At 37.5% G+C, this 563,160-nt stretch overlaps 51 protein-coding genes, 3 long non-coding RNA genes and 2 other non-coding genes across 97 annotated transcripts; 23 read left to right on the forward strand and 33 right to left on the reverse strand.

Moving 5' to 3' along the window:
• Nucleotides 1–5,403: 5,403 nt before the first annotated feature.
• LOC117575490 (geranylgeranyl transferase type-2 subunit alpha) lies at nt 5,404–7,242 on the forward strand. Its single transcript, XM_052007773.1, has 2 exons — nt 5,404–5,765; nt 5,822–7,242. Exons 1-2 carry the CDS (start codon nt 5,493–5,495, stop codon nt 6,989–6,991), a joined length of 1,443 nt encoding a protein of 480 aa, XP_051863733.1. The 5' UTR covers nt 5,404–5,492; the 3' UTR covers nt 6,992–7,242.
• An 8,205-nt stretch (nt 7,243–15,447) lies between these two features.
• LOC117574950 (uncharacterized) lies at nt 15,448–19,295 on the reverse strand. The gene is made up of 2 exons (XM_034259003.2): nt 19,146–19,295; nt 15,448–15,803 (listed from the first exon to the last, which is right to left on the reverse strand). The coding sequence occupies exon 2, from the start codon at nt 15,772–15,774 to the stop codon at nt 15,535–15,537; it is 240 nt and encodes a 79-aa protein (XP_034114894.2). The 5' UTR covers nt 15,775–15,803; nt 19,146–19,295; the 3' UTR covers nt 15,448–15,534.
• Nucleotides 19,296–33,026: 13,731 nt separating this feature from the next.
• Nucleotides 33,027–51,736, forward strand: LOC117575544 (uncharacterized). Its single transcript, XM_034259798.2, has 7 exons — nt 33,027–33,514; nt 36,785–37,300; nt 49,818–50,377; nt 50,467–50,758; nt 50,828–51,051; nt 51,116–51,221; nt 51,305–51,736. Exons 2-7 carry the CDS (start codon nt 37,024–37,026, stop codon nt 51,421–51,423), a joined length of 1,578 nt encoding a protein of 525 aa, XP_034115689.2. The 5' UTR covers nt 33,027–33,514; nt 36,785–37,023; the 3' UTR covers nt 51,424–51,736.
• Nucleotides 51,737–55,532: 3,796 nt separating this feature from the next.
• On the reverse strand, nt 55,533–56,010 carry LOC117575597 (uncharacterized). Its single transcript, XR_004572885.2, has 3 exons — nt 55,938–56,010; nt 55,702–55,871; nt 55,533–55,619 (listed from the first exon to the last, which is right to left on the reverse strand). It is a non-coding gene; the product is annotated as an uncharacterized LOC117575597 (long non-coding RNA).
• A 1,958-nt stretch (nt 56,011–57,968) lies between these two features.
• Nucleotides 57,969–120,535, reverse strand: LOC117576667 (afadin). Of its 10 annotated transcripts, none has more exons than XM_034261639.2 (20): nt 120,023–120,527; nt 100,030–100,303; nt 99,842–99,950; nt 98,431–98,624; nt 97,835–98,365; nt 97,692–97,773; nt 78,634–78,986; nt 74,135–74,256; nt 72,941–72,995; nt 72,591–72,862; nt 72,046–72,252; nt 69,648–70,113; nt 69,026–69,550; nt 67,859–68,106; nt 67,674–67,792; nt 63,505–63,777; nt 63,088–63,340; nt 59,008–61,138; nt 58,831–58,952; nt 57,969–58,762 (listed from the first exon to the last, which is right to left on the reverse strand). In XM_034261639.2, exons 2-20 carry the CDS (start codon nt 100,132–100,134, stop codon nt 58,570–58,572), a joined length of 6,360 nt encoding a protein of 2,119 aa, XP_034117530.2. In that variant the 5' UTR covers nt 100,135–100,303; nt 120,023–120,527; the 3' UTR covers nt 57,969–58,569. The 10 variants fall into 10 exon arrangements, with proteins under 10 accessions (XP_034117530.2, XP_034117529.2, XP_034117533.2 ...); XM_034261638.2 differs by having other exon boundaries at nt 67,859–68,109; XM_034261642.2 differs by lacking the exon at nt 63,505–63,777 and having other exon boundaries at nt 120,023–120,528.
• LOC117577006 (U4atac minor spliceosomal RNA) lies at nt 90,071–90,201 on the reverse strand. Its single transcript, XR_004573001.1, has one exon. It is a non-coding gene; the product is annotated as a U4atac minor spliceosomal RNA (small nuclear RNA).
• A 444-nt stretch (nt 120,536–120,979) lies between the features above and the next one.
• On the forward strand, nt 120,980–123,501 carry LOC117575880 (RAB6A-GEF complex partner protein 2). The gene is made up of 5 exons (XM_034260317.2): nt 120,980–121,322; nt 121,848–122,062; nt 122,133–122,404; nt 122,717–123,100; nt 123,161–123,501. Exons 1-5 carry the CDS (start codon nt 121,189–121,191, stop codon nt 123,443–123,445), a joined length of 1,290 nt encoding a protein of 429 aa, XP_034116208.2. The 5' UTR covers nt 120,980–121,188; the 3' UTR covers nt 123,446–123,501.
• Nucleotides 123,502–123,885: 384 nt separating this feature from the next.
• On the forward strand, nt 123,886–124,791 carry LOC117574660 (vacuolar protein sorting-associated protein 37B). The gene has a single exon (XM_034258564.2). The coding sequence runs from the start codon at nt 123,999–124,001 to the stop codon at nt 124,659–124,661; it is 663 nt and encodes a 220-aa protein (XP_034114455.2). The 5' UTR covers nt 123,886–123,998; the 3' UTR covers nt 124,662–124,791.
• Nucleotides 124,777–131,936, reverse strand: LOC117574658 (katanin p60 ATPase-containing subunit A-like 1). Its single transcript, XM_034258562.2, is given in 8 exon segments — nt 124,777–125,830; nt 126,544–127,103; nt 128,075–128,196; nt 128,260–128,724; nt 128,727–128,895; nt 128,958–129,020; nt 129,076–129,234; nt 131,786–131,936. Coding segments are annotated over 8 exon segments (1,749 nt in total). The 5' UTR covers nt 131,798–131,936; the 3' UTR covers nt 124,777–125,631.
• Nucleotides 131,937–132,402: 466 nt separating this feature from the next.
• Nucleotides 132,403–135,908, forward strand: LOC117574703 (MMS19 nucleotide excision repair protein). The gene is given in 7 exon segments (XM_034258615.2): nt 132,403–132,665; nt 132,740–133,123; nt 133,185–133,534; nt 133,591–133,668; nt 133,670–135,049; nt 135,113–135,538; nt 135,597–135,908. Coding segments are annotated over 7 exon segments (2,898 nt in total). The 5' UTR covers nt 132,403–132,580; the 3' UTR covers nt 135,792–135,908.
• Nucleotides 135,889–136,727, reverse strand: LOC117574704 (MORN repeat-containing protein 4 homolog). The gene is made up of 3 exons (XM_034258616.2): nt 136,609–136,727; nt 136,248–136,554; nt 135,889–136,191 (listed from the first exon to the last, which is right to left on the reverse strand). The coding sequence occupies exons 1-3, from the start codon at nt 136,634–136,636 to the stop codon at nt 135,924–135,926; spliced, it is 603 nt and encodes a 200-aa protein (XP_034114507.1). The 5' UTR covers nt 136,637–136,727; the 3' UTR covers nt 135,889–135,923.
• A 342-nt stretch (nt 136,728–137,069) lies between these two features.
• On the reverse strand, nt 137,070–137,891 carry LOC117576933 (protein toll-like). The gene has a single exon (XM_034262076.2). The coding sequence runs from the start codon at nt 137,770–137,772 to the stop codon at nt 137,119–137,121; it is 654 nt and encodes a 217-aa protein (XP_034117967.2). The 5' UTR covers nt 137,773–137,891; the 3' UTR covers nt 137,070–137,118.
• Nucleotides 137,892–140,108: 2,217 nt separating this feature from the next.
• LOC127566137 (uncharacterized) lies at nt 140,109–140,834 on the reverse strand. The gene is made up of 3 exons (XR_007955429.1): nt 140,686–140,834; nt 140,445–140,612; nt 140,109–140,356 (listed from the first exon to the last, which is right to left on the reverse strand). It is a non-coding gene; the product is annotated as an uncharacterized LOC127566137 (long non-coding RNA).
• Nucleotides 140,835–141,314: 480 nt separating this feature from the next.
• LOC127565912 (protein toll-like) lies at nt 141,315–142,930 on the reverse strand. Its single transcript, XM_052006832.1, has 3 exons — nt 142,844–142,930; nt 142,616–142,713; nt 141,315–142,549 (listed from the first exon to the last, which is right to left on the reverse strand). Exons 1-3 carry the CDS (start codon nt 142,867–142,869, stop codon nt 141,372–141,374), a joined length of 1,302 nt encoding a protein of 433 aa, XP_051862792.1. The 5' UTR covers nt 142,870–142,930; the 3' UTR covers nt 141,315–141,371.
• Nucleotides 142,931–146,279: 3,349 nt separating this feature from the next.
• LOC127566135 (protein toll-like) lies at nt 146,280–147,407 on the reverse strand (the record flags this gene model as incomplete). Its single annotated transcript, XM_052007772.1, has 1 exon — nt 146,280–147,407. A coding segment is annotated over one exon (945 nt), but the record flags the coding sequence as incomplete, so codon positions are not given.
• A 3,126-nt stretch (nt 147,408–150,533) lies between these two features.
• LOC117576241 (tetratricopeptide repeat protein 30 homolog) lies at nt 150,534–152,783 on the forward strand. The gene is made up of 5 exons (XM_034260859.2): nt 150,534–150,625; nt 150,692–150,870; nt 150,927–151,925; nt 151,985–152,201; nt 152,268–152,783. The coding sequence occupies exons 1-5, from the start codon at nt 150,566–150,568 to the stop codon at nt 152,781–152,783; spliced, it is 1,971 nt and encodes a 656-aa protein (XP_034116750.1). The 5' UTR covers nt 150,534–150,565.
• A 576-nt stretch (nt 152,784–153,359) lies between these two features.
• Nucleotides 153,360–160,243, reverse strand: LOC117573862 (putative cysteine proteinase CG12163; the record flags this gene model as incomplete). Its single annotated transcript, XM_034257333.2, has 5 exons — nt 153,360–153,990; nt 154,539–154,720; nt 154,778–155,521; nt 155,587–155,726; nt 159,878–160,243. Coding segments are annotated over 5 exons (1,698 nt in total), but the record flags the coding sequence as incomplete, so codon positions are not given.
• Nucleotides 155,750–156,453, reverse strand: LOC117573863 (uncharacterized). Its single transcript, XM_034257335.2, has one exon. It carries the CDS (start codon nt 156,202–156,204, stop codon nt 155,959–155,961), a length of 246 nt encoding a protein of 81 aa, XP_034113226.1. The 5' UTR covers nt 156,205–156,453; the 3' UTR covers nt 155,750–155,958.
• Nucleotides 160,244–169,400: 9,157 nt separating the features above from the next.
• On the forward strand, nt 169,401–171,552 carry LOC117576934 (uncharacterized). 3 transcript variants are annotated; one of them, XM_034262078.2, is made up of 4 exons: nt 169,401–169,630; nt 169,731–169,951; nt 170,018–171,053; nt 171,126–171,552. In XM_034262078.2, the coding sequence occupies exons 1-4, from the start codon at nt 169,527–169,529 to the stop codon at nt 171,550–171,552; spliced, it is 1,788 nt and encodes a 595-aa protein (XP_034117969.2). In that variant the 5' UTR covers nt 169,401–169,526. The 3 variants fall into 3 exon arrangements, with proteins under 3 accessions (XP_034117969.2, XP_051863035.1, XP_051863034.1); XM_052007075.1 differs by having other exon boundaries at nt 169,781–169,951; XM_052007074.1 differs by having other exon boundaries at nt 169,557–169,630; nt 169,772–169,951.
• Nucleotides 171,553–171,574: 22 nt separating this feature from the next.
• LOC117575854 (enolase-phosphatase E1) lies at nt 171,575–172,624 on the reverse strand. Its single transcript, XM_034260274.2, has 3 exons — nt 172,159–172,624; nt 171,840–172,096; nt 171,575–171,770 (listed from the first exon to the last, which is right to left on the reverse strand). The coding sequence occupies exons 1-3, from the start codon at nt 172,521–172,523 to the stop codon at nt 171,631–171,633; spliced, it is 762 nt and encodes a 253-aa protein (XP_034116165.2). The 5' UTR covers nt 172,524–172,624; the 3' UTR covers nt 171,575–171,630.
• Nucleotides 172,625–173,104: 480 nt separating this feature from the next.
• LOC117574323 (egl nine homolog 1) lies at nt 173,105–184,063 on the forward strand. 2 transcript variants are annotated; one of them, XM_034258134.2, is made up of 5 exons: nt 173,105–174,151; nt 181,791–182,073; nt 182,144–182,224; nt 182,284–182,423; nt 182,971–184,063. In XM_034258134.2, exons 1-5 carry the CDS (start codon nt 173,640–173,642, stop codon nt 183,416–183,418), a joined length of 1,464 nt encoding a protein of 487 aa, XP_034114025.2. In that variant the 5' UTR covers nt 173,105–173,639; the 3' UTR covers nt 183,419–184,063. The 2 variants fall into 2 exon arrangements, with proteins under 2 accessions (XP_034114025.2, XP_051862491.1); XM_052006531.1 differs by lacking the exon at nt 173,105–174,151 and adding an exon at nt 180,384–181,019.
• On the reverse strand, nt 174,592–175,617 carry LOC117576693 (probable mitochondrial import inner membrane translocase subunit Tim17 3). The gene has a single exon (XM_034261689.2). The coding sequence runs from the start codon at nt 175,371–175,373 to the stop codon at nt 174,669–174,671; it is 705 nt and encodes a 234-aa protein (XP_034117580.2). The 5' UTR covers nt 175,374–175,617; the 3' UTR covers nt 174,592–174,668.
• A 3,886-nt stretch (nt 184,064–187,949) lies between the features above and the next one.
• Nucleotides 187,950–272,529, reverse strand: LOC117576569 (TLD domain-containing protein 2). 29 transcript variants are annotated; one of them, XM_052006807.1, is made up of 19 exons: nt 239,058–239,394; nt 238,195–238,706; nt 223,974–224,045; nt 217,415–217,518; nt 215,886–216,191; nt 214,502–214,990; nt 214,335–214,441; nt 214,121–214,275; nt 213,219–213,786; nt 212,996–213,159; nt 212,557–212,688; nt 212,165–212,319; nt 211,944–212,106; nt 211,690–211,888; nt 211,074–211,163; nt 189,442–189,563; nt 189,216–189,375; nt 188,978–189,147; nt 187,950–188,908 (listed from the first exon to the last, which is right to left on the reverse strand). In XM_052006807.1, the coding sequence occupies exons 1-19, from the start codon at nt 239,316–239,318 to the stop codon at nt 188,773–188,775; spliced, it is 4,065 nt and encodes a 1,354-aa protein (XP_051862767.1). In that variant the 5' UTR covers nt 239,319–239,394; the 3' UTR covers nt 187,950–188,772. The 29 variants fall into 29 exon arrangements, with proteins under 29 accessions (XP_051862767.1, XP_051862755.1, XP_051862768.1 ...); XM_052006795.1 differs by lacking the exon at nt 212,557–212,688; XM_052006808.1 differs by lacking the exon at nt 211,074–211,163.
• On the reverse strand, nt 190,727–192,844 carry LOC117576571 (probable serine/threonine-protein kinase fhkB). The gene has a single exon (XM_034261441.2). It carries the CDS (start codon nt 192,669–192,671, stop codon nt 190,914–190,916), a length of 1,758 nt encoding a protein of 585 aa, XP_034117332.1. The 5' UTR covers nt 192,672–192,844; the 3' UTR covers nt 190,727–190,913.
• LOC117576698 (probable mitochondrial import inner membrane translocase subunit Tim17 1) lies at nt 217,929–218,811 on the forward strand. The gene is made up of 3 exons (XM_034261695.2): nt 217,929–218,327; nt 218,447–218,655; nt 218,725–218,811. Exons 1-3 carry the CDS (start codon nt 218,006–218,008, stop codon nt 218,743–218,745), a joined length of 552 nt encoding a protein of 183 aa, XP_034117586.2. The 5' UTR covers nt 217,929–218,005; the 3' UTR covers nt 218,746–218,811.
• Nucleotides 272,530–287,010: 14,481 nt separating the features above from the next.
• LOC127565902 (uncharacterized) lies at nt 287,011–294,151 on the reverse strand. The gene is made up of 2 exons (XM_052006812.1): nt 293,719–294,151; nt 287,011–288,293 (listed from the first exon to the last, which is right to left on the reverse strand). Exons 1-2 carry the CDS (start codon nt 293,830–293,832, stop codon nt 287,022–287,024), a joined length of 1,386 nt encoding a protein of 461 aa, XP_051862772.1. The 5' UTR covers nt 293,833–294,151; the 3' UTR covers nt 287,011–287,021.
• Nucleotides 294,152–298,655: 4,504 nt separating this feature from the next.
• On the forward strand, nt 298,656–302,825 carry LOC117576935 (probable G-protein coupled receptor Mth-like 11). Its single transcript, XM_052006834.1, has 8 exons — nt 298,656–298,667; nt 299,923–300,208; nt 300,293–300,399; nt 300,468–300,606; nt 301,613–301,801; nt 301,858–302,094; nt 302,155–302,566; nt 302,627–302,825. Exons 1-8 carry the CDS (start codon nt 298,656–298,658, stop codon nt 302,721–302,723), a joined length of 1,479 nt encoding a protein of 492 aa, XP_051862794.1. The 3' UTR covers nt 302,724–302,825.
• Nucleotides 302,826–317,131: 14,306 nt separating this feature from the next.
• Nucleotides 317,132–318,159, reverse strand: LOC117576574 (stromal cell-derived factor 2). Its single transcript, XM_034261444.2, has 2 exons — nt 317,979–318,159; nt 317,132–317,856 (listed from the first exon to the last, which is right to left on the reverse strand). The coding sequence occupies exons 1-2, from the start codon at nt 318,037–318,039 to the stop codon at nt 317,267–317,269; spliced, it is 651 nt and encodes a 216-aa protein (XP_034117335.1). The 5' UTR covers nt 318,040–318,159; the 3' UTR covers nt 317,132–317,266.
• Nucleotides 318,160–318,496: 337 nt separating this feature from the next.
• LOC117576573 (uncharacterized protein CG1161) lies at nt 318,497–319,932 on the forward strand. Its single transcript, XM_034261443.2, has 5 exons — nt 318,497–318,663; nt 318,751–318,938; nt 318,994–319,102; nt 319,162–319,290; nt 319,657–319,932. The coding sequence occupies exons 1-5, from the start codon at nt 318,595–318,597 to the stop codon at nt 319,813–319,815; spliced, it is 654 nt and encodes a 217-aa protein (XP_034117334.2). The 5' UTR covers nt 318,497–318,594; the 3' UTR covers nt 319,816–319,932.
• Nucleotides 319,933–320,427: 495 nt separating this feature from the next.
• Nucleotides 320,428–321,563, reverse strand: LOC117576572 (proteasome subunit beta type-4). The gene is made up of 3 exons (XM_034261442.2): nt 321,293–321,563; nt 320,734–321,235; nt 320,428–320,665 (listed from the first exon to the last, which is right to left on the reverse strand). Exons 1-3 carry the CDS (start codon nt 321,445–321,447, stop codon nt 320,513–320,515), a joined length of 810 nt encoding a protein of 269 aa, XP_034117333.2. The 5' UTR covers nt 321,448–321,563; the 3' UTR covers nt 320,428–320,512.
• Nucleotides 321,564–322,467: 904 nt separating this feature from the next.
• Nucleotides 322,468–334,539, reverse strand: LOC117576048 (ceramide kinase). The gene is given in 5 exon segments (XM_034260577.2): nt 322,468–322,913; nt 322,984–323,177; nt 323,725–324,198; nt 324,200–325,493; nt 334,144–334,539. Coding segments are annotated over 5 exon segments (2,124 nt in total). The 5' UTR covers nt 334,170–334,539; the 3' UTR covers nt 322,468–322,777.
• Nucleotides 334,540–334,645: 106 nt separating this feature from the next.
• Nucleotides 334,646–335,982, forward strand: LOC117576052 (uncharacterized). The gene is made up of 2 exons (XM_034260583.2): nt 334,646–334,786; nt 334,847–335,982. Exons 1-2 carry the CDS (start codon nt 334,783–334,785, stop codon nt 335,308–335,310), a joined length of 468 nt encoding a protein of 155 aa, XP_034116474.2. The 5' UTR covers nt 334,646–334,782; the 3' UTR covers nt 335,311–335,982.
• A 745-nt stretch (nt 335,983–336,727) lies between these two features.
• LOC127565903 (uncharacterized) lies at nt 336,728–337,434 on the forward strand. Its single transcript, XM_052006814.1, has one exon. The coding sequence runs from the start codon at nt 336,728–336,730 to the stop codon at nt 337,415–337,417; it is 690 nt and encodes a 229-aa protein (XP_051862774.1). The 3' UTR covers nt 337,418–337,434.
• Nucleotides 337,435–337,712: 278 nt separating this feature from the next.
• Nucleotides 337,713–338,382, forward strand: LOC117576053 (DNA-directed RNA polymerases I, II, and III subunit RPABC2). Its single transcript, XM_034260585.2, has 2 exons — nt 337,713–337,861; nt 337,929–338,382. Exons 1-2 carry the CDS (start codon nt 337,833–337,835, stop codon nt 338,293–338,295), a joined length of 396 nt encoding a protein of 131 aa, XP_034116476.2. The 5' UTR covers nt 337,713–337,832; the 3' UTR covers nt 338,296–338,382.
• LOC117576049 (protein downstream neighbor of son homolog) lies at nt 338,163–340,355 on the reverse strand. The gene is made up of 3 exons (XM_034260580.2): nt 340,186–340,355; nt 339,962–340,119; nt 338,163–339,901 (listed from the first exon to the last, which is right to left on the reverse strand). The coding sequence occupies exons 1-3, from the start codon at nt 340,231–340,233 to the stop codon at nt 338,395–338,397; spliced, it is 1,713 nt and encodes a 570-aa protein (XP_034116471.2). The 5' UTR covers nt 340,234–340,355; the 3' UTR covers nt 338,163–338,394.
• Nucleotides 340,356–340,459: 104 nt separating this feature from the next.
• LOC117576050 (zinc finger protein 429) lies at nt 340,460–342,036 on the forward strand. The gene is made up of 5 exons (XM_034260581.2): nt 340,460–340,683; nt 340,755–341,422; nt 341,489–341,596; nt 341,675–341,785; nt 341,853–342,036. The coding sequence occupies exons 1-5, from the start codon at nt 340,549–340,551 to the stop codon at nt 341,995–341,997; spliced, it is 1,167 nt and encodes a 388-aa protein (XP_034116472.2). The 5' UTR covers nt 340,460–340,548; the 3' UTR covers nt 341,998–342,036.
• Nucleotides 342,037–342,331: 295 nt separating this feature from the next.
• LOC117576051 (uncharacterized) lies at nt 342,332–343,681 on the forward strand. Its single transcript, XM_034260582.2, is given in 3 exon segments — nt 342,332–342,518; nt 342,578–343,075; nt 343,078–343,681. Coding segments are annotated over 3 exon segments (840 nt in total). The 5' UTR covers nt 342,332–342,499; the 3' UTR covers nt 343,401–343,681.
• Nucleotides 343,682–343,881: 200 nt separating this feature from the next.
• LOC117576047 (chitin synthase chs-2) lies at nt 343,882–359,492 on the reverse strand. Its single transcript, XM_034260572.2, is given in 13 exon segments — nt 343,882–344,578; nt 344,635–344,736; nt 344,901–345,266; nt 345,331–345,531; nt 346,644–346,820; nt 346,954–348,479; nt 348,482–348,880; nt 348,942–349,212; nt 349,453–350,682; nt 350,743–350,927; nt 350,930–350,985; nt 352,132–352,372; nt 359,343–359,492. Coding segments are annotated over 12 exon segments (4,794 nt in total). The 5' UTR covers nt 352,254–352,372; nt 359,343–359,492; the 3' UTR covers nt 343,882–344,419.
• Trnar-ucg (transfer RNA arginine (anticodon UCG)) lies at nt 355,031–355,103 on the forward strand. Its single transcript has one exon. It is a non-coding gene; the product is annotated as a tRNA-Arg (tRNA).
• On the forward strand, nt 357,089–357,992 carry LOC127565905 (uncharacterized). The gene is made up of 3 exons (XR_007955299.1): nt 357,089–357,183; nt 357,621–357,861; nt 357,925–357,992. It is a non-coding gene; the product is annotated as an uncharacterized LOC127565905 (long non-coding RNA).
• Nucleotides 359,493–360,605: 1,113 nt separating the features above from the next.
• Nucleotides 360,606–363,608, forward strand: LOC117575050 (ubiquitin domain-containing protein 1). Its single transcript, XM_034259132.2, has 4 exons — nt 360,606–360,840; nt 360,961–361,213; nt 362,587–362,827; nt 362,892–363,608. Exons 1-4 carry the CDS (start codon nt 360,756–360,758, stop codon nt 363,072–363,074), a joined length of 762 nt encoding a protein of 253 aa, XP_034115023.1. The 5' UTR covers nt 360,606–360,755; the 3' UTR covers nt 363,075–363,608.
• A 1,020-nt stretch (nt 363,609–364,628) lies between these two features.
• Nucleotides 364,629–370,336, reverse strand: LOC117575051 (odorant receptor 83a). Its single transcript, XM_034259133.2, is given in 10 exon segments — nt 364,629–364,776; nt 364,832–365,381; nt 365,432–365,631; nt 365,688–366,280; nt 367,091–367,644; nt 367,702–367,761; nt 367,816–367,901; nt 367,959–368,138; nt 369,279–369,368; nt 370,331–370,336. Coding segments are annotated over 10 exon segments (2,379 nt in total). The 3' UTR covers nt 364,629–364,716.
• On the reverse strand, nt 366,694–368,551 carry LOC117575308 (odorant receptor 83a-like). Its single transcript, XM_034259462.2, has 4 exons — nt 367,959–368,551; nt 367,702–367,901; nt 367,095–367,644; nt 366,694–367,026 (listed from the first exon to the last, which is right to left on the reverse strand). The coding sequence occupies exons 1-4, from the start codon at nt 368,520–368,522 to the stop codon at nt 366,961–366,963; spliced, it is 1,380 nt and encodes a 459-aa protein (XP_034115353.2). The 5' UTR covers nt 368,523–368,551; the 3' UTR covers nt 366,694–366,960.
• Nucleotides 370,337–370,961: 625 nt separating the features above from the next.
• LOC117574534 (alpha-tocopherol transfer protein-like) lies at nt 370,962–375,211 on the reverse strand. Its single transcript, XM_034258397.2, has 3 exons — nt 375,051–375,211; nt 371,890–372,194; nt 370,962–371,826 (listed from the first exon to the last, which is right to left on the reverse strand). Exons 2-3 carry the CDS (start codon nt 372,192–372,194, stop codon nt 371,205–371,207), a joined length of 927 nt encoding a protein of 308 aa, XP_034114288.1. The 5' UTR covers nt 375,051–375,211; the 3' UTR covers nt 370,962–371,204.
• A 6,562-nt stretch (nt 375,212–381,773) lies between these two features.
• LOC117575433 (odorant receptor coreceptor) lies at nt 381,774–388,185 on the reverse strand. Its single transcript, XM_034259637.2, has 7 exons — nt 387,935–388,185; nt 386,827–387,134; nt 386,255–386,769; nt 385,970–386,183; nt 382,465–382,669; nt 382,241–382,396; nt 381,774–382,144 (listed from the first exon to the last, which is right to left on the reverse strand). The coding sequence occupies exons 2-7, from the start codon at nt 387,132–387,134 to the stop codon at nt 382,094–382,096; spliced, it is 1,449 nt and encodes a 482-aa protein (XP_034115528.1). The 5' UTR covers nt 387,935–388,185; the 3' UTR covers nt 381,774–382,093.
• A 5,307-nt stretch (nt 388,186–393,492) lies between these two features.
• Nucleotides 393,493–443,822, forward strand: LOC117574897 (ras-like protein family member 10B). Its single transcript, XM_052006813.1, is given in 8 exon segments — nt 393,493–393,605; nt 396,238–396,840; nt 422,918–423,553; nt 430,163–430,285; nt 438,831–438,944; nt 439,013–439,126; nt 440,123–440,190; nt 440,302–443,822. Coding segments are annotated over 6 exon segments (960 nt in total). The 5' UTR covers nt 393,493–393,605; nt 396,238–396,840; nt 422,918–423,157; the 3' UTR covers nt 440,447–443,822.
• LOC117576937 (casein kinase I) lies at nt 406,151–407,866 on the reverse strand. The gene has a single exon (XM_034262082.2). The coding sequence runs from the start codon at nt 407,756–407,758 to the stop codon at nt 406,580–406,582; it is 1,179 nt and encodes a 392-aa protein (XP_034117973.1). The 5' UTR covers nt 407,759–407,866; the 3' UTR covers nt 406,151–406,579.
• A 750-nt stretch (nt 443,823–444,572) lies between the features above and the next one.
• Nucleotides 444,573–450,997, reverse strand: LOC117574129 (eukaryotic translation initiation factor 2-alpha kinase). Of its 2 annotated transcripts, none has more exons than XM_034257786.2 (4): nt 450,477–450,997; nt 447,718–448,474; nt 446,479–447,660; nt 444,573–446,413 (listed from the first exon to the last, which is right to left on the reverse strand). In XM_034257786.2, the coding sequence occupies exons 1-4, from the start codon at nt 450,671–450,673 to the stop codon at nt 445,064–445,066; spliced, it is 3,486 nt and encodes a 1,161-aa protein (XP_034113677.2). In that variant the 5' UTR covers nt 450,674–450,997; the 3' UTR covers nt 444,573–445,063. The 2 variants fall into 2 exon arrangements, with proteins under 2 accessions (XP_034113677.2, XP_034113678.2); XM_034257787.2 differs by lacking the exon at nt 450,477–450,997 and adding an exon at nt 450,056–450,183.
• Nucleotides 450,998–451,979: 982 nt separating this feature from the next.
• LOC117576399 (protein RER1) lies at nt 451,980–453,660 on the reverse strand. Its single transcript, XM_034261114.2, has 2 exons — nt 453,034–453,660; nt 451,980–452,970 (listed from the first exon to the last, which is right to left on the reverse strand). Exons 1-2 carry the CDS (start codon nt 453,118–453,120, stop codon nt 452,422–452,424), a joined length of 636 nt encoding a protein of 211 aa, XP_034117005.1. The 5' UTR covers nt 453,121–453,660; the 3' UTR covers nt 451,980–452,421.
• Nucleotides 453,661–453,802: 142 nt separating this feature from the next.
• Nucleotides 453,803–464,580, reverse strand: LOC117576398 (E3 SUMO-protein ligase RanBP2). The gene is made up of 7 exons (XM_052006816.1): nt 464,237–464,580; nt 460,991–463,841; nt 456,626–459,507; nt 456,307–456,531; nt 455,428–456,244; nt 454,320–455,051; nt 453,803–454,245 (listed from the first exon to the last, which is right to left on the reverse strand). Exons 1-7 carry the CDS (start codon nt 464,306–464,308, stop codon nt 453,914–453,916), a joined length of 7,911 nt encoding a protein of 2,636 aa, XP_051862776.1. The 5' UTR covers nt 464,309–464,580; the 3' UTR covers nt 453,803–453,913.
• Nucleotides 464,581–464,881: 301 nt separating this feature from the next.
• LOC117576926 (serine/arginine repetitive matrix protein 2) lies at nt 464,882–475,221 on the forward strand. The gene is made up of 7 exons (XM_034262069.2): nt 464,882–466,019; nt 466,723–468,975; nt 469,204–473,410; nt 473,601–473,680; nt 473,961–474,089; nt 474,158–474,346; nt 474,421–475,221. The coding sequence occupies exons 1-6, from the start codon at nt 465,594–465,596 to the stop codon at nt 474,317–474,319; spliced, it is 7,257 nt and encodes a 2,418-aa protein (XP_034117960.2). The 5' UTR covers nt 464,882–465,593; the 3' UTR covers nt 474,320–474,346; nt 474,421–475,221.
• An 89-nt stretch (nt 475,222–475,310) lies between these two features.
• LOC117576927 (dihydropyrimidinase-like) lies at nt 475,311–481,083 on the reverse strand. Its single transcript, XM_034262070.2, has 10 exons — nt 480,988–481,083; nt 480,755–480,907; nt 480,562–480,702; nt 480,451–480,500; nt 479,179–479,453; nt 478,970–479,116; nt 478,191–478,414; nt 477,893–478,128; nt 475,968–476,441; nt 475,311–475,904 (listed from the first exon to the last, which is right to left on the reverse strand). Exons 2-10 carry the CDS (start codon nt 480,895–480,897, stop codon nt 475,825–475,827), a joined length of 1,770 nt encoding a protein of 589 aa, XP_034117961.1. The 5' UTR covers nt 480,898–480,907; nt 480,988–481,083; the 3' UTR covers nt 475,311–475,824.
• Nucleotides 481,084–481,588: 505 nt separating this feature from the next.
• Nucleotides 481,589–483,741, forward strand: LOC117573919 (beta-catenin-like protein 1). Its single transcript, XM_034257432.2, has 4 exons — nt 481,589–481,724; nt 481,792–483,243; nt 483,305–483,500; nt 483,565–483,741. The coding sequence occupies exons 1-4, from the start codon at nt 481,695–481,697 to the stop codon at nt 483,648–483,650; spliced, it is 1,764 nt and encodes a 587-aa protein (XP_034113323.2). The 5' UTR covers nt 481,589–481,694; the 3' UTR covers nt 483,651–483,741.
• LOC117573921 (succinate--CoA ligase [ADP-forming] subunit beta, mitochondrial) lies at nt 483,721–488,280 on the reverse strand. Its single transcript, XM_034257435.2, has 9 exons — nt 488,211–488,280; nt 488,066–488,155; nt 487,390–487,493; nt 486,070–486,222; nt 485,843–486,005; nt 485,510–485,774; nt 484,841–485,265; nt 484,600–484,769; nt 483,721–483,896 (listed from the first exon to the last, which is right to left on the reverse strand). Exons 2-9 carry the CDS (start codon nt 488,132–488,134, stop codon nt 483,866–483,868), a joined length of 1,380 nt encoding a protein of 459 aa, XP_034113326.1. The 5' UTR covers nt 488,135–488,155; nt 488,211–488,280; the 3' UTR covers nt 483,721–483,865.
• Nucleotides 488,281–488,402: 122 nt separating this feature from the next.
• Nucleotides 488,403–491,568, forward strand: LOC117573920 (centromere-associated protein E-like). The gene is made up of 7 exons (XM_034257433.2): nt 488,403–488,944; nt 488,999–489,112; nt 489,189–489,293; nt 489,350–489,454; nt 489,544–489,654; nt 489,818–490,331; nt 490,383–491,568. The coding sequence occupies exons 1-7, from the start codon at nt 488,489–488,491 to the stop codon at nt 490,628–490,630; spliced, it is 1,653 nt and encodes a 550-aa protein (XP_034113324.2). The 5' UTR covers nt 488,403–488,488; the 3' UTR covers nt 490,631–491,568.
• A 210-nt stretch (nt 491,569–491,778) lies between these two features.
• Nucleotides 491,779–494,181, reverse strand: LOC117575533 (maternal effect protein oskar). The gene is made up of 5 exons (XM_034259783.2): nt 493,704–494,181; nt 492,964–493,363; nt 492,581–492,900; nt 492,135–492,516; nt 491,779–492,070 (listed from the first exon to the last, which is right to left on the reverse strand). The coding sequence occupies exons 1-5, from the start codon at nt 494,164–494,166 to the stop codon at nt 491,965–491,967; spliced, it is 1,671 nt and encodes a 556-aa protein (XP_034115674.2). The 5' UTR covers nt 494,167–494,181; the 3' UTR covers nt 491,779–491,964.
• Between the last annotated feature and the right edge of the window lie 68,979 nt (nt 494,182–563,160).

The following is a 563,160-nucleotide window of genomic DNA, read 5'->3' on the forward strand; positions in this document are numbered from 1 at the left end:
TACCAACGAACAGCGAACAGCGAACAGCTAACCAACCAGTCCAGTCCAGTGCAGTCCAGTCATCCAAGCCAAGTCAGCCAAGCAGTTAACCAACCGCAGTTCCATTGGATCTGCGTATCTGAGAGATTTGAGCTCGTCGCTGGCAACATTTGATCTTTGGCTGGCGGCAAGCTATTTTATCGGTTTTTTTTCTCTCTCTCTCCCCTCATTCCTCATTTTGTTTTCTTTTCATGTTGTTGCTGTTGAAACAGGCTTTGTTGTCTCATGTTTCAGCATATGCCACTGGAGCTGGGAAGCTTTGATTATGGAGTTACCCACTAAGGTAAGCCTGGAAGCTGATATCCCAGACATCGTCGTCGTCGTCGAAGTGTAGTGTGTATAAAACATTAATTAAAATTAACCCTGGCAACGTGCATAGTCACAGCACACACACACACCCAAACAATTTACCAACTCGGAAAATCTAATTAACTGCAACTATTTGATGTCATGTTGCGGAAATTGAAAAAAAAACCCGCCTCTCATTTCTCCCATCTCCATCTCGCCGGGCTGAGGCAGCGAAGTTCAAGTGGATTTCCATTTTCCATTTTTCCGAAAGCAAAAATAATGAATACTCGCTCTTCAAATAAAATCCGAAATAAATCAATGAAATGCCAAATATGAAAAGCGAAATGTAAATAGGCAGCGAAAGGTGAGGGAAAGGGACCAGGGTCCAGGGTGACGTTTGCCAAACGCTTAATTGGCATTAAGCACGTAAAGATGACGGACAGACGATAGACGATAGCGGGTTTTGCCCGCGGGGTGATGCGGTGTCTGGTTGTCAGAGCCAGCGAAGCGTTTGCAATTGTAATTAGGAACAGAACGACGAGACAAACTTCGCACTGGAGATGACGATTTAAAGCGACGCGTCGCCCATTTTACAGCACACTCAGGACCAGCCAGCTCATCCTCTTTCTCTGGTCCTTTTCATTGGCAGTTGTATTTGTTTAGGCCCGCTACGTGCTATGTGCCCCGGCTGAAAGCCTTTAATGCCCTGAGCAAACAAAGATGCGATTTTGAGGCGCTTACGCACGCACAGTTTGCCAGGACGTAGAAGGATATATAAGAAGCAGATACAGAGAGAGAGAGAGAGGGTAGAATAGTAGAAAGGACTCTTGCCACAGCCAGTTGCTTAGCAATTGCTTGACAGCCCTCATCATGTTGCATGTCATCAGCAACTCGTTTTGTTGCTCATCGCTGACGCTGTTGCTGTTGTTGTTATTATAGCAATTATTATAATTGCGCGCACAAATCGACAGTTACACGCAAGCAACTTTTCTGGCACTCGTCCTGCAGCCAAGTGTCCTTGCCACACACACACACAGAGTATGAGTGAGAGAGGGAAAAGGGAAGCGCTCTGGAAAATTGCATAAAACTAATTCAGTTCTCGTGCACTCGTTTCCTGTCCTTTGCTGTCCTGCTGTCCTGCGTTGTCGTCGTCAGCAGCAGCAGCAGCAACAGCAACAGATTTGCATAACTTTTTCAATTTCAAAGCTCAAGCTGTGGCCAAGACCGAGGCCGAGGCATATGTGTCAGGAGCAAAGGCTCTCAGCCCCCGCAGCAGCAACAACAGCAGCGTCCGTCTTCAGTTACAGCGGCGTCATCGTGGTCGATGTTGTTGCCGTTGTCATTGTTGTTGTCGTTGTCGATGTCGATGTTGCTGGAAACTTTGCCAGGCTGCTGCTTATTTACGTCAATTGCTTGCGCACTCTTTGCCAAAGTGAAGGCAAGAGAGCGATAGAGAGAGAGGGAAGAAGAAGTCTGTGAATGTTGAACATGTCCTCAGAGCAGCGACGCGACGCCAGCAGGAAGCTAAGCGTAGCGATGACGGCAATGTTGGCATCTAAATCGTTCGACTGCTCCCGCTGTCGTCGTCGTCGTTGTCGTTGTTGTTGTGTCGTTGTTGCGTGGGCCTTTGGTGTCAATTTTCAGCGTGGCAAATGCGGCTGCTGCTGCTGTTGTTGTGTCGGAAAATCTCGGGCACTTTGCCGGGCTGCCATCTAAATAGACAAACTGCTGCAATTCCCCGCAAACTCTCACTCACTCTCCCTCCAGGCATCTCGCCATCTTTATCGTCATCTTGCTTAGCCACGTCTTGGGTTACCTGCTTGATGACAAAACAACTTACCCGCAAGACGGCCATATGGGAGGATTTGTCACGTAGTTTTGAGGGCACGCCAACTGTCAGCCACAAAACATAAACACCTCAAATGTCGCTGCGAGAACTGCGAGCAGCGAGCAGCGAACTGCGTTGCGAGAATATAATAAAAGTTTTATGAACTTGCCAACTCGGGTTAACTTTTTTCCTTCTCTAATGAATTTCTAGCAAAAAAATGTATAAAAACAACATATATATTGAGTTAGTTTATGCCATCTTAAGACACCTTATAAAGCATTGCTTTTAAATTGCACAGATCTTCTTGGAAGTAAATGCTAAATATCTGTCAACAACGCAATCTTAAGACAACTTTAAATTAAATATATTAAACGAAGAATTTAAATTATGAAAGTGTGATACATTTTATAATTTGGTTTAATTAAATATAATACAAAAATATAATACTATAATTTGTTTGAATTTCATATAAAATATATACATACAGTTTATTACATGAAAATCGAATATTATTTGTTGTATTTTATTATTATACTTAGGAGCATCATCATTTCATATTTATCAGCGCACTTTAATAGAATTTTATTTCAAAGTAGTTGATTGAACAGTGTAAATAAAAATATCATTATTTGAATTTGTTAATCAGATATTAAGTATACGCACATCTTCATACGAACTTCTGTGTCAATAGCAAAGCATTCAAAATATGAGAATAGTAACCTTTTAAAATGAAATGTTGGAAAAGATAATCTCGCATACACAAAAAATATATTTTCAGCATGTCCTTTGTTGAAATTCAATGCTATTTTGAGGCTTCAATGAGTCTCTAAAATTGGAATTCATTTCTGACCCTGAACTTTGCATGCTTAATCCGATATTTAAATCCGTTTTCAAAGAAAATACCCAAACTAAGCCACTCATTATAGGGAGCATTGCCAATTAAATTATTCATATATGCATTTCATTGTGTGCGTAGCTCAACGAACACACACAAATTTAAAACTCGTGCGCATAATCCACCGTTTGTCATTTGCTTGGCCTTTGAATCGACTGTCGTTGTCGTTGTCGCTGTGTCTGTAGCTGGGAGCAAAGCCAATAAACTTTCTCGCATCAGTGGTGCCCCTGAGCCATGGTTTTCACTACCCGCAATCTCCCCCCGCGCTCACAACTCACCCCTGACGACCTTCACTTTAAATCGCCTGTCTTATGTGTGTCTCTGTATGTGTGTGTCATAAAAATAAAAATCTCGCTTCATTTCATTTTCATGGTTTTTGTTACTCCAATTACCAATGCGAACTCGAGTCTTCGTCTCCGTCACAGTTCCAGTCCCCGTTCCTTCCCTGCCCCTTGCAGCTCTGTCTGCGTCATCAGCTTAGCCCACATAACGGGCCACGTTATGTGATATACGAGCTCAGTGCTGTTGGACATTTTGCACCTAAGCTGCGGCTGCGATGGCAACGGCGATCCTTTGCCGCTTCGCTTTGTTGTTATCCTTAAAATGCTCGACTCGTGTGCAGCCACACCCCTCTCCCCTCTCCACCCAGGACACTCTGACGCCCTGTCGTCTGTCGCCTGTCGCGACCTGTTACCAAGATTAACGCGGCAGCAGGCTCAGGCAAACACACAACACACACAACACAGGACGAGCAGCAAAATCAGTCATAATATTTCAAATTTCATAAATTGATGCGTATCACATTAGACGCCGACAACAACAACAACAACCAGCAACCGAGCAACTAACGGTGCCTGCTGTTTCCATTGTTGTTGCTTTGGCTTTCTGTGAGCAACCCTCGGGAACTGGCTTTGATAAACGCGCCCAAGGGCCATTGAATTATTTTGAGCGCGGCAAGACGTGGGTGTGAGTGCCTAAATGTGTGTGTGTTTGTGTGTGGGTGTGAGGCGCATGCAGCCACGCCTACATTTCAACGCGCAGCACCAAAAAACGTTGCTGTTAAATAAAATGAAATGCGGCGCAACGCAAAAAAAAAAGAAAGAAAAAAGAAAATAATATTTTATACGAAAATATCCTCTTTGATTTTGCTGCACGATTGATTTTCCCGTTCCCTATCTGAGAAGAAGACGACGTGGACGAGAACGCTGCTGGCATTCGTGTCCTTCATTCGCACCTGCTGCCAGTTCCTGCTTCGTTGCTGCTTCGTTGCTGTTGCTGCTTCTTTGCTGCTGCTGCTGATGCCCTGAGCCAAATTACTCCCCAGACGAATTGAAGTTGCCTCGTCCTTTGTCTCGATGCCGCCGCCTTCGTTTATGGCTGTCTAAGCGACTTTTTTTTGAACAGCACTTTTATTGCTGCACAGCCATAAAACAATAAAAATTTCTCGTATTCGTATTCGTATTTAAGTTCGATTGGTCCGTCGACCACCCCTCGGGAAATGCTTTCCTAATTAAATTTTATGACCTGTTCTATGAAGTTTCGTGATTAAATTGAAGAAATGTATTGATTGCCACTCTGATAGTCTGAAAGTCTGTCTCCTCGACGGTCAAGGGACAATTTAAGTCCAAACTAAATGTATCCCAACTTTTCCAAGAACCAAATGTCCTCTTATAACCTCTTATAAGTTAATGTTCGCCTTTGATAGCTGCAATAAAAATATAAATGTTTTCGGATAACAATGCGCGCACTGACTTTAATTAAAATATTTTATTACATGTTAATTACTGCACAATAAAATATCTATTTCTGCAATATATAAAAATTGAATTAAAATGACATTTTATATGATAGTTAAATGTATTATTATATTGTTAAATTACTACAAAAATATAATTATTGAAAAATAACATATTTTATAATGTATTATAAAATCTGATGGACTCATTGTGGAATTACGCATAACGTTCATGTTTCAATAAAAGCTATTTAAAGTTTTCTAAAACTAAGTTCTGGAGTTTAAAGCACTGAAAATATTTTTAATATTTAACAAAAATTTAATAACAAATTACGTTTTTATATTATAATAATATTGTTCTTTTATATACATTTCATTTATTCTTTTATTAAATCGCATTACACATTACGTAAATTATTCAAACGTAACGTTTTTAAACGCCAAAAGCGCCATCTATGTCTCACAAACACTAAACGCTCAAAATATAGCCGGCAGCTTTTGTGACAGAGCATAGCGGACTACTGTCCGTTAACAGCAATGAAACAGCGACTTTTGGCAGTTCGCTGTTAATAACATTTCTGGCAAATGTTAGACAGCTGATAACTAAAATCAGCTGTTCTTGTGTTTTGTGCTGGCTGGCTGACGAATTCGTGTTACGCATTTTGCAATTGGATTTTAATTAAATACACAATAAATTTACAATAAAGATGCATGGTCGTGTTAAAGTGCGTACTACGGAGGAGGAACGAGAGCGCAAGAAGAAGGAGCAGGTGCTCAAAATGCGAGCGTATCGAGCAGCAATGTCACGTCTGCAGAAAAAACGTAGCGCCGGCGAACTCGATGACGAATTGCTTAGCTTGACGGTGAATCTGCTGCTGCGCAATCCGGACATTGGCACCGTGTGGAACATACGACGCGAGTGTGTGCTCCATAAGGTGGCACAGCTGCAAAAGGAGAAGGAAGAAGAGAAGAAAGACGAGGTGGCAACAACTCAAAGCGAAGAAGGCGATGGCGACAAAGGCGATGGTGATAACAGAAAGAGGAGAAGAAGGAGGAGAAGCCCACTGTGGAGCAGCAGCTGCAACGCATCTATGCAACTGAACTGGACCTCACCGAACAGTGCCTCATGGTCAATCCCAAGTCTTATGGTGCCTGGCATCATCGTTGCTGGACTTTGGAACAGAATCCGCAAGCGGACTGGGAGCGGGAGTTATTCTTGTGCAACAAGTACTTAAAGTACGACGAGCGCAACTTCCACACCTGGGACTATAGGCGCTATGTGTGCGCCAAGGCAGCGGTGCCGCAGCAGCAAGAGCTGGACTTTTGCACGGAAAAAATCAAAGTAAACTTCTCGAACTACTCGAGTTGGCATCATCGCAGTCTGCTGCTGCCCAAGCTGTATCCCAACGAGCAGCAGGATCGACCGATGAGCGAGCACAAGCTGAAGGAGGAGTTGGAAATGGTTATGACAGCTGCATTCACCGATCCCAACGACAGCAGCGCTTGGTTCTATCAACGCTGGCTTTTGGGCAGTGGCGCCCAGTTGGACGAGAAGCCAACAGTGGCTGCGTTTCGCTGTTGGCCCCACAAGGCACAGTTGGCACTGAAAAAGCCTTGTGCTGAGTTGTCGCAGCTCAAGTTGCAGTTGATTAGCGGAGAGCAAGCACATCCTTTAGAGTCTTGGACAGCGGCAAATACAGAGAAGACTTTATGGGAATGCAGCCACAGCATTGAGATTCAAGCAAGCCAGGAATATGCCTTGGAGGTGGAAGGACGGCGCCTTAAACTGGCTGTGCAGCCAAGTGATCAGAGCATTTACTTCTTTGTGCCACCTGTGGCAGCTGCCAGTTGCAGCAAGGAGCTGCTCGCTGAACTGGAATCGCAGCTGCAATCCTGTCGCGATCTGCTGGAGTACGAGCCGGACAGCAAGTGGACGCTGCTGACAAGTGCGCTCTTGATGCGTGCCATTGATCCAAGTAAATATCACGAGCAGAGCTTGGCAAATCTAATCAAACTTGAGCAGGTCGATGCTCTACGCAAAGGTTACTACGAGGACTTGGCTCGACGCTGGACCATGGAAGAGGCGTTGACCAAGTGGCCAGAGTCAGCGCAATTTCCTCAACTATTCGAGCTGCCGCTCAAGACACCAAAGACTCCTTATCGACAGTATCTGATTGTGGCGGACACCGTGAAAGAAGTCGAATAGTCAATAAAGGAAGATTAGTTAGCTCTCGGTTGCAGGTATTGATCCCATTAAATTATCACCAGCTGAAAACATTTCTTATATGTATTTAATTCTCTGATGTAGTTCCATAGTTGTAGAATTCTCTCATTAAGTTGAAAGTGTGTTTCATATGCTTGTATATATTTGATACAATATATTCCATGTCTATTGCTGAGAACATATTTGTATTTAATTAATTCATTTACACACTAATAAAGCGAAGTATGAAATAACTGCATAAATGTATTCCAATATCAATATCAAATTGAATTTCACATAAAGCGGATATTTAATCTGCATTCATTTTAAAATTTGACGCACTGCTGAATACACTACATAAATATATAAAAAATCGGAATGGAAAATGAAATTGAATGAAGCAATTAAAGCATAATGAACGTGATTTTGAGTTCAGCACTCGAAAGTGATTAAAATAAAGCAGCATAAATAAAGAGTTGAAATCTGAGCTATTTTTAAATAATTTATTTAAAATAGACTCCAAATTGGGATTTAACTCATTGCTTATTTATGAGGAATAAATTGTATTATGCGCTGCGAGACTGAAAGTATTTTTATCGCAATTAAGATGAGTTTTCTCTTGCCCCGCACTTCGCTCTTAAGTTCTGCATCTTCTGTTTAGCGTTAAGCAAGAAACAAAGTGCCAAGTGGATGATATCAGCGGCCATAAAGTTGTTACCAAGTTTGTGGGCGAGAAATGGCTGAAGGTGTCAATACAAAGAAACTGATGAAGTTGTTGCTAAAGTGGCTGCCACGCTATGTTCTCAACTCGCCTCGCCTCGTCTTTTCTGCTCGCTGCTGTGATGTGGTTGCAACGGTGCAGCGAAGCGCTGCGAGATTTGTGGTTTTTTGGCGAATCGAGTTGCATAAATTATAATAGAAGTGGTGCCAGCGAGTTGCTCGTTGCTGGCTGCTGGCTGCTGGTTGATGGTGAAGGATGTGTATGCATGCGTCCGCAACATTGGCAGCCGCATGTCATTACGTGCCACATGAAGTGACAGCGACAATGTGGCAAATAGGATGGCAAGACGGGGCAGGAGCGAAGAAGCGGCTTCTAACACTTTTGCGAAGCGTGTGAAAGGTGCTCGAAACGTGCAAGATGCGGAAAGCCCTGAGATGCCTTGGCATTGAGGTGTTAATGCACCTACGAAAACGAAAGCGTCAGAGTGAGTGAGACAGATGGATAGATAACACAGAGCTGATGGCCAGGGAGCGAGACGAGCAGAGCGGAGCTGCTGATGCAGCTGTCACCTAACTGCACACACACACGAACACTGGGCGTATACGTAACATATGTGTGTGAATGAGTGCATTGGAATTTCAACAACGTCTACAATGCCGCAAGGCAGGCGAAGAGTGCGAATGTGAATGTGAATGTGAGTAGAAGTGGAAGTATAGTATTCGTAGACTATGGATATAAGCGAGTATATCCCTTAATGGATATCATTTCATGCACGAATCATCATCATCATATCCATGTCAACAGAGCAGCAACACAAGAAACACACACAACACAAGCAACATCCAAGTCTTGGCATTTAAATTTCCGCAATAATCTGACGCATTTCCTTGAGCTTCAGCTTCACGTTGCACGTTGCAAAGCCTCCAGCTGCTTATGGATGTTAATTATTGCGTTTCCATTTCTTGTAAATATTTTGAGATGATGCCGGAAAACGTGACACTGACACGTCGACGCTCATTAAAATGTCTGATGCCAATTAAATCGAGCACTGGGCGTGGCACAGCGTGGCTGAAAGCATAAAGGCGTAGAAATAGCATCTTATCTTTGCACAGAGCAAGACAAACTTAATTAATAAGACAGAGGCAGGAAACACATGGACAAGCACCGCACATGTGCTGCACCAGTTAATATAATTTTGGCCACCCACTCAACACACACACACACACATTTGTACGTGTGTTTCAAGCCAAATGGGTAAAGGTAGCACGACATCAGTTTGTAATGCGAGCAATGCAGCTGTGTGTCAATCAATAACTAGATACAGATAAATATTAACATAAATAATTGCATGCAACTTTTGGCAAACTTTTAGTCATTTTATTGTCGAATTTATTGCATTTGAGTTTGCTGTCAAATTAAATGATTTGCCGCATAACTTTACGCTTTGAATAATCTCAATGATTTAGAGTTTATCTAGGTTTTATAATAATTGATGAAGTGTTCAGTCAAATTGAATTTATGTTTTGGTTTTGCTTGCTTTTATTTTTGGCCTTTGAGTTGAAGAAAATTGGGAATATTAGCAGATTTGTAAATATAACAAATATTTCATTAAGTTATATTTTGAATGTTATAATATACAACATACGAATAATAGTCTTCGGTAAATATTTAAGTATTTATATATATATAATATTATATATAAATATTTTAATGTTAATAATTCGGTATATTTTAAAAATATTACCGGACTGCTTTACTTTTATTCGAGTAAATGAGTATCAGGTATCACACAGTCGAGGGATAGTTTTTTTTTTTGACTCGAAAAATAAAGCTGATTTAACTATAAATATTTAAATCAGTCAGTGAGGACAAACAATATTATTTATATTTAAATTTTGAAAATAATTTTCAATAAGTGGATTTATTATTGAATTACTTTTCCATAACCTTTTTATATCCGCTACCCGTAGAGTGGAAGGGTAGATACATTTGTGCTTGTATGTATTTTAACAGATAAAAGGAATAATATCTGACACTATAGAGTATATATACTTTTTTTTGAAGCTAGAGTCGCGAACATACAATATAAACTACAGTATTTATGTTTCCTGAAAATTTTATGGCAATCAAATTAAAATTGTAGAAGTTATTTAAGAAATAATTTCTATATCAAACAAGTAAGAAAGTTACAGTCGAGTGTGCTCGACTGTGAGATACCCGCTACCCACTTTTAATAAAGGCAAAATATTGCGGTATCATTTTCAAAATATACCGAAAATACTTAAAAATACTAAAATATACCAAATGGTATGTTTGGTTATCCATAGAGTACCGCATTCAAAATATGCCATAGACAGCTCAATATACCAGATTGTCAGCCAAAGCAACTCAGATCCCTAATAAGTAGGCATTTTTGCCCATGCAAAAGTATTTCTTTAATAACTTCGACAATTTTTATCTGATCGCAGGAATCAATACATGAAATATACCAAATGGAATATTGATATTATTTTACATTCAAGATTTACTAAGTAGAGTGGCAAAAATTTGACCAGATTGTTAGCCAAAGCAACAAATGGCGTTTGTAGCCCATCTCTTAGCAAAAGTAGGTGTTCTTTGGACACGGACAGATCCAATTGCAACCAAATTATTCGTCTCGGAATCACAAAGACTATATTATTATTGTATATACCAAAATTCTACCTGTTAAATACATTTCCTGCCGGCACAAAGTTATAAACCCTTCTACGCTTGGGTGGCGGGTATAAAATTATTCGATTTTGGTCGACTTGAGGGGGAAGTGGCAAATATTTTAAACAATCTTGATCTGCGTGCAAACGTATCAAATTCTGTCGATAAAAATTTATAGCTCTATCTCTTATAGTCTCTGAAATCTAGGTGTTCAAACGGACAGACGGACAGACAGGCGAACATGGCTATATGGTCTCGAGCGTTGACGCTGATCAATAATATATACAATACATACATAACATATACTTTATAGAGTCGAAGATGCGTCCTTCTGCCTTCTGTCATAATTCCCTTCTACCCTATGAGTAGCGGTTATAAGAATTGTATATATACAATATATGTAATATAGATAAAAATACATATAATAGGTAAATATTGTCAATTATGTGATTGGAGATAAGAGAAGTCAATTTAAGTAAAGTGTTCCAAAGCAATTGCAAGGTCAAAACTTGACCTCAACGCACTGCATTTGGTCGTCGTGTCATAATTTAGTGTAACTGATTGCATCTTAAAATAAATCTGCAACACTTTAGCTTGTTTATCTTGTATGTTTTAACTACCGGAAGAGCTCAAGCAGTCGAGACCAACTGGTCCAACTTCAATGACCACACCCACCACAAACATAAACTGCCTGGTTCTGTTTTCCAATTATTCTTCCTGTTGTTTTTGGTTTTGTTTTTTTTCCTCTCGTAGTTTTTTTTGTTATTGCCGTCGTTGTTACCAGTGGCAAAACTTTAATTGCCTTTCGGCCAAAAACTTTGGAAAATCTGCGCAGTGCATTTTGTTAACATTTCCTGTGACTTTTGGAGAGAAGTGCAATATCCCTCTTGCCAACACCACACATACCTCCCCTCCTCCTTCTTCTCCTTCTCCTAGATTGCGTTGGCACTTTCAACTGCAACGTCGCCACCCTTCGCCCCCTCGTCAACAAGCGCTCAGCCATCGTTTCTAGTTGCCAAAGACTTGAACTCTGCTGTTGTTGTCCCCATGTTGTGTATGCCCTTTTAATTGCCCATTGAAAGTTGTTCACTTGTTAAAATGAACTTTTGCCTTTGGCGGCAATTGCTGCCGTTGCCGCTGCCGCTGCTGTTTCTGTTGCTGTTGCTGCCACTGCAACAGCCTCCGCTCCGCCCCCTTCTTAAACCATTGACAAAGTTGAAAGTAAAGTGTAAGCAACAAGCAGCGTGAAAGTATGTGTTATGCAATTAAAAAGTGCCAAGCAAAGACACTTTAATCGCATCGAAGCTATTCAATTTCTCCGCCAACATTGACAAACAATTTTCACCAGTTCTCCATTGGGCCAAGTGCCAAATTGTGGTTCCTTTGCCAAAGAGTCTGCTTTCCCTAATGAGTTTCACTTCCTCAGTTGCATCTCGTTATATTTCTAACTCGAACAAAAAAATGAATTCTCTGTCTCTCAGCTACGCTTTTTGTGTAAGAAACCCGAGAGGAAGTCCAAATGGGTGGGAGAAAAAGACAGCTGAGTTTCAAATGACAATTGCACACACACACACACACACACACACACACACACACACACACACATAATTGTTATTCACCTACTCTTATTCCCCCCACCTCAACTGCTGTTCCTCAAGCTTTTCGCACGTCTGCCTACCACAATTTACATCCGCACCAAAAGGGTATAAAAACAATGCCAGAGTGTGGATTACTCAGATACTCAACGCGATGAACACTCTGCAATTATGAATTATGCTATCGTATTTAAGACTAATTGGAAAAACTTACATGAATATTTTACAAAATATTAAATTACTTCCATCAGCAACTCGTTTCCAGTTTTAAAGTTTTGCTTAATTGTTCACTGTTTTAAAAATATTTCAATTATTCTATAAATTTACTCTATTAGTAATTAAAGCAAATTAATAAATTAAAATAAAATTAATATTTAAGCTACGTTTATTTTGTGCCACAACAAACAACATTTATGTCATAATAAATCAATACAAATTATGAATGAATAATTGCCAAAGGATATTTCACACAATATTAAGCAGCTAATAATACAATAAAACTAATTCAAATTGGTGTCAGAACTAAACGAATTAAGACTAACATATTGAATTCTATATAACTATCTTTCAAATTTGCGAATGTCTTTGAATGAAATTATAATTTGTTAAGCTCTTTAAATTAATTAAGCACAGCTTTAACAGTATTTTAATCTCTCATTATGGACAGCAAAAGAAAATCGATTAAATTATATTCTCATCAATTGTTGACAGTGTCTAGAAAATCTTATATTATGCAATCAATTTAAATACATTTATTTGGTATGACAGGCAGCAAGATTGATGTGAAAATAAATCAAATGAATTTCTGATTGAATAAATATGGACCAAAGGCTATTTCACACAAACCAAAAACAATATTAAGCATATCAATTTAAAACGTTAAAGTGTCGACACTAAACAATTTGGTTGCTAATTCCATTGCGATAATTAATTACACAAATGAAAATAAGTCAAGAGGAGACGAATTTAAATGTGAGTTCTAATATTGGGTTAAATAAATAAAGTGGATATTTAATTGATGAGCTTGAAAAGCAAACTAGCATGCTCAGCATACATTTTAAGGAGTATAAAATATGTGGAACAGTTACAAACGCTTGTCTGTTTATCTAAATTTCATCTTTTGTTTGCTGACTCGCATTTCAGTTATTTTAGTTTTTTTTTTTCATATTTTTCTCTTTTCGCTACAGTCTGCAGTTGACTTGGCCACAATTTAAGCATATATAGTATATATACTTATGCATTCGTATATATGCTGAAGTCTGTTCGCATGCAAAGACTGCAAAGAGTATTTGTCTGATTTTCCACATGCATTATCATGTCTAAAAACTGTCTAGCGTTAAGTCATGCTCATTCTGAGAATGAGAATACAGTCTGTATGTGTGTGTGTGTGTGTGTGTGTATTGTCATGGTGTCTAATATCTCCCACCGAGGGAAGGCTGAAATGTCAGCAGTGACATGCAATATATAAACATAATTTAAGAGCACACAGACTGAGGCAAAATGAACTTGCTGCAGTGACTGTAGACTGTAGTGAAATGTTCAGCCATATGAATGCATAAGAGTCCATTGTTATCAATATCAGTGTAATATGATAATCGATTTAATTGCCAACTTGTTCATAGCTATGGTTATTAAATTGAATTTGTTATTAAAATAAGTGCTTGATGCCATATCATAAGGCCATAAACGTTGCATTTAAAACAACAATGGCGCCTGGCGTTATTGTGTAAAAACAATATTACGTATACGCAATAAGTATGCGCATATAAAATGCATATTTATGCACTATAAACATTAATTTACTTGCCATTTTAGCTAGACGCACAGTTAATTGAAAACAACAACATAAAATTTCCATTCTCCAGCTCGCTCAGTCAGTCAGTACTTCAGCATTTCTCTGTCTCTTTTGGCTGCCCAACTTTGGCAGCAACCGAAAGCAAACAACTTAAATTATGCAAGAAGTGGAAAACGCAGCAACAGTAACAGAAATTGCAACGAGCGTTAAATGTGCGTCGACTGCAGGCGGTTGTTCGTTGTTGGTTCGTTGGCTCGTGGTTGCTGGTTGCTGGCTGCCGGCTGCTGGTTGCTGGGTTGGCTCTGTGGGGTCGTTTGTAAGCGTCTGTAATGCCAAATTTAATTGCAATTAATGTGCAGCTAAGCGGAAGTGCCACGGCAGCGTGCAATGGCGTTCGCACTTCCGGCAGCCATTGACCGTTCTGTGTTTCACGTTCCACGTTGCCCGTTGTCCTTTTTCCGCTGTTGGCTATTCGCTGCTCGTTTGTCGGCGCCAAAGCTAAATATAATTTGACGCCAGTTGCCAAACACAGTATGGGGCAAATGTCAGAAATGAAGAACGCATCGCATAAGAACGCAGCGCAGCTTGCAGCGCCACATTGTCCAGTCACGTGTCACCTGCCGAAGCTTCAGTTTCAGCTTCAGCTTCAGCAGCCGCTGCAACTGTAAATGAAACAGAATGTTGTTGTTATGCTCGCTGGGTATCCGTTTCAACGTCAACGCTGCACAGAGCCGGAATTCAATTACTCGTGCACCATAAACCGATTAACTTATATAAATATTTATATCGCTGATATGCAGCCCACTATCCATGGCGCCCATTGCCTTTATGACCAGGGCGTGGCCACACGGACAGTTCAGTGTCCAGTGTGCTTTTGCATATGCAAACACTTTTACGAAAAACCAGAGCAACCAACAACAACAACAATGCAAAGCAGTTGAGCAACTGAACAGTTGACTGCGGCAATAATTCCCATTTTTGCATTCGCATTTGCATTTGCATTTGTTGGCGTTTATGGTCCACTTAAGTGTTGTCATTCGCATCCTTGTACGGGGCGAGGATTTAATGATAACACGCTAGGTGTCATTTACAGACGACACGAGAGCAACATGCATGTGGGTGCGTCGCCTCGCTTTGCCTCGCCTCGAGTCAAATCTGGCTACTAAAGCCCTTGATGCTGCTCGACAGCGACAACGAGACACTGAGAAAGACAACGACAACGAGAAGGGGTTAAGTTCACCCTTCTCTCCTCACTACAATGCGATAAATAGTTCCTTAACAGCTGGAAGAGCAGAGGCAAAAGGCAATAGAGGAAACGACCCATAATTGTGATGTTCCTTGTCTGTTGTCTGTTGTGTGTTGTGTTCTGCTTCCATTTAGGTGTCAGAGCCTAGCTTAGCCTTTGGCCATAATGGAGAGTGGGCGCCGAAATTTGTGGCGAGACTTGTGGCCTGATTTATTGGCTTACATCGCACAAGTATTACGACGACGATATGTGTGTTTTCGGGGGTCGTCGCCTGATGTCAACTGATGTCCTTAAGTTTGCAAGGATTAATGGGCAGTTAATGTGCGCATTATACGAATCATTGAGAGCTTTGACAAGTGCCACACTCTGCTGCAATTTGTGGCCAAAATACTTATGTGATAAAACACATTACGCATTCTACAAATATTTTGAGGTTTTGCTTCACATTTAATTTGTGCTGTGCTGTACTGTGCTGTGCTGTGTGATGTGATTTAAATCTCAGAGGCCCCATTCACGCTGGTGCCTGAGCTGCAGCTGGCGCAACTTGCACTCCAAGGCGGCGCTGCTGTTGAGCAATATCCTTCGCTGGTTCAGGCGAGAGGCGAAGGCAACGCGCTGCAGTTGTGTCAGCTGTTGACGCAGCCACAGATGATTAGCCTGCAGCTGTCGGAGCTGGACGAGCACATCAGCATTAACATCGTTCTGGCACAGATCCACGGCTGTTGAATGCGCTTTCATCGAAACGAAACGAAACGAGACGGCAGCTGCTGAGGGTAAAGAAGACATAAGAAGAAGCGTGGCATAATTTATGCGGATGCGGATGCGGTGCTGGTTGCGGGTAAGCTTCTGTTGGATGCAAATGTGAATGAGGAAGCGGTTGTGAATGCGGTTGTGGATGTGCGGTTGTTCGACTCTCTTGTAAGCTGACAAACTTTCTCCTAATCGTGCAAGACTGTGGTGCTTGACTCCTTGCTTCAAGTTTTTGTCTGCAAATTACGTATACGCAACGAATGCTGCCCTCGTTCCAAAATGTTGATTTCACAGGATTTTTTTCTAGTTTTCTAGCTGATTGAGTTAAAAATTGAAAATTTGCCAGCATTTGGGCAAGTTTTTAGCTGCTGCTTAATGTCTTGGCTGGTTTGCTGAGCAATATTCACTGATGCGTTCATAAAATTTGCGTAACATGCCTTCGCATGGATTCGCTCTCCTCTTCCTCGCTCCCTCTCTCTCTCTCTCTCTGCTCGTGCCTCAGCTACTTGAGGTGGCATAGACAAAATTGCTTTTACGCTTCAAGCTTCAGCCAAGCATAAAAATGTCTGCTCGACTGCTGGCGTTAGCTTCGTTGCCCCGCCTCCTGTCTGTCTTCTGTCTCCTGTCTCCCATCTCGCCCGTCTCCCCCCCGTCTTTCCCGCATTGTCTACCGCTCGTTGACGTTCGATTTCCAACTACGAGTATCGATTGATTTTGTATTCATTTTCTTTGTAGTTCAACTGGCAACTAGCAAATGGCAAACAGTAAAGGCAAACTGCACACACAGTGACGTGACATTCTCTCCGTTTTTTTCTCCCCCCACCCATCTTTTTTTTTGCACTTTTTTCCTGTCTCTATCTCGATTCACTTTTTCTTTGTTTGCTTTGCCCAAATTGCCCCTAATGTCGCCTTTGTGTGCCTCGAAAGCGTTTTGTACAATTGCAACAAGCAGTCAAAGTCGTTCAGCACTCAGAACAACAAGCGCAAACACAAACGCAAACGAAAAAAATTGTATTTTATTGAAGCATGCTTGAATTATTTTTAAATCGAGCTTTCTTGCTTTCCCACCTAATTGCTAGCAAATCCATTTAATTGGATCAGCTGCAAAAGCTTGAAACAAGGTGCAGATAAGACAACAAAATGCTCGCCACTTCACTTGGCATACGCCAAGGCAACCTCAATAGCAAAAACTGCGGTTCAAACTTCCCGCGAATGCAGCGACATGTTGTGGTTGCGGGCACCAACCGTGCGTATACGTTATATTCCAGAGCACCGACATGTACATACATACGTGAATGTTCGAGTACGCGAATGTGTGTAAGTGCTCATGCGTTTCATGCTCGTGATGCTGAAATTTTCGACATGTTCTGCAGAAGCAAAAAGCATATCCGGCACCCCGAGACTCTAAAGACAACACACACAGCGTGTTTCTGAGCCACGACTTGGGTGTTCATAAGTCGCCATTACCAATTCTTAATGCTTCTACATTTGGCTCTAGGTTTTGCTTTATATTCACAGCTAATGGCGGAGGCCATAAACCACTGTGGACTCGAATGAACACAGCGAAAAAAGGGTGAAAAATAAAAAATAAACAAATTGAAGTAAAAATAAGAGTTATTACTTTAATGCTGTGACTGCATTGTTAGCTTGCAAAATGTAGTTCAGTTAAAGCTCATTAAGAAATCTCTGATTCGCACTTTAAAGAAATGCTGCAACAACCACTGTGAGGGAAACATAAAGCAAATGAGTATTATTTCTGCGTCAAAGAGAAAAGTTATTTTTTAAGCTCGCAAATAAATTCTTAATTAACTGTATGTCAAAAGTTAAGCACAGCGTGATTCATAAATAACAACTGTGAATTAAATTCTTTATTCGTTTCCTCTTCGAAGCATATAAAAAAGAGTTATTACTTTATGAAAGTGCGTTTAACAAAGAAATTATTGCATCTTCAGCGTAGACTTAATTGCTGCGTTTGGCATTAAAGAAGTATGTCCTTTTGTATACCCGCTACACATATGGTAGAAAGTCGGTATGGGAGAATTCGGAAGGAAATGTCAGCATGCAGATGCCTTCTTCGATTCCGTAAAATATATAGATTCTTTATCAACGTCAACATCCAAGTCGATAAACACATGTCTGTCTGTCCGTCTGGCTGTCTGTCCGTCCGTATAAACACATGGATCTCAGGGACTATGTAAGAGATGGAGCTTTAATTTTTTTCGACAGCACTTGTAATGTTTAAAAGCAGATTATGCTTGTTTCAAATTTTTGCCACACGCTCTTGCGCCCCGTGAATCGAAAAAAAACAAATAGCAAGATCGTTTTTTTTTTAGTGATTTTTGGTAAGTTCAATCATAGCTACATTATTTATAATTTCTGAAAAGTTGGTATATTTTGTACTCTATATGCTATATCTTGAATGTAGTACTATGTCGATATATAAATATAGCCTTTCAGTATTTTTGCGATTTGTATATATTGAAAATAGGTACCGGGTATCTCACAGTCGAGCACACTAGCTTTCTTAATTGTTTCACAATTGGTTCACACAATTAACATTCACGAGGAATAATATTTTATAGCAGACATGTTGAAACTGAAAATCAATTCGAATAAACGAATTTGCAATGCAACTCAAAAGGATTTTCAAATATATAAAATGCGTATCTCTGTCCTAATTTCTCGGTCTGCCATTAATGTGAAGGCAAAAGGTTTGCTTTCACTGTTTGAATAAGTTTACTCGGTCAATGCTCCAAAATAATCTTTTATAGTGTGTGCAGACATGATGGAATTTATAATGAACTAACGAGAGGTTATTGACATATGTATATCAAACATTTATAGAAGCCTTAATAGCTCCGTCAGCAATAGTAGTAAAATGTTTGTTCAACATTTTAAATAAATTTAAATCGTCAGGATAAGATTAATCGATATGTACTTCATGCTGTTAAGCGTTGAAAATGCAGAAATGTTGGAATTTAAAATGAACAAAACTCAACGAACTCTTAACGAGTCTAACGAGCGAGGTTGTTGACCAGCACTAACTCAAAGAACTTTTGCCTTATTTCAAAGCCATTACCTGAACATGGCCAGCATTGAATAGCATAAACTTAACAACTGAAAAAGCCAACAGGCACATAATGAGGCAATCATCGCCTCACACTGATGATGAACGCAATCAATATGAACAAACTAATAAGTACGATTGCCGATGATTGAACATCAAGGATATTGCAGTGTGAAAGAGAAAATCAGTTTTAAACTCATCGATCATGCAGCTGTCAGAGAGTGAGAGTGTTTGTATGTGTGCTTGTGTTAAATGCATTTGTGTCTGAAATATGCTGCGATTGGAAGCTTACCTCTTGGCACTGGAATGCTGTCGATAAATGCTTGAAAAATTGCTGTCAGAAAATGCTTGAGAGCGGGCGAGACTTTAGAAACTTTAAAAGCAACGCCAGCTGCATGTGAGTGAGGCTTTCGAAATGTGAGATTGCCTAATTGAAAACCTATGCCACTAAACTGTAAGCCTATCTCTCCTTCACCCCTCTGGCTGGCACACTGTCAACTGTAGGCGCTGAGCCTGTGAGATGTGCGCCTCGCAATGGCAACTTAATTATTTCAGTGGCACGTCGCCGCCGGATGGTGAACTGCGAACTGCGAGTGGCGAATGACGAATGGCGAACGAAGACCGGCAACGGGTCGGATGGAGAATGCTGCTTAAGCCAAAACTCACGACAGCTGGCAAGAAGAGTAAATAATGAAAATAAGAAAAACGATGAAAAACAGAGATATTTATATAATAAAAGACGAGCTGAAAAGAGCAAAGCAGCAGGAGCAGCTAGCGAAATAAACAAAAGTTTGCAGCATGCAGCAGCGTGAGTTGCAGCTGCTACTATCGCAGGCAATGCCACAGCAAACTGTGTGGATGCCACAGCCAGAGCTGTGCTGAGCTAGTGGCACATCGCGAGTCGAGTGCTATTGAAAATCTGTGTGGAAAGATAAAGTTGGCTTCGCAAACGGATTTAACTGCAAAACGAGCGAATAAAATAGGGCGGGGCTAAAAGCCGACAAAGAGAGCTGACAGAAGATGGAGAGTGTACGTGTGTGTGTGTTTGCGTGTGTGTGAGTTGACCCCATAAAAATGCAGCCGTTGCCTTCCTTCCCCGTTGCCTTCCTTCCGCTCGCCAACAACAGCAATTGGATAGTTGCACCGGAAACTTGCGGTATTATTCATGGGCACGATTCATTACCAATATTAGTATTTTTTGCTCAATTTAACGAAATTTGTTAAACAGAAATTCGACTCAAACTGTTTGAGTTGAGCTAATTATATTTTGTTACTCTCGCTTATCAGGCGCCGAGTTTCTTTCTTTTTCGAACTGAAAATGCATTTTTCGCACAACAAGTCATCAGCAAAGTAATTTCATATTCATATGAGAAAAGTTTCATACAACGAAACTCAGCAGGTGAAAAAAGTCTGCCTACATCTTTCACATACTTTTTCTCATTTCGCAAAAATTAAATGAGACTCTATTTAACCCTTAGGCTGATGTTGGGTGAAATATTTCAAAATTCTATGATATACTGCATAACTCATTGACATTAATGCAATGTATGTTTAGTAGTGGTGTGTAAATATTGTTCCATTAACTGAATAAGTTCATTTGCTCACTTTTTATCAGTGAACTGAGTTTGTTCCCAACATTGATCATATGTAGTTCATTTTGCCCTTTGTTTACTTTCGTTCATCGCTCGTTTTGTGTCGTTCATCGTTAAATAATGTTAAACCCTGTTTATAGCATTCTAAGAATTCATTTATCTTTGTTTATAAGTTTTATATATTTGTTCGTATTTGTACATACAATGTGAAAAGCACACAATAAATTTACACAACCCATTGAAATCAAGTTTTAATACTGAAAACAAACAAAAATAAGAATTGTCACATCCGTTCAAAAGCTTGACAATGGATAAAGACAAAAAGTAGCCAAAGAACTGAAAATAGAACTAAAAATCAAAAGAAATCAACTGAACAAGAACTGAAAATCAAAAGAGAACAACAGGAAACTAGAAATTAAATGTTAACTAAAGTGCACAATTGAACCACTGAACAAAAAAGAAACGATTAAGGTAAACTGGTTCAGTTCGATTACTTCGTTCGTTCATGAACATCACTAATGCGTATGATAAAGTTTGAATTCGCTAGAATAATTAATCCAACAATTTGAAAACCATTTCCAATTTTACGCTCTGATGTTATTAAGTAATTGACTTTTGGTCTGCAATGTTATTTATTTTGCGATATGCTGCTTGTTGTTACAATTAATAAATAGCAATAATTTAGTTTCAATATTAAACACGTATCGCGAGCACAGCAAATATAATTTGCTAGAAATAATTCAATATTTTTTTGCTTTATGAAAACATAATGTTTGCAATATTCATCAAAATGATAATTTGATAATTTGTTGCAATCTTTCTTTGTGCAGCAAACGCATCACAAATATTATTTTAATAAAGTCGATAATAAAATTGTTTATTTTGTAAAATTGTGGCATTCGCCTGGGGGTTAAATGACTTTGCTAAGAACTGCGAGGGAGTGAGAAAGTAATTTATATTTTCGCAAGTAAGTTAAAAAAGGCAGAGAATATGAGTAGCACAATTAACGCCTGCAACTTTAATTGCTTTTAAATGTGGTGCTGATGCTGCTGCTTCATGTACTAAGTGTGCAGTTGGGTGCTGGGGCGAGTTAAGTATCTAACGGATTCGTTTGTAGTTCGCATCTGGGGGACGCCCAACGTTGGGCACCAACGTGACATGTCAACCGCAGGCGGCGGCTCAAAAGCGTAAGCAACATGACATACAGGGGAGACGCACACACACACAAACACACACGCACACAGAGATGTGAGTGTCTGAGCGCCTGAGTGCCTGCCTCAAAAGCGGCTTAACCATCACACACACCTACACTACCGCACACACACACTCACGCACACTTACAGAAGGGACAAACACAAAGGGACCGAGAGAGGAGCACTGATCCCAGCACAGACAGAAGCACAAACACAAACACAAACACGGACATGGACACAAGACAAGCCTAGGCCAAACTATTTACATGTCGCCCCATTATGTCCGGACCCGGACAGACACATCAACAGTGCGAACAGGAAGGGTGGAGACGGGTGGGGAGGGGAATACCAGCACCCTGTATACGTAGTCTTTTGTGCTACCGCACGCTAAGTGACGTGATTTAAATTTTCATGTCCTTTGTAAGTTTCAATGCTCTCGTCCCTTCGTCATCATCAGGGTCGCAGACTGTGACGTCATTGTTGCCGCTTCCGTTGCGCAAATCACGTAATCTGTCCTCAGTGGGTCAAGCAGCCACATGAATTGTTCAAGAGCATAAACAGTAACTGCCACAGCAAGTGCAACTGCAACACAGCTGTGCCACACAGAGCCATAGCAACACATTACAAATGGGACAAGTGCAAGTAAATAAAACCAGATACACACGTGAACTACATGCACTTGATTAAGATGATACGAAACTCGTCAACGTCGACTCGCGACATGCGACATGCAACATGCGACAGCTGAAAGGTCAAAGTAAATGTCAAATAAATGTCAACTGGCGGTTCTTCAAATAACAGCTGATATAATTGATCAGCGCAACTCGAAAAAACTCATTTAAAATAAAGAAATGATGTTAACAACTTTCATACACTTGTATAGCGTACACTTTCTGAAAAGCTGAGTGTGCTCACTACACAAAAGCAGAACTTGAACAAATACTTAAATGCAAAATGAATAGGTTATCCGCAATTCCGTAATGCACAAATATTTCTGCACAATACAATAAATTGTATAATCTTCTCTCAGCCATATACACTTCTATTTTTATGTGCTAAAAATATAACTTGCGAAAGTATCTCAGACATGCATGCCAATTGGCATCAGTTCAAGCAGCTCTCAACATTTTTAAAGTCGAACACTAAATATAGAACGTTAGTTTACTTTCCCCAGCACAGATTCATATTTGTCAGACATAAGCTCATTATGACTTATTAATCAGCAGCTAAGACATCTCTATTCCTCTGTCAGTCCGTTTATCAGATTGCTTCTGATTTTGACAACCACAAAAACCGAGTTTGACTTGAATGCCCTTTAGTTAAATTTAATATTCAACGGCCACTTAAGATTTTATTGCCATGTGTTTACGATTCAATTGTGATTTGAGTAATTCATGCTTTTATCTTATTAATTCCCGTGTTGGCAATATGCTTACTTGGCAGCTGTGCAAATTGGCTTTAAAGGATCCATATGCCGCAAAATTAAAGTCAACAATGTAATCTCTTCGCTTTGCCTTAATTAATCGGCTATTTGCGTACTTTCACTCTTGGTCCGTGTGTCAATCAATGGTTATAGTAATAAGTAGTGTGTATGAATTTTCATCAATTTGCGCGTCCAGTTGTCAACTCCAGTTGATATAAATTTTAATTATACACATTCGCATATCAAGTGATTACACTCATTATTGCCATACTGGCGATGTCGATTCATCAGTTTGGCAACTGGCTCATCATCAGCAGCAGTCTCAGCCTCTGAAAATAAGTCAAGCTTTTTAATTGTTTAATTTTCATTTAATTTTAATGCCTTCTGCATGTGGCCTTTCGGCCTTGTTGACCCAAAAAAACAAAAAAAAAAAAAAAGGAAATTAAGGACAACAAAAATTGAAAACAAGAAAGAAAAATCTGAAACTGAAGCTGAAGCTGAAACTGAAATGGAGAAAAATTGTGTGTCATTTGGGTGAGCTGATAGCGAAGGCTTCGCCACAGTGTCGCTCGACGGGGCTTACAGTAATGAGAATACCATTCATAAGGCCATAAATAAATGCGGGGAGATGCGTAAACATGATGGCGAATCGGGTTGTCGGCTCTCGCTTCTCGGAGAAGAAAGGTCTATGTACTATATGTGGAGGCGGGTCTTATCGGGGCAAGTGGGCATCATTAACCTGGCGGCGTCCAATGTAATTATGTTAACTGCTAATTGTATCCAGGGTGCGGGTGCAAAAGCGATTCGCTTTGAACGGGTCTGGGATTGGACTGGTGGGTGGAGAGAGAGAGAGAGAGAGAGAGAGTTCAATGCAAAAAAAAAAGAGAAACGCAAAGCATAAAGATAACGATGATTGGCCAAAGAGCATGGGAATGTCAACGGCAACTGTGTTTTCCTCCTTTATTTTCCAAGTGTGGCATTTAAAATAAACATGACAACAACGCCCACAGAGGAGGCGGCGAGAGGTGGGAGGGGAGGGGAGCAGGGATAAGCACTTGATCCTGTTCGTAGCCACACATGGCCTGCGGGTTCAGGCCATTGAAAATGAAAAGTCTGTTTTCGTTTTGTTTTTTTTCGCCTCCCTCAGTGCTTGCGCTGTTTGATTTTAATTGCAATTTCTTTTTTTTTTTTTTTTGCTGTAAGATCTTTTATATCTCTCCGTCTGCTCTCCGTTTGAATCGTATTGATTTTATAAGTGGATTTATAAAATCGCGAGTTTTTCACATTAAGGCAATTTGGGTAAAATTTGTTTATTAAGTTCTGACACTCTTAAATGCAGATGGCAATTTAATTTTCCGGCAAATGAAATTGGGTTTTTAATTTGGTTTTTTATATGTAATTTTTTAGCATGTTTGACATTAAACTTTCCTATCAACAAATTGCATCACATTCGTTTGCCATTAAAAATGTCACGCCAATAACACTAAACAACAGGGTTCGTTTAATTAGAATTGATAAGAATCTAACACAGAAAATAAGCTAAATAAATGATTAGTAAATAGTCGAATTTGAATGCCTGATAGCGTCACTTATTTAATCCGTATAAATAAGTAAACTCTGTTAATATTGAAACAGAAAGTTAGTGAAACAATTAATTAAAGACGGGACTCAATTAGACTTATAGTTGGCAAACAATTTTCTGGAGTTATTGACAAAACTTGTCTCAATTGTGTTGAGCAGGCAAAACTGGCGCCATCTACCGTTCTTGGCAGGAATTGTGTGAACGAGATCTAATTATAAAACTTTAAATTGCACAGGATTGTTAAATTGCGATAATTGTTTCATTTATAGAGCAAAAGTTGCTTCAGAAAAGTGTTGTCACTCTTAAATTTTATTTCAACAAATAAACTGGCAACACATTTATCTAAATATATGATAAAAAGTAAAGCCACAGCTTAATTGTGGATGCGACATAACTTGAAAATAGAATTAGAGAGAGAATACGAACAAATGTGAAGAGTCCGACGTGAAATATGAAACATGAAGCACGAATGCAAAGCACTTTCTGTCTGAGTGGGAGAATTGTGCAAGAGGCCTGTGGCATTGTTGAGGGTTCAATGTGCTGGAAGCAAAAAACATAATTTATATTCTGATTTACAGCTCGTTGTGTGTCGTGTGTTGTGTGGCAATGTAGGGTACTCAACTGTGTTGCCCTGTGTAATGTTTATTTGCATACAATTGTTGTTGTCTTTGCTTTGGACCAATATATCATTGGGCCAAAGGAAAAACTGACAACTACAAATTTGGTCGCTGTTTATGCGGCCAGCAAATAACGCCAATATCTACATTCATATGCATAAAACATATTAAACATACTCGCACATAGTCGAGAGCATATATATATATAAAACATATATGGACATCCCTTTTGACCCAAAATAGGTAAACATATTTTACATATGTATGCGTGTCCTTAAATACACACACACTCACACACACACAGAGCATGCAAATTGTCATCAGGCAAACGGAGGAGGAGCCACGCCCAGTTCGACAAGCACGCCCATTGTTAAATGTGAAACTTTGCGCGGAATTCATAATGCACAATTCGCGTGTTGTTTACAATTCATTTATGCAAATTTTCGGATGGCAAAAAAATGGCGCAGCATAAATATGGCGAAATCAAAACTAGCACAATTTTCATATAATTAATTGCTATTGACCCGTAGTATAATTTATTTATTTTTAACGCATACTCTCATCGGGGACCCACAATTATAGTACAAAAATATTTTAAAACAAAATTCACATTGCGCAACTTTAAATCATTTGGTCTTTAAGTGACTTAACTCACCTCTGGCATTTCCCTTGGCTCCTTTCTATCCCACCTTATGAACTAAAACGTATTGTCGCTTTGTGTATTCACTCGTAGTTTATTCCAAGGTCTAATTAATTATTTTTAGTTGAATGAAAAGCCGTTTTGTGTGTGCTCATTATGAATAGAATTTCATGTGCAAATTTCTAACATTTTTTTGGCATTCATCTGCGGGCTTCACTAATTGAGCTACACAAACTAAAACTAAGAACTAAATAATACCCGCTTCTATTAACAAGGTAAACACACAAAATATTCCTTTGAGTTGCCCTGATATTCGCCCTTTCCCCCTGAATAGCTCTGCTATGATATCATAAAAGACAGCTTATTGTAAGGAAATGTACTTTCACTTATTGAGCACCAAAAGTACTCACATCACCTGCTTACTAAGGTAAGCACAGTTAATTCCCCTAAGTATCGCTGTGATATTTTAGCAGCCTATTAGCTCTAACAAAACATTCAATTAGTTGTGTATTTTTATGATTAGAAATTATGTTGTGAATTTATCGAATTATATAATAATCACGAAAAGGTTTATCAATGAATTATACAATTGAAATAACTACATTATAATTTATAGTAGAATATATTATGACTTCACTTCATTATAAGAGTGTGTGAATAGAAGTCAAGGCAAATATTAATAGTGATTAAATTGAAGAAAATAATTATACAGTTTGAATAAGTTAACAATAATGTAGAGCACATCATCCAACATTTTAATTAGTTTATTTATTTATAATTTATTGGAAATGAGAGTATTTCATAATACCATAATAAGATGAAGTAAAGTTAAATATTAAAAATGAAATTATTATACTCCATTATTCCGTAATGAAATCAATTATCGATTATGGGGTTGATCACTGAATGAAGCATTCTGAAATAACTACATTATTATTTAGAGCACAATATATTATGACTTCCATTCATTATAAGACTGTGTGAAGAGAAGTCGAGTCAAATATTAATAGTGATTAAATTGGAGAAAACTATTATACATTTTGAATAAGTTTACAATAATGTAGAACACAACATTCAACATTTCAATTAGTTGTGTATTTATAATTTATTAGAATTGAAAGTATTTTATAATCCCACAATATGATGAAGTTAAGATAAATATTATTATTATTTTTTTTTTTAAAAATAATAACGAAATGATAACAAGGGTAGGTGCACTGTTACCTATGTTAACTGGGCAACTTAAGCAAATCAGAAATAAGATAAATATTAAAAACGAAATTTCATTATGAAATCAATTACTGATTATTGGGTTGATCAATCAATTAAACATTTTGAAATAAATACTCAATAATTTAGAGCACAAGATAACTTTGAAGAAGTTGTATATGTATCTAACATATTAATAAGGTGAAGCTTTCTTAAATATTGAAGATGAAATTATTGTATTTTATAACAACAAAATAAATTGAATTAAAAAATAATGATAAAAGCGTTCATCCATCGATTAAACATTTTGAAATAAATTCATAATAGTTTTAAGCGCAATATAACACTCAAGTAGCTGAGTATAATTATTATTACCAATAGTCAGAAATTAGAAGTAATTTATTGTACAATTCTATCCTCATATAACTTTAGTTCTTTATGAGATTATAGGATTTAAAGCCGAGTCAAATATTAATAATGATTAAAACTAAGTTAATAATAATTAGAAGCGCAATATTATTTTCAATTAGTTGCGTCTTCTTAATTTATTAGAAATTATTGTATAATCCCATAATAAATATTAAGATTGAAATTATTGTATTTCGTGACTCCATAAAGATATTTTATTTCAAAACTTCATAATTAAATGAAGTTGGACTAAATGGTAACGATCATGAGTTATGCATTTAAAATATATAAAAAATAATTTAGGGGCTCAATATTACACTCAAGTAGTTTGGAGTGTTTATTATTAGAACTAATTAGGTTTTGTAGAGGAATATAACTTTAAATAAATTTCTCTCACCTTCACTATATTTTATATTTATTACAAACATTTTTGTTATATTTCGTAGTTCTAAAAGGAGTCAGGTAATAAAAAGAAATAGACAAACTTCAGTTGGCACCATAACGAAGTTGAATGAATAGTGTTAAATAACATTTAGTAGAAGTGCTCACATGTCCTTTGAGATAATAAAATGCTTTCTTTTTCTCCCTCTCTATGCCTTTAGTAACTTCCATCCATCTTATCCAGCCATAAACTTTAGCTACTTTATCAACTGATTTCCTATTCTCTCACACTTGCTTTTGCTTTTTGTCTTGCTCGCCAAGCAGCAAGTGGCTATCCCAAGTGAAACTTCTGATTTCAGTTGACCACATTTTGAGCTGCCTTTAAACTAATGTCTAGAGACGGACACGTACTCGATCGTAAGTCAAGTGCTTTGGCCGAGAAAGTGTTGCACATATTGTAAATAGATATATGTATGTATCTATGTGTACAGTATAGTAAAGTATATGTATATGATTTAGCAAGTCAACGCTCAGCGTTCAACGCTCAGCACTTGGCCACAACTCACTTAGAGTGCGCTCTGCCACAAATGGCCCTAATACTCAGACATCGGGCCACCCCAAGCCATATTTATGGCAACCGGCTGTAGTGCTTTGAGTTCTCTGAGTAGAAGTGTTGCAAGTGTCGGTTGCCGGTTACCGTTTGTGTGTGTGTGTCGGTGTGTGTTGCTGTGTGTTTCTGGGCGGGTGTTTCAATGACTTTCAATGGTTCACACACACACACTCACACAGAGAAACACAAAAACACAAACAAAGCAACCCAATCAGCAGCTTAAATCAGCGGCAACAAAAGCTTGCCACAATTTCCGCAACTTGAGCATTTGATTGGCATGGGCCAAAAAGCTGTTTTAAATTTCAAATACATATCGCACACCTTTAATCAACTTGTGTACACTGGTACGCTGGCAACCGTCTTCTACCTTCTTCACTTTGGCAACCTCGATGGCCTTTAGGTGTGTCATAAAAGCCCAAAACAAATACAAAACTGTTCACACAATTCAATCTATCAAGCCAGAGCCAGAGGCTCGTCTCTGTCTCCATCTACCGAAATGTTCTTCTTCTTGTACACACTCTTTTACGCCATTGTCTACTCATTTTACCACTTGATTGTGTTTGCACAATATCTCAGCGACAGTCGCGTCATCTGGAGTTGCCATTGAATCCGTTGATGCTTCTGCTCTTGTTGCTTTTCCTGTTGTTTCAGATCGAATGGAAATTGGAAATGCAAAGATTTTATGGAAGCTTCCCATGTGAATTCGCTTTTTATACCCGAAACCAGCAGGGTAGAAGGGTATTATAATTTTGTGACTGTAGCAAATGTATGTAATAGATAGAAGGAGGCATCTTGGACCACATGAAGTATATATATTCTTGATCAGTGCGAACAGTCGAGACGATCTAGCCATGTCCGTCTGTCTGTCCGTCCGTATGGACCTACTGTGGCTTATAATATGGTATATTTTATTCTATATGGTATATTTTGAAGGCAGTACCATATCAGTATACTAACAGTATTTGGGCTTTTGTATATTTTTGATATATTTGCGTATTAATACTTATTTTGGCGTATTAGCTGGTATATTTTATACTCTATGGTATATTTTGAATGTAGTAATATATCAATATACCAACCATTTTTGGCATTTGTTGAGTTTTAGTATTTTTGAGGTATATTTTAGTATTTAATTTTAGTAGTTTAAGAATGAGTACCAGGTATTCCATATCGAGCAAACTCGACTGTAGCTTTCTTGTTACATATATTTTAGTTTTAGTAATTAATTTAGTATATTTTAAGAATAAATAGCGGGTATTTCATAGTCGAGCACACTCGACTGCAGCTCTCTTACTTGTTATATATATTTTTGTAGTTAGACAGACAATTCGAATATATTCTGTACACACATGACTGGCCAAAACTCAAGGACTCAATGGGAATCCACGTTTCAACAGTGAATTAAATAAACAAACACGAAAGCGAATACGAATTCGAATAGAGCATCCGACTTTTTGAGAAAAGAAATTATTTCTAGGCCAAACTTTTTATCAACTGGGCAAGTTGGAAAAACATTGCTGACACTTAAATGTCGTCTGTTTGCAATTCGCAAACTATAGAAAGCAATATTCTATTGCTATCATGAAAGTATATCATGAATGGAGATACCCTCTAAAGTTTTAAGGGAGACGCTTTGTTTTAAGTTTTGACTTTGAAATTAAAGTAAAATAGAAAATGTATTCGCAACATTTATTTAAATCAAATTCCTTATTTAGTTACAAAATAAAATATATTATATACTAAACACCCTTTTGGATTAAAAACCGATAAATATCTAACAATGCTTTCATTTTGTAAGCTTCTACGCATTGTCTTTGAAAAATATTTACAAATGCATATTGTTACTCTTCTTTGAACTTCTTAGAAATTAAAAAAAAGAGCTGCAGTTGTGACTATTTGGAATATACTCACATGTGGATTTATTTTCCGCTCAACTTGCCATAAGCTCATAAATCCTTAATCCTTTCTGTCTGTTACAAGCTCTTCAATAAACCGTATCAACTCTTAAGCTCTGCAGTACACACACACACACACACAAGACATACGGAGCAAACTTTTAGCATTCATTTTGTGCAATATTTAAATGTTGCAAGATTTCCAGCTGGCTGCTGCATGTGCTGCATATCCCAAGTGTGTGGCATAAAATGGATATTTAAGAATTTTTCTTTATTTTACATGTTTGCTGTAAAATTTGTGAAAGTGTTTGCTGACTTTCGGGACTTTTGACTTATTGTTTTGGGCCAATATTTTGTAAAGTAATCAATGGCCTAAATTGCCAGGGGCTTTGGCCACACTCACACACACACACACATAGACACAGACACAGACACAGTCGAGAGTTTTTAATTAAAATTTCTTACAACATTTCGACTACATCAAAATTGATGGCAAGTGCATGGGGTTGAGATGAAACTGAAAATGGAAATGAAAATGCTGCTTAAGCGTGCGTTACCTATGGAAGATAGTCGACGTAGCAACAGCAGCAGTTGGCTATAAAATGCAATTGCACAAAACGTTACGTTACGTTACGTATACGCAGCGTGCAACGGCCGCTATTTAAACACATTTTAATGACGTCGAAATGAGAACTCACGCAATCAGACGGGGCATGCCACGATGGATGAGAGGAGAGAGAGAGAGAGAGGAGGAGGAGGAAGTTACAAGTGCTCTGCAGTTGCTCTTTTCAATTTGTACCTACCTCTTTGGAGGGCTTTATTTTTTAACGGCTCGTGCTTGGGTTTTAAGCAGCAATCGAGTCATTGTGTATACCTTGTACCGAGTACGAGAACACAAGAGGCAGCCACTGGCAAAGCGGATTCATTATTCATATATATCGAAGCGAGCAGCATATGCCCAAATTGGCAAGTTGTGTATTCAAAATATAAGCACACATAATTATCGCAACCAAACAGCACACCAGAAATGCATATTAAGTGAAAATGGAAAGAGTAAAAGAATAGTTGGTACTGATTTAAAGCCATCTAAAGAGAATGAAAGATTCGACACTTGGCAATACAATTCGGTGCCCATTGTTTTTGTTACCACTCGGCTGTCAATGAAATATGTAGTTTGAGCTTTTCAGTTTCCCTTTAACAGCTGCCGTCATCGCGAGGATCCTTTGTACACGATACGCACTCAATTATTTGTGCGTTACTCGTTTCTTACAGCCATTTTGCCTGTCTACCTTTTGCCTTTCCGTTCAGTTCAGTTCAGTTCAGTTCAATTCAGACTACCTATGCTCTACAGTCACTTCAATTTACTATATACTCGTATGTATAGCACTCGTTTACGTATTCGCATTCGCAATAGTCGTATATAGCTATTATAAAATAACTGCTACACAAATGGCATGAATGGCACGTAAGTTCGTTTTGTTTGCGCTGCCAACACAATTGAGTTAACTGAATTGCGGAAATAAATGCGCATTTAATATGCAAAAGAAGCGTGAAAGCTGTAAACTCTGAGTGACAGCCGAGCACCCTGGACCAAATAGAGATTTGGCAGCTTTGTGTAACTTGCCGACATCATGTCAACAGCGCTCTTAGGGCCAAACAACTAATTTGTCAAACCGAACTAAAAGTACAAAATGCTCTTCCTTAATTTAAATGGCCAAGCAAATAATTTTAATGTATATTTACCTTAAAATATTTGGTTTAATATGAAAAATTCAAATTTCATAAAGGTTATTTTCTTTAAAGTAATTTATAAATTAAAAAATAGGAGAGCAATATAAAAATTACAAAAGATTTCTTACAATCTTAGCTTAATTTCTAACTTCATTTTGTTTTGAAATACATATGTATCTACATACATATACAAACAAAAATTAAGAATTACTTCAATGAACTATAAAACTTCAATTAGAATTTCTTAAACATTCAAACATTCAGATAATTCTAATTGATCACCCAATTCAGTAATTGATAATAAATCCATTCTAATATTAATAATTCTTGGGATAGGATATAGGAATGTATATTACAATGATTATTTATTAAGCAGACTGTTTTATAAAATATTACTTAGAGAGCATAAAATAAATAATGTATATTAAATAGACAGTTTTTTTCAAATAAATAAAATAAATTGTTTTAATTATATTACATTACGAAAATTATCTATTTCTATCATTTTCTATAGCATTACAGAATAGCGGGTTTAACGGTCGCTGTTTACATGAAACGGTTAACATAACAGTGAGTTAACATTAACAGAGCACTAAGAACAGTCATGCGCTGCAGCATCTCGCAGCATTTCATTACCCCAACGCAACATGATTTACCCCAGCTAGCAAACAAAACGAACTGAAATGGAATGCCATGCAGTAGGAACGCAATGGCAAGGCATGGAATGGTATGGAATGCAGCAGCGGCATGAAACAAGCAGGGGTAACATTCATATAACGGTGTGAGATGCTGTGGCATTTGAAACATGCGAAACGTGTGAGATGTGAGAAGTGAAACATCAAGTCAAGTAAAAAGGGGGGAACACAGGCAACGAGGCAAACGAGAAACGTCAGAAATCAGATGAAACTTTAAATTGGCAAAATCCGTGGCTGGCATTGGCACGCATCGTGTCTCGTGGCCGAGTCCTTTCTGGCTGTGTGGCAATTTAGTTGGAAATTTGCATGGCTCGGTGGCGGACGCGTGGGCGGACAAACCACCAACATATAAGCCACCAACGCAAAGCTGAACGGAGCTGAGCTGAGCTGAACTGAACAGAGTTGAGCGGAACTGTGCGACACGAAGTAACTTTGATGCTAGGCGCGAAATGTGCGAAACTTTGCGAAAGTGTTGCGGATGTTAAATGCACGAAGCATTGACGCACACACACACACTCATACACAAACACATCTACGAGAATCGCGGATCAACTTTCATGTGCTCTAGTTGGTGCTGTTGTTGTTGTTGTTGCTGCTTTTGCTTACACCAAAATCGCAGGAAGTGGGCGTGAGCGTGGGCGTATGACGATGGGCGTGCCACAGCTGCAGCAGCAATAAATGAATGGTAGTACGGCAAATGCGAATACGAATACAAATACGAATACGAGTACGCATTCGAATGTGAATAGAAATGTGAATGCGGAGCAACAAACGCACAAGTGTCTTTTGTTTAAGCGCGTCCCTTGTGAATCCAACTCCAAATCCGAAATCTCAAATCTGAAATTCGAAATCCAAATCCTAATGCGAACGCAAATGTGAATCAGAATGTGAATGTGAATGCGAATGTGAACGTGAATTGCAATGTGTCCTTTATAAATCAACAAAAATCACATTTCCAATTGCTGCGCATTAGAACGGATACAGCAAAAGCCAGCCAGGACCAACAGCAAGCAATAGATCTAAAGTCAAAGGACGTCAAACGTCGCATCAAACGCTGATTGCGTCGTTGTATCCTCGTAAAAAAGCCAAAGAAAAAACACCCTGAATGATGTGGGAGTCAGAGAGAAAGCAGCAGAAATCATTTGAGGCGTTCTCCTCTCCAAGTGACACTGCCCCCTTTATCCCATGGAGGTGCAGGTGTTGGATTGTAGGTGGCACTGCCACACGTACCACGTGCAACAACATCATGTAGGCGTCCATGTCCTTAAGCCTAGCCATATACATCCCTAGTATATGATGTAATATATTGAAATTTAATCTGATTCGAGCAGAGCCTTAACTTTGCCTAAGACCGGGCTCAATCCTCCATTCCTTGTGCCCCTTTCCTTGTCTAGACTCTAATTTGATTTGCACTTCATTCTCCGAAAAGAACGAAGAGCAGAAAAAAAGAAACAATGGATTTAAAACTCATTAATGCGCCTTTTGAGATGCTGCTAAGTGTAATGATAAAAAAAAGAGCGAGTAGCATCCGAAGGATCTGATAATGAGACAGCCAAATCAATAAGCCGCTTTCCTCTCTCACCTCTCAGCTTTCAGCTTACACTTTTCCGTTCACCGTTTCACCTCCCATCACCTTCGCTTAGGTAAAAATAGTGGAAACCTCTGGTAAAATGAGAAAATTCTTAAAATTCGCAGGTGTGTCTCCGTAGTTGCTCGCAAATTCTTATTAAAATCAGCTTAAGGTTCTAATAATAGTATTTATAAATATTGTATATACATATTTGAATCTATAAGCCATAACAAATTACACGTTCTAACGAAACGATTAACTTGAGCGTAAACACTTCATATTAAGTTATTAAGCTCTTTGCATATTTAAACAACTTAAACACTGTCAGGGGAAATTAAGGCAGATTCGCTTTGTACACTTTCAGTAGCCATTTTTTTGTCGCAAAAAGAAAAAGTAAATAAAGAAAGAAAGCGTAAAACATTAAAGTAAGGTATAAGCATATATACATAATATTATATATCGTTTGCTGTTTAAAGGGCAATCATATCTCTCATCTAGTTATTTCCAGAAAAACGTTTGCAAAGTTTCCAAGATTTTAACTAAATTAAAAGATATTTCATATTCAGAAACCATTAGAACTTTAAACATAAACCTTTCAGACTACTTACAGCTTTAATATTATAATTGAATTTAATCATTAATGAAACTGTTCGAGTTTTCAAATTTATTTAGTTTAGTCTATGAGTTGAGACTGTAGAGTTAGCTTCAATTTATTAGTTAAAGACTTGCTTAAATTATCATTTTGTATTAACCGTTTAAGAATTTTGAAAAACTTTTTTTTTCAACATTTGATTAAGTACTGCGTTTTTTTTACTTTTAATTTCAATCTAAGAATTTTATTAATACCATTTGAATTTGGCAAACATTAAAATCTTAAAGGAAAGTTAATTTTTATTTTCCTTCTACTCTTACATTTAACACAAATCTGTTTTGTTTTTAATACATTAAATGATTAATAATTTTAATTTGAAGAGTATTTCGCCATTGTCAGGTTCGAGAAAAGTATTTTTCCTCCTTTCTTATTGAGTCTCCTCATGTTCTATTGAGGTCAAAATTACGGTAGTGCTAACGTGTAAGCTGTCGTCAGTTTTTTATGTGTTTCACATTCTTTATGTCACATTATTCGCTTCGGAATTTCACCCATTTCGTTTTCGTTTGCTTGGCGATAACACAATATAAATTACCCCTCTTATGTTCGCATTGTGTGTTTGTGTCTGTGAGTGGCTTCTTCCTTCTATTAGTTTATTCAATATGATAATTTTCTAGGATGTCCGAAAGGTCAAAGACTCGCAAGCACGTACGCGAAGTCTTGGAAGATGGATGGACTTGAAGATACTCTAGCAAAGGCTTTGTTTTTAACAAATTTATTAGTATAAATATCTTTCTTCGATCTCTGACTATCTAGATTCAATTTTGTTGAAAACTAATTTGAGAAGAAAGTAGTTTTATGCAATCATGCTATGTAATTTAAACAAAATGTTTTACCTAAGTTAAAGTTATGTTTCCCATAAACTGCAATCAGCTGCATGTTGAACTACATTCAGTTTCTCTTGAGCAAATACCAGAATTTTAAAGCAATATTGATGTTGTTGAACTTGCTCCAGTTTTTCATTTCCTTTCCCTACGCCACAGTTAAGTGTTCGATTTTTGAGAGCAAGCATATTTGATGGCATTATTTTCAATATGAATAGCAAAGCATCTTACTATTCGGTTTGCAGTTCCACGACCACTCGGGTTTCACTTAAATAGATTAAGTTTACACATCACATGATTCAGCTGGCGAATGCAATTTATATTTGCATCTAAGTAGGTACAATCTGGCACACTTTTCGATCCGCAAAGAATTGCCGGATGCAATTCATTAATTTATTGACTTACAATCAGAGGAGCTGGCCTCAAAACGAATACAAAAAAATAGAGAAACGAAAGCATAAACTAATTCCCCCGAGCAGTGCGGAGTTTCTCCAAGGAACCAGCGGGCCATTTAGCACAGAGAAATAGAGAGAGAGAGAGAGCAAGATGAATGTACATTCATCACAAAACCTTGCTAGTAATGGTTACCCACTCACTTACCCCACTTGCCCCCTTGGCCAGGTCTTTGGCAGGCTGCTTCTGTGGTTTCTGCCCCACCACGAAAAAGTCTAACAGCATATTTCGTTGCCGTTATAGTTCTCGTTTTGTGGTCTTCTCTCTCATTCTTTTTTTTTTGTTTTTTTTTTTGGGAGATGTGTGGTTGGCTTTTCCAAAAATAAAGCACGAAATAAGTTAAAGCTACGTTTTGGGCCTGCGGTTGGCCACAGCCTGGCCTAGAGAGTCACGTATGCAAATGCAAATGCAATGCTGGGAAAGCATCTTTTCAGAATTGCATTGAAAATAATTAAATAGCAGTGGCAGCAGTACCGGAAGCAACGGAGAAATAGCAGCAACGCTAAGAATTCTGTGCATATGTGAAAAACATGACAAATTATTTGAGCCCGCATAACTCGGATTAAAAGCAACAAGCAAACAGGGGAGCCAGCCAGTGAGCATAAAAACAAGCTTAAGGCACCCAACAACAATTACAGCAAATACACATATCCAAAAGGTGTGACACAAAGCAGCCACCAATCCTCGCACGCAATAAAATGCGCTGTCGACGGGCAGCGGCACCAGCGACAGCAGCAGCAGCAGCAGAAGAGGGAGTAGAGGGAGAAGTTGAGAGCACGACAGCCAGAGGAAGTGGCAGAGGCACAGCAACACAAACAACAACAACAGCAAACAGAGCAAAGGCTAAAGCAAAAGTTGCTGGCAGGAGAGAGCGAGGCATCGGATTTGCTGCTGCTGGATCGGGAGTCAAGGGAGCTGGCAGCATACTGCTGGCATTTCTGGCAGCTGTCAGCTTTCGTGGCATGCCACGCACCCGTAAGTATAAACATCTTTTACTTTGCACATAGAGACAGAGATGCTCTCGTGGCAAAAATAAAAACAAAAGCAAGAGAGTGTGTTATTCCAAGTTGTATGTAGTACTGCATTTTGTACAAAGAATCAAGAAACAGCATTTCCTTTTTCCTTTCCTTGCTAGTTTATTATAGAATCTCGATCAATAAATGCCCAATTGAAAAGAACAAAATGTTTGGTGTTAATACTGAAGCTGTTGTTACCCCTTGAGCTTCATTCAATTGTCTTTTGTTCTGGCTGCCAAAAATACTTCTCTTTCTATAAGCAGCCTTGAGACCAACTTGCAAAAGTGCTTGTGGGAACACACACACAACAAACACATTAAAGAGGAAGGCTGGTCGACTTATAAAAATGTTTGTACTCTTCTCATAAGTATGTGTGTGTGCACTGTAACTGTACTTCAACAGTCCCACACATGGTCGAAACTTTTGGGCTACGTGCTCTCGGGCTCTCCCTATTCGGTACTTTTTTGTTTTTGCATGCATATTTAATTCAATTTCGCACATTTTTGTGCAAGTGTCGGAAACGTTTGCCAAATTTAATTTGCATGATGAGATTTGCTTGGCTGCATTGTCGTTGTTTGTTGTTAGCATCAGCACTCACACACACACACACATAGTTGTTTGCTGTCGTTCTCGACGTAGTTGTTGCTGTTGGCAACTCGTTGGCACGATTTTTATAAGCTTGTCTGTCGAGTTCATTTAATCGAGCTAAGCAAATTTTCATTTATACCCAGCACACATGCGAGTACATAGACATAGACACATGAAGCTGCTGCTGTTGATATTTCCTAAAAACCTGTCACTTCCACATATGTAGATATTACTTAGTGACAGCACAAAATTCATTACACATACGCAACGTGTGCCAAGCTGACGACTCCTATGCACAATTTTTGCCCTTGTCGAGTGTTTTGCGAACATTACTAGTCCGTCCCTGGTCTGAGCTGTGTTGGGCTGGGCTGGCTTAATTGAATCCTTACCAACGACCAACGTATGAGCAATGCAAGTGAACTTTAGATTTGTCCGTTTGTCGAGAGGGGTTGATTAAGTTTGCGTCTGTTCAACAGGTCGTATGTGTAACATGATTTTCTCTGTGCTTTAATGTGTTACGTGCTCATATTACAATTCATTAAAACCATTCAACTTGAGTGCCTACAACAAACAATTCAATCCGGCCTATGAAATATGCGAAAAATGTTACACAAAATTCACAATAAACTTTGTGATTTACGAGTGAGCGAGTGCAAAGAAAGTACTCGTCATTTATTTGAGAAGAATCTGCAGATAAATGTGTAGCAATTAAGTTTAGTCAATGCGGATTTGATTTATAAGCATTTGAGTGCAGAGTTAGCAAATAAATCCCAGGAGATAATTTGCGGTCTTTGCATCATTTAAACTCATTTGGTAAAGTCACATGAATTAATAATCATAATCACATCTCAGTCTATTAATTCGCATTCGTTCGCGTAAAACTACGCAGACTAATCAATCTCAGTTGGACTTTCTCCAAGGCCAGAGAGATATCATTAATAACACATGTGGGCATCCTCATTCGAATGTTAGTCGAACCACATGTGATATAATTAAATAAAGACCGAGCGCAAAAACACGCTAAGTAAGTCAGGGAAAAGAGAACAAATGAATACGACAAACAGAATGGAAACAGCAGAAAAGCAGAACACCAGAAGACCAGAAGACAAAAGCCAAGGCAATGGGAACAAAAGCGAAAAAGAGCAAATATAAAAACATAAATAGACACTCAAATAACACTTAAGCCATCAATCAACGCAACTTGCCAAGGTCAGGGAAGAAGGGAGATGACGATGTAGATGGCCGTGGTCCCTCTATCACTTTGGGGACCTCCGTTAATTACATCATGACAATGCACAGCATATAAAACAGTGACTCGAGTCGAGTCCAGTCCAGTCCAGCCGATGTTCCCAATGCTACCAACTATATTTTATACGTCTGTATGTATATAAAGTACAAGTATTTACCATGAAAATGTCGTCCAAGACAAATGGCGGTCAAATGTCACATTTAATTTATTTATGGTGCGCTCAATTCAAATGTGGGAGTTAGCAGAGCGTAGAGGGGGAAGAAGAACATTGCTGCTGCCGCTTTCTGGGGAGGAGCTTTAATTAAATAACTGCGCTAAGTGAAGTCAAAGAGTTGACGGCGCTAATACAGCCATTAGCCGTACTCGTGCATAGCTTGTTAATTTTAATTTCTTGAGAGGAAAGTTATGTTTCACACTGCCTTGCTGGCCGAAAAGAGCGAAAAAGCACAAAAATACCTTTATCAACTTTTTCTGCTTCGTGCACCCCGACTTCATGTGTACCCATGTAGAAAAATAACTGAATGAGTGATTGAAGCTAACTGGCCACGTGGACCGACTTTGCAAAAATTACTTTCTCCACAAAATGCAAAGTTGCTTAAATGTTGCAATACTTTTAACAGTCCTACTACTAACTCATCCAAACATTTAAAATGTAAATCCACATATAAGAAGTAAGAAAGCTAGATTGTGAGATATTGTGATATATGTGGTATATTGATAAGGTACTACATTCTAAATATACCATAGAGTGTAAAATATACCAGATTGTCAGCCAAAGTAACAAAGTAAATAAGCATTTTTGCCCATACAAAACTATTTCTTAAATAACTTGATGGTCAGACATGTCTCGGCAGTTGACGCTGATTAGGAATATATATACTTTATAGTGTCGGAGGTGTCTCTTCTGCCTGGAGGCACAGAGTTATAATAGCCTTCTACATTTTACTGGGTATAGAATGTAATTAAATATATGAATTTTTCATTGAATATTATATTATTTGTTCACACTTTGGTTTTTGGTTTTTGTGTATTACGCAATTGAAACCTGTTGAGCTGTTGAATCTACACCGAAATCAATGGTATTCACTAGCCAAACACTGCCATTGTGTGCATCGTTTTGAACTCGCTCATCGATATACTGTATATGTATATGTACAATATAGGAAGCAAATCTGTTTGCTATGCCTCTGGTATAGAGCAAATATTGCTCATTCACATGCCTGGGGAAAGGTGTAAATAATCGCCTAACTCTGCACTGTGTCATCATCATTCAGCGATGATAACAACAAAGAATCGAGCAACAGTTCAGATTGACATATTTGTTTATTCATGTGTGCAAATTACAAATACACTAACAACAACAAAAACACACACAAACACACAGAGCCAGGCAGCTTATCGACAAAAGTTTCAGGACTCAAACCGAACTGAAAAGTAGGCAACAAAAAATTCTGCAGCCGCTTTAAAGCAATCAAGTCGAGTCAAGAGCTGTATTTTTTTTGTTTGAAAAGAAGAGTGCTGGAGGGGAGGCAGTTAAATAGCGTAACGCCCATTCTACACTTAAGTCGTGTAATTGCTGTGTACAACGAAAAATACACGAACAGAAAAACAAATCGAAGTCAGCGTCGAAGTCGACGTCGACGTCAACGTCAACGTCACAGTCAACGTCGACATGAGCAACGCCCCATCATTTGCTAAAATGAAACGAATAACACGATGAAAATACTCGAAATTTTTCTTTTTTGGGGCGTTACAACTAATAAATACCCTTGCAGCTAAACACGATGTGTGCTATGTGCTCAACTGCATTTACACCATATTAAATTTATTTTATGGCCCAGGAATGTAGCTAGAGAGCAATAGGAGTTAGTTTCAGAAATTACAATAGCACATAAAAATAGCGAAAGTTGCGAGTACTCGACTAGCAAACACACTTCTTCGATTCATTTATTGACAGAATATTTTTAGCTCAGTACGATTTTTAGCTTTAAAAATAATATTTATATTTGTAATGTAGAATGGTTGAAAAGTAATTTGTAATTTTCATATGTTGGAAAACCTATTTTTTTTTAAGAGCATAGTTATAGCTGAAATTTTTGTCTTGAAATGTTTAGTGGATTTGATTCTATATAGGATATTGTAATTCTTAATTTTGAGCTACTAAATTCTTAAAATTATGATTAAATTTCGACATTTTTGACATGGTCCCTACATCTGATGTATATATACTGATATAATAAGTATTCACTGTTCCGAAATTAGTAATTCCTCTTTAAATTTTTTAATATTTATTTCAAGAAGCTTAAGCTGACCAACATAAGACCAACAAAATAAATTAATAATAATAATTGGTGCTGTTTAAATAAATATATATGTAAATATGGTCATCCATTTTCAGGAATATTCCGTAAAAAATTGACAAGTAAACGTGTCCAACACGCGCTTTGAATTGTGGTCATAAGTCCTAATAAAGCTGTTGGCCAACAGCGTCATATATCTGACTCAGATTATGCTGAAAGTATTAGGTTGCGAATATATTATTGTATCAGACTTTGCGTGTAGCGTAGCTGACACATGAGCAAACAGCGCGACCCAAACAATGTGTCCAAATTTGGGCAGGGCAGAAAAACAATAAAAACGTGCGCCGTGCCCGTTGATAAAATGTACGACAACGGTGTTGATGTAGGTCGGAGACACGGTGGACTGAGGCAGAGAAATTTATGATTTCATTCTTTTCTCTGTGTATTTTTTGTTTCTTCTTTCAAATGCGTATGCGTGTGTGCTGTGATGTGTGTTTGCTGTTTTGGTTTACAAACCAAACCACCGCCAGGCACGTTGTTGGCGTCGTTGTGGCTGACTCTGAGTCTGAGTCTAAGGGGGGAGTCTTGCATAAGCAGCTCTCGCCTTAAAACAGACGGAACCAGCAGCATAAGTATTGACATTGACTTTCCTCTCTGTGTGCGTGACTGACTGTGTGGCACACATTGGAATTGTTCGATTATGCACATGTCAATGTATATGTGTGTGTTTAAGTGGCCAAGTGCGTGAGCTGGCCAATACGAGAGTATTTGTGCTGCGTGTGTTATGAACCAATAAATGACGAGTTATGCCTTCTAATTAATGTGCTAAAATATGCGAGTGCCAAATGTGACCAAAGCCAAAGCATTGATCACTCCTCTCTCTGCCTCTCCCTCTCCCTCTCTCTCTCTCTCTCTTTCTTTCCTTCGCACTTGCGAGGGACCTTGTGAGCCTTGTTTAATTGCGACACATACTCGTAAATCGCATTGCCGCCTTTAGGGCGCGTATTCAAAGGCACATTAACTTGGCGACAGCAACAACGAGCAACGACAGCGACTGCGACCCGTTTTTGTGGCCACGTCATGTGGTGCGTCGGCGGCCTCGGTTGCGATGGGTTTTCCATTTCATTTTGGCTTTCCATTTTTTACTTTCACATTAAAGCATTGACCCGTCGACTGAGAGTCGTGACTACATATGCATAGAAATTAAAATGCCATTAAGCCAAACGACCGTGAAAAGGGCCGGCGGCGAATGCCCCAAAATGTTCTATAAAAAAATAGAATACACCAAAATATCTCTAATATATGGTTTACCTTATCTTAACTGGGCAGCTGGCGGCTGTTTTGCCAAAAAAAAAAAGTTGACATTTTCCAGTGAAAAATGAAAAGCAGCTTGATCTCAAGCCGTTTAATGGGTTGTCAAATGTATGTGCATTTAATATATCATTTAAAACACACAAAAGAACCAAAAATTAACCCACTGTCATCTCTTTTTGTGCTCAACCAAATTATGAATGACCGAATAATATGGTTTACTGTGTGTGTTTAGTCAACACAGTTGGTTGCCGCGAAATAAAGTGAAACTATTTAGTTAACAAATTTGCTGTGGTCTAGCCAAAATAATAAACATATACAAAACAAAATAAATTGTTGGTATTTTATGATTAGATTTCAGCACCTTTTATTTAAATAATAAATTATTTTCTTTGCACCAATTCCAATTTAATCACGTATTATACAATGATATAATATATCGTATTTAAAGCCAGTATTTTTGGTTTGAATTTTACGCAGTTTCATTTCAAAAAACATTTTTGGAATATTAATAGAATCCAATTAAAGCAAAATGATATTGGAAAAAAAAACTTTTCAAATAGCAAATATTTTTTTTTTTTTATTTTATTTTCTTTTATTTAAATAATTATCTTTATTTTCATGCTAAGACGAATCCAAACAAATAAAATGGCATAAAATATATCATACACAATTATTGAAAAAATTTCTTCATCATATAACAATTATTTTTAGTTTAGATTTCACTGTTTTATATTAATAATATTTTTTTATAATAATAAAAATACAATTATAAAGAAATGTCTAAAAATTTTGTGCGATCAGATAAAAATTGTAGAAGGTATTTCGGAAATCCTTTGTATGGGAAAAATTACTATTTGCAACGTTTCTTAGTTGCTTTTGCTGACAATCTTGAATATTTTGAATTCTATGGTATATTTTGAATGTGTGTCTCTGGTATATTTTTTGTAATTGTGTGTATTAATTTGGTATATTTGAGGAATGATACCGCACTGTTTTGCTTGAATTCAAAATAGGTAGCGGATATCTCACAGTCGACCACAGTCGGCTGTAGCTTTTTATCAAGGTTTTTATTTAAATAATGCATTTTGTTTTCATATTTATAAAAACCACAATTAAAATGCATTGACATTATATTATATACACTTAATTATTGGAACAATCACTTCATCATATTTATCGCCACAAACAGAAAAATGTATATGAACCTGGCGTAAGCAAGAGTCATTAATATAAGAAATTTATGATAACATAACGTGTAATTATTAATAAAAAGAAATTATGCCAGCGACAGTGAAATAGTAGAAGGCCTGGTCAAAATTACACATGTTAGGCGGGTAATTAGGCCAACACAGTTGGGCCGGGTGCCAGAGCAAACTCAATTAGGCCACGGCCAGGCCAGGCCAGGATGTGGGATGTGGGATGTGGGATGTCGGATAACATATGAAGAGCCCCTGTGAATTGACCCGACCCAAACGCCTGCCATGCCACACTTCACCAATCAGGTTGTGCCAGGTTAATTGGTCAATGTTATACGCTAACAACATAAAGCCTTAGCCAAGGGACGAGCGAGTTACGAGTGTGGGGAAAAATTTCATTATTGCAGAATGTAGCGAAATCTTTAACGATGTGGTATAAAAATAATTTAAGAAGTAAATGGAGGATAAATATTAATTAGTACATAAATAATAGGAAACATTTGCAGCTCATCGAGGAAGTGAGAGACAAAAGGTAAAAAAGGCATCTGAAATTTGAATTACTTTTTAATATCTAATAATTTATTTTCATCGAAAATGTGAAATACGAAAGGTAAAAAGGCATCTGAAATTTGAATTACTTTTTAATATTTAAGAAATTATTTCTATAATAGAAATGGATCACTACATTATTTATTTCATAAAATTAAATAGATGCCAACAATAAAAATATATTGAAGGGTACATTGAAAATAATATTGAAACTTAATTTTGATATTAAATTAATATATTTAATCGTATTAATAATAAAAATTAAACACCACTTTATGAATTTCCAGTTAAAAATTAAATAGAAACCAACAAATAAGTCGAGTGTATATTTGAGATGCTAAAATACTAAAACTACTAAAATATACCATAAAGTACACAAAATTGAAAATATAACTTTAATAATACATACATTACATATTATATATTGAAAATTTAATTTTAAAACCGAAATAGTTATTAAATCTTTCACTTAATTTCAAGAAACAATACAATTTTTTTGAATTATTTAAAGCAGAGGCAAATTGCAAATAAAGTATAATCTTACAAACATTTATTGCACAATAAGAATGGCGATTAAACATCGTTCATTAATTACCTAAAATATAGAAAAACAAATTTAGAATTTATTGATGCAATCATCAAATACATAAAATCAGTGCTTTATACGCATTTTGCTTTTTTTTTACAAGGCCTTGATTGTTTTAAGTATTTATTTGCACTCATTCCAAGCCATATGGCAATCACGATATATCATTAAATATTAAAGCGGGCCATATATTTACGTTTTAGCCGGGTCCAATGAGAATTCACTGGCCTTTTCAAATTTGCACTCCACTGAATGCGAAATTCGACGCACAAAATTGACTAAACAGATGAGACTTCGGCCAACAGCACAGAGGCGCCATTATTATGCTCCTCGATGGGCCATTCCTCCCCCTCTGACCACCCTGACCATATCTCGTTTTCCTCAGTTAACTGAGGAGTGTAACAAATCAACCAGAAATAAGCTGAATTATTGTTGTAACAACAATTGTTGCTGTTCGTTGCTGCAGACACGCGCTCCACTCGCAGCCATAAGATATTCAACTAATCATTTGCTCAATGATTGCGAAAAGGAATTTAAAATTTATGGCGCTGACAAGAGGACATGAAACAAATGATATTTAAGCTGTGCTATATACAAATACTACATATATACCCACTCGTGTATGTAATTATGTAAATGTGGTCATAGTATTTTAAAGTAGAAAAGTAATAATCTGCGCAAAAAAGGGAGAATGAAAAACCGAAATCAGTTTATGTGGTTTTGAGAGTTGTTACTCTAATTACCACAGCAAATGTTGTTGAAGCTTTCATTGCAGTTGCTGCTGCCGTTGTTGTTATTGCTGCTGTCGCTGTTGTTCTTATTTATTTTTATAAACTTTTAGCCAGCAAATAGTTTTTAATTGCAACGATATGCAGTGGCAAGTACAATGACAACAACAACGATGACGACGACGACGACGACGACGATAACAAAATAAAGTTAAAAAGGGACCACAAAACAAATGTTACAGTAAAAGTTGCCAAAATTTTCGAAATTGAAAGTACATTCGTCCTTGCCTCAGCTTCCCTTCACGTTTCATTATGAATTTCCCATTGGCTGGCCAACTGACAATTCCACATTTTCAACTTCCAAACTTACGTTTCAACTTTAAACTTATATTTAAAGCAATTTAAAAACAATAACGTTGGCTACTTATTTAGCCAACAGCTTGAAGCTTGGCAAACTATTTTGGCCCCGTTGACTGAAGCATTTTCATTTCCATAAAATTGTTAACTCTCTGCCTCAGCTTGTCCGTATGTATGTTAGCATTTGGAATTACATTATTTACATAATAAATACTTGGCTATAAGTTGTGTTGTGTGCTGCGCGTAAATTTGATGCCTCTGGCGAAAGGCAACCAAATTTACCAAAAAATATCCAGTCTACAGAAAATTACTTTCTGCATTCAGCTGAGGGTTGAATACTCTACGGAATGATTAATTAAATGTATTAAATTTCAAATTCGTGTACGCTTACTAATTGACACAAAATTATTTGTCGAAGATATTGCTATCATAATTCTGCAATAATTAGGTATGAATTTCTTCACTCAAACTAATTGAGTTTCAAAATGTGTAATTTAAAATCTCTTTATCTTTAAATCCGCAATTATGGTACATGTTATATTTTTAATTGGCTATTGACAACAAGCGGAACAAATAAATATGTTAAATGAATTGTTTCCGTTGCAACATTCGAGTACGCATAATTACGCATTAATTAAACGTATAAACAAATTTTTACCCCGTGTGCGTAGCAGACTTTGCGATGAAGTTGTTAGACCCTCTCGATAGATGGCTGAGTTGCACAACTGGGATTAGCTTGAAGTCCCGCTGACAGCGAGTAGGCGCAGAGTAGAAGTTCCGAGTAATGGCCATTTTGTTGAATGTTGAATGGAATGTGGGAGTCGCGTGGTGTGGTCTGGTGTGGGGTGGGCGTGGTCGGCTGTTTACCAATGTTAGAGGCGTGAGCTGCAATTTTTTTTTTTGCGCGTTGTTGGCGGCCATCTGTGGGATTTTATGCGCCATTGCGAAGTGGCCTCGAGCTGAGAGATGTTGATTTGATGATGATTAAGATGAGGTCTGCCAAATTCTTGAAAATATTCTCATCCAGAAGCTGAGACCCTCGCATATTTGTGGCCTGTGGTTTATGAGTAGCACTTGTAAGCAGGATCAATTTATTAATTTAACAGAAGGCAGCATAACTGCCATTTGGCAAATATGCTATAAGACTTTTATGAATTGGTCCAAAACAAATAAAGAATGGAAAATTCCAACAGCTAGAAAAGTTAAAGAATTGTTAAAGTTTTTGTGTATATCATTTGTAGCCAAGTCTCTCTTTTGAAGCACTGAAATGCTGAAGATATTTGTGTTAGCGCAATTATCTATACCGATAAAAGCAATTCATTTTAAGAGTAAGAAAGTATTCTGAGCCATTTTGCTCACAGCAGTTTGTGGGTTATGGCAAAACACTATATCACATCCTTTAAGCATAGTCTAAGGCACGACAAGTAAGAACACTACAGTTGAGTGTGCTCGACTTTGAGATACCGGCTATCAATTTAGAAAAAATGCATAACAGCGTGGTATTATATTTCAAATATTACAAATTAATATATCGCAAACTTACTTAAATATACCGAATACTATATTTGGAATATTGATATATTCGGCTGTGAGGTATTATTTTTAAAAAAATATACCAAATTTATATACCACCAATTTAATAAAATATACAAAATGTTATATTTAGAATGTTGATATACCACTACATTCAACAGTGAAGTATTACTCTTAAAAACTGTACCAAATTAATATATAACAAACATATTAAAATATACCAAAGACTATATTCGGTACATTAATATAGTACTACATTCGAAACTATACCATAGACTACAAAATATACCAAACCAAGTATGAGCGATTCAATAAAAATTCTTAAATAAAATTCTTCTGAACAAAATGAGTACTGCAATTAGAGACTCGAATATGCAATTGTATTAATATTCTTGAGGCAAGAATCTTTAGTTTCTAAATTAAATACTATATAGCCAAACTAACAATACATTCTCGAAAAGTGTTTCAATTAGACAGAATCTCTTTGAAATTTACTGCCTCTGACAATATGTTCATATATTCAGCTAGAGAAAAGATGAACTGAACTGAAATTGATGTTCATTTTAAATTATAGGAAAAATCTCAGCAGGTTGTTGACAAATTTAAAACAGTTTGGAAAGATTGTATTGCTCTTTAAAAAGATTATATTAAGGTGTGGAGTCATATACAGAAGAACAAAATATTTTTCTCGTTCACTAACTCGACTTATTGAGTGTCGTGTTAGGAACTATGATTTCTGGATGCTCCTGTAAATTTCTCGCATTTCTGCTATTAAACTTCTGCTCATAAAATTGCATATTTTGCATAGCTAAAATTTATATCCATTTTATTCAAAATATACATAAATACATTTATTTATCTTACGCAACGCAAATATTTAAAGCGGTTTTGGCAATAAATTGAACGCATATCAATTGATCTGCTTTCTGATGTTTTCTTAGCCACGATTTATCAAAAACTAATTTGGATTCCGAATAATTTGGCAATTCATTCAACTGAAATGGAAGCGTTTTGTTATTTGAAGTGTAAATAAATTAAAGTCCCATCAAAGCGTTAAATCGATCAACCCCGAAAAATTTAATCAACTTATGCACTGACACAAAAAGCAACAAATGTATAACATATTTGCATTGCTCCAACCAAAACCAAAATAATATTCGTATTAGCCACAAAAGGCTGCCAAATATTGAACATTGATGAAATGCATCAAACAATTCGGAAAATGCTTTGACTATTATATTAGTCATTTGCTGAATTTCATTTGAGGGTTTGGTTTCGATTAGTAAAATGCAAAACTAATAAATTACCTATACTCTGCATAAGCAATGGCCATAATGATTTAGGTATCCAATTAGGCACTTTAACTAACATAATAGGATTACATTAAAAAAACTTCATATTTAAAGCTAATAAAATGTATTAAATTACAGCTGACTACAAATTGTGATTTAAATACTTTAAACTTCTGTAATTTGCTATAGTTTATTATGCCAATAATAATAATTTAGTTACACATCAGCAAACTTTCAGGGCCTTAAAGCTTTAAATGTTTTTCACATAATATGAAATTGCTATAAATGAAGAAAACATTTTGTTAAGCTATTGAAATAGCTCATCACAAACGAAAAACAATAAATGATTTAAATATTGCTGCCTTTCGATTAAATGAAGCATTTTTTGTTGAAAGAATATTGGCTTCAGATATCGATTTAAATTGTATGCTATTTTAATGAAATTTCTAGTCAGATTTATTTAAATTAATTTGTCAATTTGTTGGGTATTTGACCTAAAATAACATCAGGAATTTCATAATATCAAAGATATCAATTACTTTCTTGGTACACAATTATAAAATTCATTTCGACTGTACAAACAATTTTGTTTCTCTTGAGAGCAGCAGGCGTTTGCTTGCTTATCACAAATACTTCCACTGGCAGCAATATAAAAGCAAAAGCGATTGGCTGACACAGACACAGTCGGATATTTAATATACTTAATTGTTATACGATAAGACGCTTGACAACAACAAGTAAACCAAGACACTACAGATGACCTTGTTCTTGGCCTATTTTGCAGCGCTTTCGGCAAGTGCGACGCTGCTTGGAGACAACTCGACGCTAATTGCAGAAACGAATAGAGCAACTGTCACGGCAGCAGCAACAACATCGTTACTGGAGGCGGGGGGAATGCGGGGCAATCAAGTGACCATTGAGCAGGCCACAACGGATGAGCAAACTGTGGATATTTGGAGCGAGCGACCCGATACGGCAACATTGACAAAGGGCTTCTCGATACCCACGTATTTGCCACCTTTTCCGGACTTTATTCCTGCTGATTTGCCACAAACGACGGTGACATCGACAGCAGCAGTGGCCCACACAAATGTCCCCCAGGGTAGTGGGGAGAACAGCAACAGCAACAATAATGTCAACAATATTGGCTCCATGCAGTCATTCCCTAATAAGGAACACTCGCAGCCTCGCCTCCACGCCTACGACAGCGAAAAGAAGGAGCAGGAACTGCGGCGGGCCAAGCAATTGGCTCGTGAGAGACAGCAGCTGCCTCGACGGCAACTCAGTCTGCCATCCCGAAACATAACAGTCCAGGTGGGCCAGAATGCCTATCTGCCATGCCAGGTGAGTGGAGTGGCGAGAGGGGGAAGGGGGGACGCTGCATGATTGAAAAGCAGCAAATCAAACACTGCCTTTTGTGTTCGTATTTGCAGCTTCATCAGCACTCGAGCAAGCCGCTCTCATGGGTGAGATTGCGAGACGAACATATCATAGCCGTGGATCACACCACCTTCATCAACGATGCCCGTTTCGCTGCCCTGCTCCAGTCTCCGTCTCCGTCTTCGTCATCAAATGTCACCGGCACCCTCTTGGACAGCACAAATGTGAGCAGCCTCAGCTGGACGCTGTTAATCAAGTACGTTCAGCTGCAGGACAATGGCTGGTATGAATGCCAGCTGGCCACCGAGCCCAAAATGAGTGCCAAAGTGCAGTTGCTTGTGATAAGTGAGTGAAACATTAATTAAATTTCATTTGAAGCCACTCAACGCCAACCTCAATATGCACTTTAATTAGCACCAAAAACCGAATTGATTGGCGATAAGCAACGTTTTGTCAAGGCCGGCAGTCGAGTCGAGATGCATTGCATTGTGCGTGGCACCTTGGAGGCACCCAAATACATTGTCTGGTACCGGGGAGATCAACAGGTGATGGTCGAGAATGAAAATGGCTTGGACAATGGCTGGTACACTCAGATCGATCGCAATATCTTTGGCAACACCGAACACAATCGAAATACGGTTCGTGCTTACCCCTCAAAAACTGACACAATACCTAAATCAACTAAGTCTCTGTCTCTTACAGATTGGCAGCCTGGTTATTCCGGTGGTGCGAAAAACCCATTCGGGTAATTATACGTGTGAGCCGGAGAATAGTCAAGCGGTTTCCATACAGCTGCACGTACTCAGCGGTAAGACAATAAAATCAATTCTCCTTCAACTACTTCAAATGCACATGCTTAAAAAACAATTCTCCCTTCTTCTTTGTGGGCAGGCGAGTATTCCGCCTCGGCTATTAAGTCGATGGCAGCTGGCTTACACAGACATGGCCATGGCTATAACAGTCTGCATCAGTGGCTAATCTTTTTGCTTGTGGCTCTGAACAAGACATGAACTCTGCTCTGCACGGACATGCAGAGTGCACAATTGGGGCATTATCTGTTTAAGAAATCGTATTAGATAAATCTATAGGTAAATTTTGCACACATTCTAAAAGTACGAGTATTTTTACGACTATTGCCAAACAACAACAACAGCAACTTGTGAGAGTTCACGTTGAGATCAAGCTCCGAGATTTTTCCACATCATTTAAGCACAGTCTTTTATACCATCTCTAGATAATAATATCATCTCTTTTGTTATAGCTTATAAACAACAACAAAACAAAAAAAAAAACACGTAGATTGCTAAGCATTTGTAATTTTAAGCATTCAATTGTGTTAGACACTAAGATATTTGATTAAATAAAGCCAAAGGCATGTTAAGTAAGGACAAAAATGTTGGTGGTACATATTTATTCATTTGTATAGCCATATCCATTTATTTTAATTTATTTATTTCAAAGAAAAGTGCAACTTCTATTATGAATCAACCTAACAAATCAAATGCAGTACATCTTGTCATATTATATAATCTTGTCATTCATTTTTCCAGAATATAAATAGTTAGCAATAAACCAAATTACAAAGTAGTAAACAAAAACGAAAAGAAATACAACTTTTTAAATTTAAATACAAATGTCACACCCAACAATAACAATTGTCACCATCAAGTTAAAACTTATATCATTGTTTTCTATATTTATTTTTTTAATATAAATTTCGCTTTTGATGTATTACTAAGAAAGTTTTTTTAATTGTGCATAAGGATTAACTTCTATTACAAATTGAGCAAAGTACATTAATATTAATGTTGTATGATTATTTTAACTTTAATTCGTAACAGTAGACGAGATAAAATGGGAATACACAAAATATTTCAAATTTCAACTTTATAATTTACATACAAAATTCATTCTCATTTTTTATGCAGACTTTTAAACGAATTATATGTTTACATAACAAATAGAACTACACTTCAAGTTGAAACTTAAATTATTGTTTTCTATATTTAATGGGCATTAAAAAGTCTGTAGACTGTCTCAGCTAACAATCTTAAAGATGTCAACGACTTTGTTGCAACTATAAGTTAAGCCGTGGGTACTTGAAAACTTTGCTGTTTCTCAGCCTCAATTGAAACTCATTAAATAGCAGAAAGTTGCGGCCATCTGTTATCAAGAATATTATCTGAATACGTAATATATAATGTACCTATAATTACAAAGTCATAATATAAGATGCAAACGAATAAAAAACACGTCGTAATTCAAAAGAGAGTTGGGGGTAAAAAACCGGGCAACTGCTGACGCCTTTTGCCTTTTGTTTTGCTTTTGTTCAGTATTCTGTTTCTTTTGTTGCACTTTTTCACTTGGCCATCTTTTTTTGTTTTACGGGCATGGCAACTATAATTTTCCGCGATTTTCTTGATTGTCCTACCTCCTCGGGTTTCCTCTCCCCCGCCACGCTGCGCATTGTGCGGAGCTCATTTATCAACACGGCTGACCAAAGCTAAAGAAGCCGTGGCCAAAGTTTTATGGCCAACTTTGAATTTCCTTTCCCGCAGAAGTTGGCCCACATTTCCATCTTTTGCGCACACCTTGCGATTTTCTTATTTCCTCACAGCTGCAGCCACAGCAGCAGTCACAGCCACAGCCACAGCCACGGCAGCCACAGCCACTCAACAGACAATTTACAGCTGGACAGTTCGAAATACATAGAGAATGTAGACCGGAACGTGGAGGCTTTAGTTTAAAGAGAAGGTGGAGAGTGAGAATGTGAGAAAAGGGAGTGTGGCTGGTCTAATCACTTTTTGATTTATTTCCCACAGTCGCAGCGAAAGTTTTTGCAACAGTTCATATTTTTCCTATTCGTGTTCGTTTTCGTGTTGATTCCGTGGTTTGCCTGCACTCGCACTTTTCCCCAGCTGGTTTTGCGGTTGGATTTCGAGATGAAAGGACTAAGAATGAGAACGAGCGCAAAAATACTTACGACACTGAGCTTACGATGAATCAAATCACTTTTGGCAGTAAGTTCCTCGTTCAACTTTCACCCGTTTCGGTCTCAAAGACATTTGAGTCAACTGTCAGCAAATCTTAAAGTGTCTTTTTCCTGCCAGCATATTACTCGTGAAATCCCCAAGCACTCACCGCATATCAAAGGCAGTTTGTTATTTTAATAATTTAAGTATGTCTGCCAGGAAAAAATAAGATGAAGTAAAAAAATACACACGTTTCGCCCCCAAAACTTGCGCCACTCTCGGTTTCTTCAGTTCCTTCCCTTTTGCCGAAGGCATAGGCAATTCACCTTGCCGCTGAGCAAGTCCTTTGCCTTGTAAAATCAACTTTCTTGTGGCTAAAAGTGCTTAAAGTTTGCCATCTGACTTTTAAATTATATTGGCTTTAGTCGTGGGTGTGAAAACTTGGCCGACAACTTCCGCCACTTTTATGCCGCACAAATGCGTATGTAGATTGTTAATAATCTCTAGCGACCTGGGCAACAGGCATTTCCGGAATTTCCAATTATCGTAGAATCGTCGACGCAATTCCTGCGAGTAACTAAATTTAGTCGCTAGCCTAATTGCGTGTCTTAGCGTGTGTTTATTTACTTTACAACTTTTATTGCAAAACTTATTTCAAATATTCTTCAATGTTAAATATTCAATTTTACTCAATTTAAACAAAAACTTTTTCAAACACACACTTGTGCATTTTATTTGCAAATTGCTCTTAAAGTTTCAAATGTATCTTGTTTGTTGACTTGCTCATAAAAAATGCATTCAGGTAGGTCAATTCATGCACCTGTTGCTGATTGGGAACAGTTTTGCTGCATATCTTACTGCGCATGTCCACGATTCAAAACTGTTCTTAGCGCCAAACTCGGAAGCTGTTCTCAGAGTGACAAAGAGCTGATTGCTTTGACGATTTCAAACAACGAGTAATTCTTATTGCGGCACTTTTGCTGTCAAAGCACAAATATTTCTAGAAATTTTTTTTTATTTGCGAAATTGTAAATAATAAAAAATAAAAAATTATAGAGTACTGTCTCCTGTTTTTAATAATACACATAACTAAGCTAATTAACTTTGTAAGGAGTTTCTCAATAGCAGCAAGGAATAATCTCCAAAGTTTGTACTTCATTTAACAATAAAATTATAAGAAACTTTTGTAATAAATAAGCAATAATTCCTCAATGCCAATCATGGTTAGTACATTGGAATTATGTTTATTTGCATTTAGTTGACTTAAGCAAGAACAGAAAACATTAGACTGACGCTTTCTCAATATAAATGAGACTAATTTTCAGTAATTTTTCATGGTCTTTTAACGTACAACTTTTTGAGCAACACTAAGAAATATACTTATTACTTATTAAAAACTAAAATATAAAAAATTAAGTTTTTATAAATTTCTCAATTAAAACAAGTTAGAAAGCTACAGTCGAGTGTGCTCGACCATTTTGAATAAAACCAAATTCTTCGAATATACCAAAAATATACCACAAAATGATTATAATATACCTTAGGCTATACTTGGTTAAAAGTAAGACCAAGTATAACCTAAGACCCGTAAGTAGGCGTTTGTTGACATTCAAAACTATTTTTTAAATAAGTTCTACAATTTCTCTGACCGCAAACAAATTTTCAAAAAATTAAAATTACGCTTGTTATTCGATTTGCAGGGACGGAAGTGGGCGTGGCAGAAATTTGAAACATACTTGCTCTGCGTAACATAACAAATGCTGCTGAAAAAAATATAGCTTCATCTCTTATAATCTCTGAGATGCAGTGTTTTATACGGACGGACAGAAAGACAGACAAATATTGCTATATCGTCTCGGCTGTTGATGCTGATCAAGAATATATGTACATACTATAAGTATATATACATATATATACTTTATCGGGCCGATATGACTATTGCCTCTTAAATATATGCTTACATGGGACCCCATGGAGCGGCCGGTAAAATAAGTGCTTACATGGGACCCCATTGAAGGGTCAGTAAAATAAGTGCTTACATCGGACCCCATTGAGGAGTCGGCCATTATAAATTAAAAAAAATGTACAATTACAATTACAGTTTTTTTTTAATTTTATTTTTTCTTTATTTTAATAATAATACTTTTATTACTTTAAGGCACCTTGAGTTTTAAAATATCGTTTTTTTTTTTGGAGCTGCAAGGCCTTTCTCAACTGGTCCTCAGTTATTGAATCTGGAAATAAAAAGGATTCAAAAAGTTTTAATAGATTGAAGTGGATAATGATTATTAAATAATTATCTTTTAAAATACTCACCGATCATAACACCAAAGAAATTGTCTTCTTTTTTTGGGCCGCATTCCCCTGTCATTATTTCCATAACGTAGATTTTCTGTCATAATTTCCACTTCCTCTTCTTTAGGCACATTGTCGCTTTCCACTGTAGAACTATGCATTATACTAACTGCTTGATATTCTTTTATTATCTGTTTATTTAATATTTTACACATTAAACATATAAATATACATAAATTATTTTTTAAGTAACTCACCTAATAATTGATCGCGGATCCGCTTTGCACTTCTCAACTCAAATGCTTGCAATAATTTCATCATCTAGGAAACACAGCTGTGTTTGAGTAAAAGAGTAGCACAAAATAAAACAAAGACGCGTAAACAAACAGCGATGTAAAGCATAATCGAAGTTTTCTCTTTAAACTTGTGTATACTTTTTCCACAAAATAACAAAAACAAAAGCGATGCTTGCCGTTATTTTGTACTTATGCTTTAATGCGCATATATTTATTAACTAGGTGGTTCGACGTTCGATTACTATAGGGTTAATCTAGTAAGTACCCATGTAGTGATCGACGAGATAAGCACTTATCCAGGGCCAATCGCAAACTCGAGTCGACTCGGTGGTTCGACGTTCGATTACTATAGGGTCACTTTAGTAAGTACCCATGTAGTGATCGGCGAGGTAAGCACTTACCCAGGGCAATCGACACCTCCAGAACTGCAGGGTTATTTCACCAGCAACGAACTAGCGCTCAGAACTGCAGGGATTAGACAATCGTTGCCCCTGTAAGTAGGCAATGGTTATTTATTTGGCAGCTACTTCCAGATTTCTCGAAATCGTGTCAATATAACTTGCAAACTGTCACTCTAATTAGCACAAATACTAAGCGAACATAAAAGTTTAGTAAGTGAAGTTGCACATAGTTCATAGGCAGCTGGACAGCGGCGTTTGATCACATGTTGGTTGTGAATCGTAACAACGGCAGACTACATCCTCTGATTAACATACTTCTGTACTCACCCGCAAATGACTTTCTCTATTTCTGCTTGCAGCCGATTTATGTTTGCCTGGTATTTCGCAAATCAACAGCCAGATAACCGCTTTTGGAATGTAAGCAGTATTTCAGAAATTTACGCGAAACTGCCACGTTTATAAGCTAAAGTACCAGGCGAACATAATAGATAAACAAGTGCATTCACATGAGCTGAGGTGAGAAGCATGAGAAGCAACATTCGGAATCGCCATGTTCCTCAATCTTCTGGAATCCTGCTTTTATATTTTAAATGTTCAACTTTCTACAGCCTGTTATAATCATAGCGGATAAGTTTTAACTTATACATTTTTAATGTCTTTATACTTATATTTGTCAATCTTTTTGACAATTTAATTTGCAATGCAATTGCCAGAATTAATGAAGCACTTAAAAAACCCAGAATCAGCAAGTAACGACCCAATTTATTAAGTCCATTTGCCTGTCAAATAATTAAACATTTTTGAGATTTTATATTATTAATTTAATAACCTTTTATTTGCATAAATATGCACAATATGTTGCTCGTTTCTTTTTGTTTCTGCTTAAAGTTTTGTATCGATATATATATATAATTAATTTTGTAAAACTAAACACGCTTAAAGTTGAACTAAAAAGCAATTTTCGAATGTTTGCAATTCTTTTTACATAATTTTGCAAATTTTCAAATTTGTTTAAATTCATATTTGAAATACTTGGAATGCACAAAAATAATTTGTTGCTTTTAAGTGGTTGTTGTTGTTGTTTTCGATTTTCTTTAATATACTGTATCGTTCAAATAAATTTAATGCTATAACAAAGAAATTATACACATTCTATATAGTACTTAAATAGTACTAGGTGTATATAATATATTTTGTTTAAAGCCATTAGGTTCTTGTGTAGTGAAATCCTATTTGATTTAAATTGGTACATTTCGTCTATGCATTAAATATGTAATTTTCTTTTTTGTTATATAGTTTTCGTTTTTCTTTGTTTGTTGCTTTAAAAGGTGTACGAAAATGTTGTAATTAAAAATATATATTTATATATGTGAATCTTTTGTTTTCTTTTTTTGTAAATATAAATTTGTTTTGTTTCTTTGTTAATAATTGAATAATTGGACCATTTGTTTTATGACGTCGTGGCTTATAATTTCCTATAATAATAAACATTTCGTGTTTGTTCCGCACAATTCCCAGGTAAATATCTCTAAACTAACGCACATCATTTACATATTTGTTATCATTAAGGTAAATACTTAATATTTTCATATTTGTTTTTGATGCAACAAGTTGTGTTTTGCATATATTGACATACATTATATATACATATGTTTTTTATATATGTGTGTGTGTTTTTGTAGTAGGTAAAGAATAATGTTTAAAACCGCTTTACAAATGTGGCTCGCCCAACTTTCGTTGTCTTATAGGCGCTTCATAATAATTGTTGTATATATTTATATAGAATTATATGTATGTACCGATTGCTACATATGTATTTTAGTTGTTCTTTAGATATACGATATAATATGCTAATTTTGCTTTTCACTAATTGATTTCAGTTAACGTTTTGTTGTTGGACTCGACTTTTCAACTACTCGTAGTACTACGCAACTATGCGATCTAATAATTGGAACGCGATAACTATGGATTGTTTATTATTGCCTTGCTTAGCAAATTCGTTAGGTTGTCATATGTGCTATGAATGTATGTATGTAGTTGGTATGTAAGTAAATATAGTTTGCTACTATATATCGCTATTCTATGGTAACAACTTGGCCCCCAATTCAACTGAGTACTCGTGATTTAGGTGTAAATATGTATGTTATGTATGTACATCGCATTGATTTGCGGCTGCTCGCTGTTGGCCGCACTCAGTGCACTGCATCAATGTCCCGTTGTGCCCGTGATATTTTCAGCTTATCCTTGGGCGTATTATCCTCGCCCGATTCCAATGCAAACATCTTCATCTTCTCCTTAAATGACAATTTCTCAGGCACCGCATCGCCAGCCCGTTGTTGCTGCTGCTGCTGTTGCTTCTCGGCCAGACGCCGCTGTCTGGGATCCCTACGCAAATGAGAATCGAATTAAAAATCTGTTTTTGATGGCGCGTTAATTGCGACTGCTGCGCTTACCTGTAAACCTCTTGGGCGCCAATGACGCCGGGCGTTGATTGCACTGTGGTGTTCCAGAGTGCCGCATCCGGTGTGGAGGGCATCGATGGCAACATCGAGGCATCCAGATTGTGTTGCAGATACTAAAGGACGATACTTAATTGAATGCTGTTAAATAAGGAAATTAATATCACTTACGCTGGCATCCTCGCGTATGGTGTCCAAGTCCTGCTCCAACGTGTAGTTGTCCAGCAAATATTGCTGCTGCTGTTGCTGCTGCGGACTGTGCATGCCTAGCATATTGTTCTCCTCGTCGTGGAAGCTCACACGTTTGTTGTCCCGCTGCAGCAGCGGTGGTGGCGTGCCCAATCCTCCTAAGCTCATTCCACTGCCCGTTGCCGACACGTAGGCTGCATTCAATTCCATGGCGCTCAGCGGCGATGCCTGCATTGTGTTGTTGTTGTTGTTGTTGTTGAGGCTGCCACTTAAATTGTTATTATTGATATTGTTGTTGTTGTTGCTCGAGTGGTTGCTGTTGCTGTGCAAGGCTGCCTTCTTGATCTCCACTGCAGCTGCGGCCGCCTGATTGCTGGTCGCCGTCTTCAACAGACCCATCGACGAATTGCCACCGCCAACACTCGTTCTCAGCTTCTGTTGTGACATTATCAGATACGAGCTGTTGCGCTCTGGTGGAGGCGGAGGAGGCACTGAACCATCCAGCGCCGTCTCATTGTTGTTGTCCTTGTCGAGCATGCTCAATTGCGTCAGATCCTTGGCCAGACTCGATATCGGATGCTCTGTCTGCAGATGACGCTCGTCCGCGAAGCTCGCCGACTTCTGCGACTTGGAGGGCGAGGAGGGAGCACCGGTTGTGCTACCACCAGCTCCACTCTCCGAGTAACGATTATGCTTCAGTATGCTCTTCGGCTGCTGCGTGCTGACCGCCGCAGGTGGTGGAGGCGGCGGAGCAACCGCTTCAACGGGACTGCTTTCGCTGATCTCGGCCAGCTTGATGTCCGTCTGGCGGAAGCTGGTGACGGGCGTCTGTATGGCACTACTGCTGGCTGATAGTCGAAACAGTTCCTGCACATTGTCCTTGTCGTATTGCTGCTCCTGATCATCCTCCTGCTCCTGCAGCTCTTGCGCACGCCGCTCAAAGTCACGCTCCAGTATCAGCGTCTTCAGCTGCTCCTCCTGCTGTGGCGTTCGCGTCAATGTGCCCGACAACTCGGCAATTTGCTGCTCCCTCCACTGACGTATGTGCTCACGTCGCATCTCTAGATCCTTTTCACGCTCCTCGCGCTCCCAGGGATTGCTGCCGCTGTGCAATGGGCGAGCGGCTGCCTGATTAGCGGGCAAGTAGCTTCCTTTAGGAGGATCCAAGGTGCTGGCCACATAGTTCATGCCTGGCGCCAGCTGCTGCGTTGCCTTGAAGAGCGGATGCGTGGCAGTTGGCGGCAATGGTGGCTTATCCTCACCCATTACCAGACTGGGCATATAACCTGCCTGTTGTTGCTGCTGCTGTTGTTGTTGTTGCAGCTGCTGCTGCAGTCGCTGTTGCTGCTGTTGTTGCTGTTGCGGTTTGGGTGCGGTGCTTGGTGGAGCTGCAGATTTGCTTGGCGATTGCAGACTGCCCATTGGCTTCGGTGGCAACGCAATGAAATTGGGCGACGCCTGCTGCTGCTGCTGCTGCTGTTGTTGCTGTTGTTGCTGCTGCAGCTCGTAGAGTGTTGCTGGATCGTGGAGCTGACTGCGACGCACATGCTGCTGATAATCGAGTCCACCATTCTGATAGCCGGGCATAAACTCATTCACATTCTGCATACTCTGGCTGGCGCTCATCGGCGGCTGTTGCTGTGGCGGCTGCTGTTGCTGCTGCTGATGTTGCTGCTGTTGATACATGTTGCTGATGTTGGGCATGGAAGGTGCCAGCATCTGTTGCATACGCAGCGTGTGCTGGAAGTTCTGTTGACTCTTGGCGCGATTGTTGAGCGTCAGCTGCTGTTGCGACGGTTGGCCATTGAGATTGCTGCTGCTGTGTGCAAATTGCTGATGTTGGAGCGTATGCTGTTGCTGATGTTGTTGCTGCTGCTGCTGTTGTTGCAGCTGCTGCTGAGCACTCTGCTGACTGTGATAATAGGCGGACACGGGTCGCGTTGGCAGATTACCTCCGACCTGCATGTGTTGTTGCTGTTGGTAGGGAGACGCCTGTTGCTGTTGCAACTGTTGTTGCTGCTGCTGCTGCTGTTGTTGTTGTTGTTGCAGTGTGACGGCATGCGGGGAATTGCCATTGTAGGCGTTCATGGCGGCATGTCCTGACATTGTCGGTCTGCAAGCAATCAAATAAGGTACAACATTTGTTAATTACCAACAAAGAGTTCAAAGAATTGTGGTTGCTGCTGCAATTGCTGTGTTTAATGTGTTTTAATGTGCGCATCCTGGTTGCGTGTTGCTGATAAATCGCCCTGGTAATTGCAAAGGTGTGCCACAAAGTATGTAGTGTGTTTTTGTGTGTGTCTCAGTGATTTGTGTTGCTCTTAAACCTTATTTACAGGTGCCTGTTGCTGGTTGTTGCTGGCGACTGCACAACAGCAACATATGCCAAACACGAAGGCAACATTTGTACATCACTCTAATTACTCACGTACATGGCACATTTCTACAAGCTGGTATTCACGTTCTATGGGTATAAAGCCATAAAGTAATTTCTTTAAGCGCAATGTCATCCTAGAAATACGAATACGAAATTTAAATCCAACACTACGACGCAGCAGCAACACGTTCACAAAAGAACAACAACAGTACGAATTGTTGTAAATTATTAATTGGACAAAGAGCGCTTGGAGGGAAACGCAAAAAAACTGAGTGAGCTTTTGCTTTTAGGTTAGGGTTGTGTAGCAATCCCTTCGGTTGGGTCCCCTTCAGACTGCTTAAAGTAAATTCCCTTGTAATACTTATGGCTGACAATTGTAATTACAATTAATTAGAATACCGTGGAGAAGCGAGAAATGCTCTGAGCAACCGCAACCGCTGTGACAGGATAAGTAATTAAATTGCTGTTGCCCTTACTCATGGTAAAAAGGGGGAATCTAATTTGTCAATATTAAAGGTAGATTCCAAAAAAATAACAAAACGGTGGAAGCAATCAATCAAGAGAAATCTATTCAAGTGAAGGATACTCAACTTAAGGATACTCTGTGATTATACTTGATTTATTGGGGAATTATGAAAATCTGTATATCTGTATATCCATCAAAAATTAAAAATTCCATTTTCATAAATAACTTAAGGATACACTGTGATTATACTTGATTTATTGAAGAATTATGAAATTCTGTATATCCATCAAAAATGAAAAATTTCATTTTCATAAATAACTTGAATTGCCTTAATTCCTTTTTAGAAAAATATATTCTGCCATTTTTTAAGTAAATATTTGCGAATGTTAATAACTGAAATATTTTTTAATAGATCAGCTAAAAAACTGAGAAGTCGAAAAATAATTTTATATTGCAGAAATCGGCTACAGCTTTTGAAAGATTCAATTGCTTTGGTTCACAATCTGGTATATTTTATATTCTAAGGTATATTTTAAGCAGAGTAGTATATTGATATACAAAATATATCGTATGGCCTAATTTAGTATTTTTTGCTATATTCAATGGGTATATTTCAACGATTATACCAAGCTGTTTTGTTTATAAATAGCCTTATATCAATTATTCTCTTTTTAAGAAACATGTTTTTTGCATACTTGTGAATATTAATAATTTAAATATGTAGTTATTAATAGATCAGTTAAAAAACTGAGAAGCTAGTCGAGAAATAATATACATATAAATCAGTTCCAGCTGTCAAATCTTAATTATTTTTGTTGACAATCTGGTATATGGTATATTTTAAGTATAGTGGTATATAGATAATCAAAATGTATCGTATGGTATATCGACTCCATTGATTGACTCGATCTGAATATTAAGTAATGTTTTTTCGGTTCTCGAAAATAGTCTTCTAACATCAATTTCCTTTAAACTTCAACCTACAAATATTCAGATTCGCTGTTATATCACAGACAATCACGCTGATGATTGCTGCCAAATATTCAGTACATCTTTGCGGCTTTCGAGAGTCCTTCGCAACCCATTCACAGCCCATTTCCTACTATTAATCATAAGCATGCACAATTCAATGATTTCAAATTGAGTAATTTCCTTGTCCGCAAAATGGCTGTAAGCACATTTGTGGATGCCAATTGTAATAATTGTCAATTGAACTTACCTCTCATTGAGAATCGGTTGACTTTGATTTTGTGCACGATACACGCTTAAATTCTGATAGAAGCCCTGCTCGTTGCCATTTAGATTTCCATTTGCATTTGGATTTGCATTTGGATTGTTGTGAATGCCATTTGGTTGACCTCCGGTGCCGATGGCTCCCATTCCGATGCCGCCTCCTCCTGCTCCTGCTCCTACTCCTCCACCGGCATTGTTATGCAAACTGTGCGTGCTGCGTGACTTGGAATTGGCCAGCGCTGAGAAGGGAAAGATGAAAGAGAGAGATGGAGAGTGAAATCAATTAGAGCATGACATTGTTATGGATTCGAGTTTACATTCCAAATTGGTAAAGCTCATCCCGACAGATAAGGAAGGGTTAGGCAGAGAGAGGAGTATCTAGAGAGGGAAGTGTGTAACTTACATATGTTGCCAGATCCGGTGTGGTGATGCAGAGCCGGCACCGATTTGCTATTGGGCAGGTGTGCAGCTAAGGGGTTCATGATGTTACTACTGTTGTTGTTGCCGATGTGATTGTGGCTATTGCTGATATTACTATTGCTCAGATTCAGGTGCTGGTTGAGACTGTGACTCGTGTGGCTATTGGCAATGAGCGGCCCACCGAGGACGCCCAATGATTTCGACGATTCGGCGGCCCCCATTCGACTCAAATCGCGCTCGGACATGCGGCGATTACCTGATGTTAGTCCCACACCATCATCATCATCATCCAGAGAGTGAGTGCGGCAGGAAGTGTGTCAAGGGATGTGTGCAAGAAGAGGGAGATGAACGGGGGGATAGACGGAAAAAGAGAGATAGATTCGTATTTGTTTTAGTAATCATCATTGTAATCCCTGTGTCATTATTTCAATGTGAGTAAATTTGTGTGTGTGCGAGTGTGTACGTGTGTTTGATTGTGGTGAATATAATCAATTTTAATTCATTATGCATACAGAATGTAATCAACAATGTGCAAACACACCAAAAACTACAAATACAATTAAAAATACAACAAAATATAATATATATAGATATGTACACATACTAAGAGAGATTAAAAGCCAGTTTCGGCCTGTACAATAGAATATTTAAATACATTGCAATTTATATTTAATTAAACCAAAAGCAATTCATATGAAAGCAACGCGTTCGACAGATGCTTCAATTTTATACATTTTAATTGCCTTTAAGCTGCAACAACAATAACATAAGTCAATTATTATTTCGAATTCAAAAAATAAACAACAACAACAGCATGCATATTGCAATTTTATTACAAAAGCTGGAGAGAAAATCATTTTAAAAATCAAAAGCGATGCAAATCCTTTGTAATCAATTGCAGAAAAAACGGAAATTGCTTCCATGAATAAAATGTATGTATAAATAAATATGCAATTCAAATAACGACGACGGAAAAATAACGAAAGCGAATTGTCAACCAAATTTCTCAACTAATAAACAATTTAATATCGCACAGATAAAATACTCTTGCAGATTGTCGCAATAAAAGCAAAATGGAAAGTGTTGCAGTTTTAATCGAGCTATAAAAATAGCAAGTTTTTTAATACCAGTGATGAAACTCTTTAATTATTTCAAATTATCGTTCATGCAATGCAATGAAACCACTAAAAACTAAATTAGAAATCATTTTAATATCTAATTCGAGACACACGCTATTAAATATATTGAAATGAATTTAAACTATAAATTAAAATGAATACTCATCAATATTATGATTATAAATATATTCTTCATGTAAATATCTTTTCTGTTTGCAAATTTCTATACTCAACTCAAAGAGTAAATAAATAAAGGTCTAGAATATCAAATGGCAATGCAGAAATCAAAGTATTTTCAACAAATCTGCAGAAGCTGTCGCAACCAAACTGAAGACTAAGTTGAATAAACAAATCTAACAGAGAAATTAGAAGAAAATGTTGAAAGAGAAATGTACAACGACAAGAACCTCGGTGCATTGTAATTGGGTTGTCATCTGTGCGTTGAACACATCAACGTTGCATTTGGTCCCGTGCGGCGTTCGCCATCGATGCGTCGTTGCCCAGCTGCAACATCATCGCCAACAGCAACATCGTCATCAACATCGTCATCGTCGTTGTCGTCGTCGTCAACATTGTCTTCTTCTGCGCTGACAAGCATATTAGCTGGCACTTTGTGCGTCTCACAGCAGACGCAATCCGAGGATGAGGAACACGAATCATCATCCACATCCACATCCACATCGCTGCAGTTGCAGTTGCAATCATTGCTGTTGCTGTTACTTGAGCTGTTGCTGCGTGTGGCAAGAGACAGCAGCAATTTGGCTGTGGAGGGTGGCGAGGCGGGTACTTGACTGTGACGACGATGACTATGATGATGATGATGACGATGCGCATGATGATAATGATGGTGATGATGATGCTGCGGTTGCGGTTGTTGGCTGCTCTGCTGCTTTTGTCTCTGCTGCTTGTTACGTTTCAGCTGCCGCACGCTGTGCGCCTGACGATTGTTGCACATGACGCTGCGACGACACAGCAAATGACGAGCCAGAGGTTGGGACTGCGACTGCGACGGTGTGGCAAGTGGCTGCTGCTGCTTGGCTGCCTCCTGGCAGCTGTCATAACACTTGAAAGTGGACGTCACATTGTTGTTTGTCGCAAGCGGCTGCTGCTGCGGTTCCCCCCCGCGGCAATGCGCACAGCAAGGACAATCGCAGCTAAGCTTTGGCTTCTCATCTTTCGGCTGCTGTTGCTGCTGCTGTTGTGGCAACTGCACATTGTAATCCTTGCCAGCGCTGCCAAAGAGACTCCACTCCTTCAACTGCTTAATTATGTCGCCCTGTTCATGCTGCGTGAGGCAGCCACTTTCTGTTGCCCCTGCCACAGCTGTTGTTGTTGTTGCAGGTGTCGACAACGCCGACGTGGATTTGGACCTGACTTTGTTGGGAGCAAACGTTTGATGCGTATTGAAATAGGCGGCCATCTCACGTACTTTGCCCTGACCGAGGGGCAGCAGGAAGCTGGGACTGAGGAGATTCGTTTGGCTGGAGGCGCGACGTTGGGTCTGGTTGGTGCTGGAAATTTCAATTTCATTGGTGCTTGAGAGTTGCTTAAGAGTTGTGCTGGCACAATATTGATTGCTTTTATGTACATTTTGTGTGCGGGGACAAGCACAGGAACTGTCACTAGGAACTTGTATGCTGACTAGAGGAGGAGTTGGAGCAGTTGTTGCTGTTGCTCCTGACCTTATATGCGATCGCTGCGTGTTGAGTTGCCTTCGACATGGTTGCTGCTGCTGCTGTTGTTGTTGCGATTGCCGCAACAGTGGCATCCGCTCAATGGACTCGCTGGAGGAGCGTTGACTGTTGGACCCAGAGCCACCGGAGCTGTAATCCACTGCCGAGCAGTTTGTGGCCCGTTTTGTGTTCAATTCACGTCGTATCTTTTGTATTAGCGGCATGCGTTCCGAAGCCTGCGGATCGTTGGCCAGCGATTCGTTGGACGAGTTGCTGATGGCGAAGTTGCTGATGGCATCGTGTGTGTGATACTTGCGATCAATGCTTGGCGCCACACTCGTCGTTGGCTGCTCCAGATCAAAGCTGACCGTCTTGCGATAGCCAGCTACAGGATTGCGCTTCACAGTCGATGCTGCTGAGTTGTAGCTGCTGTTGCTGGCCAGGCAAGGACGTTGTTGCTGTTGCTGCTGCTGCTGTTGTTGCTGCTCGTCTTCGTCGTCGATGAAGGGTATGTCGCCAGAGTCAGCCATCGAAGCAATGCTCTCCTCATTGAGCGGCTGATGTGCATCGCTGTAGCAGGCAAAGTTGCTAAACGATTCCTGCGAGTTACGCGTCTCCTGCTGCTGTTGCTGCTGCTCCAGTGGCTCGGTTGGCTCATCGTGATATTCCTCAATGTAAATCGAAGGCGGCGGTGTGCGACGCAGCGGACGCAATGGACTAAAGTGCGGCGGTGCAATCGGTGGCTGATAGTAGCCCGCATTAGGCTCATTCGCGAGATACAAACTGCTGGCGGAACGAGCAATGGGTCGAGTATCCCTGTATCGCGGATCAATGTGCAGCTGATGGCCCAAGGCGCAGAGCTCCTCCTGCAGACAGGAGGCACTCAGACGACGCACTGGCGGCGACGCAGAACGCATGCAGGCAAAGGACTCGCGACGACTGCGATTAAGGCTGTCGTCGGAGATGGAATTGTTGTAATAACGCGCCTGTTGCTGGTACGAGGAATGGCGACGTTGCTGCTGATGGGGATGCTGCAGAAGTTGCTGTTGCTGCTGTTGTTGTTGCTGCTGCTGTTGTTGCTGATAGTTGTTGTCTTAAGGAGCAGCATGTTTAGAGAGCGAATGCGGATTTCATTGGATTGGGGGATTAGCTTACAGCAAACAGCTCAATATTATGTGAGTGTATTATTAATATGTAAGTGTGTTTCTTTTTGGAATGTATGTGTTTATGTATTTGTTAGCTTCTACCCAGCACCAAGTGAATTATGTCTAAGTTGATAAGTATTTGATGTGTGTGTTTGTTTGTGTGTGTTTGCTTGTGTCTCTGTTGTAGCTGGGAGTGCGCCGAGATCAACTACTCACCACGCTGTATGACGGGACTCGGCTGCTGCAGCAGCGTCGCCAGCCCATGGTAAATGGCGCCCTGCTTGGCCACCTCCAAACTGACCACGGGACCCGTGCGCACCAAATAATCAGCAGCACTGCAAGAGAAAGAGAGTTCGAGAGTTAAATTGCCACATCTAATGCGATGCGCTTTCGTATCTCACCGCTCCTGTGTAATGCCAATCAGGCTTTGGCCATCGACGCGCAGCAGCTGATCGCCGGCTTGAAGGCGTCCATCCGCATCGGCAGCTCCGCCGGGCACCACGCTCTTGATGTAGATGCCCAGGCGCTCCTGGCCAGCGCCCTTGGCGGCCACAATGGACAGACCCATGCCGTTGCTGTTCTTGTGCAGCTTTATCAATTGCACCTCCGGCTGAGGCAGCTTATTCGACATGGCGCTTGAGCTGCGCGCCTGCTGCAAAGGGAGAAAACAAAAGGAAGGATTAGAAAGGGAAGTCAAATTGGGTTTGCTCTAGGTGAAAACGGTAGAAAAAAGAGGAACGTGATTAGAAATGTACAAAAATATGTTGGTGAAACTGCTAAAAATAATAAATAAAAACATTTGAAGCTCTATGGCACCGATGAAATTTCCGAACGGAAACGCTGTGCGCGGAAATGATTTCTGTGGCACTCGAATTGACTCGACTGTAAAATCCACAGTAGTAAACATCATATATTAATAATACACTTCTACCTTGTAGGTAGCGAATAGAGCTTCGAATAAATCAATGACAAACCATCAAATCGACAGAGGTACTCTCAATTGGTCAAACTTATTCATAAAACAGAAAAATGTATAAAGAAGCCTAAAGTAATTAGAAAAATCCTATATTGAATTCTAAGTTTCTACTAGAAATCCAGAAGAAATTTTTAATAACAAATTATCAAAAGTGGGTTTTTAAACAGCAAAAATATTTAAAGACATTTATAGAATGCTAAAGAATTAATATAGAGTACTTCATATTGAATTAACTTGTCTTATGTCTGTAAAAGAGTATTAATGTCTGATATAACTAAAAATTACATTAATTAGATTAAAAAGTAAAAAAAAAATGATTAAAACAGTACGTTAATGAAAAGCTAGAACATTTTCAGATGTAAAGAAATTATTTTACAGCAATTTATCTACAGGAAGATATTAAAATAATACTTCCTTAGACACCTTGGTTAACTGAATCGGACACTGTTTCTATAAGGTTTAAGGTTGTTTTTAAGGCAATTTTAAATCATTTAAAAGTTGCGAGTTGAGTAGAGTCCGATAAAAAAGGTTAGTACGATGCTAATCAAACCTGTTGACTCATCCTTAAGACCATCCCATTCAAGGTACTCACATTAAACTGATGCATGTAGACTGTCCAGAGGCCAATCGACGTGGGCTGAGCGGCCAGACGACACATGCCTTGCTGTTGTAGAGGATTCAGGAAGTCGACAAGACCGGTGGGAATGCCGCGCACCACATCACAGCTGAAGCCATCGTCGGGCAAGAGCAGCGCCAAATGCAGTTCGGGGGATTCCTCTAGACGCACCTCTCGGCCATCCGCACGTGTGAGTTCGTCAGCCACAGACTCCGCCATGCGAATGGCGGTATCGACAAGATTGCGTGGAATCTTCTCCTGCTGTAGCAGTGCACTCATCTGCAACGAATTCAGGCGGAAACAGGAGCACGACAATTGCTGGATCTCTTCCACCGAGGACTTGGGTGCCTGCAAGAATTGCGCACACTGATTGATCTTTGCCAAGTGGCAATCGGCAGCCAATTCCAGTCCCTGACGTTCGGCCCACATTTCCAGCAACTGAAGTCGCTCTATCATCACTTTTCCCCACTCGCCGGTGCACATGTGCGAATTGGCCACAATCTGCAAAAGAGGGAATGTGAAATGCGTCAGTGTGAGGTCAGCGACTAGTGATTAACATAAATCTCTTTGGGTAATTCAACCTGTCGACTCCGCTCACCGTATTGAAACAGATGACATTGATGTAGTGAAAGAGCTGCGAGAAGAGCTGAATAGTCAACGCAGCATTAACGCGACAGCGTCGCAACAAAGCCATTGCGGAGCCCAAGACTGTGAGCACCAATCCCGCCGCCGAGTCGTGGTCAATGGTCTCGGAGAGGAATTGATTAAGCGTCTGCGACAGTTCCAAGCGAAAGCAGTTGACAAGATTGCGGAATGCCGTTTGCACAGCCTCGGCGAGCACTTCTTGTGCCTGCACGCTAAATGCGCTGATGTGACGATCCGATTTGAGGAAGTGCAAAAACTCCGAGCTGTTCGCCATCCAAAAGGCGAGGATGCGGGGATCTGTGTACTGCTCCTGGACAACGCCGTAGACCAGATTCGCCACATGGTGCAGGAAAATCGTTAATTTATGGGCGCGCTCTGTCGGCTGCAGCTCTGGACGGTAATGGGTGGAGGCGCGGTATCTGCAAAGGAGAAGAAAACATTTCAATGAACAGCTTTTCACGTGTTGCCAACTATTGATTAATTCATTTTGTATGCCCTGTAGAACTATTAGAACTTAAGGGGAGTAAAGTCTGACGATCTAATAATTTACTTGTAATATTTTTTAGAGATAAAGAATTGCCGATGAATTATTTAAGTAAATTTTATAATCTTAATTCTTGTCTCCACCAACTCCATCCTACCTCAATATAAGTAATATTTGTATGTTCCATAAGTCGTTAATACATTTACTACCTTTAACTATTAACTCGCAAAGTATATTTTAATTTTGGATTATTATTTCAAGTTTAATTTAGAGTAAAGCGAATAAAGCCTTCAACATTTGTTTTAACTTCGTAAAAGATTAAACATTCAGCTCGTTAAAAAAAACCCATTTGAATCTTTCATTCAATAACTTATATTAGAAACTTCATTCTTATCGATCAGAGTAAATTAATTTGCTATTTATTGTTTGTATATCATCATCATTAACTTTCAATTCTAGTGCCAACTACTATCCTAAGTAAATAAAATCACCACCGATAATACTTAAAGTTGCATACTTTTATATTCAATTCAATTAAATCAATTGGCATTCAGGTATTTAAAGAGTACTTCGTAGTCGAGTGAGCTTTAAGAGCTGCTGGCAATCACTGCCTTTCAGCAGTTTAATTTCTGCTTATTGGCTTTCCCGTGGCCTTGACAAATGTCAAAAGAGCTGCCCCCACTCACGCCCCCCTGTTGAAGTGGCACAGAGTGTTGCTGCCACAGTGTCGCTCGTTCGTTACTCGTCGACCCCCGCAATGCCTTGGGCATTAATATTAATAGCGCACAAATTGGGTCAGCAGTCAAGATAAATCATCATAATTGATAATGAATTGTTGATACTATTGGCCACGACACAGCTGGGAATTCGACAGCAAGAAGCAGTCTGCAGTCAAGTCAGTCAATCCATTTAAAGGACGCACATTTGTCAGACGCACTCAGCGACTTGAAGCTGAGAACGCTTAACCCATGTGGGAGCACTGTGATTGCCAACGCACAAGATTAACCCTTGAGGGGTCGTTGCGATTTGAAGTAGGTTAAATGGTGGTAGAGATTTTAATCTACATGTATTTGAAGGAGGATGATAAACTGAGAGTCACTTGTTCAAACATGTAAGAAAGCTGCAGTCGAATGTGACCGACTGAGAGATACTCATCACCTATTTGCAATAAAATCATATTCGAAAAATCTACCGAATAAATATAGTTAAAAAAAATACTGGGATATACTGTGGGATATATTTGGTATATCGATATTGTCCTACATTTAAAATATATCATGAAGTACAAATTATACCAGCAGTAAAATTATTTTTTAAAAAATTTCTATAATTTTTATCGGACGGTAACCAAATTCAGGAATCATAAATACTGTAGTTATTATTAAATTCACCAAAAAACTTTAGCTTCAAAACTAAGCATATCATAAAATTTTTTTCAACTTGCCGACAAACTAATCTACGACCAAATATAACAAGTGCTGTCAAATAAAATTATGTCTATATATATTTTAGAGTGTCATGGCTATATCGTCTCGGCTGTATATGGAGTTGGAAATAGTTCCTTCTGCCTATTACATACATTTCCTGCAAAGTTATAATACCCTTCAACCTAATGTGTAGGGGGTAAAAAAAGAGTGTTTACTATTCAATCGAAAGTAACTGGTATAAAAAGGACTATCAATAATTATGCTGACTAAATGTTAAAAAGTATTAATATTAAGAATTATTATTAAATAATTGTTTATCTACATATCTAAATTTTACTATGCTGTTACATCTAACTGCACAATTAAAGTTAACATCGAGAGCCAGGCAAACAACAACTATTTAGTAACATCGAAGCCAAACAGAAAAGCAATTTACGTACCTGGCACACAAGTAAAGCGAGTAAACCGGAGCCAATTTAAAGTGCGGCACATTCACATCCAATTCGCTGATGATGTGGCGCAGAAAGAGCTCCTGATGCGTCTCGGGGAACTCCAGAACAGCTGGCAAAATTGGCTCTTGTCCTTGGTTATCGCCGGAGCCGCTGCCACCGGCCAAAAGACCGCCAGCGCCTGGCAATTTGGGGGATCTGGAAAGCGTTGAGTTTTGTTGGGAGGAAGCGTGTTAAGTTAATAAAACATCTTTTCACTTGTTTTTTTATTATTTGGCAAGCGACATTAAATTTCCATATGCGGGCAGAGAGCATATGCAAATATCAAAATTAAATTCTGAACTGACAGACAGAAAAATACAATTAAAGCGCACAAAAAGAATCACATAAAAAAAAAAAAACGATGTAACAATGCAAATGTGATGTGTGGATTGCTTGTGTGTGTTTTTTTTGTGTTTGTGTTTTTCTTTGCTGCTGTTAAAAGTTAATTCAAGTTTAATTAAATGCATTTAAAGTTGGCAGCAATTCGCTCTTACCTCTCCTGACTGTTCGAGCCGCCGGATTTCATGCTCGATATTGATTTAATTTCATTCTCCAGATTACCTTCAAGACTCTGACCATCATAATTGCCCCCAGAGGATGCTGCCGCTTGCTGTTGCTCCTGGCTGCCATGTTTACTATCCACCACATCCCTCAACGAGTGCAGTGTCTGTGGATCTGTGGCATTGTTGTTGTTGTTGTTGTTGTTGTGAAACACCGCCGAGGATTGATTCATCTGCTGATGCTGCTCATATTCGCTCTTGTGCGTCTGCAGGTTGAAAGAGTTCGCGATGAAGAGCTTGACTCCAGCATCCGCTTGACTGTTGTCTCTGGTTAAGTTACTCACCGAACTAAGAGCGCCATCCTCATCGTTCCAAGATCCTGGCGATGTTGGTGACCGACTACGAGACGAGTTCCATTTGCCAAGTTATCGGTGTTGTTATTGTTGTGAGTGTGAATTGTTGTTGTGTTGTAAATTGTTTTGCATATTTGTGCATGGGGGCGGATTAATGTCGTACAGCAAAACAAACAATAATAAAAACAAACAACACGTAACGAACATAAAGCCACACAAAGCGTGAACATATAAATAAATGAAATAAAATAAACAAACAAATGTGAAATTTTGCACAAAAAACACACAAAAATGGAAAGTTCAAACAACACTCGACTGCATAAGAGTGTGAATTGTAAATGCCAGCAGAAATTTGCGCAATATCGCAAAAGATGAGAGCAAATTTCATTTGATTCTAAAGTATTCGTAGAAATAATTTCTGAGCATAAAATCCTTGCTTAGGAATTATTTCTTTATATTAAACTCTTTTCCTATTAAAAAATGTAGAAAGATGTTTTCTAATGACAATGCAAAAGAAAGAAAGTATTATTAGGTATTTAAACACATGTTCTAACATTCATATAAAGTATTAAGTTCCTATGGAAAGAATTTTGTTTAAGCAGATGGCGCATATTTATTAGAAATTTTGATTGCATTCTAAAATATTGTCATTATTGACTTTAAGTTATTTCTACAGATTGCATAGACTTAAGCACTTGTATTAACAAATGTTATTCACTGAAGAAGTTAAAGAAAAAGAATTCAAAAGGAAGATTTTCTATAGAAAGCTTAACAGCTTTATTAAGTATACGCACTCGTGTTCTGAACATATGTAAATACATTTGTTCTTAGTTAAGGAAATTTGTTTTCCCAGATGGCGCATATTCATTAGTTCATTTTTGTTGAAGTTAAGCAATTCTTTAATTCGATAAATTAAAGAATTTTGAAAAATCACCTTTAACAAATTTTTCTACACTTTTCAACAAGTTATTAGAGTAAATTTCGTTGTACTTTTATACAATCTTCGTTCCAAATAATACTCGTAGATCTATGTAAATTTCCCTCAAGTATTATGCACAATGCACATTATTTTCTTTTTAGCAAACAATGGAGTGCAACAAAACAAAAAAAAACTATTAAAGTCACAAAGCGTAGCATTTACATTATTCGCAAAATTATTTAAAAACACGCAATAACATTACTCACCTCTCGTAGAGACACGCGGAGTCCAGTTGGGATTGCGACAAGGCCAGATTATAGCGACCATCCGTTGGTGAATCCAGGAAGCGATACGAGGCCACGCGACCGAACATGACGACCGAACCGTTCTGTAGATGGCCAAGAGAGAGAGTGAGAGAGAGAGGGGGAAGAGAAGAGAGCACAGAGAGAACGTGTTGAATTATACACAGAAATAAAGTGCGTACTTATTACTACGTTATTACATGCGATTCAATTAAAATAGTAATTAAATTTTTCAATTTGCTTAAATCATGTAAAGATCATTAAAGATTAATTAATTCAATTATGCACAATTTACATACTATGTTTTTTATGTACGAACAACCGAAATCAGTGCAACGCGTTCAATGGCAGCGTGCCACAAAACGTGTGAGCGCAGCGAGAGATTCTGTGGCACTGCGGCGATTAGGAAAGTTCGATTGAAAAAAATGTGGGGCGTTTCGAAACTAATGACAGACAGTGTCATCGATAACGACGCCCCCAGTTGTCGAAAACTTAGATTTTGTTTGCTGTATATGCCCAGTAAATTCAATTGAAAAAGAGTGTATAGATTTTGATGTATAGATTGTCAATTGAAGAGAAGTCAAAATTTAATGAAAATAGTATTTTAAATGTCCCAATTTAGGTACTTTAATGAAGTAAACAATTTGGTAATATTAATAAATATATTATATATATTGTAGTATTTTCAGTATCTGAAGAGACTATAATCTAAAGGTTGTTCTGACTTGTACTTTGGACACTGCCTTTTAATTCTACATTCTAAAACAAATAACCCTAACGATTCAGAATACTTGTGTAAAATTAATTAAAAAATACCTTTCTTTCATAGCTTTTAATTTTATTTGATAAAAAGAAATGAAGAAAACTATGTAAATTGAATCGAACACTTGTTGATGATCGAATGGATGATGTAATAAAATTTATCGAACTTCATGCATATGAAGTTAAATTTTGTAAATACTTATAATTAATTAGTTATTTTGACCAACTATTAATCTAGATTAAGCTGCAATATTGGTGTTAGAACAAATTAAGTTTCAAAATTAACAAATTTATGTTTTATTTCAAAGCGCAACTGTAAGTCGCATCCTCAATGCCAACTAGAAAGCATCAAACTGATTGTTTATTGAAAATTGCGTTAAACATTTAAGTCTTTTGGTGTTTAGTAACTTTATAAAATCGACAGCAAATTTTCGTATTTACATTTTGTCTATTTTCTATTTGTATATTTGTTGATTTTTATTCAGTTGTTTTGTGCATTTGTTTGGGTTCATTGAACCGCAACTAACCCCAATTTGCCAATTGAATGCAAGAATAAAAATAAATAATAAAAGATTCGAAGCCAAAAAATGTTGTTCTGTATATTGAAGAGGCGCTCTTCCTCTTCGTTTCCCCTTTCCATACATCAAGTACCGTTACGTTACGTTTGTGTCGAGTCTCTGGAGACAGTTTGACGTTATTGCCGAGCATTTGGGGCTTATCTCGAGTTCAGCGAGGTAGAGGCAAAGGGGCAGGTTGTGTTTTAATAGGTGCGGGGTGAGGTGAAAGGGGGCCTTAAGTTTGCTTTTGTTTATTTGGTTTCGAATTCATCAAGCGGAAAGTCAGAAAAGTTTTTACAGTGTCAGTAGTAGAAATGTTATTCGTGTTGTTGTTGTTGTCGATGTTGTTGCAATTGTTGCTGCTGCTCATTGTGATTTTTGGCCAAATGCGTGAGAACGCAGCGTCAACTTTATTCGTTTAGTGGGTTGCTCTTGATGTTGATGTTGATGTTGTGTTTGTGTTGCGTTGTGTGTGTGTGTCGAAAAGTTGTCAAAACAAAAGATAAATCAACTGCGCCCCAAAGGTTGCGACGAGTTGTCACTGGCTGAGCAAACACACAACACAAAGTTGATGGAAAGCTTGTCGGAAATTTAACTTTTGAACATTCTCTGCCAGCAGCGGCAAATCAAATTGTTGATGATAATGAACTTGAGCAACAAAGTGCACGAAGAGCAACTCATTTGAAAGAACTCTTTATCCCCAATGAATCACTTTAAAATTCAGGTTCAGTCGACATGACATTAAGTTAAATTGTTTAAGCATGTTTAATAAAATTCTAATATATAGAATAACTATTGGTTGTGTTAAACATTTATGAAATAGCTTGCTAAAAATATTTTACGACTTATTTTGGAATCGTGTCAACTTTAATATTCCGTATTCTCGACTATTATGTGACAATTTTGTGGCTCTACTTCCAAATATTGATATTGACTGCTGAATATTTAACCCGAAAATAAAAACGAGTTCAAGTGCGGCCAAAGTGGAAAGCGTAAAATAAAATATTGCGAAACAGGTCGATATTTTTGATATAGATTGTGCTTCTCGACTGGTTGCTAACATATTAAATATCGTTTCAGTTAAATATGTAAATAGATTTTGATCACCGAGTGTAATTCTCTTTTACATTTACACTGAATACACTTCCTCTGGCGGAAATACTCAAGCTGTTACTCAATGTAAACGTTTTGTCGCCAAAGGCTTTCGCAATAACAAATTGGGCACTTTACTTATATTAGCCTGGCAATCAGTTTCGCTGCTTTCATTTCGTTTATCCAGCTCATTTCACATACATGTATTATGTGCATTGGCAGGAAAAACTCGAAAAAGCCTTTACACCAAATGGCTGCAAACATGAAATGAAATTGCGTGACAAATGCCAACAGAGCAACGCCATTAACTCTGTGTGGTTGCCACAGCCTTTAAGAGCACAAATCCTTTACTGGGTCAAGCCTGAGATGAGAGCTAAGAACAGAATTATTTGGCGGTTTGACATGATGCTTAAACTCGAATTACGTATACGACTCGTAGGAGAGTTGGGACTAACGAATGCAACTGGTTTTGCTTGTAATTAGTTTGAATTAAAACAAAAAATTAGGCATTTAAAGAGTTAAGAAATATAATAAACTTGACAAAAGGAAATTCTTGTATTGAAATTGAGAGATGCACCAAATACTTTAAGTCATTAAGAAAATATTCAAGTAGGATCTACAATTTGGATTTACCTTCGTATCTGTTCGTTTAATTTTAAACACACATGAAATTACACTTAAATTACGATCACAACCCAAAAGCAACTTTCAATCTAATGAATGCAATATGCAACTGATTATGCTTTTTTCTTGTATTGAAGAGATTGCATTAAATGATTATAGAAGTAAGATCTACAATTTGGATATACCTCATATCTCTTCTACGAGCTTTTTTAAAGCAATTTTATGTTTGAGCCACACAAAATACACTTGCATTAAGCATACGACCCGTAGGCTACGGTCGGGCTAATGAATGCAATATGCAACTGGTTATGCTTGTAATTAGCTTAACTTAATTTAAACTCATTTCTTGACAGGAAATTGGACAATTAAGGAAAGCTTCTAACTATGAAATGTATGCTCGACTTTTAGATACCCGCTACCTATTTCCAATAAAACCATAATACCAAATACCAGTCTGTATTTGGTATATCGATATTGTACTTTATGCTTCTTTCTGCCTGTTCTCCTTTTCCCTATGGGTAGCAGGTATATAGTAGAGATTATCGAATAATACTTTGGTTCGTAAGCAGACAATCTACAATTAGGAGTAAACTTCTCATATCTCTTACACTCTATAATTTAAAATATTACTATCGACAATCACAAACAATAGCACGAGAGTGAATATTGAAATGGAAATGTTCGAATTATATATCAAATCGTAAATTCACTTTTTTATTTTCTGATTTCTATACATTTTTTATTTAGATACGGTAGTTTAATTTTGTGGCTTACTCTTGAATTACGCATACGACAAGTGTGTAAGAGTGAAGTAATTAATGCAAATTACAGCAATTATAAAAAATTCCACATTAAGAAAAAATGCTGACATGAATTTTACGTATTGTAAATAAGAAAATTTCTCTAATTTTATAATCAACTGTTAAAGGTAGATATTAGATTGCTTCATAAACAAATCACACAAATAATTTCTATGTCTGCTTTAATTTAGAACATTTCCAAAGGTAGCACCACAAAATAGCGTTGAAAATGAATGTGGATTGATGTAATGCAAAATTATAATCGAACTTCTTCAATATGTGATTTCTTTTATCAATACATCGTTTTATATTTAAAGATGATATTTTAAGTTTCTGGGCTACACTTGAATTACGCATATGACCAGTGTGTAAAAGTAAAGCAGTGAATGCAAATGGCAGCAATTAAAGATAGTTGCTGACAGGAATTTCTTGTATTGAAAATAAGAAAATTTCTGTAGTTTCATTATAATTAATCAGTACTTTGATACATCAACAAAACCTACAAGTAGAAACTTTAACCAGAATTTAACTTCCCATTCTGATATATGCTTTAATTTAAAACATTTGCAAACGTAACTACTCAAAATAGAAACGAGAATGAATGTGTAAATGAAAATGTGCAACTTACATGCAAAATGGTCGGCTGGCTAATGTGATGTCCATTGACAAAGGTGAGCGCATCCGTGTGCAGCGGCGTGACCGTGCAAACGCCTTCCAACAACGAGATGAGACAATGCCTTGGCTGGATGGAGGGTCCAAACAATTGCAGGCAATTCGTGTTGGCCGAACCGACCTCGACCGGATCGCTGCCCAGCTTTATGCGACGTCCGCCATCGCCGCTGTGCGTCACCTCGACGAGGACGGGACCTTCACGATCCCCTGACATGTGATTCGCACCATTCGCGGCGCCCAAAGGCTTTTTCTTGCGTCGACGAGGCTGCGAATCCGCCGGACGGCGTCGCACATGAAACATGATGGAACCTGCCAAAAAAAAAATAGAGTAAAGAAAAAACAATAAATATATATGAAATTTAAAGGTAATTGAATGTAATAAAATACTTTTTAAATTCATAGTTAGAATGAGTGTGTGAAATCTGCCGCCAGCAATGCAGCTTTGTGCGGCCTTTGTGCAGCGAATCTCGCTGAAAAGTGCAGTTTCGGCAAATTGACTGCCACAACAGCTACAACAGCTGCCACAACAGCTGCGAGTCGAACATGCCACCTCGAAAGCCGCTACGTAAATATAATTGACAATGGCATCGGGTCAGACAGTGGTGGCAGCGCATATTAGGCAGGGTCAAAGTAAAACACAATGCCAAAGTAAAGTAAAGTCACAGCAAACTATAAGGTTAATAAGTAGAGTATGAATAAGAATTCATATATCATAGATATATTCAAACAACAACAAGGATTGTTTCATTCATAAATGAGTTGAAATGTTGTGTATAAATATATTTTTGATATCATTTGATGAACAATGCAAAACTATACAACATTTTAAATGTACTAATAAGCAAAAATACTAAATACTAAATGGAAAATATATGGTATACGCCTAATATGCATTAAGTATATATTGCAGTGAATTTAGTATTTATTCAATATATAACAACAGCTGAAAATACATGTGAATTGCAATTTTGATGATGTGGAAAGAGAATAAGAGCTTTGCTAGTACAATCTACAACCTTTATAATATTATATAATTAATAAGAGTCAATAAAGTTTCACTATTCATTCCAAAGCAAAAACAACAAAAAAGTATTTTCCCTATTCAAGAAACAGAACCTTAAAGCTATAATAGTAGAGTTATGTGTGAAGTTTGCTTTTATGCGACATAAAATTCAATTGGAAAATATTACAGTGGAAGAATAACAATTATTTGACAATAATTGAAGCTATAAAGATTTAATAGTTGTCAAAGTCAGCTTTAAAGTTAGATTATCCTACACATTTATTTGTAGTCTCTTTACCCAAGCAAAAACAGTGACAAAGTTTAAATATTCATAGCAAACTTTCCAGTGAAATCAACAAAAATATATTCCACATAAAAGTATGATTATGATTTAAAATGCAGCGTCTCTATTATGCAGGGACATCACTGTCGCACTGAACTGCAACTGCCAAAGTAGTTTTGCATCGCATCGCAACTGAACTTTTTGAATCTCATTAGCTCATTTCGCGCTACCCAAAAACGAAGTCTTGCTTCAATAATTTCCGAATTCGTAAGAAGCCAGCGCCAATTGTAGGATTTGAGAAGAGCGCAGATAAGTCTATTTAATAGATCGGGCATGATAACTAAATAGCTTGGGAGCAACAGACAACTAGACAAGCAGCTGACAACTTTTGTTATTCTCTTGTCTTTGTAGATATGAAATTTACAAAGTCGACAGCTGCACTAACAACAAACAGAGAACAGAGCGACAGATATACACAAACCCAGATATATAGTATATATAGAGATGTGAGTGTGTGTGAGCTGTTAGTTTGCTTTGTTTTCTTTGGCTGCTTGTTGTGCATTGTACAGAATGTTAAACGAACCATGCAAAATATGATGCCAGCCAGCGAGACGCCCCTTGCCTTGCCTTGCCTCGTTTCGCAGCTGAACCCTGGACCATTGACTTCATGGTTGCCATAGTTGTGTAGTAGGAAACTGCAGCATGCATCGTAACATGAAACGCTCCACAGATGGCAACGAGAGACAGAGAGTGGAAAAGATATAGTGGGAGTAGATATGCTAGAATGTTTGGGCATGTCAAGTTGAAAAACTTATTAAAAAACTGAATTGAAACGAACCAAGAGCGCAGAGCGAGAGCGAGAGCGCTGAGCTCTGAGGCAGCCTCAGACAGTTGATGGGCGACGGTGCACAGGACGTATGCGCAATGTAGAAATTGGTTTTTGCCACTGGGGAAAAGTGTTTCACAAAAAACCGAAAAGAAAAAAGAACAACAACAAACAGCACAACATGAAAAACAACAAGAAGAAATATTGTGTGTGAAATACCTTTTTTGCGCAACCAAAAGAACCACATTTGTTATACTCGTAGCACAAATATGAAGACATATATTGGCCAGGTCATTGCATGTGGCTTGTTCTTGCTGGCATTATTATTGTTATCTGCAGTATACGGATTATATGTATGTATGGCTTGTTCTTGTTTTGTTGCTTCGTTCTTTGATTTTGTGGCTCAGCAGCAACAACAACAGCAGCATCAACTTTCGAAGAACTTTATAACCGCAAACAATAAGCAAGAAAACAATAATCGTCGAGTGTTGGAGAGAACACAAAAACAAAACACAAAATGAAACACGTAAAACTTAAATGAAAGTCAAATCCACAACACACTACACTTTACAAGTAGTTTTTAGATTAGTTTTTCATTCCTTACACTTTTTTATTTCCCTCCTTACGTTTACTATCAAAATAACTCTGTTTTACTATCCGGTAATTGAATTTCCCGCTGCTTCCTTTCGCTACATTTGCATTGCAAGTCAATAATTTACCACTGATTGATATTGACAGTTGCTTTCGCTTTAATGAAATGTCCGTAACTGTAACTTATGGTCCAACTATGCCACGACAACAACTGTAAATTGTAAATCAATCAACAATCAGGCAAATGGATATAGCATCAACTTAAGGTGAACAACGCGCATTTCATGTGTCCACGTGCTCATTTCGTATGCATGACCAGCTGTTGCAAGGCGCACAGGATGAACGCCCAGGACAATGGGACAGTTGACCTCTGTCTATAAGTATGTATGTATGTATCTTGTGTCCCCTTTCGTCCCATGGCAATTTATTTCTCCGTATTTAATTCGAATGAACACAATGAGCATGGCAACAGCCAAACACCCTGCATATTTTGAGGCGCAAGGGGATATAAGTATATTACTTAGAATTCAATCTTTTTTATACCCGCTACCCATAGGATAGAAAGGTATTATAACTTTGAGCCTGCTGGAAATATATGCAAAAGGTAGGAGTCATAACCGGCTCCATAAAGTATAAAAATATATTCTTGACCAGCGTCAACAACCGAGTCATGATTTGCGAGATTTCACCTGGATTTCACAGACAGAAATATATTTTAAATATATATTTTTACTTCCGCGCCCGCAAATTGAAAAAAGAATAGCAAGTATAATTTTTAAGTTACTTTTTTGGTATATACAATAATATCTTGCTGTCCTATTAAGATTACTTGCGTTAAACCCTGCTATAGCTTTTATGATTATCGAAAACTTGGTTGCGATCAGATAAAAATTTTAAGAAATACTTTTGTATATGGTATGGTATATTTAAATGTAGTAACATACTATATCAATATATCAAATATAGCTTTCGGTATATTTTAGTATTTTGTGATATATTAATTTGGTATACTTAAAGAATAATACTGCACTCTTTTGCTCATATTCAAATTGGGTAGCGGCTATTTCACAGCGTTTTCACTTGTTTACTTTTGCTTTAAATTTGTATAGAAGTTTTTCATTTTCGACATATCTTATTTTTGATATTATTTTAATTTATTTGTGCATTTCCTTTTTCTGGTCTGATTGTTAAACACCATTATCAACGCTCAGACTATTTTATTAGTATTTTTATTCTTTTATTTAATCTATTTTAGAATATTCGAATAACATCCCTAAAAACTCTAGCTTTAATAGACTTGTACCATATTTACAAAAAAAATTGTATATCGTTTTTCTTATTAAAATCCCCAATTATTTTCTCTATAAATTTTTAAATACTTTTCTCTTTGGCGCTTTTTAAGAATTTCGTTTGTTTACTCAACTGATTAGGACATAAAATCCATCATCTCCTCTTAGACTATTCACAAAAACAAAGGAAATAATTTCAAGTTTACAGTAACACATTTTGTGGTTCTGATATTGTTTAAATATTTCCTGTATTGCGTATGGATTTTGCTTCTTCTTGATCTAATTACAACTTAAATTTTATCATCCATTTACAGACAGAACGAAGTCGGCATTAATTTTATTTATTTACCCAACCCAAATATAAAAGGGAATATTTACAATTCAAACTATCATATTTTAATGCATTCTCCTATAATTTAAATTTAAATGTATTCCCTTTAGTGAAGTTAGTTTTAGAATTGTGTATTTCATATTGCCTGATCTGATTAGGACTTTAAATCCATCATCCACTTACGGACAACTAAGTTGGCATTATTTTTGTTGCAAGCAGATTTCTAAGATTTATTCAAATGCGACTTATCCTCTTAGTGTTTACTTCCATGTACATGTAATATTTTTGCTTAGAGCTCACGAATATAACTAGCCACAGAGGGTCTTGTATGAAGAGCTACTCGTCGTGCTTGCATTGTAGGTGTCTGTATCCTTGACAGTTGGCATTTGTAAAGAAAAAGCTGAGAGCATAAAAGCAAAATTGTATGGAAGGCGAGGCGAGGCGAGGGCGTGTGTGTGGGTGAAATAAAAGCAGAGGAAAAGGAGGAATTTTAATTGTTCAGTCTTGGTCAACAGCTTGGCAGCAGGTAACAGCTTTAGCTATACAATATACAGAAACATACTCACACACACATTCACACACACACTTACACTCAATGTTGACAGTGGAAATTTCAAGGCACAGGACACGGCAGAGAGAGCAAAAATGGCTGCGAGCCATGAAATTGATTTGGTCAACAACGCGTCACAATCATGTGTGAAAGCGTCCATCTGTGTGTGTGTTTGGTTTTTGGGTGCATGTGTCTGTGTGTGCGTGTGTGTGAGTGTGTGTGTGGCACGTGCATAAGTGCGCATAAATTGGCAACAGCGTGTGAAAGCAGCTGCAAATGTCTGTGCACTGAAAACAATGCAGCGGCGAGAAAATTGCATAACTGGTTAAGTCAACTGCCTCTCTTTCCCTCTCCTGCCTTCCTCTCCCTCTCCCCTTCCCACCACTTCTGGCGGCATTTTCAACGCGTTGTTCTAACCAAATTGCTGTCAGGTATTGCCACACACACACACATGTGGTCAGAATCCTTTCATTGCTGCCAGGCTTATGTATGTATGTATAAATGCATGCTTGTTTCTATGTGTGTGTGTGTGTATGTATGTGTGTGTGTTTGGGTCATTAAAGTGTTCAGCAAACGCGGCGCACATTAATTTATATTAGCGAAGCTTTTCCCGTCTAATGACCAAAGCCATTTGACGGTTTAACGCAAAATCCAAGCGAAGTCTTAATTCTATGGTGAATGCCAAATACCCTTTAGAAAAGGGGAATATATATATATCATTATATTATTATATTATTATGTACATGATTTATACTATATTGTTTATCATAAATTGTATATAAGTTTGAACTATTATTATATATTTTATATAAGTTGAACTGTTGAAATTATTGAAATTCTGCTAATTACTTTTAACTAAAGTTGCAATTTTCAACTACTACAAAGTAAGTAAAAGTTGCGCTTTTTAAATACTACAAAATAAACTTTAAAGTTATTTTTTCTCATAGGAAAAAAAGTCTTCCAGAAAATCAAAGCCTTTGTCGTATGTTAACTAACCAATCGCGAGCTAAATTGAAAAGCTTTTCAAGCAAGCGAAATTTAATTAAAAGTAATTTTAAGAAAAGTTTTTACAGCCAGCATTTGAATGGGCGCCTTTTTGTATTTCCTAATTGACTGAGATTGATATTCTGGTCATCAGAGCTGGTGGGCTGATGGGCGTGGCAGCAGCAGAAGCAGAAACAGCGGCAGCGGCAGTCTGTGCTTTGAAGTTAAATTAGCCAAATTAGTCGTGAAACGTGGCAAAGTTCTTGACTTTGGTGAACCAAGAAACCAAAACCAAAACGTCAAGAGCAACTGGAATGTTGCTCCTCGCACTGAAAATGTTTGCTATTCAATTCCAAGAGCTACTCACTCACACATTCACACTCACACCACAACAAATAGTCGAAAGGACTCAAGCAGCCGCACATACAAAAACACACACACACACACAAGCAAGTTGCCTCAAGTTGTGCAAATTAAAACAATGAAAATTTAATGAGTCAAGTTTTGCTGCCATCCACAGCAGGACTAAGGCGAAAGCCAGTCTCAACTTGAATCCTCTGGCAAAGGCAGCATCAACAGCACAATGCGACAACATTGTGGCAAATGGTAAATGTTGCACATGGTAAACATCGACCCTCAATGCTGAGGTCAACAAAGTTTGGCTATGGAGCAATTGCCATCAATGTTATGTTATGTGTACATTGGCAGCTCAAAAGAAAATGTTCAACAAATTTCAATAAACATCAATTCATAATGTTTTCAATTTTAATATGTAATGGCGTGTGAGTGACATCAATTTAATTTGAGTTCTTTTTCAAAGTTTGTTCAAGTATTTTTCAAATTGAATGAGTTTTAAAGCATTCAATTTAAATCAATTTTAAATCAGCATATAATTATCAAAATCTTTTTAAATTATCATAACTTTGTACATATACTTTAAAATTTATTCCGAACCATTAAATTCTGATATTGAGTAATCGATTTTATTTGTATTCAGTTGAATTGAGAGTAAATTTTAAAATATATATTCGAATTAAAATTTGATTCAAGTATTTTTCAAATTCTGTCAATATTAAAGCATTATATTTAAGTCTATTTGAAATCCGAATTTTAATCAATTTTTTATGAATGCGTTGAACTTTTTTGTTCCAAAAAAAAACTATAAATAATACCTCACTAAATAATACCAAACTAAAAAATACCTAACAAAAAAAGAGGCTCACAATTTCATATTTTTATTAATTACTTTTATCACTATTAAATTTTAATGCTCATTTAAGTGTTAGTCAAGTTTTTTGATTTTGCAAGCATTATTATAAATATATATGTATATTTATTATCAGAGTTTTATTCAGTTTTGCTTCCGAACCATTTAATACTCCAATAAAGTAATCTATTTTATTTGAATTACTCAGTTCAATTGAGTAGGTTTTAAAATGTATATTCTTATTAAAATTGGATTTAAGTATTTTTCAATGTGAATTTTCAGTCATTATATTTGTTCTATTTTTTTTTTTTTTTTTTTTTTTTTTTGTAATGTATTCAATTTTATTATGAATGCGTTGCACTTTTTTGAATAACTAATACCTTAACCTAACATTTTTTTACAAACCATTAAATATCAAAATAAATTTGAGTTACTTTTATCTGAGATAATGATTCAAGTATTTTTCAAATTCGATGACTTTTCAAGCATTATTTTAATATAGATTTAAATCAGAGTTTTTTAATTGAGAATGCATTTCACTTTTTCGTGAAAATAATACCTTAATGTTACTTTACTTTTTATACCGAACCATTAAATACAACAATTAAGCTGAGTAATCGATTTATTGTAATTACTCCTCATCATTGTTGAGTCCATTGAGTGTTATAATGTAGAAAACTAGACGGTTAATAATTACTCAATTGCCAACGTTGTTTATTTAAGCAGATGAATCAACTGTCAGGCTACTTTATAAATAAATATAACTTTTGCCGGCAATCGAATCGACATGTTTATGGATCCACAGAGAGGCATTTCATTAATCTTATCGCAATATTGACTCGAATGGCAGTAACAAGAAAGCAAACACAAATAATCGATGCACAAAATCGAATTAAACGCAAAGTTATTAACCCAGCAAGTACACGAGATTCCTATTTTGACATCGCCCTCAAACTCAAGTTGAAGCCATGACCACGACCACGACCACGACCCTCAGCCTCAGTCAATATTCTGTGGCACTTTTGTGCCGAGTAACGCCCAAGGCGGCTATCAGCAATTTTGCTAGACAATTTGGCAACAGAAACAATAAAAATATAATTGCCACACTCAAGGCAGAAGCAACAGCCGCAGGGAAAATGCCAAAAGAAGACAAGTGAGAAGGTAAGTCGACTTTAAGATACCCTCTAAAATGTTACCCTCTAAATAACTTATTGAATAAAATGTTTAAGTTCGTGAGACAGCTGGAAAAGTGAACTTGTTGAATATGTAAACCTGTATACCCTAAGCAATTATTAAATGCAGGGTATAAATATCATGCAATGTTAAATGAAATGAAGAAAGTAGAGGACAACGAAAACGAAACTCTAATAGTGTGGAATAAATGAAATATGATTGAATTTTGTGGCCGTCTGCGTTTTACTTTTATCGCAGCTAGAAGAATATTAGATTAGAAAGAAGTTGCCCACAAAAAAAGATTTATGACTTTCGATTTGTCAGCGGTCAGCGTATAGACGATTCACACACAAATACACACACACACTCATTGACATTGTCCTTTAATCGAAAAAAGCTAAAATGTTTCGGCAGGCGGCATTCTTCGAGTACTATACGAAATATATTGATTTTTGTCTGTTTGTTTTGGCAGGGCCAAAGCCAGCAAAGGATTATTCGAAGAGAAGGTTATGTTCGGTGTTCGCTTTCTCTCTTTTTTATTTTTATCGTACATATCGCGCAATAATAAAAAATTACATTTTTATATGACTTTCAGAATTAATGGCTGGGTTTAGCTCCCCACCGTCCACCGTCCACTGAACGCTATGAACCGTGACAGGGTCGGGAGTATATAATACCCAAAAAAAAAAACAAAAAAAAACCGGAGAAAATGGGAGGCAAAACCATGTGGAAATTCAATTTGGTCTCAAAGGAATTTAGGAACAAGCACTACAACAAGTAAAACAATATTGGGGAAGGACAACAGCCATTTAAATTGAAATCAAAATAAAGCTGACAGCGCATAAAAATGCGAAATTAAATTAAATAAAAAATTGCAATCAAATTGAAGGCGGATTCAAAGCACAAACACAGAGACACAAGCAAAACACACAATCGCAGTCACAGACACAGACACAGAAAAAAGTCGACGAAACTTTTCAACCCGGTCGCGAATGAAATTCATTCTTTTGCTGCTTTGCATTTTGCGAGTTAATAATTCTTCTTATATTTCTTCTGTTTTTTTCTCTACTTGGTCGAGTGACTAACCGTCGACTGGTGGACACTAAGTTGAGCCGAGCCAAGCCAAGCTGAGCTGAGCTAAGTCGAGCTGCTGCTGTTGCTTTTGCTGCTCTGGCGGACGCCGGTTTGCGACAACAATGCGTTGACACAGCACAAGGATAACTGAACTGAACTGAGAAGAACTGAACACTGAGCACCAACAGCAAGCACCAAGCACTGAGCACTCGGCACTCGGCACACGAGCGTATGAGCAACGCGGGCAAAGGCAAAGGAAAAAGGCGCTGACTGACTCACTTGCAGACTGACTGACAGAAGCGCTCGGTGTGTGAATGAATGGGTGAATGAATGAATGAATGAATGAAATAACGAAAAAGCAACAGCAGTAAATTATATATATATATATATATCTGAGTGTGTATGTAAAGCAACATTTAGTTTACATTGTGGGTGTGTTTGTGTGTGTGCGTGTGTGCTTAAGTGCGTTCACCACACATACACAGCTACACCAAAAGCGACTATGTATCTGTGTCCCCCACATCCATACAAACACACACACACACACACACACAACCGAACTCGTATTCGTATTCAAATGCCCCAAACGCATGCAGCCAGTACAACTGAATAAATGCCCTATGTCTGGGGAACGGTCAAGGCTACGTTATGAATGACACGATAAACTGCTTTAGTGCTTTAGCACTTCAGAGCTTTTTTAGAATAGAATCGAAATAGAAAAGAAAGCTTAGAAGCTTTTCAAATTGTTTATGCCGGAACATCGAACGGATTATTAAAAGACTCTCAATTAGAATAAAGTCGTTAAATGCCAATAACAAAAAGTAATCATCAATTTAATGATACTTCATTGGGTTCATAATTTGTAAAATACATAGTGTCAACTTTAAAAAAGGAATTAATAATTTGTATAAGATATACATATATTGTGGAGTATATGCACAATAGTGCATTAAATACATAAAATGAAATAACATGATATAACACATAATCTATTTTTAGGAATTTTTCTTTTCATATTCTTGTGAATAGAATTTAAAGAAATTATAATAATTAATAAATAATAATAATAAAATAGTAATAATAATAAAATAATAAGTATAATAATAAAATAGTAATAATAATAAAAAAAAATAATAAATTAATAATAATAATAACTCCGTCTTTAAACATATAAACACTTTTTTGTCATTTAATGAATAAACAATTTTGAAATATGTTTTTGTTCAATTAATAATATTCAAGTTAACTTTTGTTATTTATGAAATCAATAAGTAACGCTTTTGTTTATTTTCCATATGTTTATGTTTAGCAATAATTTAGATATCACAAATATTTCTTTATGTTTCAATTCAATAAGTATCGCCTGTATTTATTTATCATATATATTTATCATGTTTAGCAATAAGTTAGACCTCACTAAAATTTCTCAATGTGTAATCATAATTTATCTATCACTAGATATAGATTTACACGTACAATGGGCAAAAAATGGCAGACTATTTGTCTAGCCGAGATTTGCATATTAACTAATCCACAGCGCCATGTTCATGAGAGTGCATAAATCAACCTGAGTATATCATCATCATAATTTGACGCTCTCTCACACAATCGATATGCCCATACCCAGGGCAAGCATGAGAATACCAAGAAAAACAAAGAAAATCCAAAAAATGCCAAATACACACACACACACAAATACACACTGCTATGTGCGTGTGTATCTGTTGGATATAAAAACATGAGCTATGTATTCTTGAAGCTACTTTTCGGCTAACGAGCTTCTCGCATCTCACATCACATCACATCGCATCGCTTCGCAGAGTCAACGTCTTTATTGTTGCCCACAACTTGCACTTGAGATGTTCGCTTGGTATGGAGAATGAAAGCATGCTTAATGCTAACTGGCAAAAGGATATTAAAAATGTGCAATAAACCCCCCGAAGCGTCATAAACATAAACAGAGAAAACCATAATATTCTTATTTAATTGCTTAGAGAAAACTTCCGAATTGCAACAATATCACAATTTTTCTTATTTTTTAAATGCATTCTATAGACGACCCCCTATAAAGTAAGGGAGTCTATTTCCAAAAATTCCGAACGCTTATCCAAGCAAGATCTGCGAACGGGGGTGATAATTATATCTTTGGTGTCAGCAGCAATGTCCTCACTAGACGTTCATTGAACATTTCTGCTCCCCAAGACAAGGAAGGAAGATCGTCCGCAGCAGACGGAACCTTAATCGCCAAGTGCTAGAACCATTTGCGAATTCCAAGCGCAAAAGCTTGCAAAAAAAAAGCGATCGAGAAAACGCATTCCGAAGGACATCGCGAACCGGTTCGGTTGCAGCTTTGGGTGCAATAAGTCAACTTTACACCCATTAAAAGGGGTTGCAATGATCAATTGAGATGCCCAGGAATGTGGGCAAACAACCCCTATTAAGTGATATATCTTCTTTATGATGATGATGATATGGAAAGTAATTAAACAGATTAATGTGTGCTCGCTTAACAAATGCACTCTGCACATTAACTTAATGACATTCATTTATATTCAGGCGCCCAACTTATAAATAAATAGTCAATTTCCGAGCATAAACTACGAATAAATAATGCCATTTCCCCCACCCCCAACCCCGAAAAAATACAATACTCATGTATAGTATACACTTCCATATCCGCCAGCTGCTGTTGCTAATAATAACAAAAACAAACAGAGAAAAAATAGTCGAATTTCTCAGTATTCAGAGTTTGGTCCTTGGCATTGGCTAAGAGCCAAGAGTGTCATTTGCATGCTGTCGGCAATGATTCCCCCATAGAGGAGCTTGTCCTGACATTCCTATATATAATATATAAGCTTGTGTGTGTGTGTTTTTCTGTTTCTGACTGCTTCTGCCCAGGAGTAGCTGACAGCAGCTTTGCTTAGCTGGCTTCTCATCGCCCACTTCCCACCTGACCCAAAATTACACTCGTCTGACAAGTGTCATACAACAGAAATTTGAAGAGCAATTGAGCAGCAGCATGACAATTATGATGAGGCCTGTTAACAATGGATTCGCTCTATAAAAGTGAATAATCGACAAAAGCAATAAATAGGCATTCGTACATCTGTTTGTATCAAATGGATTAGCAAAAGTTTTGCCAAAACTAATTAATGACGATACTAAAATCGTTGCATATTGCAGGTAACTCAATATACAATACTTATCACATGAATAATAATAAATAGTCTGAACATTATTTTCCCTTCAACTAAACTTGTTATTTACGGTCAATTCTGTTTTATCCATTTATTAATCATAATTAATTAAAAGAAAAAAGTTAAATAAATATCCTTGTTGCTCAGATTTTATATATAGATACAAAATATAGTTTTTGGTATATTTGGTATACTTAGTATTTTATTCATTTATTTATTTGGCTTATTTTAAAGCCCTTAGTACGTTGTAGAACTTTTTCAGATTGTTTTGCATTAATTGAAAATGAGTAATTAATATTTCAAAGTCGAGCACACTTTCTTTCCTTTTTCATTGCAAATTTTATTAAAGACAATTGTGAGTAATATTTTCAGCTCTATTTCAACTAATCGATATAGATTTTTTCCACTTAATTGTCAACCACAATTATTTTGCTAAAAGCAATTTCATGCTAAGGCAATTAAATTAATTTATTTAAATTAGAGTGCTTCATATTAAACATATTGCATTTATTTTTATCAATGTCAATTTCAATAACTTTTGAATAAATAATTGAATGGCGACATATTTACCAAATAATCGAATTATTACTCTTTAAACAATACCACTAATAATAAAAAAATGTCTTGCCATTATTTTTCATTGAAATAAACTTCAAATAAACTTGTTATTTATGGCCCATCTACTTATCTTGAAAACATTTATTTATCACAGTTAATTGAGGGAAAAAGCATAGTAATAAATATACTTATTGCTTCCTTTTTTCCTTGAAATCCATACAAGCTTAAGCTGAAATTCGAGCTACATTCCGACTAATCGATATAGATTATTTCCACTTAATTGACAACATGCAAAGGCAATTAAATTAACGCATTTAAATTAGAGATATTTGGTATATTTGATAATTGAAATCCTGAATTTATGTTTATCGAAGTAAATCGTAATCATTTACTGATATACTGAGATATTTAACAATCACTCGAATTAAATTGCAATTCAACGTAAATTTGCACAACATTCGAAGTTTCTATTCAAGAACCAATCGCAAATTGATGACAATAATTTAAAATTGATTTTAAGCTTACACAATCTACTAAGTAGAAGCATGCTTCGTTTGTTTATATTATTTCGATTGTTTGGCTTAAATTGCAAGGATTTCTAAATGGATGCTTGCACATCAATCAAACCAATTCAATTAATACTAAAAGCCGAACGCTTTCTGCAATTTTCTAATGGCATTTATGCTGGCATCTTAAAGCTTAAAAGCCCAGCAAGGACAACAAGGACACCAGCATCCACACAGCATCACAGCAGCAACAAAAACAAGAATGTGAAGAACAAGTTGTTAACCCAATTTGCTTTCTTACGGCTCCGACTTGCTATCAAATTCCTAAGCGCATTTGCAGGCGACAGAAGCTGCTAGCTGAGGAAACTCGCCGCAGGACCTCAAGCTGGAGCTGGAGCTGGAGCTGAGAGTGCTAAACGTGTGTTCACATCGTGTCACGACTGTGTCACGACTGTTCACGAATTCATAATTGAATTCTTAGAAAAGGCCAAAGACAGATGACAGCGTCGTGTTAGAATGGAATTAATTACAAAATTTGTAAAGCGAAATAGAAATAAATTCATTCATAAATATTTCTGTCACGCGCCCATCTCCAACTCCAGACGCAAAACGACCTTCAGCATGAACTGCACTCTACCCGACCTATGTGTGGGGATAAAATGGGTCTGAGGAGGTATCAAAATTATGCCCGTGCAGTTTGCAAGCTTTGCCAGAAGACAACGTGGGCGTATCTGAGGGCAACGGCAGGGGGCGTGGCTGTAGCACACATATTTATGAGCAGCCACGTCTGCAAGCAAAAAAGAAGCCTTAAGAGCTTCATTAGACCTTTGCAATTTGAGTTGTCGCAACGACTTTTGTTTTACTTTCATGTTTGATTTCAGTACAGTCATGATTAAGACGGGAAGGGAGGAGGTCACAGGGGGAAGCTTGATCAAATGAAGCGTTAATTTTTTCATGTCCAGTGAAAACGAAATGTCAGCAGGACATTTAGAAGCGTCATGGTCAACGGAACGAACGAACGATTGAATAATGTATGAACCTGTCCTCGCAAACATACGTCAGCTGAGTCGTAATAGACGACTATTAGTATGGCTTATCTGAATGCCAAATTAATATGTAGAGGTCATTAGTAAATCATTCTCTTTTTGTTGCTGTTTGCCTACACTTTGAGCATTGTGATCAAGCTGATATAATTGATATAATGTGTTTCCTTTGTGTTCTGTCGATTGATATAATAATTACAGAGTCCCACTTGCAAACAAATTACACCTAATCTGTCACAAGCAATCAATTTGTTCACATTTGACCCAAATGAAAAGCGCTTTAAAGAACATTTCAAATGTTATATACAACTATTTAAAGCTGTCACATAAATATTAAATATTTATGAAAACAAAAACAATTTTATTCGAGAATATACAGTTAAATTTAAAGAACTCATTCAATTGCGTAAAATTTAAAATTAAATAGAACAAGTTTTTACTTATTTTACAGTTTCCAAAATTCGTCTCGAACCGTGAACAAAAGTTTTGCTTGCAAACAATTTTGTAGCATACTTTTTAGCGCTGCGTTAATCTTGAGCAAGCGACTCATTAAAGCAGCTAAATGCTGAACAGCAAAGCAAATAGAGATAGTCTTTTTAGTCTCTTTATCTCCCCCTTCTCCGACACTCAAAGTACTTACGTCTTATGCCCCAATCCATCATTTTGTTGGCTTTGTCTCCTGGTGTGGGGAATGAAGAAGAAGAAGGCGCCAGGTGTTGTTCTTTTGCTTCAGCCAGACACCGCCAAGTGGTCAGCATTAGCGGATGGGCGAAAGGACAAAAGGCGTGTTTTTTCGCTATGCCGGCCAGGAACCGGCTGCTTAGTCGCAGACAATCCGATTTCTTACATAGCTACAAAAAACACTTTACGACATACAGCAACAGCAACGGCGACGGCGACGGCAACAGCGACTGCGACACGCACAAATTGAATTGAACTGCTTCTAATTTTGACAATTTTATGTATGCCTCAAGTGGGGAGCGAGAGAGAGAGACAGAACGCGAGGACGAGGAGCAATGAAGAATACAGCACAACAGCAGCAGCAGCAGCAGCAACAACACGAACAGCAACAACACTCAAACTGTTGCCGCCGCTTGGGCGCTCGCTATCACCAAATAAATTCAAATTCCAATTTCGATATACGATACACGCGATACACGATATGCTGGATGCACGATATACGATATACGATATTCAGTTTGCCGGGCACTGCCGTGCTATGCTGCTGGCCCGAGCAGCATTTACTTCATGACTGAAACCAACAGCCGACAACAACCTCTAAGCGCGCACAGACACAATGTGTTCTGTTCCTGTCGCTAGCGTCGCGCGGCGGCAACGTCAACGCCAACGCAGGCAGCAACGATTCGATGGCGAAGTGTGACTGTGACGGCGCCGAATGTGTACGGCGCAGATAACTGTTTGGGAGCTGAGTGGGATTTGGGGGGTGGGGGAGTGAAAAATGGGGAAGAACTGAGAAATTCCACGAAACACGGCGTCGCTGCTTCGGCACTTGAGTCGGCCACCTCGACATTGACGAGGACGTTGACGAAACAACAACAAGAACAACAACAATAAGTGAAGCTGCTGCACAGGTGGCGGAATTCGCAATCGAAAATTTAGCCATAAAAATGCCGTTATTCTTAAATATTGTCTGTGTGTGACTTAAAAATACTCCAAAGCGATAAGAGAGCTATGTCGAAATAAAAGAGTGGGAGGGCAAACAAAGGGGGGCAAATCATAAAGCATAAAACTCAGATGAAGTGAAATGACACAGCAATAAAGAAGATAAGCAATACGAAGCTCAGCATAAAATATTAACCAACCTTAAAGTAGACAATATTATACTTTAACTAGTTCTTAACTAATTATTGATAAGCATAGTAGAAAAATCTTAGTGTAATTGCCTTAGAATAACCACTGTACGCAAGCCAAAAACAACAAGTGATAGAACAACGACAGTCAAACGAAAGTAGCACAAAAAGAGAGCGCACACACGAAGCATAAGCTCTTGCTGTTGCTCTCAGTCTCTCGCCTGCCTACATAACAAATTCCAACAATAAATATTGCTGGCATTTTAAGAGAGAGTGTGAGGAGAGAGAGAGAGAGAGCAGAATTGAAACACCTAAGGGCAAAATGACTTAAGCACTAAGAGCGAACAACAATAGCAAAGCAATGACATCGAAGTGCCGTAAGAATGCCACAAGACATGCGACTGATAACATGCTTACAACTAGAAAGAGTAAGGAGTGTGAGTAAAATGCAATTTCAAAAGCATTTTTAGATAGTTTTATTTGGTTAACTAACAAAGAGTGTTGTACCAACAGATTACGACACTTTTTGTTTTTTAGGGCACTTGCCCCAAATTGATTGTTTGCCAGGCAATGACGAACTGCGAGCTGGAGACGAGTACAAAATTTATGATTGCCAGTGTGCCAAGCAATTAGGACAATGTGCGGCACACAGAGACAGAGACAGCGACAGTGACGGCGACAGAGCTCATGAAATATTTAAGCAAAAGCGCGGTCGCATTTACATTTTACACCTTTTGAATTGCACACGTCAAACAACAACAACAATACTAAAAGAGAGCGGGAGTGAGAGCAGCAGAGAATGAGTTAGTGTTTGTGCGAATTGGGGGGGAATGAGTGAGCGCAGAAGGCGGCAACATGCGGCTGCTAAGTGGCTGCAGCTCTGCCAGCTTCAACACTTCGTTTCTTGCCTTTCATTTCCTTTCCCCCCTGCTTTCACTGCTTATGTGTTATGTAGATGCTGCCAACATTTCCGGACTCTACTTCTTCTTTTTTGCTCCGTTTCCTTTTGTGGTTGTCCTTATTTAAATGTCATTTATGTTTGCCGTTCTACTTTATTGTGATTGTTGTTGTTATGTGCGACGTTAGGCGGCATTGTGAATTCCCAGCGGCCTTATTGTGTATTAACTTTGTCATTTCGGTGAACTTATTTGTATGTGTTGATGTGCGAACTGTAACAGCACGTGCTCCCTGCGCTGCGCTCCCAATTTATGTGCGAATATATAAACAACATATATAATTGCTTACACATACATATGTACAACTGTAAGAGTGTGTGTGTGTGTTCATTGTTGGGTTTCGCAGCAACTTTGTTGCGCCTGCGCTTGAGCTTTGGCTTGTGTTCAATTTGTGTTGCCTACTTTTAGGCATGTGACGCATTTTGACACGTCCTTGCAATTGATTGGCATGCTCGTAAAAACGAAAAAATTAAAGCTGAATGCATGCAACAGATTGAAGAGCAATTTCAAATAAAATTCTGTTACTGTTACAGTTACTGTTAGTGAAATATTAAGTCGTTGCATGCATAAATATGATGTGCCAAAAGAACTAAATTTTGCATCATTTAAATAAATATGAATTTAGCTCTATTTCCAAAAATTTAAAACTCATGAAGACTTCCTTGTATACAAATTTAGCATACTAAAATGTAGTCAGTAAAGTATTAAATAAAAATAAAATAAGTAATTTTAAATAAGTGTCGAATTAAACAAGTTTATATATCATTAGTAAAATAAACTTTTTCTTCATTTAAAATCACTGAAAGCAGTTCGCATTTCGAACTGGGGTTGCACAACTCGCTAAACGATATGTTGTAGCAGCGAGCTTTCGTACGTCGCTGTTAGTTATCCTTATCCAAAGGGTTTGCGCACTCGCTAACTTAATATGCACGTTAAAGTCAAATTTATAAACATAGCTATGAGCACTTGGCAATTGTTGATTGCCATTAGAAATATATAAACAGATTAGATAACATAATGAACTATATATCCCATTGATAAATAAGTAACAAACTGCGAGGATTAGCATAACAAATTGACGGCAAAGTGTCTCGTGCATTTCACTGTTAAATATAGCATACTTTTTGGGGCCTGATTACAAGATTATTCTTTTAATGTTTTTAATGTTTATGTTCATTCAGAAATTATTTATACACTTACGTATCCTTTCACAAATTTCATCTTTCATTTTATCACATATAAAATAGTTTAATATATTAAATAGAACGCTTTTTCTTCACATTCCACTAAACAAACAATATTAAAGAAATCTCCGTCGCGACGCTTCGAAATGCCAGCAAACAACTGAAACTTCTTAAACTCTGCCGAATTTTACTACACGAAATATGACTACAGCAACAACAATAACAACAACAAAGCAGCATGAGCATGAGCAGCAACAATAGTAAACAACCGTCAATCGAATGTCGTTGTTGTTGATAGGCAGCTCAGCCAGCATAATTATTGATAAAACAAAGCTAATTGCACGCCAAGGAAAGGGATTTATGAATGACTTGCCTCATCCACTCGCACTCGCAAGGATCTGGCACACTAAGTGATTTCAAATGGCCCACTAACAGGCAAAGAACTTACCGCGTGACGTTGGATGATTCATAAGTATCGATAGAGGGCACTCATCGTCGTCAAGTATATACTCCGTGCCATCGCTGTTCACCTGGAGAATGCGATAATCGGAATTAGTAAGTGGCAAATACAAGGATAATAAATATACGCACCTGAACAAGACAATAGTGCAAGGGATCCGCCTTCTCGAGGCCATATTTGGTGAGCATTTCCCTGACGACCGCCTGGGCGCAGTCCCGTATGGACAGCAGCAGCGTCTTGTAAGGCACATCCTGGCACAGGCTCTCGCCGTAGATTTTTAACGTGCCACCCGTATCCGGACCGCCATCGCGTGACCGAAACTGTTGCAGCTTCTTCTCCAGCTTTTGCTGTCGCCGTCGACGCATCACGGCCTCCGGATTTGAGATCGACCGTGTGAATGACGTCTCCGGCAGCTCTGTGTACAGCTTGCCAGCGACAGCATCGCCAGCATCGTTGCCATTGCCGACGCCTCCGCCACCCGCATTGCCGTTCATATGCGCCGCCGACGCAGCATTGCCAATGCCATTGCCTAGGCCCAGTTGACTGCCATTCGACTGGGGGAGATCGGAGCTGAGTTTGGCCAGCTTCTCCTTCTTCTTTTGCTCCTTCTTCTCGCGCTTCGAGAGCTTGCGCTTGAAATTCAAGTCTGATTGCTCAATGGGCTGCAATATACAGAAATTTACTTATTAGATTTGTAATTGAATTTCAAATTTCAATGGCAACTCACCGTCGTCTTCTGATCTATGTTCTTGAGCAGGAAGCGACCTTCGCGATCATCAATATGCCAATTGAGCTGCACAAGCAGTGGCTTCTCATCGGCATTCAAACGTCGCTCCTCGCCATTGGCGTGCACCTCGTAGAGCGCATAGTTGGGCACCGACAACATCCGCATATCAGGACGGAATTTCTCAATGAGCGTGTCTGCAAGCAAGTTACGAAATTGTTAATCAAATACGGCAAGATAAATAAGAAAATAAATGTTCAGTTGATTAATGTGCAGCCTATGATAAAAACTTATTTTTTATATTAGAAATAATTTTCCACTGTACTATATAATAATATTTTTGCTATTATATCTTATTATAAAATACTATGAAACCCAAAACTAAATTTATAAAATTACACTTCCTTTAATAATAATAATTTAAATAAAAAACTAATTTTATAAAAAAAAGGTAAAAATAAAATATAGTTTTCATTTCATTTTTAAATTCTGTTTTAAATTGCAATTACAAAATTCTGATAAAATCTTCTAATATTATTTTTATTTTAATGGAAACAAATACCCATTACGAATAATGACAATACAGAGAGGTATTATTCTAAAAATACTAAAATTTACCGAAGGTCATATTTGGTATATCGGTTCCAGCTTGACAACAAACTTGATCTGGGTGCAAACATAACAAGTGCATTCAAAATAATTATATCTCTATCTCTTATAGTCTCTGAGATCTAAGTTTTTATACGGACGGATGGCCGGACGGACAGACATTCAGACAGACAAACATGGATATATCGTATACATACATTCCTGCATGCACAAAGTTGTAATACACTTCTAATCTATTGGGTATAAATATTTTGTTCTCTTTCTATAAATACTATAAATCAAATTTTGATATTTCAACTTATTTTTTAATACAAGGAAACATTTTATAAATATCGAAGAGCAATTAAATTTATATTGCATTAAAAAAACTATGATTGCATTACATTTTTCTGGCAATATTATTTTTAATTTTAATAATAAAATGCTTATGTATTTTTTTTTTTTTTTTTTTTTTTTAATTCAGAAATGAATGTCAGTATGAGAAGTTTGTTTTTAAGAACTTTGAACAACATAAATTTAATCAGAAAAGATTTAAGCGAAATATTGAAAAATATAGTGTTTGAATAGAAATTATTTTAATTTCCAAAGTAGAGATTATCTGAGTTTTAAAATATATCGGAATATTAAAAAATATATGAGTTTGAATAGAAATCGTTTTAATTTGCAAAATAGCAAATTAACTGGGTACTAAAATATAGCGGAATATTGAAAAATATTTGAGTTTAAATATAAGGGTTCTAAAATATATCTCTATATGTGCCAACAACAATATGCTCCAATTTCTACATATTTATGCTTCTCTCACCTATGACATCTGTGACTGTGGCATCGCTGGCAACGCGAATGCATTTGGTGGCCACTTTTTGGCCGGCATCTTGGAAGTAAAACCTCATAACGCCATGGAAGAGCAGATTCTGTTAAAAAAAAGTAAAAAGCGAATTAAATGTTAGAAATGTTTTGCCTATGAGAATAATTCATTTGAGTTTGGCTTACTTCGTCTGGCTCGGAGAGAGCAAAGAGATCCAATCTGTTGGCATTCCATTGCTGAATCACTGAACGTACTGCCTCGCGATCCAACATTTTCTTATCATGTGACATACTGTACAACTGGGGAGGGAGAGGTATTGGAATTTTTGGAATGTTTATCGTTTTTGTGACTCCAGTGTGACGTCGTTTATCTCGTTGTGTGTGTGTGTGTGTGTGTCTAGTGTTTAGATCTTTAATGTGTCTCCTCCTCTCTGCGTGTGTTGATGGAAGCTCCGGCTAACTGTAAACAACAAAGCACAAAAATGGGGTATATAATTAGATTTTAGGTTTACAACTTCCACGAAAACAGAATAGCATAAAAATACATCAAAATTCAGTAGCAGATGTGCAATTAGAAAAGTTGCATTCACTCTGCAAAATGCAAACACTCCAAAATAAAATGATTCAAACATTGTGTGAGCGAGTTGCGCTCTTTAGTTTCGACTACAAAGTAAAGAATATCTGAGCTTGAAGATAAAGTGATCCTAAGTGTTTTAGTAAGTTATTACTGCGAAGTTATTGAAGCTGAAACCAAATAAAAATCTTTGATTTTAGTTAAATTTGAAAAAAAAAAATTAAATTAGTGGAGAACAATCTTGGAATTTTCGCATAATAGTTTAAAATATAAAATTCTAAAAATTAGGAAGTCCCAAATTGTATGATAAGTTTAGATATAGCTTCAATACAAAATGATGCTAAGTAAGTTAATACTGCGAAGTCATTGACGCTCAAACCAAACAATATCGTTTATTTTAGTTAAATTTGAAAAATAACTAAATTAGTTGAGAACATTCTTGGAGTCTACTAATTTAATATAGAAAATTCTAAAAATTATTTAGTCCCAATTGGTAAGATAAGTTTAGCACACAAATTGGTAGAATGAGAACTTAATTTTATGAAGAGCAAACTTCAACACAAAATGTGACTTTCCATAGAAAACGATCGTTGTGTCCCCTTAATAAAATGTTCTCGATTATGTGATTAATACATTACAAAACTCCCTCTATAGCATAGCACAGGCCATTTACATTGTCTTGCCATTACAGGCAACGATGCCGCCCCGCCCCTGATCGGTGACCCCAGAAAAGCAAACAACTTCATCGGGGCAGAAAATGTTTCGACAATGTGTTAGAGGAACAAATAACCTCAAGATGTTTCTAGGGCGTGTCTCCCTCTCCCTCTCTCTCTCTGTCTCTTTCTCTCTGTTTCGCGCTTTGTGCAACGTTCAAAGTTCATCAAAAAATAAGAAAAAGAAGCGGAACTATGCCTGAAACGATTCTTATTCTTTGTGCACAGCAATTTCCCCCCCCTGTTAGCGTCTTGATATCTGTTGTTATTTATTTTGCCATGCATGTGTCTGTGCCTTTTACGTATATAGTTTAATAACCGTCGACGGTTACGCTTCGAAGAATTCGTCGTTTGGCCGCGCACAAAGAGTCGCCTAAGAAGGGGTTCGGGAATTCTCTGTGACGGGGGGGAGGAAAGGTTGAACCACACTATAACTCTATAAGCTGGGTTCTCTCCTAAGCTGGGAGAAGTAAAACAATTTCTTGTATGCGAGTCAAGGCGAGGGCGTGTTGTCAGTTGCAATTGCACCGCAATTTGCTTGTTGCCAAGCAGCTGACTTCGGGGCTTCCCCTCGTACCTTCACCCTTCACCCTCCTCCCCTTCACTTTCCCATAACCCTTTTTGCAGGACGAAGGAGCTGCACTCGTGCGTAACCAGTCAAGTTTTTTCTTTATGTTTTCTTTTCTTTAGTTTTTGTATATATTTTAAATACATTTTGATGCTTTGGTATTTCATTTGGCTTGGTTTTGGGTTGCATTTCAATGCTTGTTGTGGTTGGTTTTTGTCGGTTGTCGGTTGTCGATTGTCGGTTGCTGGGCAGCTTTTAGGGGTTGTTACTCAGGGGTGCTCGTCGGCATAGACATGATTGTTGGCATGCACTCAAGATTTATTACACTTTAAGTGCGGTAAATTTACAAGAAACATGCATTTGTACAACAGGTTAATAAGGCGGTTTTCATTTGAAGATTAAAAATTACACAATGAATTAATTCAAATAAATAATTAAAAGAACATCTGAAGTTGTTAGAGAATATCACAAAAATTGAGTGAAATTAGTTTAGTAAAAATATCTAAATCATTGCGAAGACTAAACCTAGGAATATAGCAAATATATATAATATAATACATAATATATATAACAAAATATTTGTCCTATTTATATCTTTGTATTCTATCTAATTTAAAGTGAACCAAGTGCCTCATTTCATATTTATTTGTAATTTTAAAAATATTTCAGTAAAAAAATGTTTAACAGGAAATTCCGAGTGTTCGTTACGCTTGAAAAGACACAGAGAAAGAGAGAACCCTAGAATGTAGAGTCTAGTCTAACCGCTGAGTGTGTTTTGTAATTATTTAAGCAATTTTACAACATTATTAAAAAGACATAAAACTGACATTTACACCGACGCAACGATCAAAGTCAACATCCAAGTTAATGTCGTTGTCGTTGTCGTTGCTTTTGCTTTTGCTGTTTTGTAAGTGCACTGAGCCCAAAGATTGCTCGTATTGATAAAAATATAAAAAGCCGGAAAACCGCAAAGGCAGTAACAACAAACAGTGGAAGAAAAACAAAACTGTCACTTGATAAATAGAGAAACAGAGAGACAGATGTACGATTAAGTATAGTCTGTAGTATAGGAGTATATGAAATAAAAGTACCGTAACAGACAAAAGCCAAGAAACAAAGCGTCCCAATGAACGAGGTGAATGTACCGAAGATTTCTTTAGAATTTTGGGCGCTTCCAAATTGGCAAGTAGGCATGATTAAATACTTTTGAGGTTAGCAAAACGAAAACTGCTTTAATTCTATTATTTTTAATTGAGTTTGTGGCCATTGAGTGGCGTTTAATTGAAAGCCAATAACAGTGGCAGTAAGTCAAGTACAACAATTGCAGCTGCGGCTATTAAAAGATGACAAGTGAAAATTGCTGAAATCAGCAGAAACCAGCTTAATCAATGGGCGACAACAACAAAGGCTTAGCCATGACACAAACCAGACTTGACTTTACTTTATTGAAACGCCATTTGTAGCATGCCATCTCTCTCTGTCTTTCTCTGTCGCTCTTAGTGTTTATCTTCTGCTTCTGTTTATGCTTTTGTTTTCCATTCTTCGATTGCTTTACACGCAGCTTTGTTGTCGTTACTCTTTGCTTTGCTTTGATGTGCTTTTCTGTGGCTTCTTCTTTCACTCTTCCATTCGCTGGCGGCTTAAAAGCCTGTGACACTTTTGCACTCGAACCGCGTATTCAGCACAAAAAGAGCCCAATGAATAGAAGACGAGGTGTCCAATGTCAACATAAACATTTGGATGCTCTAACTTTTCAGTTGGATACGTTTGCAACTTGAATATTTATGAATATGTGTAGAAAATAATGAGAATACGGAATACTATTTAAGAGCAAAGTTCTCAAAGTTCTTTTTTAAAATTATTTAAAATTATTTAAAAATTAAAATATGTTTTTCATAATTATTTTGAATGCAGTATAAATTATTCTTTTTTGTGTTTATTCAAAAATATTCGTAATTCTTATTTAATATTATTTGAGTATTTAATACTCAAACGTTTTAATCTGTTTCTACAACAATAAAGAGCTGATTTTTTTTCCCTTATGTTTTTTTAATTAATTAATACCCATAAAACAATATGAAAACTGGAACTTTACTTTGTAATTTATTCTTTTCTCATTGTTAAATACTTCTTGTGATGCAAAGCTAATGTAATAGCGATACCCTTAAAGCTGACAATATATGCGACACATTGTTTTATAATCCAATTTAACAGACATCATTTGCCGGTTGCCGTTTGAAAAATTTCTCGCGACATTTTTTTCTTTTTATTTATAAAAAGTGCTTTGAATTTATAAATAGTACATATTTCTTTTTTTCATATATACTTTATTTTGTGGATTTGCTGTTTAGTCGTGTAACTGTAGTTGGCGTTTTATTGTTGTCTTAACGAAGTTGTTGTTGCCATTTTTTTCCCCCTTCTGCTTAAAATAAATATAAACATAACATTTTTTCGCCTTTGTGTGTGAAAACAGAAAACTAAAGAGAAAAAACCGGCAACAGCGAGCGAAGCCGGCGTCAAAGGCATACCAAAGTGGTTGTTGACTTTTTTTGTTTATTGTGTTGTTTTTTTACACTTTTTTTTTACATGCCCAACAATTTTTTCATACCTTCTTAACCAGGCACCAAAACGAAGTCGCAGTTGAGTCAACAAGCAACAACAACAATGAGAGAATATGAGTCAAGTTTGCTGCTATTGTGGCTCATGATAATGTTGTTGTTGTTGTTCAGCTTTTGGGCCAAGCTTAATTGGTTAGTGGAATTGGGTTGAGCGTAAATTGTAATGAGCCCTGAAGTGCTCAAATGGCGGAATCATGAATCAACACACATTAGGCAAAGGTGTTGCCACAATAAATACCGCGTGTCTGAATTTAAATAGAGGATGCCCGCCCAACAACAGGAAAGACTCAGCATTGTAATGAGCATGACTAATGCGAAAGAGTTCAACTGGAGTTCGGCTTGGAAGTTCTTGTATTCTCAACAATTTGTAATTACATATTCTATACAAACAACTTCAATGTGTGTTGTGCACTTTCTGTTTCGAAAGTCAAATGAAACTGTAATTATCTCTTGTCACGATCTGTTCGATTCGACACCTTTTCAAATGCTTTTTTTTTGTGACCTTATCACGCAGTAAAAGTTAGAATACATCAAAGAACTTGTAGATTTACTTTTAACATGGGTAATAAAATTGAAAATTGAAATTGTATAACAGAAAAATGTCGATTGTTTGCATACAACATTTTTAGTAAATAAATAAATAATCGATTTTATATAGATGTCTTCAAATAAAGACATTCATAATCTACATTTGAAATTATGTGTTTTCTTTATTCCTTTAGTTCTTCCTTTCTTACTTTTCCTCTTAAATAATATGTAAGATAATTGCAAGAAACAATATATAACAAGTAAGAAAGTTACAGTCGAGTGTGCTCGACTGTGAGATACCCGCTACCCATTTTTAATAAAGGCAAAATATTGCGGTATCATTTTCAAAATATACCGAAAATACTAAAAAAAATACTAAAAATATACCAAATGGTATATTTGGTATATCGATATAGTACACCATTCAAAATATACCATAAACGTGTGCCAGATTGTCGGCCAAAGCAACTCAGACCCCTAGTAAGTAGGCGTTTTCCCATACAAAAGTATTTCCTAAATAACTTCGACAATTTTTATCTGATCGCAACCAAATTTTCAGGAATCATAACTACTACAGTAATTATTGTATATACCAAAATTCGTAGCTCTAGCTTAAAATTACACTTGTTATTTGATTTTTTTGATTTGCGGGGGCGGAAGTGGGCGTGGCAAAAATTTGAAACAAACTTGATCTGCGTGCAAACATAACAAATGCTGTCGAAAAAAAATTATAGCTCTATCTCTTATAGTCTCTGAGATCCAGTGTTTCATACGGACAGACGGACAGACACACAGACATACAGACACACAGACACACAGACGGACAGACGGACATGGCTAGATCGTCTCAGCTATTGATGCTGATCAAGAATATATATACTTTATAGGGTCGGAGATGCCTCCTTCTACCTGTTACATACATTTCCTGCCGGCACAAAGTTATAATACCCTTCTACCCTATGGGTAGCGGGTATAACAAGTTTGTCATAAAATAAACTATAATTACTTTCTTATCAATTTCATATTCCCAATTTTTAGTGATGTATATTGTCTATTCCGTCTTTTCTTATCTTTTCTTTATATTATTTTTAAATAAAATTTTAAACAACTTCAAGATCTAGCTAATTAGCTTTGTTGTTTAGTTATTTCGGAATCAGATATTTTCCTTATTCCGTCAATTCTATTTTCATTTTGTAATTTTGTTCTGAATCTTTCTTGAATAAAATTTAAGATAACTTCAAAAGCTAGCTAATTAGCTATGTTGTTTACTTATAAATATTAATCAAAAAAACTGCATAGTTATATTCCCAATTCCGAATGAGATATTTTCCTTATCCCTTGAATTCTCTTTCATTCTCTCATTCTTAAATAAAATTTAAGATCATTTCAAGAGCTAGCTTATCATCTACTTTAGTATAGGAAAATTAGCATAAATACAAGCTGCAATTAGCAGTTCAACGAAATGCAATTGAACGAAAGCTGCATCAGTTTTGACCCTGCAGCCAATGCCTTGACAATCCATTGCAATTAGTCAGCTAATTTATTTCAGGAACTGCAATTTAACCCAATTACATCGAGTTGTATTTGTTTTTTTTTTTAGATGTTTGTAGGTAAGCCAAACCCCATCATAATTATGCATGCCGCACATCAAAAATTCTCGCTGTTGTTGTTTGTTGTTGTCATGGTTGTCCTCCTCATCGTCGAGATGGCCGCACCCGACACACGACGATGCTTCTATGCATATTTAATTTGTTAATTTCCCATAAACTCGCTGTGAGAATATGCATAGAAAATGGTAAATATTCACATACGCATACACATAATTGAGTGTGCTCATATGAAAATCAAACAATGATAGAAATAATTAATTATACGAACGACATGCAAAAATGCGCAAAGCGTTTTGCATGCTAATGAAAAAACGAGCATTGCTCATACGCCGCATTATCCAATTTTTCTTTGAAAAGTTCACATTGCGTGCAGCGAATGCGAAATTCAAATTCGAATTCAAAAAATCAAAACAAAAACATAAATAAATATGGGCAAATAGATGTGCTTTAAACAAACTGAATTTCGATAGTGAAAAAATAAATATATAAATACGTATATATTCATCGCATTACCATAAACGGAAACTATTAATCAACTTTCACTTGTTGTTTTTTTTTTTTAAACTGTGAGCGCTGTCGATATTTTTGAACCAACCTTGTTGGCTGTCTTTATTAATGAAGTTGCCCAAAAATGTAGAAATGCTTACTCTGCTTATGCCTCATCAACAGGTTGTTGACTGATTATGCTTATGGCTTTATCTCTATGCCATTATCTTGATTTTTATCTTGATTGCCTGGCCAAGTCATTCAACTGATTACAGACACAAATAAAATCAAACAAATAACTTGATTTTATCTATTTTTAATTTGCCATTTAAATGCTGTAGTTTTTCTCTTCACACATAAATGCTAATATGCAATCTTATCTATCATTTGGCATTATGACATCAAAAAGAATATCAAGACTCCATCCAAATGACAATAATTTCTATGGAATTTATTTGGTATTTCTGCTTCTGCTGATAAATGAATTCTATTGTTGAGGTAGCAGCGTGTCAATTATTGTTGACATATTTTCAAACAGGTTTGAGCATTTCAGAAGTGCCAAATTCATTTGAAAATCTAAGGTCACACTCAACTTACGCTGTGAATATTAGTTCAAGTTATTTATAACCAAGTTCCCTATACTATATATATATTTTTTTTTTGATGTGTGTAAACAATAACTATGCTTTGTTCGGCGGTTTCATAATATTTGCTCTATTAAATTGCACAATTCACAGAAATGTGATATCATAATGAAACTCAACTTTGAAACGAAACAAAGGTTTATCGCTCCCTCTCTACACTTATTATTATTTATCCAACTATCGGTTCCCTCTCTCTCTCTCTCTCTCTGTCTCTCTTTATGTTTGTATTGTTTACGCAACTTTTGCAGCAGCTACAATAACACGCAGTTTATAATAAAATTGTCTGTGATACACCGACATTTTGATGCACTTGTAAAAAGCATAATACATGGCTTTTATAACTCTGTCGGTATGATCATGTACATCTAAGACAATGATTATAAGAAAGACTATAAGAAAAAAAAAAAAAAAAAATCGGTATATGTATGTTATTTCAGTTACACTACCGCTCTGTAGATTAAAGGGATTATTTCAGTATTTTTTGGAATATTAATGAGGTATAATTAATTGGTAATTTATTGGTATATTTAATAATAAACGGGTTGCGTGTATCTAACAATTGAACATACCCTATTGTAGCTTCCTTTCTTTTTTAAAACTGCAAACAATTTTATCATATTTTATTTTTACTCATTTGAATACCTTGAAGTAAGAGTAGAACAAATTTACTATATTTTATTTTTGGTATATTAATTCGGTATATTTAAATTATAATACCGTTCTATATATTAATGGGATTATTTCAGTATTTTTTCGGTATATTAATTTGGTATATTTTATAAAGAACTGTTTGCGAGTATCTTACAGTTCAGCATACCCTATTATATCTTTCATTTTATTTAAATATATACCTTTTTAAAAGTGTGCAAACAATTTTACCATATTTTATTTTTATTCATTTGAATACCCGAAGTAAGAGTAGAGCAAATTTACCATACTTTATTTTTGGTATATTATTTCGGTATATTTAAATTATACTACAGTGCTGTATTTATTTGGTATATTTAATAATGAACGGGTTGCGAGTATCTTACAGTTGAGCACACCCGATTGTAGCTTTCTTTCTTTTTTTAACACTTTGCAAACAAATTTACCCTATTTAATTTTGACTCATTTTGATACTTGGAAGTAAGAGTATAAAAAATATGACTTTCAAGCGAAAACTTTTAAATTCAGTTGTTTAATTAAAAGCGCAAACTTTTTAGAAATTTTATAATTATTAGTTTTAGTTTGTGTTTTTCAGTTTTTCTGCTTTTTTGGGTGGCGAAAGGGGAACTCATCGTAATTGCGAACACAGCAGGCGACAAGGCAACTCAGATAATGTTGCCAAGTTGTTGAAGTGTTTTCGAGTGCAATTTTACATATTTGCTGGCCAAGTTGTTGTTGCTAATTAGGCCAGGAAGCAATTTAACCGGTTAATAGACGAACAGCCTGCACTTTGTTGGCAATGTAACGAGAACAAAGCCATTCATATTAATCGCAGAAGATGTCGACAAACTTTTTATGGTATCTGTTATAAACGATACGTGGGTATAAATGTTATATGTAGAAGTTGGCTTTGGTTGCATATTTAATGTGGGAAAATTATAATGTCAGTTGGCCGGAACCTCGCTTTGATGTCGACTGTTAATTGCCAGCGGCAATAGCAACAACAACAACTGCAGCAACAGCAGCAGCAGCAGCCAAATGGCTATGCACTTATATCTAATGGCAAACTATATCCATAAGATATGAGAGACCAGACCAGTAGGAAAGTCTGAACCCCTCCAGCATTTGTAGTATGAACTCCTCTCGCCGGACTTCTTGGAAACACGCAACTTTCACTGCGCCAAACAACGCCCATAAAAAGAGACCCAGAGACACGACCGGAATCAAGTCTCAGCTATTCCGATGATGTCTAAGACTCAGACAGACAGGCAGACGGACAGAAAGCCGGCGACAATTGACAATTGGCAATAAAATTTCAATTAACGTGAAAATGTCAAATACTTAAGAAAATGAAATAAAGACAATAAACACATTGCGACAACGCAGTGAGTGAAAATCAAGTGAAAAGAGACGACGACCAAATGGGGCCAAAAGCAATTCGAAAATAATACGACGAAGACGCTGAAATCAATGAAATGGTAGAGAAACTAATATTTGAAATTACTGAAGCGGGAGATATTTTATTGCTGTGTTATCAACTCATCTTTTATTGGTTTGCAAGACATGCTCAAGAAAAAAATATGGTAAAGTGGTGTAAATACTTTATGCATTTTTGGTATATTTTGTACTTTATCTTATATTTTAAATATATCACAATATCGCTATACCAAATATAGCATTGGATATATTTAAATATTTTTGTGATATATTGTAAACACTTTATGTATTTTTGGTATATTTTGTACTTTGTGTTCTATTTTGAATGTAGCACAATATTGGTATACCACATATAGTTTTCGGTATACTTGAATATGTTTGTGGTATATTGTAAATACTTTATACATCTTTGATATATTTTGTATTCTATCGATATGCCAAATATAGCTTTCGGTATATTTAAATATTTTTGTGGGTTATAGTAAGTACTTTATAAATTTCCGATATAATTTGTACTACTTTTGAATGTAGCACAATATCGATACACCAAATAAACCTTTCGGTATATTTTGATATGTTTGTAGTATATTTCAAGGAAGGATTTGCTGTGTTATCAACTCATCTTTTATTGGTTTGCAAGAAATGCTCAATAAAATATTATGCTAAAGTGGTATAAATACTTGATGCATTGTCGGTATATATTGTACTCTGTGTTATATTTTGAATATCGATATACCAAATATAGCTTTCGGTATATTTAAATTTGTGTGTGGTATATTTTTGATATATTTCTCGGATATGGTGGTACTTAAACTGAGTAGCGGGTCAATTTCTTACTTGTTTTAAATTCAAAAGAAGGAAAATATAATCTATAATAAACATTATCGACTCAAAAGTGATGTAAATAAATGAATTCATTCAAAACACAGGTTAGAAACAAATATTATCTAATATTATCTGTACAATTAGTTAGTTGAGTTTTATTTGTACTTTGTCGGTATAAAAAGAATACTTTAATTATTAACTGCAGTTCACTAAATACTTATTGTTACTAAATATGGCAAATTGACACTTAACACATATGTTTCAAATGTCACAAGCAGCTGCCAAAGTTAACACAGTTTGGTTTGGCTTAATTGAATGCCAAAAGCAATTTGTTAGCTGCAATCAGAAGCGTGTGGATGGCTTGTCACTCACTTCAAATCAAATCTTAATACGAATTACAACAGCCGTGAGAAGAACGAGGGATTCCGATTATTACACACATAGTATCTACATCGATCTATGCATAAATATATATATATATATGTATATAGTATGTCAATCACAACCGGTTCGACCACCGTGGACTGTGGAATGTGGAACGAGCTATGCGGCTAGGCTATACGGCATCTGTTAATGCCTCCGATGTGCACGGCTGGGGCATGTTTATTTAATATGCAACTGCGTCATTGCGCAGGCGCAACTGTCAACTACATATGTGTGTTATGTGTGTGTGTGTGCTCGTTGCAAGCATTGGGCAACTACTGGCGATGCCCCATTGCCACATTTCCCAATTCCACGCCTCACGATGCTGCATGTGGGGCCAACACTTATGCTAGTGGCTAACAAGATTTTCGACGTTTAATTATGCTAGACAACAATTAACATTAAATTTATTGCTGTTCATTCATTCAGCTGCAACCTTGGGTCAAGGCTTGATTTGTCATGTTAAGCACAACAAAAAAATGAATAAAATGGCATTAAACATTTGATTTGCTTGTAACCCTTCACTTTCAATCAGACATTCGGAAGTCGTTTAAACTTTCGCTGTTGTGTAATAAACATACAGCAAATGGTAGAATGATATTTAAGATCTTGAAAACAAAACAACAACAAATTTGATAATGCACTTTAGTTAATTAATTTGCTAAACAATACTGCATAGATTCTTTAATATTTATACATTTGTTTTTTTTTACATTTTTTAACAAATTTGAAAATATTTATCAAATATATTTTTATTTGAAAATAATACATTAAAATTTTAAATAAAAATACATTAAAATTTAAAAAAGAAATAAATTCAATTTTTGCAAAAGGTTTTAAAACGAATGAAATATTTTTGAAAATAAATTAAATAATTAAAAAAAATAATATTATTAATAACTTTATTTCAAAAGATAAAACATATATTTTGCAGTAGAAAAGTGATTGTCATTGTATAAATGAATATATATAAAAAGAAATACATATTTCAGAAAAAATGTAATTTTTGTAAAAAAAAAATTGAATTGTTTTCTAAAGTTTATTTGAGAGAATATTTGCACAAATTTTCAATTTAAAAAAATATTTTAGTTTCAGGAAATTAAAGAGTTTTAAGAATAATATGTAATTTTATTCAAAACATTTTTGCAAAGAACAAATATATATTCATATTTGTCAAAAATATCTGTTTCCTAACTCACACTATATTGAAAATTTAACTTACAACTCGTAAAACTTTAATTTTCAAAATTGGCGATATATTTCATTATATAATTCATTAAGAATATTATTGTTATTGCAGTTAGAATCTTTGCAATTACAACTAATTATCAAAAGCAGCTAAGCAGTAATAAAAAAGTGTATACATTTTTGAATGTTGCAAGTGAAATTTTCGCCTAAGCCACAAAATGATGCAATTTGGGTCAAGTAAAAGACGACGCATAAATTAGTTAGCACTTAGAGCAGCAGCTGCTGTTGGTGAAATGATGGTGCTCTGATGATGTTGCTGCTGACCCACAAGTTTTGCAGGCGATAAGATCTTTGTAATTACCTGTAAAATAGTTTGCTGCAGATAAGCAAACAGTAACAGCAGCCAGCTATGGCAAGCGTGAAAATTGCAGCTGTTAAAAATCGAGCCAACAAACGGGATTTAAGACAGAAAGAAGCAAAAAAGAAGAACTCGGGGTTAAGAGGTGCAAACATAAAAGTGTACAAGCATAATTTGTAGAGCAGAAGACGTCTCCTCTCGACTCACAAACCAAAAAGCAAATAGCCAAAGGTAATCAGCTGTCGCGCCGCCGCAACAAAATGACAGACGGACAGACAGACAGACGGACTGAGCGACGGGCGGACAGACGGGACAAAATAATTAGTTTGAATGAGATGCAGCACTTGAGAAAAAAAAAAACAACGTAAAGAGCATCAACAGAGCCATAACAAATAATTATAATAAAGATACATTTGCAGGCAGACAGACAGACAGACAGAGAGACGAGCATTAAGTCCACATTATGCATTCATTTGTGTGCTGAGACAGTCTGAATGCCACACACACACACACACACACAGAGACAAACATAAGAGACAACAAAAAGAATTCGGCACAAATGAAACAAAACTCGCTGACAGAAGCATCCCGAGTGCTGCGCATGCGCAACAATTCAGCCATAGATACTTTTTGTATAGAAATTCCTAGATATGTATGAGAGATAAGCCCACTGAAGATAGAAATGTGCTCTTGACAAAAGAGAAGCATAAATCAAATTTGAATACACCATGGGAGACAGACAAGGAGTAAGAAGTGTGCAATTTCTTTGCTCACATCGAAGTTGGAAATGTTTTTCTTCCATATAATTGAAGTACTTTTCAAAGCACTTGAAATATAGTCAGTAATAATTGCGATATTATCTATGGGTTCTATTAGTTTCGGTTTGCTCATTTGTACGTGACATTTGAAGAGTCACAATAGCAACTACAGATCAAAGATATGAAGTATGCAAAAGTAATGGAAATATTTTGTGTAATTCTTTTTCGTTTAGCATTTTTATTATTACTAAGCTATTCAAATGTTTATCAGTTACATGAGCTACGTGAACACAAAGCTCTTGTAAAAATATTTCAGTCTGCAGCACTTCTGGATTTAGTTTGCCAAGAGACATTGCTGAAGTCAACAAACTTTCTGCTTGGATAGCTCAGCAAGAAAAAGTATCATAGCTTCTTATTTTGCTACATAATTTCTAAAATAGAAATGTAATAGTTGCAGTTTTCTATGCGACATTCGAATATTTTCTATACCCTACCTAAAAAGTATATTTTACCACAAATTTGTGATTTCTTAATACTTTGATCCCTAAGCAACCAGTTTCTTTAATTATAAAATACAGCTACGAAGATAAATACTTCGATGATGTTCGATATGAAAAATATAAACTTACAATACTAATGCACATATTTTCTACAAGTATTTAATTGGATGATTAGGTAATTAAACTTGTTGCTTTGTAGAAAGTATTTTATTTCCGAAACTATATATTTTTAGATCCATGAATGCAATTTAATTTAAATGGGTTCCTCTTATATCATAATAGAAATCCTATCAAACTTAGAAAATATTTACATTTCTTTATTTATTCTACAAACATTTTTAGCGAATGAAAGCGTAAGTTTTATATAGGATAAGTAGTTAATCAAGCTTCTGTGGGACACTTCATTGGCATGTTTTTACAGTAGATACCGTTGCATATTCAGAGTTCAGAGCTCTTGGGACAGGATTTTGTTGTTGCTCTTGGTTATTGTTATGGCCCGGCAACTGTCAACTATCAACTGTGAACTTGGTGTTTATGTTAGGGGTGGAAACGTAGCGACAACACACGCACACGCACTCACACACACTTATTGCCATCGAAAAGTCGAGGAGGGCTGAGCCCAGGTACAACGGAGTAAAATCAAGATCATCATTATGATGTTGTTGATGATCATTATGATCGTGGTAAGGGCAGGTAGCTGTACCTAAGCAGAGAGAGAGGCCAACTAAAGGATCGTTAAGAGATCGGTACAGAGAGAGCGAGAGAGAGTGTGAGAGAGAGGGAGAGAAGTAAGCAGGGTTCGGTGCACTGGCGCAGAACGTGGTTGGGAAAACCGTTTTTCAGTTTTATGAATTATACCAATTGACAATTTCAGGGCAACACAAAAAAAAAGTACAGTCATTGAAGACGCTGAAGCAAAACCGCTGCTGCCTTTTAGGCCTGTTGCATCTCTACCTCCTGGGCCATTGTGGCACCTTTATTGTGTCGCACTTTTCTGTCCATCAATATTAATGCCGCTTGTCAATCAGCCGACACTCGACACTCGACTTGAGTGTAAAAGAAAACGAATGCGAATGCTTCTTTTAAGCAAATGTTCCCCTTTTTAATTCACACACTCGATCATTTTAGAGAGTGCTTGACTTGGCTATCCCTTCTTAACCAGGCCAATAGAGGCAGCATCCATTTAAACTCGATTGCAATCTGACATTTAATTGAAAGAGTTTTTAATGATTTCATTGTTGATCGCTTGATTGTGCACCAATCAAACTCAAATACAAACATTTTTCATTTGTAATGCGATTCAGAATTAATTAGTAATGCGATCATTTTACTTTTCCATGATTTTTTTCAACTGTTCAAATTTTTCTTCATAGAAGTTATATTCACTTTTTAAAGGTTTTTACATTTTAAGTATATTTTGGTAGTAGCTAACTTGAATTTAAATGAAGACTTTTATAATTATTTACCTTTTTCCATTATGTTTAATTTTTAAGACTTCGTTATTTTACAAATTTTAATTCTATTTCCTTTGTTCAATTCCTCTTCGTCACTACAAATCTTAATTGCTTTGGCTGACAATCTGATATATTTTTTACTCTATGGTATATTTTAAATTTAGTACTTGTGCAAATATACTAATATCTCTTTCGTATATTTGTGTGGTATTTTAACTTGCTATATTTTAAGAATACTACCGCACTGTTTTGCTCTTATTTAAAAGTAGTTTTCCTTTTTGTTTTTTTTTATTTATTTATTTATTTATCAGACTTTCAATATTGATATATATTTTTTTTAACTTTATATTTATATATTTTTTATATTTTTATAAAGACTTCAATTATTCTTTGATTCACAATTTGATATTATATTAGTAAATAATCATTATTTAGTTACACCCTTTACCCTCTACTTATTTTATATTTAATTTATTTAAAATTGTAAGTTTCTAAATACAATTAGCTTGATTCCAAGTAAATTTCGAAATGTTCCACCGGAGTTGCGAATATTTTCACTGTTTAATTATTATTCGAAAATGTGTTGAACAGAATTCGCTGTGGCATTTGCATTCGCATTCTTGGGGCAGGCAAATTTCAAAATATGTATGCCACAACAAATTCCAGTTGTCCGTCAAGCGGCAGCCCGTTTACGGTTTAGTTCTTCCTCAAGTGGAGCTCCCCAGGCCGAGTCTCAGTCTCAGTCTCAGTCGCAGACACAATAACAAATAACAAGGCAGCGTAGAAAGAGATTTTCGCAATGCTTCAAAAGCAACTCGAAGCTGTGGGTAATGTGAGACGTGTGTGTGTGTGTTGTGTGTTGAGTGTGTGGAATGTGCGGGAAGAGACTTGGCCACACTTGAGAGCCAGTTGAAGGCTGCGAGCGGGGCGGGGAGGGGCGGTGCGGGTCGGACAGCCGATGGGAACAAGCAACATCCATGAATTGCATGCTGGACAATTGCATGAGGGCGTCGTCGTCGTCGTCGTTTTATGCAATTCTTCCACTTGTGGCACAGAGAAACAGAGACAGAGACTCTCTGCTTAGGTCGACTCGGTGTTGTTGGTCTACAACTTTCTCACACAAAATGTGCGCTAAGTAGATTTATCCAAGTGCATGAAACCGCACACACAACATGCAAATAAAGTAGAACAATACACACACACACACACATACGGGTTGTATCTGTGTGTGTGTGTTTGTCGTCAATTCGAATGGGGACTCGACAATAGCTCACACTGCGAGCGCAAACAAAACTCATGGGCAAACATTCAGCTCAAAATCACGGTCAGAGGCGGTGGAAGCAGCGAAAAACGAAAAAGCGAAAAAGCGTAAAAAGCGAAAAACAAGTTTAGCTTTTTAGCTGTTGGCGCATTCGATTTGCGAAACGGGTTTACTTCTATATCTACACACATACAAATGCGACAACGTTGGCTCGAGGGGCGGCCAAGCTTCGCTGGGCGTGGCACTGACCGCACTAAATCAATGCAAATGTCTAATCCATTTCCAGCCTCCCCTTCGTCGTCGTCTTCTACCTTGGCACATTTTTCATCGCTTTTTGTTTGCCGCAAACTTTTCATTTGCTTTCTTCGCAGCACAAACATTTTGCAAATTTCTGCTTTTAATCCAAAATGTCAACATTCGTCCGCACTCCGACTCCGGAAGCAAGCATTATGATTTATCTGTGATCTGTGATCTGTGACAGCGTCCGGTTTGCAACAATATTTGCCGGACAGCTTAGAATCGCAAATTCAAAGTAGAGCAACTGTGACGTATTATTAGAGCTCTTAAAGACCAATTTTGAAACGTTTCCGTTAGTAATGAAATTATTGCAGAACTCACTGCATCCGCAGATTTTGATAAAGTACGATTATTTGAGCGCAATCTTTTAAAACTTCAATTCAATATTATAATACACATTTCTATAATAAAATTATACCCTTGGGATCAATAAATGTTTACTTCTATGGCATATCTAAATGGATCTCAATTATTTATCGCCCATTCACACATTCCCCGCCAAAGTTTGCGTTTAGAATTATAAATAGTTTCATTTCCTCAACTCAAATAACAAGAAATTGCTCTCGCTTTTCATAGTGAATGGGAATTCAATTTGATCGAGATTTCAATTCCCTTACAGCATAGAACAAGAAAATATAACGCAGCTGCGGCAACAGCAGCAGTAAAAAGCTCCAATTTCCAGCTTAACCATAATAAACTATAATTTGTGCAAAACAAACGATACAGATACCCAATATGAATGCGAATCGAGGAACATGCAAAGGCATGAAATACACAAAAGCCAGTCGACGAAAGCGAAAGTAAACAAAAAGGCCAAAAAAGGAGGAGAACGAACCGAACTCTGGGCGTACAAAAGCCAAAAATAAACATTCACAGAGTTTGAGACTCAGACTCCAATTACGAATTGCAAAATAGCCTCGCATAAAGAGGAAAAAAAACGGAAAAAAAAGATTGCGTGGAAACAAGAGGATGGTCTAAATGTGGGGGCCAAAAGTAAAATGCCTCACTGCACAACAATGCCAAGAAGATCGTATGCAAAATTCGCACAAAGAAGTATAGTATGGTAAATAAAAAGTATGTCAAGTCGTATAAAATAAATGATACCATCTCTATAATGTCAACGATTGTCTCTTTATATAGAGAAGAGCTATCAAGAGAAGGAAATTTTGAGTTAAAATAAGAATTAGATGATATAGCAAATATACTTTACATACAAATATTATTATGGTGTAAGAAAAGATTTTTAAATTATATTTTCAAATTTTTAGCGAAAATAAATTTAATAACTTCGAATTTTTGTCATAAATGATGGAAATATCGAAATAAATTATAACATAAACAAATAAACATAACACAAAAATTCGAATTTGAAGTAATTGCATCGAGTCTATTTTTGTTGACAGCTGCATTCAAGTCAAGGGCTACGCATCTCTTTTTGTGCACACACACTCAAATAAATACAAATATGTAATGTACAAATTTGTCAATATAGAAAGTGCCGCCCTCATTAGATTTCTCTGTTTATCAATGAGTCAATATTTGATTTGAGCCTATGCTCTGTGTCGTAATTAGATTAACTGGCACCTGTAACTACACACACACACACACACACACATATAGCGCAACGCAGAGGTGTATGTGCGTGCTAGTTTCGTCTCTTTCTGCCTCTTTGGTTTTGGTTGGGATCAGTCGGCCTACATTTCCCCATACGCCTTTGCACTTGTTTTGCTTTTTTGCCTTTGCCTTTTGAGTTTGTTTTTACTTTTTTATTTATTTTGCGCACCTTCTTGGAAACAATGTTTTTGATGTTTTGTTTACCGTATTTGGAACACGTTTTCTTATCATGTGCATTCTATGTTATTTTATGGGCCAATACTACTTTGAGTTTTATCTGTTCCCATTTTCAAAATATTTTTTTTTACTTTTTCGATAAGGTAAATATGGGGTAAAGTATTGATTAAAAGTGTTCTAAGATTACAGTCACAATGAGAGCACAAAACTCAAAAGATATGAAATAATGTTAATGTTGCCATATTGTGAGCTTTCAGTTACAGTTTTTTCGAGTAAACTAAGCTCATTTTGAAGTCAATGCTTTGCAGTGACTCATGCAGCGAACCGAAAAAGTACAAAGTTCAATTTGCCATGAAAAAAAGCAAAGCAAACAAAACGCAAGGCGCCAAAATGGAGCTGCAAATTGGCGTAGAAAAAAATAAAAGCAAAACCGCAACAACAAAAAACAGGCTCGCTGCATAAGTGTAGTTGTTCTTGTTGCTGTGACGGCTGCGAAGGTGGTGGGCAAGACAACAGAACACTCACACACATAGACTGCATAACAGAGGCAATAGGCAATAGCAATAAGCAGTACAATGACCGAAAGTAGCTAAAAAACAAATGCGCGCGCCATACTGAAAACAAAAACGTAGCTTGGAAAACGTAGTAGAATTAAATAAGTAGTATGTAAAAGCCAATCTACTAAGTAAGTGTGTGCACTTATAAACCTGTTGTCAAAGAGAATAGCAAGACACCAACAACAACAGTAACAACAACTAGCTTGAGAGCTGCACTAAAAATTCCAATCTTCCAGTCGACGTCGCGCCGGCGCTCGGCTCCAATAGAGTGAGTCCGAAAGCACTCGCGAGGCGCGAGCAGCGACGACGACGGCGGCGGCTGCGCTCAACTGAAAAACAGGTATAGCTTGTGTTTGTGCTTGTGTGCGTGAGGGTGTGCATGCGTGTGTGAGTGAGTGGAGACTTGGCCCCAGCAACATCTTCAAAACGAAACGGCAGAGCAAAATGTACGATGCGATAACCGTACGAAGGTGAACAGCAAAAGTAAAGCAGCAAAACAGAACAGAGAAGAAGAGAAACGAAGACAGTAAGAAACAACAACAATGAATGTCGACGCACCCTTTTCTTATTGTGTTGTTGCTGCTCTCTTGTGTGTAGATTTTGAAGCGCAAAACCACATCCGAATTAACATCGCGTCTTTTTACCTATGCAGATGGAGAACTAACAACAAAAGCAACTATGTGAGTGCGAGCGAATAGGCAAATATAGCGGGTGGCGTCCGACATTCTCCAACCAACCAACCAACCAACAACAACACTAAAGAGAATAAAACGAAGCAAAATATGCGATGCCATTGGAATGCATTGCTGTTGTTGTTGCCGTTGTCGCTGCTAAGCCGGACATGGCAATTGTTGCTTATTTGTTTGATTTTTAAAGAGAGCGCTTAATTAAGCGCAACAAACAGATTAATTGCAAATACACATAATTCATGTATTACTCACCTATTTGGCACGTTTTGCCGTGTGATTTAAATCCAAAAGAACACGTTTATTATAATCCCAGCATAAAGAAAGAAACACATTCAACAATTTTTTCAAATTCAATTTTTCACTATTCACCACTTGTAAAAAAGCGAATTTGCTGCTTAATTAAATTAACGCAGCAATTAAATATTTGTTAACTTCGTTGTTGTTGCACATTTTGACACGGCGCAGATCGCGCAGAATGCAAAATACAATTTTATTTGTTAAAAACGGAAAAGAAAGAGCAACTTTATTTTGCCAACACTTGTTTTGCACTGTAAATAATTACACATATATTATTTTAAATTTAATGCAAAATACGCATGTGCACAACACTTTTACACTTGTTGCGTTGTTGCTGCTGCTGTTGTTGTTGTTGCGATGTTGATGTTGCAATTATTTTCTTGGAAACTCAACGAATTTGTGAAACGAACAAAGCGCGAACGACGCGCGTAGCACATTTGAAAGCGACGACGACTGAATTGGAACTCAAAGCGGATAGCGAAACGAAACGCAATGCAAGCGAGACGAATCAAAACACAAAGCGAAATAACAAAAAGATCTATCGATAACGCATTAATGTTACTGTTAAGTAACAGAGACTGCAAAATGTATTTAATGTAAACAGTGCCACATAACAAATGAAACTGTCAATTATACAGTGCTGTTATTGCCACTGTTATCATAAATACCAGTGGCTGTTCATAAGTGTTAACATTTCGATTACAAAAACAACAGCTTCTGTAAATAAGTTTTATTGTAACTATTTTCAAATGTAAATTGTACAAACTTAAATCTAGTAATACAAATTTGTATATACAAATGCATTGAGCAAGGTAATTAACTTAAAGTGCTTTCTGTTAAAAGTATGATATCGATTTTTGCATTTACGTCAATCGAGTAGTTCTAGTCGATTGCTATTTTAACACATGAAAACAAATGATTAGCAACACAAAACACTTGGAGAATTATTTTCTCTATATTTCCATAACAAATAATATATAAATAAAAGCCTATTGGCCTGCTCAAACTGTGCTTGTGCTTATTAACGGGCTACGCGTCGCGGTAATCAAAACCGTTGCTAATATACAGTGTAAAAGTATTTTTAAATAATTGACTTAAAAAGTCGAATAAAATGCAATAAAATGATTGAAATCAAAGCAAAATTAGTGCGTGCAGATTCCGCAATCTATGCGACGGGCGAATGTGTCGAGTGTTTAATAGAGTTCACCCACAAAACTTTTGCCGAGTCAACGGATCGAAATGCCAACACAACAAAGTAAACAAAGTTGAATTATACTTAAGACTCTTGTGGTAATGGGGTATACTATGTTTATGGCAACTCAAAATACAAGTTACAAGAATTATACCCGGTATTCTTAGAGTAAAAGGGTATTATGTGTTTGCACAAACTTAAACAGGCAAAAGCCGATTTTGTATTCTTGAGATACTCAAATATAATGAGATAATATAGTTAGTATTATATATATTCTATTGTTATACATTAGCATCAATATTTTAATTCGTCTTAAATTATTAAAAATGATGAATTTAATTAATCATTATTGTTTATTAAGCTAGGACGTAAACCAAAGAAATTACTGCAATCAGTGCTTATCAAAGACACGAACCAGTTGTAGCTTTCCAACATAAGCAAAATATTATTTCAAGCTGTCTAATAAACTTTGGTAGTTACTTTTTACTCGTGCATTAGTTTTATTTGTATACCGGGTATTTGACAATTGAGCACACTCTATTATCCCTTTTAAATGAACTACAAAATGCCTAACTATTTTATTTGTAGCTTGGAGAATCTGGCCTGGGCTTCGGTGCAGTTGCATTGCTATCGCAAAACTAGCTACAGTACGCCTTCGAATGACAAGACCGCCGAGCTGACCGAGCTCATTGGACGTACAGCGTTGGATGCAGTAACTCAAGCGCCAGGCGAAGTCATTGTAACCACCAAGCCGAAGATTCTCTTTTGCGATCTAAAGCTGCAGCCGGGCGAGACCAAGATGTGTAAGAGCGAACCAGTAATCCCTTGATTAAATAACAATATATAACTAATAAATCCCTTCCCACTCTATAGATTTCTTCAATGAGATGGTGCCACGCGACGGTCCGCCAACATATCGTGGTCATGACATTCGGTATTTCTACAAGATCACCATTGCCACACAGCGCGTAAAGTCGAAGGTACAGACGCTAACGGTCCCCATCCGTGTGCTGCCCATTCCATTGATAGCAAGACCGGATGAATTGCCTGTCACGGTGGAGACGAATGAGGAGCTGGCGCCGACGAATCCGTTTTTGGAGAAGCGCGAGATCAGCGAACTGGAAATCAGCTGGCATCACTTAAAGGTGATTATTTATCAAATTTCACATTTTTGGGCTAATCAATGTTTGTCAAGAAACGCATTAAATAGCTACTTATGGTTTGTGTCTTCGATAAGCAAAGGTTGAAGTGCAAGCTATGATGGCCTAACTTAACTTTGCGACATACTAAAAGATTAGTATCTACATTTTAAACAAAATAGGTCGAGTTCGCTCTGCTGCAAAATGAAATGAACTTAAATTAATGGAATATCCTTCCTTCCTTTCGTGTTCGGGCCTAAACTTATATTTCCTGCAACTGTGACTAATATAAATTTACATATTTTGCTGTATTTACAGAATGTGACTGCGAGGCGCGCTCCAAAGTTCTACAGAATCTCGAACAAACGAGGATTCGTGGGACGCTTTTGCTTGTTTAAGCCCGCCTACAAGCTGGGCGAGGATATTGTGGGCAGTCTGGACTTTGGCAACTGTCAGGTGCGTTGCGTGCAGTTCTCCGTGAAGCTGCAGCAACAGGAGCTGCCCATTAGACCACAACCAGATGCATTGCAACCCGCAACACCAAGCGATGATGTATCCTCACTGAACTCTTTTGATATGGCGAGCATTGCTAGCGGCATTGCTGTGGATAATCTGCACAAGTCGGAAACATCGGGCAGTGCACGCAACAAGGATGAGCATGTACCTACTGGCAAACTGAGCACGATTTCCACCTCGCATCAGGTTCGATTAGTCAATGTCAATTTATGTCCGAAAACTAACATTTTAGGGTTTTTTCTGCAGGTTTGTTATGCAACGCTGCAGACGCAAGTTGTGGTTCCCATTCCACTGCATGTGACACCCACGTTTCGCACGGATCTGGTGGATGTTAAGTGGCGGCTGCACTTCGAGTTCGTCACCAGCGTCATGATGGACTTTGGCACTCCAAATCCAGTCGCGGGGGAGTTGAAAGCGCCCGCGGAGCTACCTGTTGAAACCATGGTGTGGAATTTGCCGGTCACTATTTATGCGGCGAATCCTTTGCAGATTTATGCGCCAAATCAAACGTATAATCTCTTGATTAAGTGATGACTAGAAAAATGTTTGTAAATAAAGCAATTATGATTCACATGATGCACTGGTTTAAATTATTCCATCATTCCATCGATACTGATATCGACAACAATTTTCTATTCAACAACAATCAACTTTTGATATTAATATTGAAAATAACTAAGTCGTCATATTTTGTGTGTTTCAAAAGTAAATAAATTTAATTCAAGTTATCAGCGATAACTGACAGTTAATAAATCGTTAATGTTAATGATACTGTTAAGTGTATATTATCGAGAACAACTCAACAGAAATTTATCGATAATTCAGTAAACTAACTATTATTCATTACTGACATTTTAAATTTAGCAAAGACAACATTGCTAACACGCCGCAATTATTAATTTTTATGTTTGTTGACGACTTAATCATATTTGCCATAATCGATAGTTAACTGTTAATAGCAGATCAGTAACAGACACTGTTAAGTTAAATGTTAAAGCATTGTTATCGTTAAACACGTACAAAAAATAACAAAAAGAACAACTCAAAACGGAAATAGAAAAAATTATAAATAAGTGATAACATCATGTACCAAGAATATCTCAATCAATTACAATCCTCGCTGTTTCCCATGAGCTCAGATCAGCTCAAGGAACTGCTGAACAATGACGACAAACTCGATGACAAAGTTGACGAAGTGCTCGACTCACTGAAAACACAAAAAGTGCGAGTCTTTGAAGAGAATCGCAATAGAGCCGAAAAGAACATTGAAAAGGAGCCACAGATTATTGAGCTGCGCAGCAAACTGGCCGAGCTCACCGAAGAGGGACGCACCAGTTGTGCTGCCGTTCAGGAGTTGCTTACACAGATCAAGGAGAAGAGTGGCGGGGTCAATCAAGAGACAGCGCTGGCCCTGCTTCAAACATCTGCGTCAGAGAGCGAAGAGAAGACCGAGGAATGCGTAAAGAAGTTCACAGACAACGAGATCAATGTGGAGACATTCCTTGAAGAGTTTCTCAGCAGTCGTCGAATGATGCATCTGCGTAAACTGAAGGCCGAAAAGATGCAGGAACTGATACGGAAGCAGTCGCAGCCGCAGCCACAACGTTCCAGCAACATACCAGCTGGAATGCCAGCCTATGGAAATCTGCCTGGCCCCGCTGGAAGTGGCTTCTATCCAGGCAATGTGCCATACCCGATGATGGGTATGCCGATGCCGATGCCGCCGCCGCCGTCGCGACCATATTGAGGAGTTTTCATAGTATTAGTAATTTTGGAGATGCTGCCATAGCAAATGACTCATCAAGTGCTTTGTTTATGTTTCCATTTGATATCACACACGAGTAAATAATAAAGATTCAGGCTTATCGAGTTAAAAACTTTTTGTGTGTGTTTATTTGTTTAAAATGTTCAATATTGCATTTGTTTTTGTTGTTGTTTTTAAGTACATAGGCGGTTTCACAATTTTCTCATTTCTTCATAAAAACTATACACTATGATATACGTTTTATAATTAATTCAAAATTAATATTACAATGTGTGTGTGTTTGTGTGTGGTGAGAGAAATGAGTTTATAAATTATACTATAGCATTACAGTTGATAGTATTTGAAAAAAGAGGCGGCTAATGTTAAATGAAGCCAAAGGCTAAGCGGCATGTAATATATATTTATAATTATAACTTTAGGCTTAGTTTTTAGAGTGAGTTTTGTATGTGGTTTCCACTAAAAATGTATTAGTAAGGTTTTTCATTTTCTTTGTTTTAGAAGGAAGAAAGGATTGTGCTGGATGTGTGTGTGTGTGTATATGTGATTGCTTCTTAACGAAATCTCCTGATTTCCAATTTCAATTTCACTTTTTCTTGCTTTGCAGTTTTTCCATTATTTTCAGTTACTTTTGTTTTTGTGTTTCCTCTTTAAGAACTGTTAGTCTTTTGAATTCCAACGCTTCGTGTGTATACAATATATATATATATATATATATGTATGTCTATATCCTCATATCGTCTCGTGCATATATCATATAGTATATATACAAAATGTTTTAATAGTATATAAAATATGTTTCAACTTTTTCTCCTATTTCTCGACACTTTAAAAGCTTTGCTGTTGTTCTTGTTGTTGCTATCCAAAAATATATGTGTATATATATAAATATATGAATCGATGATGGAATCGGGTATTGGATCTCCTCCTCTGTCGCTCGACTTTGATAGCGCCATCATGACGAACCGAATTCTCGCATCCATTTCTCATATTTATCCAAGTCCGCCCGGGACACGCTTTTATTGCAGCGACTGATGGCCTCATTAAAGTCCTTCTCCGACACCGGCAGATCCACCTCCTCAGTGGCCAGCTGTCGTATTTGTTCCGGCGTCAATCCGGCGATCTTGCGTCGCATGGACATCATGCTAGCCTCCCTGTCAATTAAAGAAATTAGAATCAAAATTAGAAATCTGGCTTATCTTGAAACTAGAGTTGACAATTTAGATATTTCTTCGTCAAATCTAGCTGTTTTTAAAAGTGAATTATAGTTTCTCAAAATCTATCAGCTCTTTTTAAAAGTGAATTACAGTTTCTCAAAATAAATCAGCTATTTCTTAAATTATTTAATTATAAACAATTCGATCATTTGTTTGTGAACATTAACAGACTCGTCGCATACTCAAGAACAGAGCTGTTAAACGGGGTGACGTCATCTACATTAAATTGATTCTTTAATAACTTCTATTCTATTCTATTACAATCTATTAAAATTTCAGAAATCAATATTATTCATATTCAAATTAAAATAAAAAAAATCAACATATTGTCTTCCATGTTTAGGGTTTAAATTTCGATTTGTGAAATTACAAGCATAACAACTGTCATCTATAAAAATCGCATCTCTATTTGCTATAGTCTCTAAGATCTAGGTATTCATAGAGATGTGCAGACATCGTTATATTTTACTAATTTAATTCTTTTCCTTTTTTAAGCTAGTTTTTAATTTCTACTGAGCTGCATCTTAAATCTAGCTATATATTGTTAAAGTACTTTAGCTGATTTTAATAAAAATATAGATTTTTTTAAAGTTATTTCCCAACACTTAGCTATAACTTTAGATGTCCGTTCGATAAGAAAACAAATTTACCTGCACACATTGGTAATATCAGCTCCAGAGTAGCCCTCCAGCTGATTGGCCACATAATTGAGATCCACGCTATCGTCGACCTTCACCTCACGCAAATTGATCTTGAGCAGCGCCTCGCGCCCCTCATCCGTTGGCAGTGGTATGTAGATGCGTTTCTCGAGACGGCGACGCAACGCCTCATCAATGTCCCAGGGAAAATTGGTGGCAGCCAGCACCATGACAACCTTTGCCTGTTCCTCCCCACCGCCCACGCCATCCATTTGCACCAGCAGCTCGGATTTGACGCGTCGCGATGCCTCGTGCTCCGACTCGGAGCCACGTCGCGAGCACAGCGAATCGATCTCGTCAATGAAAATGGTGCTGGGCGCATAGAATCGTGCCATCTCGAACAGCAGTCGCACCATCTTTTCCGATTCGCCGCGATACTTGGACGTGAGTGTTGCGGAGCTGACATTGAAGAAAGTAGTGCCACATTCGGTGGCCACCGCCTTGGCCAGCATTGTCTTGCCGGTACCAGGCGGACCCACCATCAAAACACCCTTCCATGGACGGCGAATACCCTGCAAAAGATTTGAAAGTTGAGAAATGAATCGAGATAATAACAAAAATACTCTTTAGCGTTCATAAATTACGTTGATTATTAAATACCTAATTTATTATATGATCACTATATACTATACTATATTCTAGCACATCAATTATAATTCAACGATTATATCTCGATTAGATTCAGATAAGAGACTACTGATATTCTACATTGAGTCAATATTATATAAAATATCTAATTAAGACCATCTGCGATTTTATCATGACTAAATTGTCACGACTATAATAAAAGTATTAAATAAAGAAAACACATTTGTACTTGATAAAAGTCAATAAAGATAATTTAACTGAAGCGCCAGCGAACTTAAGATGATTAATAAAGGTAAATAATATTTAATGACTAACTGCAAGTCTATTGTGTAGCAATAAGATAAAAATAATGATGCTAGAAATATATTATCTTGGAATTCGATGTGGTTTAATGATGCTCGTCAATTACGTAAGCAGTAAATATGTCAGCTACTTAAAATTATATTCTCTAATGTTAAGTCACATTTTCTATATCTACTTGAAAAAAAAGAAACAGTTCAGGGCATACAATTTAAATATTTAAAATAAATCTTTAAAATTGATAGTATTTTATTCGCAACTCAAAAATCTCAAATCAATTGTTGATCTCAGCGCACTAGAATTTATACACATCGTTTATCTTTAATACACCTCAACATCAACCTCAACATTGATCATTTAGGCTAACTTCCGTTTAAGCTTTAAATCCTAGGCTAACTGAAAAACACTTAAATAAACATCTCCTGAACTATTCAACTTAAATCTCTTTCAACTCCAGCTAAAAACTCAATTTAATCCCTGAATATATTTTATGTACTGCTAAATTTGCTGAACCCACTGTGCAAAGATAAGGAAACCAAAGTAGCTGTGAATAATGATTCATTTAAGGGGCCAGGTAATTAAGCTGATGACGCACCTTGAAGTAGTCGGGCATCAACATGGGCAGCACAACGGCTTCCTCGAGCAGCCGCTTGGCATCGTGCAGATCAGCAATGTCGCTCCAGCGCACCTTTGGATCCTTTTGCAGTATATCACGTTCTAGGATAATGGAAGGAATGAATTAGATTAGTTGAATTAGAAAGGATGAATTGTGGACTTCACCAAGTATGTCCACGAGTTCCGCTTCGATGTGATTGTTGGGCTGAAATTTGCGTTCCTCCTCGCTGGATTGTTGTTCGCTGGCATCGCCACCTTCGCCTGAGGTGCCATTGCTGCCTCCCGTTGCCGTGGCCTCGTCATCTTTGCCTTCGTTGTTGTTATTATTATTATTATTGTTATTTGAGGTGGACAATTTGCGACCGCCCAGACGACCATTGGCAGCTCCTCCACGCGATGTAGATGCCGAGTTGCGTGCGTTGCCACGCCCCCCAGCACCTGCAGCACCTGGACCATTACGAGTGGTGCTCTGTGGGATTGTGCTGGGCCGGCCGCTGCTTGATTGGGGGGCTGCTGAAGTGCGTCGACTATTGGCGGTGCTGGTGGCGCGTCGTCCCACCGTTTGAATGGACGGCGGCGGTTTCGGTGGTCCCCAGACATCTGGATCTTTGGGTGGCGGTGTCCAGATGTCGGATCGGGCTTGAACCAGGCAGCGGGATCTTTGTTCACATTGCTCTCTTCGCTGAGCTGCGTGCGCAGCTTGTGGGCAAATTTGTTCGTCTGCAGATCTAGCGAGATGTCTTGCAGTGTGCGTTGTATGGCCTTGATTTTAGCATGCTCTTGATTGATCTGCTGGTTTATCTGCAATTAATAAAGAGAGAGGGATTAGAAGGCACATTTAAGGGAGAAAGAGGACAACTCACCATGTTCCATTTGCCCTTGCGCATGGGATCCACGGTGCTCTTCAGCAGGCGCGCCAACATACCCTGTAAATTGATTATCAGCGATGTGGAACTGGATTATGTACTATACAAAATTTACCTGCAAGCCCTCGTAGTAAATGCAGGCAGAATCGTAGTTGCCCGTTAAAGCCATGTCGCGTGCTAATTTGGCATTCTCGCATATTTCTTCAATTGTAGTTTTGGCCATTACGGTCATTCCTACGCAAGTGGTTGTCTTTTGCTTGCCACCTCGCAGTAACTGCTCTCGAATAAATAAATAAAGGGGGGAGAACAGGTTGTTGTCATTGTAACCAAAAACGAAACAAAGATTAATGCCAATTAAAGTCATAGGCATTCTGCTTCTTCTTCTACTTTGATTTGTTGTTGTTGCTCAAGTGCGTGAGCTGCTCTATGCTCTATGCTTACAATCTACTGCTGCTTCTTTTTCTACTTAACGTAGTGGTGTTGCTAAAGTGCGTGAGCGGTACTCTTGTTAGCCTTTGCTCTCTCTATGCGCTCTCTATGCTTACAAGTTACTGTTGTTTCTTCCACTTATATGCAGTGTTGCCAACTTGGCTATTTTCTAGCCAGATTTGGCTATTTTGCATGACCTAAAACTAGAAACCACTCAATTTTGCTAGAGCCTGTTATGTTGGCTATTTCACAAAAAAAATTTGCTATTTTTTAGCTATTTTAAATTATTTGTAATATTTGATAATATTTATTTATTTAAAGTCGACTAAAAAAAAGTGGACCTTCAAATTTAATTTTCGGAAATCGTATATTGGCAATAGAGACGTTGTTTGTGGCTATCAATATATATACACCACGCTTACCGCCCAGCGTGACCGAATTGTGTATTTTAAATACTAAAATATTATTTACCTCTTTGTAGCTTTTGGGTACTTGGTATTTTCTCAACATCGTTTCGCGCTCGCAATGCTACCATCTCTAATTCAAATTCACTGATTATTGTGTTTATGCGGTTGTTTCTTAAATTGTATAGACAAAAAGTTCGCGATGCTTAGTTGGAGGATCCCCAACTTAATGACTGTATTGCAAAAGATTTAACTAACAAATCAAAAGCACTTTGCAAATATTGCAAATGCACATTAAATGCAAAGTTGTGGGACTTGAAATCGCCCGTTGAAACTAAAAAACACAAGGCAAACCTTGAAGTACGGCGAGGTAACCAAACAATAGAGTTTCCCAAAACATCTACAGAGACATTCTCAAAGGAATCTCTGCTTGTTTGTGGCTCAACATTGTTCAATCAGTTCGGTTGACCACCTTAATAATTTGTGCGCGCAAATCTTTAAGGAAAGCGAGATAAAAATTCATCGAACAATGTGCATGGCAGTTATAAAAAATGTGCTGTCGCCACATTTCCAGGAATGTCTGCAAAACGACATGCAAAATTTAAAATTTAGCTTATTGATTGATGAATCGACAGATATAAGCTTTACAAAAATACTTGATGAGTTTACCGCATTTTTCTAATATATTGGTTCCGAGGAGGTGGAAATTGCGCAAGTTTTAAACAATTTGCTTATCGAGGAAGAATCATTAGATTTGTACACTGAATGTACAAAAATATAAGATTTTATTATTGAAACCTAACGGCTATTTTAATTTACTATTTTTTAAGAAATCTTGCTATTTTTGGCTATTTTTTTGTGCTTTCACTGCTATAAACGACCACTAAGAGTTGGCAACACTGCTTATATGTTGATGTGGTGTTGCTCTCTTTAGTCTTTGGTCTCTCTCTGTGCTTGATGTTGTTTCTTCCTTGTTGGTTGTTGCTTAAGCTGCACTCTCTATGCTAGCGTTCTACTGCTACTTCTTGCACTTTACTTTGCTTTGTTATTGTTTAAGTGCGTAAGCTGCGCTCTCTCTAGCCGTGCCTCTCACTCTCTCTATACTGTCATGACAATTGTCGTTATATGTCTCTCGTCACACACAATAGAACGGAAGCAACGCAGCGGCTTTGTCACTCACTCATGCACGCACACAAGCTCACTTACATGCATTCACATACGTGGAGACAATCAGGCACTCGCACTAACCCTACCGCAGGTAGAAAATGGAAAGTGAGTAGAGCAGCCGCGCGTAGTGCCAGTCTCAAAATAACCGAAAATAATAAAAGAAGATAGCAATGGCAACGACCGAAGACAGCTACAACAACAACTACACAACACTAGGCAAGTGCGCTAATTATAAGCACAATTGTTCGCTGCTCGCTGCTGTCACCAAATTTAAAACTGCGACGCGCTCCCATTTCCGAGTCGTGCAACGTTCCAACATGAATCCAAATCAGAATCCGATTGGGAAAATGTAATAAAATTATTATAAACCTTGCGGCGCTGACAAATAAGGCGCTTGACCTTGTTGAGTCGTCGTCGCTGGGGCTTTTGAATAATTCTTTCAAGTCAACGACGTTAAAACGTTGTATGCAAAAAAAAAAACCAACACACGCGCGCTCTCAAAACACACAAGCACACACACGTACACAAGAACAAGCAAAGAAAAAACAGAGCTCAAATTTCCGCGGCGTTTAAGTTTCGTCAGACACACACATACACATACATACATTGTCTTGAGTAGCAGTTAATTGCACATCAAATGCTCGACTTTTAATACAATTTACTTTAATTAGAGACTTGTTGTTATTCAGATTGCACTTCCACTTGCATCTTAAGCCATTTTTTCTTGTTTTTTTTTTTGTATTTTGTATGCGCTACGTGGGGGCGTCAGCAGCGACGTCGACGTCATTTTTATCTATGCTTTTGTTTTATGACCATAGTACTTACGGTTATGGACATTAGTACACTGGCTTTGTTACACGGCTTTACAAACTTAAAGTGTGTCAAAAACAATATTTGATTAAATTTTAAACTGATGCGCTAGCTTAATACAAACGGCTGCAGCGCTTCTTCGGCGATTGTTGTTGCTTAATACTAAAGCAATGTGACCCCACTATTACAAATAAAAAATATTACATTTTACGTTGAGAAAATAAGCCAAAATATACTATTTTACGGCGACTTATTACTACCACATCTACACTTATTAAAGTATTCATTCAAAATCCTTATTGAAATATTGAAAACAAAAATAAGAATAAATATGCATTAACAAATTGTTACAAAATTGCAAACATAAGCTTGAATCAACCAGATTATTAGTTTGTTGTTAGTATAATTTTTAAAGTGTAATAATTTATGGTCACACCGACGAGACGTAAAGTAGAGATGGAATCAGCAAACTAAAATTGTTAGACGATAGTTAGTCTGGTATCGTAACTGCTAAGAACAAATTTTGCCTAATTCATAAAAAGTCATATATCTTTGATATGATCAATATATTTGATGATATAGCATGGTTTGAATGTAAAGTATACTTGGGGTTTTTACGTCAAAGTTAGATTGTGATACAAAGTCTCATATGTTGGATGTCCGTCAAGCGATTGACAGTGTATAGATCTCCCATTTCGAAATAGAGATAACGAGGAAGGCGACAGCACTGACTAACCAAATCGCTGTTGCTTACATTTTGGCTTAAGTTATTTGTTAAATTTAGTGCTTACGCTAGCAACGGCGGCAAACATGACAACGCCCACGCGTGCAACATTGGAGAAGGCTCTGAAAAGCGATGCCAAGGTGCAAGCAGCCGCCACACAAATTGCAAATGGTAAGCTAAATGTGGAGAACCACAATCAGCTGTTTTTGCCCAACAACAAATTTCTTTGTGTTCCCTTCTCGCAGAACTCAATGGCGGCACGTACAACATTTCGGACCTCGCCGAGCAGCTGGGCTTTGCCCTAACATCCTCGGACACCGCCGAACGTGTAGCCGGCACAAATCTCTTGTCCGCTGTACTAAATGCATTGCCCAACGATCTGCTGAATGCAAAACAATTAGAATTCCTGACGACATTCTACACGGATCGTTTACGCGATCATCACAATGTTATGCCGGCCATTATCGATGGCCTCAGTGCCTTGGTGCGCATGAAGGAGCTGCCTCCGGCGAATGTGACCCAGCTGCTTCAAGCGTTCTTCCAGTACACAACATGCCAATCGCAGACGCGCGGCGATCGCACTAAGATCTTCAACATGCTCGAATACCTCACACTGCATTTCCAACCAGGTGAGTTTAGTGTTTTTCTATATTACGGAAAGCTTATCGTGATTCTTACTCTCCGTTGCAGAGCTAGTCAAAATGTCTGGCGACTTTCTGTATGGTCTGATCAATTCCATTGATGGCGAGCGTGATCCACGCAATCTGGACATCATATTTGGCTTTATGCCCGAGTTTATTGCAAGATATCCATTGCTGCACTTGGCTGAAGAAATGTTTGAAATCTTCGCCTGCTATTTTCCCATCGATTTCACTCGTAGCAAGGAGGATCCGGAGGCCATAACACGCGACGCTCTCGCCGAGAAATTGACCAATTGCCTTGTGGCCAGCGAACAGTTTGCCGAATGGATTGTGGCTCTGGCAGTCGAGAAGCTGGACAGCGAACTGCTTGTGGCCAAATTGGATTCCATTGAGCTGCTGGTAAGTAGTATTTATTATTCTATCGCTAATTCCTAATCCATTCCCTGCTTTGACAGCATCAAGCAGCGCTCCAATTTTCACCAGCTGCGCTGGAACCGCATTTCGATCAAATCTGGCAGGCACTCAAGGCTGAGAACATTTCCGGGCTCTGAGAATGACAATGTGGTGCGCTGTGCACTAAAGACGCTCGCCGAGCTGCTAAAGAGTGCCGCCAAGGAGCCAAGAATCAGTCATAATTATCAGACCATCGTGTTGGGCGTGGTGCTCACCCATTTGACCGACATTCATCAGCGCTTGTTTCACCCGGCCTCGGCCATTGCCATGATGTGTGTGTCCGGCGATGCAGCGTTTGCCGGTGACAAGATTCTCAACACATTTCAGCTGAAGCTGCAGTCATCACAGCCGCTGAGTTTGGAGCGCGATGAGCAGCGCATACGTTTCTATCACATCATCTCGCAGGTCTACAAGCTAGCCGGATTGCGGAATGTACTCCAGCAATTGGACACGGCGATTGTGTTGCCGCTGCAGGACGATGTCATTGCCGCTTTGCGGCTATGCGAGCGCGACGATTTTGATGAAAAACAACAGGATCTGGAGCTGCAGCGTGCCGCATTGGCGGTGCTCTGCGAATGCGCTCCGGTGCTGAGCGAGACTCAGCGTGCGTTGGTCTATAAGGCGCTGGTGCAGTTGATCAGTCATCCGACGATTGATTTAAATTTTAAGCCGCTCACCGTTAGTTTGGGTGCCTTGCAGCCTGTTGAGTTGCAGTCAAATTTCATTGACGTTTGCATGCGTAACTTTGACATCTTTGCGGAGTTCATCAAGCGCAAGATTTATGACAATCTATTGCCATTGCTGCCGCAGGTGGCATTCACCCAACGCATTCTCGAACTAGTGATGAAGCAAGTGTTTAGCGCCACGGCCGCAGACCCAGTGCGTCTGCTGGCCTTGGAGGCGCTCAACTCGCTGTTGAAGCAGGAGGATCAACGCTTTGTTGTGGAGCTGCAGCAGCAGTCCAATTTGCTGCACAAGCTCATCGAGCTGGCTCAGCAAACAACGCCATTGACTGAGGCATCGCTGGAGCAAATTGCCGGTGCCCTAAGCCTCATCATGCAGCAACTCCCGCTGTCGGAGCAGAGCGCCATTGTAAGCGAATATTTACCGGGATTACAGCTGCAGCTGGAGGCGCATCTGTTTGTGGCCAAGGGACTGTTAGGGTACTTGCACAAAGACATTGCCATGGATGATCATTTCGAACGACTGCTCAATGACCTGACCCAGTTGTCCCTGAGCTCGGACAATGAGCAGTTGCGTGAGACTGCGCATCATTTGCTCTGCAGCCTCGTCAATAAAATGGACAACACGAAAGCGAATCGTGAGCAAGTGAAACGCATTACAGATCGACTGAAGAAAGCACTAAAAGAGGGCGATAAACGCGCTGTTGATCTGTTGGCTTGGATAGCAAAGGGTCTGGTCGTAGCCGGCTTCGAGGAGGCCGCTGACATTGTTGGCGATGTGAGTAGAAAACAATTGAAGAGCTCCTCTCGTTGCATGCTAATCTTAAGCTGTTTCTTTTAGCTATCGGATCTGCTAGAGCATCCCACGCTGAGTAGTGCCGCAGCCTTGGCCTTTGATGTCATTGCTGCCGAGTTTCCGGAGCTGGATTTGCCCGTGGTCAAATACTTGTATAAGCAGAAATTCTTTCACACCATCATGAATAAGTTGGGCTCGAAGTTGGGCAGCTATTGTGAGCACCATATGAAGGCATTCATCTATGTGCTCAAGGAGACGCCACATTCGGTAATTAAGCTCAACATCAAGCAGCTGGGACCGCTGCTATTCAAGACACTGGACGATGCGCACAAGGACTCACACTCGCTGTGCACTGTGCTGCAGATTTGCGAGAGTTTTGTCCAGCAGAAGGATGCGTATTTCCAGGCACACCTCGGACACCTTATACCCAGTTGCCTTAAGCTGACCAAGCTGAACAAGGACCTCAACATGGTGAGTCCTCCCGCAAATGCTGCTCTGCAGTTTAATTGTAAACTCTCTTCGCTTACAGCAAGTGCGAATTGCAGCGCTGCAACTGGTCCTCGATATCACCACATATCCAACGTATGTGTTATTACCGCACAAACAGGATGTGACATTGGCACTGGCCCCTGCTCTGGACGATCCGAAGCGTCTGGTACGGAATGTGGCCGTGACAGCTCGCAATGCCTGGTATCTTGTGGGCGCACCCGGCGGAGAGGATTAGCGGGTGGCCAATGAAATTGTTATTAGCGTTAAATCATTTGAACAACTGACTAATCCCCAAACAAAAAACAACAAAGAAAATAAAACTCAACGCACAATTGTTGATCAAACACTTTCACTTTATGTCTGTTAACTAGTAGGGATGATCGCACTGGGAGCGCGCCATGAGGGCGCACTTCTGAGCACGCTGAACGATATCGGGACAGCGACGTTTCCTCATGAAGCGGCAGTCCTGAAAGTAGCCCTCGTTGCGTGGAAATCCGTGCGTAAAGTCCTGAAACGTGAGCAGCCCCAATCCCCAGATTTTTCCGCCACGAAACTCACCCTCATACTTCATGCCATCCGAGCGCCAGAAAATGCCATTGCCATGGAACCAGCCCTGATGGAATTCTCCCTCATATCTGAAGAGTGTGTATAATGTTTATTCCAATAATTCAGCCTAAATCCCTTCACTCACTTGGCGCCGTCGGGAAACCAAAGACAACCCAGACCTTGGCTAAGTCCCTCCTGGAATTGACCATCGTAACGTGTGCCGTCGGCAAATTGCAGATGTCCAATGCCATGCTTCTGTCCACGTTGATTCCATTCGCCAATGTAACGACTCGCATCCTCGTAACGCCAACCACCCACCTTGACAGCACCCGCACTATACTGACCCTGTCCCGAACCCTGTCCTTGGCCCGGGTACTGATGATGTTGCTGCTGCTGTTGCTGTTGCTGATGTTGATTCTCAATGCGGGCCGTCGTCACGCCCACGCTGCTCACTAGGATTTATATGATTGCAGCTGGATGTATGCAACAGTCTCAGTCCCACTTACTGTCATCATCGTAATCATCCATGGCCATTGCTCCTGACTCGACTATTTGCTTTCCCTTCTTCTGTTTTGCCTTGTATTGTTTTGGGTACTGCACTTGACGCGTTTCAATCAGCTACTGAGTTCGCATAGTGCTCAGCAAATAAATGCATTTTCTCTGGCTTCCATTCCGCGGCCCTGGTCTAAATCTAATTAGCATGTTGACCCATTGCACATTGGTTTCAAATCTTGGATCTTAATGCAGTTAACATATTTATTAACTTTATTTTCATTGTATTAATCGACAAATTAATTGTGATTATTATAAACCTAAATACAAAAAGAAATTAAAAGTACAAAACAAAATCCGAGTTCAGAAAATGTTCTCAGTATCTTTCAGACTCAAGAATTGAAATGTATGTAAACTGCAATATTCAGAAAATCGTGAACGTTTATAAACTTTGTTTTATTACAATGTTCAGCATTTTGTTAAGGTATAACATAATACAAATAAAGAAATATAATTTTATCTTCTCATAAAAGGTCATTTTTAGGAGTAACATCGGTCTGTTTCCTCTGCGGCATGACAAGCATCAGCTTTTTCCAGAATTGGGGATCATCTCTTCTAAGATATGTGTTGAATTTCAAATAGTTTTTCAGCTCACTATCCAGATCATTGAGATCGACTCCGCTATATACTATGATGATAAGTCGCTTGTATTTGTTAATTGTTGTGGCTTCAATTGCAGATCGGAACTCAAATCGACCCCATGACGACTGCACAAAGTGCTCCGTTAGCAGGATGATTATTCGACTGGAATCTTCAATCGAGTTTACTATGCAATTCGGAATGGATTCTCCGATCAACCAGTCACGATGGTAAAAACAGAGTTGATATTGGGCAGGTCCTCTCTCTAGCTTCTCAACGTATTCGTCTATCAAATCCAAGTCCTTGTGTGAAAATGCAAGAAATGCATCATTTTTTTTTAAGTTTTCTTCGTAATCTGGTCTTTTAATGCATCTTCCACAAATATTCTTTTTGTAAAGACACTTTAAAATTGATTTCTTATAATAGAAATACACGAATATTGTAATGATAATTCCAAAAAAGATTCCAATAAGTATTATGATGTTTATGCTTTGACTTAAGCTTCTTTTACAAATAGATGATGTGGAGATATTAACCATTTGATTGGCATTACTGCATATTATCTTCTCTCGATCTTCAATTCTATTCGAGTAATTCGATATAAATAATATTAGTTTCTCGTTTCTACAATCACATATCCATGAATTGCCCGACAGATACATCTTTATAATTCCTGATCAATTCGAAAGATATTCAAGAACTTCATTATTAAGCATTTGTAGAAAATTATTTTGAATGTCGAAATATGTCAATTTTTCCGGTAGTTCATCGACTGTCAAATGTGTAATTTGGTTGTTAGCCAGATGCAGTTCCTCTACATTAGAATATCCATATAATGTGTATTTAGGTAATTTTATTAGGCTTGCATTTTGGAAGTAGAGACATGTAGTTCCAATTATTGGGATCGGTAGTTCCGGAATTTCGTTAAGTTTCATGGATCCAGTGTATTCTATTCTAAAACGCGATCAAGTGTGCATTTAAAGTCATTTGGACAGAGTCGATTATTAATATCCATTTGAAATTCACAACTATTGCTACCTTTAAAGCAAATGAAAGCTTTAGTCCTAATTATCATATTCTCTTCTGAAATAACTTCTGTTATCTTTTCTGACAATTTATAATGTCTAGAAAAATCCTTGCTGAAATAGTTAAAATTTACGAATTAGCTTTGATTGCAGATTAAACAACTTTACACTTTTTATCGGATAGCATCAACATTAAAAATTGAACAAAATCGAATTATGTATACTTGTATGGCAGCTATCACCTTCAGTTTAAATTTATGAATATAAAAAAAAATTTCTATTTGGGTATAGGTAGCATATGTAGGTACGTGGGAGAGAAGAAAATATATTTTAACAAGTAAGAAAGTTACAGTCGAATGTGCTCGACTGTGAGATACCCGCTACCCAAATTTAATAAAGCCAAAATTTTGCGGTATTAATTTCAAAATATAACGCAAGTACTAAAAAATACTAAAAATATACCGAATGATATGTTTGGTATATCGATATAGTACACCATTCAGAATATACCATAGACGGCACAATGTACCAGATTGGCGGCCAAAGCAACTAAGAGCCCTAGTAAGTAGGCGTTTTTGCCCATACAAAAGTATTTCTTTAATAACTTCCAAAATTTTTATCTGATCGCAACCAAATTTTCAGGAATCATAACTACTATAGTAATTATTATATAAACCAAAATTCGCAACTCTAGCTTTAAAATTACGTTTGTTATTCGATTTTTTTGATTTGCGGGGGTATTAAGTGGGCGTGGCAAAAATTTGAAACAAACTTGATCTGCGTGCAAACATTTCAAATGCTGTCGAAAAAAAATTATAGCTCTATCTCTTATAGTCTCTGAGATCTAGGTGTTCATACGGACGGACGGACAGACACACAGACACACAGACGGACAGACGGACATGGCTATATCGTCTCGGCTGTTGACGCTGATCAAGAATATATATACTTTATAGGGTCGGAGATGCCTCCTTCTACCTGTTACATACATTTCCTGCCGGCACAAAGTTATAATACCCTTCTACCCTATGGGTAGCGGGTATAAAAATAACAATTTACAATATATGGTGTAACAATTTTTGTAGGTAGTAAATACATTTCAAGAGGCAACCGATGTCTCCCTTTTCTATATATTGAATACTTTGGTAGTCATATAACTCTAGTATTACATAGTCTAAATTGGAAAAATACTTACTGAATAATTTCTTTTAAAGTTGATTTGTTGTTTAAATACAAAAATTTTAAGTTTGTTAATTTTTCAATGCACTTTGTCGTTAGATCTATTTTTTCAGAGTTTTCTAATGATATTATTGATAAGTTTCTCAAATTGCAAAATACGTTTCCTTGAAATTCCAAGGGACGAACTGTGTCTTCATAGACTGACTTCTAATACTTCCAAATTTTGAATATCTTTGAAGAGCGCATCATTTAATATACAATGCTCCACAGAGTACGTATAGTCAGGGACAAAGGAGTGATTTCTTCTTCCTTCATATTTATAGGTAACCGAATACTGCCGGAAGCGATAATGAACGTGAATTGAAAGCTGAGAGAGATATTTAAAGTTTCTTATCAATGCACTAATATTTTCACAGTTATAATACATATGCCATTCTAATTGCTTTAAGTTAATCAAAGTCGGTAGAAACTCATCTTTCAATTCATAGTATGGACTATAAACGCTTGCAAGTTTAACTGACTGTATTCGTTGGGAAATAGATTTATTAAAGTTCGATACTTGATTAATTATAGATTCTTTGCCAATGATTGTTGAGCAATTTGTTTTATAAGTGGGCAAGTCGCCTTCGATAGTGTAAGATATATTGCCAGAGTCACAATATTTATTATAATATTTGAATTTGCAATTAATTCCAAAATAAGTTTTGTGCAATTCAAGTTCAGAACATTTAGAGAAACTTTCGATGACAACTTTTTGTAAAACACAACAGAATATATAAATCCAAATTTGTATCCGCATTTCAAATAGGTTTTTGCTTATACGGAGTCAATTTCAAACTGTGCAAGCTATTGGCATGTTTTATTTAGAGAAACTGCAATTTTTTGGATAGCCTTTCAAAGTGCTCGACCACAAGATACCCTATAACGATATGAAATTATCACTTAATATAAGTAACATTATAGGATAAACTTTTTTTTTTACAGAAAATAAATAAAATTCTGGATACCTATTAATATTTGAAAACTTGTTTTCAAATTGTGGTCTTTAATATTTTCAATTTTTAAAGGGTAACAAAATATAACGATTAATCATTTTTATCCACCAACAAGCGTATTTGTTATCTCCATCCCATGGGATCAAATATAACCAAAAGAAATTGTTGATCTCAAAGTTACTATAGAATTCGAGTTTGAGAAAAATTAAATTAAATTTTATAGAGAAATAAAAAATTTGTATATAAGAAATACCGTCGCCTAGTTGAATTGTCGTCTCCTGAGTGTTGGGGCTATAGCTGGTCAATCGCTAGGGCTATTTTAAAAAGTATGCAATTCAGTCCATAGATTTTGAAGACGGGAAAATTTGGGACGTTTATGGAAAATCCAAAACTAACTTGATCTGCGTACAACAATAAAAAGTATTACAATTATATATAGACAGCCCCTTAACAATAATACCTTTCTACGCTATAGGTAGCGGACCTAAAAATATGAAATTTAATAAATTAAGCCTCCATGCAAGCAAAGACGATCAAGCTAAAAGACGAACTTAGATAGAATATTGAAATTCTTATGGATTTATTGTATTAAATTGAATTTGCTTATCAATATTACACTTTCGCTTTGTAGGACTTATAGATTAGTCCTGGCATAAATTATAATCATTTTTTTTAATGTATGAGACAAGTTTGCATTTTACATATCACATTTTAATAGGTTGTCTAATTCTTTTTTAGGTTTAAAAACATTAAGTCTTTTTTAATAGGTTAGTGGTTTAGTAATAAAGTTGTAAATTCTTTTGTTTTCAGTAACTTTTCAATTTTTGTTACATTTTTGAATCTTTGACAACAATTGAATAATTTTATACATTCGACATATTTCTATTTAACTACAGTGTAAAAATTGGAAAATTTTATTAAAATTCAAATATTTTTGTTTTATAAACTGCTTTCTTCACACGTATGAACCGTCTGTTCCTTATGAGGCATCCCGAACATTAGCTTTCTCCAGAATTGTGGATCATCTCTCGTCAGATACGTGTTGAATTTGATGTAGTTCCTTAACTCAATATATAGACCATTAATATCAATTCCAGGGTACACTATAACAATCAGTCGTTTGTATTTATTAGTCGATGTGGCTTGAATGGCAGAGCGAAACTCAAATCGACCCCATGAAGACTTAATAAAATTCTCCGTTAACAAGATTATTATTCGTTTGGAGTCTTCGATTGACCTCAATATGCAATCGGGAATACACTCGCCTATCAACCAGTCGCGATGATAAAAGTAAAATTGATATTGAGAGGGTCCTCTCTCTAGCTTCTCCACATATTCCTCTACAAATTCCAAATCTTGGTGGGAAAATGCGAGAAAGGCATCGTATTTTAGATCATTATCGGGTTCCGCTTGGGCTATGCACCTTACACAAAGATTCCGTTCATACAACCACATTAGAATTAATTCCTTGTAATATAAATATGTGCATATTACAATAATAATTCCAAATGATACTCCGATTATTATCATGTTCAAGGTGTCATTTAAGGAATTACAAATTGATGATATAAAAATATTTGTCATTTGCCCCATCTTGACATCTCCACAAAGTATGTTTTTTCTATCCACGATTTTATTTGCAGAGTCTTTCACGAATATTATTAAATGTTTGTTTTCACAATGACAGATCCATGGATTGCCCGATAATAAAATTTGTATAATTCTGGATCGATTAGCGAGAAATTCGAGAACGCTTTTATCAATGGTTTGTAGACTATTATTTCGGATATCTAAATATGTCAGATTTTCCGGAAGTTGATCAATGGCCAAATGTGAAAGTTGGTTGTTTGCTAAGTACAATTCCTTTACTTGGGGATATCCGTATAAGTTATATGATGGTAAAGTGGTGAGATTTGCATTATTAAAGTACAGAGAAGTGTTTCCAATTATAGGGATCGGTAACTCAGGAACTTCTTGATGGTACTCAGACGTATTGCATTCTATCTTAAATCGCATATCCTCTCGATCAAGTGTACATTTACAGTCTTTGGGGCATGTGCGATTGTTGATGTCCACTTTGAGTTCGCAACTGTTAACGCCACTATCGCAAATGAAAGCTTTAATGTAATATTTGTTTTTAAAAAGATATTCTAAATTTAATGCAGAAGAAATGTCAATTATACTTAATTTCTTAAACTTTGTTAAATACTGCCAAGTTGTATATTTAATAGTTTCATCAGTGAGTTCCAAATATTCCAAATTCGATTGAAGGGTTTCGGATCTGAAAAAAATAAATTATTCTTAATTGTATGAAGAATTTATCGATAATGAAGATGTCAACTGTTAGAAAGTACATTCACATATATTTATATTTTTTTATATATTTTTTAAAACTTAACACTCAAGCTTACCGTAGCCAGTCGAAATGAGGTATCATAATATTTTTTAAGTGCAGTGATCTTAAATTTGTTAAATTTTGAAAATGGTCTTCAGTGAAGACTGTGATCTTACAACGTTCAATTTCAAGTTTTATCAAGCTTTGTAAATTGTTTAATGCCTTTTTGTGTATATATATTTCATGTATACTAAATTTACCACAATTTAGTTTAAGTAATTCCAAGTTTTCGACACCTTTTTGAAAATTATCTTGTAATTCAATTGGATAATAAAGATCATTTATATATATGTGTAAATTCCTTAGAGCTTCCTGTCGAAAAACGCGGGATTCACAAAATCCATATTCTAAAGGAAAATTCCTTTTGAACTTAATAAAGTCAAATATTACTTTCCTAATATCTGTACAGTATAGAATCAAATAATACGCTAAATCGGATATATTTTTGTAATTGAGTAAATTATTATTTGCGTTGATTTCTTTAAGGCTTGCCAGTCCAAGATTTCCATCTGTTGGGGTAATGCATGCCTTTAAATACGTGTCACGATCGCTTTTCGTCGTAAAGTACACCTTGTCCTCACAATGGTTTTCATAAGTCGTGTATAGTCCTTCTACAATGTATTTCGATGAAGCAGAACTCAGTCGTAAAAGTATTTAAATGTACAATCATTTTTATTCATGTCCACTATTAGAGTTGAACGTGGAAAATCGTTTCCCATAATCACTGTCCCTAAGACGCAGAATAAATACATTTGAACAACTTTAGAGAGCATTGCAAAATATGGTCCAACCCCAGTCAAATTAATTTCACACTGAGTTATCGGTTTGCACAAAACTATTTTTATACCCGCTACCCATAGGGTAGAAGAGTATTATAACTTTGTGCCGGAAGAAAATGTATGTAGCAGGTAGAACGAGGCATCTCCGACCCTATAAAGTATATATATTCTTGATCAGCATCAACAGCCGAGACGATCTAGCCATGTCCGTCTGTCCGTCCGTCCGTATGAAACACTGGATCTCAGAGACTTTAAGAGATAAAGCTTTAATTTTTTTCGACAGCATTTGTCATGTTTGCACGCAAATCAAGTTTGTTTAAAATTTTTACCACGCCCACTTCCGCCCCCGCAAATCAAAAAAATCGATAAACAAGCGTAATTTTAAAGCTAGAGTTTTGGTATATACAACAACTACTATAGTATTTATGATTCCATAAAATTTGGTTGCGATCAGATAAAAATTGTCGAAGTTATTAAGGAAATACTTTTGAATGGGCAAAAACGCCTACTTACTAGTGGTCTTAGTTGCTTTGGCTGACAATCTGGCATATTGGGCCGTCTATGGTATATTTTGAAAAAAATATATTTCTTTTATTCAAAATGCGTAGCGGGTATCTCACAGTCGAGTATACTCGACTGTAACTTTCTTACTTGTTTCTTGTTAAAACTGCTGAAAGTGCTCGAGTCCGAAATGCCCTGTAATTAGATGCAAGTTTAAACAGCTCAGTTAAGACATTGAAGAAATCAAATTTTGAAAGTTTTTAAGCAAAAATAGGTTCTTAAATTGGATTTTTAATTCCACTATTACTTTTTAATATTTTTCGTGATTTACAAAAGTGAAAACAGTTTTGAGGTAACAATTTATACGAACTTTTCTTAATAATAAACTTACAAATAATTGCACGTTTCGGAAAACATCTGAAGAAACCTCAAATCAATTTTAATTTGTGAATATTAAGAGTGCCACTTTTTTTGTGGCGTTGTTGTTCATCAACATAATATTTCGAAAATTTGTATTTGAAATTGCTTATCAATATCCCTGGGGCTCAAAGCATATTAAAATAACTTTGAGTAAAGTAAACAAGAAAGCAATTTGACTCGACGATCTTAATGCTGGGCCTCTGCGTACTTAACATACATACATTTCCAATATATGTACATAAATGAAATTTTAACATAGCTCGAGTCGAGCTCACACGAACTGTAAACAGACTCAACACGGCTGATTTCATTTACTTACGTGGAGGCTGGGAAATTGCCAACCGCCTATACAGATTCTTGGCTGTATAAAAAGTGTACTTTTTATACCCGCTACCCATAGGGTAGAAGGGTATTATAACATTGTGGTGGCATGAAATGTATGTAACAGGTAAATGGACACATCTCTGCCCCTATAAAGTATGTATATTCTTGATCAACATCAACAGCCGAGACGATCTAGCCATGTCCGTATGAAACACTGAATCTCAGAGACTATAAGAGATATGGTTATAATTTTTTTTCGACAGCATTTGTTATGTTTGCACGTAGATCAAGTTTGTTTTAAATTTCCGCCCCCGAAAAACATCAAAAATAGCATTTCAATCGAATAACAAGCGTAATTTTAAAGATATAGTCGAATTTTGGTATATACAATAACAACTATAGAAATTGAGATTCCTGAAAATTTGGTTGCATTCAGATACAAATTGTTGAAGTTGTTAAAGAAATACTTTTGTATGGACAAAAACGCATACTTACTAGGGGTCTTAGTTACTTTGGGTGACAATCTGTTAAATTGTGCCGTCTGTGGTATATTTTGAAGGTGGTACTATATCGAATTTTTATGTATTATATTCTTTTGGTATATTTTGAGAATAATACCGAATTTATTTACATTTTTTTCAAAATGGTTAGCGGGTATTTCACAGTCAAGCACACTCGACTCTAGCCTTCTTACATTACAATAAGCGGCTCAATGAAACCCGAATCTTACTACTGTGGGCGAATTTCATGTCAATGGCATTATGAGTAATATATTAACGCTTGTGTTTATCATACGACCAAGAGTGCATTTCTCGATTTTTGCAATGTCTGATTTAATTGAGCATCGAAGTGCCATCACATTTTCTTTATAAAATCAAATTTCTGCTGCGGAAACGTTGAAGATGTTGGAGAATGTGATTCTTTCATGCCTTAGAAAAATCTTTATAAGAAGTACAAAGACTTCAAAAAAGGTCCGAAAAGGCAGCGCTCCGGACGTCTATCCACTCAATCAACACGTCAATGGCTCAAAAATCGTCGCTTAACTATTAGAGACCTGACTGATATGATCGGGATATCTCCAGGTTTGGCTCCGTGTGACTTCTGTCTATTCCCAAACTCAAGCGACCATTTCGGAGAACGCGTTTCGAGTCAAGGGATTACTTTGAAGGGGATGAAATTAATTTAGAAGATGTTACCTTTTCTTACTTTTTGTCACGTAGTATTTACTTCTTTAAATGATTGACTGATGCTGAACCAAGGAATTATTCTAATTTGATAGAATCATAGATGACATTGGATAGTATGTGGCCGATTCTGAGGCTAAGTCGTTTGACCCGTGAAATGTAAATGTTAACTCTTCTCGATTTATTTAATTGCATTTGTTTAACAATATTACATTCTTGCATTTTAACTGGTTTTACATAGATTATAATTATTTTATATGATGTGTGTATGATAAAAGTTTACATTATTTTATTTATGCATTTTAACTGGCTAGATAAATCTATTTGGATTGGAAAACATTAATATTTTCTTATTTAAACTAGAAAATTATATGCATACGAAATATATATATTGGGAATCTTAGCGAAATTAAATTTTTTTTTTGTTTTATAAACTGCTTTCTTCACACGTATCAACTGTCTCTTCCTTATGAGGCATCCCGAACATTAGCTTTCTCCAGAATTGTGGATCATCTCTCGTCAGATACGTGTTGAATTTCATGTAGTTCCTTAACTCAATATCCAGATCATTAATATCAATTCCAGGGTACACTATAACAATAAGTCGTTTGTATTTATTAGTCGATGTGGCTTGAATGGCAGAGCGAAACTCAAATCGACCCCATGAAGACTTAATAAAATTCTCCGTTAACAAGATTATTATTCGTTTGGAGTCTTCGATTGACCTCAATATGCAATCGGGAATGCACTCGCCTATCAACCAGTCGCGATGATAAAAGTATAATTGATATTGAGAGGGTCCTCTCTCTAGCTTCTCCACATATTCCTCTACAAATCCCAAATCTTGGTGGGAAAATGCGAGAAAGGCGTCGTATTTTAGATCATTATCGGGTTCGGCTTGGGCTATGCAGCTTACACAAAGATTCCGTTCATATAACCACATTAGAATTAAATCCTTGTAATATAAATATGTGCATATTACAATAATAATTCCAAATGATACTCCGATTATTATCATGTTCAAGCTGTCATTTAAGGAATAACAAATTGATGACATAGAAATATTTGTCATTCGCCCCATCTTGACATCTCCACAAAGTATGTTTTTTCTATCCACGATTTTATTCGCAGGGTCTTGCACGAATATTATTAAATGTTGGTTTTTACAATGACAGATCCATGGATTGCCCGATAATAAAATTTGTATAATTCTGGATCGATTAGCAAGAAATTCGAGAACACTTTTATCAATGGTTTGTAGACTATTATTTCGGATATCTAAATATGTCAGATTTTCCGGAAGTTGATCAATGGTCAAATGTGAAAGTTGGTTGTTTGCTAAATATAATTCCTTTACTTGGGAATATCCGTATAAGTTATATGATGGTAAAGTGGTGAGATTTGCATTATTAAAGTACAGAGATGTGTTTCCAATTATTGGGATCGGTAACTCAGGAATTTCGTGATGGTACTCAGACGTATTGCATTCTATCTTAAATCGCATATCCTCTCGATCAAGTGTGCATTTACAGTCATTGGGACATGTCCGATTGTTGATGTCTACTTTGAATTCGCAACTGTTAATACCTTTTTCGCAAATGAAAGCTTTAATGGAAGTATCATTTCTAAGCATGTATTCCAAAAGGTGTGAATTGGAAATTTGAATTATGCCTAATTTCTGAAACCTATTTAAGTATTCAATAGCTGTATAATTAATTGGCGCAACATTTTGATAACTAGCTACCCAACAGCTATCGTAGTTAACTTTAGTTGCAAATATTCCAAATTCGTTTGAAGTGTTTCAGATCTGAAATAAAAAAGAAGCCGTAAGTGTTTTAAGTAACTTTTATGATTTTAAGACAATTTGATATCTTACCGTAACCATTCGAAATCATTTAAATGCATATCATTCAAGTGTAGATATTTTAATTTTGTTAAATCTCGAAAGTGATCTTTTGTGAGAGTTAGATTGCAGAGTGAAATTTCAAGTTCTTCTAAGTTTTTTAAATTGTTGAATGCTTCTTTTTGTAAATCTATTTTATACTTATAAGAAACCTCACAAAGGAGTTTAAATATTTCCAGATTTTTTACGCCTTTAAGAAATGTATCTTGCCATATTAGTGGAAAATCAATGTTACTTATTTGTACTTGTAATTCTCTTATCGAATCGTGCTCAAGAAAATCTGTGTCACATGTTCCACTCATTTCCGGCAAGAATGTATTTTGATACATAAAGTGACTTATTATTTTTCGAATATCTGTACAATTATAATTTAATTTGTTAGATATATCGGAAATTGTCCAATCGTAGAAACGAAAATTTTCATTAATCACTTTAATTTCTCCATCTGTTGGGAGAAATTTACGATCTTCCTTCAGTGTCCCGCGTTTAGTTGAATAAATCGCAGATTCTCCCTTAATATTGTATTCGATTACGCAAGAATTTATTTTGTAATAGTATGAAAATTCACATCGAAATTGCATGCAATGTAATAAAAGCATTGAATAAGGAATATCCGTGCCCATAACAACATTTTTTATAAGGCAAAACAAATATATTCCTACTACATTTATCCGCATTTTTGAACTTAACCCGAGCAAATTCAATTTTAAACTGAGCTATTGAATTTAACAAAAAATATTTATGCTTTAGCAAACTGCTGATAGTAATCAAATCCGAAATTCGCTCTAAACGGACGCCATATAAAACAGTTTTACGTAAAGCATCGATGAAAAATCAAAACTTAATAGCTTTCAATAAAAAGATACATTTACATTTCTTTTAGAGTTCTTTGTTATTTATGAATTAGTTTTTTAACTTCATTAGTTAGTTTTAGATATTTTCAGGATTTACAGGGTATACCTTTATACGCTTTATATCCATACTTCAAATCAAAAGCAAACATTTCCAAAAGTTATAATTCAAATTTGTTATCACGATCCCTGGGCTCCCTGGGGATCCCTTTCAATGCTGTTCCAATTTTATATAGTTATATTATAGTTCCGAGAGAAAGTTGATTTAAATAATATTTGTAACATTTACTCAAAGCTTTTTTTGCTTTTTCTTGATCCCAGAAGGTAAGCGATATCCCCCGTATAGCTACGTTTTGTTTCGGTTTGCTTTTCCGGTTTCACATACTTCCAGTTGCCAATTACGTACTCATATAAAACATCACATGATTTCATCGTGAGATTCATATAGCTCAACATCTTGGTGGCATAGGACTTAAGGAACGCGTTTTTGGCATCCATATTTGTGATTTCATTGTTATTATTGAAATCGTTTCACTGTGGTAACCGTGTGTTTTGTCGTCAGGAAAATGCTTTCGTTAGTGACTGCAATCTCTAAAACCATTTTGGGATGAAAGGAATCTTCTACAAACTGGATAAAGTCCGTTTCGGCAATTGAGTCCCCAACTGGTTATAACGCATGCTGACAAACATACATATTTTTATACCCGCTAGAAGGGTATTATAACTTTGTGCCGGCAGGAAATGTATGTAACAGGTAGAAGGAGGCATCTCCGACCCTATAAAGTATATATATTCTTGATCAGCGTCAACAGCCGAGACGATCTAGCCATATCCGTCTGTCCGACTGTGTGTCTGTGTGCCTGTCCGTCCGTCCGGTTGAAACACTGGATCTCAGAGACTATAAGAGATAGAGCTATAGTTTTTTTTTTCCCAATTTGCGATTGGAAATTGGAAATCAAAAACAGACATTTCCAAAGTTATAATTCAAATTTGTTATCACGATCCCTGGGGCTCAACGCGCATTAAGTAAAGTAGAGAAAACAAGAAAGCAATTTTAACTTAATGGTCTTCTATGACTGTTTATCTGATCGCAACCAAATCGTAAAGACCGTAGTTATGATTGTATCTACCGAAAATCTTAACTCTAGATTTAATATTACGTTTACTAGATTCTATTTATTTGCAGGGGCGGAAGTATGACTCGTAAAAATCTGAGACAAACTTATCCTACGTACAACAACGACAAATGTTGTTGAAAAATTAAACAGAATAATTGGCAAATTGCTTTGAAGTACTTACAAAAAAAAACTCGCAAAAAATGAATAAAAATAGACAGAAGCATACAAAAAATTTGAAAATAAAATCGCCACTGAATGTCATCAGTGTCGAATAATTTATCAATTTGCCTTTATTGCCTTTGATATTCTTCGCCAGTTGCGACTTTGGTGTAAGGATCGTTGAAGCAGATTCACTTGGTCTAAATGAGGTTTAAACAGGATACTAATCGATAAATATGTAACTCTTATGACAGCTTAGCTCACATGATTTGCAAGCAGTTGGTTCAGCAGCACTGAAAGCAGTGTACTCAACAGCTATGAAAACAGGTTATTGAACTGCTTGCAGCATTGTTCGGTATTTCCCCATTTTGTACTGCTTAGTCCAATTGGCTAAACAGTTTTTCGCTTATAACTCGACTTTCCTATTTCGTAACCATGACTATAGAAGCCACAACGAATCCTAACGAAAAATTATTCATTTCTTTCAAAACCAGACATAATGCTGCACCAAGGAATTATCTTACGGGAAGGACATGTAACACGCACTATCTACAATCTGGTAATTTAACCAAAAATTGATTTAGAGTCCTATCGATGAACACTTTAACTCCCTGATACAATTCAGATCAAGGATAAACGCTACGAGGATGTCATCGAGTGCATTGTGAATTGTGGAGAGGCGGCCAATACTCGAGCCGGTCTGTCCACGCTGGGACATTGTTACTACCATGCCCAGAAGTATGAGGAGGCGGCCAGTTGCTATGAACAGCTCTGTCAGCTGGTGCCCAAGGAATCCAAGTACAGGTTAGTTCTGGACATACAGAGGCATCACTGCGGTTGCTGATTCATTTCCTTAATAGATTCTACTATGCACAGTCGCTCTATCAGGCTGGCATTTTTGCCGAGGCACTGCGTGTCCTGAAACAGATCAGCGATAAGGAACTGGAGCTGAGGGAGCAGTGCCTGCAATTGCAGAGTGCCATTCTCTATTCGAGCGAGGATTATGCGGGAGCTCAGAGTCTGCTTAATCAGAGAGCTGGCGGCACAGCCGAGACCCTTAATGACGAGGGTTGCTTGCTGTTCCAGGCGGATCAGCATGAAGCGGCAGTGCAGCGTTTCCAAACGGCGCTGCAAGTGGGCGGTTTTAATCCGCTGGTCGCCTACAATGTGGCATTGGCACACTTTCAGCGCAAGCAGCGGGCACAGGCGCTAGACTACACCTCCGAGATTGTGGAGCGAGGCATGCGAAATCATCCAGAGCTGGGCATTGGTGCCCAAGTGGATACGGATGGCAGTGCACGTAGTGTTGGCAATCCCATTACGATGGCATTGTCCGGCATCACACAAGCGCTCAATCTAAAGGCGGCTCTAGAGTATCAGGATGGGAATGTGGAGGCTGCACGGGACGCACTGCTCGATCTACCACCACGGGCAGAGAGTGAACTGGATCCGGTAACGTTGCACAACATGGCCTTGACGGATGCTCAAGGACCTGTGGCTGGTCTGCGTAAATTGGCCTTTCTGCTGCAGTTGGGTGCACCAGCCTGCCCCAAGGAGACGTTTGCCAACATCTTGCTCACCTGCTGCAAGCACGAGCTCTACGAGACCGCTGCCGACATTCTGGCCGAGCACACAGATCTCACCTACAAATATCTTTCGCAGTATCTGTACGAGCTGCTGGATGCGCTGATCACGGCCCAAACCAGCGGCGAGTTGGCCGAAAAGAAACTGGGAACGCTCGCCTCCAGCTTGTCGGGGAAATTGCGCAGCCTGGCCGCCCGAGTGCAAGAGGTGAGAGCCACCAGCGAGCAGCAGGCACTACGCGATGCACTCAAGGATTACGAACAGGCACTGGAGCTGTAAGCTCAGCAGGATCATCCTTCCAGACAGATGGATTAATACATTTTCTCTTTCATAGTTATCTCCCAGTGGTTATGGCGCGAGCCTGGATCTCCTGGCGTGAGGATGATTTCCTGGGTGCCGAGCGTGAGTTTCGGTCCAGCGCAGAGTTCTGCTCCGAGAATGCCATCTGCTCCGTATGGCGCTTGAATGCAGGACATGTGCTCTTTATGCAGGACAAGTACAAGGAGGCGGCAGCTTTCTATGAACCCATTGTCCGTCAGCACTCGGATGACGTGAGTAAAATCGGTTCATTATGATGCATCCTTTTACGCAAACAATCGTTTTCATTCTTTTGGCAGATTATGTCCGTTTCGGCTGCTGTGCTGGCCAATTTGTGCGTCTCCTACATTATGACCTTTCAAAACGAGGAGGCCGAGGAACTCATGCGGAAAGTGGAGAACGCCGAAGAGCTGAAGGGTAACCAGGGCAAGCAGTACCATCATCTGTGCATTGTCAACCTGGTCGTGGGCACCTTGTACTGCGCCAAATCCAACTATGAGTTCGGACTCTCGCGCATCGCGCACGCTCTCGAGGGTGGATCGGGTGCGCGTCTCTATGCGGACACCTGGCTTCATGTGAAACGCTGTATGCTCGGATTGCTCACAGGTATGGCGAAGCAGAATATCATTTTACCCTATCCGGCCGTCCAGGAGGTGCTCAACTTTCTCAAATCTTGCGAAGCTTACGGCCTATTCACACCAGCAAACATCTATACGGCCACGGAGCAGATACCCAAGGAACCATTGACCATTGGCCTCGAGGCCAGAAAACTTCGACTGCTGCTAATCAAGCTAAGCGAATACGAAAACTATTAAATCTACTGTTCGACTATTATCTATAAAAATTAAGAAAGCTACAGTCGAGCATGCTCGAGTGAGAAATAAAATTTTTAATAAAAGCAAAACATTGCGAATGTAATATTATCGTCAAAGTATACCAAATGAATACACCGGAAACTACTTAATCCAAGTTTTATATTTGGTGTTTCGATATACTACTGTACGCTAAATATACCATAGATTCGACCAAAGCACCCATTTTTTGTCATATAAAATGACTTCTTTAATAATTTCATAAAGGCTTTAGGTATTATTGCATATACCAAAAATCAACTCGATTCGATTTACGCGGCCGGAGAACAAGTTTGATGTCTCGTCTATATAGATGTTCATAACTGCAGATAAATGGACATGGCTATGTTCAAGTATATATATACTCTATGAGGCCGGAAAGCTTCAATCTTCTTGTTAACTCTACGCTAAGAGAAATATCAAAGAAGTGAGAGATCTATACTTTAGGTTCCTTAAATAATTCCTTCAGCCTTCAGAAGGGCAATAAATATCGAAACTTCAATACAATAGACGCAGAAACAGCAGTTAAAATGAAGTATTTCGGTTTGATAGTAGAATGTTGTTTCTTTACAATTTATTTTATAATTTCAATATATGTATGCTGCGTTGTTTTGTATACTATGTTGTGTATGTTGCTGCCAATGGACTACAGAGTGTACATGAGATGATTACATTTGTGTTTGTATGCTGTGGAGCCCGGATCACGGAACAATAATTCCTTAACTTAACGTTATCGTCGCGTCGTCAGAACTTAAAAAATACACACTCACCCACATCACACACACACACACAAATTGCAAGCCAGAAGAGTTTTGTGCTTTTAAACATTAATATAGATACAATAATATTTATATTTATATATATATATCGATTGGTTGGTTGATTAGAGGCGTTGGCGCCAGCAATTAAGCTAGCACAGCGGAGGTGGCCATCTCACTAACGCCACACGTATTGTCACCACGATAGACACGGTAATAACCCTGCTCGCCCCAGCGTGGACCCCACGAGTTCTTCACAATCCAATAGGGCAGCGTCTTGTGGAAATTGGGATAGTCGGAAACGCCGTAGCCAACAATCAGGACGCCATGATCGAGATTCTTCTTGGAGCAGAGTGGTGACCAGGGATGCGAAACACCGCCACGGTAGAATTGCATCGCATTGGCATTGATGCCTGTCGAGAAATAAATAAAACAAATATATTAAAAAAACTCAGTCATATCAAGTAATATAATCAAATTTATCGCTTAGTATAAATCAAAGTGAAAGTGAACAAGTGAACTTTATAGTCTTGTAAAAGCTTTCCTTTCAAGTAACATAAGTGATGGCTTGCACCCATTACATAACGATTATAATTTAATGTGAATCAAATAAAGATTGAATATAATAATAGTTGTTCCTGATAAGTCTCCATAATACGTACATTTCAAAACAAATCAGAAAGCTACAGTCGATTGTTCTCGTCTGTGATCAAACTTGATCTGTGTGCAAACATAAAAAAAATATATATATATATATATATAAGTCTCTGAGATCCAGTGTTTTATACGGACAGACAGATGGTCTCGGATGTTGACGCTGATCAAGAATATATTATATATACTTTATAGGGTCGGAGATACCTCCTTATGTCTGATACATACATTTCCGCCTGGTTCAAAGTTACAATACACTTCTACCCTATTAAATTAGCGGTTATAAAAGTGTAAAAGATTTACGCACCGATAGAGATAGGTCCATTGCTGACCAACCATTCCTGCATGGCGGTCTCATTGCCCTTGGGCAGATCGACGAAGCCAGCGACCTGAACGTGAGACAATGTTCTGTTGAAATGGCACGATTTCTTCTTAGCCTCATATGGATACTCCGACTCGTATTCCAGACCACCAATGTCCTTGATGGCTCTGCAAATGATTTTCAAGATTAACTAAAATTCATAATTCCTAATCACAATTATTTACTGGTAAGCATTGTCCATAAGTCCACCATTGCAGGCACTGTCTTTGGAATCACAGTCGAGCAGCTCCTGCTCAGAGAACTCCTGCAGATCGCCAGTTTTGACAGCATACAATCCCTCAATGTTGCCCGTCACACTGAAGGCCCAGCAGGAGCCGCAGCTGCCTTGATTCTTCACATTTGTGACTGCATTCTTCTGACGCCAGTCGAATTCTTTGGGCAAATCGCCAGCATAGGCGGGCACCACAGCAGATGCGCCACCCGTGGGCTTGTTCTCGCTGCGCTGCCAGAGACTGGCACGCTGCTTATACTCCGTGCTGGTCATGTCAGCAAAGTCAGTAATGCCATACTTGGCGCTGCCGCGCTCGTTGCTGTTCAGCTCCTCGATGGTACGCAGATTTTGACGGAAGATGCGCAAGCGCATTTGGTGTTCAATGCTGTTGGCATAGCGACGCTTGTATTTGATCTGGAATTTGTGGAACAAATGCTCGACCTTGTTGAGTGTGCGATGATTGTGCTTCTTGTGCGTCTTCTTCTCGGCCCACTCCACGGAACGACTGTGACGAGCGTGAACCGTCGGCTGGTTGCGGCACTTGAACGAAATGTCGTGACCCTTCGCCAGCCATGGTTGCGCCCAGATCTCGACAATGCAACGATGCTGCTCCTCACTGCCATCAATCAGATCTGCATCGATACGCGTCAATGTTCCCGACACAACTTGTCGCGATGCAGAGTAGACTTTCACAATTCTGCGAATAAAATGGACAATGATTATTTTGATGAAGGTTCTAGATCTTTTAAGAATTATATGTACCTGTAGTGGGGTCCCTCACCAGCGGTTAGCTTGTCCAGCGTATTCTGCAATTGCTTCTCCGCCTGCTTCTCGTCGAAAGGTTTCTTGCCACCAGGAAGAATCGGGATATCGTTGTCGATGCTGCGTTCGCTGCGTGACAACTGCAAAAGCAAAATAAGCGGAATTGTTAATTACGTTTATGCCAATTTATTTTGTATATAATCCCAATTTATATATAGTAGCGCAATACATCTAATCGCATTTATAACGTTCACTCATTAATGGGTTAATAAAAGTCAAGATCGATAATAATTTAGAATAACTTGTAGATTCGTCCAATTCGTCTTCTCCATCTCCATCGGCATCGGCTTGTAGATTCATCAAATTCGTCGTCTAGAAGCCACACTCGGCGGGCACAATATAATCGTCCAGGACGCGAACGATGCGCAACTTGCCCTGAGAGTCGACGCCCATTTGGCCAGCTTCCGCTTCCACGACGTGCTTCTTGCCACTCTCGAGTTGATCCACGCTGTTGTCTCGACAACGCACCACCATGGCAGCAGCAGCAACTGCCTCGTTGCGTAGCCAACAGGACATGATCCAAATGTGCCGTAAACGGAGCAGCGACGATGGCTTCATTGTGTGTGTTTATTGAATTTAATTCGTATCAAATCTTCTGCTGCTCTCTCTCCTCGATACTGTGCAATTTTAATGGCAACGCGTGAAATTAATTAGGTGCGTATAAAAAAAGTCAGCAACGTGTACAAAAAAAACGAGAAAGTTGCTTTTCTAGATATAGCGATTTCGATGTTGTTTCGTTGAAATGTTTAAATGAGGAACGTTAATACATTTTTAGTTCTAAACAGAGCTACGGACTCAGCCTGCTTGCCTTAAATCAGTCTCAACTCAGCACGATGTCAACTATGTGTGCCCCGGGCTGAGCTGTGATCCATGACATGCCCAAAGAATGGCAGATTCATAGATAACCAATCCACTTAGTCAACCAGTGGCAATCAGCAAAGCACAACACAATAACATTTCCAAAACAAGTCAAGTTCTTTTCGACATGGCGAACATCCAATACACTTTCACATGTTTTATTAAAGCTAAATGACATAACAAGTAATCCCTATCAATATGGACAAGACCTCTAAATCCATGAGATTAGTTTATATAGAAACGCTTGGACACGAAGTATAAAAGAACATATTTTGCTTTGGTTACACATTTCATGTCCAAGTGATTATGCTCTTCGTAAGCGTACAGGAAAAACATAAAAAAAAGGAAGAGAAGAGAAGACACTCACATGTGGCATTCTCGTATAAACCAAACCCATTCAATGCTCCGATGTTGCCCAAAACCAATTAAACCAAACATTTTGGCCTGCAAAATTCGCAGCCCTTTGGCATTGCTAGATTGCTGGGGTGTGTGCGTTGTGGCCGAGGTGAGCTTAAATGGCTGGCTCTTCCACTGTGTGGGCGTGTAATTGACGTGACTGGCAGGTGGTCCTGGAGCCAGGAGCCAGAATCCAGCAGGCAGCAGCTGGGAGCTGGGAGCTGAGAGCAAAACGCCAGCCGGCAGACATTGCAGGTGATTTCAATGCGAGGCGGGAGAATGCAATGACAACAATACGAAATGAAATGTAATGGCAACGACGTGTGTATAATTAAAATAGAGGAACGACCGAACTGGGATCGAACTCCGGCTGCTGTTTCCGTCTGACCTGTCGCGACATGAATTCATTAAGCGGCATGTTTTTGGATTTCCCCATGTCTCCTTACCCTTACCCTTACCGTACCCCACCCCACACTCACTCTCTTGTATTTCAATAAAAATTAAAACGTAAATAATGCTTTAGCGGGCTTGTGGGCGATATCCTGTGACAAGCGTCCTGGTTTTCAATGGGAAATGGACCGTAAAATGCATTTCGATATGTTGACAGTCGTCGAGTGCTTAACACTCGATAGCATTTACCGACCCATGGATTAGAAGTTCAAATCAATTCAATAAATATCGAACGGTCGAACAGTTGACAGTTTCGGTTTGGCCTGGTTTCAAATGAGATTTATGCCACTGCTGAATCTATAGCCATATAATCAGGTTACCAACGATATATGCATGTACTCTCCACACCAAAAAAGGGTTGAACCAATGTCTGTTACAGTGGATAATTTAATTAATTTATGTCCATGTTTGTGTGTTTGTGTGTATGTGTTTGTGCGCGTGTATATTCATTATGATTACGGGCCAGAATTATTTCAAGTTGCATCATAACGACTTGCCAAATTACTTATACGAAGATATATTTTGGTATTTCGCAAACCTGATCACTTTGATAAATGTGCTATTTTTAGATCAAAATGCAATATTAATTCACATTTCCAGTTTGGCTTCGTGTGAATTTTATTTTCAAACTATGCCAATACGGTTAATACTTTTACCAAATTCTATATTCGATCTTTCATGCCAAGGAAAATTTATTCTTCTTCCCATCTCTTGCGCAAGTTACAATTATGTTTATTTTTAATAATACACAACAAAAGATTTCAAAAGAAAAGGGTCAATTAAAGTCACAATGACTAGTTATTTTTATATTTTCAATCCCTAAGAAGCTTATACAAATTCAACTTCACGGTAAATACTTTTACCAAATTCTATATTCTCGACAGTCGATCTATCGTGCGATGGAAAAAATATTGTTCTTCCCATTGTATGCAAGTTACAATTATGTGTTTTTTTTAAATGATACACACTAAAAGATTTTAAAAGAAAAGGGTCTATAGTAGTCGCAATGACTAGTTATTTTTATATTTTGATTTAGCTTATCTTCAAAATGTTTAAGGCAATTAAAGATGTTGAGTCACTTTCAATCCCTAAGCAACATATTCAGATTCATCTTCATAGGTTTGGAACAGCTTTTGTTGGCTTTCTTGAGTTTAGCATGTTAACTACGTTAAAGCGCGTCGCAGCTGGAAATCCGGTGACTTATCGTGGACACTGTGCGAGGGCGCTGCGTCAAGTTGGGTGTTAAAAGTAGAGCATCAAGGATAATGAGAGCACTTTTACACCGTGCACTAAGTAAGTATGTGTGTGTGTGTGTAGGTGTGTTTGTGTGTCGTCACCCGAGGGGCGCGCACACACACTTTGCACACTTTACACACTTGCTCCCATAACGGCACTTGAGGTGGCCCCCTAAGATATGCACACACATACATATACATATATAGACAAGTGTATCTGAGGAGCATGAGATGAGAGAGGAGTATGGGGATGGGGATGGAGTCGGAGGGCAGATGAGGCCAGAGACACCACGGGCCGGGTTAAACAGATTGCGGCCGTAATTTGAAAGCGGAAACTCATTTGATTATTAAGCTGAAATAAGTGCTGTGCACGGGGGGTGAGGGGATGAAGGGGGCAACAGCAACAGAGAAGACGAAAGACACGAATGGAAGGAAGAGGGAAAGAGGCATAAGACTCAGGTGCTTGCAACGCATTGAGGTGAGAAAAACGAGAAGCTTAAATAAATTCAATTAAATAACATTTTCTTTTTATTGTTCGCATTTACTTTACGAGTATTTGTATATAGCGGGTAAATAGGTGTGTATATATATAGGACATCAACTGGGTTAGCGTGTTTATGTGTGTGTGTGTGTGTGTATGGCAAAGAGTGAGCGTGAGAGAGAGAAAAAGAGATGAACATGGGAGGTGTAGAGCGTGAGATAGTGTTTGTGTTTGTGTTTATGCCGAGATGATAATAATATTCATATTCATGATGATTACGATGATGAAGCCTCTTCCTGTCCCTGCAGTGGGTTCTCCTGCTCCGACTCCTGTTGCTGCTGCTGCTGCTGTTGTTGTTGTTGTTGCTGCTGCTGTTTTTTAGTTCCGACCGCTGCTGTTCGATGGTCTTTTCGAAATTATACGCACCCACTGATAGGAAATCATCTAACCAGCGTTTCTCATTATCGTTCAGCTCCGCTGTGGGCGTGGTGCTGCTGCTACTGCTGCTGAGGCTGGGGGGGCTGTTGCTGGTGGCATCGACAGTGTCGCTCTCAAAAGGAACAGTGGATGCCTCATCAACGCTAATTGACGTTGTGGGCTCATTAGCTGGCTCAGCTTGTGGGGCTATGTTGTTGATGCTAGGGGATGACGAGGAGGAGGAGGAGACAGAAACGTCGGAGTTGCTGACCCTTCGTTTGCTTTGGATTTGGCTAGAGCTTTGGCCCGCTGTCAATATTTGCGACTCTAGACGAGCCATATCACTGTCGCTCAACTCGTTGCGCCGCCCACCATTGAAAATGCTGTTACTCACATATTTGCCCTCGCGTTCTTCGGATTCGGTTGCGGGAGACAATGCGTTATCGACGACATCGCTGCAATTAGAATTGACCAGTTCGCGATGTTTGTCACCCCACTGTGTGGTCAGCCAGGGTTTCTCCAGCACAACCAGGCGGCAAATGGTATCGGCATCCTTGGCCTTTGTATCGATGGCATTCAACAGTATCTCATATCGCACGCCATTCACAATTTCACGAAAGGCATCGATGATATTGACAAAGTTCATCGATAACGGCAAAAATGTCATCGCTATATTCTGCACGCCAATCAAATTGGGCGATAGATATTCTCGCTCGCCGGGATTTAGCACATGGACCAATTTAATCGGTTCCTTCGGTGATCACCTCATCTGTGCTCACAGCTATTGTGGTCTATAGAAGTGTTGTGTGTGTGTGTGTGTGTGGTTGAGTGTCACAAAGAAAGACAAAAACAGAAAGCAAAACACATATATATGTTTAAAGAGGATACACACAACTAATAGAGTAGTTGCCTTGACAAAGAAGACAAACATATAGTTTTTGGAGCAAGGGGATTAGTGTGGTGGACTACAGCAAAGCCATGTGGTTGGAATGTGGGGTAAATGAACACAGATAATGAATACATGTATGAAAGTGTGCCCAGTATGTGTATGTTTGTTTGCATGTGTGTGTGTGTGTGTGTGTGTGTGTGTGTGTGTGCCAACACCATTATTGCCCGAAGCCAAGCTGAAGCTTAGCAAAAATGTTTTAAGTTCTTATCAATAAAATAAATCTTTATATTTATACAACAAATTACAAAAACCGTCCAGCTGCAAGTTATTTAAAGCAGAATTGCTGATTAAATTAGATTTCATATGGAATTTAGATGCCGATAAACAACAAATGTTTTCGTTCTTGCGCTCAGTTGCAACTGCTGAGTGACGTGAACGCATTAAGTAAGCGGTTATCGATAACTTTCGATTGCAGCAACTGTTGAGTATGAAAGCGATTGCTCATTTCGATTCTTTCAAGTGCAAAATAAATTCTCATTTTTATTAGACAATAAGTGATAATTATGCATTGTGCGTTCCATATCTGTGGTGATTTCATCAACATAATAATTAGCTGAGCGCAGCCAGTAAATATATCGATCGATCACTTGAACAAAAAAAGAAATTTAAAGTGGTGTTGACAGCATTAATTGAGGTTGCATGCAATGGCTGCAACTGCAACACAGCTGCTGCTGCTGCCCTCTCCATGGGCGGCCTAATGAACTCAGCATAATTGCAATTACATTGCGGCTTGGAATCGTAGGGGAGACAGCGAAGAGCGACAAAGAGAAGAGGAGAAGAGGCCATTTGGCCAATCAAGTCAATCACAGTAGCAACGCTTCGCTGAGCTTGTGGCAGGTCACAAAAACTAATTAACCGCCGATGCAAACTGAAACAAACCGCATTGCACCACTCAGTAGCAAACGTTGTGCACCGCATCGCTCACCGCATCGCATCGCCAACTGCGGCACACAATGAACCGGTTGAGGATTGCAACAAAACTCATCGATAAATGATGAGCTGCAAAATGTTGCAAGCAGACGGCAAACAGACGAAGCCAGAGCCAGACGCTGAATAATTTAAAAATCAAAAGCACAAACCGACATCAAAAACCAACAGCACCAAAGAAATCCAGAGCTAGGACAAATGGAGGACGGAGTGGGAAGGGTAAAGCGAGAGAGAGAGAGAGAACAAGAAGAGATTTGGAGAGGGGCAAGACAACGAGTTGACGTTTTGGTCGTTCATCCTCATTGCCGCTGACGTTTCTGTCTGCAGCGTGACAAAAAGCCGAAAAATGCATAAAAACTTTTGACAGCGATTGCGTCATTGAGGCAGTCAACGCCAACTGCAGCAGCATCAGCAGCAACAACAACAACAGCAACAGTCCTCGACGTTGAAGCCTGGTTGATGTTTGAGCTGATTATGCTATGTGGATGACTGCATCAAGAAGGAGGAGAAGGAGGCGGGGAATGAATTCGGTCTTGGTATTGTTTGAGTTTTGTTGCTGTTGCTGCTGCTTGTTTGCAGCTTGTTTTTCAATTAAACTTTATGGTACTTTAAGCAACACCCCAACAAAACACCCTAAAGTTAGCATACGATAACAGGATGATGGCTTCTGAGATTGCCATGCTCCAGAGGCTACTTCATTTTGGTCGTCCTGGCAACTAAATGCAGCAAAAGCGCAGCCAACTTCATGTCAGAGCATCGCAACATCGCAGCCAGGCTTAAGTTTTCATCATAGTTAATGCACTTGTCGGCAGCAAAGCGCATTAGCATCTGATATGCCAGCTAAATAACTTGCTTCAATGGTTGGTAAGAAATCGGTAGAGATTTCGCTCCACAACCTTTTGAAATTTGTGGCCTAATTAGTCATTTAACTGGCAGCAATTCTGCTTGAATTCAAGTAATTATATTTACATCGATGCGGTTGACTATGCTGAGTATCAGTTGCAATTACAGTTGCCAAAAAGATTTTTATTTTGTTATGTAAATCCAATTTCAATTCAACTAATTTTTAAACTTCCCTTCGCGTATTTGTTGAAGCAACTGTTTTATAAATACGATCGTCCTCCACAGTTGCGATTGTTTGTTGAAAACAAGTAAAAACAACAGCACTCGATTCGATTGATAAACATTTAAAGCATACTCTATATCATTTGAACACCCTGATTTTGTTAGGAAGCACAATACCATAAGAATTTTAGAGATTAAAAAGAAATAAATTTGGAAACATTGTATTTTTGTTTTCTTAAAAATGCAGAGACTGGAATAAATATGAGTTTTTAAAAATCGAACATCAAAATTTAATTCAGGATATTTTCTCTCTCTCTTTTATTTACAATCTGTCAATAAGTAAATTGTATAATTAATATTAAATAAGCAGAAATAGCAGTTTTCCAATGCTATTATATATAAAATCTTTTCAGTTTGTTGGATTTATCTATCGGGGAGATCGAGCATGTGGTATCTTTTCAGCCTTCTTACTGTTACATTGATGTCTACCATATTTAAGGCTAAATTGTTTTCGTGGTTATGGAGTCTATCGATATATAATATATCCTAAGAAACTTTTTTATTTCTTTGTTTATGGTTGGAATATTAAGATCTTTGTGATACGTAAAAAGGAGCATTGACAATTCATCGCAAAGTTGTTAATTGGTAACGCTGAAGTGTCTCAATAGCAGTCGCCCAGAGCTGTATAGCGTAAGTCCAAACAGACTTCAGTATGGATTTGTAGAACCAATTTTTGATTTCCAAAGTGGTTTCTGATTTTCGAGATATCAACCAGCACATTGTTAGTGTTTTAAATCTTAGTTGTTGACATCCACACTTTAATGTGGATGAATAAGGAAAGAAGAGTTTAGTAGAGAGAAATCTAATGATGGTATTGTCTCGAATTTTCAATGAGTGCAGGGTATAATTGGATGCGTAGGTAAGTAGCATAGCATATTGTTGGCTTTCGTTGAAACTTTTCGCATCTGACAGCTGATGGTAAAGTTCTCTTCCTGCTGCCGTCGGGTTGAGTCGCGTCGCGTCGCGTCGCGTTGCGAATGTTGCCGCGTATTGTGCTGCAACTAGCTGCAGCGCTGTGTAAACAGGCTTTTGTGCATAAACATTGCACCCGCGTGGCGCGTGGGTCGTGGGACGCATTGCGAAAAACCAAAAGGGAAATGGCTAGGAGAGTGAAGAAGACGGGCGGAAATAGGTGGGAAAGGAAGAAGAGGGGAGGGGAGAGGAGGGGAGAGCAGCGGTGCGCTGGGGTATTAACTGATGCAATGTTGAAAAAGTTTAATTGCATTGACGTAAATAACAACATCATGCCAACGAGTCGGAGTCAGAGTCGAGTCGAGTCGCGCTGAGCTGAGCTGAGTGGAAGCCTCAGAGCGCAAATTGCAAATTGGCAATTTGGTGTAAATTGTTGTTTTTAATTAAGCTTTAATTAAAACGTTTTGCCAGCATATAAATAAATAAACTTAGCGAGCAGCCGCCTCTCCTCCAAAATGCGTCTATGGCTTATTAACATTTTCAAATTCGTTTATTGTCACCTGCAGCATGCTGACTCTTCCCCCTCCCCTTCCGCCTCATCACTATCGCCCGCTGAGTAATAAAAATAAATACCAAAACCGGTAATACCCCCAAAAAGTGTCAACATCTGTCTGTTTGCTTGCTTGCTGTGCACGCTTCGGGTAATAGTTTCAAAGCCCGGGGAGATCAGAGTTTATGTCTGAATCCGACTCCGAGGTCCAAGTGTTCAAGTGTTGTGTAAACTGCTTTGTGGACCCAAGGTCATTGTTAGCCACGTTGCAAAGCCACGTTGCCAAGAGTTGCCGAGTTACCAAGACGCGGTCGTAAGTGCAGATGGGCGCGTGTTTAGGGTCTTCTTAATGACCACATTTTACCCCGGCATCACTTTCGTCCCTAAATACCCAGCACACCCGAGTTTCCTTCTTAGTCTGTTAGCCTGAATCGCAGTCGCTGAGAACATTGTGTAATCCTCAACAACTCTTGCTACTTAAGTCACTAGGTCAGGGCGAAACAATGGACTCGGATTAAACGAAACGATTTGTGTGTATTCCGAGAGCATGAGACTTGTATAACATCAACATTTATTTTAGCAACCACCTGACGATTGAATCAAATTACACTTTATCCCAACCATAATGTGCCATTCAAAAGTAAGCGACTTGGGTCTTTATGCTTCTGCTGATAAGTCCCTTAAGAATAGCCAATGTACCTGGCTGTCATTTTTCATTAAATATTCAAATCATTTAATGTTACGCGCCTCATTTTTGTTTGTTCTTAGAATCTCTTAAATTTTGATCAGCATTATATAGCTATAGCTTTAATATACAAGTGTTTTCACTGCATCTATATATTTTATTAGTCAGCTCTTCTTCAAAGTTGGTAAACCGGAATTTATTATTGCTCAATTCACGGAGTGTTAATGGCAAATATATTAAGAAAGTTTTGCAAACAATAAAGTTTGAGTATTTATTTGTTTGATCTTAGAATATTATCTCAATAATAGCACATTTATTTGCAACATGAAGAGTAAGAAGTTATACTTTTATTGAATATTATAATAATTTGTATAGTATGTTTTCTTTGGGAAAACAGTAAACTTTATAAGAAAGTTAGTTACTTTTTCAAAATCTTTTATGTTGATTCTCTTCTTTTTCCAAAAATTAAATATTAATTGCAAACCAATTAAGATCGACGCAAAATATTCGAGAATGTAATTTGGCATCAATAAATCTTAATTGCAAACAATTTAATATATTCGAAAACAAACATGTTTAGAATGTTGAATTAATTTGACACTAGAGCATAATACACTAATTAACAATTAGGCGATTTAATTGCGGCCCAGTTACATGATGTATGTACATTCTTGTTTAGCGATTAAAGACAATTACAGCTAATTAATAATGCTATTCATATTTTGAACACGGTTTGCCAATATGCGTATAATTAATACACAAAATATTAGCTGAACCGTTGTTATGCCGCCAGCTGCACTCACAAGCTCCCCTCCCCTTCCTTTCCATCTCCAGCCATGTCTCACGCTCTACACCCAACCAAAATACTCCATGCCAACCTGTCATCTAACTCGACTTCTATGCTCACATAGGAGGAGCGGGCAACTCTATGCAACTTGAGCCTTTCCACGGCAACTCCTGTTTAAATTTCCAATCACACACACACACACACATGCCACCACCCACACTTAGAGACAGACTAATAGAAGGTATTCTCAATAGCTCTGGCCCTGGGTTCTATAATATGGCATGGCAAGCTCATTATAAACTTTGCCTTCAATACTCCCCTGGGTGCTAATTTGTGCTCTGCCTTACTCCCTCTCTCCCCTCTCTCTCTCTCTCTCTCTCTGTGTGTGTGCTGGGTCTTTAGTGTTCTGGACCATTTAGTGGGTTCAATAACGTAATTTCCATTGGCATTTGTATTAAGGCAGCAAATCATGATCGAAATTGCACAATGACACAATCCGATTGAGATTTCCTCGATTCGCTTTCTTTGCCAGTCTTTTCACAGAGAGAGAGAGAGCGCTTTATTCTGTGTTCTCCGCTCGGCATCAGCAAATTGACGAGCTAATTTGCATAAAGCCAGAGAAATGTAGAATCCGAATCATTCGCATTCGCATTTGACAATTGCCGACAATTTGTTGAACACTCAGCATTCATTCCTCTCTCTCTCTCTCTCACTGTTTGTCTCGATTTGTGTGTGTTTGTGAATCATTCGCATGTGATTTCCGAAATGGCAAAAACAGTTGAGTGAGTTGAGACAAGTTGAGTTGAGTTGAGTTGTGTTGAGATAGTCATAAAACCGCCTCCGGCAAACGGAACAAAAACGGAACGATTCCATCCTCTCTGTTATTTGTCTTTAGTTTGCAATTTTGGGAGCAAGTTTTTTGTCTCAAAGCCAGATGGAATGAATATGGACGAGTTCATAAGTAAAATAGATGTATGTATATATTTATTCACACATATGCACCAGTGTATTCACACAGTTCCGCATTTTATTCATTTATGTAAATATTTTTCTACATTGCTCGTTTTGTATTTGCTGGCACAATATGGAAATCGCTGTCAGTTTTTTGTCTTTTTATTTTTTATTAGCTTCTTGCTTTAAATACATTCATTCGCTTAACCTAATACCCTTTAAGTCAGCCACCGAATTCCGAGAAAATCGCGAGTTTAATGTCCACAAATAAATACATTCGAAAACAAGTTCTCGATTACAATGGAACAACTTCTAACATAAAGAAAAAGATTTCTTATTACCATTGTGTTATAATTTGGAACTGTTTATAGGGTATTTCGGTTAACATAAACAACTCGAAAATGCAAACAAAATTGAGAAAAAAGCATCATTTTAATTAAAATTCATTTATTGCAAGCATCGCTTTAATTATTTATTTAAGATGCTCCAAATCAAGCAAAACCGTTCATGGCGTATGCAAATACAAAAACAAAAATGTTTAATTTGTTGATACGAGCATTATTTATGATACGCGTTTGCTTTTTTTTCAGCTGAATGCAAACGTTTTAATTGATATTGATGTTGGCAGCCGTTTTAAATGGAGAGGCGTGCCTACGAATGTTTACTTCCCTAGACTGACCCCAGCGAGTGTGATTAATCGCATACAGCTCTCTGAATACTCTCACGAAAAGTGATATTATTTTAAACAAGCATTTAAATATTTCTGGAATACTCTTGCAAACTTCTTTTTACTTGATTTCCTATACTTTTAGTTAATAAGTAAATAATATACGTTGCATTCGAGAAAGAGTATCATCTAGCCAATTAGCTGAGGCATTCTTGTACAATTCGCTTTGCATGTTTCAGAATCAAAAAAGTATTTATTTTTTTTTTTAAAGCACGTTTTCGCCTACTGCTATAATAAAAACATCTTTTCTGTTTTCTGATTCATTTCAATTTGCTGGATTTAATCAAAATCAGAACAGGTTTTCTGTAGTCAAAGGTGTTGCTCAATGGGATGGGGGAATATGATGTGTACACAAAGTGCCATGGGATGTCATCCATCGTTAAAAGTTTTTGCAAATAATTATAGTATTTCGCCATTGCTTATGAAATGTATGACTAAAGCGTAAAGTTGTCAGTTCCATTGTGGGTTGAGTAATGTGTTTTATTATTAGCAGTGATCCTTTGCATTTTCAGTAGAAAAACACTCATAATTATGTGGATACATAATATGGATTTGAATATAAGAATTGCACTATTAATACTTAGCTCTCCAGGTTAAATAAAACATATTTCAATTCGATTAAATGCAAGATTATCGATAAGCCAATGACAATAACATTTATTTATCTTATTTTTACGTATTTTATTATTAATTATTATCTAAATTTTCAGTCATAAAATATTTTTAGATTGAAATGATTATTTATTAAACATGTTTTATTTGTCGCAGTAATTTGCGTTTTTAATAGAACAGTATATATTTTTCTGCGGTTAATACAATAGATTTGATTTATCGATAAGCCAATGGCAATAAGAATTATTTATCGAACACTGTATATCGTATAACTTTCGTCAAGTTTATCAGAGTCCAATCAGACTACGAATGCAAACATAAGTCTAAGTGGATCATAACAATAGCTCAAACTTAAATTTAAGTAAATATAAATTCAATGATGTGCTTTCTTTTTATTTGATTACAAAGTAACACCAATACGCAATTACCCATAAAAGGAATAAAGCAGACATATGACAATATCAGTTGGTTCTATCGGTCAAACTGATACAACAGCTGATTGTCGGCAAAAATGGCGACGCAACAAAGTAAAGTGTAGACAAAGCAAAACAACAACGACAGACTTTCAAATTTGATAAGCGCCACATCGTAAATATAAATACTACCGTCGGAAGCACATGCATAGAATATATGTATGTGGGTATAACGTACATATTCTTCAATTTATCCATTGAATTGTTTTATTTATGCATCTAATTTTCTTTTGCTGACTAAGCACAGTTCATAATACGAGAACAGAGAAAGGGGCCCAAACAAAAAGTAAATAAGTATGGCGTACGCGAGCATGCATGTGTATGTGAATATGTGAGTAAATGTGTGTCTATGTGTGTGGCTGTAATGCTATGCGTGTATTCAGTGTTTATATGTGTCGGCCTTGTTAACACAGCAGCAAGCAGTCGAGAGAGCACAAAAAATAATATAATTTCGGTAGATGTTAAAGTTAACCCCTGTCGCAATCCTTATCCGTAAGCCGATTTCGCACTCAAAAAGCGTTCAACTGTTGTTGACAACATTGTAAAACATAAACAAAAACCACAACTTACCTCCTCCAGCTCTTCTTCAGCAGCTGCTGGCGTCGTTTGTATTGTGGCGACCAACAAAAGCGCAACTGTTGCTGCTGCGTACAGCTTCATTGTGAAAGTTTATGATGTCGCGATTGTTCGTCCAACGACGTATAAATTTTTACGCAATTTCACACGTACACTTGTGTATTATAGTTTCCGCTGCTGTTGCGATATTACGCCGCTTTTAATTCCGTATTATTTGTTTTTCACCCGCGCACACACAAACGCGTACACAAGGCGACCAAAATTGAACGACTGTTCGATTGCAGCGTGGCCGCAAGTTCAACCTGTAAATACATTATTTTAGGTCGAGCAATATACCAACTTATACCGCAGCTAAAACTAATAGCTGGTTACACTTTTAAGCCGCAACAAAATTTTTGATTTATTTTTAGACATAGATGATTTTGTTAAACTTATAAATATAGTTTAAAAATATTACGAAAAATATATTTTTTTGTAAAATTTTAACTGTTTGCATGAATAATTTTATAAGGTAATCAACATTGATATTTTTAGTATTTTATTACAAAAATACTACGTACCATAATCGATTTAAAAATTCGAAAATATCGAAAGTACCGCGCATATCAAAATCATTTTATTTAAAATTTAAAGTCTTAAAGAATTATATCTCAAATTTAATAATAAAAATTGAATATAGTTCATACAGAATAATTTAATGTTATTTTAATACATTTTGTAGTTGGCCAATCATTTCATTAATTTACTGCTATTAAAATCACTACAAAACATGAATTTAACGACGCCTCAGAGAAATAACAACAGGCGAAATCAGGGCATGGTGCGTAACCGTGCGAATGAACAGGCCAAAACGGAAACGGTTAAAAACAATGGGTAAGGAACTCGCGGTAACCGCTGGCAACAGTGACCCCGTAAACGAGTGCATCTAAGAATATTGATAAAGCGCTGTGTATTCATTCAATTCGATTGGCAGCAAAGCCATGAAGCAGAGCTATTTAAATTCCTGCATCAAAGTGCCCATAGATCCGTGCAATAATTGCCCAGCACCTGTCTACAATCGTCCAAGGCTGTGCATGGGCAAGCAGGCGAAAGCCAAGGCGTCTAGCCCCAAGTCGTTGGACGCTGCAGCGACAGCAACATGGACAAGTCAGACGGGCATCAGATCATTGGCCAAGTTCTACGATAGCATACCTGGTAAATGATTTGAGAACAATGAGATGTTGTAAATGTATCTATTTTGGTCTATCGCTATTTCTCAAGATTACTGTGAGGTTAAGCATCTGCATAAGGCGGAGTTTTATTCTACGCTGGAGAGTCTACGCACTACAAGTCGAGAACTGCGTTCCGCTCCAGCAGATCCATCGAAAGAACGTTGCGCCAGCGCCACGCCCAGCTATGGATCCGGAAAAACAAAGCAGCGCAACGTCAAAGGCAAAAAGATGAAAAAGAAGACACATCCTCCTCTTCCACTTCCGCTGCCTCTGTCGACGCCTCCATCGCCGCCTCCCCCACCATTTTGTTTGCCCGATGCCTGCCACAGCTCCAACAACTGCCTGAGCGAAGAGTATGACAAGTGTCTGCGCGACTTGAGTCGTCTGAAGAGTTTCAAGCATGACTTTGCCATCGAGGTGGCCGACTTTAAGCGCTCCCTCAAAAGCTTTGAGCTGGAGTTCAAGCGCAACGCCGAGCGACCCAAATCCACCAGCAGCAATGGCACACAGACCCAAGTGGTCAAAGAGCCAACCACGCCCAAGATGCCAGCCATGCATACGGCAGAGCGCGCCAAATGTCGCCGTGAAATGCTGCGACGTTGCTTCAGTGTCAACGATTTGACGTTGACGACGACCACGACACCGACGCCAAGAGCGACACCAGCTCCTGCCAAGTCGACACCGAGGCACCAGCCATTGAGCAATTATTTCCCCGTCAAGAATGTGCCCAAATTGCAAATTGAATCTCCATCAACGTCTTCCAAACGCAGCGAGTCCGGCTCCAGTCGAGTGCGCATGCGACGACGTCGAGCCCGCAAGCCAAAGGCGGCGACAGAGACGGAGACGACGACAGAGAAGCCAATGCCACTGCTGAGCATCTATGAGCTGGAACAGCTGCCGAAGCGGACACCAAGCGTATCACCTCAGCATCCAGTGGCACGTCCCAATCTGGCGGCCACACTGCGTGCCGAGGTGGCGCGCAAAAAGGTGAAGGAGCTGCAGAACAATTGCACATACCACGATCCGAGGCCTCAGTACGATTGGGAAGTGCGCAAGACGCCTGCTTGGAAATCGCTATCGCTCAAGTGAGTTGAAAACACATGGCTATAAGATAAATACATTAATTAATGCACTATTTTCTCTACATCTCTACGCAGTGAATCGCACAAGGCGCTGCTCTCCATACGACTGGCCACACGCAAGGCGGAGCAGGCGCTGCAGGAGCGTCAATACGAGTTGCACATGCAGATGATGCAGCAGCGCGTCAAGTCCGCCCCGTTGCTGCTAGAGGGTGCCACCTACTGGGGTCCCGAGGTGGGCAAACTGACGCACAGCTGCCGCAGTGAAGGCTTGCGACATGGCTGCGAGAGCAATATGAAGAAGCAGCGCAAGAAGAAGTGTAGTCATCGCTGCTCCACAGCTGCCATGGATGCGGAGGCGAAGCTGCAGCAGATCCGCAAAATCTACGGTAGTCAGCAGCACAAGCCGGCGGCGACGACATCGATGTCACGACAATCGCAACGCACAGAGCCACCACATGACAGTGGCGACGATTTGTGCAGCGTGGATCGTGCATTTCTCTAGGAGATCTTTACAGTGCGAATTTCAACTTAATTGAGTACATTTTTTTGGTCCAACTAAAATGCTACGTTGTGCTTTATTTTAAGGCAGTTTTATCGCGTGCAGCGACGAAAAGTCGTCGATTACCACAAAGGCGCTTTGCTGTTCTTCGGTCAATGGTGCATTGCCTGGTCGCCGGAGCAGAATGGTGAGCATGCCAGCATCACGAGCAGCAGCAGCCTCTGCAAAACATACAAATATAATCATTATAATACGCAAACAGTGTCTAGACTCTAAAAGAGATAACAAACCGCCTGGCACATCGCTGAGAAAGAGCACGTGCTGCGGCTCCACTGCCAGCGATAAAGCGATCTTTGTGTACGACTCCGACTGCTGCTTGTGGCCCACGTGTGTGTCAAAGTGCGCACTCAAATGTTGCAACAGATTTCCTGCAATGCTGTGTTGAAAGATCAGTTTCTGAGCAGCTACGCTGCCGCTGGAATAAACAGCAATTTGAATGCCAGCCTTGCGCCATGTTTCAAAGGCTAGCACCACATCCTCGTATACACTGTAAGAAAATATAAGTTTATTATCAGACATTCTAGAACAATTGAGAGTCAAGCAACTTACTGTCCCTTTAGCTCGCCACTTTCGTAACCTTTGGCCCAGATTAATCCTTGCAGCGTCTTAAGTGGAGTCAACTTCAAGTCCTTGTCGATTAGGTAGTCCACAAACCCTGCGATCAGCTTTTGTGTCTCATCTTGTGGCGACTCCAGCGACTCCACATATTCGTTGAATTCCAGATATTGCTGCAAGTCCGTTACAATTTGTTTCGTCTCGTCTGTGGCCCATGTTTGCTGCAAATATTCGGCAGCGTTTTTCTTGGCATAGGGAAAGAGCACGTCGTGCACAAAGCTAATCGATGTTGTAGTGCCCTCGATGTCAACCAGCACTACTTTTGCTGTTAAATCGGGCAGTGACATTGTTGTTTCCATAAAAATTAACTAAAAACGTTCGTTGTACAATCAACCAGACGACCTGCCTATTTTTGAACTAAACAATAGAGGTGCACAAAATGTAATATACAATCGATGTTTTGCAGACAACTCGATATATCGATGATTTTAATCATCATCTGTATTTGATGTCATTTTTAACAGCGACTACTACAGTTTTTAGTTATGTTTGATAATGAGATCAAATGTAAAAATTAGTGGGTATATATTGGTAATAAAGACAAACTTTAAAAGTGAATTGTTAGATTAGAGCCAAAATAAGAAAATTTTTTTCACTGTTGAGAATAGATCGCTATGCAATCAATTTGAATGTGCTTTGGTAAAAGTTTAAAGTTTTCAGCGCTTCCAAACTAATTTAATGTATTTTAAAGGCTTTCGAAGGCACAATTAATAGCTTACTATTCTTATTTTCAATGTAACGAAAAAAATTGAATTTTCAAATGCAAATTTATCAGTGTAAATAGTTCTTAACAGCGGCGTGCAGATAGTAAATGTTTTACAACACTCTTCACATAATGAATCGATTACTCGTGAGTGCCAATTGGCAAATTCGCAATCGATAGCACTAGTTCAGCTCGGAGCGAAACCTATCGACGTGAAAGTGAATAGCATTTTTTATTTTTTCCCATTAATTTGCATTTTTTGCAAGCAATTTATGGCCAAAAAATCAATCGAGTGCAAAGTGTATTAAGTGCCACGTGCGTGTGACAATCTAAAGGTGGTGCTCAAAGCTGAAACCTACACCTAGATTGCAAATATTCGGAGACGCAACACAGCTGGCCAACAAAAACAACAACAACGGCAACATTGAGAGTAGCAGCATCGTTTTGTTGTTATTATTTGTTGTATTTGTGGCTGGGCCTACGTGATTAAAATTGCCCAGAGATATTATAGTATAGTCGAAGAGTCCAAATAGCGAAACGAGGTCTGGCGAAATGGCCTAAAAGAGACAAGCAATCGACGCGGCTTTTTCTGCGATTAATTGTTGTTGTCGAGAGAATTTTCTTGCTATTCTCACGTTGCCAAGGTTAAACTGGCGTCGTTGCCAATATATATGCAGTATATAGAATGATGTGAGCAGGGAAAGAACGGGACATGCAGAAGCCACAATCACGTTGTGCCATTTGTGGCACGCCACAGCAGCTGTTGCGCTGCGCCAAGTGCAAAAGCGTTTACTATTGCTCTATAGCGCATCAGCACCTAGATTGGCCCACACATCGCAATGATTGCCGTCTCCTGGCGCGACACAAACAGTTGAACAACAACAACAATAGTGGCAACAACAAGATACAGCAGCTGCAACAGGCGGCAGCCACAACACTGGATGTCAGTGGCGCCAACTGTTCGACGGCACAGATGATGACGCCCGCTGCTCAAGCTCAGAGCTGGCCAAATGAGCTGGACGAGCTATTCAATTACTTTGGTCAGCCCACATTGGCAACGAATGTTGCGCAAACTTCGAGCGATAGTCAGCTGCAACAACAACCGCAGCGGCCACATCATGAGCAACATCCGCATCACAATCCCAGTCATCATAGTCACAATGGCGAGAGGAGCTCCAGCTATCAGATTGGAATCACGGATGCCAGTTTCATGGGCAGCGGCAGGTGAGATAAATCCCACTAATGTTATAAAGGCATTAGCAATGTTGAAATGTGTTTTAGAGCTATAAGTGGTTGTTGTCTTTGCTAAGCAGTGGTTGAAATGCAGGCTATGGCTTGTGTCTTAGCAATACACTGTGAACTAATTTTAATTCAAATATTGATTCAAGATTAAATATCGGAATTGCAGTTTCCTAACCATACCGTTTGAGCTGTCAGTTTATAATTTTGCCGGCTAGTCAGCCCTAAGTTAACGAAAATTGGTCACTCAAGGTTTTGCAGCCGTCTAGGTATTATGTATTATTAGTTTATTTGGTCAGTGAGTCATATAGACAACGAATTTTCATTTGCAGACTTCTAGCCTTTACCGTTTGGTAAAAGTCAGGGAGTTATGAATTCATTATTGTTCTGCAACCCCTTTCACTTCCAATTACAAAATTATGGACTTCTTAAGTTTGACATTTAATTTAGCTGATATTTTAAGAAGACTAAGACTGCCAAAATGCTCTTTGACATGCAAGTTTTAAAAAAAGTTTGACAACCTGACCAGCTCCAGCAGCGATGGTGGCTTCACAAACTTCTCGTGGCTTTCAGTTGAACCCATATTCTCTCTGGGATTCGCTGCAGATGCCCGGCTAAACATTGAGATACGTGAGTGGGGCACTCGATGGCTATTGCATTTTTCCACCACACGTTCAATCTCCGCCAGCGCCTCGCTGGTACCGCTCTCTCCTAGTTGCGCCGCCCCGAGAGGTGTTGTCAGAAGCTCCCATTCGGGACGCAAGGGATTCGGTACTGTCTCCCCGGGCTGTGCGGCATAAATGGTGGCCACTGCAGCGCCAGCACCCTCAATCAGTGCAAGCACTAGGCCGCCCACTAAAGCGCCATTGCCCATCGCCTTGAAGCCATTGCGTGCGGCAAGAATGCCGCCTGTGGCAGCTCCACTGATTATTGAATTCCATGTGTCTTCCTGCTGACGCAGATAAACCATGGTGCAGTCCACCGAACTGAAGGTGGCGCCCCACACAGCAAAGCTGCCGGCCATCGCTGGCGTTCGCATCTTGACCGAATCGAGGCCACCGTATAAGCCACGCATCAGACCAGCTGGTGCATTCCTAAATCCTCTGATAGACTGAAACATGGTGCCTCCGATGGCGCCCATTAAAAATGCACAGCCACAATCCTCCACAACGCGTATGGGACATGGCTGGCGAGTATACTCAACCATTGTGGTAATCCAAGGTCGATTAATTTCTTCGCTAACTAAATTTCGTAGTATCCGATCTGATACGATTCAATACGATCCGATATCTGATCCGATTATTGGGTGTGTTCATCAACGTCAATCAATTGTAAACGGCAAAAGTACGATCTTAGAGTAAAAATTTGTGTGTGACTACAGAAAACTTGTGTGTTCGTCAAAAAGAATTTTCCAACATGATTTAGAAATGCTTTAGAATATTTCAAATTGACGAAACTAACATATTTGACATATATTCCCCTGAAAAACTTTCAGTGTAGATCACACAATCTGTGTATTCTCAAACTAACAATTTATTAATTTAAATATCATTCAATAAAGAAATTAAGGAATCCGATATAGTATATTGCAGACAACATAATTATTTATAGTAGAGTACAATCATATTCCGAAGATCACAAAAGACAGCACAATAAAAATTATAATTCTTTCAATAGTTGTCGAATTAATTGAATTGCCAAAATAAGATAATCACGTAATTCATATCGTAATAAAATTTGATTAGTATTCTATAATAAAAACTGCAATTACCCCATTTCAACTCTTAGTCGTTGTCAGCATTAAATCATATGAAGTTTTATGATACGTTATGATTTAAATGCGTTGTTTTTTATTATCGAATTACAATAACAATAAGAGATAAGAATTTGTGATTTCTCGTAATTCAAAAAATAAATAAAATAAATAATTGTAATATAATAAGTGGTCATCATTTATAGTCTCTGATATACAGGAGATCATACTGTTGAACAAAAGTGTATAATAAATAATCCAAGTAAATAAAAATTTGTTTTAAAATAGAACTATGTGACAACCAGCTGGAGATTCCAAGAACAGATTTAGATGAGCTATGACAAATAACAACATCCAACTTACACAAGTTAATGCCCCGATCCCGGGGGTATTGTGTGCATATTAAATGTGCATGTTTATACGGACGAGGCGCTAATTAGCGATAAGCATTACGTGCCCAGATCTTGGGCGCTGACTGCAGAGTCAGTTTGTGAATTTATTGTTCTTTTTGTTAAATATTTTCTTTTTTCTTTATTGTTGTTGTATTTTTCGCTATAAGCAAATATGTGTGCCTTGCGATTAGATTGGGTGCAGCTTCGAGCTTCGAGTGTGCCGCACGTCGCCTGGAATGTTTACCTTATTGCCGTTACGTGCAGCGTAATGTAATGCACATGGCCGCACCGAACCGATCCGAAGCAAACCCAACCGAACTGAACCGAACCGTACCCTAACCCGAGTCGCATCTTCAGACCCCATTTCAATACCGAACCGGCGCACGTACACATTTGGGTATGTGCAGTGCTGCCACCTTGGCCATTTTGTGGCTAAATCTAGCTATTTTAGGAAAATCATATTAGCCACAAATATTGCTATTTTCGTGGATTCATGTTTTATAAACTGCACAGTTTGTATTTCACTCAGATATGCCCAAAATGAATAAATAACTTTTTTGAGTTGCATAACGAAAAGTTTAAAGAACGTGTTCGTAAGCACAAAATCCTTTTGAATGATAATACACAAAAAAGAGTAGATAGTTATTTTCTGTCTAGCTAGAACCTATCTCATGTAGATAGATATAAACCTTAATAAAAAATACATTATTTTGTCAGATTTTTGGTCAAAGTATGTATGTATTGTCAGTATTTCAGGCATTTATTTCTAATAGTTTCTGACTTAAAAATGTGTAGTTCTTAATTGCTTTAAGAAACTGGAAAACTTTGAACGTGTTTATTTTGAAATAGCAAATTTTAAATTATAACGATCTTGCAGTTAGTAAGAAATATTTATATATATATATATATATTTTTTAGCCGCTTTTAACTAATAAATTTGGGCAGCACTGGATGAATGTGTGTACACTGTACACATGCATTGGATAGGTAACACTTTGATTTGTTAACACCTCGCTTGCTTAAATTGCAGTCGCATTTAGCGGCGACCGGCGCCGCTGACTTTGTAATTACAATTCTGTTGCGCAGTTGCTTGTGCTTGCTGCTTTACCCGAATTGTTGTTATATTTATATTTATTTTACAAGTGGCATTAACAGATAAAAACACATGTACACATACGTCCATACAAACACACAGGCACACATCGCAAAGCACTTTTGCAAACATTATTTGCGCAATCGACGCGAGTTGACTCCGATGGCTTCAGTGGCGAGAACGCGCTGATTCATCGATAAGTTGTGCGAATTTCTTTTGTTCTGCTTATCGTTTTCATTTTGCGGTGGGTGGTCGCTCGTCGCCTTGCACTTGGGTGGCCTCTCTCTTTCTTTCGCTCTGTTCTCTTCCTATCTCGCTCTTTGATAATTTTATTGCGTACGCGTACGCGAAGCACGTACGCAAGTCATCAAGTCGTGTTTTTGTTGCTTTTATTATTAATTTTGAATATGCTTGCTTATCATTAGCAAGTCGCTGAGAAGATTTCAATCTAGCTACGTTCTGTTAGCGACGTCTTAAGAGATTGGATTCGGATCTGTTGTTCTTTATCAAACAATTAGCAACATGACATGTCGCATGATCTCATTTCGCTAATTTCTTCAAGCAAACATATTCCAACACACACATACCCCTTATATGCTATACAATTAAGTAGTGTTAGAAAGCGTGTTGTCTTTTTGTCAGACACTCGGCATTTTTTGCTCTCCTCTTGAAACGTAAACAAAACGATGCGCAAAACTGGCAAAAGCATTCAAAATCGTATCTCAATGTCATTTCAGATGAGAAAGGTTGTAAAAATTGTGTATTTGGCAATTGCCATTACACAAAACTGGTTGTTGATTTTACAGCTATTAAACTGTTGCTTCCGTCTAGTTCAGTGTTGGCTGCGTGCACATTTGCAGGTGATACAATTTTCAACCCCAATCGTTGCCTAGCAACAAACAGATGGAGTTTGAAAACACACGCGCACACAGACAAACACATACACAAATGTTTCTTTACGCACGTCACAAGGTCGCCTCGCATTGCGTGTGCGCCGCCCTCGTCTGCGTTGACCGCAAGTTAGTGATGAACAAAATTGTGATTTTTCAATCTATGGCTCCTAAGAGAAGAAATATTACTAATTATTTTAACAAAAATACAATATTCATAATTTTTTTCTTTTTGAGAAGGAACAGGATTAAAACAAATGTTTAGCTTTTACAGTAACAACATTTTGTAGTAATTTTAGTTTTTAAAAATATTGGTTATAATAGGTACATACATACATATGTTCGTAATAGATAAAATTTTAGTTTTTACTATTACAATATAACTTGAAAATAGCTATGCGAAATACTGTGATTTTTTAGATCAGTCTTCATTTGATAATAAATAACAATAAAGACTTAAAAATGTATGGATTGCTGCAAAATAATAATCAAACAATTTTTGAATTTTTCTTCAACGACAAACTTCATTTGGGAACAGTCACAACATCAATTTGACCTACGACATTTGCGCATCTCTATTGAATGGTGCACGTGCCGCTCTCGCTGACATCGCACGTAATAATTCAAAGGGCTCAGAAATCGATCATTGTACGTAAACACACATACATATGAGGTTTTTCTTATGCGCTCATCAACACAATCAATGTGTGTGTGAGGCCCTTTTGAAAGTGAACTGCACGTTTAACTTGCGAGCGCGACTTTGAACTGGGCCGTTGACCCAAATTTGTGGAATACGCGACGATTGCTGCTTTTAGACATGTCTCTCCATAGTATAAACAATATACATATATACTTAGACACATAAGTATTTATGTGCGCATACATACATACATATGTATGTACATTAATTCATACATGTATTTACAGCTGCCAAAAGTTTGGGAACTACTCTTCGTTTGTAGTTTTTGTTTTTCTTGGCAAGTTGTTCCGTGTTTTTTTTTCTCATTGACTTTGACAAACATATTCAAATGTCTTCTTCCACGCCTCGTCCCTTTTCTTTCTTTCGCGTTACTTCTTCTTTCATACGCTACCCGCTATGATTTTCACGCATGTGCGTCCGTGTGTGTGTGTGTGAATGTGTGTTGGGCTACGTGAGCTGTGGCTCGTTCATTGTGTTAGTGCTGCTTGTGTTTGCCTTTGCCTTCTCTGTGTTTGCAATTGTATTTGTTTGGGGGAGGTGGCGTTGCAAGCAAATTGAAGGGCATGATGCGGAAGTTAACGACAGCCACCGATGTAGTTTGATAAACGCAAAAATAATGCGTCCCAAATTGAATATCGAACAGCCGTCGCAAATAATCATAATACATACATACATAATCTGTGTGCGCCCGTTTTCGATTTTCAATTATTTGCACCTATTTTGTGTGTGTGTGTATTCATGTACACTCATTCACACTTAAATACAAACAGCGTATCTGTGCATTTAAAGGTAATGCTTATCTTACTAGCTGCTGCCCAGGCCCCTAACACAAACAAACAAGCGAACCGCAAAATACACACGCATACTACAGCATTTACTATAATCTTGGCCATGATACAATTATAGAAGGTAGTCTCGTCGGAAAAAGCTTTCGTCAGTGCGTTTTCGTTTTTCGACGCAAGAGGTTGTCTGCGGACGAATTTTTTTCTGCAATTAACCCTTGTGCAAAATGACATTTTGCAATGTATGCCGTAGACACGGATAGAATTAAAACATTTAGAGAATTAGAGAATTCTCATATATATTATTAATATTGTTCATAAACAATTTACATTTAAAAAATAAGTCAAGGAGACATTAATATTAGCTTCAAAATATGTAAATATTAATATCATCGTCTAAGGGTTAATGCGCATTTCATTGTCGTCTCGCTCACACTGCTGTGCTGAGACTCTTTCACTCGCACTCATTGGTATGATTATGGAGGGAGTGCTTTTTCCGACGAGACTACCTTGTATAATTGTATCATGATCTTGGCGACGCCGACTCGACGTCTCGATCGAGTTCGTGGCTGTCGCTGCTACTGCCGTCACCGCATTCGTGAATGCGCGCTCATCGCGTACGGTCGCCTCTTGCAACGTCTCAAACGCGTAGTTAACCAGTATTAAGTTGTTTCTCTACAGAACAACAAATTGTGCAAAAAAAAACAACAACAACAAAATAAATAAATAAACAAGTAAAAACAGCTGCAGTTGCAATTATACAAACACAGTTGAAAGAAAAAGAAAACGATAAACTACAGCTGGTTATTCACACACTCATACGTCTGTACACGCTTACCAACACTATTTCGTTGCCGCAGTGTGATACATGAACGAACGATAATAATAAACAGCCGGCGTTCCGTTAGCTCTCTTCCTTCCTCTTTATCTACGCCTATCTCTGTCTCAATCGGACACACATAAAAGCTGGCTGGCATTTAGAAACTTTCATCAGTTGTGCGTGAATTGTTCCGGCGTCGCTTCCGATCTGCAAGAACAAAAATAATACAAATAAATAAAAACTATTAAGTGTATAGTGCAGGTGCATTTGAATGAAAAGTGAATATATCCATCATAAACTGAAGAGAAATAATCGCAAAAAAATGATTACTTCAACAACAACAACGGACTATCAGAATTTCTTTAAGCATTCGGCGCATCCTGCCAATGCTGAACAATATTTTCGCGAACTTTTGGATAAACGGTAAACATTTTTTCTTTGAGGCGATTATTTTCTTTTAAAATAATTTTAATGGCATTCATAATGATAAAAAGCTAAAACCGGTTCGATATTCACCCTCAAAGCTTCAATGTTGTGAGTTTTCGACAAAAATTTGCAACTTTGCAGACTTTTAAATATTTATGATATTATAATAGTTTTGGTTAACATATATTTCTGTTAATTTTCAAGATATAAATCTAGAGAATTTCGGGGCGCTCTTGACACTTCCTGAGTCTGTGCTCTTGAATGCTACATTTATGACCTTTTTGAGAGAGTGTGCAAATTTTATTTATTTTTTTATTTTTTTTTTAATTTTGCTTTGCTTATCCAGAATTTAGCATATACCCGCTTTTCTCTCTCTCTTTATCTCTCTCTCGCTCTCTTTCTCTGTGTTGGTCTCTTAGTTTTTGGACTACGTGACCGAAACATGGTGAATAAATCGCAAATGGGCTTAAACATCATAAAAAAGTCGTAAAATGCTAAATATTCATATTAATTATTTCGAAAGAAAATACCTAATGCAATAAAATGAGATTTGCATATCTTTGTAGTATTTATCTCAGATTATATATGGATATTTCGCGAGTACAATCACCAATTGCAACTGCGACCAGTTCAATGTCGGGTTAATGTCTCAAGGTGACCCAAGATTCGCTAGGGATTAGATCGTATAAGTAGATTACGGATACGTTTAATCAATCTGGGATTATACAAAATTAATAGTGCGTTTCTCGATCTTTTCTCTCAATATAGTGAACGTCGCTATGAGGACTTATGCCGGAATATCATCAACGACATGAACCAGTATGGACTCTCAGTGGTGGACGATTTTCTGGGTATGGAGAAGGGTCTGAAGATCCTTAACGAGGTGCGCAGTATGTACAATGCTGGCGCCTTCAAAGATGGCATGTTGGCGAATATGAAAAGCGATGTGCAATCGTCGACACCGCGCGGCGATAAGATTCGGGGTGATAAAATAACTTGGGTCGGCGGCAATGAGCCTGGTTGCAGTAATGTCTGGTATTTGACCAATCAGGTGAGCCACTCGAGAAGAGCCTTCAAATTCCTATCGACTGATCGACTAACCCGCTTTTGTAATCTTTCAGATTGATTCTGTCGTGTATCGAGTGAATACCATGAAGGACAATGGCATCCTGGGCAACTATCACATTCGAGAGAGAACGAGAGTAAGTTTACTTGCAATTCAATCAATTTCAATCAATTAATAAACCTCTTCTTATTACAGGCTATGGTTGCATGTTATCCCGGCTCTGGCACACATTATGTGATGCATGTGGATAATCCTAACAAGGATGGACGAGTCATTACAGCCATTTACTACCTGAATATTGACTGGGATGCCAAAGAAAGTGGTGGAATACTGCGGTATGTTTAACAACTTGCTGCATTGCCTCTGATTATTTGTTAGGAATGTTGATGTCACTTATAAAAAATTAGTTGCGAGTCATTTCAAAACACTAAATCATCAATCTGGGGAATTACCTAGAACCGAGTTGTTATTTATCTCTTTCTGCTAACTACGCAATTGTTTTGTAATTGTGCAAGTCGACAGTTCAGTTCCCTAACCTCAGATAATATGCACAGCTGTATTAGCATCTTAGTTTTTCAATTATTCTAATTATCTGAGCAGGTATCATGATATCATGAAGAACAATCGTAGATAATCTGTTAAAAGTCTATATTTATATTTGAGAGATCAATCTTAATGATGAGGTTTGACATTTGAAATTAATGTGATTACATACGTGTAATGTGTAATTCTCTTTAAATTGAATTGAATGTTAATCTGTTGTATATAGGTATATTAATATTTCGATTATAGGGAGTACACTACTGAGATACTTCTACAGCACAGTTGAATCTTGAATTAAATCTTGTAAGCATATAATAATAGTTGTTTTATCTTTTACAGCATACGTCCAACGCCTGGCACAACTGTGGCTGACATTGAGCCCAAGTTCGATCGCCTGATATTCTTCTGGTCGGACATCCGCAATCCCCATGAAGTTCAGCCAGCTCATCGCACCCGCTACGCCATTACCGTATGGTACTTTGATGCCAAGGAGCGTGAGGAGGCACTGAAGAATGCCAAATTGAAGAGCAGCCAGACGAACAATGCTAGCGCGATAACGCAGCAGGCGGAACCCGATTCTACCACCACTCCACAAGCTGCAACACCACCAATAGTTGCTGCTGCCACCTCCAGCTCCAGCTCCACTATCAGCTCCATCCCCGCCGCATCAGCAGTGCCCACGGCAAATAAAGCCCTGACACCCGCCAGCATGAATACGGGCAGCGGAGCCCTCAACGCAAATGTCGCGAATAGCTCCTGTGCGGCTAGCAATGAGATTTGCACGTAGCCTGTTGGCTTTGTCAGCTAACTGGCTTCCTTCTGTATATATCTAGAGTCTAGACTATGGGCAGAACGATGCTGGACAACCAAAAAAAAGTGTGCATTTTATCAACACGCACCCATTGTAAAAAATACTAGTTAAAAACTATTTATACCTAATTGTTAAGTAAGCTACAAATATGTGAAGTGTAGTCAGGAAAGATTTAACGAGACGAACAACCTTTTGTTTTGTTGCTTGTTTTGCCTCAAGGAAAAGAATGGAAACTACACTCGTCTGACCTATATAAATGTGAATCAAAGCTCCTTTAGTCATAAAAAGTCTCTAGTTGTAGGTACTAAGTCGTATGTTTAGTTATTTTTGCATTAACCCTTAGCTAACTGCCTTATCAGCGTCATGTTGATTGTTATTTTTTATTAATCATTTTCTTGTAATTCGAGTTGTATAAACAGTACATAATCAGGATTTAGTTTCAGCTGCCAAAGTATTATAGCTAAAACGCAGCATCAACAAGACCAACAAATTTTATTGCTTGATTTTTTATCTCAATTTTTGTAATACTGAATTTGGTTGTCTTGTATTTTAGTCCACCCCGCTCCCATTAATGGAAAAATAACAAGAAACTGTATCAAAAAATCTCTTTAATAAGCCTCATACAAAAAATACAACAAATTAATTATGATCAATTATGTATTTTTATGCATATGTATATTTTTTTATTAAAATGAAAAATATTGCAAAAAAAACCATAAATTTGTTTAATTTGATTTCGTGAAGGAGGGTGAGTAAATTAAAAAAAAAAAACATTGTTTTTGATATTTGAATATACATTTTATTTTTCAGAAAAGTTGCTCATTTTTGTAATGACTTTACATTTACATATAGTATATATGCATGTATGTATATAAGTATTTATATATATATGTATATATAAGTACATTCTTAGATCTCGCACGCTTTCGTCGTTTTTCTTTTTGTTTTTGTTTTTCTTTTTTGTCTCTTTGTATGTGTCTGTGCACCTTTCGTTTGTCTCGCTTCTATTTCATCCAATCTCGTCTTGGTTTTACGCTGTAGCACACGTGATTTTAGTTTCGCTTTAACTATGTATAATATATATATATTAATAATCTATTATATTTATATGAACTGAAATAGTTTCTATGCATTTGACAAACGAACGAACCAAACACGAATATGAATTCAAAATTTCAATTCTTTCAACATTTACAATATTATTTCAACATTTTGAATGTGTTATACTTTGTTTTCTTTTTAGGTCTTGACAATTGTTGGCATTGATGCACTTTACATTTACTCGCACGAACCAGTGTGTGTGAATGTGTGTGTGTGTGTGGGTGTCTATTCGATTTTCCAAAAATATTTATATGCATATATCTCACATATATGTACACGAGTGATTTAATTGCCGTATCTATGCAGTATATGAGTATGTTAGTACGTATAGGTCTATGTGTAAGTGTATTCACAATTCGTCATCTAATCATTTTCATTGCCTGCAATTTGTAGGTGGAAAAATAAAAATTCTCTGCTTGAAATATCTGTCCACTTTGTATCACTTTCGCTCATTTAAATCTTATACTGTACTACTTACTCTCTTGCTTACTTTCAAGTGGAATTTATTCTGTTTCTGTTTTGTAGTTTCCTCTTGCAACCTGACATAGACAATCTGCAAACTTGCTTCCGATAAATATGCAATATATGTACATATGTACATACACGTTATGTTATATGTATTATGTAATTGGTAAATTTGTAACTGCTGTGCTGCTGAATCTATTATAAGTATTTTCGGATTCACTTTCATTTATTTCTTTCGGTGCACATCTAATAAATTTCGAACTACTCAACATTGTTGCTTACACAAATAGTTCCAAAGCACAGACAAAATTCAGACACCTGTATACTGAGCTAAAAAAGTTCTCGCACATAGGACAAAGCCAGAGGGTATAACGATATTTAACTGTCCCTTTTAGCTAAGCTAATATTATTAATTAATGATATACAATATATATATATATATACATACATATTTCAACTATATAATTACTTTGCGTACGAAACAACATAATTTAATGGGGAAACGCAATCATTTTTTGTTTTGTTTTTTTTTTTTGATTTCTTCAACAAAGAAATGTGCGTTTACTTTGTTGTTCAGTTTGCACCTGGTATGTAGTATATGTATATATGCAATTCTACAGTCTACAAGTTAATTGACAGAAGTTACAATTCAAAAATGTTTTTCTTTTTCGCACAACAAAATTGTCTACGAATTCAACAACATATATTTTACGTAGTTGTTTGCCACAACTACCACAAATTAGAGTATATAACGTATACTTATATATATCATATATGTATAATCATTATCTGATATCTTTCATGGCGTATGTGTGTGTGTGTGTGTGTGTGTTTATGTGTGTTGGGTAATGTTGAGACATGTGTAATTGACGCACAAATCAGCTGATAATCGATCCGGATCCACGAACAAATTTGCGAGGCTCATTCGAATTTCTGTGTTTCACTTTTCTGTATATAATATAATAATATATAATATATGCGGGTTTCCTTAGGTAGATCTCAAAAAGTGTGCAATGTTTTGTTATCAAGATAAGATCAAGACTTTATAATTGTTGGTTTTCATCTTCATGTTCATTTCCATAATCATATTTATATAGTAAACGCATTTTGGTCTCAAGATTTTATGTACTTATGAATTTTTGCGCATAGTTGGGAGTTTAGCTAAAGATCATTAAAATATTTGTATTTATGTATATATTTTGTGTGTTTTGCTCTGTAAACAAGCCAACATTTTGAGGGGAATTTTTTGTTTGTTTGTTAAAGAGAGTCTTCCGATTTCATAATACAACTCGAATTTCAACTTGATTTATTTCAATTGGTTTCATTGATTCACTTTGTGTTTAAAGCTCACAAAACTCATGCGTTGTCAAGGAATACACACATCTACATATATGTATTTTATATATGGATAGTTAATCTATGATGAACATCATAGGTTTTACACACAGCTACACAAATATTGTTTGTCAACGGTTTAAGTAACATCTATAAACAGTTTGGCGTGAGTCTCCATCAATTTTGTTTTTGTTTTCTTCTTTTTTTATATATATATTTCATTTATGTTCATATGTATAGGTACTGTTTAGAAATATGAATCTGTGTACCATTATCTTTAAATTTGTTACTTTTTTTTTTATTTATCTTAAGCTTTGTGGGGTGCAAAAAAGTTTCAGCTAAATTTCTCTAAATTGTTGCATTCTACATTGTCTTTTTCGTATTCTTCTTGGGGGATTGTTAATTGTTGTTTTTGTTTTTCATTGCATAGTTTGCTAAAAATTTGCGTGTGCGTTAATAATTAGTATTTTCAATCGAAAAGCAAATCAAAATTCCGTTGAAATAAAATTGTAAAATTCTTTCAAATTTTGTTTGTTTTTTCCTTTTCTTTTGTATTATATTTCGAACTCTGTTCAGTGTAAAAATCAGCAATTTTGTTAGGTTTGCTCTCTCAAATATCCAAATATATTAATGTGACGCTCGTTTGCAGCATCGTGTATGTATCGTGTGTTTCAAATATTTAGAATATGTTTATTTAGTTGCACGCTTCTAAAGTGGGAGACTATACAACATTTATATTACACATCAATGGGTCGCGACTACACCACAAAAATGACACTTACATTTAATTACTCCTTACTACCATTGTACACTCATATATTGTATATATGTATAATAAGATATATATATTTATATATATACATATATATATGTATATATAAGTAGTTATACTCAATTGTATCTCAAAAGGGATATAAAGCCATTTAAGTTTTCAAAACCATTGCACCGCCAGCTCCATCAATTCTACATATAATTCATTTTTGGTTTCGTGGGAGCTGCAGATGTGGAAATATGTGTCTATTTTGGCGTGGCGCGTTCGAAGTTAATGCTATAAACCTTTAACCAAACGAATCTCTGATAAAAATCAATAATTGCTGCTGCTGCAAATGCGTTTGAAAATAGTGTAGCGCACTTTTAGGCTCGGTGTTTATGTGGGGCCAGTGTTGGAGAGCGCGAATGCATTCAAGTTAGCTCAACAGCTCAGCGCAGTATCAATTGGAGCAGCACCAGTGTTGTGAAGCGGCAGATCGCGTGTAACCAAGTAAAAAGTTCTGGGTTTTGTAATTGTTGTATTATATTGTGTATTTCTCAATCTTGTGTTGTTTCCGTTTAGTATATAATTGCATAAAAATCAACATCATTAGCATAATAATTAAATATAGATGGTGTAAAACTAAAGAAAATAATCGCCTTCACATTTCTTCCTCTCTTTCTTTCGCTCACTCAGCTTTGCTCTACACAAAACAAAAAAAAAGATTAAAATCAATAAAAAAATATTTTCGTTTCACTTGCACAAGAATGGGGGAGCCCATGCACTAAAATTATATCGACATTCTTTTCATTTCTATCTGCACATGTTTTATATAGAGAAAATAAAAGGCTTGCATCAAATTTAAATTAAATTATATTAAAATTATTGAACCAAATACAAAACAAAGAGTCAATTTATAATTGCATTGAACTGAAAGCTTGCTTCGTTTGTCTTGTCTTGTATTTTAGTTTATCATCATTTCATTTTCTTTTTAGTATTGTTTTCGATAATAAAACTTAAGCTTAAATGCATGTATGCGTGTGTAGGTGTTTGTGTGGAGAGTGTATGTGTGTGTGTGTGTGTGTGGTTGCATGATATTTATGTCCAAATGTTGTGTGTGCTTTAAGTGTACATTTCAATTTTTTTTTGTTTTTTCTTTTCAAGTTGTTGTTTACAGCTTTTGTTTTTCTTTTCTCACTGTTTACATCTAAATACATAATTTAGTTACTTTTTGTTTAGTAATATATTATATAAAAACTAAATAATTAATACGTTTCAACGCATACAGCAATTTTATTTCTGCTCACAGGCATTTCCTTTACAAGCTTTCAATTTTGAAGTCATTTGAAGTTTAGATTAGAGTTTCCATTATTCTCGTCTTTGTGTGTTCCGTGTGACAAAAATGTAAAGCTTGTTTTAATTTTTCTAGCTGATTTAGCTGCTGTAGTAGCTCTTGGTGTTTGCTATTGTTGTTGCTTCATGCTGTTCATTATTTTGTTTTGTTTCGACACGCTTTCGCTTTTGATATCATTCTCAGGTTGTTTGTAATTGTTTTTTTTTTTTAGTTTTTGTTTTTGTTTTTTTAGTACACATACATATATATATATATAAATATAATTAATTAAATAGGTAGGCTTCACTCCTCTCATCTAGAATGCGTTCTCAACACAAAATTCACTTAAACAAATGCCCAGCATTCGAGTGTTTTGATAACAAAGTCTTCTTGTGGCGCCAACGGCTCATTGCCATATGTGCTGCAATGCTGTGACCGGCCCTGATTCAGATCACCGTCCAGCCAGAGACCGAACCGACCGCTAGAAAGTACAATTAATCGTAATGTGAATTCGATGAGTTAAAGCAATAAGTATTCGCAGTTTACTTACTCGCCAGCGCCAATTGACAGACTCTCCATGTTGCCTTTGATAAAGTACATATTTTCACCAGTCCAATGAAATACCTTGAAGCTGGGATTAAACTTGTAAAGCAGGGATTCGCCGGTGCCATAGAAATGATCTGACACATGCAGCGAGCATGAGGTCAAAGCACCAAATACCTTTTGAGAAAAACAGAATACAATTAATATTTAATTTTGAAGAATATAAATATTAAAAGTTGACTTACATTGTGCTCTGTATCCTCTATGACAATAAGAACTGGACTCTCCAGTCGCGCCATCTTGCGATACAACGAATTCAGGGCGAAACCATGTTGCGATGTGCTAAAGATCAGGGACCACGAGTAGCCCTCAGCGCGAGCTGGCAAATGAGCGCAAAGTTTTTCGCTAAAATGATGAAGGGACATTGATTAAAAATGAGAAAACAAACATATTTAAATATTCATCACTTACCGATGCTCTTCTGTGAGTATCTCTGTTTTGCCAATAAGATCTGGGATGGGGAAGTCCAATTCAAAGGAACCAGTTGCAAAGAGTGAGGTCTTGCGATATTCATCTGTGCTCATAGACAGCACCTGAAGAACGATGGAATTGCAATGAATTAGTAAGAATAATCAACATTGTGGAACAATTACAATTAAAAATATAAACTAAATTAAAATCAAAATACATATCCAAATATATAATAGAGACAATCGGCAGACATGTTTCAGATTCCATTTTTAGCAATAGATAGGCAAGGTATTCAGAAGATTTATTACAGTTTCATTTAAAAATCAGAAGTTTTAGTTAGTTTAACAAATGTTTCTTTTGAAAACTTGATAAAATGGAAACTGTAACTGTCTTGTTTACTAAAATAAACATAAATATATACGTTTTTTTTATATTCTTTGGATTGGGTGTAGCAAAACTTTAAAAATCTGGTGCAGTGACTAAGTAAGAAATAGTTGTCAGTGGTTGGTTGGTTTCGTTTTTTTTTTTTTATAGTAACGCAAATTATATTTCATTTGTATAATCATGTGGGTTGTGGCTGGGTATACTGAATAATCTGTTATCTGTTGGTATATTCTTGGTGTACACTTGTTTCGGGTGACATTTTGTTTGAATTGTACTACAAATCAAAATAATCGTGTTTTAAAGAGTTCAAGTATGTTTGGAATTCAAATCAAAGTACACTTAGAGAATAAATAATTGAGATGTTCGAATGTATATTTTACAATGCAGATAGCAACACTGTGAAGTTTGGCATAAAAATAATAAAAAAAACCTTTTAGTTGATCGATTGAATATACTAAATATGCGAACTGAAATTTGGCAACGTAGCACTTCTCCATTAAAATTGTAATGAAGAATGGAAACTTGCATAATGAAATGAAGTTAACGATAAAAACCAAGTTAAAACTTGGCAATTAAAAAAGTTCCAGTTGTAACCCCAAACATTTTTGCAGTCATATCTCTCAGCTTTAGTTTACTCAAATTAATTTTCGTTCGACAAAATATAAGTCAACATTTTAGTTGTTTGACTGAAAATTCGAAATATGCAGAATGAAATTTGGCAACGTAGCATTTCTTCGATAAAACCGGTCAAAATCTACATAGTTGAATGCGGTTTACAAAATAAAATAAAATGCATAAAATTTTGCTGCAATAAAAGTTCTAAATGTAACCCCAATATACTTTGCGAACTTATTTATCTGCTTTATTGGAAACTTGGCAACACAGCGCTAAAAAACTACCCTTACGCAAATCAATTTGTTTTATTCGACAAACTATAAAAGTAGGGACATTTATCTAAACTCAATTTGGGGCTCAAATACAGAGAACACAGTCTGGCGTACGCAAACTACTATCGAGGAATTTAAAAATTTTGAGCTGCCTCTTGGCATCGCGACGCAAAGACGAGAAGGAAATACAATGCTGACTGACTATTGACGCGAACGCAATCCATGATACATGCTTGAGGTACGCTTCTCGACCATCGTGCTCAAGCGCTGCACAGCGGACTCCTTGCTATATTCCACTGGCAATGCCATGTCGTTCTGCAACATGTCGACAAAGCCATCATCCTTGAACTCCTGTCGCTTCTCGCCCATTTGGATTTTCGATGGCGATGGTGAATGCGAATCGTTGTTGCCATTCCAGAAAGGTGCCAGCTTTTTGCCTAAATACTGATCGTCCATGGATTTAGCCGGCTCTGATTTCTGGCGTTTCCACATCTGTGTGGCATTTGGCCCATTGACCGATTCCTTGGATCGTGCAATGCCTTTGGAACGCGAGGACGGACGCGTTGTCTTCTTCACTGTCGGCGATGAATTCACCGGCTGTGCCACATGCTTGATTAGATGAACTTGAGGCTTGTTGCGATACCCCGCATACTGTTTGTTGATGATGCGTTGCGAGGCGCTCATCAAATTGGCAGCGGTCTTGGATTGGTAATTCTGCTCATCCATGCGACTGCTGTCGACATCCTCGCCGCGCTTCGAACTGAAGATGTTGCGATCGAGGAAGTCGCGCTCCGTGTTTGTCTGCATATAGCGATCACGATTGTTATCGAAATCACAGTCATTGTCTTCAGCAGCAGCAGCTTTGTTTGCAGCCATCTCTTTAGTGTTCTTCTTGAGCGAGTTCACTGCTGGCACATGCATCAGATCATCACCGTCGTCGTCTTCGTCGTCGTCAAGTTTCTCTTGCTGCTGCTGTTGCCTCAGTTTCTTCGGTTGCTGTTGCAGCTGCATCTGATGACGGTTGCTGCTGCGATTCGAGTTTGTGCGCTCCATGCTGGTCTTGGCAAAGAGTTCTCCCCACTGCGTTTGCAGCTTGCGGCTCGTCAGACTTGGCAGGCTGAGGTGCAGTTGACTTGCCAAATTCGCCGCACGCGCTTCGTCCTTGTAGCGCACATTGGCCGTCTTCCTCCGAAGAGGTTTGCTCTGCTTCATGAGATCGTCGGCGATGTTGAGCGGCGAATTGGGAACTTTCATGGCACGTGGCTGCTTGTAGCGTTGCTTCTCCAGCTGTTCGCCACCATCGCTTTCGTCAACAACTGCTGTTGATGCTTGCTTTTGTGTTGCTGCCTGATACTTGGAGCGTGCACAGCTGATGAGTCGCTTTGTATCCGTATCGACGTCCATCAGCTCAGCCTTGATGGACAGACTGATATCTCGGGCAATGTCCTCGTTGAGCTTCTCCTGGAACTTGCTGGCCTGATGATAACGCTGATGCACAATGTAGCGCGTTGCATTCTGCTGCCCAAAGCTGGACATGCCGCGTCTGTGGCTCAGCGAGGGAGAAACGCTGCTGCTGCCCGGCAGGCTGCTCATCGAGGAGAACAACGTTGTTTGGCCGTAGATGCTGTACTTGGAGCTCATCGGTTGCATTAGGGAACGCAACTTGCCCTTCGGTCGCGACTTTTGTGACATGCCCTGCATCTGATTGACCAGAGTCTTCTTCACGCCAATCAATTTACTAACTCGTCCCGTGTAATTGTTGCTGCTGTTGTTGTTGTTGTTGTTGCTGTTGTTCTTTCTTAAGACACTCTTGGATGCACTGCCAAAGCCATCCATGGTTGCCACAGACGCACCGCACGCTTGATTCTTATAGAAGTTGCACACCGTACTCAGTCCACTCTGCATCTTGACGTTCTGCAGCGCCAATTGGCTGAGCCCGAATTTTTTAGTGGAGCTCATTATGGAGCCTTTAGATTCTACGTTTTTCTTTTTTTTCTCTTATTTTCATGCACGTTGAATTTAGACACTGACTTTTACAGCGCGTCACAATTTATTGTGTGAAATAATAAAACAGAAATTTACTCGAGAACTGTTACCGATTGTATACTAACTGTAAAACTGAATTGACATACGAGTGCAAATGCCTAAACACAACTAAAACAGTTTATTCATAAATCAAATGTTATTCAACGCTTGCTCTGCTTCAAAATCTGCCGACAACTTTCAGAAGAAACATTTTGAATGAAGATGAAGAATGAAGATCGCCAATAATTCCTATGCAATTTTTTTATTAGTTTACATTGAGAATCAATTAATAGATTATATGATCTACAACTATAAAAAAGATCTGATTCTGAATAGGATTGTAAATCGCAGTTTTAGCTAATTATTCTTATGCAATTGTGTTTTACAATCTGAGTTCAGAGTTCTCTAAAAGGAATTTTCATTCTAAATTGCAGCAAAAAAATTTTTATGTAATGCAAAGTGAATAAATGGAAATAGAAAAATACGATCTCCACAACCAGTTTGATACAGAAAGCTGCAAAAGTGAAAAATTAGTTTGCAAATAAACTGGTGGACAGACGGCCGGACGGACGTTGTTATTGTCGTTTGCCTATTCCATTAAAATATAGAATATAAATAGGCTTCCCTTTTAGCGATAAAGTTTTGCTGAAACCCCTGCGAAGCTACAATAAATAAAATTATAGTTTATCTCGTTTCGCCGAAATGCACAATAAAATGAATCGACAAATTGGCAACTAATCGAAAGCGTTGCATCTTCCAGCGATAAGAAAAGTTTGACAAATATGTGAAATTCAACTCGAGCTCTGACTAATTGTGATGGGCTGTCGGAATTTCGTCTGCCTACGTCGGTTATTGTTGAGCACAAGTGACACACTTTGTTTGGAGAACGTGCGAAAATTGAGTTATGAGAATGGGGAATGGGAATGCGAATGAGAATTGCTGGGAGACGTCAATTGGCGCTAAATGGGTGTCGTCATAGTATTATTGTCATATTGTTATTGAACGCAATTTGGTGATAAGCACAAACACAATATGTCAGATGACAACTGCTTCCGACTAACAGGCAAGACAAACCCCCAAAGATAAATAATCCACGAAAACTGTCTACAATCGGATGATATCCATAATTTAATGTGATAATTTTACCAGTTTATTTATTGGGAAAAACCGAATTTGTCTACACTATGAAGGCCTGCCAAACAGGCTCAAATGAATCACAGATTTATAGTATTGACAATCTACTATTAAAGAAATAGCTACCTATGAAGACCTGTCAAATGTTATCGTGTAATAAAATTGAGAATAATTTTGAAAATCGTTTATTGAATAAATAGTTCAAGAGTTCGCTTATCTTCTACACTTCTAAAGTAGGGTAAGAGTATGGCAAACAATTGTTGAATCGCATTCGATTTACACACATCATTTTGTAGTTCATCTTTTGAGTCGCTTACTCTCAATTTCGTGGACTACTCATGACGACGGTTTCCATGAACCACGACGAGTTATTAAAATTTTGAACGTGCTTGAACCATTAGCAACTTTGTTAGGCACACACACACACTCGCTTTCGGCTGGGTTTAATCCCCTCTGGCCTCCTCCGCATTTGTTTTCGATAGGCTTCAACTGCGACTTAGTCACAATCGATTTGAGTTCAAGATGAGTGCCATGTGCTGCGTTCTATCGAGATATCGATTGTTTGATCGATTGTCTCGGTTATTGAGTGCGCACTTTAAGTCGAGTACGAACACACAAGTATGCCTTGATTTTGATTTGGCATTAAGACTCTTTTGTGTGTAGTCACCAATAAATCAATTACAAATCTGTTCCGTTGATTATTATGCATGAATTGCATAAATTTATGCAATTGTCGTCTAGTTTTGTTTTTTTTCTGTGTTTAGTTTTTGGCGCCAAGTCTGAGAATCGACCTCGCTCTGCTGAATTGATAGTAGCAGTTGAGATATATCCAACACATGACTATCTGAAGGTGACGACGACAATAATTCTCTGTAATCGTATCAAGATTAAGCTTATGATATAGTGTGCTGTGTTTCTCTCAGTGTAACGTTGAACTATCAAATTGGGTCAGAGACCAATTAGATTCAGAAATGTAGAAAAACTCATTTGTCTAGCGCAGTTATAATTATCGGATGGCTGCCTCAAATAAAGTATTGTGTTCAGAACAATCAGATGGCGAAATGACAACAAAAGCTGCCTCGAATTGAAGCGTGACAAGTGTGAAATCCACATACATACAATATCAAAATAATATCCGATTTATTGTAAATTGAAGATGTGCAAATATTTACGAGTCGAGAGAGTAGAACGACAAAATGTTGTCCTCATCCCTCCCCCTTCCATGCAACTTGAAAGTCAAACGTCAATGACAGTTGTTTGTGCACCGATGTGGATCTGGATTTGGATGCATATATAATACTTTTTATTCGTATTACTGTGGATGTGTGGATAACACATGCGATTAGATCTCTTAACCAGTTTTTCTGCCAATAGTCGAGTGTGAGTTTCATAAACACAGAAACACCTCAACAGAGACAGCGACAGAGATACAGACACAATCACAATCAACTTTTGGAAATTTTGGATGAATCATATGTTTTACTTGTTTTAATACCGCGATTTATATCTTAATAATTGCTACGGTTTATACTATGTACCTCATGATTGAGCGTATGATTGACAATCAGCTCGCACATTGCCATTGTCTTTTTGGAATACAACAAGTGGATATTAAGTATACGCCACCCGCGGCACGTGGTGCACTTAAAAACAACACAAAATAGTAGCACAATTTAGTTCAGTTTTATCGTATTTTGAACTCCGACGACGTTTACTTTAATGTCTCTTCGCTCTCCGTTCCGACACTGTCCGACCTTAAGTGTAACACGTTCAAAAGCCAACTGCTAACTGGCTGCTGCTTTGGTTCGGGCCTTTTATTGGTGCGACGGCCGCGTCGCCGCTCAATTAACACAAGCTCAACAAAATCATATACGTCTATACTCATATATTCATATGTACACATATATATTAATGTACATTTATTTGTCTTTTTTGTTTTTATTGTTGTTGTTGCTGTTGTTTGTTTGCAACAATTTGTGCGAGAGCGGCGCAGTCAAGTTTGAGTTTGTTTTCAACTGAATTGAGTTGGAAGGCTAGTGAAAATAATAAAAATATAAATAATAATTAAGAAAATTGCCAGCCGGTGACTTTTTTAGCATTTCTATACCCTGTAACCACAAACGGAACAACTGAGGAAATGTGACCTTTAAATAATTTACAAGTTCAAATTGTGAATCTACAGGGTATATACGAATATATCTTTTTCAGCTCTGTTGATTAATAGTCTCCACTTGAAGAGTGCATTCTATACTCACGAAATACAAGTATTTAAGCAAATAAGGAAGTTTGTTTCTCTTTTGTATCTTAGAGATACTTCTGTATACTATAGATGTTTCTACATCTTTGAAAGGTTTTCGTATTTTTGTTTAAGATACTTGTGTCTACTTCTGTACTTTGTTTGCTATTGGTTAATATAAAAGGAGCGAAGAAAGGATATTCCAGGTTTCTCTTTTGCAAATTCAGATAAATTCCGATTGTAAGATAAAAGTAAGGCAAAACATTTGTTCTACTAGATATCACCTTTAGAGCTTTAATAGCTTGGTGAGTCAGTCAGTTGTTCGATCAAGCAAAAGAGTTATAAATTTCTGGATAGATAAAGAGCAATCAGCTCTATTTACTGGGCATACGCGTAGTCGTTAATTATCAACTTGAGTTTTCATTTTTACGTAGTTTGTTTATCTTTTGTATTTCTATTAAAATGATGGCGTGCATTGTTTAGCTTTGCTTTTGTTTAGTTTCTGTCTCTGAGCTTGTTAAAATGACGTCAGCCAGAAGTGAAGACAACAACAATCGCAGTCCGCAGTCCGTTAGCTGACTCCAGCTTCATTTACTTACTATACATACATATATTTACTTTTTGTTTTGTATTATATTTAAATAAAATCAAAATCAATGCGTGCAACAATAGTTCCTGCATTGGTGGCCAGCTTAGAAAGTTGTTTCCAAGTGGCGCCAAAGGGGCAGCAAATTAACTGTTAATAAATCTTTCCTAGACACGATTTAAATTTTAAAATTGCAACATTGTTGACTTCAAACGACAGATATCAAGTATCAAGAACCTCATAACTTTTATGCCAAAACTTTGAAATACTTGACGCAGCAGATAAAATAAAAACAATATCAATTTGGTTGCTTATGCAGTTAAATTTCATTCAAAATAAAAACGACGCCATAAAAAAATGTTCAATTGACGAATTCTTCTGCTCAAATAGATAAGATAACCGAAGATGCAATCGCAGAAAGAGCAGCATTATTAATAATTACTTTTTAACTGATTGGCTGCGTTGGGATTATTATCACAATAAATGGAATAATGCGCGCATTTTTATTAAAAGTATTTTAGATGACGCTCATCCAGATTTAAAACACATTTTAATTACTTGCATATTGCAAATCTGTGTTTCGGCTTTAGAGCTTTATTTTAATTTGGTATTTATTTGCATTCGGTTACACTGATCAACAAGTTTTTCGGGATGCACTGAGTTCGAGTACGAATACCTTATGTTTGGCTGCTTGGGGTGGCGCGGCAAACATGTTGAGCAACGGTTCCACATCAACTGGTTATTGAAATGCGGCTCGGAGAGTCGGAGAGCCAAAAGTCTGGGCCAAAAAGCAGTCAGCGCATTAAACGTGGACAAAATGTAGAACTCAAACTCAAACTCAAACCAAAACCCAAAGAATAAGGCAACAAAAAATAACAACAAGAAGAGCCCAACTAGCCGGCCAAACGAGTATTGAGCTCGGTCTTTAAGTAATTTGATAGCACACACTCTTCGTGTCGAGAGGAAACCAACAAAGCAAAACAACAAGGTAAAGGTAAAAAAAAACAAGTAAGAAAGTAACAAGTGTGCTCGACTGTGAAATACCAGCTATTGATTTTTAATAAAAGCGAAATATTTCGGTATTATTATCAAAACATACCATATATTTATAAAAATATATATACATACTACCACAAAATACTGAAAATATACTAAATGGTATATTTGGTATATTGATATGGTAGTAGTCATCCAAAGCAACTACGATCCCTAGTAAATAGGCTTTTTTGCCCATACGAAAGTATTTATTCAATAAATTCGACAATTTTTATCTGATCGCAACCAAATTTTCAGGAATCACAAAGACTATATTTACTATTGTATATACCATAATTCCAGCTATAAAATTACGCTTGTTATTCGAGTTTTGTCAATTTGCGGGGCTAGATCGTGTCGGCTGTTGACGCTGATCAAGAATATATATACTTTATAGGGCCCTTATGCCTGTTACATACATTTCCTGTCTGCACAAAGTTAAAATACCCTTCTACTCTATGGGTAGCGGGTATTAAAATCGACAGCAGAACAAGAACAAAAGCCAAGCGAAACCATCTACAGGCTCTAGAAGGGTTAAGTGCGACTCCGACAACTGAGCGTAACTGAATGTAACTACATAAATATTTATATACTTATATACACATGCATACGCGTGTTTGTCTTGCACCTCGCAGAGCAAAAGTCACTCAGCTATCTCGTTAAGTTTGTCTTTATCTACTTCGTTAAGTGTAGCACCATCTTGGAAATATTTAAAGGATTTTCAACTTGATTTTGAATGTGATAAGTGAATATTATTTAAATTAATATATTTGTATTATACCGGTGGAGAGCAGAATGACATATGCTTTCCATTTAAATACCGTTGAATCACTTGAAATATATGCATATATAAATTCAATAGAGGATTCATTTTTATATATTTGCTTCTTGCACTAAAGAAGCTCAAAGTTAAATTTATTAAAGCACTTTATCAACTAATTTTGAATATTTATACAAAATATTGGTATTCAATTCGAAGCAATGTCTTCATGGATCTGTAAAACTTCTCGACTAAGTCAAGTTTAAGCTTATCGGCAATGCAGTCAACTTTGCGAAACGTCAATCACTGATCCATATGTGAGTTGATGAAGCTTAAAGTTAATTTTGTCACACGAAAAGTGTAAACCACAATTATAGCTTACAGTCCAGACCAGCTTTATATATATTACTTAATTTTTCCATGTAATTTCTAGGCAGAACACGTTGACTGGCGTAGCAAATATAGTTGATAAGGAAAACATTCGAAAATATGGAGAATAAGCAATTCCCTTTTGCATTTTCTCATTTCCATTCGCAGCTCATACTTATTTCTCGTTGTCGTCGACGTTCTCGTTCCGTCTACTTATCGGCGTTTACATTGCCTCAGTGCATAAAGAGGGCGTGAAATTTGGTTTTTGTTGCGGTCCCAAGTCAGAGGAGCACATATTACAATTGTTACGTATCCGTCGCTTCTTTTCCTATCGTATTCTTCCGGCTAGGCTAATATTTAATTAGTTCTGGCTGTGCGTTCGCTGGGTGCGTTAGGTTAGTTATAGCCCTTTGCTATGAACTGTGTGTAAGGTGTGCTGTTTGTCAAAGTCAAATAGGCTTTTTAAACAAGGAAGGCAGAGAGAGAATGCTCAGCTGAACATACAGATGTAAAACAAAAGGTATTACACTATAAAGCTGCCAGAGTTTTGAGACAGTCATTACGAAATACATTGTATCAGAGGGGGCCTGTATAGGGCCAGTATAGCATTGAGCACATTGACCCACACTCAACTGAGGTAATTAAAGTGCTTGGCATTTGACAGACTGACAAATTGGGTTCATTTAGCCTGACTCCCCATTCACAATAACATTGACAATAAGTAGTTTGTAATGATGACGCTATAATGGTTGCATATCAGTGCAAACAATTATCTTTGTGGAGAATGTGATGCGAAAACTTAGTGCATTCAAGTCAGCATTTGTAATAATAGAGAACACGTGGATTTCATAATGATTCTCGAAAGTTTTCTATAATGACTATATAAATACTTTTATCGCTTTCGCATACAGAAAAAGTATGAAACACTTGTGTGTTTCCATTTCCTTTTTATAGTTTCCCCCACTAATGGCTTAAAAATAAATATGTACCTAAAAACAGCAAAAACGTCGACAGCCGCGTTATACAATCGATTGTAGAGAAAAATCGATCAAAATAATGTACGATATTAAAAACGCAACCCTGCTGAAAGGCAGATCTAAACAAAGACAGAAAAAAGTAATTTCTTCTTCTCACCGTTTCGTGCATTTCGCAGCTTTCGTCAAGCAACGCCTCCAAGCTTTGATCATCTTTGGTGGGTGAAAGGGGAGGCGTGGGCGAGCGGTTTTTAGCTGAAAGCATGGAACGTGGCAGCAAGTGGCGTCCATAGTGCAGGTACAAATAGCGGCCCCATTTGCGGCCAACAATGCCGCAAGTAGCGGCTAATGCAAATACTGCCACAATCAACCACATGTTGTTGGGAGCGAATAACAACAAACAATATAACGAATTCAATGAGAAATTCGGCTCAGCTCAAGTGCAATTCTCACTTTAAAGCTTATACAACGGCAGCTGGTACAATTTTTATGACCGGCAGTGTGAGTATAAAAGCTTTGTTGTGCTCCGCTAACAACATTTCATGCGCCGCTCTCTTTGTGCTTTAGTTGGCGCTCTCTTGTTGGACGCTCTCTCGCTCTCCCACACAGCTGCTTTTTGATTTGGTCTTGTGACCCACGAGACGACTTTTTTTCTTTCGCTTTTCGTGTTTCGTTTTGTTGTTTCTGTGTTGTTGCCGCAGTTTTTATCACGCTCTCTGCCTTTCAATTGCTTTTCCAATATTTTTTTGTTACACAGCTATGCTCAGCTAAATGTTAATGTTGTTTACACATCACAATGAAATTTGTACAACATTTGTGCAATGCTTCAATAGTAACACAAATGCATATCGATATAAATAATGTTAATATTATTTCTTTATTTTTTCGCTTGCTACTCGTTATGGTCGATTTTTGTGTGTGCGTGTTTGGAAAACAAGTTGCTGACTGACGGAATGAGTGCCGACTGTCGTAGTTGAGGAAACAAACACATAAGAACAGGCGCACACAGTGGCCCAAAAAGAAGTTCAATGAAATACACAAAGAGAGAGAGAGCGCGAATGAGAGCGCTAGAATGGTGCTCTCTTAACTAGTTGTGCTCTTTGTGGAGCTTTTTCAACATCCGAGCTTGTGGCTGCTGCTGTTTTAGTTATTGTACTAATATAGATAGAGAGGCAAAAGGGGGTGTGTTAGCGTGTGTGAGTGTGTCTGCTACTGTTTAACATACATTTCAAGTGGCTATAAGAGATTTGCATGTTGCCAGCAACATGTTGCTAACGCTGATGTTGCGTATACGTAATTTGGCTACTAATTGCTGTGAATAGTGCAAATTATGTGTTTATTGGCAGATAGTTTGCAATTGGCGCTTCAAAAGGGGGCCTGCAAATTGGGTCCCTTAACAATTGGGGCATGAGTTGGCGGCAATTTATTAAATATTACAATTACTTGTCGGATCCATCGCATCACGAGCTTTGGCCCAAAAAAAAAAAAATAATACAAATTAAAAAACAAAAATACTACACTTATTTCTTTTTTTGTTGGCTGCGTTGGGCCAAGGTTTTTTTTGTTGTTGTACTTATTTTGTGTTCGTCGCATTTTTTTGTGGGTTAATTTGATTGTTTTAAGTGCTGCTTGAACAGGTTTCTGCTTTGATAATGCCAGATGTGTTGCTGTTTAAATTAACTTGTTGCGTTATCAACACAGCAATAGCAATAGCAACAGCAACAAGTGGGCGTTGACTAGGATCCCTCTCTAATCTCAGCAGATAAATGTGCATATATAGTAAAAGTGGTAAAAGTAGTTTGACCCGTTGCCTCGTTATTATTAAATCCGGTAAATAAATCACAATTATTTTTGGCTTATTCTGTCAGCGTGACGACAACAAACAATTTGCCGTCATATAAAATAAAAACAACACAAATGCAGTGGATGAAGTAATCACGTGTTTATGTTATCCGGTTATCTGATCCCTTGTCTTCTTGTTTATGACCCCGTAATCTGTATATATTTTGTATATTCCGGGATTCATTGTGTGTGAAAATTGAAATCATGCAGCGGCAGACAGATTGACAGCTGTTTTTTTTTTTTGTTTTTGTCGCTCAGAAAACTGATTAATATAACACAAATCTGACGAAACACACACTGTACTTTTTGTTGTTGTTTTCCTTTAATTAAAAACGAATCGCAACAGAGACTGAGCTTGATTTGAACAGAATTCATTATAATTCCGGTTTCGATGTTCCTCAAGAATGCAGAATTGTCTAATTATATATGGTGTACAACATTCTCTCTATGCTATGTCTCTCTCAAGTTGTTATAATTTTTTCTTTTTAATCTGCGCAGAGTTTTGCATACAGCTTTCAGATGCTTTTGAGCAACAGGTGGCGCTTTCACGTAACAATAACAACAGCACTAAAAGATGCCGTCACTTGCCACACCTTCTACACATATATATAGTAGATATGTAATATGTCAGTCAATTGAAATCTAAGCCAAGTTTACAATTGGCTGACTGCGAATGCGCGCATTGAATTTCGCTTGGCAGCAAACAACAGAGAGCAGAGAACAGGAGTGCAGATGAATACGAATTAAATGTAATTACAGTGAAATTTCAATTAAAATACGCTAATTGTAGACTCCCCGAGTGTTGCCGCCCTGTTTATTATGTATGTCTCACATACAACTGGTTAAAGGTGAAAGAAATGTCAAATGTGTCCACCAAACCCACACACGCGTATACTTAATGTATTCAAAATTCAATCAGTTGGCTTGCGTTGAGCCAAAGCCAAAAGCATTTCGGGAACCAGTTGAACCTGCTGCTTAAATGCTAAAATGTTCCTAATTATGAGCTGTATAAAGCAGACGCTAGTTGCCAAATTGTATATCAAGAGTTTTAATACTAATATGAACTTGTGGCATTTCTCAGTTTAATGAACCTACATACAGCGTATTTTACTGTCGAGCATGCCTTCAAATACTACAAAATTGCCTCTTTTTGAAAGCGAGTTTCATCAAATGCTTTGAACCTTTCGCTGATTGTTGGCATTGAATATATGAGAGATCAAAGATAACAAAGAAAAATGAGACAGAGAAATTGATATGGAGAAAACGTGTCGAGCTATCGCGCAGAATCTCTTTCCGATATAAAATCATTTCTGTTTAGCAGGTGAAAACACTGAGAACAACATTATATGCGATATGAGAAAGAAAAGCAGGTGAAAGCATTGAGAACATTATATGCGATATGTGAAAGAGATGCATTTATCAACAACTGCTTTATATATAGATATACTATAGATAGAAGTCTCAACTCAATTGGTGACAATTTTCTATGCCACATTTAATGGGGCAATGAGGCAACTTATGGCGATCATTGGCCCATCTTCGCTACACACTAATTATAGCTATAGCTCGATCTGGTCTAGGGATTTACTGTGGCATTGTTGTTGTTGCTGACGGACATGGCGCAAACTGAATTTGCATGCGAGAGGCGCGACCTTATCGACGAATATTGGATTGATGGTATTATTGCCAGGTATTTTGTGCACTATTCAATATGGACACTTGATGTTTATGGCCAAGGCATTGAATATACGTATATAGTAATGTTTGCATATATCTTCTCCTTCTTTTTCGTTTTCGACTGTTTTACGAAACGCGTTCGGATTGCAAAATATCGCGAATGTTTTGCTCAAGTTTTTGTTTTTACCCCTCTTCAACTTTCACCCATTAAAAATAGCGCGCGAAAAAGTCGCGAGATGGAAAAAGGAAAAACGATTCGCGTCGAGCGCAGAGCAAATCTCAACTAAATTCTATTCAGATTTTCTCATTCGTGTATTTACCTTTTTCCTAATATATTTGGCTATTTTGGATAGCTTGATCGGCTTCACGCTCATTTTGGCGACGTCTTTTGCGTATTTATGTTTCGCCTACTGTATTTTGTATCTGTCTTCTTTTGGTTTTGGTTTTGTTTTTGCTGCGCAGGCGTTGCTAATTTCGAATACACTCTTTTATTTTTTGATTGGCAATACCGGCCTCAGGCCAAGAGAGCGTTGTCTTGTATCCAAAACAATTAAACACATATGTGTATGTTGAAATTTAAATATATTTATACAGTATGTCAAGAAACTCTTTACACACTGAAAAAAACACATATTTTTTGACTTTGCATGCAAAAATAACGCCTTTAGTTATTATTTTTCATTATTTTTTTAATTCAGATCTATTATTTAGCAAATTTCAAATTAGTATGTACAAAAAATAAAAACAATATAACGAAAGGGAAAATTTTAAATCAAGAAAATATAAGCTTACACATTTTTGACACTGTCAAGAAAGTGTTTACACACTTTAGTTTTCGATTCTGTTTTGTTCTATTTTTAGAAAAAACTGTACTTTATTGTTATCTATGCTTCTGCACTATTCGCTATTTTTGCATTCCTTTTTATTCAATTGCGAAATTTTGCTACGCACTTGTCAAAAAGCTGATTTTTAAATTATTTAACATGACTGGAGCTAGATTGACTTATGAAGTTACCTAATTGACTTATTATAGTCACCAAATTGGAAAATCTGTAGCTTAGCTAGTGGAGCTACTTGGGGTATCGCGAAAAATAATTTATAATGCTCCAAATCGAGCCGAAAATGAAGAAAAACGGGAAGCAAAGTGTGGAAATGGTCGAAAAATGGATATTGACGAGCGAGCATACCGCCTTAAAATGGGCAAGGTCCGTCAAAACCCCCAAATTTTGATCAGGACCCTTGACAAGGAGTTGGAAGAAGGGTGTGACACGGTCAATTCACATGAAACCGTCCGCTAACTAATTCTGCGGAACAAATACTATTTCCCAATTTTACTGTCAGAATGATGTTGCGCTGATGTGAGGCTGTTAACGGCTTGTGCCATACTGTAGTTGGTCCATCATTGTAGTATAGCATTTTTTTTGGTTTGGACATAGAATACGACGTTATTCCAATAGTTGTCCGGCGTGATTCTCATGTTAAAAGCCAAAATTTAAGCGTTTTCAACATTTACTTTCGAAAGCAGCGGCTTCTTACGCGCAACCGTTGCAACGGTTGAAGAGTATTTGTTCCGCAGAATTAGTTAGCGGACGGTTTCATGTGAATTGACCGTGTCACACCCTTCTTCCAACTCCTTGTCAAGGGTCCTGATCAAAATTTGGGGGTTTTGACGGACCTTGCCCATTTTAAGGCGGTATGCTCGCTCGTCAATATCCATTTTTCGACCATTTCCACACTTTGCTTCCCGTTTTTCTTCATTTTCGGCTCGATTTGGAGCATTATAAATTATTTTTTTTGCGATACCCCAAGTAGCTCCACTAGCTAAGCTACAGATTTTCCAATTTGGTGACTATAATAAGTCAATTAGGTAACTTCATAAGTCAATCTAGCTCCAGTCATGTTAAATAATTTAAAAATCAGCTTTTTGACAAGTGCGTAGCAAAATTTCGCAATTGAATAAAAAGGAATGCAAAAATAGCGAATAGTGCAGAAGCATAGATAACAATAAAGTACAGTTTTTTCTAAAAATAGAACAAAACAGAATCGAAAACTAAAGTGTGTAAACACTTTCTTGACAGTGTCAAAAATGTGTAAGCTTATATTTTCTTGATTTAAAATTTTCCCTTTCGTTATATTGTTTTTATTTTTGTACATACTAATTTGAAATTTGCTAAATAATAGATCTGAATTAAAAAAATAATGAAAAATAATAACTAAAGGCGTTATTTTTGCATGCAAAGTCAAAAAATATGTTTTTTTCAGTGTGTAAAGAGTTTCTTGACATACTGTATATGTATTTATTTTGCTATTGCTGTTGTTGTTGTTGTTGTTGTTTTTGCTTAATAAAGTCACATTGGAAAATAAGAATTTAGCACTTGGATTATACTATACACATATATGTATATATTGGGATGGGTTGGAATTTGAATATTTTATGTACACAAAAGAAAGACCGTTGATCGCAGCCAACGACAACGACGACGACGACGACGACGACTGCGATTGCGACTGTGCGGCTTGAATGTGTTGCGAAAACTAAAACAGAAACAGAAACAGCCCACAAACAAGCCCAACGGTCGAAGCCGCTGTTGTCGTTGTCGCCGTTGTCGTCGTCGTAGTCGGCGTCAATCTGTCAGACAGTCGCAGCAGAAGCCGCAGCAGCAGCGACAACAACAAACGTGGCTCAACAAACGAAGCGATGCTCGCTGGCTGATAACTTGCCTAGTCGCTGTGGAGTATGGCACCACATTCTGGACACCACTGTCGCCATAGACGCGTGCGTTTTCTATGCTGCGGGCAGCGAAGCTTTGATTCGTTTATTTTGTTTGTTTTGCTTTGCCTTGCTTTCGGTTGTCATGAAATGCATTTGCTCTTTTCAAATTGATTTAAAGCTCCTTGCTCTTATGCTGAAGGCTAAAAAAAGACAGCTGAGCACTTGTTTTTGGATCTTGTGCATTTAAGCAGCGCAGCTCTCACATTAAATAAATGCACATACCACATTCGCATAAATATGTGTTTCATTGAAGGAAAAGCAGTTTTAACCTAATATCGACCGGTTCTGGAGCGAGTGTGGAGCAGTTGTTGAATGAATTGAATTAATTGAACACAGAAAGGGTTGCTTTTTAATATGGGGGTTTCTTATCCATCACATAACCACAAATACCTATCGCTGCATATATGTAAATATATGTGTTTCAATGTTGATGCCTAATTCAATTGGCGCAAATTAAACGATTTGCGACTGCGAATAATTCATAAATTGGGCAGTTTACTCATTTTTGCTTTGTACTGAGGAAATTATTTACTCAATTTGATTATTTACATTGAGGGAGACTTCACTTGAAGCAAAATATTTACTACAGCTACATATTTTTATACCCTGCGCAAGTTCTAAGGAATTTTGTATGCCTGTCTGTCTGTCTGTCCGCATGTGTAAGTGTTAATATCTCAGAAACTATAAAACATTCAGACTCCAAATTTGGCATCTTTATTTCTCAGTTCAGTAAAATTTTAAATTGTGTACTCTCGGCTTATTCGTAAAAGAATCATAGAGAGTATCTTAAGGTCGTTTTCACCGCCTTAGAACGTAATTATTTGTTTGCATATTGCTTAGTCTTTAAGTCAAAGATGTGCTAAATATAAACCCAAACATTTTGAACACATTTCGGCAGTGTTTTTATTACTCAGTTTGAAATTTCTGACAAACTCGGGTGTGGCACACCTCTTGCACACACCTTTACATTTCATTCGAACCAAATGCAAAAAGTCATTTAAAGTAAGTGCAGTTTGTGTTAATTGAGAGCATTAATGTCGGACATTTCGAATTCGTATATAAGCTATTATTGTAAAGAATGCGCTATTAATAATGAATACGAATATATACGTATTTTGTTTTTATCTTTATTGATTCTACGCTAAAATGTGGATACTGCAATATGCAAATTTGCTGATTGTGATCGTACTTATAATGGAATCTCTGGCTATCGAAAGAGGCATCGGGAATCGCATTGCACTCTCCTCAATTGCTCAACATCGATCGATGTCGTCGTCGTTGTGTGGACGCCGTAAAAAATTCATTGAAACTAATTGATTCGACAAGTACAATGTGCGTTATACATGCCTATATGTATATGTATATATCACACAATTAAAAGACAAACTTTGTTTGCGACAAAACAATCAAAAAGAGCGGTATTCCACCACGAATTTATCAAAATAATGGGCGTGACTTGATCTTGATCAGATTGATCGAATTAGAAAAGGAGCTGCGATAATGAAGCCACAAAAAAACCGGATACGATGACGAGAACAAAGTTGTCTCTGATGATCTGAGGATCATCCGAATAACAATAACAACAATAACCGGCTAAATGACAAGCGCTGTGGAATTGAATGAAACGTAATTAATTTAAGCAAGTAATTAATTGTTTGCTTAGTATAATATGATGAAATTTTAAATGGATTGCCCCGAATGAGATATATTTAGTCGGGCATACATTATGCACTGGCAAACACACAAATCATACTATATATGCCACATATGTATGCGGTTATATATTTAGATATTACGAGCTCAAGATCAAACACCCCCCGTTCCACATTCCCCTCTTTCCATCCAAAGCACATCGCAGTTAATGGATTTTCCTGAACGCCTTTGTTTGTGTCTCATCTGCCAGCCAAACAGCCAACGATTCTTTATATGCAAATTTTCTTTTGTTGAATGAACGAAGGCATTTAGTTATGTTCGAGGCACACGCTCAGTTTGTCATAAATGAAACAAACAACAACAACAACAACAACAATGAGAATAGCAATAATGTATAACAAACTCAACCGGTTGATCGCTAAATAACTTGCCCAGTTGCGATACTCAAACTAGACCTCAGTTATGCATCTATTTATGCGCAAGTTTTGCACGCGTATCTCAAAGATACATTTCACATGATTATCGCCCTTAAATGAGCTGCAAATACTTGTATAGAAGCCACATTAATATCCAGCTAACTGGTTTCGTTCTCTTGATTAACTCGTTCTCAATTCCTTTTGATTTATAGAGCTGTTTAAACTCATTAGAGCTGCGCTTCTGTTTGCATCATTTTTACTTTCGTTTCAAATTGAAATTTCAAATGAAAAAAAACAGCCAATTGTTTACCTAACGTGAATTGCTTAGAAATCCACTCTTTGCGTCAAGTTTCGCATTTGACAACTGTGTTTTATTTATATAAGAATCTAAAGTTTCACATACAAAGTAAATTAATCCTGCTTGCAATTTTTTATATTACGTGTAGAAACATGTTCTAGTTCAGCGATCTCGACTACATGATGTTTTGTGTTATGCAAACAAGCTTTGTTTTAATATCCGATAACATTGTCTATACTCGACACTTGAGGAAAACATTTTAATAATGCATATTTATGTTATCTTCAATACTCTTTTGCCCGCTTGACCCATATGTTTAAATTTATTTTTATACGAAATGATAAGAGCTTGAACAGAAAGCAATTACGTAATTTGGCAGGTATTAAATTGAGAGACTGCAGAAGCTGTCGAAGCTGAACAATTAAACAAAATAAACGATGCTCTCAATCTTATCGAAGTCTGAGTGCGCACTTGAAACGAAGTCTGAAAATAACGGAAGTTGTTGTAGAAGAACTCTATAGATGTTGTTGCCCTAGACTTTAGACAAACTATATTTAGTTTGATAACCCCTTGAGTTGTTGTTTTGAGCTGTTGCTGCCTCGAGATGAGGTTATTTTGTGTTTATTATATAGGTTAACTTTGGCCACCTCTAAATTCAAAATTGATAATAAGGAAACAATTCGATGACAACAGAGATAATGAGATGGGGGAAGATTCCAAGGTGGATTGATTCTATTAACAGTTTAGTTCTAGGAAACAACACAAAATTCATAAGATTGTTTGATGAACCATATCAGGTTTCTGAGCAAAAGTCGCCAGACAAAAGAAATTACTCATACGACGTGTGAATCGTGGCCAAAGATATTTACATACTACGACGTCGTAGGCACGCTTATTGGGTGAGAAAAACGTGCTCAGACAATGTTGCGAAATAGAGCCAAACGTATCATAATAAATAACAATAATATGCGCTAATTATTGAGTGAATCGAAAAGCTGCTAAATCATCATGCAGATGAAGATGAAGACGAGGCGAACGCCTTCACCTTAAAACCCCAAAGCATTGCATTAAAAAAGCAACATCGAATTAGATCACAGATGGGGAGCTTTATTATGCGAGTGCTAATTGCCATATCAGTTTCAAGCCAAGAATTGGCCTCGATGTAGGGGGGAGGGGGAATAGTTTGAGTTGCATATTTAGATATGCATATGGGTTGTTATGCTAAGTTAGGCAACGATTTCGAGTTCGTAATTGTTATGAGAGCTTGACGAAACCACAATTCAATGTATTCGATCATTTGGCAGCAGCATGTTGGCAGACACGACAATTTGGTTAAGAGAAGCCCCCAAAGTGCTGACAAGAGATTGGATTGCAAAGATGCATTTCATCACAACATAAAAGTGGGCACATAACAGGTTTATGGAGATGCAACATAATGAAGCATATTAGTATTACACAAGCGCAATGAGGAAATAAGTTATTCCTCAATAATAGTATTCGTAAAATAAACAATTCAGGTTGGCAAACAAAATGAATTCTCCACACTTGGTATGCAGATCAAGTTTGTTTCCCCCGCTATTTGTCAACAAGAATTCCAGTAGCAAAATAAAGCTTAAACCTTGAACTTTGATATACATTTACTCTGGCTAAGCTAAGACGTCACTATTGCATCAGATTTGGAATATAACTGCAGCAATTTAGTTAAAAGTCTATTTAGCATTTGTGCTACTAGCGCCATCTAGTGTTTGTTGGGGTGAAGTTCCTTCCCGTTTCAATTTTTGTTGTATATGGAGAATTGCATAATTCTTGCGAAACGAAGGAAAATGTGATCAAACCGTGATGAAAACATGTCTATCTCGTTGTCGCGCATGACTTTAATTAGTTTAAGCTTAATGCGTTACACTTTGCTGGAACTAATTCCGCAATTAGCTTAGATTCGCTTGCTACGCATTCAACTTGTATTTACGTAGTTCTCTGTCATGGTAAATATAAGAAAGGTATTCGTATTACTTCTTGTGAAGATGAAAATGTTTGAATTTTAGCAATTTGATGAATTAAAAACTGTTGCCAATTGTTGTAAATGTACATAGATAAATGATGTAAAATGAATTTGGAATGCTCGCTGTTTAATGAGCCAATATGATAAATGAACTAATGAATCAGGTGCCTAATGAAATCAAAATTATAAATTATTGAAAACAATTAGAGTTGTTTTAGTGTGCCACACATAGACACACACACAATATCACACTTAGAGGGTGCTTGAAAAAATGTGCCAAGAAAATGTTTTACAATACTGAAGGAACGAAAGAGAACATGATGCTTAAGAGTGTAACTCGGTAACTACGAGAAAATAAATTAAAGTAACGAGCGAGCCATAAAGGTAAATGATAACATTAAGAAATAAACTGTTTTTTTTTTTGTTTTTGTTTTCCATAAAAACTAAGAGAAACCATAAAGAATTCACATCATTTTCACATAAGTTCCAAAAGTGGTTGGATCGTTTTAGATATGTGCTTTAACAACACGTTTTAATTTAAGTTTAGGTGGAAGAATTCGTATTAAAAGGTTGTAAGTCCTAACCTCGCCGCCCAACAATTCCAAATCATGCGATGCGGCATGCGAAGCCGTTTTTATGATCTTGTAGGTCTTGGCGAAGGGCGCCTTTAGAAGCTGTCGTATAGAGATTTATCACATAATTCAGTTTTCAGTTTCAGTTTTTGTATTGGTTTTGGGTTGTTTAACATAGTTTTTGCCCAGATTGTTGTGTAGTATATCATTTTTTAACATTTCGTTATATGTATTTATTTTTTTTTATGTAAAATCAATGCAAATTGTAACGAAAAAGAGAGACACGACAAGAAACAGAAGGAAGAAGAAAACGCGTGTACAATAAATGTAAGAAAAGTATACAAGAGATATGTTAAAAATTTTTGCATATATAAAATTCAATAATTTCGAGGCATAATCTAAAAGAAATTGTTCTTTATATTATTCTTTTTTTTTTTGGTTTAAAATTTTGAAATCTGTTTCTTTTTTTTTTGGTTTTTTGTTTAATTTATACTTAGTAGAAAAATTCGAGAGAAAAACTCAGCGCATATAAAAGAGCAATAGGTTAAAAATTATATAGTATGAAAAGAGAGAGAGAGATCGACGCTTGCGATATTGGAAAAGGATATAGATGGATAATGGAACTTACCTCCCAGGATTCACGGGTGAGATCGCCGATTTCCTCGCCATCCTGGCTGCCACTGTAGCCTGACTTAATGGTGCCGCTCTTTGTCCACTCGGTATCCTCTTGGATTAGCTCAAAGCCGCGCGCCTTGATTTGCTCTTCGTCCAGTTCACCGTACAGGTGTTTCACCCAGGTGTTAATGAAGCGATAGAGCTCATCAACGCTGAAAAGTAATTAGATCAATTAAGTAATCAAATAATTGAATGTGTCTGACTCACCGATTCTTAGGCACACTGAACCAATATTCGGCGCGCAGCTTGTTTTTGCCATAGGACATCACTGTGGTGCCCTGTGGAATGGCCTTGCCAATGGGTTTGCCCATGCGCAGGCGGAAATACAAAGGTGGGTCAGAACAGGCGCGTGCTGGACGAGGTATAAGCTCTGCGAATGGAAGGCAATTCAGTAAACTAATTAAATGATATACTTGATAAACTCTTACTGTCCACACTGATAAACAATTCCGGCTTGTCGTCCATGGAGACCATGGAGCGATAGTCCAGCTTGGGTGGCTGTGGCTTGGACTCCTTCAGCTTTGTGCTGGACGCCGTACCCTCCGACGAATGTGGACGTATAAAAGTGCCAATTGACGAACGCCTGCGGGGAAGCAAACAAATGCAAGATTAGTGGTGAAATACGACTATAACTTAAGTAACTAACTGATGATCAATCAAATACAAACTATGGATGGATTAAATGAAAATGATTAGCTTGTAGCTGATGATATTGGTCGGATGTATACAGATGAGAGTTACACAATTAAGCTACACAACATCAATGAGTAACAGCAAGAGCAACACATGGAACACTTTTGGTATCCGTCTCCTTCCTTACCCATAGGTCATATGACCCTCGGAATGTGTCGAGTGAGGTGTCAATGGCGGCACTGGCGACCCACCAGATTCTTCGGACGGTGTTTTCGAAAATAGATTACCGCCCAGCTCTGATACCAGAGTGATTGGCGAGCTAAATATATGATTCGATTTGCATCCATCCAATATATATAGTTAACATTTGTTGTAATTGTGTGTGTGTGTGTTAGTGTTAGTGTGAAAATGTGTATGAGTTAAATGTGTGTGAAAAGCATAAGTTCAAATTATGTTTTGCAAAAGCAGCCGATCCGCATTAACCGAAGGTAAGCATTATTTTTGTTTTTTTCATTTTTTGGTTTTTGTTGACAACGAAATAAAGAAATTTGTGGCACCAATTATAGATTATATAGTAATTAATTAGGCTGAGAGATTGTTGCATTGTGAGTTTTGCATTTGCGCACCTTGAGAATACTTTCGAAAATACGCTTTGATTGGAATCGCCCGTGTTGGGCGCCGAATCAGTGTCCGCCGACTTGTTCAAGCTGCCGCCAGCGCTGGGCGGGGCACCGCCCTCGCCTGTGAGTCCCTCCACCCAGGTCAATGGATACGAGAGGCGTTTTAGCATCTGCAAATAAGAATGTGTAAATTTAAAAAATTCTTCATTTAATTTGCAATTATGCTCACCTTGTTCTTCTTGTCGGCCTGCTTGTCACCAGCTGCAGCGGCTGCTGCGGCAGCTGCCTGCGCCTGTTGAGCTGCCTCATCGTCCACGCTGAAGCTCACGCTGGAGGTCTTCTTGCGAGTGCCGCCTGCATCCAAGCTCTGGCCCAGTATTGTGCTGCGTGGCGGCGATTCGCTGAAGTGCGTCGGCACAATGGTCTTCGGTGGTACCCAATCGGAGCTGAGCACGATGTCAGCGTCACTATAAACGGTTTTCTTTGGTATCGGCTGTATTGTGGGTATGGGCTCGCGTATATCGATGCCCGAATCGTAGCACGACTGCTTCGATAGCTGCTCCAGATGCTCCAAATCAATGCCAGCTGGTGGCAACACGCCTGGCGGCAAGCCAACAGCGCCAGTTGCACTTGCAGCCGATGCCGAAGAGGCTGCTGTAGCGGCTGCAGCACCAGCAATTGCGGCAGCAACTCCACCGCTAAGCGAACTGGTTGCCGAGTGGACTGCATCCTGCTGGACACGTGCGCCGCTGTCGACGGTGATGTTGGACTCGTTATCGGCCTCGTCTTCCGATGATCTTCGGGAATTAGACAAATAATAGCTGAGTATTTTGCGAGTTATGTTTGGTTTTTGGGTGGATTGGTGAGATGTACAGGTAACATTTACAGGTTGCACAGGTGTGTGGTGTGTATATATACATTTGTGTATGGATGTGTGTTTGTTGTGTGGCGTGAGAAGCGTAAATCACAATTGGCAATATATATGTAAATTAGGAACGAACGTTGCGGATTGATATATGAAAATAAAAAAGCACAAAATAAACATATTGAACAATACAAATTATTAACAAACGTATTTTGTTGTTAAACAAAGAAACAAAGAACACAACTACAGCAAGCTGAGATACTAACCGATCTTTGCTCGGAATGGCCCAGTGATGATCCAAAAGACTCTTGCGACGCTCCTCAAGCGTGCTGCGTGTGTTTGTCAGGCCGAGCGTTTTCTTTTCATCCTCCTCATCGTGAGCGTCAGTCTTAGCGCTATCTTTGGCTTCCGTTGATGTATCCTGCAAGTGCAAAAGCGTCAGTTTAGTTTGTAATTCCCTTATGTGGATGGTGGACTTACCTCGACACGTTCACGCTCAAAGGCCTTGGGAAAGGCGTCGCCGTCGCGACCAGTGCTGGAGCAAAGCGACTCCTGATCATCGGTGATTTCCAGCGAGCCAATTTCCGCTGTCAAATGCAAAATGTACAATTTGTAAAAGCTTTTAATTGATAATGCATCGAACTTACCCTCCAAACGCTTGGTCTCGATGTCCGCCTGCTGCTCGCTCAACTCCTTGGAGTCCTCCTCAACTAATACTGGTTTGGGATAATAGATCTCTGGCTTCTCGGCCTCAGCACCGCTGCTGGCAGCAACACTCGGTCCAGCGCCGCCAGCGACTCGCATATGGGCAATGTCATGAAAGATGGCCGCATTCACAACCAAATCCATAGGTGCAATGACGCCATAGCTTTCGGGACCATGCTCGATCACCAGTGGATCACTGACATTCGGATCGAACATGACAGCATTGCGTGTGACGAGCAACACGCCACCAACAACACCTTGGCCATCGGTAATGTGTCGCACATTGATCTTGAGAAAACGTTGTGTAATCACAGGATCATCGCTCTTGTCGGCATTCTCCTCAGCCTGGCTATTGCTAAAGCTGTTGCTGCCGACGACCCGCTCGATGTGTCCGGGCTTCGGGGAGCCGGGACGCAGGCCCTCAAGTATATCTGTAAGATAGAGTATTTGGCGTAAATACATATTTCGAAAGTGGAATCCAAATTGGCGTTGCGTTTGCGTTGGCGTTGCGCTGTGATTTTCTTTTTTGTCTTTATCAGACTGATAAGATAGCAGTGTGCTGGGCCTGTGGCTGGAAGTGGGCTTCAGCCCACGGGGTAGAAATTGATTTATGTGATATTTAGTTTAAAATTAAATCTCTCTAAATGCGCGCCATGTGACAATTATAAACTTGATGATGAAGTCCGCTGCAAATTTGCAACTCGTGTCTGAGCACTGTGGCTGCTTGAAAGACTGACTCCCCCATCTGTGTCTGGCGACCAATAAGAGAATTTTCGACAAATTAGCACACATCACCATATAACCAAATAAGCAAATATTATTATTATAATAGAAGAGAATGACCTCCGTTTCGCCAAAAGACAGCGGTGTGCATGTTGATCAGGCTCACTTCCTTTATGTGTTACCAACACTTGCACTTGCCACTACACAATATTTTTAAAGTGCGATGTGGCCAATAAACTAGGGCCAACAGTTTTTCTTTTGTATTATCTCTCTTGTTTACGCGACACACACAAAAACAAATAAAATAGCGCAAGTGTCACGAATAATTCTCGACCAAACCAGGGCTGCACAGCAACAGCAGCTGGTTGGCACTTCACAGCTGTTGTTAACAGACAGTGAACGAGTGTTGTTCAGAGCTGTTAATAACAGCGTTGCCAACTATCATGCAGAGCGCGGCACCCAATTTGAAAACAGGGAAACCCAAGTTTATATGTGTATGTGTATGGGTGTAAGCTAATAATCAAAATAAAAGCGAAAAAGCGGCAAAATGAGCTTCAATATCATCGCACCAATTGCACCATTTCCATCAGTAGCGTCGCTTACCTTTCTCCTGCTTGCTCTCATCGCTAGACAACTTGCGCTCTATGGGACTCGACTTGCCGGAGATGCTGCCGCCTCCACCGCCGCCCCCTTCATTCGTTCCCGTCGAACTAGTCGAGGCATCGTCTTTGGCACTCTTATCGGGCACCAACAGCTGCTGGCCCGGGTAGATAAACGAGCTGTTTAAGCGATTCAAATGTGTTAGCTCCGATGGTGTCGTATCGAAACGTGCCGCCACCGAGGTCAGTGTGTCGCGATTTCCCACGGTATAGGAAATGGTGGGTATGGTGGGCAATGAAGACTTTTGCTCTGTGAATAAAGAAACGATAACTGTTAATTAACATCCGACACAACCTAATACAGTTTCAAATGCAAGCAACAATTAATGTGCAATGCGCGCATGTTATCATAATTAACATACTTGGAAGAACTTTTTTTTTGGGCAATTGCTCGAAGACCACGAATTTGTCATCGGGGCGCAGACGCGAATAAATTACGCCAGTTGTGATGGCATCCTGTGCAATTTGTGCGAATTGACGGCACAAATAGATGACAGCAAAATCATTGCTGGTCACTGATGTTGTCTCAAATGCATTCACTTTCTGATTTACATTCTTTTGCCAGTAAATTTCTACACATTCTAACATTTTGAACACTTTATTTGTACAGTATTTGCATCAATACAAGAAACGATTGTGCGCTATCGTCATCTCACAGTGACCGACTAATAATTACTTTTAAACCTTTTATCGCACGTCCTTCTCTTTTTCTCTTTTGCAATTCGAATTCGGATTTCGACGTTGACGTTACACCAACAACATTGTCGCAAGCAGCTGACCAAAAAAAAAAAAAAAAAAAAAGACGCTATCGCTGCACTCGAAATTTGTCGATTCTGCGTTTTTTGTTGGTACGTCAAAATCAAACAACGAACATAATGAAAACAAATGATCGACCAAACAAATTGAATAAAAGACTTGTTTATTTTAAATTGATAAGAGGCTCTTATCACAGTGTGATTGTTATTGATATAGTTCTATGACTCACTAATTATTGCATAGATAACGTTTATTTTCCATGTTATGTAATAATAATATTAAACACTTTAATGCAATATTTCGAAATTTTAAAGCTGCCGTTAAATGAAGGTGGTGATGGCACTATCGATGTATGAATATACGTTTTTCATTGTTTTTTAAAAAGCTTTATATATTTTTGACTGCTTTCCACTGATCAGACTTTTGTCAAAAACAGTAGTTTTTGAAAAAATTCAAAATGCGAAAAAAAATCTAGTAACGGCACTTTCTATACATTGTTTTCCATATCTACCGGCAAGTGTGTTTCTTTTGTTTACATTTACTTCGCTTTGCTCTTCTATCGAAACGTGCGTTAACAGTACTGCTCGCTGTTATCTAACAGTACGTGCGCAGCCAACTTAGTGTTGAGCTTCCCCATAAAAAGGACAGATGGCGCTAGTGTGCTATTTGCAAGTTCGCGCGCTATTTAAATGTCAACAAATAGAAATGAATACTTACTTGACAATTTGTCGACACTCTCAAAGCGCTGCTCAACTTTCGAGCGCAATGAATCCAAATCGAAAGGCGCTGCAAGGCCATGATCCACACTGCGTGATTTGCTCCTGTAATGCAGACATAAAGAAAAAAAGAAAGAAACACGTGACAAAGCACGAAACGGTTGTTAAATTTAATTAGAGAATATAAAGTCGTAAATCGATAGCAACTTGTTGGCTGCGATCTTTATCACTTACAAATTTTGCAGCTCAAATTGCGGCCATAACTAGCTAATAACAATTTATTTATTTATATGTTGTTATTTTGAAAGCTGCGTGTAATGTTTTTGTTTATCTGGCAATCAACAATCGAGGAGTGACCAAAAATGGCAAACGACGACGCATTTCGAAAATTTCGCGTTTATTTTTTTTTTGCTTTTTGTTTTTTAGTTTGTTGTGTTTTTTGTTTAACCGAGTTAACCTTTAAATGCTTTCGATTTGTGGCGACACGTCACGAGTTCGCCTGTCCTCAGAATTCACTACAATTTTCACAAGCAGGCCTTCAAACAAATAGTTAATCCAAACTCTAGCTACTATTACTACATTTCTAATCAATATGGAGGAGTATTCACGCGAACCGTGTCCATTTCGCATTGTCGAGGATTGTGGTGGCGCCTTCGCCATGGGCTTTGTGGGCGGCTCAATCTTTCAGGCCATTAAGGGATTTCGCAATGCACCCTGCGGCGTGCAACGTCGTCTGGCCGGTGGCATGGCCGCGGTGCGAGCACGTGCCGCATTGGTTGGTGGCAGCTTTGCCATTTGGGGCGGCACCTTCAGTGCCATCGATTGCACATTGGTCTACGGTCGCGGCAAGGAGGATCCATGGAATTCAATCATTAGCGGTGCAGCGACTGGCGGTGTGCTTGCAGCACGTGGAGGTACGTCAATGTATACGTAGTTGCAAATGTAAATGTGTTGCAAGCAAGGTCATTGAATAATTGAATGCACTTCGATTTGCTGCTGAAAATCAATTTCGTTTTCGATTACGATTTCGCAGGTGTCACCGCAATGCTGAGCAGCGCTTTAGTTGGAGGCGTGTTGCTCGCGCTCATAGAGGGCGCCAGCATTGCCGTCTCGCATTATACGGCCGATAACTATCGCCAGATATCGGTGGTGGAACGCATGCAGCTTTACAATGACCGTCAGATGCGTCAGCTGAAGCAGCAGCAACAACAGCTCGCCAGCTTCTATGCGGAGCCAAATGAGGCAAGTCGGAACGCATTTGAAATGGATTTTTAATTGCTTTTTTTTTCTTTGTTTGCGTTTATTTTGCAGGGCAACTCGATGCCGGCTTAGAAACTTGTCGCGTCGCGTCACCGATTGACAACAAACATTGAATACAAATCTTTCTTTTCTTTACAATTTATTTTGAACATTTTTATTTATTTAGCTATTTTTTGTTTTGTCATTTTTGGCTTGCAGATGCCTCGAAATTGAATAGAGACACACCATCTCGCTCTCTCTCTCTCGTTCCATTAATATTCATTTGACGTGCAATTCGAGCTTTTGTCTTTTGTTTTTTTTTTTAGAATATTCTGTAGATTTTTTATATGCCACGCGTTGTCACGGAATTTTTGATGGCTGTTGATGACGACGTTGATATCGAGCTTCCTAGCGCCAAGTTTGTAACCACTCAAGCACAATCGAGTCAACCGCCACCCAACAAAAACAAAAAACAAAAAAAAAAACCGACATCACACGCCATATTTAGCTTGGCATGTGTCGCACATTTAACTATCGCTTTGATTTATCATATTTCTAATTTTCATTTTGCATTTCGAATTGAACTCCTAATTGTTAAATAATTGAATCTTAACTTTCTATTCGTATTCATCTTGCATTTGAGATATCTTAAAGTCACTTCTATTTTAGTCGTAACTATCTTTAGATACATTTGTATCTGCGTCTTTTTGTGTGACATTTTTGATTGACAAAATTAATTTCCGCCGTGGCAACATTCTGTCATCCGTTGAGTGGCAAACTGAGGAAGTCTTTATTCGATTTTATTCATGTTGTGGCTGCTTCAAATTGAATAACTGATTTGACAGCTTGCTATTAACTATTTTGATATAAATAATGTTATTCGCTACACTTGGTAGATGAAACTACTAGAATTCAGACCAGCATAGTGTTAAGAATGTATTCAAATCGTATCTGAGTTGTATAATGGCAATTCATTATTTATGAATTTAAATAAAGATCGCATTTGTTGACAGATTTTGGGATATATGCTCATGATCATGACAATCAGGTTTTCGTCGCGTATTTTTAGCTTGTTTTTAAGGCATTCAATTGAACTACAATGAGCATATCTTTGTATGCATATTAGCTAATTTGCATAATTTATCAGATTAAACGTGCCTCTAAAGATACAATTGTATCTTTTTATTGCCTCTGGCTAAAAGTCTCTTCAATGCAAATGTTATTTCTACCATCAGTATTCGAAGGGACTTTACAATAGAGAGCTATCGTTCATTGGCATAAATTATTTAAAAACAAAAATGAGAATAAAGAATATGAAAATTATTTGCGCGTGTCTTAGCAAAGTGCGATGGCAATTAGCGAAACCAACTGCCGATAACCGTAATTGAATATCAATGATAAAAAAGATAAACAAAAAATGGAAATTATTTATTCAATTCTAGTATTTATGCGCTAAGGCAGCTGACACCGAGGAGAGGAAGAACCTCTCTCTCACTCTGTCTCTTTCTCTCTTTGTAGTCTGCAGATAAATAGTAAATAATTATTTAGCGCACATTTGTTGCGCTTTTGTATTTATTGTAATACTATGTATTATTTATCGCAATTGCCATGACAATTTCGCCATTGAGTTACGCTTTTGCCTTTTGTCATTTAAAAGTTCATTTATTTATTTATTCATTTTAATTAATTGCGCAGCTGAAATATATTTCACAAATCAAACAAACTTCGTCGCGCCGTTCGAGGCCTTCTAGGCCTATTTACGCGTAATTTTACCTGGACGCCTGAACTTCATTACGAAAACAGTAATAAAAACAATAACAATAACAATAAAGAAGTACAACACCAATCGCTAAACTGGACGAGCCCAGAGAAACAACTGTGTTTGATTTGTAAGTTGCGACATTTGACGAAGGCGACACAAATTATTTTATTTTATTTTCTTTTCATTTTTTTTTTTGCTTTTTTCTGTTTATTAAGTTCACAATGCTCGCAGGAATTCAATTTGCTCAGATGTTTTTTGTTTTTAGGTGGAAAAGTATCATATCATTTTGTTTTATTTTTGTATTTTTGTATGCATTTATTTAGAGTAGAGCAAATATCAATAATTATGTGGCACATAGTTCATTGTTCAGTGTCTGCACAAGTCTAGCCTTCTTTATTTTATTTTGATGGTTTTTGTTTATTTTGCACATTCCTTTGGCACATGATTTGAAGGCAGTAGCAAATTGGGGAATGCCACATGTCGAAACTTGAAGTAATTCGCAAGAAGGTTGAGTAATTCGAGTGGTTTTGGATATAGCTACTGTTGTACTTATGAGATTGTTATATTTGTTGTACTGCTTGAGTTAAGTGAGTTTTTGTCAGTTCTTTAATGTCTTTCTATAAAGGTTATCGAGTGCAACTATTGAACTTTATTGAACTAAAAAAACTTTGAATGGAGGAACCGATAAGAATACCATATTCAATGTTAATAAATTTAGCTTTCATTAATGAATTTTATTTAAATTGAATAAAGACCTTTATTGATATTTTCTTTATAAATACATTTTTTGTCATAGGTATATTGTGTATTGTGTAACATTGAAAAAACTGCGTCCGTTATTTTAATTTGTGTCATAAGAAATTAAATATTCAAATGCAAATCTCGTAAATTCTCTTTTATCTGTTTCTTCATTTCCCAGTGTCAACGTCTTATTAAATGAGAAATTCATGGTTTAAAAAGACGAGAATTTTAGAGAAACCTGATGGACAGAAATGACACAGTTTACGCTATTTTATTGTATTCAGCTTATTTTATTAACTTTTTGCTGCCATCATCATAAGTTATTCTTTTAGGAACGCGGTTATTGGCTATATGTTTATTTCATTATCAAATTCGAATATTCCTAAACTATATGTTGAATAGTCAATTGAATGTAATCATTTGCCACAGATCAAAAGTGAGATTAAACCACAAAAAAAGTATGGCAAACAGAAAAGAGCTACCAGCAAGCAGCAATAAAAGTGTTAGGTATGAAGTGAATGTTTATCGACTACTGATACTCTTACTCATTCCTGAACACACACTTGTGTTCTATTCATATCTTATCAATAAACTCGCTTCGCGTTGCATTAATGTTTACTTAAGATATTTTCGGCCCTGGGCAACAACAAGAGTGACGAGTAGCAAGCAAGAAAGGCGTTAAGCCTCTTGGCTTTGGTAATGACAAGTGGCAAGAAGGCAACTAGAAGGTTGCATGCAGTTCACTTCAGTTCGGTTGACTCTGTTGTCTCACTGACACCATTCGACTACCAGACCACCAGCATGGCATTGCCTCGACATCTGACTTCTGAAATGTCAACAACACTTCTGCACCTCAACACACAACAATAACATTGTTCTTTGGCTCTTGCTGATTTCAGGCTTACGTAAAACAATTTGTCGAGTTGTGTTGGATTTGTTATTAATGATTCATATGCTCAAAGTGCGCCTAGAAGAGTGACGAACCGTTAAGTGTCTAATGCATAATGTATTTCATGACTGCACTTCAAGTGTACTCGACTAAAGATACTCTTTAACATACAACGTAATTAACTAGAGTAGTAAATAGTATTTACAAAGAAGGAAGAGTTGATAAGTTTAAGTATTATACTATTTATTACATTTTATTCACATTTCTTTACTATATAAAAGTGCGTCTGATTGACAAATCTCAAATTCTCATCTCTTTTGCAAGTCACTGCGTAACTAGCAGATACCCTGTATCTGTTCATAGATAAATCGATAGTGTCAAAAGAAGAACGAAAACATAAAGCAACTCAAACTAACTGATAAATGTATTTCATGTTTAAAATATGTGTAATTGAGATTGCCTCACTACAAGATACCCTGCATTAAATACACACAACTCAAGAGTGTTTAGTTGATAAGTGTTTAAGTTTAAATTTAAGGTCGTATTTATTTGTAATGCATGTTTTGAATGCAAACCGTAAAATGCACAACTAAGAGATTCCCTGTACTGGTGAAATATTAGTTCAATTGATTAGAAACTAGTCTAATAAATACTCTAAATAATCAGATTATATATCTTAGACTGATTTGTTAAGTAATCTAATAAGTTACATACTCTATGCCTAAGCATACCCTCTTCAATAGGTGCTGGGTGTTAAACAAACAGGTAAAATACTGTCATATTTTGACTTGTATCAGCCTTGACTCGCTTGATGACTAATTGTTACTACCATAAATATTCGTAAATTGTCTTTTTGTCTGCTCTACTCTCATGTTGTGTGGTTATGGATCGGATCGCCACGGATCGGGGTTTGTTCGGGGTCTGGGTCTGGGTCTCTGGCGTTGCGGTCTGAAGATCATTGACAAAGTTGGGTCTTTGAACTTGATGCTTATTGTGAGGTCTATCTGTCTGTTTGTCTGTTAAGCTGCCGTTGTTGATTTGAGCAAACTCACGTTTTGCAGTACATGAAAACGCATTGTGTAGAAACTCTTTGTGAAAGATGGCAATTGAGAGTGATATCGTGTGACGCACTTAATGATAAGCAAATAGGTAAAGAGCATAAAATGCCTTCCTTATTTTATATTTCTGAAGCACTTTGGTCACATTAATCTAATCTTTTTTGGCTAATCTGCAGCGTTTGGTTTTTGTTTTCTTCCCGAACTGCTGCAAATGTTTTTTTGTTTTTTTTTTGGTTTTTTGTTGTTTGTTTTTGTTTTTATTTGTATTCTTTTCTTGGCTTTGACGCGTCCTAATCATATTAATATCAGTCGTTTATTTAGTGCTTATTGTTGTTAACAGTTTTGTGGCTCTTATAAATTATCAATTTTGTTAATAAGATGAAAGGCACACATTAAGATTATCTGCGCGTCTGTAATAAATAATCATAAACGGTCGAACGAATGTGCGCTTTATTAATTTTCCGTTTTATTTATTTATGTTATACTTCGATTGATTTTGTTGCATTTATTATGCATTTGAATGCTTAGTTATGGTCACAACTGAGCTGCAAAAAATGTTTATAGATTTGAGAGAGATTGAGATTGAATATTGTTATGCAAATTGAAATGTGCTGACAGGCTTTAAATAATTAAGTTTATATATGTAGTAAGTATGGCTACAACATGCAGAGAGAGCGCTTCATGCTTCATATCGAATCGAGTGCAGATGCAACATGCAAAATGCATTTTCATTTTAGCTACATTTTGTGTATCATCACATAATCAATTAGCTACATTTTATGTACAAAATATTTGGGTGTGTGCAAAGTGTGTGATTGGGTTAGTGATAAATAAGTACTAAGTAGTTAGTTATGTTGTTCATTTCACTTACCTGCGCACGGGAATCGCCAAATTGTCAACGCTGCGTGACAAACTGGAAACATCTTGACTAGCCCTACGTGACCTGGCACGTTATAAATTATAAGGAGCAAACGTAAATTGTGCCAAAAAGTAAACGAGAAAATCATAAAAATCAATTCAAACGGCAACCAAAATTGAACAAAACAAAATAAAAAACATTAAATATAATTAATAGTACTACCAGATAGAGAAAGAGAGAGAGAATGAATTTCGTAATTGGAATATACATCGAGAGCACTCGCTTTCGACAATTCCATCTACGAATTACGTTTAACGTTTAACAAACGCCAATTCCGTAACGCACACGTAACTTACATACTATCTTTATTTTCTTGCCACCTTTCCGTCGTCCTTTCCCACCTCTCCCTAACTCAGTGATCGTTACTGGATGATATACTATGTGATATAGATGTGTACAAGTAATAGCTGGCTGAGCACGTGATGAATTCTGAAAGTCCGCACATTACTTAAACTTTACAACCATAAAATAGTCACGTTCGAAATGTTTTCTATACTTTAAAGTAAAGCGATAAGAATGTAAAATATCTAATAGGTGTCGGGTCTAGAGAAAGCTAAGGAAAAAATGCATGTGAGAATGTTTTTTCGATGTTGGAATTTATTCAAGTTCTTTATGATACTTGAAATCGAAATTTAGTCGATACAAATTTTGTAATCGTGCTAGGATCAAATATATGTTCTTTATTTATGTGGAATTGATGAAATGAAAATGAAATTAGACTTAACCATTAATACAAATTTTATAATCGGGTTAAGATGAATTCGAATCATTGGATCTTAACGCGATTACAGATATGTATGTATTAAGCGATATAATTAAATTTTGATTTTCGTTTTTATAAATTGAATTTAAATGAAGCAACTGTTAGGCGATATAACAAAATTTCGATTAATACCTATTTGTAATCGCGTTAAAATCAAATAGGATCCAATAAGTAGAAATGAAAACAAATCAAAATTGAAAATTTTGTATTATATTTAGATTAATTCTAATCAAAAATTACTTCTTGATTTCCATTGGATTTATTAAATTTAATATCGAAATCTAATTATATCGATTAATACACATTTTGCAATCGCACTATAATCAAATAGGATTCAAAATAAAAATAAATTTTGTAATCGTATTAAGATTAAATCTAATCGATAATAATTTCTTTTGAAATGTGGCAAGAACACTAGATTGGATTAAGTATTTTGGGAACTTAATTTGATAAGCAGATGATAATTCGTATCGATAAGATTCGAGTGCTTAAGTCCGCTTTAGCAGCTCTTATCATGGCTAATTCTTCGATACGCCGAATCTGGGAAATTCAATCAGTTGAATTGAATATAAATTTGGCAGCTTAGCAAACGATTCACTTCAGCCTCAAGGATCGCGATTCTCATGTCACGATTATCGGTAAATTCTATGTTATTCCGATAAGTGTCATAATTCTATTAAAACATTTGCTTCTATTTCCGTATGCTGCGGTACGCCTACACTTGATTTGGTCACGCGTTTTCGATCTGACAACACCTGGGCCCAATCGAAGTTGGACCATAAAGACATCTTATCTTTATTACCATAAAAATTGATAGCATCGGATGTTGGACAACTTAAGAAATGAAGTGTGTCGGATGATGTGTGTCTAAAATGGTTCACAAAAGTCTTAATTGCATTCAGACAGAGCTCAATAAATGAATAAATATGATACTCGAGACTTGTGCCGAAATATGGTTCACTCATCAAAATAAACGTTTACCATTGATTAGCACATTTTTACAATCAATTGGCGGTCGGCAATTTGCTCCCTTTCGATATGGCAATTAACAGCTTTTTTGGGGATTTTTTTCAATAGATATTTATGGGCAATTCACACACTCTCTCAATCAATAAAACTCATCCTTTGTTTTATTTTCGTTTCAATGAGCCACAAAGAAACGAAAGAGAGAGACGCTCAAAGGCAAGAAAGAGACAGAGCGCGGACTGATCATTAAGCAAACGAGAGGCAGCCTCTTCCGGCAAACAAATACTCGAAAAATACTCGTGCTATAAAGCTGCGTACGTGCCTTAAAGCATGCGTAGACGGGCTTTGTGTAATGGCATTTGCGTTGATCTGGGTTTGCCGGATGCTTAGCGCGATTGGGGAGCTTCCTCCTTAAGAACAGGTCTCTCTCTCACAGCAGCTGTCGCTGTCGCAGTGGTGAATCAGTGAGTCAGGCATTCAGTCAGTTAGTGGAATACCTTGGATCTTGGATGTGGCAATCTAACCGTGATTAATGTCAAGCATTCAAATTGGAAACGCCACATGCTGCATGTGTCTGTCTATTTTAATGAAATAATCTATTGATTTATAACCTTGGATTTGTCAGTGGCAATTTTACTGGGAATCTGCTGACGACAATCTTGAGATCTCTATCATTGAACAATGCTATCAGCGTTGAACTGCAAACAATTTGTACTTGAGTTGTTCTTGATTTCTGTTTATACTAATTATTTTTAAATTATTGGTTTTAGTGCCCTTTTTTATTGACTTTCTGACCCATTTATCAAGATTGCAACCAGTAACCTTTAAAGTTAAATAATATTATCTGCGCTCAACTTCATTATATATTTAGCTGAGTTTTTTTAAAATTTCTCCTTTTAGAATTAGATTTTTGGTGACCTTACTTATTAAAATGCATTTATATTTGCAAACAATTTGTATTTAAGATTTTCCTTAACTTCGGCTTATACTGAATTTTTCTAAATTAAGATTAATACTTTCTATTTGCAAATAATTCCACTGTAATAATAAAATTACGATTCATATTTTTGGTATTTATATTTGCAAATAATTCCACTGTTATAATAACGTTTTATACTTATGTATTAGTTAATTTCTGTTTGTACATTTTTGCAAAGTTAGGTGTTTTTTTTGATAGTTTTCGACCCAGTTTTCAACATTAAAATTATCTAACAAGTTATCAGTAACATTTAACAACATTACTTAATTTTTCTTAATTTCAGTTTATACTATATTTTCCTTAAGTAAAGTGAGCTAATTTATTGACGATTTTATGCATTTAGCAACACTTTTTTGCTGACCCAGTTAATTAAGATCGCAATTATCTTACCAGTATTGTTGAGATGTGATCATGATGTTTTGCATTTTGCAAAGTTAATTACAGCTCGCATTTGCTCAACAGCCAATAACTGTTGGGTAATAATAACTAATATTTATTTCTCACTCCACTCGCACTCACACTCTCACACTTTCTCACACACACACACACTGCAAGAAAACAAAGTACGTTTTAGGCTTTATTTGCTTTTCATTTCGGCCAGGCTAAAGTTCAAATCAATTTCAAGAATAATTTTTTGTTGGTTGGCTATTGCACTGGCGAAAATGAAATTGATGCGTGTTTTGTTTAGGCACAAAAACTTGACAAAAAGCCGTTGATAAAATGCGAAAAAGGGCCATCAATCATACGCACTGTCAGCCAGCTAAGCGGCAGCTGCCGACAGATGAGCTGTAAAAGCACACACACACATACCCAGACATAAAGATGTGTATGTATGTGTGTTAAACGACAAATTCGGCTAACACTGCGCTGACGTTTAATGACTCAATTTTGCTGTCATTGTTGTGTTTGGCGGCAATATTGATTACGAAATTAATTAGCTTGTCAAAAGTGTTCGCAAAACGAGAGAAATGACAATTAGTAGTAGAAGGGGCAGGGCAACCTTGACAGTTTCGCTGTCTTCTACTTGACTCCGTCAGTGACACAGTAGCAAAGCAAAGTAGCTTCCCCTATTATCACTTGAGTACTGCATGGAAAATGTCACGTGCCCGCGCTGCAGTGATAAGCGCAGCATTGATAGCAGGGCAAAAACAAAGCGCAGCATCCATAGCAGCAGCAGCGACTGCCAAATGCTTGGAATTTGTTATTTAATTTCTTTAGAATTTATTTTGTTTATACTATATGTATATCTAAATTCCAGTTTGTGCGAGTAATTCACGTTTCGCTTGCTTTTTTGTTGTTCAACTCTCCTCTCTTTCATTTATAATTAGAAGTTTTTAATGCCGCATTGTTATCTTTCGTTTGTTAGAGCCGCAATGTTGTTCTGGGCTTGTTTATATTTGCCTGATTACAAAAGCTAGTTGAAAGGGTTAATTGAATGGGCTCGGGCCTCGACGCAGTGTCACCTCAGAGCGTAGAACGTGACGTTTGCTTTAAAGTTCCACGCTTTTAGTGTTGAGAGTGCATGGAAATGAACGAAAAGCATTTGCGAATCATGTGATTCATATGAGACGCATCAAGGGTGACTGACAATATCGTCAATTTTAATTGTTCAGAGCAGATTGATTTAAATTCCAGGTATAATATAAAATAGTTCGAAACGTTTGAGGAATTCTGAGAAAAACATATTTAAAATTTAAAATTTAATGACCATTTACTCTAGGGAACAGAATTGTTAAATGACGCCAATTGAAGAGAGCATTTATGAATAAAATAAACAAAATAAAACAAGTAAAAAAGATACAGTCGGATGTGTTCGATTGTGAAATACCCGCTATTCTTAAAATGCACCAAATTTTATACCACAAAAGTACTAAAATATTCCGAAAGATTTATTTGGTATGCTGATATATTAAAAATGTACTATATAGTGAAAAAAGCAACACAGTGCGGTATTATTCTAAAAATATACCAAATTAATTTAGTGACAAAATACTTAAATATACCGAAAGTTATGTTTGGTATATCGATCTACTATTACATTAAAAATATCGCATAGAGTACGTTTACATTAGTCAAATATACCGAAAGTTATATTTGGTATATCGGTAAAGTGTTTCAAAATATACCAAAAAATACAGTAGACGTTTTTTGCAATATAAAATAACCTTAACAATTTATATGTGATCCCAACCAAGATCATAAATTCTGTAGTTGTTATTGTAAGCATTAAAAATGACGACTAAAGCTTCACAAATTCTAACAAAACATATTTAAAAGGATTTGCTCAAGAGAATTCTCAATTTCATGCAAAAGAGAAATGGAAAAACGAGAGTGTAGGAATTTCAAGTATTTGGCATTATTAATGATTTACTCTCAACTTTCATGCTGTTTATCCATTAGCCACTCTCACAAAACGTTTCACAATTTGCACAAAAATTCACAAGGTCAGATAAATGTTTTTTTTTTCCCCCTTTTCACATTTTTATTTTTGTTTATCATAAATCAACTTGCACTTGAAAGTAATCTCCTGACAACAACAACAAAAACAATTACAAAAATTTGGGTTAAGGCTAAAGTTTCAGTTTTGCGGCAATTTTTGTTTTCTTTGCTATTTTTACTTTTTGTTAACAAAGAAAGAGAATACGCTACCGTTATCTCCTGCTTTTTTTTTTTTTGGTAATAGGAAGTTATTTAAGCCTTTTGGCAAATATACAATTTAAAGTTGAAATTCCTGAGTCATGAACGGCTGACGAAAGAAATGCTCTGTAGAAGAAGAAAGACGTATAAATAAATTTTGTTTATGGCCGAAATTATTGGCCTTTTTTTAATATCAATTAATTACATTATGTTCTGTAATTGGCTTTTGTAATGATTTCTTTCCGAATCGTAAATTTTAATGTTCTCGACCGCCCCGACTGACGCCAGTAATTTTCACATAAACATTTTTTTTATATTCGACGCCGGGCTAAATGAAAACATCAACGAACCGGTTCGTCAACAGGAGGAGGAACAACAACAACAACAATTTTGTTTTGTGGGCCTAACTGAAATTTACATAAAATCTAGTTTGCCTTTTGAGTTAAGCATTTAGCAGTTGGCATATAATTTTTTCCCTTTCTGTTTGCGATGAGTGCGAAATTGTCAACTCGCCTGATTAGCAACTTCTCCGGGCCACACCTGCCACACCTGGCAGGTCGACCAAAAGCCAAATTGAACGTGTCCACAGGCCAATACGCATTTTGACCAGCTGGCTAAAGCTAGAGGGACGAGCCCCTCGCTGGCAGCAGATAAAAACGTATTTATTATGCATATAAATGTGTGAAACACTCTGCCGGCCCATCTAGAGTGGAAGAGTTTTAATTTTAAATGTATCTTAATGTATTCTCAATTATTAACTCAATATTTAAAGCTGACTAAAACTGAATAATGATTTTGTTTATCTTGCTTGAAAAAATCTCATTCTCATTATTTCATATGTCGAAGAATACAAGCAACTGAAATTGGAATCTTCCATCTCCAATTTGAATGTATCTTAAAATGTTTTGAACTATTATCTCAAATTTTAAACTGAATAATGAATTTGTTCTTAGAATTTATTCTTCTCTTATTTTATATGAAATCAGTATCTGATGTGGGAATCTTCAATTATGAAGCTATCTTTATCTATCAAAGTTTACCTTGCAATTCCTAATGATACTCCAAATATAAATGAATATGTATTTATGTTTGAACTATTATCTCCGAAACCAAATACAAATTTGTTGTTACCATTTATTCTTCTAAAATGTAGACACTTATTTTATATGACTAACGAAATAGGTATCAGACATGGGAATCTTCCATCTCGAAGCTATCTTTAAATTCAGTTTGTGATCAAATATTAATTAAACTCTTACTACGACTTTGAATTTTTCTAATGAAAAATAATCAAACCAGTTGCAGTAATGATACTGCATGTTAGTCTACATATAATAAGTATGAATAAATATAAATATATAGAATATCAACAAAAACTGCAGACTAACAAAAAGAGTTATCTCTCATTTAAATGAAAACTTGTTTCGTATATTGTTTTTGTTTTTTCGTGATTGTTTTCGTTTTTTGTTAATTGAGATAAGCAAACTCTATCAGCGACTGCAAATATCAACAATGAACGCAAATCTTTCAATTCTTTTGTATATTTTTGGAAGTGCCTCAGACACTATTCCTGGAAGCGACGCTCCACTTAGAAATAATTAGCATTTGGAGCAGCTGGAATTTAAAATGAAAAATGCATTTTTATGCATTGTAATCATTTAAGGCTCACACTTTTTGTACTAAATATTTCAGTAATTTGTATTGTAATTAATTTATATATTATTGCCGCACACACACACAAAAACACACACACGTAGAGAGTGAGAGAATCCAGTTGGATGCTTTGCACTTTGCATTTACATAAAATAACAATTTCTCGACGCAAAATTTATATTTCGCTTAACGCAAATATCTGTTTACTGCTGCGGACCGGACCCGGCACAAATGTCGCTACTCGTGTTCCGTCACAAACTGAGTACAAAATACTCGAACTGAAAAGTGCTTCTTCAATTGCTGATGAACAAATCAGTCAGAGAATGAGAGCGAGAGCAAAGCCAGCGGCTCGTGTTGCTCGTTATTCAGAATGTGGATTGGATAGTAGATGTGTTATCATCCCCACACACACACACACACTGGATACACCCACACAATTTATGTACATATGTGTATATAGTATTTCGTATGTGTGTGTAGTTGGACCTTGTGTACATTGAATTTATCAAATCAGCGGGCACTCAAGCGCAGTAAAAGGTCATTGTGGACTTTGTGAATGCACGCACGTAATCATCATCAACGAGTGGACCAGGCAACAGCCAAATGATCAGCTGTTTGACCGATTGACCGGACTCTCTCTTTGCGAAACAACAGCTAAGCCATCAGCTGAGAAGCTGATCGATTACTAGATTAGTCGAATACAGATATCGATTGGTTGTCGCTTCAAATACATCTCTTCTACTTCAGAAGCTGATCGATTAGTAGATTAATCGATTAAAGATATCTATGAGAAGCTGATCGATTCTTCTTCTTCTCTTCAAATACATATCTTCTACTTCAAAAGCTGATCGATTACTAGATTAATCGAGTACAGATATCGATTGATTGACTTTTCAAATACATTTCCTCATCTACTTCAAGTATCAGCTTCATTTCACCTGAAAATCATAGCTAAGCGAAGCTGATCGATTACTAGACTAATCGAGTACAGATATCGATTGGTTGTCTCTTCAAATATATTTCCTCTTCTACTTCAGAAGCTGATCGATTAGTAGATTAATCGAGTACAGATATCTATGGGTTGTCTCTTCTCTTCTTCAACTTCAGAAGCTGATCGATTACTAGATTAATCGAGTACAGATATCGATTGGTTTTCTCTTTAAATACATTTCCTCTTCTACTTCAGAAGCTGATCGATTGCTAGATTTATCGAGTATCGATTTGTTGTCTCTTCAAATACATCTCCTCGTCTACTTAAAGTTTCAGCTTCATTTCAGTTCCTCGTAATTCTCTGTTATATGGGCGAAATGTATGTTAATCCCCCTTTTAAAGTCAATGTCAACAAAGCGCCTTTTTAATTGGGGTTAGGTAAGGTTAGTGCTTCTCTAATCGAGCAGCTGACGCAACTGCTGCTAGATTAATCTTTACTAGCACATAAAAGTAACTTTTGATTAAGTTGAGGATTATTGCATATTATGCTGTCATTAACATTTCTGCGTAAGAGAAATTTCGGTATATTTGTTTGTCATTTTTTATAAACTTATTTATCCATCTAGAGGCAGCACGCTTAAAAGCTCTAAATTTTTTAATTGACTGAGCTCGACATCAATTGTGATTAATCCGGAATTCAATACATACATCACATACAATTTATACTTGAATTGGTATAGTGAATAAATAATATATTTCAAACCATTTATGAAATCGTTCAAATTGATATATTATATATATAAATGCAAATGTTCTTAACATGTAATATCTTCGATAAATGTTCATATCAGGCTGTAACTAACTATCAACGACTGCAAATCGTCTTTTAATCATGCTGCATGATTGCATTTTAAGTGGCGTATTTTATTGCAGTGATTAATTAAATTAAGGCTGGGCAAACCCAGAAGTCTTTACAACCGCTTAATGAGTCATATGTAAGACATTAATGATTGTACGATTTAAGTGATATTCATTCAATAACTCTTACAAAAAGTTTCCGTATTACGCACAACACTTGTCTTAAGTTCAATGAGAAGTTGTTCGCAATGAATTGTGTAATGAGAGGGAGAAGTGTTAACTTTTACCGCAATATGCTAAAAAAAAAAAAAAAAAAACGTTGCTGGGAAATTAGAATTGATTACCCAACTGTAATATTAATTATATTGCGCATATTCACAACAATTCGCTGCGCTTCAAGCAGGCAATTAATTTCGTAAACAAACCGACTCGGCGAATCAACAGTGATTGATGATAAACATCTGATAACAAAAACATCTAGACAATTGCGCCTATGGCTCAAAACTCGTTGGGCTGGCAACAAGTACTTGTATTACAAAATGTGTGGAATTATATTAGCAGAGACAACAACAGGTTGACTCAATACTAGAGGATATAAAATGCAACTCTAAATCACAGGTTACAGATCTGTTTTTGGATTGTTGGGGGCAATTCCGAATATGAAATATGGCCTACATTATTTATATTGATTGGCCATAATGAGATAAGGGGTGATAGAACACGTTGAGTTCTGTTTTAAACCAATTCGAGTACAAGTATTTATTACGAAACTCACGCCAGGCGAGGTCCATAAATTGTGTGATTATAAACAATCATAAGAATACTTATAAGCAAGTGCCTATCGCAAATTTTCGTCGACTTATCGCCTGCTCAAGTGTACGAATAGCGGTGTATAAGCATTACCCAAAAACCCGTATATAACCCATACAAGTATGTATATATAAAATATATATATACTAATATTTTTTGCCAGCAAATATTGTTGCGTGATCTAAGTGTGCTGCTAATTCGATAACTATGACTTCGCCGTAAAATATAAATGAAATAAAAAACAAAAGCGACAAGCGAATATAAAAATCATATATGAATATGAGTCGAGTACTTGGACATATGTGAGTACATAGTAAGTACTACTAAACCAGCTACTAAATAGCGTCTTGTGCACCTTCGTGTTCTGTGTATTATTAAGGCATTCTCAAGTGCACTGCGACAGCCAAACACGATATGCATTATGATACGGGCAGAGTGCTTTCCATAATAGAAATGACTCACATATGGACTTAAGAGGTCCACGTCTTCAACAGGTGAGTCAGAAGTTAATCTTATAGTGCTGTCACCCAAGAAATTCAAATAAATACAAACTATTATATTATTCTTAAATGCAAAGACATTTAAAGCATTTTACTATGAACAAGTTCCTATCAAAGTAAAAAATGCTTTGTATATTTAGAAGAAAATACTTTTCATCCAAATTATATTTTTATTCAAATTGAAAAAAAATTGTTTCTTTTAAATGTTTTCATAGTATCGAACAACTTGAACATTTGATAAACCATTGCTTAAGTTATTTTAAACAAATGCATTTCTTTGTGGAATGTTAAGTAGATTTCCAAATTTTCATTTACTAATTTCATTTTTAAAAAGTCTTTGTTGTCAATGGATCTGAAAAAGTTTCTTGCTTGGAATTTTTGCGTTTAAATTATATGCACATTATTTCTTTCAACATATTTTTCTATATTTAAATATAGCCTACTACTAATCTACTTAATACCGTAGTGAACATTTCAGCTAATTTAAATTATCTCAGGGGAGTCGAATTGCTGCAGTTTCGTAAGCTGCAATTGCATTTGCAATCCTTCACATGAATAAACACAGCCTTCCTCTGTCCATCAACAACATTGTACGGTAGAACTCGTCTCCCTCAACTTATGTTTGCACAAGTGTTTAGGCATTACCTTCAGTTCGTAGAGTTTGCTTTGCGTTCATCAAGAAGTAAGTATGACTACTCGCAATGCAACCAAGTATTCCAGTACAAGTATTCTGACTGATTCGCAAGCATGTATGTATGTATGTTTGAGTGTATTTACGTATGTTAAATATTTGCAAAAATAGATGTGGTATTTAACCAACTACTGTGTATGGACATTAACTAACTTCCAATGTGTGTAGGAGAAGGCGACTCTTATTGACACTCCGCTGTGCATATCATATATTGACAGTGAATCGAATACGAATACGAATACCAATACCAATATGCACACCCATACAAGTGCGTGAATTGCTGGAGAGCACATGACGACAACTGAAATTGAAACAGAAACCGAAACAGAAACAGAACTAGAAACTCAAGTGTGTACACAAACACACACACGCAAAAGGGAAAGAAGAGACGAAGGCAGGCAAAGTCAAACTGTGCAAATATATACTAGCCTATAGCAAAAGGCACGTGAGATTGCTTTTTTGAGGCTGGCTGTGTTTCGACAGTGTGGCAACGCTTAATTAAGAACTTCAAGTACCGCTGCTGTTAGCGACGCATGCGAAGTGCGAAGCGTGTCTCGTATTGTGTGTCTACCGTTATCGAAGTGTCAATTGAATACTCAAATTGTTTGCCCATGCTCGCTTCGAGCATAGAGACAGTCGAATCTCTGTAACTCGAACATGATGAGGGTTTTGTCGCTCCTAAAATTGAATGATTCATGAATTTCCTAAGGCACAGTTAATGTAAAGCAAAGAAGACACTTGTACTCTAAAATATGATAATCAGCTTTTTAACTCGAATTATCATGAATTTTTAATGTTCCATCAACTTCACATTCTATTTCAGGCTCAAATGTAAAGTGAATCATTCTTATTGAAATATTTGCAGCCTATTTATAACGTTAATTATTTATATTTTTATATAACTATTGTATTTTGGGGTTTCATAGGGTTTTGCGTTTGGGTGTACAGTAAAAACACAAAACAAATATAAATTTAATGCAGACCTACTCCAATGGATATAGGTTTTTTTTTTGATGGGTTACAAATTTGATTTTAAATTAATTTACAAAATTTGTTTAATTCCCATTGGTCTACTTCAAATTAAGTGCCTCATATAAGAAGTGTGTGTAAATAGGGTTGTAAAACACGAATACCAAGAAGTTGTTTTTTTAATAGATAATACAAACTTATTACAAAACTCCATAATATTTATTACGTATTTTCTTAAAACTCAATAGAATTCAACAAATTCTTTATACAGTTAAAAAACTTCAATAAATAAAAATGTTTATATCAATAAAGCCCAATGTGGCCGAAACTGCGAGTCTAGATTAAAGTTTTAAACCTTTCCACAACTACTGATTGTATATTAATTAAGAAAGATCTTTATCTTAATAAGTACATGTTCTCAGGGACGTGCTTTCATATGATATTTACTGGCAATATATAAAAACTTATAGCTTAACTTAAAAAAACTTTTATCTGACTAATATAAAATATTCCAAGAGAATATTTACTGTAGTTTCGTATTGATTTACAGTTAAATTATATTGGGAGTCTCTCTCTTTGTGACATTTCCTCTAACCCCTTCCTAATAAGGAAATTGTAGTTAAAAGTAATGCAATAGATAACTTTGGGTACTTCCTAATATAACATATTGATGATAGCAATAAGAACTGTTAAAGCACCCGTTTTGCAATCGCGTGCCATAAAAACGTGCTTCGAGATATGAAAAAGTACGATTGAAGGCGGTCAGTTGGTTGGTTTATTGTTTACATTTCATTTGGCAATTAATTCATTTTACAAGTTCAATTGACATTGAATTGTAAGTTGCGCAGTTGATTGCCCCAGGTTCTACCGTTTGTATGTACTTTTTGTTTTTTTTGCTAGACTTACATAAGGAAGGCCGACGCCGACGATGGGAGGGAGAGATAGCCAACACAAATGTGCAGCAAATGCGCTTGATTAAAATGTATGTACATATGTATATACCCGATATACCCTATACCCCTCACATAGACATATACATGTATGTATGAACCCGTCTTCAATGACTGATTTGCATTGTACAATTGCAAAATTGTAAAATTGCCGTCTATCGAGCAAATTGACAGGGGTTTTTGTCCGCATTTGATCGATGCCTTGATTAGTTTGAACAAAGAAAAAAGCCAATCCTTGAGTATGCTAGACCGTATTATTGATTGGCTGTGGTTTCAAAATGTGGGCATACACATGGGGATAACAATAAGAAATAAACAACAGGGCTGAGCTGTAATTAAAAGCAGCAATCACACAAACAAAGTGTGACAAGCAACGCGATAACGAAAACGAAAATATTTTCTGAATTTCGGGAGGAAAATTAAATGCTTGTGCTTAAAAATAATTACAACAAAAAACAACACATTAAGGAAACGAAAATATAACATATGTATGTATGTATGTAAAACGCAAGACACATAATTAAACAATAAACAGATAACATGCAACATTCAGTTGATTAAATGGCTTGATTGCAATATAAGATATGATATGTTTGCTTATCAGCATCACTTGTTGAAACGAAAACAAAAACATACAATAAATAAATTAATTATTAAATTACGCAATTTTGATTTTGATTGACATATAGACATGAGACTAATGGCAAAAAAAGGCGTGCCAATTTTGTCAGGTGGCAAGTTCAGCTGAGGTCGCACAGTGGGAACTTCCAGCTTAAGGTCACCGTTTTTTATGTTTTTTGGCCAGGTCATGGTCAGCCAATGAACTATGATTAAAGCTTGAATGAATTGAATTTCATTGAAGAATTTCTTCACTCTGATGGCGGTGAGTGGTCTTCAAATGCAACTCCATTATTGGTTCATTAAAAAGTTGCCAAACTTTTTGCACACTTCGATCGATTTTAATGGTTATGCGATAATTCGATAATTCAGCGTGAAAGACCTCTTTATTTATGTTTCTCTTTTGTTGTTTACAAAAGCAAAAGTCAAGGCCTTCACGCTCAAAGAATTTGTGCAAAAAGATGACGCAACAAAATGAATGATAATCCATTAACAGCGAGTACTCCATCTCGAATTCGAAGTCAAACATAATGAATGTATTCGATTTCTTGAAATCATTGAGTTAAATTGGAAATGGCCGATCCCTAATGGATATATGCGAGCACAATAAAAAAAGATGTCTGGCGAAAGGCGGAAATGTAAGTGAACTGCAATTAATCAAAACGCTGGGATTAGTTACTTCTTGGACGCTGCTTGAGGACAAAAACACACACATACACACACATCAGAATCATTCATCGAGCATTTTTAGTCACTTGCAAGGCGTTTGTTAAACATAGAACGTTTACGATTAGTTGTTCTCAATCTGGGTTGATTAGTGTGATCGATAGTTTGCATAGTATAGCGAACCTGTTCTTGAAGTTATCGGGCACGAAAATGTTCCACCAGGAGTGACGTTTCTCGCGTGGAAAGTACCCAGCATGATTGGGATCGACAATGTCGTCCTCATCATCATCATTTGCATAGCTGCTCATACCGCCGGCACTGGATCCATTTACCGCCATACTGTCATTGGTCAAATCACCGTGCGATTCACTGTGCATCATATTGGAGTCAAGGCTCCGTTGATTTATGAACTCCATCTTCTTGCGCCGATGCCGATCGAGTTTGGTCTGCAGCGAACTGCGACGTCGACGTTGGCGATCATTAGGCGGCAACTCATATGGATTCATGCCCTGTTGGACGACAGCACGAGATTGTGTGCCATCCTCAAAATATGTCAATTTGCCGGGCTCATTCGGTGAGCTGGCGCGAATGTTCTCCTCCGAGCTATATACGATCTCGGGGCTGTTGGTGGGTGTGGCTGAGCCATCGGACTTCTCGCTGCGCACAGCCGATTCATACGAGTCTTTGGCAGAGTTCTACAGACACAGAGAGAAAAAGAAAAAAACAAGCAAAAATTGCGTTAGCTTAAAGTTAAATACAGTTTCTTAAATAAATTTGTTTCAGATTATCGATTTCAAGTGGCACAAATGTTTAAGCTGTGTTTAAAATGGCGTCGCTGAAGTCGTGCGTGAGATTGGTATTTTGTTTGCTGGTATTATTTGGTATTCTTAAAATTTTCAAAAACGTAACTAATCAAATGGTGTAGTGTGACCTGATTCTATGGGAAGTTTAAGCAATCGATTTTAATATGAAACGAATAATGTGAATGGCAATTTTTTTCAAGGCTCGAAAAGTGCCACTCGAAAACAGACTTAAATCACTCTTACCTTATTGCTATCCCGTCGCAGAAATGAGACGGCTATGGAGCTGCGTCGCTTCTGGCTCTTGTCGGACTTGCTGGAGAAGAGTCCCAGTGCCAAGGAGCTGCGACGCGGTGGCTTCTGTGGTGGCAACGGTGCCGTTATGCTCATGCTTGGCTCCGTCTCGCCATCGCCGTCCACGTGCTCATCGATGTTGACCAATGACGGTATGGAGGCGCTGGCCCAATCCTTGCGTAGGCGATACTTGCCGCTATCGATGACGCTCATTTCGATGCTGGTTTTTTTTGTTTTGTTTACTTGTTGCAATTCAATTCAATTGAATCGTTTAACCGTTAAGCGCTGCAAATATTACGTTGATTAATTTAACAACACAAAAAACAATTAACAGAGCTTTGCAAATTGCTGCGCTTCAATTACACGACGAAACAGTGAGAGGGGCGTGACAGTTTGTTTCAGCCATGTGATAAGCCTAATTAACTAAGCCCATCGTCCATCTCACTCGCACTCTAACACACGCTCTCGCTCGCTCTGTCTCGCTCGCTTTGTCTGTCGTTCAACTTTTACTTTCAATGAACTCCATTGAACCGACATTAGCACGGTAATTAGCAGGCCATTGTCGGTCAACTGGAACGTCAACGACGACGTCGACGTCGTCGACGGCAGTTGCGATGATATCGCAGCTTGAATATATAAACGATAATCTAACCAATTGCATGCAACGTAGTACCGAATGAAAACTCGAACTCGCACATCAGCAAAATGCACAAGCAACTCAATTATCCGTTGGGAAACAGGGGAATAGGGCACACGATCATTACGGGCATGAGTTGCAATAGAGTGCCAAATGATCAGTTTGATGTTGCAACGACTGCATAGATCACCTGCAGTCATAAAGTCTTCACCCAATAATTGATAAAGTTTAATCTGTGTTAAAACTATAAACATAACTCTTTAGGAAACTAAAACTAAACTCTTCATTGCCATTGCAACGAATGCATAGATCATCTACAATCACTTTTAATTCATGAATATTTCACACATTAATTAATGAAGTAGCATTTGGGTTATAAATATAACACATACATCATGAGTGATTAAAATGTATTTAAATCTTCACGGATTATTAAATGTTATGTCATTATTTAATCACTGCTGAGATTTATATTATTCTATATTATTGATGATTAACTTAATCGATCAATCAAACTATCGGCATGGCATAAAAATCATTAATCTTATCACCATAAAGTTTGTAGTATAAAGAGTCAGCAAATGTTGGCATACATTTAATAAATGTCGTATTATTTTAATTATATGCTGACTCAACGATTAAATTCAATTTAAAAATCAGCATCAGGAACATAGGAAACTAATCTATACTGATGCTAGAATTCCCAAATAACTTGCAACTGGGTTTCAAATCGATATTTTGAAAAGAGTTTATCTAAGCAGAAAAACAGGTTGCAGAATCAAAAACTAATTATAGCTAAGCTAATCACATTAAACAGATGAAGTTAAAGATTTGATCAATCAATCGAAAGTTTATATGAAACTCAGTTCTTTTATTGGAATTTAAAAAAAGAAGCAGCAGCAAAAATGTTAATCAGCATGTGAGTTAGAACATTGACAACAAAAGGCTTTAGAATCTCTTGGCAGAATGTCAAAAATGTTGAAAGCAAGTTTATTGTTATTGCTATTGTTATTGGCCTATTAAATTTTTAAACAAAGTGGAAGCGGTCGCCAGTCCTCAGTCCCAGTCCCCAGTCAAGTCAATAGACAAAACACATATGCCCCAAAACTCTTGGGTGTGTGTGAAATGTAAAAAACAAGTGCTAATAATTTAAATTAGCTGAAAACTTCATGACATCATGACAATAGCCCAACCTACGACAACAACATGGCAACAGAGCTTATGGGAATAAAACGATATTTACAAAATAAAAATAATAATAATAGTACTAATAAAAAGCTGATGATGACGCTTCGTCGAATTGGACGAGTTAAAGGGGCGTGTCTTTGGGCTGACAACGAAATCGAAAATGAAATCGAAATTGAAAGTGCTCGGTTACATGTGAAGTAATATTCATTTAGATAGGTATGTTAGAGATGTATCCACACCCACGGTTAGAACAATGGAAGTTGAATGAAATTATAGTAAACTCTCTAATTGCATTCAACTAATCGAGTATCTGGGGCCTGTAAACTGTCAGTTGTTAGAATTTAACGCCTGGTTGACTATGATCTCTGTCTCTTTTTATCAGATATCTTGCCGTTTCCCTCTCACTTTCGGTCTATTGTCATTTGTAATTCTCACGTCAATTCGCTGGCTATAGATCACAGCAGGGCTATAATTGCTTATAGTTTATTCAATACGATGGACAGTTTAATGTTTACATTGTGCTTAACAGGCGAGAAAGCTCGACGGGATTACAGATTGTTTGAATCGAATGATTGGGCATTGAGACATTCTCGTTTGAAGTGAGTTATTAGGCAGACAAATGTGTGATTAGATAGACACTATCTACCGAAGTATATGCATGGTAAGTAGTGTAGTGGAGAGTGCAGATTTCTGTAGTGTTTTGTCGCGCTTTGGCAAACACTTCAAAGCGGCTATAAAACGTGTAAGCCCCATTTTAGTGTTTGAAGTGGGGTCTTATCAAAACAGATGCCATAATAAGCGCTCTATAGGAAACAAGCAATTTGAATAAGATCCGACCCCGTCAAATAATTATGAATAAACGAATATATATTCGCTTTAACCTTGCATACGCGTTAAGTGCGCAACTGCGACTGCGACTGCGACTCAGACTGACCACAACCGGTCAGTCTCAAGGCATTTACATTGGCTGCTTGAGAAGCGAAGCGAAGTGAACTGAGCTGAACTGAACTGAAGTAAAGTTCACGCTTGAAAGCCGGGCGAGATACGAGTACTCATAGTAGTACTCACACAGTGCTACCTAAGTACTCACACATGTCTGCTTCGAGTCTGGGCTTGGGCTTGGGCTTCGGCTTGGGTCTCAGTCTGAGTCTGGGTCTGGGTCTAGGGCGTATTTATCAAATTGCATTGGGCCATGAAGGCTCCATTCGTTTTGCGTTGGTTTTTCTTTTTGGCTCAGCCGCCGATCGAAGAGTCCCCCATTATGCATCCATTGTTCACCAATTGTGCAATGCGCATAAATGAATAGAAATGATACTCCAAAATAAAAAAAGAAGAGAAAAACAAATAAAACAACTAAATCTTACTGTGTCAATGTCATGGCCAGCCAACCGAATACAAATGAATAACAACAAAAACAAAAAAAAAGAGAAAAAACTGGTCGCTTATTGTCAAAAGCCATTCATCTCGGGGTTTTGTAGACTATCTGTGACAAAAATTTTCCATAGCATGGGAAAACAAGGCGTGCAAGTGGAAAACTACAGCACGTGATAAGAGCCAATCACTGATAACGCGAGCCACGAGTGAACATTGGATTTGGACCAAGCAAATGGTCTGAGCATGTCTGCTTTTCACACTTCATTGCAAATGCAACAAACAAGTGAATGCAAATTCATTTCGATGACTAACTCAAGGCGCTAGCCAACTGCCAAACAACTGGAGATAAGCGAGATGAACTCAGCTGCTCAGCTGGACATGGCCAACAACAATAAGGGGTAAAAGAGCCAATTCAAGGCTCAACATTGAAATGGCAAATGCAAATTGTCAATGAAAGAACTGATAAACAAGCATCATTCATTGAAAAAGCAGCTGATTGCTTGTTGATTTGATTCTTCAATAAAAAAATGCAATAGAATGATTTATTTTATACAATCAAGAGAATTCTTGAAGAGCCAAACTATGGGAAAATATATTAAAGTATAATGGAAATATTACTCAGCGTGAAGAGAAGAATTTTTGATTCGAATGTGAGTAATTTCATTAATGTCTAATGTTATTCTTCTTTTAATTCTCTCTTTAATAATGTGACATAGTATATATTCCTAATGAATCATTTTAATAATATCACGTGAGAGAAGAAATAGAATTTGGCACTATAACCAAACAGACGTTGATATAAAATATAGAGCTGAAGACAAAATTTACCTTAACAGATGCGAGTTGAGTGTACACATAAATAAATAATCAGTCTCTCATCAGATTTCACAATTGTGCTTAAAACTGAATAAACATTTTGAAAACTAAAACATAAATAAACAAATGCATTCGACTTTTGTTTTGTAACCAATTTAAATCAGCTGATTTAGCAGTTTGAACTTTGCTTTTTGTACCAGCGTTGAATTAATCGAGAAATGCTAACCACAAATGGCTAATCTCGAAGCTAAAATTGGATTTTCCATGGCAATTTAGTGATAAGCTCAGCGACGTTTCAACTGAGTAGACGCGTAGACAAGAATAAGAGCTATTAATGGCACAATGAAATTGTTTAGTTAAAATGGTGTGTGCCACACACACACACACTCACACATACTCACGTGCGAAATTGCACTTTCGCTTTTGCAGTTGCTTGCACTGCACGACGCCGCAGTCAAGCGAATGTATCTCAAAGATACAAAACGTACGCACCCCAAAAGCGCAGTGAGCGGAGAGGGGAGAAAGAGCGACACAACATTCCGCGGCCAAATGAAATGAAACGCAAAAGAAAGAATACGTAAACACGAGTGCGGCACGTTTGCCCGACTACAAGATACGTTATAATGTAGAGTCCATATGTTTGCTATAAATATAATTCATGACTAAGTTAAATTGATTAAGAAAATGTATCAAATTTTAATGGTCAAAGTCTTATTCCGCAAGCTCCACAATATTAACATTATATCAATGATTCGCCTATATTCTTTTAATATCTACAAATTCAATCTTATACGCTTTTTGTCCCAATTTCTGTTTGCAGGGTATTCAAAACATATATACTCACACTCACCTCACTATCGAGCGAACACAACTAAAGATACAAATTTATCTAATGCTATGCGACAACTAACAGAAAAATCGCGTGCCAGACAACAACACAGAGTGTAAGCAAAATAAAAATATGTATTTCAGATATATTTGTGTATCTGCAAAGTGCATAAGTTAAGCAATCGAGCGATGGAGAGCAAGAGAGAAAGAGAGAGATCATTTAAATATCATATAGCGATCGTATATTCGATGCAATCAATAAGATATAAATATATTTATTAGTTTGCTTTTAACCCAGTTTTATTGTTTCTGCTCTGCTTAAGATAATGATCATAAATCAAGCATAGTAAATAACTAGACATTTATGTTTCACAGCGATCGACTTGGGTTCTTATTGTTGGAATTCAGCCAATTCATATGTTAAATTATGTGAATTTTAACACGCCAATCACCCTTCAAATATATATATATATATATATATATATATATATTTTTATTTCTGAATCTCCATAAGGCATCCCTGTCTTTCGCCCCATTCTACACCCTCTCCGTTCTCAAATATTGTGCAGTAATGCGAAAAAACCGGTTGCACAAACAATTCGCTAATAAGCGACTTAAATTCATAAATTTGATATCATATGTGACACAAACAGCAAATATTCACACATACATACATATGGATTAAACAAACACTCGAGCAAATGCAAATGCTGCGTTGGAATACCTAAGGAATTACCAATTTGAATATACCCAAAGTAGTTTGTTGTCAACGATCGAGTTGAGATCATAAATCAAGCAATTGGCATAATTAATTTGCTCTCGAATTTGTAATTGTATTTATGCTCTTTGCGAAAATAATACAAATCAAATCGAGAAAAGAAAACAAAACTGGTCACCACAAGTCGTTGAACTCCAATTGCGTATGTTCGTATGTTTTGCACAAAGATACAAATGTATCTACACGTGTCTCAGCTACCGTTTTGCCGTACATTTCTCATTAGCCAAGGTGTCAATGGGCAACAACAATCACAAGACTAAAATCAATTACATTTTTGCACCAACAAAAAGAGAAGCACAATTGGAATGTGCTCGCAATATATTCGAAAACAGTTCTTAGCATTATATCTAGAATATATTTCAAAATTTTAAATTAAATGATTTACATTAATTATATTTTTAGTAAAAAGTTATAATAACTATCTTTATTGTAGCAAGTGATTCAAGTGATTTGATTTTATTCTAGTTGAAACAATTTATTTAGCTGTCAGTGAAACGGTTCTGTCCATTTAATCATAAACTAACTAGTCCGGCTGTTGCAATTGCAATTAAATTGAAACCTGAATATGCTGTTTATGGGCTGGGCAGTTCACGGGGTGTGGTCTAGCATAAAATCATTGAACTATTACTTATAATGTTGTTTATGGGAGCGAATTCTACGTGCTGCGATCGTGAGATCAGCTTGCAAAAAATAACCAACAATTTCTCAGTTAAAAATAGAATTCAAATATGCACCTAAGCCAAACACATCGTAAATATTAAACACCAAATTATCCAATAAAATTCAACAATTTTTAGTTACATAGAATAAAGAGTACACTCAAAAAAACAAATGTCTAAAAGCAAGATTTTGGTCTTAGTGCATGATTTTGGTCAACAAAGTTTATGAAAATCTTAAGGTTAGAAAACACATTTCGATTTCAAGAACATTTGATATAAGATCAATTTCTTAATAATAATAGGAAAAAATTTTATAGTTTTAAAATCAAAAAACTTAATATAAGAAAAAAAGAAATATTATTTTGCTATTTTGTTGTTTTAATTTCTTTATTATTTTATTACTAGTTTATTAGTTAATTTGTGAATTCAATCATAGCAGCATTTCAAAACAGAATATTCTCTCTTAGACTACAAAGAAGAATTGTTTTCGATAGATCGATTAAATAAGCTAATACCGAAAATACTAAAAACATATAAAATCGTTATAGGAATTTCGATGGATTAAAGAATTTTGTAACCGAAATATAGAATATTTGATATTTTTTGAGATAATTTGACATTTTTCAGACAGATGTTCTTAGATTTAAGAATTTCTTCCTAAAGTAAGTCATATTTTAAGAACACAATTTGTAAAACGAATGATTTTGGTTTTAGAAACTTGTCTTTTTTTTTAGTGTTTTTGCATAGCTAATAAATATTTTGATGTCTTAGAATATCACGTATGCGGCAATGCAAATCCGCATTAGAATCAAACTCAAACACTTGACAACTAGAAGACAGCGATGACGTCGAGTTCCGGGAGAGGAATGCGAGCTGGAAGGGAGGAGGGGGGGGGCAGCAACTTGCTCGGCGGGGCTTCGGTTGTGGCGACAACAAAATGACATAATCCGTAACCGTGACACTTGAGCCGATTTCGTGTGTGAACCTGGACAGGCCGCAAAGAATGCTGACAGCCCGAGTATTTGTATCTATAGCTATCGGAATATCTTTGCACTAGCACAATTCAGAATAAGAAAAAAAAAAAACCTGCTCGTTTTTGTTATTGTCAATAATTATGTATATTATATTTCCAGTGCTCAATCAACAGATTTTGTAAGCACTGAACAAAACGAAAAGCAGAAAAAAAAACAAAAGTTTTTACTATGGCGGAAGTGTTTGGCTTTTGTTTGCAAACCAGTTCGAAATTTGTGCCTGCGATTTTTGCTAACTACTTTCATAACTATGTGGCTGAGATCTGTCTCTGTATCTGTGTGTTGTGTGCTTAATCGAACCCAATCAATCGTCAAGTTTCTGTTCCGCAAATTGAATTGAAAAATCAACAATTTTGCTTACAAGTGCGACAACAACAACAACAACAACTACAGAATGTTGAAGCAATTGCGAAACCGCAAGACGGAACCAAATCAGCGATATTCAGTAATGGACCCCTCCTAGAATGATGATTGAATATGCAAAACGGAAATGTTTCCTATAAAAAACTATTTCAAAGTATTATATGTGGGTTGCTCAAGTGATTAATAGACTCTTTCCAGATAAGAACATTCTGTACGCAATTAATTTGCATACTCGAAAATATGTTTATTATTAGTTTCCAGCTCAAGATTCAAATCTGCAATAAATGTAAAATGCTATAATATCGCCCACACAATTTCTCGTTGATTTGTAATGCGCATTTCAATTAGTGCACAATTTGTTACAGCCAAAAAAATACAGAAATACACTGCCGCTCAACTGAATAGGTTCATCATCTCAGTGGTAGAAATTCTATAATTCCAAACCCGTTTTCCGATTTACAATTTTTTTTTCTTTAATTCTTAAATATTAAAATTAAAATCTGTAAAAGTTTTTTTCAAAAACATAATTTATCCCTTATTTATTTTTTCTTCTGAAAGCTTAAAAAATCAATGATTTTTTTTCGTTCATCTGAATAGGTTCAACCTAAAAAAATTCAAATTATATAAGTAACTTAAGATATTTTCATATTTTTGGCACTTAAGTACATTTCTAATGTAATTTTCAATAAGTTTAATAATGAGTGAATCCGCCGTTTTTCGATATAACTTCATATAAACGATCGGGAAGCGAGCTATACAAATTTTGCAGTATTTGCAGCGAAATTGTTGTCCAGGCCGTTTTAATTGCCGCAACTAAAGTTGTTTTGCTATCAAATTGCCTGCCTCTTCATATACCTTGCGCGATAGCAACCCCCATACGTTTTCCATTATATTAAGGTCAGGTGAATATGGGGGCCACTCGAGCAAGTCCACATTTTGAGCCTTAATCCATTCTTTTACCACCCTAGCTGTATGAATAGGAGCGTTATCTTGCTGGTAAGTCCATTTAATAACGTGAAAAATATTGGAGTAATAAGGAAAGGCTGTCTGTATTATAGATTTGTAGGTTTCTGCGTTCATTTAAGTAACAAATTGCAGGTCACAAGTGCCAAAGACTGATACCGACCCCAAACCATTACGCCTCCTTCACAGCTATGGCGACGGCTCAGGAAATGCTCTTCCTTTCGAAGATCGTGATAGTAATAGTTGTATCCATCGGGGCCGTCCAAATTAAATTTTTTTTCGTCGGAAAAAACCACTTTCTGCCATTCACTCGTCCAGCTCATGTGCTTACGCGCAAAGAGCAGTCGTGAAACTTTACGTGCACCATTTAACGGTGGTTTTTTTTAAGTTTCATTCGTTTTAGATGATCAGCCGACAAAATCACTCTTTTAACTGTTGACACACTGGCTTTAACACCGCAAATTTCTTTAATTTTGGGTGTGAGAGATGTGAGTTGGACGCAGCTCGCACAATATGCCTCCTGTCTGCCGCAGAGGTGGCGTATTTGACTCCGCCTTTCATGTTATTGCCATATTCTGATTTGTTTCTCAAAAATTACTCACAACATTTTGGCTTCGTCCAACGATTTTGCGATGGCTAAGACCACTTTCACGATAGGCTTCAATTTGGCCTCTTTCATACTCCGATAATTGTTCTCCGAATTAATTTAAAGGAAATATATGAAATTAAAAATTTGCATCAAAAATGTGTCAACGCCAAGTTTAATTGCAAACTAAAAATCTTTCAGCTGAACCTATTCAGTTGAACCAAAAAATTGCACAGAAATTAGCGAAAGAAATAGCAAAACAGAAAATGCAAAGTAACGGTACATCACAAACGGTTCTTTACTAGCACACACTGATTGACACAAATATAATGATGAAATGTATTTAAAAAAAAAATTCGTACGATCAATATGTGATGACGTGAAAATGCAAGCGGATTTATGTGAACCTATTCAGTTGAGCGGCAGTGTATTATATATAGTCATTTGAAATACACGATGAAGAATTTATTGGCACTTGAATACCCTGTACATATTGAATGTGACTTAAAGGGTAGGCAAAAAATTTCCTCTTCGATTCGAATACTCTGATTTGTATCATCAACATATTACAGATTGATTTATTAAGGAACTGACTGCGGAATCTGTACACAATGAATGCGAAATAAATTGGTTTGTGTACAGGATATATCTCATTTTGTTTGGTAATTAATTGCGATAAAGTCGGCAGAAGCTACTGCGAGGTCTACAATGGAAGTGTGCTTATTAAATCATCGACATCATCGACAACATCGACTTCATCAATAAATCACAAACGCACATATCGAAAATAACAACTGCAACAACAATAACAACAACAGCAACGAGCGACTCAAAGTGCTCTTTGTACAGATACAAAAGCCGCAAGATACTTGGGGGCTTAAGGAGCCATATGAAGTGTCTTTGTGAGAGACGCGATTGATTTCTTGTGAAATATGTAGTATGCATGAACTCGTGTATTTATTTGTGTAATTATGACATTTTTTTCACGCCATGTTAAGCAAACAAATAACAAAATCACAGTAAGCCTCTTTGTCTGAGAGACAAGCGAGCGAAATAAAAACCTCATAAATAAATCAAAAATACAAAAAACGACAGCAACAACAATTAAAAGGAAAGAAAACATTATAAATGTATATATGTATATGTAAGGGCCCAAGATACGTTCTCTGTACACTCAGACAAGCCTTCTTTTGATAGCAGTGCAAACATTGTGTATATAACTTTTGGGGGGAGATCCTTAAAAAAACGAAAAGACAAAAGCTATAGATAGTCATAATAATGACAGCGATAACGAAGCAGAGACTTTTTTGCTTCCTCATACGCACACATACTCGCACACGTTTTAAATATAAATACATATTGAAATTAATTTAAGCGCTACGAGCAGCCCAACGCATCGCATCGCATCGCTTGTCGCTCAAAATCAATAAAAAGATACAAAAGTATCTACGCGACGCGACGCCTTCTCACAGATGCATCTTTTACTTTTATTTTTGTGCACTGTGATTTCCGCATTGCTTTTTTCGAAATTATTAACGCATTTAATTCAAATAATATTTTACAGTTGTCGGAATTGATTTGCATAGCCAGCCACGCCCCATTGCGATACGCCTTCTTATACACAGCAATATATATTATAAATAATGTTTTGCAACGCAAAATTTGCCGCCTGACTTGGTTGGCCTGAATTCAGCGTTAGTTCGCATTAAATGCTCATACGAAAATAAATCTGTTTATCTATAGATACGTTTTGTTTTTGTATTTCATTTTACCTATCGCAGCAGGCTCTTTAAGTGTCTAGGCTTCAGAGTCCAAAGTGATAAATGATATTAATAATCGTAAATGGAAATGAAAATTGTGTCAAAGCTTTCGATGGAAAGCAGAATAATATAAAAGCATAAAAGCAGTAAATTTATGATGCTTACGCAAAATTCAAAACAATTCCTTATCAACTAGACAAATATAACAGCCAGATAGTGAGTGAGTTACCAAAACTCAATGCTAACATAAATATGTCCAAATATGTAAATAATTTATTTTCAAGATAGGTACGATTTAATAAATTGACGGCTTTTAGTCGCACTTGATTGATGGTTAGCAAATGCATGGAATATACTTGTATATATTTTTAAATATTCTTATCATTAAATGTTTTGTAATCTCCGCCAAAGAATCGCATCGATATTTTGGAGCTTAAAATTGATAGTGTCCTTTAAAATTTGTTTTTTTTTGCACAACGGTTTGATATTACGATTCTCTCAGTTGAGCCGACGTTGCGGAAAGAGAGAGCGTGTGTAAGAGAGAGAGAGAGAGAAGCAAAGAGAGAAAAGCAGAAGAAGCAGCCGCCAGACAGTCTACAAAATCTGAATCTAAAGCAGGTTGTACCGGATTAGCATAAATTGTGTAGAAAATGGACAACAGTTAGGAAATGAAATTGCAACTTTTGGCTGGCTTTGGCCCTGTGTTAGACCCACATACCGCATGAAATACCAACACATATTTATATCAGCCATTAAGCCAAATGAATTGTGAGTCAGTATTTAATGTTAATATGAGTGTTTGCACAGGTTTGACGTCTCTCACGTGTAATCGTATACGTATACACCTGTTCGTTCATATATGTGAGTGTGTGAGTGAGTTCATTACTTTTGGAATACCGTTGCCTTTTTAATTCTCTACACAAATGGCATGGAAGGGCCATAGACAAAGCCAAGCTCGGCTCGGAAATGACGACCACAGCGAAGACAGTTAAACTTGCGTGCTGAACTTTTTTTCGTTGCTGGGGTTGTTTTGTTTTATTGTGCTGATGACCTTAAATTAGGCGTAGGTCTTCAGTTTTTTTTTTCGTTTTTTTTCACTTCTCTTTCATATTCGTCGTTGCTGGCCAAGTTTGATTTGCTTGGTTTTTTTTTTAGTATGTATTGTATTTGGTTGGTCAGCTGTTTTTTGTGCGCTTTGGCCTCAAGTTGTAATAAATAACAAAAATATTTTACACACACATAAGAAATAACAACAACAACTGGCAATAACAGTTGAGAAGGGGCATGGCATGGAATCATGCCACCAAAATGCCTTGACCCGCAGGCAAAAGAGCCGAGAATAATGGCAATAATTTTTTTTTTGTTGGTTAGCTTGGATTAGCACAGCGACTAATGTGAATACATTTGAACACATACATTCATATGTGCACATAAGTATGTAGACATAAAAGTGAATGTAATGCAGTAAGCGTCAGAAAATGAGAGGACAATAACAATTCCAGTTGTAGACTTTTGCTCTTTTTGCTGTTTTTTTTTTTTTTTTTTTGTTTGTGTTAAAAAGAGTAAAAGGGCAACGAACAGCAAGCAGCCTAGACTGCAGCAGCACAAAGCAAAGAAGGGCTTAGTGAGAGCTAAAGAACGAGAGAACGAGTGAGCGACACACAGAGAGCGAACGCGTTGAGAGAGAGAAGGCTTGGCAGCTTTTGGGCAATCGCTGCTTTTGCCTATTTTTATGGACCTATTACAGAGTGCAGGCAATGTTGCTTCCTATTTCTTTTTTCTTACATCATTTATGTGCTCATTGCACACATACACACACACACCTGCTTTTTAAGCTCCGTTCGCTTTATCTTATGTCAGATGATGTTGCCTTCTGAGCTCCGGGCTCTTACTGCAGTGCTTTGATTCCTCTTCCTTCTTGATTTCTTATCTTTTTTCTTTTTGTTGTATTAAGCAAGTAAATTCGTTAAGTTGTTTTAGTCACATTTCTAACTGGTATATAATTTCACTTTTATTTATCACTCTCGTTAAACTTTATTTCGTATTTATTTGGCACAAGCACTCGGGTTTTTTGTAAAATTTATTAATTTTCATTAATATTTTATGCAATGCTTAACTTGTCTCTCTCTCCCTTTTTAGCACCAGGCGAAGAAGAGTATAGAATTAGTGCACTCTGGAAATATTATTTAACACATTAAATATATTATATGGCGAATATGAAATTTTTTGACTCGCACACAAACACTCTCACACACTCACATTATCCCAAGTTTTATTCGTGTATTTTTAAATTTATCTGCGCAAAAGATTTGCAAAGGTCAGTCGAAATTTCAACTGAGAATTTATAATTAAAATTACTTGTAATTTAGAAATGAAAAAAAAAATAATAATAATAATGCTAATTGCATGCAAAATTTCGTGAGCAATTTTTAACGGCGTTCCGTTCTACCACAAAAATGGAATATAACGGTAAAGAAAGACAAGTTGAAGTCTTGAAAAATCAAAAATGGAGACAAATATGGTTTTGCTTCCACAATTCGAATCAATCGAAAAACTAACCACGAAATGGGCACAGACAATATCAGACAATTGCAGTAACAACAACAATAACAACTTCAACAAGAGTAGCAACATTGTCATTATTATTGCTGTGGATACAACAAATTAAAAACCACACACTCTCTTTGACGCACACATTCAAACGTATCCATATGCAGTCAGACATACAGATAATTTAACAATTAAACAAAACATGGGAATGTGCGACGGGGTATTTTATTATTATCATTCGTAATTTTTTTTTTTGTTTTCGTATTGTTTTAAACAATTTACAATATTTTTGCGCTGTCGCTGCACATTTGAACCCGTATTTGCATTTATTTATGGATTTTATTTAGCACGTAACCGCTTTACGGTATTGTTATTATTATTATTCATATATTTATATATTTACTTTTTTCTTTTCTTTATTTTTGTGGCTTTGGAGAATACGCGCGCGCGCGTTTTTGTTTAAACGAGCTTTACAAAATAAGAGTTTTTGCTGTTTCGTTTTGCGTTCGCTTCGGAGCGATTTGCTTGCGTTCGTTGCAAATGAAAAACTTAAACTGATCGAAAATTTCTACCGTGAAACGAACGTGCATGGGTCTCAGAAAGCAGGCAACAAACCTCAGACAAAAAAAAACAAAAACAACACACACATAAAAACAAAAACAACACACAATTACCGAACGGCAACGAATACGAAAACGATCTTTGGTTTTGACGTCGCTGCTGTTGTCGTTGTCGCTGCTTCTGTCGCAGTCGCAGTCGCTGCTATCGTCGACGCTCTTGTGTAAATTATGCTATTTATTGCCGTCGCACAGTGGAGCCGAAACACATGCGTGACAAATTTAGCTGATTACAAATTGTCAAATTAGACAAGCGGGTGGAGTAATGGTGTGTCATTTGATTTACTTCAACTGGACACGTGCAATATATACTTAAAATTTAAATACATTTTTAAATTTGACAGCAAATGCAAATATTTCAAATACATTTGTCATCAGTTCAGGCCCCACAGTGCGCAGTTTGTTTGTTTGTAGGGCAGCCAGCGCTCTCTGCGCACTGCTCTCAACTCTTTCGTGTGCTCTCTCTCTCCCGCTCAATTACTCTCGTTTTAGCCTCTCTCTGGCGCTCTCTGCTCTCTGGGCGCGCCACCATGTGCTTCACTAAACATAAACTTGTTTTTGTTGGCAAGTTTAAAGCGCAGCTTACGGATTGTTTATATATTTGGTTGAGTTTTAAAATGCTGTTTTTATAATTTATATTTAACGTTACGCTACGCCATTTAAAATGCATTTTAGTCATTTCCTTTAGTTAATCTGCCAATATATTCTGATGCGTTCAAACACAAGCCTAGCTTAACATTTCATTAACATTGAAATGACCTGTTAAAGTTACGTGCTGCTGGCAACAACAACACGAAATGTTGCTAAGGCATGTTGCTAAACACGTAGCGTGAACGTTTTTTTTTGCCACTGTGCATGTGCAATGAACTTGTTTTCAATCGGGATTATTTGCTGTTTATTTACGTTTCATGTGTATTTGTTTTATTTATTTAATTTTGTTTTATTGGAGGCTAGTCGCCACCTGACTTTGTAATTGCAATTAAATTACTCATACGCACTCTAAGCCGGCCTATAATTACACATAATTGCATTGCTCGACAGCAGCAGTTTTTAGTTGAAGTTAAAACCAAATCATTTCCTGCCTTTAGTTAATGTAGGTCATGTGCTAGGGTGAAAGTGCGAATGCCACCCTCCGCCCATAAACCATAAACAAGTTAAACAAGGAAATTTTGCTAGAAGGCCACAGGCGCTGTTTATAAACAATTAACATAACTTAACTACTCGTTATAGATAGTTATATATAGTACATTGTGTATCAATACTTGTCAGCCTTGAACATTGTTCAATGTGTGAGAATTTCTTTGGCTTTCAACGCGTCATGACTCGACTTCAATTACAAATTATGCAATTTCTAAATAAAACACAAACACACTTCTTCGACTTCGTCTTCGTCTCCAATCGACAAGAAATCAACGAAAAACTGCAATATCATTTTACACTTCTGTTGTGGTTTGTTGTCTGTCACTCGTTCTCTGGTTGAATTCGGACTTGAAACCTTCGAAAATATTACACAATTTGTATAATAATTATTAATAATAATGCAATTGCAATCATAGCTATCACAGCACATTATGTTCGGTCGTGTGTTTGTGGTGTGGCATACAAAGTCTCTATCAACATTAAAAATTTATTGTCGTCTATAATACTCGTATTTACTTCCTTTACGACAGCGCCATAATTGTTGTTGATTTAGATGCTAATTAGCTGAGAGTCATAAAACGAAATAAAAATAAGTTCTCCAGAAAACAAGTCGGCATTTTAATTGATTCGATTGGCCAAAATAAATAATAATACTCAGTATTATTGCCTGCTTGCCTGCCTCAATGCAATTAGTTAGAGAAAAAAACACAATCTATGCGATTCAAATACATTTCGTAGATTTTGCAAATTTTGTGCGGTTCCTTGACACACAACAAAAACATACACAACTGTATTTACAGTTTTCGGTTTTCATTAAAATTTATTATTTTCCTCTACAACGATTATTTGTGTTTTTGTGTATTTTTCTAGCAATGTTTTCATACGCGCTCGTTCGCTCTTTCATTGTGTTCCTCTCATATTTACATTTATTTATATTTATTCTAGATTTGCAGTCTTCTCAGCTACTGCCAATACAAACAGAAATCAACCACATATGAACATGGCATATAATATTGTTTACAGATCGAAATAAAAATACCCACAACGGAAAGTAAGCCAAGGAAATGGACACAGATCGTGGTAGGTTATTGCACTTTTAGTGTCTAACTAAAGCTTGCAAATTTTATGAAGAACTTTCGAATTGCATTTAAAAAGTTCAGATAAAATATTACTTCATTAAAAATAAACTTGGTTGTGACACTAAAATTGGTTTGTTGCTCTTTTTACATTCATTGTTTATTTACCCCTATGGCTGCTACGATAAAAGTTTCATCACGGGTAATAAACACTGAACTTATTTAACAAACTTTTTCCACACTGCTGTGGACCTAGAAAGGCATTAGTGGCGCCCTCTAGCTGTCGTTGCTAACAAGCTGTTTGCTTGCGCGCACACGTGTTTTTAATGTGTTTGTGTAATGCATTATAAAAGTCTTAATCGACATAACCATGGTCGTGTGTCCCGTCTGTTTTTAAACACACACTAGTCCCTCAGTTTAAAAATGTAGAAATGTTGCTGATACTTGCTATAGATATGTCATTACCATATGCTGTCATCGGAATGATCGGTTCAATATTGAAAGCTTTATAAATTCTTGAAAGATCATTGCCAAGTTCAAAAGTTGAACAATAAAAAAAGAATGAAATAATTACTAATGTATAGTATATTTTAAAATATGTATTTTTAAGCAAAAGATACTGCAATAAACAAATCAATGAATTGAATAATTGGAAAAATAGAATAGATGTGATTACAAATCTATAATAATAAATTTTAACAAAAACAAAAAGAAAGGATTGTAATATAATATTGACTGACTTAAATTATTATACGTTTATTTCATTTACTTAATTTTTAAATAATTAAGGAATTTAAAATATTTGTTACCTTTTATTTCCTGTACAAAAAAATCATCAATCAAAACAAAAATATATTAAATTTAAAAAAAAAATGCATTAAAAAAACATAAATCGTTAAATTAATTTATTACCTGTTTGTAAATTTATTGCGTAAAGCTTTAACTTTTTTAAACTTTTTTTAACGATAGCGAAATGAAAAATAGTAGTTATACCATTTAACTTTCAGTCACCCTCAAAAGAGTTTTATTATTAAAAAGAATATTAAATGCCCTTAAGGAAAGCAGCTGCTGAAATTCGCAGTCACAGACTCTGGAAATTAATGCGTTCAACGCTGGGCAGCTTTCAGTTGAACTGTTGAATATGCAAAGCTTAAAACTGCTTCAGTTATTATTTTCATTATTATTATTATTATTTTGTCTTGTGTTGTTGCAATTTCGTCTGCCGCATGGCGGAAGGTGTAAAAAACATTTCAGCCAAGTTTCGACAACTCTTTTTTGTTCGCTTTTTTTATTTTTGCAGTTTGCTAAAAATAGCTAAAAGCGACAACTACAACAACGACTGCGAGTGCAGCAACAACAACAACTACAACAACTACAACAACAACAATGACAACGGCAACGACATCGTCAGCATTGATTGCAAGTTGTTTGGTTTTGCTTTTATGCTGGCAGCGAAGACGACGACGACGACGGCGATGTTGGTGTGGTCCAGTAATGAAAAGAAAAACCGGCTTGACAGGAAAACACAATTTTCGTTTAAATGAGGAAAAAATGCAAAAAATTTTGTACAACTCGGCGGGCGGAGCGACGCCGATGTTGACGTTGATGTTTATGTTGGCGCCAATTGTCTGGAAGTTAAAATACCCTAGATATAGAGATGGATATTTAGAATCGAAGATTCTAGGCATCGAAATCTATTCCCAATAAAATGTAAGACAATTAAAATTTATGCATGAAGTAACTAGACGTCCTCTAATTATGTGAATTCCACTATTATTATTTAAAACTTCTTTTAAATATGTTAAGTAAGAAATAATAAATATTTCTGTAATTGTCAAGATCTGTACAACTTCATATATTATGTCATTAAACTTAATACATAAATGAATGTAAAACTTATAGTCTCTTTTCTTTTATGAAGTAACTAGACGACATTTAATGTTGGGAATTTCAAATAAAAAGTAGTATACTATTTTTATTTAATACTTCTTTTGAATATGTTAAATAAAAATAATAAATATATCAGTAATTGCTAAGATCTTTACATGCTCATATATGTTATATTTCATAAACATAACTGAACTGACTTGTAAAACTTATAATCCCATTTCATTTACTCATTACAGGGTATTGAAAAAAACCATTTTACAACAAGCAACTTGTATTTTGGACTGGCTGGATTTTTCAACTGTTTCATTACTTTGTATATATCCAATACGATTTCGGACTCGGACCTTGTTGTTGTTTTTTATGTACCTTATTTGGTCAGCTGACAAATTGGCAGCCAATGGGCCAAAAATATACAGTAATGAGGTTAACGTTCCTCTCCACTAACCCAATGCAATTTGAATTTGTGTGCACTCAAATTATTGTAGGCCTTTCATTTTCCTCATTTCATTGAAAATTGCATTACTAATTTCGAGTTGTTACTTGTAAAACTGACGAAATGCAAAATGAAAATTAAATAAGAAATGACATATAGAAAATCTGTTAAATACTTCCTTACGCTTCTAATTTCTTATATAAATTAAAGGGCACAAATATATTAATGTAAAAATAAATTTAAAAAATTGTATATAAATTCGAGAAAATGCTTTTTTTATTGAAAAAAAAGCAATCAAATATTATCTTAAAAACAAAAAGCGATTAAAACCAAGAACACATCTTTTAAATATGTTTTATTTAAAATGAAGTAAATAAGAAAAAGTAAATTTACTTTATAATTAATTATAATATAAAAATGAATTATAAAGCGAAATTTTGAACTCTAATGTTTTACTAGATACTGAGAAATTTGATGATTTTTAAAACCCATTCACTAAATTAATACGAAACGTGTTTATTTATTTAGCACTGAGCAATAATACTTAGTAAATCGAATCATAACAGCTGCTGTCGTTAAGCTCGGTAATTTCATTAAAATCGGCTTGTTACTTTTAATTTTTGCGTAAAAAATGAATATTTTTAACGATTTTCTAAAGATTTGTCATTGGATAGCAAAATAAATTAGCATACAGCAATCTAAAATTCAAATCAATTCGCCAGGAGGGAAGTGATAAAATTATTGACAGTTGGGGACTGAAACATTTGTCATGGCACATTTAAATTATTCATATGCGAGTGTCTGAGCATTATTATGTGAATGGTCGATGAAATATTTGATCAATTTCAGTAGCAGTCGACGTTTGGAGATAAATGTTCATAGATTATCACAGTGGAGAGCATAAGTGAGTGTGTTTGTGTGTCTTTTACCCCCGAGACTGTATGATAAATTATTTATTTACAAAACAGTCAACAAAAGATATAGTTTAACTATTTGTTATCAACTCTTTAACAATTTGCGCATCGAGCTAACAACAATTTGCCTATTTTCATGAATGAGGTCAATGTCAGTTATACAATAATTCTTATTGTTGATTCAATATCTACGTATTTCGATTTATATTTATTTACTTTGTAATATCTTTTGCTGTGGCAAAAGTCAAGTCATTATTTATTATATATTTTATTTGGCCCGACAGTTGACCACATCAATTATAAGAAGATTTGTGCAAACATGCAATCGAATTATTATTATTAATTATAATGGCCCATCATCGTATCACAAGACTTAAAAGATATATGAGTCCGCTTTTAACTCAAGCAATGCTACAGCTCATAGAGAGCCACTCAATTCTAATGTTTGGATTTTTCGTTTTCTTCGCTGGGAACAGTTTTGTTCTGTTCACACACCTCTTTTTTATACTCGCTACCCATAGGGTAGAAGGGTATTATAATTTTGTGCCGGCAGGAAATGTATGTACAACAGGACACTATAGAGTATATATATTCTTAATCAGCGTCAACAGCCGAGACGATCTAGCCATGTCCGTCTGTCTGTCTGACCGTATGAACACCTAGATCTCAGAGACTAAAAAGATAGAGCTATAGTTTTTTTCTTTTTATCAAGATTTTTGCTAAATTTTTGCCACGCCCAATTCCGCCCCCGCAAATCGACAAAAATCGAATAACAAGCTTAATTTTTAATCCAGAGTCGCAAATTTTGTTATATACAATTAGAACTATAGTCTTTGTGATTGTGATTGTCGAATTTATTAAAGAAAAACTTTTGTAGCGGAATAAAACGGGTCTTAGTTGATTTGGCTGACAATCTGGTATATTTTATTTTGCAGTATGGTATATTTTGAATGTGGTACTATATCAACATTCCAAATATACCATTTGATACATTTGTAGTATTTTGGTAGTAATTATTAAGGTATATTTTGATTATATATTATGCTTTTATTCTGAGTACCGGGTATCTGACAGTCGAGCACATTCGACTGTAGCTTTCTTATTTAGTTTTTGTCTATCTGAATAAAGTTATGTTTTAAAAGTTGATTAATGGCAATGCTGATAACACATTCATGAGTAATTCTCACACATTATATTTGAAATTGAACTCAACTTTGCTATTCTTCACTTCAATATCGGGTCTGCCATTTATAATACTGCTGTGCCAGCTGCGAAAAAGCCAAGGCCAAGTTCTCTCAACCACATCGCATTTTTTCCCATTCGCCTGCGGTCATTTCTCAATGCAAGCGCTGAAGACATTCCAAAGCATGAGACAACGTGACAAATGACAACAATAACAACAAACCATTATACTTATATGTGAACCTATTGCCACCTCCAGTCATTCCCTCTCCTTCTCTCCCTCTCTTCACCGCCTTCACCTCTCACCCACACCGCAATCATATTCAATCTCTTCCTGCTCTGTCAGCGGGTGCACGTGCTACGCACCACGCACTTAGCATAAAGCAGTTGCTTGCGTCAGCATGAGTTGGGTATGCTCGACTGGAAGATACCCTGGCACAACTTTAAAAACATGCAATAATTAAAGTACAACTTAACATCGGTTTAAGTGCACTTCACTAAAAAGGAATTCTCTTAATAAAGAAACCAATTTAAAATTTAACTTTTGTGAACAATAAGAAAATAGAATTCATTGAAAAAATCTTTCAATTTGCAAAATATATTTACACAATATTCAATATATTATGTTGAAGAATGGTTTTCAACTTTAATTTAACATCAGTTTAATTGCCCTTCACTAAAAATTAATTCTCTTGATAAATAACCTCATTTAAAATTCAACTTCTGTGAACAAAGATTGACTCAATAAGAAAATAGAATTCATTGAAAAAATTTTTCAATTTGAAAAAATTATTAACAAAATATTTTGTATATTATGTTGAAGAATGGTTTTCAGGTTTAAAAATTTGAGAACATAAACTATTTGGAGACGAAGTTTACTTCAGTAACGCATCGCTAAAAAATCCTCTTAGACTTAATATTACATTATTACTGTAATGTATTTTAATGTAAAATAAAGAAAATGTATTGTTATTATGTTCAACAAAAGGAAATGTATTGATTGTTAACTCACTAATACTCAAAGTTCCCTAAAACAACCTCTTCGATTTAATATTATATTTAAATTTGTAAAATTATTAAAAATGAAATTACACCTTAAGTAATTATAACATTAACCAATTATAATTCTCCTCAAAAATGTAATCTTGTAAATCTCTTTAACAGCACTGAAAAAAATGTTCAGCACTGCATTCTAGTCGAGCATAGCCTTTTAGGTATCTTTTACCGGGTACAATAACTGCTTTAAATATTAAACATGTCGTTGTATGCTATTTAATAGCAATAATAACAACAATATAACTGCGCCTCTACCATACACTGAATATTGTTTGTTTATTTGTTTGTTGACAAAAACGCCAGCCAAACTGAAGGAAATTTTATGACATTTTATTGGAGCTCTTGGAAAATTTTACTTGCTCATGTTAGTTATTTACCTACTTGCTACTTGCGTCTGTACATATGTTTTCTTTCTTTCTATCTCGCTCTCTCTCTCTCTCTCTCTCTGATTGTGTTTTTGTGGCTTATCGGCGGCATATATGACTTTTGTCTCAAAGATTTTCGGGTAAATAATATTCAGAGCAAATAGCAGGTAGGCAACAAATACGATAAGCGAGTGTTGTATTTAGGGAATAATTGGTTTAGAAATGAGCTCAAATTGTTACAAGTATTTATTCAGAGAACCGAAAAAACAGATATGGAAAATTCCAATAGCTTTTTCCATATTCTGTTTAACTTGTTCCAAAATATTTTTAAAAGTAAATATTTATGTCTGTTCATTCGAATATTGTATTTAAGTATATGTAGCTATTTTTACTCTTTAATATTTACAAATTTCAAGATTTTGATAATTCCAAAAGAAGCTAAGAATAACTGAAATATCCTTAAATATGTATATTTAATCTCTTCTACAATTTATTCGAATCATCTAAGTTCATCAATAAAATTTTGGCATTATATATTTATGTCTATTCATTTTTTCATTTTGGTTAAATATTTTCAATATTTAATATTAAAAATGTTGTGTATATAAATTATGTATATTTTATATATTTTAATATATTTAACAACTAAGTACATCAACTAAGTATGTCGTAGAAAAGCAATCTGATAAATAACAAACATTATTAACAAGTTAACAAACTACAAATTGCACATTGCATTAGCATATCTATAAAACTGTGAGACTAGTTTGCATAAAAAGAGAAGGCCAGACACAACAAATGCGTAAAGAATAGAAATATGTTTTTTCATGCGTTACTAAACTATAAAAACGTTTGTCTGCCTTTTTAAGGAGACAGAAAAAACGCTTAAACGCAGCTCGAGGTCTGCTGTCAATCAATCAATGCATCGCCACGCCTTTTGTCTAATCTAAATTGAGCTGTCCGATAAGCCATATATAGAGACAGAGTGACGCTGACGATGTCGATGTCGATGTCGATGACGATGACGATGTCGATGACAGTCCCCCGAGTTGTTGTCATCTGTTTGTCATATCCTTGTTTACATGACGAATGCTAAATATCATTTTGTTTTGTGTTTAAACCCATTTCGAAAGTGATAAATTTGTAAAGACAATTTTTGAACGCAGATCGCAGATCGTTGATTTCTGATTGTTTGCTGTCTAATGCAAGGACAACAACAATAACGATAATTGTTGCTAATAAATAATTTCATTTATCGATGTTTGTAGATTTGATATATGCGTTTGGGGAAATGAACGGCGCACTTGGTTAATATGTTTTAATAAACAATAATGATAGGTAATTATCTCAACATATAGTTGGCTATGCTTTGCTATTATTATATTATTGATTGAATGTCAAGCATGTGACATTGAGCATACCGTTACAAGGGTGTAAAAATAATCAACAATCTGCTGTGTAGGTCAGTGGATAAATAGAAACTTACTTTCTACACATTCAGTTGTGTTCATTAAAATAGCAGTGCGACAGAAGCATATAACTATATAACGGATTTTTAGTCTATTCTTTTTGTTAGTTGATCGCTTGCACATTGTTTTTACAAAATGGAATATAGAACATAAAAACAAAGAAACTTACTTTCTACACATAAAGCTGTGTTCATTAAAATAGCAGAGCGATAGAATCAGATCTATTTAACGGATTTTTTGGCATATTCCCTGAATTTTTGATCGCTTCCACATTTTTTTTGAACATAGAGATGAGAAATAAGCAAAAACACTGTTAGATGTGGTTTGTTTTCCTGTTGTTTTCATATCTTTGGCCAAAGTGCAGAACATTTTGGCTCATCACAGAAATAGCTGTGATTGATTTTCATTCACAAAAAGAGCCGAAAATGTTTGTAGTTTCTTAAAAAATAAGTTTAATTAAGTTCATTATTGTAAGTTATATGACAATATACAATAACTATTTTAATGGGTAGCGGACCTCAAAGAAGAAAAGGAAAAATATACATATGTAGGTGATTGAGCCATGAATAAAAATGCTCAGCAAACTAATTATTTTAAATGTGCATTTAGTTTCAAGCGATTAGGAATAATCCTCAAATAGAATGGAGAAAGTAAGAAATTCTTAGTAAAATTTAATAATTAATGTGCACAATTTAGCCAAGTGCATTTTGCAGCCACATGGCCCGAAAGAACACAGAAATATATGTACATAGATGTGCACATAGTTAGCGCTGCTTGTGCTTAGATAACAAATATATTTCGTCGCATTTAATAAAACGAAATACTTTTTTTTCTTTTTTGTGTTGTATTTTGTTTGTTTACAAAATGTCAAGCGAAATGTCAACGCTAAGCAGCAATGACAATGGCATTGTGTCCACAAAGTGTCTCGAGACATGAACAGACCAGACTAAGTAATATAGAAATATATTTATATATAGCCATAAAAGTGCTTTTTATTTCGACCCGAAAAGCTAGGGGGAATTTGTTGAATATTTATGAGAGATGCAACACAAAGTTGTAATGCATAATTGATCACACATGTGCGATTGTCTTGTAGGGCATCATAAATCACAAGGAAATGAACAATTATTATAGGGTATAGCAAGTGCTTCTAATCGCAGCGTTAATGGGCTGATTAAAGCTTATGAGTGTGATTAAAATGCCACGAGCAGCACGTTGTCCCACGTCCCACGGATTATGGCTAACACAAAGTCAGTCAGTCACAAGTCAGTCATGGAATCAAATGATTTATAAAGTGAAATCAATGTCAGCTCAAGTCAACTACTTAAGATTAAGTCGCAAAATAATAATACTTTTAGCAAACAAAAAGAAATTTGTTGGGTTCAAGATCAAATTCCTTTTCCTACAAAGTGTGTAATAAACTTAACATTTATTTGCTAATTTCCCAACATTTTTGCAGGGAAATGAAGACGAAAATTGATTTTTATACTTAGAGAATTGCCGCGCGAATGTTTATTAAGCGCAATTTGCATTCACAATCGAACGCTTAATTGTGGCAATTAATTCATATTCATATATGCTCAATCGCCTCAAGAATCTCCCACATTGCGCATACGCCTCGTAAGCCGATCAATTGCGACACACAAATTTATGAATTTCATAATCGTTATGTAAAGTGCCTGTCGCCAATGGACACATAAACTGTGGCAAACAAGCCCAGTGCGCCCAAGCTGCCAACAGCATCCGCAACATTTGCAACCGACGCTGACAAAGACATAACACTAATCACAATTTGTGAGCCACAGCTACACCAGTCACAAAAATAAACGTTGCAGCAACAGCAACAGCAGCAGCAATGGACACATTTGTGTTGCATTTTATCCTCGGCTCGGCTGAAGAGTAGACCACAACAAGAGCAAACAGCAAACGGCAAGCGGCAAGCGGAAAATGGCAACAACATTGGCCACAACATTGACAATACTCGTAGCAACGCCCACTTTGCAGCCCCAACCGATCAGCTAACATTGCACTCTTCACAGTGGTACCAGGATATATTTTGAAAGTAGCAATTTAATACAATGTGGGTAGCAAATTTCATAAATCAACAAATTTGGAAAATATTCAATATATATATATATTTATTTAACACTTGTTAACTATGTAACGTATTGTAAAACTATATAAAATGAAATAACTTAACTATTAAGAATTTGTATTCTAAAGTTTATTAAAGTATTTTCTATTTAAACTAATGCTCTCCTCATAAAATGAACTTTTTCTTCTACAAAGTCAAAATTTGTTTTCAAGAAATTTATATATAAATCAAGATTATTCAGTTTCAATACAATGCTAATTGTTAAATCTAAATTGTAATCCCAAAACAATTAAAGAAAAGTCATTTTAATATTAAGAATTTGGTGTGATAATCTTACTTATATAACTCAGGTTTAAAAAGGGAATAAACAAATGTATAAAGTTTACGTTGGTGGTTTTTTCTTGTATTTTTAAGAAATTTGTATATAAATCAAGAGTATTCAGTTTCAATAAAAATGCTAATTGTTATACTTAAATTGGTTATTAATCATTTTAATATTTAGAATTTGGTGTGATAATCTTACTTATATAACTCAGCTTTCAAAAGGAAATAAAAAACTTGTTTAAAGTTTACTTTAAGAACACTGAAAAGATACCACATACTCGATCTTCCCGATTAATTCATCCAACCAACTAAAAAGATGTTGTATATAATATGAGTCTTGTCATTGGAAAACTAATATTTCTGTTAATTTAATATTAATAATACAATTTACTTATTGTTTAAACATACAGATTCTAAATAAAAGAAGAGAGAAAAATTTACTTTGATGTTTTTTTCTTGTGTTCTAATTTACAATGGCTTCTGCTCCACTGTGCGGTGAGCAATCAATGCAAATTATAGCCAAAAACAATGCCAGAAACAGTGGCAGCAAATGGCAATATGTTTGTGTGATTGTTGTTGTCATTGCTGTTGTAGCAATTGTTGTTGTTGTTGTTGTTGGTGTGGCTGACGTTGACAGCCGCAGTGAAGCTCATCACAGCTGCAAGTGAAAGTCAAACATGAATTGCACGCACACGAACATAGAGTTACACTAACACACACACACACATTTAATTTAGCAGCTATTTAGTGTGTTAAGAGAGGGGAGAAGGGGAGTCGAGGACGAGGGTCAGCGGGGCAATGCTGATGACGGCCATTATGTGAGTGCATCGTCTCAGGGTCAACAGCTATTTGCAGTCACTGTCAGTGGGTGTGCTATGTATGTTGTGTGTGTGTGAGTGAGTGTGTCTGCCATTAAGTAATGCGAAGCAAACGCGATGCAATTCAAAATGGCCCAAAGGATTAGTAAGCGCCCACACACTCGCACACACATTATCATCGTTAAGAAGAACAACAACAATGAGACGAGAGAATGACAACATCATCAACATCATCCCATCATCATCTCATCAATATGGCCCCGAGCAGACGCCTTTCGAGACGTGTTCGGCATCGCTATGGCCATCTTTTCATTATCAACTCAATAAAAATATTCACACATCTAAGTATAAAACGCTACCCAACTTCGAACGGGGGCCTGTCCAGCCCCTCGCCCCCCCCTATTTCCCCATTCGGCATATCTTTCCTAAACACACATTGTTCAAATTTCGGTTGACGTGTTTTTTATGATTTTGTTGTTTTTTGCTGAACCGCATTTCAATTAGCAAATTCGACAGATAAATTCGTGTGTGGGCAGCAATCTGGACGGAGATGACTAAAAAACTGCTAACAAATTGTGTTAAGATTGTATTTAGTTACGCTTGATAAGGTCAAGGCTAAGCTATATACTAGATTCTATAGAATACATTCGCTAAATATTGTAAATGAATGAAAAGCTGTCAAAATACTGTCAGATATTTCTTATTAATTAAAGATTAGAGATACACTAGATGCTCAGATTTAATTTTAGTTATATTCTCATTCACAGAAAGGATTAGATTTATTTTTTGTTTATTATATCAAATCTAGTATATAATACAACATTTTATTTTAGAGAAAACAAAAGTACTAGCTGAGATATGATTTATATTTATTTTGCTTTTTAAACTATGCAAATATTTCTCTATTGGAATTGTTACTAAATATTCCAATTTCTTTTATACAATTGTAGACCAAATTTATAAATACATTATTCATTAATTAAAGACTAGAAATACAGTAAAGATTCAGATACCATTTTAGTTGTAGACTAATTGAAAATATGGATATGTTTTATAATTTTTACTTGGAACTTGGAATTTTTTCTAAATATATGTATTTTTCCAATACATTTGTATACAAAATTTATAGATATAGATTCATTTCATTCTAACTTTTGGTTAACTAATAAAAATTATATTTTTTAAAATGCATTAATCGCAAATATTTCTTATTTTGAATTCTTTTTCTATATGTTATTTGTATTCCTCCTATACATTTGTAAAGAGAATTCGTAAATGAAATATATCAATTATTAAAGACCAGAAATCTAGTAAAGATTCATTTCAATTCAGTCTTAGCTTAATTTATATAAAAAGTATGATTTATATTTTCTATAATGCATCAAGTCCAAATATTTTCCATTTCGAATTCTTCATATACACATTTGTATACAAAATTCATAAATGAAATATATCATTCCTGTATTTGACATGTGAATGCTTTCCGTTGTACTCAGATGTTTCCATTAACCAACATGAAATAAACATTAGTTAGTTAATTTAATCAACTCGAATTTCCCATAAGAGATTTCGCACGTGAGTAGAAAATTATTTCACCAGATGGAAAAATCATTAGACAGATGTTCTTTTATCCACAACTGAAGAGACAATTTGTAGTACATTAGTTTTGTATACAAGAGCATTGTTCATGGTGCTGACTGAGGGTGAATTTATTTATTGAAAGAAAGAGTCTTTTCTGCAACAAAATTAATGTTAATGGAAAGTTGTAAACATTTGTAATTGCATATTAAGCAATACACATTTAAATTACAGTACTAAAAATAGAATACACATATATTCTCTTTAATTGTACAATTGACTAATATAGAAACATACTTTGTAAACTATGAATCGATTATTCAAAATACGCTTATGACAAAGACATAAAATGTGTGTAATTTTGAACGTGGGTTCAAAATTTGTGAACCTAATTGATATGCAAAATATTGAGTGCTGAAAAATAGCTGAAATGGCTGCTCAAATATTGGCAAGCTCTGCTTTTAAAAAGGACATGCCAATGGCCGAGATTTGTCGCTGCTTTTGTTGTCGTTTTGATTCAACACGTAAACAACAAAAAAGGACGCTTTTAGCTCAATATTTATTTGTAGAGGAATGTGGGCAGCGTCAATTTCTTTTCGATCCCTATTTATGTAAAACGATTATCCTTCACAAAAATCCACAATAAAATTCCACAAGCGAACTTGTGTAAGGCGTCAGTCCGATGCCTTCAAGTGTCTGTTGTCTGCGAGATGGACAAAGAGTGGATGAAAATGAAAAAAAAATTAAGCATACTTGCGCCTACATTTATATGCAAGTATATTAAAAAGTGGTCAAACAAGTTGAAAGGCTTCGTGCGGCACAAAGATGCAATCAACTAAGCAGACAGACTGAATGGCAAGTGGAGACAGACAACAACAAGACGATCAAGGCCAACGCAAAAGGGTTTCAAGGTTATAAATTACCTGACAGTTGAGAGTCTTAAAAAGGCTTTAAGGAAGACAAAACTCGGCAGCTGCAGTTTGGGAATCCTGCTGAACAGAAAACAGAACAATAACAAGAAACCTGTTTGAGAGATGTACACAAACAGAAATTAAAAGCAACTGCCATTCACTCTTCCAGTCAGCCAGTTAACCAGCTTTCGAGGTCAAATTACCTGCAACAACAGCGACAGCAATTTGCAATGCTGTCTATGTAGAAAATTCTACAAAACAAGACCCAGAGACACCCGGGACTATAAACAGTGAAGTGAAAGTTTTAACGTGAAATATTACGCATACGTCGTGTTCGCAGAGAATAAAAAAATAAACATTACAAAAAGAAAATAACTCAACATCACTTTTACTTTTCTGCCAATGGGCATATTTTGTATTCTGTATTCTGAATTCTGTATTCTGTTCTATTCTTCCTTTTCTCATGCTCACTCTTGTCGCTGTCATGTCCAAAAAGTTTGCCTTCTGCTGGCAGAAAGTTTTGTGTTGGCTTTATCACAAGTTGTACGGAATGTTTTTCATCGCCAAAAAGAAATGATGAAAAAACAGTCGAGAAGCAAATATGCGCTGGAATAATATATTTCTTAATTATTCTATCAATATTCATAGAACGAATCTTTTCAAAGTATAGCATTTAATATGCAGCATACAAAGTAGATTTTTATTTCCAGAGTGAATGCTTAACATTTTGTTTTTAATGTGTTCTTGTGGAAAACAATAAAAGCATAAAGCGGTAGAAGCAAAGAAAATGCATTTTTGAAATGGCTTGATATTCATAAAATCGCTTAAATATATAAATACAAATGTTTAAAGCCTTTGAACTCTAAATCTGGATTATAATATTTGTCTTATTTAAAGATTACCCAAGAAAATTGTCTTCGATTTAATAAGAAATTTTGGATTATCCTTTTATAATTAAATATTGAAATATTATTCTCAAAGAAATTGATCTTATAATAATATTTACATATTCAGATTGTTTGAAGTATATTATAGAATATGATAAAACTCTCTTTTCCTAAATCGTTTATATATTTTTTGTAATATTCAAAGCCCTTTGAATACAATTATATTACAGTTAAGTACTTATTAATGATGATTTGGTCGAATAAATTAAATTAAAATATTATTACTTTTGAAAAATGGTCGCTAAAATCGGATCTTATTTTAGAGCTGACATAATGAATACAATCTTTCCTTAAAATAATTTCAGAAATAGGAAAATATAAGTAATTTCCTATTACCGAAATTATTTTAAAGAAAAATGGTATTCATTGTGTAGATATTTCATATGTTACAAACAAGTTTATTAATATGTATATCTCTTTAATGTGGAAATTCGACTTTTGTTATTTATCATTAAGTAATTTCATTAGACGTTTCTCACTTTGTTCTCTCAAAGGTTATAGAATATTGTATAGAATTTGGTTCCATGCTAGTTTTTTTAAGCTGCACATAGAAATTGTAATTAAATAACAGATTCTATTGGTCAGCTGAACATAAAATTAGAATTGCTTCGTTAAGATGTGATAAGAAGGCAATTGAAGCTTTGATTACATCTCACTTAATGGCCAATTAATTGCCTTGGCCACATACTCATTATAAAACTTGATTCCTGATTATCGGACTTGAGCCAGTTTTGGGTGTAAAATTAACCAGATTCTTACGTTTACGTTGGCCTTTAACAGACGCAGGACGTACGAAATTGAAATGTCAAATTCAATTGATTTATGGCCATGTGATTCATTTGTCTGTTACCATTTAAATTGCACAATTGTATTGTTTATTTCGAATTCGTTTCTTTTTGTTTTCTTTCTCTTTTTTTTTTGTCTTTTTTGCCTGTCGAGTTTATTTCTGTTTCGCTCTGTCAGCGATCTGTGGTCCCGTTTACGTTTTCGCTTTCATTTCGTTTGTGTTCCCTGGCGCTTAATGCGTAAACGTCAATCACTTTTTCTCTTTTTTTTCTGGTCTCCTTCTTTTTCTGTTTTTTGTGTCATCAACAGGGACGACACAGCGAAGCCAACTGAGCCGAGTTACACATTTTATGTGAATAATTTACGAGTCTGTATGAAATACAATTTTTTGTATGCGAAAATTCTTTTGTTTTTTTTTTTTTTTACCAGTTACAACAATGCGGAATTGTTCACTTCGCTTTGTATCTCCTTCTTTCCTTTTTGCTTAACTGTTTCCGAGTTGTCGCTTAAACCTTTTGGTAGTCGCAACTTCTGTCAAGATTTTATCTTAAACTAGTAAAGCTGCTGATTGACTGAGACATGCCCTGTGCTCAATTTTGAGGTGACTTAACGCGGGTTAATATAAATCGAAATTAAATAAATAAAAGCTTTTATGAACAATGACAAGTTGTAGGATACAAACGACATTGTTGCTTATCCAGTTGTAGAAGGATTTGCGATTGAATCATTATGAAATTTTAAGATATATAATGCGAAAATTTTAAAGTATGCAGAAACCATTTTTTCAATCTCTTTTCATTTTTTTGTGGCATTAAGTCACTTCCTGAAGAATTTGTGGGTCTGTTAATACTTATATCAGTTAATATAAAGTCTTTTTGAAAAGGATCACCTGCTTATAGATTAAACCCATTTGAAAATAGTTAATCCCAAGAACTTTGTTTCACGAGGCAAGATTTGTAGACTCGCTAAGTTATTATCAGTTGTAAAAGGATTAATCGTTTGATAAGCATATAGATATTTTATTGCGATTAAATCATTATGAAATTTTTAAGATAGATAATGCGAACATTTTAAGGAATGCAGAAACCATTTTTTTTATTCTCTAATCTTCTTTTATGGTGTTAAGTTAGTTCCAAAAGAAATCTCTGGATCTGTTAAGACTTATATTAGTTAAGATAAAGCCTATTTGAAAATGCAAACCTGCCTGTAAATTAAACTCATTTGGCAATAGTTAATTCAAAGAATTTCGCTTCACGATACAAGATTCGTAGATTATCAAATTATACTCATAGATTTCGAATTACATATTTCACTTACCCTTTGGCAGTTTTGAGTTTCTGTTGCACGTGCCTAAACTTGGGGAATTTGATTGAAGTATCAATTAGCAGTATCGCCTACAAAAGTGAACTTGAATGTGCGGTTGCTGTGCGTTTTGTTTTTTTTAAGTACTTAAGTGCGGTATTTATAAGTATATGTATAAAAGGGGGAATCAAGGTTGGTATTTTATAGTACTTGTATTTCAAAGGTGTGCAGCTAGAAAGGTTTTTGTATAAGACTTTTGTATAAGATATCATTTTCTACGTAGTGCTTTTTATTATTTGTTTGTTGTGATGTCGTTTAAAGTTGTTTTTTTTCGGTTTTAATCATTAGCAATAATTATAAATTACTTGAAATTTGTTGTAATTACAATTGTCAAATCAAGTTTCGATCAAAACTGAATAAAAATATTCTACTGAAAAATGCAATTTGGGGGTTAAGTAAAACGTATAAAACTAAACGTAAAGTTTTCAAAATTCGAAAATTCGAAAAATCGAGAAATGAAATTTCGAAAAAGCTTTTGGAAAGAACGAGAGAGGGAGAGCAACACTTACTGCCAGGAGAAGCTGCCGGTGATGCCATCTTTAAGCCGATCTCGCAGCGAACGCTGTCGACTTGGTCCTGAGCCGCTCAGTGGCGGTAAAATTGGATTTTCACCATCCTCCAGCACCGTGGCAATATTCGAGGCGGACGTTGATATGGGTGCGCCTGTGGCATGCTCCATAATCGGCGGCTGTTGCTGATGATGTTGATGCTGATGCTGGTGATGGTAATGATGGTTCGAGTGGTGATGTGGTGAGCCCGGCGACGAACCCGCTGGCGAGTCTCTGTTGTTCAAATGCCGACGAATCGACCCATGACGTGGCGAATTTTCACGTGACATTTTTGCAATTTCAATTTCAATGTCGTTTTCGTTTTATGTTTGAGAAACAAATTTGTTTTGTTGGGGGATCGGTTTTCGTTTCGTTTGTTGGATTTTGGTTTAATTTTCAAACAGAAATTTGGCATAAAATAATTAGAAGCATATAAACAATTAGTTCAATTGTTGCCAATTGTTTGCAGTTGCAGTTTTCATTTAGTTTTTTATTAGATTTGGTTTTTGTTTCTTAGATTTTAGATGAAGAAAACGAGCGAGCTGAACTTTGATTTTTAGTTTATTTTGTTTTTTTTTTTAAATGGTGAGTTTATTAATTGCACATAGAGCCAAAAAATTGGTGTAAAAGTTTTGCTATTTTGGGAAGTAGGCATAATCCAAAAATTAGTCGAAATAAAATTAGTTTAGAAAAAAACTTGATTTAGTATAAGTAGAATTTGAGACATTGCATTTGAGTTGAGTATATAAAATAATGTTTATCATACGCGAAATTTATAAGATATAAGTATAATAGGATTGGTTTATGACTTGGATAGTTTAAGAGATAGTATAAGAGATGTATAAGAACTGGAGCTTCTGTTAAAATTACCTGCTATTTAGCAGAAAATCAATTAAAGAGATATATAAGATTGGTAATAAAATTTAAGAAAATAAATGGAGATGTTTTAAAAACAGCATCACTCTTTTATAAGAGCTAGTATAAGGCTGATGTACGATTATTATCAAATAAGTATAGTATAAAAGAATTATAGAAAAAAATATACATGAGAAGGAACGTGTAAGACCGGAATATATAAGCTGTATAAGAGTAGTTGAAGAAGTAGTTGAATAAAGGAGACGTATAAGAGTAATAAAAAAGCTAATAATATGAGCCTTATAAGAGAGGCGTGTATAGCATCAGTATTTTTAGTTGAAGATCAGGCTCAGAAAGTGGTATAAGAGTTTACAACATAAAGACAACTAAAAGTATTACTATGTGTAGATGTAGAGATATAAATGTATAAGAGTCGTATTGGCAAATTATTTTGCAAGCGTTCACAAGCAGCATGCTTTTATTTTTTTCTTTATCACAAAGATTTCTGAAGCTATATATCTTAGATATGTTTGTTAAAGGTAGAAGGCAGAAGGAAGAAAAGGAGTGTGAGCTTCGAGAGGATTGATTTAAAATAAATGCGGAGCAATAGTAAATTTGTTTGGCAAAGAAAAACGCACATTTTGTTGGCCGTGCTTAATTGGTTTTAGCGGCAGGATCGTAAACGCACTACGAGGGTGTCAGATTCCAATGTGTCAGGTTCCCTAAGCGTATCCAATGTTTCAAAATAGAAAATCATAGTATTGTAAGGATATATATAAGTATGTAGTACGAGTATTGTATTTAGATATTTACATAGGCATATCTAGGTGGATATCGTAGACGTGAACTGAACTGGATTGGATAGATAGACGGGTTAGCTATACGAGTAGTGGGTGGCATAGCAATGCATAGCAGTCGCATTTAGTTGAAGTTTATAGCATTATAATCATACGAGTATCATGAAGGCACATTACAAGTGGTTTGATATTATACGAATATATATGTACAATATAGTAGTATATATAGAACGATATTATTGTTATTATGGGTATTATTATTAGTATTATATTGAAAACGTTTAGTAAACAGCAAAGAATGTGTATACATTTAGGCAGACATTAATAGTATAAGAGATATTTGATATTTTTGATAATTATATTTCAGTTTTTTTTATTCTTGTCTCTCTCTTTTGCTGTCTCTCTGCCGTTAATTATTGCACAAATATTGACATACATCTATGGCTAGGTATACGACTATATATGTATATATATGTATATCTATTGGTATAGCTGGTTATAGTATCTGTATATATCTATTGTAGTGTATGTATGTGTGTGGGCATAGCTGTTATACGAGCATTGTTGTTTAATTAGTTTTACGTATTCATAATTTAATTAGCAATATGCATATTCCTGGTATTTGATATTGGATATTTGTTATTGTATTGTATTCGTATTCGTATTCGTGTTGTATCTGTATTTGTTGTTCTGCAATTGTCATCATTTGTTTTGTTTGTTTATTGAATTGTAATTGTTGGACCAGACTAATTCTAGTTCTAGTGTTCGTATATTGAGTTCGCTGAATGTGTTTACTTGAGTTTAGTTTAGTTTGGTTTAGTTGTGTGTGCTTTAGTTATTAATTTCATTATTATTGGTAAGTAGATTAGATATTGCTGTAATGGGCAACGAACCTGCAAATAAAATAGAAGAATAAAACATATTAGATTATTTTATTTTGGTGCAGGAAAAACTTGCAGAATATTATAAGAAAGCATCCATAAAGTTAAAAAAAAATATGAACATTTTTTATATATAATTAATTATCTTAATAATAGTTCAAATACATAACGCAAAGAAGCAGCAAGCGTAATTTTAAAGTTAGAGTCTTAATTTTTGTTAAACAGAATAATAACTGCAGTTAGAAATTATGCAGCTCTCGGATCTTAATTGCTTCAGTTAACAAAATGGTATATTTTATAGTATAAAGTAGTATATATTGTAGTTAGACGGAATATAGCTTTTGGGATGTTTTATTATTTTTGGTATAATATGACTAGATTGTATAAATTTTTACTTTTGCTTTCTTTCTGTGTGTTTAAAAGCAAACAAATTATATGCCACATTCAATGATTTATCATTTCACTTTTCATAAATCTCCAGTCAAATTAAGTCATGCAACTTCAATAGAAAGACTTTAAAATATAGATACATTTTTCTTCCATTTGTGATGCTCAAATATAGTAAGTGCAATTTGCAAACATTATCAACTCTGCCTTAACTCGATTGAACATGCTAAAAGGGGAGAAAATCTGCATCAGAAAACAAGAAGCAGTTGAAATGCTTGGGGTAAAATATGTTTGGGGGAAACTTGCAATTTTGTTTATAGCATTGAAATTCACGTTGCGTTATTACAGTTTCCATTGCAGGTTTTGTATGTTTTCCTTTCAGTTTATCTAATATTTGGAGTGTGAGGATAATAGCAAAAGAATCAAGCCATTCTCAATGCTGAAAGTTTTATTAATATAAAAGGTAAATAAGCAATATTTCTTTATGTGTCATAAAAAAAAAGCTTTTATGCACTACGATTTTATGAAGAAATTGAAGCTGTACTCGTATTTTATTGGATTAACTAAAGTTTTTATCTTGTTTAAGTCAAACGAACGCGTTTTAATGGCCTGTTGAAGTGCCCGTTTTTAATAAATAATTCAAACAATGCAAAAGATGCACACTTCTATATTTCAACTTTGACAGAAGAGAAAATTGCTGAACGAATAATGCAGAATGTACAAATGCCAAATGGCATTTCCTCTAGTCGACAAAACCTTGAAAAATGCCCATTGCCATTCATGTGTTCGACACTAAATCCAATGTCAAGTTGCATTTCAAATGTACGCTCTCAAATAACCAAAGCCGCCAAATGAATTATTCATGTCAAAAATTGCAACGGAACAAGAGGAAAAATAAAACGAAAGTCGTGGCATCCCCGAGCAGAATTTTATTTTTTTTCTTGTTTTTGGGGGCAAACTTGTGCAGCTAAGCTCGGGAGAAAATATGCAAACTATAGATATAAAGCAGACGGTTTGCTGAATGGTAATGTCATGAAATACGCTTGTATAAAACTTACACTTAAAAACGGATCAAAAAAGTTTCTAGAATGCAGCTGAAATTAGTTTTATATTTTAATAGCTTTTTTGATAGAGAACTCTTCAAATTTGTTAAATGAAAATTACAGGAAAATAATTATTATTATTTTTATTATTATTATTATTATTATTATTATTATTATTATTATTATTATTATTATTATTATTATTATTATTATTATTATTATTATTATTATTATTATTATTATTATTATTATTATTATTATTATTATTATTATTATTATTATTATTATTATTATTATTATTATTATTATTATTATTATTATTATTATTATTATTATTATTATTATTATTCTTCTTCTTATTAGCTAAGGTGAGAAGGCGTAAAAAATCCAGCGCGCGTCTGTTCCCGAGTCGAGCGGCACGCTGGTTAGCGTCTGCTCCACATTGGACGGCTATCAAACATGTCTTTCTCCGGATCGGGAGACACAAAAGAAGATTCGCTCGCTGATAACCAAGGCAATCCTTCACTTCAGTACCCAGCTTGAACCCCTGGCGAAATGGCTGATGGGCAAATGCCAAGGTTACCTCCGCCCTATTAAAACGTAGCGAGTCTTTAGGTACGTTCGACTCGTGATCATCGTTGAGTTGATGGTACAGGTGCAGTTGAGTTTTCACTCCTGCTTAATGCCGTCCTGGCTCTGAATACGAGTTCCATAAGAGCTCGCATCAACCCATCGCATGGACCTCACTGCTTGCAAAGGGACCCATGGGGACGAAACAAGGTAACTGTACATACGCGAGGAGATAGCGGCCTAAAGTTTGGACCCATATAGCATGAACATACAAACAACAAAAACCATACAAACAAAAGAGAAAGAGATGGAAGAAAATATCTTCAACAAAAACACGAAAACAGCGAGAACACCACCTAAGCAGGCTGACACCATGGAAGCAAACAAAGCTGACTCCCTGAGCACGAGCAAGCCCAAGCTACAACAAAACGAAGATAACACACCTAGAAATGTTCTACTCTCGAGGCTAGGTGACATAGAAACACCAAGGATTCCACACGATGCAGCACCACTCACAGTGCAAAAAACCAACACAAATCCAGCGCAACAAACAAGGATCAACTCTTCCCCACGGCAAGAATTCATACAAAAGATGCGACGGGAAGAAGAAAACGCACTGCAAGAGTGCCGGCGGGTTTTGCGAAACATGAAAGCCGCAATGAAGATCCAAAAAAACATTTCTAGAGATGTTAAACAAGGAGTCGGCGAACTCGATGAAATCCTCGACCAAGTGGAAACATACCGACGAAACTGGCTAAGCCAGGAGACTGAAGGTAAACGCATAAGTGACATTAAGAAAAACAATGTGGATGAATCGACTACGCCGAAAACCTCTGCCGCTCCGCAGTCAAAACGGCCCCTCCCAAGCCCAGTGGACGTCGACTCACCAAACACAAAGAAACCATGCGCCACAAGCACATGCGCAAACTGGCAGGTTGTGCAGTCAAAGGCTGATAAAGCACAGAAGCAAAAATCCAGCGCTCCCAAACAAACAACTGGCGGCGAACAAAATAAACCCTCAGGAGTCAAGCCAAACTCAGAGAAAGGCAGCACTCAAAAAAGACGGCCAAAAAATGAAGCCCTTCTTGTGAAACCAAACGAAGGACACACCTATGCAGACATACTTAAAAGCCTTAGGGAAACTGTGGACCCAAACGACGCTGACATTAAAATTCATGCAGTTCGAAAAACAATGTCTGGAGCGCTACTACTAGAATTGAAAAAAGGCACTCAAGTGAGCACCGATTTCATAAACAAAATCAAAGGTGCCCTACAAAAAACAGCGGAAGTAAAGGAACTCAAACCGACGAGCACGCTGGAAATCCGGGATCTAGACGCACTCACTACAGCCAACGAAGTCGAGGAAGCCATACAGAAGATCCTCCCGGACATAGGGGACCGACTAAAAGTAGTGGTGACAAAACCAAATAGTCGGGAACAAGTGAGAGCATATGTCACACTCCAAACTGAAGCTGCAGAGACGCTTCTCAAAGCAGAAAAATTAACTGTTGGCTGGATTCGCGCCAGAATGCGCATGCAAACAATTCCCACGCGCTGCTTTAGATGTTTCGAGTCGGGTCACACCCAAAGAGAGTGCAAAGGCCCAGACAGAAGAAACCTTTGCATCCGGTGCGGCGAAATTGGACACAAGCACAAGGAATGCAAAAATCCTCCTAAATGCTGCGTGTGCGTCACTGCCGGACTGAAACCAGTTGACCACATCCCTGCCTCCAGCAAATGTGCATCGGTAAGAGCCCAAAGATGAAGATTCTCCAAGCAAACATGCACCGGAGCAAAACAGCCGACTCGCTTCTCTCTCAGCTCGTGCTAGAGAAGGCGGTTGATGTTGTCATCATCAGTGAGCAGTACAAGACTCCCAACAATGGTACATTCCTAACTGACAACACCGGGACGGCAGCCATCTGGCTGCGAAACATGAACAACTTCACCGTCACGAGAAGTGGTGCCGGACAAGGCTTCGTATGGGCACAAACTAAAATCTGTACAATCATGAGCTGCTACCTGACGCCTAGTGACAGTATAAATGAATTTAAGACAAAGCTAGATGCAATAGAAGACCAAGCACAGCAGCTTGGCGGAGACTTGATCATCGCGGGTGATTTCAACTCTAGAGCCATCGAGTGGGGCATGCCGACAACAAACCCCGGGGCAGACGGGTACTTGACATGGCTGCCAGGCTCGGGCTAGTGGTCGCAAATGAAGGGTCCACACCGACTTTTTGCAGACCAGGATGCGAGGGCACAATCCCAGACATCACTCTGGCGACAGAAAGAGCAGCGAGCAAACTACAGGAGTGGGGTGTCTTGGAGGACTACACGGGCAGTGACCACCAGTATATCTGCTTCTCCATAAACCCAAACCATAGACGTCGGTCCGATCATGATAAGAAAACCACCCGAAGGTGGAACGCGAAAAAACTGGACACCGAGAAACTCATCGAAGTACTCGACGCAAGTATGGAAACAGCCGTAGACCCTAGGGACGCAAGAAGCATAGTACGCCACACCATGCGCGCCATAGAGCATTCTTGCGCCGCAGCGATGCCCAAAACGACGAGCTTCCTTAAAAGGAAAGCTGCCTACTGGTGGAACGAGCAGATCGCGGAGCTCCGAAGAGCCTGCCTACGCGCGAGAAGGAAAATGACTAGAGCCAGATCTCGAAGCAGTGCTACGGCGGAAATCGAGGAGCACAAAGAAGCTAGAAAGCGCCTTAAACTTGCCATTGTCCACAGCAAAAAGAGCAAATGGGAAGAGCTGCGAAACGACATAAATACCAACCCGTGGGGTCTCGGCTACAAAATCGTAACGCGCAAGCTAGGAGCGCAAAGGCCGACTCCGGAGCTCAACGAAAACGTCATGGCCAATATAGTCAACACGCTCTTCCCACAGCACGAACGACGCACCGACCCAGAGATGCCCGCCCTCGAAGAGCCTCCTTTCTTTACAGAGAACGAACTCAGATCGGCAGCAAAATCTTTGAAAAACAACAAGGCACCCGGACCCGATGGGATTCCATCCGAAGCACTAAAAGCCATAGCAGACGCACGCCCGAAAATCCTGCTAAACATGTATAATGCTTGCTTGATGGAAGGAATTTTTCCAGAGGTGTGGAAGCGACAGCACCTAATGCTAATAGATAAAGGGAAAGGAGACCCAGCTACCCCAAGTGCATATCGCCCGCTATGCATGCTCGACACAGCGGGGAAGCTGCTAGAAAGATTATTAAAACCTCGGCTATCTACAGCCATAGAAAGAGCAGGTGGCCTATCAAATAGACAGCATGGCTTTCGACCAGGCAGATCGACAGCTGGAGCGCTGCAGTGCGTCATAGAAGCGGTAAGCGATGCACAGAGAGGAAACGCCTACTCCAAGAAAATAGTGCTCCTGGCCGCCCTTGACGTTAGAAACGCCTTCAACAGTCTGCGATGGACTGACGTCATCGACGCGCTAGAAAATCGCTTCGGAACACCAGCCTACCTGATGCGCATGGTCTGCAGCTACCTAAGCAACCGAGAGCTGATATACCAGACGCAAAGTGGGACCAGGCGAAAGACCGTCACTTCGGGTGCAGCACAGGGCTCTATCCTCGGCCCGGACCTGTGGAACGCTAGCTATGACAGCATCTTCTCAATAGAAATGCCAGACGACTGCAACCTGGTCGGGTTCGCCGACGACATCGCCGCCATCATCAAGGCACGCGACATGACGGAAGCGCAGCGGAAGCTAAACCAAGTCATGATGCGAGCAATGGCTTGGTTTGAAACCCATGGTCTAAAGCTCGCCACAGAGAAGACGGAACTAATAATTTTAACAAAACGGCACATCCCTCTCGAAGTGAACATGCACGTGAGCGACGACATAATAAAAACAAAATTATCGCTCAACTACTTAGGCATCCGTATCGACCCAAGAATGACTTTCTGGACCCAAATACACCATACAGTGGAAAAAGCGTCAAGGGCAGTGGCATCACTCAGTAAGCTGATGGCAAACGTTGGTGGCCCAACTGAGGGTAAGCGTAAACTGCTGATGTCAACAGTAAACTCGATACTGCTTTACGGCTCTGAAGCATGGGCAGACACCCTTACCATAACACAAAAATGCAAAACACTGTTGGCCGTTCAGAGGACGGCGGCACTTAGAGTAACATCCGCATACCGGACAGTGTCGACAGCAGCAGTCTTGGTGATTAGCAGCGAAATCCCTATAGACCTGAAGGCCAGAGAGCGACGGCGCACCTGGCTAAAGCGCCAAAATAATCAAGAATCTGACACCGACCCCAGAGAGGAAACTATGCAACAGTGGCAAGATCGCTGGACAAACGAAGAAACCGGTAGGTGGACTGCCAAACAAATACCTGACGTAAAAATATGGAGCAACCGAGACTTCGGCGAAGTAAACTATTATTTGACACAGCTGCTTTCTGGGCACGGATACTTCGGAAAGTACCTGCACCAAAGAGGACTACGCCAACAGCCAAGCTGCGTGTATGGCGATGCCGATATAGATGACGCAGAGCATACTTTTTTCTCATGCACCCAGTGGCAAACAGAAAGAGAGCTACTTGAATCGCAGATCGATGGAATCTGGAGACCACAAAACGTTGCAAATCTGCTCGTAAGTAACGAGCAAAACTGGAAAATAATAACGATACACGTCGAGAGAATCCTCCGACGCAAAAAGAGGCGCCTGGACGCAGGTGAAACATGAGCTAAAAACACCAGAGCGCCCAGCCTGAAGTTATGCGCACTCAAATGCGGTTCCGGGCTGGGAAATTCCGCCCTGAAACAGCGAAAGGGGAGTTTTTAGCGGGTCAGCATGCATATGCGATCCCCGCACAGCCATAGTTTGAGACGTCGCTATGGTGGTGTGTAGACATTTTCTTCCCTACCTCAAAAAAAAAAAAAAAAAAAAAAAAAATTATTTTTGTTTTATTTATTTCTTAGTTTGAAATTGTATTGACATTAGTTTAATTACCCTTTGCAATAGATTACTTCAATTGCGTTTTCCCCATGTGGTTAGCATTTAATGACTGCCTAAAAGTATGCAATCAATTTGGTGTCGTGGGAGTTGAGCTCGTTGCATGAGGCTGTTGACGTCGACGATGCCTTTGGCAATCCAATATGTCATCAACTTGCTCAACACATTGCAATTTTTTTGTTGATATCTTTGCAACGTAATTAAGCCGAAGCCTCCGCCCGTGGGATTAATACAACAATTTACACAAACAGAGGCAGAGAAAGAGACAGCGGCACACACACACAGACACAACTGCATGGCATGACAGTAATGCGCATAACAGGACTTCATGCAACTATACAGAGAGCGTTGCAGGCGCACATAACCAAGCTCATTATTATTATGAGCAGTTGTTGTAGTTAATGTCCCGGCATTCACGCTTTGTCTGTTGCTCTCGAAAGCCCTTTTGCGCCCCCCTTTTTACTCTTTTCCCTCTTGTTCTGTCTTTGCTTTTGTGCACAATTTTGTTGGCCCACAATGTTGCTGCCGCTGCTGTCGTTGCCTTTGCCATTGCCGTCGTTGCATTTGTTGTATGGAAACTATAAAATGAACAGCAGTCGCAGTCGCAGTTGCAGTCGCAGTCACGGCAAAAAACGAGAGGAGGAGAAGGAGGAGGAAGACGAGGCGGCGGAAAGGAGCAGCTAGCGAGGCACATTTAATGCTCGCACTCGAAGCGCATAGCATTGAGGACCCTGAGGGCCGCACTATGGTAAGAAATTGCAAATCAGCTAAAAACATAGTTGATATATTGACACACGCTTAAAACAGCTTTGGCAAGTTGCAAATGCACACACATTTCAACTTGTACTAAGTTAATATTGGCTTAGAAGTGGTCTGAAAAGCACTTGCTACTTAGAGCTGAGTTCATAAGATACGCAATCTTTGCTACTGATGGGATAAAAAAAAATATACCTTTAAAAAAATGTACCTATTATATATCTATATTTATTCTATTTAACTAAGCTCTCTAGTGAGATATTATGCATTAAATATTTTATGTTTTACGCTTAGTTTTGTCACCTACAACACATTAATAGTAATTCAGTTACGTCTTGGTTTAGCTACGTATTTTCATACACAACTTAAAGATATTGACTATACACGTTTTGACTTGAAAGTAAAATTGTCACAATTTCATTGGAATACTCTATGTCTTAAAAAAGACCACAATGTGTATAATATATATCATTATTATTATTATTATTATTACTACAAGTATGGCACTCTCAAATTGCCAAATCTAAATATTTAAATTTATAAGTTCTAAATTGTTAATAGAACTGATTCTTTAATCCATTTAATATGTTAAGCAAAGACACAAACCGCAGCAAGTATTTTAACAAGTGCTTAACAAAGACACGAACCAAATTAACCCAAATGCCTATTTTGTAATATGTTTTCCAAATGCAGTACAGGAGAAACTACGATTCAAGTTAACTAGTTAGCATAAATATCATTTGGTTATCATTTAAAATTCAATGTGTGTGTGTTTTTTTATTATGTATGCATAAAGAGTTATCTGACGAAAATGTCGTGAAGTGAAAAAAATATATACCAAAACATTTGTTTGTTTCGAATAAAGATTAATCGTATAGCTCTTAATTAGCACTTTAATTATTTTAATGATTTCAATTGCAAAAATGAACAAATTCGTACAAACAGAAAAAAAAGAACAAAATTTATATATTTTATCGTAAAACCGAAAAAGATCTTAAAATCAATCTTAGCTCTAAATATAGTGCTACACCTTTGAATAACATTTACTTATTTTAAAAATTGTTTCAGTTTATGTTTTCTTTTCACTTTAAATAGTGTGACACGCGACAGAGAATTACGCATTTGACATATTTTTGCAATATACAATTTATTCAACAATCAATTGTGTCATGAAATGCAAGTGAAGCATTTGTGTTCAAACCATTGATTGAAATAATCTATGAAATAATTTAATGAAATATTTTCATTTATTTCCCTCACCATTCGCGGCGAAAAATTAATATTTGCAAATTGGCACGCCCACTGTGGCTGTCGCTGCGGTCTTTTGCGGAAGTAAATGTGTTGCCATGTGCGACGAACTTGAAAGTGTGTATGTGTGTGTGTGTGTGTGTGTGTTTTTTTTTTTTTTTTTTTTTTTTTTTTTTTTTTTATTCGGAGGAACTAGATCTAATACTAAATATAATAAATATAACATAACATTAGGCACTAGAATATAGAAAAAAGGTTAGAAAGAAAACTGTCAAGGAAATTCTCGTGGTACTGCCGTGAGGTATTGCTTCACGAGACCTTGACGGGAGCTCACTCCCCTCCGTTACGCCTGCGGGTACGTTCCCTTTCGAGAGTTCGTAGTGCGGTGGTCACTTTTTCTGCATAGCTGCATACCGCTGACCAGTATTCCTCCTTCTCCAGCATACGGTTCACAATAGAGTCCGTCGTGACTCTACATCCTATCGCTTCTTCGAGCTCTCGTCTCTCACTAGCAAAGCGCCGACAGCACACTAGGATGTGTTCCGCCGTTTCTTCAGCTTCGGGATAGCAATATAGGCACATCGGGTCGCTGTCGTGTCCAAATCTACATAGGTAGCTGCGGAAGCAGCCGTGCCCACTCAGGATCTGCGTCAGATGATAGTTGACGAATCCGAAATTTCTGCTGACCCATTTGCCTATGTTTGGGATCAGAGCATGGGTCCAGCGGCCCTTACTAGATGTGTCCCACTTATCTTGCCATTTCCTTAGGCACTCTGTCTTAAAATTGGTCGACATGTAGTGAACATCCTCCATCTGGTTAGCCCTCTTGTGATTGTAGCTGTGAGTCCTCTCTAACGCCAGAGTATCCAACGGCATCATGCCAGCTATCACTAAAGCGGCTTCATCCGATATGGTCCTGAAGCCACTGCAGACTCGCAGCGCGCAGAGTCGATAGGTCGTCTGCATCTTCCGCCTATACGCCTTCACCTCCATTGCTTGCACCCATACTGGAGCGCCATAGAGCATTGTTGCTCTAACCACATTTTGTAGCAATAGTCTCCGACCTTGCTTAGGGCCGCGCGTATTTAGCATTATTCGACTCAATGCCTGCCCTACGACAGCAGCTCTCTTACCAGCATAGTCCAGGTGTTCGCGGAAGCTGAGCCGCGTGTCGATTAGGACGCCTAAGTATTTAATGGCTCGGCTCGACACTATTGAGGTCCGACCAAGGTTAATGTGAGCCACTTCGACGATCTTTCGGCTACTTATCAGGACCGCTTCAGTCTTGTGATCGGCCAATTGCAGCCCCACTGTCGCAAGCCAGTCTTTGACAGTGGCAACCGCTGCACTACAAAGTAGCTCAGCGTCGCCTAGTTGTTTCGCTGTCACCACTAAGGCCACATCGTCTGCAAAGCCGACAATGGTTGCAGACTCTGGAACGTCAAGCCGCAATATGTCATCGTACATGATGTTCCATAGTAGCGGGCCCAACACTGATCCTTGCGGTACTCCTCCAGTGATGTTGAACGATTTGGTTCCGTTATCCGTTCTATATCTCAGAATGCGTTTCCTGAAGTAGTCCTCAATTATTTCCATTAGGTAGCTCGGGGTGTTGAACCGCCTTAAGGCGCCTATAATGCAGCTCCAGTTTGCAGAATTGAAGGCGTTCTTGACGTCCAGAGTCATGACTATGCAGTACTCCTTTGCACCACCACGCCATCTTCTGCCTGCTATGGCTCTCCTTGCTATGTCCGTTACTTGTGAGATAGCGTCTACGGTTGAGTGATGCTTTCTGAAACCATATTGCATGGGTGACAGATCTCCTGCTTGTCGGACAGACTCCTCTAGCCTATGGCTCACCAGCCTCTCCAATATTTTGCCTGCTGTATCAAGCAGACAAATCGGTCGGTAAGACGACGGCGAATCAAGTGGCTTGTTCGGCTTTGGGATCAGCACCAGGTTCTGCAGTTTCCATGGGCGGGGAAAGACACCTTGCCTCATACACTGTCCAAAAACTTCTGTAAAGCACTGCGGCTGGAGCCTGATCGCCATCTTCAGCGCGCGATTTGGGATCGCGTCCGGCCCAGGTGACTTGGAGTCCTTGATTCTTGCCGCTGCCAGCAGTACTTCCTCTACCGTAACCTCTGGGACCTCCGTATAGAGCCGGTGCTCTACGTGATCTTCCACTGTTGGAACAGTGAATGAGCCCGTGAACAGAGCATCCACTATGCCATTTAGGACGCCCTCCTCTCTAGGCACTGCACAGGTATTGGGCTTGAGTTTTTTAAGCACCACTTTGTATGCCATTCCCCAGATGTCTCGGTCGGCTTCGTCGCAAAGTTCTAGGAATTTCTCCTTCTTGCTGCTCAAGATGGACTTCTTCAGCAGCCTGCGATTAAGCGCGTACTCCAGCCTTCTTGCCTCAAAATCAGCTCTGCCTCGAGAACGTTGCAGGATCCTTCGCGATCTTATACATCGCCTTCTTACGTCTGCGATCTGCTGGTTCCACCAGTATACTGGTACGTGGTGTCTTTTGCACGATCTTCGCACCGCCATGCTAGCGTCGCAGGCATCCGTGATTGAACGCATGAGCAGCTCGGCGCTTACCTCTGCGTTGTCACTCCAATTGGGAACTGCAAAGGATCCAGCGAAAGCTTCCGGGTCCAGGGTGTCAACTTTGTAAGCCTTTCCGCTCTGTAATCCATTTGCTCGCGGAGACTCGGTATGGTCCAAATCTATCGTGATCGCCCTATGATCACTCGCTGTGTAGACATTGCTAATGGCCCATTTCGCTGATCTAGCAATTGGATAGCTAACGAATGCTAGATCTATAACCGATCCAGTGCCAGCTCTGGTGAAAGTGTGTTCGTTGCCATGGTTCATGAGGGCCAGGTCTAATGTGGCAAGGGCTTCCAGCACTGTTTGTCCTCGGGCGTTTGTCCGGTTGCTACCCCATTCCTCCGCCCAGGCATTGAAGTCACCAGCGATGATCACCTGTGGCTTTCCCCTTACATCGAGTGCTATCTCCTCCATGACGGATGCGAATTCTGATATGGTGAGACTGGGAGCCAGATAACAGCTGTATAGCCACTGGTTCCCCCATCTAGCCCGCACGAACCCACGCGATGAGCGCACATCATTAAGCTGGGGCTGTTCCAGGCCACATACCCATATTGACGCCTTTCCTTCCGTGTCTTCGACGTACTTTGGACTCTGAATTCTCTTATATGGTTCGCTCAGCAAAGCAGCATCCACCTTTAACTCTCTAACCGTCTGCTTCAGTAGCTCTTGGGCCGCCAAGCAGTGGTTTAAGTTGAGCTGCAGGAGCCTTTGAGTCATTTTGGCCCCTGCGTGACCCCGCTGACCCCTTTGAGAGGGCAGTGACTGCTTCCTGCGTGATGTCTGGTATCCTCTTTGCCCGCATCTGCACAGATGAAGCATTTAGCAGCATTTTTGCAAAGCGCCGCTTTATGGCCAGCTGCACCGCATCTTAGGCAGCACCCAGAGCGGTCGATCGTGCTCTTGCAAAACTTAGCAATGTGTCCAAACTCCAGACATTTGTAGCACCTCTTTTTTTCTGGCCTCTCAGACCTCTCTCTCACTCTACAGCTTGTCCAGCCTATCCGGATTTTTCCATTCTGTAGAATAGATGATGCAGCCTCCTTCGGCATACTAACAATTGCCAGCTGCATACCGTCAAAACCTGGCCTAAGTGCTTTGATGGCACTTAGCTCCAGGTTCGCTTGGCTGAGTTTTTCGCAGGCTACCAGCACGTCTTCTTTAGAAACCAGGCAGTCTATATCTCTGATCTCTAGGATGGTTTCCTGAGTTAGAGCTCTCACTTTGGCTTTCAAGCCGAGCGCTTCGCTTAATTCATCCTTCATTTTTAGCATAGAAGGCTTGGAGTTCATCCCCATTTCCAAAATCAGTCCGTCGCCGGCAGTTTTTCTTACCCGCCTTACTTGCTCACCGACGCTCTGTAGCTTGCTATCGTTGCTACGCGTCACCAATTTGAGCACTTCACTATAGGATATACCATCCGTGGGTTGGATAATAATGGCGTCCTGCCTTCTGCGTCTTCTCGGTGGCTTATTTGTGGTGTTGCGCCCTTCAGTATCCTGACGCACGCTTTCCTTCTCTGCTTTATTCTTAACCGTAGGATAAATACGCTGCTTGGATATGGGCTTCGTGGACGAAACAGTTTTGCGCTTGTCTTCAACCGTGATCACCGCATTACTCGGCGAGGTCTGCGTCGACGAGCTACGTACGCTATTGAAGACTTCATCCAGTGTCTTTGCGGTCACCTGCTCCACTGTCTCTACAGCCGACATCTTTAGACTAGCTGCCATCTCGATTTGCACGGTTTTGATTCGTGCGAACGTATTCTTGTTTGTTTGTGTGACGTGTCGCACTTCTCTGGGCGTAAATGTCTTAATCAGCCCATCGATCAACTCGCCCAGCTCTTTTACCGCCTCTTGAAGGCTTCTATGGATCTTAATCTTTTTTGGCACCGCTTCAGATGAGACACCAGGACTCCGATCCTCCCGGGCTCTTTTGGGCGTTGCCGCTTCTTCGCCTGCATCAAAGCTAAACACAAGCTCATCCACCTTTGGGGCGCAGATGCAGGCCCTCCGCTCTGGGGCGATCTTGCGACTCTTGGAAGCTTGAGGAACTTTGCCAGCAGCTCAGCTTCCGCCTCACTCGTCTCAATATTGCTCATGACGAGCAATATCGGTCACTAACCAATCTGCTATACTCAATATAATATAATAACGCTCTACCAAGCAGTCCAACGTTGGCCGAGAATTTCCTACGACTTTTGTCGGAGGAGGTTATACCGCCCCGACTCGGTCACCAGGGCCTCTGTTTTTTGAGCGCCGTTACACGGCAGAGGTTGGTAATTGGTCAGTTCCACGACCTTTAGCTCACGATTCTGCTATGGCAGGCGCTAAAATTAAGTATGAACCTTCGGCTATGCAGCACTTTCTGTAGCTCCTGAAAGTATGCCGCGTTTCTTTACTCCTTTTGGTTCGTGTCACTGCTATGGGTCATATATGCAGTGGTTTGTCTCTTTGCTGTGCTCACCACTCAGCTGTTTGACTTGGCTTCACCGGTTGCAATCCGCAATCGCTAACCAACACTGCCACCAGCTGATCGTCTGACAGCTGACAGAGTGTGACGAGATTGCAAAAATGCAAAGTGCAGTGAAAGTGGAAGCAACAAAAAAGAGAGATTCGCCAGAAAAGGACAGTGAGTGACTTACTCACTGAGCGAGAGATGGTATATCTCTGCCCCTCTCCGACCCAAACCCACGGGCGACGCTTGGGCCGCCGAAATAAAAACACCAAAACTCCGGCCGCCTGGACTCGAGCGGCAGAAGTATGATGCAGAGTGAGTGACTCTACTTGCCGAGGAGCGTTTGATACAATTTCTTTTTTTTGCAGGCTGTGCTTACTGCTTAAACGACTCGGTGCACTATCGGCGAAACAAAAACGCGTCCGCGCACTTGCACACTTGACACTTGACTCTCTGTGTGTGTGTGTGTGTGTGTGTGTGTGTGTGTGTGTGTGTGTGTGTGTGTGTGTGTGTGTGTTTTTTTTTTTTTTTTTTTTTTTTTCTTAGATCTAATACTAAATATAATAAATATAACATAACATTAGGCACTAGAATATAGAAAAAAGGTTAGAAAGAAAACTGTCAAGGAAATTCTCGTGGTACTGCCGTGAGGTATTGCTTCACGAGACCTTGACGGGAGCTCACTCCCCTCCGTTACGCCTGCGGGTACGTTCCCTTTCGAGAGTTCGTAGTGCGGTGGTCACTTTTTCTGCATAGCTGCATACCGCTGACCAGTATTCCTCCTTCTCCAGCATACGGTTCACAATAGAGTCCGTCGTGACTCTACATCCTATCGCTTCTTCGAGCTCTCGTCTCTCACTAGCAAAGCGCCGACAGCACACTAGGATGTGTTCCGCCGTTTCTTCAGCTTCGGGATAGCAATATAGGCACATCGGGTCGCTGTCGTGTCCAAATCTACATAGGTAGCTGCGGAAGCAGCCGTGCCCACTCAGGATCTGCGTCAGATGATAGTTGACGAATCCGAAATTTCTGCTGACCCATTTGCCTATGTTTGGGATCAGAGCATGGGTCCAGCGGCCCTTACTAGATGTGTCCCACTTATCTTGCCATTTCCTTAGGCACTCTGTCTTAAAATTGGTCGACATGTAGTGAACATCCTCCATCTGGTTAGCCCTCTTGTGATTGTAGCTGTGAGTCCTCTCTAACGCCAGAGTATCCAACGGCATCATGCCAGCTATCACTAAAGCGGCTTCATCCGATATGGTCCTGAAGCCACTGCAGACTCGCAGCGCGCAGAGTCGATAGGTCGTCTGCATCTTCCGCCTATACGCCTTCACCTCCATTGCTTGCACCCATACTGGAGCGCCATAGAGCATTGTTGCTCTAACCACATTTTGTAGCAATAGTCTCCGACCTTGCTTAGGGCCGCGCGTATTTAGCATTATTCGACTCAATGCCTGCCCTACGACAGCAGCTCTCTTACCAGCATAGTCCAGGTGTTCGCGGAAGCTGAGCCGCGTGTCGATTAGGACGCCTAAGTATTTAATGGCTCGGCTCGACACTATTGAGGTCCGACCAAGGTTAATGTGAGCCACTTCGACGATCTTTCGGCTACTTATCAGGACCGCTTCAGTCTTGTGATCGGCCAATTGCAGCCCCACTGTCGCAAGCCAGTCTTTGACAGTGGCAACCGCTGCACTACAAAGTAGCTCAGCGTCGCCTAGTTGTTTCGCTGTCACCACTAAGGCCACATCGTCTGCAAAGCCGACAATGGTTGCAGACTCTGGAACGTCAAGCCGCAATATGTCATCGTACATGATGTTCCATAGTAGCGGGCCCAACACTGATCCTTGCGGTACTCCTCCAGTGATGTTGAACGATTTGGTTCCGTTATCCGTTCTATATCTCAGAATGCGTTTCCTGAAGTAGTCCTCAATTATTTCCATTAGGTAGCTCGGGGTGTTGAACCGCCTTAAGGCGCCTATAATGCAGCTCCAGTTTGCAGAATTGAAGGCGTTCTTGACGTCCAGAGTCATGACTATGCAGTACTCCTTTGCACCACCACGCCATCTTCTGCCTGCTATGGCTCTCCTTGCTATGTCCGTTACTTGTGAGATAGCGTCTACGGTTGAGTGATGCTTTCTGAAACCATATTGCATGGGTGACAGATCTCCTGCTTGTCGGACAGACTCCTCTAGCCTATGGCTCACCAGCCTCTCCAATATTTTGCCTGCTGTATCAAGCAGACAAATCGGTCGGTAAGACGACGGCGAATCAAGTGGCTTGTTCGGCTTTGGGATCAGCACCAGATTCTGCAGTTTCCATGGGCGGGGAAAGACACCTTGCCTCATACACTGTCCAAAAACTTCTGTAAAGCACTGCGGCTGGAGCCTGATCGCCATCTTCAGCGCGCGATTTGGGATCGCGTCCGGCCCAGGTGACTTGGAGTCCTTGATTCTTGCCGCTGCCAGCAGTACTTCCTCTACCGTAACCTCTGGGACCTCCGTATAGAGCCGGTGCTCTACGTGATCTTCCACTGTTGGAACAGTGAATGAGCCCGTGAACAGAGCATCCACTATGCCATTTAGGACGCCCTCCTCTCTAGGCACTGCACAGGTATTGGGCTTGAGTTTTTTAAGCACCACTTTGTATGCCATTCCCCAGATGTCTCGGTCGGCTTCGTCGCAAAGTTCTAGGAATTTCTCCTTCTTGCTGCTCAAGATGGACTTCTTCAGCAGCCTGCGATTAAGCGCGTACTCCAGCCTTCTTGCCTCAAAATCAGCTCTGCCTCGAGAACGTTGCAGGATCCTTCGCGATCTTATACATCGCCTTCTTACGTCTGCGATCTGCTGGTTCCACCAGTATACTGGTACGTGGTGTCTTTTGCACGATCTTCGCACCGCCATGCTAGCGTCGCAGGCATCCGTGATTGAACGCATGAGCAGCTCGGCGCTTACCTCTGCGTTGTCACTCCAATTGGGAACTGCAAAGGATCCAGCGAAAGCTTCCGGGTCCAGGGTGTCAACTTTGTAAGCCTTTCCGCTCTGTAATCCATTTGCTCGCGGAGACTCGGTATGGTCCAAATCTATCGTGATCGCCCTATGATCACTCGCTGTGTAGACATTGCTAATGGCCCATTTCGCTGATCTAGCAATTTGATAGCTAACGAATGCTAGATCTATAACCGATCCAGTGCCAGCTCTGGTGAAAGTGTGTTCGTTGCCATGGTTCATGAGGGCCAGGTCTAATGTGGCAAGGGCTTCCAGCACTGTTTGTCCTCGGGCGTTTGTCCGGTTGCTACCCCATTCCTCCGCCCAGGCATTGAAGTCACCAGCGATGATCACCTGTGGCTTTCCCCTTACATCGAGTGCTATCTCCTCCATGACGGATGCGAATTCTGATATGGTGAGACTGGGAGCCAGATAACAGCTGTATAGCCACTGGTTCCCCCATCTAGCCCGCACGAACCCACGCGATGAGCGCACATCATTAAGCTGGGGCTGTTCCAGGCCACATACCCATATTGACGCCTTTCCTTCCGTGTCTTCGACGTACTTTGGACTCTGAATTCTCTTATATGGTTCGCTCAGCAAAGCAGCATCCACCTTTAACTCTCTAACCGTCTGCTTCAGTAGCTCTTGGGCCGCCAAGCAGTGGTTTAAGTTGAGCTGCAGGAGCCTTTGAGTCATTTTGGCCCCTGCGTGACCCCGCTGACCCCTTTGAGAGGGCAGTGACTGCTTCCTGCGTGATGTCTGGTATCCTCCTTGCCCGCATCTGCACAGATGAAGCATTTAGCAGCATTTTTGCAAAGCGCCGCTTTATGGCCAGCTGCACCGCATCTTAGGCAGCACCCAGAGCGGTCGATCGTGCTCTTGCAAAACTTAGCAATGTGTCCAAACTCCAGACATTTGTAGCACCTCTTTTTTTCTGGCCTCTCAGACCTCTCTCTCACTCTACAGCTTGTCCAGCCTATCCGGATTTTTCCATTCTGTAGAATAGATGATGCAGCCTCCTTCGGCATACTAACAATTGCCAGCTGCATACCGTCAAAACCTGGCCTAAGTGCTTTGATGGCACTTAGCTCCAGGTTCGCTTGGCTGAGTTTTTCGCAGGCTACCAGCACGTCTTCTTTAGAAACCAGGCAGTCTATATCTCTGATCTCTAGGATGGTTTCCTGAGTTAGAGCTCTCACCTTGGCTTTCAAGCCGAGCGCTTCGCTTAATTCATCCTTCATTTTTAGCATAGAAGGCTTGGAGTTCATCCCCATTTCCAAAATCAGTCCGTCGCCGGCAGTTTTTCTTACCCGCCTTACTTGCTCACCGACGCTCTGTAGCTTGCTATCGTTGCTACGCGTCACCAATTTGAGCACTTCACTATAGGATATACCATCCGTGGGTTGGATAATAATGGCGTCCTGCCTTCTGCGTCTTCTCGGTGGCTTATTTGTGGTGTTGCGCCCTTCATTATCCTGACGCACGCTTTCCTTCTCTGCTTTATTCTTAACCGTAGGATAAATACGCTGCTTGGATATGGGCTTCGTGGACGAAACAGTTTTGCGCTTGTCTTCAACCGTGATCACCGCATTACTCGGCGAGGTCTGCGTCGACGAGCTACGTACGCTATTGAAGACTTCATCCAGTGTCTTTGCGGTCACCTGCTCCACTGTCTCTACAGCCGACATCTTTAGACTAGCTGCCATCTCGATTTGCACGGTTTTGATTCGTGCGAACGTATTCTTGTTTGTTTGTGTGACGTGTCGCACTTCTCTGGGCGTAAATGTCTTAATCAGCCCATCGATCAACTCGCCCAGCTCTTTTACCGCCTCTTGAAGGCTTCTATGGATCTTAATCTTTTTTGGCACCGCTTCAGATGAGACACCAGGACTCCGATCCTCCCGGCTCTTTTGGGCGTTGCCGCTTCTTCGCCTGCATCAAAGCTAAACACAAGCTCATCCACCTTTGGGGGCGCAGATGCAGGCCCTCCGCTCTGGGGCGATCTTGCGACTCTTGGAAGCTTGAGGAACTTTGCCAGCAGCTCAGCTTCCGCCTCACTCGTCTCAATATTGCTCATGACGAGCAATATCGGTCACTAACCAATCTGCTATACTCAATATAATATAATAACGCTCTACCAAGCAGTCCAACGTTGGCCGAGAATTTCCTACGACTTTTGTCGGAGGAGGTTATACCGCCCCGACTCGGTCACCAGGGCCTCTGTTTTTTGAGCGCCGTTACACGGCAGAGGTTGGTAATTGGTCAGTTCCACGACCTTTAGCTCACGATTCTGCTATGGCAGGCGCTAAAATTAAGTATGAACCTTCGGCTATGCAGCACTTTCTGTAGCTCCTGAAAGTATGCCGCGTTTCTTTACTCCTTTTGGTTCGTGTCACTGCTATGTGTCATATATGCAGTGGTTTGTCTCTTTGCTGTGCTCACCACTCAGCTGTTTGACTTGGCTTCACCGGTTGCAATCCGCAATCGCTAACCAACACTGCCACCAGCTGATCGTCTGACAGCTGACAGAGTGTGACGAGATTGCAAAAATGCAAAGTGCAGTGAAAGTGGAAGCAACAAAAAAGAGAGATTCGCCAGAAAAGGACAGTGAGTGACTTACTCACTGAGCGAGAGATGGTATATCTCTGCCCCTCTCCGACCCAAACCCACGGGCGACGCTTGGGCCGCCGAAATAAAAACACCAAAACTCCGGCCGCCTGGACTCGAGCGGCAGAAGTATGATGCAGAGTGAGTGACTCTCCTTGTCGAGGAGCGTTTGATACAATTTCTTTTTTTTGCAGGCTGTGCTTACTGCTTAAACGACTCGGTGCACTATCGGCGAAACAAAAACGCGTCCGCGCACTTGCACACTTGACACACTCTGTGTGTGTGTGTGTGTGTGTGTGTGTGTGTATGTGTTTTAATATGTGCGCTTGTGTTAATGTCTCGACTGCGTTGAGTAATGAATGCCGCCTGGCAAAGCATAGAAAGCGAGTTCCAATGTCCTTACACACACACACACACACCCACACAGTAGTTTTGAAGGCTATGCACTTAAGCGAGGTCATAAATACGAGAACAGGCAGCATGACAGAGACAAAGGCAGAGCGAAACAGAAACAGAGACAGAGAGAGAGAAAGTGAAGAAAAGGCAGAACGAGAGAGAAAGAGAGCGAAAACGTTATATAAAATGACGCCGAACTTTAAGCCTTTAAGTCGCAACATTGCCGGGCATTTAATTTTTGGCCATTCTGTGGTTCACACACACACACACATATAGTCGCTGCATGAATATGAGTATGTGGGTGTGGGTAAGAGAATGGCGAGCACAGTTTCCGTTTCCGCTGAGCTTTGTGATGTTTCCTGACACCTCGTTTGTTGCCAGCCGCAGTTTTTACTCTTTTCATTCATAATTGCAGGATGCATTTATTTAAGGTCGCTCTCTCTCTCTCTTTCTCTCTCGCTCTTTTTAACTATTTCTCCCTTCTCTTGTTGTTGCCTTTCCGTTGGTTGTGCTGGGCAAACATCAAGGATATCCTTGAGTTGGCACTGAAAAAATATTTACACTGCATGGAGACCCTTTTGAATTGCACTTTTTGCCAGTTGGGAAAACGAGAGAAAGGTGCTTAAAGCTTTAAAGCTGCTTAAACCACAACACAGAGCACAACACAGCACAGCACAGCATAAATATGCAACTCATTTGCCCTAATTGAGTTGAATTTGCATATGGGGGGCACTGCATTAGTTGGCAAATTGGCAGGCGAGGCGCGCCACTTAGTTGCCTCGCTATTTGGTTATGCCTGAAGTTAGCTGGCAGCCAGCGGCAGACATCGAGAGTTGGTCAAATGCGAATGCAAATTTCGTTCGCATATTTTGTATGCCTTCCATCCCATCCGACCGAGCGACCGACCGACCGCGTTGACAATTGGCCCATGGCATCCCTGGCGCATACGTAATGCAACTGACAGGGCAGAAAATCAGAAAATCCTGCAAAACGAATGGAGCAGCTTCCTTTGCTCCACCCTCCCCCTCCACCTCCACCACGAGCTGTGCACGGCACAAATGTAATTTATGCATAAAATGGAGTCAATTTCACAGCGCAAGTGGCCATTGTTTCTGTCCATATGAACGACAAATACGAATAAGAGTGCGAGTACATTCATCTGGGGATATGGGTGATCAGGCACTTGTTTCGCTTCAATAAACCCCAATGACTTTTTAACGGATGCACTAAATTACTCTTGACCAATTGACCAGCACATTTAGACAATCATTTCGTTCATATTTCGAAATACTTTTTTTTTTTGAGTGTTGCGCAAATTTGTTTATTTAACTAATCTATTTATGATATTCTAAAGCAAACATTACTAAATTTGGCTCAATTCCATATTTACACAAAGAACTTATTATATATTATTACTGTAAACAGCTAAAATCTTAGCTTTAAATCGGCTTTAAAATTATCGATTCATAATTAATATGATGATTGTAAACAGCTTTCTACTTTTTTTTTTTTGTGATGATTCATTAAATCATCTTTAAAATAAAGAGAATAAAAAGTTATTAAAACTTTAATCTTTTAATAAAATTTTATTTCAATTCATAAAGGTTTAAAAAATTGAATCAATCTATAAATTTATGAAAAAATTAAGAAATATGGGTAATTCTCTGACAAAAATGAATCTTTAGCTAAATTCGCTTTCAACACATATTTCACTTAAAAAGATAATATAAGTAATTAGTAAAAATTTTTTATTTTGAATAAAAATGATATGCTAGCGACACTATTTCATCGTAAAAAAGAAAAAGGTACCTAAAATCAATCTTAGCTCTAAAGATATATGCTATATCCAGATTTTATACGTAAAACTGATGAGGTTCCTAAAATCAATCTTAGCTTTTTCAGACAGAGAATTGTCCCATATAATAAATATGACATGTGTATATATGAACCATAAAATAAGTTATTATTTTTATTTTAATCACTATAAAAAAGACTGATAAGCTATTAATTTTTATTTTCTTCCATTTAATAGTGATTAAAATATAATTTTATTCAATTCACGAAGTCTGAAACTTATTATAAGTTTAAAATTTATTTATTAAAGGCATAGACTATAAATTAATTTATTACCTAGCGAAAATTTACTAGCGCTGGCTGTTTGAAAATTGTGATAAGTTTAAAATCAGATCCACAAAGAAAAATTGTTCAATTTTTAATTTCTCAACCGAAAGGTTATTTAAAGGGATTCTTTTAATTTTGCTCAAATTACAAAAACAAATATTTATTTATTCTACAATAGTTTTTGAAAAACAACAGATTAAAGTTTTAAGAAATTAATACTTTTAGGATTAAATATTGACACAAAAGTAAAGCAATATTGTTAAGCTACAGAGATAAAACTCAATGCTCTTAATCTCTAGCATTAATAGTTCTCCTAGCTAAATTGAGTTATTACTGAAACGTACTAAACTGAAAACTAAGAACCAAAACTCAATTGGAAACCGATAATATCTCGGACAAGTTTGGCAAATCTTTTCAGCACAATTTACAATTCAATATATTGTTTGTTTAATAAATATGCAAACGAATTTGAATACAGTTAAGAAATTGAACAATCTATTCCGAAAGCAACTTAATAACTCCCAAGGCGACAGAGGAGAAATAAAAATAGTTAAATTGCCAAACTTGCACAATTAAAGACCAAAACTTAATTCAGAAATTATCTTTTAATTAAAGCAGGCAAAACTAAAGCAGTAAAACTAATAAGCAAAAGTGACTTTTAATTAAGTTGTATAACGCAAGGAATTGACATTTGTTGTGGCATAAAATCCTTGCGATACTCGTAAATAAATAAACATTTGAAGTTCGTGCTCGCAGGCCAATTAGATAACCGAAATTGTACAGATTTTATTATTGGCTTTTGTGTAATACGCACAGCAGACTCGGATTTAGTTGGAATCGGAGGCAAAGTTGGCAACATATGTCACCGCATAAATTTCAATTAAATTTAATTTGAGCATGAGGACAAAAGCCAAACTATATTCTGTTCTACGGCTTCCACAAAACTATTTGCAAATGTCAGGCAATGTTGAGGCTTGACGGATAGCAGCAGATGATGGGATGGGATGGGATGAAAGACAAGGTGTGGAGGAGGGGTGTGGACTAACGGCATAAAATATGATTTGCTTTTGGCTTGCATGACAAAATCAATTGGCCCAGGCCGATGTTGATGGTGATGGTGATGGCAAAAGCACGAAACGCAATTAAGTTGTCACAATGTGTGAGGCAGTCAATGAGAGAGCGTGACAAGGAGACAACGAAAACAACGAAAAAATGAAACAAAAGCAAAGAAGAGTGGAAGCAAATGTCTGGCATTTATCAAAATACTCGTATATAGGTCAATAATTAGATCAAAATGCGAAAAGCCGGATGAGTCATGTTGAAGTGACCTACAACAAAACAGAGAACAGAGAACACACAACAGACAACACGCCCTTTTCATTCAGCGGTCAATGCGGCGTATGCGTGATTGACTGTTGAGCATTTATTTACACACAACCTGCGATTGCAATAAAAGGCATTCAAATGGTAATTTGACTTGCATTTGGCTTTTGATAAATCCAAACGAATTTCGCTTTATAATTGCAAGTCGAAGCAAAGCCTGTGCACACATACTCTGAGATTAAAAGCAGCATTGCAAAAGCAGATTTAATGGTAAGCTCAAGTCGCCTGCTGCTATCCTGGTTGGGCACATTACGCATACGCAGCGTTTGCCAAGCGCTTAACTTTGCCAGTTCGCATAGTCCATGGCCAAGTGGCCGAGAAGAAGAAGCAGCAGAAGAAGTGTGTGCTCAAGTGTGTGTGTGTCAGAGAGAGAGAGAGAAAGAGAGTGAGAACATGCCTCATGCAGTAAGTTTGTGTTTACTTATGCACTGAATGAGTGTCTAAGGGATTCACAAAGTACTATTTTGTGTGTGCACCCGAATTTCGTTTATGTAAACAGGTGGCAGGTGGATGCAGGTAATCAACTACTTCGTGGTTTTAAGACCCAGTTCAGTTTATCTTCTGCAGCTTTCTCTGAACTGTTTGATGCTTAGCATCGAGTGGGTTAATTAAGGCAAACTAATTTGGAAATCAAACGGCAAACGAGCAAAGATAATGTTGGATAAAACAACTATTGCAAGTTAGGACTTGAGAAGTTCTGACAATGTAATCAGATGGTAATGATAGTATTTTTAGTATATTACTAAGATTTATAGACCATATAATTAGTAAATAATAAATAAGTATTAAATTCATTTAAAAATGGTTTTTTATATATTTAGTATACAGTAGAAATTTGAAAATACAACGTGGAAATAAATACCTAAAATAATTTTAAATACATATATACATACATACTTTATCACAATAACAATAAGAATCAATAATATATGCCATAATTTCATTATTCGATGGACAGTGGTTGATTTTGTTAAGACTTATTGTGAAAATAAATTATAAATCAAAGTTATAACTTTGAAAAACGTATACATTTGTTGTCTGAAATATATATAATATATATAAATTGTTCTTATTAAGATATGTTAAGTAATTTTGGTGAAATAAGAATGGCATTATCACCAATCAACAAAAATGCTTGCACTTAACAGAGTGGGTTTGATTGCATAAAATTTATAATTGTTTAGGACTTTGTGAAGCTTTCATTACCATTATGTTATTGAAATTGAATTTTATAATTTAATATAAAAATGTATTGACAAGCTCCACAAATCTGGATTGTTTTAAAACGATTTGGGACTTAGGTTCTTACTTATCAGCAGGCTTTTGAGTACATAATATGTACTACATATGTACATATATACACACATTAAGAATGTCATATGTATGCATATGTAGAATAATTATGTTATAAAAGATAAGAAGTTTATGAGTAATCATAAAATGTATCCAATCGATTTAGCAAATCTTATGAATTGTTACCAGTTGAAGAATAGCACTCGTACCAGAATACTTAAATTTTCTACATTTATTTATATTTCCTATTCAAATTAATTCATACTGTAAGAGAATTATATAAATGGAATTACGTATTTGTTAATGTAACATGTCAGAATGTGCAATATAAAAATTTAACATTTTTAATATCAAATTTATCTTCTAGACTATGAAGAATCATTTAAGAGTATTTCTTATATTTGGCATATTTTACATATTCCAAGGATGTGATTATTTCGATACCGTTGACCTTACAAACAGCATTAAATTTGAAAATGGATCATATCAGTACGAAGATGTATTGATACCAAAAGAAAAAACGCGGGAATACGATTACCAAATTTTATTTAATGGCGATTACGAAACAGTGCCCAAGCATATAAGGGGTTGTGTATGTCATTTAAAAACGTGCATACGTTTTTGCTGTAATCCAAAACAATTGCTTTTAAAAGGTAAACGAACTTGCGAAGATAATGACAAAAATATACATTATAATATGTTATTAAACATAACATATAATGAAACACTAACAAAAGATATAAATGACTTGGAGTTCATGGTGCAACAACATCTTCCTGTACCTTGTCATGATCACTTGTATCTTGAACCTGACAATCCAGACCACGCCTGGACTTTATACGAAGTACATATGTTTTAGTTTACTAAATACAAACATATATTATATATTTAATTACTTAAATTTATCATCAGAATGGCAAACTTCTCAGACATTTTGACAGCGCTCTACTTACAAAACAGGATTATTGTTTCCAGCCCCGAAAATTTCAAGATATCTACAAGCTTGTGCCGTATCATTGCGTTAAACCTCCAGACCGTTCTAACGCTTACCGTAAGTAAATATTATATAATGACCAAGTAGTTGGGACTTTGCTGTTACTGTCCTATCCATAAAATAGTTGAGAAATATTAAGATTGATTATAAGTCTAGTATAGTCTGATTAATTATAGGTTTTCACTAACACTGAACATTATATTTCGTATTTAATCGGATAAATTGCAATAATCAACTACTTCATTATACCACCACTGTAGATACACGTGTTAGTGCTTAGCGCTTAGAAAGCTACAGTCGAGTGTGCTCGACTGTGAGATACCCGCTACCCATTTTGAATAAAAGCAGTATTAGCGGTATTAATCTCAAAATATACCAAAAATAGTACAAAAATAATAAAAATGTACCAAACGGCATATTTTGTATATATAGTGTCACATTTAAAATATACCATAGACACAATATACCAGATTGTCAGCCAAAGCAGCTAAGACTCCTAGTAAGTAGGCGTTTTCAGGAAAATTTTCAGGAATCACAATTACTATAGTTATTATTGTATATACCAAAATTCGACTCTAGCTTTATAATTACACTTGTTATTCGATTTTTGTTGCTTTACGGGGGCGAAAATGGGCGTGGCACAAATTTAAAACCAATTTAATCTGCGTGGAAACATAAAAAATGCTGACGAAAAATTATAGCTATATCTCTTATAGTCTCTCAGATCCAGTGTTTCATATGGACAGGCAAACGGACGGACGCTGATGTTGACGCTGATCAAGAATACATATATAATATTTTATAAGGTCGGCACAAAGTCATAATACCCTTCTACCCTATGGGTAACGGGTATTTTTTTTTTAGTAATGCATTTATTTAATAAGCAAATGGTTGAGTGGTGTGTCCAAAGGTTTCCAAAAACCGTCACTCTAAATTTTGTGGAACTTGCGAAATATATGACTTTTCCGCACGTTCAAAATTTTGCTCATCTGGGAACAGTGATTTAAGACATTATCATTGGAGTCTATTATAATATAACTCAACTTATTTAATTATTTTGCAGTGCAATTGGTATCGATATTCTTCTTACTTATGGTCATAATTGTGTATTTGATTTTACCGAATTTTAAAGGAGATTATTTTAAATGCTGTATATGCTACTTCAGTTGTTTGACCCTAAGTTCTATACTTCTTGTTATTGTAAGATGTGATTGGATCAACCTACATCAAAAAGTATTGTGCCTGCTAACAGGTATGATTGAAATTAAAAATTTGTTCCTTAATTTAATATATTCTTGTATTTTTTAGGATATATTGGTTATTACTTTGTTATATCTACGTTTCTCTGGCTTTTAATTATAAACTACGATTTATGGAAAACATTTAACAACATTGGGATAAGTCACGGGTCAAAACTTTACAAATATAATATCTTTGCTTGGGGCGTTGCAGCAGTACAACTTTTATTAACACTTTTTGTTGATTTTGTAATTGGAAATTCAAGCTGGTCACCTAATGTCGGAAAATATTATTGTTGGATTGATGGTAAGATACTTATTTAAAATTTGTTTAATCTTTACATTTTTTCTTCTATTAATTATATAGCCACATCTTGGTCGTCGATAATCTACTATTATGGTCCAATTAGCATTTACTTAACATTGAACACAACATTATTTATTATTACCGCCTCTAAGATATTCTTTCAAAATAGGACCAATAGACGTCAACTAACCCAATCGGAGCGTCAACGAAATTTGAGGACTCTGACTAAGTACCCTCTTTCTCTTGTTCTTAATTATACCACTCACTTTTTTTTTAACGTTAGTTTTGGAACATTTTTCCGGCTCTTTGTCATTATGGGCGTTTTCTGGATATTTGAAATCATTTCCTATTTTGGATATACTATCTTCGACATATCAATGAAGTTTAATAATATGATTACTTGTTGTCAAGGTATCATTTTATTTGTAGCAACAATTTTGAGAAGAGATGTGTTGAAAGCGTTGGCTAATCGGTGAGCGTTTTTATTGAAGGGAAAATGTTGAGTATAATACAATAATTATTTTGATTTTAGACTTCGTATTGGAAATACCAAAATAAAAATGGCACATCAGGTCCACAACATCAGCCAGAATGGAAATTGTTTTATCGTCACAACCAATTCTAACTAAAGACATCGAAGAACCTCATTTATAAGAGAATATACAAATAACATATTGTTAGAAAATGTACTTATTATTTTAATACCCGCTACCCATAGGGTAGAAACAGAAACGATCAGGAGGATGTATACAAGGCCCATCCTCCCCTCAATCGTTTGAGAGATGTACTTTTTTAAAAACGTGTTCCAGCTAATGGTAGGCATCTTTGTACCTGATTCTTACTATAATAGATTGCATCAGCAATTGTTGTTATTCAGACAATAAAACATACATATTCTGCACATCTTCAGGATAGCGCCCCTTAAGACTTATGTTTAGTGTATAATTTGTGCTAAACCGAATGGGTTATTGCTAACATTATTTTTTCATTAAACTCCTAAGAATTTTCTTTAAAATTTAACATATTTGTGTAGCAATGAAAATTAAATTTGACCACCATCACTTAATTGCCAAATAAATGAAGCATGGTTAAATTTCTCTCGGTCGGTTTTTCGTGGTTATACGTTTATTTTTCTGATGAAAAAAAAATGTAATTTAGAATTATTATTTGCATGATCTCCATAAAGATCATCATTTAAACCGCCTGAGCCGTAGATTACTGCAAAATCAATAATTATTAATTAAATTTAATTTTGAAATTTTCCCAAAAAGGGTTGACACATTTTTTCATTTTGCTGAGCAAAAATGTAAAGACCACTAAAGATTACAGTCGCTAATAAAAAACAAGTAAGAAAGCTACAGTCGAGTGTGCTCGACTGTGAGATACCCGCTACCCATTTTGAGTAAAAGTAATATATTTTGCGGTATTATTCTCAATATATATAAAATATACTACAAAAATACTAAATATATATAAAATGGTATATTTGGTATATCGATATAGTACACCAGACACACAGACGGACATGACTAGATCGTCTCGGCTGTTGATGCTGATCAAGAATATATATAATAGGGTCGGAGATGCGTCCTTCTACCTGTTACATACATTTCCTGCCGACACAAAGTTATATCCTATTGGTAACGCGTATAAATACAAAATTGTTTCCTTTCCTGCTATTGTAATGCTATTATACAATGTAAAGTATATTAGAGTGATGCTTTAAAACATTTGAAAAGAACCAAAGATATACATACGTACAATCAATGACAAATATATTATTTTGGGGAGTTGGATGGTTACAAAATTGTTGTAAGTATTTATTTCCACGTTTCCACGTAAGTCAATATTTTTAAGATATATATTTATTATGATCCTACCATATATGCAGTTAAAATCGGATTAATTGAAAGATAAATAAATACAATTAGAACATATATTTTATATACACATTTAGTATATATCTAATATGTGTATTACTTATGATCCATACACCTTGAGCTTATGTAGTTAAAATTGAACTTATTAGAAGATATAATAAATAGTAAATTCATATAGAACTGGTAATTTCTTAAACAAATTCTAACAAACTTTAGTACCAATACTATATGGTCTTAAGTGATAGGAAGAAAAACTCGTTATTTATATGTAAAATTTTCAATTGTATTACATTATTTATTGTTTAAATTCAAGGTTTCAGCAGCTGTTCATATATATAATATATTTATATTTAAACTATTTAAGCTATCATAGTACTTCTAATCTTCACCAATTTGTATAGAAGTATGTTTTGCTCATAGGAGATTAGTCAAATATTTCAAATTAGTGTCAAAGTTTTTAAGCTCAAAATGAGCGAAGACTGTGAACTTTGCTGGCCAACTTGAGGGTCGACTATAAATACAAGAAAGTTAATTAGCTCACATAGACGCACACCTGCAAAAGCACACACACATGCACACACAACACACACACACATACAAACATCTATAACTGTCAGTTGCTGGTTGTCAAAACGGGCAAGTCAACAATTTATCAACGTTTTAATTAACATACACGCAGCAGCAGCAGCGGTAGAAGAAGAAGAAGAGGAAGCTGAAGCTGAAGAGAAAAAGGAGAAGGGGAAAGTGAAGAAAGAGGAGCACTTAAAACAAATACCAGAGGGACATAAAATATTATGGGGCTGGCTGTTTGGGCTAAGACGTTGGCTTGTCGGGACACGTGCGCGGCAGTTAAAATGAGAATTGCCAGCACAAAATGGCGACAATTAAAGGTGCGATCTGTGTGGGCTGCAAGTTATTCAATTGAAATTCCCACAGTGTGTGTTTGTGAGTCTGTTTGCTGTCTGTCTGTGTCCTAGGCCAAGCAATAAAAGCAAAGCGAGAGTCAGTGGCATTCCCTTTCCCATTTGGTTCCTCAAAAAGTTCGTGGTCTACAATGCCGCAATTAATGGCCGAAAGTGAAAGTCCTGTGGGTTTCGCTGGCCTGTCTCGCAACTATCAAACAATTTCGGATGGTGTACAAAACTTATGCGCAAATCGCACGCGAACGGAAGACACACCAAGACATGGACATAATAGACACAGACACACTTACATACATACATACAGAGGACACTTGGTACGCCCACGCAAAATGTTTCCTTCTTGGGGCAGCACAAAACAAAAAAAATACTTTTGCTTTTTCTTTTTCATTCACTGAATGAATACAGCGCATAAAATGGCCATACTGCGCGCCTCTCTCTCACTCACTAAAGTCGCTCTCCCATTTGCCACACTCACACACTCTCTCGCTCTCGCACACACTTACATCGCATGCGAGGTAAAAGTTGAAAAAACAAAACCTTGTCAAGGACAAAGCACGCAACGCAACTAAAAACAGCTGAGCAGCTATCTGCAATTGTTGTTGTTGTTGCTTTTGCCTTTGCCTTTCCCTTTGCCTTTGTTGCTGTTATCGCTCTTTCGCTGTACATGCGCACCATGCAAACTTAACAGCAGCTGTTACAGCTTGTGAGCAGCGCTCTCTGTTAACGCTGTTACAGCTCTGTTAACTAAGTAAACATACTAGAAAAATTGATTATTGGCTTTCTCTACACAATGCAAACATTAACAAAAACAAACTTATGCATTATAATTGAGTTAGCCTTCAGCCGGACATTTTGCAGTGTGTTTATTTACTTGCACAAATATCAACAACCTTTTTTCTTATTCCATTTGCCAAGTTAAATGGTCCTTTTTATTCAAATTTTTGTGAATACACAGTATGCTGGCATCTTTTTTAGTATCTGTCGCCAAGTTGTTGGCCAAACATCAAAAGCATTTACCCAAAAGCAAGCAAATCAAATGAAACGCTGCGAGTTAGCTCACACAATTTGGGCAAACTTTTTTCCCTTCCTTCCTTTCTCTCTCTCTCTCTGAAAATACAAAAACTTCTAAGCACTTTCGAAAACTTTAAGGCAGCGCTTCATTAAAATTGCACATGTTTGCATACGAGAATGATGCCAGCAAGCGATAAACGCTTATCCATAATTCATAATAGTCTTTATATAGAAGAAAATCTGTAAATATAAACGGGTCATTCGCTAACGTCCCATCGATATTTTCTAGATGAACTTTAATTCCATTTTAAACCACTTTATTTTTGTTTTAAAGATAATTGGAATAAATATAGATCATTGGTTTTGGTATAGTAGTATATTTTTGGTATATTTTAACTATATGCTTTTAAGGAAAATGGTATCTCACAGTCTAAAGCACTCGACTGAAGTGTTTTTACTTGATTCTATTAAAAGCTTAGTACCTGGGAGCCGTGCTACGAGAAAGCCAACAAAGAGAAAAAGCAACAATAATAACATTCCTGACCAGGCTCAGACAACTGCACATGAAAAATGACTTTCTATTTCATCGAGTCTTTAAATGAGAAACCGCACAGCAAACTACAATGCAATGGCCATCCACTTACATAGAAAAAACAATCAACAATGGACGGAGACATTTATCTGGAATGGAAATAAAAGCGAAAGCCCTAACAAAATTCCACTCTAAGTAAAAGCACAACGCAAATAAAGTGCAATATTCACATTTGTGGATATTTCCCCCACTCGGATTTCTAATTTCTCTATGACTTCAGTAAGTGCGGAGATTTCATAATCTAAGAGACCATATTTCATTTTAAACAAAGTTTATTCAGTAATTCATTAAATTCAAATAAAAATTCACGAAACAGATTTCATATAACTGAAATATAAAATCGAAATCTTTGAAATCAGTTTATAAAATAAATAGTATATAGCAAACAAATCCTAGTATTTTCTTTGTATGCTGATGAGATGAAGTTTGCCTTAAGTTTGCTGCTTTCAACACACTTTAAACATATTTCTTTAGATTCTTAAATTCAATCTGTATCGAGAATTATATAGTTCACAATATATTTGAGTTCATATTAGTAGAAACTCATTTAAAACACTTTTTTTTATGAATTTATTAAGAATTTGTAATTTTATAGCCAGTTATTATCTCAAGTTGAATCCAAAATGGATGACAACATTATTTAATATTGGGTTACTACACTTCCTTAGCAAATTAAACATTCAAGTATACAATTTTTGATTGACTGAATTTTTTTCGCAATATTTTGTGTTTGCCCCATTTACCATTTTGCTGAACAATATTGTGTATTTCATAAAGTCATTTCATTAGATTTCTTTATTTAATGCAAGTGTATAAATAAACGTCGAACGCCAAGAGACTCATCAAGCTAGTAGTCGACTTGTTTTATTTCTTCGTTGGATGTGAAATGGATATTGTTGCAGTTGAATGAAACTATCTGAGAAGCAGAAGTAATATCCTGCAGCATTTAGTCGGTAAATGGGATTAGGAAGAGGGCAATGGAAATCCATCTTCAAGTTAAGAGCCTACACATCGACAAAAGCAAATGCCACTTTTGTCCTGTCCTCTGACTGATGATGGCTGACCAGCAAATGGCTAAAATACTTCAAGCCTAAATCCTGCAGCAGCAGCGACAGCAACAACAACAATAAGATATACAGCAGCCAGCAGGCGGTGTAGGCTGGGCAATGCCAAAAGCAATAAACGGCACAACAAATGAAACGGCGACAGCGCCAGCCAGCAAAATGTCCTGGAAATGACGGCGACTTTGTCTTCACTCGTTTCTGAGCACACGCACACTCAGACACAGCGACACACACACACACACACACAGCGACACACACATTTATGCGTATACCAGCAAACAAACAAACAATACACGTAACAACAATGGCAGACCAACAAAGCGTGTAGCAGGAAAACAGCAGGAAAAACAGGCCAGAAGGACATGCGTTTTACTGGGGCCCAGGAAATGTGCCCAAGAGCCGACAAGCGAAGGAGCAAGGAGGAGACCAGACCAGCGCAGAGCAGAGCAGAACAACAACGAATTTTGGTAGCACAAATAAAAATACAAAATAATAAGCAGCTGCTTGTAATCTAAAATAAAAGAACGCAACACAACACAACAGTCGCAGTCGCAGTCTCAGTCAGCATATAAAAGCCATCAGGCAAAGTCAGGGGGAAGGGCATCATTACAATAGAGGGTGTAGACAATTTCTTGCCAAGATCATGCATATCATAACTTCTAATGATGCCACATGTTTGAATGGAAGACCGAATGCATTGAGATTCTAAGTTGTTACTTAAAAGCAAGATGGAAAACATTTTTAGTTAAGTATATTCTGAAAGAAAAGTATTCTACTTAAACAAAAATTAAAATAATTGTCAGTTGATTGACATATATGAAATATTTCTATATTGAAAAATAAAAGATATGAAAGATATGATATATAGAAATATATAAGCAAGCTAATATACTGAAGTTTATAAGCAGCTATTTCCACATTCCTCTTTATGCCAATATATTGGAAGTAAGTTGATATTTATGTCACTTTGTAAATCATTTTTTAGGTCTTAAATTACTTTATAAAACAAATATAATATAAGCAATTTGCAAAGCATTAAAATACTATTTATAAGATATTATTGTGAACTTAAACGAAAAAGTCACTTAATGGAAATACTTCCTTTAGAAAATAGTTGATAAAAAAATGTAGCATACTTAAGAGCGCAAAAAATAAAATACACAAAAAATGTAGAAGGATAAACTATAGCTTGAGCAAAACTTGTAATGGTCCCATTAAAAAGGAAAATTTTTAATTTATTTATAGTCATGAAATAAATCAACTCATGATAATGATAAGAAATTATTTCAACATTTAACAGTCTTTGTTTATTAAACTAAATATTTGAGCAACCCGGCTACAAGTTATCTTTAACTAAACAGTATTATAGAATATATATTGTGGTCGTGTATACACTAAAATAACTATGTATATAAGTCAATAACCACTGCAAGAGTAGCAATAAAAAATAATAAAAAAAAAAGCTGAAACTTTATGGCATAGTAATCTCATCTTGCAGTTCCAACTTATAATTAACTGGCTGAGAAACGTTCAAGAAGTTTAATTAAAAAAAACAGTGTGTAACGCATCGAAAAACTAAGCGCAAAAAGTAATATAGAGTTAAGCTAGAGTTTCAGCTGCAGCTGATGGATGATAATAACCAATTGCTGGGGCAGTTTGTACAAACACAATTTCATATTAGTGCTCAGATGTGTCCCCACTGTCTGTTGGCTCAAATCAATCAACTGTTGGACAAATAAACATGAGTTCATGCAAAAACAAAAACAAAAAAACGAAACCAACACAGAAAGGTTAAGGCAAAAGCAATAGCTGAAAGAAATGATAGTTAAGATGGATATGGATTAGGAATGTCACAGAAGTTGCAATAATAAAAGAAATTGTATTAGGCCAAGAGAGAGATAGCTGAAAGAAATTAACTAAATTAAAGAAAGCAAAAACACAACGCGAAAAGTGTAGGGCTATTAAATTTAACAGGCAATTGAGTCAACCAAAAGGCCGAGCAACGAAAATGGTCAAGAGAATGATGCAAAGAGAAGGTGGCGAAGGAGGCGTGCCGTGGCGTAGTCGAGGGCGTGGGCGTGGAGGAAAAGGCGCGGAAGTGCTGAAAGTACGTGTACAACGTTTGGTTTTTTTTTTGGGTAGGAGATGATTGCGTCCGGCTGGGCAAATGTTTTACGGGCCGATAATCAATAAATGTTGTGGAAAATGTAACGCTGGGAAATTGTTACACATGCTGCAGCTGATGAAGCGAAATTAACTGGAACCTAAATGGAGCAGACGCGCAGTTTTCAATGTCAAACGAAAATAAAAGCAAACGCATTTGAATGTAAATAATTAATTTAAGAATTTGCCTTACATTGTTTAATGGTTGATGTTGTTGTAGTTTCTAGTTGTTGCTGCTGCTATTGTTGTTGTTGTTGTTGTTTGTTATTAAGCTGCTCTTTAAAGTGCGGCTGCTTACGCGGCGTATGCGTAATATGCTTGCTAAATTGTTTTAATTGACACTTGACAATTTTTACCGAAACAATAGCAAATTGTTGTTATGGTTCATCACACATACATACATAGTCACGCGCCATACGCACACACATACACTGGCACACACATAGACACGCGCGCACTTACAAATACATACGCGGAGATTTATGTAACGTACAGCTAAACCGCTTGCATCGATGTATGCGAAATGTTTTACTTGATTTTTTGCTGTATATGTTTCTTTTTTTATTTGGCGAGTTTGGCAAATTTTATGCCATTTTGCTGGCGTCTCTCGTTTGCCTAAGATTGTGTTTTTGTAATAGTATTTTCTTTTCTTTTTTCTTTATCCGCTTTATATTTTCTTTATTCTACCGATTTGAATCCGTCCAAACTTGCACGCTCTACTGTTCACGACGTACTGCGCTCAAGGTATTTACGTACGTCCGAGACAAAAGAGAGTCAAGCTGACTGCGAGAGAGAGAGAGAGAAGGCATCATAGATTGGCCGGGCTGTCCGTTGACAAGGGCAAGTGCGCTCTCTTTGGCTGTTGCTGTTAAGCTGCTGTTAAGGCAATGTTATCGCAAGCCATGATTAAAACATGGTGCATTCTAAGCTAGAGAGGAATTCCACATATACATAGAAATCCATTTAAGAAACAGAAAAAGCCTTCTATTTGTATTCTTTATACTGTAAAAGTTTCGACACTAGCATCTGTTCACAATTTCTGTTGAAAGTGTTGCCTACTGTTAGGCACTGTAACAGCTGTTGATGTCGCTAACAGAGCGCTGTAAACTTCAAAACCACAAACTGCTGTCAGTAGTAGTTGTTGCTGTTACAAGAACTTTCACTATCAACATTCGACATGTGCACACACACACACACGCACGCATACACGCACACTCGCACGCTCGCGCCCACTCGTAATGTACATGTTTTATACGTGTAGACAACAATTCTCTGTCCCTCTCTCTTCGCTGCACCGTTGTTGTTGCCTGTGAGTTTAGGTGATTGTTGTTGTAGCGTGCTGCGCACTCTCGCTGAGAAAGGCAGCAACTGTTAATGTTGCTGTTGTTGTTTCTTTTTTCTTTGGCTTTTTCTTTTTGTTGCTGTTGTTGTTGTTGTTTTTGCTGATAGGCCTTTTTGTCCCACTTGGGGGCTTGTTTTCAGTTTTCAATGTTAAGTGCGATAAAAGAGACAGCCAGAGAGAGAGCGAGCGAGAGAGAGAGTGCGATGTAATACGACGACAGGCAAAAGGACAGAAAGAAATGGAGCGATAAGGAAGGCCAAGCGCATGGAGTATTCCCCAATTGTTGGGCGATGTCTATGTAAATTCCTTGTGGCCGCCTACGCAAATGCTTGCCACATGGCTGATGGCAGAGATAGAAGGAAAGGACCAAGAAGAGCGGGCTTCTAATAGGACAGACAATCAGCGCACTGCAATGCAATTAATTATGCCTTTAGATTTTGTGCACTGTGCATAATATTGCGCCAGATTCGATTAGAGTGGCAGTTATTCATCAGATTTTTCCATCTGGCTTTTAAGCGCATCACAAGCAATATTTATGCGATACACAAAGAATTCATAATTATTGTATTCGACGTTTTTGCTTAAACTCTTCGTTTAATTGCAAACAGCTGTTTTTGACGCCTCCATCTTTTGTCTTGTTCACTTCAACAGACAGGCAGACAGACAAACGCTGACTGATACAACACCCACGCAAAGTATATGCATGCATATACGTGAGAGTGTGTGTGTGTGTGTGTTTGTGCGGTTGCACGTGTGCGTGAGCGCAAGTGTGAGAATATGTTATGTAAGCGTTTTGTTGCTCTTTATGATAAAATTTTTCGCTTTGGCCTTGCCTCTATATGCATGCTATACTCTTCCCGCGCGAGCATTACAACTCGCCCACGGCGCGTGTAACACTCGTGAAAGAGACAACAACAGCTGTAAGCCACAAGTGTATTGGATCTTCGGTAATCCGCCAATAATCATTATTTATTTTTGCTGTAACTTGTTGTTGTCGTTGCTGTTGCTGTTGTTGTTGTTGGTTTGGCGCGTGGCTGCGTTAATTGAACATTTTTGCCGTCGGTTGGGGGAACCTGTGGCATTGAGGCGTCTTCTCGCTGTTCTGTTCTGTTCTGTTCTGCTTAGTTTCGAGTTATGGCCGCAAACATAAAGATAGATAACGGGTCACACCCCTATTGGGGTACGGTTAATGAAGTAGGTCGACCTTTAGATAAATATGATACTATGGCTCTGACTAAGGCTGCCTGCAGTCCAAGTTGAACGAGCTGGAAATATACTGGGAACACGCAAAATGAGGTGTTTCCTTTTAAGTATTTAGTATTTATTTATTTACTAATTTTAATTACAAGAGGTATTTCAATTTCAACCACTAAACATAATTATCTTTTTATATTTATGATGTGCTGCTGACATATAATTAATTTTTCTGTTTATTATTTCTGATTTGTGTAAGTTGTCCAGTTAGAAAACAATGCACATATAATTTTGTTATAATTTCTATATAAAAAAAAATTATAATGTAAAATTACTTGTTACATTTTTTTTCTAAAAGAAAGCTAATTTAAAATAATTGAGTGACAATTTGCACAATAGTATGTCTCAAATATCATATCATTACGTTTATTTCAACAAAATAAATTGATCAGATAATACAATTTAGTTTCAACGCTATAATTACATTATTTAAACTTTTTTTGCATATATCTTGAGGGAAAATTGGCTGGCTGATGAAATTTGAGACACCAAAAAATTGTTGTGCCATTTTTATTTAATACTAATAATTAATACTAAATGCTGTATAGTATATTAAAAAATTACCACACTAAGAAAAAACCTTGTAGTGCATTTTTGGTTAATACAAGTATTTCTTAATAACTACAATTTCGAGTGATCGCAACCACTGTGAGATACCATAAATACCCATTTTGAATAAAAGCAAAATACGCTATTATTCTCAAAATATACTTGTTTTTTTTTTTTTGATTTGCTTTTAAAAAGCGTGGCAAATAGTTGACAAACTTATCTGCGTGCAAGCATAACAAATGCTGTCGAAAAAATATAGCTCTATCTATTAAAGTCTTGAGATCTAGTGTTTCATAGTAGTAAAACGGATACGGACAGACATTAATATGGCTAGTATCGTATAGTGTAAAATATACTAGATTGTCAGCCAAAGCATTCTTCATAGATGATTTCCTCTTATTAAGTTATACAGTTGGGTTTGTAATGTACACTTTATTATTTCTGATATTACAGTTTCTTAAGTTTGTAAGGATTCCTCACTTAAAAAACAAAAGTACATTCTAAATCCCTATATCTATCGATATAATCATAGAATATTGAAGAATACCATTTATAAAATTTGAGGCTAATTACTGAAACCAACTAATTCGCTGGCATTGTCGTTTGTATCGATCGGTAAATTGCATTAAATATAATTAAACGATACGATATCTGTTGTCAGCCACAAGCTGTATGCCACATTGTTTGCTTATTCGGGTTATAATTAAGCGCTATTCAATAGGCCAATGCATATCCAAGCAATTTGCATTGGCCCACATTTGAAGCAATTATGGCACATTTGCATTGTAAATTGCATTTAAAAGCAGCAGTTAATTATAATTATTAAAATTGTGCAAGGCGAGCCGTAATGGTCGACGCGTCTGTTGCTCCCAATGGCTCAATAAGTCCCGATATATAAGTTTACTATGTATACATATGTATGTATTGCAAATGGAACTGTTTTGGGTCAATGCGGAGTAGAAAAGCTAAACAAAAAAAAAAAAAAGAAGTAGGCAGGTGAACGCTCGAAAGAAGGCAACACTTTTTTATTGCTTAGCCATGAGTCGAACATTTAATCAAAACGAGAGCAACAGAGAAGGAAGAGCGAGTGAGAAAGCGAAAGAGAAAGAGAGAGTGCGAGTCACGCCCACCAACATACATACATATGTTCTGAATAGTATACAATTTTGTGGCACACACACACACACACATATATACACAAACATTCAAACGGAGTGCACGTCAAGCTGCCACTCAGTCAGTCATTCAGTCAGTCCGTCTGTCGTTGAGTCTTTAACTCAGTCGTCGTCGTCGTCGTCGTCATTGAGTAGTGAGTTGTGAAGGTTGCTTGCTTCGTTGATAAACAAGAATCGATAAAGCCAAACGAGATGTTTTGCCCCTCGTGTCAACAACAACAACTACAACAACAATAACAAACACTTTTCTACACTCCAGCCATGATTGAGATTGGGCTTTTGGCTCTGCTTATCAGCGACTGCATGGACAAAATTTGTACAATACAAAAGGATACGTGAAGGATGCGCTGTTAATTCGCCTTCTTTGCTGTCTTCAATGCAGGACTTTCGGCACGTGTTAACGTTTTTTTCTGTCTTTCTCTCTCTCTTTCTATTTTCTAGACAACAATTGTTTTCCACACTTTCGATAGAACTTCACGTTTGCAAGTGACATTTATAATCTATTTATTAAATTTATAGCGCTCGCAAATTTGACTCGCATTTTCATATGAACTTTAACCCCAAAATTGACCTTCTTGAAATTGACATTTTAAAGAAGATCAATTTTCCGCGATGGGAAAATTACACTTTTAATTTCTTTGGTATTTATGCAGAGTATTGACATATCAATCAATCATTCAGGTTGAAGCGTTTCATATTTATAAATAAATATTCTATTAATATTATCTGATCCATCAGAGTATCCGAATATATTTGCAGCTTTAAGAACAGCCAACTAATTTATTACAAAAGGTATTCTTAATTTAACTAATATTATTACATTATTATATTTTAAGACGAAATGAAATCCAGCAGGGAATTAGAATATTGAAAAATTTTAGATATCTGCGCTTTGCATAGACCTTAACATAATCCAAAATTCTTCAAACAAGCAAATAACAATCAATCAACAATATTATAAAATACAATTTTTAAATTAAACATTAAATTCCGATTTAAAAAAATGTATATTGAATATTGAAAAACATGTATTCAATTCGATTTATTTTCAATTAGTACTTGTTATACTGTGTAGATGTATTTTAAATTGAAATTTAATTATTAATTTATCAAAACGTAACCAATAAAATTCCATTTGTCAACTGCTTGAATCAATAGGATAATAGCAGAATTATAATTTGTAACGAAACCTAATTTCTTATACCCTTCTTAACCCACATAACAAATATAGGGCATAATTAATCTAAAGAAAATAGCCTTAAGTTCACCTCAAACCGCACTAATCGTCATAGAAGAAGCAAAGAAGGCGAAGAAGAAGAATAAGATGAAGAAGAGTAAAGTCTCAAAGATACAATGATAACACAATGGATGCTTGTTGCCAGCTATTTATACTATAAATGGTTACAAGGACAACGCGATTATGAAAATCTGTGAATGAGTTCGCGGCTTGGGCTCAACATCCATCCTCTCTCTCTCTCTCTCTCATCTCCGGCTGCTGTCAATTTGACCTTACTAAGCTCGCAGGCTGCCAAGCTTCATAGACTTGGTGGGCTGTGCAAACAAAGCATAAACATTGACTAAGCTCTAAACAAAAGGAAAACAACAACAACAACGACAACGAGAACAACTACAGTCAGATAATGGACAGAAATTGTCATACTTTTTTGTTGCCAGGAAGAAACTCTCTATTGTCTAATGCATGTAAATGCAACAATACTCGTAAGCGACTCGTAAATCCGTGTCTTCACTAAATCCAACTATCAACGAATACATATACTATATATACCAGATATTTCTTTTTTTTGTTCATACGAGTACTATAGTATTTCTCATCTGGTAGTTCGTTTCAATTAGCGATTTCTTTCGCACAAGGTTAACTAATAAACGCTAAATTAGTCTGCTAAGTAGTCAGCATGTCGACAATTGCATACTCTCTTTTTTGGCTTAATTAGAGCATTAATATTCATCTACATTTACATTAAAATTGATTTTGTTGAAAATAACACGGCATAGAGTAATATTAGTATTGAATTGTAATTTCAACATAAATAAATTAGTAGATTATATTGTAGAGTATTAGTTATTCGATCAGTTTTAACCAAGTGTGATAATAATTTATTGCACCAATATAAAAATACTAATACAAAAAATATATTTTTTCGTGAATCGAATAATAAACAAAAATTGAGTTTTATTTAATTATTATTGTGAATATTTTTAATTATTATTGTGTTTCGGTAATAAAATAGAATAATTGTATCTAAATTCAAGCTAATCAATTACAAGCGGCTTGTAAAAATTCGAATGTATTTGAAGGTACATAGTGATCAAATGTACCAATGCACCAATAATGTACCGAATTTATTGCAAATGTACCGACATACGGTTCAAGCTTATGCTATGCCTATTTATGCTGTCTCAAAGCCCGGCAATGTCTCTCATCTTCACTTTTTGCAAAACATCTATAAAGTCTATAAATAATAATATTAAATACTTACTGCAGAGTCAAACAGCTGCTAGCCATAAAAAAAAGTTAATTTAAATTAACGCTCAAGTGTGCACAGCTGTTGAAACAACAACAACTCGATAGAAACATATAAAAAACGCGAGACAAACACGAATTCACACGTAAACACATAACGTATATTATTTATACATTAGCATACTTTAACACTTCACAATTACATAAAATTCTGTAGTTACTTACTACGTTCAAGCTTAATAGGGGTTTTATAATAATGCAAAATATAACTATTAAATTATATTTCTGCTGTCACGAGAGCTAAACAACGCGCGCTTAACTTATGGTGGGGAACTTCGATGTTGCTATCGATGCATCGATTTTTTTTATTGTACGATGTTTTTAAGCATCGATTCGTTGCACCCAAAATAAATGCACTATTACGCATTTAGCGTACTGTAGAATTTAGAGTTTTGAAATAAGGGCTTCATATTGGTTATTTCAAAAACTTACATTAGAGTGGTTGTTTTGAAAATATTGTTATTCGCAAGCTTTCTGCAAAAACATCGATATTTCTAGCCACCTCTTATAAATGACATTCCAGTGTTAGAAAACATGAAGCGTTGATTTGGCAAATGTTTTGTTTTTTTAATTTCATACACAAAAATGGGATTTGCAGCTGAAATAATTCGCTTTCACATAAATTCTGCTAAATTATAATTTAATCATCTTAAGTATAGTTAAAGGATTTGCTGCAACTACAGCTCTGTGTGAGCATATTCCTCGTGCGTGGAATCCTTATCCTTGGGCACGATATAAAGTCCCTCCGATGTGGTCCAACGTGTGCCATGTTGAGGACTGTGAAGTCCCACGATTTCCATTTGTCCGGATATGGGGCGGCCATAGGAGCGACCTGACATGCCCAAATACATGCCGGTATCAACATGTCGCAGGCGCACGTGCGCATCACGCATCCAGCTCTCGTTGGAGCAAATCACATCCCAATGATCACCAGTATCGCCGACGCCATCGACACCATAGGCCGAGACTTCCTGTTCACCGGAAAGCGGAGAGGAGAAATGATGCGAGTGCAGGTTCTTTTTGGTAGTCAGGTGCTCCAATCGGATGGTAGCGCCGCAAGCAATCGGTTCACCACGCTCGCACATTTTGTTATTCTGCCCCTTCACAGTCCAATGGCTGTTGACATCCTCTTTTTGCTCGACGCCAGTCACGGATTGTTGACCCGATCCAGAGCCGTATTTAACATCATGGGAATGCAGGCGGAACGAATAATCGGAATTGAGCAGTTTCAGTATTGAGCCACACGTCACAAAATTGGTCTGGGCAGCTGTTAATATTGGTAATTTGGTTATTGCAATTGATAGGAAATCGAAGGGCGGCAATTATGTCGTGGCCAATCACAGAAGACCACATAAACCATGCAGTAATTGAATCGAATAATATACGTACCGTTATTGCTGGGCAGACAGCTGATTAGTGCTAATGCCACGAAAAATAGTGTGTGTAGCATGCTGTCTTTATTCTTACGTTTACAATTAAGTACTTAATCTAATATAGAGTTTAATCCAAATCAAGCTTTCGGCAAAATCAGAGGCACACGCAAACAAATGAATTTGACAGCTGCTTGTAGCGTGACCGCAGTTTCAATTTCAAAAATATACCAAAAAGTTTAGCGGGTCGCCAAAAAAGTGGTGGTCATCTAGAGTTGTGCGAAATCGCCGCAATGTCTATCGGTTTTGGGAAACAGCTGAACAATGATTTTTGATTGTACAAACCTGCTAAAAAAAAAAAAATATATTGATATTTTACCATGCAGCGAAAAATAATGGTCTTGCTTCACAAGCAAGTATATGTAAGTCGATTTAAAATGAATTAATTTTTTAAGAAGCTCCCAGAAATGGCGACCGTTTCAAAAATTCCCCTATACTCAATACAGTGCTGCCAGACAGCAATTTTGAAGGTGGTATATTTTTCATCATAAAACGTACGGTCACACTTCTACTGCTGGTTGCAAATAATTTTTTATTGTGAAAATTGAGGAAAAATTGCACTTAAACAGAAATTAATGGCACACAAGCGAGTGTTTATCTACCCTGCACTACTGGCGATATGTTATTTAGTTGGCGTGACATGGGTAAGTGTTGTAATCAGATATTTCCCAACTACGACGCAACTCCAAATTATCAATACTCTGCTTTGTTTTTGTTTTCGTCAACAAAAGGCTGAAGGTGCAACACAAACGCTGCCTTCGCTTGGCAGCAGCAACAACAACCACACAAGTCCACAAGGTGCGTCAGTTATACCACCAGCATTGAAAGCAACCGCAGCCGCCCCAGTGGCTTCAGCAACACCATCCACAAGCGCAGCGCCCAAGGGCAATGCGACCCACAGCAACAATGGTCCAGAATGGTTTGTAAAAAATAATTTTAAATTATTCATCTTACTGACGAAATTATCTTTGCAGTGCTTGTGCGGGCGCTCTGCTGCCTCAAGTGGACGCCAATGGCAAGGAGCTGCCCATATGCGCCGAGTGCAAATGTTCTCACGTAGCGCGCAACACGACGCTAATAAAGGTAAACAAATTAAATCTCCTCCACTTAAACTATAGTAATTCAGTTGACCTTGCTTGCAGGTCGTTGTCATCATTGTGATCTGGATCATATCCATTTTAGTGATATACATGCTCTTCCTCATGTGTTTGGAGCCGCTGCTTAATAAACGCGTCAAGGCAAACAATTATCAGGAGCACACCAATGAAGATGTACATAGCCCAAGACATTCAAAATATGCAGGCATTAAATATAGTCGACTAACTGCGGCCACAGATTTAGTCGACGATCAAGATGAGGATGATGACAGCATCAGCTTGGATGCTGTTGATGTTGCTGATGATGTGGCGCAGCTAGTTGACAATAAAGAAGCACTCAGCGTTTGATGCCATTTATTTGTCAAACGTTTTTTTTGTTGTGTGCTCAAAACTTATGTTAATTTTTGTTTTATTTTATGTTTATGTTACTAACACTAAACGCACGCAACAAAAAGCATTACTAACTAACGCTTAAATCGCCTTGCTGCTCGCTCCAACTAATTGTTTTGCTTCCTTCTCTCCTTTCTTATTGTGCTCCAGGATGAGCCAGCACCGCCGATGCCCGTGGGCAGCAACAATCAGGAGCTAAGTGCCCGGGCTAATGTTCTAAATCGTGTGGGACATCAGCAGGACAAGTGGAAACGACAGGTGCGAGAGCAGCGCAGACACATCTACGATCGCCACACGATGCTTAATTGAGCGATATCAACAGATGGTGGGAAAGTGAGATAAAGTCGAGGGAAATGTTTGGGAGCCGCGGCGACTTAAGACAATGTATTCCGGCAACAATTTGCATTAAATAATTGTGTATTTTAATTCCGAGCTTTGCACTCTTTCGTTTTCGACTCGTTAATTGGATCAAAATTTACTTTAACTTTAGCAACAATTTATAATTTAAATAAAAACACTTGTAACTAAATTACCGATAAGATACGGAAAATAAAACTCTTGAATTATTTTCCAAAAGGAACCTTTTGATTTTCATTGTTATTTTGTGTTTTAAATTACAGCGATTTACTGTGTATTAAAATTCCTTAATTTGCTGACTGGATTAAAATTTAATTTGATATTCACTTCAATTTTTTTTGGAACTAATTTATAATTTATGCATGCCAATTTCTCCGTGGCTCTGATTGAAATAAATCTTATGGCTTGGCCTTAAAGTTCATACTAAATAAAGCATCGTCGAACTTTAATTTATAATTCTAAAACTTTGGCCACAGCTAAGATATTTATCATTTCCAATGGATTCCATATATACAGGAGAACAAAAAACAATTTAATTACAGATTAGAAAAATGTTTAAAAGAGTTTAATTTTCCAAAAGAACCTCCAGCTTTATTTGATAAATTGTGTGTCTTAAATTACATCGCTTGTGTTGGGAATAAATGCCCCTTTAGTAACCCTTGACGGTTTCGGCAAAAGTCCAGTTCTCCTCAACCTTGAAGGGACCCTTTATGCTGCAGTTCGCGGCGGTGCAAATGCCAACAGTGTAACGGGGCATGCTGCGTGTGTCACGGTAGTACAACACCTTCATGGCCTCACGAATCTGTGTAAGAAAATTAAGATTAATTTCTCTATGCAATATGAATCGAGTTTAAGATTTCTTGGACTTACCAAATTAGTGGCCTCTTCGAAGGTAAAGTCACGATCCTTGGGCTTGCGTTCACGGACCAGTGGTAGGGCCAAATGACGTGCAAATCCAGTGGCAACCACATAGTCATCATAGGCGCGGCCACGCAAATCCACCGAGCCCAAGTACGGAGCACCGCCCTCATCGATGCCACCGACGACGACATCAATGTACAAGGGATTCATGCGCGACCGACGGTTGTAGAGCACTCGTGTCATCCAGGTGGCCATGGCTTTGGGCTTCATGACGACGCCATCGTTGCAACACTGATCCTCAATCATCTTCTGTTCGATATTGCGCATAATTGACTGTATATCAGCGAAATCTCCACTGCCGCCAATCAGAATCTTATCGTTGATCTTAAAAACCCGATCGATGTTCTGGTAACGAGCCAAGGAACCGTAGGAAACGAGTGTATCAGCAGCCACTAAGACGCCGCCGTCGAATTTGATGCCCAGCACCGAGGAGCCTGTAGTGATGGCAGCGCTGCAGGGAATGATTAACGATGAGTAATCTAGAAGACAGACTTCACCCTCAACTTACGTGCTGTGCTTGGTGCCATAAGGACCGCAAGTTGTCAATTCACGCGGCAGCTGAGCTGGAGCTCCATTGTTATAGCCTCCTCCAATGAAATTGTAGAACTGACCGGGTGCTGGTCCATTTTGCCACATTGGCTGTGCAAAGCTGTTGTTCATCATTGTTGAAAAAACTTTAATACACCTTAAATCAAACTGGAATTTGTTAATTCTGCTTTGTTGCGAAAAAGAGTTGCAGAATGACAGGCACAAATAAAAAGCCGAACAGTTTCTTTTGATTAGCGTGACCGCACTTAGCTTGATGCAATATACTAAAATATACCACTTCCTTGATTCTGCTAAATATACCAATATTATAGATAGTAATCGATAAATTTTTTACCATCAACATTTAAGTGAATCCTTAAAACTCCGTTAATATTTAGTTACGTGCATTGCACCTTATAAATATACTTTTTGTTCCATTTCTTAAAGCTAATAATCTAGAAAGTTTTTCAACACTGTAAATGCATTTCGATAGATTTGCTTATCGAAAGCGAAAAATAAATTGTGGCAACTCTGTGCTTTCACAGGGTGACATTAGCTGCTCTCTACGCGGTAATTTCAAAACTAAAAGTTCTGCTTTATATTTCCCATGCCCAAGTGGGTTACCAAATAAGTTAACAACTCTTAAAGCCAACAAAAATAAAATTCTTAATTCTGCTTTGTTGCGAAAAAGAGTTGCAGAATGACAGGCACAAATAAAAAGCCGAACAGTTTCTTTTGATTAGCGTGACCGCACTTAGCTTGATGCAATATACTAAAATATACCACTTCCTTGATTCTGCTAAATATACCAATATTATAGATAGTAATCGATAAATTTTTTACCATCAACATTTAAGTGAATCATATCCGTTAATATTTAGTTACGTGCATTGCACCTTATAAATATACTTTTTGTTCCATTTCTTAAAGCTAATAATCTAGAAAGTTTTTCAACACTGTAAATGCATTTCGATAGATTTGCTTATCGAAAGCGAAAAATAAATTGTGGCAACTCTGTGCTTTCACAGGGTGACATTAGCTGCTCTCTACGCGGTAATTTCAAAACTAAAAGTTCTGCTTTATATTTCCCATGCCCAAGTGGGTTACCAAATAAGTTAACAACTCTTAAAGCCAACAAAAATAAAAGTCACATCATTATAATTGAAGACACATGCCCATATTATTTATTAGATTTCTGGAGGTAGTGTGATTCAAAAATATGTTACAATATACAAATATATATAATTTTAATGCACACCATTCATAGGGGGAATGTATGTAATTTGTTGGATCTTATAGATCGCATAATACAGAATGAATATCAAATAAAGGGATTTTCTTTTTTCCAATATTAGACTCTCTAACTCTACTTGCTCCTTCGCAACGTACACAAATATATAACAAATTTTTTACAAGCTACTGTCACGGCCAATTTCTTAGTGTCTCACTAAATTTAAAGCTTTTCTTAATCCTTACAGCAACAATAAACATTATCGCTTGAGCTGGCTGGCGTTGTGGGCGCGCTGCTCACGACCAACTTCCGTGGCTTACTATAGGAATGTGGACCACGCATAAACACATCGATGAGCTGGCAATGCGAACTGCAATGAAAGAGACAGAGAAGAGAGATAATTTAATAAAAGTTAATTAACAATATTGCAACAAACTGACCTCATGGTTACATCCAAATCGGTGACCACTTCGCCATCACAATTCCAGCTGGAATATTCCGAGTTAATGCCATCACTGTTACTTTGAGCAATGGGTTGACGAGAGCCCGCAATGCTGTAATTCTCCTGCGGCGCATTCAACGTGCGAAAGTTAAACTTGCGCGTGCGATAAACTTCCACAAAGGGTAGCGAGCGCTAAGAATTGAAATGAAATTTAATTAATTATATTTTTGAAAGATATATAAATTAGTTTTTAGATAGCTTCACTTTTGAGTGGAAAGGGTAAAGTTTCGTGAGAAGCAAGAAGGAATAAATAATTATTAATGTCCTCTTAGAATTTCAAATTTATTCCGAGCTCTTAAATATTAAGTAGCTTCGTTATATTGATTTTGGGAGTTGTTCATAATTTAAATAAGTAATTTTAATTATGCATAAGCAAAGGTAATGAGACTATTACTGTCGGCAATTTTAGTTTTAGAATAACTCTAACGTCGGTTATAATTAACAAAAAAGGGATAAGATATTTCATTCCAATGGCGTTTAGTAAAGGGTCTATTAAAGTCAACATTCGAATGAAAACTGTCTCTAACTTTTAATTTAAAATATTTAGTAGTAATAACTACTAACTAATAAAACGAAAGGGTCTAATAAAGTCAATAATTGACTTATCTGCTTTGAATGAACTTTTCTAAAATGTGTTTGAAAGTTAATTAACGATCAAATTCAAAACGGTGTCACTTACAATATCGCCCCCTCGACCCGCAGTGTTGAGCAAAAACCGCAGATTGTTGAGCAGCGTCGTCTTGCGCACCAGAATCAGGTCGAGGCAACCATCGCCCAGATGACTGTACCGGGAGATGCCGTTGGGACTGCGGGCGCAGGCGCATGTGATGTTGGCGCCGCAGATCATAAAGAAATTGCCACGTATGATCTTCCACTGCTCGCCACTGCGCAAACTGAGATCCGAGCCATAGGCAGCTGGAGTCGATTGTTGCAGGGGCAGCGTGCTGGGACGTGGACGAAGCAGAGCTGTCTCGCTGGCACTCAGCTGCAGTTCGTGGTTCAAGGACGCAGTTGGTGCCAGGGACTTTGGATGATGGTGCTGCTCCTTGTGCTCTTCCTCAGTGGGAAAGAGCGATGAGCGTTGCTCCTGCAATGAGCTGGCGATGCTGCAGCGCTGGCAATTCGCATAGCACACCGAGGGCGGTTCACTGCACAACGCTGACCGGACTCTGCGGCGTCTCCGGCTCCAGTGGCTCCTCAAGCAGGTGGAGCTCTGCATCGTAGCCACGATTGCTAAGGAATGCCTTGACTCCGCTGTACTCATAACGCTTGGTGCCCATCCAGCGATACTGTTCGCTCTCAGCCGCCACATCTCCCAGGTAGCCATAGCTCAGAACGCTCGCGCAAAAGCGCAACAGAGATCGACTATTGCTCACGCTGCAGACATCGAGGCCACGCCGCTGGCCGAGCAGCACATGGATGGCCGCCGTGCGCACATCCGCAGTGCCGTGCATGCTGTAGACAATGGTGTCGGTGCTGCCAGCGGGAATGACGGCCACCGGGAGGCTGGGTCGAGGTATGTAAGCGGGACGCTGTTCGTCCAGCTGCAGTTCGCGAATGCGTCGAAAGACGAGACCGTTGATGACTTCGGCAACGGTGCCATCGCCACCCACACAGCAGACGGCATCGTAGCAGCTCAGATCATGAGTGAGCAAAATATCCCTAATCTGATTCGCTCGCTGCGTCGTGATGCAGGTGGCATCGATGCCCGCCAGCTGGAACAGCGGACGCACGTATCGCTCATAGGTCTGAGAGCCCGCCTTGCGTCCGCCATACGGATTGATGAAGACAAGGAGTCGGCGCACACGTTGTCCACCAGCTGGCGAGGATGCGAGGCGTGCCAGCAGCTGCAGTTCCCATTGACGCACAATGTACGCATCCGCATTGTAGAACGTGATGCGTCGCAGCTGCCAGCGATTGCAGTCTACCTTGGATTTGCTCAACCGCTCCGCATAGTTGATGGTCAGGAATTGTGCTGTCGGCTTGGCATCCGCTGGAGGTTCCTCCAGATCGGGTGGCTGCAGACTCGCCTGTTTGGTGTCACCCCGTCGCACGCTGATGATGTCGTCCATGTGCAGGATGTGGCTATGTTCGCCATAGCTGCATGAAGCATTGCTGCCCAGCTGTTGCTCTGTTGTAGGCACATCGTCGGGCAGCGGCGTCTTTACCGTCTCGTTGTGCGCCGCTGACTTTGTTGGCCGCTGGAGTCGCTCCCAAACCACTCGCTGGCCATGGAGCAACACTCGGTAGCTCTTCTTCTTCAGCTGAAAGTTGTTGAGCAGCACATCCGTGGAGCAATCAGCGGAGGAGGCGCTGGCGGAGGCAGCAGCAGCTGCGGCGGCAGCTGAGACAGCGACTGCTGCCGACTTGCCAAATTCTGTGCTTTGCGTCATGTTCGGATCGCTTTGTGTCTGCAAGACAATGGAGAAGTGAGTGGTGAGTGAGAAGCTGGTGGAAAAAAAACAGGTTTCCATTAGAAAACGTACTTCTAATCACTTAACTAAACCCTACAGCGTATACAACGGAGGAGGAGGAGAGTGCTGAGCAGGGGGCGATTCGTCCATTGCAGTAAAATAAACGGTGTTACGACTTTTGCACCGTTCTCTTTACTTCGTATTTTTAAGAGCTTTCATACTCGATATCGAAAGGTTAAAAGGGTGTATATAGTACAAGCTTTGTAAAAACACAATAATTCTAAATATAATATTATGCCATGTAAAAATGGTCTAAATTGAGTTCTAGAATTCAGAAAATTCGTAGTGTAAGAATAAGCGCTAATACTTATTCATATTCTTAATGATTTAATTATCTAATTTCATAAAAATCGCATAATAAATTTAAATCATTTCACAAGAAACAATTTTAGAACTTAAAAAACAAGTCACTTAATTTGAGTTTTTATTGAGTATGGATAGCAGTATTTGGGTATTTCCAAGTCGAACACACGCTACTTTAGTTTTCTTACATGTTTTTAGTTTTTTTTTTTTTTAATGATTTACGTTAAAAGCAAAGTCTCTGTTGATGTCTACTCATCATAGATATTACACCTACGTATATATAAGTATGTATACATATATATTATATATAGTATATATATACAACAGCCATGAGCAATCAGTAAAGCTTCATTAAACGCCGGCAGATGCCATCGACACTGTTGTGAGTTCTCATTAACGTGAATATGCTAATTTGTTTTTCAGTTTCAGCCTGCTGGGCTTAAACTGATAGTGTCAAAGGTTAATGGTTAATTTCAAAGGTTAGCAGAGGTCATCATTGTAAAGTCAGGAAGTGAACTGTGTTTTCAAAGATTGCCTTTAGGTAGCTGTAACTTTTCAGAAGAAATTCATTCACAAGCAAAGTTAAAACGCTGTCAACAAGCGGTAGATGGCGCCAGCTACATCTTTTAAAATGTCTGCTTATCATATGATTATAATTACTATTATCAGAAATAGTAAAGAATTTTCATAATTTTAGTGTTTAGAGAAATTGTTGCAAAAATGTAATATAAATGCAATGAGTCTGTAACTTTTCAGAAGAAATTCATTCACAAGCAAAACTAAAATGATGCCAACGAGCGATAGATGACGCCAGCTACAAACTCTAAAATGTCTGCTTATCATACGAATATAATTACCATTATCAGAAAAAGAATTTACATAACATTAGTATTTAGAGAAATTGTTGTACAAATATAATATGAAATTCATATTATGAATGCAGTGAGTATTATGCTAATTTAACGACCTTATTTCTATTAGTAATGCGTATATGTAATTGTTATTGTTGTCGACCACACTCGACTGAAGCTTTTTTTACTTGTTTTGCATTCTTTTCATTGAAAAGTTTTATTGAATTGCTCAAGAATCTTGTGAATAAAAATTTCTATAATTTATTGCTCATTCAAATGCAATCATTATTAAGATTAATTTATTCACATTACTTAGTCAATTTCTGCATTCTTGCGAATATTGTTTTTCTGCAAAGATCATTTTCCATTATTGGTGATTCACTTATGCACCTTATTGTATTTGTTTTATAAAATACCTGCTTACAAAAACCGACAAATTCAATAAGTATATCCCGAAAATAATTCTCAGCTGATCTAAACATAAAATAATGTATATCGAGGCTAATTATTGTCAACTTTATCATATATTGAAATAATCATTATTTTGAATTAAAGTCAAATATAAACAGGTAAACATTAAATTCAAATTTATAGTTTACAAATAGCAGTAGAATATAAATATGTTTTACATTTACAAAAGTAATCGTATTCTTTTTTTCTCCGTCAAGTTGATTTTAAACTTACATTTTTAAAGCTATCTGAAGAGAAGCTAAAAATAAAATCAATATCATGATGATGAGCGTCGAAGTTTTCGACTAGACTGTTTATCATTAATAATTTATGTTTTCCAGTAGCGTCTATTCAGTCTTAAGAGATTCTCTCTTCGCTTTAACTGTGTCAAAAAATTTCCGGTATTATGAGATGATAATATTTTGCATTTTACAGTCTTGACACTCCTAAATTTACTTAAGACATGCATCTAAGTTCTATGGTCTCTGAAATCAAGGTAATAAATAACTTGGACTTGTTGCCATTTATGTTCGTCTATTATTATAAAAAAAACCTAACCACATTGTGTTAGCATTTATCCTTGAGCTAAAGCAATAACAAATTGTATTTGCAATTATTAACAGCGAATTGTAAGCCCATAAAACTCACACAGGCAACCCATAAATAAAATAAATATTTGACGTAGTTCCGTGTGATCTTCAAAAGGTTGCCCCGAAGAGTCAACGCAACATTAAAAGTTCAATCAACTTTTGTGTATTTCACTGTACTTCATCATCACACAGTTTTGTGCATTTGCCTTTCAGCTCATCTACGTGAGAAGAAGAAGGCAGCGAGGGGAAATGCAATGAAAACCAGTTTGATAGCGACAGACACTCTGTAAACTCGAAGATGCGGAAAATGGGTAGCATTGACTGCAAGTTAGGGTATCTGCTGGGTCGTGCTGGGTTCTTAGTCTGCGTTTCGCATTGTTGATAAGCGGCCAAGCGAAGCGAGGCAACAAAATGACATTATAAATGTCGGCGAAATAATAATAATAAAAATACATATACATATTCATGTGATAGCGAACTTGTGAGTAATTGCAATGAAACTTGAACTTTGAATAATTTGTGTTCCTTTTTGCGGATCATTAGCAAAGTATAAATCTACTTTGATCGTTGATCTATATATCGCTGACAAAGATCTTCATTTGCTGGCTTTTAAATTGAACTGGTTTTCGAGACACTTAAAGCATCGCTAACCCGTTTTTGAGACACGTTGCAGAAAGTTGTCTCGCTCCCTCAACTGGGCTTGAATCTGTTCAGCAACTGAGACTGTGACTGCGACTTTGGAAGAACGAATTGTGTCACAAATACGTACATATATGCAAATGGCTAAGCAAACAAATATTTTCAAGTATTGTACACATAAATACCAAGTATTTGTTTAGTCGCATCGACTGATGAATAACAACAACTCAAGCCAACTGCAAAAAGAACAAGTCAGCACGACTTCGCAACACTCGCTAGGCCAAAGCAGGCCAAAGCAAATGAAATCTAATAAATAAAACAGCAAACAAGCTGTTCGAAACATTTGCGAACATCAAATAATCATAAAATTGGCAAATCTTTTTTGCAATTCTATTTCACACTTCTCGTTTCAAAGTCGGCAAAACTGGTTAGCTCACTGATGATAATCTATTATTTATAAATTAATAGTATCAGATTTTTATGTACACCGCCAGACAGAAGGCTGAAGTTCAAAGAGTCAATGATTATCACATACTTTTACAGTTTGTCTGACTGAGCGTAAACAATACAAAGTGCACTTATTTAAAATGTGGTCGACATTTCTGATTGCTAATTACAAAAACACACACACACAGAATAATTTTAGCATAGCACTTAAGATCACTCGACTCGCAGAAACTTGTTGAATACTGAATGCTTAAGCATTCTTTGCAAATTAGTTGAAGCTGGTAAATTCAGAATATATTGTGATTCATTGTTTGCTTTGCTAATTCAGAACACTGACAGAAAAATTGCTAATACAACTTCGAATTAAGATTTCTGTTTGTTGATGGAATTTATAAATAAATAAAATAGAAATACCAAATTGATAATCTAACTTCGAATTAAATTTCTTTTGTGGAATTTGTTAATAAATAAAAAAAAATAATATAATTAATAATAGATAGCTAAAACAAAAATATATTTTTTAAGATTTATGATATTTGTACTCAAAAGCAAAGTAAAAGAAAATGAGAAAAGCGAAGAAAACTGAAGCGGAATACGATAATTTGACATCAATACAACGTTTTATAATCGTGACTTGACGCATGATTTTAATGTGCATTTGAAGCACGTTTCGCTTGAAGAAAATATTTGATATTACTATTTAAAAATACGACAAAATATTGAAAGAATTTGTAAAATATTTATAACTAACGTGAATTCTTATAATGGAATATTAAAGATATTTTGTACATGAATAAGCTTTACAGTAATGAAAAAAATAAGAATAAATTTATTGGAGGATACACATATTTACTTATTTCCAATCTCCAAATCAAAAATGCTGAATTAGCCGGCAAAATTTAAAATTTCCATTCCTAATTTTTATGTTTGGTTTGATTTTAAAATATTGTTGAACTTTGATTTAATTTAAATGCATATATACATAAATTAAACTTCACAAATGAGCAATAGCAAAAATTAACAGAATTTCAACTATTTTTTTTTTTATTATTTTGGACCTTTTTTCAGATAAGTTAGTTTATTCCAAGCGGTCATTTATTCTCTCTGCTTACAGAGTATTCATCAGAGCAGAACTCACACAAAGCGCGTCTCATGCGTCGTATGCGCAATGTTCAAGGTTAAACTGCGACGACACCCAAAGTGGCAACTTTTGCCTGTAGAATCGATTCGCGGCGAGGAAGCTGCGTTACAACAACAACAACAACAACAACAACAACAACGACGACGATAACAACAATGATAATTATGGTGCCTCGAAAACGAGTTGCGTGCGGCTTTCTTGACCTTCGCCTTGAATCGCCGAGAGTATTTGGTGTGTATATTATTTTGTTCACATGTGTGTGTGTTTTTCTGTTTATGAACTGCACGCTTCGAGTGTTAGACTATTACTAATGAATATTAGTCGGGTTTAGAAGGTCTCTCTGCTATATGCAACTCAGTCGACAGTTAACATACAAAACTAGTTTTTTATTATGTTTTGTATAATCACTTTTTAGTCGCATTTCATTCACTATTTGGTGCTGCAGTTAACGATCTTGACATCGCCGAGGGACAACAAGAGAACGAGTCTTTCCAGATAAGGTGCATGATCTTCTCGAAGGTCGAATTCAATGCATGGAGTATTAAAAGGGAAATAATTATCAAACTACAATACGATAGAGATACAATTAAAGATGCCTAAAGTTGAACTCACAATTTCAAGTACCTTTCTCCAACTTTTTTATCTCATCAACCTCTGAAAACAGTTTACAATGAACTTGATTAACAATACTTTTCGCCTGCCAAGTTGTTTGCCTTAAATCATATTGAAAACAATTTAATTTGTCGGTGTATTTTCACTTTCAAGCATGTTGCTGTCACGCCCCTTATTCAACCATGCCAAAATTTAATTATAATTCAAATTAATAAGTTTTTGCACTGCAACCCGAAAGCGAAACAAAAAATACTATGATAAATTCAAATGATTCATTATGAAAAGTAGCGACACCACAAAATGATGACAGCCAAAGCGGGGTATTTATTTATTTACGTACTTACTTATTTCTTTCAATTATAAATGAAATGACCGAAAATCCCTTCAAAGCAGAAATGAGATTCATAAAAAAGTCTTTTGGGCCCCACTTAATGCGCAAGCACAAACCCCAAAAACAAAACAATGGCAAAATAATTAAATAATCGCAATTGGAAGGGCGACGAAAAGTGAAACGGAATACGATAATTTGGCGTCAATACAACATTTTATTATCGTGACTTGGGGCATGATTTCAATGTACATTTGACGCACGTTTTGCAATAGGAATATATACGAGTACTTCACTATTCGACGTTTCTCTATTTTAAAATAGACGAAACAGCCAAATTCTTATATTTTTCATACAAAAATTAATACATTTTTTTTTCTATTTTCTTTTTAAATACAAGAAATATATAAATTGACATGAACATTGTTCAATCAAAACAAATTTCCCTATATCTAAATTGTTTTTGATCCTAGTAGAGAATATGGAAAAATCTAAATAGATTAATCGTTAATATTTAAAATTAACTTTATAAATTTTATATTGGTTTCCCTATTATTAATTAAAAGCGCTACCCGTAGGGTTGAATTAATCATTTAGTGACGACAGAAAATGCATGTAACAGAGAGAAAGAGTCACTCACTCGGACCCTATAAAGTATATCACATCTGTTCATATACCTAGATCACATAGAGTAAAAAGATAGTTCCAAAATTGTTTGTGACAACACTTGTTACTTCTCCACGCAGATCAAATTTATAGATATTTATAACGCCTACTTTCGCCCACATATATCGTATATTTTAAGCTAAAGCCGCACACAATCGACAAATCCAAAGCGGATATCGGGTCTTAATTGCTTTGGTTGACAATCGCGTATATTTTGTATTCTATGGTATATTTTAAGTGTAGAAGTCTCGATAAGCGAAATAGCTATAGGTATATTGTAGTATTTTTTTAGTATAATAATCACAATAATACTGTTTTACTTATATAGAAAATAGCTAGCTAACTTTAATATAGAAATATTTTTGAGTCAATGGTCTTAGTAGCTAGCACTCCCTTCTTTTAGTTATTATATTATTTTGTATAATAATTAAACACGTAAATAATAATAATAATATAAATATCATTTATTATATGAATTACTTTAGTGTTGTTTTTCTCCTATTTTAAATCCACAAATGTGAATGTTTTACTCTCTGTCGCTTTGTCGCATAATAGATCACGCTATTCATTTTGTTGGATATAATCCGTACACGAATCATTAATGAGCTGTTAACAAGGCATCGGCGTCACAATCGTAATCGTGATCGTCATCGTCACACAGCAAATCCCGCACATTCGAATCTCTATAATTATATAGCCATGTACGTAATTATAGCGAATCTATTGAAATTGTATTGCACTTAAACAAAAACATTGCAGTTCTTTTGTACTCAAGTTCCACAACGTTTGCTTATCAATTTCAATAGCAGCGGAGGCAGACCTCATTGTGCCATAAAACAATAAACAAAAAAAACCTGATAAGATATGTGCTGAGTAAAGATACCTAAAGTTCCTCACTCACAAAGTGGGGAATACGTACGAGGAAGCTCGAATTACTAATAATGGGTTTATAGACTTTTGCCATTTCTGATATCCATGTAATTGATGAGATATTGCAATATCACAACATTTCAATAAGAAAGTAAGCATGAGTCATGTAGTATTATTTGGCTATCAATAAACTTTTAATAACAACTCCTGCAGGTGTCTTTGATGTGAAGCGTGGCAGCTTTAAGTTTACCAAATAGATAGTACTTGCAGCTAGGCAATTTCTGGAAAATTGTTGTTGCTTATAATGATAACCAGCTTTTTTAATAGATACGTTTAACGAACAACTCAGTTATTTAAAAGAAACTATTGAACTTCGAGGTATCAGTTATTGACAACTAATTAGAAAAGCTTTTAAAGGCATGATTATTTACAAATTTTATCGTGCACAGTGATAATATTATAAGAAATAATGTTTTATATTTATCTCTTTCTTCAAATTATGCGAAATCTACGAAAAGAGCGTGATTTTAAATTATGAAGAAAATACAAGCAAATTAGAACTTTAATAATTAAATATATCAATGAATTTAAAGAAAAAATTGTAGGGAACGTAAAATAATATTTTTTGAAGGTTAAAGTATTTTATAAATAATAAATTACCATATAAATTGTTAAAGCGGAAAGCACAAAAATAGTATTTTATTTTTCTATTATTCTTACACATTTGTAAAAACATATTTTGTAACAAAAAATAACATATTTATACATTAAAGATTATAGAACAGGTTTTAGGTATAATAGAGTTTCTCTCCTGTCTTTCATAATGGGACTTTGAAATTTACCTTTTCACCATTTCTATTTCTAATTTTATTTCTTGTGATAATTGCTATTTGTACATCAAAAGAAACGAGAATGGAGCCCTGGTTTAATAGTTTGCTTATAAGCAAAAGCAGATGCACCCGTTACCTGTGTATTGATCGCATGTACATACACAAACAAAAATATGTACACAAGCCCACACATAAACACGCACACACACACAAAAAGCAGGCGTTTGACCCGTTTAGCACCGAAGAAAACAGCTGACCTCTGGGGTTTTATACGCGCAGCACATGAATTACCCATAAGCAAGGAATTTAGCTGCCACGAAACATAAAGTATAAAGACATTTTAAAAGATAAGGCAAGCTGGTTTCTGTTGTTGTTATTTGTAATGATAAATTGATTAGTAAACAAATGTTGCAACGAGTGAGAGAGAGCTTGAAAGAAAGAAAGCACACATAATTGTTGTGGATGCTTCACCTTTTGTTTGCGCCCTTTGCCCTATAGACGCTTCAAAACCATTTTAAAAACAGAGAACAGCGCTAATAATAAATATGTACACATCAGAGCACCGTCAACCGCTGTCGCAGCAGGAAATATGTAGAAAAGAAGAGAAGGGGGCACCCGCATACACTCACATTACGCCAAGCGCCGTTATCAGAGCACAGCTGTGAGTCCACCAACACTACAGCTGTCATTGTGTATGTGTGTATGCATACACACGCATCAGCATGAATATTCTCAACTTGATATGCCTACGCATTGTCTGCTACAATTTCAAACCATAAAATGAGTATGTATGTGTATGCATGCCTGTGTGTGTAAATTAAGTACATGTGAACTTATTCTAATGTTAGATTTAAAACCGGCAATTGGATATGCTGAGATTCTAATTGGGCAAATTACCTTATATATGGTGTTTGTTTATCCATGCAATAACGGGTGCATTCAAGGTGCAGTTGCCTTTCACAATTGGTTAATTATGTTACTGTTGGCAAATCAAGAAAATTCGATACACATTGCAATTTTGCACACATACACTCGCACACACAATGGCGCATACAAAAGCGCACTAACGGCAATTGGACATATATGTATATGTATATGTAAATATTTGTGCGGTCTCCAAGTGCTGACTATTCGTACTCTAACTAACTGAACCACTCGACGACAACAACGACAACGACAAGCATGAGATATTGGAATTGCATACGTAAATACAATATAACTCGGTGCACAAAAACAAAAACAAAGCCGTTAAAAGCGCGCACCACCGTGAACGCGCTCCGCACCCTCGAAAAGCAAACAAAATACTAAAAAGAAATGCGCAACAGTGTGACCATTTAACGGCAGCCTACAAATACTTCAAAAGCGTAGTTAGTATTATTGGCGTGTAAAACTACCGTCATTTTGTCAAGCAACATTTGTCTCAAACAAACGGAAATTCAAAAAGCATGCTTTTCGTCTAAACTAAAAACCCCAACATTATTTTTCAAGCATTTTTCGCCTTGCTGCTTTATCTAAATTTGCTTGCCATCCCCAAATATGTGTAAGTTATATAAATATATTTTCGTTATATTATATATTCATTAATATGCTTTTCTTACAGCTCAAACTCCCTGTGGAAAATGCACGGCATGTCCGTGCTCGACTGCGTCGAAAAAGGATAATCGTGCGGCCGAGCAGCAAAGACCGCCGCCCAAAATTGACTGCCAGTGTGCCACTCGCCGCCAACAATCGCCCACAGCGCCAGTTCAAGCGCCACTGGCTGATACCATCACCTGCGTGCGACCAAAACCGGAGCCAGTGCGTCAAGTGCCGATGGAAGAGCGCTGCACATGCCGCATAAAGCCGGATCCGGTGCAGTGTGAATGCCCGGCACCAGCTCAACCACCCGAACGCACTGCGCAGGAGGTAAGAGCAGCTGCAGCTCCTCCGACACATCAGCAGGTTATATGCGGGCAACAGCCACAATCGCAATATCATCAGCCGCCGCAGTACACGCCAGTGGCAGCAGCACAGTGCGGACACTGTCGAGCTCAGAAGAAGAAAAAGAAGTGCATCATACAGTGAAGAGAGAAACGTGGCAGTTTCAATCCACAAATAGGTTCTACAGCTATGCAAGTTCGCAGCAGCTAGTGGAAAGGGAAATTACAACACAGGTTCCACTGTTAGATGAAGCAACAGCGTCCACAATAAACGGCAGCCACACGTATTGGTATTGTGGACTCTGGAAGCATAGCAGGCTTTTTCTAGGATGGCAAGTCACAACAAAAAAACATTTTAAATCTGTTAGCATTGAACTTCTCGGAATGAAATAGTATCCAAAAAAAATTTAATAAAAAATGAATTACTGAATTTCTGAACTCGACAAAATTCAAGTGTTCTCTATTTCAATCCGTTTTACTCCACCAGTTAACCTTAGCAAATGGCGGAGCAGAGCTCAAACGTTCGAATTGCCTCAGGCGCTGGAAAGTGCTCGTGCAATTCACGATCAGATGACAAAGAGAGGTCAGGAGCTCAGAAATCGAGTTGTCTCTGTCCTCCACCGACACCAGCATCGATGCCGGCGCCAGTTATGCATTGTGGAGGTCCCACGGGCGCAAATTGTGCAGTCAGAAATGGTCCGGCGCCTCAGCCCACTTATACAACACCGAAGCGGCAGGGACAGTGCAGCCATTGCAGGGGGAAGCAGGGAAAGAGACGCTGTAGCATTCAATGAAATCGCAGCAGGCGTTTAAGCAGGCAAGCTGCCCACCTATTTGAATTTTAATCTCGTTGCTCAAATCATTTCAAAATTCGTAAAGCGCTATACACAGTCAACACTTTCCAATCTCCAAAATGTCGAGCTGTCCATATTCGCAGGCGTCAAAGGCGGAACAACAACCGGAGCAGCAGCAACAGGCGGCCGCATGTCCGGCGCCTTCAGGTGGTGGATTGGGTGTGGCACCTAATCCCGATTGCAAATGCACACCGTTGCCGGCAGTGCCATCACGACTGCAGCCAGAGATTATAAGAATTCCATGCTCGAGCACCGCAGGACAGGGAGCCAACAACGAATATGGCTGCCGTCAACAGCGACGTTCAAAATGCTGCCTTCAATGAAGAAGTGATGGAACATTCTTTCGATAATGATTGGTGACAAAAAGGAGTGAAATAATTATGGCTGCCAAACAGATAAACAGATGAAGGATCGATTTTTTTATGATGAGTATTATTCAAAATCCAAGTGATCCAGATCTATTGTCAACAAAGCAGGCGCTTCATTTATTTTAACCTGACAAAACAGATTCATTTGAATTCAAAAAAATAACAATAACAAAAACCAAAATATGGCTAGCACCAACAAAATTCACAGTTTTCTTCACGAACCACGACAATAAATTCTCATCTAAAAACGATGTATAAGTCGAATTAATTTAACATCTTGTTGAAAGATTAGTTTTCAGCAGCAAGACTTTGTAACTTTTGAGTCGAGTAACGTAGCAGCATGGGCCGAAAAATCAATGGAAGAAATTGTTTTGTCTCGCGTACGCCGTCGTTTGTTCGCTCTGAAGCACGGCGTAATACGAAATTACTTCCTCGACAATACTCTGGTACTGATATCAGCCAATGCTCTATACAGGATTCAGATTCAAGTAGCGTCTCTCATCCGCCCTCGTATATTCGCCCTGAAGCACGGCGTTTTCCGAATTTACCTCCTCGACAATACTCCGGTACTGATATCAGCCGATGTTGCCCACAAGATTCGGTTTTAAGTTGCTGTTGTCCTCCACGTCCAAAAAGGAATTGCAATCGTGGAAGACCTCGTCAAACCCGATGTGAGAGGCCTTTCGCACCTGCGGCTCAATGCGTCACAGAGCCCATTGAGGAGTGTGATGATCAATATATTTGTAACAGCCAACCCTGTACAAGCAATCCCATGGCTAATTTTGATTTGGATCGATTCGATCGCGATACTTGCCCGGGTGGCAGCGGATATGGACGTCGACGAAATGTCACCATACGGACATGCGTTGACTACGACTATGAGCCCGGTTGCCAACCTACGCCATCACGTGGATGTTCAGTTCGTCCTTCAACTGTATGTCGAAGGCCTGAACCTCCATCCTGCGATACGTCTGAATATGAAGATGAAGAATGCACCGAATATGTTCCATGCCCTTATCGTCGTTGTTAGCCAACATCATTTTAAAGCGGCGCTCAGTAATGATATATATGAAAATACTGCATAGCTTTCTCCAACGACAGTGTGATATAGATAGCGATTTGCAGCCAGTCCACCGACCTACACAATCGTAGGAGTCGAGAAAGGAAAGCTAAGTGTATAATTTGTGTGCTCCAACTAAATTATCTTCAAAGGTAATTCTGTAGGAAAGATCAGCAAAAAAAAATTGATGATGGCGATTATTATACAATTAATAAAATACTAAATCGCTTATATACTGTCGCTAGAGCAACCTATCGGTATTTACTTATCGACCAACCACCACAGTCGCAATAGTCGAAAAAGAAGCGTGCAAGCAAACGGTGTGTTTTTTCTGCTCCAACTTTTGTTTTCAAGTGAAATTCATTAAAACAGCAAAAGATACGAAATGGATGATGGAGATTATGATAACGACGAGTGAGTATTGCATATTAATTCCTGCATATTCGCTCGTATCTATTTAGCGGTTTACTTTACACTCCAGTGTTGGCGCCGACGATTTCGATGATGCTGACGACGACGTCGACGATGACATCGCCCAGGAGGAGGAAGTGGACAACATTGAAATCATAGCACCCGGCACCGCTGGTGGCGGTGGCGTGCCCAAGTCCAAGCGCATCACTACCAAGTACATGACTAAATATGAGCGTGCGCGCGTCTTGGGAACAAGAGCGCTACAAATTGCCATGTGTGCGCCAATTATGGTTGAATTGGATGGTGAAACAGATCCTCTACAGATTGCAATGAAGGAATTGAAGCAGAAGAAGATACCCATCATTATACGACGCTATCTGCCCGATCATTCATACGAAGACTGGAGCATAGACGAGCTGATCATGGTGGATAATTAAGTCAGATTTAGGAAACAGAAATAGCTATTAGACATTTAATTACTTCATTTGCAAATACAATTAAGATAAGCTCGCAAGACCACAAAATACTGCGCAATTTCAACTCCAAGCATAGCCTTCTCCACGCTGATAGCAAACGCGCTCTAGCAATCCCACGGCATGCTCGCCTGTCCTGCAGATGGAGCCGACTACAGAGGGCAGTAGACCGCATTCCGACAGATTTTGTTCGCCAAACACCTGCTCGCCAGCAACTTGTGCTTCCTCGGGCGCTGATTCCAGTAGCTTCTGCGTGGCCTTGCTAAAGGACAAAGTATTCAAGCTGCTGGCCAAAGTGGCGCTGAACATTTGTCGCGTCTCGCAGAGCAGCGCGGCAACGCTGGGCAGGAATGTGGGCAGCAGCAGTCCCTTGATGTCGATGCTGTGATAATCGACACCATCCAAACGCACTTTCTTCGAGCGTGGCACCAAGTGCTGCATGGTGGCCTTGGGAAAGGCGACGGAAGAGAGCAACGTTGGCGGCACGCCGGCCAAGCGACCAACGCTGGTAATGGTGCTCTTGGCATTGAGCAGATAACTGAAGAGTCCCTGACACTCGACGCCTTCGATGAGCAGCAGTGAATTGTCGCTGAAATCCTCACTCATCTCTGCCGCTTGCAGTTTGCGCGCATGCGTCGTTTGAATCCGCCGCAGCTCGCGCTCATCCACGCCTAAACTCTCCAGCCACTCATCATCGTCGTCTTCCTCATCTTGCTCCTTGCCAGCACCTGTTGTATCTGCTTCAGTTTTGGGCTTTGCTTCATTTGATGGTTCCTCTGTTAAACTTCCATTTAAACTACTGCTACCACCGTTGACATCCTTCTTCAGCGGCATGGTATACTCGATGCCCTCTTGTCGCAGTGCGTTCCGCATTCCTCGCGTAGATGGCGTCACCAGCGCATGCATCTCAGCACGTCCTCCACAACCAGCTGCACGAAATAGCACCGTAAACGAGTTGGCACACAAATAGAAATAAGGACACTGCCGGGCACGCAACAGCTGGAAGAGACCACGAAAACTATAATCCCATTCCTCTGCAAGCGCTTTGCGTTCCCTGTCACCAATGGTGATGCCATTGTTCTCCTTGGCGCTGCGCGGAAACAGGGTGAGCCAAGGCAGATGCGGATGTTGCCAATAGTAGGTACACTGGTTGAAGCGTGTGGCATCTGAGATGTCCAAAGTACTGTCGCTGTGATTTGTATCGAAGCAGCGCACAAAGCTTGTGAGACCGCTAGCCAATTGAGAGGTCTTCAGTTGCGTGGCAGGCAGTTCGCTGGGACAGAAGAAACGTATTCGCGTCTTCAGGCACCAGTCCATAGGAAGATGCGTCGTATGCTTCTGTCGTGCGGCCAACGCAGCGTCATCCTCTTCGTCGGCTTGTGCGGCATGCTGTTGATGCAACAGCTTCGCAAAGGCTTGTGCATCGAACTTCTGTAGCACCAATTTGGCGGGTTGTGGACGTGTTGGTGTCTCACGGACAAAGCAATCCTGTGGAAGCGTTAAAGATGCGCTGCCAGTTGTTGCTGTTGTGGGATCGTCTATCTTTTGCTTCTTGGCGCCATCTATGGACCTGTAGATGCAGGTTTAATGCATTTAACTAAACAGCTGATGAGCGAGACAACAAACTTACTTGGCAAATGGATTCTTGCGCTTCTGCGCTATTTTAGCTTCAAGCAGCTTGCACTTATCATTCTCATCTAGCTCGATTAGTTTATTGTTGTTGTTATTGCTGCTTACACGTGCTGCCAATTGTTTCTTCTTCTGTTTAAGCCGCTGTAGTTTTATAAACTGCAAAGAGTTGTAATACATTAAAGTTAAGCATCTATTTGAAGTTTAAGATGGTTTCTGCCATACATCATCGGGTCGCGTCCATTTGGCACTTAAACTCGTCTCGCCGGACATCGTTGATAAAACATTAACTAATTAAATAAAATAAAACACAAGACAAAAGGCAGTTGCATCTGCCAAACTCCCGCGCAAAAGTAATATGCTTCAATGATTGTGTTATTGTTGTTGTTTTGATTTCACATTGCGAAAATGCTTGTCCGATAGCCATTTCGATTAACAATCGAGACCATCAACTAACATTTGCAGAAATAACAGCAGTCAATCACATGTTAAATACTATAAACTCTGGTCACACTATTGTGTACGCTTTTGCGAATGCTAAAATTAACATTGTCAGTGTTTATATTTATTTATTTTTTTTTATAAATAATGGATATAGGCAGCTTGAGTGAAGTTTGCCGCGTTTGTGCAAATAAAATAAAGGATAAGAAACGACAGCGCCACATATTTAACTATCTGCGCGGCAAACTTCTGCAAAATCTCAAACTTATAACTGGAGTCAAGGTAATAAGCTTAGAGTAAAAATGCAATCTCCAAATAAAACAAGATTATTATTTTATGCTATTTTGTTTTAGCTCTTGCCAAATGAAAGTTTACCCAACTTTATATGCGAGCGTTGCAACTCTGAATTAGAGTTGGCAATCAAGTTTCGAGAGCGCTGCATCTTCTCGCAGAATTATTTGGAGGACCTACTGAAGAAACAATACGAAGAGTTGTCGGCAAAAAATGAACTCTCTGAGGAGTTGATCGACGAAGCTGAACTGGAATACCAAGAAGAGCCTGTGGCCTTTGAGGAGGATAAGGTTTGGGAGGAGGAAAACTACACAGAAAAGTCCGATGATGATAATGTGAAACATATAAGTGAAGAAGCAGAAGAAATTGAGGAAGTATTTGAAATTACAGAAGTAGAGCAAGAGGAACAGAAACAGCCAAAGAATAACAAAAGGCACATGGTGTTGTTGCAAGAAAATCGCCCAACTAAGCGTCTGCGGAACTTCTTTATATGCGAGGAATGTGGCGGATTCTTCAATAAAGAAAAAGACTACAATAATCACATGAAAGGGCACACGGAGCACAAGGAGTCGCCACAGTTCTTTCCATGTTGCCAGTGCACGGCACACTTCTCAACAAAGACAATGCTAAAACAGCATCGACGTGACGTGCACAATGGAAATCGACTTTTCAAATGCGGCATTTGTGGCGAAGAATTTTTGGAGCACACTGCCAAGCAGCGGCATGAGATGTTAGTATTTCTGCATTCTTCGAAAGGCACAATTGCATTAATAGTCTTTTTTAAACTTTCCAACAGCGCACACAGCAATGAGCGACCATATCCTTGCCTAGAATGTGAAGAGACTTTTACTAGCGTTGCCGAGCTGCGCTTACATTCCGCCACTCATTCTCTGCACACAACAAAGTAATATATTAGAAGAACTTTGCTATAAACTATAAATAACTATAAACTATTATATTGAAAACTTGTTCTGCTTTATAGAGAAATAAGAGTCGAAGACGAAACATTTCCATGTGTGCAGTGCGAGGAGAATTTCGACAGTGACGCAGAACTTCGAGAACATTTTGAAATACACTGCCAGGGCTTCTTTAGGTAATGAATTTAATTAAACTGATAAATCCAGTATTTAAACTGATATTTCTATATCTTATTTTGACAGGTGTGAGCCCTGCAATGAGGAATTTGCAACCTACAATGAACTGAATAAACATTCAAGTACTTACGCACACCAATGCACAGTTAGAGACGAGATGGAGATGCTGTATGCTGAGGACGAGTGTGAGGAAGAACAGTATTTAGATTAATAAATTACAACGACGATAAGTCAAAACAAGTAACAATAATACTGCACTCTTTTGTCCTTATTCAAAATGGGTAGCGGGTATTTCACAGTCGGGTACACTTAAGAAACCCTACGGGTAGCGGGTATAAATATTAATGTATATAATATGAAGTCAAAACTTTAGGGGGTCATCCCTTAACAGCAAAAGCCGCAAACAGAAGCTTTGTTTAACATTAACATTTAAGCTTTAACATTAAAGGAAAAGATTACAGCGTCTGCGCCTGGAAGCGCATTCTTATCAATGTTTTATACATATGCATGGTATTTACTTATATGAGGGTCGAAAGCGTATGTTGCGTGTATTCGTTGTATTCAACTGGTTGTCACCACATCACAAAGCTGACTAGCTCAATATCGTTATACACACCGACAGTGGAAACTGTTACAGCTGCTGCTGTCGAAAAATCAATAGGAATTAAAACTTCGACGTAAGCAAAGCGATATCAAGTTTATAAGTGCGCAATATGTTCGCCCAACCGAAAGGTAAGTTCAATAAAAGTACATTTAAAGTGCCAAAAATGTATATTATTAATTTTGTGCAGGAATTTGTTTGTTACTGGGATGTCTCGCTGTGCTTTTTGAGGCCTCTGTGGCCGTGCAGGGATTTCAGTCCAAGGATAGCGTCTTTGCCGATGTCCTGCTGTCCGAATTGTTGAATCGTATGGACAACGATATGCAGGTGGGCTACTATGATGTGGACAACGATCGAGATTTGGAAGCAGCTGCTGCCGCTGCCGCCGCAGCTGATAAGGATAATGTGGATCTAGTGACGCGTTCGGAATACACCAGACTGTGCAATGGCGGTCGCGATTGTATGCTGCAATCGGCAAATAGCAACCCATCATTGCGGGATCAGGAGTTCATGCAGCACAGCTCGCTGTGGGGTCATCAGTATGTGACCGGCGGCATGGGGGAGGGTCAGAGTCGTTACAATACCATCGTGAAGACCGATGCCAGTTTGCCCGCCTATTGCAACCCACCAAATCCCTGCCCCGAGGGCTATGACATGGAGACTATGGGTGGCAATTGCATCAATGATTTCCAAATACCGCAATCTACAGTCGTGAATTCCAAGCTGCCCAAGATTGCACCTGCGACAATGAGCATATGTTTGATTGTGCCGACCAGGAGAACGCAGCTGCCAACGAAGCTGACAACAGTGATATGAATGCTGCCGTCGAAAAGTTCCTCATGCAGCAGTTTGGCAACGACAATAATGTGCTGAGCAGTGCCAACGGAGTGGTTAAGAAGGCCGCTCACATGGCCGGACTACGTATGGATACTTTACCCAACCCATTCCTTCAGGTTGGCCCAGACGATCGTCTGCCTATTGCAGCCAAAAAGGGCAATATGCTCTTCCACTAATCTATCTCCAGCTACAACATGTTTGACATCGCTTAAAATTAGCCAAAAAAAGAAAAACTTAAACCACATATTGAATTTCTTTATTAGTTTTAGTCTGTCTAATTTGGGCATTTTTTGAAGACGTTATGTGTCTATTAAGTATTATCACAGTTTATTCTAAATGTTATCCCTCCCGCATAAGTACAGCTCATAGCAGCTTCCAAGTATCCATCAAAAATACATATGTGTCCACACCAATAAAGTTATTCAAAATAAACTAAGGCTTAAAGCCAAAAAGAAAAGCAATAAGTCAAGGTTATGGTTATTATGATATGGTCAGGAAATATTATTAATTAAGGTTTTATGTCGAATCAAAAAGACATTATTAGGTATAATCAGAAGAAGTATTTTGGAATTAATTCTCATAGAAGGAGGACGGAGTTTATTGTAGAGATTGTGATATCTCTCGCAAATTATTTAAACCAAACAAACCAAGAAACAATTATTCGAAAATAATCATCATGCGCATTTATTGCTAGTTTCAAAACAAGGGTTTAAAAGATAATTGAGTTAATTAAAAACTATTAAGTACTATAGCAAGATTCACTGTTGTATGTAGTTACATGTATAAATAGGTCTTCTTTCAACTGCCGCACTTTCAAATCAGCTTTACATTGAGTATTATGTGTCAGCATTCACTGGTATTGTAGTTGGACAATCCCGTTAAGTCGGGTCGCCAGCATCACAATTTCTTAAACCTAACCTAACAAATGATATATATTTATAGTACATAGAGTATGAACGATGTAGCCACGCTCCCTTGTGGGCGTGGCTAACACGCCACCATTCGATAACATCACTGGCAGTGTGGTTAGCTAAGCATAATATTCGTTGTGTATTGACAAGGATCCTGCAATTTCCTTTCTATACTTATTTACAAATAAGATTCTTCTTTTCATTACTTTTTTTTTTGACTAAAAACTCGATTTGTGAATTCTAACCTAACTTAATGATTCGTTATCTGTTTCAACATATTCGGTTTACATGCGTCCCGTATTATTGCCAGTAGTATTCTGACCCCAGGACACTTGATGTGGATTCCGTGTGGTCAAGCGGAGAGAGTTTCCTTCGACGTCCTCATCAATAACATGCTCGTAGCCCTGGTTGATAGTGCCGCCTCCATTCGAGCCATAGATTTGCTAGAATTTCAATTATATTTGAAATTTATATGCAAAGAATGGTATTTAGCATTTACCTCTGCGGGTCCTCCATTTACGTTAAACACATCCTTGATGCTGATGCCGGCATTCGAGACGCGACCACTTCGCTGATTGGGTACAGCACCATTATTATTTACCTGACAAGAACGAAAAGTGAAAATGTAAATATGTGAGATAACCAATAATCACTTTCGATTAACATATTAACATGTTAAATAAACTTTCTAAAGTGGCTATTACAACTCTTTCCTATCTAATGTATATAATTTATACTATATTCTTAAATCAGACATTGTCTTACTGGTAACGCAGTGGTGATGCCGTATTCATTCTTGGCCCCCAACGTCTGCATGGCCGACTTGCGTCGTTCCGCCATCACCGAGTTCTTGCGCACTTCCAGAGCTCGAATTGTCTCCGCTCGCATGGTCAGACGGCGGGTTAGTATTGGAGTCGCTGGATTGTTCTCAGCATCGGCGGTGAGCTTCAGGAAACGCTTCTTGAAGGCCACATCCAAGGTGCCAATTTGACGACGCGGCTGTCGAGCCTTCTCCAAATTCTGAATGGTCTTGCGCCGTGCAATGCGGTCGGGTCCTGACCCTGAATCATTATCATAATCTCCATCAATGCCTTGTAAACGTTGTAGATTCTTTACTATTTCCACAGCGTGCTAAGAGAATAAATTTCATAATATGAGTAACATTTTTAGTAAAATATCGATGCTTTGTCTTCACCTTATCTATAAGTTGATCCTGCGTTAGATCTTCCGATTTCTTTTTGCAGAAATTCAGTTCGGTGGAAGCCAATATATGCGAGATGGTACCAAAGCGATGGAACAACATCGCCGTAAATTGTATGACCAAAATCAGGGCAAAGAAGAACACAAATACCAGACCAATGGGTTCCAATTGCAGATATTCCTTGGAGATGTGAACCTATTACAATTATCCATATATTAGTACAAAGCTATATTGAGTTCGGTTTCGATATTTGTTAGTAACATTTAACGATTGAAGGAGGTTCGGATATCGGATTGATTCTGGGGGCTTAAGGCAGAACATAGTACCAATTGTCGGTGATAGTGCTATGTTTATGTGTGATACCATACAAGTGTGTTATATGCTGGATTTTTTCGATTTATTTTTGTTGTTTATTGATATGAAACATGCTTTGATCTTGATATAACTCCTGCATGAACATCCTGATTTTTTGAGAAAGTTGTTGTTTTTTTTATGGCAACTGTTAGCGTCTGCTTCATGTAGTTGTTGTTGTTGTTTCGGATGATAAAGTTTTGTTGTTGTTTTTGTTGTAGTTGTTGTTTGGTGAAATGCCTGAACCATTAGGATGGGTGGTTGGTTTTCCATTAAGAGGATACACAAACAAAACGAAACGCCTTAGAAACATAGGTACATATATTATACATAATAGAGTATTAGAAACAGTCATTAGATATAATATGCATATGTATATGTAACTGTGACTGAACATGTGTGACGTGACATGTGTGAGCAAGAAGTAAAGAGAGCCAGAGAGAGCGAGGAATAGAAAGGGAGTGTGAGAGAAGTTAGAGGTTCCCTTAGGATAAGAGTTACACACACACACATATTGAGAAACACAGTACAGAACAGTTTTTGTTTGATTTTGATTTTGATATTGATATTTGGTAGTATTTGCGAGTAGAGTCCATAAACAGAGTTAGGAAATTGGTTTTGATTATTTAAAATTGATATTGTAGGAAATGTAATTTTGAACCTCAGATGTCTCTTCGATATACGTAATGTTTGTTTTGACGCCCAACGGCCAAACGATATGCAATTTATCCTTATTCAGTTGCAACAAGAACACAATCAACACGAACAAGGCGTTGGCCATGAAAAACGCAAACACCGACTTATTGCGCAGCTCTATCAGATCGGATGCAATGCGGGCCTGAAGATCCCGATCCCGATATTTCAATATATGCATTTTTTGTATATGTTTTTGTATTTTAGAAAGAGAGAGAAAAGAGAGAAATTTGTTAGTGATGTTTGGAAGTGGCATTATTTACCTCCTGACTGGACTCGTCGTAGGTGATGTTCGTTCGCACGCCAAAAGGCCACTTGACATGGATGTTGTCCTTGTTCAACTGCAGCAGGAACACGATCAGCACGAACAGAGCATTTATCATGAAGAACGCGAATACCGATGAATCGCGCAGCTCTTTGAGATCTTTCGCTATGCGGGCCTAAAAGAATGTTATCGAATATTTTGTTGGGATTGGCGACGATCCTTTGTTTCATTGGGGATTGCTTAAGATCCTTTTTGGCTAAGGTTTCTCGTTTCCGCTAATGTAAGAGCTGAAATTGTCTTTGACTTACCTGTTCCACGGGATCGTTGTCAATGGGATAGAGATATTGATCGATGAGATCTTTCCAGAACTGAATTTCCGAGCTGGACAAAAAGTCCACTTCACCCTTCCGCACATCGGGATCCTCAATCCAGTAGGGATTCGTAAGGAAGTCACGTTCCTGCTTGGGTTCTGCCGAAGTATCCGAATCCGATTCGTCTGATTCATCGCCAGATTTCTCAGCCACAGAGGACAATAAATGATGGTCCTTGGAGCCACTTGAAGTGGTGCGACGTCGATTGTGACGCGCATGATGACCATGTGGATCGACCGCGCTCTCAATGGTATCCATGCGTGTCTTAATAGTGTCCAGGGACTCGGCAATCGTGGTGAGCTGTTGCTTCTCATCAGATGTCTTGCCATGTGTGCAGAAGACACAACGGAACAATCCGGCCAGTGAGAACTCAATCGAACCCTCCTCATCGTCGTTGTCGCCAATGCCGCTCTGGAGGAAGCTCAACATGCTCTTTTGCTTGACGCGTTTCTTGGCCTCCTCGGCCGCCTTCTTTTCGGCTTCTAATTCCTTCTTGGTCTTCTTGGCCACTACCTCGCGAGTGCCCCATGAGACGACATTCAAGTTGATGATGGAGTAGAGAATGAGCAGTAAGTACATAGAGGGTATAGACAGCAAATAGATTAAGCCGCATGTTATACACCAAAACTCTTGCGGATGCAAACATGCGGCTATGAAGAATGACCCCACCATCGATATCAAGAAGATGGCCGAGGGCGAACCTATGCCGTCCTCGCCCAACTGTAACGCAGTACCCACAATGACGGCCATCATAATCAGAGCATAGCAGGTGGACAGCACCTGGGCCACAAACAGCTGTATGTTGGACTTGCAGGTGAAACAGATCAACATGAAGCCCAATATGGGAACAATATTGTAGTGGAAGGATGTCCAGTTGTCAATACGAAAGGCGGCGACGAAAGCACCCACCAACATAAGGAAAATAGTGCCGGGTCCCAAGATGGTGCCACCCATCAACATCATTTGATAGAAAACGTACAGCAGCGAAATGTTGTCATTAATCTTGATCGTGCGCTTTGCATCGCCCAGCAGATCCATGATGTTGGCAATGGTAGAGGGTACCCAGCGACGACGCTGATTGTAGAACTCATTGAAACCCTCCGGGCAATGTGTGTAAGCATCCGAGGCAGCCGAATACTCGACACGATAGCCACGCTGCAACAGCAGGGTGCACAACCAACGATCTTCACCCTGATCATACTGCACATAATGCCGCGCCTCGGTCGGTTTTGTAGTGTACTTCTTCATCACGTTGTCGTCCATCAGGGCTTTGCCACGGAAGAGCGAGAAGCAGCCGGGGGAACAAAGCACACAGCCAATCATGTGCTCGGTAGCCTTTTGCAGCCAATGACCGATTGCGTACTCAAAGAGCTGATACCACACCATTGGACCGGAGCCCACGGGATGAATGCGTCCACAGGCAGCGCCAAGATTGCGATTCTTCTTCATCAAATCAACCAGCAAGTGACAGCATTGGGTTTAAAATCAATGTCGCCGTCGAGGGTCAGTAAATAAGTGTTCTCCGCAATGGCATCCTTGCGATCCACAGAGATGGGCAGCTCCATTAGACGATGACCCAGCAGATAGTACATGTACATCACTTGGGACCAACGCTTGCGATGACGAATGCGATCCTTATCCTTAAGATGCGATATGAACTTGGTTTTACCGGGCAGAGTCCAAACCAAACGACCGCCATAGGGAGTCGGGTATTTCTTGGGCGGACGCAGACGAATTGTGGTCTGATGAATTTCGGAGGCAGCTTCATCCATGGTGCCAATCAGCAGCTTGACGAAGCGATTGCACTGAATGTCATCGTCACTGTGATCCGAGATCTCAAAGGCGTCGTCGAAGAAGATGTGGGCTGGAAAGCATGAGTGGGATTAAATATTGAGGTGAAAAGCGAGAGAATGTGGGGAACTTACTTTCAAATTCGTAGTAGTCCGGATCGAGGACACGCAGGTATTTCTGCGCCACACGACGAGCACACTGATCTTCGTCCATGCGCATAATACTCTTCAAGAACTCCATCATCTCGTCTTTTGTCTCGTGCCACATTGTGGCGCAAGTGTAGATGCGTGTAATGTTGTCCGATGACTTAATAGAGGGTTTGTTGGGAGCCGAAGAACGATCCGTGTGCACCGAGATGGTCTCGTAGTACTCGTCGCCCTTCTCCTTCTCAATTTCGGAAAGATCCTGAAAAAGAAACCGAGGAGGAAAATTAGTTTATAAACTAAGATAGATAATTATAGTGGATAGTGCGGGAGATTACAATTAAGTTTTGTACGACTAAACCATTTCAATTAGGCATACATTATTATATTTATGATTTAAGAGAGTATAATTTAGGGGTAAAATTGACTATTAGACAATTTAAGACTTTATGACAATACCAAGTAAATAGAAGTTAAATGAGTTATTTTGTCTTCAACTTACCTCAGTTTTAACATCCGCTTGATCATCGCGACGTCTGTTCAACGCCATTGACTGATCGATGAGCAGGGCCGAGTACATGGGTCGAACGAAGAGTTTCTCAGTGGTGGCCAATCTCTCGCACTTGGGCGTCCAAATGTGCAGCGCAATCCAGGTCTGACTGAGTAACCACAATATCCAAGCCCAAGCCATTTGTTCCGTGACAAAGTTGTTGAATCGGAAGTTCGAGGGACTCGTAAAGAACAGATAATCCGGTATAGTGCCATGGAAGAAGCAGGGATCATCAATGCGAATACCACAAGCGGAAATCAAGAAAGAAACCGCAATGGGACCCGTTAGACTGACGGGGAAGGCATAACTGAAGCCCTGAATAAGAATCTTGCAGGCAAACTTGCCAAAGATGTAGCACAGATAGGCGCCAAAGACTTGCAGGAGGAGCACATAGATCACACTGTTGTAAGAGGCATCCACATCGACGGTGTCTATGTTGGCCGATTCCAAGGTGTCAGGTAGGACACCACCCAGGCCGGGGGGCAGTTCGTAGACGACAATCTTGTGGGGACCAAAGGCTTCGCTGTAGAGACCAAAGAGGTTACTGGGCTCCTCGCCGTTGGCATAGTAGATAAGCATGGTGACGCAGAAGAATAGCAGAATCTTCCACACCGAGAGGAACATGTGACAAAAGTACCGGGTGGCATGCAACTCCTCCTTGATGCGACCCAGAGTGCGCATTAGGCCCAGTGGCGACTGAGCCGACACATAGTTCTCCCACCAGCCGCAGGAGATCATCACACAAGCCACCGGAATGACCCAGAGCTCCCGACGATTCTCCAGCAGTGGCCAGATAACTAAACCGGTGACTTGCGCTGCAATTGCTGCCAGATCAATGATCACTTTGATGAAACGTTTGCCCTCCTTGGCAGTGCGTGATAACAGGCCAAAGATGCCGGGGATGACGCACAAACAGTTGGTCAACATGGCGCCTTGAATTGCATCTATCTGCGGCAGCACCACGAACATCAACAGTGCTGTGCCCATCGCACTCATGCTCTCCATCAGCCAGATGAAGAGAAAGTGTCCCGTCTTGGGCACTTTAAAAGTCTTGAAGAAACAGATGCGTACGGCTCGAATCAAGGCGCCAAACTCGGGTAGTGAATACGCTATCACCAGTGCCCAGATCCAGGCTATGCGCTCCTCCTCTGGCAGAACCACGACGAAGCTCTTATCACGACCCTGTCGAAGAATTTTTTGAATTAGCTTTACGAGGATTTTAGTTAGCATTTCCGATCTTACCAGATCTTTGTTGCAGTACTCAATCTTGCGATCCTTGCGCACCTGTGAGGCCATGAAGAGCACGGTGCCCTTAGCTATAACGCCACCGGTTAAAACTATGATAAACGTAAATATATAGGCAAAGATTTTTAAAATCTTGATGGTTAATTCTAGACACTCCTGGTTCGCCGTCGAACCCGTCTCATCTTGATCGGCGGATCACGGAACACATCCCAGCCTTTTGTCTCCTGAATGGTGCGTTGGCTAAAAAGTAAATTGAACGATGAAAATAAATGCAATTTAATCATTAATTAGTTTTTATTATGCGATTAGTTTATTTTCTAAGAAGCATTTGATCACACTAATCTAATTTAAGCTTAAGATAATTGATTCAACTTTAAGCAAGGTGTAAAAAATACATTTAGTTTAGTAAAAAGTTTGTAATATAAAATCATTCTTTCTTAAGTTAATGACTATGGAATTATTAAAAGTTTGAGATATATTTGGATAATATTTGTTTTTCTATTTGAAAAAAAAAGTATTTATACTTAGAAATTTATTCAAACATAAAGTCAAGCAATCAATAAAAAATCTAAAGGAGCGTGATATATTTTATTAGCAATGCTCTAAATTTATAACTAGAGTCTTAACTTAAATATTTTACTTTTTTTACTATTATTTTTTCAAGTTCATTTCAATTTAGCGTTAATAAAAAATAAGTTGTCAGTATAGAAGACATAGCAAAAATTCGTACGTTTTAGTATGATCAAGAATGTTTGTGTGTGTTTTTTTTTTGTTTTTAAGTTCAAGATCAATAGAAAATTACTTGAAATATTCTCAAATTTGAGAATATTCATTGCACTTGAGCAGAAGAAATTGCATCTTGTTCATTTGGCTGATCACACTACCCTTAGTTATATGTTATACTACATATATAGTATGTACTTAGTTTATAATAAGTAGTATGTTGCATGCTCTTTGCTTCCGTCATTTCAAAATGCTGAGAGTAGTTGCCATTGGAAGTAGAGCTAGCATAACCACACCTTGCAGTGTGTGGTATAATTGAAAGTGATTGTCAGACAGCAAAAATGAAAAACAAAACAGCAGCAGTTGCTCAAGATCTGAGAGTAATACGACAGAGTACAGAGACAATTACGAATTCAGCTGTGGGAATGGCAATTAACATGCTTTGGTTCAACTTAATTTTTGTTCCGGTTTGCCAAAGAAGCAGCAAGAGCGAAAGAGAGAGATATATGGACCACCATCTTTGTGGCTTGTTTGGTGGCAAGAAAATTGCAGCCAGCAATTTGCATAAATTTTCATGATAGATTGGCCGCAACATAGTTGCTGCAGTTGTACTAAGACATGTTGTTTTGCTTTTATTTTGTTATTTTGTTGCTTCGAACTTACCTGCCGCCATAAATATCGTGTGTCAGCGGAGAGCTCTCGTCGTCGGTGAAGTTGTTGTCATCGCTATCGCCATGCTCGCCACCGGCTGGCGGAGCCATCGGGCGATGCCGCACCGCAGACATCTCCCACGGTTCTTGCTAGCGTGCCCCAGCCCCAAAGGCCCAAGCCAAGCTCAAGCGTTCCACACCTCCCTCCTCTTGCTTGCCACGCAATGCTTCTCGGTCTTGGGATGAAAATGTAGCTGCAATGCAGAATGCGAGAAATGGAAATTAATTGTCCGCATTGTCGATAAGCCGGTTTTAATGTATACACAAATTTATGGCCCCACTTCGCTCAGCTCTCAAGTTAAAAGCCAACGTTTCTTTCAAGGACTCTCGTCCTTTGACCTGCCACATTCTCTAGGCGAGAAGTTAACCGGTTTGTAATTTAAATTTAAATGGCCAGCTCATGCATTGAAATGAATTTAAGTTGCCTCATCTTGTGGTTAATGACTCATCTGCAATTTTTCGTTTCTTTTCACGTCCAGACATCCATTAATTAACAAACTTTTCCTCACATATTGTTTAAACTTTTCACTTTCATTTCACGCGCAACTCTACTAAATGTTTGCCCAAATATGCGCTGCTTTATTAAATTAGCTTTGAATTTATTTATTTTTTGTTTTATCTAAAACTAAGGCAAACTAAGTGGAAAGCCTCCGGCATGGTTCAGTAATTTGAGATGAAAAAACGAATAAATCAATATAAGTTTTTCACCTCATTTATAAAATTATGAAAAAGGAAGGAAAAAACTATTTGATCAAAACAAGCTTTTTATTTTATTAAAAGAAAAACAACAATCAATTTATATCGTAAAATTTAAGTTTATAGAAGGTATTTATGATTGATAAGTTGAATAATTAAATTATGTTAGAAAATCGTGAGAATTTAGTCTCTTAGACTTAAGACAAACAAACTTGATAATCAAGGAAATCATCAAATTATATTTGCGAATAATTAATTTATGAGCGTTTTGACAATGACAATTTAGTATTATTTAAAAAATTATGACATGTGAATTGAATATGTATATGTTTCATGTTATTAACTTCCTCGAACTAGAGATATAATTTAATTGGAATAAACGATTTTCGGAATAAAAATCATGCTGAGCAGAATAGATATTTTTGGTAGATCAATGAGGAAAGCTTATTGAAGAAGTTATAAAACAAATGAATTTGTGACTTATGATTAAAATCGATGACGATCGAGGAAATTACTAAATAATAACTTTTGATAGACAGTAGTAAGTTAGTATTGTTTTAAATATTATGAAATGTGAACTGATGACAGCAACTTCTTATGTATGTATTTCATGTTTTTGTCTTCCTCGAAATAGTGAAATAATTTAATTTGAATAAACGAATTTCGGCAAATACTGAATTATGTTGCATACAAATTCTATCAAGCTGAGCATTTGTTAGATTTCAAAACACACATTGATAAGTCAGTTCAGTCAGTGCTCACGGAACTAAATTCGTTGTTCGTCATAGCTTGTCTAGTTTTATGGTAATATCAAATAGAGGTGCTCGTCGGGCAGGCCAGCAAGTATTCACATTGCATTGTTGTGTGCAAAGACCTTGTGCTACATGTTGGCAGCAGCAACGAATCGCATTGGATTGCTATTGAAGTTGTAGAAACTTTGGAAGGCGTGAAGAAATTAATAGGCATATGAGTAAATTGAACCAATTGAAGTTGTGACTAAATAAATGGGAATTTTCTTTTGGGTATCAATTTCATTTACTTAACAATTTCACAAAATAAAAAACTTTTAAGGACCGCGAAAACATTTGAGAAGAATTCGTGCTAACATCTTCTATCTGCATTATCGAAGGAGTAGAAAACTTCGGGAGATTTCCGCATCAATCGCCGCCTGGTTCGGTATTTAACAGTTGATCGGGATTCTTCATTATTCTTCTTTGTAGAGGGAAAACTGATACAATTGTCAACTGCTTTTAAGGAATATGGTTGAGGAGGACAAATTCTAGACTGAGCAACTGATTTGCGGAGACTTGTTAATGACGTAGACGACGATGACTGGGGAAGTGAAAGCTGATCAGTTATGGCCCTATAAAAACAACTATGTGGCCTTGGCTTCGCTTGTTTCGGATCTATAAATGGCAACATGTGACGCGGAGGCCGAAACTTTGGCTGCAAAACGAGGCTAAGTAGCTCATAGTTAGTTTTGTAAGCTCTTAAATATTTGGTCAGCTGCTCCTTAGTCATCTGCTTGATCTGTTCTGATGTAGTCCTCGGTGCTCTGTCGCTCTCTTTGAATGAATACTCCTCATAGCCCCTATCAAAGCACAGCTGGCGATTTTCTATTATGTCATTATTGGCCTTGTTCTTGGCAGCAGACTTCCTCTGTTTGGTCATCTCTTTAATTTTGCAAATTTTGAACCTAAATAATAAATGCCTAAAAAACTGGAATTGAATTTCCGAAAATTTAAAAGCGAAATGATTCCATTAAAGCAAAGCTAGTCAGATGCATAGAAAAATAGGGAACAAGGCTAACGGATGCTGTCGGGCTTTTGGTTATTGGGTTGGGTTGCTAGTCCGGACTCCGGAGACTGCGCAGTAACCGCAATGACGGCATGTTGTCATTATCAGCGTCATAGCCATATGATAGCAACCCCCAATAATAGTCTCAGCTGCTGTCGCTTTCCCATGCTGCTGCTGCTGCTGGCGTCGCATCCACCCTCAACGCATTGTATGTGCGTGTGTGTGTGTGTCTTTTTTGGGGTGTGGAGAATAAGGGTAGATTTTGCCTACGTTTCAGGATGCTCTACTCGTTTAATAGCCTTGATGTGCGCGCCTCTTTTGCAGCTTATAAACCCGATACAAATGTTGTATTTCAACAGGACCGTGTGGCCTAATGGATAAGGCGTCGGACTTCGAATCCGAAGATTGCAGGTTCGAGTCCTGTCACGGTCGCAGCTTCAAAGCAATTTTTTGCACATTTTTACATTTTTAAAATTTCTTGTCGACTAAAACGCAAAAGCATTTATGAATTAACTCTGTATGCTGAATGTACCTTTTAATATTCTTTTTTTTTTATTTAGAGACAATAGAAACTTGTTTTCGTCTTGGCAATTTGATGTAGAAATATGCAATTGACTAGCCAAGAAAAAAAAACATAAAAAAGTGGCAATAATCATAAATTAAACTAAAATTTGCACACTCTGTAAATTGTGAAATGCAAAGAAAGGGTCGGACTAAAACAACAAAAATTAATTTGTATAATGAAAATATTATTGAATACCCAACTGGAGGGATTACTGTAGTTGAGTAGCAATTTGTGTTACTTTTGCAACATTAATTAGAGTAAAATTTGATCCCTAACAGTTTACTTTAATAACTGTTATAGGGTAGCTTTGTGTCGAGTTTAATTCTCGCACATTCTTGGCTGGTTTCGTGCTGTCCGTCGATTCATTTTATAAGTCTGATGTTGTGTCGCTAAATGTCAGCTGCCCCTGAGATCGGACTTAGTCTTAGATTATGAGTCAAGTGCTAATATATTAAGTCGTTAATGAGCAGAATAAGTTCGACTTCATCGAGTTTCTCATGAAACGAGTTAAAGTTGAGTTTATCGCACATTCGATTGGAAATTGATTATTCATGTATTGTAGATTTTAGCAGAACAATTCCACGTAGCTAACCCTAGTTAACCTCTAGTTGCAGCCCACGACAACATAAACTACGTGCTCTCCATACCAAATATGAACTGTGCGAAGAAGAAGAAAGAAGAAAGAAACTGATTTCGTATGCATAGCAACACTCTGAAAAAAAACGTAGATCTCTCTACGAGTACATACAGCTAGAAAAGTCGAGTAGTAAAGGATTAAAAAGCAGCAGCAGCAAAAGGCATGACAGAACGCAGACAAGTCAGACTTATAGATCTTTTTGATAAACGACCGGTTCTTGAGTGAAGTCGAGTAACAGGAAAATAAAAGCAAATATTCCGCAGATCAGACCTTGGGCTGGGCAACAGCGTGTCGTAAACTGGTCGTTTTTTTTTTCTTTTTCTCTCATTTTCAAAGATACAATTGGCCACAATGAATTGTGTGGCCATAACAATGCCACAGCTGCAGGCACTTTACAACATTTTTTTTTTTGTTTGGGGCCAAGAGTCGATTAAATTTGCTTCAAAATTTGCTAGTGCAACAGTCATACATGTGTATGAAAAGGCTTATGCAGTGGGTGGTTAGGATATGCCAGAAAACCTGAAAAGTATGCGCAATTTATTGCAACATTTTCAAGCATTTGATTATTGTACTTAACTCGCGTCGAGACAATTAAAAATAGAAATACCAGCTGTGGAGGCATAAAGCCAACCAGCCAACGGCAGCGGGAAGACAAATAAAAAGTGAAAGTCAAACAAAATGCTATAATAAATGTGAGCTATGAATAAGCTGTAATGTATAGTTGCAACTGTTGTTGTTGTTTCTGTTGTTGGTGCTGCAAATTGATTGCCACATTTAAGCCAAGTAGTCAAAACGGGAACGAACAAACTTATTGAACTGAACCAATCCAAAGCGAACCGTACCGAAGCGAATCGGAACGGATCGGATCGTATCGGAGCGAGTTGAATGGAAGTGGAATTGACCACGCCAAAAGCTGCTCGAGCAGTTCAACTTGTTTTTCGGTGGAGTACAGGAAAAGCTAGCGATCGATCGATCGACTTGAGAAACACTCGTATGCACAAAGCAACACAATAATCGCCACAATAAATGCGGACAGAATGGTGACATGGACAAAGCATAGACCGGGCATCGACTGGACTGGCGACTAGCAAAACTGGGTGTGGGTTCAATGGGCAAAGCTGACTGTGGCTGCTCTGGCCAGCCGTATAAGGCATTGATTTATGTTTAGCCCTGAGCAAGAAGGCTTTGTTCGGTGATCGACTATTAGTGATCAAATCATTTTCATTTTCCTGTTTTCAAATCGCCAAAATCTGCAGTTCAATAAACCTCGCTTCCACTCGATTGTGCTGTCAATTAAACGTTCTTTTCAGGTACTTTTTGCCAACTCATTAAGTCAACTTTTTGTTTGCCAACCACATTACCGTTATGCACATGCAAACACACATACAAAACAGCAAGCAGGTAAATAAAAGTGCAAGAGCTTCTTCTGACTCACAAAAAAAAACACTGAAGAATCGTTCTCTTCACAACTGAATCGACTTCATGCCCAACTCTTAACAAAAAAGGCCAAACTAGATAGATCTAGAGATAGTCGATTCATTGAGACATCGTGATTCACAATAATCCACTTGATAATTTTTTACATAATGCGTAACTTAATGCTGCGCTGACATTTAATTGAGGGTTTTTTTTCGTTGACTCTCTTCTTTAACCCAGGTTGAGATATGAGTTGTCTGTGGCATGACGCGTTTTTTGTATTTAGGGTTTGGTTTCATTTTGATTTTTTCTTTCGTTTTCTTAACTTCAGCGATGACTGTGCCTTGCAGCTTCGAGGACAAGTTCATTAATTCATATGAATACGAATACGAAAACGAATAGGAATACGAATACGAATATGATTGCAAATGCGCTAACGATGCTGTGACTATTTTTTATGGTTCTTAATGTTTGCTAATTTCGTGTCGAGTTTTAATAGTGACAACACGCCTTCGATATGTATAGATGCTGACTACAAGAACAACAGTTATTCGCACTTAAACAAAGAGAAGGTAATACACAAAGAAAAAAAGGTAAATAAACATTGCATATTTGCTAAAGTTGTTATTTGACAGCCGCTGAGCACAAAAAATATTGTACCCAAAATTTAAATGAGCCAAGACCACAATGCGAGAGAGAAAGAGAGACTGGAACTTCAACTAAGAGAGAGAGAGAGCATGGCTTTTGGCTCAATCTCTTGACTTTTTTGTGGTGTGGGCGTTGAGGCGAATAAAATTGACGCTGATTGCAAATGCCAAGCAGATGAGCCAGCTGGAAATCAGCTGCAAAAAAGAAGACGCCAACAAATACTAATTGACATTTGTTAAGCCGGAGTTTGAGGAATTCGGGGATTGGGAATTTCACCTCCCAGCAACAAAGTTCCAGATTTGTCAGCACTCTGTGAAATGGCAAGAAAATGATTAGCTAATTCATTTTTGTTGCCTCCATTTTATAGAACAACTTGTTTCTAGGGCGTGTGTGTTTGTATTTTTGCGTCTTTTCTTAATATAGTTTATCACATTTAGTCTGCATTAATTTGTTTTTGTGTGTTTTGGGAAACGGGTTTTTTTTCGCTAAACAACGCAAAATGATATCGAGTCTGAAAAATACAATAAAAACAAATGCAAATGCAAAATAGCCTGTTTTATTTAGACGGAGTTTGCATGGCTTATAAAAAGCAAAAGTGTTGCTAAAGACTTACACAAAACCCGTTAGCTAACAAAGAAAATGAGAAGAAGTGAAAGATACAACAAAAAACACAGAAAAAAAAAATGAAACAAATCGTCTACTGAAATGGAGACTGGGTCTGAGAATGAGATTTTGTTTTGTATTTTTCTTTTTTTTTTTCGTTTCTGCAACGCGCATAACTTTCACACAGTAGTATCAAATTGTACCGTTTGATGCCACGGCTGACGACGACGACGATGGCGATGACGATGAAATGGCACAAAACAAAAAAGAAATGAAAATGAAAAAGAAAAAGAAATGAGAAGAAAAAGCAAACGTTGAATGGCTAAGAGAAATTATGTTGGCCTAGCAGCAGCTTCAACAGATTCGTTGTCACAAAGTGAATGTTGTCGAGAGTTTAATAGAATTATGCAGCACATTTTCATAGATTTTCACTTGATCAACATTGACCGTTATTCCGTCGTAAGTGGTAGCATACGTATGTATATTTAATGTGCCATGCGATGGCCTTTGCACACTTTTCACTTTTCTGTGCTCAGTCACCACTTGAGAAATGCGTTTACTCATTTATTTCATAGCGCCTGCGTGGCTCACAAATTTTCAATATTATATTTAGCATTTGATTTCTTTTCATTAATTTGTTTCTTTTTTTCTGCTTCTTCTTCTTCTTCTTTGACGTTGCTCGTTTTTGGCTTACTTATTATTCGTGTTGTTGTTGTTATTGCTGCATTAAACTTTTAGCCAGTTATACACACAAACACACACTTATACACCTATACAAACGCACACGCATGCGCGCACGTACCGTTTTCGAGACGAAGACGAAGGCAGCGACGAAGTAGACGAAGTCGATGTCGATGTCGAAGACGCAGACGTGATTTTTACTTTCGGCCTTTTCCGCTGTCCGCACAAAGCTCTTTTCGAGTTCGTTGTCTTCGCCAAACTGAATTGAAGTCTTTCGTTTTTGCTTATTGGAAGTGGTCGCTGCTGTGGTTGCTTGGTCGCCGCTCTTTTCGCTGTTGCTGTTGCCATTGGTGACTGGAAGTGAATTTTTATGAGCGCGTTTTTTGTTGTTGTTTTTATTGAGATTCGGCTGGACTGCTTTGTTTGTTGTTGCCATCAGCTCTTGTTGATGTGGCTTCGGCAACGAAAGCTAACGGTTAAACAGGCGATGGACTAGCCAAATACAATTACTTCTATTTATTCTCTCAATATTTTTTATTTTCAGTTTTGAATAAGCTGCATTGGAAGTACCACACACATACATACATATAATTATTTCATACATGCATACGATCATACCAGGTTTTTTGCGACAACTTTGTCGAGGTCGTCTGGTTTCTTGTTTTTCATTTCTACGATGCCGTTGTCTGTCGAGTCTTTCGCTGTTGCTCCAATATTCCAAATGGCAAGCAACTAAGAGAGCGTTGCAATTGGAAGTGCCAGCTGTTGGAGCCATTGGAAAAGTTGCTGCGCATGCGCAGCATCTGTAAGAAACAATAAATAACATTTGAGCTACATGATTATTTAAAAATTAATTAATTTTTTAATTGTAATCAATTTTATGATGCTTTTATTTATTTTCAATCAATCATTTATTTGAATTATACTGAATAATAATACATATTTGTTTTTAATTTATTAGCGCGTAATGGTTTAAGCATAACCGATAATGCATAAAAGTATGCAACATATTAAATCACTTTTAGTTTTGACATACAGATGGCGCTTTTCTCTTTTCCTAACGTGTCGATAAACCAAGGTCTGTAGCATTGCAGTTCAGCTAGCAAATGAAATTGACACTGTTAGCAGCATTACAACTACTGTTTAATATGAAAAATGATTAAATTTATTATAATAAATAGGCCACTTAATTGTGTTTGCTATTAAATGCTCTATTTAGAATATGGGGTACGACAAGTTATTCAAATCCAATAATTAACATGAATAACATTAATTATATGTGAACGTTTGCACTGGTATAACAGTGTTTTAGCATATTCAAGTATATTTCTCAAAAAGTTGTGGTATATTGTGATACTGAAGCAACGGCCACACTGGCTTCAGTACAAGTTACTCACATTGCCTTAAAATTTTTGTATGTCGCGTTGTTCGGCTGTTGCTCGTGTAAAATTTGTTAAAATTACACAAACGCACACTCCGCAGCCGTAGAAACGATTCTTGATGTGAGTACAAAACAACACCAGAGCCAGCAACAATGGGAGCCTGTGTATGTCGCATGAATCCCGACAATGAGACCATGAGCGTCTCATCAGCGAGCGCCTCTCGTCCGGCCAGCGCAGGTGAGTGCCCTTTCCCCTCCTCTCTCGACTACCCACTTCCCACTTCCACACTCACCAACACTTATTAAATTGCATCCATTATCGATATGTATGATGTGTAATTTGTGTGCAATTGTCTAGGCATTCCAATGGGAGGTGCAACGCGCAAAAATCGCCCACTGTGCCATGAGACAATTAAATGGCGCTCCGATGTGCCATTAACTGAAGGCCAATTGCGCTCGAAGCGGGACGAGTTTTGGGACACGGCTCCCGCCTTTGATGGCCGCAAGGAGATTTGGGATGCACTCAGAGCCGCCACAAATGCAGCCGAGGGCCTTGATTTCCAAATGGCCCAAGCGATTTTGGACGGCGCCAATGTATCCGTGCCTAATGGGTAAGTCTCTATAGCTCACTCTTATCACCTGCAGGCCCAAAAGCAAACTCCTTTCAAAACAAACCAAAGCACAAACATCATGAACTTTAATGACGCGCGTGCAGCACTAAACGCTAATTACTTTTGACGCTTGAAACCGGGCCACACACAAAATCAATATTTTAGTGATTTCAGTTTTACTATAGTTTTAGTTTTAGGTGACCATAATTCCATTCAACCATCAATGCATGTCCATAGCAATTTGTGTGGTTAAGTCCTTAACTTGCAAGCGAGAGTATCAGCAGTTTGATCAGATTTGTCACACATCGTGAATATTGCTTTTTAAAATCGATCTCTTCCATGTTGACAGCAAAGCTTGTGATACGACATTAAATGCGTATCACGTTTATCCAATAACAACTTATTGTAATAACTTAACTTGAATGTAAACTTGCAATATGGTAAACAAAGGGAATAGTAAATAATTGGAATATACTCTATGTTCTCTTTACGATATTCTCGGTATTGTAAATCATACTCTAGGTTTATTTAGTTTAAAATTAATAGAGGCAACTTTGCAGTTTATGTGCCAATAATAACATATTATAAATTGCACTTTACATGCTATGAACGAACAAAAGAAGTAGATTTTCTTAATTTAAAAATACTTTAATAATCTTTTCTTTGTAGAATACTATTTTTTGATTTAAACAGCTTCTTAAAATGTCAATTAGATTCAAATAACACCTTGTTTTTAATTACGAATATGGTATTATTTTCAACGATATTTTTTGTATTGCATATCGATCTCCCAGACTATTATGTTCTATATTAACTTTTGCTTTCTATAATTAAAGTTACAGTAAGCTTTTAAAATGGAGATAATTTAATTTAATTAAAAAATATTTCTATAATTTCGATTTAGGAAGTAAGGTTTTTAAAATTATTCATTTATTGACAAATTGAGGTGTAGGGCATACGCACTTCGAACAAATGGACTTCGTTGTGCTTCCGTATGCTTATTAGAAATCGATTTTTGACTGACGGCCAAACAATGCAGTCCATAATTCTCGCAATGTGTGATATTTTATTTAAATATAGCGCTGACCTTTCCACCACATCCGTTCACATTAGCTAAATGTTTTGGCCCGATGTCCTTGCGACGTGTCTGTGTATGTGTGTCTGCGCCATCGCATTCACAGTCACATTCATACTCATATTTATCAGTCGTTATCTGTCGACAGGCACAGCGACAACAACCTGTGCCAATATGTATTAGCTTTAGGGGCGCAGTATTGTCTAATGTTCTCTTTAGGCAGTTGGAGATAAGATAATGCACTGTCCGCACACTTGGTTACTGCTTGCTGATATTTAATGATCCACTCTTTTTGCAGGTACCTCACAGAATGTTACGATGAGCTCGGTACACAGTATAAGGTGCCAATTTATTGTCTATCATATCCCATAAACATTGTGAAAGAGGAGAACGGACGCGATTCACCAGCTGAATACTCAGAGCCTGTGGATGGAGGCACCGAACTCATTCTCAAGCTGCGCATATCATCGACCATGACTGATGTTAAACTGCCGGTATACTCAAAGGATACAGTGGGACAGTGCAAGAAAAAGCTACAGGTGAGTTTCGCACATTCAAGAGCAACAATTGTGAACGGAATAAATGATGTATTAACTTTTTTAGGCCACGGAGGGTGTGGATGCATGTTGCCAACGTTGGTTCTACAGCGGCAAGCTGTTGGGGGACAAGGTGCCGATCGATGAGTGCAGCATACACCAAGGATACGTCGTACAGGTCATTGTTAATACGGAGCATTACAATCACGACAACAGCACGAGTATCGTTCACATGTCACTTGGGAGCTAGCAACGCACCAACTTTAGTAAACTAGTCAGCATAGGTAACAACAACAGCAACAAGTTATATCAACGGCAACAGCAGCAATTGTCAAGTGGCAGGAAAAGCATCATTTTTAACATCAAATGCAGAAGCAACAATTATAACAATATTAACAACAATGTCATATACTCAGGCAACAGCACAAGGAACTTTATTGTAAAGCACAAAGAGCCGCAGCAACAACAAATTCAACGACAGCAGCAGCAACAACAACAACAGCAACAGCTAACGTATTGCATTTATAAAAATGAAAAATTGCAACAAAACAAAAAAAATATTACTGCTGTCACTTGCACAATGCTGATTGTTGACAGACATTTTGTATTGTTTTTGTGGCTGCTCGCCCTGTTTGTTGCTGTGGTTATTGTTGCAATGCTTTTGTAATATACACATATACACAATTCAGAGCAAAAAACAAATTAAACGAGGAATGCTTATAAATATAAATTTATTTATATATAAGAATATATATATGTATGTGTATATATATATAGACATATATATGAATATATATTTTTTTGATAATAATTTAACAGTCCTTATAAAGCATTATTTATATATAAGCAAACGCTGTATTGAGGAACGAGAATATTCAAAATACGCGCATGAAATTCACAGTTGGAAGGAAGTCAAATAAACAAATGTACATTATTTCATGGAATCAAAAAGAAAATACAGCAAAAACAAACAGATCTATAACATCAATTTAACAAGAAATGCATAATAATTACAAAACTGTTTATTAACTAATTATAAGCGAATCTTGCGAAAACATTTGTATGTGTTGTGTAAAAACATGAACAAACAAAAAACAAGCAAACAAACAACTGTAGTATTGGGTTGTAAATGAACAGCAACAAGCAAATTTTCAAAAATACTACATCAACTTTTGATACTGTAAATGAAAGCATAAATGTATAGGAAGAATGCCAAGCACAAATTGAAACTGAATAACTTTTTGTAATCAAATGCAACAAGAAACTGAAACTGAAATGGAAACGGAAACGAAATCGCAGAAAACCAATACAATTGTTAAACATTTTTCTTGCTCAACGTAGTTAACATAACAATAGAAGGATGTGATGATTGAAGGGAGAGAGAGGGAAACGTTAATATCGCATAGAGTAAACCCAAGTACCTTATAAATGTATATGATTTTGCTTATAGTTTTAAAGCCATAACAGAAATACAATGAAGTGCTTATTTATTTAAACAAAACAATTTCATTTTGTATGACTTACAAAAAAAAAAAAAAAACAAAACAAAAATTATTTATTGCAATATTGCGAAATGAATTAGAGGATAAAACGCAACAAATTGAATACGATTAATATTAGTTTTTATTGGTTCAACAATAATAAAACACTTACTTGTATTTAAATTTACGTGGCATACGGAATAAGAAGTTAACGCCAATTTTCATTACTCTTTTTTTTTAACAAACCTAAACATTTAATATGCAACAATATCAAGGGCGTTGTGGTTAAGGCACCAGCATGTCTTCAATGTGTTTCTGCCTTTTAACTATTTGTATGTGTTACATTTTTATGCTAATTTTTATTAAATTAAAATAATTGTATTATATGAGAATAAACAAGTAAATGCGAAACTAGGCACGAGCATCCATTTTCTGTAGAAGCGTCAGAAATGAAAAAGCTGTTGTGATAGTCTATAAGAAATGGCAGATTGTAAATGCTATTATAAGGCGTACTATAAGAACTTACGCCTCTGAAGCGATCCACATTTAGATTGTATATTTTGCCAGCAGTCAGCTGAAACTGTCGCCGGGAATTCATCAAAAAGAACAAATATTCACTGCGCACTTGTCGCATGTGCAGATGCCAAGGACTACGCCACAGAGCATCTCCACAACGTTGACTATTCTGATAGACCAGGTCGGCAAAGTAGCAGATGATGAAGAGCTCATAAGCCACAAGCAGCAGATACTGACCCAACGAAACCATGCGCATAAACGAATTGGCCGTTGTGCTTTTGGTCGAGACAAAGGCCACTAGGCACATGAGAAAGGTCACCTCGCCGATCTTGAATATCCAGATGGGATTATAGAAGTGTTCCCATTTGTAAAGGGTCGCTATGATATAATGATGTTGCTCCACGCAATCTTTAAAACAATCTCTGAAGGCGATTTTAAAGTCTCTAATATTACTCGACGTTTGCTGCTCTGTGAGTTTTTCCAGTGGAGTGTGAATCTCTTGGGAGTAGCTGAACTGATTCACCTCGGCATCTGCCACAGATTGCGCCTCTTTGAGTTCGCTGTGCACATAAATATATAATACAAATGTTAACTCTTATTTATACTCTACCTCAGCTGTGCCAAAGTCGCACCCATTCTCAAATATGTTGTGGCCAACACATTCTTGAGGCTGCAATAGAGAATATCGTATTGGCCAGAGACGAGTATGCCCAAGACCATATGAAATCCACTAGAAGAGGCAAATGAAGCTGCCACTTGAATCTGTCCCATGGCCTGAAGAAAGAATATCACCTCATAGACAATCGGTTGCTGCGAAATAGAACTTCTTAGAGAGCTTGATTTGATAATGAAATTTGATGAATTACGGTGTAATCGAAGGGATACCAACAAGCCAAGGGCAGACTGCCATCTCTGTAGACAATGGGCAGCACTAGCCAGAATATGGTGCCTATAAAGCAGCAGTAAACGTAGCTCTTGATCCACAGATTAGAATGACGCAATGCTCCCATGCTGGTCACATAGGTGAAACCGAGTGCTGAGCGCGTCTGATGTTTTCCATTGATAGAGCTGATGATCTCATTCAGCAGCTTGGGTCGAAAGCGTCGAAAGTACAATTTCATTAGGATGGACCAAATATAGATGATCGTTTGTATGAGACAATTGACGAGAAATTCCAGATCCCCTTGGCCATAGTAGATGTAGATAGTGCAGACGTATAATGCCGCCAGATGTACACAAACAAAGTAGTTGAACATCTCGTAGATCAAGTCAATCAAATTTATTAGATAGCTTAGAACATTGCCATTTGTGTCTAAGCTCCATGGATACATCGAAGCCACGCGCATTGTAGATCTTATAAATCCAAAGAGATCCCGACGTTTCCATTCTTCCTCAGAGTGCTCGACGCGTTTCATCCTGTTGCTCCAAATGTTTGCGGTGCTAGACTTGATTTGGATGCCTTTATATAGGATTTCAAGCAGAGGACAAATTAATAGTTGAGGGCTCGCTAAAGTTTTCCCTGTCCACAATATTGTTTAAATAAATTATACTTGATTGAGTCTGTAAAATATTTGGAGGGGTGTTAACTCCCCCCTGACAGGTTGATTAAAACTACCCCTTGACCAAAAGTATTTATTAAAATATAAATATGTTTATATTCTTGATTTCAAGTTTATACAGACTTATCCTGCTATCTAATACTCTTACTTATTCTATATGTAAATTCAGCATAGAGAGACTGTAAAGTGTTTTCTTTATATCTACATTCCAGATTTCATCTCAAGTCGGTAATTTATAGTGGCAAAATACCCTTACTTAATAAGTCGATAGAATATAACAAGATTTTTACTTTGTGCATTTTGTTTGATTTTTAAATTATTTGATTATTATTGTTCTCATTTTTTATTGCTTTGTAGTTTTATCATTGTTATTTAGAAATTAAATTCTAAGCTACAATTATATTAAAGATTTACATCCAAATTTCTATGATTTACACTTATATTTTTGAATTGAGTCAGCTGTATTATTTATTAATATTAGGTTGTAGATTTAATTCAAGGTGTTTTTAATTTCACTCCTTCTTTGTTACAACATTTACAATCTATTTGCTATTTGCTTTTACTGGTATTTCAAATTCATTTAGAGATTTCCACGCGCATCCATTTTTCTTAAGAGCGTAAGCACTGAAAATGCTGTGGTAATTATCTGTATAACAAAGAAAAAACATATACATATTTTATACATTTCAATTAAAGCCCATTTGAGCCACTTACGCTCCTAAAGCGTTCCACATTCAGATTGTATATCTTGCCAGCGGTTAGCTGAAAGTGTTTCTGTCCATTCATAATGAAGAAGAGGTAATGACTGCGCACCTGGCGCATACACAGTTGCCAAGGACTACGCCACAGAGCATCGCCACAACGCTGACTGTTCTGATAGACCAACTCGGCAAAATAGCAGATGACAAACATCTCAAAGAGCACCAACACCAAATATTGGCCCAGGATTAGCATACGTATAAACGAATTGGCCGAAGTGCTCTTCGTCCAGACAAAGGCCACAAGGCACACCAAGAATGTCACCTCGCCCGTCTTGCAAAGCCAAATAGGATTAAAGAACCTTTCGATTTTCCTAAGAGCCGCAATAATAAACCGATGCTGAGCTATACAGCTTTTGAAAGCCCGATTGAATGAGGCGGAAAAGTCTGTAATATTATTTGCATCTCTTTCCCGAATGAGTTCTTCCAACGGAGTTCGCTCCTCTATTGCATAGCTGTATTGATTCAGCTCGGCATCGGCCACAGATTGTGCCTCTTGCAGTTTTCTGTGGAAATCGCTGAAATAGTACATTTATTTTCATTTATTCGAAAGTCATTTGAACCTCAGTTCCGTGAGTGTGGCGCCGACTTCCAAGTAACTTGTGGCCAGCACATTTTTTAGGCTGCAAAATAAGATATCATATTGTCCCGATATTAGAATACCAAACACCATATACAATCCGCTGGCAGCCGTAAAGGCAGCGGATATTTGAATCTGTCCCATGCCCTGAAGAAAGAAAATGACTTCATAGACAATTGGTTGCTGGGAAAAATAAAGCAAAGTAAAAATTGTTTAAATTTGATTCAAGAGAAAACTTACCTTGTGGTCAATGGGATACCAGCAGGCCAGAGGCAGACTCTTATCCCTGTAGGCGATAGGAAGAGCTAGCCAGAACAGAGCAGCCACTTGGCAGCTATAGATCAGGCTTTTAGCCCAAATATTCGTAAAACGGATTGGACCCTCCATGGTCACATAGGTGAATCCGCGAGCCGAGCGAATCTGATGTTTTTCATTCATGAAGCTAATGGTTTCATGCAAGAGTTTGGATTGAAATCGTCGAAAGTAAAGTTTCATGAAAATCGCCCATATATAGATGATCGTCTGAAGGAAACAATTGACGATAAACTCCAGATCTCCCTTGTCGTAATTGATTAAAATTGTGCAGATATATAGTATCGCAATATGGCCACAGACAAAGTAATTGAAGATTTCAAAGCACACATCGAGCAATTCTATTGAGTACTTTAAAAATCCAGTTTTCTGATTGTCTGCATTCCATGGATACATGGATGCCACCCACATTGTGGCCCGTATAAATCCAAAGAGATCTCGACGCTTCCATTTTTCGTCCATGGATATATCTGAGTGCTTAACGCAATTCATTCTGAATGCTTGCGGCGAAAGACCCGAACTTGTCGCCCTTTTATAGCCTTCACACATAACTATGAATTATAGTTATATGTGGGTCGTGATGATGCCTCTTTTGACTAAACTTTTCATTGAACATGAATATGAATTTAATTTAAATAAATGATGAGCCTCGTCCCTTTATGATTTCCCCTTTTTGGTACTCGTAATTGACGTCATTTGCACATTACTTATTCAAATTATATATATTTTGTGTCAATCAAAACTTTTGCAAACAACGTTTAACTCTATTCAACTTTAATTCTATATCCTTGGTGGCATTGTGACATTTACCCAACCATTATTTTTATTTTATTCATTCAATAAGAGAAATATTTATTTAGGTATTATTGACATTAATTTTTTCTTATTAACTTTTAATATACTTTATACTAAATCTAGCATTACTTCAGATACTGAACCGATAACCATCTGAAGGTAAATCTTTGCAATAAGACTGAATTAATTTTTTATAACTTAGTGTCACTTTTAAAATATAGTTTTTATTCCCGCTACCCGTAGTGTAGAAGGGTATTATAACATTGTGCAGGCAGGAAATGTATGTAACTGGTAGAAGGAGGCATCTCCGACCCTATAAAGTATATATATTCTTGATCAGCGTCAACAGCCGAGACGATCTAGCCATGTATGTACATAACATAATATTATAGTAATACTTAGAAAAACGTATATAACAGGAAAGAAAGCTACAGTCGAGTGTGTTCACTGCGATTATATTTTTACATTTATATATTTTAAGTTTAGTATACTGAACAAAACACTAGAATATAGAAATGCTATATGTAATATATCAATAAAATACTACGTTCAAAATATACCATAGATTACAAAATATACCAGATTTTTAACTAAGGCATTAGATTTTAAAGCAACTAAGAACCGACGGCAACAGTCTTATAAAATTATTTTTTAAATAAGGTATACAATTTTTATTTAATTCTATCTTAACTTTCAGGAGTCAAAAACACTGTAGTTATTATTGCATATACCAAAAATCCGAAATTCTAAAACAATCTTGGTCTGCATGTTCAACAAAGTTCCGTCGAAAAGTGTTTCATGCGGACAGACAGATAGAGAGAGGTCTTGGCAGTTGACGTGGATATAGTGGATATATTATTATTATTATATTACAAAAATAATTGATATGACAAGAAAACGAATGCTGCAGTCGGCTCTTAGTTGGTGTGATTGAGAATTTTGTATATAATCCGTACTCTATAGTGCATTTTGAGGGTAGAAGTATATCTATATACCCAATGTAACTTTCGGTACATTAATTTCGTATATTTTAAGATTAACTTTTGATGTGCAGTGTACATAATATGTTGTTGATTATTATTATATAAAAATTAAAAAAAATCAGGAGGCAATATTTCATTTTAAATACTTTGCTATTTCCTTATAGCTTTTCGCAAAACTTAAACATTGAAATAAAATTGATTAAAGAAATAGTTTTTAATTTACAGAAAATAACGTAGATTATTTATTTTTGTTAAATTGCATTATTCAAATAATGAATTGAAAGTTTTAATGACAAAACATATTTGTAATAACTTCCTACACTTACTTGTGATTGATAAGTTGTCGAATTGAAGTCTCACGTAAAATAAAGCACATATTATTACGCAAATATGTTATTTTTATAGTACCATAATTGCATTTTGTGAGCAGAGTTTGCTAATAGTGCTTGCAGTCGATGTAGCCTCGATTATTCTTGTGAAATTAGGCAATATTGCCCCAATGCTTGTGGCTCGTTGACTTACCACCATTCTTATACCATACTTGTCCAACTGTTGAGCTGCAGAGTTTGGCAATAATACGAATGCGGTGTGCAATCGATGGTGAAGTGGCAAAAAATGAGCTGCAATCATAATATGAGCACAACCTGAACACGTTAAGTGCTTACTCTACATGTCGGGGCAGGACTATTAGATGCGAAGAAGGAGAAGAAATAAATACCCAAGTGGGCATGGCGAGTTCGTGACTACGATATTTAAGAGCAGTACTTCAGCTCAGACGCCGAACTGGAACTGGACACTCAAATGGACATACAATTGAGCAATATATCAGGCATGCAGTCAGTTGTTAAGAAGCTGGCGAAAAGCTGTGAGTGGGAGCTGTGAGAGGGAAATGCGACAAGTTTCCGCTTTCTCATGTGGCATGTCGACGATGCATGTTGCACAGAATAGAGACAATTTCCAACAAAGGGTTTGAAGTCGAGTGAATGGTTGGACATCAGCATGTGCATCTTCTGCTGGCTTTCAGCTGAACTCATCAATTTAATGTCAGTCATTGAATCACTGGGGACACTTGTGAAAATGCGATGTTGAAAAACGGGGAAGCTGGAAAATGTGAAATGCCAAATCCAAGGATGTTTGAAAGGACATGCGAATGTGATTTATTCATTCCTTAATATGCTGCGGCTTCTTTATTGTAATTACTGCAATGAGCGGCGATGCGGATACATCAATGGAATAGATAGGAAATGAAGCGTAAAGCGAACAAAACAAATGATTGGTTAATATGAGTGTGTACATCAGACATACATATAAAATACATATAGTACAAAATAAAATGAACGCATTGAACAATAATAATATTATGTGTATGTATATAGATAATCGATTATAGATAATCTCAATCGATGTTCAACTGGCGGAAGGTTCCCTCCATGCCAAAGAGATCATCGCTGGTCTTTGGTGCACCCGGGCGCAACGATTCGTTGGCCTTCTTGTCCTCCTGCTCCTGGAACCACTTGGTGTTATCGGCAAGCTTCTGTTTCCACCACTGGTTAAGCTCAACGATGGGTCCCGCCTTGCCGCCGTACTCGTTGGGCAGCAGCTCACGTGGCACCACCTTGTAGAGGCTGTCTACATCGTTGTGGAAGGTGATGCGGCTGCGGATCTTCTCCTTGACGAATGGCTTCACAAAGTTGAAGATCGTGTCAACCAGTGGCGAGATGTTGATCACATGCACCTCCTTCACCTTGACGGGATACGCCTCCTGCACGGCGATCAAGAACTTCTTAACCACAGTCGGTGAGAATTTGGCAAAGTGAGAGGCACTGGCCACGGCTGCGTCCAGAATGAAAACATCGCCAGCAATGCCCACAGACTCCTCAGCGAGACGCACATCGCCAATCATGAGAGCCACCTTCATGGCATCCAGAATATGATGGGGCTGGAAATCGCAGTCGATGCCCCGAATGAACGTAATACGACGTCCATTGGGCGTGATACCCGGCAATGTGGGGCAGTGCCTAAATAGGAAATAATTGAAAATCATGAAATAGCCAGAGTGATAAAAAGTGACTCTAACTTACACATAGTCGAGCACAATGTTGAGCTCCGGGCGGTTGATGTCGCGATTGGCAAAGAACTCGGGAACAGCGTTGCGCATGGTGTAGTACATGTCAAGCTTCTTCTTCACCTTCTCCAGACTGAATTTGCAGCCACGCAAGAAGGTCGTTAGACGCATATCGTCCATGTCCTTGGGCAGATGGGGCTGCGTCTCCAGCCACTCGCGGATCAGCTTGATGTCACGCTCAATGTCTGCTGGATCCTCAGGCTCGCGCAACTCCTCGCGGATGCTCACGCGCTGTGCTGGTGTGGGATGAAGCATCATCATCTGATGTGGAGAAAAGAGAGAGAAAGGTAATTGTTAAAAGCTATTAAACTATTTCCTAAATGTTTGATAATTACACCAAAATTAAAATATTCAAGCAGAATTAAATCAATTTAAAATATAAATAATTCATCGTAAATAAAGTAGAAAGAAAAAAGAGAGAGTAATTTCTAATTTTCCAAAATTTAAATATTTAAACAGAATTAAATCAACTTCAAATATAAATAATTAATCATAAATAAAGCAAAATATTGACTTTACTGTATCCAAAAATATTGAAATATAGTTTTAATACACGTGCAGCCCAGCTAAAGTTGAAGTTTTCATTTTTTATCGTTACTTCAAAATGGGAGATGCAAACAGAGTCGAATATATCATAACATATTTTGTGCTTTACTCTTTGTGCTATTATTCTTCATATCTCATTGTTTTCCCATTCTATTTTCTCTATTTTGTTTTCCCATCCTTCTTTAAGAGATATCGTATAATTTTGAGCAGGAGTGTATAAAGTGTAATTTGTATTGCTCTGACAATATATTTATTTTTGTATTAGGCAACTAATTCTTATTTGAAACTATTCCTAACAATCACGTAAATTTATTTAAAATATAATACTCTTCAACTTTGTTTAAATTCTTTTCTTTCCCATATATTAAATTGCACTACAATAAAACTTGAATATTTATTGTGTTATAATATTCCCACGTATAAAATTGTTCGGTTAAAATAATTTATCTTGAGCAAACTAGAAGATAAACAGTGGAAATCATTTCTCATAGACAATATTCTTATTATAATTGCAATCTTCGAAATAACTTGAATAAAGAACTATAATTTGAAACACTTGTTAGACTTTAAATTGCTTTCGTTAAATCCATTTTAAGTGCATTTCGTCTTGGGTTAATTTAGCGAAGCTCCTCTGTCTAATTGTCAGTCATCTGCAAAAGCTTTGATCAGATATTGTGGTAAATGATCTATTATTTATGTTTATGAAGTTGACTATGCCAAACCCAACTAAGTGCATCTATTTTATGGGCTTCCCCATCCCCCCGAATGAGTGACATCTCTCAGTTGGCCAATCATTATTATTTTTTGACGTCTTATCTACTATCTTTCATTACCCAAAAACAAAAACCAGAAAAAAAGAAACAATTTTTAATTGTACAACGCTGAAATGTCGACTCGAAGTCACACGCGACTGCGTCGTTTCATTAACATGGTCAGAGCCCCTTATATGAGTTCCTATTGCCGAAAACAATAATGTTGGCTGTACTTATTATCGTACTAGCCCCAGACCCAGACCCCAGAGTCACGCCCACTTGCGTAAGGCTTTTAGCTGAGGCCCAAATCAACCGCGAAGTGACCTCAAAATATCAAAAGTGTTCGGCGAAAAAAACAAAATAAAAGTAACAGCAATGAGCATATGAGTAAATGCAAAATAGGCAGGGAAATTTAAATAATTTAAAATATCAGTCGCAATAAATTAAGTAATGTGCAATTACGCAAAGCCCAGCTGAAAGAGAATGGTAAGAAACTGAAAGCTCAGCAATTGAAGAGAGCCAAGAAAAGTGTTTTGTTTATGCTTTAGACTTTGACTTGACTTTAAATATTGCTTCAGTAATCTATGTTGTGATCTTTGGCCCACTTACTTTGTTGACTTTGGCTTTGCCTATTTGCTGCTTGACACTGATGTGGCAACTGATGGCAAACGCAATGTTGTGGCCACAATTCTCATTTCATAATTGCCAAAAGTTTTGGAAAGCGCAATCAGAGTTTAATTATATGTTGCACACACTCACGTTATTAATAATGAAATTTGCAACACCTTTGCAATAGGCAAAAGCGTGGCAGGTCTCATTGAGGCCATGCAACATGTGGCCAGCAGTAGTTGCTGTTGCTGTTGGTGTTGCTGTTGTGGTGGCATATAGAGAGAGAACAACCTGCAACAGCAGCCGACAACAATTACAATCGCTTGCAGATCCAACTAATGTTGCATGCCTCTGTGGTTGTGACTGTGACTGCGGCATGGACAACACACAAATTGCGCTCTGCACACTCATGTGGCTTTGTTGTTCTTCTCGTTGTTGTTGTTGCTGTTGCTGTTGTTAATGGCCATTGCGTTTATTGCAAATGTTGCCTGCAACTACTTCAAATATTGCGAAAATCTTCGCGAAAAACCAAAAGGCGGTTAAAACAGAAACGGGTTTATTGCCTGCCTGCCTTTTGCTCTTTAGCTCCCTCTCTTTCACTCTGCCATTCCCATTCCCATTCCCTCTACCTCTACCTCTCCCTCTCCAATTCACTCGACTCCAATCCACACATTATTGTTATGACTTTAATGTTGTTTGTGTTGCGGAATTTCGGCAGATTTGCGGACACCGTTTTTCCACCTTAAGTGGATGAGGAAATGATTACTAAATAAGTTGTTTGTTTATACAATTGTTGTTCTTGATAGTCAAATTGAAAGTGAAACTTTGGACTTTGTCAATTTAATTGACATTCATTTTGACAGTTTTTCGTTGTGAGCACTCGCAATGGAATTTCAATTGTACGAATTGTTGTAAAGAATTTCTTCGTCGGTTGTCATTTTGTTTTTTTTTTTTTTGTCATAAATTATGTTTGCTGCCTGCATATTATTACAATGGATCTTCGTCGGGCACAATTTATCTGCACACAATATTTTCGGATCACATTAACAATTGTTTTTGCACTCATTTAAATTCCATGCTGCAAAAGGCGCATTCTTTGTTGACAATTGTCATAAAGTTCAATGAATTAAATGCAGAATTTCTGGACAAGCAACAGGTGTGTGTGTTTGTGTGTGTGTGAAAGTTTGTTGCCTGAGAACGGCAAGCTCACCTTGTTAAAGTTGTTGAGTGTTAATTTGGTTAGTGAAGCTGAAGGTAATCCTTATAAGGTTGTTTTTTTGGAGGTTTGTGATTTGGTTATCCAATGGGCAGCGCAGGAGTGATGTGGATGAAATGTTCGCACTAGACACAACCGAAACGCTGAAGACGTTAACTAAATCTGAATGTCTGGAAACAAGTTACCGCGCATATAAATACTCAACGAGCCAGCGACTTCGGCCAGCTGACGAACGGCGACGCAACGAGGCAACGACAACGACAACGGCAACGGCAACGATTGCCACAACAACAAAACAGCAAACGGCAACGACTTGAGCAAAAGAAAACCGAAAGCCGTTAAACAGATCATGCCATGGAAATCGGTCAGAGAGAAAAATCCGCACGATACCAGCGACTGTCTGCGACTACGTCTACAGCTGCGTAAGTTTTTCACGGTTTCGTGGGGAGCAGGGGAGCAGACTTGAGGTTCCCGTGAAGAATAGAGTGGGACTGAGGAAAGGGGAGGGGGAAGGGGGAGGGGCGCATGCGCTGTCATTTGCGCAAGAGAAGTTCAATGAGCGCACACCGGCCACAGACCTGCCAGACACGCTCCACTGCTAGCCATCCAGTCAGTCAGTCAGTCGAGCGAGCTGCAATCAAACAATGGTCAGAGTTCCAACGCTCGCTTAGTCGGGTTTCGCACCATTCTAACGCAAGGCGCCCGCCAAGTTCGTGCCTTAAGTCATTTGATTTTTTTTGGTTCTTTGCTTAGCGCAGGGGCGGTGCACTTGCACTGCCACGCCCCCTGCAGTTTCGTCCGCTATTAGTCACACTATTAGAGCTGCGTGCAAGTTGCCAAAACACAACAATATAATGTTTTTTTTTTTTGTTGGTTTTTCTATACTTTCCAACGAACAGAAGCTCATGCATCGACCGATGGCGAGAAGGGGTTTTGAGGGGGTGTTGGCTAAGTATGGCGAAAACTGTGCTGCACAACTGAATGTGTAGCAAAAGTCGGTAGCAATCGCCGTCCGACCGACACGCCTTGGCGTGCACATTGAATTTTTCACTCAAATCACTTTTGCCATAATTATTTCAGTTTTTCCTTTTTCGACATTTTTTCAATTTTTCAATTAAGCAATTTAGTACAGCAATCGGTAATATCTACTATGACTGTCTACTTGTAGTCTAAAAATACATATATATATATATATCTATGTATATAGGGGATTTTAAGCTCAAACATTGCAGCGAGTCGTTGAACTTGTACCACTGCCGTCAGTGGCATTTCCTCATTTTCATTCAAATGAAAAACGTTTACCATAATGCACAGCGACCATAACTTTGCCTCGATTTCGTTTTTGCCTTTTTCATGTTTACCTTTACGTTTACGCTTGCTCTTGCGCTTAGGTTTCGTTTTGTTTTTATTGTTCCACATGTTGATTGCCAACGATTATTAAAGCTTGTAATCTGCATTGCAGTTGGCAAGGGCCAAGAGACGAGAGAAGGAACAAATCATTAGATTGCATTTGATTGAACCAACCGCTGCCCCTTTTTTGGGTTTGCATCAAAAATAAGTGGCACAGCTATTAGGGTCTTATATTCTGATATAAATTACTTGGGATATTTGTAATATATGGTTATATGATTTATTTAGTTTTGCTTCCGCAACCAAATTTAAAGATAAATATATATCTTTTCTAGTTGCATAGCTTTGTTAAAATGTTCTGCATATGATAACAAGCACCAGATTGATCTTGATCTATTTCAGACATATTTAATTTTAATTAAAAAAAAAAAACTCAAAAGATTCATTGTATGTCCAAAAGAATAATCTAGTCTGGAATCTTTTGTTAAAAGCTTACATTGCATGTCTGCCTAATACTAAAGACATGTGAAACGATAGGAATCTTTAGACAATATATTATTATTATTATTTTAATTAGTATATGATAACTGAGTGTTCTGTTTCCGTTTATTAATTCCAATGAGTGCACAGGGGTCTTTACAATTGTTTAATTGGTTTGAATTATTTAATCTTTGAAGCGAATGAAATGTGCAGTTAAAAGAAATTCCAAGAACTGTGTTGTAGTTATAGAAAGTTATTTAATAAAGTAATAAGAACCGAGATATATTTAATATATGTACAGTATAAGTGTTTAATTATTTTTGTTCTTTTATTAATATTCACACTTTCGAATTAAGAGCACAATAATGTTTTAATAGCCAAAAACGTGACAATCTGAGATATCTTTCGAGTTAACATAACCTTTACTCTCGCCAAAAAAATGATGTAATTCAATAAGCATCATTCGAGTGCCATAAAATGTGGCCAACAATAAAAGCCACACAATAATTAAATGCAATTTAATGTTCATGTAATGTGTTGGCAGATTGTTAAAATCTTCAAAAATACGACAAAATAAAAGAAATTGACACAGAAGCTGTAGTCAAAAGTGACAAATCGAGGCAAGAGGCAAAAAATTCGCATAAATAAGAAATTAAATACGCAAAAAATGCTGAAGTAGTCCCCATCCAGTTTTTTGGGGTCTCTTGGGCAGTAACTACAGTAACAACTACTGCCAGTTGGCAGCAACAATGATAAAGACACGAAAACTAATTAAACAGTAGACTAATAAATTAAGCAGCTGCTGCCCATTATTTGGTTGCTACTACTTGTTGTTGTTGTTGTTGCAAGTCAAGAAACTTTCATTGCCAGACGAAAGTCTATGCCATAAAGAAATTAACAGCAACTACTCGCATAGCGAGAGAGAAGAAAGGTGGTGGCCGAAGTAGAAGTAGAAGTGGAAGAAGAAGTTGAAGCATAAGTAAAGTAGAAGTATGCAGAAGAGGAAGGTAACTTGTTGTTGCTAACACACCAGAATAACTACATATTTCGTATTTCCTGGCGCACAGTTTTAGTGTCAAGCACATGAAAGCTGTAAGAAGATATAAAATTCCAGCCCCAACCCTACACACACATACAAATACACAGATACAGTTGTACAAGCGTGGCCGCATTTAGGCAAAGTGCAAGTTGGGTTTGAGTTCAACTCGGTTCAGTTCAGTTGCAGTCGGAGCTGGCTCCAAGTCGAAGTTGGAGCCGAAAAGTTGAGCAACTCGAGAAACCATAAACATAAAGCGCGCTTTCAAAATGTATCACTCTACCCATATGTCTGTCTGTATGTGTGTGTGTGTGCGTCGATGTGTGTATGTGTGATTTTTAAATTACATTTTTGCCACATTTCGCTTAAAACACTCAACACACTTTAATTGCTTACTTCAATTGTTGTTGCCGTAACTGACTTGGCTAACAGTTGCCTTTTGTTGGCTTTTTAATGCGACTGCCAAAAATTTCAAAAATAAAAAATGAAAAAATTATAACAACAACATATGAGGCAGAAGAAACAGAGTAACAAAAAATATGTAGACAACAACAAAATGGCAGACTAGAAATCGGCATTAATAATTTACATTCAATTAAGAGCGCTTTGCGCATCTGCCCAAAGAAATAAAATAACTAGCTAAGCGAGAGGAAAAAAAAGGAAATATGAGTGAAATAAAAATATTTGGCATGCAGCGAGGCGTGTCAAATATTTGCACGTGTGGGCGTTTGATGAAGTTGACTGACGTCTATATCGTGATGGTCACGAACAGCCAGAGATGCACTTCAAAAGAAAAAATGAAAAAGCACAAAAACAAACGAAATTTTAATATTTGATGCCACGCTTAAGTTGGAAAACAGAGGCAAATAACTCATCTCTGGGGCATAACTGGCAAAGTTATTAAGTCATTTTGCAGTAACTAATACCACTGAGGGATGCATACAGACACTTTACCCGATGATTCATAGCATAATGATGTTTTAACCGTCTGCAAATTCCACTGTGGAAAATGAATGCATTCAAGTTGAGCGTGAATCATCAATTACTGCCAGCCAAGCTTATGTACGATATATCTCTCTGTCTAAAGTATTTCCTTGAATCCACCAGTTTTTCACTCTTTGCTTTTTATCAAAATCATTTTGCAATGTATTTCAGAAATTGCATTGCATAAAAATTTCGGTAAACGTACCAAATAATATCTTGAATTGCATTGCTAACTTTTAATTACAATTGCAACGATATTTATTCCAAATATTTATTTACGCACCCAATGAAAACATAATAACAATAATTTTGCTTTTCTGCAAAGCATATGAACATTTGCAGTTATAATTATAATCATATAAGTACTATTCTAAAAACTACTTAGTTAAATGTTCACTAAGTCAGCAAGTCAGGCCACTTGGCTCATAAAAAAGTAGTTAAGATCTTTTACCTGTTCCGGATGACTTAGAAATCTACAAAAATGTGTAAATGTCCAAAGTTGGCTTTAATTTTGAGAAGAAGTGAAAAGAATAAATGGATTTTCTTTATATGGTTGACTATACGATTGCGTATGTTAAGTAATACTATAGCGAATTGAAATGCATAGACATGGTCATAAAAGCGAGTGAACTTATATTTCCAAGGAATTCGAAAACATGTAAGAGTGTGCTGGTTTAAAAATATTATATTTAGAGTATAAATACGAAAATATACCGAAGACTATAAATGTTATATCGATATAATAATCCATTCAAAATATACCACAGACCACAAAATATACCGATTGTCAACTAAAGAAACTTAGATCTGATAGCAAATAAGACTCATTTTTTACCATACAAAAGTATTTCCTAAATAACTACTACTCACTCTTTTTATCTGATCGTAGACAAATTCAGAAATTATAAAGACTGTAGTTACTATTGCATGTAATTGTAAGTTTAGCTTGAAAACATTGGCTATTTAGTTGGAATGTCATAGTATATTTATTTATTTAAAAAGAATAATACCGCACTGTTATGTTATTATTCAAAATGGGTAGCGAATGTAGCCTTCTTACCTTTTTGTTATATAACATATGATGTGTTGTTTGCCAATATAGTTTTTTTTTTTTTTGCAAAGAAAGCGACACTCATATGTATTTTTCATAATTAATTATAGCACAAAGAATTAAAGTTTCCTCTATTAAATAAATATATTTTTTTAATGAAAAGTAAAGCACAATACTAACATTTTACTGCTCGATTTGTATAGAATTGTATTTTCAGGTGAATGCAAAATAATAACATGAAATGTAATTTTAATGCACAGGGTTAGGGTTATTGTTGAGCTCGTCTCGGGGCTAACTTTGTGCCAACAATTTACGGTAGCATATTATTTTTAATGCTTCTTTTTAAAGTTCGTCCATTGCCCCATTTAGAAATACATTACACGATGACATGGACAGCAACTGCAACTGTTATAGAGTGCCATTTAAAAATATAACACTACTCTGAGCAGCACCAAAAAGCTTTATGACTCTTCACACTAAAATTGTAATATAAGATCCATTAAGGTGAGAACACAAGTAAAATTTTAAAATCTAAATATTTATGTCCATGTTATCCGCTACTCATAGGATAGAAGGGTATTACACTTTTGTGTCTGCAGGAAATGTATGTGACAGGCCCATAAAATATATATATACTTGATCAGGGTCAACAGCCGAGACGACATTGGCATTTCAGTCTGTACGTCCGTCTGTGTGAACACCTACATAGATCTCAAAGAATATTATAGATATATCTATCTGATATATCAGATAATTTTGACACGCCAACTTCCGTCCCGCAAATCGAAAAATATAGAAGTGCATGCGTAATTTAAGAGTCGTGATTTTTTGCGTATACAATAATAAATACTGTATTTATGATTTCAGAAAACTTGGATGTGATCAGATACAAATTGTAGAACTTATTTAAGAAATACTTTTGTATGGAAAAATCGCCCTATGCAATAGGGTCTTAGCTGCTTTGGCTGACAATCTGATATGTTTAGTACTCCATAGAATCAAATGAATGAAGTCCCATATCAATATATCAAATGTAATATTCGGCATATTTGGAATATTTGATGAATAATACCGCCTTGTTTGCTCTCTTTGAAATTGGGTAGCGGGTATTGCACAGTCGAGCATACTCGACTGTATCTCTTTTACTTAATTTTAATGGATGGAGTTTAGCAATCTTCATCGAACTTCAAATGTATTTAAAAAAAAAAAAAAAAATGTCGGTTTATTGTGGACCATGTTGCAATAACTCTTTAAACTTAAGGTGCTCTGACTATGGACCGTTATTTTTTTTGGATTCCAAAAAGCATATGCACTTATAACTTATTTATCTTTTTCTATACCCACAACTTATTCAAGAAAGGAAATCTTTTTTATGACATTTTAAACACAAAATTTTAAGTTCTGAAGAAATTTAAACTGTAAACTTTAAAAAATAGTAAAAACAAAAAATATTTAAAATGCAAATTTTATTCTAAAGAGAATGCAATTAAAATTACTCCGATATACTCCGATATACTTTATGTGCAATCATTTCCACAAACACATCAGGGACGTTCACATTTATAGTAGAGAACAATTAGTTTAAGGTTGGTGTTCCGCAAGTTGAACTGGCAGAGCTGACATGTTTATAGTTCCCTATAATTTAAATTAGGTTCTATAACGTTGTGGAGCTATTCTAAGAGGTAATATCTATCATTTTTATAAGGAACAACATTTTTTTTTTTTTCAACCAATTACTTGTCTATCCCCCCTTCCACATAGAAAGTCGAACAAAAGTATGCGGGATTTGTTCTACACATTTATTTATTGAGTGTCTTGAGATTATAATCAAAGCTTTAAATTCAAAGTGGATAAATCAATTGAGATAAAGATTTGTGATAAATGGATAATTGATCATTAATTAGTTTAGTTGCTGCTGAAATACGATAACATGTTTATTCTATTGATGCCCGACTAATTGGATTATTAAGATTATGTGTTCGTATCTTATTATTGTTGCTTGCTGATTTGGTTGTTGCTGTGATGCTAATATAAAGCACAAAGTTTGACACAATTTGTTGATAAGCACAACATAGAATTCATTTTATAAAAATTTAATTTTATTGCAGTTGTCCTCCACATTGTCATGCTGAGTTTTCACTTGAGCTGCACCAGCACCATGAAATAGGTGACAACAGCGCCGAGCACCTGGAAAGAAGAAAAAAAAGTTTCGAATTTGCAAATTTATAAGCCATCGATGGATGGACGTTGTAGAGAGGGAAGGAGGTTTGAATTGCAACTCACCGAAGCAAATAAATCCAGCGAGACAGTAAAGAATTTTGCACCCGATATACTCATGGCCTTTTGGCACTGCTGGCAAACGATTTGCACGAAAGTTTTGGCCTCCTCAGAGCCATCGTACCAATGGCATGAGTAGGCAGCCTCCATGACAGATGAGCTCTGGTAGTTGTATGTGTGTGGGTCAGGTTAGTTGTTGCAAGTTTTGCAATCGAGCAATTTGCACTTACCTCCTCAATCAGACGATTGCCGAAAATGCAAAAATGAAACACCTGGGCCAGCGCATAGCCGAGATATCCAATCACCGTGAAGGCATACACATTAACTCCATTGATTTTGGTTGCCTGATAGGCCAGCAGGGTCAGCATAATGGTCGAGATAAGCATGTGCAGTAGCAGAGCAGCTCCGTAAGTATCCCCAATGGCGGCGACCAACCTGTGTGTACACACACAAATACACATACACACCCACACATATAAAGATGAGTTCAGTTCACAAAGGTCAAAGTGAGAGGTCAGGTCAACAAGTGCTATGCTGTGCTGTGTGTGGTTTGTGTCGGCTTCAGTGTCGACTTGAAAATGTAAAAGGTTGATCAATAATAAATCAAACAAATAACTAAACCAATTGCAACCATACACAATTCCAAAGTCAGCACAAGGGAAAACCCAGGAAGGCAAACACAACGCCTCGGGAACAATCAATTGGTGAAATGAATAAATAAACACCGAGGTTTCTTTAAAGCGTTCACAGAAAATGGAATAATTAACAACTGTTTAATGAGGGTAATGAGAGTAAATACGAGTATTGAAAACATTATTTTTAGAGAATATAACTAAATAATTAAATAGATAAATAGCTGTGACCAAATCTTGATTTATATACTATAAAACTGTATCAGGTTAGGTTTGAATCCAATATAATGAAACTATTCGAAATTATACTAAAAAAATAGGTACTTAAAATTTATATACAATACAAACAAGTAAGAAAGTTACAGTCGAGTGTGCTCGACTGTGAGATACCCGCTACCCACTTTTAATAAAGGCAAAATATTGCGGTATAATTTTCAAAATATACCGAAAATACTAAAAAATACTAAAAATATACCAAATGATATGTTTGGTATATCGATATAGTACACCATTCAAAATATACCATAGACGGCACAATGCACTATGGGGCATTTTCCATTTTAGCTGGCATTTAGGGGTTTTTGAAAAGTGTTCCAATTAGAAAAATGTTAATGTCAATGCATTAACAGAACATCAAACTTATGGCTCGTACCAAAAATATGTATATCTAACAGCTCTTTTGAGCATAACAGCTGTAAAGTCAGCTGTTGCATCCGAAAGCACGCGCGCTAAGTTTGCATATTTTTTTGAGTGAACTTTGTTATTCATTTATTTATGTTGAAAGCTATTAACAAAAAAAAAAGAAGTGATGGATAATAATTTGCATGTTTGTACTATATGTTAAATGTAAATAATTAATCAAATTGTGTGTGTTTATACTAATATTTTGCAAATTTTTAAAAGCCTTTTAAGCTGGATTTTGAAGAACAATTTTCAACTTTGGAAAGGATTTTGAAAATGAAGTTAGCAAAAGTTAGCAAAAACTTCAAGTGTATGTTTAAGTGTTGTCAATTCTTAATCCATCAATAGTTGTCTTATTCTGCACAATTCCGCACAATTGGCACAATTTGCTTTTTTCTCAGGGAACCTCACGTTTTCCAACACCGATTTGTGCTCTGCAGAGCTCTGTAGGAAATAGAGTGAAGGGCCGTCTGAAGCAATGTTTTGTGAATAACTTCCTTGTTTTTGATCCGATCGGCACAAAATTTGCAGTGCACATCCGGGATAGGATTTACATTATGTCTACCAAGAATGGGGTCTTTTGCTCTAAAACTGCTCAAAATATTTAGTTTTTTCAAAATTTTGTGGGCGGAAGGGGCGGGGAAAAATTTTAAGGGGCGTGTCGAATTCTGAAGGGTAAGTACATAGTGGTGTTAAAATTTTATAATACTAACTCCATAGGTGTCCGTAATATTCAATTTTTTTCGATTTTTGTGGGCGGTAGAGGTGTTGCCACGCCTACTTTTCTATGATACATTCCTTGGGAATAAAGTAACATAATAACGAAAACTGCAGTAAAAAATCTCTTATGGTTTACTCGTAATATTAAATGCCAGCTAAAATGGAAAATGCCCCATAGTGCAATGTACCAGATTGTCGGCCAAAGCAACTCAGAGCCCTAGTAAGCAGGCGTTTTTGCCCATACAAAAGTATTTATTTAATAACTTCCACAATTTTTATCTGATCGCAACCAAATTTCAGGAATCATAACTACTATAGTAATTGTTATATATACCAAAATTCGTAACTCTAGCTTTAAAATTAGGCTTGTTATTCGATTTTTATGATTTACGGGGGCGGAAGTGGGCGTGGCAAAAATTTGAAACAAACTTGATCTGCGTGCAAACATAACAAATGCTGTCGAAAAAAAATTATAGCTCTATCTCTTATAGTCTCTGAGATTCAGTGTTTCATACGGACGGACGGACAGACACACAGACAGACAGACACACAGACGGACAGACGGACAGACGGACATGGCTATATCATCTCGGCTGTTGACGCTGATCAAGAATATATATACTTTATAGGGTCGGAGATGCCTCCTTCTACCTGTTACATACATTTCCTGCCGGCACAAAGTTATAATACCCTTTTACCCTATGGGTAGCGGGTATAAAAAGTTTTGTGGGTAAAAAATATCGAAATATTCAAAATTTATATAAAATATATAAATATTAATATTTGAATTATGAATATAACATACATTTTTGAAAACTATATGTTATAAATTATAAAAAAAGACAAGCAATGTAGAATACTATACAAGGTAAATAAAGGTTATGCTGAAGTATCACAAAATTTTTTATTTCTCAAGCGAGTAAAAGTATTAAGATCGATGGCGACTTTTCTAAATAAAATAATTAACACATATAATACTAAAAAAAATACAATTTAAGTTAGTTATTCTTTGAAAATTATAAGCTCCTCCTTTTCGAAATTATTATTATGGGCTATGTAGGAATTTCTATATTAATATTGTAGACGTTTAATTAAAAATATTATGCTATGAAAGAATTGGAATTTTTAATTTGATAAAAATACTAATAATTTATTTTGAAATTTCAAAAAAACATTGATAATTGTGTGTAATACTATATTTTAACTGTAAAAAGTGAATTAGAAATAATGTGTTCCGTGTAAAAAGGGAATTAAAAATAGTGTGTGAAGTGTTTCATACAAAAATGTAATTATGTAAGAGAACGAAATTAATTAAACAAGCAAACAATAACTGTATGTTGCCAGCACATTTATTGTAACTCATATAACAAAAGAATCTACATAGAATTTGCAAAGTTTTTTGTGCTTTATTTTTACGAAATTGGCTTTCGATGCCAGCAGATTAGATGAAAATTGTATTGCGATGGGATTTGTTCTGTCCAGGCCTTGCAAATTTATTGCAATAGTTTTTGCATTTGCCTGAAGTCAAGTCCATATTTCATGGTTCAATTGTATTGATTAGAAACATCCACAGGACTTGGCACACTACAAATCCCAAAGCTCAGACTCAAGTGCTGTTGTCTGTATGTATGTCGATGTCGATGTCGATGTTGATGTCGATGCTGTAGTTGAAGCTGGCTTTAAATCTGAGCATTAGACTTACCGGACGACATGCTTGTGGCGCTCCACCCAATACTTGATGGCGCTGCGAACCATCATTTCCTGTTTTTTGGTGAGTCCGTTGGGATTAGCGGCGGGACCGCCGTTCGTGCCCCCGTTGAAGGACTGCAGCGTGGATGGCGCTCGAAACTGTGCGCCCCAATCGGCTTTGGTGCTGTATATCCCTGTCATGTCCATGTCGGCGGTGGGATCCTTTTCTGCAATTAAATTTAAGCTCGACATGCAATTAGTTGACTTACATCCAACCGGAAACCGAGCTTCTACGCACCCTCGTTGTGTATCAGCTCCGACTTGGAGTTGGCCGACAGCGAGCGGAAAAGTGCCGCTGAATTTGGTCTGTAGGTATCCAGAGATGCTGAGAGTTCCATTAGCGGTTTCATGATGCCTTTCAAATGCTGCAATTGTTCGCAGGCAAATATCAACCAGGAGCAGAACATCACATCGCACAGATTCGAGTGGACCATCGAGAAGAGCACGTAGTAGACCTGAAGCACAAAGCTGATCATGTAGAACATGCCATGGCCGGCATTCCATGGGTAAAACATCTTGATCGGTAGGCGTGGTATGTCAACCTTGATGGTCTCATTTGTGTTGTGGTCGATGGCAAACTTCACGCTCTCACCAAAGAACGTAATCGTTGTCCAGGCGGTGGCCGAGGCGAAGGTTGTCAACATGACCAGAAAGAAGAGTTTGCGCATCTTGGCCAGAGCTATGCCATGGTAACGGGCATCCGATTCGGCGAACAATGGATGCGAGTTTGCCTGATTCCAGATATTCAATGTCCTTCGAACAAAGAAATGCGCAATTAATGACAGCTTGTAATGCAATCCTATTTCTTACCTGTAAAAGTTCTTCTGATTGATGGCGAGGTAAACGAACTTCACAATGCAGTGAGTAAAAAACAATGTGGTAATTGTGTTGCCAGACAATTCATTGACCTCCTCCGCATTCATCGCCAAATTGACCAGAATCATTGAAATGTGCAGGACTATCACAAACATGTGCACCGATGAGTAAACTCTCTTCATGAAGAGACTGCCACCGGTGAAGCTGTGCATGAATAATCCCGAGTACCTCATCGCCCGTATGTTGGGCATCAGATCGGCCACCAGGCCCGTGTATTTGCCCGGTTGCATTGAAGATGTCATCTGTCCATTAAACAAAATCCGTAATAAAATTAATTGCTTTCCCTTTTTCTCTTTTTCTCTTTTCGCTTTTCTTGTTCGTAATTAGCTATGATTGGGAATGCCTTTAATACTGGTGACAAAACAACAACGAGTATATTTTATTCATAGAAGATGAGAACATGTCTGATATATGTTTCTAATTTGTTGTCCTGACTCACAAGCTTCATTTAAATTAAATTCTAACTCTTGATAATTAAAACTGTCTTAAATCAGCTAATCTATTTAGATTAGTATCTGACAGATATTTGTTAAAAATTATATTAAATAAATTTTGTATTTAACATATGAAAATCATACTATTTTTTAATTAAATTGTGGATATATGTGATATTATACAAATAATACTCATTAATTGATAATGATGTTTGCTCGAGTTTTTTATAAAATTTGTGTAACAATTGAAATTCAATTTGGCAAAATCTTATCTATTTAAGAGCTAAAATAATAAGTATTGTTTAAATTACATTGCAAATATTTCTGCTAAATATATATGTTAAAATATCATAAATTAAATATTCTTCTACTCTTAGGAACAACTGCAATTTAATTTTATTTATATCTCAACTATTTCACTTTTATTATAAATAAGCGAAATAAATGCAATTTGAATGTTTACTCTGTTCAAATTACAACAAATTTGTAGAAATTCACTAATTATAAATATTGTTGCCAAACATTTAAATTTACAAGTTTACAACTCTTGTAATGATGTTAAATTATTATATTGCCGCATTCAGCGGAAATATCACTTTGACTTTTACCTTGTCGACTGTTTTCAAAAGCACTCAAATGTAATGATTGATTCAAAAGTTTTCCACTTTATTTCGAATTTATCCTCAAATTGCGCACAGCTCACTGCACGGTTACGACGAATTAACAATCATTTTAGAACATTTAGAACTTTGTAAGTTTACGACTTTATAATTTCTGTCTCTGACAACTAATAAGTTGAAGTGGTGCAAAGTTTTTTATTTAATAATCGCCGCGAAGAGAAACGAGTTAACTTGCCGCCTTCGAGTCACCGACATTAATGAAAATAGAAATCTTGGAACATTGAAACTACTGCTGAAATATCTATTTATCGGTTGTACATAGTTTCGTATGTAAAAATCTGAGTTCACTTTGAACCTAGACCTACAAGGCACTCGGAACGGAATTTGAAAATTCACACGCAACGCCCACGGCGTTGTCAAGGGCCAAGTACATAAGACAAGGACACGAAAACTCGTCTCTCTTCGGGGCAATCCCTGAGACTTTGACCGACCGTGCATGTTAATGAAAATCTATGGCCTACACTTGAAGCAAGAGCTAAGCTATATATAGTTCAGAAGTCGCTTAAAAATTCAGTTTCTCATTCATATAATTTTAATGTTGAGGCACACGGCTGCAGAATTCCCACAATTAAATCGAACACCACCAAGTGGTATTTGTCATCAGCCACCCTTTTCTTTACTTTCATCGCTGTGCGTGTACGTGGCGTATACATAATATGCAATTGTAAATGAATGCCAATACCGGTTTTAGTTGACTTTGTTCCTTCATCTGTTTGCAGTTTATGTTTATGCAAATCGAAAATGCAGCGATTATTATTGCTAAATGCCTGCGAGTGTGTGTTGGAATTAGAGAGCAAACAAAGTATAAATTGTTGACCTCAAAATGATTTAATTAGAAATGGAATTTGGAGTGGATTTACACAGAAAGAGCTCATTAATTTACATAGTTGTTGCTCCCAAAATCGATCTAGTCCACAATACTGAATATACAACATTTTGTACACACAATCCGTGGGTGGCAATTTCAGCTAAAAGCTGTCTTTTAATTGCTAGCTTTATTTAGGTTTTATTTTATCGTAATATGGAGTGGTTCCGACTATTGAATATTTTTCAAGTGTAAATATATTTTTTGTTGTAAACTAAGTCAAATCTTAAATTTTAAAAAAAAGTATTGTTAGTTATGTTAAGTTCTTAAGATAATGGAATTATGAGTCAACAATTCTTTGTTGTGATTCTCACCAACATTTAACAAAAATAATCAGTTCTAATAAACTCTTGAAATTAATGAAATAAAATTCTTTATACAATTTATTTAGGATAGTTAAATAAGCTGAAAATGCAAAAATTCAAAAGAGAGCAAAGAAATGTTCTGCAGCGATTTATGAAATATCGTTGCCCTACTTTGCGTTTACTGATTATTTATAAAATAAATTAAAAGGCCTTTCAGTAATATAATATGCAAATACTCACGAATTATCTCAACCTACAGGTATCATCAGTTAAGCAATTGATTTGAATATTTAACATTTTAAACTACTATAAATAATAAATTTAGCGCGAACCAAAGACACTTTAAAAATTCATTGCCTGATATTGCGTATACGTTATATTTAGATATTTTGTTTAAATTTGTAAACTAATGAGGGACAAGTAAATCTACCTTTTGATAAATTATTTCTGAATATTTTTGGAATTTTATTAATTATACCCTTTGCTTACCAGCACATTTTCAGGGTGTGAACTATTACAATTAAAAGTTCAATTGAATTTCACACCACACTAAATATTTGTCCTCTTTTCAAGCAAGTTCCCAGCTGCGGTCTGTTAGTCGAGTTCAGCTCAGCTCATATATTATGCACACACACATTCAAATATTTTTGTAAATGAATCTGTACATGCATGCGAATGTCGTTGTATGTGTGCGACAGTGACTAGAGTTTAATTTAATTTTAAATTGGCTTGACAAGTGCATTTAGCATTAAACCAAATTCGGTTAAACTGAAAAGAGTTTGTGTGTTGTTTTTTTTTCTCGAATGTTTTTACAGCTGAAAATTAAATTGGACAGCTCGTTTCGTTATTTATTATGCAAATGAAGAGTCAGCCACGGGATGTGGTTTTCCATTCGTTATGACAATTATTTTAATTGCTATTTCAATTGAACTGTTGATATGCATCAAATGCAAAGCCACAATCAAAATACTCGTATGCACAAGTGTTTACAAAATACACGTACTTAATGTGTGAATTATAAACATATCATAATCACAAACTAATTCTTAAATTGAAAGGTAAATATTTATAGACCATATTTGTGGGATGTACATTGTACAAAGCAAAGCAAAGCAAGCTAGGTCATTGCTTAAAATATCAAAATGTAGTACTTTTACTATTAACAAAGTAATATAAGCTGGACACACAATGAATTAACTTTGCTCACTTTTTTAGCGATCATCGAGAATCAAAGATCAAACTCAAAAAACGTTTCATTTATATTTTATACACGCATTCTCTTTATTTCACCATCTAGCATAACTGAAAATCCAAACAGTTCTTCAATCAATACTATATTTATAAGAATTTTTATCAATATTACAATAAGATCATAAAATAAAAATTTAATAAAAAAAGTAGAAAACTATACTCGAAAGATGTCCGCCAATTTTAATATTCAGTTGAATTACCGAACTCCAAAACATACACTGCTTTATGAAAAAGAAAGCTTCTTTCAAGTACAGTCTTTTTATAGCAATTTTGCTGACCCCATTTCCGAATGTCAAAGTCACCCTTCAGTCTATTAACATTTGGCCAAGTTTCTTGCAGGCCTTTAATTTTATCAGCGGCCTTAAATTCTGCTTCCGAAACTGTTGTAAACTCATGCTCATACGTGTTTATGGTTTTTTTTTTGCGCCAGGATGTAGGCAACACTTCTTGTTTAGTCATATTTAACTTAATAAGATTAAATGAAGGCGATGTTTGTTGATGCAAAGAGACAACAAAAGCCGCAAAAATACAAAAAAGCAATAATCAACTGCACACACACACAACAATACCCTTAAAGTGACAACAACAAAAGCCACCACAGACTCAACCACAAAGGAACCACAATAAAAACACCAAAAATTATTTGCGTAATTCATCAAATCGCTCGTAAATTACGAAATCAATGCAATACATACACACTCACACGCTCACAAGTGTGTGGTGGCAATTTTCACAAAGGTCTCCACGAAAAATTAGAAATCAATATCAAAAATCTATTAAATGACAAACAAAAACAGAAACAGAAACATCTACGGCCACTTTATGGCGCCACATGTGTAAAAACGTCTGCAGATCTCATTGTATATATGTAATATGTGTGTATGGGTGTACGTGTGTGCGTGTGTGTCCACATAAAATCAGAAATTATTCGTAAAACACTCTTACGTTACCGTTGCCTTACTTCGCCCGTGGAAGGCTCAAGCAAATTTATAACCCGAGCTAAGCAACAATAACAAACTGATTGAAAATACATGTAAGAATTTATCTGTCGCAATGGTGAGAGAGTGTGTGTGTGTGTGATTCCATTAGAGACGCTAAAGAAATGTTGACACTGTCATAAGAAATGTGAGAAACAGATGAGAAATAAACCAAACAACACAAATGGCATAAAAAGCGCAAAATTTATTATTATTTATTTGGTAGGGCTGCGAAAGATTTCTAAAAATACAACACCAATATAATGGGAGATCATAAATTCTAGCTGTGTTATAGAATACGTATCTGTGTGAGTGTCAGCGCATAAGTGTGTGACTGTGACTGTGTGGATGTGTGTGTCATGCCTTTTGTTGTCGCTGACAGTCAGACCGACCGGAAGTGGAGGGAAGTGCCTTCATGGCTCCATGCCGAGACAGTGTCAAAAGTTTAACATTAGATTTATATGCCATTCATTGTTGTTGTTGTTGTTGTTGTTATTCTTGGTGCTGCTTACTTCTGATGCTGCTGCTGCTGCTGCTGTTGGTACGTCAAGGCATTCACTGCCCAGCATAAATCTTCCCTTTAGTGTGCATATGTGAGTAGAGGTGTGTCTCTGCATGAGCTTGTGTGTATGTGTGTGAGTTCTTGGGTGTATAACCAGGTCAATGCTTTAGCCAAATGCTGCGACCAACTTCTTAACAACGAAGTTCCCATCCGCCATTCGCCATTACCATTACCATTACCCATACGCCCCGTGCCTCACAACATATGTACTGCATGTGTGTGTGCTATGTATGAGTGTGCTTCTTGCCTGCGTGACTGTGTGTGTGTGTGTGCTTCGTTGTTTGCCACTAAGTTGTCAACGCGGCAACTAAACGCGTTTTGGTCCTGCGGTTACCTATATAAGTAGATTATGGCAACTGTAGACGTTAGACGTTGTTCTTGTTCTTCTTATTGTTGTTGTTCCCCAGTTCTACTTTCGAAGTTGTTCAGCATTAAGTGCGCATGTCCTTTACAAGAGCGAAAGAGAGACGCGGAAGAGTAAAACATATAAGAGTAAAAGTGTTTTGCATATAAGAGAAAGAATTACCAGCTTAAGATGATGCCAGATTATTCGGAATTACATAAGCCAAGCCCAAACAGATTGAAGTCTAATCCTTAAACCTTTGGATTATGTATTAATTACAAAAAAAACAGAAACTACACGGTTGAAAAGTATAGCTTGTCTTCAAATTAAATAATGTTGTTTTTTTCAGCAATGAACAATTATCTTCTAAAATGCTTTTACACATTGAACTTCAAATAGTAGACAATATAATATAGAATGAACTAATAATGAAATTAAAAAGTTGATAGCTTATAATCAAAAATATATACTGACCATTTTTCTTATTTAATTAATTAGGTTAGTATATATTTCTAAATTTATAATCAAAAAATGAATATATATTTCTATATGTACATATGTATTTATTAATTTTTAAATCAATTTATTATAATTCTTATAAATGTGGCAGTTGTATTATAACATCTAATAAATATTTTTATTATTATTTATCAACTATTATACCAACTATTCATTTTTTGTTTACTAATCAAACAAAAAGTTATTATATACATCATAAATAAAAATTGTAAGTAATTACGACTTTTGAAGCATGAATTTATATTTTATATATGAAAAGTTTTAAATAATTAGAATAATTTTGATTAAATATTTATTAAACTCATAATCACTTTTCTCTTAGTAGACATTTTCAACAGTCTGGCAACTCTGTGAACTACAAATATTCCTCACGTGCGTAGTGTTAAGATGACAAAAAAAGAACGGCATATGCAACAAGGGTCACGCTCTCACTTTCTGCATTCTCTCACGCTGCCAGGCTCTCTCTCTCGTTCTGTCTCTCTGCGCTCTCTTGTTTTGCACAGCTGCCAAATAAGAACAGCAGAGGCAGCAAGCAAAACAACAACAACAACAACTACAAAATATTAAGCAGCAGCAGAGGCAGCAGCAGCAGCGACAGCAGCAACTGTTATAAGATCTCTGCGCTGCTTTCAAATAACTTCGATTTGAAGCCAGTCAAAAATGGTCCATCGACGTGACATGAACAGGCAGCAGCATCCGAATCCGCATTCGCAGCCGCAGCCCTTGTTGCTACCGTTGAACTGAACTCGCAAAACGTGCGCGCGTATGCGTGTGTGTGTAAGTGTATTGGTGCTTTAATGTATGTGTCTGTGTGATGCCAACAAAATCAGACCAAATGTGAAGTGTGCAGCAAGTCTTGAACCAAAATGAGTGCCGCCCAGCCCCGTTCGCTTCGCTCTGCGTGTGTGTGTGTGAGTGTGTTTGTGTATGCTTGTTTTTGTTGCTGCTGCTGCTGCTGATGTCCTGCCGCTAGTTGGTGGTCAAAAGCACGCAGCAAAAAGATGTAACTGCTAAAATAGCAATGAGAAATTGTGCCAAATCACACATACACACACACACATCGAGCCCAAAAAAAAGGAAGTAATAAAAACAGCAAAGTCAAAAGAAATGGAATTTGAATAGTTAAGCAAGAAAAACTTGCTACAAATCTGCCTCAGTGTGTGTGTCTGTGTGTTTGCGAGCGAGTGAATGTGCGTGAGTGTGTGTGTGTGTGCACGGATTTATGCAGCGTTAGTTACATAAGTTATCATCATCATCAGCGGCAACGCAGACAGCAGACGAAGAGACCGTCAGGCGGAGGGACAGACGGACAGACGGACGGACGGAGGGACAGAGACAGAGACAGGGCAGACAGAACATCGTTAGCATCAACGCAGCCTGTTGGCGCGCATAAGTTGCCAGTTGATGTTGCCCTTGGCTTTGCATGCCGCTTCGGCATGCCACCAATAAGCAACAAGAACAGCTATGAAAATCGCATTAGTATCATCACTTCTCGACGGCAGCAGCAGCAATAATAATAATAACAACAGCAGAATCTGAAGCAGCAGAAGCAGAAGCAACGACAACAAATGTTACTCTCAGTTCAATTACCAAGGCAACAATCGTTTCAGTTACATTTTAATAACACACATACGCACTGTTGCACGTCTGAAATGCATATGTTTCCGTTTGCCTGTAGTGGCTGCCATTTCCCGTGTTATAATGCTCATTTTATTGTTATGATCTGAGCCCTGGCTGCCTTTTGTGTGAATTGTATTTATGCAAGGCTTTACGATAATTCTAGAACTTGACTGAATATAAATTTACAATACTTCTGCGACAATAAGAATAAATGTATTCAACAGTAAATAAAACTGAGATACATTACATAGTGAGAAATTTAGTATGAATATTCTTTATATTTCAATCACTATGTAATAAAATTGTATGGGTAATAGAAACATTTATTCGAAAATGGAAATGAAGATATGCAAATACATAACATCTGTTTAGACAATGATACTTTTAATAGCAAACATTTGAGTTATTTCGTTTAATTATATTTATCGAAAGCGTGCTATTTGTCTGTCTGTCCTTATATCTATGTAAACATATAAATATTAGAAACTATAAGTGATGAGCTACATTAATGTCTTAAAGCCTTTGACAACGCTTGTTATTGTTGAACGCAGATCAAGTTTATTTTAGATTTTGACGCACCCATGTTTGGCCAACAAAATGGAAAATAGAAATAGCAGTAGTTGATATTAATAGCAAAATTCTTTATGGTGCTCGAAAATTTGTTTGCAATTAGATAAAAAGAAATATTTTATACGGCTAAAAACGACTGCTGCTGTCGGGTCTTTATTTAATTTGGTTAACAATGTAGTAAATTTTATACTTAATGGCATATTTACAGAAGATTATTATGTCGTTATACGAAATATAGATGTTAGTAAATATTTTCGGTATATTATTTCACTTTACTTTAAATAAAATACCGCTTTCCTCTTCTTTGCCTTATTTGAAAATAGGTAGCTACTAACTCAAAATCTAGTGCATTTAACTCTAGATTTTGTACTTCTTAAACTTTAGTATTTTCTCCTGATTTTACTCAATAACTACTACAAAATAAATCTGCTGCGAAACGCAAAATACAACTAAAAGTTTTGCACTACATTCCAAATATTTTTTGCTCATTTTTGAAAGCATTTCAAGTTATTTCACACAGAGTTTAGATTTCTGCAACAATTTTAAAGTTGTAGGATCGGCACTATCAAATTAGCTGCTCGAACACCAATAAGCTTCCAAATGACGCTGATGGCTGAGACTGACGCAGACTCTAAGGCTGAGGTTGAAGCTGATGTGGATGTTGATGTTGATGGCGACTCTGACTCTGACTCTGACTCTGAGACTGTGATGGTGACGGTGACGGTAGCTGCTGCCCAGCCCAGGCAATTCCAGTGGTTGTTGAATTTTCCGCAATTTTCTCTGGTGAAGCTCATTAACAGCAACAACCGACAACAAACACCAGCTGTGCTATAGAAGTTTGATGGGTGTGTGGGCGTCTGAATGTGTGGGCGTCGGGGCGTCGGGGCATAAGGGGCGAAGAGGGGCGTGCTTTAGTGTGTGGGCGTGACGATGCGCACATAACATTAAGTTAAAGTTAATTTCGAGCACAAAACATGAAGTGGAAATTAAACATGGTCCAGTGCAGCAAGGACTGAGAATTTCGACAGGGAAATGTTGATGGAAAATGGGCATTGAGGCGTGAAAAGCGCAGAATAAACGAAAATCGGCAAACACAAGCAAAATGCAATTAAAATTTAATTAAATTTGCATTAGCAGCAACTCAAATGACAAACAATTTGATGGCCAAATCTATTTGTGTTATTCTTTAGCGATGTTAGCTAATTTTATAATTCTGTAGACGGACTAAAAGTGAGATAAACACATGAAAAAACATCGTGTAACAACAACCACAGCAGTTATAAAACGACGTGCAACCTTTGACCCAACGAACATCCGCCAAAAAAACAAAAACAAAAACAAAAACTCGCATGCCAAGTGGCAGCAGCTGCGTTGTCACGTTTTGTTTTGTTATTTAACCATTAAAAAAAGGATATTATGTTGCTGCCAACATGAGCAGCGTCGACACCACCAACAACTGTAAACAGCACAAAGCAACAAATTTCAACAACGACAACAACAACAACAAAAAGCAAAGCGAACGCGCAGCATAAAAACATAAACGTAAAAAAAACGAGAAGAAGAGAGGAGAGAGAGATAGAGAGAAAGAAACAAAAACAACAGCCAAATTCATAATGATGATGGATTAACTGTTTTGTTGCAAACTGTGGCAAGTGCGGCAAGTGTGGATTGAAAGGAGACCAACAGCGGAAACTAAAGTCACAACAGCAAAGGCAACATCATCGGCAACGACAGCAGCTGTGGTGCAAGTGGCAACTGGCAACTGAAAACTGGCATCTGACAGTGGCAAAGCAGCAAATGGCAAGAGCTCTGAGAGCAGAAGGTTGGTTCCTTTTCTTCATGTTCATTTTCTTTTTCCGTTTTTCCGTTTTGCACATTCTCTGATTTTCCTTGGCCCACTCTTTGCCATTATGTACATTATTTCTTTGGTTTCGCATCGACCAGCAGTCTGACCACAGACTTTGCATAAATCATTATTTATGCATTAATTATTAAAATGTATGCAACCAAAACAACACCAAAGCGAACCTCGATGCCAAAGACCACAGTCAGGTGCATAGGAAAAGAAAGCGAGAATGGCAATCATTAATCTTGGCCAACCTACGTGCTGTGTGCCGCATATCCTGTGCACAGGACAACGGACACTAAGATTATGCTTGTAATGCGGAAATGAGCTAGACTGCGACTAAGACACAAGCTACATGAAAAATTATGAGACTAAACCTTGTGTGAGGCACGTGGCGCAGTTTAACAATTGCCCAACTTCAAACGATGCCATATTTTTTTTTTTTTTTTTTGTTTCTGCTAAATTGAGCCATGAACTAATTATGCCTTCTTCTTAAGCAATAAGCTAACAAGATTTTTATATATACATTGCTACTGAATTTCCATCTTGAACTTTTTCCATTATGATTAGTAATATGGCGCAAACAACTTTCTCAAAGAACGCCTTCTAAAGCTTTGTGTATAAATTTATTCATATTTCTTACTTTGTATTTTATTTTGTGTTAATTAATTTTTGTTATTCATTTTCTAAAGGTTAGCCGAAGAACATCATTTATTAACCTAAAAGTATGCTACAATTTTATTCATTTAATTTATTAATAAGCAATTTAAACAGTAAAGCAAGTTAGTACCATACATAACACATTATGAGGAAACTTATTCCGATCCAACCTTAAGCTCATATCAGAAGGAAATATTTATCGTGAGTCAAATTTAACAAAATCGTCTTAGCGAAGCCTTGACGCTTTAGGTTAAAATTTAATGTAATGAAATTAATTCATATGTCACAAAGTGATGCGTCACATCTTTTAATAGCTAGTATACACAAAGTCATATAGATTGCGAATTAAATATATGTTAAATTATAATTGCTTATTTTTAAACAATTATTAACTTTCCCTTGAATCGTTTCACCTTTTTATTTATACCAAAATAATTGACAAATGCAGACTTAGAAATAATTTTTGGTATATATGTATTTTATGTATATTTAAAAACTAATTAGGCCTTAACTTTAGGGTAAATTAGCAATGATTACATACATAGGTAGGGGTCTGGTTACGTTCAAAATATGTATATTTAAGACTAGCTTGAATTGTGTGTATTTTATGGTTATAACAAGTGGTAAAGTTAACATACAGTTAGGTGTCCTCTGCTGTGAGATATCCGCTACTCATTTAGAATAAATGCAAAACAATACGGTATTATTCTTAAAACAAACCAAATTAATATTCGGAAAAATTGTTGAAATATATCAAAGGCTATATTTGATATACATTTATATAGTACTGCATTGTAAATATACCATAGAGTAGAAAATATACCGGATTATCCACCAAAGCATGTAAAGCCTCATTAGCCTCGTTTTTGCCCATACAAAAGTATTTATAAATTAACTACTACAATTTTTATCTGATCGCAACCAAATTTGTAGTAATCGAAATTATTATAGTTATTATTGTATGTACTAAAAATCTCTAGCTTCTAAATATCGCTTGATATTCAATTTTTTCGATTTTCTGGAGTGAAAATGCATGGCAAAAGCATTACAAGTGCTGTCGAAAAAAAATGTAGCCTTATAGTCTGTGAGATTTAGGTGTTCCCTCGGATATTGCTATATCGTTTCAGTTGATCAAGAATATACATGCTTTATGGAGTCGGCGATTAGTCCTTATGCCTGTTATATATACATACTACATTTCCTGCAGGCATACAGTTGTAATACCGTTCTACTTTATGGGTATCCGGTATACAAACCTTGACCACTGTAATCAATGACAATGACAACGTAACTAAAGATAAGATAAAGTTTTAATTTTCATTTCTTCTAAAAGACGCTTTTGACTATAATTGCATTATTTACAATAACATATTGAGACTGTATACAACTGTAATGCTTACAATGTGTCCATGCCAATAATCACTTGCTTGTACGCTTTGGACAAAGTTCTCTTGTTCATTTTTTGGCATAGCAAGGCAATCGAAACTTTCTTGGGGAGATTGTAGCAATAACTTTTCTAACATTTAAAATTTTTTGAAAATGCATGTTGAGCAGTTTATGCACTTGACTGGCCAAAGTTGTCCATACGCCGCGTTTGCTGAGCATTCAAATAATATAACACATTAAAACTAAAACAAAAAAGGAAAGTAACGCAAAAGGAAAGGAAAAAAAAAAGGGAAAAGCAGACAAAACTAATAAAAACATGAGAGAAGTTGCTTCAATAAACAATTTAAGTAGATACAAACAGAGATCTGAAATTGCTATAACAATTTCGAGCACAAAAAGCCAACAATAAACAAAGAGAGAGGAAAAGGTTGCAACACAGTCTGACGCATATACTTGAAACCGGAAACGGTGTGCACACACACACATACATACCAGAGATAAACACACGCACACACTTACACACACATGCAATGCGAATGCAACTGTTGGTTAAGTTTGCCAAGGATGCATGAAATAAAACTGCTGAACTGGGCATTGGCAAACAATTTTCACAGCTGTTGTTGTATCTGGTTATTGTTGTTATTGTATTTCGACTGGCTTTTCACCAGGGACCAACTCAAGCACTATGCGTGCTGCTTTGAAGATGAGTTTGCTTGGCTTCGTGCCCGGCATTAAATGAATTTCCCAATGAAGTCATCGTCAACCCTGCCCGATATCCTTTGTCTACCATTAAAAGAAAGTCTGCCTGTCTGTCTTTTGCGTGTTTGTTTTTTTAATACTCGTAGTTATCTCGTAAATAACAGTTCTTGTCTCTGTTTCCGTCTGTTTCGGTTTCGAGTTCTCTTCCTTGTTGTGTTTTTGTTTTACACTTATTATACGACAGCAGTCGAAATTAGAAATAGACATGCAAATTTCTTTGCTTTCTTCCACATTCAAATATACATATTAAAATACTTGCAATTGCCGTTCAAATTAATGTGCTGGCCGTGCTTTGTGAAAGTCTTTTAATTCTTTTAATAGTTAGGGATTTCTACTCCTATTTGAATTTGTTCAAATTATAAATGCATTGAATACTTAATCATGCAGGATGCCTTTAATTTTTCTTTATGTTTATGTCGGCTTAATAAATGTTTAATTAAATACATTGGGCGACAAACATTTATTTATAGAATTTCAGTAATTAATGTTTTAGCTTTTATTTATTTAAAGGCTACTATGACCTGTCAATAAAGAAAAAACTTGGTTTCTTATTTAAAATAATAACAATTTTAAAGAATCTTGTATTTCATAGTTGGAAAAAATAAAATCAGTAATTAAAATAAATGTTTTCGAATTAATTTATATTTAAGACATATTCGGTAAATTATTAATAATTATCAAAGCTTCATTATTTAGCATATTAACAACAATTTGAGTGTCTAGAATCTGAACTTTATTATTACTGATTCTAATATACAATAATCTTCAAGAGTACTCGAATTACAAATTGTTGTTCTTGTTTACGATTCAGCTGAAGAGTCATCTGAGTAAACGTATTATGTCCGATAAAAGTAGTGCAAAGCAAGCATTGAAAATCTGAGCAGCTCTTGTCTAAGCCGGTGTAATACTTATATTTCTGCATTTGGATTTAGTGTTGGGCTGTATAAGAACGAACGAACAAAAATAAATAAGTTTACCCTTCATCGTTTCATTTTTACTCAGTTATTCAATTTTGTTATTAGTTCGGTTTTGTTCAGTTGCTTACTTTAGATTTTTTGTTGGTTCCAAATAATAGAAAATTTTTCTTTTGAAAAAAAGAATTTTTCTAATAAAAAAGATAGTGTTTAAAATTATCAAGCGGAGTAAGTGAGAAAACAAACTAAATACGAATGAAATCGAACGATGAACGAAATGAATCGATAAACGGAATCGATTACGCTTATCGAGCAATGAACAAAGTTTTGATAAAAATCGAGCGAACGAGTTGAACGAACTTAGTTCACTGATTAAAAATCAACGAACGAACAACTATGTAAATAAAACATTATTTGAATTTGTTATGCAAAAATGATAAACATTCAAATTTTTTTAAATCAAATAATCAAAATCATTTCTATTGCTATAACTTCATTTAAATATTAGTTTCCGGAGTATAACAATAGTACTTTGTGTTTGCTCACAATGAAGAGCATCAAGAGTACTCTGCCAGTAAATTGCAATAAATTGCAGTGCAATTTAAAGAGTGATTCAGCTAAAAATGTACTGAAAAATGTAGTGAATTGGTTGTTTGTAGAACACGCGCCATGGTTCATTCATATTTTGCGACCATTAACTAAGACAAATGAATGAAGAGCGAACACGCATAACTAATTAGAGACACGTCAATGCCTCCGTTCTAGAAAGTGAGAGAGCAAGACAGAGAGAGAGAAAGGAGTGAGCAGAATACTGAATGTAACTAGACTGGCTAATCCGAGTATTTAGCCAATTGAGTATCGCTTGCATGTGAGCGACCATTTTATGCATTATTAATGCAGCCAGCCTGTGAACTTGCCCCAGCTGTCGTTGCGACAACGGCAACAACAGCGAATACAGCGAGCACCGCGACTACGGAGATAGTAATTAATGACCTTGAAGTTAACTTTGAAAATTGTTAATACGTCGTGGCTGAATACAAGGCGGAGAATTCTGCGCAAGGGTCAAAGTATCTGTCCCTGATAAGGGCGGCAATCAAAGCAATTAAAACAAAAGACACAAAGTGTCTTAAGTAGATGGCTCTTCTCTCCTCTTCTCTCTTATCTCTCCTCTTTTCCACATTCACAGTCTCCTGCAGCATTTTAGCTAATTTTAGATGCAAGCGACAATAAGCTCAAAGCAAATGTTGAGCAATTAAAAAGGGTTGACAGATGTCAGTGTGGACGTGGCAAAAACAACAAAAACAATGCACAAAATTCAACAACAAAATGCGAAAATAAAATTCATCTAAAAAAAAAAACTTTTCACAAAAGCCGGCGATGTTTTCCACTCTTTTTCAAGCCCACTTTGCATTTTTTTCGCTGTGTACCTCAAAATTGGCTTAATAGCCAAAGGCTTTGGCCAACTCACATACACACACACATACACAAACATTGTTAGCTGTTGGCGGCAGGCATCGGCGCTGTCGTTAAAAGCTAGAAAAAACAAGAAAGAAAAGTTTTCAAAGTCTTGACGAAAATCAAATACTCTTTACAACCCATATAGTATCATTTGGGAAAAAAAAATTTTTTTTAAATATAAAAAAAAACTCACAATCCTTTCTTATAATTTACAGTTGATTAGTTAATTAAACAACTAATTTTAATATTAAAGTAATTTTAAATTCTTTAAATTACCGTTTGCTAAAAATATCGCTGACAAAATAAAAATTTTTAAATATGATTTCTATTTTTTTCAAAAATAATTCCTGTGACAAATTTCTCCATTAAATTTGAATAATATATGTTACTTTTAAAACACGCGAAATAATTTACTCCAAAATACACAAACAGTCAGTCAGTTTAAAAAATCCATTATTTATCTTAATAGGTTACACTTTTTATGGCTAAACTAAAATACCCATTAGCAGGGATTCAAAATGAAAACAACAATGAAACTTTAGACAAAGTTTTGGCCCCGTTTTTATCGTAGTTATTGCTATTGTTTTTTTGTTGGTTGGTGGGTTGTTGTTGTTGTTCTTAGCGATTTGTTGTTGGGTTGTTTGAGTTAATGGCTTTATGTATGTCAATAAAATCAATATTTGCTTTGCCTTTGCGACTAAACGTTCAATTAGCGCATCAATCAAAGCCTTATTAGATTAAATAGGGGCACATCCAATTGTTTAGTTTAAGCCTTGAGCTCCTCTCAAATGGCTTTAGTGGCCTTTTCCCAGGCTTCTACTTTGCTTTGGCAAATATTTGTCTAATTAGCAAATAAGTTAGACACACACACACACAGAAAGCACATACAACAAACTGAGCCCCCCAAAGAGAGGAAATTGAGCGTTAAATTGTGGGGATTGTATTATCTTAAGAAATTGACTTAAAGTCAAAGTCAGCGGGAAGTGAGTTTGCTTTAGATACAAGCACAATAAATAAACCAGAGACGAGTAATGTACACAAAACGTCAAAGCTGGCTTTAAAACAGTCGCAATTTGCAGTCCCAACTCCATTACTCGGCTGTGTGTCCTTTGGCACAAAACCGTAATCGTAACGAATGAGTAGCAGAGTGGAAGAGAAGAGAACGAAGAGAGAGCCTAATTTGCTTTGATGAGTTCACTGCAAAGAGGCTCAATTTTCGGCTCAAATTGCAATGCATAGACAACCGGATAACCATTCTGGCATTGCACTTGCAACCGCAATACATGGCGTATGGCTAATCAAATTACAGGCGCCGTTGCACACACACGTACGCATAACCAGTGAGCCTCACACACACACACACACAGACAGATTCGTTGGCAAACTGCATTAAGAACATCAGCCCCATTGCCAATCATTTATGCGTATTTAAAAGCATTAAGCTCTGTGCAGACACATTAATCATACGCCACATGGAACGTGCGACGTGACGGCGGCTGCTTATCGACTCTTCACACACACATACACACACGCACACAACATATTCCGTTGTCCTCTCCTATCATGCAGGACATTCGTTGTGCCTTGTTGACGGATTTACAATAGCAGCTGCTGCTGCTGTTTCGTGTTTCGTGTCGAACGTTCATCTGTTCATCTCTTATTCCAACAACCAATAACAACAATCCGCGCCACAAAGTTATGCAATTAAATCCGTATTTCGGCGTAAGTCAGTATGCTTGAGTGGCGTCTCAATTTCCTGGCATTACAGCATTTAAATTATGTTAGCGTTAATAAATTAAGTCAGATATCTCTTAATAGAACTCAATTCAACGAAAAGAGAAGCGCTCATAAAACAAAAGATGTGCATTCATTTAAATTGTTTGCATTGCTCGGACTATAAATAAGAAAAAACAATTCCTGCATCTTTGAATAATATTTAAAAATTGTTTTATGCCAGCACAATAGTCGACAATCGTTGCCCAGCTTTGCACAAAAAAGAAATGAAAACCACACACACACACGATTAAAAGGGCACTCTAAAAACATTCTTACACCCCATGCAAAAAAAGTCATAAAGCATGAAATATTCTGCAGATTTCCAGCTCCGATTTCCTTTATGGCACAATGGCATCCGCAGATTATTTTAATTAACACATCAACACATTTCGTATTTTATATTCTACATTTTATAAACTGCCTTGAAAGAGTCTTCGTTTTTGTATTTTAATGCTATGAAATATTTGAATATTTTATTAAGTAAAATGGGCGAATGATGTTATTACATTTTATTTAATTGAACTTCTTTTAGTTCACATTTGTGAATTTTGAATTTTATTACATTTACTGTCATACAATTATTTATTGCTATTTTCAGTGAAATAAACGAACTGAATAAGTTCACCTTCAGCGTTCTTTTTGTTTCTTTGTTCACTTTTGATATTTCGTTTGTTCTTGTTTACTTGTTTAATTTATGAAAAGTCCTTCTATTTGAATTGATGTGGCAATTCTTAACTTTGTGAAAACGAAAGAATCGAACGACTTCGTTCACTAATCAAAAATGAACAAACAAACTTATTTAGTAAATTTCAGTTTTCGAAGCTTGACCCTCGGATATAATAATTTAATAATCAATAGTCATGCCATCGACCGAATGATGAACATCTTAATGCTAAGGGTAATCATTTGGCCATCTTTAGCCGCCTGAAATCGTTATTGACCTGTAAATCATTCGATTTCGTTAAGTGACCAATTTGAATGTCGCCCAAGCTGAAGCCCAAATGGACCCATCAACTGACATATCCTTTGCATACTCGTTCTTAATATGCTTGGTCATTGCCTGCTACTCAACTTATAAATAAAATACAAATTTGTTGCCATTTCGCTAAGCGGACTTTAGGGGATCAAGACGAAGAGAACAACAAAAATAAAACGACTTCAGATAAGAATAGAGAAAAAGACGTAATTTCAAATGGTTTACCGAAAAACCAAAACCAAAATCGAAACCAAATATTGCTATGCTTCAGCGCACTCTATGTGCGTGTATGTGTGTGTGTGTGTGTGGAGGATGTATGCAGCGGTTAGCATTAGGCATGCATCAGCACGCGGCAAGTTTGCGGATTTTGAGTATGCGGCATCTAGGGGGATTTGGCTTCACCAGCGCGTTGGTCCCAAGTCGCTGCTCAGCCAGGCGCAAACAAACACACAGACACAAAGAAAGTCCAAGCAGCGCCATGATGCCGCAGTACGTGCGACCAGGCGAGTTATTTATAGACTCATACACGCTTCTTATGTCTGCTCTACTCGCACTCACACTCGCACACATGCTGCCAGTGGGGAGTCTTATGAAAAGAGCTCATCTAAATCGCTTTGGGCCAGCAAATAGTTAAGTCGCCATTTGTACGAATATGTGCGAGTGTGTGCATGCATGTGTGTGTGTGTGTGTGTGTGTGCTCCATTTCACATTATTGCAGCACAACTAAGCATACTACTTATATACTTTGTCTTGCCAAAGATCTTAGCTTGGCTGGCCTTCTTTTCCCTCAGCTGAAACTAGCAGCAACTCGCGGCTATTGGAGAGAAGGTTTGAGATGCTTCATCCGTTGCCGGTGCCGATTACATGCCCTGACTTGCCTTCTAATTAACCCTTTTATTAACAAGCTCTGACAATGTGTGTGTGAGTGTGCGGGGTGCTCATGAGTTGGCATTATTTCAGCCAGGAAATATTCGTATACCTTGCAAAACACAAGTCATACTCTTTTCGGGAGAAGCTTGCGAATAGAGAAGAATATAAAATGCAAACAAATGTATATTTCCAGGAAAAATACTTCGAATTTAATCCAAAACGGAACCATTATCGGGATAATTATGTATTTCAAAACTGATGCCATTAACAATTTAGTTTAACAATATTTACGAATTTTCTTATTTATCTCTGAATCGCTCAGCTCTACATCGACAGCTTAAGTAAGTTTCCGCACAAAAAAAAGATTCGCTTTACTCAATAATTTTGTAGACTAAATCAAGTATTTTATCCCGAAACACGATAAATGTAACGATTTCATTCATTTTGGAGAGTATATTCCATATTTATATGAAATATAAAAAATTTAATTTTGAAATATTTTTTTTTATTATTTTTAGTGTTTTAATACTGCCAGAAATCAACAATTTTACACATAAAGTAAATTGAAAGAACAATATTAGCCAAACTATTATACAATTAGTATGGCAGATCATAGAGTTAGCTTAGCATGCTATGAATAACAGAAGAGTATTCAGATTTCACAGAGACCAAAAGACAGAACTCCGCGATAATGAGACAAAAAAAAAAGTTGCGAGAGTTCGAGGTTCGCCGAATGGTTGGAGCTATTGATTTGATAAACAAAGGATAGACAGCGGACTTTCTCTCTCTCTCTCACAATCATTATCTCCCTCACACCAACACGCTGACTAACAACACACACGTTGAACGGATAACGGGTAATGGATAAAAGCATGCCAAACATAGTTAGCTTGCAGTTAATTAAAAAGGCGACTTCTCACTCCACAAACTCTTCCCGCGGCTGCTCCTCAAGAGGCTGATGATGATGATGAGGCTGACGTGCCATTGATTTGCGTTCCCTCCTTCGATTTCGCTCCTTATCCTTATCGTATTTCTGAGCTATTCGGTTCCTTTGTTGAGCCATCTCCAGCTTGATGTCCACCCAATCGTACAGATAGTCGTAGAGCAGAAAGTGACTGCGAAAGAGTTTCTTAAACAGTTGACGCAAAAACACATAGTCGGGCTGCTCGGTAAAGTGCAGACCGCGACAGTATTTCATGTAAATGTGAAACTCTGACGGCACTCCAGCACATAGAGCACTTAATTCCAAAGTGGATTTGCTTTCGGCAATCTTCTCATACTTCTGCACACGCGTCTCTGCATTAAGTCCCTGCCAGGGCAGGCGACCACGCAAAAAGTAGAGCAGCAAGTAGCCCACAGATTCCAGGTCATCGCGACGTCCCTGCTCCGCAAAGTGGGCGTGCACCGAGGCGTAGCGAGCGGTGCCAACGAGCTCGTGTCGTTCATTGTAGGCGATGTGCTTGCGGATGCTGGGGCGATAGTAACGCTTGGCCAGGCCGAAATCAATCATGAAGACGCGAGTACGCTGACTGCCCAGACCCATGAGGAAGTTCTCCGGCTTGATGTCGCGATGCAGCAGACAATTCATGTGCAAGTACTCGACACGTGCCAGTATCTGATCGGCCAGCATTAGTGTTGTCTTCAGGCTAAAACTGCGTGCACAAAAGTTCAACAAATCCTCCAGAGTGGGACCCAACAAGTCCACAACCAACACATTGTAGTTGCTCTCGGTGCCAAAGTAGCGGACGCGTGGAAATCCAATTCCACCCCGCAGTATATTATAGATCTTTCCCTCGCGCGGCAACTGCGGATATCTGACATTGGTGCACTCCAACTTGACGGCAACCTCCTCGCCAGTCTGCACGCTGATGGCTCGATACAGTTCCCCAAAGGATCCACAGCCCAAGGGGCTCAACAGTCGGTATCTGCCACCGACAATGCTATTGGGTGGCACCTGTTTGCCCAATTTACCCGGCGGTAGCTTAGCCAGCGATGCCTCCTGATGTCCTTGATCTCCGTGCAGCTCTCGATGCGGACGATGACGTCGCATTGCCTGCTGCTCAGATTGACAATCATTAGCGCAGCGTTGCGCCATGCTTCAGCCTTCAGCTTTTGTGTTGGACTTGATGTTAAAGAAATGTATTGAATGTGTTGCTAGACATGACTAGCATGACTTGTTGTGTGGGGAAACTCCACAAAATATGTTACAATAATTTCGAAGCTCGAAATTTCAATGCTACTTTGAGCAGTGAATCAAATTCTGTTGATGTGTATGTAAATGCAAATAAATACCACAGCAAATATGAAATGTAATCAAAAACTATTCAATTAAATGATTTTTACTGGATTCGCAATTATTTGAAAATCTTTTTCAAATCAATCATTCAGTTTGGCAATGCAAATTTAATTGAGCTTAAAGTCCAAAACAACAAATCACATTTTAGCTAGTTTTTCAATTTTGTCTGTCATTCTTGAAAACGAAATGAACAAAAAATCAATTTCAAATTGCAATTCAAACAAATTAAATTTTAGTGAACATCAAATGGCATTTGTTAAATGGAATAACATTGAACATCAGCTGCTAGTCCTTTAAATCATTTTCACACTCAGCTTGTGGATATTTGCCAATTTTGTAGTAAGCACACATTGTGTTACCCTGCACAGAGTTGGCAAACAAAGAGTGTGCTTGATAAGTGAAGCAACTCTGGTAAAGAGAAAGGAAAATTGTCCAAAAACTGAATAGCTTGTCCTTTATTCTTAGTTTTTCCGTTAACAAGTAATATCTTCTAGTCCGTCATTTGCTCTCCAATATTCTTCAGCTGACTAGTTTTCAATAACGTGCAGTGCAGCCGTCACTGCATCGCACACATCACTCATACGACCCGTCTTACTCGATTCGTTCCGTCTCTCGACTGCGCTTAAAAGTTGATTAATTTTTCAAATTGATTATGCAACCTGGCAGGTCGGACTTGCCTCGTGAACAAGCTGCACCTTATGGAGCTGCCACTCAATTGGCTTCCCCTCCCGATTCCCTGCATGTTTTCTGCTCCCATTGCTTTTCCTTTTGCACTCGCAATTAAATTTATTTGCCATTTCGTGTGGCCCTGTTGGCCACATAATAACCCGCTTCACACTGTCGTTATTGCTGTTGCTCTTGTTGTTTTTGTTGTTGTTGATGTTAAAGCATTTGGATCGTCTTTTTCCCTTGCTGCTGCGCTGTGTCCATGTTCTCATAGGCCATGTTATGTGACATCCTGGCTGACTGTTATCTCTGGGACATGTTCTTGGTAGTTTATTGTTGTTTTGCTTTTAAGTTTATTAGATTTATGACCAAACTATTATTAAATTGCCTTGCGAATATGTGTATTTGTGTGTGTGTGTCTGTGAGGCACCAACAATTTACGATTATGCACAGACACAGCCAATAAGAGAGATCTACATGAACTTATTCGGTTCGTAAATTCGCATTAAAGAGCAAATGGAAACACTTAAAATAATGTATTTTTAACAAGCCTAAGACAAATGAACGATCAAAATATGTAAAGTCAAGTACAAAAATTTATAGATATCCTACAAAAATTATTTAAAATTATACTTTTTTGTAACTAACATTTAATATTTCTGTTTGTGATCAATTTAAATTATATTAAATTTATTATTAAACTAAATGAGTTTATCTGAACTATCAAAATGTTAGTAAAACACAAAAACTACATTTCAAATTTAATTAATAAATGTATTTTAAGTGTTTAAGATAAATAAACTGAGACATTCATAATTAATGCATAACTAATATAAAACCATAATTACAAATTATGAGCTATATAAATCTAAAGATAATGATGGTGATAGTAAAGACAAAACTTAATCAGCTTAGTAGTCCATAGTTTAATATTGGTAGAACGAATTAGGTAAACTAAGCCCTTTAAAAAGTGTTTGGCGATTACTAGCAACAATTTGGCAGCAGCGCCATCTAGTGTTCGATGCAAAAAGTTAAGTGAACTCTGGGCTAAATATAAGGGATATCTTGACGTGGAATAAAGGAGGGTGAAATGAAATTGTTTGAGCAAAGTTGAAAATCCTAAACGCATACAAAAACTTGACTTTGCAAATTTATAAGCAACTTAAAGAACTAAAGTCAATAGTCATTATATTACTCCCCCACTAAACGTCTCCCTTCCTTATGCTAAAACGGAAAGACGTATATTTAAGGACATTTGAAGGCATTTTATTGCGTTGACTTATTTAAATGCCAATTCATTGCTTTTACGCATATGAACACGTAACAAAGCCTCACAAATTAATTCGTTGCTTATAAAATGTAATAAATTAAAATAAACTGCCGCCTTGACAATTTTAATGCAGAATTTACTCGAAGCAACCCCAATCCGTTCTCCAGTGTACATACATGCTTATAAATGTGTGTGTGTGTGTGGGGAGGGCTTATTTATGCGTGGGGCATAGAAAACCTCAACAACAACAACAAAATACTTATTACAGCAATGACTGTACACATAAATAGGAGAACCTACTACTTTCTATGTATGAGAGTGTATATGTATGTCTATATATGCTGGCTGCTTAAGTATGTGTTTAGTTATAGTCACAAACAACGAACATGCTCGCTTTTATGAGCATTTTTAAGAGGCGCTTTATGAGCACTTTTCAGATTATGGCGCATTAATTTTTATTAAAAATGCTGCGAGAACAAGAAAAGGATTAGTAGTTACATTCCCAGCTGCAGCAGAGCAGCCTCAACTTGCCCCCATTTGTGACTATAATAATTAGCTGCTGCTGGCTGCTGGCTGCTAGCTGCTAATGAAAGCAAAGTTGTTGACCAACTCTTGACAAGGAGTCTTTTGTGTGCTGTCATACCTTGTCATTGTTGTCACCTAGCTATCATTTAGCATTCCACCTCCAGCTAGTTGCTACAGTTGTCATTTTTCACGTTTCCTGCAGTTTCGACAATTGAAAAGTTGTGTCCTGTCAAAGCTTATCGCTTCCGTTTGCCACTCGCTGAGCTGGGTTCAAAGCGAAAGAGAGAGAGAGCGAGAGAGCTGAGCTGATGCATTGTCAAAGGTTATGACCAAATTGCCGGCACATGTTTCGCATATTTCATAGTTGCCATCGCTATCGCCATCGCCAATGCCAATGCCATTGCCATTTGCTTTCTCCCGTTCCATTGTCAATTTATGCATGCAACTTTGTTATGGCCGCACACAGAAAGTTTCACCACAGAGACACACAAGCATGCCACATCATTTACATGCTGTCACCGAACGCACATACACACACACGCATTTGATTGGCCAAAAAGTGTGCTGGAAGTGAAACTTTTGTCGCACACGTCGTATGAGTGATATACAGATGAAAATATCTTCTTGTATTGAGTTGTATCGAATTTATTTTCAATTTATCAGACAACCACGTTTGTTAACTCTTCTCAAGCGAAACCTTTCACTTTTCTTAATTAAAACTACACCTCACTACAAATTCATCTTCTTCTGCTGTGAAAATGCGGGTTTCCAAGTACATCATATTTTTGATGTCGTTTCGAATTTATTTGTTTTATGGCTCTGCCATGTGTCTTCGCCACAAGGACAATCACACACATGCACGCTGTCCTACTTAGACATATGCAAACTGAGGCTTGTGGATGTGTTTGAATCGTGGTTTATGGTGCACAGATTTTGACCCCAGTCAAGCAAACTCTCAGACATTTTAACGAGCTCTGCGGCTTCAGCAGCAGCAGCTTCAGAGAATGTGCATGTGAATGTGAATGTGAATATGAATACGAGTGCGAGTGTGAGTGCCAGATAGCGAGTGTAAGTGTGAGTGTGAGTCGAGATGTAAATTAGTTGAACACCCACGAGCATGACTTGTTTAGGTTTCCAAATCATCTGCGTCTGCCACTTACGACTCAAGCAAGCCAGGCGGCGGCGGCAGCTGCCAATTTGCAGCTCAACAATGTTGCCATAATAAAATTTATAATCATCATAGCTCACCCCAAGCATGCACAATGATAGGCAGGCATGACCTGATTATCCAAGAGACCGGGCTCAGGCGCTGACAATGTTGCCAACAAATTGCCAAAAGGCAAAAATTCCTACACAAAAAGTCATTAAAAGCGACATGCAAATGGTTGGGGGCCAAGGCAAATGAGAAGTCACCTCGATGCGATGCGATACGATGCGGGTAGAAAAAAAACAAGTAACAAAAACCAAAAATAAAACTTGAAGGCGTTGCCCCCACCCCCCGTCGAGTGACGGAGAGTTAAAGCAGAAATGATGTTTGAGCACAAACAACAAACAACTTTTGTACAAGTACTTGCAAATACATACTATACATATATATATTCATGATTCTCAAGGCTTCTCCTTTATCAATCATTTCGCTGGGAAAACGCAAATCCAGCGCAGTTCGGCTAAATTACATTTTTCTATTAATACCACACACAAAGCTGTCGCCCACACACACACACACACACAGACACAGCACATTTTTAAAGTTGCGCCTAAGACTGGGCTACACTTTAGCTCAATCGCTTAAATACTCGCAATTCTCGTATTCAATTTGTAGAGCCATCGACATCAAGGCACGTACAACATCAACATAATTTTGACGCATTTCGGCAATTTGGACACGTTCAATGGCCGTGTCACGCCTTCGAGTCGCTAACCGCCTCAATCACGATGTTTTTTTTCTCTATTCGCCTTTTCTTTTCATACCAGCTACCCATAGGGTAGAAGGGTATGATAACTTTGTGCCGTCTGTCCGTTCCTATGAGCATCTATATCTCAGAGATAATAAACTATAGAAACAATTTTCTTTGACAGTACGCAGATTCAGTTTGTTTCAAATTTTCGCCTCCCCCACTTCCGCCTGCGTACATCTACAAAAATTTAATAACAATCGTAATTTTGAAGCAATAGTAGTAATATTTACCACATATTTGGTTGCGATCAGAGATAAATTGTAGAAGTTATTGAAAAAATACTTCTGTATGGTAAATTACGAATACTTATTATGGGTCTTAGTGGCTTTAGCTGACCATTTGGTATATTTTGCACTCTATGGTATATTTTAAATGTTGTACAATGTCAATATACCAAACATAGTATTTGTTAAATTATAATTACTACGTGTCTTAGTTACTTTATCTGAAAATCTGGTATATTTTGCACGCTATGGTATATTTTAAAAGTAGAACTAGACCAATATACCAAATATATCATATGCAATATTCTTAGCGTTTTTATGGTATATTATGTGGCATATTTTAAAAACAAACCGCACTGTTTTACTTTCATTCAAAATGGTTAGCGGGTATCTCACAGTCGAGCACACTCGACTGTAGCATTCTAACTTGTTTCTTTTTTTGGCTATGCTTTTAAATTCTGTGAGCGTAACTAGAATTTAATTTCTTAGTCTCTGGCTTGCCAACGCACACGTACACTTATGGGGGCGTTAGACACGCCTACACATGGATAAACAAAACAAGTAAATGCATGCCGCATCGCAAGTTTGGCTACGGCAAACATAAGCGCTTTCATGTTAAGCACAGAAACTCAAGACATCTCGCAAATATCGCAAGGCGAGGCCATTGACAGCATCGAGTGTAAAATGCAGGGTATCCGATTGCCTGCGTGACATGCTAATAAAGAGCAGAGCAACACGTATACTTAGTGCTTGAGTGAATAGGTTTTGGCTTTAGCCCATTCGCCTTGTGGTAAATACATGTATTTTGCATTAAGTATACGCACAGTTGCCCAGACAGCTCTATTACTTGAATTACTTTTTACTTTTGATTAGGGAATTCAAAGCGAGTCTTTAAATTATCGATTACCAAACGTGTGTAAGCTAATGGATTGCAATTTGAAAACTTGCTCTTACTTTTTTTTCACATGAAATCAAAGCAAGCAATTGATTTGTTGTGAGAAAAGGAGGAACATAAATTAAAACTTGTAAATATAATTACAAAAACATTCAACTACGAATTTAATATTTAAAATAAGAATGCTTGCAAAAGTTTAAATAAATGTAATATTCAAGAAAGCAAAATAATTGTTGTCAGCAACTTCTGCAAATAAACAGAGAATAATTCAATTTTGCTTTCAATTCTTAAAGATATAAAAAAGTATACGAATATAAATTACAACTTTTAAAAAGAATTAAAAAACTATAAGATGACTAAATCAATATTTTGGAAATTTTTTGAAAGTAAACTAAATAAACAAATAGTATCAAAGAAAGCTAAATATTTGTTGTGTGCAACTTGTGCAAATTTGTAGGTAATACTTAAAGTATAAATACAATATTAATTCTAAATTACAAATAGAATATGAAAAATATTAAATAATTTATAAAATAGAAATTCGAAGTTAAAAATATGTTTTTCTGTGAAAAATGAGAAATTTATGATATTTACAATATTTTGTCGTTATATTTAAAATGTTACCTCAATTATGGTTTCTCTTAGAGCACAAAAAAGCGAAATCTATTTGTATACACAACTGTTGAATGACATTAAAGTTGCGTAAGAGTATTTAACTTTGGGCTCAAATGGCAACCCGAGTATGGCAGCTTAAATTTTCTATGCCCTGTTCTGTTTTTGCATAATACATACAAGTTAGTGTGTGTGTGTATGAGTAGCTATTTATGCGTGTAGGTGGAGTGTGTGGATGGTGAGTGGTTGTGTATGCGAGTGTGAGTGTGGAAGGGTGTTTTTTCAAGTCGTTGGCGCTGTTATGTCAACGAAGACTGAGCGCGACCCTTTCCTTCTTAACATAGCTCTGGCTGGCATGGCTAAAAACGTTTTAAATTTCTGTTGCCATGTTTTTATCTCTATTTCTATGAGAATTCGCTGAAATATCTACTTAGGCACAAGCACGCCAGAGATATCATGTGTGTGTGTGTGTGCGTGGGTGTCAGTGTTATATGTTGTGGAGTGTGTGCGTGTGTGAGTGTGTGTATCAACTCGTGCGCAAAACAGTTTAAGAAAAAACTCATCTGTCTTGCATTTTAATGATTTAATTTTGCATAAGCTTATTTCACAACGCTTTCTTAGCCACGACCAGAGCATGTGTGTATATGCTTGTGTGTGTGTGTGTGTGTGTGTTGCTATCTGGTTTCTTTAGTCAGGCAAGTTGACAGCCACAGCTGTGCAGAGTTAAGTGACATTCCATTTGTTGACATTAGCACAAGCCTCGTTGATTTTGTGATATGGGCGCGGTCCCTGCTCCTTTAATAGAAGGCATTTCACCTTTCGTTACACCTACAAACACGTGCGTGTGTCTAACTGTATGGGTGTGTGTGTGTGTGTGTGTATAAATAGATACGTAGGTGTTTACTATACATACACGTAGTATATGGAAACTTTTCGTCTCCCAGCTGATTTCGCAAAAGGGCAAAGTTTTGCGCTAGTGTTTGTCATAAGTTGCGATTTGTTGGCACTTTTCACTTTTGGCTTCATTTGCTTCATTATTTCACTTTCCGTTTGCAATTTCTTAAAGGATATGCGTAATTTCCGACCCGACCAGCGCAGACCCCATGCAAGGACATAACTTTAGCACAGCACGCAACTATAACTGTGACTGTGACTATAACTGTGACAGCGACAGCAACAGCGACAATTATGCGCCCTTGGGTCTATTGGGTCTACTTGTCACATCTTCGACACGCACAGTTTGCCTTTTGCACAGCAATCTCAAGTCGAACACTCTGTGTGTGTCACGCATTCCCAATCAATTCGACTCATCAACGAACAAAACTCTATTCTATTGATTTCAGTTTTTGTCACACATCTCACACTCACACTCACACTCACATTCACGTAATTCGCATTGCAATATGTTTGCCATAGCGATAAGTTGCCAGAGTTCCGAGTATTGTTCTATTTGAATTCCATAATACGTGCCATTTTGACATCTGTTAACCTGCCTGCCACGCTTCGACAGCACACGATTATTGGCCTAGTTTTCAGTTTAACGCTTCGCACTTGCAATTTGTTGCCCACGCATCATCCTCACTCATCTCTCTCTATCTCTCTCTCTCTCTCTTGTCTCTCTCTGGGGCACACGTAGCCTTTTCATGGGTATTAACAAGCATACACACCGCCATGGCTGCTAATGACCTCCATGTCACAAAGTTGGCTTCCTTTTATGACTTGGCGCAAATTCCTCTGTCAGCTAACGGAATAATTGTGCTCAAACTATAGTTTCACTACAATGCGAAATTAGCATAATTATGAGAATGCCCGACAAATGCAAAAATAAAAGCCGTTAATACCACAATGCCCGCGCACATCGTTTATGTCGCTCTGAACTGAAATAGTTTCGCTTTTAGAAAATTTCATAAAGTATAAACGATAACATTTTCATACAGCTATAACAAGAAAACTAAAAACTAATATATAAATAAGAGACTGCAATTTAAAATTATTTTAAAAATGCGATCTTTAAATATTGTAGCAGGAATAACTTGATCATTTAAACATGCATACATTAACATAAAAGACGTAACCTAATATGTAACATAATAATGTAATTAACATAATTCTTAGCAGAGTAATGTAAATAACATAAGACTGTTAACATTAAAGCGGCTGCTGAACGTTGCGAGTAACTAGCTCACTAGCTTACCGTTACTCGAAATCAGGAGATACTAACAGAGTTTAAAAATAATACATTTTGTGCGTTATTCCTTGTAGTATTATCAGAAGATCAGAAGATCAGAAGATCAGATTAAGTTAATTAAAATATGTTTTCAACATTTTCAACATTTCAACTGCAGCAATAATTAAATTGCATCAACACAGAATTTATTAGTTTCAATTACACAAAGAAAATAACTATTGGCAAAAATGAGTATTGCGATGCGATTGTAATTCAATATTCCTCTCCATATTTGTACCATAAATAAATGTACATATTTTGATTTCAACTCTTTCGATTGGTGAGGTGGCATAATATCAACTCGATTTGCAATCGAATCGCAAAGCACACTTTTCCCCTCACAGGCGTTCGATTCGATTCGTTTCGATTCGATTCGTGGAAGAGTCATAAAAACAAGCACATCTCTTGCATGAATTCATTTCTGTAAATCGCAAATCGCCCAAAAAGAGTAAACGCTGCAGATGAAGCCGAAGCTGAGCATCTACATTGAGTTCTCCAAGTTCTTCAACTACCCCGGTTAACTCGTGCGGTTAAAGCTGCTTCCTTCCACTCAATTATATAAAGCTACAGCTGGTAAACACGGGGAAAAAAACTCAAAACGAAACGAAAGGAGCGAAAACCACCAGCAAATATTATAAAAATATACAAACGCAGAAATTTCTTGAAATATTGGAAAAGTTTTAAGCGGTTGGGTGAAAAGTATTCGGTTAAGTAAATGTAAAGCAATGCGTTTAACTTTTCGTTTGTTTTTCCAGCGCCACTCGAGTGCAAGTCGAGCACGGGTCCATTTTGTATTCAACGGATGTCGAGGTGTTAAGTCCTCCCCACTGCTCACTGCTCACTGCTCAGCGCTCAGAAGGCGGTCCCAAAAACTATACGACATTTAAGTGGAGGATGAGTTGGAGTAATCAACCTGAATCATCGTGCGCCAAGGCACGTGCTAAAGTTTCCCCAGTGATAAACTGACAGGGGGTAGCTCTATCATATTGCACTCCCTCCGCCTCCCCCCTTCGCCCACACAACTCACTTCTCACCTTAGTGCGGCGCGGTAAGCCACGGCAAGTATTCGTGTATTTGCTAAACACTCAAGTCAGAGCGGGGGGAGGAAGAGGAGAAGGAGGCACTTGAGCGGCCCACGAGAGAATCTTATGCAAAAAAGGGAGTAAAACGTTTTGTATCGCGGCAACAGCTGCTTCCTTATGAATGTGGGCGGGTCTCTTTCCCCGTTCTGTTCTTTGCATTGTGCAAGCAAAATCAACGAAATCCAAACACATTGACAGTGCTTAAGTGTTTTGTCGTGGAGTAAAAAGCCCACGCCACACGCTGTCATCTGTAGGCGGTGTCAGCCGTACAGCAGGTGGTCCATAACACCGCACAGCAAATTACAATAATCAAAAGTTTTCACAAAAAAATTCAAATGTGGAGTAAATAACATTTGCATACGTACATATATTATACATTTATGTTACATCGTGACATGTGAATACCATTGATTTTTATACCCGAACTTGGTCGTAATTAATGTCCTATATATAAAGAGTGCGTAAAGTTTGCATAAGTTTTGCGAATCGAAAAAGTTCTCTCAAATATTTCTGCTTTTAAAGAATGTTATTTCAGCTTCTTTTTCTTCTTCTTCATGGGTCCTTTTAGTGTCGCACAGTGTAATTGGTACAGCAATAGCCTCTCAGTTGACAAAACCCGAGTCAGCAGGATACATAAGGATATTCCACTGAATGATGCCTTTGCTTTGTGTAATCTCTCGTTCCACCTCCCTCCCTGCTCCCAAAGAGCAGTTGGCACAGCACGTGTCAGGTTCCTGTGTCTTGTCGTCTGTCGTGTAGTCACTATATAGCTGTTACCGTTATGCAATGCTCCCCGTTGGGTCTCCACAGGCGTTTATTAGGAGCATATAATCGTAAAAAATTATCTTATATCAAACATGCACTAAGACATCAACTCAGATGTAGAGATTAGACACAGACACACTTGCATGTGTGTGTATGTATATGAAGAAGTGATACAATTTCTCCCGCATTTGTAGTTGAAGTCATAAAATCGGGGAGGAAGAGACAATCCCCAGCCACGTATATTTCGCATCCACTTTGTCTCAGCAAATTGCGTTAAGCGCTTAACTAATTGCCTAGCTTTAATATCGACACAATTTAAATGTGGGCGTCGGATTAAAGTGCAATTTACTTTGCCTTGGCTTGATAAAGCAGCAATTGAAAGACCTTAATACTTTAAAGCTGATTATGCTGAGTCAGAAACCTTCTCTCCCAAGTTTAAAGCTGATTACAATTGTATCGTTTAGCTTCTGCCTGTGCGCTGGAGTCGTATAGCAATCAGCTTATGTGCAGTTTAGCATTTGATCAGGCAATCATTTTGGTCTCGCTGCTATGCTTGAGTTACATACCAGGCAGCTTGACAATAGACTCGTCATTGAGCAACCACAATACTGCGACAAGGAAGAAGCTGTCTCATTTGAGTCAGCATCATATACATACTTGCTTCGGTTTTTTGAATTGTAAATAGGAATTGCTCGAGCTGGGACTCTTATTAGCTTTGCTGGCAGCCGCAGGACGACAGAGTACAGCAAAATCAATATCCTTTTTAGGGCACATCGCAATGGCAGCAAAAGTCACACATTTCATTTCCGTTACTGTCATCATCCTGTGCGCATTCGAACCGTAAATTTGCATAACGGGAGATCCCCTTACGGACGCAGCTCCCGGCTGCCACTTTTTGCATATTACAAGCCAAAATAGTTTGCCACACACTCGCACACTGGCACACACACACACACACACACAGTGGCAGAATGAAGGAGTCGTGCTGGCACTCTTTGATTTGCATGCGAAAAATGCGAACTAAGCCCTTTTGACAGCCGGCACAGCTGACAAGGAATCCTTCCCATACACCCAGCCATGCAAGTGCAGTCGGTCACAGCCAGTTGAATCCCTAATGCCGACAGAGGCGAGTCCTTAAGTCCAGAGACTGTCGTTGTCAAAAGCAATTGCAGGCGGAGGCCTACGCAATTAAAATCGGCAAAACTTTTAATTGATTGTCGACCGTTAAGTGCTTACAGCAGTACACAAAATGATGAAGCTCCCACGACAGGCAACAACAAAAATAACAACGGAATGGCGACAGGCAACAAACAAGCATTGAAGCGACTTGCTCTAAAAACAATAAATAAACCAATAAAATTTTAGTGGCGTGAAGCATAAAAAAAAAAGTTGAACTCAAATAGAAACAACAAGCAAAACAAAGAGAAAAGAAGTAAGAAAACTTAGATGGAGAATGTTCGACTCAGACATACCACTTACTATTTATTTGTTAATTATACATTGAAATAATTGATGAAATATCAAAAGTAAAAATACAATTTTTGAATTTCAACTGAAAGTCGTAATAATAACAAGCTACAAAATAAAATGTAAAATAAAAAAATAATCTACCTGTGTTTAAAGATATACCCCACCCAATCAATTCACAGAGTATAGAAAAAAAGAAACAGAGAGGCATAAAACAAAGCAAAAGCTGCCAGTGAAGACAGCAAAAGACTCACAGGCAGACAGGCCATAAAATGTTCAGCCTGGCATTGGGACGAGGCCTGAATGGATGAACAAGAAATTGTACTTGGACCTGAGCGAGTGTATGGGTGTAAACATTCTTGTATATTTGTTGTAAAAGCAGATAATGTGGATGGGGGAACAGGAATAAAGCAGAATAAGTAACCGTACGGCAATTGTCCGATTTTGGTTGTGATTCCATTGCTCTGGTTCAATGCTGAGTGGTTTCGAGTGTTTGCTGAAAATATGCCGAAAATGAAAATGAAAAGAAAAGTGGAAAGTTTTCAATTGCCGGATTTATGGTCACACACACATACACACATTTTCACACGGATACATTGAGGGCAGCTGCTTACATACTTTCGGTGTGGTGGATATCAATCAATTGTGCCACGGGGCGTATGCGCAATGTAAAAAGGGAATGGCGTAAAGTGCTTCAGTTATAAAATATTTGTACAGAAAATGTAAAAGTGTAACACAAAAGCGAAAAGTAAAATGTTCAAATATAATTTTCCAGTTGTCTTGGTTGTTCTTCATTTACATTATTCAAATGAACTTCGTCCGCCATTGTTTGACCAGTTTCAGTCGCAAACGCACTTCTCCGGGGTAAAAGTCAAGTAGCTAAAGCAATTGCTATCACCATCGCATTACCAGTTCCCAAAAGCCAAAGATTACTATACACACACAAAGTGTGAGAGAGAGATGCTGACATTATCCATAGGCATCGCTGTCAAACATTGCGTCACTTCACCCCTTGTCCTTGTTTATGTTTACGAGAGTGTGTGCAAATAAAAACACAAAAGCAAAACCAGACATTTTGCGGCTTACTTCTTCCTTTACTGTTACTGTTCACGCATATGTGGAGCAGTTATCCACGCCCATAGCCATATCAAATCAAATCAAATAAGCAGCCTCTAGCTTCTGGCATCCTGGTAATTTCGCAGTAGGTGTGGCTCCTCCGTTTCCGTTGATGACGTATGCTTCAAGAGCTGCTCCAGCATGTGTTTTGTTGAGTTGAGTTGTGTTGTGTTGTGTTGGTAACCTTTGCTATAAATAGCCCACAGATTGTATAGGTGTCTGGCATTTTTGGTGGCCATTCTCGCCTCATTCCCCCCCGCGGTTATTTAATTTAGGAAAAAGAACAATGAATTTAACCAAAGCCTGAGCCGTTAGTGACGATGATAGATGAAATTTTTGGCATTTTCTGTGGGCGGCTGGACTAATTAATTGTTTTGCGGTTACCCAAGGTTGCACTCTCTAATTTATTAGTAGATCGAATACACAAAATTAAAGAAACATTTTCGTGGTTGGTTTTTAAACGACACAAAAAAAAAACTCTAGTATTGCCATAAAAGTCTGCAAACTTTGCAGAACAATTTTAAGCGACATTCGATTAGCATTCTGCAAATCAAATCAAATTACTTTTATTCATTTCTTTTTTTTCTATAATTTTTTTTTGGTTTGGAAAAGTTTTCTAATTATAAGGCCACTTCGATAACATTTACATATAGCTGCAGACCCCAAAAAAAGCTGATAAAAATTGGCACTCATTTTTCACGCCTCGCTGCTTTGTTTGTGTTGTTTTTTTTATACTCCGTTGCCAAAAGTAATGGTTAATAGGGTATGATAGCATTAAGTAGAGTTTTCTCAACAAGTTATTTATAATAGATCTTTTATTTTAATGTGTTAAGCTTGCCTATGGTTCGAGTTATAAAAATCCATCCTAATGTCGTCAGCATTTATAATACATTTCACACAGGGTGCTTTCCAATCGAGCAGTTTCTCTCCCATCGTATTTCTTTTCCAATATCGTTGGGGGCGACACAGCGAAATAGGCAAAAAGAAAATAAGAACTCGGCCTGCATTGGGACCCAGAAATCAGCTTCCGTTGTTCAGCGGAAGTGAAATGTGAAATTTGAAATTTAATATGGGCAATATTGGCGTAATAGGGAGCAAGAGACAGCAGTGTTATATTTATGTTATTAAAATGAAATCATAAAATCAATGTGCAATATCCGCTGACACTTCAATAAATTTAATAAGCGCCACAAAACTGATTGATAACCCACACAAAAACAATTTCACAAAATAAGATACTCGATAATCATTATAAAAACGGACTTAACTTTGTTTTAGTAAAATTTGAGTGAACTTTAAAAATGCAATTATAGCTGCTTTGATTACCAAATTCAATTCAAACAAAATAGCAATGATAATAAAAAGCAAAAACCGCAGATAAACGAATTCCGAATACTGATACAACGATACAACGATATGAATCAATCATTTATATTTCATAGTTTAATTTTTTTACACTAGATTGTACATTTGAAAGAAATTAATAATTTGTAACCACACAAATACCAATATGAGAAGTGTGTAATATATTTTTGTAGAAATTTAACATATACCACTGCTCTTAAAATATGTTAGATAATATACCACAAAAATACTATACCGAAGGCCATATTAGGTATATCGATGATATTTCATCGAAATACATTCGAAATATAGTTAAAGATATACCAGATTGTCAACCAAAGTAGCTAAGACCTGGTTTCAGTAATACTATAGTGGAAAAATCTGATTTGTAAAAAGAGAAACTTTAAGAACAGCATTATATAGTTCAGCAGAATATAATTAAATAAAGTTAAATGAAATCAGAGCTGTGCATTAAGAGTGTTTAGCATCAAAACTCTGTAGACAAACACACCTACTTTTAATATAATTACGTTGCTAAGTTAATTAAAAGCAGTGCAATGAAGTTAGTTAAAAAGTTTTGAATGTAAATATTAGAGCAAGAGCAAGAGCAAGCTCAGGTCTAAGATACTCGACAGCAGATTTCATTCGTTTTCATTTTAACTATGCAATACTGTTTAAGATTATGTTACATGTGTGTTGCAAAGTGAAATGCAGTATTAAAGTTACTAAAATTAAATAAATTAAAAGTTTAAAAACCAGTTTTCCTCTATAATCTGTACTTAAACAAATTTCTTTCTTTACTTGCAGTCTCTTTTTAGACAACGACGAATCAAAAACTCTTATTATGCCTTGTTTTATTCAACAAAAACAACAACAACAACAACCACCACAAGAACAACTACAACGTGAAATCCACCATTAATTATTGCAATAATAAAATCCATTTTACCTGGAATTTCTTCTCCACATTTCTATATCGTTAAATCTGTCAAGCTGGCGTCGTTAAAGAGAAATAACAATAATATAAGCAATTACAATAATAATATAATGTGGAGTAGTACAATATCGCCAACCAACTCTAAGAAACTATTAATCGGTAGCACACGAAGCGTTGATTATGTCGGTGATAGTGCGAAAACAACAACAACAACAACAATACCAACAGCAGCCAATATTAAAACAACGGGAACTGGAGCAGGAGCAGGCACAGGAGCAGCAACCAAAGGAGCAACGGCCAAAGGACAACAAAAAGGAGCAGCAAACACAACCACAGCGAATAGCACAACAAAAATCTCAATTGAAATGGAGCTACATATACAAAACAAGTGCATCTCGGCATAGCGTATCACTCTGGAGGGTGGTGCAGAGCCGCCATGGCTGCAGGGCCCCCTTAAAGCTGCATTTTTGGGGGCTACTGGCGTCGGCAAAACAAGCATATTACAGGTGAGCACAAAGCCCATAACATGGCACACACACTACAACAGTATTATGAATATTTTATACTTGATTCGGTATTCTCTCCTGATTGACTCGCGCTCTGATTGGCAATCAATCGTCAAAGAAAAACTATTTTTATGAAAGCTACTTTTTATACCCGCTACACAAACGGTAGAAGGGTGTTATAACGCGACATAATGTATACAGTATATCTGTTAACTTTCAGATCTCAGACTCTATAAGAGATAGAGATAAATATTTGTAATTGTTCAAAACAAATCGAAAAAACGAATAGCAAAATTTCGGATATATTAGTAAATACAAAATTTGGAAGTTATACAAAAAACAGTTTGAAATTACTATAGGTGGTTAATTGAGTTGGTGGACAATTGCATATATGTATATTCTGCAGTATATTTTGAGTATTTTATTGCATACATACATATATCCATATCCATTCTACTTTCTATTTTAAGTGTTTTAGTATATCCCTTTTTATATTTTTGTATTTTTTGGTATGTTAAGGTTGTAATACCATATACCTTTTGGTATATTTTGGTATTTTGTATTTGGTATATTTGTGTATGCTTTGATATTAATCTGGTATGCTTTATATTATTTAAAATGAGTAGCGAGTATCTCATAGTCGAGCACACTCGGTTGTGGCTTTCTTTCATTTTTGTTTGGTGATTTCCGATTCGATTGCAACTTTTGATCAACGATTCGTTTCAAATGTTTTCTGCAGCTCCTGAATATTTTCAATTTGTATGGCGGCAGTTGGATTTCTTAAACGAAAATAAATTTCATTTATTGCAGATTCAGAATGAACTGAACTGTATATTCTTTGGCTACAATTAATGAACTTCAAATCAGTTCGTTAAATTACCGTTGACCTATAAATTGATGTAATTAAGAGTTAACTGCTGACTGCTATATTCATATTTAATTTTTATTAAGGACTCGACTGTTTACATTGCAATTAAAATCAATTTACGACCGGGGATGTAAATCAACATAATCATCATCATCATCATCATCACTTTGCCGTCCGAAATTAAATGTCTAGTCGAATAAATAAATAAATGTTGCAACAATGTAAAAGTGTGCGCAATTGTATTCAGCTTTCAATTAACACAACTCGGATTTTATTCTCAGCACAGATGGTAAAAGGGCGCTGGCACGCCCCCTCGACGTGCCACAGTTGCACTTTTTGCATCCGACATGGGCTTAAATTATTAATAGCGTCCCATTGAAGCTAAAAAGTTTAGCAGCAGGTTGGCGTCAAACTTTTAATGGGCGTGCCCCTCAACAGCTGCCTCCCCTTTGTCCACGTTAATAACATTTGAGTGCGTACATAGCTTCAGAGCTTCGTTAATTTGATTTCCGCTTCGTCGACGCATCACAGCATCGTAGCACATCGCATCACATCTTTTGTGGTTTATCTTTTGTAATTAGACAATGGAACAGCGATGGCAAATGCAGAGCTCATGTGTGCCTTTCCTCATTTAAGAATAGGCGCACCTTCTTATACCCTTCTACGATGTGTGCAACACAGTTGGTTGGCAATTTTCTCATGACTTCATTGAAAATTAATGCAACTTCAAAATAAAGTTAAGTAACACCCACACGCAATACTTTCTGACACAATGGTAAACTTCTCTTAAAGTTAGGAAGGTAAACTTAAATAGGTTTTAAAGGTAGCTTTTAATTTATGGTTCTTCAAAGACTGTACGTCTTAAAAAGTTACACAAATGAAAACACGTATTTTCATTAAATTTACTTTTACATTTCATTAAAATATATTTGTAGGAGAGCAATGATTATTATAGTTTTCCATAATTAAATTATTTTTTCGTTTTTGTTTTTTTTATTGACTCCTTCCCTTATAGCTTTCTCGCTCGGACTTTACCTTTACTGAATTTACCATCACTCCGTTCGTTAGGTTTACTTTATTCACTCTTTTCTTAACACTTAATATATTTTAAGTGTATGTTTAGCTTCTAATGCTCTAAAGGTCATGTTAATTTAACGGTTTTATGAATTTAACATATAAAAATTGTTATTTTTCATTCTCAAAGGGAAAGCATAATGCATATATTTTCAACCATTATCGATTTTTGATCAGAATAAAATAAACGAATTTATTTTAATTTTAATTTATTTTTACACGAACAATACTAGAAAAGGAGTCAATTAATATACAGAAACTAACATTAAGTGCTCTATTGAAAATATTAATTAGATTAGATGATTTTATTTATTTTGATTTTTTAATAGAGATAAAGTTTTTTGAATAAATTGCTATAAAAGTATTTTCGAATAAATTTATGTCTTCAATTTAGTGGATAATATAAAAACCGATTAAAATTAATGTGTTAAAATACAGAATTTTCTGAACAAAATAAATAAAATCAAGCCAGTTCAATGCATTGCCATGCTATGAAGGAAATGCCTCTATTGATATCTTATGAAATCAGTAGGTTATGCAATTGGGTGGGAAGTATATATGCGTATTCGTTAAAGTAGCTAAATGTAGCTTGGCATTGTTGCTCCCCTGTGCAGAATCCAGTGAAGCTTTAGTTGCTCCGCAAATTCAATTAACTGCAATGGGCAGCTGGGAGTTTTGCCAGTTGCCATTCGCTATTCGCCATTTGGTATTTGTTGTTCGCCATTTGCCATTTTCCAGTTTGCAATTTGCTATTTGCTCCTCTCACTCTTCATTATTTCGCTCTCTGCGTTTAATGTCCTAGTACAGCGGTCAATATCCAAGTGTATACATATGTGTGTGTGTGTATGTGTTTGGTTGTTTGGATGTATGAGTGTATTAACTTGATTCGTGTTTATGCTTTTAGCTGCCTTTATGCCTCTTCCCGGCATTTAAGCACTGTGCCCACCGCCAGCCAGCCCAGCTTGGCTTTTATTGTGCGTAATGCGAGATTTTCGCATTTTTATGGTATTTTGAGCGCTGCAAAATCAATTACGTCCTGTTTAATGGTTATTTGTGGTCAACACACAGCTCGTGCTTGTGTTCAGGCTGCCGTATAAATACCTAATGATCTAGCTAAAAACTGTATTAAATTCAATGATTACAACTGAAAGCTGGATGAGTGAGTGGCAGAATTTTCTTTAGAAATAATTAGATATTCGGTTATTTGATACTTTCCAATGCACAGCTTTGCATATCGCATAACGAACACTACTTAGTGCCCTGGCAAGCTCTTTCAACTGCTCATTACTCAGGGGCAAGCTCATAATTTCAGCTTAATATGAGCAACTTCAAAAAAACGTGGCCCAAACGATGCCATTAACCCGCCAGCCGACAGCCGCCAGCCGCCAGCATTTTACTGGGCTCAGTTGCTTTACTCTCTTAGCCAGGTTATGCAATATTCGACTAAAAGCAAGCAGCAAAGTAGCAAAGCAGCAGGCAGCAGGCAAAGTAAATCGCAGTCAATGGAAAAAAAGACGCACACACCCAGAAATAAAGGACACGCTGGCAAAGCCATAAAATAAATTTTGGTCCCAAAAAAGTATCTTTTGAGCTTGGCCAAAAAAAGGAAAAAACAAAACCATTATGAACAAGAAAGAAAGATACAGTCGAGTGTGCTCGACTGTGGGATACCGCTGCCCATTGTGAATAAAAGCAAATATACCGAATTAATATACCATAAAAATATAAGAAGTGATGTATTTGGTATATTAAAAAGTATACTACATAGAAAATATACCGCAGAGTGCAAATCAAAATTATAATTAATATACCACAAAAATACTAAAAGTATAATAAATGCTATATTTAGTATATTGAAAGGCTATGTTGGTATATCACATACAAAATATATCATAGAGTGTAAAATAAAGGTATACTGCAAATATACTAAAAATACAAGAAAACTGTATTTAGTATATTGAAAGGTCGTGTACCACATACAAAATATACCACAGAGTTCAAATTAAAGTTTAAATTATATACCCAAAAAATACTAAAAATATAACAAAGGCTATATTTGGTTATTGAACGGCTATATTGGTATACTACATACAAAATATACCATAGAGTGCGAAGAAAACTTATAATACCCTTCTACCATATGGCTAGCGAGTATAATAAGAGCGAAGAATTTTCTGACTTTGCTAGATACCCTGTAAGAATTGTTGTCCCAAATTCGCTGCCCATTTTGTTTGTCATTGCGAGCTTAGAGGGTGTATGCGTGTGTAGGTGCTTAGGGTGTTTCTTTGTGATCCGAGAGTATAAATACATGAGCCCAAAATGAGCGACAGGCTCAAAGGATATTTTACGTCTGATTGCATTTTAAAGTGATGCGTTGTTATTGGGCCTCGTCTGAAGGCATTCATCGAACAGATTGGCAATTGTCGAGTGTGTGGTGCGATAAGCACAGGCTATCCCTTGTCACATACACAGAGAGAGTGTCGCACAAATCGAAGAGATGCCGCCTAAACATTGGCTAATAATAAAGACGAAACCATTTGGGAGTTTTATCAGTGCGATTGCGATTACGACTGCGTTTGCGAGTGGGAAGACACATCTTTCTTTTGGCGCTCATCTCATTTAAATGCAAATGCCGCATGCCAATCAGTTGCTACATTGTCGACTGAATGAAATCAAGTGCAATTTATGCTTGCTACGATTCAATTACCCGATGGCCAAGAGTCTTGGGGCGGGGGAGACGATCGCCGGAAGCGGAAGTGGCCAGCGAGCAACGAGCGAGCGAAATGGCAGCGACATCTGCCTTGGCAGCTGCTTTAAAACGGAAATGCTTTTAGTGCTCTCGGGCCAAGTCGCTGAGCAGTTTTCAATTATATGCTGCACACACATAGGGAAAATATATGAGTGAGCATAGAGAGGAAGGTGCAGGCGCAAAAGCAGCGGCAGAAGCAGAGGCAGAAGCTGTTCGTGTGCAACGGAGCCAGCCGCATCTCTCGTCGCTTTTATGTGCCATCGCATATCATTGAGTTTTATTTTTATTGAACTGGTAATTGAATAAGAAATGACGTTGATGGCCTTCGCGACTCCTTCGCCCCGAACGGACGGAAGGTCGGACAGACGGACGGACAGACATTCGGACGGACGGACTGACAGGCAAGCGGACGGGCTTTTCTCCTTTTTATATGCGTCTGCTGAGCCATAAAGTGCGCAACATTATCCGACACATAAATAATGCGCCACGACTCGCAACTCTGCATATTTGAGCACTTTTAGTTTAGTTTCCTTCGAAATTTACACAAATGGTTACGCCGGGCGTATGCGTAATTTTTATGACACTTTCATTGCACTGTGTTTGATTTGCTTTTTATTTCATTAGCCCCGCTTATTGGCAGCAACCGTCAGGAGCAAGCTTCGAACGACAGAAGATGCTCAAGATTTAATGTGTGGTCATGAATTTTAGGCTAATCTTCAGGTACTCGGGCCAAATACTAGTGCTAATAATGAATATTAGTTTTTGAAATTGCTTCTTCATTTTGTATAGTTTAGTTTATACATCATTTTTATTAGGATTTCTATTTTTGTCAAACAAAAAAAAAATAAAACTCCTAAATACTTGATTTTTTGACTGCAGTTAATTTGATTTTTATTTTATTAGCTACGCTTAATGAGGATGTAATGTGTGGTCATGTAATTTAGGCTAGTCTGCCTGTACTTTAAGTTAAAAAGAGATGAATAAGGCACTTAAAGTACAATTTAAGCTAAAAATAACGAGCGCAAGTACTGCATATTTAGTGCTCATAATAAAAATGAGTTTATGAAATTGCTTCTTCAGTTGTTAGCTATCGAAATTAAGTTTATACATCATTAGTTTTCAAATTTAAATTTTTATCAACAGAAAATAAAACAATTTACGTATACGTGATTTCGATGATACTTCCATCTGATTGAAATTAAGAACTTATTATGAATATTAGTTTTTAATTTACTTCTAATGCCCTGTTTCCACACCCACTCAGTTTTTCACATTTTATCGAGATCTGTTTTGCTGTTTCCACACCAAAAACATAAGCATCGATGAATTTGGAGTTATATTAGATATTGATTGTTTACAACGTAAATATGCCATATACATATTTAATTTGTAAATTAATAATAATAACCATGGAGTTTTTTTTAGATTTCAAACAATTAAATTTTTTATATTAACAAATTCGTGGCCATACTTTGAGTACTCTAATCCTTGTAATCATATTTCCGCCCACATCAACATGCTCGTAAATCTTAAATTTCCATAGCATACTTTTGTGCACTCGCATTTTTAATATGCTTAAAATTTGCATGAAATACATAAGCAGCCAACAACTGCGACCGCTAACAAAACACTTACGCACTTGTAAAATGTGTGCGTGCCTGAGCGTAAATCTGGATTTAAAAATCTACAGAACAGACCATCGAGAAATCCCCAAACTCTGGTCGAATAAAGTAAAGAAGAAAAATAAATATGTACATGTAAAAAAAATAAGACCAACCATATATTCGAAATATTTACTTAAAGCGGCAATAAAAAAAAAAACAGTACATATTAAAATATTGTTGTACTCTTTAAACGTTTATTGCAATTCTGGAAAATTGAAATAAGTTCTCAAATTGCGTTTTTTTTTTTTTTGCAGCAATTTTTTTACCATGACTTCCCAAAGACTCATCAGACGACAACGCATCGGAAAATCTATAAAAACTGTTTGGTCTGCGATACATGCATACGGGAGCTGATGGTACTGGACGTTCCACCCCAGGTGAGTTGCCTACGGAAAATGCTCGGCTGCGCAACAATTTTCCAACTATTTTATAATTTAATTATAAACTATGCCACGACAGCGGTTTCAACTTTTTCCTATAATGCTTTTTGGAATTTTGCTCGTGTAGTAGGTTGATGGAAATACAAATTTATGCTTAAACAAGTTGTTTCGATACGGCTGCACAATTTTCCACTGCATTTCACCTGGCGCACAATTTATATTTTTACGAGCCTTTACGATAAGTTATGGGAACATCTGGCATAACATCTACCGTCGCAGCGTTGTATTTTATTTAATCATTTAAATGAATTTATGCAAAAATGCTTTGCAGACACGCGAAACGAGACACAGCTGCAATACGCGTGTATCGCAGTTTGACACATGATGCATAAATATTCAGCAGCAGACGTCTTGCCTCTGATTTATATACCCTAAGACCATAATATCCTTGAAGACTGTGGAATGTTTGCAGCTCTCGCAAATTGGTTTTTAATGATTTGTTGATATACACATGCATCACCTTCTATCACTCTTTAATGCTACCGATTTGTAAGTAGTGTAACACGCAGTCGACCATCGCGATTTCCACTGTTTCCGTTGGTCGCTCTGGCTTATGCCTGCTGTCGGCTGTCTAGCGTTAAGATTGTGCTGCTGCGCTTTTATTACTGACATAGATTTCATATTTCTTAATAGAAAAGCTCCAGGCGCCGCAGCAAAACTGCTTGCCACAGCCCACTGCAAACAAAATGGCCGACACGTTTGCCCACAGGGCGTATACATTATGTTTTTCTGGCTATTTACGAACGAAATGGCTTGGAGTTTGGAGCATGCTTCATTTTACTTTTTATTTAAGCGTTCAATTATTTTGAAAAAGTGTTGAATAAGCAGACTAATACTTTTCAGTTTTTTATCTTCATTTTAATTTTACATTCGATTAAATTTAAATTTAATTAGTTTGCCATAATTCACAATGTTTCTTCTGACGTCGATCACAGGTGGCGCTTTATTACCCGATTCTCTGAGATGCTTCTTCTCTTATCGAAATGATCGACTTATTATCGATTATCCAAATTCTCCTTCTCTTATCGATGCTATCGATTCTCTAATTTCTGCCTTCTTCTATCGATTCTTTCGTTAAGTGTTGTGCAACAATAACTTATTTGAAGTGTTGAGTAGTACGTAATGTTTACTTAATTCAAGTGCTGTGAGGTGTTTAAAAATAATAAATCTAAATTAAATTCTCAATTGCTAAAATATTTCAAACCTTCCTTCATATAGTAGAGCATCTGCTTATCGAGCAGTCTTTCTTTTCACTGCTGCTGTAAGATAATTTTACATCATATTTCAGTTGGCGTCGTTTACTTTATTAAATTCTCCGTTAAGAGCCATATAACGAGTGCGGGCGTATCATGATGCTCGGTTATTGCAATAATGTGCGTCGTGTGGGTTTATTTTTATTAATTTTTAATTGCCCCAAAATTGCAGCATTTGTTTTTGGGGTTCTTCGTTGCCTGCCATTTAAGAGCACTATTATTCGCATGAAAGCTTTCAATTATAGCCGGCTATAAACTTTGCGCCTGAGTGCCGCACTTTATATTCATGTATTTCCCCGTGTGCTACTACTATATACAGTATATGTATGTGTGTGTGTATGAAAGAGTGTTAGTGACAGTGTGTGTGTGTGGATGTGTGCATACAACTAAGCTGTGACCACTTTATTGTGCATATACATAGAGAAAGCCCGTGGCATTTTATGTGCACAAACTGAAGCTTAGTTCTACTTAGTATGGCAATGACAACCGATGCGTCGCTTCTGTGCCGCAATTAGCAAGCACTTTTTGGTAACCGCATATCAGAAATGTGAACCAAAAATGTTGGCCGAGTCCTGTGTTTGGTGTCCAGTTAAGACAAGTGATTCGGTGGTTTTGTTTTGGCTTGGCTTGGCTTGGCTTGGGCTGGCTTGTGAATTTCTTTGCACTCCCTTTGCATCCCACAACGAATCGCATCGAGTTGAACATCATAAAATATTTATAGTAGTACAGACAGCCAAAGTTTCGACTTTTTTCATAGCTTTAGGGACTGCCTCCGGCTTTGACTTTGCATACAATGCCGCAACATGCCCACAAAAACGGAATAAAACGATGTCCTCGCACAGACAAGTTGTACGTGCTCAATGTCAAAACAAATGGTGAATACTCTTATAGACTTACAGTAAATATTTATACATAGCACAGTTTCCACACTCTATTTCATATCTGATTTCATCTCAGTATTCAGTGCAATATTATTTGCTATAATATAAATAATAATCATCGATTTATAGTAAAGACAGCAAAAGTAAATATATTTCAGGAACGAAAGACAATAAAAGTAAATATATTTCAGAAAACTGATATTGCCTTTTTTATTTTTCTGAAATTCAAATGAATTATATTCAAATAATTATTTTAATTTAAGAATTTTATTTTAAATTTTATATCCAATTACTTTTTTTGATTAAAAAAATAATGTTTTGCAACTACAGCGTTAAAATCATTATGCCCGCTCAGAAGTAAGCTAGAGTATGCCGACAAAGTCGCCAGGCACAACAAAAGCCAAGCAAATCAGTGAGCTATATATAAGGACATATCTGTATAGTCGCCTCGCTATAAATATCAACGTTTGCCACCAAAAAAAAAAGAAAGATGTACAAGAAGAGAAAAGAAACAAAAGAAAAACCGTAAAAGTAGAACAAGAAATTTGTATTGAAAGAGTTGACAGGCAGGATAAAGCAGTCGACCAACCTCCATTGTCATATTAACTACAGTCAGTGAATGCAGCTGTCCTCAAATCCCCACCTCCTGCTTCTCCCCTCAGCAGTTGCATCCCCCCCGGTGAACCGTTCATGTACCCTTCGCCTTTCAATGCCTTTCAATTTATTCATGTCCATTTTGGCGTGAATTTGTTGTTCATACCCTGTGCACAATATAATCACGAAAACGGGTTGTATACGCAATATTTAAATCATACACTAACTTATGAGATGTGTTTATATGTTTAACTGTGTTGACTTCGTTCGTAATAGCCAGAATTAACATACTCTTAAAAGTGTCTCATTTCTGCATTCACATTTATTTATTAATAAAATAAAGCTCATCTTAAAACACCTGACACTTTAAAGGCTAAAGAGTATCTTCTCTATCGAAGCGCTCTCGAACCAAGCTTACTTGTTGAGTAAACGTGTTTTGTGCACTTTTCGTTGTCATTTTTTGTCAGCCATTGTGTTGACCAAATAGCTGCCACTTTTTCTCTCTCTGAGGTGAGGGCCAAAATGGTGGAGCTGTGACCCAGCAGCATCTCGGGGAGCTCGGCTCCGTTTATTGTGATAAATTTTTCATCGCGTCAAGTGCAATGCCTGCCAGTTACAACTCAAAGTCCGCTGTAATGATTTCCACTTGTGTGTGTGTGTTCGGCATTTTGTTCTTCAACAGATTTTCGCATACACAATCACACACACTTTTACACACTCATACACACACAAACACAGGAGGCCACCTAGTCGGTCATTGTGTATTTTAAGTGACCAACACGACGAGCACAAGGACCACAACTTGAAATGACAATTTATAGAGTGCACACATCCAAGTGTTGAGTGGGAATAAATTTGTGTGTATTTGTGTCTGAGTGTGTGTGTGTGTGTATGTATGAGGGCCATTTTGTTTCATTTATTGAAGCGTTTTGTCCAACCCCAAAAAGTTATAAAATATTGCAACAAATTAATCAAAGTCACGATAAGCATTGTATAATACGCGACTCAATGCTTTTTATTCTTTGAGATTTAGTCGCTGTTTTATTGCCATAATATAATGTGATTAACTAAAAGTTGTAGAGTGTATAACAAATGAAGCTAGTTCAGTGGAAAATACACTTATATTAATACGAGTAATTTATCATTACTTTACTAATAAAATAGAAAATCGAAAAGAGTTTAAAATTGTATTTATTTAATGTGAATTTATAGAAATAAAACACTATTTAAAAATAAACATTACGTATAAAAAGCTGCATTATAATCAGAATATAGAAAACCATCTTAATTTATTTACATATTACAATTCAAATTAACATATTTTTCCCCCTTCAACACTAGTAATTAATTATTTATTTAATAAACTATGTCAGTACAGAAAGCTTTCCTCTTTTAACAAGATCAGCCAAATTCGCGGCATTATTTAAGAGGGTTTTGTCAATCCAATTAGTAGATCTGCAATATAATTAATTAGTCTCATGCAATGTTTATACTACATTCACAAGATGGATCTCCAAGCTTCGTGTTTATCTTGTTGTTGAGCATTAGAAAAGCGGGAAAATTTGTTTTGCTGTCGCTGTCGCAGTTGCTGATGCACACCCCCAGGCTAAACAGTGGGCAAACAGCTGAAATAGCTGATAGCTGAAAGGCACGACAATCTCAGCATATAGAGAGAGAGAGAGAGAAAGGAGCATAATATAAATACAAGAACAATTTCCGTGAAGCAGCAACAATTATAGCAAGAATCAGACAGCTGGACAGTTCGGACACATTGCCATTGGCTAACGAGCTGCTCGCATTTCCAGGCTAACACAGCCGTTAATTAACAAAACAGTAGCAACAGCAACAGCAACAGCAACAGTAACAGTAATAGCAATAACAACAACGACAACAATAATAGGCAGAGGAAAGCGCAAATTAAATGAAATTTAATCAAAAACGTAAATCTAGCTAACTTACTGCCCACGAAGACAACGACGACGACGACGACACAGAGACAGAGACAGAAAGAGAACGTCGACTGGCTGGCTGCCAGAATGACACAAGCAGACAAATAGCGTTAAATGGATGGTGCCAGGAGTTTCAAGTGTAACTTGACGAAGGAGGAGCAGGGAGCCAAGGGAAAGAGCTGAAGGACAGACGGAATGGTGCCAAGGCGCGTGGACTCTTAAGCTGTCCGCCAACATTTTTAATAGCAAGGTTGTGCTCTTCTATTTCTACATCTACTTCTATTTCGGCTTTGGTTTCTGTTTCTGTTTCTATTTTCTATTTTCTCTTGGCCAGCCGCCGCGTCGCAGCCTCCGCGTTGTCTGGCTTTTGTGTGCGCCTAAAATGCTGCAGCGAAAATTTAATTATAACGTTTATTTACGGTCTCTATACAGCTCCGTCGTTCTCTTGTTGTTTTCCCTCAGCCGCCAGTCGCTTATTACCCAAGTGCAGTGCATGTTACTTATAACAAAAGCAGAAAACAGTATCTCTTAATGCCACTTGGCAGAGACGAAAGCAAAAGCCAAAAGGCTTTTAACTCAATGTAAATGTAACTCAAGGGAAGCAAGAAGATGGCTGCAACAAACGAAGCACGCAACTGCCACATTTTTCAGTTACTTAGCTTTATAAGGCTAATGCATACCAACTGCACGTTATAACTTGTTACAACTTAATGCTTAAGCAGTAAATATGCTCAAGCTACTACGAGTGCCACATCTCAGCAAAAACTACTTGCAAAATTGTTTAAGTGGGGATGACAACAACTCTACCTAAGCAGAAGCAAAGCAATAGCAACAGCAACAGCAATAACATTAGCAGTTGAAACTTTGAATATGCGCACACTCGTGCACATTTGATTTGATTCATTTGCCAGCTTGGTGTCTTCAGTAATAGTTCCTTGGATCGCATTAGACATTAGTAAATTTATTCAAATGCAATATGTGATGCACTCGCAGAATAATTTAGATGAGTATGAAGTTAAATGCTTTCGGAAAAGTTACATTTTAAATTGCAATTATGTTTGCACAAAAAGAAAAAAAGTGCTAAAATCAAGAATAAAGTCTAAAATCAAGATTGTTTGTATGTCGAAATTGAACCAAGAAGGTTCATCCAATCTTGATATTCATCCAATCTTGATTTCAATCTCATGAATGGAAATATCTTTAAATTGCACTAAGAAGGCAAAATCTTAAAACATGATAAAACAATCTTTAAATTTAGATTGAATAAAATTAAAAATAAAAAAAAATGGATTGCGTGTTTTTATTTATATATATTTTTTTCATTTTTTTAATATCGGCTTACCATTATAACACACTTACCTTTTTTTATATACGATTCGACACTAAAGGAAAGAAACTCCAACATTTTAGGAAAAAAAAAACAATATTTTTTTAAGATCAAAAAGTACTCTACTCGATATTTGCAATCTTTATCTCTTTGAAATAAAATAATTTTGAATCAAGATATTAATTTAAAAAGAAGATAGATATTTATAATCCTAAAGTGCAAATTTAGCATAAAAATCTTTAGCATAAAAATCTTTTATTTCAAGATTGTTCTTTTTAAGATCGAAAAAGTCTTATATCAAGATTTTTCAAAATAGATTTTTCTTCTCTCTGATGTGGTTTAGTTAACAAGAAAAAGTTGAATGGTGAGTTAATATTAATATAATATAACTAATAACCGTAAGGCCGAAATAACATTAATAAAAACAAACCCCGCATTAAAATTTATTGAATGTTTAATAAAACTCTAAATAAAACAAATTCGCACCAAATCTTTCTCCGCAGCCGCAAAAATTGAATTATTATGACTTAGCTGAAGCTTCAAACTATTAATGGAATGTTCATAGTTTTTCAACAAATTATTTAACAAATCGCATTGCAGCAAATCAAAATATAAAAACATTTAAATATATTTAAATTTGGGTTTGGTTGTTGAACAAATTGTTTAACAAACAACACTGAAAGTGAAGTGTTTACAAAGTGACACATTTGCCATTTAATCCATTGCCATTGCAAACAAATAGGAATAATACAACATTTAAATTTACATTTGAAATTGATTTATAATAAAAAAACTAAAGCCTCGAACTGAGAATGTTTTTGAACCAACCATTTTATTTATTTGCAAATATATGTGCACTTGAGATTACACAATGCTGTCAAATAAATAACGAATAAAAAATAATACATCAGCAATACATTTAAGGGCCAAATACAGCAGCGCTGTCGAAACCCATTAAGCTCGCCACATGAAGCACTAACCACAGACGCAGTCGCAGTCGCAGTGGCAGTAAATCAAAGCACCTCTGATACTGCATCTGTCATATTTACGAACGCAGCTAGCTGCCACGCCTCCCTGCCACTTCCCTCAGCACGTAAAGCCATTACAGTGGCATCTAGGGGTCTCTGTGGCAGCTACAACTAATTATTATTTACTGCCAACTGTGGCTGCACGTATGTATGCGTGTAAAGAGACACGTGCTATAACCACAGAGCAGAGCAGCGCATCCCAGTGCAGTGTATTCAACTTTGCAATGGCATTAACATTTAATACTATAACGAGAATTGAGTTAAACAATAGTCATACCATTTTCCCGTTGCACAAACATTGATAAAAACCAGTAAGAAAACTACAGTCAAGAGTGTCCGACTGTGAAATACAGCCACTGACAGCCACTTTGAATAAAATCAAAACAGTGCTGTATTATACTCAAAATATATCAAATATTATACACCGAAGGCAATATTTGGTATAATATTAAAGTACTACATTCAAAATTTACCATAGAGGTAAACATATAATATATCAGATTGTCAGCCAAAGCAGCTAAAACCCCATTGCAGCTGGCGTAATTTGTCATACAAAAGTATTTCTTAAATAACTTCTACAATCGCAATAAATCAGAAATTATAAATACTATAATTTATATTGTCTATACTGACTCTACCTTCAAAATGACGCTTCTATTTCGATTTGCGTGGCAACAATTTGAAACAAACTTAAAAGTGCTCTCAAAAGTTTTAGCTACAGTGGATCACAGCTTATTTATAAAATAGTATGCGTGTCTCTGGAGATCTAAAGTCTAAAATGTCGAAAATCCAACTTCTAAACATACATAAGGTAATAGATCAATAAGGATCCATTATTTTCCTAGCAAACTGATCTACGCACGGCTGCAAAGTTGCTGATTGAAAAAAGCTGTTGTATTTTTTTCGTTATTTTTTTTGTTATTCAATAATTGTATACAGTAAACAAAAAGTTAGAGAATAAATGAAAGAATGTCTTTCATTTTAAGACATTAAACTGAAATCCTGAGTTTAAATAAGTTCAATACCTCTTTTACATTGACAGATTCAAAGTTGTCGGTTTGTGGTGGTTAAAGTAAACTGTATAGACTCTGAGATATATTATATGTAGGTGCTGATCAAAATTATACATACTTTATGGGATCGGGTATAACGTAGCGGGTATAATAAAATGAAAATACTCGTATGCTTTTACAAAAACCAAAAAAAAATAAAGTTTCATTTTTGCAAACGCAATACCAAAACGCATTTTTCTCTCGTTCTTCTATTTGCTTTTCATATGTGTGCCCAAATAATACGCAACAAAAATACAAACCAACGACAACGTTGACACACATAACACATACAAACTCTCAACTCACACACACACACACACACACACATACATATACACACACACGCCATCGCTGATGAAAAACAAACACTCAACAAATTGGCATGGCAATCTTGCCAGAAGCGATTTCCGGCTGATAACTTTGCTGAATGGAATAATGGACATCCGCTGGGGTTGCGAACGGTGCACGCCTATGTTCTAGTCTACGACATGGGCAATTTGGAAACGTTTCAGGTAGGCCACACATACATACATACCTTTTTTCTATATATATATATATAAGTTCTTCTGTATATGCTCAGTACTGCCGCTCCATAAGAGATCAAATATTGGACAGTTTCAGTCATCGTGATTTTAGCATAATTGTGGTTGGCAATAAATTTGACAATGTGACTGAGGCGCAGGCCAACTCGCAGGTGCGTATACTTAATATTTCATACTATTGCAGACACAATTACTAAGCGGGTAAAATAATATTATCAATGAAAAGCAACGATATGAATTATACTTTAAACTCTTACGTTACTAAGCATACGAATACTTGTTATCAGCACAATGCATGGAACTGATAAAAAACAATTAATTTTTTAATGGGTTGTAATCTCAAACTTTATTGACGAAATTTGCAACTGATTTGTATTTTCCCAAAGTTGTATAATATAATATAACGTTATAAATTTGCAAAAATAGAATTCTGCATAGCTGTCTCATGAAGAATTAAACTTACAGAGAAGTTTATATACACTTCATTAGAATATGTGATGGGATATTTATAAGAAAAAACACTACTGGCTTTCTCTGACTTTTCTACTTAAACTGATAAAATTAGTGATAAAAAACAATGTAAGGCATGTAGAGGAACAATTTGATGTATAATTTATGTTAATTAAAATGTGCTATGTAAATTCACAAACAAAATAGTTCAAATTATTTATTATAAGAAATAATATGCTGTGCTGCTTTGAATCAAATTTAAGAGTTGAAATACTTACCGTGAAATATTTCAATAAATTTAAAATTTAAAAAATTGATAATTTTTGGAGCAGTTAACTTTAATATGCAGTGATTTATTGAGGCTCTAAAGCAACTAATACTATTTATTTTATTTATTATTAAATCTTGTATTTAACTAATAGTATATTTCTTTACATATTCATGAACAAAATTTGACAGACAGCGATAAATGAGAATGAATTTATTAGGTACAAAAATTTAGTATGAAATAAAAAAAAGTAAACATAATTAGTTTATTCAAAAAATGCAAGCGCAAACAAAATTAATTGCTTAAATTTGGAATTTTAGCAGTGTAAAGCAAAACTCGTTTTGATTGAAATGCAATTGTGTGCAATAATGCAATGCGATAATTGATTCCACTAAATAAATAATCGCTTTTTCCGTTTGCTGTCGTGCAGGAACTCAAGGACATTTCCACGCTTGTGCGTAAACATTGGCGTTGTGGATATGTGGAGTGCTCGGCGCAGTGAGTAGCAACGATTATGCAAACATACATACATACATACATACATACATACAAATACATATGTATTTGGGAGTGACTATCGATATTATCGTTTCACATTCGCATTTGCAGATACAACTATAAAATCGGAGACGTTTTTCGTGAGCTAATGGGATGCAGTAGCGGAGGCGTCACTGGGACGACGGGTGGAGGAGGTCTCGTTGGCACTGAGTTCTCACAATCAACTAGGAATAAAGGACGCTGTACAATACTCTAGCAAATGCTGCATAAGTTTTTAAAGCAAACATTTTGATCTCTCGCGCGCAGACAGCAGAAGCAGAAGAAGAAGAAGAAGACGATGGGGAGCATCGCTGGCAAACATTTTCAGTTGTTCAGTTGTTCAGCTGTTGAACTGGGACAATGGGGCGTATGCGTATTCTCCATAGAAAATAACAACGGCAACAATGTTGTATCCCCTGCGAACGCTTGCTGATGCATATTTTAGCATATACTTGTACTTATAAGTATACATGCATACACACATACACACAACACACACGTACATACATACTATTACATATTATATTTAGTAGTCGACACACTTTGCTGGTTGGCTCTCAGACCTTTTATCTACTACCGCTCGCTGCTTCTTATTCTCACTCGCATTCGCATTCTCATTCTCTATTCGCCTTCGTCTCCATCTTTGTCTCCCTTGTTGGTCATTTTCGTTTGCTGCTTTTGTTTGGCATTATTAGAACATTTAGCTCGTCGCTTTCTTTGAGCCATTGCACAGCAGACGACACACACAGCTGCAACATTTTTTGGCTAGCAGCTAACTTTTTATGTATTCGCATTCGCATTTGCAATTCAATGCCTCAAAAAGCTGCTCAACGCTGCAGCTATGAATATGCAAAGACAACAGCAAGTTAAATGAAGAAAATGCATAAGACATTTTCAACAATGCTGCCAATGGAACATTTTTAATTTTTTTTCTATTTACATTTGTCGTTTTTCGAGTTCGTTTTCGTTTTTTATTTGTAAGTAATAGGCAATTAATCCCACCATAATTTACAATACATTTTATGAATGAACAAATAAACTTGTTATTAACAAACATAGAGAAACAAAAACCAAATTCCATTAGTATTTACGGTATAACGGTACTTATACGGTAGCTATCTTTAAGAGATAATCTAGATATATATACATACATATATAAAAGATTCATTAACGTTGTGATCATTTCAAGAATTAGTTGTTAAGCAGGTGTGACGCAATCGGATCGCCAGTTGAGGTCAAGTAAAATTATATAGCCCTTTAATGGTTACGAAGTATATGATACCTATTTTTAAGCTTAGCCAGAAAGAAGATAGAAGGGCTCGACAAATAAACGACAACTAATGAGTAATGCAATGATGCTGTGGAAATTGTTTAAACGCAGCAATCCATTCAAGAAAAACTGCCCAAAAGCCTGAATTATCAACTAAATAATACTTTGGAAGAACGTTGAAACTTTAATTTCTTTTTAATCGTAGGCCACAATAGAAAATTCTTAGATAACAAACTGGAATTGTTGCTTTTAAACAATTTCTATGCCATACAAATCGGGATAACGAATATATTGCATTAAATAAAGCCTTAAAACAATGCAACCCCAGATGTTATTCATAATAATTAAAATGAAAATGGATTAACATTATAGTTAAGAGAATTATTTGAGTAAGCGCACAAAAATAAAAACAATTGTGTTATTATTTTTAGTGTTCTTTGAAAATATTGAACAAACAAATACAACAAAAATACTTTTTATCCAAATTCGGATTTGCATAATTTGTAGAGTTGAAGAAAAACACCTAGACTAGAGACTAGATCATTAGATATGTGACATACAGACAGATATGTTTCCATAGTAAAATGCTGACGTACACACTTTAAATAGAACTTAACAATACTTTTACACTATTTTCACAACAAAAACAACAACAACAACAAATCTACGTAACTCTATACCGAACTCTTTCTTTACCTCAAACAACACTCGAAAGATAAGCAATCAAGTCTGACTTTGTACATAGAGATTTCAAGAACTTTACTAAACTGCAAAGCTCTAAAAATAAACACGTATGTATAATCAACAAGAACAACAGCAACAACAACAGCAATATGTGTATATTTATGAACAAGAAAATCATCATAAACATTCCTAGACATACATATGCTATAGACAACTGGGCTGACTGCCAATATTCAAGTTGAGTGCTCAGATTAGGTCTCGCGGTTAATCAAACTAATTAAATCGGCATTCATTACAATTTCTCAAGTGGAAACGTAAATTTTTGGAATTTATTAAAGGGTAAATAAAATGCATAGGCAATAATAATAATTCAATTAAAAATCGCAAGAATATTTAATATACACATTATACATACAAAAATATATATTGTTGAACATAACATTAAATATCAAATTGTAGCCATGGGGCTTTGATAACAATATACTTAATCATAATAATAATAAAGACGGAAATATAAATATAGAAATTTTAGAAATGTGCAGCCAAATTTGTTGACTTGTTGATGAAGTGTGTTCATTAGATTCAAAAAAAAAAAAAACAACAAAAAACAAAAGATGAAATTTCATAATTCAAAAACAAAAGCAAATTAACTCTCAAAATGCTGAAAGTCTTATTTCCATTGTTCACAAGTAAAAACTAGAATACGCTGACATCGCGATGTATGAAAGCATACATTAATACATACATACATTCGTACATTCTTACATACACACACACATATATGCTGTATTTGTATTGTATATATGTATTAGAGACTACGTGTATATGTGTTTTGTTCGAGTTTTCTTTTATGATTTTGAACATTTACGGATTCGTCAAAATGGCTGTTAATTTTTGGAAAAAAGAAAAGAATAATTAAATAATGCTAAATGCTCAAAACAATACACAATAAAAAAAAACACAAAATAAATTAAACGAAACACAAAATTTGCTGTTGAATTATATTTAAGCAACGCGTTGCCTGCAACAGTAAAACTAAAATAAATAATATATTTGTAGTTATGTATTTGAAAAGTAAACAAAAGTATTTATAAATCAAATGCAATATGCTTCAACCGCTTATTGTTTGTTCATCGCGTTACAACAACAAAAATGGGATTATTCAAAACATTAAGATAAAGTAACAGCAATTAACCTTAAGAACGTACTTATTATAGTATAAATACATAAATATACATACATAATATAGATGATCTCTTTTTTTAAAATGAAAAGCAAACAGCGCAAGTGCAATAGTGAAAAGAACATATTAAGTATACGTACAGATGTACTTATTATTGATATTGACATGAGCTACCCCACATTAAAATGAGAACAAAACAACACCGCAACTAACTATTAAGCAATGCAAAACGAAGCCTCAACATTAATGAAATCATTATACTAGTACTTATACTAATTAGTGTATGTACTCATATAACATTATTGTGCCACATATGTATATTGTGTACGAACATTGGGCAATCTGTTTGCGCAATCCAACACACAAAAGTATGTAACGACTAATCCGTTAGCCATGTAGAGAATGTTTTTGGAAAACCCGCAAGCAACAGTAATAAATGAAAATAATAGAATAAAGTGATACAACAAAAATCTTTCTTTGACTTCATTAACAATTGAACGGCAAGCGTAAGTATTTTTCTTTGCGAAAAATAACGAACGAAATATTTTAAAAATAAATTAAAAAACTATAAAAAGTGTTGGACTTAAATAAAAATTCATTATATTAGATATTTTAATTTATTTACTTTATTTTACAGCAAACGTGAATACAAAGAAAAATATAAAATAAACAAATACAAATTTAGTGATTTATTTTATAACCAATCCGCAAAAACTCTATCGCAAGACTCTTGAGATTCGACGAACATAATAGTACATCGAAATACCAAATACAGCCTTCGGCATATTTCAGTATTTTTGGTACATTAATTGAAAATGGGCAGCCTGTATCTTTATTTTTTAATAGCTAAAAAATACTAAAGATAATCCTATTATTATTTTTATTTTTTAATTTTACACAATTTTAACCAAACTATAAAATACAACTTTTAATTAATATAAAAATAATCATTAATTCCAGTCTGTGAATTTTATATTACACAAAAATTCAAAATTTCTCGACACAACAACTTGCGCTCAGTACTTTGAAAGCGTGCTAATCCTAATCTTGTGAAACAATAAAAAAGAAATCTGCCATCTAATTTCGATGTTTGTTTAATCATAAACATTAGCGAGTAGAAATTGCACTTCGTCCAGAAAGACGTAGAACAATAATAAGCTGATAAGCATTTTGCAAGCCAGTGAAGAAAACGCATATATATTTTTTCGACATTTTAGATTTTTATTTCGCTTAGACTAAAAACAAAAATTGTATAGGATAGAGCTTCCAACGTTATTTAAAAATAAGCACAATCAAATTTCGGCAAATAAATCTTTTCATATATTAAATTAATCATTTTTTTTGTTTTAGAGTACATTAATGTACATATGTAACGTATGTACATGTCATAGCATTTAGGCGTATAATTATATCATTTCTACAATTAAGTCTTTTCAACAAAACAATGCTTTTATTTTGTTTACAGCAGCGTCGCACACGATTTAAAACGTAGTCTATAGTCTATATAACTTAAACATAAGAATGTTGTAATGAATAAAATGATAAACTAAGAATTAGCTGAAAAGCTCATCAGGATCAGAGCAGATGGGACATAGCCAAGGGTGCCATGAGTAATAATTGCAGTTCATTGAATTAAACAGAATCAAAACCTATTACGATATGCCAAATTGATGTCGGTCGAATGAAGCATTTCACTATCACTGCGGCTGTTCGCTACTGCTGCTGAAGGTGCGACTGCGGCTCAAGCGTCGCGTGGCCGCCGCCATAGCCGCCAGTTCGCTGTGTCCATCGATCAGGTGGTCAGGTAGTTTCAGGATCTCGTGCAGTTGCTGCTTCAACTGTTTGGTCTGCGGCCTCTGTGATGGTTGTGGGGAAAGCATTCGATGCAACAACTCGTATTGCTCCGGATACTGAGTGCCAAAGTCGGCCGGATACTGGCCATCTCTCAAGGCCCGGAGCGTTTTGATGCGCTCCATTTCGGTGCAGAAGTAAACATGCAGTTCGAAAAAGATTAGGCCTAGCGAGTAAATGTCCACTTTGTAGTCGTAATGCTGACCTCGCAATTGCTCCGGGGACATATACAAATGTGTGCCCACCTGTTGCGTGTGGCGCACACTGGAAGGCAGTCCGGGATGATCGCCGCTTTCGCCGGGGGTGTTGGGTATATCCACAGTATCGGTGACGAGTCCAAAGTCACCAATCTTAATTTGGCCATCCTGTGAGAAGAATATGTTGCTGGGCTTCAGGTCGCGATGTATCAGGCCCTTGAGATGCACATAGTCCACGGCATCCACGATCTGGTGAAATATGTGTGCAATGTGCGAAGCACGCGCATCCGTGCGATTGTCGCGCAACCAATCACGCAAACTCTCTTTGCGACACAGCTGCATCTGTATATAGAGGTAGACCTTGTTGGGCTTAACAGCTAATCCGTTTTGAATTGCGGCACTTGGCATGGCTGGTGGTTGGCTATTAATTGGTTGATTGTGAGTGTAGGGCAGGGCCAATGTCAAAGGTTTGCGACGCGGCGCCGCATCCGCCGAATCGTCATCCGAGTCGGTGCTATTGCTTTTGGAGCGAATTGATTCGATTTGAAATGAATTGGATAGTTGATGGTGTTGCGAGTAATTGATGTTCTTCAAATCAAACGAGGCAGAATGTATATCGATAGACACGGAGTTACGTTGCTTTGAGCGCTGCGCATCATTCTGCGGTGTGTGTGACTCTCCCTCTTCCGTATCGTCCTCTTTGGCGTGCAAGGCAGCCGACTGGGATTCACTGCGAAACTGAATAAACGATTCATCGTCGTCGTCATCATCGTAGTTATTCAATGCCTTATTATCGTGACCGTAACTATTGGCGGTGCTGTTGGCTGTATCCGAGACCCAAGACAACAACTGATGACGCTTATTCTGTGTGTGCTCCAGCATCGATGGAAGCGTGCTGCCATCGGGCGTTTCAATCTGGATCGATGTGGAGAGTTCATGCGCCAGCAGCTTGCGATCCTCCTCTTCCTGCCAACCCACAGGCGGTGTCTCTACCCATGACTACAATACACAATTATGACATATTAAATAAAAGCATACTGCTTCAAATGATTTTGGATTCTTACATGAAAATAGCGCACAATATTGTGATGCTCGCAACTGGCCAAGGTTCTCGCCTCTCGCAGCACACGTTGCCGCGACGACTCCTTGTTGGGCAGCGTAATGCGTTTGATGGCATATCGATTCTCGTCGAGCTTATTCTTGGCCTCGAAGACAACGCCAAAGCCGCCACGGCCAAGGCACTGCATCAGGTCGAAGTCCGTTTGGAAGCGCGAGGTAAAGTGTTCGCCAGAATGCGTCGTCGATTCCGAAATTGAGCGCTTAGTATTGGCGCTGCCTGAGCCTAGTGCAGGGGAAAAAGCCAAACGATTGCCGCGTAGCTGATGATGAGCCGATGACATTGGCACAACAGGACCCAGCAGCGCTTGCGTGGATGCTTCCGTTGCCTCGATGGCCGTTTGGACTGGAACATGCCGCTCAATGACTAGGTACTCGCGCTCCACCCGCTGATTGCGATGACCCATGAACATGTTCAGCAGTACGGCCGAAGTAAACGCAATAACCACAATTTCCTTCCACCAGAACCAGAGCGAAAGTATGACAACTTTGACGGGTGCATCGATGTCATCCAAGCTGAAGCTAAGATCATCATTAATGCTATGATTCCCACCAGCTGCTGTCTCGTTGCCGTCGGCAGCTGATTCAATGGCAGGCACATCGCTGGGCGTTTCATTGGCACCGCATTCCCTGCCACCCCCTGATTGCTGCCACTTTGGATCTGTGTAGAAGTAGAAGCCGTTGCCATTCACAAACTCCGAAGCATTAAGCACCGATTGTGCCGCTATAGCAACGTTCTGATCATCATATGGCACTAGTTGACTATTTCCCTCATCATTTTCGCCAATCACCACGGGATCCCGATCGCCTTGGAATATCACCAATGAATTGCTGCTGGCTGCAACTGGTCGCCAGGGTATTTTGGGCATGAGATTTGTGTCACCGCTCAGCTGCAGAAATTGCTGTGTCTTATCCATGATCTCTTGGCGCAGACGTATTGATTCCTGTATATACAATTGCTTATCGTACATGCCCAGATAGATGGAGGGTGCACTTATTGGCTGTTTGGGCTGCTCCCCGGGTTGCAGATCATCCTGCTCCCACAGCCACTGCGCCGAGCTGAACAGATCAATGGACTGCAGCTGATCGGCTTCGTTTGTATGCCAAGCGCTGACAATCGGATGGTTAAACTGCAAGGCACGAACAATTAATAATCATAAGATATTTTAATGTTTTCACCCACTCACCGTGTGCTTCCAGAGCATGAGGTGTGGTTCGCTCTTGCTGAAGGCACAGATAATACCCTCGGGCACTATAACCCTAATGTCCACATCCAGCACAGCCAATTCGATGTCGCTCCGCGGCTGTAACTGACAGTCGGCAGCACGCATCACATCCAACTCGTGCTGTCCCACGCTAAAGTTCCAGCGCTCGACGCCTGTGCGCGATTCCACGGCACGCACTGTTTGCGTCTGGCGTCGCACGACAATCACATCGTCCACCAGAGAATCATGTGGCAGAATGTAACCATCTTTGTCCCTCAATTGCTCGTCGTCGTCGTGCTCCTGCTGCTGCTGTTGTTGCTCGTCTGTATCAAGTTCCTCGATTGTATCTTTAATGGCGCCATCGCGATCACTTGTGGCATTTATGCAACCATTGATGGAGCATTCGTAAAGCAGTTGCCCTGTGCGCACAGAAACACCATAGTTGCGAGTCTCCTTGCCGCCCGATATCACCAGATCGTCACTAAATTTGGCACTCGAGCTAAGCAAATGCTCGGCTGTTATTGGTATCGGATCGATGGAGTCGCCATCAAACTTGTAGATGCCGCCGCTTAGTGATGGAATCATGCGCACAAACTGTCCGTTACTGGTCAGCTCCAGGCGATGAATGCTCGACGAGATGAGTGGCCCGGGTCCAGTTTCAATGCTCCAGCGCATCTTGCCCGAATTGGCAATGTCCAAGGCGCTGAGACGTCCATCTAGTGTCGTTACGTATAGCAACCTGTGCGAAATATATAAAACAACAAAAAAGGGGGTGTGTCAATCAGGCTCAGCACAAATCAATGCAAGAAATCAGGTTAGACACAACACCATAACCATGACCATGATCAATAATACTTCGCTTATCAGTGAATGCCGTCGACATAGTCTTCACGTCATTCGATTGCTGGAGTAGACGACGCTAATGAACTACAACAAGAACTATATTTAGTTGAATGCATCATCACAACACACGAAACACTATCAACATTTACGACCCTCTGCGTTGTCAGCGGCTTAATTGTGACCCAGCATATAATTTTCACAATTTCTTATGATAATTTCTCAGCCCAAAAAAATTAACAGAGATATGACGAGTTTATTAATAAACCCGAATAAATTTGCTTATTCATAGAACAAGGTTTAGCATATACGTATCAATCACGATTTTTGGAATTAATAAAAAAAATTAGAGAGCTAAATTAGAAGATATCTCATATCATATTTTGATTATTTTTCTTTTTGTCCTTGTAGTCAAAAGGGGCTGGTGTGCAAACTTAAACAGGTACGAAAATTACGTTGGAGTGTTCTTGACTGACAGATAGGAGTTTTAGAGCTGTCCTGCAACTCAGCAAAAAAAAATTTTAATTCTAAAAAAATTTAAAACTTTCAGAACTTAGATTTAATTTGTATGATTTATTGAATGTATATATAATTAAATCTGAAATTTAATTGTTCCGATTTTATGACATTATATGTAATGAAAAAATTCATTTTGAAAAACTATTCCATGGACCTAACTTAGCAAAAAAAAGGGTTTTTATTATACAGCAATTTTTAGTCAATTTAACTAAATACGGGTATCATAAAAAAATTTTTTTTTTAGTTTTACAATATAGAAATATATATGTACATTAAATATGGTAATGCATTCAAAAAATTGTTTTATTAACATTTACAAAAGTTATTCGAAAGCAACTGTTTTTAAGCTTTCATCGTGTAAAATGAGACTCATTACAAACCAGTGACACGCACATAAGCACAAACTCAAAAGCAGCGACGCAACTGCGACGCAAACGGCGCACCAATGATAAAAGCACACATCAGTGCTGCAACTATCGACGGCAGCTGGCAGTGGGAAAGAGAGAAGATCTCGGAGGTAAGCAAGTAAGCATTAACAGCTGATTTCGCTGCCTTATGCAAGAAAAAAAAAACGCGCGCAAGTTCAGAGACAAGTAAATAATCAACAAGTTGTTCGGCCTCTCACACCAAACAAACAAAACACACACACACTCATCAACAGCAACATCTGTGCATATACGTGTGTAAGTGTGCCGGTTGAAGATGGCGCCGAAGCAAACCAACGACCCAGAAGCGAAGAAGACCAAAGCAGAAATGCCAAGAATGGTGAAATTCGAAATTGGTTTAAATAATACAAAAAGTATCATGGAAAACCTAAATATAAATATGTTTGTAGTTAAGCCAAACGAATTTGAAATTCAAATAGAATTTTTACGCATTCGCCTGATATGTGATTATTTGTTGTTATTGGTTCATTCAATTGTCTACAGACATGGAAAAAGTTTGCACATGACTCACTCACCGTTTCTGTTTTTTTGATAAGCGCGAACAAGTTTCAGTTTTCAGTTTATACTTGGCACCTTTAGGCATTCTTCTTCTTATTCTGCACTCTGCGTTAATAACACATTTGGCAAAAAGAAAAGTAGTTTCAAACAATACACTTGGAAATTTCAAAGATTGATCGATTTATATAATTCACACAATAAAAAATTTCAGAATTGTGCTTATATCACACATTAAAACACTTTGAAAACTTCCCAACAGCACTATTTAATTAAAGCTAACTATTTGTTTAACTGGCTTTGTGTGTTTTCAATTGCATTCAATTATTGGAAGCGAACTTTCTAGAACACTTTTCACACGTGCAATACTATTGCATACACACACACATGCATATTGCTTGAAAGTGGGAATGAACCAATGCTTCTTCTTCCTAGACTTACCTACGTCCTATGCGTCGCTCCTGCTGATCCACACAATAAGGAATGGCTGCTGGGGGAACAGCATGCTGTAGATTTGACGACTCGCTTGTGGATTCCGTTTGTGCAGCCGCCACAGCCACAATGGATGTGATCATAGTATAAAGGATTAGGTGACGGCGACTTAATTTGATGCCTTTCAAATCATTTTTTATGCCCATTATACGTGCGTGACGTATGTATGAAGTTTTGTTTTGTGTGCTTATTTACGAGAGGCGGCAGCGCGGGGGAATGTTTTAATTAGCTATTAATTATTGGTTTTAGTGACCACGACGTCGGCGGCGGCCGCGACGACGGCGCTGGAAAGTTTATTTTGGTAACAACAGCAGCAGCAGGAGCGCCCATCAATACTAAGGCACATTGCTGCATTACTTGGAACACAAAGACAAAATAAGAACGCGATTTATACAAATTGCAATAAGAAATTTTCTTTAGGACTATCACAACACACTGCGTGGTACAAATTTCGCAACAGCGGTGTAAATATTGCTAGTAGTGTGACTGCGTGTTTTATGACAAAGAAAATACTAATCAACCCAAAAAATAAATACCATTTTAGTTTGAAGAAATACCGCTTAATCTTTGGTAATTTTCAATTGATTTTTTAAGATACATTATTTTGGAATGACACATTACTAAGATTAATCATTATTTAGATATGTACCGTAAACACAGAATACATTTTTGTCGGGTGCCATAATAGAATTTTACAAAATTTCCCAACTGGTAGATATGGTATATTAGTATAAGCCATTGTTAGAGACAAGTTGTTAAAAACATCATTTTATTTCAATGTTTAAAAAAAATAATTGCACAAAAACTATAAAAATTGTCATTAATGCGACTACTCGATATTATCTCGATATGTCGTTTTGAATTCCTAAATATACCTAAAATGTACTTTCCGGTATTTTATACAATTTCAAACAATCACAGGGGCGCTTCTGACTCACAGTCTGGCAACGTCAAATCGGTTAGATTGGCGCAAAAATTAAAGTTGCTTAAAAAACATGACGAAATAACCGAATACGATTTCAGTCAGCGATGCAATATCAAATTTCATAAGAAAATGCTGTGTTTCATTTGTTTTTTTTTTTACTTTATTCATACGATGCACCCAGTTTAGACCTTCTTAAGTTTGTTTTTCATTTTAACATTTTGTATAGTTAACGCTAACAAAATATACATATACATATTAATAAAATATATATACATATATAATGCAAAATATATTTAGCATCTAGCCAAGGTATGTTGTAATCGAAAAATATTTGTTAGAATCGTCAATAAATCTACTTTTTGGATTAAAGAAAACATTAAATTATGTTTACAAACATACGCTTCTTGGTTTTTAAGGTAGTACGATAAATGTAAATTAAATTAATTATTTGCAAAACTAAAACTTGAACTGTTTCTTATTGTTGTTTTCATTTGTATGTAGTTGTAGTAGAGGAATTACAAATAAATTGCATGTTAAAATAATAAATATATAATTAAACAATAAAACAATGCTTTGCACAAAACGCCGCACGACAACTCAATAAACTCAATAGTCCGTAGTGTTAAATCAAAATATAAACAAAACCGTATGCGATGCTGTCGAATGTAATGAATGAATATCAAAACTAAAACAAAATAAATGATGTTGTGATTACATGAATTTGCTTGGGTTTGTTGTTGTTGGTGTTGTTGTAGTTACTCTGATTTAACTTGCTAGTTAGTAATCCTCAATTGCTATAATCTGCGGTGGTTTTGGGTTGCCGACAGTTGTTGTTGTCGTCCCCGCTGCTGCCAATGATCCCGCTGCTGAGTTATCGATAGTTGCAGTCGCAGTCGTTGCTGACGTCGTCGTCGGCGCTGCTGCTGCTGTTGTTGTCGCTTGTGTGTCCGGCGTCTGTGCGGCTAATTGTCACTTTGAATTACCAGCGCCACCGCCAACATTGCTGGAAGCGCCCGCAGGTTGATTGACACGCTGATAGCGGGGCTTATTGCGTGTGAATGGCAAATACTTGTACTTGATCATATGTTTGATCTGTCGCTTCATTGTGATGCAGAACAGTGTGATAAAGTACATGACCAGTATGGGCCAAAATACGGGCACATTGAAGAAGTCAAAGAACGTGCAGAATAATCCAATCGCTGTGCTCTTCGCTACTGACAGCCAGAACTTGAATTCGGGCAGCCGACGGATGAATGGACGAAACTCCTCATTGCTATGCGTCGGTAAATTGGGTCCCTCGTCCTCGTCGTCCACCGCATAAGGATCGAATTCGGGATCGATTTTTGGCGTAAGAAATGCAATAAACAGATTCAGGTGATAGATGCCCAGAGCGTAGCAGACAATGTACCAGCCCTGATAGATGAAGATGCGCAAAACGAAGAGAAACAACAGAAAGCCGGCAAATACCCAACGCATTCGTGTATGCGGCGTGGAGCGATCAAGTGTAGATTGGTATGTCTGTAAGTCAATGAAATCGATCAGCAATGCTATTGAAATGCATTTGCAATCTTAATCGCTCACCTGTGATAAACGCAGAAAGAACTTTTTAACGCCACCTCCGCCACTCGACGACGACGTCGACGCGGTGCCGCTGTCTTCGTTCATCATTGTTGTTGTTGGTACAGCGTGTCTAAACTAAGCGCCTCTGCAATCCCTCCAATAACCCCACAAACCAATAAACCGCTCTTTCGTCGTTTCTCTCTCTATCTCTCTTTCGTTCTTGTTGCTGCGCTCTGCTGCTGTTGTTGTTTTGTGACTATGACTGTTGCTGTTCTTGAAATGTCGTCGTCAGCTATTGATTTAGATGTAAATAACAGAAGCAAACACAAAATGGGCAAGAAGCACACGTTGAACGTTAAAATTATTTCATTGCCTTGTTGATTGGTCAGACGTTCTCCACCGCCTGATCGACCTTCTTCCTCTTGCTCATAGAAAATGCTCGTTTCGCTTCGTGTCGACTGTGTATTTCAAATAGCAACGCCTACTTCTGTCCGCTATTATTCGCGCTGTAGTGTTTGAACAAGTGTCCCGTTGCTCGTAAATATTAACTGACTAATAATTTAGATTATATTTATTGTGTCGGCATCGGTAATTTATTGTTCTTTTTTCACGCACAGTTCACCACGTCATTATGTCAAATAAGGTGAACCCTCTCTCTCGCTCGCTCTCGCCGAGCATCTGTCAAAGTAGTGTGTTGCAAAGCGCAAAATTACAGTGTTGAAAAACATTGTGGGGTTAACAGCAGTGATGCACAAATAATCGAAAACAATATTTAACAGGTCGATAAGAATTGTATTTTTTTGTTTACTATTAACGGCAAGTTACCGAGTAGAAATCATATCCATATTTATTTCATGTGAATTTTATACAACAAAAAATACATTAACGTTTAGCTTTCATCTTAGTGTGTATCATCATTTCCAGTTTCGCCATCTGACTCCGATTGTTTGTCTTCTTTGGCATCCCTTATGCAGGCCCTAATAATTCCAAGGAAACTGCTGGCAATTTCTTCCTTTTTAAAGCGATTGGCAAGCCGCTCGAGCTCTCCTTTCTCATCCTCCGCATAGTTAAGCCCACCATAGGCAAGACTTTTCTTCGAATCCTGCATATAGTCAATCGTAAAACTCGCACCGACCGGCATGTTGAGCACCAGTTTGTGGACTTGCTCTCGTCGCATTATTAAGCGTACTTTGTTTGTTGTTTTATGCTTTAGAATCTTTACTTCGCCTACACCTAAAATATGCATTTGAAAAGTAAAGAACATTAGATTCATAACACGGATTTAATGGGTTTGCTAATAGACTAACCTCGCTCCTTCCATAACTTATTTGCCGCATCGTAGCGATAAAGCATTGTTCGCTGGCAAAACAATTGGTTCTCGTCTTCCTCGCCAGTGCTGACGACAATCTCGTCGGGCAGAGCAATGATGGGTTCATAGTGTGGATCATAATTCTCATCGTTGGTGGTATCGCCTGTATTTGAGGAGTCAGCTTCTCCATCATTTTGCGATTGTATGGACGTCGAAGGATTCTTAAAGTGCTTAAAATCATTCTGATGTGTCAGACCATAGAAGCCACCAGTTTCAGACTTTTGGAAACCAATCGGTTGACTGCCACTGCCTCCTTTGGCTGCCAAACTGGCAAAATCCACACCTCCCCGCGATGCTATCTCCAAGAAATTTGGCGTCGACGGCGCCTCCTTCAGTGTATTATCTTTGTTGTTAGTTTCTTGTTTTTTGGGTTCTGTGTCTGCCGTGGTAGCGGCACCCTTTGCCGCCAAGCCGCCGAATGAGAAACTGTTGCTAGTGTTACTACCAAAGGTGTTATTGCTCGTCAATATTGAAGAACCAAAGATAGACTTGACGCCCTCATCTGGTTTGGCGGTAACTGCAGTCGGTGGATTTACTGGGTTGCCAAATATCGATACTTTTGGGGAATCGGACGATTTGTCGGCTGCAATGGAGCCGCCAAATATTGACCCCTGCGGCTTGGCAGGATTGCTGCTGCCACTGAATAGCGACTGGCCGAAGACTGATTTGTCTGTAAAATGATTATTCATAGTTAGAAGATATAAACGAACGGGTTAGTAAAACTGTAGTATAGACGGAAGTTAGTAATTCTGTACTGAAATACACTATTTTAAAATGTTTTCAAGAACTTGTCACTTTTCATTAAATTCACAAAAAATAAAGTTCATAATAAAAGCAAAATTATCATTGAAAACCAGTTTAAATCTTATTTTCAAATCAAAAATCCCAAATTTCTTTAGATCGATCGATATCGCTTAATGATATAACTTTTGAAATATTATTTTAGTTTGCCTTCTTTGCTGTGTAAATTTGTAAATTTTTGCAAGTTTCTAAGATTTGACGTTGCTTCCTAAGATTGCAGCCCTCTAAGCTAAATGTTCACTTACCAGAGTGACCAAAAAGAAAGCCACCTTTTGGTGGTTCTTCTGGCTTGGAGAAGGAGCCAACTGTGGCCGTTGAGTTGGCTGAGACAGCAGTGCTGAAGCCACCAAAGCTGCCGAAATTACTGTTTGTGGTGTTGGCCTCTAATGTGCTGGCCTTAAGCAAAGTTCGATTGGGTGGTGCCAATATGCCCTGTGCTTTTGGTGGTGGCAACTTTAGGGCGGGCAACGTTAACGGCAACGACTTGACAACGTCCTTATTCTCGGTCGGCACAGTTGCTGTCCAGACAAATTTGTCCTCATCGCAGCCACGGCACCCACTGCATTTCGTTTCAGCCACGAGGAATTCGGGATTAAGTTGCAGCTTATCCGCCAGCGTCTGGATCTCATTTGAAATGCCAGCGGATGTGCTGGAACTTGGCTGTTGGGGACTCTGAATATCAACGGGCTGCGCAACGGCGGTGCCATCGAGAGCGCTGTTCACTGCACTGAGGAAAGCCTGCACAATCTCGGCGGTTTTGAAGCGCAAGGCGAAACGTTCCAAGACGGATTCCCCTTCGCTGAAATCAAAAGCGGCAAACAGCAGGGATTTTTCGTCTTTGGGCTTGTAGACAACGCTTGCATTAAGCACATGATTTAGGCAGAGCTTCAACACTTGCTCGCGACGCATAACCACACGTAAATTCTTTGTCTCCTTGTGGCGCAGAATCTTCACGAGACCCAAGCCGCGTTCCTTCCATTCCGTATTGTCGGCCAGCCGATAAAGCTTAGCGCGCTGCGAGTAGAGCACCTCCTCATCCTCCTCGCCCGTTTTGACATCAATCTGCAATAAATTTCAGATGTTAAATGCGCATTCGTAATTCGGGTTGTTTATCAAAATTTTACCTTATCCGGCAGGGGAATGACGGGTGCAAAATAAGCACCATTCTCCTCCTCCTCGACGTGGCTGTCATCGTCATCGCCAGCACCGCCACCTGGACTCTTGGGCTGCACTGGCTGCGCTTTGGGCATGCTAAAGCTGAATGTGTTCGAGGTCAAACTGGCTGCAGGTGTTGTCGACGCATTAAAGTTGAAGCTGCTGGAACCAAAGATTGGGGCATCGCCTTTTTCCTTGGTTTCATTGATTTTAAAGTTGAATGTCTCGCTGCCAATAGCTGGAGTTAGGAGCAACAATTGGAGCTGTAGTTGGTGCAACAACAGGAGCTGCAGTGGTGGCTGCAGCTGGTGCTCCAAAACCAAATGAAAACTTAGTTGTGGGTGCTGGGAATGTAATGCCTCCGCTGGTGTCCAATGTATTCTCCTTCTTGGGGACAGTGTCGTCTTTGGGCGCCTGGCAAGCCAAACAGTAAAGCTGGCCACCATCGTTGTTGGTATAGCAATCTTTACAGGACCAGCTGCCGGCCTTTGGCTTGAATAAATCACCAAAATTGGATAAAGGTGCTGCACTTGCTGCTGGCGGGACTACTGGGGCAAAGCTAACCGCTGGCTTAGCATTGTTGTTGGCCACTGGGGGCTCGACTTTCTTCTCCGCTGCTGGAGCTCCGAAAGTAAATCCACCTCCTCCTACAGTTGAGCTGTTGGTTGTAGCTGCTGTTGCTGCTGGGAATCCAAAACTGAATTTGCCAGCGCTGCTGCTCAGATTCAAGGCACCGCTTTGATCCAGCGTGGCTGCCTTGGGTGGAACTGTTGCATCCTTGGGCGCCTCACAGGCCAGGCAATAGAGCTGCGTGGCTGTATTATTGGTGTAGCAACCTTCGCAGGTCCAGCTGCCTGCCTTGGGCTTGAAGGCATCGCCAAAGCCCTTCGTAACCGGTTTTTCCTCAGGCTTATCCTTGTTGTTTTCCGGTTTTGTCACCTCCTTGGAGTTTTGCGACATCGCCGCTTGAGCCTTGAGCACCGTATCATAGAACTGCTTGCATGTCGCGGCGGTCTTGAAGCGCACACACAGCATCTCCAGCGACAGCTCCTCATCGGCAAAATCTTGGCCAGCCCATGTGAGCGAAGTCTCCGAGTTTTTGGCATAGGTGAAGACAGTGGTGGGCAACAGACGCTGATTGCAGCACAGCTTAAAGATCTGCTCGCGACGCATCAGCAGACGCACCTGAGTAGGATCGTCTTTCTGTTGCAGCACCTTCATCACTCCCAGTCCGCGCTCCTTCCACTCGTTGTTCTCCTTGTCGAAGCGCAACAGTTTGGCGCGATACTCGAACAGCACCACTTCATTCTCCTCACCCGTGACAACCTTCACCAGCTCGGGCAACGGTATGACTGGCTCGAAGTGTGCGGTGGGCACATACTCCTCCACAGCCTCAGCTTCGGCTTCAGCTGCTTTCACTGCTGCTGTCTGTGATTGCAAGGTGCTATCGGCGATGTTGCTGCTGCTCAGATTGCTGCCAAAGTTGAAGGCTGTGGTGTAACCAGCATTGCTGGTGTTCGTGCTGGTGTCCGGAGCTTGCAGACTGCCAAAGGACAAGTTCGGCTTGGCAGCGTTGCCAATGCCGCCAAAGCTAAAGTTGGCAAACGGTGCAGTTGACACTTTGCTGCTTGTAGTTGTTGTTGTTGCTGTTGTTGAGCTGCTGCTGCTGCTCGAGGAGCCAATGGTCAAATTGCCAAAAAGCGACTTGGACACCAAAGAGGCGGCGGCATCGTTGTTGTTGTTTGTGCCAGCCACAATGCTCTTCGGCGGGTCTATGCTCTTCTGTTGCGTATTTGGTGCTGGCGTGCTCGTCACAAAACCGAGACTTGGCTTGACAGGCACGGTCAACTTGGCCTCCGCTGTCTTGGCATTTTTCGCAGCCTCCTCGAATGCAGCCTTGAAACGCTGAGCAGTCTCGGGCAACTTGAAGCGCACTAGGAATTTCTCCAGCTGCAATTTCTCGTCGGCAAAATCGTTGGCACCCCACAAAAAGGATTTACCCTCCTTGTCCTGTTCTGGTGTAGTCAATTGCATGGTTGCCGTAATTTTGTGATTGGCACAAATCTTGTGCGTCTGTTCGCGACGCATCAGAATACGTGTGCTGCCGGTGGCCTGGTTCTTCAATATCTTGATTTCACCAATGCCACGCTCCTTCCACTCGTGATCCACATGACGAAACAGTTTGGCGCGATGACTGAAGCTCACCACCTCATCCTCCTCGCCAGTGCGCACTTCCACCTCGTCGGGCAGCGGTATAATGCCTTGGAAATCGGGACGTGGATCATAATCTAGTTCAGCGGATGCATCCTGTCCAGCACTCTGATTGTGATCGCTCTCGTTGTGCACACTGGTGGACGCTGCAGCTGCTGCCTCGGCAGCAAGTTCCTTTTGCTTCTCTGCTGCCGCCTGCGCCACTTGTGTCTTGAACGAGAATGTGGAGTTGGAGCTCGTGGTGCCGAAGCCCTGGAAGATGCTGCTCGTATCATTAGCCACCTTGTTGTTGTTTTTTAGACTGAATTTAAAGTCGTTGCTGGCCAAAACTGGCTGCGGCGGTTCTGCAGGCTGTACCAGACTGGGTTTAATGTGCTGCGCTGGAATGGTGACGCTCAACGTGGGCTGGGCAGCAGCCACTGCTGGCTTGGGCAGCGGATCGGAGCTGGTGATGACCACATTGGCGGGTGGCTCCTTTTCAACCGGCTGATTGTTGAGCGCGCGATTGAAGATCGCTGGCGGTGGCGCAACCGCAGTTGGTGGCACAATTGGTGGTGCAACGATTGGAGCTGCCACTGCAGCAGGAGCCGAAGCCGGAGCAGCAACTACAGCTGGAGGTGGCACTGTGATGGGCTTGTGAGCCACCAAAGGTGTCTGTTGAATCGCAGCGGGCAGTTGCGGCGGAACCTGGGGCACAACCGGAGCTGGCGTCGTCTGAATGGGCGACGGAACAAAAGGCGAACCATTGAAGAAGTTGGCGCCAGGATTTAGCTGCAAGTTGGATTGCGCTGGAGGCTGGTTGATGGACATTATTGGTGGCTGGGGCTGCGACACTTGTGGCATCACGAGACTCGGTGGTGGCACCGTCATGCCATAATTGAGGCCATCCATAAATGGTGCGGTGCCTGCGTTGGGGAACATGTTAGGGGGCATGTTATAATTGCCAGCTCCACGTTGTCCTATACAAACAGAAAACATTTACTTTAATTGAAGTACTCATATTATGGAATTAAAACTACTATTGCCTAAATTTCTTAGCAATTTTAAGGGCTATCCATTTTCAATTAAATCATACATACATATATATACCGCAAAAATACTAGAATATACCAACGGCTATATTTGGTACATTTATTTAATACTACATTTAAAATATACCATAGTACAAAATATACCAGATTGTCAGCCGAATCATATCGAAAGTAGACATTTTTTCCCATACATTTCTTAAATTACTTCTAAAATTTTTATCTGTTCAAAATTTTGGAAATTTTGCCAAATTTATCGAGAGTGCCAAATTCGTTTTAGCTTCAAAATTGCTATTTATTTTTTTTTTTTTTGATTTGTTGGGGCGGGAGTGGGCGTGGCATAAATTTAAAACAAACTTGATTTGTGTGCAAAAATAAAAAGTCTTATTTCTTATAGTCTCTGAGACGGACATCGGCTGTTGACGTTTATGAAGAATGTATATAATTTAAGGGGTCGGAGATGACTCCTTCTGCCTATTACACACATTTTATACAGTCACAAAGTTAAAAAGTTAAAGTTGATTTTAAAATCAATCACTGATCAAACCAAATTGCTTTCTCATAATACAGTAAAGATTTTACAAATACTTTTTTTAAATGCTCTTCATTTGTTGACCGACTGAATTGTAGCTCACAGTCAAAAATGTAAATGCTTGGAGACTGTCATTTTTACAGGACACACATTATTCAACTTGCTCCATGCTTAAGTTGAGCATAAGTTTAAGGTTCTCAGATTTTGTTAGCTTTAAATTCACTACAATTATTAAAGATTTCCAAATGATTGACGATTCTCAAAATTGTAATTTTTCGCTATTTAGTTTTTAATTTTAATTGACTAATAAATTCTTAAACCCCTCCTGAGCGATTCCCAAATTGTTAACTTGGCATGAGTAAGGTTCGAGAGACCTTCTGCCGCTTAAATACGTTTTCTGTTAGCAAAAAGTTAATATATTAAAATTAAATTTGAGTAAAGATGATTAAACACAGCTACTATAAATAATCGACTATTATACAGAAGTTATGTTATACGAAAATTGAATATTAAATGCATTCGTCTATATCTTGGAAATATATTTATGATCTGACCGTTAAGAAATTTCGACAATAATTTGAAATTATCTCTTTCTACAACCCCTTTTTACGTAATACAAAATTAGACTAGGAACCTTAAGGGAAAATAATATTTTTCCATTTTTATAATGTATGATTCTACTTTATGGGATCCTAAATTTGTTAAATTTTGGTTTGGACAAAAGTCCCTTGAAAAAGTGAAAAAGAAAATTCGAGTTCTATAATATAAATTCTTTCTGCACTCTCATTAGATAGAGCCAACTTATACTGTAATCCATTCTAAGCAGCACTCTATAATTTAATGCTAAAATACAAATAAGTAATAACAGATTACTGTTCTTACCGTAGAAGTTGGGTGCTTGAGGATTGCGCATGAACTGCGCTTGGCTCGCATAATAGTTGTACATCTGGTTCTGGTTGAACAAGGGATTGGGCGGAATGGCCGCTGCAGCTGGTGAATAGAAGCGATCGTTCATAAAATTCGTCTGCTGTGCATCCTCCATGTTGAAGAATTCCTCCAGCCCGAGAGCAGCTGCAGCATCCACATCACGAGTGGGCGTATCACGACTGGCAGTGCTGCCAATTTTTAGCTTCTTGAGCAACTCTTCGATGGAGCTCAACTTGTCGGTCAGCCCTTTGATGTCTTGTCGCAAACCGTCGATGCCAACGCCAACGTCCTCCTTGAGCACACATAACTGTTTGCTCATCTGCTTGACGGCCTGGTCCAGCTCATTATTGAAGCTCTGCTGCTGCAATTGCAGCTGCTGCTGTTGGAGTTGCTGCTCATGGCGCTTTGATCGATTTAATGTGACCGCTGCCGCAGCGTAGTAATCATCCTCGGCATCCTCGTAGGTGCTGGAATTATTGTGGCGATCGTTCGACGTAAAACTCTCGTCGCCAACCATGAGCGATTTGAGTTCACGCTGCACCACAGCTTGCAGCGGATGATCCGCTTGATTGGCCAACAATTGTGTCGCCTGACGCAAACATTCGCCACGACGCTCCTGAAAGTTTTGGCGGGAGATGCGTGATGCACGATTCGAGTCGGCCATTTGGCGATAGGCTTCGGCTTGCAAGTAAATCGCTGTGGGTAGCTGTAGGCCACGAATCTCGGTCAGGAATTCCTCATAGAGACCATTGTTGAAGAGGCGACTGCTCAAATAGCTCACAGCATCCTCTGCCAGCTGCTGCGTCTGCAGCCAAATGTCGCTGGCCTGAATCTGTTCGTATTTAAAGTATCTGTAGAATGGCTCGAGCTGCTGATGACTGTGACGACGCATCATATTGATGCCAAGCTTGTTAAGTGCCTCGATGCGTGCATCCATTTTGTTGGTATCGGCGCGACTAGCTAGCAACTTGGCCACCTGAAAGACGGCAATGATCTCGGCCTGGGGGCCGGCAACGCCGCGTAACGCTTCAATGCCGCGCTTAAGTTTCTCGCGCTGTTCCATGCGATTGCTGGCCTCACTCAGCTGCGAGTTCAACTGCAAACGTTGGACAATGCTCCACCAGTTGCATTGCTCTGGGGTGACCAGTTCATCGCGTCCCATCAGATTGGCATATGGCAACATATGTGGTCTGGCTGTGGCCTTAACATTGCCGGCATGAAGGCTGGCGTAGGTTTCGTGCAGCACTTGCAACTTGCGCTGCGCCTGCAACACAACGAAGTAGAGAAAGACCTCTACGTCCACTTGGCACAGCGAATCAATGCCGCAATAGGTCAAACCAAGTTTGCACTCGTGTCGCAAATTCTTGAGGAAACGCACACGCGGCGCCTCCGCCAAATTGTCGCCACACAGCGCCAAATACACATGCAACTCCAGCGTGTGGGGCTCCAGCAATAAAGCCTCATGCTCATAGCCCTCGATCTCGGCAATTGATGGACATTCGTACAGCGGCTGCTGTAGTCGTTGATTGCGCACCAGAAACGATGTTGACTCCTTCAGCTTGTGCTCTGCATGCGTGTAGAGCTGTTGGTACAGCTGCGAGCGCCACTGATTGTCCGCACAGTATTGCCGGGCCGCCGCAAGCAGATCATCGATACCGGACCAAAGCCCGGGCGTTGCTTGTTGCTGCTGGTGCTTTTCCTTCCACAGCTCGGCGTCCTGGGGCTTCTGGAGACAACCGTAGAGTGTGCGTCCCAACTGCGCGCAACGAAAGGCGCTCTGACAACGCCACAGTTGCAACAGCTTCAGCTGTTCGGCGCTGCAATGACGCTCCCAATAGGCATCCTTGTCCTTGTGCTGCGCGTTCACTTGATAGCCCAGCAGCAACAGCGGCAATGCCGAACGCACTGTTTGCGACCACTTGTTCTTCTTACCCAGCAACTCGCGTTTGAACAGCAACGAGGCGGCATGCAACAGCAGCTGTCCGGCATAATGATCCAGACAGCATTGATGGAACTCTCGACTATCGTTGGCCGTCAACTGCTCGACAAGCAGACTGAACTTGTGTATGCTCTGATCCAGTTTAAAGAGCTGACCAATACTCTCCGACAGACTGCTGGTGGCCTCCGACTGCAGACTGAGCTGAATGAGGCGATCCAGGGTGAGCAGCATTAACTGCCAATAGGACCAATCTCTGGCGCTCTCTTTGCTCTGTTCGCGCCTTTGCAGCGCCTTCCAAACTACATCATACCAATCGCTAGCTTCACACTGAGCCGGCTTGGCGAATTCCACTTTGTGGGCATAGTTGAAGGCCTCGTCGTAGCGTTTTGTCTCCAACAAATGACGCAACAGACGCACATGCAACTTCATGTCGTGGGGACGCTGCAGTAGCTCCTTTTGGATGAGCATTTCAATGGAGTTCTCCTGCTCCGCACCATCGATTTTACCCTCGGCACGCAGACGCAATGTAAAGAGCCCCTCACTGTCTTTCAGATCATCGACTGTGCTGCTCTGCTCTAGCCAATAGGCGGCTCTTTCGGCGGTGCAGAGGGCGGTGTTCTTGCACAGCAATTCGCAAGCATCCTTGATGACTTCCGGTTGTTTGGGAAACAGCTGAACCGAACGTTGATAGTGCTCCAAAGCTTTGGCATTATCCGGCTTTGCGAGAAGTCGATAGCATTTGGCTAAGAGAGCGTGTACGCTGGCCTCCTCATTGATCTTGAGGTAGGGAATCAAGTAGTCGATGGCCTTGCCATATTCGTGTATCTTCGTGTACAGCCGTGCTATGGAAAACCCTTTAATATCGCGCTGCATGCAAAAAAGAAATGGAAATAAGTATCAAACATAACCTCAAAGAAAAGCACAACATTTGCAGACATTGTTTATACTAAATAATGCACTGCACGCAATTAGTCAAAACATTGCATTGCGAGTTGTTGTACCAAAGCAACAACAACAGTAACAACAAAAAGCGCGCATTTGTTTTATCTTCTAGCGGCTTCTTTATATACACGCCAGAAAGACGCCGACTCACACATACACACACACACACCAAGGCGCAATGCACTCATACAGCTCTTTTGCTCACTCACACACACACACACTTGAATGGCGGGCGACCATTTATTTCGCAAGCGTCGCTGAAAAATTTCGATGCACGTTCGAGGAGATCGGGATGCATGCAATATTCGCATAATGCTTACCTCAGGTCCAGGCGGCAATTTACTTAATATTTTGTGGACATGCTCGTCCACTTGCTTGCGATTTGTAAACATATTTAATTAAGTGTCACTTTATGTTTTTAGTTCTTTTGCAAAATTATTCAACTTTTTCTTGGTGCAGAAATGTGATTCTGTTGTCTTTTTCTTGCGACACTGAAAATGATTTTACACGTCTTCACATACGTCGCGTAAAAATGTTTGCTAGCTGAATTATCAGTTAATTCAAATTCCGTACGTGAATCTCGACTTTTAATAATGGAATTATACTTTTCTCGCCTACTAACACCAAGAATAACTTTTTTAGCGCGCACACGGCGCTGAAATCTATGAGTAAGTGTGACCGCTTCTTCAAATTAAAAGTGCACTTACTTTAATTCGAAAATATACCACTTTCGCATTTAAAGGTAACGGTAGTATATTAATTGGCAAATTTTGTGCAATCTGGTCGGTACAATTTTTAATTGGTATTGTATTCGTTTTTCTCTGCTCCAGAATGTGCGAAGTGATTTAAAACTACGTTTTCTTAATAATGTAATATATATTTTCCAATAAATTGGTCACACATTTTCGAAAATGCCATTTTATATCGATAATTATATTAAAGGTCTATCGAAATTTTCATACAAACGGGATGGCACTGTCGTAAAATTAGAAGTTTTCAATATATTTAATTTGCGAAATTTCTACAAATAGTTTAACAATATGCATCTTGACTACCAATATTGGATAATCCTTGTGACTATCGATGAATGAATTTATTTACGATAGTGGCCAAAGACGATAAATTCTTTAGTTGGAATCGCAATGTTTCTGTGTGCGTAAATAATTGTAAGAAAAAAATTGTTTGCTCAATTTTAAGCGCTAGAAAATCCCAAATAGTTGCTCATTAAACAAATGTTTGATAGCACTACAACGCGAGCTCTGTTTATATTCGTCGTACAAATAAAAAATGCAAACTTTTTGTGAATAGTTAAAATTCAATAGTTTTGAAAGTGCTGCAAATTGTCAATAGTTTGACAAGCACTGCGGTTCGAAAAACAGTTTCAGACGCCGTCGTCATGTTGATGCGAACCGATTACAATAGCTTATTCGAAAAAACATATCGATAGGTTTGCGTAAGCGCAGCCAACTTAACATAATATGTAGTTGCGAAGAAGTAGAAAAATCGTATATATGAACAAGGAGTAAAAGTCGAAAATAAACATAGAATACATGCAAATGCACGATTATAATACGCGAAACAAGTGGAGCCAATCAAGCGGAAAATTGTAAATAAATTTAAAGTCATTAAAAAGCAAACACACAACCACAACAGCAGCATTTACGGCGTTGCATCAGCATGTCGGATTCCGGCGACTGCAGCGATGCAGAAGAGATGAATCAGCCGTCTTGCAGCAGGAATAATAATAATAATAATGCGTCGAACGAGCGCGAGAAACGTAATCGACGCATCATCATGCGCATCGAAGTGAACGATGCCGATGACACGGACTCCTTCTCGAGCAACAGTGACAGTGAAACCACTAGCAACTCCCCTTCTCCCTCTGCTGCTGCCCCATCCGTGAGCGTCGATGTTGTTGACCTTGCGTCGCGGCCATCATGCGCATCAATGTATCAACAGCAGCAGCAACGTCGCAGCAATCGGTTGAACGCTCGGGAGGATGTCACTTCCAATGGGGCGACGAGAAGATCGGCGCGACAAGTAAGACGACGTCGCCAGTTAGACAACGATGATGCGCAGAATGGCGTCTCTAGCGGCAGCGAAGTAAGTACCATGACTGCTAATAAGATTCAGCAAAGTGGATAAAGCATATATATTCTTATTGTCGTGTCTGTTCATCATAGAGACAATAGATGAAACTATAATTTTTGTGGAAAAAACTTGTTAAGTGTTCACGGAGTTTAAGTTTGCTACTACCCGCTCCAATATACAATATTTGAGTTAAAGTATTAAATTTTGGAGCATTCACCAATAACAATCATTCGAAGATTTCTGAAAATTTGCTAACTGTCGGTCAACAAATTTACAGCAGCTTTGTGTAATGCTAAATTTAATAGTTTTTTTTTAATTTATTTATTTTGTTACTGGTTAGGTGAACAGTCTTTAAAAAGAACTTTAGTGGCAATATTAATATTATCTTGGAAACAATTCATTTTTAATATTAATACATTCGGCTTTCAGCATCCATCGAATAAAAAATTAATAAATAAAATAGAGAATTACAAAAACTCCACTGAATAATAAAGACGAATTATTAAGTACTCATTTTAAATAGTCTAGGCCAAAATTAAAAAAAAAAAAACTCCCTATCGGGCGTATAATATGTACTATCAAAGTAACAGCCCTATAGCTCTTACCACAATTACTCAGTACAGTATTGAATTATATGCTTATCTTTCATTGTCTTCCTATTTCATTGATTGTTGCAATATTTGACTAATTAAATATTTTTCTATTTATCCCTTAGATTGAAGAGCGCAACACGCGAACGCGCCGCTTGAGAGTCAACGTATCGGAGGACGAAGCCCAAAGCGATACAAAGAAGTCAAGAACAACAGCAGCGGAAGATCTCGATGCCGGTGCCAATTCGGATAGCAGCAACAGCAGCAGCAATGAGCTGCTCGAGAAATGCCCCATCTGCCTGCTCACATTTCGCCAGCAGGAGATCGGCAAACCGGGCACTTGCGAGCACTTGTATTGCGCCGTCTGTATCGAGGCGTGGGCTAAGAATGTCAAGACCTGCCCCATTGACCGCATCGAATTCGATCGCATCATTGTGCTCGACAATTACGAGCGTCGTCAAGTGGTGCGCGAGATACGCGTCGATTTAACAAGTTCACACAAAGAGCTTATTCTCGACGAGGACGATGAGGATGGCGCTGCCGCTGATGGGGGTGAGGAGGTCACAAATTGTGAGATATGCAATCGGCCGGATCGTGAAGATATTATGCTGTTGTGCGACAGTTGTAATCAGGGATATCACATGGATTGCTTGGATCCGCCGCTATTCCTAATACCCGAAGGTTCCTGGTACTGTGACAACTGCATTGACTCCCAGGACGAGAACGATGACGAAGCGCTCGAGTTGGCTGAGGATCTGCACACACTATACGAGGACTTGCGTGGCATGGGGCTGCCCGACACACGGTTGCGTGTGCGTCAAGTGCAACAACCGCGCATATTGCGCACACGGCAGAACGAACGCATTCGCGCCGCCGTCTTGCGGCACACACGCACCAGCTCCTCCAACACCTCCACCACGACCACAACAACGACGACCACAAGACGCAATCGCAGCAGCACGACAACGCGCACCACACGCACGACTAGCAGCAGCACCACAACGCGCACCAGACGTGGCACACAGCAAAGACGCTCGCGACGACGCACACGACATCGGACCTTCGTGGTGGAGTATGATCTCAACAATTTCGATGAGAAGTTTGCGACCAAGACGAGCAAAAAGGTCATACGACGTCGCCGCAAACGCAAATCCACGCGACGCAGTCGCTCCACAGCAGCAGCTGCTGCCAGCGATGGAGTGCGAATGACGGCCAGCAGACGGCTGGCGGAGCAGTTGGGTGTTAAGCTGGACGCGGCTCATGGCTCGCATTTGGGTGGTGGCAATGCCTCGAGCTTTTCGCTCTTTGGCGGGGCCAACGATTTGGAATACTTTTCGGACAGTGACGAGGGAGCCGTCGGCGGCAATTTGGCAAGTGGCGGCGGAGGCGCAGCAACTGCTGTGCAATCTGTGGGACGTATTGCTGGCTTGGGCTCGCAACGCAATCGTAAAGCTTTGCTGATGGGAAAATCCCGAACATCGACGGCGACAGCAACGGCTGCAGCTGGCGATGTGCTGAGCAGTATTTTGGATATGCAGGATCGTTGGCATGGCGCCACACGCAATCTGAGCAAGGTGCACATCAATGCCGATGGCAGTCTCAATCTGCCGCCACAGCGCAACACCTCAGCAACGGTGGCGAGTAAAGCCAGCAGCAGCGAGATTACAGAGGCGCCGCTGTATCAACGCGGCGGCGCTGGACCTAATTTCGGACGAGGCGGTGGAGGAGGTGGCAACTACAATAATCGCTACAGTGGCGGCGGTGGTAACAACAATAGAAACAATTATCAAGGTGGTGGTGGAGGAGGAGGTGGCGGAAGTGGAGGAAATGCAGCAAGTGGCAATCAGTATCAGCGGCACTCTGGCGATAACAGCTCCAATAATGCCTCCTCAACCGGTAACACAAACTTTACGCCCTTCAACATACGCTTTAACACGCCCAACCAACAGCAGCAACAAAATCAACAACAGCAGCAACAACAACAGCAGCAGCAACAGCAACGTAATCAGCCTGCAACCCGCCAATCCCCGTTTAACTCGACCGCCAGCTCAGTGCACAGCAGCTTCCCACAGCAGCCACAACGTCAGCCACTCTTCGGTGGTCTGCCGGCGCCCATAAATGCGCCAGTGTCGCTGGCGCCCCGCATCTCGATGCCAGCGGTGTTATCGGTGCCACCGCCACCGGCGCCGCCGCCCAATCTCTCCTGGAACAGTTCGCTGTTTAAATTGAATGCGGACTATGCGAACAAAACTACAGCGGATAAGGACGACGAGGATGACGACGACAACTGTCCAAATTTCTCGATATATTCGCAAGAATCGCAAGCAGTCGCTACGGAAATGTTTGCACCACAAACGGCTGCGAAAAGCGCCGACAAGGTATGTCCCCATCATCCTTTGTAGCATTATGAAAAATGGCAAGCTGTCCGAAAGTAAATTGGGTGGGGTTAAAGAGCTAGACTAGAGAGCGAGAGCTAGAGGAAGAGCAAGACCAGAGATCGATGTTCTACCATTCCTCAGTTAGCTTATCCTTCTTGGCATACTAACCGTGATTTGTTATTTCTTCTTTCTTTCAATTTCACCAACTATATTTTCCACTTACCTCAGGATGACGACGAAATGAATGAAGATTTAGTTCAATTAGACGATGACGATGACATACCACTGCCTCCCGAGCCGCCAGCGCAAGTCGATAAACCCGCCACTGCAAGTGGAAACGACACCGCTGGCAGCGATCTCTACGAGCCAGAGAATCCCACAGATGAGCCCGATGACGATGACGCCGACGAGCGCAATGATGATGAACAGCAGGGTGCTGTTGCTGCCAAAGAGGCAGACAAAGGTGAAAAAGGTGACAACGAGGCAATGACTGCAGCTGCCAAAGAAACCGCCGCCACGGCCGCTGATGATGATGATCAGACGAAGACGCGCAGTACGCCAAGTCCCACGCCCAAGGATGCACGCACTGCGGATCGAGGTAAAGGCGTCTTGGAGCTGTACGATGATAGCGATTGGGAGGAACTCGAGATCGATAGACCTAAGGAGTTTGAAAAGGCGCTCGCTGAGGAGTCAACAACTCCAAAGCGACCAGCGAACGAACCTGCTGCCAATGAAGAAGATACTGCGGCTGGAGGTGCAGCCGCATCAACATCAGCGAAGAATTCAAGCAGCGAATCTGATCCCGATCGTTCCTATACACCGTGTCTGGATGAGAAGACGCTGGAAGAAGAGGCAGCTGCCGCAGGGCAGCCGCAAGAAAAGCGCGACGAGAGTCAGCAAGCCGATGCTAAGAAGAGTGATGCGAAAAAGTCCTTGGCGGACAAGGATAAAGAGAAGGAAAAGGACGCCGATGAGCAGCAGAAGCGTGCCGATGGCATTGGCGCCGAACTCATCTCCGAGGACGAGAACTTGACGAACGAGCATGAAGCCAAACGACGCAGTCGCAGTCGAAGTCGCAGCAGGAGTCGCAGTCGGCACCGCGGCAATGACGCCTCGAAATCGAAGCGCAGCTCAAAGCGCGGTGGCAAGGAGAATGCCGAGACATTCAAAAAGGTAGGCAAGCGGCGAAAGGATCGCAACTATCGTGGCGACAAGCAGCAGGATCGCAGCCGCTCCCGCCGACGCTCGGGCGGCTCACGCAGCTGCAGTCGCAGCCGCAGTCGAACGCCTCGCAGCCGATCGCCGCGCAGTCGCAGTCCACAGCAGCACCAACGTAGTCGCAGTCTCAGCAAGCGTCGACGCCACAGTCGCTCTAAGTCGTACTCGCGCTCCCGCAGCAACTCGGGTGGACGACAGCGATCCACGTACCGTGGACGTGACTTTGCCACCCGTGGTGGCGGATTTGTGCGCGGTCGTGGTGGTGCGCGTTACAGCTATCGCAATCAGCCGTATCAGAGTCGCAGCAGCTATCAGCAATCCTCCTATTCACAGCAGCCACAGTCGCAGTCCTATTCGCAATCCTACTCCAATCAGGGACAGCAACAGGGTCAATACAGCAACTCCCAACAGCAGCAGCAGCAGTACTATCAGCGTCCCAAGCGCCGCGAGCTGCCGCGCTACGATGTGCGCAACGTGGTCAGCGCCTCGCGTCACCAGCAAAAGGATCGCTATGGACGCGATGCGACGCGTGGCGCACGCAGTCGCTCCCTGAGCTTTGAGCGTCGCCAGGCATCGCGCAGTTACTCGCGCAGCTCGTCGCGCTCGCCCAGCGTACGCTCTGCATCTCCAAAACGTTTCCGCAGTTTCAGCATATCGCCCTCTCCTCCCGCCGCTGGTTTAGCTGGCCATCATCATCCGCATCAGCATCATCACCAGGAGGCGGGCATGCGCCGTCGCTCCGTATCGCCCATTGGGCGACGCTTTAATCGTTCGCCATCGACGTCGCAACCACCGGCTTTAGCCATGCACCAGCTGCATCCACGCAGCAACAGCGGCATCTCATTGCGCTCACGTTCACGAACGCCAGCACGCATAAATGGTGGACGCAATCTGTCGGGCGGTGGCGCAGTGGGCGGGGGCAAGCATTCGCCGGCGTATTCGCCTCGGTATACGCCGCGCTTGAGTCGCAGTCGCAGTCGCTCAAAGTCGCCGCGCAAGAAGAAGAAAAAGAAGGGCGACAAGAAGAAGAAGAGCAAGAAGCGTGCCGCCAGCAGCAGCCCGGTGGGACGCCATCGTCGCATCTCACGGCAGCGTGATCCCTTCGACGATGACGACGACGATTTCCTCGCACCGCAGTTAAGCAAGAAATCAAAGAAATCGCTGGTGGGCATGGGCGCAACACACTGGTCGCCATCGCCTACGCCCAGTTTATCGGGAGAGCCGCATATGAATTTCATGGGCGACAAGCCCGGCTCGTGGACACCGCCATTGGGAACGCCAAGAGGCGGCGCACCTGGAGCTCACTATGGAGCGGAGATCTCGTCGCGACGCAGCTTGACGCCCGTGCTGGGCAAGAAGGTGAAGACGAAGCGCGGGGACAAGAGCAAGAAGAAAAAGAAGCCGTTGGAGAAGCGCAAGGAGAAGAAACGCAAGCGCCACACAATGACACCTGAACCGATGCCATCAAAGGAGGTCTTTGCCTCGGGCAACAACATACTCGTTAGTGTTAGCTTCAACAAGGAGGCGACGAACAGCAATACTGCCTTGGCTGGCACGGCACAACAGCAGCCACAACAGACGGTGGTTACACTGCCACCGACACGGGATGAGTTCCTCATTAATCGGCGCACCAGCATCGATCGCCTCAACACCAACAACAGCAGCAGCAACAACAACAGCAGCAGTGCGAGCAATAGCAAAAAATCGAAACGCAAACGCAAGAAACTCGATGCGAAACCGGTGGCCATCATCGATCTGGAGCGTTCGCCATTCCAAGTGCATCAGGAGCCCGCCGACGTTATTGTGCTCACTGACAGCGAGGATGCCAACGATACGCAGCTGCACTTGCGACGCGAGCGACGACGCAGCAGCGCCGCCTCGACGGCAACTGATCAGCATCAGTTGATGCGCGAGAACGGGCAGCTTGAGAAGACGCCGCCAGCGGATTGCCTGGAGACCATCATGGAGACGTCGTACGAAACGTTGACGCAGACAACGGGACCAAAGACGCCGCCGGAACCGCATCTGGTCAAGTTCAATTTACCCGCCAAAAAGCAGCACAAGGTGCGCAACAATCCGTTGCATGACGATGCCGACGATATACACTCGGCCGATGACATGGACACCGGCTGTTCCATGCGGAATGCCGTCGACAGCGAACCCCAGCAGCCGCATGTCAACGATGGCCTAATCTCAGCGCAAAAAATTGGGCCCAATACGCCGCCAGAGTCGGGCCCCTGTTCGCCAGATGCCTACGATCCGTTTGAGCCGACAAAATCGCCATCGTTGTCGCCACGTTCGCCAACGCCGACGCCAGCGCAAAGTCTCGAGCCGTTGGGCGGTGCTGGCAGCAGTGCCAGTGGGGACAAGATCGAGGCACAGCAGCAACAACAGCAGCAGAAGCACAACAACAGCGATGAGCTGGATGTGAGTGTAAGCAACACATCGAATTTGTCCAGCGCCAGCAATCCGAGCAATACGCAAGCGAATGCGAATTCGAGTGGTGTCATCAATCCCGTCGATCTGGTGATGGCGCTGATGAGCAAACCGAACAGCGGCAGCCTGCAGCAGGAGTTGGGCAACAAGTCCTGCGATGTTAGCGCCTCTGTTGCCTCCACTCAGTATCTCAACAGCACCACGCTGAGCAACACGTTGGCGGTATCGTCGTCCGCGTGTGTGGCTGCTGATGACAAACCACCTGCGGATAACTCAAACACCATCACTGTGCTCTCGAATGTGCTGCTTTCAAGCAGCACCGTTGTGTCCTCCTCATCCTCCGCGCAGCATATACCCGTCATATCAAGTCCACCAGCGAGCACGCTCAGCCGCAAGCTGCCCAAGACGGCCGGCGGCAGCGTGGCCAGCAGCAGCAGCGGCATGGCAACGAGTAGCGCCACATTGCGCAACGGCAACACGGCTGCAACTGGTGGAGGTGGCGCAGCTGGATTGGATGACTCTTTCAACATGGACATTGAGAGTCCTTACTCACCGGGCTCCGCAGACTATGAGGATTTGTTTGAGCCGCCTCCAGATAGTAATGCTGCGGGCGCCATCAGGCGCTCCAAGGGCAGCGGCAAAGCGGAGATGTTCGACAATCTGTTTGGCAGCAGTTCGCCTGTGGGACAAACGCGACACTCGTCGCGTTTCAATAATGCTGGTGGCCGAAAGCAGCAGCGAGGCAACAACAGCAAAGCCGAGCGTAAATCGAAAGCTAAAGGTGGGTGACTCTGTTAATTAATCTTTTTGATTTCGAGATACAGGAGAAATGCCAAGAACAATTCTAGCACTTTGTTAAACCCAATTTTAATTTGCTTAAAGGCAGCTCTGTTCACTTGTTTGCCATTTTTCTCCCATTTCCAATATTTGATCGCATTTTAAATAACAATCAATTCTCATTGCGATTGCAGGCGGCAAAGCGACTGAGGACCATGGCAAACTATACGATGACGTGCCCAGTTCAGCCGTAGATTTGCAAAACAAGGATAGGGTAAGTAAATCACATATACAAACATACAATATGTTTAATTTCTATTGAACTAAATTATGAGCAAAAAATGAATTATTTCCGTGAAAGTTTAGTAAATTTGCATACACGAATCGATAATGGTTTAAAAGCGCCTCTTAACTCCTATTGTATTATATCGGTAGTACTTACAAATTTTGTTTTTAAATTGTCAATGATACAATTTCATTAAAAATTGTAATTGTTTATATATCACAAAGTGATATTTTCAAAGCATATTTTAATAAATTTCGTTCTTTCACAGTTTTTGTGCAAGTTGAATCGCCAAGAACGCGTTGTGGAGGAAGTGAAACTGGTATTAAAACCGCATTTCAACAAAAAGGTGATTACAAAGGAGGATTACAAGGATATTATGCGACGCGCTGTACCCAAAGTAAGCGAACTCATCAATCCGCTTCCATTTAGCAAATTGACTAATTCATTTTCTATTGTATCTTTCAGATTTGTCACAGTCGCTCTGGTGAAATCAATCCACATAAAATCAAAAATCTAATTGATGCGTATGTCAAGAAATTCCGCGCTAAGCACAAGAAGTTGAGTGTGCTGAATACGGGACAAGTGAGCAGCGCCGTTAAGTGTGCCGCATATTTAAAGAAGCTATAAGCAAACGAAGGGCGAAGGTGGGGGGCGGTAGGTAGACAAATATTGATTTGATCCCAATGACGTTGTTATTAATGCGTATTTTTTGTGTTTCCTCATGACAGCGTTTTCTTAACAAATCACGCAACATCGTTTAACGGCCGCATGCATTCCTACGCCTCTATCAATCACATCAATCGCCACCCGTAAGCGCAAATACATAGAAAACAGATACAGAAAAGAAGAATTGTCTTTGCTATTGAAGTTTAGTTCTTAAGTCAATTTTAGGTTACATTACGAATGATTTTAGTATTTAAGCCAATTCAGAAGTGAAAATAGGTCATAAGCAGTAAAAGTCTTTATCAACTCCCTTCTCCTTCTTTGCTTTTTTCGTTTCTTTTAGCCCACCAGAATTACGCAAACAGTTCAATTAAATATAACTCATGGAAATTAGTTGATTAGTTTTGTTTATTCATATATGGCTTTTATAATGATTATAATACTGTTTTGCAAGAATGAAGAAATGTAAGTAGAAGTTAGGCTGGCGGGCAAAACAAAATACACAATGTATTTTAGCTCTGATAAGTTAATCAAATCGATTACAATTAAATTATTACTTCACCCAATACATACATATGTCTCGCCACACACTCACACACCTTCACCTATGTATGCTTTAGTTGAGATGCAGCAGATGATATTTTAACATATTACATTTATTATTATCTCTATTGACCAATTTTGAAATTTGTGTTAAATATTTTACGCATAACTACCGTCAACTCCTCAAGTAGATGACATACTTAGGTGTATTTTATTCGCAACGGAATAATAAATGTATATTGTTCAACCAACCAATATGAATGTAATTATGTATCCAGCATAAATGTATATTATAATATCTATATTGATTTAATATATAATATAAATGTACTAGAATGAAACTCTTGATTCTTCATAGTTTGTCAATCATAACTTTTAAATAAAGAGTGCATAACTATAACTTAACATTAAATCAAAACAATACATTTTGTTTTTTCTTTGTTTTTCGGAAATTGTGGATGTTAATATGCCATTCTCGATTTTTTCAATTATTATCTTTTGAAAAATTACAAATATTGAACATTTTACGCTCAAAGATTAAGTTATCTTATGAAATCGGTGGATTGGTTATGAAGGCTTTTAAGCTCTGACTACGAAGTGTTTTTTAGATAATCCCTTAAATTGACGTCTGACTGCAGCACAATTCTCGTATAAATAATCGGACAAAATTCCTCTTTTGTTGAAAAGGATAAATGCTGTGAACACATTGTTTAAGTGAATCGACATTAACTTGATTCAATTTAAAAAGATTCTTAACTTTTGCTAAATATAAATTTCAGCTAAATCAGTCTGATTGGGCTACAAATTAATGGCAGATATATGAATGAAATATTATAATACTATTGAAGCTAAGTATATAAATCTAAGCTATAATGATCTATGAATCGTCGAGCATTGTGCGAGTTTCATTCCATCTTTTCTGGAATTTACCAAAATCCGGAAGATTTACCGCCAGGAGGATTCTTTACTTTAATGCTGGATCGCACTCCCGAGTTATCGAGTTCCTCTGTAATAAATAAATTTAATGAACTCGATAAACGTGCGATTGTTGTTTTACGCTGTAGCTCACCGCTAATTGAAAATGATGATTCCTGCAAATCACGCTTGCCATCGACACGGCCGCGATTTGAGGGAGTGCTGCAAATAGAACCCTCTCCTGGCATCGGTAAATTGCCAGCGATCATTGCTGAGATGGGCTCATGTGCCGGTATTTGAATGTCTAGCTCTGCAAACTTTTTACTCAAGCCACCATTATGATATTCCTCTTGAGGTGGCTCCTCAGTTGGCTGCACTTTTCCCTCGATAATGTCATAGACAAACGGCGGACGCACTGCCATCGGTATAAAGCGACCAAATCCTTCGGCTACACGCACCACGCCATTCTCCGCACTGACGCGTCCACGCACCAGGACACATTCCGGAACACCGTGCACAGTCATGCCCTCGAAAATATTGTAGTCGCTAGCATGGTGATGGGTTGCTTTGGAAATGGTGCGCGTGGCCTGCGGATTCCATATGACCAGATCAGCATCCGAGCCAACCGCTGGAAAAAATTAAAGACAGAAAATTATCATAAATGTGACTGTTTTATAGTTTTGTGAAATAATGATAGAAGTATAAGTAAAGTGAATTAAATATTCTAATAGAAGATAATATTTCTATCATTATACCCGCTACCCATAGGGTAGAAGGGTATTATAACTTTGTGCCGGCAGGAAATGTATGTAACAGGTAGAAGGAGGCATCTCCGACCCTATAAAGTATATATATTCTTGATCAGCGTCAACAGCCGAGACGATATAGCCATGTCCGTCTGTCTGTCTGTCCGTCTGTGTGTCTGTCCGTCCGTCCGTATGAACACCTAGATCTCAGAGACTATAAGAGATAGAGCTATAATTTTTTTTCGACAGCATTTGTTATGTTTGCACGCAGATCAAGTTTATTTCAAATTTTTGCCACGCCCACTTCCGCCCCCGCAAATCAAAAAAAATTGAATAACAAGCGAAATTTTAAAGCTAGAGTTGCGAATTTTGGTATATACTATAATTACTATAGTAGTTATGATTCCTGAAAATTTGGTTGCGATCAGATAAAAATTGTCGAAGTTATTAAAGAAATACTTTTGTATGGGCAAAAACGCCTACTTACTAGGGGTCTTATATGCCTTGGCTGACAATCTGGTATATTGTGCCGTCTATGGTATATTTTGAATGCGATACTATATCGATATACCACATATACCATTTTGTATATTTTTTTAGTATTTTTGCAGTATATTTGGTATATTTTGAGAATAATACCGCAAAATATATTGCTTTTATTCAAAATGGGGTAGCGGGTATCTCACAGTCGAGTACACTCGACTGTAGCTTTCTTACTTGTTTTATTGTAGTTTAGTGTAAAATAGTGAAATAATAAGATATGTTTCAATCAAATCTCTAAATAGGAATATATATTGAAGTTTAGAAGTATGTAATGTATTAAACAAGAATTTAAAATTTTATGGTGGTAATCACGACATCGAGCTTAGTTATACGATTTAATCGAATCCATCTGTCTGTCAGTTCAAACACTGCGAGATAACATATATTATAACTTTGTGCCGGCAGGAAATGTAAGTAACAGAAATAAGGAGGCCCTATAAAATATCCAACTGAGTCGATCTAGCCATGTGCGTCTGTCCGTCTGTCTGTCTGTCCGTATGAACACCTAGATCTCAGATTCTAAAAGAGATAGAGCTCTCAATTTTTTTCGACTGTAGATTTCTTACTTGTTTTTTAATGTGATGTTAGAAAATTTCAATTAAATATTGTCTTCAGCACATAAAATTGGGTTAAAATCAGAAAACACATATTATATAATATATTGATTTTATGTATGTTGGATAAAAACACTATTTACTTTACATAATTCTATTCTTCAAAACTAACTTCAATGCTAGGAGTTTTCAGACATCAAAGTAATTTTATAATTTAAAATGATTTCCATACGTACCAATGCGCCCTTTTTGTGGATAAATATTAAAGATTTTAGCTGCATTTGTGCTGGTCACTGCAACGAATCTGCATGGATCGAGCAGTCCTTGATGTACTCCTTTCTCCCACATCAGCGACATGCGATCCTCGGCGCCATTAACGCCATTTGGAATTTTGGTAAAATCCCCTGAACCAGCTTCCTTTTGGCTCTTGTTAAAAGTGCAGTTATCGCTGCCAGTTACTTGCAAATCATCGCTGTACAAAAGAATTAAATTATTGTTCACAAATCGTAGAGTTAAACTAAAAATAATACTTACTAAGCCAAGGATTTCATAAGTTGCCTGGGTGTTTCGGGAGACATGCGAATGGGTGGGCTGGTAATAAAATAGATACGCTCCGATTTGCGCACTCCATTCATGCTAAGTCCAATGGATCTGGCCAAGGTCTCGCCAAAGACACAATAGCCACTGCGTCGAGCACGACCCAGAATTTCAGCAGAGGATTTGCTGGTGACACCGGCCACATACAAAGGGGTTTTCATCTAAATATGTAAACTTAGTTATTGGTATTCTTTGAATTATTTATATAAAAAGCGTTGTGGAAAGTCAAAGTTAAATTAATAATGCGATGCTTTAAGCTAAGTTACATCAGATGCTTTAATGTCTGCAAGTGATCCAACACTAAAATCTACGTAAAACTGGCCATTATTATCTAAATAATAATCAAAAAGAATAGCTATTGTTGAACCTCCGCTAATAATAAAAGTTATTTCCTTAGAACGAAATTTGTATTTGAGTGTTTATTCAATATTAATTGTAAACCTTATTAGTTATATACATATGTACATATGAAGGTTGTTGAAGACTGACACTATTCCAAATACACTATTCCGTTGTACAAATATTTCTTCAGAAAATATAATAATAAACCTAAGCGGGTCTCTAGCAAAATTTTCTTCTAAGATTGGTTAATATGATTTCATGCTATACGATTTTACACACTTTGCTATGTCTTCTTTAAAGCGATCAAAATTTCAAACGCTCTATCTACTTGGGTATAAATATACTTCTAAATCCTTTACACAATACCAACTCACCTGATGAGCCAAAGTGCAGGCACGAAAAACAGCCTCCGCCTCAACTTCTTCCTGGCGAGAGAGTTCATGACCCTCAGGTCCTCGAATACCTTCGGCTAATAAATTCTTCGTGTTCTTAGCGATAATCTCGCCATTTTCAGCATGAACCTATGGATAATAACTTTAAAACAATGCAGTTTATAAGGTCTTATAGATTTTTAGAGCCTTACCATTGCCACACCATTAAGGCTGCGAATCTTTTCGAGTACATCTAAGAGTTCCGAATCGTTCAACATGTAGACACCTTTGTCCGCCATGAACATCTTAAGCGAGTTGACACCCAGTTCCTTGCATAGTATGGCAACCTCTTCAGACACAGACTTAGACCACCAGGTGATGCCCACATGGAGACCATAATCACAGCAGACTTTCGGATCTGCCCAGCTACGCCACTTGTCATAGGCCTCCACCAAGGATTCATGTTTCTTGGGCAGCACACAGTCAACTAATAAAAAAGAATGTTTCCCAATATTTAGAGGCTCATAAAGGTACAATAAAAATAAATTCAATAAAATATTCTTTGAAGTGTTTATTACTTGTAAGTTGAAAAAAATGTTTGTACAATTTTAATTAAATAAACAAATAATAATAATTAAACAATAACTATAATACAATAATATTAAAATGTAAACCCTTATAAATAAGATTTTTCTTTACTAAGATAGCAATTTAAAAAATCACAAAAAAAGATTATTGATTGGCTTTGTAGAAAACAAGTAAGAAAGTTACAGTCGAGTGTGCTCGACTGTGAGATACCCGCTACCCAATTTTAATAAGGGCAAAATATTGCGGTATTATTTTCAAAATATACCGAAAATATTTAAAAATACTAAAAATACACCAAATGGTATGTTTGGTATATCGAGATAGTACACCATTCAAAATATACCATAGACGGCACAATGTACCAAATTGTCGGCCAAAGCAAGTTAGACCCCTAGTAAGTAGGCGTTTTTGCCCATACAAAAGTATTTCTTTAATAACTTCCACAATTTTTATCTGATCGCAACCAACTTTTCAGGAATCATAACTACTATAGTAATTATAGTATATAGCAACTCTAGCTTTAAATTTACGCTTGTTATTCGATTTTTTTGATTTGCGGGGGCGGAAGTGGGCGTGGCAAAATTTTGAAACAAACTTGATCTGCGTGCAAATATAACAAATGCTGTCGAAAAAAAATTATAGCTCTATCTCTTATAGTCTCTGAGATCTAGGTGTTCATACGGACGGACGGACAGACTCACAGACGGACAGACGGACATGGCTATATCGTCTCGGCTGTTGACGCTGATCAAGAATATATATACTTTATAGGGTCTGAGATGCCTCGTTTTACCTGTTACATACATTTCCTGCCGGCACAAAGTTATAATACCCTTCTACCCTATGGGTAGCGGGTATAAAAATAAATTTCATTTCAATCTTAGATTATCACTTACTTATCATAGTTGTGCCTCCGGCAACAGCCGCTTTGGTGCCGCGGTAAAAGCTGTCGAACAATTATATGAAATGAATACAATGCCAGGAATTGGCGAGGGTGAAATACTTACTCATCCACAGCGACAGTGTCGCCCACAGGGCGTTGCATATGTGTATGAGGGTCAATACCCCCCGGCAAAATCAACCGTCCTGTTGCATCGATGGTGCGCACACCTCCGGGAATTGTAATCTCACTTGCCGGTCCCACAAATCTGCAAACAGTTTTCTTAAAGTGTTTTCACTCAACACTAATAATTTTCGTACTTAATAATGCCATCCTCAATGTACACGTCTGCCTTGAAGCTTCTGTCGTGATTCACAATTTCGCCGTTTCGAATGTAAACTCGATTCTGGGCGCTCTGCAAATGAATGGGCACTTTTTTAACGGGTTTCGGGCTCTCTGACATGGTTGGATCTCTGTTTTAAGGAAGTTGCATTGGCACAGCTTAAATTATTAATGAACTTTAGATAAATAGATTTATTGAATTGACACAAACCCTTGTTTTTTCAATTTCGTAAATCCGTGACTGTTAATGAACCGTTTAGTTGTAAAGACTTGAACTGTGTGGGGCTCGACCCTAAAGCGATTTGAAAACAACCCTTAACCACACCTCGATTAAAGCATCTCTTCAATACCCTCTGCGCATGTTATCCACACAGTAGAGTATGACAAAGTTTAGGAATCGAATTACAATTTTTTGCATATAATGTTTTTTATTGCATGCTAGAACATTTTTAATTATTAATTTATATTCATTGAATAGTTTTTTAATCTATATAATAATATGCATACATTAAGAGGCATAATAAATATGTTACCATATTTTAAATATGTTTTAAAATTTTGGCTATTGAATTAATGACCCGCCCAACATCTCATAAATATTAATTATCGAAAATTCTACTCTATTTCGTTATCGATATACACAATATTTACATTATCGATACAAATATCACTTAAACTAAAAATATGTTTTTATGAACTTTACTTCGCAGTGGACTTTACTAAGAAATCTTAATATAACATCATATATAATATTAAATATTGTAGGTCATGAATACATAGTTTATTTGATTGATAATCAACTCAACTATCGATAACAAAGCGTGAGCACATTTGTATTTAAAGCGCAGCGATATTTGCCATTATCGATGTGAGTTTTACCAGGTAGCGTTGATGTTTATACAATTTGCTGGCTGAATTATGGATATTGGGGAACTCTTGGCATTTAAGGTAAGTGGTGTTAACAAATAATATGAAAACCATTAAGAGTACTCATTATTGGCATCAATGGCAACAGCCCGAGCAGACACCAAAGCGACCGCATGAGGACGACGATGATTTCGCGCTGCCGGAGCCGGCGAGTGATATTGGAAAACGGGGCGGCGGCATCGATGAAAAGTCAAAGCGAATGCGTCGCATTGCAGACGCCAAGGAAACGGCCAACTACAGAAAGTCACATGACAGCAATGCGACTGGAGCGGGATCAGCCAATGGCAGTGCATTTGAGTTTGATCCCGAGCTCACAGAGGAGGAGCGTCTGAATATCTTAAAGTATGTTGAGAGCGAGGAAGCAGAGGGCGATGTGCTGGACGAACAAGGTCTGAAGAAGCTAATACTGGTGTTTGAGAAGCGCAATCTCAAGAACCAAGAGATGCGCATCAAATTCTCAGACAATCCCGAGAAATTCATGGACTCCGAGCTGGACTTACACACAGTCATTCAGGAACTAAAAGCTGTAGCCACAGTGCCAGATTTATACCCGCTGCTCGTGGAGCTGCATGGCCTCCACAGTCTACTGGAGCTGCTAGCGCATCAAAACACAGACATCGCAGTTGCCGTCGTTGATCTGCTCCAAGAGGTAACCGATGTGGATATTCTGGGTGAAAGCAACGAGGGTGCCGAGTCCTTGATCGACGCGTTGCGCAAGGAACAAATCTGTGCACTGCTGGTGCAGAATCTTGAGCGGCTCAACGAACAGGTAAAAGAGGAAGCCGATGGTGTGCACAATACACTGGCGATTGTCGAGAATTTAACGGAGATTGACGGAGAATTTGTGCGCGAGGCGGCGATACAAGGTCTGCTGGCCTGGATACTGAAACGTCTCAAAGGCAAATCGCCCTTTGATCCCAACAAACTGTATTGCAGTGAAATATTGTCCATCCTGATACAGACAGAGAACGATAATCGTTTGTTGCTCGGAACACTGGATGGCGTCGATGTATTACTGCAACAGTTGGCTGTCTACAAGCGTCACGATCCCGCCAGCAATGAGGAGCAAGAATACATGTCCAATTTGTTCAATTGCATGTGCTCGGCGCTGATGGCGCGCGAGAATCGCGATCGCTTCCTCAACGGCGAGGGATTGCAGCTGATGAATCTGATGCTCAGAGAAAAGAAGATGTCACGCAATGGTTCCCTGAAGGTGTTAGATCATGCCATGGCCGGCCAGGATGGACGTGAGAATTGCAATAAGTTCGTCGAGATTCTGGGACTGCGCACCATTTTTCCACTATTCATGAAGACGCCCAACCGTAACAAGCAGCGATTACTTTCAGTCGATGAGCATGAGGAGCATGTCTGCTCGGTGATTGCGTCGATGTTGCGCAACTGCAAGGGCACGCAAAGACAACGCATGCTGACTAAGTTCACGGAGAACGATCATGAGAAAGTCGATCGTCTGCTCGAGCTGCATCTTAAGTACTTGGCCAAAGTGGAAGCCATTGACAGAGAGATTGATCAGCAGCCAAAAGTAAGTTGAAATAGTATTCGACTAAATAGGAATGTATATATAGACATTTCTTTTGTTGCAGGATGCGGGCATCGATGAAGACGAGGAGGCGGAGAATAATTATATAAAACGCTTGACTGGCGGTCTGTTTACGTTGCAGCGCATCGATTACATCTTGCTGGAGGTCAGCGCCACCACAGAAACAGTCAAACAGCGAGTGTTACAAATTCTTAATTTGCGCAGCGCATCCATGAAAACCATCAGAAGCATTATGCGTGGTGAGTAGTTGATTTTTTTTTATTAGTATTAGATCTGTGCAATAATACATTCTTCAAATTTCAGAGTACGCTGGAAATCTGGGCGATGGCGACACCGACTGGCGGGAACAGGAACAGACACATATTCTATCTCTAGTCGATCGTTTTTGAGGCAATAACCCAACAACCAAACTTTCCCTACCACACGCAAATAGATAAATAAATTCGCACGTCCATCAAATTTGGATTATTTCAAACAGAACTTTAGTTTTAGTTTATTGGTAATTTTGGTCAGTTTCTTTGGAAAAGGGATCGAGGATCTAAGATCCTATTGGCGAATTTGACGTACATCTGGGGAATTCATGGTCTTTATATAGAAAATGCATTTACTCTTTCTTTGAATCATCTTTGCATTCTCTGGGGAAAAAATATTAATTATTGGAATTTGAAACAGAAATTGGAATCGATGCTAAAAAATGTTTTTGTAATAAATACAAGATAAAGAAGCTGAAAAGCATTAAAAGCAATTTCTACAGTTTGTTGATGTTGTGGTTGAATTTTTAATTTAAAGCAAACTAACTTAAAATAGCATAATACACTTTTCGTCTTACCACTTTTCAAGCAGTTTGCATTTCAATAAATTAAATGAGTTTTTGCAATAATCACGTTGACATTAGACCAGTTTGTTTCAGTTTTGGACATTTACTAGTTATTATTTTGTAAAGTTTCGTGCTAATAACAATACATTTGTTTTTACGCTTACAATGTTTCACAGGTGCAAAAAACTCTCAACTCTTAGGATTATTCGAAATTATAATATTTAGTTAATATGTAACACACTCTGGTTTGACCAAAGACAAAAAATATTCTACAATCATGGTGTTACTCCATTCACAAAAAAGGTCAATAAAATTTTTGCAAAAATGTTCAATTCTTTGAAAGCGAATACGAATATCTCTCTCTAACTACGAAGCGATGAGTTTTAGTTGTAATTGTAGTTTATGTAAATTGTATCTAACTTGTTGAGTAAATGTTTTTGTGTTCTATGTATTGGGCTCTAATATGGTTGACTTAGCCATTTATCGAGTTTGATGTTGTTCTGTTATTATTATTGATCTACTTCTGTGCATCGGGAATCTCGAAGTTCACATCCATATTCATCTCACGCGCCAGCTTGACAATTTGTGCCAAGTGGACAGCCATATCGGCAGCCTTATCCAAATCATCACGAGCCAGAATTTTCAAACCCGACGAACGAATCAGATCGCGGGCTTCCTTCACCTTGGTGCCCTGCAAACGAATAATAGTTTCATATATTTAAGTTAATTTACAAAATGATCTTTAATTATTAGCTAACTCACCTGCAGACGCACAACAATGGGCAAGTTCAGGTTCAGATCCTTGGCGGCAGCAATAATACCCTCGGCAATGACATCGCAACGCATAATGCCGCCGAAAATGTTGACCAATAAGCACATTACTTTCTTGTCGGAGGTAATGATTTTGAAAGCGGCCTTCACAGCCTCTGCGGTGGCACCACCGCCCACATCAAGGAAATTGGCTGGCTCGCCGCCGTATAACTTGATGATATCCATGGTGGCCATAGCCAGACCAGCGCCGTTCACCATGCACCCAATGGTACCATCGAGAGCAATGTAATTCAAATTGTATTTGGCTGCCTCAACCTCCTTGGGATCCTCTTGGGTCCAGTCCCGCATGCTAAACAGCTCCTTTTGACGGAACTCGGCATTATCGTCGAAACGCAGCTTGGCATCGAGGGCAAAGACTATAAAACAAGGCAAAACATAATAACATGTCAAAAATAATGTCTTTCAAGTATTAATGCAGTACTTACAGCCTTTAAAGATTCAACAAACATCAACAGAGATAGCATTAGTTTGAACACATGAATACAAAAAAGTTAAGCAAAACAATGGATGAGATGAAGAGTTAGTTCATTAGTTAAACGACAATGAAGAGTTAGTTTGATTTGTTATAACGATGAGATTGCAGCAACAATTGCAACTTACAGCCAGACATGGCATCCTCGGCATAGGGATTGATCTCAACCAGAAGAGCATCCTTCTCCACAAACAGCTTGTACATGTTGAGCAGCATTTGAATGTGCTCATCGGCATTATCGTTCAGTCCAACTTTTTCGACTATTCTCGCCGCCTGTTCCTTAGTGAGACCGCTGGCAATATCGATGGGTTCGTAGATGATGGCATCGGGACTAGATGCGGCCACTTCCTCAATGTCAACACCGCCCTCCTTGGATGCAATCAAAACTGGACCCTGCACAAGAAAACAAACAAACAAACAAAAGTAATAATTGTGCTTTATCAATGAGTCGTTTTACTCACGTTGAAAGCACGCTCCATCATGACGGCAAAGTAGAACTCGCGACGTGGGAATTTACGCTCGGCAACCATGACCTTCTTACAAAGTCGACCGGCAGCGCCAGTTTGCTTGGTAATCAGCAGCTGATCAATCATCTTGCCGGCGAGATCTTCTGCCGTCTCCGGACTGGAATAGAGGACAAAAGCAGGTCATTAAGGTAGTAATAAATTTCAAAATAATTTCGACTCACTTGTAGACAACGCGGACACCGCCCTTGAGTCCATTCTTGAAGGTTCCCTTGCCACGTCCACCGGCAAGAACCTGCGCCTTCAGCACCAGATTATCTGTTTTCAACTTTGTAGCAATCTCGCCGGCTTCCTTGCCATTCTTTGCGACGGCAAATCTGCAAAACACCAATTGAGTCATCGTTTAATAATTTGCGAAGCAATTTTAAAGTCCATTTGGATTTTTATGACCCACTGAACCGCAATACCAAGAGTTTATGACTGATAAAGCGGCACAGCGTCAGCAACACTTTATCAAATCCAGCACACAATCCAAAGTCTTTTTTGGCACATCAGCTGAGTGAGCGAATTTCGTTAAAGTTAATCATTTCATTCAAACGCTAGCAATCTATTCTAATTTTATACAGACGAGCTCATTAATGTCTGGGTTCCGTTTAGTAAAAATGTTATCAGGATTAATACCCATTTAACCCTTGAAGCAGGTGAAACTTTCTTAAATCAAAAAATATTTATTAATAATATATTATATATTATATATATATAAATCTCCATTTTCGATTGTGGTGCGATGGAACTAATGATAAGGTTTTTTAAAAACAGGTTATTAATCTATTTGTACTTATTTGTTTTATTTAGAAAGTGACAATTTGTTAGAAAGCTTTTTCTAAAATTTAACCGATAATGGTGTACAAAACTTTCATAAAAATTAAATTAATCAAAATGGATTCAATGATGAATTTGTCCACACTTGACAAAAATTCTAAATATAACAATTAATAAATACTAATAATACTAATACTAATACTAATACTTAAGTTAGAAAACTAGATCTCACACTTTTTACATAAATATGTATTTACTGAGATTTATTTCTTTAAAGTTCATCTTTCGGTTCGTAATTATATAAAAAGATTATGTATATTAGTTTTGTATTAATTATAATTATAAACAAAATCCTATTTGAACCATCGCTTATACTGGAGCATAAGAAACCTGCCTCAAATATTCTATCATTATATCTCATTGAGATAAATAAAATATATATATATATTTCAACTTGTCTAGCATATATGCCATTTGATTATAAATGCTCTACGACTAACACCTTTGCTCCCTACAATCTATAATGTATACATACATATATAGTTTACTTTAAAGACAGACCGTTATCAGCGCTATCATCAGCTGTTTGCTGATCTGAACATGCAGCAATATTAATGCAAATCAATTCCGGATTTGTTTACACATACTTTTGCTATTCAAAGTCCAATAAGAAGACATTGGTTGAACTTTGGACTATATGTACATATTTGATGTGAACTTACCGGGGAGTTGGGATGTTGCTTTCGTTAAGCAAAGTGTATGAGACATGTTCTTGCACATTGAGGTTTCTCGTCTGCTGCAGTCCAATGGGAGCGTAGCTGAGGATCTGTTAACAAAAAATTCCAATTATCGAAAAAGTCACGAGCTTCGAAAAAATAAAATCAAAAACAAAACAAATGACGCATAGCATATGTATGTAGTATACATTTGTTGGAGTGGGTCACAAAAAACGAAACGAGATTTGCAATCGAAGCGTCGCCATAACGGTGTTTTAACCGAGATGATAATCAAATCTAATTCGCGTAGATTTGGTTGGTTTAATTAGTGGGCTCGACAGCAACAGTTGACATTGCCATCCCATTGATAAAAGAAACCCACATAGCCGCTATTTGGCGGCTTTCAAGGTCTTATTTTTATCATCTCACATTGACAAGAATTGCGTCACACACACATACACAATTGATATTCATATGTACGCTTGTATGTGTTTCTGTAGAGTACAACAAAACGGATCGAAAATATCGCCGCTAGTCAGGTGGCTACTCTCTCTCTTTCTAATGAGTGAGCGAACGAGAGGCGCAACCTTGTCACATTGTTGTTGCCGTCTGCAGCTTTTTGCAATTATGTAAAATGTACGACTAATTTTCATGCATTTTTGAAACGTTGCACTGCGCTTACCTTTGCAACTGCCTTGGGTCTTACTGATTCGATGAGTGTACTGCCAGTACGTGCCAAAAACGAAGCCATTTTGGACTGTAATGTATCAAACTAATCTGAAATTTGCTGGAACTTATTTTCCACACACAAATAAAATCATACTCACTCACTTGCCAGCTAAAATACAATTGTCAAATTGTTATCGATTTCTTTATATTTAGTATTTTTGTGCGGTCGCACAGTTTCAAACAGCTGACTGAGATTGTTATCGATACACGAGTAGGTATAATCGATAGAGTGGCAAGTAAAAGCTTTTGTTCTTTGCTTGCTATAACGACGGTTGGATTAGAGTAAAAAAGAAGCCAAAAATTAATGAGCCACAAAATTAAAAGAAATGTTTGAACGTACATAAATATCAATAAAAGAAATCATATTCATAAAATCATGTGCCCCTATCGTAATATAACATCGATATATATCGATCGAGACCAAATATCTATGGTTTCAAAAGCGCGGAAAAGTACCGTTTCTCCGTATTTTGGATACACGCGTTTTTACGTTTGGACAAAAATGGCTCATCATCACAAAAATTCACAATTTCCGCTATTTAACTCGCATTTTGTTCCACAAATGTGGTTGAATGTACCAAATCCAACTTATGGCGGATACAGTTATCAACAATGTTTTGATCAAGCGAATTATAATTTATTGATGAATTCCATTTTGATGAAGCAGCGTGAAAATCAGCAGCTTCGAACCAAACTTCAAATGGTCGAAACAAAATTGCGTTCGGAGATGTCGTTAAAGATTCACGAAATGCCGAACTGTGGTACTGAATGCGCTAAAAACTTGCAGGAGAAAAATGAGAAAATCTCCATCTTAGAAGAAGAATTAACAAAGGTAAAAATTTGATATATGTATTTAGATAACATATTAACTTAATAATTATAACAGATGATCGACAAATTTGGAAAGCTGGTCAAAAAAGATAGTGAGCTGCTGTTGGAAAGCGTCAAGTGCATTCACGAACCAGAAGAAATCACGAATTTGAAACAAAAATTATCGGAGGTAATTTATTATGAGAACTTGTTTAAGTGAAAATGTTTATCTTATATTTCCCTATAATTTGATTCATATTCAATAGATGATCATTAATATTGAAAATGAGCGTGAGGTGAATTCGGTAAACGCTAAACGCCTTTTGGAAAAAGAAGAAGAAATGAGCAATTTAGAAGCTGAATTAGCAGAGGTAATTTTTCAGGAGAATTTGTGTTATATTTATGTATTTATTTTTTTATGATATAGATGAAATATAAAATTGAAAAGGAGAGTGAATTAAAGAAGGAAAATACCATCCGTCTGCAAGAAAAGGAAGAGGAAATCGCCAATTTGGATCAACAATTATCGGAAGTAATTTTCGAAAAAAATGTCCATATATTTTATCCCAGTTTGTTAAAAATTCGAAATTTTATTTATGCGTTTCTTTATGTATGAAACAGATTGCGATTAGCATTGAAAAAGAGAGGGAGGTGAACAGGGAGGAAAACACCAAATGCCTTGATGAACAGGAAGAAGAAGAAATAGCTAAATTAAAACAGGAATTATCAAAGGTAAATCAAAATTATTTATACTCATTTCCTATTTAGGAGGTGTAACGGAAAAGGCGAAGAAATTTAAAAGAACAATTATAAAAGATATATATATAAAAATTTAAAGATGTGACTGTTATTTGAACATAGTCGATCGTATCATTAATTGCTTGTTATTTTTCAGCTCTCATCATATGTACAAGAACTCAATCGTCAGGTTCATGAGCGAAATGCTAAATTAAACGCCTTCAGTGTGATCAATGACATGCTTGTGTCCTCAATTGAATCGCGCGATGAAACGATTGTCCAATATAAGAAAAAACTGCAGAAAAACACAAAGGACACCTCGTTGTCTGATGTTGATTCGCTGCTTGGAAATCTTTCACCTTTACAGACCTCTTCGCCGGTTTTAAATGCAGTAAAGAATATCGAAAATTCCGACTATAATCCGTTGCCTGAAACTCTTTCGACTCCCGAAGAATCGAATAGTCCAACAATGTCAGTTGCATTGACACCATCAAATGCTTTACAGAATAATAAGGCGAAGAGCTCAACATCCAAATTGGATCCACGACCAAAGGAATTCGTGACTCCATCAATGCAGAGTTCTTTGAAGTCATGGAATGGTGCGCATAAGTGGCGTTTTGCCAAAAGACCGTTGTTTGACATTGCAACACCTGAAGCTGGGAACACAACAGGTAAGACCCATGTGTGTTTATTGTTTACTCAATTAACCGAAATATTTTTAGAGTCCTGGACTTGCTTGCATTGTGATAAAAACACTCATCCCCTGAAATTTGTATCTTATACGGAGTACCGTCAACATTTAATTGAAATTCACAACGAGGTTTTAGATCCGGCCTTATGTGTAAAGTGTGGTTGGCGTTCCAGTAATGGGCTTGATCTCGACTTCCACATGTATAAGCAGCACCAAATCCCTTCGTTGTTTTATTCATTTTCAAAGAACGAATTTTCAACATCGCTCTTGGCAAAATAATTTCAAGCCATATCCTATGATATTGTTTTGTTTACAACGATGACTTGGGTTAGGCATTAACTTTAAGAAATATTTGAATATTAACTCAGGTTTACATACTACTTTTCTTATTTTTTTTATTAGAATTAAACCTTATGACTATTGAAGAAATAATATTAGTAACAATCAAGATAATTTCCATTGCGTTTGGGTTGATTTATTAAGAAAAAGAATAATTACCGAAACAAATATTGATATATTATAAATCGAATTTAGTTGCATTCAAAATTGAATCTCAAAAATTTAAGAAATATTGAAAAATGCATTCGAACATAATTTGAATCAATTACTTTTGCTTTCAGTTATAAAGCGTATCAATTTGTTTTTCCCCTTTTTTATTTTTTTTTTTTTTGGATTTTACATTGCTTGTTATGGTTGGACATACAAAAAAAAAATTACATCATCACATACATTAAACATACATACAATAAATTAGTTTATAATTACTACCATTTTTGAATAAAGATTTGTTATTAATTTAAACTCGAATCTTGAATACTTTTCATCGTACGCTGTAAGAAAACAATCTAAAATGTAATCAGACTGTTTAATGTACAGCGTACAAATAATATAAACATTGAAAGAGATACGAAAATTGCACAATCGCTTCAGTTAATTTTTTCGCTTAGCACTGATAATATTAAATCAGCCGCGGCATTGATTTGGTGCAAGCAAAGTATTAATTAAAGCGAATACATTTTCATTGAACCAAAATTACACATGTCTCAAATGTATATTTTGTAGCCTGTCCTGCACAGAGAAAAGTCGGTAGTTATATACATGAGCATGGGCAAAGATGGTTCAGAAGAAACGAAAGAAATATACGGTTTATAACATGGCAATGTTTTAGTTGCGTTTGCATTTTTCATTAAGCTCTGAGCCCAAATCTTAATGAAAAATACTAGGGAAAATACATGTTTGAATAACTCAATTTTGATGGCACATTGAATTTTCGATCACTGTTTTTGGGATAGCAGCAAAAACAATGCATCCAAAACGCAATGTACATCAAAAGGAAAGTTATTTCAGGAGATAATTGAATCACATAGAACATATAAGAAAGACAATCACAATGAATATACATTTATATATAGTACAGGGGACAAACACATAACGATACGAACATAAAACACATTAAAATTAAACGTTTAACTTATGAATTTCGCTTTTTTCTAAAAAGACAGCATGCCATTCTCCGTGAATAATTGTAAAAATTTTGTACAAGCTCGATGCCTGGTGCCAGACCGACTATTTCAATTCCAACTCCAACTCAAACTTCCTGCTTAGCTCCTCTCTCAGTGATATTCCATATTTTGTTCGATCATCTGCAACACACGCTGCCGTCCGATTTTATTCCAGAATACATATGGCTCTGGTGAGCCCGTCACACTACGTGGCCCGCTTTTAAACACAAACGGAGAATATATATAATTAATCGGTAGATATGGAAGGAGCTTTTGCTTACTTCTGGAAGCAATCGAAGCGTACAACGCCATTCTCATTAATCAGACATGAGTGTATATCAATAACGGTAAGATGACGTCCCTCGCTGCGTATAAACTTGTTAAAACGCAACACCTTCTCGCATGTCTGCTTGTCGTGGCAATAGTTGGCCAGCGGTGCTAGCGTGGTCAGCACAGGCACAAATCTGCGATTGTGCATCTCCTTGATTAGCTGACGGAAATCATGCTCGATTTGCACCAGCGGCTTGCCGCGCATTAAGTCAACGGAACCGATGTTAACAATGATTTGTGTCATCTCATGCAGTTCCACGTGCTGCAGCCGCTGTCGAGCGGCATTTATGGTTTGTCCCGAGATGCACAGACCAGACTGTAGCACCTTCTCATCTATGGTCGAAGCGAAACGAGACGAGGTGAGATGTGAACTTCTATTGCACTCGAATCTACTTACACTTCTTGAAGCGACATTTTAGCTCCATGCGCGCCAAGTACAAGAAGAAATCATCGCCCAGCAATGGAAAATCTAAGAGATATGCATCATAGTCCGAGTTGATGGTGAACATGGAGTCATGTTGCGATGGACATGACAATGTTGTTGGCGTGGGCGTAAATTCATGACGTCGCTTATGTGTATATTCTCCAAGCTGATGGTGTTGTAGCTGTTCAGGCGGTTGTGGTGCTATTTGTAACTGTGCAGGATCCGAACGTATGCAGGGAAATTGATTGTTGTTGTTCTGAGCTGCTAACTGTGTTAGCTGATACTGATTGTTGCTGCAATTGGAAAATTAATTCGTTATACAATATAAGATTAATATATAAATTAGGTTGCCTTACAGATGCTTCCAGTTGTCCTGATAGACACAAAATGGCGTCATTGCAGCCGTGGCCAGTGGCTGCTCTGGCGCTATTTTGACAGCTGGCGGCTTCTCACAGATATTGAGATTATAATTGCATTTCTCATTTTGCGGACTACGTCGCCTATATTGGGAACGCCACAAACGTGGCGGTTCCTGCATGGCTGAGATGTGATTGTTGTTTTTACTGTTGCCATTTTCACGCTGACGCTGATTCACCACCATGTCGTGCAGGTGACGTGTGTCCTCCGTGGGCTTGATGTTAAAGATCCGCTTGCCGGACACGCAGCACTCAGCTGTGACGTACGGTATGGTGAGCAGAAAGTCGGTGATGTTATCGCGTAGCGGAAATGTATTGCCCGTCATATTTCGATATTCATCTGTGTGAATGGGTAAAATATTAATAGCATAACGAAGCAATTAAAAAAAAAAAAAAAAAAGTACGTTATCGATAAATATATTTTAAAGATAAGCAACCACGCGCCAAATCGACTTACCTAATCGTGATCGAATACTTAATCGATAAGACTAATCGACTTAAACTAACGATAAGTCTATGCAATGTATTATCTACTAATTGAACTTTGGTTTAACAAAAGGTGGAAAAACATGCATGCATGCAAAAAGGAATTCGTTCTTTTAACTTAAAAATATTTCTTCAATTTTACCAGCAAGGTTTCTCTATTTCTATTTCGATTGATTCCTCGTTTTTGCACTTACTTTTGATGCTCGATATCGTGACTCCATTCTGGGCATTGGCCATTAATATGGCGCGTATTTCAGCATCGATATCGGGATACTCATCGCGCACCCCAATATACGAATCATCCAAAATGGTCATGTTGCTGCAGCTGGTGGAATTTTTCGAGTTAAATTTCGATATCAATGTCGATGAAAAGAGCGTGGCCACAAATTGTAGCTGCTGCTCCTGGACCACGACTTCCTCTTGGCTGATAAGCTTTACTAGCTCCCGTTGCTGAAGCTGTGCGGCTTTTTTGTTGTAAATCTTTTTAAATTTCTGCCAGTAAATACTTTTCGCTCGCAACGTGGAGCAGTCTTGCTTGAAAAGCTGCAGCTGTTTGTGCCACTGATGGAAACACGTGGTCAGCTTTTTTCGGATAGCCGTCAGGCGATCGGGGTAAGTGCTCGGCACGCTGTTAAATTCACTTCTGAATGTCGCCATCGTTTTGACGAAAATGAGAGTTCGCTTATTTCATTTTCTTTCTCTTCCAATCTCTCCAATGCCATTCATCTATGTATTGGAAGCTTTGGAGACCTTTTCCCATTGCCAATGCCTCCTCCATTCATCTCAGTGAGCTCATAAATGTGTGTGTGTGTGTACTGTAATAGTTTGATAGACATTGATCAATGCCGTTATGACGAATGCAAAAGCAAACAAAAAATAAAATAAAGCTTATTAGCTTAGAACATTTTAACAGCAAAAGCGTAAAATGCGTTAGGGTGTTTAGTAATGAATAAATAATTTTTACCATATCAACTCTTAAATACAAGTTATGCACTTAATATTATTACATTTGGAAATGCAATTGCACAAGGCATTTCGTCACAAAAACAAAATTCTATCTTTCGGCATAGGCATTTCTATAAGAAGTTTTCGATAAGCGCAGAGATAAAAATTTAATTGCTGCACTTCGTTGTTTTCGGCATTTTCTCTATTCAAAAAAGAAAGTAAACAAATTCTTCACATTGCAATTGAATTTTAGTTTAGGTTCAAACGCTTAATGCACGATAAGACGTATAATTAAATGCAATTACCACCTGGCGGAGTCATTAACAGCTGTGGATTACATTTAATGGCCAAGATCAAATGATTTTCGTTTTGGCTAATAAGTAATTACGACATAAGTTAACTCAAGCAGCTCCATCGAGAATTACCACGTGCAAAGGCAATCTTGAAATTGACTACCGAATAATAAGATGCTTCAACTCCCCAGTTGATTACCGAACAATTTCACCTGGCAAATGGAAGCAGACTCACTTGAGGGTTAGGCCGGCGCACATTGATGAATGGGATAACACGAAACACCCTCTCGATAATCACGAACGAATCAGGAAAAAGGAAATACAGCAGACAGACGTTGTGAGCTGAGCTTTAAGCTCATTTCGGCCAAATCTCTTAATTGCAGAGGAAACACAGAACGTAATGCGCAAGATGAAACACGTTCACTCATGTTTATTTGTTCATTTCTGCCCTTTAGTAGCAGATTTATATTTGCAATTGTAATCCTGAGTTTCCCAATATCTTGATGAAGGGAACTGCTGTTTCATGACTTATCAACGTTTCACCCTAACATCGAAAAGTTTATTTTCCACTCGAGAGGGTATTTGCTGTAATATAACATATTGTATCATTTAATAATAATTTAAAATCCAGAAAATCAAATAAATATCGCGAAAATAAATTTGTATTGAAAGTATTTTATTTTTATTTATTTATTATACATTAAATATAAGAAAACATCTTATAATTTCTTAAATCTAATATTTAAGTGAATACTTTTGCTTTGGCATAATTACAATAATTAAAAATATAATTCTAGAAAATAAAATTAATAACAACTGCGTTAGGCAATGCGATTAAATTAGAACAGTATAATTTAATATTGATTTAAAATTTCTAAGTGTTGTTAAACATATTTGTCAAAATGAAGTGAGGAATAACTACATAAAATTAATATTATGCAGGTCATAATATTATACTTTTGTTCATAAATGTATATACATAAAAATAAATTTACTATTGTGGAGGAAAAGAAATAATAAATAAAAATCACATAAATCTAACATATGTCAATTACGTAATTTTTGCATATCAAAGATCTTATAGCAATTTTGCAATGATCTCTCGCCTACTGTCTTCATTATCATTGAAATTCTGCTCCGATTGAAGAATCGTGTCTGCTGATTTGTTTCGACTGACAGATTTGCGGGTGTGCGTGGAGACTTGACAATTCTCGGTCTCCGTTCTCCGCCCAGAATTGTGGGGCCGTCTCACATACCTCGCATAAATTATGAAGCGATCCAACTAGTTGCTTGACAAGCTATGTGCCAAGAGGGCGGTATATTAACAGCATTTTTCAATGCATTACATTTCACAACATAAACTGGCTGGCATTGCTCGAGCAATTACTCTAATCAATTTATGTATAATCGAAATTTTTTGTGGGTGTCCACCTGCTAATTTGTTGATAGCTCAAAATCACAGCTATGAAGCATGCTTGGAATGCTGCTGTATGAAATCCTAGAATTCCTTTCAACTTTTGTCGGCAACAGGTAAACACAATTTTCTCGTGTTTTCCATAAAGAAAGAAAACATAAGATAGAGCACGCTTTAGACGTGCTCAATTCTAAATGTTATTAGTTTATTGAATATGAACGTGACAATCTGGTAGATTTTACTAACGAATGTGTGAATTTTACGTTACATTACATTATGTTATATATTTATTCCTTATCTATACGTTATCGTAAGGTAATTGAAATGTGTGACATTACTTAACTGAAAAAAAAACTGATATTTACAAACAAAATTCTTATTCTTTGCATCTACAAATCAATAATAATATATTTAAATCACTTAGGTTGTCGTATTTAAATAAGATTAAAATATTATGTTCTACAGTTCTTAGTTTAGTTAATTGTATAATATAGTTGATAGTATATTTTCTGAATGTCTGCATTCTTACATATATTTCTCTGAAACTAATATTTTTCAAATGACTTTTAATAATTATTGAAAATAATCTCTGCCAATATTTTGTTTTCATCCTATTTTTTTTTAATAATATGTTACATAAAGTAGTATCAGTTGTTCTAAAAATCAGTTTTGAATTAACTGTTAAACCAATTTTAATATTTGAAACCCTTGAAAAATTCCATAAGCTTAAGGCGTTAAAGTATCTTGAGTATTTTTTAATTATTTTCCAAAGGATTAATTTCATCTGAAAACAACTTCTTCCTGTCTCTCTGTTCGATCACTTTTTTCCTTAATTATTCTTATCCGTTTACGCTCATTCTTAGCAACTGGTCCAACATCTGTTACAATTCTGTATGGAGAGCTAATCAGGCCAGAAACAAACTGAAATACGTGTAATTAGAGCCCTTTTGTGGTCCCATGCTTGTGAGTAAGTTTGTGATTGTATTTGTGAGTTCGAAATGGCAAATCACTTGAGATAAATCGTTAAACACGAATCGATGTTTTGTATGTGAGTAAGTATATGTGTGCGTTTATGGGGTCTGTAATTAACTGAATGCTTACGATTGTTATTTTGCTAGAGTGGCAAATTAGATTTTATTATCCGTACTACAATTGAAATACTTAAAGTTAACCGATGTTAGTTAATTAATAATATCTTATAATATATACATTCATGTGTTGTATGGCCTTTAATAATCATTTTAAATAGTGCACTACGTTCAATTCCCTTTATTCCCCAACACGAAATCTCTCATTTTACATACGATATTGCGATACGATATTCGAGCAAGCAAAGGCAATTTCTTTGTTTACGCAAAGACAGCGCAGTGAGAGAAGCGAAGCAAATGCAATTACATTTTGTTTGACTTTGTTATTTTACACTCGCTCGTATACACACAGCCTCACACACACACAACACCAACTCGTACGTGCACACTTTGCAAAGGCACACAATAACAACGCCACTGTTATCGCTTGCAATTGCAGCTGCACGGTCAATGCAAGAGAAATAACGTACAGTGGGTCGATCACGCAAAGCTGGCAAGCTCACAGGAACAATTATTAGATTGTTGTTATTTAATAGTAAAGGCAATCCTAGATTAACTTAATATAAATTATTATTATTTTTTGTAATGATCTGCATAGGAAAACAATTTTTATTGATTTAAATTATCAAGTTAACATTTAGTTACTAAGATATTAGAGTTCACGTAATACCAAAATAATTTTAAGCCTTGTACTTATTGCAGGGTTGTATTAAAATACATTAGACGTCAATGGTAAACAATTTGTTGTGGGCTATGAGAAAAATTTCATGAAGAACGCTGCAAAATTATCCACTGTGCGTTGCGCTCTCCGAACTGTGCGGGCGGTTTGTCTGCTCTCTCTTGCTCTCTCAGGTCAAGACTGTGTATGAGACACTGCGTCGCTGTTTTAAGCCGAGCCGGTTTTTCAGTTGTTTTCTGACTGTGTTGAACGAACGTTGTGCGAGCGGAGCAACGAATAAAAACGGCGTCAACGCCGCAATAAATGGCGCGCGTTTGTGTTTTTTACGTATCGACTAACAATAGTTCTATTAACAAATAATAATGATAATAATTCGAATATGCACATGCTATTTTAAATAATAACGACAACAACAACAAATGTGAGTGTATGTGTGAGAGTGCAGTTAATAAAAGTGCATTGTAAACAACAGCAAATAAGAATCAAAAAGTAAAAGAAAACGTCAAAACGTCAAAATGACGCGCGAAGAAGAGGAAGAAGTGCGCTTGTTGCTCTCGCGTCACCAGGAGCGCATAATGCTAGATCTGGGCAGCACTGATCTACTCGCGGTGCTCGTCAAAAACTCTGTGCTCAGCCAATCCGAGGAGGATCTATTGCTGAAGCCAACAACAACATTGGGTGCTGTTGCTGCTGCTGAACCGGACAGTGCGCCCTCTAGCGTGGGTGCGCTGACAAAACGAAAGCTGAGCGCTGTCGCCAGCAGCAGCAGTGGCAGTGGCAGCGGGGGCAGCGCCAGTGTCAGCGGTGTAGGCGTGGGCGGTGATTATAGCTCAAGTTTAGCGGGCTCCTCGCGTAGTGCCAGTGTCAACGGTGATCATGCGCAGAGCGACAATCGGTCGCTAACGCCCTCTGTTGGGGGCAATCTGAACGATGCCGACATATTGCGTTTGCAATGCGCCAATCTTATAGATATAATTGCGAAGAGCGGCTTTGAGAAATTCAAACAGTTTTGCTATGCTATCGAGTGCGAGTGTCCACAGCTCATTGAGGATTTAATTAACGATCGTCTAAAAAGTGGTAAGTAACTAAAAAAAAAATCGCTATCAAAACCTAAATCGAGTGACAAAAAACCTGTTCTGGCAGTTGGCAGTTTAAGAATCGCGATATCGCCTCTAAATTATGCGCGTAATTGTGCTCGATCGGTTCTTAAATTTCTCGCCGTTTGCTAATTGGAATTTTGCATAGAGCACATATAGAGTGTTCAGTTACAGACAGACGTCGTGGGCGTGACCGTTTACAGGGGCGCGACTGTAATAATGGCCATTATCTGTGATTATAAGCTTTAGCTTTAGACAATCTTTATGATGTGAGACAGGTGACATTTGTCACTGTTTTATGGAGTTTTGTGAGAGTGTCGCATAACTGTATGAAAATGGCAACAATGCGTTAATTTGCTGAACTGATTTGAATAAAGTCTTGGAAGGAAGTAATTAGTTAAATCTTTTCTATTTTTATTGTTTCTATTAAATTTGCATAAAATAAAATATACAATTTTTGTTTGGTTATCTATGATAAAAATGTGTTTATGCATATTTATTAGTAGTTAAAACTTGTGACGTCATGTGCAGAAAGCGAAAAAGAGAGCTCAACCTCATTTGCATAACATGTATAAAGATAAGATGACCCAAAGGAAGAGTTTTTAAGTATAATCGATTCTTATTATAATACATAATTGATGCTTTGAAAGTCTCTTATCTTGTATCTGTTTTAAATTGTTTTTCCACTGTTGATTAAGATGCTATTGATCTAGTTAAATGTTTTCTAGTTAAATGTTTACAATTTACTTATGAAAAGAGTATTGGAAAGGCGAATAATCAATTCTATCATTACATTTTTTTACTACAATATAAGCGTGCTGGGACGTGGGAGTTGTTGTGGACGCTGGTAGTAATTGAGTATTAATGATATTTATATGCCCCATAAATTTTACTTAAAGCACTTTTTATGATCCGACTAACGGTATTTGTAGCTGAGTAGTTAAGCCGGTAGCTGAGTACCTGACGTAACTAGAGGTTTGAGAGAGTAGTTTGTACGCTGTAAAAGTTCTCGAGAATTGTTATCAGTCAATGTTTGCGTTGAAAACCAAATGAAACACAATTTGTGTTTGGCCCAGCCTTCGGATGTTTCCCTTTTAGTTGTTGTGATAAGCAGAGTCAACTTGTTTTTGTAAGAAATGATAACAATTTTAGGGTTCCCACAACTTATTTGTGTGTAATGTAATAACAAGGGACGCTAAGTTAGAGTGATAGCTAATGACTTTTCCCTTTTCTTTTCACAAAAAATAACTATCAGAAATTTAGTGAACACTTTAAGATAGTCGCATTAATTCAATTAATTATATACATAAGCAATACATATATATTGCTTATGAATATTTTATCATTTGACTTATGAATAAATGGAAAAGAATTTTACAAGCTTTCCTTATTATGAGAAAATGTTTGGAAAAGATTTCACAATAGATTATAATTAGAACTTTTCAATAGTAATTTGCGTCTAGCTAATAAATATTCATATGACTTGCGAATCTAATCTGACTTCCCCATCTTGTTCTTCAGCAAATCCCCCGTGATTATACGTATTCATCAAAAATTCGCACAGCTGTTGAAAGAACATCTACGCGCTGATTCATTGATTCATTGACCCACAACTTATAGTTCATGCCTGCAACCAAGCAACCAAACAATGCCAGACAGACCGTAGTACATGTTCGCTTCATGTAAATCTCTCTAGCTCTCCAGACTTGTAAATTACCCGAACGTTGACAGGGAACAGGCAGAAGGTAGAAGAGAAGAATTGAACAACACAACAGAACCAAATAAGAACAGAATCGAATTGAGAGCGAATCGCGCAGCTAGAAAAATAATAAAAACATTCTCGTAGCCAGTCAAGCAAAATACAAACTATTGTTGTTATTCTTTTAGTTGTTGTTGTTTTCATTTTAGAGTTGTTGTTGCTTTTGTAGTTGAGCATATGTATTTTCCTAATGAAAAAGCTGTTGGCTCGAATAGAAAACAAAATAATCATACTACATACGTACTATAGATACGAATCCAAAAAAAGAATTAAACTAAACAAGAGCAAAAAATTACAAAGAGTCGGCTGGGGCATTATGATCGCCTTTATGATACCCTGGAGTAAAATAAATGAAATTTTTGTGTCATTCATTACAGATATGCTGTATTATAAAAGAGAATATATTTTTAGTATAACATGTTTTTTAAATTCAAAATATGCTTTAAATTTAAATCACAAAAATATTTAGAATTTTTTTCGAAGAATGATTTTTATTTATTAAACTAATCATATGTGGCGATTAGTTATAACTATAAATTAAATTGAAATTTTGTGGATAAAAAATCAAGCAAAATATTGACACGAATATTTTTTTTTGCTATTTAACTAAGTTTAGAAAAACATTTGTACTAAAACTATTATAAAGCAACAATATAAAGTGATCCTTTTACCTAGGACCGCAAAAGTTAAACATGGAAATTCCCTTTTTATCCAATTTGGGGCTACTGAGTATTCAAAGTGGCAACAACAAGAAAACGGCCCATGGCAAATGTATTGTACATAAGGCACTCGATCACGTTTTACGATTCTGGCCACGATTACAAGAAACGCGTTACGCGTGGTCCAATGTCCATGGGGCCAACATGCATGTGCCTATGTGTGTGTGTGTGAGTCTGTCTATGTGTGTGTAACTCCGTTTGTACAACTGTCACAGGGTTTCTTTTTATTTTGTTGTTTACTGTTCTTCTCTTATATTTTGTTGTTGTATTTCATCTATACTATACACGTCGGACTGCTGGCCTTCATCATTATGATCAGCAGCTCAGCATCATAATCATAATGTCCAAGGGGTTGACGTTTTCCTTTACCGTCTCCCTCTCTTTCTTTCGTTATGTTTTGTATTCTGACTCGCTCACTCTGTCTATCTCAGGCTTCTATGTAAAGAGTTTTGTTTGCTAATTTCTTGTACGTGCTGTTCTTGTTTGCTATTGCGCCGTCGCTCTCTTCTTTTTCTTTTCACGTTCTTCTTCATTATCATCATCTCTGCGCTCAGGTAGACGACTGTAGATGATGCACAGCCAGTCCCAATTCAGTCGCCAGTTCCCTGTCCCCTGTTCGTAAATTACAATTATTTACAGCGCGTAATGTTTGTGGCTGCGCAGTTTTCGTCTCTCTCTCTCTCTTGCTTCCTAGCTCTGTCTGTGCTCAATCTGCGGCGCTCCCTTTTGGCACTGTCTTTTGCCTTTGATAATTTATGCAGCATAATCTGCTCGATGACGTTTATCGTTTGCCATTCCCCTTGCTCGTTTTGCCATTCGTCCCCCACTTGCCAAACGATCGCCCGCTTAACGTTCCCTTTTCGTTTTGTGTGCCGCTCTTATCGCTCTTGTTCTTGGCTTCTTCTTTGTGGTGTGTCTGCTGCTGGAAGAGACGTTTCCTTTTATGTTTATTTGTTGATGTCTTTGATTTCGCTTTTTTCTTCATTTCTTTTTATTTTTTATGCGCACTCGTATTTATTCTACCTCAACACAACGTCATCATGATGTTGACGTTCACCTTTGCTTTTGTTTCTGCTGCGCATGCGCATCCTGTTTTTGTTGTTGCTGTTGCTGCTGCCGTCGCAGTCGCAGTCACCGTCACAGTTGCTGCCGTCCGAGTCCTACTTACTTCTTGTTTTCGCTCCAAGTCACTGTCTCTTTTTCTCTCTCTCTCTCTCTTTCTGTCTTAAGTAGGTTTTCATGACGCGTTCTCGTTGCATGATTACTGTGGGGTTTTTTGATTTTCCATCGATTTAGCTTCGTTCCAGTTACGAACTCAGGATGTGTCTGGCGCCATTAAAATATTGGCTTTATGTTCACTGACCAGTCCAACTAGTAGGTCGACAGATCTCTTTTTCTCTCTCTTTATTATCTTTACCATTTTGCAACATAGTGAATTGTGTTGTCTCGTAAAAAAAACTTAAGAACCGGTTTGGGTTTTCTTTTTTTTTTATGAAACTACTTCGATATGGCATTTTTATAGTTCTTATCCATTTGGAAAAGAATTGTACTAGATTGTGTTATGTTTTGAGATTAAATCCTCACCATAGAGACCACCAAAATAGCTACAGCTTGCCTCTGTGTGGCAAGTAGAGCAGTTATATAATTAATTGACATTCTCCCTGATTACAACTTAACTTCATTAGGAAGTCGCAACCAAAAGCATTATTAATTTCGGTCGAAGTCAAAGGCGCAGGCAAAGCCTATTTTTGCCTATACACATTTTCTGGGTACAAAGTTGTCGGCAGTAACTTCCAATTTCTGACGATCTCTTAAGCCGCTTACCCACACAACTGTCACGCTATCGGCGTGGCCCCAGCTCCCTTCAGGTAACTTGTTTGCGTCTCTTTTACCGATTCGTCGTTTCTACGCTCTTTCTTTACAACATGCAGCACACACACTCACAATCCGCCCGGAAAGGTGTGACTCATGCTAAGTAACGTTTCGGCTCTTCGCTTGTATGGTTAAAGCCGTTCTCCAACACTGACTCAACGCTCACTTGCATCCAGACTGGCGTCTGTGCCGTGCAACTGTTTTGTGGCTGTGTTTCTTTTTTGTTTTGTATACCCTGTAAGCATTGAATATGGGCAACAAAAGGGAATTTTAATTTTGATGGCAATGTTTAAACATCAATTTTGTATTTAATACATATAATAGAAATATAAATGAAATGAAAATTTCAAAATTGAATTACTAAGCAAAATAATAATAATACATATTCAAAATAAAAATAAACAAATATTCTTCTCAATAAATGGAAACATAAAGAATTAGGAATAAGGAAAACCTTCTATTTTAGTTTCAAGATAAAAAATATTCTTCTCAGTAAATGACTGAAAAATAAAGAATTATGAATAAGAAAAACCATGCTTTATGGTTTTAACTAACGGGTTTAAAATATAAATATAAATTCGTAAAACTTCACAAATTATAATAAGATTCTTCTAATAGTATATTAATATATAACTCTGTTGCTCTATTGCTCTTTATGATTAAAAAAAAAACAACGTAATTTCAACATGTGTTATTAAAATGAATTTTAAAAGCACGGTACATTAAAATATGTATTAATTTTATATTAATGCATAATTAAGATTTTAGTGTTCACCTGATACTGAGTATCTTGCTGTTTATCATCTGGCTATTGCATGATTCTTACTTGTTAAATTGGTTGTTTCTGTCTGCTGGTGCAGCTGATAAACTTGGCGCAGTCGTTAGCCTTTTGCCAGTTGGCTGAAGTTGAAGTTGCAGAGCCGTCAGATTCAGACTTGCAGCCGCTTTTAACTGTTTCGGTTTCCAACGAATAACAGCAGCAACATCAACAACAACAACAACAATAGCATCTACATCAACAATAACAAATCCGTTGTGTTTACTGCATTTTGACCTGTGGAGAACAAACGAAGTTGAATGCAGAAAAACTAAGAAACTCATCTGGAGATTCTCTCTCTCTCTTAGCATGGCGTGTAAAAGCATCATTCTGACGTCTTGAAATTGTATCTTAACTTTTGTTCTCATTCTCTGTATTTCATTACATGATCTTTCTGTTATTTTTACAAGTCATTAGCTTTAATTTACACACACACACACATACTCATGGCTAGTTTCATTCATAGTTTGGATGCCGGCGTTCTGCCTCATAAAGTGCAGCTGACTGAACTTAAAGATACAAATATTGCAGTACAGCTTTGCTTTGGTTTCAGTTTCGGTTTCGGTTTTGCTTTCCTGATCGATCGTTGTTGATCACTCGTTACGGCTGCCCAGCTCCACTCCACTCCACAACACTCCTCAACCCTTTTATTTTGGGCATAATTATAATTCATTTATCGTTTGCCGGTCGATGCTTCTCCAGTTTTGTTAACTTCGACTCAAGTTGGCTGCGTTTGGCGATCTTGATGTCTCTCTTTCTTGTTGTAAATGATGATTGATTAGTTTGATCGAATGAACTGACCCTCAGTGTATCACCAAATTGTATATTGATCAAATGTTTGATTTAACGCTTCGTTGAGCATCAACTTTGTGGAAAATCAGGAAATCGGCTAATGAACATTTTTAGGCTCTTCATTTTTAAATTAGAAATGGTATTTCAATATATATAATATTGTATATAAAAAATACAGTTACAGTTCATTAATTTCAAAGATTAGATTTAATTATATCAAAAAATATAATGTTTTCAATGGTACTCGCACTTTAATCTTTTCAATTTGATTTGCTCAACTAATTAAATATTCTTTTTGGTCTTTCCACTTCAATAAATTATTAATTGATTTGTTTTCATAACGTAATGCAGACACAAATTTTGCTACGCCAAATTCATAAATTTTAATGTCTGGGCGTTTAATTGACTTGACCTTCGTCTAATGATTTATTCAGATTCCAGTTAATGATACATATCTGGCTTACAGTAGTCAAATTCAAATGTCTGTTGTGACTGGTTGACATTGTACATTTTCCCTCTCTCGACTCGGCGATTTTGTTGATTTTCGCCACACTTTTCGCCAGTTTAGTTTGATGTTGACCCTCTTTACTGTCATTATCCTCTGTTTGGGGTTTCAAAGGCCAACAATGATTGCATTTTGGTATTGTTTTTTTTTTTTTTTGGTTGTAATTGAAAAAAGAAAGTTTGCAAACGAAAAATTAGACTTTGTTTTCATCTCAAGTTGAAATTACGAAAAGCGAGTAACATTATGCTCATTGTCTGGGTCCAAGATGGTCTTTTATTGCGTGTTTTACTTGGTCAAATGTAGCTCCATTTACCGCAGACGTCAACGTAAGAAAATCGCCTAATAATGATCCTCAAGCACAGGGGAAAGTGCATGTAGTAATTTGAAAATAATTGGAGTGACTTAAGACTGAAAGTGGACCAACTTTGTTTTTTTTCTCCGAAGCTATTCTAAATGACTTCAGGGAGGTCCAAAAGTTGTTTTTGTTTAGATGTGTAAAATTGAGAGAAAGAAGTGGATGAAAATCTACACATAATATTATAATCTTAAAATTCTTTCACTATTGTTTTTAAAACTTGATCGTGTTTGTTCTTGTTGCTATAAATAAAATACAAAGAAATTTATCAGCCTTAAGGCGAATCTTTGTTACGTAAAGATGCGGTTTTATTTTATGATAACTGTGTGCAAACTGGTTCGATAGCATCATATAACATCACATTTAGATTTCTTATTAGAGTAGTAATCTAAAGTGAATTTGGAATTTGATATTGGCACTCAAACTTAATAAACAGCAACAGTAAATAAAAATATCGACTACTTTTTGATATAAAACTAATTAAGAAAAGTAAACAAAATGCTTTTATTAAACAAAACAAAAAAACTTTATGCTGATGGGGAAAACAATTAAGTTCATGTTCAATTCAAATGGACCGCACAAGAAAGTAAAACGATCTCGTTATCTAGAATTTATTTACTTTTAATGAAATCAAAACACAACAGAACATGGCTTTTGTCGTTTGCTGTGATTCCCGGGATGTTGTGTTGTTAGGTTAGTTAGGAAAACAAAGGGCGCCAGCGGGTTTAGCTTTTGTAGGGAGAAAAGTGAGCCATTGGCCAGCTGGTTGTGCGTGAATGTGTGTGGTCAATGTTATTCTGCATTTTTTTTTCCTGATCTGACTTGGATTGACATGACAGCTGCCGCCTCGAGCGACTCTTGTCATATGAGAAATGTTGTATTAGAATTTGTAGAAGGAAGCGCACATGTCACTCTCTATGATGCAAAGTCTGATGTAAATGCTTAGACATGAATCTTCGAGAGAACTCGTAGTTTTTTAGCTGAGCTCTGTGAAAATCGCAAATGAAGAATTTCTTAAAAATTGGCAAAGCTTTGTTTATTTACCCTACAAAATAACACAAACAATCCCAACTATGCACTCACAATGTTGTCGTTAAATTCACAAAAAAAAACAAAGATTTTATAATCTTCCATAGCATCTTCTTTTTCATTTCACGACCTTATAATAATACCCTCTTTGTGTAAGGATATAAAATATAATTAAATTTGAGGCGCAGCGCTGAACATGCGCAAACCCAGCCATAAATCAGACATGATTATCAATCAATATGAAGTGAAAATAAGTTGAAACGACTTGAAAACTCGAGTTTGCAAACTACTTAATTTTGCTGCTGCTGCTAATCGAAATCGAACGATCTAAAGAACATTTATCTTATTCCCGAGAAGGCGTCTCAACAACTTGGGCTATAAATTTCTATAATATGCAGCGATTTAAAATTTATAGAAAAATTCAAATGATGGCAATGAATACTCCTCATACTCTCTTTATATGTATGAATTTATGGATGTAATCGGGGAGTGGATAGGTAGAGGGCGCCAGTGTGCAAGCAGCTTCCGGCAAATCGTTGGCTCCTGGTATGTTCTGGTTTGTCTCTTTTTGCTCTGCTCTGGTCATACTTGTACACATATGTACATATGAATGTGTGTGTGCGACGTGCGCTGTTTATCTCAATCATCGACAGCAATTCCAGCATGTCCATGGCAATCAGGGGACCACTGGACATTGGACGAAGGGGAAAGAGGGACCTCCTTGTGTCTCGCACTCTCTCTTTCTATCCGCCTGTTCTGGTTTATGCTTTTAATGAAATTTCTTAATTGAAGCTGCCGTTCAGTTTGCCGCTCGGTAAAAATAACAGCAGACATGCTTTTTTTGTTGTTGTTGTTGTTGTTGCTGTTCGCTGTTCTTCTTGATTTGATCTATATTAATCAAGATCAGGCTGGCGTCTTCTACATATGTATATATACTATACGTTGAGCATTGTAGAAAGCGAATGTTTTAGCTCCAGACGAACATTTTTTTTTTTGCACATTTGACGATGATTAAATTACTCAGATTTTAATGTTATTTTTAAACACAGTATTGTGGATTTTTGAGCACTGCGATTTATTTCGGACATGAACTCAGCTTATGCAAATTTATGGCCAGTTGATTGTTGGCTATTTAAATAGATAAATAAAAATTTGCAGCATGAGTGCCAACAGCTGCTTAGAAATTCATTTTTCAAGCTGCTCGCAAATATGCATATTCACATCTCGTTAATAGGAGTATTAGTTTTAGCGTTTGATTTATGCCTTCTAATGTATGCATTGTCAGCGTGCTTCAAAGTTCAAGTTGTAGTATTCTATCGAGAAGGTTTATCACTAACTATCTTGGTACGGAAGTTTTATGTCTTTATTATGCTTTAAGCTATTGAGCGTAAATACTTGATTATCTTTGCATAGACGCTTTGAATACGATTGAGTTTATCTTTATATTGATAGATATTTATTTCGCTTTATTTATGGAGGAGATATAATGAGTAAGATAATCGACAATTAAAGCAAATTGGTGTCATGAATATTACCTTTAGTGTTCTCTGAAATACTAATACAAAAATACCGGATATTTGCTTTTAACTATTTATTATTTTTATAAAGTTTTTGTTTGTGAGTAAAGAAATTGAAACTTTTTTACTTGTCTATGCTATTGATTAATCAAATTGAAATGCAAACTGAATATACTTCATTCTTAAATGAATGCAAATGCCAAATTTCACTGCTCTAACTTTAATATTCTCTAAGATATCGACACTTGTATGAGCGGACAGACAGACAGTCAGACGGAAGCATTGATTGATCAAATTGAAATGCAAACTAAATATACTTCAATCCTAAAAAATCCAGCTGCCAAAATTTAACTGCCATTAGTTTAATCTTCTCTAAGACATCGACACTCCTATGAGCGGACAGACAGGCAGACAGACGGATGCATTGATAAAAAGATAGCATGATGCCCAATGTATGTCGCCAACTCTTCCACAAAGTTATCATACTCTTGAACACTCTGCGAGAGCGAGATTAACAATTGACTAAATTGTTTTGTGTTAACAAAGGAACAAACCCATTTTAGTAACTTAATTAGTGAGCCAGCTACCTTCGGATTGTCCGCCTGTCTGTCTGTCTGTCCGTCTGTCTGTCTGCCTACGTACACGAGCTCAACGCATCGTTGCGTCAAATGCGATTGCCCAATGACTACACGCATGTTATGTTAGCTGTCTCTCATTGCGCACCTGTGCCACAATCGTCGTAGTCACAACCACAGAGGTCAATCCGCAATCCGCACACACAAGCACGCTGATTGGATGCCATTAGACGATGCGGCTTTCACATTGTATATTGTAAATAGATTGCAATAAATTGAGTTGAGTTGAGTTCAATTGAAATTGAATTGGAAATGGTAAACGTAAACGTAAACGCAATACAATGGCAAATTAGATCTCTTATTGTCGTTTAGCGCAGAGGAGTGTCATTCGCATTCACATTCACGTTGGCGTTGGCATCTGACGTCATAATACGTAGGTAAAGTAGACGAGGTCGTCAGCAGCAGTAGCAGCAGAGCAGCCCTTGTTGGGGTCTCTGTTGACTGAAATATGGCGGTGATATCCGCTTAGCTATTCGTAATCAACGGGCGTCATCGTCATCGTCATCATGTGTGATATTCAAAGCCTGCACGCATCCACGCCTTTGGCTCAGACTTTTAGAGGCGGGAGGTAAGGTCGGAAGGTTGTTTTTGCTTTGTCAATAACATATTTCGCTGCTTGCACGTGCCGGGGGAAACGGAAATGCAGAAACGCAAATACAGACGCCGGAAAACTTGTGCTCATCCGCTCAGACCGCATGGATTTTTGGGGCGGATGCCGCTGGCTGTGCAATTATTGATGCAATTTTATGCACACACACTCACACACACACACACACACACGCAATAATAACACAGACAATGGGAAAGTGCGTTTGCTTTGAGGCTAACCCTCAACTTTTGGGTTCCTGTGGGAAAATGCAATTTCTCGCCGTTCACAGAATTATTTATTTATTGCGTGTCGCTTGACGTCTCGCAATTGATAATTTAATTTTGCACAATTATTATAAATTATTTCGTCTGCGCTCCTCTCTTCAGCATTGTTATACTTATTTGCCCAATTGGTCGTCTCTGAGCAAAACACTTTCAGAGCAGAACAGAGCAGACTACAACACTCGACTGCAGTTCGTCTGCAGTCTGTCTATGGAGGCGAGAGAATTTATTGCCATTATCTGGGCAAATTTATGAACAGAAGTTATAAATGGCCATTGTTGACAATTGTTGAATTGTTGGAGAAATATGCATTCACCTCGATTAATATGTTTATTTATGAATGTCATTGCCAATAATGTCGATTTGCAGAGTTCAAAGCTCAGTGCAAGAGATAAAAATCGATGGAAAACAGTGGTTAAAAATTGTATTGGAAAGTTTATTGGATTTATCGCAGTTTGATAATTAATAATTGGTTTCAAATTGTTTGTATTCATCAGTTAATAACACTAAGCTGAGAAATAGATTATGTATATATTTCTCATTTATTCATTTTTTTTTAAGTTCAAAAAAAAATATAATAATATATCAGCAATTATTACACGCAAACGTGTCTTGACATATCCAATATTTATGTATAACCAAAGCACAATTAAATGTTTTTTGGCCCACGGCTCACAAAAAGAACCCACGCTTGATTGTCATATTAGCAAGTTTCCACTGTAAATCATCTACTTCCGACCCAAAGTGACCTGCCTCATTTGTGAGTTGCATTTCACGCCTCCCACGTGCATATTAGTTTCAAAATGAAAATCAAAACGAAATTGTAAACGAAAACGAAGTTAATTTGGAGTCGATGTCTTGGCCATATTTGCTGCGTTAACTACTGGTCATAAGATTAAATGGCCGCATTGTGATTGGCAGCTGTAAAGAGGTTCATTAAGGCGCTAATAACAAGATATGCAACAACTTTACTCTATAAATGGGAAATGCGAGCATGTTGCGTGCTGTGCAGGAAACGCCTCCGCTTCACGCCCCCCTCGCCATGCCCCTGCTGCCCACTCGCTGCAGCTCCGTGTTAACAAGCTGAACATTTAAGTCATCAATTCGCTGTAAATATGCAAGCAATTAGAGGACAAGAAAAACAACTGTAACAAGAACAAGGAATGTTTTATTGAGAGTGCTCGACTATAGATTACCCTGAGTAGCAAAGCTTTTCATATGTAACATAATTTATTAATTTATTTATCTGTAAAAATTGTTCTTGCCATTTGTTTAAAATTGTCAACACATTTCAAACGTGTTGTAGCGATATCAAGTCAATTTGAAATAGTGGTTTTTGCGATATCGATAACATCGATAAATTGATTAGATATTAAGTACTTAGATTTGGCCACTGTCTGAATCGATAAATTTAAATACTATTTGCTATGTAGATTTGGTCACACTGCCTAGAAAAAGATGGATGCCGGCAAAAGCCTCATTGGTATTTTTGAACATATATACATATACATTGCCAGAGATGCTCTTTTTAATACTGTAGAAATGATGGAGAAGACAAACATTATTTATTTATACAAGATGCTTCCCTTTGCCTGTTGCTTAGAGGGTATGACACGCTTGAACTGCAGTTGCTGACATTTGGCGTCTAGTTGCGGCCACATAACTAAGGCTCAGAAAGAAAACTAATGAAATAAATTACCGACTAAGTGCAGCAGCGACGCGGGCTATATAAATTGTGTTTCTCTCAGCAAATGTAGCGTGAAATTACAGCGCAAGAAAAACAACAACAATAAATATACTATACACGCTAAAGTGTTGCATAAATTAATAAATTTTTATTTTTGTAAGGGAAGCTCTTGTTCCCCGCTAAATTTGCATATCAACGGGCGTGGAATTCAAAACAAAACAACAAAAGCAACAACAACAAATACGAATACGAATACGACAATGAAAAGTGCAGCTAAAGCAAGAAGGAAATTGCTATAAATTACATGCACCGCATTTTCATGGCTCAGTTGATTTCAAAAATACTCGCTGCACTATAAAATTGATGAGCAAAGGCCCTGGAAAGGTCTGTCAAGGGGCGCATCAGAATAGGGCAAGAACACGTTGTGTAAGAATGATAAAAACTGTGAATGTGCAACACATCGAATTTTAAAGATGGATACTTAAGATATTTAAGGCGAAAGGAATTACAAAACTATTGGATATATTAAAATGATTATAATATATGTTAAAGATAAGGTTTTTTCAAATACCATAAAATTTGTATTATCATTATGTTTGGACTTAATGAGAATTAAATAACATTGGATGATTTAAGTGCCCTTTAACAACTTTAGGAGTATCTGATTGTCGTATACTCCCTAGTTGAGCTTTGTATGAATAGACTGTCATTGTTTAGCTATCAATAGTCTCACTTAACTGACCAGCTAAGTAAACTGAAATTTGTAGATAGACACATTTTTCTAATGTCAAATAAGGTATCTTTTTGATGAATAGTTTGATTTACTCTCATCTCTAAATTCATAAATATTTTAATTAGTTTTAAATTTAATGATAAATTGCATTTAAAAACAAATTATCTTCATAATTAGAAACTTATTGAGCGCACCTTTTAGTATATATATATTTATTATTAATATGTTTTGCTTTTGATTTCCAGCAATAGCCTCAAGAATGTAATAAATGATAAATTGCACTCGCAATTAAATTATCTTCATAATTGGAAACTTATTGTGCTCTCGTTTCTAGATATATATTTTTGCCTTTGATTTCCAACAATGTATAGCCCCAAGAAAGTGTATCCGCAAGTCGAATTTGTATATTTATCCATCTATATTTAGCACATATTATTAACTATCCATGCTGATTACGAGTATTTGGCTTTGAGTCATTTCCTCGCTACTCTTTCCCGCTCCAATTCTATACCTGATACTTGTCACTAGAGGTGGGCACGGGCCGGGCTTTTTTCGTGGCCCGCGGTTACACAGGCCCGGAGCGGGTTCGGGCGGGCCCTTTACTTATAATTAAGATTCGTACGGGCTTCGTGCGGGCCCGGGCCTGAAAAAAGGCCCGGCCGTAAAAACCCGAAATAGGCCCTAAGCCCGAAGTAGGCCCAATTTTGATTTGATCGAATTAGAACCGCCATTTATCGCATTTTAATTGCTTATTGATGCTACTATTGATTTGGTTATACAATATTTTACTTGTTTGCACACCACTAATTAAAAATTGGTGGCCTATTGTGAAATTATCAAATCTGTGGGCCATGGTTTAAAACTTAAAACGCACTAGGCTAAAAGCAAAAATGTAGAAAAAATTTTATTTTTAAATAAAAATTGAATTAATTTGTTTTTCATTAAATACATAACAATTCAATATGAATACCTTAATAAATATATATGTATATATAATTTGTATGTCTTTTGAATTTCCTTATATGTGTAAATAAGTTTTATGCCGGGCCGGGCCGGGCCGGGCCTTAGTGAAAAAGTTTCGTGTTCGGCCGTTTCCTCGCCAAAAAGAGTTTGTTTCCGTGCGCTCCAAAATACAGGCCCGCGCCCACCTCTACTTGTCACTCTTTTTGCATATCTTGATGAATGCTTTTAGCTTTTCCCCTCACCAGAACGAGCTCTGTCGCTCTCCACGCTTTGAAACGCAACTTCTGTGGCACATCATGCAAATTACAAATAACTCAGAAGAATGCCGCTCCGCCCTCGTGTCACTTCTGTCAAGAGGCAGCAGCATCAGCAGCAGCAGCAACAGATGTGCAGCTGATTGAGCGTCATCTTTGTTGCTGTCGGGACACGCCTCATCTCGGGCCTCATCAGCGAGATGAAAAGGGTTGGAGAAGCTGTAGCCACCGAAACAGCCGCAGCCGAAGCCGCTGCCGTGTCTTGGTTGTTATCGCCACATTGCAGACGGCAACAGGGCGGCTACTTGACTTCCACCTTCCGCTGTGTGGCACCTTCGTTTAACATAATTTGTGGCCGCCAGTCATGTTTTTACGACACCCGCTGTAAGTGGCAGCACAGCACTGTGTGCTTTGATTTTCCATACAAAATCGTTTGGTCAGCTCGACTCTTTCAAGCTGTCTTTAAGCTCTTTTACCTTTCGCTCATCAATGTCCTCCCTTGTCTGCGCCCAACTTGCAACTTGCATCTCCACTCCTTTGTGCTATCTGCGAGTGTCCAATCAAACACATGTCAAATGTTTGTTGTTGCCCGTTGTCCGTTCCCTGTTGCCTGTTGGCGGCGTTGTTGTTGCTGATGCTGATATTGCCTGTCGCCGCTGTCGTTGTTGCACTCGCAATTGCTGCAGTTTGCTGTCGCTCTATCTGGGGTTCGCCTGCATAATCATGACTTCGATTCACTTTCGCTGCGTCATGTAAATGCACTCACCATCTAGTATCTGTATTTATGTGAGTGAGTCTCGCTTGTATTTAACAACGTCAGCTGCTCGTAGTCCCAAACAGTCAAACAGTCCAACAGTCAAGCAGCCAAACAGCCAGTGGCCATTTCCATGTCCACATATGGGCGCGCTTAGCTCGTGTGGGCGCCTCTCGCGAATAACACCAAAACATTGGCATGGGCGCAAGCCAACGCCAAAAAAAAAACTGACTGGCAAATACTTGTACAAAAGCAAAAGCAACAACAACAGCAACAGCAACAAAGCTAAGCCAAATCTGAATACATATCCAAATCTGTAACCATCGATTCTCTTCCACATCGACATCGTTTGGGTTGTCATCGTGGACATACACATGTAGTTTGGCACCCACACTTGTTTTGCATATTCGCCACATATTCGATATCGTTGTCTACGTCGAATTCGCGTCGAATGGCAACTGACAGAGCCAAAGCTAAAGCGGCCATGCATTGGAGAGCTCCACTCGGCGTCATCGCCAGGTCAACGTCAATGTGCATTGCGTAGTAGTCTTTATTTAGGCACAGTGGTACAGGTGCTGCTGAAAATGAATACAATATTGCACTACATGAAAACCTAAATGTAGTTCATAAATAAATTGCACAAAATAAAAACTAAAATTTCAAAATGTTGATTTAATCAATAAATAAATAATGTAAATAATAAATAATAAATAAATTGAAAAATATATAATTCAAATTAAGAAACAGAATACATGTTTTAATGCGAGAAGACATACTGCTATAAATGATCATATATTTTATTCGTATTTATTCTAACTTAAATATACGAAATTCTTATTTCTTATAACAACTTTTTATAAAACTAATTTCACAAAAATATTACTAGCAATTTATAAAAATTTAGTTCACAAAAAAGGAAACCAAATTTGAAATATATTAAAACATAATAAATTATTAGTTCAGCTAATATTTCAATTATTTGTATTAATTGGAAGTGACTATTATCTTGAATCATAAAATATATTAATTTGAGCAAAAATATTTACAATGTTTATTTATTCGTATATTTCATTCAATGTAATTTAAATTAATTAATAAAAAATATATAATAATCAAAATTATTTTTATTAAAGCCAATAGTCGAATTATTTAACTAAATTGGCAGACTTTTAGCTTATACTTTAAATTACATATAATTTGATACAAATATCTAATGTATCGATTAATTCGCATGCTCTATTGAATGTAATCGTAATTATTCAACCCTTAAAAACTGATGAATAAATAACATTTTAGTTAAAATTGAATAATTCAAAAGGCAATCAAGCTACCAACATTCAATTCAATTAAGTGTTATTTAAATTGTGCAAATTGTACATAATTGAATAATTGAGTTAAACACAAATTTAACAAAAATTCAGCAAGCATAACGAGCATTCGGACCACGGTGCAGACAGCCGGCGGCAGTAAACTTATTAAATCTCAATATTTTTTTCGGCTTGAAGTTAACTGACGGAAATTCAGTTATTAAAAGTTGACTAAAAATGATAGATGACTTTTAAAACTCAATTTGTAACATGTGAAAATTCAGAAATGCCAGTCAAATGCATTTTGTTTGAGAGGAGAATGAAACACGAAACAGCAGAAAATAGACGCTTTAAGATACATTCTCGTCTATGGCTGACAGGCAACAAATTAAGTGCTATCACAATGGAAACTGGCAGCTTTCAGGTTGCAACTACACTCGTTTAACAAATGGCCTGAGAGTAAAAGAAGAAAACAAACCGGAAACGGAAATGTGCTCACGCCCGCACCTTTTGCGGCCACAAACACAACATTTTGTTTAGTTTGCAATTGTGTTTTGCCGGGTTGCCCGAGCTGCCGTATTCATGTTCGTCCTGTTGTTGGTCCTTGCACGCGGTTAAAGTCGAAGCTTCCGCGCACGTGAGAGATAAAAATCCGGTTCATGTGGCCAGGACCACAAAAGGCGACGTGGAAATGAATTAACATTTTGCATGTTGGCAAAAAACTAAAGCAAAAAAAAAAAAAAAAAGATACTAAGTGCGGGCAGGATAAGCGCACATCCAGGCAACATCCTGTTGTGCAACGTTTGCTACTTTTCGGCCAAAATAGTATTTTAGTCTCTTGCTCTTTCTTCATTCCTTTGTGGCATCGGAAGAAGCAGCAGAAGCCACATAAAACATTCGCAGGCTCCACTCCACTTTAGTCCAGTTAAGTCGACTCAGCTTCACTCCAGTTCACTCCATTCCACTCCACTCCGCCCGCCTCGTTTGCATTCATCTGGGTGGGTTAACGCCTTTTTGGCTTTAATGGTGCAACTTTAGTGCTTAAGTGGTATAAATTGCAGTGGACTGCAGTTAGTTTTGCGCAGATGCATATCGTTTTTTGGTAGTAGAGTTGGTGTAGTTGGAGTCGGCACAAAGTGCCTTGTGGTTCGTGTGCGCTTTCCCCAACTCTCCCCACTCTCCACTCTGCACTTCATCCATAATTTATTACGAACCACACGACATACACGCCTAAGTATCTATGTATGCGAGCAGTTTACTTCTCTAACAATGCATTTTGGCTACGTGCAAAGTCTGACACTCAAAGTAACCAATATTTAAATATGTATCTTACGCCCAGCATCGACTTTGGCTTCAGCTTCAGCTGCAGCTTAGCGAAGGCTTTTAATAACATTAGCATTAAGTCGATAAGCGACTTGTTAAGCATGTATAACAGACAATTTTTGTTTTTATTACGAGAACTTGTTCGATGACTTCTTTATTTCTGTATAATACACAAAATATTTTTTGAATCAGATTAAAATAGTCAATCTATTTCATTTATGTGTTTAATGATTGAACTTTAATTGTATGTGCACTTATTTTCAATTATTTAAATGGTACAATATAGGATCATTAATTAAACTTTACAAAAGTTTTTGGTTACAATAAATTATTTTTATTTAAATGAATAAATACTTAATCCTAAATTGGCATTTTCTGTTTATTATAATAGATATTAATAATTGTCTTTAGTTTTCTTTTAAATGATTTTATTAACAAATCACTTTTTTTATGAATACAACAAAATAACACTGTACAATTTTTCAGATTTTAGAAAGTCTAAAAAAAGAATTACATTTCGATATTAAAAGAAGTATTTTAAACATATAAAGTTACACAATTTTATTGAATGTTAAAAATTCTAAAAAATTAGTATTCCCTATATAGGAAGATGTATTAGACCATGAAATGTATATTCCATTTATTACCTAAATGAATTGCAGTATTTTTTCAGTTGACGTGCCGTGAGAAAAGAATTGAAAAATAGTTAAGCAAGTTTTGGTGTTTCACATATAAATCATATGAGTGTTACGAAATCAATCAAACTGAACTTCAAAGTGCAGAGACCCCGCATCCGAAAAGCAGAGAAAGCCCCAGAGAGAGAAAGAGAGAGAGGGGAGGGAGACGGAGCATAAGTTTGCCGTAACATTAGACACAAATTTATAGAATTGGGGAAACCACCACACAAAATGCACTCACTAACAAAACGCGCACAAATGGAGAGCGTAATTATTATTAATTTGTCAAGTATGTAAAACAGATGCCCTATGCACCAATGGGCCCAGCGGGTTGCACGATGCTCGAGTTGGAGTTCGATCGCGAGGGGGAGGGGAGAGACGACAGTTGCACTTAGAGACTGAATGCGGGCGCAGCATGAAATGTTTCGCTCTTTTTTCGGGCTGGCCTGGAAAATAATGTTGCTGCTGCTATTTTGTTGCAGCCACGCGCCTGTTTGCGGGGGGAGGTAGGAAGGAAGAGGAGGAAGTTGGAGCTGGACGAAGAAGGGAGTGGGGAAAATAAACAGCAGCAGGGGAAAATGCACAGCCAGCAGACAATTTTCAATGCAAATCAAAAATCTGCCCTGCCGAGACGAGATGATAGAAGGGGAGACGGAAGCGGAGAGCAATGCAGACAAGTGCAGACAATTCCCGAGAGACGTTGTGTATATATAAAAATATATATCCGTCCGTACCAAATTTGTCGGCAACTCAGCCTCAGCCTCAGCCTCAGCCTTTGGGCTCCGCATTTGCCGCTGTCTCTGTCTATTTTTATATCCATTAAATGCATTTTGTGCACATTTCGAAATCGTGGCACATTTACATTTCTGTTTCGATCTTGTTGCTTTGCTCTAGCTTTTTTCTTTTTTTTGCTTTTTGCTTTTCCTCTCTCCGTTTTGGGGGCTTCGCTTCCAATCCAATTGTGTTTTGATTTCGTTTTACCATGAGCAGACAGTTTTTTTGTTTGAATGGAATCTAGATGAAAAGTTGACTTGATTTAGCAAAAGTTCATTTGCAGTTGCAGTTTGCAATCTGTGTTTTATTTATTTATGGTCTGACATTCCTTTGAAGTTTTGACGAACAACTTACAATGCAGCAAAAGGTGGGATCAACTGCACAGATTGAAGTCAAACAGAAAGCAGAAAACAGCTCATTAGTCTACATAATTTTGCCTGGAACTAACGAGTATTTATGTTTGTCATACTTAAATGACAATGACAGAAATTCATAGCGCATTCTTAGATAAATTTGCGATAACAAAATACCGGTCTGAAATAATTGAAGGCTTAAACATAACAAGATCTTTTGTTTTACATTCTTTTTGCTGTAATTTCCGTCACAAAGATAGAGAGAAAATTGTTAGATTGCAATTTCCCTTAATAATAAAGATTGCTTGTATTATTAATGAAATCCAAACAAAAACATTGCAGATTCTTTAAGAAAAGATATTTGATTACTATCAATTGGAAATTTGATTGCAATTTTACATATTACTAAAGAGAATGTTGGACTAGAAAAGTTCTCATAACATGCCTCATTGATGCAACTTTGATTAGTTTCAAATATTATAAAAAAAAAAAATATAATTTCATTGCTATTATCCTATTTTATTTAATGAGTCTACTCTAATATTTTAAGATTAATTTTTTAATAAAGAGACTCTCTCAAATGTATGCAATTTGAACAGAACATTTGCTAATATATGAATTGAATTTTTGTTTACGATAGTTATCATAAATAATCCTTTTGTACCATTAAAGAAATCTTTACTACAAGAAATTTCTTTTCTATAATCCAATTAAGTCAATTTTATATTCCTTTTATTTTTTCTAATAAATTCCCTAATGTCTTGTGTTCTCTAAATGCAAAAGATAATCTCAAAGTTGATACCAATTATGCGATCTAAAGCCACAATTTATCAGATCTTCTTTTATGCTTATCAACCCGATTAAACTGAGAGCTATTTTAAGAACTTTGCTCCGCTTTAATCCAATTGTGGTGCAAACTCCATGAATTGCAAGCGCAATTGGTGCCATTGTCCTTGTGCATTTTAGCGTGTTATTTGCCAGGTTGCCAAGTTGCCAAGTTGGCAACTTTGTTGTTTTGGCCAGAAGCAAGTGCGAGCTGTGCTTGTGCCGCACACGTAGTCATTGTTTTCGAGTCGAGCACATATTGTATATAAGAGAGTATTTTTAGCACGAAATGTAAATAAATTTGCATAGCTGGGGTCAGAGACAGAGAAGAAGAGCTTGGCAGCGAAGAGCATTAAAGGATTACAAGGCATTTTGCGAGTGCTAAAGCCGAAGAGGCCAACAATGGTTTCACATAATCCTGTTAGTTTATTTGCGAGTTGCAATGTCAAGTGAGGACACACAATATGGTAAGCAGGCAGCCGGGCAGCCATGCAGACAATGGCAACGAGGATCCTAGACAATGGAAATGAAGATGAAGAAGTCGTATGAGTACAAAATGTGTCATGTGTCTAAAGGAAAACTCATTAAAAATGTGAAAGATACAAAGCATACAATTTTCACTACTGTTCATTGATAAGCAACAATCATGCTGAGAAAGGTGAAAGCATATTTGCCACTCGCATTTAACATTCAGAGAGGTCCAGAGGTCCATTAATCTTTGGGCATTGTTCTAGTGGTCTGGTGTCATAGTTATAAATTATGCAGCACGTCCAGTCGATGACTGGCTGGCTTCTGGCTTCTGGCTGTCTGCAGGCTGCTGGCCACTTTAAAATCGATGCCATGCATATCGAGTGACCAAAACAGAGAGTGAGAGAGAGGGAGAGGGAGACTAACCACCACGTTGTGAGTGTGTGCTCCTCTACTCTACGACGAGTGCAAAAATGCAACCAAGCGGAAAATCAAATAAAACGTCAACGTTGCCCGACGCGTCGCCCGTCAAGCTGAGTGTCACCGAGCGAGCAAGCGAGCGAGTGAAGGGCCAAAGCCGCCACTTTGCCCAGTTTACCAGGCAGTCTCTCTGTCAGTGGCCCACCCGGCTGCCTTTTTTTCCTCTATGTGCGTTGGTGGTTGTCCATAGCCAGTTGCTTGTTGCCCATTGCCCTTGCCACTGTCAGACCACGAGCTGGCCCACGTTGTGTGTTCAAGTGTCAATTGGTTTACTCCGTGGCCACTTTGTCGAGTGCCCACTGTAGCCAGACGCAACAAACGACAGCAACATCAGCGTGTGTTTCTTTTGGAGTGCGCTTTAAAAAAGAAAAAAAAAACTCAAAAAAAAAAGAACTCGCTGCATTCGAAGTTGAGTGGCTCTGCTGCACTTCATTGCATCGGGGCAAGAACTTTGAACAGTTGGTTAATATGCATAAATAACATGAATAAAACGCCGACTTTCCTGCTTGAGGTTTTGCGGCAGTAATTGGATAAGTAGGAAGCGTATTAAATGTTTAGACCCACCAAAGATATTCTCCTACAGCGGCTTTCCGTTTCAATATAAATCTAGGAACTTTATTAAGGCGAAAAAATTCATAGAATTACTGCAATTGCTTTTATACTTTGCATTTATTTTGAATATTTTATGCAACACCTCAAGGAATGTTTAATACGTTAAATGCCTCTAATTAATGCTTTTAAAGTGTGCTTAAATAAGTCGATTAAATGTTTCATACTAAATGTTCAATTTAATGCTGCAATGAACGATATACGAAAACAACAAAAGATTATATAGGAGAGAGAAGTTTCATTCATCATTTAGTTCGCATTAAATATTTGCTTTTCAATTGTTTTTAATAGAATTTTACAACTTTTTCTGCTTGCGAGTATCTTTTCCTTTTTCTAACTGCGATATAATGTAGTATTTTATTTGTTATCGTCTCGATTTTACATATCGGTTTAAGTCTATCGATCACTCGAAAGGCCAGGGCTGGAACGTAGAATACATATGACATTACATATGAATTATAAAAATATTAAATACCTTTTAAGAGATTTCAAAAGACAATTGATTTATTGTTTTTACCAAAATCTAAAAAGAACTCTGCTTGAATTCTCTGAATATTTCTTAAACGAACCGTTATGTTTATTGTTGTTGTATTAAAATCATTAACAAATACTTCACTGAAACAATCGAATGTAAAATGCTAACGCTCAAAAAACGTAAGCACATTAAAGCTTTATTTTTCAACACTTCAAAACAAAATAAAAAAAATAAGTGGATTAAAGCTTAAAGTCTGCTTTAATCGGATTACAAGATTGTGTCAATATGGTATTAAAATATATTTATAAAACTAAAGTTTGAAATATTTATTTAATGCGGATATATTACATCAGACGAAGCTAGTTACATGAGCTCTTCGGCATCGAATGCGTTTTTTAAAAACCCATTTTTCAAACAATTACGAAAAGCACTTTTTATTTTTAGATTCAGCTGCATTTGTTTATTGAATCTCAGACTCAAGTGGCTTCAAGTAGTTTATGGCATTTCGATGCAGTTGCATTGCATTATTCTCATCTTTGAGTGTCGAAAAGCCACTTAATCGACTGTGGATCGTTTCAAGAACTTTTAAGAGAAACTGGGTCAATTGCTCGGGTTTGAAGAATTCAAAAGTTATGTTTATGTTAGACGAAAAACTTAAAGAGCATGGCCAGGTAAAAATATGTGTAAGAATAGCAATCAGTTGCCATGGCCAGAATGTGTTAACACTAACCTAATTTTCAAAAGCGTTGAACACAATTCTAATGCATTTGTTTTTGTTTATTTTCAGGTATGTATTGGCCTCTCTTCAGTTGGGTGGGTGTGTTGTTTATGTACGAGTTCAATCAGCATAAATATCTGGCTGAGGCAGCTACAAAATGTCAACAACTCTATCAAATTGATCAACACGACAGCGACGCAAACTGCAAAGTTATGTGCCCCTCAACCGCAAATTGCCAGCTCAAAATCTGTCAACAACGAACCGCGAATGCGATGTCGACTTCGACTTCGACTTTGTCGCTGAGTCCAGCTACTTTGTACACTGTGGTTCACCTGTTACCTGTTGCCCAGTCTTCGGGTGGCTTAACAAGTTTTCAATTTGTAAGCGCGCGTGCTTTGAATACTGTTCAAGCAATACAATATGGCAGGCGCCCCGCCACGCCCCGTTCTCTCCCGCCTCCCCGAAACCAAATTCAACTCAAAGAGCGTCGCGTCCAATCTTGAGTCCGACTCGAGTCCGGGCCAAGTGAGGCACGCGCGCATGCGCATTTTGTACAAATATGGCAGGAGGCCAAACCGCAAGACAGGCAACATTTTTTCATTACGCACATGATCGGGGCAACAACAATAAACAAGTAAGAAAGTTACAATGCTCGACTGTGAGATACCCAACCCATTTTAAATAAAAGCAAAACGGTTTTATTCTTAAAATATACCAAATTAATATACCACAAAAATAGTAAATAAACATACCAAAAGCGACAAAATATACCATAGAGTGTGAAACATTCAGCTGTGAACTTTGAAATAGCAGTGCTAGCGACCTGTGCGTTATATGGACATCTTCTCAGCTGTCGACGTTTATCAAGAATATATATACTTTATGGGGAGATGCCTCCTTCTACCTGTTACATACATTTCCTGCCAGCACAAAGTTATAATACCCTTCTTCCCAATGGGTAGCGGGTATCAAAATATACATATGTATATACATAACATATAGTATGTGTGACTTGGACTTGTTCCTGGTCAGTTTCGAGTATTTAGCGGCAAACAGATACTCAATTATACGTATCTGTATCTTTTGCTGTGGATTTACATTTGCATGAATTGCGCTTAATAAAAGTTTATTTAATGATCGGTTTCGTTTTGATGCCCAAAGAATTGACAATGCCCCGGCGATGTAATAAAAATGTGAATGTGCCTTATAAATTACAGGGTAGAGAGCTCATTGAAAATTCCTCAGTTGTAAATTGTTACAACAAATAAAATTGTTAAATAAATGTGAATTTGAAAGCGGAGGTTGGTTGATTTATATACCAAGTGTTTGTCAATTCGATTATTTTCGATCTACAAAACTATAAAATCGCTTTTCACCACAAAATTCTGAAAAATAGCAGAACAATTTGTATAATTCGCAATCGTCGTCATAATGCCATAAAAGCGAGCAATAAATTTGCATACCAGCAATTTATGCATTTATCATTTGTCATTTCATATTCACAGCGCAGCACAAACAGAAGTCAATTCAAAAGTTTTAAATTGTTTCATTATTTAGATACTTCTGTAAGTTTGTTCTGGCACCTTTTGTTTATTTGCCTTGCCTATTGTAAATGACGGCACGAGAATCAAAGTCCGAAAAAAACCTCTAACAATCATTTTCATACAATATTTTTATGCCCATTGTTTATTGTATTTTTTTTTGTTGCTGGCATATTATTGTTATTATGATTTGCATAGTTGGTGGAGTGCAAGAGCTATTTCCATTTTAATTCAGCATTTATTTACGACTTATTTACTGTTTGTTGTAGAGCTTCTATTATTTAATGATTGCTATTGTAGTTCTTTGACAGGTTTCTTCATTATCTGCTTCGTATTCTTGTTTTTGTTTTTTGCGCTGCACGTGTTTTCCGACTTCAATAGAAATGGTACAAAAAAACTAGCTAAATATTCTCAGTTGTGGGCTGCAAAATTTGCAAATTTGGCGCTGTTGCTTTGAAGTCAAATAATGATGGCTCAAATGGTCGTAGCTTAAGGCGGGAGTTTATTCAAAGTACATTGGAGTTTAAACCGCAACAATTTGCTATAAATAGGGAACAGTTTAAGCAATTCCTTAAGGCATACTCTGTGTAGAAATCAGTAACAATTACACTACTTTCCATGTTACTTATTATATAAACTCTTGAGAAGTAAACGCTTAAAAGTAATTTTGTTTACAAATTATATGTTGAGAAAAGACATGAATGAGTGATAGATTTATTTAAGTGAAAAAATAATGTATTCTTTCCAAACTAATTATAGAGAACTTTAAACCTCATTGATTCTATTTCACACATTTGATTCGTCCCAGTTTGCAAGCCATAAACATTCGACATTTTCCCATAACTAATAACTATATCAACAATGTTGGAATGTCGCATTATACAATTATTAAGGTAGGATTACATTACACGGATCGTTTACAAATTGTTAAATAACAAATTGCAGTGGCCAAAGAGAGGCAACAACTCGACATAAACAACTGAGCACGTTAATAAATCATTTTTGTCCAAAATGAGAGATTCCCTTTTCGCCAATGAGCTGCGCGTGCGACCATTTTCGGTCAAAACCAATCGATCAATTGGCCAACTACGGCCTGCCAATTGGTCAAGTTACCAACTTGCCGAGCTGCCAAATATGCCAAAATGCAGGTGGCAAAATTAGACAAAAACACAACGCCAAAAATGCCAAACAACAAAAAGCCAAAAACAAAATAAAAAAAAAAACAAAATGCTTAAATATTTTTCTTAAATATTGCGCAAAATGCAATAACAGTTTTTTTCCCAATCAGTTTTTCTCCATCCATTTTGAACTTGTATATGTATAGTGTTGTGAGTTTATGGAGAGACACAAAACTGACAGCGTCAGCAATTTGTTTGCTGCGTATGCGTGATATTTTTTTCATAAACGATATTTATACAGCCACACCACACAGAACTCGGATTGTGTGCCAGATTTTTGTTTATATTCGTATTGTTGGCCAAAATAATTGAAAAGTCGGCGCCATAGAGTCTTGCCAAAAAATGTATTGGACAACAAAAGCGTTGAAAAAAATATTTACATGGTCAATGAACGCTGCATTTGTGGTCAGCCATGTGAGAGAAAAATAAACCAATAAGAAAGTTATAGTCGAGTATGCTCGACTGCGAGACACCCGCTACTCATTTTTAATAAAAGCAAAATAGTGCAGTATTATTCTAAAAACATACGAAATATACCAAAATATATTAGTATATACCGATGGCTACACTTAGTATATCCATTTTACGTTCATAATGTACCATAGAGTACAAAATATACTGGATTATCAACCAAAGCGATTTAGACCCGACAGCAGGCATATTTAAAAAAAAATATTTCTGAATTGATTTACAATTTTTATCCGATCACAACCAAATTACAGGAATCATAACTACTATAGTAACTATTATAGTATTACCTTAATTAAATTGCAAAGCATTAATATACATTTTGCGAAATTATTAGCCATCAAAAATATTATAAACTTTTATAGTTTAATCATTTTATCCACACTTGAATCTCGTATATATTTTTTTGCTTGTTGCTGATTTAGTATTCATTATTATTATTATTATTATACGTATTACTATTTCGTTATATTCCCCTTTTATAACATTTATATGAATATTACGAAAATGTAAAACTTTCAGTTTTGTATACTCCCATAAATACAATAACATTTTTAGAGTATTCATTAATCATTTAATCATTGGAATGCTTAGCGATTTGCTTTCTTTGGCCTGTTACTTAACACTGGTGTTTTATACTCCCCTTTTAATAAATTTTATTAGTAACAGCGCATAAACAAATTTGCAGAAAATCAAATTTGAAATTTATTTGGTTTGGCTTGGATTTACTTTGATTTTTGTCTGACTACGAAAGCGAATAAACAAATCAAATTCGTCTTCATTTTGTGTCTAACCGACTGCTGGCGAGTGACATCATCAACAATGTTTTGTTTATACCAATTTTGATTGAAGTGAAAAACTCATTTGGTCCCTTTGCAAATAATTCACCTGGCTGGCGGCAGCATTTGACGTTTGTTCAGGTGCAACGATGCAAAGCATTTTTTGTATTTTTTACGCCATACGATACAAGTTCATTATATTAAATTTTTCATAAAATTTATCACACCCGCGCCGGCGTGTGATTCGAATAATTGCTTTACAATTTGCCGTAGCTGTTGAGTGGTTAATAAAAAAAAGATAATAAAAAAATTAAAAAATAATAATATCACGCCTTTGGCATACAAATTGCTTGATGTATTATATTACACGTTCGAATTTACGGTTCAGCCATATTTTTGCAAGACTTCAGGTGTGGCTGATATACATATCAATTCCCTGCTCTTGAGTTATGTATGAACAAAAAGAGGCCTGCGGCACTTAGAACTAACATGTCAGTAATGCACACATACAAATATATTATATATATAACTACTTACAAACATGAATTGTTAAGCGATATTTCAAAAGTGTAACTGGCTGCATTTTAAGATTTCCAATCACGTTCTGAATTTTTGTGCCTTTCGTGTGATCATTATTTATCTTTGGCATTATCTCTTTGTATACCTTTGGGTATTTGCAAAATATAATTGCGTAATGATCGCATTGATTACCTGAAAAGTCGGAATTAAATATTTTTAAAACAATCGCAATTTGTTTTTATCAATATTAAATTCGTAATATGCTTATTATTAAATTTATTCGTTCATGTTGTGAGATATCTTTTGTGGTTCCTTTATTTTTTACTCAGTATATATAATATACTAAATATTTCTCAAAACTTTAAATTTTATTAATCGTTAAAGATCTAAGCTGAGTAAATGTTTTTATGAAGCGAGGACATTATTATATTTATATGTACCCGATACCGATAGGGTAGTTATTTAAGAAATACTTTTGTATATCAAATTACGTCTACTGCAATCAGCTCTGCTTTCGCTGACTTTTTGGTATATTTTTACAATATATATGGTATATTTGCAATGTTGTACTTCATCGGTATATCAAATATTACCTTCGGTATATTTTAGTATTTTGTGCGGAATATTGATTTGTTTGCTTTTATTTTAAATGAGTAGCGGGTATCTTACAGTCGAGCAAACTTGTTTGTTTGCAATTTTTATTAAAGTTATTAGTTAAAATTATAAAAAATCAACATTTAAACTTTATTTGAAAATATTTTTGTGTTTGATTAAAAATTTATCCAACTATTATTTTATGTAAAATTTATGCACAAATTGTACTCGTTTATTCATACATATGTTGACACTCCTAAAACATTCACGTGAATATGGGCTCGTCATCCATGAGTATTCGGTGGCCTAATGTGCATCTTTGGCGGCTTCGTCTTGCCTCAGAGCTCTTGGGGCCATCTCAAACTCATCGTTAAATTTCAAAATTTATTGTAATTTGTGAAGGGCATAAAAAATTTGACACTTTCGCGTCAAAAGTTTTTATGGCGCCCGCTGCAAAGTCACAGAGTCTTGTGTTTTTTCAGTTTTTGTGTTTTTGTGTGTAAACTTAGACACGAAATTGAAAACTTGTCATTCCTGTTCAATGCTCAAGACTGCCGGGTCATTATGTGAGCTTGAGAGCTTACGTGATTTCTTGAGAATTGTCTGAGTTCAGCATTAGCAGACATCCGTTTGCAATACATCGATCATATAATTTGTTAAACTTGCCTTAATGAGCCGGCATTTGATTTTAAACTTTTTAACCAAATAAACAAAAAACAGAAAAACACATCCATATGTATGTAATTTGTATTCGTATTTGTATTTGTATTCTTGCCGAAAGAGAGCATTCGAATACAAGAATTGGAGAATAGAAGTATTAAGATTGTATATGGGCACGCGCAGTTCGCTGTTGTTGTGAAGAACCCATGTAAAAAAAAATCTTAACACATAACAAAACACCTCATAAATTTTATGAGAGCTCTGCCGAGCGCTCCACTCATTAGCAGAGCAACAACAAGAGCTTTGAAGAAAAATATAAAATAGAACAAAACAACAGAGATTCAAATACAAACTCAAGAATCAATTCCAAATCCAAACTCAGCCAAGCCTCTCAAATTCAAGTCTGCGACTTTAACAGCCGTTTTTTTGAGTCGTGGACTCCGTCTTGGTCTTAGTCTTGGATCTCGGGTCTTTGGTCTCCGTTTCGGTCTGCTGCGATTTTATTTCTTTGGAGCCATAAATGTGAACATTTGTAAATATATACAACGTATGTCTGTGTACATAATAGTTCAACATGTCTTTTAGCTTTTGTGACCCGCTGTACACCATAAAAACGTGTCATTCGTCGAGTTGACAAGTCACCAAGTCGCCAGAGTCAAAAACAGCAAATAGATCAAAGTAGTTGAGTAGTCGCTGAACTGTCCACGTTTTAAACTTCACCCACAAAATTATCTGAGTTTTGCTTGCCTTGATTTCCTTGGAGTACTGCCTTTAAAAAGTGTAATAAACTTTTTAGCAGTATTAAGATTTAATATGGTGATTGCTTGCGCACCTCTGGAATATTATTCGAGTTTTTCATGCGAGCCAATAAAACTTTAATACGATTTTCCTTCACTTGAAATTTTTATTGCCAATTATCTGTGGCAAATTTTGAGTACAAATCATTTGACGAAATAAAATTCGCTCAAATTTAAATTATAGTTTTTTATTATTTTTTTAAGTACATGCAATATAAATGAACATTTATTGGTAGTTAATATTGTTATTATTGCAACTACTTTAAGACAGCGGTTTATTTTGAAATTCCATCTTTTATGTGCTAGACTAATAATCAGCTACGAAAAGTTTAACGGTCGAAATGTCAATTTTATTGAAAAGGAGTAAGTTTAATGAAGCTGTCGCTAGTAAATTTTGTAACGCTTCGACAATTACTTACTTAAAATATATTTTATTAGAAACCCGGTTTAATTGAAGACTCATTTGATTTGTGTGTGGTACACATAAATATTCACTTCAACGTTAAAGACTTGAGTGCCTAACGCTTTTGAGATTATCTCGCAACAAGAGAAAGGGATCACTTTGTCTGTTTATACTGATCCAGAATAAGACTTTCCAGTTTAATGGAGGATAAGTAAATGTGAAAAAGGAAAGGAAGGTGTCCAAAGTTGGAGACTGATAAAAGAGCTCTATAAACATGTGTTTCGCATTGTTGCCATATGAGTTTATACAGTTCAGCACTAAACACAACACAACTCGACTTGTCGAGACTCGAGACTCGTGAACTGTTTGCTCAAGCGCACCTCTTGGACACACTTCGTGTACGGTTTATAGATACAATGTACACACTAGTAGATACATTCGTATGTGAATACGAAAAGTAAAAAATAAAATCAGCACAATCGCTGTGCTAAACTCGGTAGCTGACCGAGCGAGCAAGCGAGTATGTTAAGTGAGTGGGCTGAGAGTCGAGATTAAAAATGTTTGAATATTTATCAAATGTGGGAGCGTGCGAGACAAGTTTGTGAGTCAGCTGAGAACAGCGAGCGAATGTTGTCGAATGCTGCCTATGAATGGATTGTTTAGTTCTCTCACGTAACATTGTCTGTGTTTTTTGAGTGTTAAATGAATACTAAATATTTACGCTGATTTATTTGGTGCATTAGAAGGGGCGACTAAGTGGCATATAAATATTGAGAATGCTGCTATAACTCATTTGTTGTACTCAACATTATTGTTATTGACACTGAGTCAGCGACTGCGACTGCGACTCAGTAGCGACTCCCATGGAGTTTTCTCTGTCTCTCTCTCTGCGTATTTTCTCTGTGCCATGAGATTACCACAATAACCGCACCGGAAATGCGATATCCAGTGTGTGAAGCTCTGCTTTCTCGCTGTACCAATGAGACCGCACAAAACTGTAAAGTGAGATCAAATCGGACTTCGGGATGTCAACTCGGAGCCAGCAAAAGATTCTAGCACACACTCATCATATTGACAGGCATGCTTCCTTAGTTGCTGTCAGTTGTCGGATTGCAAAGCATCTGAATGAGAGAGAAACTGAACTATGTGTCCAACTGTACAGGATGTGCAAGCCAAGAAGATGACGATGACGAGTGTTAGTATGTACATCCAATACAAGTTCTCGACTTGTTTTCTTTTTCTTGCTGATTTTTTAATTATTTATGCCTAAGACACGTTAATGATTTTCCATGGAATCGCACGCTCTAGCTTTGTGTGTATCTCTGTAGCTACTGTGAAGTTGACTACTTCGAGAAATGTTAGTTGAGTTGCGTTGCCATTCGCAGTAATTGGTTTGGCTCTATTGCAGTTGACCTGTAAACCGATTTGTCGAGCCAAACAGCCAAACTGCCACGGCCAAGTGGCCAACTGACAACTTGCAATTGTCAGTTGGCAACTTGGCCAATTGACAATTGCCAACTGACCCCGTTGAAACAGAGAGAAAAAACAATAACTACTGAAAACAAGTTCTTCTGTTTGCCTGCGATGTTATTGACAAGTCGACACTTGTAACTGAAGATTGTTATCGATTCGATTTGATTCGATTGAATGGAATGCCGATTGCTTTGTGGATGAAATGCCAGCGTTATAATTGAGAGTTAAGACGATTATGAGGCGACTTCTTGCGATTGAGATTTCAAATGAAGATGTCATAAATAGAGATAGCAAAATGGAGCACTGTTCGCAATTTTCTAGAGGAGCACTGTACTTATTTGCTTCAGCTATTATTATCTGAATTGCCGCGAAGAAATAGCAAATGAATATTGATTGAAGTGCCGACGACATTTCAACAATTATTCATTTGACTTTTAATTGACTTTTATAGCCAAATCGATTGTGATTTTAATAGTCCATAATCCGCAATACTGACAAATTTGAATTAACGTTTTCTATTTAATTATAAACTGAGTGGACAGTCACACTTCACAATGCAGTAATTGAGATGCAATCATTTTCACTATATTATCACATTCAATTGATCTTGTTAAGTCCACTGTAGTGTACAGTTAGACATCAATTAATTGTATTGATAGAATATGTACATTGTGACAATGGAGAGGAAACAATTTTTTCTACATTTCCCCATTTAAATACACTGTGGTGTACAGGTCTCTATAATTGGTAAATGTCATTAGTTAAATGTGACTGCAGATTTATAAAGAAAAGATTTATAAAAAAAGCACCCTATTTCTATTTACAAAATTAAAAAGAACTCGTATTTAGAATGAAGTACTCGTTTGATATATCAAATATAGCCTTCGGTATCTTAATTTGCTATATTTTTAAATAGAATAGAATAATACATTGATAAAATGATATTTTCTTAAAATAATGCTACCAAACTCTGAAGTTATCTGTGGATCTTGTTATAAAATAAATTTTTGCAAATTCCGTTGTTAATTTTAAAAACTTCTATTATAGTACTTAAACTTGCATATGGTATACTTTTGTTGTACATTTGTCTTAGAGATTCCGAAATGAGTCAAACTTTGTTTATAAGTTGAATCGTCGTAAGTATTATTTTTGAGAGCACATTGATTGCCCTCAGAATATATGAGAGTAAATTATTAATGCTTAAAGTAATTTTCAAGATTTTTCCTCTGAACTTAAGTGCAATTAGTTCGATCTAGAACTGAATATTTAATGAGTATAATGCAATTATCAGAGTTGTACTTTCTATTCCATGTTTATGTAAGTGCTTCGAGTGACAGTCACTAATTGTATTTGATATGTCGCTAATTGAACAATGAAATTCAATTGGAAATTAGCAAACGTGATTAAGTAAACAATTTGTGGCGCATTCAATCAATAACTCACACTGAGCCAAGTTCCATTCAAACAACATGCCGATGTCATTGAAAATATAAAAAATCATATGAATTTTTAAGGCGTGCATAAATCGAGTGTAACAAACATTATGTCTTAGCTTGTTAATGTGCTTATGTAATTGTATTTTTTTTTTGTGTTGTGTGTTGTGTATTCTCAAATAACTTGCACTCAAACACGACTCATCATTTAGTCGGAAAGACAGACAGACAGACAGATGGCACATGAGAGCAGATGTCAGATGTGGTTTTTGATGTCGATATGGTCGCAGTTGCAGTTGCAGTTGCACTTACAGTTGCTGCAACCTTCACGGCATGACAATTGAAATGCAATTAACCGGCCAAGATCGCAATTAAGTCGACAATTACTGAGTCACCAAAGCCCCAGCCAGCATCATCACATCCCAGTTGCTGAGCGTTCATAATTGTGTTTAAATGCTTTTTTCGGCGTTGGATTGTTTCGTTCATTATTTCTTCGTTTGCATCTAAGACTTGGGCAACTTTTAGGCGGCACGCCTTACAAGTTGATTTAATTACTATGCAATCAGAAGCGGGCCAAGCTCCGCGTGGTTTCGAAACAACTTGAACCCGGGTTCAATGGAGCTGTCAATGTGCTCGCCTCGACAATCTCAATCACACAATCTCTCTCTCTCTCTCTCGGTTTAGTTATTCTATTCTAAGTTCTAAGTATTGCATTTGCAATCGTATTGAAAATTAGCCTAATACCGCAAAGACTTCGCACGTTCCACTTTTGCGACTGCATCTCGCGGAGTCTCTTGGGCTGCAGTGCGTCAAGAAATGTGACTGGGAATGGGCGAAATTAGCCTACATGCAATTAGTGGGAAAAACTGCGCAACAGTGAAATTTGCTTTTAATAGCAGACAACGACAACTACAACGACTACGATGATGATGATGATGATATTTTCCTTTTGAGGTTTGCGCAAATTGCGTAGAAATATTTGTTTGGCTTCGCAAAAGTGGGTTAAGAATTGTCATAATTGCTTTGCACTCTCCAATTGTGATAATAGGGAGATGCAAGAAATTGTAATTGCTGGCTTATATTCTCTTATGCTGCACTTAGGGAATTTCGATCACAATTGAATATAATAGAACAATCGCCATTGTGCAGCAGACGAATGTTTTCTTAATTGCTTGGGAAATTAGGTAACTGCGTGTACTTAACAGAAAGTAGATTAAGTTATTATCTTACAGATTTCTCAGTACTTAGAATTTAGTAGAATAAATTAATTATTAATATAGAGTTTAATATATTTGCTAATCTATTTTTGTTTGTTTCAAAATTCATCTAAAAGAATAATTTTATCATAATACAAACAAATTATGAATTTTGTGTACCTTTTTTTTTTTTTTTTTGTATAATCTCTCAATTGCAATGCAAAATTTTTTGTTTTTGGTTTCTCTGTTTAACAATCAGGCGTGTTTAGATTTTTATGGTATATTTTGAATGTAATAATAAATCGATAGACCAATTGCAGCTTTGGTATATTTCAGTATTCTGTGGTATATTAGGTTATTATATTTACAGAGCACAGTCGAGTACACTCAATTGCAGCTTTATACTCGTTTTCTTTGATTATAATCTTGCAATACTCATTTAATATTAATTTAAAATAAATACTACAATATCTTGAACATGGAAAACAACAATGATTATCCGAAAACAGTATAAATTTCATAAATTTGTTTTCGACTGTTTGTTATAGTCAAGATTCTCGCTCATTTCCGGGATATCAATGAATCGCAATTGTGATTTCAAGCACTCAGTCAATTATATCAAACGAGCAGTAAAATTCGTTTTTAATAAAAATTCGTAATTACAATTCTGTCGAGTTCAACAGAATTGGCAATAAAGCGTCGGTCAGGTCACGTTTGCCCTCTGTCCATTGGCAACTGCAACAGCAGCTATTTTATATGCCTTCCGTTCGCATTTCAATTGAAGTATGTAATACACATGTATGTGAATATATACATAATACATACTTTGAGTAGGGAAAGAAAAAAACTTAAAGTGTTGTCAGAAATGGGCCAAAATGTTGAGCAGAATTTAATTTAAACAGAAATCGAAAAATTATGGCATCAGCGAATTTTCGTAGTCAACGTCGACGACGACGTCTTCGACATCCTTTGGCATGGCTGGTTTATTTGGAATTAAATTTGAATGAGACGACAACCGGGAAACGAAAACGAAGAAGAGACGAAGACGAAGTCGAAGCTTTTTTAGCTGGTCTCCTTGGTCGCGGGTTGGATGCACTCAAGCGTGGTGGGGGCAACAGCTGCAGGCAACAAATTTCTGTCATAGAATATGAATCATTTTTGTTTTTTTTTGCACGTTTCATTTTTGTCATTTTTGGTAGAATTGCAAATTTAGCTCTCTAAGCTGAAGCGAAAAAAGGGATTATTTCGAGTTGCGTGCAACATGCCGTGGGATAGATGGACTGCAAGAAAGGGTTGTTGTTGGACACACACACATGTGCCACACCAGCCACTGTGCCATGCTGCAGAAGGGGGTATATCAAATTTCCTCAACATGATTATGAAAAACGGTATTTGCCAAAAGGGCCAAACGACTCTTCGAGTTTGTGGAGGAAATGCATGTGCACATCATATACGTACACAGAAAAAAAACTAGTAAGAAAGCTAAAGTCAACAGTTCTTTAAACTTATACTTTAAATATTGCAACTATGTATATCGAAAAATACACAGATATACTGAGAGCTCTATTTGGTATATGTATATACAACTACATTTAATATATACTACAGCGTACGAAATATACCAGATAGTTAATCAAAGCACCATTCTATTTTTAGAAGAAAACTTTTGCTCTGCAAAGGTTCTTCATTAAGAAAACAAGAAACAAAATGTTGAATTTGAAGCTTTTCTTAAAAGAAGAATATTTTAATAAGGAATTTTTGTTTTAAGAATATATTTTTAAGTAAAAAAATATTTAAATTTTGTTCATAATTCCTTCTCTCTGTGTATGGATACATGTGAATATACATATGAGTATCTAGTACTCATCTTCATATCGAGTCAGGCACATGGCACATGTCATAAGGTAGCCGGCAGGGTTGAAATTCAAGCCGAGCAAAGCAATTACAAGTACAAACACTTGTTGTAATGTCAGCTGTCAATAACACGCGTCTGTTGCAAATTGTTTGGGGTTATCCCCGAACTGAATACAACAGATTTCCGTTTGCCAAAAGGGGTCAGAAAAATAAGTGTCTGAAGCTTCAGATAATAATAATACACAAGTGTGAGAATAAAGGGGCAACTCGTGAGTTTAATGAGGCTACTTTTATTGTCATGAAAGTAATTTACTTCATTTGCCTATCAGTACAACAGAGTTTGGCAGTCGTAATTTTTGCTTTAAATATTTTATAGTAATTGATCAATAAAAATACGATTTTACGCGATTTATTTGCATACGTAAGATATGCTTGTAATTTGTTAAAATTAAACCATTAAAAACGTGTTTTCTTTCGTATTTAGGTTTAAAAATATAACTGATTACGAATGATGTGTAAAGTTTATGAAATTATTAAGAAATAAATTGACTACTAAAAACGAAACGATCTCCTGCTTAGCAAAGCGACTGCGAATGACACATAACAATTTCGTAATCACGTTTGAGTGTCTGAGATTTTGTAGCTACAAATTAATATCCATAAAGTTGTTCTTCACATTTCAGATTTATTTGTCTACTCAATTTGTGAATAATTTATTATGTATTTTTGTAGATTTTTCTGTTTATTTCCTTTTTTTTGTGTTTTTTTTGAGCGCTTCCTCGTGAACAGCCAACAACTGTTTGAAGCCTCTTCAGACTTATATGCCTACAAATGGAAGTGCCATCGAATTAATCGGCACTTTTCGTTTTCTTTCGACTGTCGCTCTATCTGTCTGTCTCTCTGTCTAATTGTCTGAGCTGCTCATCAAATGGAGGCCTATAATGATATTTCTAGGCCTGTCTGTTGTTGCTGCCGCTGCTGCTGACCTTCAAATAGGAAAAAACTTAATCGTAATCGTTAGAAGACAAACAACTTAAAATAGCCGAAACCCATTTGCCGAAGAAATCAGCGTAGTCATTCATGGAGGAGGGAGTATGTAGAAGATGCTTGCCACCGATAGACGTTGCCAGCTCATTCATAATTCCATAATAAGTACGCGCGTATATATAAAGTATACTACATATATATATATATATAATATTTTGTTGCCTCCATCGTCGTGGCTTTGATGAGTTGCCGCACTTGAGCGCACTTCAAAGCTGACTTTTGATGTTTGAAATTGTACTTGAAAAAGTGCTACAACACTCGTATACTTTGTCCGACAGTTGAAGGCGGAACAGAATCCGAAATGTACAAAACAAAAAAAGCAAACAGAAAATCAATTCTTTTTTGTTTCTCGCATTCAAATAAATGTATCTAATGCTAATAAAATTGATTAACATGGCGCAAATGCAAAAAGATTGATGACTGTCAGGGCCAAGAGTCTGCCAGCCCGCTCAATTTAAAACATATCAGTGACTATATCAATTGGTTCATGTCGCTGCTCTCCGCTAATCCCGCAGATAATTTTTTTTTTGGGGGGACACAACAGCTGCCGTTGCGACACCAGCAGCAGCCACAATAACAACAACAGCAACAATAATAAACCTCCGACACTCGCTAAGCTCCGTTTAATCTATGTGACATTTTGTTCGATGCTGCATTGCGACAAATTGTTGCTTTATATAATATATTGTTATACCCTAGACATTCTGGAAGTAGGGTATACAGACAATTGCATATTAATAGAAGCTGTAAGCAGAGTATTTGCTAGTCAGTCACTCGAATTTTTACCAACTGCTTTTTATACTCGTTACCCATAGGGTAGTAGGGTATTATAACTTTGTGCCAACAGGAAATGTATGTAACAGGCATAAGGAGGTATCTTCGACCTCATAAAGTATACATATTCTTGATCAGCGTCAAAAGCCGAGACGATCTAGCCATGTCCGTCTGTCCGCCTGTCTGTCCGTCCGTATGAACGCCTAGATCTCTGAGACTATAGGAGATAGAGCTATAAATTTTAGCGACAGCATTTGTTATGTTTGCACACAGATCAAGTTTGTTTCAAATTTTTGTCACGCCCCCGCAAATTGCCAAAAATCGAATAACAAGCGTCATTTTAAAGCTAGAGTCGCGAATTTTGGTATATGCAATAATAACTCTATAACTCTAAAGAAATACTTTTATATGGGCAAAAACGTATATTTTGCACTCTGTAATATAATATATATTGAATGTAGTACAATATCAATATACCAAATATATTATTTGGAATAATTTCTGTATTTTTGTAGTAATACCGAAATATTTTGCTTTTATTCAAAATCGGTAGCGGGTATCTCACAGACGAGCACACTCGACTGTAGCTTTCTTACTTGTTTTGTATGAAACCATGTCGCATGTGCCTCAAATTTAAATTGACTGCCGCGAAAGCCGCTCATTATCCGTATGAGTCTCTGTGATAAATGGTTCGAGTGTGTGGCCAGCATGCACTTAATCCATTCAGTTTACAGAGTCATTCGCAGTTTTCTGTCTGCATAAATATTTTATATGCTTTTATTTTCCGTTTTTTTTTCCATATGCAAATGTATAAATTGTAAAATATGCACTTAATTAATTATGCGCACAGTTGGAAAAGTCAGCGCATTATTAATTTAAATAGCTGTAATTATATAATACGGACTAAGTGGATTGATTTTTCCCGTTGCGTGTCTATTGATAATTTATTACTCATTTTTTGAGGAATTTCAAAGATAAATTCAAATCCAATTTTTTTTTATATTTGTGAATGTAATACTGGAGAGTTATTATGCAAATGTTGTAAATAATTATTTACGATTTTCAAATAAATTGAATATTTTTCTTAAATATCTATTATTAGGTATAATTAATTTAGTAAATTTGTAATATTTAAATTCCTAGATGAAAGTGAGGTTTTAAACATTCAATTTGGGAAATTCGTATTATATATTGATTTTATTTATTCAAATTGTGAACACATTTATTTACTATCTATAAATACAAATGAAATATTTTTAAAAATATCTATTATTATATACAATTCTTTTAGCCAGTTTGTATTAATAGTAATAATAGATTAAATGACAGTTAGTAGTAGTTGTGAAATATGAAATTTATGTTGCATTTTTTTATTGATCATGCTGCAGGAAATGTTGAAATCGTAAGTTACAAAAACATTGCAAGTGTTGCCAAATTTAAAAGCTAATTGAATTGTTTGTACAATCAAACAGATCTCATTAAGTGTTTTGAACATATTTGCTTTTTTTGAGGGATTTACACGTACTTGGCTTTCTTTGTAGTTACAATCAAATACTCAAAGCATCGCTTGAGTTGATTCGCATCGCATTTCACACGTTGCATATTCAAATATATCGCATAACATAGTGAGCTTAACTTTCCATATTCATCCCTTTGCATAGCTAAGACGTCTCTTTCACTAAATTGCACAATTCTTCGCTAATTGAAGAAAGAAAGATAAAGAAAAAAGCATTCACATTCACATTTATATGTGACTACTCGAAATCTATTCGAACAGCAGCTCAAGAGACGTGCCACATGGTCTGGGGTTGTAAATCGCCTTAGCCTCTAAAAATTATGTCACTTGCGGCTTTTTCGAGACACCATTGTTGTGTTGCGTTGTTGTTGCAACGCGAAATTGTTGCAACAATTGCAAAAGTATATTATTTTTATTTCGATTTCTCATTGTTGTTGCTTGCTGCTGCTGCTGCTGCCTGTCGACCGTTGTCGTCTGGGTAACTTGACACTTGCGACAATATCTGTCGCTGTCGCCTGTATTTGCCCCTGTCTCAGACTCTGCCTCTGCCTCTGTCTCTCTGACTTGGGGTCTCTCTGTTTGCTGTCTGGTGAGTGGGTCGTTTTGCCAGCCAACAGTTGAGGGGCTGGCCCACAGTTACTTTAAGTGGTATCATATTTGAGCACTCGACTTGCGGCTGTTGTCACATGTTGTTTGTGTTTTTGGCGTTTTTATTTACACGCCACATTTGTGTTTCAATTTGAAATTTATTTATAACTCTCAAAAGTATATATCGCTCTATCGCCATCTCTTTCGTTTCCATTATCTCTTTTTTTTTATTGTGCAGTTTAATTTGTTAAATAAGATTTATGATAATTGTTTGGTGTCTCTCTCTCTCTCTCTCTCGCTCACTTGTTGTTGTCATCTTTGTCAATAATACATAAATAAGCATGTTTAAATATGATTGCGTTGAAAGCTTTCCCACGCTGATTATTTAGTTATTGTCAGCATATTTTCTTCTTCTTTTTCTGTAGAGTAATTGTAAACTTACTCATCTCCTAATACTTTCTTGGCAACTAACCATAATTTAAGACTGCAACAAATGGAACACTTGCTTTCTTGCATTTCAGCCTTTTACTTGTATTTGTATTCTTGCATAAAACATTTTTTGGGCCCTGCAAAACAACTATTAAAACCACAAATTGCCGTAACTTGACTCACAGATATTTCCGCTTCCGTTACAGTGCCTGTCATTTGTTGTGTGCTGCGGATAATTTATCTTTCACTCTTTCATCCCATTGCTCGTAGTTCTTTCATAGAGGCGTTAGCTCGTATTCGACAGAGATACATTAGCCTAAACCTTGTGGTTTTATTTGCATTTATTTCTTGATTGCTCTCGGGTCTTTGCCCCACAGAATTACAAAGCAGCTTTGAGGCACAACGTTTTTCTGGATACAATGTGACCACAGAAAAACTCAAACATCTGTGCGTGTATCAACATTAAAAATGGGTAATCTTCATCCACATTTGTTACCGGTAATGTTTTGTCGTTTGCTAGCTATTTTTTTTATGGTGGTTTGCAACAATGTTTTTTGGCATCGTTGAGTTAATAAAATGAATGATTATAATAAAATGTTGAAGTTAAACAGTTCTATATGGCCCTTAAGTATTGTTTATGTATTATATTATATGATAGGATTTGTAAGTACTTTGGGCAGTTAAATTTTTAAGTGACAATTTTTGTGTAATATGGGTTATAAATATAATATTAGTTTGTTTTATTATGATACACGATTTAGTTTAGTTGAATCAATTTAAAAACTGTGCAGCACATTGACTTACTTCTGTTGTTAAAATACTAAAGTCGATCATCGATAGCTTCGTGCCTATCGACTTACTAATGCTAACCGATAGTTAAGCGTTTGTCGACTTGCCTCTATTTCTTAATAATGATAACAGATAGCTAACCGTTAATCGACTTGCCTCCATCTCTGCTGCTTTTATTTGCAGTTATCTTCTATTGCAAGTATAGAAGCTTTTTTTTGTAAAGAGAGCTTTGGCATTTCGACTAGTGTTGAATTTTATTTAATTAAAGCTGGTAGTAATATGGAAATTTGACATGAAAACTTCGAGTTAACAAGTTCTGCTTTGATTTAAATTTAACATCGATTTTAGAAGGCAATTCACACGTGTGCTTCATTTTCAAGATAATCATTTCTATTTATAATCTATTTAGTGGCTGCGTGGGTTTTAACCTGAAGATCATTCTCCTCATGCTGCTCTACATGCATAATCCGATGAGAATGATTGCGAGACTGCAGCAAATTGTTAGTGCAGAGTTCTGAGTTGAGTTGAGTGCAACAGCCTCGAAATGTGTTGGCGACGCCTTCGGATACATTTGGTGCAAGAACATGCAAAGTTTTCGTTACATATTCCACACCAAACAAAGCTGGGTAAAGAAGGAGTGAGAGGTAGAAGTAACCCAACCTGGCAGGGCACTTAACTATTCCACAATTGCGATGTGCAGTGTGTGTAATTTAAGCATGTTATATATACTTATAGTATGTATGTTGTTGTTATGCCGAAACATTGCACGGTTACAAGTTCAAAATCAGCATGTCTGCCAACTGTGCAGGCTAGGCTTTTTTGTCCCTGCCTCCCCACCTCTACCCTCTACCCCATTTGACTTGCGTCGCGTTGCTAGCGGCGCATAAATTTGTTGCATGTTTGCTAGCACACAAACTGCGCCACAGTTGGGAGATCTTTGCTTCGCCTCCCTCTCTGTGTGTGTGTGTGTGTTGTCGTCAGTTGACTGCGCTCAGTTTCAGTTTAACCGTGTGTATCCGTGAGAAATTCTATGTGGATATTCTCACGCATGTCTCTAGGATATGCACGAGTGAGTTTCAGGCCCAAGCGCTTCGCCAATTGGTGCACTATTTTCCATCAGTGATTTTTTCATTTTGCTCTCCACACTTCTGTTGGCTCAATTAGCATGCTACCTGGCTGGGAACACTAGCAACAACTACTATTGACGCCATTGAATCCCAATGCTAAACTCAAATCCAAACCCAAGCCCAAGAGCAAGTCAATGTGGCTCGTGGTGCTGCCGCTTTGGGGCGCCGTTAACACTGGCAGCGGTACAAACAAATTGCAACAGGTTCTAAAACTAATTTGCATGCATGAAATCGCAAAGTGAGCCGAGACACGACCGAGACACATCGAGGCCTGACAGTCACTTACCAGTCCAGCTCCAGATCCAGCTCTAGTCATATGGCAAACACCAAGAACAACAACAGTAACAGTAACAACAAATCAAAAACCCGTCTAAAACTATACCAAACAGCTGGGTCCAGCCCCGTCAGTCCGTCCATCTGTCCGTCCGTCTGTCAGTTCGTCAGTCATCAGAGTCCAAGCCATTGTCTGGCTCTGCGGTTGGTCTCTATTTCGCTCTCTGTCTGGGGCATTTGATCTTTGCCCAGACAGCCGCTTTTCAATTGAACTTGAAGTGTTTTGCCGCAGCTATAGACTTATGAACTGATCTACCTATAATCAAAGCCATGTTTAATATATACCATGCTTTGTTGCCAGACTGTCTGTTTGGCAAAGTTCTTGAGTTGCTTTTAGCATGATACACATGTCTTCGAGCTGTGCCAGTTTCTGTATAGCATGTAAGATGTCTATAAGAAAGAATAAACATAACACTTAAACAATGCTAACTCGATACAAGGCGATGTCAAACTACATCTTTTTAACAATTGTTATTATCAATAGGATTATTTTAATATATTCAAAATAATAAGTATCTTTATTTTCTTTGTATATAGTTTCTATTACTAATTTCAGAATACAAATCTTGAAGTTGTTTAAAAAATAATTTTAAATGACAATTTGGTATATTTTGTTCTCTATTTATCTACTTTGAATGTAACATTCATTATATCGATATACGAAATAAAGTTAGAGTATTTGGTATATCTTAGTATTTTTTGGTATATTTATTTAGTGTATTTCAATGAGGATACCACACTGAAAATATGTAGTGTATGTCTCAAAGTCGAACATACTCGACTGTAGCTGAATATAATAAAAATAATAGGTATCTTTCCTTTATATTAGTTTAAATTATTATTTGGCTTATTATTGATTTTTGAATACAAATCTTGAAGTGGTTTATATTACTTTGACAATTTGGAATATTTTGTTTTCTATTTTAAATGTAACATTATATCGATATACGAAATTAAGTTGGTATATTCGGAATATTTCAGTAATTTTTTTTGTTAATTTATTTGGTCTATTCTAATGAAAATACTGCACTGCAAATAGGCAGCGTGTGTCTCAAAGTCGAACATACTCGACTGTAGCTTTCTTACTTTGTTTTTGTTTGAAACCTTATTGAGTCTTGTTTACGAAACTGACTTCTGTACTTAAATGTTCCACTTTAAAAGAGTATCAAATGTGGGGGTTTAAAATGTTTATGCTGCCAAATAAAACTTTCCATTTTTGTATTAAATGATTTCAATCAATTTGATCATTTGTTCGTAACTCTGCTGATTGACATTTGTCGGCATATTGACTGCTCCATTTCAATATATAAAAACATATACGTATACCGACTTCAAGCACATGTAGATTATCATTCGAGTACGTTATTAGAATTGCGTTGGCTGTACGATCGCCTGTGTCATAAATCAAATGATATCTATAGCTGCATATAAGGTTAAACATTAATGTGGCTTGGCCAGAATGTTTGTTATTGTCGTCCAATCGGTGCGTAAGTTTCAATGTTTCATTTGCAATTCCAATTGATCTCTCAGAGTTTGGTGTGGCTGCTCTACTAATTATGATTTATAAGCCATACGTTACGGGCAGCTTAATTTATGTAAGGCTGGCTTACCGCATTTGAAAAGCATTTGTGTAACTATTACACTTTTATCATGTTTTGCCTAACAAGAACGCGATATGAGAAAAGTCATAAATTAAATACTCGAACAATATGCATAGCATTAACATATGCGCCATTCACTTGCCACTCTTAACTAATGTGAATGCTTAATGCAATTAGTTGTGTTTTGATCCAAAAACTTATGAATCACTTAACACATCACATTTATTTATATATTCCTATTTTATTAATCTCTTACAGATGCAGCCAACAGCGAGGAAAGCCCCAGTGAGGAGAAAATTCAAAAGGAAATCGAAACGATCGATTACATTGACAAGTGAGTTTCCCATTTTAAAATTGTAGTAAAAAAAAAACGACTATTCCAAAAAGGTGTCAACATAAGACAAATGAAATACAAATGAATTCAATCACAGCTCTGACAGCCAATCTTAGTTGTGGCTGAAAAATGCTTTACAAACTGTTATTTGGAATTCTAGTTTTTCCTTTTTTTCGTGCTTGCACCTATGACAAAAACGCCCTTTAAAAAAACACGAATTAAATTAGACAGTCACCGAAGTCGTCGACAGCAATTACATGTGGAATTAACTTGTAGCAATTTCAAAACCATAATTGTTTACTAATCTTGGCGTTGGTTCGAGCTGCAGTTGCCGTTTACAGTTTGCTCATTTTGCCGTTACCGGAACGTTGTGCAAATTGTGTATACGCCACGTTGACCAATCCTCAAATTGACAACGCTGATTGTTGGGTGTTGCTACTACAATTGCTTTGCAGCTCAGTTGTTTTTGTTGTTGCTGATTTCACATGAACTGCAATTAGCAATTGTTGCTGGCTTAATTCTCTTTCGACTGGCTGACCACAACTTATCATCGTGAAACACGAGTGCTCTGTTAATTATTAAATATCGTAAATATGAATGCAATGTGAAGTTCACATTTCAACTGCCAATTGAACAATAATTATGCATTTGATGGGAAGAGTTCTTAAGCTGAAAGTGTTAGGTAAAATGAATTATTTCAAATTATTAAGCATGATAAATATGAATGCTATGTGAAGTATATAGAGAGAAAAAAATCTATTGCAAGTCTTGATTTAATATTGTTTGAACTTTTAAGGAAATAAGAAATGTATGCATATGTTGAAGATATATTAAATCAAAATTTTTATGCATTTAAGATTAAAAAAATTTAATTTTAAGATTGAAGAATGTTGTATTCTAAATTGAAAAGAAGATTGTAAATCTTGAACTTGAACTTGAACTTTTTGATCCTAAAAGAAATTTTGCATGTTTAGGTCGAAAAATCTTCAAACAAGATTGTGCTCTTCAATCATCATTTTCAGATTAAAAAATCTTTTTAAATTCTATCTATCTATATATCTATATATGTATATTTAATTAGTGCACATTGTTTTACTTTCCATCTTTAAATAATCATTTAAATTTGTTTTGATTTTAAACTAATTTTTCTTTAGTTATTACACTACTATGCAAATCTTTTTATAAAAAGCGATTCTTTTGGTATTAAGTTTATTAGTAAGGAACTTATCTATGTTAGGATGACTACAATATGAACGCTTATTATTATTATGAATATATAAAAGTATTACCATACATTCTTTTAAACTTACTACTATATTTCCATAATATTATATTGTCTTTTACAATTATCACTTCTTTTAAACAAATCCGTTTTACACAAACGTACTCGTATTCAATTTTATTGCATTCTGTAAATGGAAACTTCCGCTTGTAATGGAAAAAGCAGTGTTGCATTATATATAGAAAGTTGATAAAGTTCTCTCTCTTTTTTCCACGCTCATGCCAAATAAGTAGCTAATTACAGAGTCATTGAGCGTTGGCTTTTTTCCAGACAGAAGACATGAAACCTGCTCAACTGTAAGTGTGAATTATGCAGCAATGTTTTTCTTAATTATTTTATTACTTGCGGTCATGAGCACATTTAAGCCATTTGTGGACGTCAATTGGACAACAACAAGCGTCCAAAGCTGGAGCAAGTAATCTCAGTGTTTCACTGTCTCAGTCGCAGTCAGCGGCTCAGTGATCGCCACAGTTGTTACCATTTATATGGCCAATGAACACGGGCGGGTTTTGTAAGTTGGCGCAGATTGCGCAATATTTAATTCAGTTAAAAAGCCGCCAAAATCGGCTGGTGTGGCAGTTTTTGCTGGCACCGGCAACTTGTTAACTTTTTTCCAACATTAAATGGTAATTTTTTCCGTCGTTTTCTTGACTCTTTTTTTTGTTTTTGTTTTTTTTTTTTGGCTACGATCATGTTGCCCGTCCAATCGTTGATGTGTTTAATACATAATTTCCTTATCGCTGCGGTTTTTATATCTCTTGATTTTTTTTCGATTTTTGCTGCAAGCTTGCTAAACTTTTTGATATGTGGTCGAGATTTTGCTTCTTGAAGTTTAATGACTTTAAATAATTATGACATTCAAGTTGTACTTGTTGTTGTTGTTTTGCTGTACTTGTAGTTGTTGTTGTTTGGCTTGTTGTCCATTGCTTGTACTACACTTTTTTGGTTTCTTACTTGCCTGACACTTGCCTGAGAGTTCCCGCTGCAAACTTGTTTGGCCGTTGAAGCTATCACATCTTGCATAAAAACAAATATGTATTGCAGTATTATAGCCAGGCAGCGACATTAATTAACTTCCCATAAGATATTGATTACCCATGGGAGAAAGACGGATGGTAACTACATGACACTTGTTACTTTGTCGCTGGAGCAGAACAAAAGACTTAGGCAACAAACTTGCAAAAGAAATGTTTGAAAGCTAAAGATTTGTTATCTTTATGATTTTACTTTTTTAGATTTACATTAAGGATTCAGTTTGTTGAATTTTTCTAATTTAACTTGAGTACTCAATTACCATAAAAATTGGAAATACCTTTCACAGTGTTGTATAATATTATATGTGTTGAATACAATTATTCTAATAACTTGCTATGTTTTCAATTTGGTTTGTTATACGTTTTCGAAGACTTACAACTTACTTTTCATAACTCAACATTACTCTAAACCAAACTGAATCGCAGCATATGAACAGCTGCTATTTTAATTATATTACACCCACAAATTTGAACACTAGTCTCAATTACCAGCTGTGCGCTAACAAATAAACAAATGTCCAACATATTTGGGTGTTAGATTTGAGTTGATAAATGAAGCATCTGTTTGTAAGTTCATTAAACTCGAAAAATAAAATGCAAGTGACTATTAAAAATGACATGAGCGAGCCAGAGTGTAGAAACTTTTAATAACGCCGATAGTAAAAATTGGAAAAAACAACAGCTTAATTTAGCTTTATGCCATTAAATTTGATGACAGCTCTTCTTCCTTCGCCCACAAACATGCAAACGAGATTCAGGTGCGTTGACAGGTTAAAAGTCAAGCAACTGCTTGGTCATAAATTTAAAAGCATCATCAGCATAACTAGAATGTTATCGGTTGCGTTATTCGACGATGCGATAAATTGAACAAATTGAGCAATGTCATCTCAACTCCTACAACTTAATGCGGCAAATGGTCAATGTATCGCTTTCTTTTGCTCAATCGCCTCAAAGATTTCACTTTCAAAGACCCCCATATTGAAAAAAGCGAGGCTTATTTATAGTGTGTGTATTGTTAACGTTGTTTTTTTTCAGCGTCATCTTCGCGGTTCGTGGTACTGATAATCGTTAAATAAAAACTCGCTCAGCAAACGGGCTCATGTATGCAAATAAAGAGACGAAGAGTCAACAAACGCACGAATCGATGGCAATTTGTCGCATCGCGCGTCCATGATCGTTGTTTTATTTTTTTTGGTTGCTTCTCCATTTATTTTTCTCAGGCGTAACGCATATAAATTAACATACTACGTTTACTACGAGCATAAATCGTGCGAATATTGAACGCTTTATTATGAAATTTCCTACGCAAAAAAAATTTCATGTGCAAAAACTTTCACTGAAGTGGATTTTGTTTTTTAATTGCAGATATTTTGTTAGGATTTGCAGTTGCATGGTAAAAAGGCAAGAAAAAAATCAACTGCTATTAGCTTCTCTCTTTTTTTTTTGGCGGACTTGTACGAGTCTTGCCACTTATCAAGCATCAAAATAAAAAGCGTTGGCAAATTATAAGTAGTTGGACAGCACTTGAAGTTGCACTTGCAAGTTGCATGCCTCAGTGTTTGATGAACTTTTGGCTGAGGAAACATCCCATGGCATATCATTACAGCGAAACCCCGCGAAGAAACAGGTGTAACCAGTGACGGCGATTACGTGACGTTCGACCTGCCAGACGATTATAATAACAATAAAACGACAGTCGACTCAAGTCGAAATGCTCAAAGAGGAGTTTATTTGTTCGACTTTGCTTTTTTCTGTTTATTTTTTGTTGGCTCTTCGTTGAAAATATCAAACGGTCGCCTCTTTGGTGGATTTAACATAACAAAACCCTATCAAATGACGAACCAATAAATACAGTTTATAAATAGCCTTAAGCTAAAGACGGCTAAAGAGTAAAAGACTTTGTCGATTGCGCAGCCAATCGATTTGGTTATCAAAGTGCCAAACATATGTTTCTCTTGTGCTGGGAACTTTGAATGGCGCCTGCATTTCAGATGTGAAGAGATAATTTCACAAATCTTATATGCACAACAAGCATTAATGTGCATTTCATTTTACTGTAATACAACGTGTTTAAGCCATGTAATCGGAAGTGCTAGACACAAGTTGCCCCCTCCAAACTCTATTGCAACTTGGCTATTAATCAAAATGTTAACTACAAAAGTCCAGCGAAAACTAAAAGCTGTAACGATTTCGATACAATCGAGCATAACAAAAGATTTTCTTTCACGAGCAAGCGAGAGAGAAACACAAAACAATGAAGCAAGTTTGTCGCCTAAGTCTTTTGTTTTGGCTGCACATTGACAAAAATAAATAGCAAAAAAGCAAACAATAAATACTTTGCTTTGATAAATTAATATGTGAAATGACAATAAAAATATTTTCGCTTTATGTTTTGTTGTTTTTGTGATGGCTATTAAAAACTGCATTTAGTGCTCTAATTAAACGTTTATCACTATCAGATTGGCATTGCAACATCGCGCAACAACGCCCCACAAAAATGCGGTAAAATGCTGTGGAAAACGCAAAATATTTCAACGCTTTTTTCCAAGCGCGACTTACTCAATTTGTGGGCGTAACGTCGGTGCCCACTTTTATTTATTTTCGATTTGGTTTTTGTTTTTATCTGGACCACCTGCAATCATTACGGAGCATTAATAAATGCATTTTATTGGCCTTCCAAAAATGGTACAAATATTCTGGCTCGGCTTTCACAACAACAAAGCTTATTGTCGTGTCGCCTGCGGGGGCAGCAATTGCGGCACGAGCCTGAATGCAAAATAGTCAAAAAAGCAAAAAAAGCAAAAAAAAAGGAAAAAATAATGTGAAAATCTGGGCGTTGACTTTGCTGTTTGAATTTGTAAGCCCACTTGACACATAAATTACCGTATTTTCATAGGCTGCAATTGGGAGCAAGGCGACGCAAACGAACCTCATTGACCCAAAAATAAAAAAAACTGCGTTAACCATTTATAAACCGTTGTGAGCTCAGAATGAAGTCGGAACAGCGGCAGCAAACCGTTAATATGGCAATGTCTTTAATAATAAGCCAAAGCAATCGAAATTGTTAGTTTGCCGCTGCAAACGCTGACGGTTAAAATTCAAAAAACGTTTGCCATATGTGAAATTAGCATATGAGTAGGAAATGCACGTGAAGCATTTTAAAAACCATCGTGAAACCACGTCCAGACCAAACCAAACCAGACCAGACCAGGGCATTAGCATATCGAACACGCTCGCCACTCGAGGAAAACTTAAACCTATATGTAATCATAATAGACGTCAAGGGGATTGCAGTAGTAACACTCGAGGGGCTATTGCATGAAAATTAGCCAAACATGCAGCATGAGGACTGAAAACGAAAAACTATCCAGTAGGAAAACTACAGTCGAGTGTGCTCAACTGCAATATACTCGCTACCTATTTTGAATAATTGCTAAACAGTGCGGTATTATTCTTAAAATATACCAAAAATATTAAAAAATATACCGAAGGTGATATTTGGTATATCGATGCAGTACTGCGTTTGAAATATATCATAGAGGTCAAAATATACCAGATTGTCAACCAAAACAGCTTCGATACTAAAACACTATATTATACTATATTTATTATATGTTGTGTAGCAAAACTCTACCTACAAAATGACGCTTGCTGTTTGGTATCAATTTGAAGAAAAAAAATTGATCTGAGTTGTATTGAAAAAAAATTGTAGCTCCATCTCTTAGCACGGACGGACAGGCTGACGGACATGGCTATATAGTCTCGGACATTGACGTTGATCAAGAATATATATACATACTTTATGAAGTCGGAGATGTCTCCTTTTGCCTCTTACATAACATACATTTACAGCAGGCACAACGTTATAATACCCTTCTACCCTACTGGTAACGGGTATAAAAACTGAAACAGAGTTAGAGACTAAAGACAGCTGTTGGCGCTCTCTGACTGGCTGCCTGTCAAGCGTTTTGGGGTACACAGAAAGGACGACGGTGTCGGGACAATGATCGTGTTGCAAACAGGGGCAGGTACTGCAACGTATCCAGACAGCTGAAAAGACAGATAAACAAGTTGTGTGTACACTCGCATGTGTATATATTTCTTCGTCTTATTTATATATGCCAAAGACGTGCCAACTTTGAACCAGTTATAAACAAAGCAACTTGGCCAAGCAGCCGGCAAACAAAGCAACCCGAAAACTTGAGGTGTGAGTTGTGTGCGAGCTATGGCGAAATTTGTATGCCTTCCACAATACAAATTGAAATGGGGGCTACCGAAAATTAAAAATCATGGACAGTCTATCGCATACGATGATATGCATATCTCCTAAAGTTGAATGTGTGAAATATGATTATTTAATTTATTGTATTTAAATATCTTACGGATTAAATTTCATAATAATTATATTATTAGCAGCATTTTGTAATTAAGAATTCTCCAACTATTTTGTTTGATACTGAGATCTTTTAATAATGTTTTTATATTCAAATATGTTGCTTATCAAATGTGCTAGCTAAGGACTAAGATACATTGACTCACTCCGAATAAAATTATAAAATTCATTAAAATACCAATCAAATTTAATATCAATTTTATTATTAGCAGCGTTTTTGGGATATTATTTAAATATCTTTATCAAGTTCTTATTCTCTAATATCAAATATCTATCATATTTATACCAGCTTACGACAAAGATTATTGAAGAATTTAAGAACTATTTATTAAATTAACAAGTCGAATTTTATTTTTCACAGCATTTAAATAACGTATTATTGGGAATTCTAAAATAAGTTTTTTTAAATTTCTCAATAATATTCTAATTCTCTAATATTTGCCATGTCCAATTTATATCAGCTAAAGAAAGAGTTCCATTAAATTTAATTTATTTAAATTTATTTTTGAATTCTAAAATAATTTAGCTTCATATTCGATATAATTACTATGCAATCTATCTTTGTCTTTGTCATGTATAAATGTATTTTCTTACTCTATAAATTTAAATAATTGATATGAATGTTTGTAGGGTGTCTGAAGGGTATTGAATAGTGCCACGCTCTCGACTAAATTTTGCTTAGTTCGCTTGAGTTTCTGGGCAAATGTTCCAGCTGAGGAAAGACAGCGAATGTTTCGAGCTGCGCAGCAACGAAACGATAAGTCAAGCTGACACAAAAACAGGATTAACTCCACCAGGCAAAATGAGTCAGAGCTGCAGCAGCAGCTGAACTACAAATCTGCAACTCGCTCAAGATAAATTGGCAACACGCGCCGCAGATGCTGCTCTGTTCCCGATTTCAAATACAAAGCCGAGTCTCAGTTCCTCTCTTGTCTTGTAAGTCAGTCTGCGATAGCAGCTGCTTTTTTGGTTTGCTGTTTGCTGTTTGCAATTGCTCTTTTGACTGCGTTCGCTAATTGTATTGGCCTCTTGTCCGGGGCACCAAAGTTCAAAATGTTGTGGTTAATTGTCTTACAATTGATTAACTCTGAACTTTTGCGTCATTAGACAAGAAAATCGGAGAGACAAGTAGAGCCAAAGCAAAAGAGTTGGATAGAGAACTAAAGTTGAAACCGCACCCAAGGCAATGCCAATATAAACGTTCATCATGTTGCCCAGTGTCCTACAGCAACTGGCTAATTAGTTGAAACGGTTGAGGGAATCAAAGACCCATAAGCTCTGAAATAATTACGATCCATTCGCTGCGCAAATTAAATTGCCACTGGTTTTTGGTCAACGAAATGGAATGGGGAATGGGAAATGGGGAATGGAATAAAACCAGGGTAGATGACTTCTAGCTGTGGCTTTTGGCAATCGTCGTGATGGCCAAATCGCCAAAACTATAAAACAGACTCTGAGACTCTGATATTAACTGGGAACTATGATTGCTTTTATTGGACTCGAAGTTGGAGCCAGACTCATAACTTTATGACTCAATCCATGTTTGGCTGGCTGCAATTTATTTGTTTCCTGGTAGCTGCTACACCCAAGAGCAGTTGTAAGCTGTAAATCGTTGCAGTTGTTTTTTTTTCTTTTCTTTTTCTTTTTGGTGCCTGCAAGCAGAGCTATTGCATCTCGCAGAGTGCTCTTGTTCAATGATTTAATGTGTGTGCCCCCCAAATTGGCTTGTGTCTTGGTTAATTTCACAGAATTCCCCTTTCATTTCAATTTGTACATTTTTGCCTTGCAATTATTTTTGTTTTATTTTTTTGGGCTAGTCATCCATTCAACCATAGACAATCGAGGTGGACTTGCTATTTAATAGGCAACACATACAAAGTTTTCTGTTCCATAGCTGCAAAAGGTTAATTGGGGATTTGGGTGTGGGGTGATGTCTTTTTCGTTGTTCACACAACACTTTCAATTGGGACAATAATTAAAGATTAAATTGGTTAATGCACATTTTTTCTGAATATGTTGTATTCATTAAACTAGTCTTCTAATAATTCAATTTAATTTTTAAACAATTTTTTTTAGTTTGTGCAACTCATAGTTAAGCTCCCTAAAATGTTTACATTTTAAAGTTCTCAAACTTACTTAGCTTTTTGATGTCCACTGTTACCTATAGGCAAAATTGTTGTTACATTTAACAAATCCGAGTGGCAATTTATTGTTTGATATCTTTTCATATTCTTTAGTTTAATTGTTCTAATGTCTACATTTTAGTATCGTCACATTGTCATACAGTATTAGTATTATATGATTTTTTCATGTTATTCTCACTCATTCATTCAGCTATTTCTTAAAGTCCCGAAACTTAATTTGGGCATGCTAGTGTTAACTAGACATCTTTAAAAGTTGTTTAAATATATATTTCAATTGAGGTGACTAAACATTCAATTTGTTTAACACAGTCTTTTCATAATTTTATTACATATATTTTTAATTTATTTAGATTTTGCAATATTTGGTGGTGATCTATGAAAATGAAAAATATTATTTGTAACTGGTTTCTACAGTTTCATTGTTTTACATTTCTTTTAATTAATAGTGTATAATTTCATTATTATTATTATTAGTTTGAGCAAACATTTCTTTCTAGTATTCGTTTAGTATATAATTTTCTTCAAATGATTATATTTTAAATGTTTTAAATTGATTCAACTGCAATTTTATTTTTTGGTTTAAAACATATTTCAAGCTCTACATCAAAACCTAATTGATTCGAAATTTTCTAATAAATATTCTCATCTATTGACGTGACAATGTTGTATACTCAAAATGTTTATTTAAATTATAAATTTGAAAAATAAAAAAAATTTTACGTCAAGAGTCGAACATTATTTTTTCGATGATTTTTGGAATCGTGCTGTTTTCATAAATAGTCAAAGCACATTTCCCATCTTCATAAAGCTTTTAAACAAAAGTTCAAAAGTCATAAACTTTGTTTTGTAATTGGTTTCTTCATTTGTTTTTTAATTATTTATATAGTTTTTCTTTTTTTTTGGTCGTCAATTGTCTTTGGCGTTTGCGTGTCAAACGCATTGCACAGCTTTCAGCACCTAAATTTTATTTCCATATCGCCTGTCATATGCAGTAACATGTTTTTTTTAACAGTTTTTTGCATGAATACATCTGTGGCTCATCATAAAAGTATTTATATATGATGTGTACAAATTAAAAAAAAAAAAATATATGACAAAAAATATGCACAACGGCAATAACACGTTAGAAACATGTTTAAGTTGCTGTTGACGGTGCATTAAAAACGTAACCTTGAGTTTTAGTACAAGCGTTTGGTCTTAATGAATACAACTAGTATGACTTATTGCTACACAAGTTACATACATACTAAAAGTGCCAAATATAAGTCTTGGATTTCCTTTCTAATGATACCCTCAGCTACGATCTAGATCCACATTGAATTTGCAGAGCTATTAGAGTCAATTGCAACATCTGAAGGTATCTTTTAGGCCGTAAGCCATTTGCACGCACGTAAATAATTTAAGGTACTTACTCAATTATCGCACTTTATTATCGACTGATCGCTGTTCGCTGATCGAAGACACTGCGGGATCTCCACTAGAGCCGAGCTAAACCTTTCATCAAAAGCCTTTTGAAGTGTGTAATTTTAGCGCCCTCGGCCAATGAGGCCCTTGAAAACATTTTCTCATTATGTGAAATCAATACCAGCATTTTATGCTCACACTCTCATACTCTCTCATGCTCGTATATCATATTCGCAGCATTCATTCATTTGTTGGCAATAGCAATTGTTCGAGCGTTGATGGGAAACTCGATAACAAAGTAATCACTGCTTTCAGTTTGAGATTCATTAAGACCTCAAAGTGTTAAGTAAAAAAAATAAGAAAAAAAATGGAAAGATTTTTTGTAGTAGCTTAGCAATCATAGAGCTGAATAAACTTCGAGCGTATAAATTTATTACTCTTACTTTTATTTTATGGCTGAACGTAAAATTTGTTATTTTCTAATTTTAGCATTGTCAAATTGTCTTTAAAATTTGTAAGCTTAGCTCATCACTTGAATATGTGAAATTGCATTTTTGTCAAAGAAAGTCTTATTTTTATATTTACTTCCAATAGCATAGAAGGTAATTTAACGGTTTGCACCTCATTTATTGCCGTAAGTAAACGAAAAGAAGTCAAAGAGTTGAATAAATTTGAAAGCGTAAAAATTTCTTAGATTTACTTTTCTTATCTGGTTGAAAATTTGTCATTTTCTTTATTCGACATTGTGAAATTGTCTTTATAGTTTGTGAAGTTAAGTTTATAATTTAAATATTGGAAGTTAAGTTTTTACATAACATAGATGTTAAATTAATAGTTTGCACCCTGTTTATTGCAATGGGTAACAAATTAATCAGAGAGCTGAATAAACTTCATGCGTATAAATTGATAACTCTTACTTTTATTTTATGGTAGATCGTAAAATTTGTTATTTTCTAATTTTCGCATTGTTAAATTGCCTTCAAAATGTTGAAGATAAATTTATAGCTTGAATATGTGAAATTGCATTTTTAGTCAAAATAGCAACATAACGTAGATGTTAATTTAACAAATTAAACTTCTTTTATTGCAATAGGTAAAAAAAGAAATCATAGATCTTCATAAATTTTAAGCGTATAAGCTTGTAACTCTTACTTTTCTTTTATGTTTGATGGTAAAATTGGTTATTTTCTAATTTTGGCAAAGTCTAATTGTCTCATAATTTAAATATTTAAAACTTCATTTATAGAGAAGAAACTAAAGAGAGTGTTTAAAGCTACTTATTTTTGTTTAATCATATAGCTTGATGCATTACATTTTATTATTTTCCAATTTGGATATTGTCAAATTGCTTTAAAAATATTCAAGTTTATAACTTAAATAATTAAAATTTCATTTACTGCCAAGTAAGCTTTTAAAGTTTTTGTTGCTGCATCAATAACTAATTTGCAATACTCTTTAACAAAGTAATATTAAACGAATATATTAGTTTTAAGTGTCATATTTTATGCTTGGTTTGCCATGATATCCATCTTGGCCATATCAATTCTCTGTCATCAGAGATCAAATAAGCGATTTCATAGGTATTGCAATTGCGAAATTATCTTTTTTTCTGAGCTGTTTTAAAGGCAATTGCGAAGACCATGATTTATGGCCGCAGCGGCGTAATTAAATGGCATCCCAAACAGTTGAAATAAAGAAACAATTTGGCTTCGACTCGTGCCGACAAAAACAGTAAACAAAAAAAAAAACACAAACACAAAACTTAAACTCCCAACAATTTGCTGTCTTACATTCAGCCGCAAGACGGTAAATTTATTTTTATTATGGCACCGGCAGCTTGTCACCAGTGTCTGTCTGTCTGACTGTCAGTCACTGTTTGCTGTTTTTCTTGCACTGCGGATTTTCCATAACCGCGTGAGATTTCCCCGAATTTATGAATGTTTGCAGACTCAACTCAGCTGCTGCTGCTGCTGCTTAAAAAGGGTTGCTATTAATAAAATATGTAGTACTTAGTTTTGTTTGTTGTTGTTTTTTTTCTGTTAGTTTTATGATTATTAATTTTGGTCGTTGCTGTTATTTATAGTGACAGATGCAGGGCAATGTGTTTTATGGGGGAGAGACGAGGAGGACAACGTCTCCCCTCGATTTTAATGGCCAGAAACTTTTAGAAACACACTCACGGCCCAGCATTGGCATTTGCTTAAAATGAATTCCAAAATATTGTACACGATATATATTTATTTTTAAGAACATTTCCCGTTTCATAAGTGATGTCAGATGTTGATTTATTATAGTTCACGGCATGACAATGGACAATGGGTGAACAATATGTTCTCAAAGAACTCCTAATGGATTATCATAGAAAAGTATAAATAATATAATGCAATATTGCTGACATAATGTAAGTGCAACCTGTTGAGTTTTTGCTCAACTCTGGGGCACGTGACATCATTTAAATTTCCAACTGCTGTCATCAAACTAAATGAACTGTAATACTATCTCAGGGGTCCCTGATCTCTCCGTCTGTCTGCGATGTCTCGATGCGATTGCATCTGCATCGTTTACAAAATTATGAAAAGTTTTCTTTTTCTTTTCTCGTATTTATCGCTCCCCTCTGCGACTGTTCATTGCCTCATAAAAGTCAACTGCAAATTGCAAATGCAAATGCGAATGCATCAGCAGCTGTTTCTCTTTGTCTTTTTTGTCTCCGTTGCCATCCCTGTCACTCACTCCACTATATATCTCTAGCGCTATCTCTATCTGTACCTCCATCTCTGTCAACTCTTGGCGGATTCGTGTTAAGAGGTTAAAATCATTTGACATCTTGCATTATAATTACGTTGCACTTTTTGCTGCTGCTGTTGCTGCTGCTGCTGTGACAACTTCGTCTTGGACATGCGAGTTTTATTTAATTATGTCTTGACACAGTCAACCTAAACGAATAAGTTTTTAATTGGAACAGTTTATGCTGCAGGTGCTGGACTGGAAAAGAACATGCATTAATTGTTTGTCTTGATAAAGTTGTTTCCCTTAATTTTGGAACTAAAATTATTCAAAAGTACAAGCTACAATATTATATTATTATTATAATTTTCTAGTTAGTTTTTTATTCGTTTCTTCTTAGATTGAGAGTCGTGTATTCGCGAGCTGCCAATCTCCCAACCTTAAAAGAACTATCGAATGATTTCTTGAACTATCGAAGATATATCGATATAATTTCTTAAGCACTAATACATATTTTATATATTTAAGTATTTAATACTGAATGCTTATTTGAGAATAAAAGTGCAGAGCACACTAAATTACAATATTTTTATGATATCTAATATTATAATTTAGTACTGTTTTATTGTTTAATACTAATTTGGTACATTTGGTAACGATAAAATTGCATTGTTTTTGTTATGTCAAAAATGTCAGTTGAGTGTAGTTAACTTTATCTTTTTTTTACTGGTTTTTACACAAGTTCGTAACAAAAATATATACATATATATTATTATGTATGCAATATTTAGTTTTTAATACAGATTTCCAAGTTATTGCAAAGTTGTTCATAATAAAAGCAAGCATAAATTAAATAATAATTTTGTTTGCTTTCAAATTGCAGAATTTTATTTATTAATTAAAAAATAAAAGTAGTAGCATAACTTTTTATTATGTTTTCATAAAAGTAGTCATATAAACTGATTGTAGGGTATGCTTGCAACATGTTGTCAACACGCAACTCTATCATGCAGGTTTTTGCTTCTGTGTTTTTTTTTTTTTGCTCCCTAGAGTAGCTGTGGACATGTGAGTTTGTGTGAGAGTGTGTGTATTACACATACAAAACTCGTACCTACCGCCGCATGAAATAATCTTTAAGATCTCCTCGCATTGCTTCAATTAATTTTTATGGTATTCGCAAACCCATATAAGCGCCTGCTGTTAAGCCAAGTGCCCCAGCCCTCCCTCTGCTCCGTCCCTGGTTAATGAAAAGTGCAGCAATAGCGATAGCAATTGGGTTCACTGCACGCCAGTTTAGAACTGATTTAATTGCAATTGTGCGCCAGCAGCAGCAGCAGACATGCAATTGTTATCAAATATCGTCAACCCAAGAGGCAACTGCTGTTTGTTGTTGTGGCTAAGGGTAAAATGGTTGTGAATGGTAAATGGTAAATGGTAAATGGCTTGGAAGCCCGAAATGCGGGTTAATCCACGTCCGAGCCGTTAATTAACAAGTGTAATTGATAATGCAACCGCAGTATAGACGCTTCAATGGCTTTGCCACTTTGCCTGCACTTATTAATCACACCCAATTGCTGGTGGTTGTGTGTGTGTGCTGAGTGTGTGTGTGCCGAGAGGGTTTTGGCTGGCGGCAAACAGATGTCAATAAACCGCATCGTCGTGGCACACATTCGCAGACATCGAAATTGTGTGTGTGGGGCAAAATGAATGCGTGACAAGTGAAAATTGTCGATCTGGAAAAGCTGAGACAGAAACACAGAGAGGGAGAGAGCGAGAGACTGTGAGCGAGAGAATCGAGAGGCGAGACTGCGTGTTTATTTATAAAAAACATATTTTTAAAAGAGTCACGGCACATTTTCGTTCTGGTGCTCCCAAGTTGAAGAGCTAAGAAGAGCAGAGAGAGGAACTTAAACGCTTGACATTTATTTTGCGTGACATTTCACACACACACACATACACACACACTTTGAGATATAGTTTAACACTCATGCGCCTAGTTATCCAGCGAAATTGTCTCAAAATGCCTTTTGCAATTTGTGGCATTGTCTTTATTTTTGTCCGAAATTTCTGTGAGCAATTTAGACAACAATGTTTGCTCGTATTTAGAGCAATAATCTCACTCCCGCCCCTTCTCCCATGAGTCCCATGAGTCTGTCGCGCATGTCTCTGAGGGTTGTCATCGCTGCTTTGTTGCTCTACCGCTCTCATCTCCCCGGGGCAAGAAGATCTCTGTGTCGCACTGCTCGAAATCAGTTTGAAAATTGCCGGCGGTCAGCACATTTACTCGCCCGAAACGCTCGCTTTTCTCACTTTTCCGTATTTTCGCCTATTTCTGTGATTTTCATTAATGGATAAATTGTAGAGTGATTCAACTTTGTGGCTTCTGACCAACAAATATGTCGTTTTAATAATGCAAAATTGACGAAAAATATTTGCCATTAAACAATTAGTGAAACACTTCGAATGAAATATGAAATGAATCCAATTATAATACATATTTGGATGTGTGCGCATATATAGAAAGTGAAACACAAATAAATTGAATCACTTTTGAGAGTGAGCTCACATAATTAATATGTTGACAAATGGCATTTGTTATGCGGTTGCTGAACGGGCAATTTATTAGCCAAAAGTGAAAAGCTTTTAAAATTGAAATTGAAAATCGATACAGCGAATTGCAAGTGGGAAAACTAATTGGTTAAATACCAAAATTGCAAAATTGTCTGCTCTTTAATGTGTATTATTTATATTAAAATGTTTTCAATTGAATTAGATTTATTATGTTACAATTTTTTAGATTAAAAGAGATGCGGACAATATATATCACAGTCGAAAAAGATTTATGTTGAGTTGAATTTAGTTTTGTTTATTTTAAATCAATATCGCAAATTCTCTAGGTCAGTCTAGACGTCAACTATTAAAGATGATCATTAAATTTAATTTAATTTTTCATAATTTCTGAGAATACATTTCTCTTTCGATCAGTCGATTTCATTTGATCTCTTCTGAAGATGCTCTTTGTTTTTAAATAATTTATTGTGACTCTTATCGCATTATCTTGATGTTGTTCTCTTCCATTATTTGCATAGTCTCAACATTTAAATTTAAATTAAATTCGAATGATCTCTTCTGTTGACTAATAAGAGCTATATTAATGCCTGAGAATATACATTTCCTTCTAATGAGCTTTATTAGCTAACAGGCCAGTTAATATTGGCTTGTAAATATCCATAATTTGCTGTTTTCTATGATCAACTAATCTTCATAAACTCTGAAGCTTCAATTAAACTGATGACGGCGCCATTAGGTTGCCCTTTCCATCTGTTCTGTTCTGTTCTTTTCCGGTTCGGCGTCTGTTTCCCCCTTTTGTGGGGACATTAATCAAGCCTATTTGCCAATACTGCAGTTTCTATTCATTTGCGCAAAAAAATTTAAAATAATTGCGACAATAAAATCACCATAAACTCAACAACAACAACAATCCCTTGTAATCTTCGCATATCCGGCTGCGTGTTGCGTGTCTTCCTTCCATGTCATCCCCATGTCTCACACTTCTCCATGTCTCTCTTTCCCTTTCACGTTTCACTTGCTATGTAACTCCACAATCCATTCTGCATTTTGCATTTTGCATTCTGGAGCTGCCTCAGCTGACGTTGTTGCTGACGGCGCTTTTCTGCATCATCATTATGCTGGAAAAAAAACAACTCTTTGCAAATGTTCCCGATGCTGATGATGATGGGGGCCAAAGCTGCTTTCTGTCCTGGGTTTTGTGTTCCTCGTTTTACCATTTGACAGCTTAATTGCTTTGTTGATGGATTTCACTGTTGACACTTTTGCTTTCTCATAAATTCGTAATGAACTCTTCAACTCTTGTTCAGCTCAAATGCTTTGAGGACTCTTCGACTGCCCAAAATAAATTTAAAGCTTTTTTCACCTAAAACAGAAAAATTATTTGATGATTCAGTACAATGCCAATAAATTATATTAAAAATTGAAGCTTTTTTTATGTTTATAATGTTTTCTTTAATGCTTTCGTAAACAACTCGTAAAATGATAATCTAATAATTTTTTAGAATGTATTAAAATTGGATTTTTTGAAGGTTTTAGATATTTTTAATAGAAAAACACAAAAAAAAATGAAGTAAGAAAATTGCAATAAAATGCTATAAACAGAAGGAATTAAGCAATTTTATTCAGTTTGCAGAATGAATAGTAAACTAACATAATAAAATAGTCGATAGATATTTGACTTATATGTTATTAAAATCCTCTGAGTATTTTAAGGCTTTAACAATTGTAAAATTGTAAAAATAACAATCTATGAACTAAACTTATTTACGAGTCATAGAGAACTTTAAGGCAGTCGAAAAGACCTCAGGCAATTTCGAGTTTCTTGCAATTCATTGTGTCAAATCTAAGTTGGTAAATTGAACCAATTTACTCCCCCTTAAGCTGGGCGTGTTTTGAAAGCAAAACATGGAACAGAAAAACTTAAATATCTCAACTAGGCAAGACAATTGCTGTCGTCTTCCGCTCGGCACCTCATTAGGGCAACTTTTCGGGCGCAAAACGACTTTTAATTGCAGCCACTGGACACAGTTTTCGAGTGGAAAAGAAGCATGAAGAAGACCAAAAGGAAAGATTGGGGTGGCGGTGTGTAAGATTGTGACTTGGACTTGACACATGATGAATGCGTGGGTTGGTCAAGTGGTCGAAATGCTCTCGTAAAGTAGTTTAAAGTCAGTCGAGCACGAAAGTTGCCAAGTAATTACATGTGTACCAAAAACAACGTGAAATTGTCATTTAACATTTGTCAAAGGCAACAAACAAAACAAAAGAAGCACCGAATAGAACAATAATCAAATAGAAATAAAAAGTCGTGAACTAATTAAGCAACATCTAAGGCCAATTGAAAAGGCCAACAAAGCAACACAAAAAAAAAGGCGTGAGAATAGCCAGAAAAAGAAAACCAGAAAGAACAATGTCTCAGATCGATTATACCTGCTACACGGTGCCGGAATGCTCCAGCGACGATGACGACGACGACGATCGTCGTGGTCATCGGCGCAGAGATGATTCTAGCGATGGCACGCTCGAGAATGTGCTGCAGTCGGACTGCACACTGGACTCGGATGCCACAACCACATCGTCCATGGAGCACCACCATCATCATCATCAGCATCAGCACATCTACCGCCAGCAGGTGGGAAGGCGGAACAAACGCTGTGCACCGCAGCGCATCTCGTTGCCAACGCTGACGAGGGAGTTGACGCCACAGCTGGGCGTCTTTCATGAGGGGCCCGAGACGGCGCCGCAGTGGGGATATTTTGTGCCACTGTCGCCCAACGGCTTCCTCAGTCCGCCCATGCAGCGACGTTTCAGGTGGCCAAGCTAGAATTTAGTTACCCCCCCGAAAAAAACAAACAAGCAAACTTAATGCTCATCTTCTTTCTTTCGTTTCTTTATCTACTTGCAGAGAGAAGGAAAACGATCGCAACCGTCGCGCTGTTAGCTATGGCGGTGGTGACGGAGTCTCGCCACCGCATTGCGCCACCATACCGCGTGCGGCACCGCGTCGTGTGGCACTGATGAAGGAGCCACCGCCACCGCCGCCTCCGAAGCCGCAGCTGACATCGAAGGCATCGCTGCAGTCCACGGACTCGTCGCATGCATCCAGCATCATTGCCAGCAAATATCCGCAGTCCGAGTACAATCTCATCCAGAAGATCGACTCGAACAGCACGCTGACTGCCCCGGCACAGTATCAGCCACAGAATTTCTATGCCAACACAGGCACCATTTCCTCCACAAACGGTGGCTACTCATCGCTGCTGTGTCATGCCAGCTCCACGGCCAGTCCGTTGGCTGTGCGCAAGCGGGACAAGCTGTTGCATCGGTTCAGCGATGCTGCCACATTGGGGCGCAAGCTCAAGAAGAAGAAGAACACGAATCGCACCTGCCGCTCCATGACTGAGGCCATTGAGATGCTCGCCGATCCGGTCATCGAGGATGAGTTTTTTGTAAGTAAACGAAACTATTTTTCTTCTTTTTATGCTTTTACTTTGTTATCTCAATTCATATAAAGTACATATGTTAAGTTGCCCCTGCTTAGATTGTAAAGCTACTCAAATTTAATTAATACAAAATTCCACATAAAAGAGCTTTTACTCTTGAGATAATCATCGGCCCCAATTTCGAATACGTGTGCTTGAAAATGGCATGGAAGCGACTTTCGATTTGACAGTGGGTGGAAGTTCAAGTATTTGAACAAATTTATATTGTCTGCAAATTATTAAATTGAATTTACAATTTTATTACAATTTAGATTGATATCTCAAGTGCTTTGAATTTGTATAGAAATTTTCAACGTATATAAAACGAGCAAATTTTAGCTAACTTCTTTTTTTTAGAAGAGTTTGTTTTAAAAGTCTAATATCTTAATGTATTTGAT

This window comes from Drosophila albomicans, chromosome 2R (genome assembly GCF_009650485.2).
Source record: "Drosophila albomicans strain 15112-1751.03 chromosome 2R, ASM965048v2, whole genome shotgun sequence".
Taxonomy (NCBI): domain Eukaryota; kingdom Metazoa; phylum Arthropoda; class Insecta; order Diptera; family Drosophilidae; genus Drosophila; species Drosophila albomicans.

Coding starts and splice junctions, on each gene's coding strand:
- LOC117575490 (XM_052007773.1), top strand. CDS start 5,493: ATGCATGGTCGTGTTAAAGTGCGTACTACGGAGGAGGAACGAGAGCGC. Junction 5,766..5,821: donor AAGAAGAGAAGAAAGACGAG/GTGGCAACAACT, acceptor TGGTGATAACAG/AAAGAGGAGAAGAAGGAGGA.
- LOC117574950 (XM_034259003.2), bottom strand. CDS start 15,774: ATGAAAGCGCATTCAACAGCCGTGGATCTGTGCCAGAACGATGTTAAT.
- LOC117575544 (XM_034259798.2), top strand. CDS start 37,024: ATGCGCTGTCGACGGGCAGCGGCACCAGCGACAGCAGCAGCAGCAGCA. Junction 37,301..49,817: donor TCGTGGCATGCCACGCACCC/GTAAGTATAAAC, acceptor CCTATTTTGCAG/CGCTTTCGGCAAGTGCGACG. Junction 51,052..51,115: donor CCGAACACAATCGAAATACG/GTTCGTGCTTAC, acceptor TGTCTCTTACAG/ATTGGCAGCCTGGTTATTCC.
- LOC117576667 (XM_034261638.2), bottom strand. CDS start 100,134: ATGTCACATGATAAGAAAATGTTGGATCGCGAGGCAGTACGTTCAGTG. Junction 67,793..67,858: donor ATTGGCATTACACAGGAGCG/GTGAGATACGAA, acceptor TTTCTCTTGCAG/TGCTGCTGATTATTTGGTGC. Junction 63,341..63,504: donor CACCGGATCTGGCAACATAT/GTAAGTTACACA, acceptor TTCCCTTCTCAG/CGCTGGCCAATTCCAAGTCA.
- LOC117575880 (XM_034260317.2), top strand. CDS start 121,189: ATGATTGAAATCAAAGCAAAATTAGTGCGTGCAGATTCCGCAATCTAT. Junction 121,323..121,847: donor CGAAATGCCAACACAACAAA/GTAAACAAAGTT, acceptor TTTTATTTGTAG/CTTGGAGAATCTGGCCTGGG. Junction 122,063..122,132: donor GCCGGGCGAGACCAAGATGT/GTAAGAGCGAAC, acceptor CCCACTCTATAG/ATTTCTTCAATGAGATGGTG.
- LOC117574660 (XM_034258564.2), top strand. CDS start 123,999: ATGTACCAAGAATATCTCAATCAATTACAATCCTCGCTGTTTCCCATG.
- LOC117574704 (XM_034258616.2), bottom strand. CDS start 136,636: ATGGCCATGGATGATTACGATGATGACA. Junction 136,555..136,608: donor GGATGATTACGATGATGACA/GTAAGTGGGACT, acceptor TATAAATCCTAG/TGAGCAGCGTGGGCGTGACG. Junction 136,192..136,247: donor TGGTTTCCCGACGGCGCCAA/GTGAGTGAAGGG, acceptor CACACTCTTCAG/ATATGAGGGAGAATTCCATC.
- LOC117576933 (XM_034262076.2), bottom strand. CDS start 137,772: ATGGTTAATATCTCCACATCATCTATTTGTAAAAGAAGCTTAAGTCAA.
- LOC127565912 (XM_052006832.1), bottom strand. CDS start 142,869: ATGATACCTCATTTCGACTGGCTACG. Junction 142,714..142,843: donor CCTCATTTCGACTGGCTACG/GTAAGCTTGAGT, acceptor TATTTTTTTCAG/ATCCGAAACCCTTCAATCGA. Junction 142,550..142,615: donor AACAAAGTTTAAGAAATTAA/GTATAATTGACA, acceptor ATTACATTAAAG/CTTTCATTTGCGATAGTGGC.
- LOC117576241 (XM_034260859.2), top strand. CDS start 150,566: ATGCTGCACCAAGGAATTATCTTACGGGAAGGACATGTAACACGCACT. Junction 150,871..150,926: donor CCCAAGGAATCCAAGTACAG/GTTAGTTCTGGA, acceptor TTTCCTTAATAG/ATTCTACTATGCACAGTCGC. Junction 152,202..152,267: donor TCCGTCAGCACTCGGATGAC/GTGAGTAAAATC, acceptor TTCTTTTGGCAG/ATTATGTCCGTTTCGGCTGC.
- LOC117573863 (XM_034257335.2), bottom strand. CDS start 156,204: ATGAAGCCATCGTCGCTGCTCCGTTTACGGCACATTTGGATCATGTCC.
- LOC117576934 (XM_034262078.2), top strand. CDS start 169,527: ATGAATTTAACGACGCCTCAGAGAAATAACAACAGGCGAAATCAGGGC. Junction 169,631..169,730: donor GAAACGGTTAAAAACAATGG/GTAAGGAACTCG, acceptor TTCGATTGGCAG/CAAAGCCATGAAGCAGAGCT. Junction 169,952..170,017: donor GTTCTACGATAGCATACCTG/GTAAATGATTTG, acceptor CTATTTCTCAAG/ATTACTGTGAGGTTAAGCAT.
- LOC117575854 (XM_034260274.2), bottom strand. CDS start 172,523: ATGGAAACAACAATGTCACTGCCCGATTTAACAGCAAAAGTAGTGCTG. Junction 172,097..172,158: donor AGTGGCGAGCTAAAGGGACA/GTAAGTTGCTTG, acceptor ATTTTCTTACAG/TGTATACGAGGATGTGGTGC. Junction 171,771..171,839: donor TCTCAGCGATGTGCCAGGCG/GTTTGTTATCTC, acceptor TATGTTTTGCAG/AGGCTGCTGCTGCTCGTGAT.
- LOC117574323 (XM_034258134.2), top strand. CDS start 173,640: ATGCAGAAGCCACAATCACGTTGTGCCATTTGTGGCACGCCACAGCAG. Junction 174,152..181,790: donor AGTTTCATGGGCAGCGGCAG/GTGAGATAAATC, acceptor CTCTCAATATAG/TGAACGTCGCTATGAGGACT. Junction 182,225..182,283: donor ACATTCGAGAGAGAACGAGA/GTAAGTTTACTT, acceptor TTCTTATTACAG/GCTATGGTTGCATGTTATCC.
- LOC117576693 (XM_034261689.2), bottom strand. CDS start 175,373: ATGGTTGAGTATACTCGCCAGCCATGTCCCATACGCGTTGTGGAGGAT.
- LOC117576571 (XM_034261441.2), bottom strand. CDS start 192,671: ATGAGCTCCACTAAAAAATTCGGGCTCAGCCAATTGGCGCTGCAGAAC.
- LOC117576698 (XM_034261695.2), top strand. CDS start 218,006: ATGGAGGAGTATTCACGCGAACCGTGTCCATTTCGCATTGTCGAGGAT. Junction 218,328..218,446: donor TGTGCTTGCAGCACGTGGAG/GTACGTCAATGT, acceptor ACGATTTCGCAG/GTGTCACCGCAATGCTGAGC. Junction 218,656..218,724: donor TCTATGCGGAGCCAAATGAG/GCAAGTCGGAAC, acceptor TTTATTTTGCAG/GGCAACTCGATGCCGGCTTA.
- LOC117576569 (XM_052006807.1), bottom strand. CDS start 239,318: ATGAGCGTCATCGATAGCGGCAAGTATCGCCTACGCAAGGATTGGGCC. Junction 216,192..217,414: donor GAGTGTCGACAAATTGTCAA/GTAAGTATTCAT, acceptor CTTTATTCACAG/AGCAAAAGTCTTCATTGCCC. Junction 212,107..212,164: donor ATTGTTTATCAGTGTGGACA/GTAAGAGTTTAT, acceptor TTCCATTCGCAG/AGCTTATACCTCGTCCAGCA.
- LOC127565902 (XM_052006812.1), bottom strand. CDS start 293,832: ATGAGCAATATTGAGACGAGTGAGGCGGAAGCTGAGCTGCTGGCAAAG. Junction 288,294..293,718: donor CTGCATCTGCGCCCCCAAAG/GTGGATGAGCTT, acceptor TGCGCCCCAAAG/GTGGATGAGCTTGTGTTTAG.
- LOC117576935 (XM_052006834.1), top strand. Junction 300,607..301,612: donor AGACCGTTCTAACGCTTACC/GTAAGTAAATAT, acceptor ATTATTTTGCAG/TGCAATTGGTATCGATATTC. Junction 301,802..301,857: donor AGTATTGTGCCTGCTAACAG/GTATGATTGAAA, acceptor TGTATTTTTTAG/GATATATTGGTTATTACTTT.
- LOC117576574 (XM_034261444.2), bottom strand. CDS start 318,039: ATGCTACACACACTATTTTTCGTGGCATTAGCACTAATCAGCTGTCTG. Junction 317,857..317,978: donor CTGTCTGCCCAGCAATAACG/GTACGTATATTA, acceptor CAATATTAACAG/CTGCCCAGACCAATTTTGTG.
- LOC117576573 (XM_034261443.2), top strand. CDS start 318,595: ATGGCACACAAGCGAGTGTTTATCTACCCTGCACTACTGGCGATATGT. Junction 318,939..318,993: donor AGCAACAATGGTCCAGAATG/GTTTGTAAAAAA, acceptor TTATCTTTGCAG/TGCTTGTGCGGGCGCTCTGC. Junction 319,103..319,161: donor GCAACACGACGCTAATAAAG/GTAAACAAATTA, acceptor CCTTGCTTGCAG/GTCGTTGTCATCATTGTGAT.
- LOC117576572 (XM_034261442.2), bottom strand. CDS start 321,447: ATGATGAACAACAGCTTTGCACAGCCAATGTGGCAAAATGGACCAGCA. Junction 321,236..321,292: donor TATGGCACCAAGCACAGCAC/GTAAGTTGAGGG, acceptor CATTCCCTGCAG/CGCTGCCATCACTACAGGCT. Junction 320,666..320,733: donor TCGAAGAGGCCACTAATTTG/GTAAGTCCAAGA, acceptor TTTCTTACACAG/ATTCGTGAGGCCATGAAGGT.
- LOC127565903 (XM_052006814.1), top strand. CDS start 336,728: ATGGGCCGAAAAATCAATGGAAGAAATTGTTTTGTCTCGCGTACGCCG.
- LOC117576053 (XM_034260585.2), top strand. CDS start 337,833: ATGGATGATGGAGATTATGATAACGACGA. Junction 337,862..337,928: donor GGAGATTATGATAACGACGA/GTGAGTATTGCA, acceptor TTTACACTCCAG/TGTTGGCGCCGACGATTTCG.
- LOC117576049 (XM_034260580.2), bottom strand. CDS start 340,233: ATGTCCGGCGAGACGAGTTTAAGTGCCAAATGGACGCGACCCGATGAT. Junction 340,120..340,185: donor AATGGACGCGACCCGATGAT/GTATGGCAGAAA, acceptor AACTCTTTGCAG/TTTATAAAACTACAGCGGCT. Junction 339,902..339,961: donor CGCAAGAATCCATTTGCCAA/GTAAGTTTGTTG, acceptor CTGCATCTACAG/GTCCATAGATGGCGCCAAGA.
- LOC117576050 (XM_034260581.2), top strand. CDS start 340,549: ATGGATATAGGCAGCTTGAGTGAAGTTTGCCGCGTTTGTGCAAATAAA. Junction 340,684..340,754: donor AACTTATAACTGGAGTCAAG/GTAATAAGCTTA, acceptor ATTTTGTTTTAG/CTCTTGCCAAATGAAAGTTT. Junction 341,786..341,852: donor CACTGCCAGGGCTTCTTTAG/GTAATGAATTTA, acceptor TTATTTTGACAG/GTGTGAGCCCTGCAATGAGG.
- LOC117575050 (XM_034259132.2), top strand. CDS start 360,756: ATGGGAGCCTGTGTATGTCGCATGAATCCCGACAATGAGACCATGAGC. Junction 360,841..360,960: donor CTCTCGTCCGGCCAGCGCAG/GTGAGTGCCCTT, acceptor GCAATTGTCTAG/GCATTCCAATGGGAGGTGCA. Junction 362,828..362,891: donor AGTGCAAGAAAAAGCTACAG/GTGAGTTTCGCA, acceptor TAACTTTTTTAG/GCCACGGAGGGTGTGGATGC.
- LOC117575308 (XM_034259462.2), bottom strand. CDS start 368,522: ATGAATTGCGTTAAGCACTCAGATATATCCATGGACGAAAAATGGAAG. Junction 367,902..367,958: donor GGTATCCCATTGACCACAAG/GTAAGTTTTCTC, acceptor TATTTTTCCCAG/CAACCAATTGTCTATGAAGT. Junction 367,645..367,701: donor GCCACACTCACGGAACTGAG/GTTCAAATGACT, acceptor CGATTTCCACAG/AAAACTGCAAGAGGCACAAT.
- LOC117574534 (XM_034258397.2), bottom strand. CDS start 372,194: ATGATGATGCTTCATCCCACACCAGCACAGCGCGTGAGCATCCGCGAG. Junction 371,827..371,889: donor AACATTGTGCTCGACTATGT/GTAAGTTAGAGT, acceptor TTTCCTATTTAG/GCACTGCCCCACATTGCCGG.
- LOC117575433 (XM_034259637.2), bottom strand. CDS start 387,134: ATGACATCTTCAATGCAACCGGGCAAATACACGGGCCTGGTGGCCGAT. Junction 382,397..382,464: donor GCAATCGTCTGATTGAGGAG/GTAAGTGCAAAT, acceptor TACAACTACCAG/AGCTCATCTGTCATGGAGGC. Junction 382,145..382,240: donor CGCTGGATTTATTTGCTTCG/GTGAGTTGCAAT, acceptor TCTTCTTTCCAG/GTGCTCGGCGCTGTTGTCAC.
- LOC117576937 (XM_034262082.2), bottom strand. CDS start 407,758: ATGGCGCAACGCTGCGCTAATGATTGTCAATCTGAGCAGCAGGCAATG.
- LOC117574129 (XM_034257786.2), bottom strand. CDS start 450,673: ATGGGCATAAAAAATGATTTGAAAGGCATCAAATTAAGTCGCCGTCAC. Junction 448,475..450,476: donor GAGCGACGCATAGGACGTAG/GTAAGTCTAGGA, acceptor TATTTCGCACAG/GTTGCTATACGTAACGACAC. Junction 446,414..446,478: donor ATATTGTGCGCTATTTTCAT/GTAAGAATCCAA, acceptor TGTGTATTGTAG/TCATGGGTAGAGACACCGCC.
- LOC117576399 (XM_034261114.2), bottom strand. CDS start 453,120: ATGATGAACGAAGACAGCGGCACCGCGTCGACGTCGTCGTCGAGTGGC. Junction 452,971..453,033: donor TCTTTCTGCGTTTATCACAG/GTGAGCGATTAA, acceptor ATTGACTTACAG/ACATACCAATCTACACTTGA.
- LOC117576398 (XM_052006816.1), bottom strand. CDS start 464,308: ATGTTTACAAATCGCAAGCAAGTGGACGAGCATGTCCACAAAATATTA. Junction 456,245..456,306: donor TCATTCCCCTGCCGGATAAG/GTAAAATTTTGA, acceptor AATTTATTGCAG/ATTGATGTCAAAACGGGCGA. Junction 455,052..455,427: donor CTTTCTTTTTGGTCACTCTG/GTAAGTGAACAT, acceptor ATCATTTTACAG/ACAAATCAGTCTTCGGCCAG.
- LOC117576926 (XM_034262069.2), top strand. CDS start 465,594: ATGTCGGATTCCGGCGACTGCAGCGATGCAGAAGAGATGAATCAGCCG. Junction 468,976..469,203: donor CTGCGAAAAGCGCCGACAAG/GTATGTCCCCAT, acceptor CACTTACCTCAG/GATGACGACGAAATGAATGA. Junction 474,090..474,157: donor TGCGACGCGCTGTACCCAAA/GTAAGCGAACTC, acceptor TGTATCTTTCAG/ATTTGTCACAGTCGCTCTGG.
- LOC117576927 (XM_034262070.2), bottom strand. CDS start 480,897: ATGTCAGAGAGCCCGAAACCCGTTAAAAAAGTGCCCATTCATTTGCAG. Junction 480,501..480,561: donor GACACTGTCGCTGTGGATGA/GTAAGTATTTCA, acceptor ATTGTTCGACAG/CTTTTACCGCGGCACCAAAG. Junction 479,454..480,450: donor CGGAGGCACAACTATGATAA/GTAAGTGATAAT, acceptor CTTTTTTATTAG/TTGACTGTGTGCTGCCCAAG.
- LOC117573919 (XM_034257432.2), top strand. CDS start 481,695: ATGGATATTGGGGAACTCTTGGCATTTAAG. Junction 481,725..481,791: donor GGGAACTCTTGGCATTTAAG/GTAAGTGGTGTT, acceptor CAATGGCAACAG/CCCGAGCAGACACCAAAGCG. Junction 483,244..483,304: donor AGATTGATCAGCAGCCAAAA/GTAAGTTGAAAT, acceptor CTTTTGTTGCAG/GATGCGGGCATCGATGAAGA.
- LOC117573921 (XM_034257435.2), bottom strand. CDS start 488,134: ATGGCTTCGTTTTTGGCACGTACTGGCAGTACACTCATCGAATCAGTA. Junction 486,223..487,389: donor AGCAACATCCCAACTCCCCG/GTAAGTTCACAT, acceptor GGTGTTTTGCAG/ATTTGCCGTCGCAAAGAATG. Junction 486,006..486,069: donor GGTGTCCGCGTTGTCTACAA/GTGAGTCGAAAT, acceptor CCTCTATTCCAG/TCCGGAGACGGCAGAAGATC.
- LOC117573920 (XM_034257433.2), top strand. CDS start 488,489: ATGTGCCCCTATCGTAATATAACATCGATATATATCGATCGAGACCAA. Junction 489,113..489,188: donor TGAAACAAAAATTATCGGAG/GTAATTTATTAT, acceptor CATATTCAATAG/ATGATCATTAATATTGAAAA. Junction 489,294..489,349: donor TAGAAGCTGAATTAGCAGAG/GTAATTTTTCAG, acceptor TTTATGATATAG/ATGAAATATAAAATTGAAAA.
- LOC117575533 (XM_034259783.2), bottom strand. CDS start 494,166: ATGGCGACATTCAGAAGTGAATTTAACAGCGTGCCGAGCACTTACCCC. Junction 493,364..493,703: donor CACGATATCGAGCATCAAAA/GTAAGTGCAAAA, acceptor CCATTCACACAG/ATGAATATCGAAATATGACG. Junction 492,517..492,580: donor AAAATGTCGCTTCAAGAAGT/GTAAGTAGATTC, acceptor CTTCGACCATAG/ATGAGAAGGTGCTACAGTCT.